Source organism: Aphelocoma coerulescens, chromosome 1A, assembly GCF_041296385.1.
Source record: "Aphelocoma coerulescens isolate FSJ_1873_10779 chromosome 1A, UR_Acoe_1.0, whole genome shotgun sequence".
Lineage (NCBI taxonomy): Eukaryota > Metazoa > Chordata > Aves > Passeriformes > Corvidae > Aphelocoma > Aphelocoma coerulescens.
The window spans coordinates 57,598,552-58,105,151 of NC_091014.1; the positions used below are offsets into that span (position 1 = coordinate 57,598,552).

The following is a 506,600-nucleotide window of genomic DNA, read 5'->3' on the forward strand; positions in this document are numbered from 1 at the left end:
CTCCCGGGGCCGGGGCTGCGGGAGGCCGCTCCACCCTGCCACCCGCGCGGGGAGCAAAACACGGGGAGCAGAGCACGGGCCGCCCTCCATCTGGGCCCTCCGTCCCGCTGCCCGCCGAGCTAATGGCGGCAGGAAGCCTGCCCCCACCGGCCCTCCCCGTGACTCGCTTCCTCCAGAGGACGGGAACTGGGCGGAGTGAGCGGCCCCGCCAGCGGAGCCGTCCAGCCGTGCCCGGTGCCTGCAGACTGCCGCGGCCGCCCCCGCGGGGACGGAGAGAGGGAGGGCCGCTGCCGAGCCCCGCCGCCGGGGCGTGCCAGCGCCGCGCACCCCGCTCTTGCCAGGGCTCCGCCGCGCCGCAGCGCCAACATGCCCGCCGTCGACAAGCTCCTCCTGGAAGAGGCTCTGCAGGACAGCCCGCAGGTAGTGGCCGCTGCCGGGACAGCCCGGACCCCGTCCGTCGGTCGGTCGGTCGGTCGGTCGGTGTGACGCACCTGAGCGCTCGGTGCCGGCCGGCAGCCCGTGGGTCTGGCCGGGCCGGTACGGGCTGACAGCTGGCGAGGGCCGGGGAGCAGCGTCCCGTGACGGCGAGAGGGGTGTCGGGGGCGGTGCAGCGGGACAGAGCGAGGCAGCACGGCGGGCGGGGAAGTGGGTCAGGGTGAGCTCGGCTGTCGGGGCCGTCGGGGAGCGGGGTGCGCTGAGGCGAGCACACGGCACCCCGGGGAGATTTGGGGTCCCGCAGGGCATTCGTCGGGAGAAAAGCAGGCAGAGTCTGCTCCTGGGAGTCTCCCGGGAGGACGGCTGTCCTCCAGCGCGGGGGGTACTGCACCCTTTCTCCTCCCCGCCCTGAGAGAAACTTTTGCGGCGTTTTTCTCGCAGCGTCCCCCTTGGGTGTGCGCTCGGTGGCTGTAAGGGTTGCCCTGAGCAGCCGAGGTGTGTCGGGGAAGGACAGGTGGGCAGGGCTCAGTGCGCTGGCTTCCCCCGAAGGGAAAGGGACACCTGTGCGTGGTGTCACCTGGCCGCGGCGACACAATGGGCTGGAGGAGTGTCACCGCCAGCGTGCCTGCTCCTCCTCAAGGGCCGCAGTTCAGGTGCAGGAGCTCCCGTGAGGATGAATGAGGCGCATCCCACCGAAGATAACCTCCTTCTGAAGGGGTCTGAGGAACGAGGAGAGGCGGTCGCCGCCCTTCCCTTCCCGAGTGCAAACACCGGGGGACGTTCCTCCTTTGGCCCCAGTGCAGCGCCCTGTGCCCCGCTGCCCGGAGCCGGGATGTGCCGCAGCTGCAGAGGGGACCCCTGGGACTGTGGAGGCCCCACAGCGAGGAACATGCCATGTCCTGATGTGTTCAGGGGCTGATTGGGTGGAAGAGAGAAGGAGAGGGAAGGGGAAAGAGTGGAAAGTTCACTGAGGGATGGGGAAGGTGCGCTTGGGGACAAAGCGTGGGGCAGAAAGAGAGATACAGAAGTAATTGGTGAAGCAGGGAAAGACGTGAGGGCAGGGTTGATCAGCATGGATCCGGCTCCCAGGTAGCCCTGTGTTGTAAGCCTGACTCGTCTGCTGATGGATCAGGAGGAGGAATGAATAGGTAAGCTGTGGAGCAGATTGCTGCAAGGTGTTACAGAGTCTGTCATGAGACATTTTGAAGGAAAGATTGGAAGTGCACCTGTCAGGACTTAATAAGCCTTGGGCCTTATCTTAATTGCCTCATCTTATCCTCTTTTTTTGTAATTTCATGAAATCCCATTCTAGTAAGAAAGATTTCCATCATGTGTTTGATGTGGCATATTTGTAATCATCCTTGGGAATTTTAAACACTGGATTGGAAAAAGTGTTGAGTAACCTGATGTTACATCAAAGTCAGCCCTGCTTGGAGCAGAAGTTTGGACAAGGTGACCCGCAGGGTTCCTTACCAGCCTGAGCTTTTCTGTGTTCCAGTTTACCAGAGTGTGCTAGATTTATTATGGGTAGTTAATAACATTTTTAGTGTTAGCCTCCCCACTGCATCCTAAAGCTGAAGAACTTGAGACGCAGAAGTGAACTAATTTACCTCTTCAGTCAACACTTCCTTCAACGATTAAAAATGTAACACTGACTGAAAGCAGCTGAACAATGCACTGAACTGAATTTGGAGGTCGTTGTCTTTCCTGTGTCCTGAAATGCAGGCTGTTAACATCTCCTTTGCAATTACTGGAATACCAGGCTGTGCATTAACCTGAGTATTGGCAGGATGTTTTGCCTTGGTTTGGTCATTGCTTTTCCTTCAAACTCTACAACTTTCGGAGGGAGGGACATTGTTTAATTTTTATAATGGCACAGTGTTGCTAAAATATATTCTTTTGATACAAGAAAGCAGGAGTGGGTTTTTTCAGTCCTTTATATTTTTATTACTTTTTTCGCTGGGGAGAGCTTTACATTCACAAAATCAAGGCAAAAAGTTAGTCTCTGTTCCAGAGAAATGAGCAGCATAGCCTCTTACAGGATCATTTGCTTCTGTATGAAGGAACCTGATTCTCTTCTGCTCTGTGCAGTCACAGGAGTGCAAAGAGATGGTGAAATGGGGATATAACCTCACTTTTTATAAACTGTGTGAAGTATGTGATTTACATGCAAGACCGAGGAGAATTAGGCCAAAGTTATTTCTTCGTCAAATTTCTAAAACTTGATTTATCTTTCCCCATCAATACAGTACTTTTGTCTTGATTTGTCTCCAGACACTGGCTGAAAGAGGCCATAAGAAGTGTCTTAATTTTGAGGTGTTTGGCTACAAAATGGAGAAAAATTTATGTCAGCGGCCATGCTAAAATCAAAAGAAATACTTACATGAAACTAGAAAATTTTTTCCTATCTTTCCAGAAGCCGAGATAATGTTGTGAATAATGGGGCCTCCTAAATGTTAGCTTAGTATTTGGTTTACTGGTTTATTTCAGCAGCCTTAGCTGCTATTCCAGAATTTGTCAAAACAGCAACAAAGAAAATACACACATGCTGGTATTTTGTTGCAGTGATTTCAAATGGTATTCTTAAATGTAAAAGTTTCCAAGAATAACTTCCAAACTGTCTGAATCACTTATTGTTTTTATTATTTTTGAACAATGTGCTAATAACAGAGGCCAAGACTTTCAGAAATTGGTTGCTGGAGCTATTCTACCTCAAGCCATATTTAGACAAATGAAAAATCTGAACCTGCAAAAATTCAGTAAGATTTACGAATGTAGCTGACATTCCTGTATTTTGGAACCTTTTCCAGCATGCGGAATTGTGTGATTTGTAGCCTGTTTCAGGCAATTTCTTTATAACCCTTTAGTTTTGGCTTGAGATTTGGCGTGATAAACATTGTGTCAAGTTTTATAATTTTTGCTTTCCCCAGATTTATGTTTTAACCATCTTTGTACTCTGTACTTTTCATGTGCCATTGTAACTCAAAACAAGGCAGCTGAACACTGTATAGGTACAAGATAGTTTGTTGATGTTATTTTGCTTGTTATAATACATCATTGAAGACAAAACATTTGAAATCAGATATTTTTGAAAATCAACATGTTTTCGATTAGTGAAGTAGTATCTTAATGTGGAAAACTCTCAAAATCATCCTCACAGGGAAGTTCTGTACAAAGGTCCTTTAAACATTTGGGTTCCTGATACCCATTTCATTGGCTTGGACTATTCTCCATTCTCTGGTTTTCATGTTCTCTTTATTTGAAAACAATACTTTCTAGTATTCCCTTACATGCTAGGATCTCAAACTGGCTTCCCAAACTCTCGCAGGTAGGAAGTGTTGTAGCAGCCTAGCACATTAGCAGAGGGAACTGTTGAGAGCTTTTAAAGTTACTCAGAGTAAGAAGGTACCGAAGAGAACCCAAAGATGGACTTCCAGGCCAGGTATTTTAACCATTGAGCAGCACTCGTTTCTGGCTTAGATACTTCTCAGCAGAGATGAAATGATAGTTAATCATAGGCCAGGATTCTTGAAGGATGCTGATGTTGTGTTTTTCAGGACAAAGAAAGTCTGGGCAGAGAGTTTTGCAGAGAATAAATGCCTTGGAAAAAATGCATGTGCCTTCTGTTAAAATAGTGGAGTATCTTAAAACTTTAAAAATAAATTTCCCAAATTCGAACCTGGATACTTCAGGTACATTGGAGATTCCTGTAATGGGGGTATAGATAAAGCACTTGCTGTTTTACAGGACTGACATGCCTATGAAAGTACTGGAGTTTATGCATGCCCCTCATGTAAGCAGATGAAGCTCATTAATGTCATATAAGTCAGCTTACAGATGGAGAGACATTTCCAGTTAGCATCAAGTAGATTGGATTTATCAAAGTTAAGACTAAGGATGGATCATGACTTTGTTAAAGGGACAATCTTTCCTCTTTAATTATTGTAAAGATCTAGCAAATTCTGGAGCCCAGCATTATTCTGAAATATCTTTCCCATCTTGGGAGCTGTGTCAGCAACATAATTCTTTATTCCTGACAATTCCACCAAAACAAACTAAGGGAATTCATGTCTTTAAGATAACACAAGTTCTTCTCTCATCTTCCTGCTTGCTGACAAGCATGAGTTAGCAGAGTGAGGAAAGTACAGGGTATCTCCGGGTGGGTGTATCCTTGTGTGCCTGTTGGAGATGAACACTCAGTTGTTTGGTCCAATGACATCAGCTCGCTTTGGCCGTGGCCCCTTAAGAGTTGCTCAAGACAGTGGAGAGTGAATAACAAAGTGTAAATTATCTCACTAGAAAGGGGTGCTTTCAGTGCAGTCTGACACTGGAGAAGTAAAGTGAGCAAGCAGTGGTGTTTGACCCCCAGTCCTTAAGATGGTTTGAATTACTGTCGTCAGCAGGAAGATATTCAGGATGTTTTACATTCCTAATTATGTTGGAAGGACTGTGTGTTAGTAGGGGCAAGAGCCTGGAGTCGGGATGTAGCCATAGCTTTTTATTAGTTCACCTCCTTGTGCCTCAGTTTACCTATCTGTAATAAAAGAACTAATTTCCACATGTTTAGAGATTCTGAATAAACAGAATTGTGCAAGTCAAGGGTGTATTGTTTCTGTTTGATTTTTACTTTTTACTACCGTCTCTTTGTAGCTGTTTATGGTTCTTTTTAATATTTCCACTCGGGACTAAAACCATTTGCTTTTTCTTGTTTTATTGAAGACTCGTTCTTTGCTCAGTGTCTTTGAAGAAGATGCAGGAACCCTTACAGAATACACAAACCAGTTGCTTCAGGCAATGCAACGAGTCTATGGTGCCCAGGTAATTGTTCATTTGTATTTCTTTTGTTCAATGTGGAAGAGAAGATAAATTGCTGTTATGGTGCTGTTGTTTATATTTAGGTTGCTAAGTACCTGTACCTTCTGTGGTTTAAGAGGAGTTGTGGGTGTTTTTCATCTCATAGCTCAACCTCTTTCTGCCTTGATGCTCAGAAAAGTTGTATTCATAAAAAAAAAAAAAAAGTTACTTACTTTGTCTCCAAACAATTAAAGTAAAACTGTGCTCTGTCCTTACCTTATGGTACATTGGGAGGCCAGCCTTGACAAGATCTCTTGCCTGAATGTGGATACAGTTCCCAGGTCTGCACACTGACTTTAGGCACCTAACTTAGATGCTGTGACTCAGCTCGTGGAAGGAACTGCCCATTTCCACTGATTACAGAGCAGATGTGCACTTTGGGTCTTACTAAAGTCAAGTGCCTACAGTAGTCGTGAAAAAAACACGAGTAGGAGCAGAAAAAATGACATTTTCTGGAGTATTTACATGACCTAGATGACTAAATCCCTTTGAAAGTAAAACCTGTAAAAGAAATTATATCCAGTGCTTTGGAAAATGTTACTGTAAATCTGAGTGATTTTCAGTGAAGCTGATTCCCATGTGCATAAAATTAGGTGTTTCAAAATGCCATTATCTGGGTCTTTAAAGACAAACACGGTGTCTCATGGAAGTTTTGCAAGTATTTCTGTAGGTTTAATTCCTGAGTTCACTAGAAACAACAACTTTTCTATTCTTAAAGCAGTAAATCGGAGTACACAGAGAGATGAGGAGAGCAGGAGTATTTTGAATTTCCCTGAAGAATGCCTGATCCTTACATTACTAGAAATCAGCTCAACTATAAGTCTACTGCAAGTATATGTCCATTTGGTGGGATTGCTCTTTGGGTGACTGATAGTTTGACGTGGAAGAACCATTTGCCTAGGATTTGGCTGCCTACACCTGGAAGATCCAGCTTTGGAGAGCTTCCAAGTCTTCATGTCCTGGATGTTGTGCAAATGCAGAGCAACCAGAGGTTTGCAGCACAGCTTAGGTGCATAGGAAATGATGCAGGGCGTGGCTGGGGGCTCGAGAGGCAACAGGAAATCAGCACTGAAAGTCAGGGATGGCCATTTTGGTAGAGTCACTGTGCTTTGAGAGTAACAAAGAGTGTGGGCACGTTGGATGGTAGGAGTCTGACAGCAAAGACTGGGTAGGATTGAAATGGATGAAGAAGGGAATCAGGAGATCTGATTTTCAAGTGTCCAGCTTGTAGGCTGCATGTCCCTTTCCACTGCTGATGGCATTTTAGGAAGTGGCTGCTCTGGTCTGTGATTCAAGAAAAAAAAAGCTTTATCTGCTTTTGTTTGCCTCTTCCTTTTCATCTTGGTTTTTAGCGTTCTCCGTTTCTGTTTCACCACAATTACGACATTTCCTTTTTCTTCCCATCGTCTCAGTACATTTACCCATCAATATTTTGCAGTACTACTGAGTCTACTTCATTTTCCCAGCACTTTTTGGCCACTTCTTTCCTAAACGCTGCTTTAGATTGATGGAAATATTCAGTCACTTGTGAATATTGGATATATTCTTTGATACAGGTCTTTGGAGTTTGATGCAATTTCGAGATGTAGGAATAGAAGGGTAATGCTGAATTGCCTACTAAACGTAAATGGACAGTGAAGAAAAATGTGTGTGATATTTCTTGGCTGCCTAATCACAACTTGAGAGAAAAAGCACTTTTGTTGATGTGTTATCTGGGCCTCAATAGCAGCATATTAGGAGGTGTTACCAACCCTGTAAAAGCTGAGAGTATTGAGAAGCCACTTTCTGAATTTGCCTTTTTATTTTTCTGACTTAAATTTTGTCTCTGCAAAGTCAAATTTTCTCTTTGCAAAGTCATTGTCATCCCCTGCTCTGATTTCCATATCTGTAAAATAGAATTTCAGGTACTGACCTACTTTAAAGCAATGGCCATAAAATGAGTGGGATCACAGTCGTGGCAAACAGACAAAGCAGCAGTGGGTTCTACCAGTCTCCAGTATTGAAAATTCAGGGTTTATGCCCCCTCAAAACACTTAGGACAGTTTAAAAAATGTTAATTTTGGTTTCTTCTGTAGTTTGTTCTGAACTTTCAAATTTCCTAGATATCTTAACCATGTTTTCAAGATTTTTTTGACTAGTTTACTAGAAGTTTGGTATTTCTTGTGATGAAAACTCAAATGTTTATATAATTCAAACCACCGTAGCCTGTGATCAAATAACAGTAGTTAATGGTTCTGAGTGGATTCAGTGCAAAGTCGCAGGGGAGTAGCAATTAGTACCAACTGCATGCTGTTAATTAACCATGTGGATATATGCATATAGCTGTCTCATAGCACTGCTCTGTGTGCAGAGCCACAGTAAATTTGTAAAGTGACAGCTCAAGCTGCTTTAAGCACTTGGATCAGCCCATTTGAAAGGACTGTGAAAAAGAAATACTTGCCCATATTTTTTAAAAAACATTTAAGAAAATAGGAATTTTTTAAAACATCTTTTCAGACTTACATGCATTCAAGTAGGACTTTAAAAAGAGTGTAAGGAGGGATGTGCAGCATCCTGTGCAGCAGTGGCTCTGCTGTCTGGGCTGCAGCTGGGTGGTGCATGGGTAGCAGGTTGCCTTGGCTGCAAGGCCCTCAGTGCTTTAGGAGCCTCTGGTTGTCCTGCAGGATGAGGACAGTGCTCTCACCTCCCTGGGCACCCACACCACATGGGATCAGGTGGTGACTCTTCTGCACATGGAGCTCTTTAGTAAAAAAGAGGCTACAATGCTACAGGGCAGATGCAGTGTGTGATGCCCTGATTAAGGAGAAGTAACAGGACCCAAAAGTGGCACTTGGGGAGTGAGGTTGCCCAGATGCTCTGATTAAGGACAAGTCACAGGACCCAAAAGTAGCACTTGAGGAGTGAGGTTTGGTTGATCTGGCAAACCCATATGATTAAATACAGTAAAGCATAGTGAAGCATTTTTATAGTCATCAGATAAATCACACCCATGTGAGTACATAGTATATTTCCTGTTGTAGTTCTCCCAGCTGTGCTGTGGTGCCCTGAAGTAGTTACCACAGTAGTGGTCTTATACAGGAAATCTTCTGTCCAGCGTTTATTCCTGTAGTCCTTCCTTCTCGCAAGCAAGCCCTGATGTTTCATCTGGCATTAGTGCTGATTTCTGTGAGTGTTGTGTTTGTCTGGGGATGAGAAGAGTCTGGATGTTTTATGACCTGAGCAATGTTATAATGCAGCAGCAAGCAAGGACTGTTAGCAAATTTAATTTGCTTAAGTTACAATGCTGAGGCTCTTGCAGTGGTGTATGAGCAAAGTGTGCCCAGTTTACCTTCCTGACCACTGTCGTAGTAAATGATTTTCAGAGCTTTACTATAATTTCTGGTTGTCCATCATGCTCTAGAAATGGCTGAGCTGGGAACCTTCACTTGAAACAAAATGCCTTTAGGAAACTCAGGAGACTGTTGTGTCTCTAGTGACTAGTAGAAGGGATAAACAGTTGAGCGAGTGAGAGGAAAGTAAAATGCAGTATTTTGTCATTGTAAAGAGATTTCATCTCATGCATCCTGACAAACCTGTCTAGATACTAGGGCAGTGATGGCAGAAGAGGAGTAAAGAGAAACACATGTTGTCTTTATCAATATATCTAGAGAGGGAACAGCATGGGAATTGTGAAGCATAATCCTGTTCAGCATCTGTGTCTCTGTGAGAAGTTGTCTTGTGATTCCAGGCAAAGCAGCAGTAACTTCAGTGGCTCACTGCCTTTTTGTCCAGACTCTTAGAGAAACTTCTGATAATTATTGAATAGTCTTGGTTTATAGGTACCACATTATATGGGTGTCAGGACAGCTTGAATCTGTCAAGCTGTTTTAGGTAGTGCTTTATAGGTGTTACGTCTCTCTGCAAATTAATGATGCCTCATGTCTGCATTTTTCAGCAGTGCTGCTTGCTTGATTTTCCTGTGTATTAACTTCAGTAGGCTGTAACTTGGTTGTTGGGTGTCAGGCTCTCTAGGGTATGCATGGACTTTCATATTTATTATGTTGCATAGCTAACTCCAAGTGTTGAGAATTCTTGTTTAATTAACAAGTAAGCACTGATGCAGCTTTTCTTTTAATTGTTTTCTTTTCACGTCTGAGGGAAATATTGTATTACCTTTTCAAATGACAAGACTTTTTTTTTTCCTAAAACGTTTTGAAGGAACAAAATTTAAGTTAGCATTTTATAAACTTTTAGTTCTACATAGAGAAGCTTCAATAGAGTGTTAGATAGGACATTTGCAATAAATTGCAGTTGTCAGCACTGACTTCTGTGAAATACTGTGTGTATTATTGTTCCATAGTCGGTGTAAGTTTGCATCATATACCTCTTACCTTCCTGAGGCACATTCACCATATGTTGCTGACAGAGATAAGCAGAAAATTACCACATGAGAACTAATGTATTTACAGAGGCATGGGAGTTGGGTTTAATGCTGCCTATAAGTCAGAGTTGTCACTGTGCCTGGAAGCAAGTTAGCATTATGCTAAGGAGGATCTGGAGATCTAAGGCAGCATAAATGTATGGATACCCTGCTGATAGTAATTGTTTTGACAGAAGAGATTCTTTCTACACTGAGCTAGCCATCCTATTGTAGCTGCTTTTGGTGTTTTTCAGCAGCTTTGACTGGCTTCTTCTATTCCTTGGAGCTACTGGAGGATCCTTTTTGGAACTGTTCCCATTTGTAAGGATGGAATGCCGTGCTGTGAATCAGCACCAGGGCAAGCCATATGTTAGCCTGATCTTGTAAAGTGCTGTGCAGCCTGAGCACCCTGGTGAGGCTTAGCTTTCTGCAACCCAGGATTCATGTTTCCAAGCTATTTAATATGCAGACCTAAGCCTGTAGGACTGTGCCATTTACTAGATTGCTGGATAATTCTGTTTTGTAGGAAGATAAGCATATGTAAATGGAGCTGCATAGAACTGTTGCATCAAGACCCAGTTCTTTCTGTGCTGTGCCTGATTTTGAAGGTAAATGTGTTGCCTAATTCTGAAGGGGTGGACAGGGTGCTACTGCCTTCTGGGTCTTCCACTTCAACCATGTGTCTGGGTCTTTTTCCTCTTTTATGAGGCATTAAGTTTTCCCAGATGTAAGCTAAAATTTATTATGTGTCATTCTGCACGTACAGAGTGCACGAATAAATACCTTTACCAGAGTCTTGCTTGTTTATATGAAGCAGCCTTTGGCAGTTTTGTGTGCTAGTTACTTGTAGTTTTAAAAATTCCAACTATAGCTGACGTAGGAAAGTTGCTTTGCAGAAAGCTTCATTATATTGGGATTGGAATTGGACATGCTGGAATAGTTCTGTGTCTTTAGAAGTTAATTTATAGCTCAGCTTAATCCTTTACATGCCCTCAAATCTGTAGTCTGTTAGACAACTGTCTACAGAAATATCTTTGGATTTCAGCAGATTAATCCTCAGAGTTTATTTTGGAAAAATACAGAGATCCTAAAAATGGATGGACTGCCTCACTGGGAAATAGTTAATGACATGGATATTTTATTACAAAGAGGTTATAGAAAAGTCAGTCTGTTCTGAGGATATGAACAGCTTAGTAAATAAAAGTGATAATGAAGAAGGTGGAATCAACCACATGCCTTTGCTCTGGGCACTAGCTCAGAAAATAAGTTGGGCTTTTTTTTTTTTTTCTGCTGACTTTTTTGAAGGCAGGGTGAGATATTTCAATAACTTGAAAATTAAACAATATTTTTTAAGCTAGTTGTTTTTCATTTCTGGTAGATTAATGCTAGATTCAAGACAGCACTTCCATTACCTTATCCATTTGAACTGGACTTATGGAAGTCTATTCCTAGGGCTACCATGCCAGTCAAGGTTAAAGAAAAGGGAAAAAAAGTCAGCACATCTGTAATCACGAATGATTTCATTATACTTATTTACATGTGGTCTTTTTTTCCTTCTGGTACACTTTTTTTACATTAATGCTGCCGAGATGTTTTCCCTGTTTAGTAGAACCATCTAGTGCAAATGAATGTATTTGCAAGGCCCACTACTGGTTAAGTTTGCCTTCATTTAGAAGGCTTCAATTTCTGTTCAGGATTTTATTGAGTTTTTGCTTGTTATATCATCTCATTGATAGCTCTCCCACTCCATAAATGCATGATGAATCCTAAAATGTCAAGGTAATGTGGAAGAGATGTGGAATCAGGCTTGTATTGTAGTTTTTCTTTTGCTGTGGTGTATTGAATTGCAGTCACTTCAGGACAAAGGAAATCAGTACTGCTGTATCCATGGGAAAATGCCTTGGAAATAGATTAAAACCTTTTAAAATAATTTGCCTGGATTTAGTGGATCTGTCAACTGAAGCAATGCAAATAACTTCTAAGTCTTGGAACTGAATGGCAGCAGGACAGGGGGAGGGGAAAGGGCTGATTAGGAAGAAATGAGAGGAGGATTAAACCAAACTTTCCCAGATTAGTGTGCTTAGCAATGCAGTATTACCACTAGGTCAGCAGAGCACTTTGCCTGCTTCCTGTTCCTTATGCAATGGACTGTGTTTCAACTTGCTAGCTTAATTTTTGTTTACAGCTTTTGGGTGTGTGTCTGTTTTGTTTTGATTTTTGTTTGGCTTTTTTCCCCCCAAATGATACAATGAATGATTTTGTACCTCTAATGAGAACTACGTCTGGCAGGTGTTGGGAGGGAGGATGAAGGACCCAGGATTAACTCTTCCACATGGGTAGGGATTGAGTAACAAGTTTCTTTGTGGTGTTCTGACACAAAGAACTGAGCCAATAAATGAAAAATGTGACTAGCTGGCAGCAGTGGGTTGTGAGTAATGCATGGAACTGTTGTCCCCAAATCAGCCTAAAATCCCAAAGTAAATTTTGTGTCAGGCACATCTTTCAATTTGTTCTGTATCTGGAGTAGCATGCTATGAATGTCTGCTTGGGGTCTGTAATTAACTGTTGTCACCTGATTGAATACTTGGTAAGATGTTATTAATTTACACCCCTTTGAGATCCTTGGGGTTTATGTATTCCCCCATTATCCTGTCACATACTGGAGACTACTCCTGGGGAGTGGTGATCATTGGAAGATGCTTATTCCACACACCTCTTTACATTGCCCATCTTCAAACTGCCCCACATAGAAGCTTTGGGGAATGGTTAACACTTATGTCTTTGGGCAGGTTTTGTGCATTTTGTTTTGGGGTTTTGTTTGTTTTTCAGCCTATTATTCTGAAGCTTCTTTTAGTGTTAGCAAATGTAAGCCAGAAGCATGTATTTTCCAGATTCAGAGCAGATCATGAAACTGCAGACTTTGCAGGAATAAGTAAATTGAAACAAACGGGGAAAAGAGGCATGTTTCTGATACTTGTTTATTTCAAAGGATTTCTTGCACCCTGATCCAGCTGTACAGCTTACAGGTGGCATCACAGTTGCTGTGTGAGGACTCAGAGCTGGGTAAGAGCTGCAAGAAGACTATCTTTGAGGTTGTGCTTATGAAAAAGATGCCAGGTCTGAGAACCTGTGCTTCTTTTTGTAATCTTAATTTCCAGCCACATGCATACAGAGAAACCTTTTAATGTCTTCTGTATACTTGCAGGGAGTCCTGTCCTCCCTGTCATAAACTCATTGCTTGCTAGCTCCCACTTTGAAGGTGGCAAAGTCTCTCTGGTGTTCTTACTGCTTGGGGGCAGATAATTAAGGCTCATTCCTATCCATGCCTGAGCCCTTAACAGGGTTTGTTTTTTATAATAAGGCAGAGCATCCTTTTCCATCCTCTGGCTTGGGAAATCCTTAAATACCAAGTGTTTGTGTAAAGCTTTTTCATTTTAAAAACTACGTACTCTGCACAACCAACCTGCAAATCTTACAGGAATCATTGATGTTGTTGTATGAAAGTGTAGTGCTTGTTACTAATTGGGCTGAGACAAGAAACAAGGCTAATCCTTCACTGTGAAGTGAGAATAGTCATGGGGTGTGCATGATCCAAGCGTGGGCCCACGTTATCTCAGCTCTGAACTCTTGTTTGTACCTCGGAAGGCCTCTGCTGTGCCATCTCCTCCTGCCTGTGAGTGTTACCACCATGGCATTTTAAGATGATCAAAATTATCTCGTTCAGCTTTCCCTGTCATGTGTTCACTGGTACCTGCTGTTCACCTGTACAGCTGCTGGTACCTAGGCTGTGGCTGGTTTCTTTTGGCTTTTTTTTTTCCTCCCCTGAGCACTTGGGCACACTTTAACACTGACAGCGTTGGGACCCTGCTGCCCATATGAACCCCCGTTCCTGGCATGCCAAGGCAGTGCGGAAGCACCAGGCTGTAATGCAGGATGTCACAGGTGGCAGCAGGCCAAAGCAAAGGGTGTTTCAGAGTCTCTGGCCCAGATAGTTTGCTGTGCTGTGCTCTGCTTGCTCAGGATGACAGGGACAATAAGAGAGCATACAAGCTCTGTCCCAGTTTTAATGGTGTTCTGTATCAGCCCTGGTATAAAGAGTTCTATCAAAGTAGTTCAGATATTTGCTCCTAGTTTTACAAACTCTCTGTGGCCTTATATATTTGGAGACAAGAATAGTTTATGTTAAGGTTTAAAATTAAATTTAAAGTTACTAGTTTTCTGCATTACTGAGGATGAGAAGGATCTGATAGGGGTTAAGACAGATGTCAGTTACCCCCTTCCCTTTTTTCCTTTATTTTAGTTTTCGGTCCTTGTTAACAAACCAAGGACAGAGGTGTTGATATGCTAGTATTAGGAATACATTGATTAAAGATTGGCATATCCAAATGCTGGTCTGGTTTTTCCAGCTGTCAAGCAAATTTATACACCTTCCCTACAAATCTTGCCTGGCATAAGCATGTCTTAAGTGTGTGTGCACTTTCACTGGCTGGTGCAGCCAGGAGAAGAGAGATTTGTGCTCCTGTAGCCACTTAAAGTGCTGTAGTTACACTGGTACATTCCCTGAGTGTGAATGCATTATGGAGGCACATCTGCTGGTTCACTTTATTGATGTAGATTTTGGGGACAGATGATAACCCAGAATGAAACATTTTTATGCTGGTGGCAGCCTACGTGTTTGAGGTTCTTCTAGTTTTGTTATTTTCTCATGGTGGGGGGAAACCCAAGGCTAAAACTAAACCTCAAATCTTAGCTCTATTCAAAGGAGTTAAACTGTAGATCTGAAGTATGTACCTCTTACTACTGCTTCTCTATTTTTATGGTTTAAGCCCAGCTGGAAATTCTGCCAGCCCTATTTCTGGGGCTTGCTCAACCCCATTTCCATCCCCCTCACCCCAGTGGAACGGGGAAAAGAATCAAAGTAAAACTTGTATGTTGAGATAAAAGCAGTTTAATAATTGAAAATAAAGTAAAATACAGTAATACTGATTAATGATAGTAAAAGGGGGAAAACCCCCAAGTGATGCACCCTGCAGTTGCTCACCACCAACTGTCCAATGCCAGAACCCCTCTTCCCAAACCCAGATTGGCCTCCCTTTGGCATTACTTGTCCCAATTTATTTACTGGGCATGCTGCTCCATGGTGTGGAATATCCCTTTGGTCCTTTTGGGTCATCTGTCTCAGCTGTGTTCCCTCCCAGTTTCTTTTGCATGCCCTCTCACTGGCCGAGCAAGACAAGGAAAAAAAAGCCCTTTCCTTAGAATAAACACAGCTTCACAAAAATCTAAAACATCAGTGTGTTAGCAGCACCATTCTTACTCTGAATCCAAAACACAGCACTGTAACAGCTGCTGAGAAGAAATTAACTCTATCCTAGCTGAAAGCAGGACATCTGTGCAGGTATGTTGGGATTAGCTGCTTGCACACAACTGAATGTTTTTGTGGGTAGTTTCAGATTCAGTCAAGACACTGGTAACAAAGTAGTGGTAACAGCAGCACTAGGGACCTTTCATTATTTCTATTAACATGGCATTTTTGTTTGTAGAATGAAATGTGTCTTGCCACACAACAGCTTTCGAAGCAGCTCCTTGCCTATGAAAAGCAGGTATGTTCAGCACGTGACTGGTTTCTTTCCTGCCTCAGCATTTGTGAAGAAGTCTGTAAATCCTGTGTTTTCTGGAAGTGCTCAGGGCATTTGCTTCACTTGGTTTCATGCGAAGGCAGTTGTGAATTTCCCCAGGATGTTTAAGGGAGTTGGGTCATTTCTGAGAATCTTAAAAAAACCCAGAAACAACCGGACAAGTAAAAAAAAACCCAAAAAGGTACAAAATCTGAGTTAATAAATTTATGAAGATAAAGTCAGTTTGTTCCAGTTCTATGACTTTAAAATGAGTATAATGAGAATTAAGTGTTGTCCAAAATCCATTCATTTAACACAAGAAGAGCAGAGTAAAAAAAGTATATTAATGAGTTTCTGGGTTTACATTTATTTTTATCATTGGTTTCATTTTGTAGACATATTCTTTCTTTTTGTAGTAAAATGTGTTGTATTTTATATTCATCTTTATTGATTTATGGACCAAACATGTGTTTCTATTTCCAGCATTTTGCCCTAGGTAAAGGAGATGAAGAAGTGATATCCACCCTTCATTATTTTTCAAAAGTTGTGGATGAGGTAATTTGAATTGCTAATATTCTCTTTTTACAATACAGAATATTAGTGGTTGTTCTTTGCGTCTGTCCTTTTGATTCAGAGCCTTCCCACTGAAGGCTAGATTGTGCCTGGGTTTTAGAGCCATTTCATTTTGGATAAAGAAGTTGGATAACACCCTTCCATCATGGTTAGAGCTGTTTCTTTGGCTTCATCCTGTATGCTATCCTCAGAGCAAAGCTGAACTTCCTAAGGGAACTTAAAAAGACACTAAAACAGGATGTGTCATCTAGGCTGGGGCAATCTTTTATTTAATTCCATATTAAAATGACGCTTACATTTCTAAGCTTTAAACACTGCTGTTTGAGCCAAAACTTGCCAGGTATGGATGCAGGGCAGCTGTGAATTGGTAAAGCTGCAGTTTAGTTGCTGTGAGGTTGTGCAGAATCCAGAGATGTCTGAGGAAGGCTGCAGTACCGTGTGGTGAAGACAGTGAAGCCGCATGCAGTTAATACCCCTACTCCCTGGAGGTTTCTGCTAAGTACTGGGAGCCTTTTTAAATGCTTTTGTTAGACCTGCCCATATAACATTTCAGTATAGCCTTGGTATCTAGGTCCTTCTTGTTTAGGTTTCATTTGTCACATCACTCTGTCTGCTGTGAGCAGCGCTGTCATCAGAAAAGTCTTGTTCTTGTTAGCCTGCTTCCAACTTTGATTAAGAAGGCAAAAGGCTGTAGTGAGGTCTGCTGTTTGGAAGAGGAGAGAGGGTTATGGGACAAAAAGTAAGTTAAAAATTTTAGAGCCCATGGATAACTCTAACGATGTAGTGAGAGGAATCCCAAAGGTTTTGCTTTGTTTTTTTTAGGCTTTTCTTACTGCATGTGTGTTCTCAGGATACCTGAAAGGAGCACTTGTTTTCACAAGTCTTGTAGTTGCCTATGTGAACTCCAAATAAATTGAAACAAGAACTTTCTCCTTCCCAAGTACAAGAGAACAGTGCCATTTGGGGTCAGCACAAGAACCTGCTCCATTCCTCGGCCTCCTTTTCTGTGTTAGCTACCCCTTGTACCTGTTTTAGTTGTCTATTCTATCACAATTGAATTGTATTGCCTAGTGGGAAATCCTGGCTTCATCCTTACCTGCATGAGGCTGCCTAGAGGTCTCCAGGACACTGTGAGCAAACAGGCAGAATGTCCCATCAAGGTGTGGCACCCTCCTGGTGCTCCTGCAGTGTGATCGATAGCTGTCCTACCTGTACCCATCTCATCTTCTTAGCATGCCACTGTTGACATGAGAGCCTTGCCTGCCTTCATCCTAAATAGTGGCACATGGGTGCTTTAAAACAGCTGTGTGCTGAAGTTTAGGAACACTTACAAAAACAGGAATAGGGAAACTGCTAGGAAGGTAAAATATTTGAATGGGACCCTTCATTGTGGTTGTCCCCTGTTGTGATTGTGGGTAACCCTTGTTTGTGGAAAGACGTTGTAGTCATGGTGGTGGGACTGTAACTCCATGGCATAGAGACGTAACAAAAACAGGTTAATAAAGGATAATTACAGTTTAAATCCTGTTGGGTTAAGCATTAGAATTAATGGTCAAGTGAATTGCCCTAATCCGTTACGTGGGAACTGAAGCGTTCTTGGATCCTTGGGAAATACCAGGCAGGAATGAAGCATTTAGGGAGACATCCCCATCTGTCTCAGATACCTTGAGAAGTGTATTTTAAGCATTGAAGTACATTATATCCGCTGGGCACAAATGGCTGGTGTGTTCTGGTGTTTTTATTTACATTGTGTCTTAGAACATTTCTCTGTTTCAGCTCAATATTCTTCATTCTGAACTGGCAAAACAACTTGCAGATACAATGGTTCTCCCAATAATACAATTTCGAGAAAAGGATCTCACAGGTAAATTTTATTCTAAGTTTCTGTTTTCCTCATGTGTTCTTCTTGCTTATTACACCATAAACTGAGACATAATGCCATGTATTAATTTGTTCTTTGGTGATTCACAGAAAAGTTTTTTAGTTTTTTTTTCTGCTACAGAATTTCATTGACAGGTGCATGCTTTTACTCAGACAAAACCAAGTTCACCACATAACATTTTATGCACCATATGGTGCAAGTTTAAAAATACAGCTTTGTTCTTTGTTGGGTCACCCTGCTTTTACACCAGTGTAATTTCAGCAAAGTCATTGATGTTATAATTGCCAGAAGGGAAATTTAGCAGTGAATTGGGCTTGCAAACAGTATTTATCCCACTTCAGAAGTTTGGGGCTGTTTGACAGGCACAACCAAGAATTTTGTTCTAACTTCAGAGAATAGTATATTCCCTCCTTTTTAAGGAAGCAGTCCTCTTTAAGTCCTTGCCATGCAAGGGTAGTTTGAAGTTACCCGATTTCACAAATTTGGAAATTCATTACTTAAACAGCAAGGCAGTAATGCAAACATTTGATGTAATTTCAAAAGAAACAAGCTCATATTCAAGGTCAAGGACACTCTTACCTACTTATGCAATAGAAATGTGAGTTTTTATAGCAGCATTTCTTTCTTTCTTTCCTTTTTTTTTTTAGAGCCCACTGCTCATTTCACTTGTTACAGTCCCACTTGTGTCCTTCTTGTAGACATCATTTTGATGGGAGACAAAACAACTACAGCAAAATAACAACTGGTTTAAGTTCCTGATAGTATCTGACTTGAAATTGTGAAGACATCCAGGTGTCTATGTTAATGAATACATTGTTTATCATATACTGTTAAATATACAGTGGGATTTGGATGGTAGGATGTTGATTCTATGAACACTTCCCCACCTCTTTAATGTGACCTCAGAGATAGTAATTCTGTTTCCATATTTATGGATTCTTCCCTATTGTTCATTAAAAAAAGATACAAAAAATGCATATGAAGCCTGCAACCAAAGCTTCAGCTGCTGCATGACAAAAAATGAAAGTTTCTTCAAATTCCCTGGATGTCATTTTCTTTTTTATTCTATCCATCACAGGATCCATTTTTTTCTGATGCAGTTTGTAAGACACGATTTTTAGTAGAGACTTGGCCATATTGGAATTTCATAGAGGGATTAAACAAGGAAGCAAGGAAGATAAACTCTATCGCTGTTTTTACTTTTGATCTTGTTACATCTACACATTGAATACTGTTGAAACCTTTAGATACAAGTTAGTTACATGTGGAAAAAATTTCTGTCTTTCTGCATCTGAGTCATAATGAAGCAGTCTGGGGAAAAAAAGGGGGAGTGAAACTGATTAATGAGTAGGGTGTTAAAAATAATCAGAGACCATGATGACATCCTACAGTTTCCCCTTGGTATTTTCACAGTTACATAATGTCTGTTCTTGTGATTGTGCTTTCTTTGTAGCCTTTTGAGAGAGTTTTGCCAGTTGCAGCATATGTTGGTGGGGACACTAAGAGTAGTTTGTGCCCAAAACTTACGAAGCTAAAGTTGCTTAGTCTGTCTTCTCTCTACCTTTATCAGAAACTCATGGCCAGTGTTTGTAATGCAAGCATTATAGCTAGCAGTCAGGTGTGTTAGATACATATCTCTTTTCACAGAGCAGCTTAGCAAAAAATGTTCCACACTGAGGAAGATTCATGTACAGGGAAAAGGCTTTAGTTCATGTGTCTCTGGATCTTAAATTTCTCAGTATCACTTAAGCACTGTCAGGAAGTTGTTCAGAACTGCTGGTCTTTTATGATCTTTTGTCAGAATAAACATACTGAAACTGTGCTTCTTTGGAGAAATGACACTGGCAGATAAGGCATCTTTTTCGTAGTGACAACTTGCTCAATAAACTCACTCCACCCTTAATCTGCTTATTCATTTCTCTAGCAGCTGATCTGGTTTAGCATTTTCAAGATAGGTGCAATGTATATATCTCTGCTGTGAAAGGGCTGGAATGACTTGGGCAGTAAATATGCCATAAATGGTCTCAGTTGAACCAAGTGTTAACAGCTGGTTTTACTTGGAATATTTGGTTTCTCTTTTCCAGAAGTAAGCACATTGAAGGATCTCTTTGGCCTTGCTAGCAATGGTATGTGTCCCTGTTTTGTTTGTTTCTATTCATATGCAGCTGTTAGAGCACAGAAGACATGTTTAATCTGTGCACACACACATCACATTTCTAAAAAAAAAATAATATTCCTTGTCTACAGAACATGACGTGTCCATGGCAAAGTACAGCAGGTTACCGAAAAGGAAAGAAAATGAAAAGGTAACAAATGTGAAAGGGAAAATGAAATGTTTTCATCAGCCATTCTGTCTGCATCATTGTTCATTGTGAACTTTGGAGAGCTCATTGCTTAAATTCACAGTAGCTCAGTAATACTTGTGATTTCATTTCCAAGCAGACACAAAGCTTTTAAACATCAACTCAGCAGTTACACCTATTTTCACCAAGTTAGGTGAGTGATCAAATACTGTGCTCAACTAGAGCCCTTCAGATCCATGGGAGCTTTTCAGATAGAGGCAATCCAAGTGACAATAAACAGCTTTGTATGGGCCTACTGTTGTACAGCTGAGGTGGTGATGCAGTATCACTGAGTACAATTCTTTGTGAACTGCCATGAAGCCTTGTGTCTGCTGTTCCTAAAGCGTTCCATTTCTCTGCATGTATCTTCCTGTTAAATTGCTCTGTATGGACTGTCATCCCACTTAACAATGCACATAACTGTCTTGGTGGGATTGCTCTACATTCCTCCTCCTTTGCCCACTGGACTGCTATTCTAAAATACATCCCTTTGTCAAAAAGTGTATGGCTGGCCCTGTCCTGAGAGCGAATCTGTTCTACAGGATGGTCCTTGAAAGGAAATGCCTTATGGAACACAATGTGATATAGCTTGCTGTGAATTATTCACCTCTGAATTCTGCACTTGCACACTTGTGTTGGCATCTCAGCTGCAAATAAATTTCTTGCACAGAGATCTGATCCAGATTTGTAGTGGTGGTGCTAGTTACGTAGTTTGTAGTCACAGGGGCTCCCCAAATGCTGAAGGGCTGACAGAGAAGGGCTTGAGGTACTTGCTTTGGGTTTTGGATTTGCTTTCTTTGTTTCTCATCCTTCATTTTAACCTGGAGAAGTTCTGTAAATGAGAGTGATTTAAAAATAACTTGAAGATCATCAGTAAATGTATCCATATACACAGTAACACTCTGTCAAACTCTTTATCGTTTTTTATTCAGCTTAAGGCAGAAGTAGCAAAAGAAGTGGCAAATGCAAGAAGAAAGCAGCACCTTTCATCCCTGCAATATTACTGTGCCCTGAATGCTCTGCAGTACAGGAAGAGAGTGGCAATGATGGAACCTATGCTAGGGTATACACGAGGACAGGTATTGACAGTAAAGTGTCTGTATCACTTAGACATGTTCCTGGGAAAAGTAAAACACTGTAGCTCTGGATTTATTTTGAGAACTGACAAATTACAATGAGGGTGGGGGGGAAACAACTTGCATTCAGCTTGCCTAGATTCTAACAACAGATTTTGTTTGTGGCAGATAGCTGAATGTTTAGATATTCAGGAAAGACACTAATGAAAAGAAAATCCAGTACGCTTCTATGCAAAATCAGCTTAGGGTTAGATTTTACAGAGCTGAGCTATCAGTGCAGTAGCAGTTACTTCCACTGTTTACTCAGTCTGCACAAACTCTCCTATGTAGCAGTTCCCTTCCTGGCATGTAATGTTCAGCATACTGATGAGCAGTGTGCACGATGGGGAACAGAGCATGCTCTGGAGAGCTGGAAGGGCAGAACAGTAGAGAGGATTGAGCATAAGGCTGGAAAACCCTTTTTCTAATTTTTATTTTACCAGCAATTTGATAGAGTATTTCTCAAGTCTGGATAAATGTAAGACTGATAGTCTGACTCTCCAGGATATCAGGAGGATCAATAAACTAGTATTATCATGGCACTTGATTCTCATTATCACCCATTTTAAGGATCTTGTGTGCTTTTGATTTTGATGAAAGAAGGTGTTTGGAAAATAAGAATTGGGCTATGAAAAGAGGAGAAATTGATGTGCCCTGTTTGAGATTGTAGTGTGGCTCATCATGTACATCATCCTGTCTTTTGCAGCACAAGTGCCTCATTTAAAATAGGTAGTAAATGAGGATTCAGTCACTTTCCCCACCAGGAGAGTTCTCTGCTGTAATTATCCTAAGTAAAAGAACTGCATTGGTTTCCTTTCCTGGAAGCCAAACAGAACTTTCTTTCCCAGTACTTTATCTGGCAAAACTGCCTATCTCAGTGCTTTATACAGGGAAGTCTCAGGCTGTCATGGGAATGACTGAATAACCAGAATTTATATTGATGCTTAAAAATTGTGAACTGCCTTTCAGCCCAAATATGTATTTTCTTAATCAATTACTCAAAACATGTGTCTCCTGTTTCACATTTCCAACAAATGAGTAGTTCATTTGGAATTTTTGGGAAAAGCAGTGGCTAATAGGGGGTTCATTTGACTGAAAACAGGCATCAGCATCTAAGCAAGGTGTGCCAGTCTATCATGAGTGGAATTTAGAGCTCTTCCCTCCTGAAGTAGGCTTCAGAAATAGAATAGGTGAATCATTCTTTAGGAGGGCATTCTTTCTTTCCTTTGTCTGCACAGGGAGCCTGTGGTTAATAACATGGTTGCAGAAATCTGAATCTTGGGAATCCTACATCCCAGGGTTGGGGAGTGAAATCATGAGTAGAAGTGGATGAAATAGCTAATAAATTGCTTAACATCCAAGAATTTGCTTTTACATCTCCTCCCAGAGTAGATCACTGATTTTTATGTGTTTACCCTAATTAATTGCAAACACATGCTAGCTGTGTCCATGTTTCACTCAGCTGCCAGTAGGCTCTAATGATGACTGTGTGCCCTGCAGCAGATAATTCAAGGTCAAGTCTATAGCAGGTACTTTCCTTCTGTTGTGTGCCTGCTGAGCCATACCAGCTAAGAGAATTAATCTTCTGTCACTTTGGCCCTAGTAGCATTTTTTAGCTCCTTCAGTAGAACAAAACCCATGGTAAAACTGTAGTTGATACAACCAATTACCCTGGAGTTTTCTGTAAGCACAGCTACACTTTCCTGACTGACTTTGCTACAGCACTTTGAAAACTTTAATATTGGAGTTGGTAGTCCAGGTTGGACTACTGAATCTAATGGATGATTTGTGTCCCATTCCCTTTGATATGATGGCATTGCACACAGCAGCTCGTAACACCACGAGCCCCAGCTCTGCCCAGTGCTAGTGTGAGAGAAGCTACCTGTTCTCTTATTTGAGTCATTCAGCAAGTTCATTGGAAGCATACCTGTCAGCAGCTAGCAGCTTATCTGTGTGTGAAAGGGTGGAGAGTTGCAAAAGTGGGAAGTGCCAAGAAAGGCAACGCAGCTGTTTTGCCCTTGTGTTTGATTGCCTGCCAGAAGTACCAGTCATAATGGGAGTGCTGTTCACACTCCCACAATCTGTTACTTGTCTGCCGAAGCCAAGAGAACCTTCAGTGTCCTTTTTCTTGGTATTTTTCAGATTAACTTCTTTAAGAAAGGAGCAGAGATGTTTTCCAAAAGAATGGACAGCTTTTTGTCATCTGTTTCAGACATGGTTCAGAGGTAACCCAGTGCTTTTGTTTGCTTTTGTTGTTCCACTGGAGTCCGAGCAGTAGCGCTCTAACCTTCACCGTGTACCAGAGAGTGCCTCTTTTTCTTTCCAGTCAGATTCCTTCCATGCTTACATTGCATAGTTGGGCATATTTTGTTAAAGCAACAGATAGAAAGGAGATGTTTGTACATGGAAAAGAAATTGCTGGCTGTACACTGCAGAGAGTATTTTTACAGTATAGTCAAAAACTATATACTGTAAAGTGTTTACATGCTTTCTTACATCCCTGTGTCTCTTCATGAACACAAAAGCATGGAATTTGGGCTAGAAATGAGTTAACAGTATTAATAGAATAGACTTAAGGTGCTTTCTGAATTAGAGGTATGACACTGAACCGTGCCGTAAATCAAGTCCCTCCTGATGGGAGAGAATTTACTGAAAGTCCTTGCAAGGAGTTTCAAAGATAAACTGAGACTTTTCCTTTAGTTTCAATGCTTCCAGGTAGTTGTTTATGAAGTCTTATCAGAGGAACTGAGCCACTAGTGTGACCCAGGTACAGCATAGAAGGAAGAAAAGTAGGAGTGAGACTAATTATCAAGATTTACACAGCCTTTTAAAGATATTTTAACCAATAGTTACTAAAAACGTACATTATTTTCACTTTCCTGCCAATTATTCAGTAACACGACTAGGAACTGCAGAATTTTTTATCCAATCATTCCAAACTACTTTTACTGCAGAACATGGAGTAGTAGAAGAAGGAGAAGAAGGTTTAGAGAACAACAACAATCCTCCATTTTGATATTTTTTACTCTTATCTATTTACTACAAAGAGAAGCCCAAAACCTCTAAATTTTTCACCCTGTGACAATCTTACATAGTAGTCTATCACCTAATTCACACCACTGTATTTTCTAGTTGTTGTCTGACTGTTGGTAATTTTTTCCAAGGTTTGAAGCTAAAACAGTGTTGTTCAAGGGGGTAAGAACCCTTGAAAACAGGCAGAGAAATATTCTTGGCACTCTGGGTTCCTACAGAGGTATTTATATTTACTGGGTCTTCTGTAATAATACAGCACAATAACCCATTAACCTCTCAAGTAAGGATTTAGGGCCTGAAGGGTTTGATGGTGCAGCTACACAAGGCAAACAAAACTCCTCACCCTAGGGAACATATTCATTGCATCCAGTGTAGGCTGTAGTAGTCCACTGAGTTCAGCCTGCTTTTCAATAAACTCCTTTTGTACTCCTAATTTTGTGATCATTTTTTCTTACACCTTCCCTCCAGGTCTTCTACTTGTAGTGAAGATTGACATTTTCTTTATAATTAAGTTGCTGTAAATGTAAATTTTACACTTGAAATGTAATCATAATAGAACATTTTTCATAGAATCATAAAATGTTAAGGGGCTGGAATGGACCTTAAAGATAAATAGTCCCAATTGAGTCCTTGACTTTAATGCTCCATACCTTTCATATTAAGCTATAGCCAGATCATTACTTATTCTTACTCTGATGGCACTTTAAATAATGCATACTTGTTAATTTGAGAACCGTGCTACAAACAAGTGCTTTGTACAGTAGATTATTTCACGAAATGATTCTTTACTTTCTGTACTTTTATACTTACTTACATATCTTTGCACACTCATTTGTGAAATAAATCCTTCCACACAGTCCATACAGCATTTGTACAGACTGGAGGACAGATTTTAAACTCCATTGAAATATTGTCTTTTGTTTAGTAAGTCTAAGGCATCTTGTGTCTTACAGGCACAGGGAGGATCCTGCCATTGGATCCTCACTGTAGAATAAGCCCTTGTTTTCCAAAGTCTGATGGGTTTGAGTTCTGGACAGTGTACAGTAGTAAATGGAAGCAAAAATAGGCTGCTCAGTTATTTTGCTGAGTCTGGTTTTTGTGTTTTAAGTCTGTCACACAGTAAAGCTTGAAAGTACAACTCAAATATAACTAGTAAAGGAGTGTGATGTCTTTGGAAAAACCGAAAGAGAAGCTTGTAAAATTCTGAATGGCCCTGTGCAGCATAGAATTAGTGACACAGGACAGGGTTTCGAGACTTCACTTTGCACAGCCACTGAAAACTCTGCTGCCTACTCCTCTCCTTCCTTAGTGCTGGGGATCACAAGGCCTCAGTCACATCTGCTTGCTAGTCAAGCTAAAAGCTTTTCACTTGTCAGATTTCTTCTTTTGGAACAACAAGCTGATGTGACCCATTGTGCAGCTACAGAATTTCAGTGGTGATGAGGTCTTGCATCTATTTAAGCTCCTTGTGAAACTGAGTCCTTGAATTTAAAAGCCACATGGCTCTCTGGTCCTGTTGTGTATACCATGTGTTTTATGCTTATGTTCTTCAAAAGGTTTAACTGCTTGGGCAGGAAGTAGGGAGGAAATTACTGTGGCATAGGTACAGGTATTAATGACTTTCTATGGTATGCAGCAACAAGAAACCTTATGCATTCTAGCCTGGATACAGTTCATAACTCCTCAAGTTTGGAAAATTTAATAATATCACCAGTAGCTGGGTACCAGCTGGACTTTGTCTCACTGTTTACAGCCCTTTCAGCTCAGTAGCCCAGCCATGTTTTCTACCCATCTTGGTTGACTTCTCCAGTTTGCACTTCACCAGTTTGGGTATAAGGATATTGGGGCAAACCATGTGAAAGCTCTTGCTGAAATCAAGTGAAACAGCACCCACTGCACTGCAGCATATCTGTATAGGTGCACTTTCTGGGTTAAATTTCCCACTGATACCCCTTCACAGTTACTGCTTTCAGCAAATTGGACTTTTACCAATATATTTAAAATGAGCTCAGTTTAGCCAAGCGTGCACCAAGGATGTTTTCTGGATCACACCAAAGCAGAACACAGTATTAAAAACAAAAAATTAATGCTAAAGTGAGACTTGAGATACTGGTTTTGTTATGTATTGTTCTGACTTAATGGAAAACTTACCACTGGAAGTCCAGGACCAGTTAATAAGTGGTCTCAAGGCAGGAATTTCTGTGTGTTACAGGCTTGCAGGAATTAGACAAAATTCTGTGAGAGCCAAGAGATCCTCTAGTACAGCCTGCTTTGAACAGTGCCACTACACCAGGGCAATGTCTGTATGTGTTCAGCAGTGTAAATTTATAGAAGCAATACTTTTACAAGCTCTCTCTCAAAAAATAAACTGAAGTCTTCTTTCTCAACACTTAAAACATTTCTCATGTGCTCATTTCAGTATTAAAAAACAGTATTTCCTATAAAGTCTATTTGAAAAATAAATTTCATCTTTGTACTACCCTCCAAGGTAATCTCAGCTGGTATTTTTGACTTACAGATGTTAGCTGTGTCCTGGTATAAAATGGCTAATGATGGCTTTGGGTTTCTTTTTGTGTTGTTGGTTTTTTTCCAGCATACAGGGAGAGCTGGATGCCGAAGCTGAAAAAATGAGACTATCCCAGCAGGATTTAATTGCAGTTAATGAATCTGTTTATACCCCAGATTCTGATGTAACTTCACCTTCTATCAATAGAAATCTCATCCAGAAGGCTGGCTACCTTAATCTTAGAAAGTAAGGAGATTGTTGTTATCTGCTGGTTTGTTCAGTGGCTAGATTTTTTTTTAGGGGGGGTGGTCATAAAGACTCCTCAGGTAATGATGTTTGAGGGTCCTAAATCGGTTTGGTAGCTCTACTTTTTATCTCCTGAGTACCTCTGTCATCTTTGGAAATGTGTTTTTGAAGCTTTAACCAAATTAGAGGCATTTGAGATTATTTTTCTGAAAACAGAAGTTTGCTTCTGATTGAATTTACCTACAGGAATAATTTCCTGCATTCAGCTGATTATAAATTAGAAGCTGATGAGGCTGGGTTCAGATTGTTCCCAGATCTTAAAGAAGACGCGTTGTTTACAAAAACAGACAGCTACATTTTGTAGTTAATACATGTTTTCATAAATGACCTCTTTTACATAAATAAAAGCTTTATGGACAATGCAAGTTTGTAACTTTGAATGTGTATCATATGTAGAGTTACCTCTGCAGATTCTACATATAAAATTTTCCATAACTTCCACAGGAGTTATGTATATTGCTGGCATATAATAACCCTCTTTATGTGATTGATTAAATATCAGTTTATTATTTTGTTTATCTAGTAATTTTTTCTTTGTGGGGGGCATCTATTAATTTCTCATAGTATTCAAAGAGCTGGATTACACTATAATAGGAGTCTACAGCTAAGCAAGAGATGGACTCTGAGATACTACTGCAGTAGATACTTTTTTTCATTTTGATTCTTTGTGCTGAAATTGCTCATAGTATTTCATGTCAGTTACTCAATACTCTTTTATTCCTTAACTAGAAGATACCATTTTTAACTTGGATGTTTGGAATTAATTTAATTTTTCAGCTTTCATTAAGGATTAGTTTCTGCTAAGAACAGGTGCTGCTTTTTCTTCTTAACAGAGACCCATCATTAAAAAAAAATGCCAGGGTGAACATAAAGTTCTGATTAGCATCAGGATGTGTTTGCAGTTTCATACCTGTTTGGAGTTATTCTAAACAGTAACGAGTCTTTATCACTGCATCTTCTCGTCAGTAAAACAGGTCTGGTGACTACAACTTGGGAAAGACTCTATTTCTTCACTCAAGGTGGCAACTTGATGTGTCAGCCAAGGGGAGCAGTAGCTGGAGGATTGATTCAGGACCTGGATAACTGCTCTGTTATGGCTGTGGACTGTGAAGACAGAAGATACTGCTTTCAGATCACTACTCCTACAGGCAAAGCGTATGAGACAGGTTTTGTTTGAGGACAGCCAGTCACACCTACCCCTTCAGATGCTCTTTCCTGTAAAACATGCTTGGTGTAGTAGGAAGCTTTTCTGGGTTTCCAGAAGGGTGTTTTCAAATTAAAAGCATATTCCTTCCAGTCCTCCCCCACAAGTGCCTGAATGGCACATGTGGTGTCTTTTAGCTGCAGCTTATTCATGATTTTTGTTCCTTTGGTGGTTAATGGATGCAAAGCTTGGTGATATTATTATAAGCCCTGGAGTCAAACAGTCCTGGTATCCACTGTTAGCACTTACACACTGTGTTTGCATTTTAGGGGTATAACCCTTCAAGCAGAAAGCAAGAAAGAATACGAGGAGGTAAAAATATTTTCTTAATGTTATTATTCTTGTATACAAGTGATCTTGAAGACTTCAATTTCATTTTTCCCTTCCAGTGGATATGTGCCATCAACAACATCTCCAGACAGATCTATCTCACTGACAATCCAGAGGTGGGAGCTTGTTGCCATCTTTCAGTCCATTCCTTCAACTTGCCCTCCCATTATTCTTCACATGGTAGTGTAAAATACATGTCTAAAAGAGCTGCTCTGTCTTGCTTTCATAGGCAGCTGCAATCAAATTAAATCAGACAGCCCTGCAAGCAGTGACTCCCATTACCAGCTTGGGAAAAAAACACGAAGTTCAGCACCCGAGGTAACGTTCTCCTTTGCATGGAGCAGGGACCATGTGCAATTATATTGAGCCTGGGGCTGAGAGGTCTTAAGAAGATGTTGGGATTGTCACTGAGAAGTGTAGACACAAGTGCAGGTCTCTGCTGGTAATGCAGCTGTGAGTATGGACAGGGCAGGGAGACAAGTGGCTACCTATTGCTGAAAGTCAGCCCACACTCAGAGGTGATCTGCATTCAGGTCTAATATACCAATGTTTACTTTTATCCTAAATAATATTAGGTTAAAAAAGTATTTTATTAGAGTCCTCAGTAACAGGTAAATAGGAAAATACCCTACGTGTCTGCAGAGGTTCAGTCCTGCTTTGGATTTTTGAATAATCTTGTCTCCCTTCCAGAGCAAAGGTAGGGTGTCACTGATTGATAGAAACATACTTTTTTTTCCATTTTCATTTTAGCCAGACTGTAAAGAATATGGAAAATGACAAAATAATTCCCAGTGAATCAGTTGCCATTCAAGACTCCACACAACTCATCGCTCCTGGAACACCGATTCAATTTGATATCGTGCTGCCTGCCATGGAATTTCTGGACCAGAACAGAGGTGGCAGGTACAGCCAGAGAGAGACAGTGATCCATCACTGTAACAGTGTGAATTCAGGCGAGATGAAGTATTGCAGCATCAGTTTGTGGTAATGACCAGAATCTGTAATTAAAACTTTAATTCTTCTGTCACAGGCGTGCAAACCCATTTGGGGAATCTGAAGACAGCAGCAAAGATGAGGAAGGTCAGTGCTTCTTTCATCCAGATAAAATTAGTCATGATTTTAGCTAGCCAGTGTTTCTTAAGAAAAGCACCTGCCACCATGGAGCAGAAGTAACAGATCCATAGTAAATGACCTTCTGTACCTGCACATATATAGGGCTTGGCTGTTCTCCTCTTCCCCTGTGCCTGGAACCCACAGCCCTGTCAGAAAACTGCTCAGAACCTACTGCTCTGAACATTCACCCTGCTTTCCCTTGCTCACCACCAGCCATGGAGGGAGCCTGTCAAGTGATGGCTGTGCTGCATAATGGCTGCTTAGTTGTCAGTAAGTCTTATGGTGACAGTCAAGGAAGGATTTGGTGAAAACCTCACTGGGCCCAGCTGCATGGAAGGTCAGAAGGAGATAAAAGAAAGGGAAGAATGTACAAGGCTTAATTGAAGCCAAGGCTTGTGCACAGTCCTAAATCATCACAGTTTATGTGCACCCGATAGTAAAATAGGCAAAGGAACTTTACTTAGCTAATCAAATGAAGCATAAAGGACCAGTTACACTTTTAAATCTTCCAGGCAACTGCAAGAACTTCCTTCCCCACCTCCACACTGCTGCCTGTTCACGCAGTTTGAAACTGGGTCAGGGCACTGTGTGACTCATGGCAGAAAGCCACCACTCATGACAGTCACCAACCACAGGCTTACTGTTGAATTTCCAGAGTGAATAAAATAATTCCATTGATACTTTGAGCTACTGGAAGACTGGAGTAGCACAGTGAAGGAAGTCATGGCTTTTCTCTTGCAGACTCCCTCCTGCAGCAGATGTTCGTGGTTCGGTTTTTAGGGTCCATGGCTGTTCAGTCCGATGAGACGTGCGAGGTGATCTATGAAGCCATGAGACAAGTGTTGGCTGCTCGGGCCATTCACAACATCTTCCGCATGACTGAATCCCACCTCATGGTCACCAGCAAGAACCTGAGGTACTGTAAAAGCCTTAGCTTGTCACTATTCTGTTCTCTTCATACAATTTGTGATTAATTATGTATCGTTGGTTTTGTTTTTCTAAGACATACACCCTTTGAGGAAGCAAGATCCTAAGAGTCACTTCACCTAGAAAGAAATGTCTTTCTTACTGTGTGATATCTAGAAATGATCCTCCAGATTAAGTTGTAAGAGCGTCCTATCAAAATCTAAGGGATGCAGTGGGACTGTAAGACCCTGCAAAGATACGAAACAATGGACTGGAAGATTTTCTTTCCTAACACTGTCCTTTTACAGTAGTGTCACTGTAGAATATGCTGATACCAGACATTCCCTTTAGCTGGGGTGTGTTTATGTCCCTCTGCATTTTTTGTCAACCCAGGCACTCAGGATCCTTTCCAGGTGACTCAGAAAGGTGCTCTGACCTTTACCTGTCAGGCAGCTGAGAGTCAAGGCCTACATTTGAACCTTGCCAAGCACAGCTAAAGCATCTGATTCTGTGCATGTTTCCTCATCTGTAAAACTGCTAGAGTTATTGCCTTTTTAATAGAAAGCCCCTTGAAATTACCAGGAGTCACTCTAAAATAATTTTCTTTTTTTCCCCACCATGTAATTGCAGGTTAATAGATCCTCAAACCCAAGTTACACGAGCAAGTGTAAGTAACTCTTTCTATCACAGCACTGAATCCTCAGTCACACGAACCTGAGCTAACTAGCTAACTTGAGCTGGTTAAAATAAATAAATTTATTTTACTTTTCCAGTTTGAACTCACCACTGTGACACAGTTTGCTGCCCATCAGGAGAACAGGAGACTGATTGGCTTTGTGATCCACCTCAGTGAGCCTCTTGGAGAAGAATCCATGAGCGCATATGTTTTTGAGAGCAACACAGAAGGGGAAAAGGTTTGCGTAACATTTAATAAAATTCTTCATTTAGAAAACAGGTCTGTGGCTTCTTGGCTTACACATCTGGGAAACAGGGCTATAGAAACAAGAGCAGCTCAATTTCTGGCCAAGAAAACCTGTGTTAACATGGAAGCCTTTACTGGCTTATGTCTAAAAAGGACCAAATGAACAGATAATGCAGCAGCATGTACAAGGAGGAAAGGATGGGATTGCTAATTCCAGCATTAAGAGAGATGGGAAAGTGCTGTCCAGCACCAGCACTAACAAAAGCAATGTCAGCTGTGTTGAGATGTGCAGCTGTGAAAATTTCCCAGACAAGGCAGCCGTGTGTGCTGACACCACTGGCTGTTCGCTGCATGCTGTAACAGAAACAGGGAGTGGGGTGGGGAACTTCTGTCCCTACAAACAGTAACACTCCCCCCAGTGTGGGAATCAAGGCTGCTGAATAAAACTAACCAGGCTGAGCACAAAGATTTACCAGCCTCTGTGAGCTTTGAAGCTGAACCCCAGGTAGTTTTATCTGTAGTTAGCATAGCAAATTGGTATTGCACCTCTGCTTTTAGGCCTGGTTTTAAGACTAAGTCTGCACTGACAACTTCTGTGGTTTGCTCTTAATTAAGGAACAAAAAAACTAAACTAAAACTGAACTTGACATGTATTTTTTCTTTGTAGATTTGCTATGCCATTAGCTTGGGAAAAGAAATTATTGAGGCACAGAAGGTAAGTTTGTTTCATTCCCCACATCTGTATGATACATCATGATCTGCTTTTCAGCTGCACTGTCCAGATACCTCTGGTGTGCATAAGAAAAAAGAACTGCTACTCCTCCTAAGGACAAAGTTTTGCAGACATTATTTAACACAGCAAAAATAAACTCAGTTTTATTTCACAGTAACATGATTTGAGATAAAATGTGCCACCCCAAACCGAATTCAGAGTTATGCAAATCCAGTTGTTCATGTCTGAAAGAAAGCTGTGAGCAAAGTTTTCAAAAAACCAAACCAACTCTTTGTGATGAAGCATAAATCACACAGACTGCTGTTTCACTGTTAGAAACTTAGATTCTTTCCTTCCCTAGGGATGAAAATCACAGTGTTGTTCCACTTAAAATGAATGACAGTTACCCTGTCCCTTGTAGATACATTTTATCTATATAGATGTGACATTATTATTTGCTGTATATTTTTGCTGCCAAGACTTAAGAACAAGTTGGGGAATGAGCCTTAGTCACAACCAATAAGCATGGGTATAATAAATAAATTATTTAGACTTTTGTTACTTTTCTCCTTGCTTTTCAGTAACTAAAGAACAGCAAAATAAAGGCTCAAAATTAATTACTTTTTTTTTTCTTATCTACCCAACGGGTCTTTAGTTAACCAAAACGTATTGTTTATGTTTCCAATCTTTATTCTAAAGGTTGTTTTAAAAAAACCTAAAAAACCCCAAAGTGGCAAAACCTTAGCAAGAAGTACTGGGAAATCTGTGTTCCTCAACGGCTGCTGCAGCTTGCTGACCTCTCTTTTTCTTCAGGATCCAGAAGCATTAGCTCAGCTAATGAAGTCTGTGCCATTCACAAATGATGGGAAGTTCATGCTCCTGAATGATATGTCAGAAGAGGATGGAACCATGCATGAAGGAGGGGAGGAGTCAGAAGCATAAGCAGCTCCTGTCACTTCCTGCAGCCTGTGTGGGAGCTGCAAAAGCAGGGAGTCGTTTTGCAAGAATCTCTTCAGTCACCTGCGCACACCTGAGGCCAGCTGCCCTTTCCTGCTGGAGAGCACTGGTGACTTTGCAGGGCATCCCTCTGGCTTTACAGTGGCAGCACAGCAGGACTGGGCCCTCGAGGCATTTTGCATTTGTGAATGTGTAGGGTGGAGCTGTGTCTGGGGAGCTGACAATCCCGAGCGATGTTTCGGCAGCAGCCCCGTGCTGCTGGTGGGCAGGAGAGCGCAGCTGCCGGCCACCGAGGGTTAACGGCATTCCTTACAGCTCCAGGGCCAGCAGCCTCTCATTCCACTGAAATTCGTGTGAACTGCCTGCTCCTCTGACAAATATCAGGCCTCAAATTTCCTACCATAGTCAATTTTTATAGTTTGCATGATTATGTGCATCTGAATGAAGGTTAAAAATGCACTATCTACTTTATTTCAGATGAAGTTATTTTTAGTCTAGTTTAAGTGTAACAAGATTTACCTTTTGTGTTAGCCTATCTACAAAATTTGTTAAACACTAAATTTTTCCTATTAATATAATCTATTTTTATATTGCATCTAGAATAAGCTTACAAAACAAATCTAAGTGCCTGCTCTTACCTTCCAGGGGACCACACTCTCACGTTCTGTAATTAAACAATGGACATAATGTATCTCCTTGATTTATTATTCTAAATACCACTGACATGCAAACCTCAGAAGTAGGCAACGAATGTGGCATATTAGTTGTGTGCAGTTTTTCTATGGCTAGGTTTCTTGCCAGAGATGGTAATAATAGGACAAATAAGTACTTTCATAGTAAGAATTCTTTGTATTTTTAACATTGTGGTGACATGCAACAGCTGAGTCTACCAGCAACCTTTGGTTTTAAGAAACTGAGCAATAAAATGTTAGATTACAAGTCCACAATGTATTGACAAGTTTCATAGTACCTTCCTAAGATTAGACACTAGAGAGATTTGGCTAATAAGTTTGTATTTTTTCCCCTCCTGAAACCATGAGCAACATTACTCTGCAAGAACAAACAAAGTAGACAAAATAAATAGCTGTTACTGGGGGGAGGGGTATAATCTGTAGTATAGTTCATATTAATCAATATAAGGTATCTAGAAAAAATGGCTGAAATTCCTCAAACTTAAATTAACTCTTCTCAGTCACTAGGAAACTAGATTTTCCATAAGCAGAATCTGTACAAGAGTATCTGAAGGATCCCGGATTGGAAGTGTTTGATGTGGAATAAATTTAATTTAACTGGTTATTGAATGTTTAAAAGTACCATGGAAGAAAACTGTTAGTAACTGACACAAAACCTTCTTCATAAATAAAAGCTGAAGCTGTCTTATTAAAAAAATTAACACCCGCTGAACTGGTGTTACTGAAAACACTAAGAATGAGGTTCTCAAAATTGCATTTATTAACACAGTTTTATGTACATAATGTTCTCTACTCACAAACCAAAGAGACTGGAGTAACAAAATACCCTTTTGTACAATGAGTTAGGAAACATTAAGTAGTACATTTGGTCCTTTGTACCTGAGAAGCTGAAAACAGCTGTTGATGGACGTCTGGTGCAACTCAAATTTCCTTCTGGTTCCACACCTGCAGAATGTGCCCTTCAGCACCACGGTGTTGCTGGGGCCACGCAGACCCTTGGTGTCAGGGCTGACAGGGTGTCCATGCTCTGCTTCCACCGCCCTGCGAGGGGCAGGGCACTGCAGCCCCAGGCTTGTGGCATACAGGGCACAGCACCGTCACAGGAGTGTGCAGGACCCCTGGCAGAGCAGCTGCTGCCACTTCCAGCAGCCTTGGCACAAGGCTGGACACCTGAGGGCAGTGGTGGCAGCTGCCTGCTGGGGGTGAGAGCCTGGCCTTGAGCCTGTTCTGACCCTGTCCTGAAGGAAAAAAACCGCTAGACATGTTTTATGTCCTTGCAGCAAATTCATCACCCTCCCTTCTGTCACCCCTGGGAATTCTGAGTGAGCACATTTGGTTTAGTTTAGGGGATTTTTTGTTTTAGCTCCATTGTCTCATCTCCAGACAACCAGTTAGGTTTCATTTGGTTCCTGTAATTGCAACAGGAGGCCAAAAGCAACAGAAAGAGTAGTAGCACCACAGCATGAATTCTGCACCCCTTCCATATCCTTGTAGGGAGACAAAAGGATTTAATGCAACTCACTGTCACATGTGACATCCAAACCCAGGACCCACCTTGGATTTCAGATGAGAAAAATCTTTCTGCATGTCTATGCTGCTACATGACAAAGAGAAAGAAGGAAATACAAACTACAGTCCTGTATTAGCAAGAATAGCTCTATTATCACTGTACATATTTTGTGTATGTATATATTTTTGCCACATAGAGTATACATTCAGTCCTCCCAGATTAAACAGGCATCTATAAAAATAGGCTATGTCTTTCCTCTGGAATTTCCATCACCAGAACCACGTGAATTTGTTAACCACCGTACATGAAGACAGTGCTCAGTTCACGTTATGTTCAGCTGCAAAGTCTTACCTTAGCAAGATAGTGTCTTTCCAAAAGAAAAAAAAAGGAGAAGGGAAAATACAAGTGCAGATTAGAGTGTGGGCTGTGTCTTGACTTCACACAGCACCCTAGCAAGGCCATCCTGGGGGAAAGGAACACCAGCTATGTGTGATTCTGCCGTTGCTGTGGAAGAAGGAAATGCAGCGCTTGGCCATTCCACTCCATGAACTTACATGACTTCAGCTGAGATGGGAATGTGGAAGGATGTGCACAGCAGCTGCAGCAGGATGGGAAGCAGCAGCAAGAATGCTGATCTCGGCAGTGCTACTGAGCGTTCAGTGCGGGCACAGTTTGGTCAAAAAAAGTGTACACAAATTAAAAAAAAAAACCCTGTATCAAAGTAAAAAAGCAAAAATATAAATCAAGTAATGCAGCATCCTTTAGGGCAGTTATAATGAATTAAAAATAAAAACTTTAATGAGCCCAGCTGATTTTAACAGTCCATGAAGCTTGTGTGTCGTGTTCTCAGAACCAACAAATGGAACGTTTGTATCAGTCTGGTCTTTCCAGTTGTGACAAAACATTCATCCTTGCTGTCTGAATGTTGAAGTGACTGGCAGGAAAGGACGAATCAGAAGTACATCAGGAATTGTTTTAACCAGTCACCCAAGAGTGGATGGAACAATTTGAACCATTAAAACAAGTATTAAAGCAAGTTTGGTCTAAAAAAACAGGAGTGCCAAAGAAACCCCCAAGGGTAGTTCTCTCAGCTGGACTGACTGGAGTAGTTTATTCTGGTTGGTAAGACCTAGAAGGGTGTTATGTTCTGGGAGATTAAAACACACCTGTGTATTTTAATAAAAGTGGTGTTTTAAGCTAATTCTAGCTACTTAAGTTAGGAATCCGAGTAACTCTTGCACAATCTAGAACCTCTACTTGCAGGCATGGACAGATGTTATATAGAGTTCTCACAGTGTTCAGCAGCTTCTGCGCCTGCAGTGCAATTACTGTTAATAATCAGGCATGTAAGACTGTATGAACAACACATGGTACAATAGACCTACAAAGGCTAGGAAATACAGAATTGAGGCTGAAACTTGCAATTAGGCACAACATATTCATGAACTGTAAGATCACTTAATAGTTACAGACACCCATCACAGTGTCTGGTCATAAAAGGAAGAGCTGATTGTGGTTCTGTCTTGGCTCTGGATTTCCTTACTTCTGTGGATGCAAATCAGACCTTCGGTATGAAATGAGAAGTAATTTGTTATGTTAACTTTCCTTGTTTTCCCATTCTTTGATAAGGGGACAAAAACAGGGGAAAATAAATGTCTGACAGGATCCTAAGTTCCCACAGTACAAATACTATCTATAGTAATAACAAGGTGGTTTGGAATGAAACAGTAATAAGCATTTCCATTTTGTATAATGGATTTAACATACATTCACAACATACACTGTTACACCCACAGTGTAACCTGTGACTGCATTAAATGCAACAGGACTGCACAATGACATGTCTGAATAATTTTTTGAACAACAGATACATCCAATATCTGGATTCAATTTTTTTTTCTTTTTGAAGAGATGCCAGTTCAAATCTTGGACCAACAGCCTATGGAGTTTGGATTTTTTTAAATGCTATGATAGAGATGCGAGAATGCATCTAGAAATAATTAAGAAATTTTTTTATCTGCACTCTGTACTTTAAAATAACTACCTCCAAGGTCAACATTTTATTAAATTATTTTCAATCTAAAGAAAGTGCTGTAAATAATACAAACTCCTGAAAAATAGGAGTTTCTACAGGAAATATAGACAAACACAGACCTAGCCTCACTGGATGCTAGTATACTACTGTACATTTCCTCTTGGATTTAACAGAGCAAGTAAATCAAATCTAGAACTTTTACCCCTACAAAGTGTTACTGATGAAGACAAGGACATGAGTTATTTGAGTAAGTAATCATCACCCATACCAGCCACGTCATTTCACAACAGGCTCTGCAGGCGTAGAGTTGGAAAGATCTCCGTTGCTTGCTTTACCAGATTCTTCTACAAAAATAAAAAATAAAGACATGGATCATGTTTAACACTCTATTCGAAACAGAACCCCTCAAATCTTAGCATATATATATGATGCTGATGTCATAGCACCACCTGATGCAGAATTTCATGGTCACCATATGCAACCAGACCTTGCAGCCACAAGAAGTCCTGACCCTATGAAGAAATTCGTATTTGGGGTGAAAGGTTCTTCAATCAGCAGTACTTGTCTAAAAATTACATATACAATGCTCACACATTTCTCAGAGTCCAAATATCATGGTGAAAGGCATAGATACTACCATGTTCAGAACTTTCCACCCTGGTATGCACCTCCAGCTTTACTCACTGCACAACACATTGCCTGGGGAACTGAACCGGTGTCACAACAGAGAATATTTAATCTAAAATATAATTAACTGATGTTCTTCAGAATGGTCTCCTACAGACTCCAGAACAGCACATCTATTCTTACCACAATACTTGGAGTTTTTTGGATTTGTGTTTGGTTTTTTTTTCTCGCACTGAGTATTTATTTGAGCAACTTCCCTGAATATGATCAAATATAAATTCATGCCAAAAGATTTTTTTTCTTTACAAACTGTTTTTCTCGTGTAGCAAAAACCAAATCTTTTTCTCCAGTGACTGTAATCTCACAGGTCAATTGTGCCTTTGTCTGAACCACAGTGGAGAATTATTCACCAATTCAATTTTTGATATACTGCTCCCTGAGTTTCTACTTGTGACTGAACTGCATTTCTAGATCTTGATCCTTAGAAGTACTCTCATTTCTTTAGAAAGGATTTTCCCAAGAGAATCTTTCAGAATTCATGAGGGAGAATAGACAAGCAGGAATAGAAATGCAAAAGACCCACGTTACCTAGTCAAGAGACCACACCCCAAATTAAGATCTTACACTTTGAATACAGAATTCAATAGAAGACCAAGTACATCATAATTATCTGAATATATATAGTAACTGCATCATCTGCCTATGAAAGTTGAAAACCAGCTGGTACAATGGGTGAAAATCACTTTATTTAACACCAGCTAAGGTTGTCATTGTCAACACTGGTAACTGACGAGGTAAGTGTGATGCTGATCGACCCATGAGCAAGAAAGCAGCTATGAATAAAACAAAAAGGACCTTCCCTATTAGGGCACACAATCTCCTTAGCCAAAATGTTCTACACACAGCATTCACTCACCTTCTTTTTCTTTCTTTTCCTGGCTTTCTTCTGCTGCAGTTTTATCTGCTCTGAAAAAAATTCTTGCACTACTTAGTGAGAAGTAAAGGAGTTCAAATTCCTAAGGGAAAGGAGAAAGAAGAGGAACATCAGAGTATCACGAGAATGTGCAGACCGATATAAATGGGATTTTTCAGGAGCATCTTAGGCACCTAGATTTCAGTATCTAAATCACTTAAATGCTCTTGAAAATCCTTCTCCATTCATACCTTATTCACATGCATTTTACAAAGCAAGTGTCAGCCTTTACATTAAAGGGCAACTTAAGCAAAGCAGCATCACTGCAATCCATCACTGATCTGCTGAGGCTGAAAATGAGGTTTGTAGCAGCAGTGAGAACTTAGAGCAACTTGCCCATGGAAAACTATGCAAGCCAGTAATTTAAATGGCTACAGGCTTGATCAGTGTCTGAACAAGGTTCAGTGATGTGGTTTTTTAAACACAGAGGACCAGACACAGTGCACACTCCTGGAAACCATAAGTGCATACAGGGCCTTATCTATTTCAACAAGACATTACAGAATGTAATCATGGGCTGTAAAACTAGCCAATGACAGATTTGTCCCATAGGCTTCTCCAATCAGAGTGAGGAAGCAGTACACCACAGACAAAACCTGAGCTTCTGGGCTTCAAAATTCAAGTGCACCTTTCCTCTATTTGACAGCTAATGCATCATTCCATTCAGCAGCTCAGAATTAACACACAGGCAACTCTGAGGGTTCACAGCGTTATGTAAAATCTTTGTCATAAGAAGTTTAACCATTCTCTCCTGTTAAAGCATTTCTGGTTTAGTTGCATTACATTTCAAACTCCATGGGACAAAGAATTCCAATCAACCAGGTCTTCAAATAGCACAAAAACTGATGGCATTCCCTTCAGGTCATACACCTCAAGTATTTATGCTCTTTTTGCATTTTTGCTGTAGACAATGCTCTGGATTTTGCTCTCAATGAGCTCCATCAGAACACAGTTACATGATTTGTGATGAGTAAGCGCTGAACCCAAAACAGAACAGAAATTGTTACCAGAACAGGTAACCAGGCCCGTGCTGTACCTGTAAACAAACTTCCAGCCGCTTGTGGGTAAGGTTCATAGTCTGTAGTAGTTTTTCATCTTGATTAGAAGACTGCACGTTCTGTTGCTTAGCTACTGCTCTTATTTCCTTCACATACTTCTCTCTAACAGACTGGAACCAGTGCAGAGAATCAAACTCCTGGTACTGATCCAAAAGCTTCAGAATGTAAGCCACACCTAGTCATTGACAAACCATGTACTAAAGTCAACATGCAATTTACAAAACATTTTGTGAATGTCTTTAATGGATGAGCCTAAGCTGATAATTTCATGCAAATATAATTTAAACTGTTATTAACTTAGAATTATCTATCAGGAAAAATCACAATAAAGAACAAGCTTAAATTTTTTAAAAACCTCACAACTTCTCCAAATACTTGCATTCCTTCTCATCTGGATGAGAACCACAAGTTTTGAAAGAAACTAGGAAGCACCAATATATGTTAAAACGGTCTGCTCCCATACACAGCTATTCCATGTTTAGGAAATTCTGAATGCAACCATAACCCTCAAATCCATTTTGCTGAAGCAAAGACAAACCCAATTAAATTATGGAATTTTTAATTATGGGAACAGACAAATTATAAACAGAACTTTTCTTGCAAATATCCATTATGTTAGCTTACCCAAAGGCTAGTGAGGGTGCTGAAACTTACCCATGGCAAACCCATCATCAGTGAAAGCTGCTCCACTTTTGTTCTTCTTATTCAATTTCTCCTTGCAACTGATTGAATGCTCTACAAAATTGAGGGTCTGAAAGAACGAAAGGCTGTCTTGGAATCACAAAGAGACTCACAGATTTCCCAAGGCATAGCCACACATGCTACTATAGTCTAATAACAAAATATTTAAACACAACCCTGATCTGACAAGACCTTTCTAAGGTGAGCCCCGGTGCAGTGCACACACTCACCAGGGGGGGAACAATGATGTAGAAGTTCCGCAAGTGCATGTTCTTTGGGCTGCGGAACTCGGGAGCAAAGACATCCACCAGCATTTTGAAGTACTCTGTTCCCTCTGCAAAGTTCCGTGTGAGGTCACTGAGCACAGAGTCCAGCTGCCTGCAGGGATGAGCAATGGGTTACTTGGTTCTGCTAAAAGTCCCTTTGCTTATCCACCTCAGGGGTAACAACCCTCTCTTCACCCTTTGCCTAAATCCACAATCCAGGATTTGGAAGGGTACCCTACCTCTACAGCCCATTTGGAATCATGTGTCTTTATTTAATTTTCTCAAAAAAGGTCTATGAATAGAACACTTGCAACTTTTTTATCTAAGACCCTGAAAATTTTAGAAGTAGAGCTCAGGCACACAGCGAGGAAAGCTTGTTAGCTCTTAAACAAGGATTTCTTCAAGAAACCAGGTTCTAAGTGTCTATTACTATCAATGCTACTTCGCATTTTCTAAACAACTGCTTCTATTTGCTTTGCTTAAAGCAAATATTTTTGCATAAAAGCAGCTGAACTTTCAATATACACACACACAAATAACCAATAGCTACATTTATGAATATAAAATTACAATTCTCTCATCCCACCCCTGCCCCAGACCTCAAAAGCATGATGTTAATGTACCTTGCTGCTTTTTGTGTTTCTTCTGAGAGTCCTTCTTCTTTCACCAGCTCTTCAAAGTTAACAATATCTTCCAGATCAGGAACAAACCTGAAAACTCACTGTTTGTTAGGATTATGCTCAACTGTCTGTGTTCACTGAAGTATCTACCCCAATTTATAATTTACTTAATTTCATCCTCAGGCTTTGAACTACTTACTTCAAATTATGTCGTATCTGTCACACCATTCTCATCCAGGCATTATTAACCTCACTTCTAAACACATATCATTATTTGTACTTCTGTTTTTACTGGACTACCATGTCCTCTCTCCAGCACTTGATACTCTTGGTAACTCTAAGTTTACTGTTACTTGCAAGAAAACGAACTATTCCTTATTATGTAAAAGTTACTATGTTTTCATGACCGTTCATAAACATAGACAAAACCTATACAGAAAAAAGTATGAAAGGAATGTGTTTTCCAAGTTCATCAAGGTTTGTATTACTTTTCTTTAATACACCCTTGAAATTATTTAACATCACAAATTGCTGGATTAAGGACTAATGTCTTACATGTGCATTCTATTAACTCTTTTGCCATGTTTTCCCATAGAATTTGTTTTATTTTTAGTGATTTATGTCCATGATTGTACAGTGCTGAATCCCAGCACTGTCTTCAAGAATTCCACTTAAATGAAGGCATATAAAAGGAACTTTTCAAAATGTATGAGGGATAGGTAAGGGCATAGGGAATATCAGCAAGAAGAGAGAGCAAGGGGAAGAGAAGGAGCAAAGAGGAAAATGAAATATTTGTGGGAATACCTAATTGCACTACTACAGCAGTGAAGTCCACCAGATCTTATCATTCGTACATAGCCCATAGCATTGCCTTTAAAAAGAAGAAAAAACAAGGAAGCAATTTATAATTACTTAAATACACACACACTCTCACAACCAATAGGAGCTATGAAAACGTAAATTAAAGTTGTCACATAGTTCTGGCAAAGAACTTTGCTCTGGTAGCCAAGTTATAAAAGTTAAATTGAACCCTGCTATCAAAAGTCTATGCAGAGAAATAAAATAAAAATGCATCATCAAGCAAGGGTTTGTTCACTTTTGTACAAACTCTTTTCACTGGGCACATTAAACGCTTGCAAGTTCAGATCAGTCCTGCACATCTACAGCATCAGTGGCTGAAAATAGCATTGTCACATCATGCATTACTCAAGGATACTTCAGCAGGATGAATGGCCATTTTTTGAAATACATGAACTTAACAGTAATTGGTTTTTAGTAGGAAACACACTCAACATGGATAAAAGTCAGTTGCATAATAAAGAACTGAAAGGGAACAGGAATCTATGCAATCTGTAACCCTGTTGGAGATTAGGACATGCAATGGCTGTTTCTGTGCAATTAGATGAGAGCATTTATGTAGCATGGGCTACAAGTGAATTACTTTCCATCTGACTGGAATTAAATCTACCTTTAGCCTGAGCTAAAAGGTCAGTTACTAGCTGATGAAGAACTCTTCCATTTAAAAACATTTATAAGATCTTAGATAGCATTTCATACCAATTTGACTTATGAGTTGTCTGAACTGGTCAAGGTAGCTCTGGCCATCCGGGGTTATTCCAAGTTTTCTGATGCCACGGTTGAATTTATCTGCTCTTTCAAAGGGATACTAGAAAAAAAAAATTTAGAATAATTTGTAAGAATAATTACCTACCCTTAGAAAAAAATCTTTTCATCACATCAATAGAATTCTATTTGTAATTTAGTTTTACCCCACATTTACAGCTTTATTTTTTTATAAATCATACACATGCTTTCTGTACTAGTTCACAAGGCTCATTTTACTGAGTCACTTCTGCAAGTTGACAAGTGAAATAGTTTTACTGTGAACAAGAAAGTATTCCTAAAACAAATAAGCCCTTGACATGCAAAGAAGCTAGCAGTCTATTTTACTAAATACATTGTCTCTCCCATTTTTGAGAAAATTTTCTAGCATGCAAAATCACTCCCAAATCCTGACATACTGGAATGAGTATTTTGAATCCAAAATGATCACATCATTTTGGATTCAATTCAAGTAAGCTTATTGTTCAAAACTGAAAACTGTTATGCATGAGTTGGACCAGAAGTTTAGAACCTCCAATAGACTACAACTCCATCAAATCATCCTTAAGACGTGGAGAGAATGATTTTAGCCAACTCCATATTTACAGAGCAGACAGAATAAAACAAAGCCCTCCTGAATACAGGCATTGGTAACACTGCATTTTGCTAGGACAGAAGCTGTCCCTTTGTCAGGGGATACACATTTAAATAATAGGAGTCTTATGGTTTGGTGCACCTTCAGTAACATGAAAGTAGCACTTCTTTTAGCAAATTACTCTACAGCCTTCAAAAACTACTATACCTTGTGATCATTTTGATCCTTGACTTCCCTGAAGAATCTGATGTCTTTGATAAGTCTGGATTTGATATGTTCATCATACATGAACTGGCTAAAAATGTAAAACTTTTTCCTCAAGAATTGGTAAGTGAAGTTTACCTAGAAGACAGAAAGAAAAAAAACAGTCAAATCAAGAAAGTTAGCAAAGTAACAAACACATCTAACACCCTGTTTTCACCAGATGCCTAAGTAACTTCTAATGCAAGTTCTCAACTTTAATTTCACTGTTTTCAAAGAATAAGGAAAAATGAAAAACCATTCTCCTGGAAGGCCTACTCTCTTCCAGGAAAGGCAGAGGGACCAAAGGACAAGTTCAGTATTTCAGTCGATCACCTGCCCTACACAGCCATTAGTTTGTTTGGAATATCCTGTAACTGTCCTTTTGAAACAATACAAGAATCAAGTTGAAACAGGCAGACATGACCAACTTCCTCAGTCTGTAGCATCTGCATAATCTCCTGGCACAATTTTTTCACTTCCTCAAAGTTTTCTAAAACATTTTCTCAAAAGGCAGAAGTACACTTCTATGGTACATATCTCAATACTTCTCATGTCTGCAAAAATAACTTCACTCACAATCAGAAGTGAATAAATTTACATCAAAAAATAATTTGAGTAGCAGCATTTTCTGAAAAAGTCCCCACTCTCCCACAAAAAGTGAAAGAAATCATTAAAACTTTATTTTTAATAATTCCCACTTCGAAAATAATGACTTGAGAGTGGGTTCAATATTTTAGCAAGTTCTTTTTTTGTTGTTTTTTTGTTTGTTTGTTTGTTTTTTTTTGTTTGTTTGTTTTTTTGTGTTTTTGGGGTTTTTTTTGATGGAGCCAGAAGAACAGAAAAAAGGAAAGAGCAACAGCGTGGAAGTGAAGCAGCAGACTGGAAAGCACTGACCTGAAAACACCTTTATCATTGTATCCAAACTTGAGAATCCCAGTGATAAAGTCCTGCTGTAGCAGACACAACACACCTCTTTGCATTTACCTTGCAAAGAGGCAAATGCCTTTGGCTGTTAAAATGGCCACCTACACGTCAGACATCATTAAAAGCCTTGCAATAAGAAGTCAGTTTTCCAACAAGTGATTAGAGGTCTGTAGCTTTTATTTTGCAAACTGAAAAGCTGATTGTTCTTAAGCATAGCAATTACAAGAAGAACTTAAAAAATTAACATTACATTTTCTCAAGATTTGCTTTAACTACAGCAAAAGTACCTGTCTACTAAGCAGCAAATCAGGGCATAATATCAAGAACAGTCCAACCAGAACATCTGTCTCTCCTTTGATGTAGTTTTAGATCTCTTCATTAACTTTTATGTAGCAACTGGAAGTGATAACACTCCCAACAGATTGTGATATCGATTTGTGCCACGTCCAAGAACTGATTTATTAATTCACACAGAACATTACTACTGCATTATTAAAACTGCATAACCAAATAAACTACTAGGAGATGCAAGGAGGAGGTTTATGTGCATAATCACAAACAAGTAATCCAACAACAGTGCAAAAGATACTCACTGTTGTGTTCATGATTCCTGTTCCGTGAGTTCGAATTGAATTAGCAATGTGTCGGATATTGATGGTGTTCAAGTGTTTGTTATTACTTGTTCTTTCAATGAAGATCTGGGAGGCAGGGAGGGAAAAATAAAGTTAATTACCTAAACCTGGTTCTGTGATAAATTACTGATCTAAATAGCCTATACCTTATTTCTGAGAGCAGCTGATACCTGGTGCTTAGGGAAAGAACCAAGAAAATACAGCATGGATACAATGAACTTTATCTGGTAAATTTTTCTGATTTCTACAGCTGTGATTCAACAATTCCAAGGCAGATGTTGCACTCAAGACTCCCATATTTATTGAGATTATATGCTACATTAAGGTGTCTAAACTCTTTTGGCACCTGTTTGTACTTTTGACCCCACACAGACCACAACAATGAGTTCCACTACTGAATTATGAGCTATGAAAAAAAGTACTTCTTTCAGGAAGCCACTCATTTTTGTAGTGGGCTCCTCATTCTCACATTGTGAGAAACCCCAAAGGTTTGCTCTCTGTCCATGTTCTCCATGTCAGCCACTGCTTCATCTCTCCAATAACCCATTTTCAGATACACATTTTTCAAGCTCAGAAATCATGTACTTACTATGTCCTTATAGAGCAGCCAATTATCCTTGCTGCCTTCTAGCTTCACTAGAAAATTGACATGGAGTGATCCTACTGCCATAACATATCCAAAACATGCTACACAACAATCTAGAAGACCAAGCCACAGCATCCCCAAGGATATTTATCTAAAGTAGCAATACTATTTTATAGCCTCTCACTACGCATGTTCAGCCTGGACTTTTCTTTAATGTACTCTACTCTGCATTTCACAGTCCCTTCAAACTGGAGCCAATTGCCTGGAAAAGTGTGGGAAATACCTTACCTGATTGTTCAGATTGTAGAGGTAGCGGGATACAAAAACATGAATATTTCTCATGATTTCCAAAACATCCAGACCCTGAAACAATATTATTTATTGAGAATTACTATGGTAAAACTTCTTCAAGAACTACTGACACATCTAACCACTAAGGTGCAGAAATACTGTTTCTGCAGTTACTTGAAGGTATTTTAGGAAGCAGTGTTTCTCTGCAAAATGAAGAACCTCTTAACACTTTTTGTTCAGTGTCTGTAAGATAATGCTTAGAGGAGAAAAAAGCAGCTCAGCCCATGTTTTAACATTTACACTCCTGCCTCTTTCTTTCCAGCTTCCCCTGAAAGAGAGGAATCCTCCAGCCTACTCCACAAGGCACAATTAAACAATAAAAAAACTAAAAATTGAGATTTGTCTGATTTCAGATTCTAAAATATAGAATCTTGCCTTAGAGATTTCTACAGACATATAGATGTCTATGGAGAAATAAGCACCTAGCTACTTTTATTTAATATTGTTTAGCCCAACCTAAAAGACTGAGGTTTGCTATTTACAATATAAATTTTACAATTGTTTACACATTTTTCCCTAAGGAATCCCTGAATTATCATTGTGCCTAGAGATGATGCTATTTAATTTATATACCCTATTTCCAGTTGTGCCAGGGATTTTATCAGGCTTTTGAGGCTGGGGGTTATGAAGTGTGGGGTGTCTTTGTTTTGAAGTAAAGCTCATACCAGAATGAATGTTATGAAACCAATGTCGTGAAATTGTTTAATTCTTTGTAACAATGTGCTGACCAAATATAGCCAGTAGAAAACCAAAGCTGGAAACAGAAGCTCATCTACAGCACTTTTGTGCCAAAAATCCAGCTGGAGTACTTAGTTCTACACCCTCTTTCAACTTAGGAAGACACAGCCATCACAAACATTAGCAAAAAAGGGGCTGTACTTGTAAGAGCTTTCACCAATGTGTTAACCCAAATGAGGGAATGAAGCAAACTGCCAAAAATATCCAAGATATTAAAACTCTTGAAGGAAAGGCTTTGAAATATAGACCCTGTAACAGTGAATATCATCACCATTAACTTGATGGCACTACAACTTTATTCTGAATGGCACCATGTTTAGCAGCTTTTAGGAGGCTCTAAGTCACTCTCCTATAATCTAATTCACAGATGTCCAAAAGTCCTCCATGACCAGCCTGGGAAATAGTTTCTCTTGATGATCACAAAGCAGAACCTGCTAAAAAGCTAGCAATAAACTAGGGGAAAAGACTCACCACTCAAAGGTCATTCCATACTTGTAACAGTTGTCTGGATCTACTGCTTGCCAAATTGCTAACTGAATTTTCAAGAAAACATTCTCTGACTTTGCATACTCAATTCATTTCATTATGTTAAAAAAATGAACAATACAAGCCCAACATGATATTAACTGATATCAGTGTGATCTCCAAAGGTAGATAAAGATCCTGCCTCACAAATCAACCAGAAATTAAAGGTCACTTATTCCAAAGAGTTCTCTGCTCTTGGGTACTTTAATTTCAATGACTCAGTCCTATGACAGTGGAATGGAAGAAGCTCTATTCCTGTCCTGTGGGCACTGTACCTGCTCCAGAGTCTGGCTGGGAAGGTGTGCCTCAGTCATACTTAAACCATAGCGCTGGGTTGCCAAGTTTCTCATCTCACTGTAGGTGGCCCAGTCATGAAGAGCTACGGTCGTTAAGTTGTAGAAGGTCTTGTCCAAGTAATGAGTTACATAAGCTGTGAACACACAGAAGGATGAACTAAAATAATGCTACCTATTTAGTTAGGAAAGTGTGGAAAGAAGTGAAAAGATATACAAAGCCGAAGTATAAGAGATGAAAATAACAGAATCAAGGAAATGTACAACTCCCCTCACCTTTTATGTCAATGAATCGATTGAAAAAACGTATTGGGTTCAGAAAGAAGAAGTGAGCCAGGTCCTTCATGCCAACTCTGAAGGGGTTTCTGTCATCCAGCTTCAGGTGTGTGTGAACTGATAAGCGCAGGTCCTTTTCTATCTCTTTACACAATTTGTCCAGCAAGTGCTATTCAAGGAAGTTTAAATTTAAAAAAAGAAAACCCACCAAAACCCCAAACAAGCATACAAAAAAGCAAACCACAAAAAAATGGTGATGTTCAGTGTCCATTTACAATGCTTAGTTAGCAGAATCAACACTCCTCTCCGCAGATATGTGTAACACTGATGAAACTAGTGAAGAAAGCTTTGCTTTGATAGGGCCACACAAGTCAAAGTCAATAAATACTTGGGAACCAGAAAGATATTCATTTCCTGTGCTCTTGTTCCAGTACCCAATGGCAAGAAAAAGTTACACAGTTCAGAAAAGGTAAAGGTGTAACTACTCAATGCCATCTTTTACATGACTAAAACTTCCACAGGAGTTTAACACAACTTACACTCAAGTATTCTCATTTCTCATTTTAAGGGGAACTAGGCTTAGGGCTATCTATCTAAATAGTAAGAACTAATTCAGTGAGGAAGAGTCTTGCAATAAGAAATTTGGTCTGATTTTCTGAATAATCTGTAATGTTTGGTCTTGAACTACTCAAATAAAAAGCATAGTTCAAAGGTTAAAAACTAGGACTTGGGAAATCCAAATTTGCATTTTCTTTGTAAAACCTCCTTCATAATTCTAGATAATAATTCAGTCAAGAGGCCATCTGTATTTGCAGACCCTTCACTACTTAAAGCCATGCATGCACACTAAGAACAGTAACATTTATTTTAGGCATTCATCCAAACAGAAGCTAATCTGGCAAAAAGCACTCCTCTGTCTGCACAGTCAAATCTGTAACTGAAGTTTTGTTAACTTACATAATTTAGAGTGCAGTATTTTCATGTTCCCAGCCAACACAGATACCATTAAAAATGGTATTAAAAATCATCAGTCATCATCATCCTAACCACAACCAATTACCTCATTGAGCACTTCCATGATTTCTTTGTCATAGCATTCCAGAAGCACCTCGTAAGATTCCAAGTGTCTTGCATGCATCATAGCAGGTACACAGTCCCGTAGTGCACTAAACATATACTTATTTAAAAATATGTATTATTAACAGATAGATATATCACCAGCACTTCAAACAGAGTTCAAAGCTAACAAAAATCAGAATCATTAGTCTTCCCATTTTTATTAGAAATGGACTTCATAAACCCTACTGAAGTGTCATGTCCTTAATCTGAAGTATTATTTGCTGCTGACTGGAAGATCCTAATTATTAGCTATTTCATCAGGAATTATTTGCACTTTATTCATTTCAGTACTGTACAACCATGGAACAGACGATTGATTTTTATCAGGATTATCATGCCAAAGCACGATTCACATCTGCAGCAAGTACATAGTACTTCAACAAGGGGAGAAGAGATGAGGGGTGGAAAAAGCTACAGGACAACTATTCAACACAGAATCACTGAACACAGTGATCCTGTTTTAGAAATATGTAACCACAATGACAAACAAAGGCTTTTAATGCTGAAGTCTAGCAGGTGTTCATTTCAAATTAGAATGAAGAGAGGAACAGAGACAGGCACAGAGATACAGAATTAACAATAGCAACCTGAGATTGTTTTAAAGAAATCTAACAGACAGATTTAGAACAAAGATTGCTTTTATATCCTCCAGACTGAGAAGAAATGTCTGACTCAGTAGGAGCCAGGGATTTACTTTTTGAGCTTTCCCTTTAAGAGCTTCAGTCTAAGGTTTATCGTCTCTTCATCTGAAGCTGTCCCAACAGTTAGTAAGTTGTAACATTACTACTTACATGTAGTCTAGCAGAATCCACTGCACTTTCATAGACATCATCTAAATAGATTGGAAAGACGGCTCGATGCCAGTACAAGAAACAACAGTCACATTGTGCCCGAATTCTGGAATAAAAGATTAATTGTTAGACACAGATTTGGAAGAAACCATTCTTCTAACACAGTGAGTGTGTGTGTTTAAACTAAAGACAAGTGCATTTCAGGCCCAAGTTTTACACCATTACTTTAATGTTCCAGATGCACTGACCTTCAGAAGTTCCTTGTTAACGAACTTTTTATTTCTTTTCTTTCCACTAGCCTATTTATAAATAAAAAGTACCTGCTTTAGTGAAAAGATTTACTCAGTCTCTGAAAGACTTCAATCTTACATTACAGCAAAGTCCTAAACAACCACTTTCTTATTACATGCCTTAATTAGTAGCCTAGAGATCAAACATACATTCTCTAATTTTCTCCTGTGAGTCAAAGGAGAAACAGGCCTCTCCCAATACAACTTGTCTACATTATTCCCAGGATTTTATCTCATGAGTCAACCACTGAAGGTGTTTTTCTCTTTCCATAAAAACTGCATGGAACCCAGATATTCACCTGGTTTACAAATGGCCAGCATGCTATAACTTGAGTGTGCACTGAAACTACAGCAGCAGTAAAAACATGGTGTCACATGTGAACTGACAGCCCAGTCTCCCAAACAGACTGGTACTAACTCATAAATTTTGGGGTTAGGTTAAGGGGAACACCTCAGCTTATCAGTCATCCAAGAAAGTGATAAAATTTCTAAACAATCAACAGTCAGGTGAAATATAACTTGCCCAAAGACAAGTGAGCTTCAGACCTAACTCTGGAATTCTTTCTGTCCATCCCTGGTCTACAAAACATGCAAAAATCCCCACCAGCATGCAGAGACCAGATTTTGACATTCATACAGTGAAGATCCAGCTCCCCCAAGACACTGCTGCCTTCTATATACTGCTGCCACTGCTTACCTCTCTGTGAGTTCACTGATCAAGTCCAGTTTTTTCAGAACTAACTGAAGGGGAATAAGTTCTTCATCTTTAAAAGTTTTCTGTAGAAACGAAGAAAAAAAAAATAAACACGAGATCACAAGATCTTATTTTTTCATAGGACACTCTACCAAACAAATGAAGGGCTGGAACAATCATGGCACTCACCATCTGTGTTCCCACACTCAGTGCAAGGGAAACAATCAGGCGCCTCTGTTTCGTACTTGGCCCATTTAGGGTGTTCTCAGCCAACACCAAAGCAGAGAGGACATCCAGGCGTTGCTCACTGTACTTTTTATCAGAAATTACCCTTTTCTTGATGACAAAAAGACACAGAAATTCAGAGAAAAGTTACCTAAGCCCAAAGGCAATAGCTTACTATTTCTTCCCAAAGCTTGTGGACTTGTCATAAACTGAGTATTTCTGCAAACAAGTTATGTTTTGTGAACAGAGGTAACTGAATGCAGATTCACTTACTCTGTCAATTCAGTGATATTACCTATCTATACACTTGGAATATGTGCAGCCAACGTGGACATAGGGTAGGTCATACAGTACACAAACACTGTGCAAGTTGCATGAGAGTGCATGCCAGTTTTAGTTCTAATGGACATGTAATTTAAATTTTTAATCAATGACTCCCAGTTGTTGATAACAAAATTCAGTTTAGAGATGAAAAGCCATGAGACATAAACGTGGTAATAACAACAGCTTACAATTTTCTACAAACTCTAATGGACCAGGAAGATGAAGTGCAAACTTATTTGCATGAACAAATGAAAGGAACCAAGTGTAATGGCAAAAAAGTGGAAGTCACAGATGTATTTGTGAGTAGCAGAGGGACCCAGAAGAGGAAGTTTCACAAAAAGAGTTAAATAAAACATCTTCCACACGTTTTGTGTGTTCAGTATGAAGCTCCTAACCTCATCTGCTGTGTGTCTTAGACCTTATACCACTTAGAAACAAAGCAGAGCAGATAAAAAGAGCAGTACTAATGGATCCTTCTATTTACCAACATTTGCCTTTTACATATTTTCTGATAGTCAAAATATCAAGGATGGTTCACATATGTGTTCTTTCCAATATCCTTCAACAGAAGTCTTAGCATATTTCTATGCATTTAAAAATAACTGTAATGTAATTACAGATATCATTTGAAAAGTTTCTGAAAGTCATCTATATATATATATGATATATATGTGTGTGTGTGCTCTTTGAAGAGAAACAGTTTTTCTTAGTAACTTTAAAGTTTGGAACCTCTTCAGTTCATGCTATTCCTGCTACATATATATATCTATATATAAAGTTTTTCATAAGTACAACTATTTTTTTGCTTACCCTAGAAAATATAGAGATGCCAGATACATAAATTGAGATTACAGCCAAATAAAAAGGAAATTTAATAGCTGCACCAGTAACAATAGCATACATCCTTTATAATTCTGCTACTGAATGTGATGAAAGAATAAAACCAATCAGTAATACATCAGAACAGGCATACTAAAGTCTCATTTTCCCATTTGCCCTGAATTCTGAAATTCAAGATTTGATAAGCAAAAGAAGCCATTTTATCCCACAGTGAAATAGAGAATTTATGCCCACAGTAGGTTCCTGTAAGCCATCATGTACTGCTATTTTGCCAAGAAGACAAAGACTTAAATAACAGGCTGTTTGCTTAGACCTGCAACAGATTGCTTTATGAATGTGCATCAGAAAAGAGGTAAGCAAAGGTCAGTTTGTGAAAATTCACCAGAAATAAAATCTAAATAGAACACAAGAGGAAGATGACAAGAGATGCAGCAGTTTAGAGGAAGAGGGGAATCATTCTTGGTCAAAAAACAGATAACCATCTGTGCTGTACAGTTTTCTAGGAAGAAGCTTGGAACTACAGGAAAGCTTATAAATCTCTGGATTACAATAGAGCATTACACTACAGATTTTGAAAAAATATGAAAAATTCTTTCATTTAAAACTACTTAGATAGGAGGAAGATTAATTATTAGAACTTGGATTACATACCTTGGCCACAGAAATAGAGTGAAGAGCCTGATACTGCAGATGCTGTGTGATGTGTGTCACAGAGTCTGCCACAACCATGCTTCTTCGGTAAAACATATGTTCTATTGCCTGAAGTCAATCCCAAAACACATTAGTTCATGTAGCCATCAAAACTGCTGCCTTTAGAATCTGTCTTTATGTGTGACTCATCCACACTGCAAATACAGACTCTTTCCACTTTGTAATGTGCTGTTACTAGCATTTACAATTAACCCTTAGAAACCAAGAAAAACTTTTTTATGCTCCTCAATAGCTTGGTTTAGGGTTCATTTAAGTTTTGTTTTGGGTTTTTTTTTTTCAGTTTTGTTCACCACTGCTTCCCAAATTTATCCCAAAATAGAGTACCTTTCTTTTGGAAAAAATACCAGGAGAAATGTGCAGTCCCCTATCTGGGGAGGGACAATCTCCCATATACCAGTATAAACCAGGAATCATCCACCATACCAGGAAAGCAGCTTGGAAGGAAAGAACCTGGGGGGTCCTGGTGGACAGCAGGTTGAGTGCAAAGCAGCAATGTGCCCCTGTCCCAAAGAAGGCCAATGGTAGCTTTGGCTCCAATGGACAACACTTTGCTGGCAGCTCGAGGGAGGTGACCCTTCCCCTGTTTGGCACTGGTTTGGCCACATCTGGAGTGCTGGTCCAGTTCTGAGCTCCTCAGCACAAGAGAGACATGGACACACTGGAGACAGTCCAGCCAAGAGCCATGAAGATAATTCATGGACTGAAGCATATCGCATGTGAGGAAATGCTGGGAGAGCTGGGACTGTTCAGCCAGTGGAGAAAAGGCTTGGAGGGGAATCGTATCATTGTACATAAATACTTGGAGGAAGGGTGCAAAGAAGATGGAGCCAGGCTCTTGTCAGAGGTGCCCAGTGACAGACAAGGGGCAATGGGCACAAACAAACACAGAAGTTTCCCTTTGAACATCAGGAAACCCTTTCTTACTATGAGGGTAACCAAGCACTGTCACAGCCTGCACAGCCTGGCTGCCCAGAAAGGTTGTAGAGTCTCCACCCTTCAAGATATTCAAAAGTCATCTGGACACAGCTCTGGACAACTGGCTCTAGGTGTCTCTGCTTGAGCATGGATAGGCTGGACCAATGACCTCCAGAGATCCCCTCCAACCTCAATCATTTTGTGACACCAACTAAGGAAGCCAGTTAGAAGCTATGAATAAAAAAAAACCCAAAACAAACAGACAAATAAACAAAACCAGTCCTAGCCCTCCAAATCTATTCTCTAACCAAACCACTCACAAACAAGAAGCCATGCATGCAAAACCACTTCCCATCACAGTTTTTTTTTTTTTAATATGGGATATTTGGTCAATGTTCTCTGTAATTCCTACATGAAATAAACAATTTTCATCCAGTGACCTACCTTCAGAAGCTCTACAAGTCTGCACAGGGCTTTTACTGAGGTTTTGGTCACAGGTTTTTGCATTGACATGTAAAGATTCATTGTAGTTTTAATGATGGTGCTAAGACTGTATGCATAAAGAAAACCCTAAAAATAAAATGAATACGAGGGGAAGAAAAATTAAAAATTAATATTTCCACAAGTCAATAAAATAAATCCGCTCTGTTTTGTTTCATACATGACAGACAGCTAACTTTTGCCCCTGCGCAACAGAGAGCCTACCACTCCACTAAGCTAAGCAAGCATGGGATCCCAAAGCTGAATGAGACCCTTTTATTAGCAGACACAATGAAACTGCCTATGACTCATTAGATCATCTGATTAACCTCTTCTAAAGCCATTCCAATTAAACACAGATTAGTGAGTTAAATAATCACAGAGCCTCAAAGGTGTAACAATTTCAGTCTATTGTAAACCAAACCATCAAACAATTCCCAACTCACCAAGAAACATCCCATCACAAAAACAATCTAAACCTTCCAGATTCTGTGGAATAAATACACTGACAGTATTTACACAGTTTTACACTTTCTAAATAGAAATGTCCATCCCACAATAAAGATACCAGCTCTACATAAATATATGCTAAGCTTTTAAATACAATGCTGATTATATACAACATGACAAAAAATTATTAAACTTATTTCAAAGAAAAAATGGTAACAATAAAAAAAAGAGAAAAAGAGACTAGGAAAAGACAGCAAGTGGTGTAGGAAACTCAGTTCAGTATGGAACAAATTTTTAAGTCCATTGCAACTAATTCAAATGTAAAAACCACAGAGCCTAGTACATGCCTGTTTTTAGCTGAAGAATATTCAAGATCATGCTTTTTTCACACACCTATTCTCATCAAATTTCTGTCAGGCAGATAGATACTTATAGAAACCAGCAAAAAATAAATTCAGAAATAAGATGCATCTTACATTAAGACTACATGCTGTTAGTAGGCCAAAAGAAAACCAGCTGTCTCGGAACGTAGTAAGATTCTTGCAAAGTATCATCACTAGGCAAAGCACAACGAAACAACACAAAACCTTTACTGGGAGTATGTATTGTCCTAAATAAAACTAAATTAGACACTGGTTCAGTCCACCCTACGTACCTCATGACTCAAAAGGAAAGAAACCCAAAACCTTTACTACAAGAAAATGAAGCTTTCTTGGTTTCCTAAGTCAAGAGAAAAATCCAAAATTCTAACCACTGAATATTTAGTCGTAGTCCCTTTCCCCATATTCTTTATCAAAAGACCTTTTACAGATTTTCTTGGAAGAGTACTGGGCATTAAAAGTTTTATAAGAATTCCCACGCTGTGAAATAACACACCAATGATCACAGAACTCCTGTGATTTCTTTTTATGTTCAACAACTTGCACCAAAACATCAGATTGCTGCACCACCACATGAGAAGACTGCACACCTGGATGAAGACATTGCAGCGGTTAGAAAGATCTTCAGAAAACTTCATCGCACGTTGCTCCTTGGACAAGACAGATTCCATTTTTGTCATCCACGAGCTCACAAAAACATAGTATGACTGCATATCTCTGGGGAAGGAAACAGAGAATGTTGCTCACTTCAAGTAAGAAGATTATGAAGATTTTCTTTTATTTCTTTCCAAAACCTTAAGTGTTGCAAGGGAAATATTTTAAACCTTCAGTCCCCAAAATAAAAACTCACCATTCCTAAAAGTATCAGAACCCTATACTCATTTACATTTTAATTCTCTGTAGGCAAGGATTAGTTACTCTGCCAATTATATCTGTACAATGAGTCAAAAATCATCTACTTTTCAAGAGAACACAGGGCCCTCTTAGCAGTGCATATAATACACTTCCTTAAATTAAAAGGCCACATAAAACTGCTAGAAAGTGCTTTTAAACACTAGACAGAAAAGTCCAACACTGGTGCTAATTTTTTTTTCCTCCAAGTTTGAATTTCTGCTGCTTACACACACCCACAAACACACACACCCACAGACAAACAAATATAACTTGTCATTACATCAATGCCAGACTGGACTGCTCTTAAGTAACATAATTCTATAGAAGTGTATCTGCTTGAATTACACTAGTTGTAATTAAATGGTTAATTAGAGCTAAACAGAGAATCGTGACACTGCAATACAGCTTCTTACAGCAGATGTAGCTGGGAAGTATTCAGGTCATCGATTCCATTGCCAAAAATTATACTTCTAAAGAGTCCTCATATTCAGGGAACAGTCCAATAGTCCAGGGCAGTGCAAGAATTTGTAAACAAGCAAGAAAAGGTTACTTGCACGATTCAAATCAGCAGATGAAAAATCTGGATTTTATTACAATATCCTCAAAACTGTGTGTACAAAGTAGGGCAACAAAGCTGGAGAAGGAGCACAAACCCTGTAAGAGAGCTGAGGGTGTTCAGCCTGGAGAAAAAGAGGTGCAGGGAGACCTTACTGCTCTCGACAACTCCCTGAGAGGAGAGTTTAGTGAGGTGGGGTCTAGTCTCTTCTCCCAAGAGGAGGTTTAGATTTAATATTAGGAAAATTTCTTCACCAAAAGGGTTGTCAAGCACTGGAATAGACTGTCCAGGGAAGGGGTTGGGTCACCATTCCTGGAAGTATTTAAAGATGTGGGCCTTAGGGACATGGTTTAGTGGTGAACTTGGCACTGCTGAGTTACAATTGGACTTGATGATCTTTGAAGCCTTCTCCAAGTTAAATGATTCTGTTTCTATGAAATGTATTTGAATACCCAGAAGTTTTTCTCAACTTTTTCTTAATCTTAAGACTCGTACCACTGCCCAAGACCAGAAGCAAAGCAGCAGTGCAATTATGCCCTATCTAGGAATTGAAGCCCAGGAAAGAATTAAGGCCAGGAAAAGGTGGATTGAAAAAGAAACAGGGCAGAAGTGAAAATAATCTGTTAGAGAATCAGGCACAGAGCTGCTTTTTCCCCTTCCCCCCTCCCCTTCAACTCAGTTCTGCCAGCTTGCTTATTGCACTGGAAGTCAACATGCAAAATGTAAGTTTTTACTGCCATTCCACAGACCCCAGTCTCTTACTTTCTTCTTTTATTCTGAAACATACAAACCTTAGCCCTGTTATCTTCCTGTGCAGTACACTTGTTCTTAAGACTAACAGCTAAAAATATTCCATCTCATCTTTAAGCATATTTTAGAAGAGAAAGAGGTGAGCTGCACACTACACACAGAACACAAAACAAGAGAGGCTTTTTTCAAATACAGATAATTTCAAAGACCATTAAACAAGCAATAAAAACAGTCACAAAGGAAGAAATGGTTGCAAAGAAAGTATCATCACCAAGCAGAGGAGAGCTCCAGTATAAGCCTACTAGCAGCTTACCTCCATAAACACATAGAAAGCAGAGAGCCCTAATAGAAAACAAAGCATCCCAGGTTACTAGACACTAGTTTAAAAAACAAAAGGGAATTTGAAAATATGGAAACAGAAGTAACTGAAACAAATATTCAGAACTGCCAGGAATACTGTTATTTTGGTGTAATAATACATATTTTTCTGAAAGCATGACATGAAAAGCAGCTTAGTTTTGGCCAAAACATTTTGCAGCAACACTAACACACACTCACTGCTGCAGTGAAGTGGAACAAGTGACTAACACCACTGAGAGACACTACACAGCACGTTACTACACTGAATGAAAAAGCCCACGTGCTTATAACATAATTGCCAAACAGCTTCATGAGGCAGTATTTAGGAAGCATACTTGGTAAGTGTCTGTGCCCTCTGCTGTAAAAAGTTCTCCCTTTGTGTTTTAACTGTATGAATACTTTTCTTGTCCAGTAGTTTGGCAGCAGCTGGAATCTTCTGGATCAGAAAGTTGTCAGCAAACCAGATAATGTTAGCTGTTAATGTAATGGCTGGTACCTGGGAAGAAAAGAAAAAAAGGAGGAGGAAATACTACCACTAAACACAATTAACACAGTTCAGTTTATTTCTGTGTAACTGTTTTCTACAGAGTATTACATTGATGTTAAAAAAAGTTTCCCTAGATGTTTACTAAGGACACCGTGGGCAAAATTATAACCACTCTCAGTGATTCTAAACAATATTAGAGACTTTAATAATTTCTTCACACCATCCAATATGAAAAAGTCCCAGTCAACTTTGCACTTAGAGGTCTTCCAAAACAAATGTTTACAGCCAAGGTCAAAACCCACAGCATTTATTCAGCACCAGAGTACTCATAACTCAAACAGTTTTTTGTCTTCAGTGCCACATTAATCTTGAGAAGAAAGATTTTAATAGAAATTGCAAGTTTATTTTACCTTGCTGCTATGTGAGTGCACAAATTTTATACCATCTTTAAAAGAAAATGACAGGGGGGAGTTATAAGAAGTACAGAATTCTTAACTCTGCTCTCTGACTTCTTTGTGTTCTTTCTTTTCCCAAGTCTGTCCCATGCTATGCAACTCAGAAAATTACCTGCTTCATTACTGAAAGACAAAAGAATAAAGCATTCACCTTTTTACAGACATCCAACAATGACTTGTAAAATTTCTTGTCTATGGTCCGAAAAATCTGAAAATGCAGCACAAAGAGGCCACAGATCCCCACGTATTTATCTCTCTGGTCAATTTCTGAAGGTTCACCTGAAAAAATATACCTTTGTGAAGTTTACTCCCACACAAACAATATAAACAATTTTGGACACAGAGAAGCTGGCAGGAAAAGCATGAGCTTGCATTACCGAGTTTGGCTTCAACGTTTGCAAAAGCTGTGCGAAGAGTATGAGCAAATTCTTCAGCAAATGTGCTGTTCTTTGACACTGACACTCCACCATTTAAAGAATCAAATTGTTGCTCTATACAAGCCTGAGTAAAAAGGGGGAAAAATATTAATATATTAAGATAATGCCATGAGATTTGGACCTCAAAAGACTACTGATTTTCAAGAGAATACTAGAAAAGCACATTTATTTAAGACTAACCTAAAGCAAGCCTTAAACTTCTACAACATACAGATTCTTAACTATGCTTCCATTTTTAAGTATAAAACCAGAAAATAATTAAAACACTCTTACACCTGATATTCAAAGCCCCATTTTATTTATTTCCCCATTTCCTTTAAGGAGCATTTTTAAAGAAACTATTTGATGTGCTAGTGCTAAGAAACTAGATGCATATTTGTATTATCACGTTATATGTTACTAACTGTCCTTTAGCAAGATTATCACACAAGTTTCTTGTAGGATGTGGCTCATGACCTTGTAGCATAAAATCACACACTACTGCTGGCAGTTTAAAAGAGCTCACAAAATCCCATGACAGTCAAAAAAATAGAGGTACATTTCATACTTCCCAAAGAGATTAGAAATGTCCTTAACAGGACTGCATCCAATCTTTTAAATGAATTTTAGGAAGAGGCATTTGCAGGACAGGAGGGGAAACTTCCTGAATGAATACCAGTCAAATCCTACTGATGTTTCAAATATATAATGAAGTCTTCGTACTTATACAACATTAAGGAAATAAAACATGAAAAATGGATAGCTGGTAGCAATGTCCTTTGAAAGAATAAGCCAAAGTGTGCTTAATTATTTACCTACAATTTTCCTTTTGAAGGCTTTTATAGAACAAGCCCTTTTCCCCTATGCCATTTAAGATGTAATGGCATGACCTGAGCAACTGACTCTGCTTTGACCAGGTTCAACAACATTATCCTCTGCCCACTGTGCCACAACATCCCATTTCAGTGTCTGTAACATACACTTTTCTAAAGAGATGGATTCTTGTATGAACACATTTAATTTAACTGTATTGAAAATGTAATAAAATCCTTCTCATCCACCTGTGCCCCCCACATGTTTCAGGGGTATGTACCACCACAGTGGTCCCTAATGGCAGCAACCTGTCTTGTATGCAACAAATGACAGGTCACACTCAAAATATTTTAAAGATCACTGAAGTCACTAATTGATTTGCAGCTAAATTAAAGACCTGTGCTATGTAAACCTGCTCACTATTATGTGGACAAAAGCAGAAATCTGATAATACACAGTCCTAATGCCAAGTTGTCTGTGTTTCTCTAGTTTGGCAGAACAGTCTGCATTTACTGCTACCATTCAAAGCTTGGCACAGTTCAAGCACATGAGAAGAGCAAGAAAGGATCTCACAACAGAGCCTTTTTTCTCCCAGGCACAGATGCAAGAGCCAAACTCACACATCGCTGTAACCAGAACAAAAACAAAATACAAACAAACAAACCAATCATTCTGAAAAGAGTGGTGCTTTCATGTAAGCTTCCTCTATCATACTGGGCAATATTAAATTCATTACCTGAAATATCATTCCATCAAGTAACTGGCATTCCAGTTTTAACAGCAGTTTTTCAAATGGTTTTAGTTTATCTTCTTGAATCCCAAACTTAAAAGGATTGTGATGGACAGATTTCAGCAGCCTGTAAGGAGTAGGTGTGGAACATACACATAAACGTGCTCGCATTTTTATCCTACCCTGAACTATATTAATAATAGATTTTGATTCCCCACACCTACCCTTAGCAGCAACCCCAAAATTAAAAAAAAACAAAATAAACAAACAAAACCCCCAAAAACCCCATAAAAATCCACTAGGTCTGTATAAGCGATCTGTATTTGATTAACTCCCATTTATTTGGGTTTTCAAGGACACAATTAATACTCCACTAATTTAGCTACCTTTACAATTGTTGACTCTTTAGCTTTTACTTAAGGTACGATACCTTCTTAAAGCTGTATGCCTATTCCCATGGTCAATATGGATAGGGATAGTCTTAGCTCAGTTCTGTACTACATTTCTTACTGAATATTCTTTAAACCCCACCAACTATTATATTGTTTGCCAAGATGCTTACCCTGCACTGAAAATGTAACATTCAGTACTTTAAAAACTTACTGATACTGTTACAAGGACACCATGGGAGTTTAGCCCTGTTCTTCACTGAAATTTCTGGAGAGACTACCAAAATCCATGTTCCCACACTGACTTTCTTGTAACGTACACAGATGCACATGCTTTTATCTTTTAGGCTGTGGGAGTATTTGTCACATCAGAGACACACCTCTTATACATGGTCCAGTGCTCTTTCAGCGTGGCATGATTGTCAACTATTTCATCCAGAGTGATCAAGACTGTGAGCAACTCTCCTAGATGCTCATACATTGCCTGTTTTTGCAAGGAGAAAAAAAAGGAAAGAAAAGGACCATAATTATTAGAAAGTTTACTGCAGTCATATGTGGCACATAAAATTTCAGTTCCTTTCAATGTATTTTCAGCCAACATGGTACCAGCTAGAGAGTTAAACAGGAGATTTTGTGGTTTGGCAGCTTAAAGATTTTATTTGCAGTGACACAAGGAATATTAAAGGGGTCTCTGCACACAAACTAAATTCCCTGATCTATCTTGACACTGAAAGCATAATTTTTAATATTGTCTGTATGCAGAGGCACACATTGCAATAACAGAGCATGCAAACACTTCACTTCTAAGAAAGCTAGAATATGACAGACATAGAGATACCAGGCCTTCCCACATAAAGGCCACAAAAAGCTGATTAATAAAACTTTTAAAGGTGATTCCAAATTGAAAGCTGTCTTCAAAAGTCACTTTCATGCTGTTTTTCTCAGGATTAATCATCAAGACCTATATATACGTTAACACAAGCAAAAGAGTTCCAAATCATTCCCACCTGAAAATGAACTCCAGATGTCTCTATAATTTTAGGTGCATTCCTGTAAATAAAATAAATATTTTAATGCCTTTTTAATCTTTAGAGCAGCTCGTATTTATCATGGCTGTTCTGTGAAGAATATATGCCAAGATTTACATTTTAAAAATAGACTGTAGAAGTGATCTGATTTTTAATCTATGTATCAAGCAACAGGAGGAGTATCTCAAAAAGAGCAAGGATGAAAAACACAATATTTCTCAAACATAAAGACTAAAAATGACAAATAATTAAATCCTTGCATCTTATTATATGCAAACAGTATTTTTTCTGAAAATAAACCAAAACCACTTCCACAACCATTTATGAAGCCCAAACTTGCACAGCAAAGCACTGTATCTCTAATTCCAAAAATGACCATGCCTTAAATAGAACATTCATATTTTATACATTTAACTCTACATAAAAACAACACAGCATTTTAGGGAATAGTTACTTGTTGCTGGTATACAGAACAGCTAGCTGATGCACTACATTCACCACCACTTCGTAACATCGGGTAACAAAGCAAGACAGCTCCTGAAATACAAGAAAATAAAATGCATATAAATGCATAGATCCTCCTCATACACAAGTTATCATTACACCTAAAATATCAAACATAAACTACAGAGTTTGCAGCCCAAGCTCCAACTATATCCGTAATCCAAGTCAGGGGACAGACCTACAGCAGGATGGAAAACATCCCACTAACAGTTCTGAAAAAGGATCTGAGGCTAAGCTAATGAACTACCAAACACAAGCTTCCAGTACAACTCTGACAGTTTATACTATCAGTTCAATTTATCAAGGACAGTAAAGAAAAGACTTGGCAACAGAGCCCAAGTACTTTCAGGGACACTATCCCTGTTAGCAGAGGCTGTGCTTTTTCCCCACTAAGATTTAAGAGTCACACTCTGGATGCTGCTAATAGCCAAGTTCAAATTAGAAATTACCACAGAAGCCTGTACCTACTGTAAGAGTGATAAGCCACAGAATACTGCTTTAAAACAAACAAAGTCAGTGTCTTTGAGAGGTTTGCCTGACCAAGACAGAACTTCAGCTCAGTTACATTACAAAATGAGTAAGAATGTGTCAAGTCTGACCATATAAAGGACTATTTTAATTTCTACAATGGATTTTAACAATGCATTCCTTGAACAACAGGATAAATGAATGTGAGTTTCCCTTAACTGCAATAATACCTGCTCATTAATTTATCTTATAAATGCCATCAGGGAAATGTCAGTGTGTGATGAGTCTAGCCAGTCTGCACACAGATGGCTTTATAGCAGACAGCCCACACTGGCTGAACAGCCAGCCTGCCAGGAGACTGGCTAACAGCTGAATTGTGTCTTCCTCTCCATCAAAAATAGATCTTATTTGGGCTTCTGCCTTCTATTAGTCACCAGTTTTCACAAAACATTACTTCTTATACTTGTACTGCTCTAACAAATGCAGCTGAAATAAGCCAACAGATTCCAGAGGAATGGATTAATAGACAGCTGAGATCATGTTTCCTGGGGAAGCAGCACGAGCTGCCATTTTAAAATTTCTGGAAAGTAGTCCAATTCAACAACACATGCATATTAGCAGCTACATAATACAGACAAGATTGTAATTTTAAACTAATGTTTCAGAGCATTATTTTGATAATGTTTTTAAAAAATTTTTCACCTAGCAAATTTGAGGCTACTGCAGCTAGCTAATCTAGAAAGCTCAGAAGAGCCAATAAACCAATACATGGACATTAGCTCTATGAAAAATACTTTTCACCTCTTTTTGTCAACTTCTTATTTCCACACCACCCCTGGGGATATGCTTATAAGAGTGACCAGAACAGCATTTCCTAAACTAGGGATATAGAACACGAAACAGATTTCAGAGAATATAGCTGCTGAAAAACAACAAACTTCACAAGCAAAACCTTTTCCTCATAGCTTTACCCTAAATAGCACATATCTGTTAGCACAGTAAACCCTCCCTTTGGGATAACATCCTGCATGTCCCTTCCTTCCCAAGTTTTTCAACAATTCCTAACCCATCACAGCACAGAAAGTGGTCTCAGAAGCAATACTGCTGTATTTTTGTGTAGTGTTTACCCCATAAATATGCATATCAGCATAAATCCCTTAAATAAACAGACTTATTTTACAGAGTTCATTTGCAATGCACATAGAAATCCAGACAGCCAGAGACCCTGCTCTCAGCTTCCACCTGCACAGAGCATCCTAGATCTGAAAAAACACAGATGTACAATAGCCCCACCTGAGAATCACTAAAAGGTCTCAAGCATCTGCTAGGAAAGAAACAGAAAATGAAGGATGAAACCTACAAAGTTGGTAAGACAAAGAGCTTGGAAAATGGGGAAGAAAACCCAAGAGATCCTAAAAACTCACTGCAGTTCAGCATGGTAAAAAGTTGAGAAATTACTTCCTACAGCATTTGACTTGTCATGACACAGTAAATGATTACTGCCATCCTGCTGTACAGCAAGAACAGGAATTTTAACTCTTGTTAAAACAGAATTTGTTTAAACATTCTGGAAGCTTCCTCTATATTCTCTGCTTCAACACAGATGTTTCATTATAGGCAATATTGCATAAAAATAGAAACACTTTTGGAATGGGACAGTCACTTAAGTTACATTAAGGACAAAAAACTCCACAACAGACTGAAACCTAAGAGCACAGGAAATCCTCAGAAGACGAACAGATCCTGTTTTCATGCAAAGGATCCTGAACAACCAAGCTGTATAAGAAATAAGTGTTCTTCCAAAAACATTTGAAGGAGACACAAGCAAATTTTTTCAGGTACATACTTTGATTTTGCTTTCTTCTACCAGCTAAAAAAACCCAAATGTATAAAACAATTAACCCATTTCCAGTGTTCAATGAACACTAAAACTTGCTAACCAGACCCATAAAAATAGCTATCTTTAACATCAGGTGAAAGCAACCTCAATTTATCTTCTCCTACTGAAATCTTTTAAAAGTAAATTCTAATTCCTTCTCTCATTAGATTTCCAGTACAAAAAAATCCCTAAACAATATGTGATATGTCAGCTCGTTGTGACAGGTCTGCAGGCAAAACATACTAACATATCAAATGACTGCTATGCCTTTCAGCAAAATGCAAACAGGATATGGAAAGTTAAGTCTATTTTGCAAGTAAAATTAAGATTACAATTGCTGTCAAACAATCAAAACATACTCTACCTGTAAGAAAGAAACAAATCTTCCCATCTGTATTTGGCAATCTCCCTCCACCATGCTGGAATCTGTGGCTTAAAAAGAGAAACATTTGTCAACACTTTCTAAAGCCTGTGTTGTACCTGTTAAATTAATGTTGAAGCTTGTCCTCCAAGCCATTTGTCATACAAGTAGAGTGCACTGTTATAAGTGTATTGATGGAGCCTCAAAACCTCTTAATTTTGCTGTCCTAAGGTGGACTTATTTTTGGAGTTTCTTTTTCATTAAAAATTACATGGTCTATAAATTAGATACAAAGCTGGGAAAAGTCTCTTCACCTGAAAAAGAATAAAACCCATAATTCTTTAAAGGCATATGTATTATGTAACTTCATATAAATGTTTCCATTTTTAAGAAATTTGCATGAAAATACTAGGTATTTTTCTTGCAAGAAACATCCAGGTGTGTTTTATTGAAAGAATATTCTACATGATTAACCAGATTTTCCTACATATTCTTCTGCACAGAAGAACAGGCTTACCACCATAGCTTCACAGCATTATCAGTATGACACAGAACACAGAAATGCAGTAATTACATCACCCATGCCAAACTGTTTCAGTCATCTGGAGTGGTTTGAACATCACCTGACAAAATACTGTCTTTCCATTGTGACAACAGATAGATGCTATAGACTCGAGATTTTTCTTCTGGGTCATTCTGAGCAAAAAAAGCTCACTTAAAATTACAAGTTTACCTGCCTAAGGAATGCAGGTCTTCTTGCTACATAAAATATATTCTTTTAGAGCTGTCAGAGATTAGAGTCTCCATGCTTCTCTAACATGGAGCTTTGGGACAAGATACTAAATATTGCATTGCCTCCTCTTTACACATCTTGTGCAAACTTTAATCTCTTCAATGTATGTCCTAAAAAATCCCATCCAACTACCTAAAGTTCCTAGACCTACCCAATGCAAAGACAAGACGAGGGAAAAATTTTCTTTACAGAGATGGAACAAGCCAGCACAGTATTTGTTTAAATTTCAGCCATCCTTGAGCCAGTAACTTTGCCAGTTGTTTAAAGTAAGCAAGCTTGCTGTTATCAAAGCAAGTGCTACAAGTAGGGACATGGAAATAGAGAACATAATTTCTCCATTTCCACCTAAACCACAGAAGGCTGACCTCTCAGTTCCTGCCATTCCCTGCACAACACCCATCAGGAACAAACTGCTGCTGTAGTATGTTAATCTGCTACAGTCTGACTTTTTCATGCTAGAGACATGGAAAATTCTAAGGGATTTCCCAGTACCATTTTGGCAGTGTATGACTTTAAAATATTTAAAACCATATCTGATAAGACATGCAAGTCTGCTAAGAAAAGAAGGAAAAATAACCACCACACCAAAAAACCTCCCATATAACAAGCTAACAAATCTCCCACTTTTCCATGCTCCTTAACCACAATAGTCATCTTATGTAACACCTAAAAGAATGTTAAACAGTCCTGAGCTCAAAGATTTCACATTCCCTGATATTTCCATCACACACTCTCATCTCCTCAAAAGCTTTAAGGATGCCCTTTTACAATACTACTGTGAAAAGGCTTTCCCTCTCTTTCAAATTACTGAAATAAAAACAAAGTTGGGTGCTAGGTCTCTGAAGCAACTCTTTAAAATATTTAGTCCTTGTGACCAAGATCTGTGCTTATTCCCATACTAGTAACCCTTCAGGTGGAAGCTTAAGGCCAGTCATTCAGGAGTTACCAGTTTAACTCCAAGACAAAAATCAGCTTTCACCTAAAGCAGGGTCTCATGATTTGTGAATTGACTTAAAATTACTTGTGCCCATCTTATGCCAAGGTCTAAATATGTGGTGTGAGTTACCTGCTCTGGAAGGGCAGGTGACATCAACACACTCCAACTTGTGGAATACTAATTGCATAAATGAAGAGGTCAGGACTTTGGTCAAATTATTTGTTAATGGTTTCATTGTTTTACTACAATTAAATCACAGAATTATTGTTTTACTGCAACCAATGTCAAATCTAGTCCCAAAACAAAATAAGTTGGTTTAGGATATGTTTACATGTAAAAAACATGTTTTCAATGCCATACCTTGCAAAACAGCTGCTACAGTAGACAAGCTGTACATAAGATATTTAATACAACCTCAGCAGCTCACACTCCCTACTTCCCATGCAAATAAGGCTGCAACAAAATTTCCTGTTAATGTAACAATACTTACAGCAGGTAACAAGGCTTTTCAGATAAACCTTATTATTATCTTAGGCTAACTCAGGACAGCTACAAGACACTAACATGTATCCCTATCCCCTCAAAGTTCTCTATTCGGTGTGCAATAGTTAAAGACACAGAGAAAGCATGTATCCATATTACAAAATTACAGTTATTGTAGCATTTAATATAACCTGAAGTAATAACACAAAACTACAAACTTTTACAGTAAAGGGAACTACTTACCTCCTTCTCCATAAAACAAGAGGCCATTATAAAATTTAGTTTCTGCCTAACAACAAAAGCAGAAATTTGTTTTTTAATAAATAGGATATATGTAATCAAGCTGCAAAAATTATTTAGACATATCTTGTTTCTTTACTAATAAAATTAAATCTACATATCAGCTTGCCAAATTGCAAACCTTTTCATATACAATAATAAAAGTCAGCTGAATTTACCTCATATTTTAACTTCTTGATTTCACAGCAAAGAGCAGCATACACAGTTATAACTTTGTTTAGAACCTAGACTCAAAGCAGGGGGAAAAAAAGAAAATCACACAGATTACAAACAAGTTCACATTTAAAGGGCTTGCGTTGAGGTTGAACAATTTTTTTTCCATTAAGCATAAAACACTTACCTTGTTTTCTGTCTTTATGAGCTCCAGTAGGGAGGACTGTTCATATGGCAAAAGCTAAAATTAAAACAAACAAAAAACCACAAAACAACCAAACAGAAACAACAAATAAGCAACTTTAGAAAACATTAGTTAAAAATACATTTATCCAACTAGGCAAGTATTCCCCCCAGTTTAATCTCAAATAGGGTCAGTAATAAGAGAGCCACAATTGCACATTACTGGCAACCTGCACTGCAGGAAACCTTCACTCTTCACCTTTACATGGGAATACCTTTCCTTTCACTCTAGGCAGACAGGCAAATAACTAGGTATATTACATAGCATTTATAACAATTTACTTACAAAACTTGAAAAGCAAAAGCATGGTCATTATGGCATATGTAGGAAAAAAAACAGCCCAGGAAAACTAAAACATTAATTAATAATCCCAGCTGCCAGAAACAGGAAGCAGAAAATACATCTGTATGCAGGCACTGACAATATGTACTTAAGTCAGCCTGATTTTGACTAGTGCATAAACATCCAGTACTGTGGTGGCCCTACACATAATTTATTCAAATTATTCAGACAGGTGATTGCTTGAGAGTGCATCTTCAGCACAGACAAGTTTCATATGGCAACAAAAGCGCTTTTAAGTTATGTCTGGAAATTCAGTGAAGAGGGAAAAATAATGCTCCTCAGAGGAGAGAGAACCTGTGACCAAGAAAACAGCCAATTCTGTACCAAGGCCATGAGGTCAAAACACAACCTAAAAATACACACACAGTTTGCTCTACAGTTTTACAACTATTACTGCGCTCTCCTGGAACCCCGGCCCCAGATAAAAACACCACCAGTCACAGGGAAGAAGTCTGCTGAAACCAGCCTTCCCAACACATGAAGAATTGGAAATTCATTTAGCCTCTGCTAGTATCCATAAGACTAGAAAATAATAATATGAAAACATCTTCTCTTATGATATGCACCAATTTATTAATTACTTGATAATTAAAGTCATATGGGATAGGTTTCTCAAACACAAAAGTAAAAATTTTAAGAGCACAAATGCATCAAGCTTTTACTGCTGAGGTTTTGAAGGGAAGAACGAACTAGGAAAGTAACAGTTACAATGTATATATATTAAATATATGAAGACCTTCAAAGCAATGGGATCAAGACTGAAGTCCCAAACATCTCCAACAGAGTCATCCAAAGCATCTTCAATTCTCTTCAGCTGAGATGTATACTCCTCAAGAAATTTTCCATAATTCTTCAATTGCACTTCAGCATGAATTTCTGAGAATTGATAACATTTGTACAGTTTTATGGACAATTCAATAAACTACAATATCAAAAAACGCTATTCAAAACATTTCATCTGTTGCTATTCAGCTTTAGTCCTGTATTCCTCATTTAGCTGTGGCAATTTACTTTAATAAAATGCAGCTTTAATACAAAAATCTTATTTCTCTAAAAAAATCCTATAACTTATTGTTGGTTTAAAAGAAATTCAAATACTACTTAAAGAACATCAAACATCTAAGCAGTACACAGAAAAGTTTTTATTTTAAGGTACATGTATTGTCAAGCTAAGACCTTAACAATCACATAATTTGCTGAGCAAAGAAATGACTGTAGAAATTGTAACACAGCAGGTGACTCTACCCCTCAGTACATATGCATTTATATAAGAACTTTGAGGCAATGTGTCTAATCATTTCAGCCTGAGTAGCAGCTGAATCTCCAGCAATCCTCTTTCCACTTCTCCCTCCCAGTGAGCTATTTGAGCATTACATGGAAAGCTTATGGCTTTTAGTCATTCCTTCCCCCTTTCAAATTCACCCTCCTCAAGCAGAATTTTTCTTCTGCTGGGCACTGAAATGCACAGCTGTGCTGTTAGTGTCAGAGGCAAGTAGGTTCAAAGGCTAACATTCAGCTGGTCAAACACCAACAACAGTGGTCTTAATTAGCAAAGTAAATGTAAAGGCAATTGGTGCAAAGAAAAGTTTCATTCTCTCTATCCTGATCTTTTTTTCTTCCCATACTAAGATGCTCCCCACTCCTCCCCAGATTATACACAATTACTGACTTAGCTGCATAATCTGAACCACAGAGTAAATGATTATAGTTCAAGGCTTCTACACTCAGGAAGAACAATCCTTTTTCATGTGAAGACTGAAGTGTCTTCTCCATAATTAGATAACAAATCTAACAGCTTACAATCTTCTGTTATTTGTTGAAAACAGGATTATCTAAAAAAAGTTAGAGAATGCAGGTCAACTGAACAACTGAACTTTTCTTACACAAGAATTCAACTCTTACATAGCTTTATATGTGTCCATTTCAGCAAGTAGACTGGCCTAGAAAGTTAAAAATAATATATTCTTTTATTCTGCATGTTCAACTTCTTACTCATCCCCATTGCAAACAACTGAGCCAAATGGTAGCTGTTGGCTACTTCAGTGGGAGAGCTGAATCAATTATCATTTAAACATTTTTTGCAGAAAGAAAATATCTGACTGAGGCACTGTACCAGGCAGAAAGAGAGGAATGAATAAAGACAAATTAATAAGGAAAAGATGAAAAGGACTACATACAGGGAGGTTGAGACTGAGAAGGAAAAATGACTGCAGTGAAGACCTGAATTAATTTTAAGATAGTACTCTGAAAGCAGCAGCAATGCCAACCATAAAGGCACACAGACAGCAAAGCTCACCCAAGGAGCACAGCACACTCTCCCACATTAATGGGCAAAGATAGGGCACAAGCATAGTCAAGATCAGGAGACTGAATTTCATGTAGAAAGATGAGCAAGTGAACAAAACACTCTCCATCAGCAGCACTCCTGGCACTGATGCGTAGCCCTTAAGTTGCATCATCGTATTATCCTGTTCCATCAAATCCATCTCATCTTTCAGGTTCTTTCCATGCATCTTCTGCAAGCTCTGCTGCAGCAAACCAGTAAAACACTGATAGATGCACAGCCCTGCTGAATGGATTTTAACCAGCCACCAAGCCAGCTTCAGTGCTTTACTGCTAGAAAATCTGGAGTAGGGGAGATATTACAGAAGTGTGCTGTGGTACTTCCCCAAACACATCTCCTCCTTTCACACAGAAGACAAACTAAGAACAACAAAACTGACAGTCATTGGGGCTTTATAGGAAGAAGAGAAAAAACTTCAAAGTCATACAAGAGTAGGAAATTGGCACTGCTGTTCAAATCAGCTCCCTATGAAACAAAAACATTGAGTATTTGAGCCCGTCTCAAACAAAACCTCACAACAGCACTCTGCTAGAGATCCACAGACTGTCCACCTTTCTAGCAGACAAATGATGGATTTGAACAACACTACAGCTCATTAAATACTTCCAAATACTTAATTATTTATAGCCATCAATTTGTCACCTTGTACTGATCATCTATAACACAAGAGACAGGTGTGAATCATTTCTCACTTTCTTAGTGAAACAAGAGAGTGAAAGCTCTTAGCTAGCCCGAGATAGCCAGAGTTGCACAGATAAAAAATTACTTGGAGATGAGGGGAGCTTTCTAAGATGCAGAACATTATTCCTAAATAAACTGACTCACACAGATGAAGAAAATGAAATCATAGAAAGCAGATATCATCCTTTTCTTCAGAGCAGCAGACATACTTCATAAGGTAGAATGTGTTTACAATAAAGTTTGATTTAGTTTTTCCTCAGGTGATAAAACTAAAGCATTATAGTTTGAACAATGCAAGCACAGATCCCCCACCTTAATCTTAACTTCTTCCATAAAATCAGCAATATCAATATTCAATGAATTCATAGCTCACAGGACTTGCAAGTGCCGTGGCCATACATATGTAGGACAGAGATGTAACAAACTAGATTTACTTAGTATCTTATGCCCTCAGTTGAGAAAGTTGTAATTGCTAAGTGTTAGTGACACAAAGTGAAAGTAGACAACAAGGACAAAAAAATGCCTTTCAAATCACAGGAATTTTTTTTGGCTTTTCTCTAGAAGGCTGTGTGCTGTTCTGGATGGATGATCAGCCTGTTTGCTCACCCTTGAGATGGTGGTAATGGGGCATATTAAATTTACATTAAAGTCATGTAAATTTCTTGGAGCTGCACTTCATGTCATGGTCAAACTAGTGGAGATCTAGCATTTTGAGTAAAAGCTACATTTTCCTCTCCACAACTAGAGAATTGATAAAAAACTCTGCTCAGGACAGCTTCAGTTTCCACTGAAATCCAGACTAAATGAACATGGCATAAACAGTATCACCCCTTGGGATAACATTATATGTGAAACAGTTGGTCCATGAGTGACATATTTTCACAGCAACACCTGGTATAATTAATTTGGCACAGTTCAATTTACAGTGTGTATTACAGTGTGACAGCCATATAAGTTCCCTGTTTAGAAACTAGGTCACCTCCACAGGCTGAGTAAAACGTGGATTTTAACGGGCACATGAACCCACCGTGAAAGATTTCAGCATCACAAGGTCTTATTCAATTATATTTTAGAGGTGAAACTGCAAGTGACCGCCCGACTCCCGTGACAAGAGCCTTTACCAATGAAAGCGGAGTACAACTAACTGCTTACAACACATCTTGACGTGACTTCTCTGGATAACCAAGGAAGCCGCTGCAAAAATTTGTGAGCCCCGAGAAATGACCGGGAAGGAAAGAAACACCGTCCCCACGACAAGCCCCGTTCGTGGAAGAAAAGAGAGGGTGGCACAAGCAGCCTGGCCCTCCCCGCCACACGGAGGGCACCGCAGGCGACTCCCCCGAGGGAGCAAAGGATGAAGGGCTGGAAAAGCCACTCCCCCCCACCCCCCGAAACAACCCCGACAACTACGGAGAGGGTGGTGGGAGGAAAGGTCACAGCGGCCGCCCACCCCCGCAGGCCTGGCCGCAGGGGGATCAGCGCTGGGCTGGCGGCAGGGGCAGGGTCCGGGGGGAGCCGGGGAGGGCGACCCCGCTCAGCTCCCGCACTGCTTCCTCCTTCCTCCCTCCCTTCCGTTCCCGGCGGGGATGCAGCGGGGGGGTCCGGGTGGAGCAGGTTCTGCTCAGCCCGCGCCTCCCCCCGCTCCGAGGCGGCTCCCGCCGCACCCGCCCCGCCCGGCCCGGCCCGGCCCGGCCTCCGCGGGCGCTCACTCTGCGAGCCGTCGTCGAGGCGGTCGAATTCCCAGTCCGGGGAGAGGGTCTCCAGCGCCATCGCCGCCGACCCCGGCAGCGGCCGCCCGGCCGCCCCTGACTCAGGCGCACGGGACTTCCTGCCCCGCGCCCGCGCCGCACGCCGGGAAATGGAGGCGGAGGGGGAGCTTGGGCTCCGGGGGAGGAGGCGGGACAGCGCTGGCGCCGCTCCGGCGCCCCTCCCTGCCTCCCTGCTCCGCTCCCTCCGCCCGCCGCCACCGGGGGTCGGTGCCGGCCGGCGCTGCCGCAGCTGAGGGGGAGCGCGGGGGAGGCCCCGCGGGGCGGGAGGCGCTGCCCGGGTGCCCGCGGCGGGGCAGGGAGTTCGCTCCCTCCCCTCTTACCGCCGACCCCCGGCAGCTTGAGCCGGTCGTGCTGCTGAGGCAGGGCCTGCCTCGGGGGCTTTGGGATCTGTTCTGCTTTTCCCCTGGGGCTTGGCACCCCAGCCCCATCCCTCTGACACTGACTCCGCACCTCTGCCCGGCTGCTGGCAGGAGGGAAAGCTCTGCCGGCTAAAGCCGGTATCGTGACAGTCCCCGCAGCCGCTCCAGCGCTTCCCCTTTCTGGTGCTGGAGGAAGGAAGCTGTGCGAGGAACTGTCCCAGCTCTGGGACGGTCTGGAGCTCAGGGAGAGCTGCAATTAGCACCCGCTAATCATCCCGCTGTCATTTGTGGTCACAAGGGCCATGAGGTACTTACCTGCGTGCCACGGCTTTTCTTTATTTCCAGGGCCCTGGGGGGTGTAAGATCAGACTAAAAATAGAAGCACTTGGGATACGGAGAGAAGTAGCTACTCAGGGCCATTAACAGCGACCACAGCAATTTCATTACCTCCGCAGAATCTGTAGCATCAGCAGAAAAGGAAATGGCTTTCAAAAGCAATATTGCCAGCATCAGCAATGTCAGTGGGAAAAGAGCAACAAAAATAGCAGTTCGGATGAGAGATGTATCAGTAAGTGCAGGACCATCCATAAAAGCTAACTAGGTAATGCAACAGTTCTGAAAATAGCACCTGCTTTCTCATTGCTTCATGATTAAAAAGAAGCCATCCTTTGGAACCTATTGATTTTGAAGTTTCTAGGGATGAAAGATCTGGTTGGTTGAACAATCGCATTTATTGATGAGTTTTTCTGATTTAAAGTGCATTTTAAGAGGCCATCCTGGGAAAGAAGAGATCAAGTTTAGGTTTGTGTGAAATGACATCAACAATGTTTGGAATAAGTTGTTTGTTTGTTTTGTTGGGGGGGTTGTACAGGAGAGAACTCGGATTTGGAACATGTTGTCAAATAATCGTGATGTGAATATGTCAGTACATCTCCTCTACTCATTGCCTCTTATGGAAACTGAAGATGTTCACATGGGTTTTAATGGAACTAGAAGTTTAATTGTGCAGGACATTGACAGCTGGCATTGAACATAAGTGTCTCTAAGGAGATGATAAGTATCACACAAAATGAAAACACAACATGCTAGATTTTAAGGATTTCATTCTGTCTGTGCAGCTTTGATTGAACTCAGTATAGCTGCTATACATTTACTCAAAGCCAATGTATGTCTTCCAATTTTTAAAAATGAAATAAAAAAATAGAGGAGTTTTCTTTACAAACTATGTATGCTTTCTTTGAAACAAACACCATTTCTTTCAGCTGTGGAAGACTGCACATGAACAGAGGCTTTCAGACTGCATAAAAAGTAGTCACCAGGCCTTTTGCTCTCTGTCTCAGAAAAAGGTGTCCTTAAATTCTGCAGGATGGTAAAAGAGAGAAACTTGCAGAACTGGCACTTGGTAGGGCCCTCACCTCCCACATCTAAACTGAATTTGTAAAGTAAGTATTGCAGGGTTGTTTGTTGCAAGGTTGTGAGATCGTCAAAATTGGATGCAAGGTAATCCAACTGGGTGGTCTGTACAATGGCTGCACCAAAGGGCACACTGGGATCCCCACAGCATGTGATGTAGCCCTTATTTTAAACATGGAAAAAGAAAATTATTTTAAAAGAAAATGTATTGAAATATTACATTTTTCTAAAATGGAGCAGGAGGCTCCATAACTGAAAAGAATATCACAATCATACTCAAGTGAGTACACCCGTTAAATTTATGCTGCCATTCATGGTCCACTTATTTAAATGACTGATGATTGGCTTTTCCTTTGGCTCCCTAGGTGGCAGTGTTTTGTTGCTCACACTGGAATTATTTAGGTCATTTGTAGATTCTGCTAGAATTTCTGTTTTCTTTGAAAATCTGATTTAGACTTTATCTTGAAGCTCACTGGCAGCAAGACTGGCTTGGATTTGATGGATAAGTTTGCTGGGCTGTCTTATCATTGAATGGCTTTATGCTGTTCGCTCCTGTGAATTTACTGACATTTTACAAACATAATTTCTGAAAGTTGGGTGACACAGCTGCCATTTGTACCTTTTATGTGGAACAAGCTCATAGGAATTGCTAAGATTGCTCAAATATCTGTTAGAATCTTCAGGCAATAGAGTAGTAAGAAAAGTCTTTAGACTTTGTTTAATAGACGGTGATTTCTAAGCTGACCATTACTGAACACAGACATAGCTGATAAAACAATCATTTCTTTTGGTCAGGCCAAAATGACCATGAAATGAAATTTCCTGGTGGACCTTCACAGGAAATGAGTGAAATGTGAATACAGATATGTTCCAGCTGAAATTACTTGTTGCACTTGAGTACTAGAAAGGGTAGGTGAGAGAATGAAGTCCAAAATATAGCAGAATTAATATGGTACTATGACTGTTTTGTTTATGAAGTGGTTAGGTATCTGTGGATTCATAAATCAACGGGGGCTTTATTGCATGAGATGCCAAAAATCCTTTTTCCTTTGAAATAATCCCAGTTGGAAATGTCATTTTACAGTGGACAATAAAGTTGCCTGGTATTTGAACAGTATTTTTCTGATAGCTGAAAGCATATTGATAACTTTAACAATCCAAACAAAAGCCATTTTATTAAAAAAAAGTAAAGGGGTGAAAAGCACCCAGAGCAGAAATTGCTTCTCGTGTACACAAGCAAAGCTCCACCAAGTTTAACGGAGTGAGTAATTACTAGAATTGTAATTATTTACAGGAGAAAGAATTTGACTTGCTGTATCTGCAGAAACCCAACTACTCTATATGTTCTTGTCTGTGGAATGTTTGATGCTGAGCCCTGAAATTTTTAAATAAAGATCTTGCTCAAAGTTTTTGTGGCAGAATTCCCAGAAAGGATTTACCATCTGAGATCTACTCTTTGCAGCTCTACTCCACAAAGACAGCAACAACTTTTACAGATGTAGTTTCTACTCTATCCTAGGGAATCTGAGAGACTTCCATTTATCCATGTGAGTAAGGCATCTGCACATGATAGTTCTTGCCACTTGTTAAATTGGTGAAATAATCTCCTTTCCTCATCAAATATGTATGCCTCCTTTTGATTAGTCTGGAAAAATAAAACATCAAGTGTTAGGTTTTAAATGGTTAAAGTCTAGTTAATAACCTCTGGGGAAAAAAAGATTTAAAATAATACAAATTTTACATATAAATGTTGCAGAGATAACACACAAAGTAACTTTCCCGTAAAATCTTGCTTCAGCAAGTGGAAAAACATGAAATGTTTTTATTGTATAAAATTTTAGTTGAAACTTGTCATGCAATTAACATACTTAGTGAACAACCATACAAAGCCTTACTTTATTTTTTTAATTACTCCGTCCTTAAAACTGGGTGAACTCTAAAGTACTCCTGAGGAATTTGAGTCTGAACTATGACCAAATCTTTAATCATCATGAAAAGCCCCATCAAGGCTGATTTCCAACAACAAAAAGTCTATGCAGAGCTAATTTAGTTGATTACTGAGTCCCAGGCCATGATTCTCAAAAGAAAGCAAATCCTGGAATATTCCAAGAAGCTTCCAAGCACTTCAGTTTGTGCACTCTGTGTGGAATACAGTCTTTCCTAATGATCTTGCCAAGTCTTGATGATGTCTTCAAAGACACTGAGTAGCTTCTGCTTCACAGAAATCAACAGGGATTAAAAATATTCAGCTGCATTAGGTCTTATATTTGTTCTGTACATTTCTGCACATACAAACACGTTCTGCACATATTTGGTATTGAACAAGCACATTTAACTCCTGAAGAGTATTTGTAAATATATCCCCCTATCAGTTTTTGCCATTTACTGACAAACATCTCTTGAGAATTTGGTAACACAAAGGAAAATGCCCATGCTGAAAAGCTTACTGTGGGTAGTTGCAGTTTTTTTCCCAAAGCTAAAATTTGGCCTTAGGAAAAAGGATCAGAACTGGAAGGGAAAAAATCAAAAAAGAAAGCTGAATGTATAAAATGAGCTCCAAACAAAGTAGCCACTGGTGCTAGGATTTTTTTTCCCAGATGAACAAAAATTGATAATTTGCAAGGTACTTCTCTGACTGGCATACAAAAAATAATGGGTAGTACTTTGTGTCACTTTTTCCAATAACATAAAGCCCAGAGAAATGCACTGTAACTGTTGCAATGTTTAACACTGATGTTGGAGTTTACTATGTCATACAAGACCTGTCTCAAAAAGGTCATTTTTTACCAAAAATACTAATTGTAACTATTTGCACTTGAAATTCTAGATAGGCAATTTGTTAAGGGGTTGTTAAAAGCTATTTGTATGAATTCATCACTCTGATGATAAGTGTGAAGCTGATGATATGTAGATACCATCCTTGTCTATGTTTTAGCACACCTTTATCCCCGTTCGTGTCCCTGCCCCTCTTATTGCTGTGAAATCTAAAGTAAAGCCCATGTCTTCCTTCCCAGCTCTTCTTTATAGCATAACTCTGATGGCAACACACATCTTCTCTTGTGATTTTTCCCTTTTGTCACCCAACATTTTAGTAGTCCGTAAAGTAAATGAAGGTCTATTATTGTCTCACTAGGTTAGGAATTACGTTTGGAGATGAAGGTGTGCCAACTAATTAGACCTTGGTGCTTTACACTTGCATTGTTGTACTGTCTATGATGTGTGTGTATAGGGAATAGAGCCACAAGTCATTACTGTTGCCTCTCGGAGGCGTAGCGACCTGGTTCAGGAACGGCACGACGACCACCTCAGGTCGTTCGGACCATCAGCTCACAGACACCAATGTGGTGGACGGCAAAATGGCCTTTATTCGTGGATTACATAGGGTTAAATAACCTGGGTTTGCCACGTCACTTCCTTCTGCTCACCTATTACCTGTAGAGGGGAGGGGTTTTACCTGTCCCGTACAACGCGGTATCTTCCGAACGCCTCTCCCTAATCACCCATTACAAATTGCTTTCCCGGGAAAACAAGGTATCTTGCCGTAAGCTTATATGTCAGTGGTTAAATGCCAAGTGTGTAGTGTTCTGGTTGGAGAGGATTTTGGATCATGAACCCAGATTTGAAGTTCTGTGAACTTCAGCAATGCTTTAATTCAGTTCCAAACCTTGCATTGTAGGACCATTTTGATGCCAGCTGTTGTAATAGAAGTTGGTTGCACTCTGTTGTATGGAATTTGTGCAACTTCCATCAAGTCACGGGAATACTACACGCACATTTGTTCCTCCTAATGTCAGAGGTAGTGCTATCATTCTTTTGGTAAGGACAGTCAGTACTTCTTATTTGAGCAGATCGTGGGTTTGCTCAGCTGCAAACTGAGCCATGCATGAGCCTGTATAATCCTTGTATTGCTACTACATGACCTGTCAAACCGTGCAGTTATTCTTGCTGAAGGAAACTGCCAGTTCAAAAAGGAAAAAAAGATACTAACAACAGGCATTTCAGACCAACAGCTCCTGTAGGAGTTAAATGATGCATTTTAGTCCAACAAAACTACGAATTTTAATGGTTTTATTGTACAATTTAAAGAGGGATTATTTTAAAGAAACAGTTTTAGCAATGAAATGTGGTAGATTTTTTGTGAGATAATGGGAAGATATGAGGCTGCATACCCATGGAAGTAGCCAATAACAATAGAGCATGTACCATTTTAAGAATAAGCCACAAAGCAGAATCTTTTAACATTCTTAATGAAAGTCTGGAATTACTGTACACCATTCTTTTTAAACCCACAGTACCACAGATACTAGAGAAGGTACTACTTGTATAAACATATTATCCCACTTTGTTAATAGAATTTTTTGATGAATTTTACTTGTTTAGGTTTTAATACCTCAGAGCAAAGAAAGTCACTAACTCCCTTGGCTGATTATTCCATAATCTAATAAATCACCACACACTTCACATGACACCATCAGGAGAAGAATTTTCACTGAAGTGGCCAACTACCCCTGCAGCTTTTTCACCCCATAGAGAAGAAAGTATAGGAACTGACTAATGATTTTTCTTCGTTGAATTTTCTTTGCAAAACTGAAGTGCAGTGGTTTATTTTAATGACAAAGTTTTTGATACGATTTCTGTTGTTTCTACTCAAAAGTGCCACCTACACTTATGGGACTGCCAAGAGCCTTGAATAAAGGGCAGGATATAGTTTTGCTATGCAGGACTAAATCAAGGAATGAGTAAAGGCATGAGAGTTATCATGCAAGCCCTTGTGTAACTTTACTCTGTGGTGGGACTGTGCTGTGCCAACCTGACTTTCTTTGGGACTGGCACAATTCACCTGTTGCAGCGCCTCTCCTTCCTGTGCCCCCCCGGACAGGGAGGGAACAGCAGTACTGCAGCAGTCCTTGTCCTTAAGGTACTTCTCAGCATTTGAAATACCCTGAGGAAGAGGGTAGGGGCCTGGGACTTCAACCCTGGTGACTACTATTGCAGTTCTTTTGCAGGAAATAAAAAAAAAAGTCTCATTGAGATATGGATGTTTGCATGTCTTAGGCAAGACTTTGTCTACTCTATTTTCAACTGTAGCAAGGTGACTGCAGGTCATGACTTTGGCTTAAGCATTGCCTCTGACCTCTCTGACATAGTTCACATGTTAGCTGTAAGAAAAAATTTTTCCATTTTTGTCTTCTTTGTTTTCTTGACAGGAACATCATGTATTTCAGTTTATTACCCACCCCACGTTCTTTAAGTGTTGCTGGGGCTTAAACCTGACTTAATTTGCAATGATGCTTATATTACTGCCATGCTGTCTATTCTTGCTTTTGCTATTCCTGTCCCTTTTGGGGTCATTTTCACTTGCTTTCTGGTCTTTCTAGCACCTTGATTTTGTATTTCCAGGATCTTCTCCATACCTCTAGTATGAAGATTTTGTTGTAGCTTCTGAATAATATTGAAGTTGAAGCATTTTTATGAATAGAACTCAAGAGGTAGATTTTAAAAAAAATCATTACATAGATTGAGCTGCTTTAAAAATACTTGGCAATGTGGTGGTGACATGGATTTCCATAAAGTCATTAATGTTCTTTAACTGCATTGCTGCCATGAAATAAACTACAATTAATCCTGGTAATCTACATGATCTTTGACTGCCACAACAGATTCAAGGGAAGGTCTCGCCAACAACCTCAGTGAAGAGGGCAAAGGTGAAGGTGAGGGGCTCTGTCGCCTCAAGCTGTAAATGGCCAGGGCACTACTGGGGAACACTGCACACATCTCAGACCGCAAAATGCCACCTGGGTGGCCGTGACTACACGAAAGACGAGGATGATGAGGGGTCTGGAGCATTTCTCTTACAAGAACTGTTTAGTCTAAAGAAGGCTGAGAGGGGATCTAATTAATGCATACAAATATCTCAAAAACGGGTGCCTAGAGGGTGGTGCCGGCCTCTTTTCAGTTGTGCCCAGCAACGAGGAGCAATGGCTAGAAACTAAAACACAAGAAGTTTCACCTCAACATGAGGAAGAACTTCTGTACATTGAGGGTGGCAGAGCAGTGGAACAGGCTGTCCAGGGAGTCTCTCTCTGTGGAGACATTCAAAATTCACCTAGACGCATTCTTGTGTGATCTGCTCTAGGTGACCCTGCATTGGCAGGGGGGCTGGACTGAATGATCTCCAGAGGACCCTTCTAAACCGAACAATTGGGTGATTCTGTGACTCCCGTGCTCGCGGACCGGGAGCCCCTCACGCCACTCTTTCGTCCCTGCCCTCGGGCCCCGCGGCAGCAGCGGGAGGGCTCAGCCACCGCGGCAGGGAGCGGGGGGCAGCGGCGCTCGCCTGGCTCCCCGCCCCTTCCCTTCCCTCCCCTCCCCTCCCCTCCCTGCGAGCCCGCGCGGCCCCGCGACCCCCGCCGTTCCCCGGCGCCAAGGGGGCTGCGGGCGCGGCAGGTGCGGGGCCGCCCCGCTCCCCCCGGTGGCCGCGGGCCCGGGCGGGGTTGCGCCGCCGCGGATGCAGGCGCTGGCCCGGTGCCAGCGGCATCGGCGCGGGTTGCATCAGACGAGGCGCGCTCCTCCGCGGCCGCGGAACCGGCTCGGTGTTGGCCGGGCGGCCGCAAGATGCTGCGGACAGCCCCCCGGCTGCTGCGGACCATCTGCACCACGGCCGCGGTGAGTAGCGCGGGGCCAGTGGCTGCGGACCCGGGTCCCCCCCGTGCTGTGCTGTGCCGAGCCCGGGAGCGAACCGGTCGGGGGGCAAGCAGGGGCCGAGCGAGGAGGGGGATGGCGGGAGCGGGTATTTTCCAGGATGTGATGAGTATTGTCTCTGCCGAGGATATAGTCAAGCTCGTACAGGCACGGGAGAGTCGGGAAAGGGCTCGGTGTGGGTGCAGAGGCTGCATCTTGCCTGGCTGTTCGGCGAGCGGGATCGCAGCCATCATCTTGGCGCTGCATCTTGCAGGGATGTGCCTGGAAACTGCAGGGAACAGGCACCAGCGTTGCTGTGATAGTGCCCCGTAATCGTGTGTCAAGAACAATGTGATGCAGCCCTTCGCTGCCTCCGTCATGCTGGGTTTGCCCTGTGAAAAGCTGAAGGCTGTCTTCTCAGTTAGAAGGGACCATGCTCGTTTCCAGTGCCAGAGAGAAGCCCCCCGCTCCGGCCTGTTTCGTTTGTGACCTTCTTATAGCCGGTTCATAGCTCTGGGACGGTGGGCTGCTCAGGGTTGAAGTTGATGGCCTAAATTCCTTTGCACCCCGTGGTTTAGTGTTTTACAGCTCTGCGCATTTGTTTCAAGCCATTTTCTTTATGTCTTGTTACATGTACAGACTGCAGAACTCCTGCGAGTAACCGCTCCCTGAAAGCCTTGTCCAGTCCAAACTGACCAGATGTGTTGGTCTGGCAAGTTGAATGAGGCTGGGGGTTTTTTTTCTTTCCTAGAGATTGTTCATTGTTTCATGTTTGGCTGCTCAGTTTCGTGTGAGGACAGCAATCCTCTGAAGGTATCTGCATGGAAGGCATTAGAATAAGGAGCTTTAACAGAAGCTTTTTGGAAATGCAGCCAGCAGTGCCAAAAAAAATGCGAATGAATGAACGGTCGGAACACATTGCCCTGGATGTGTATGTAGATGGAGGCGGGGCTCTACTATAGGTTTCTATTTGCAGGCGCTGGAATTTAGCACATGTAGGGGGATCTCAACAGAAATAAAGTTGCAGTACTGCTTTTCAAAAGAGGCATCTTTCTATGATAATTTAAAAGAGATGTAACATTCAAGCATTTTTAGCTTCACTAAATTCTTATGCAAACTAAGTAAAATATTGTAATCTTTTTGATAATAAGCTTTGTAAGCCGAGTAGCAGTTACTAAATCTTGATTTTTAGGAATTTTAATTAGAAACTTATAACCAATTGAAGGTTAGATGCACATACAAAAGAGGCAGTAACAGAAAATTATTTTTACCCAAGAAACAAATACTCTCCTGTGGAGAGATTTTGTCACTTTAGACTCTTCTTAGGGAAGAAAATGTAGGTGTTAGACTTATCTGCCATTTCTAGGAACTAGAACCTGACAAGATAGTTACCAGCATTTTTCAGGCTGCTATCTATTCAGTGTTTAATTCTACTTATTAGTTTTATTTTTGGTTAAGTGCTTTGGAGGAAAGAAAGAATTAGAATGGAATCAAACATTAAAATACTGCATAGCTTTTAATGAACCATTGTAAAATAAATTCCAGTACGGTATCAACAGATTGTATGGACAGAATATTAAATATAGAAGTTAAAATTAAATCTGTACTTTTGTACTGAGGTGGTGAAACACGTGAACTTTCAGACACTGAGCATTCAAGATAAGGCTGCTTGTACAAACACTCCTCAGGTTTTATGCTTCTACCTTTGTCTTACTTTCTTCATTCAAATCATGAGTGCTTGAGTCAAGAAAACATAATCACTGTTATCTGTGTTTTAAACAAAATAGAAGGTTAAAGAAGAAATTAAAAGTTCAGACAGTGAAAACAACAGGATTACAGCAGAGTGAAAACTAACTTTCTAGTCTTGTATTTTGGTGGCAATGTCATAATACCTACATTATTCTATGATTAGTCATAAAAGAAAGGCCAGATCTCCCTAAACCACCTGAACTGCACTGTTTATTATAACTAGGAATTGGGTAATCTTACTGAAGTGCAGCCAAAGATCCACTCTGATGCTACATGACCATTAACCTTCACATGCAACGCTCATGCATGCTACGCGTTCACAGTCAGCCAGGCAACTGCAAAAGAAATCTCATTTACTCTCTTAACATCACTGTCAGAAACAATAAAGTTTAATCTCTGTGTGGGTTAATGATAATGATGGAGTATCCATTTAGCACATTATTCAAAACCAAGATTGTTTTGGTGTTCTTTAACAGAATTCCTTTCTAAAGTTTTGTGATGAATGCTAGTGATGGCACACTGGCCAAAATGTGCCATTTCTGTAAGACAGAAAACACCAAACTGTTTTTCTTTTCTGTGTCATCTTATAGAACTTTCCATTTTAATTGGGTGTTATGTCCACATTAAATTCTTCTATGGGAATTTCCCACTTCCACAGGTTTAACTCACCTTAGGTAAGAATGTATAAGGAGATTTTTCAAAAGAGGATATGAATGGCTATAAGATCTCCTGCAGTTGTTCAACTGTAATTTTTCAAATAAAACAAAAAATGAAGGACTGAGCTTATGGTCTGATCATGCAAGCCCTTCCACACAGGTTTCTTTCTTCTTTTTTACTCAGTAGAAATCCTGTGCATGGCTGACTTGTGGGTTTGTCTCCTGCTTTCTACTGATGGTAGTGTATGGTAATGCATGACCACTCTAATCCAGATGTCATGCAGTACTTATGTACCATTCACTGAAAAGATAACTCAAGAATCACTGGTCGCAGCACGGTTACCAGATCCATCTTGCAATTGAAACCAGTCCCCATTTGAGTTACTTTCTGTAAGTGTGAGACAGCAGAGCTGATTTACTGCCAGACTGATGTTTTTGTGCACTACAGACTTACCCACTCTGCAATCTTCTCAGTCTTGCCAGTTTTGGTTTGGGTTTGGTGGGCTTTTTTTATCTGTTGTTAATTTGGGGACTGTGATCTCTTTGCTTCTCACCATTTGTTGATTCAGTTCCACAACTAGCACAAATTAAACATGTGTAGCTTTACTGAAAGTATGTTGATTTATAGCGATTCATGATTAGGAACTGGAACTGGAACTGATGTGCCATTCCATGTGATATGAGAATCAGATTTATTCACTGGGAAACATGAACTGAAAGTTTAGGAATAGAGGATCCATATGTTATTAAGACTTTGTGAATAAACTCTGTGAAAAAACAACTCTTAAAGTAGTGATACATTTGGACTTAAAATTACAAGAACATTGTCCAAGTATCAGAGAAGCAGGAGAGTACAGCAGTGATTACTTTAAAAATACTTTGAAAAGGAGGTCAGGTAGATTTATAAAAGCAATCATATGACATGATTGTTTGTGATGGCAGAGGAGAAGATTTATTAGCTAAGAAGATCCCTTCCAGTCGTGTGCTCTTACTGAGAGATGTCAACGGAAGGACAGAAGTAGAATAAGTAATTCTCATCTGGACTATTTCTAATGTTCATTCAATATACTAGTTGGGCTACCACTGTAATTAGCATAATACAGAAATCAGAGGATTTCATACCATGCCAAACATCTTCAGTGATCCAGCAGGTTAATCTTTCTCCAATTTGCCTGCTATAGTTAAAATACTTGGGAAAATCTAATAATTGTTTTTTGTAATGCAGAAACATTTCTGCTGTAAAGGTAAAGACATCCATCATAAAGCATTGTTAATGAGCACTATCTGCATCTGTTTGGCCTTGCTGGATAAGGCTTGCAAGGATAAGTTGTGCTCATGGTAACTCAGAACGAGGTCTTGTGTTCATTAAGAACAAAACAGTGGACTGACATTGGTATAGCTGCCAGCTGTGCATTGTTGATTATCATCATCAGTCTCACAGATGCTTTTTACCAGCCAATTATAGCAGTCTGATTTTGCAAGGGCCTGAGTTATGTCCACTTCTGTATCTTACTGCTTGTTTCTACTGCAGTGGCACTGGTGCTGAGTAATGCTGCAATACAGGACAGTTTTACTATGGAGTTTCATTGTGAGGGGAAAATATTGTCTCTGGTGCAAATAGTTATTTTCTATTGTTTCATATAAAAAATAAAAAGCACATTTCAATATTCCTGTAATGGAACCTACCAATTCATAACTCCCTTTTCTAAAGCCAGCTGCACAACAAAAGGTAATTTGAAACCAGTAAAATACATCCATAATATGTCAGCTGTGAAATGAATTGCAGTGGATTGTGGTTTTGAGTAACCTGTTTTTCAGGACATTTCTCTTTGTCTTATGATCTGATGGGCAGTGCAGACCATTTGTTATCCAATCAATAACCCACTCAGTCAAAGTATCCTCATGTCCCAGCACCCTAAGAAAGGGGAGGGAGGAGATAAACATACTAGTGCCAACTTAGAAGCAAAACAAATGTCAGTGGTGAAGACATTCATAGTGCTTTGATCCCTCCAATGGGTCATAAGGAAAAAATGGAAGTCAAAGTCCAGTTGTGAGAAATGAAGTTAAGAATAAAGGTGGGGACTACGTGGATTTATTTCCTACTTTTCATTCAGGCCTCCTAAGAGGAGGGATCTGTATGGTTTGAGTCTAGGAATAGTTTGTACCAGATTCAGCTTTGAGGAAGATAAATTTTCTGTTTATTCTGTGAGGACCTTTCCTTTTTAACCAGGTCTGATACTCCATTTTTTTTCAAAAATTTCCAGTTTTCATTTTCCAAAAGCTGACTAAAAGTGCAAAGACAATGCATATAGAGACAGTTCCACCCTTCTGTCATATTTCCATGCTCATTCCTGCTCCCTCCTGAACCTATGTTAAGACTTGTGGCAGTTCTGTAAAGTAGACCAGTGAATAGATCCAGTTAAGAATAAGCCACATTCTTTCATGTCAGTGCCTGCTTGCTTCAGTACCCTAATCCAGTTCTTGCAGCTACAGGAGTACCAGTTTTGGGAAAATGAGGTATTAGAGGTGAGGGACTGGAGGTAGGGTAGGAGAGGAGCACAGCTGTCACATAAATCTAAAAGGACTCTGAGGGAAAAAATAATTTTCTCAGGATGCAATTACTTGAAAAACATAGCAGTATCTGATACTCTAATATTATCATAGTGTTGTGATTCTAACTATCATAAATTTTAAAAAAATGGAGGTGGTCACTTGCACCTGCTCAGAAGCTTAAATCGCATGTCCAGTACTGGGATCCAAACGCAGCAGGCAGTGGAAGCTCAGCAAGGGAATCTCACTTTTAGTGCCTTTATTTGCTTGTAGGAGGGTCAAATGGATGATCATCACCTTTAGCCTTGCAGGAACAATGCAAGTTTGTCTTCTTTAGTCTGTACATGTTAACCACAAATAATATACCACTGTTTAATTATAGGGATTTAGAGGGCATGTTCCAGGCATATAAACCATGCCTAGAAAAAGTGGTTTATGTATGTTTCGAAAAATGTATTTGCATTTCTGACTATGGATCAGATCATGGAGCCTCTTATAAGAAGCAGTGGGTCTGTCTAATGAAAATTCTAAAAAAGCACTGTATCAGATGATACTTTTATGTGAAGTATAGTCTCTCTGAATTGTATGTTGCTTGTCATTAATTTAAAAAAAATATTATTCTTTCAAAGGTGATTAGGTTAGAAAAGACTATTCCATTTTAAATCAAACTGAACATTGATAAAGAAAGAGCAAGAGAGAAATGTAAGTAACAACATATTTTCTTTGCATCCTAGAACATGCTTTGTTTTAATTCTTTTTACCAGGCTTATCAACAGAAGCTAAAGCTAGCCCTTATAGGTCAAAGTATTTTTGGACAAGAAGTTTATAACAAGCTGAGAAAAGAGGGACATAAAGTTGTGGGCGTCTTCACTGTGCCTGACAAGAATGGACAAGCTGATCCTTTGGGTAAGTGTAACCTTAACCCGAATGTTAAAATTGCAGATGTACATAACAAACTTGCCTTTCCATGTGAAGGTTCTATCTGTATGGGAATGACTTGCATGTATTGCCTTTGTTACTCTAAACCCAGTACAAGAACTATGCTTTAACAAGCACCAGTCCCAGAAACAGTTTAACCCAGACAGTTTGTCAGTTCTTTAAAAAACAACCTCAGAAGTTGTTTCTAACCATGCAGAGCTATATAGTAAGATATTGCAAAAACAAAATTAATCTGGATATCTTATTTGAATGTTCATCCTGAACTAGATCTGTATCTTAAAGCAAATAGCTGCTGAGCCTGTATTCAAGTGCAAATGTCTGTCACCTTCTTCACTGTGCTGGCTGGGACTCAAGACATGAAGCCAAGATAGTTTATCCCTGGCTCTCTGCCGTTTTTGTCAAGCTTGCATGTGGCAGTGTACCTGCAGAGCCTATTTCTCTTCCACTTGGGCTATGAAAAATACATTCAAAAAGTTGGAGGAGGCTTTGCTCTCCCTTTTTCCAGTGTTGAGGTGCATAAGGATTTTCTAGGCTTCCTAAAGAAAGAAGTTTTGCTTATACAGAATTTTATTCATTGTATTCAGGACCCAGCATAACAAAGAAGATAATTTGGAACCATCTGAATTGTCACTATTCTTTGGTTTTTCTTTCAGTGACACAAAGACAGTGAGTTAATATGATTAGCAAATAGAGGTGTCAGAATGGAATGTTCCTTTATGGATAATCTGAAATCAAAACTACATTCCATGACCTATCTCAAGTCTCTTTTGGTTTTGGTTTTTGGTTTGGTTTTTTTTTTTTTTTTTTGGTCTGGTCCTGACATGTTTTTACAGAACTCTCATAAGGGAAGAATCAAAACATAAATCTTGCTTACTGGTGCTATGGTGCTCACAGACTAGCATGTAATTCTCAAGTCTATCTCGTTAAAAGATTTAATCACACTTTGGAAGAATTAGAGGAGGCAACTATTAACTTAGAAAATGGAAATTTGACTATCCAAGTCTGGTTGGATTACATGATATAAAAATTTTAACTGCAATGTAGCATAACTTGTTTACATTATATAAATTATTCTTGTACAGTTATTATGCTAACAAATGCAACAAAGTAAATCTTCCAATCTTTCAATCATATATTTATTTTAACTAAAACTACAGGATTAGTTTAGTCCAATCTCTCCTGATTGGAGGAAAAAAAAAAAAAAGGAAATTAAACTGCTAGATAATTTCTTTTTACTTCCGGATTACTCAAAAGCTTAAGTCTCAAATGAATATTTTGTAAAGTTTCTGTACCCTCAGACAGCTGCAGTCTTTGTTGATAAAAGTAGCTTCAGTACACACTAACTTCTATGGAATGACATTTAATTTAGTATTTTCTTAAGACCTAAGTCAACAGGCTAAAGATGCTTCAGGTCAAGCTCAAGATTCAATTTCATAAATGAAAAAGAGAAAGTAAAGTATAAATACATGTTTAGAAATACAAATTAAATTAGAAACAGAAATTAAATTAGGTGAATTTTCCATACCTCTTCTTGTGTTCCTTTTTTCCCCGCTACATTTAAAACTCAAAGATATAAAATTTGACAATACTAGCCCATTCTGTGGTAAGTTATTAAGTGCTTGTGCAATGGAATTTATCAACCATCTTAAGATTCTCCCTGCAATTACTGCATTTTTTTTTCTCACCTTTGAGCCAGTTTTGGGTGTTTCACAGATAAATGAAAGCATACCCAGAAGGCATCAGTAAACAGAATTTTGAAGAAATTACTGATGTCCGCTAGCATCTGTGATTATTTGCACTGCGTGACAAAATGCTGCTGACATAAGTGAATCTTAGATTTACATAGTCATATTCACATAAAGATTGCTGAAGTAGAAAACTAAGTTCTGCTAAACCAAAGCAGTTCCAGGCAAATGTAATGAGTGGACAAGAAATGAGACGTCACTGTTCAGTAGTCAATAACATTCAGCATTCTTTTCTGCTTTCATTGGTACTTACTAGCCAAGTCATAGGAGTGAACTGAAAGTTGGGATTGACATAAGATGTAGGAATGAGAATCAAAGAGGGAATGCATAAAATATATCCAAGCACAAAGGTTTTTTAACAGCATACAGAAGGGGCCTCTGTATTCACACACTTGATGATTTGCTTGAGTTGTCATGCAATATGCCTCTGAATTCAGTTTGAATTTTTAACATAAAATGAAAAAAAATAATACTGTTCTTGCCCCTCAGCACTGGCAGCGGAGAAGGACGGCACTCCTGTTTTTAAGTTCCCCAGATGGAGAGCTAAAGGCAAGCCTATCCAGGAAGTAGTTGCAGCCTACAAATCAGTTGGAGCAGAGCTAAATGTCCTTCCATTCTGTACACAGTTTATCCCCATGGATGTTATTGACTGCCCAAAACATGGCTCTATTATTTACCATCCATCCATCCTACCACGCCACCGAGGAGCTTCTGCAATCAACTGGTGAGTTCTGTGCATCAAAACGATGTGTTTGTCATGTTAGGATGTTGGTCTGCACCCATTACTCTTGTAAATGCTGGCACAGCTCTGTTGACTTGCAACTGTCTGAAGGAGCTTCTCTGGAGCAGCTGACTATTTGGCACATGAACTGCACCTCATACCTAGGATTCATTATTATTTCCAAGGCGAGTTCAGCTGTTACTCTGGGAAGATCAGTGGTGTACATTCATATATTTTACTCACATGCACAGATCGACAATCTGGAGTTTCCATAAGCAGGACACTGTCCTTGTGGCTCATCCCCACAAACACTAGATAACTATCACAGTAGGGTTTGATACAAAGCCTAAGATTTCACAGAGTGGAAGGGAGAAGAGAGAAGAGAACCCACAAGAATAAAACCCTATCTCACTGTCCTCCAGAGCAATGCACAAGGTAGGTTCGAATCGTTACCCTGAAAGAACTACACTGCAATAATGACCATGGTAGATTCAAATCTGTCACTCTTGTGACAACAGAAATGACATTAGTACTGGGTCTAAGTTCAGTAAGAAATTGTCTAAATATGAAGAAACAATTTTAAAAGAATCTTACAGGCAGCATGGTGATTATCTGAACCCACAGTGTTGTGGATTCAAGGTAAAATTTTGTTTTGTTTTGTTTTGTTAATTTTAATCCTTCCTGTTAAAGGTACTAAGCTGAAAGACTTAAACAGAGGTGTTAAGGAAACTACTAGAGAGGTAAGGAAAGCCTCCCAAAAGTGTCAGTTGTCTCCAAATGTGTAAAGTAAAATAGCATAAAGTCAGTGGAAAATGAGAGTGAGACAGTCCAGCAAAGAAACAAAGAACCAACTTTTTAAGGCACAAAATTTAATAACAATTCCTCCAAATATGTTAAAGGTGTGAGGTATGTAAGTGATAGAGGGGTTTGATTTAAAAAAGGTATTTATCAAAGAGAATACCACAGTAGGAAATCTGTATTGGTATTCAGGATGGAGGAGCTTAAGATGTTACTATCCTACAGTCCTTCTTTGTGCAGAATAAGTGAAAACAATTCTCTTGAGCTGAACTGTGAGTAGAAGAGATGTTAGGTAAACTGATGAATGAATAAGAATCTTTGTCAGGACCAGGGGACTTAAGCAAATTTGAAGTTACAGATTTGAGACAACCTGCAACGTTTCTGTTTGTTCAGATTATGTTGATGCAAGTGACTGGGAAATAGCAAAAGCAATACCAGTTTTAAAAAGGCTGAAAGAGAAAGCCAGGAAACTTTATATCAATGACTCTGATTTGAATCTGTCATAAAGGATACACTTTCTGTGCAAACGGGTAAATGTGATAATGTGAGAATAAGAAAATGAGAGGTCAAATTCAAAGTTAAGAAACATAACACAATGCACACAAGGGGCAAACCCTCCTGACTATATGTAAGCAGTATTAAAGTCAATTGTTTTTACTCAGAAAAGACACCATGGAAGGATCCATTGACTTAAGAGCTGGACTCGATGATCCTTGTGGGTCCCTTCCACCTCAGAATATTCTGTGATTCTGTGATCTTAAATACTGTCTGCATCTCAGTTGGAACATGAACTAGATAAGTTCAGGGAAGGCTAAGATAGGACAAGGGTATAGGACAGCTTTCACATGACTGGAGACAAATGATGTAGTCTTCAGATTAGAAAAGAGGTCATTGGGAAGGACATATGCTAGCTGTGTGTTGAGCCATGAAAGACACAGAAAGGTGAATAAGGACTGATTGCTCATTCTAAACAAAAGTCAGGGGAAAGCCAGCAAAGAGATCAGGTAGTAGGATTTTACCAAATAGAGGAGATACTTTTACTCCATGCAGTATGTTATTAAATTGTGGGACCTCATATCTAGAGAGATCTAAAAGGGTGCTTTCATAGATAAGAAGCTCATCAAGATGTATTTCACAGGAAGGTGTAGATACAAACTCTCTTTCAGGAAGTCCTTGAGATGAAGGTTTGTAGAAACTGGAATGTATTGCAGTGCTGTATCACTGTGTTTTGCTCTATTTTGCATATTCCTTCTGCAAAAGGCATCCGTCTGCTCCTGCCCTTCTCAGGTAAAGGCTGTTGTCCTGAGGCCTTTAAACTAAACTAGGACTTGGCCTTGGCTGACTGTTCTTGTGCTTCACCCTCTCACCCCTTGCTCTAATCACTACTTTCACATGTCGTGGCTACAGCCCTGGTGTTGATCAGACCCTTTATCCGAACAGTATAACCAAGAAAGCCTTTGAGAATTAGACGTGGCTAGACATAACCAGGTACAAACAATGGCCCTTGGGTGCAGAGGGTTCCTCACTCACTTCCTTTATAGTCTTTTCCAGCTGCTGCCACTCTGTTATCAGCAGTCCTTTGTGGAGGGAGCTGGTGGACAGAGGAGGGGGCACACAGTAGTTCTTATCTTGTCGCCTATTTAGCATCAGAGACATTTGCCCATGAAACTTTCTTCTCCATGCTGAGGACATCCATCTCTCACTAGAGTGCTCTTTTGGAATTTTTACATAATAAAAAGCAGAAGAAATGCTGCTTAAATGTGTGAAAGATCTGATATGGGCTAGCCAAACTTCTGCAAGCTTTCGCTTCCGTTATACCTGCCAACTTCCCCAGTTCTCCTTGGAGTTCACCCCTTGTTCAGCATGTATGTGGGCTTCACTCGTTTTAATAATGTAGTTTTCAGTGCTTAAAATTAATAATGAATTTTCCTGTGTATAAGCCAGATCTCAGACAATTCTCTTACAACAAGGACTGCCAAGGGAACACATGAGATATGTATTACTTAAAATAGCATTGGTGTTTTCATGCAGACAAATGGCTAAAACCATGCAGGACATATTTCTCTCACCATTTCTGGCTGTTCCCTTAAACACACTTCAGCCTGATTTTCCATCATTCTGAGACACATGCCAAAGGAGAGCTGGAAAATTTAAGGTGGCTGAAGTTCCCTTCTGGTGCAGAGGCAGATCCTGAGCCAAGGTAAATCAGCATAGGTCTATTGTAAGCATTGCTATGTTCATGCACAGCAGCTGAGAATCTGGCTGGATAGCCTTAATTCCCTTAATAACTTTGCCTTAAACAGTTGCATGTACATAATTTTCCACTCTGAGTGTAACTCCTTTTCAGCTGTGTGACAAGTGTACTTCCCTTGTTGACCTACAGATGAGCCATGAGGCTTAGCTAATTAGAGTAAACAACCATGAATTATTAAGATAATATTCTGTTAGATGCTTCTGTCTTTCAAATTCTGTCATGACTGTTGCACACCTTTTGCTGTGAGTGTCTTACCACTGATAATACTTTTAAAATAATTATCACAATGAACCGTATGAGACAGCCAGGGTTCAGTTGCAGCATTTCTTATGTCACTTTGTGGAAGCCACACATCAACAGTGTCAAAACTGTGGGTCCCTGACTGTGAAGTGAGCAATGAAAGTATAGCAAAAATTATTAGGGTTTTCTCTTCTGTCTTCCTGAAGAAAATGTGTAACACATGAGTTGATATTCCCAACTACTTTAATTTTGTCTGTATTTACTGTAAGTCTTTTTTTATGTCCAGGACTTTAATTCAAGGAGATAAGAAGGCAGGATTTACTATTTTTTGGGCTGATGATGGTCTGGACACTGGACCGATACTTCTGCAGCGAGAATGTGATGTTGGCCAAAATGATACTGTGGATGACTTATATAACCGATTTCTCTTCCCAGAAGGAATAAAGGCTATGGTATGTTTAGCTGTTCTAAATACCAGCTTTTTAAGAGGAAAAGAGGTTGAAAGTAAAGGAAATATAGACAAGGTATTTGCATTTGGAAAGACAGAGGTTGTGGTACTCAGCCAAATCTCAGACTTCACTGGAGCTGTGTGGCTGCACAACAGCTGAGGGTGTGACCTCAGAATATTTGCTGCTGACAGCAGGCAGAGCGTATTCTGTTTCCACAGATGGCGAGAAGTTGAATTTGTTCAGAATGTGGCTCTTTCCATAGATTTCTTAAATGCTTTCACAAGACAAAATCTTTTAAAGGCTCAGCGAGAAAAAAAGTTAGGTGTGAGATTTTTAAGAATAAAGGGCAGTATAGTGTTTGAAGCTCAGAGTCCTGGTAGATTGGCTTTGAGTTTTCTATGCTTGTCATTTTTTGTATTTTTTTGAAGTGAATAAAAGAAAATGCACAAAAAGTACTCAGCATTGTTCTTTAGAGATTTTTTTTTCTCTCTCCATTTAAATGCAGAAACATAACTTATTGCAGAAAGAAAAAGGTAAAAGTTGAATGCAATCATACTGAGCCACATTCTTGTCCTGGAGAATCAGGCAGCTGTTCTAAGTTTGGTGACTAGGTATGCCCATGAAATTCTGGAGGCTATTTCTTTTGTCAAAGAAGCTTAAGCAAATACACATGTTTAATCAGGGCAGCACTGTTCCCTTAGAGTTTGGAAATACTAGGTTTAAAAAAAAAAACAAACCAATTCACCTTGTGGCAGAAAGTCTTTTGCTGTCATTCCCAAGTATGACTGAGGAAAAAAAGGTGAACCAAGCTAACGTTGAATCTTTTACTTTTTCACGTAGGTGGAAGCTGTACATCTAATTGCTGATGGTAAGGCCCCTCGCATACCTCAGCCTAAAGAAGGGGCAACATATGAAGGGATCCAAAAAAAGGAAAATGCAGAGGTAGTGTGAAGTAACACTGTTTTTTTGACCACTAGAAAAGTTATTAACTCAGATTGCAGTAACAGTAATATGAAGTTAACATGATTTTTAACTGAGTTGTTTCCTCACCTCTTTTTCCTGGGATACCTCCTAGGATGCACGTAATGGAGTCCTAGGTTAAGTTCCTTTTTCCTTTCAGCAATTACCTGTATTTAGAACCTGTGTCCTATTCGGGATCGTGTACAGGCAGCTAAGAGGCAGCTGCAATTTCAGTGGATTCTTAATATGTCATCATATATGTGAATACAACGTTGAATCAAGATCACTCTGTTTGCCAACAGGCTGTATGAAATTCTCTACCAGAAATACATTTGATGTCAGGAAAAGCAAGTGTTGGCACCAACCAACACAGGCCATATAAACAAACCACAGATTTTAAAATTAATTAAATACCCATATGACAATTATTTTATCTAAGCATCCCTACTGCATTAGATGATCTTGTTTGTGGTTGGGAAGGTGTGGTGGTGCATCCTGGCATGTTTTGATTTCCTAGATCTCCTGGGACCAACCTGCAGCAGCTTTGCACAATTGGATTCGAGGGCATGATAAAGTGCCTGGAGCATGGACAACAATAAATGGCCAGGTATGCTCTGAAAACCAGAAGAATGTTCTTCTTTATACCCTCTTTTTGACTCTTTTTTGTTATAAAATTAAAGATGTCTGCATAGAGGTGAATACAAATGTGTGTTACATTGGTATAGCTCTAATTTGATGACTATATGTTTTGTGTATATATAGAAGAGGCAACTAAAGAAATATACAGAACACAGTAGTTACGACTATTTTAGTCACAGTTTCATTTAATTTGAAGAAAGGTGAGTACAATATCTGGGAAAAAAAATAAGGCATGGTACAAAGGTACCAAGAGTGCCAGTTACTGTGCCAGTACACTGTGCCAGTTACTTTGTGAAGTAGGTATGCATTACAGAATAATGCAGCCCACGCTGTACAGTGGCCAACACCACACTATTGACAGCAAAATGAAACACTGTGAGCTACTGAAATAACAGAAGGTTTAATTTTAAGGAGATTTGGGCCTAGATAATCTGCAGAAATAAATCTATGTAATTTTATAGATTGAGTGGTCCCTCACTCTGGGTATACACTGACAAAAGCTGCTCCCTTTCATGGACTGGTTGCAGCATGCTCGTTGTTACAGCTCAGCTGCTTTGCAGGTTTAGGCAACTTGCAAAATTTTACGTGTTCTGAGTTGTAAAGATCTAGAACTGTTGTAACATGTTTTCCATGTGTAGGTAATTATGTTTTATTTCTGTTATATTAAAGCTTCAAAACAGTATCACAAAATCGTTAAAATTTTACAGCACATTTAGAATCTGTGCGCTTTTAATTACATTTCTTTTTAGGTGGTAACTTTTTATGGGTCATCCTTACTTGATGCTTCAGTGCCTGCTGGACAAGAGCTGACAATAAAAGGTGCTTCAAGACCTGGACTTGTAACAAAGAATGGTCTAGTCATTTTTGGAAATGATGGGAAGATGGTAAGTGCTCAGTCTGGCAAACATAAGCATGGATGGAATAGTTTTAGCAAGAAGGGCAGGTAGTGTGGAATTGACAAACTACACAAATCCAGGTGCTAATGACAGACAGCTAATTCACTTGGAGTTTATCAATCCTCTACCAACCTATAGAGAAGACATTCATGCTTTGTTTTTCACTCAGTCCATAATCATTTCCTGTATGGAGTAAAATCTCTTCTTACTAGGACAGAATCTGAAAGACATGTACAAGTGGCCTGTGCTAAATTACCTGCATTGTATCAGCTTTCCTGGAAGCCATTTATTTCACTACTTCAATCACCCTATTAATGCCTAAAAACTCTTCACCCAATGATGTACTACCTCCCAGACAATTTAAAATCATGTCCTCTCATTTTTCAGGTACTAGTGAGAAATCTGCAGTTTGAGGATGGAAAAATGATCGCTGCATCTAAATACTTCTCTGCTGATGAAACAACTGCCCTGGAACTTACAGAAGAGGAGAAAAAAATGGCAGAAGATATAAGGGTAATTCACTAAACTGCTTTAGTGGGATATTATTCAGACAAAAGCATTGCATACTTGTTTTTGGCAAGGCATATCTTTTATTTAGTTGTGCAAATAATTTTTTGATAATATGTACTCAAAACGTATGGGGGGGTGAAGGTTTAGTTATTGATGTTAATTCAGGTGGATCTGGGAACTCACTAGCCTACTCGTCTGTCACTTCACAAAGTTTCCTTTCACATACAAGTGATAGAAAAATAGTAATGGCAGGGTCAGTTATGGTAAATATCTATGAATGATGAAGGTGAGAGTAAGGAAAAACAAATAGTCCTTTGCCTCACACAAGTGAGGTTTTCAACACTGTCAGACTTGGACAGTTCCTCAAATCCTTTCTTCACTGTGGTGTTAATCACTAGGATGTGCTCAGAATGGGCCTGTTGGACAAGCTCCAGGGAGACTCAGAACAGCTTTCTGAAAGCAAATGGCAGCAGTTTTCTCGCTGTACCTGTGTGCTCTGTCTCTTCTGCCACAAGAACACACAAGGAGCTGGCTGGCAGAGGGATGGGAACAGCTGGAGTAGAAAACTCTCATAGCCAGAGAGGCTACCCTCTCCTGAAATACATCCCTCTGTAGTGTCAGGGGCTTAGCTGAAAGCCACATTTGTCATTAAAGTTTTGTGCCAGAGCAAATGAATCATAGATGTCTTCCCTTATGCTAACTCTGCTGCAGGGTTATTAACTTTCGGTACAGGTCGGGTGCCTTGATGTACTAATATTTTAAGCTGCTGCTCCTTGAACCTGCTTGCCAGCAACCTAAATGCTGCCTGGAGCTATTGAATGACTGAGAAAATTATAAAAATAAGTATAAACTCATCAATTGGTGACACTGCCTGTTAACTATGAAACTCAATTATAATTAATTGAAATATTACATTACCAGTTATTTAACTGCTTATTTCTCCATCTCATGCACGCACCTTAAACTACTTTGCAGCTTTGGCCAGGTGCCTGAAATGCTCTCAATCCATTCACAAAGTGCTCCAGGCTGTCCTTGCTTATACTGATGACACATTCCATAATGCAATGGGAAGTTACTATTTGGATGATAAAAAACCTTTAAAAACTGGCCCTGAAAATTATTAACATTGTACCATTCAGGTTCCTTGCCTGATTAGGTAAAATTACCATGGAAAAAATACTGTATTTTGATCATCTAATTATACTGAAAAATTTCTTGTCTGACATGAAGTCTCCAGACTGTTTTAGACCCTCTTAAAATAACTTCGTGTTTTAGAAACGTTTGAAGTAATATATATTGTAGGCACAGATACCATAGAAAATGCAGTTTGATAAATACTTCTTGCAATTACAGGATTATTCATTATTGCCTCTGTTACTGTTATGTATTATTAGGCTATTTGGAAGGGAATTTTAAGCAATGTTGCTGTGATTGAGGATTCCACAGACTTCTTCAAATCTGGAGCATCCTCTATGCATGTTGTCAGGTAAAAATATTCAAAATAACAAAATTGTGAAGCCAAAGTTATTGAAAAAAATGTTGTTGTGGTGCCTTTAAATCAGAGTTGATCAAGTAGTGTGGAAGAAAGTAATCCCCCTATGTTTTCCAATACTCTTACTATTCCCTTTCTTACCTTTGAAAGCATGCACAGTTCTTCTCCCAGAGTTATGAGATATTGATGTAATCCTGCTCTTTCTACTGAAGGAAAATTCCTCTTAACTTCAGGAACATCAGCCCCATGGGAGAGCATGGTGATGCTCAAACCTGTCTGCATGCAGACCAGGGGGCTGACTGGGGACCTGAGCAAAGAACTCCCCAGAGGGAAAGAGGAGCCTTTCACAGAAAGAATTGAGCCCATGCTTAAAGGTGCACTGAGTTTGTCATGGCTTGGGCCACCTCGTTTGCCTTCTTTTTGCAACTCAGGCCATAATATAAAACCAGCATTTTTAAACAAACTAATTATTGTGCTGATTTCTTACCAGTCTCAGTGTCCTCCATATATTGGTTAGAGTAGTCCCAAATACTGTTTTCCAATAGGAGATCAATGTCTTCTTGTAATTGATTTTCAAAAGTTTGCCTAAGAGTATTCCAGAACTGACATTTTCTTTTTCATAGCATCCCCATTTAAACAAACAGATTTCAGGAAAATGCACTTCTGTGCCCTTGTCAGAGAAACACAAAGACATATTCACATCCATACAAATTGAGACCCAGTTTTGATCCCTTTTGACCTTCAAATGATTCAATTATCTGAAGAATTCTTTCATTTGTAATTAAACTTGCTCTTTCTTCAAAATCTTTAGAATGCTAGAAGAGATCAAACAGAAGCATGGTGGACTTCAGCTACAGAATGAAGATGTGTATATGGCCACTAAATTTGCAGACTTTATTCAGATGGCTGTCAGAAAACTCAGAGGAGAAGACGAAGAAGAAGAGTTAGTCATTGATTATGTAAGACCTTTTATTTTGCACTTATTGCTTAGTCTTTCTTGGGTTTTAGGGGAGAGCAAACTGCATTTTATTACACTGCTTGATGCAGTAGGTCAGCAGATAAATATTTGTTTATACAAACTTCTATATATTTGTATTTGGTTTCCATTACATTTTACTTCTAACAGCCACATATACAGGCTGAAATGTGTCTGGATATTGGCTGCAGATATCAAAAACTTGTTAAGCTACATTAAAATATTAGTTATTATATATTTAAAACAATTTGTTGTTAATTTCACCCAGGTTTCAAAAAATATTAACAACATGACTGTGAATATGCCATACCAATGTTTCATAAATGGGAAATTTATAAATGCTGATGATGGAAAAACATATGACACTATAAATCCAGCAGATGGATCAGTAAGTAATTTCTAAATATGATCAATACCAGTTTATTTCATTTTTTTGCCTATTAAAAAATCTAAAACATTAACTGAATATTGCTATTTGTAAAATAATACACTACATATTAAACAACCTCAAGAAAAAAATTTAAGTTTCAATTTACTTCACATTTTCTGTATTCTACAATTTTTTCCATTTGAGTCAAGCTGCAAAGCAAAAATAACCTACTTCCACTTCAATTACTATGTCAATTTCCATACCCAGCTGAATATTTTACCTTGAGTTAATTCTTGTTTAGTTTTGCAAACAGAAATTGCTGAAGTTTATTTGCTAAGGAAGTCTTTCTTTTAGGATATTGTGTATATTTCTTGTCAGTAATAAACTTCTTTATTTTTTTTTTTAATAAATCTGATACCTTAGGGCAAGTGTGACATTCAAATGCCCCTTTAAATTCTCAGTAAGAAAAATAACTTTTCAATAGGAAAATACATACAGTTGCACTTCAATACTGAACTACCCAGTATTGGTTGAGCAACTCATAACTGTGAATTTTAAATAAGAGAAGTGATTCTGATGTCCATGTAGTTGCCATTTAATTCTGGAGTAAATAAAGTCTGCTGAAATCAATGACACAAATTTCACTATCATCAGAAGTCAGACTCTGATACTTTTCCTGAACTCAGTATAGAATGGAATAAAAGTCATAACAATTTTGTATTAGGATTTACAACATGTGTATTTACAGAACACAATCATCTTAAAATACTGTGTGTTCATGGTGGTTTAGGATAACAGAAGCTCCATTCCTTAGAAATGGAACATGTGGGAGTCATTTTAGCATGTTTAGGTATTAAATTGTAATACCACATATAATGACTTCCAGCTTTTGTAGTATCACATTGGTTTTACATATGGAAAGAGAGGGTGAGATCCAATGGGACAACGTACCTTGCTTTGAAGAAGAAGAAAGACTGAGGAATCTGAGTCCCTGCAGTGTCTTCCAGATTTTGGCACCTCAGTTATGTCTGATTATTTGCAGCCTGGCTCACCTATGACAACTGCCAGAGTTGAAGATATAAAGTATTTGCTTATACCCAGTTGAGAAGTTTGGGAGGAAGGAGTAACACTCTGCATCCCAGTGTTTCTTTTTGAGCTAATGCAATGCTACCTTTGCACAGGTAATAGCCAGTGTATCTTCTGCCTCACTGGCTGATGTTGACAAGGCGGTGGCAGCAGCAAAGGAGGCATTTGAAAATGGTGAATGGGGGAGGATGAATGCAAGGGAAAGAGGGCGCCTCATGTACAGGTATGTACAGGACAGCTTGCATTTGTTTCATTTTCTCAAATCTTGTTTTGTTTCTCTGAAGAATTGTATACATTTTCTGAATGGGATGGATATTCATAATTCCACTTTCAGAGGATCCAGAATAGACATCTTTTCATCCTCTGACTGACTTCAGTGTACCAGCCTCAGGTCTTAGCTGACCAACCTTTCTTGTGGCAGAGAAGAATCTTGTGGTCTCTCACTGCCACCATTCTTTCATTACTATTTATGAATGGAAACAAAGAATTTGAGGAAAATATATTTTAAATACTTGATGTCTTCATTTAATCTATATGAGTTTCATTGCAAGGATTGAGAATTCCCTTGTAAACCTTCATCCTTCCATATAAACGAGGCTAAGCTTTAAAGACAGTCTGCCTGGGTTAGGTAGGCAGAGATTTGACCTTGCTAAGCCTTGCTGCATGTGAACTCCCTACAGCAAACATACAGCTACATTGCCACTAATTTTGAACTTTTGAACTGTAACTGATGCTAGATTTTTCCAGGATCATATCCCAGCAGCTGGCTAAAGACCCAGTGTAGGAGATGTGTTATGGTCTGCAATGGAAGAATTGTCCAGTGCAGAAATTCTCTAAGCTGAATCCAACATTTACCTGAGACACTTTTACCTCTTTTTTGTATCTGTCTAACTGTGTCTAGTTAATGCCTGGTTCTTATTTTTGTCTATGTTTCTATTGATTCATAAGATAAGCAGAGGTTTTGTTGAATTAATGGTATTTTAATGGTGGGGTTTGATTCTTGAAGGGCAAGAGGTGATCTCAGAAAGATGGTAATGCTGACTAGATAGTGTGAGAGTGATACTGGAGGCAGCTAATAAAACCCCAATTGTTACAGATTTTCCATATCCAACATGATGCTTAACCCAAGCACAGGGGGACCACTGTCTTGCAGACTTCAGGTGACTAGAAGCATCAGAGCTTCCCTATAAAGAAAGCTTCTTTTGTGGGCTATATTGATGAGCTTTCATTGCTTTTTCAAGTCTAAACATTCAAATGAATGAGTAGACATGAGTAAAGAAGCAGGTTGCTACTCCTGAAAAAATGCCACGTTTTACAAGACATTGCAGGCATCTTAGAAAAAAGGATGAAAGCAAAGCCAAAAAAAAAGGAAAAAGGCCTGCAGGACTCTTCACAGAGTTGAGTAGTGATCACAAGAGAAAATGGGCAAGTCAGAACTGAACATTAAATACACCTGGTCACTTAAGTTTTTCACAAGTGGGTACATATTCAAAGCATGCACAAACCTGTATTTAATTTGTATCAGGAATGTAGAGTGCTTGAGAGACCAAGTTAACTCTGACCTGAAGAGAGATTTTTAAGGTGTGAGAACTTCTGCTCTGTTTTACACTTGGAAGATTTGCAAGCATAGCTATATTAGGTATATGGAAAATACAAATCCCCTACACCACGTAGGTTATCCCTGGATTAAACTTTGCTTAGGGAACTCATTCTCTAGGATAAAACACCGGAGTGTTTATGTTGCAAACCATTCCCAGTGCAAATAAAAGCTCTCTCTGTCCCACCTTAATTGAAATAAGGCCCCTTTTTCTCTGACCTCTGTTCAAACTGGAGATTTTGAGTGCTGAACCAAAGAGAATGTGTGTGCCATTAAAGCTCCTAGCTCTGCTGCTTTGTCTTAAGAAATCATTAATAGAAGACATTAAGTGCATTTTAAATGGAACCTTCTCCTTTGTCCCTCACATGCCCATATCCATTCTCTTACACAACACTGCCAGTGCCCTGACCTGTAGCTGGGTCTCCAAGATACACTTAAAACAGGTATTAAGGAGAATTTTTCCAAATCTCTGCAAATGCTTTAAATGGGCAGAACTTATATAATGGAAAAAGAGGTTTCACACCCAGCTTTGAATACTCTTTACAGGATCTCAAATGCACTTCGTTAAGCTTTTAAAATCACAATAGAGCATTGATTATATGCCTAAGTACCAAATCAGAGAAGGAAGCTGAAGAAAGACACTAATGCATGTGAGAAAATGTGAAGGACTGAACGTGAAAATTGATTGATGCAAACAGACCTGAGCAGGGGACCACTAAACTAACAGTAATGCCTCATAAGTACAGGTGTCAATCAGTGAAGATGTATTTTTGAGACACTCTGATAGTTATTATCAACTTAGTAATACTTTTACTTATTCTTACTTACACCTAAGGTGAGTTTACACAGTTCATGTCTTCATTCAGTGTCTACTACAGCCAGTGTGAAGACATTTGCAGACTAAAGGGCAATTTTTCAATCCCTTACTGATGTTAAGGAGCAGTGGCTCCAGTGCTCCACCTCCAAATTTAGTGGGAATGCTCTTTTGATTGTGTTTCTTTGCCACACTTATATAATTTCAGGCTGTCAATGGTTAGATATCATTTCCCTTTGACGCAGATTTTTAACATTTTTATTAAAGACTTGCAGACCTGATGGAAGAACATCAAGAAGAGTTAGCAACAATAGAGTCTATCGACTCAGGAGCTGTCTACACTTTAGCTCTGAAGACTCATATTGGAATGTCTGTGCAAACATTCAGATACTTCGCTGGATGGTGTGACAAAATTCAGGCAAGTGGATATGTAAAGGAAATTATCAATGGCACTGCTTCTCTATACTTCTTTCCTGTTGTTATTCTTCTGAAACTGTGCCAAAAAGTAGTAAAAGGAAAAAGTAATTGAGGAATCAAAAACTAAAGCAAAATTAGAATTTTACCTAGAATGGCTCTCCCTGTCAATACAAAAGGATAGTCCACTTCCAGCTGGAGAATATGGATTTAGAATGTGACTCTAAATATCTAAGAAATCAGTTGAGGTATCACAATGGATATACTTGCTTGGTCAGCTCTTGATTATTCATGGGACAGAATGTCAGTGTGCTCACCACGCAGGTAAGTGCAGAGACCTGCGCTTTGCTGCAGTCTGGCCAAGGCTGGTGAATTTGCTTGATGGCACAGCATGTGGCACACATTCAAGAGAACTTCCTCCAATGTCTTTGAGACCAATCAAGAATATCATCCAGCTTTTTTTTTTGTTCATCAGATCCTCACTTTATGTTCTCCCATCAGGAATTGATTACAATATCCACAGTAGGAAATCATACAGCAGAAGCATCTGTGCCCCTTTCCCTGATGCAAAAATGCTTGTGGTTTTGAAGTGTACTCTGTAGCTTTCTGAAACATACTTACATGGCAAATATGTAATAAAAATTATTAATCAGTATGAAGATCTGTCCCTCCTCTGTCTTTTAGGGTGCTACAATTCCAATTAACCAGGCCCGGCCAAACCATAATCTAACATTCACCAAGAAAGAGCCAATTGGGTGAGTATCACTTTTTTCTTCTTAGTGACAGCCTTGACATGCAGAAAAGCCATGGAAGAGCTGCCATCAAATATGTAATCTCTCCATGTTTTTTCCTACCTGAAGTGTCTGTGCAATTATTATCCCCTGGAATTACCCACTGATGATGCTTGCATGGAAGAGTGCAGCATGCTTGGCTGCAGGCAACACCCTCGTACTCAAACCAGCTCAGGTAAGAGCAAAAAGGAATGTACAGATGTCCTGGATGCCCCTGTTCAGGCAAAATGATTTAGGCAAGATAGGAGATTTCACCCATAGATTGGTCTGTCATATGTACCCATGGGTTGGCTGTGTCATGTGTTGGAAAGTGCACATACAATAATACAAACTGCCATGGTGATACAAGATACTGATTGACTCCAGTTATGCTCCGGTGCTAATCTCATTTTCAAGAATTAATTTATTTCCACAAGAAGCCATCATTTCTAATTTGCCAATACTGTAAGAAGGTGAATATTGTATCAAAACTAAGATGCATTGAATGTAAGAGGTATCATCGTGCATTTGATTAAAATAGGAGACCTAATCTACATGTTTCTACTTAGGTCACACCTCTGACTTCCTTGAAGTTTGCAGAACTTTCAGCTAAAGCTGGATTTCCTAAGGGTGTTATAAATATTCTGCCTGGTTCAGGTAAAACTTCAACTCATCATTTTTCTGGGAGAGGTCATGCTAAAACTGGTGAACTTCTTCACCTTTTTGAAGACCTGTTACATAGGTATGTTCATAGGCACTAGGCTTGCATCTTTTCATGCAGCAATTTCACGTTTCCAGAAGAGAATAGGAAAAATCCGGCTTCAGTTAGGGGTAAGAGCTGTCAGTCTACACCTTTTACAAGTTCACACAATTAACATGAACACTCTGGAAAATAATGTATTACAGAGAAACATGTTTCACTTGATTGTAAGACTTCAGTTTTTCTCCTAATTTTATGATCAAATGGAAGCATTTAAATGTGACTGTGAGACCTAGAGCAAGCTGCTAAGATGCATATTCATCACTGTAGTCATGGTCCACACTGTGTTTGTGTTCCCTGATGTCACCATTTTCCTCCTTCCCCTAAGGAAGAAAAGTGACAAAGCAATTATATGGGGCAGGATTGGTTACAAATTAGATTATTCCACCTACAGTGGATTATTAAGAAGCTCATTAGTCCAGACAGATGGGACAATTTGGAGACGCTAACAGGATCCAAGTTTTTCACAGTCGTAGGAATAAAGCTGCAAATATAAATAAGGATGTGATACTGTATTTGATTTGTGGTGTTAGCTCCTTCTGTGTTACAGTGCTGCTGCTGGAGTAGTAAAAGTTGCCCATGTACCATCCAGTTACACTGCTTTCCTCACCCTGATAGGTGGCTTAGTGGGACAGCACCTCTCTGAACATCCAGATGTTCGCAAAGTAGGATTCACCGGTTCAACACCAACTGGTAAACAGATCATGAAAAGGTACTCTCAGCAAAAGATTCATAAATGAGCCCTGCTTAGTCTGGTTCTGAAGTATCTTACTAGATATACTGTGCACGTAGAAGTAATGAAAAAGTAACTTCATATGGTTGTTTACCACTATGTAGAATTCTACTAAGTCACTATTGGACAATAGAGGTTTACATATTTTCACTAGTTATGATTCAAAGGAAATAACGGAATAATATTAAAAATTGGGTTTATATGACCATTTTTATTTTTTACAGTGCAGCTGCTAACCTGAAGAAAGTTTCTCTCGAACTTGGTGGCAAATCACCATTGATCATATTCAGTGACTGTGAACTGGACAGAGCTGTAAAAATGGTAATGTTGCTTTGAAGTAAAATATATTCAAAACCTTGTGGTACATCCTCACAGTGCTGCAATATTCTTCTTGACTTGCCAAAAAGAATACCAGGGATCCTTCGCATGAAAAACCTTCAGATGTTTCTTTATGCCAGCACAATTTAACTGTTCATGCTGCCCCAAAAAGTACTACAAGCAATATACATTAGAAATTATAACAAAACAAAGAATTGAGCTCCCTATTGCCATATAGTTTTTAGTTCACCATCAATCATAATAATTCACCTTACCTACCAGCCATATTTTGTTTAAAGTTCATAAATAAGATGTTGCATTGTTGATATTCTTTTACATAAAGCATTAGACTTTTAGGGTCACAAACACTGAATGCAACCTAAGGCAACAGAATGAATGGCAGACTGAACAAAATGCATATAAATATTCATGTTCTTTTCCTGATCAGGGTATGGGTGCAGTATATTTCAACAAAGGAGAAAACTGCATTGCAGCTGGCAGGCTGTTCGTGGAAGAATCAATTCATGATGAATTTGTTAGAAAAGTGGTAAGATATTCAAAGATTAAAGTTAAGTAGATGTTTTGCTCTGGCAGAAAGATCCATGAGTTTTATAGACACTTGTGTTTCTTATTTTCAGTTGCTTAATTTCTCATTACAGCTTATGATAGACAATGCTGCTTCTCAACAACTATTTGCTATGTTACATAACTTCATTTTAATTGGGTAACCCATAGGTTGAAGAAATAAAAAAGATGAAAATCGGTGACCCACTTGACAGATCTACAGATCATGGTCCACAAAATCACAAGGCACATTTGGAAAAGCTGCTGCAATACTGTGAAACTGGAGTCAAAGAAGGAGCCACCCTAGTGTATGGAGGAAGACAAGTATGTAGGCCAGGTAAAACACTTTCCAGAGGTATTTGGAACTTTTACGCTTTAAGCAAGAGCTGCCACGATTATCTCAGCTGTATTTTGAGGAGTTGCAATACCATGGGAACAGTACCAGGTAAGCCCACAATACCACAGGGCTTTCATGGCTCATATTATGTGAAGCTGTGCAAATGAAGTGTAAGTTACAGTATCTTTATTGCTACAGTCTGTCTTCTTTTTTTTCTGCCATTTCTCTTGAAATGCATGCATTTCCATTCATACTTCATTCATATCTATTTTCTATTTCAAGTTGCAAGTTATTTATGACCTCAAAGTATGGGACAGAGATGGCCTGGACAACAGCAAACCCTTAAGCACTTTTACCATGCTCAAAAGCTGCTCTATGCTCTCTTTAGGTTTCTTCATGGAACCCACTGTATTCACAGATGTTGAAGACCATATGTATATTGCCCAGGAAGAATCCTTTGGCCCTGTGATGGTGATCTCTAAATTTAAAAATGGGTATGTTCTCATTTGGTTACTGTTAGAAACTTTATTTTCCCATTTTCACCTAAGGGAAGAAGTGATAGCATACACAATATTTTATTAAATCTTGTTAGACCAATATGAATACCTGGTAGTATTCAGGGAAATGTTTTACTGAAGTTTATGTGGTAATTGCAATAGCTTGATCAAATTACAAAATGTGTATTTTTCCCAGTGGAATTACTTATTTTTTTCTGTTACAGAAGACTGCAGTGTTGTATATTGTGTAATACTAGCCCATTACTGTTACAAATGAAAATTCCTCTGTGTATTTTGTAAACTGTCACTTCTAATATCTTTCATTCCAGATCATAAGAATTATTTTACATACAGATGAGATTAAAACCCTACATAGAATCTTAATAAAAGTATTTCCATCAGGTTTCCCCTTCTGCAGTTTGATAATGAAGTTAAGAACCAGCCATGTAGATAACTCTTCACATCCATAATTCTGTAGTCATAAAGGACTGTGTTGAATTTTTTAAAGTTTTAAACTACTACTGATTTTTGAAACTGTATGGAGATGAGATGCAGCTAGAAAATGGCACTCTGAAAATGGCCTGGGAGGTGTGTCTTGATAGAAGTTTGAATTTCAGCTTTTATTCTTCATTAACTTGTAAGGGTGGACAAAATTTTAGCAAACTGATTCATCATCTGCTGCCATGCTCTGCTTTACAGGCATTTTTGTATTGCTCTAATTCCCAAGTTGTACAGTAGCTGAGCAAAGTCGTATGCATACAGCAACATTTCCTGTGGCATTTCTCAGTGTAGATATTAACTGTTGAGATGTGAGGTTAAAAACTTCACAAGCTTGAAGCAAGGGTGTGAATTTCCATGGATCTGTCAGATTGACACACAGATTTGCCCTTGGTAAGTCATCTTTAAAAAAGCTCACTGGAGAAGAAAGGCCATGGGAAAAGTTGCTTCAATGACACTGAAGGTGGAAGGTTGCTAACACTCATTTATTTTACCTAGTTGCAATTAGATAATTTCTTTCCCCCACAGGGATGTCGATGGAGTATTGCGACGGGCAAATGCCACAGAATATGGCTTAGCTTCAGGAGTTTTCACAAAAGACATAAACAAAGCTCTCTACATCAGTGAAAAGCTAGAAGCTGGGACAGTTTTTATTAACACATACAACAAAACTGATGTGGCAGCACCGTTTGGTGGATTTAAGATGTCTGGCTTTGGGAAAGATTTAGGTAAGTTGTCTCCCTCCCTCATTTCTCATCTCAGAGTCCTAATCCATGAAAGAAGCACTTTGCCTGGGTACAGTGTACCTAGCAAAACATGAACTATGGGTGCATTTCCTGCATCTCCTACATTCCTCCAACTACAGTAATCCAATTCCTCTCCCTTTCCTAAATATTCCCACCTCAACACTTCCCATTCAGACTTTCCTGTACATTTGCTAAATGATGCTATAGCTCTGAGAGCAGACAAATTACAGCTCGTCCAGAGCTGTGTACAGGCTACAAAATGTTGCCAAGTAACAAGGGTATTGGCCAAAATATTTTTTCCCTCAGAAAGAATGCTAATTAATGTTTTTCCTCTAAGTAAGAGTATGGTAAACATTTTTATACCTTAAAATGTCACCAAAAATTGCCAACAGCCACAGAAAAAGATGCATTAAAAATATTTTCTTTTCAAAACAACTTTTTTAGAAAAGTGAAGTCTACTCTGCCAAAGAAACTTCACAAGTCTGGAAAGATCAAGCCTCATGGCACAGAAAAAAGGAAAACCAAATTTCATTCACGCAACAGATTTTTGCCTTTGGAATCTCCAAAGACATTTCCTGAAACCAAAATGTCTGATGGTATCAGGGAAAAAAAGATTACTGATTTTTACACAGCTTCTCTACCTATGAACTTTAATAGAGGCAAAGCAAAGCTCATAAATTCAGCTCTGGGCCCCTGGTGGCCATCTAGAGACTGCTGCTGCTGATGGTTAAATTCCAGTTCCTTTTTTCTTCTACATCTGTCGGGTCTGGCCTCTTGTCAAACCAGTTCTGTAAACCACAGTGGGAAGATAATTAGTTTCCATTGTTCCTTAAGGACTCAAATATTGGCTACAGTGTTTCAAATTTTTTCTTAATAATAGTTACAGCCTGACAAAATTAATTTAGCTGCTGTTCTAACAGGTGAATATTGTGCTTGTACAGGTGAAGAAGCTCTACATGAATATCTCAGAACCAAAGCCATCACTGTGGAATATTAAAGTAACAGCTTCACTTGGGAAGTAAACTTTCAGCAGTTTCAATCTTGATGACTACACGAAGCACTCTGCCACACGTAGGATACGCTGTCTGCAGTGCTACAACCAACCAAACAAAACAAAACACTCATTCTATGGATAAGTTTCTATAAATTAGGTCAATATTTTAGTCTGACAGACAATGGCTTTTGGAAATTACCCTGAAGCTATTTAAATTATGCAGCAGCAACAGTTGGTAGCACAATTTCCCCCCATCCTCCCGGATAAAAAAACCCCAAGAATATGGTTCGGTTTATTTTTTTTAAATAGAACTGAAGAATAAGTTCTCACATACCTACTTCATACTTCTGCAACATAATGTTTACATGATCATTTTAAATCCTTAGTCATTAGGCTTTTAAAGTTGAACTAAAATATACTGATTATGCCATTTTTGCTATAAACCAGTTCAGGTTTTATGGTAGCAATTAAACACTCTGCTCTGGTGACTTTTCAGCAGTACAGAAAACCTTTGTGCCATAAGTAAATCAATGCAAGGAAGTGCACTTACTATGATCTTTGTATAGTACATACAGAGTTCAACATTGGTGTTAAACTATGCATATCAAGCTAAAGTTACTGAAAATATTTTCTACCTTTTTGTTGATACAGAATGTGTGATCTGCCTGCAATTTGAAAGGTGGTTACATTAATGGATTAAAATCACTTTTCGTGTCTGTGCACATGGACTGTAATCACTGTTTCATACTGCACGATTATTACTTTGTATTTCACACTTTTGGGGTTTTTTTTTAATCTGTGGGAAAATCCCTTGTAAAGTGTCCATGTTGGCTTTCAAACTTTTTTCAGTTTGGAAGAAATTTTCTATAGATTGAGACCTTATTTAACTAAGCCTGTTAAGACTCCTTGCTCTTAGAATGCAAAAACACCCAAAGCTTCATCTATCTGTGGGCTGCCATGAAAGGCAGCAGTCCGATTCTTTGATTCCCATCCTACCCCTTCACTAAAATGTTCTGTGGTTTAATCAGTAGATCATCTCCATCCTATATTTAAGCCACACTGTAAAAGAAAGACCAGAATCCTTGTTATTTCTTACCGGAAATATTATAGAAACAGACATTAAAACTAGAACTTTAAGTATGGGATTCAAAATAAATTCTATAAATAACTGCAGGTTTCAAGTCAAATATTAAGTTTAATATTTGAGCAAATACAGTATAGAAAAGTTTTACTTTAATGGTGTAGAAAATAGAAAGTTCCTTTAAGAAACAGTGACATCCAGGAGCATGACAGATACTTCTGAAATGCAAACTGATCTGTGAAGTAAATGCAACAGCCCAAACCATTGTAATTAGATCAATCTGAGGTAAGTATGAATGAGACACACTGTCACAGATTCTAGTTTCACAATTGTGTCAAGCCAAATTAAGCACAGGCCAGCTGAAAGTTCACCCCTTTATCCTTCTGAAAATGACAGATGTTAACAAAGTGGAGATTGGAAATGTGGCAGGGAAACTGGGGGATGAAAAGTGTAGCTTAAAGCTATCGTGACACCACAGAGGCAGACTTGATCCTTTGAGTTTGGAAGGTATTTGCACCACATGAGCCTGTAACCTTCCCGAGCTGGTGTGGAGCTCAGTGCAGGCACACAGGGTAAGCAATCCTCTGCTGAACTCTCTCGTCATGGCTGTCCTTACCCAGGCTGGCTCAGCTAGAAATGAGCTCAGCCACTGCTCCAGTGCTCAGCAGTCACTGTCAGGAATGCAATGCAGACATACCTCTGGGGTACTTAAGGATCATGTTTAATATTGAAGATAGTGTACATAGCACTTCATAGGACATGGAATATAAAACCAAAGCTTTTTTCCTAGCTAACTCTTTCTTGCCCTTGAAGCAAAAACTTCTTCTATCAATCATCCTATAAAAAAAAAAGTCTTTCTTCAATAAAGGAACAGAACAAGAGTTTTACCTTTCAAGTGCCCCTTACGCTAGCTGTTTTCTTAGTGTAATCTACTATGAAGTCCACTTCCCTGTTATTTGATGAATCAAATCACACTTAATTCTTCAGAAATCCAGCCGCCCACAGTCATGAGTGGATTCTGAATTCTCCACCATGTAAACTATAGCATTTCACAGGATCCTGAGAGATGCTGCACTGGGAAACAAGGTGGTTTTAAGGGCCAGCTCTTCAAAGTGAGAAAACATGATTTGGTTGCTTTGGAGTTTTTTAAAGTAAAATAAAATGGCTTTACTCATTCTCTTTGCTGTCCAAAATTTCTATTTTGCCCTTTTCTCCCTTTTGTTTAGGAAACTTAATGTTGTCTATTGTCACTTCATCTGTTACAGCGTCATCTTCATCAGATTCTGAGTCATCTTCTGAAGTCAGCAACTCTTCATCTGTATCAGAATCACTCAGTTCAACTACAGCCACATTCTGGAAAAAAAAAGATCTTGGGTTAACACATTACATATACTATTTATATATATATATATATATATATGCATATATACACACACACACACTATTGCACTTCTATCACTGGAGTAAAACGTAAGGCAAACACACTAAACAGCCTGCTACCATAAGAAAAGCACAATCACAATAAAAAAGACCTCTGGGTTTTCCCAGGATTATGATGAATATCATGAAGAGATTCCTAAATATTTAAATTGCAATTTATATTGGCCTATAGCAAATCTAAGGCCATATTTATATCACTATCCAAGAAAGAACTGAGTGTATAGCTGATCTCAGATTGTCAAAATCAGGTATTTAAACTGATGAGAAGCAGGCATCAATACCACTTTTCAGTAAAAAATTTAATTGAAATCATTTAGTGCATATGGGGTCATGACAAATACACAGATACACACACATATATATATTTATCAATATAGTTCATATCTTATAATGTAATAGTACTCAGGGCACTACAACTAGTCTAAAACAGCAAGCAGTTTAAACCACCAGTATATTTTTTGAAGTTATCTCCTATATCCACATACAGAGCCATGATTTTTGAGGTCTGTTTAGCCAGAAGGCACTTGGCTGGATCATGCACATATATCACCTTTCTTATATAAGCATGTGGCTGCAGCACTTCAATTAAAACCAGAAAGAAAATATTTATGTGACTGTAAATAAATAGACAAATACCAGCAACAAAGGATCAAAACAACACTAACAACTTTTTTAAACCCAAGATCTAGTCAGTCCTAAAAATAATGACAGAGCAGAGCTGAAAGCCAGTTATTACATTTACACTAAAGCCTTCTGTTAAGCCTTACATTGTCCAGCTGCTAAACCAAATTACCTATGAGACATTTAAAATACAATTTGTGACTTTTGATTCAGAGTTGTTGATTCAAAAGCATGTCTTATTCTGTTCTTACACTACTTTATCCCCAGTGATTAAATTCTGCAAGTATGAAAACCAGGATGTAAATTTCAACCAAATAAGCATCCTTATTATATATAAGTTTTGAATTAGCAGATCACAGACTATGGTAAAGACTTCACTTTATCTATCATATTACTCATTCTAAGATCGAGGAGTTATTTTAATCCCATCTAAATTTACATTGAAATAAAAAACGTATTTACCATTTCTATAACTTTTTCTGTTTCACTGTCTAGATGTTCAATATCAAACTGCTGAGCTGGTGCTGTTACCATCTTTCTCTTGAGCTCATCGTTTGCCTGGGCCATCTGTGGTAAAAAGCTCTGTACTCGGTCCAAAACTGAAAAAAAAACAATTATCACATTTATATTAAAAAGTCAAAGAGATGCCCATTAGTGTTCACATTTATACCTCAGAAATGAGCCTTTAAACAGATTCCATTTCAACTGTAATTTCCAGCCATCTACGATAATTAAGTATAGACTGAAGGTCTCAAAGAAGATGGAAAAATTAGCTGTAGCAGATGCCATGATAGACTAATGAAAGGTCAACACAATTGACTAAAGAAATTTTGAAATTAAGATGGTGGGAGAGAGATGGAAACTCCAGGCTGAAGTATAAAGCACTTATCCTCTACAGCTCAGTGGGACTTCACAAGAATTTTAAGGTAATCAATGCAATTAGGAGAATCACACTCCTATGCCTTCCATGGAGGAAGACAGTATTTTCACCTCCAGAGTTTCTTCAAATAAACTGCTCCACACATGCAGATGAGCCAAACAGTTTGCTTTCTTTGAGAAGAGGTACTATTCCAGGTGAGCTCCACAAAAGAAACAGGTATAATCTACCTTTGAAACACTGTCATCTTTGTAGAGACTTTTATCTAACAAAGAATTTGATGTAACAATCTTTTTTAATTTCAGCTCAATCACAAAGCAGAGAACAAAATAAGTTGACAGGAATCCTTTTTAAATTAAATGCTTTTATACAACAAATATATCATACTGACAAATTACTTCTAAAAAGAGGTAAGAAGCCCAAGGAACGACTCCATACTGGGAAAGAACAATCTGTCCCTAAAACTTAAGAGCTGTAATGCCTAGCATTGCAAAATCTAATTTTTGCAGCAGCAGCACTTACATGACTCACCAGTGGGACATGGAACTGTAATGGGAGGAGGATCTACCACCTGCAGACACTGAACACAAGAGCTTCTCCCTTTACCCACGCAAGGAAAGCACTGAAGCCAAAGTTCTGTCACAAATGTTACCTACTACTTGACACAGTTACAGTACAAGCTCCTCCTTACTTACCACTGCTCCTTGGCAATTTAACCGTCTGTAAAGTTGTGGTCTTGTTGCTGCTACATTTTGAATTGATCAGCAAAATGTCTTCCAGCCCTGCAAACAAACAAATAAGTATTGCAGTGCTTAAGCTGATAAGTTCTCCGTAATTGTCATCTGCTTTTGGAAGAAATACTGTGCTACACGGGCCACGGCTCTCACCCTGCAGGTCACCTCTTACACGCTCAAGTTTAAGCTAAAGCTCCTTAAGCTGTTTTTGAGCCAAAGATTGATTAACCGAGAGTTATAACGCGTAGAAAAACTACCTGTAACACCCCACAGCAAGGCGTGGTGCGGTGGGAGCCGAGGCGTGCCAGCCGCACCGATTTAAATCCCTCCCCTCATCCGCGTGGTGCCAATGGCCTCCGCGAACTGAGGGCAGCAGCAGCGCCGTAAAACCCAAACGATGCCAGGGAATTCGGCATTAATTAGCCACATCAATCCTTATGACCACCAACGAAGCCTTCCTCCCGGTATCATTAATTAAAGCGAAGCGTTCTTTTAAACTTTTTTTTCTGGTCTTATAAAAACGTTGTTACGACTGCCCATCGTTTAACGTGGATTCCCCCGCTTATTTACTTCGCATTACCACAGCCCTGCCCGGGAAAGCAGCCCTTCAGTGCACGCGGGATGCAATCACGAGTGGATCACCAGCAGCCCGGCGGCCTGACGAACCGCTCCCTCGGGCTGCCTGCCCGAGCCGAGCCCCCGCTCGCTGGTGGCCGGTGCCGGACTCACCTGGTCGGCGCCCCACGTCCAGCAGCTCCCGGGAGGCTGCCGGCCCCGCCGCACCGCCGGGCCCCGCCATGCGCCCGCCGGCACGGAAGTGGAGCGGCCCACGCCCTAGGCGGCGGCGCGGGGCGCGCCCCCTACCGGGCGGGAGGAGCTCGGCGGCGTGAGGGGCCGGCACTGCCGCCCGCAGCCGGGACAGCGCGCCGCGGAGACCGTCATGAAACGATTTAAACCTTCTGAAATCCAACAAGGGCAACTGCAGGGCCCTGCGCCTGGGGAGGAATAACCCCGGTCCAGGATGGGGGCCGGCCTGCTGGGAAGCAGCTCTTCTCTGCGGAGAAGGACCTGGGGGTCCTGGTGGACAACGAGCTGTCCATGAGCCAGCAGCGAGCCCTGGGGGCAAGGAGGTCAGTGGGGTCCTGGGGTGCGTTAGGAAGATCATTGCCAGCAGGTCAAGGTTGGTGATCCTGCTCCGCTGCTCAGCCCTGGTGAGGCACCTCTGGAGTGCTGTGTCCAGTTCTGCGTGCCTCAATACGAGAGGGACGTGGAGCAGGTCCAGCAGAGGCAACAACGATGATTAAGAGACGGAAGCATCTTTTTAAAAGGAAAGGCTGAGAGAGCTGGAGGCCTGTTCAACCTCAAGAAGAGATGACTGAGAGGAGACCTCGTCAATGTACATAAGTAAAGGGAGAGTGACAAGAGGATGGAGCCAGGCTCTGCTCAGTGGTGCCAAGCAATAGGACAAGAGACAACGGGCAGAAACTGATGCACAGGAAGTTCCACCTGAACATGAGGAAGAAATTCTTTACTGTGCAGGTGACCACATGTTGCAGTGGGGATACTGCAACACGCCTATATCAAACCAGGAGTCCCGTGGAAAAGAAATATATACGGACGGATTCTTGCTAGATGTTTCAGAGATGTTTATTTCCCCAGCCACATGGCCGGGACTCTGCCGAGGGACTCTTACAGTCAGGACCCGAGCTCCTTTTGCCCGCGCAGGGGAACACAAACCAACCAATGGGGAATGAGGCCGACCAGGGGCAGGGAAACCCCGTGCCTCCCTCAGGGCTACATGGCGGGGAGGGACCCCAACATTTCACCCGTTTTATTTTAATAAAAGGAGAATGAAGACAACTGGATAACCATAACAAGAACTGTTTCAAAACAAAACAAGCCACCCTCCTGAGTCTTTAAATGTCCAAACAGATTCTGTGGAACATCTTAGGGCTGACAGAAGGGAGACAGAACTCTCTGGACATGCCTGTGGGGAAACTGAGGCAGGAGAGGGTTCAATCTCTTCCCTCCCCCTTTTCATCCCCCCATCGGCATCGGAGAGGAATTGCAGGGAAATGGAATTGTATAAGGAAGCCATGGGGTGAAAAACGGATTAGGAATAAACTGGGGGTAATAGGACATAGGGTAAAAGGGAAAGGTGGGATTAGGAAAGGGAGACTGTAGGGGGGGTTTACAATGGAGATATTGTCTAACATGACTACGATTTTTTGCATATATACTGCCTTTTACAGGAACACCATCAGGCCCAGTGACCTGCGATGCTTGTAACCCTTTTCTACCTTGTATGATTTTGAATTCCACCACCTCTCCATCTCCCAAGCTTGGGATGCATTTTTCAGGGTTATTCTTTTTAATAGCAGTTCTATGCACGAATATGTCTTGCTGGTTATCACATCTTGTTATAAAACCATAATTTTGTTTAACATTATACCATTTCACTGTCCCTAAGATCTTAGCTACTATGGTCTTTTCCTTTTTCCGAGTGGCTGCTGTTTTCTGTCTCGCTGTGTCTTTGCTCTCTCTTTCGGTCGCTCCCGTGTTGGAACTGTGGGGGCTGCTGGTTCTGGCGCGCTTTTCCCGGGGTCGCGTTCGGGGCCGCGTGGGCCGGGCCGGGCCGCGCCGCTCCGTTCTCCGTGCGTCACCTCCTCTGGTCGCAGCTGCGTTGCCACTGCCAGGCGCTGCATCTCGGCCAGGCCCCCAAGCGATGACCCCCCCGCACTCTGCTCCAGCGCGCGTTTCGGCTGGGCACGGCTCCGCTCCGCCGCCGCCAGCCGCCGCCCGCGCGCCGCCCCTCTCGTTCGGGCGCTCTCGGGGCTCGCTCCACCACGCGCTGTGCGGGGCCGGGCGGGCACTGCCGGGCCACGCCACTCCTGCCGCGCCTCGCTCCGCCACCGGCACTGCGGCCTGCGTGGCTCCGCCCGCGCACGGGAACCGTCTCGCTGCTGCTCGCAGAGCGCTCGGTGCACGTGGCCGAGGCCGCACGGTCCCTGAGCCAGGCTTCCCTTCGCCAGGACACAGCTGACATTGCTCAACAGTCTCGGTTATTAAATAATATTCACGAAAATATTCTTCCATCGGCATATATTTTGACTCAAATATTAACTGGGTCCAAACGGTCTTCCAAAAGCTCTTGGTAAGAATTAGATCCCAAGAAACATAGAAAAAGTCCTTAAACAACCATGCCAGGAAGTGTTTCAGTTCTTTCTGAGCTTGAATCAAGCTAAAATTTACAAATCGTTGTTCAAGAATCATTTTAAGTTTAAGATAAATGTCCATATGCAGCTCTGAAAGCCAAGAGTCTTCCCACAGTTCCTCCATAGTTTAGATATGGAATAGCAAAACAAAACCAAGAAGAGGAATCCAAAGTTTCCAGGGTTTACTCACACAAATCAGTTGCTTAGGGATCAGGGATCATTCTGCCCTCAAATCTCCACCATTATGTTACAGTGGGGATACTGCAACATGCCTATATCAAACCAGGAGTCCCGTGGAAAAGAAACATATACGGACAGATTCTTGCTAGATGTTTCAGAGATGTTCATTTCCCCAGCCACATGGCCGGGCTCTGCCGAGGGACTCTTACAGTCAGGACCCGAGCTCCTTTTGCCCGCGCAGGGGAACACAAACCAACCCATGGGGAACGAGGCTGAGCAGGGGCAGGGAAACCCCGTGCCTCCCTCAGGGCTCCCAGGGCTACATGGCGGGGGGAGGAGACCCCAACAAGCACACACTGGAACAGGTTGCCCAGAGAGAGTGTGGAGTTTCCCATACTGGAGATATTCAAGAACTGTTTGGACAAAATTCTGTGCAAAGTGCCCAAGGACAACCCTGCTTAAGCAGGGAGGTTGGACCAGATGATCCACTATGCTCCCTTCCAACCTGACTGATTCTGTGATTTGGCACAAAAAGTCCATCCCATCACCTGGAAGAGCTATGAGCATGTGGAACCAAGCTGCCAGCAGGTAACGTCACCTGAACGCCTGCCAGTAGCTGCTTATCTCTGAAAACTCGCCCATTTTCATTTTCCGAGTTTGACAAATGAACCTAAAATTAAATATCAGAGCCTGAGGGAGTTTTAGTCATCCTTTGGAAAAGAAACTTACACAACCACCAAGTTCAGTTGACACTGGCCAACCTGTTATTCAGGATTTGTTCCTCAGTTTCTGTCCTTATCTGTCCTTATCTGTTCTGTAGCTTCTGTCCTTTCACATCTAGACAGTGTGAAAACAGCAAAAAGAAAACTGAATGGTTCATAGGAAACAAGATGGGAAGCCCAAGATGAAAATGAGAAAAAATAGTAATCAGGTAAGTGGTGTTTATAGGCTCTCATTGCAAAGAACACAGGAAAAAACCCAAAGACACAATCACCCAGATCCCAGTATCTTGGAATAAACATGAATAAGAAGCAAACCTTCTGCAAGGCCTCAAGCAAGAGACCACCCTGCTGTTTTCCTGACAGACTGGCCCAAACAAGTGTCCTGTGTCACTTCCTCAGCCCACCCACAGTGCCAGCTGCATTCCACTGAATTTGCTACCTGGTTTTCACCTTTCTATCCAACTATGCTCCAGAATTTCCATTTTCCAGAAAATCCCATTGCTAGCTTTAATGACTGAAAAATCTTGAGGGCTGAGGTTTTTGCCTTGGGCCTCAAAAGTGAGTCTTTCTGAATTTGTACACAACCCAAAATAATAGTGTGGGAACCTCAAATAATATATTTCATCCATGGGTATTATGTGATTTCCATGGAGGGTGGGGCATAATGCTGTCAAGGAACCTGTAGTAGGGACTGATGAAATGATTGCCCAAGATAACCAGACAAGCAATTAGAAAAGCCAGAAATAGCACCCTCGGGTGCTATTCCCAAACCTCAGGTTTACAGTCTAACCTGTTGACAACAAAAGCAGACGTGATCTTTATCTGATTTGTAAGGCGGCCCAACTAAGTATCCAAGCTGTGTAACACCTGAGCACACACAAAGCATGGATATATACAGTTCCTACAAGGATAGGGAAACAACAGCTCTGTAGCCCAAATCCCCAATAAATTCAGGCTTGAGACCCCTGAATTAATAGTTCCGAGCTTTGGGCTGCTTCATTCATTTAAGGTGGTATCGACTTGAGTGTTCAAGCTGATGCTGTATGCTTCACTCTTGTAGCGCAGAATGTTTTGGCCCCACTCCTGCAAATGCATTTCCCTCTGCTTAAGCTTCTGCTATTCCACACATCCCCACCGCAGCTAGCTCCAGTTTATGGCAGGTACTTGGTGATTTGCCCGTGCTATCTTTTTTTCTCTCTGTACACACGAAAAGGGATGCTATAGGCTCGTCTGCTGTCACCATCATTAAATCTTCTCTTTTCATCTTCTTTCTTCCTTTCTTCTCTTTCACCTTCCAGTTAAGGCATCCTTCACCACTTCAAAGTGTTGAGCAACAACTGAGGAATAAAACTAGTAATGATAATAAATGCACAAATTTAGCTGGCTTGACTGTTTTGATATATTAATATAAAGTGTTTCTCAGCACAGGAGTCCAGCAAGGCCTTGGCTCCATACTTAGTTAAACAGAGGCAGCTGATGTCAAGGAGTAACTCACAGACTTACACGCTGTGTGCAGGGTGTACAACCTAGGTGGGCAAGAACATGGATATTCCAACTGACCCAAACACTTAAAAAAATTGGATTCCCGAGGAAGCTGCTTTTAGCCAGCTGGCAGAAAAGAGCGGCAATGTCCTGGTAGTTGGCAGTCAGGAGTCAAACGGCGACTCCTGCTCTTGTCGCCAAGAAAGCTTCTGCGAGTGGAACCAAAGGCACCGCCACCGCCGGCTCCGCCCGGGGAGCGCCCTGGAGCCCCGCTCCCCAGCGCTTTGTCTCCCCCGGCTGCGGGGCACCGGCCGGGCCCTTGCGGAGGCAGCGAGCCGGGGGTGCAGCTTCGCCCCCCGCTACCGCCGAGGGGCGGGGGGGGGCGCAGCGGCAAGGGGACGCCGGCGGGTCCCGCAGCGGGCGGCGGGTGTCAGGCAGCGGGGGCTCGCCCCGGGGGCCGGACTGCGAGCGACCGCAGGCACGGCGCCCCGTCCCGTCCCGTCCCACGGGCGGCGCGGGGCGGCGGCGCTCGGCTCCTCCCTCCCCCGCCCGGCGGCCCGGAGCGGCCGGTGGCGGCGGCGGCTCTGCGCATCACGGGCCACATCATCGCGGGGGCCGCCCGCTTCCGCGCCTGCTCAGTGGCGGCGGCGCTCACCTAGCGCGGAGCTGTCACCGCCGCCGGGCTGCTCCCTCCCCGCCGCAGCGATGGAGCGCGACCCCGCGACGCTGCCGACACCGCTCTCGCCCAGGTGAGGGGAGGGCGCGGCCCGAGGGGGCGGCGCGGGGAGCGAGGGCAGAGGGACCGGGCGGGCCGGGAACCTGCCGCTCCGGGCCGGGGGAGGCGGCGGGGGCGTGGGCGGGAAAGTTTCCTGGCGAGTGGCGGAGCCCCCCGAGCGCCGCGCCGGCCCGCCCCGATGCCGGGGTGCCCAGGGCTGGGGGGCTCTCGGTGCCGCCCGCCTCCCGCCCCGGCCGGTGTTCCCCGGGTGCCGCGGGGCTCGCCTTCCCCGTGCTGCGGGCCCCGACGCTCCAGCCCGCCCTTGTCCCGCACCCCGCAGCCACCCCCCGGCGCCGGGCGGGCTCCGCTGCTCGCCGGCCGGGCCGATGTCCTGCGTCCGGAGCGCGGATGCTGCCTCGCGTTTGGCCGCCCGCGCCCCGGTACTCTGCGCTCCTCAGAGCCCCACAGCGGGTATTCATCATGTGCGCGTAATTATGCACTGCTCCAGGTAGCCTGGACAATGAGCCTTTTCTTTGGTTTCTCTGTGCCTGCACAAGACCTGCCCAACATTCCCAGTAGCCCCTATTCCTTGGCGCTTTTTACGTCCGTATGTGCAGGCAGTTCTGTTCCCACCTTTGCACCCATAAAAACGTGCCAGACTCTGTCACCGCAGATGCAGTGCTAGACAAGCATGAAACCTCTGCCTGAACAGCACAGGTACAGACTTCAACCATCACCTCTTCTTTGTTTACAAGCATTGTAAATTAACGTGTGATGGTACATTTATTCGCTTTCCATACTTTTCTGCCAAAACATAGGAGCTTTTTGTGATTTATTTCACTTTACTTTCTACTCTCTCATTAATTCTCTGTGAAGTTCAGGCTGTAGTTGTCTATTTCTTTACTGTCAGTGAATGTTATAATTTCTGCTGGCCCCAGCCCATTGTCCAGGGTATAGTTGTGTGTCTTCTTCACTCACATTTGAATCCAGGTTATAGACAATGAAATAATTGTTTAATCTTTAGGAAGAGTCCTAGCAATGTTTAGCAGACATGCCTAGTTACCCTCACTTTAGCAGTTCAGCAATGTGGGTAAAAAGATGAGAGCAGGTAGGATGACCTGTTCTGGCAGCATTCCCTACCTCTGCTGCCCTAAAGAGGTTGTGAAACTGGATCCATAAATACTGCAATATGCCTGGTAGACACTTCAGTAGGAAAAATAACAGCGTATCATTTTCTTTTCAAATACCTGTGTGATATTATCCACAAAAAACAATGTAAAGTCTGTATCCTGGTGCCTGAGTTAATAAGTAATTAATCTCTCCTTGGTGATGACAGTAGAGTCCTGTAATCAGGATCCCAAAGACTAGTTAGGATTCATCCTGGTAAGTATGTATCGGTTACTTAATCTAGAGGACTGCATTATCTCTTACATTTCATACTTTCTGACCTGCTTTTGGTGGGCTGAAGGTTGTGATTTGCGTGGTATTTTTCATGCTGGTATTCCATTTGGGTCATTTTACAACCAACCACATTTCACAGCCTTGCTGCTGTGTTTTGACTCTGTTTTGGTCTCTTCTGGATGAGTTGCCTTAAAAGTGCAGTCAAACCAAGTCTTTTTCTCACATCTGCTTTGCTCTTTCTTGGGCCCAAAATCGAAAGCTGCCGTGTTCAGGAAGTGGAATGCAGCAGTCTCAAAGTTGTCTGAAAACTGAGCCTGGGGCTGGCAGGTCTTACTGTCAAGAAGGCATCTGAAGGTTTTTTAATCTGTTTTTTCCCCCTTGTCATTTGTTTCTTTTGCTGTTAATTTAACCAGCAACTGCCATACAATAAACAGTTTACTTCATAATACTTAAAAATGGTATGTAATGGTCTTATATCTGCCTTGCATGCAACATTTGTTAATTTTTAGCATGTTTTACACTCTTTAACACTCAATATCTGGTATAAGTAATCTTGTACTTAGTGGTTTCCGGATTCTATGTAATGGTTAATGATAATACCACCTGTTTACTCTCTGTAATGCTGAGGTGATATGATGTAGCTTTCCCTTTCTGCTGATATGCCCACTACACTAATGTAAATGATTAGCCATGGCTATGATAAGGGTATCAGTGTGATACTGACACTTGTATGTATACACAACACAATAGTATAGAAGAAGCTATGCAGATCCCTGTATCACCTATATTCTGAACTTCAAGAATGCCCCCAAAACCTCACATTTCCATCTTTACAGAATGTCAGAATTGCTGAGGTCAGAAGGAATCTCAGGAAATTTTCTATTCAGCCACCTCTGCTCAGTAGGGTCAAGAAGAACAGATTGCTTGGGGCCTTGTCCAGTTTGGTTTCAAATATCACCAAGGATGAAGTCTCCAGGACCTGTTTGAACCAGTGGTAAAAACCCCCAGCTTTTTCTTATGTTTCAATGCCATTTCCAGTGTTTCAATTTGTGCCTGCTCCCTCTCATCTTTTCGGTGAGAAGAGTCTGGCTTCATCTCTGAAGACACAAAAAGAGTCTTTCAAGCTGGGAATAATCCAGTTTCATCTTTGCTTATTATGGCAAAATATTAAAGTTCAGTGTTTCATTAGCGTTTCTTATTACTTTCCTGAATCCCTTTCCAAGACTTGTTCTTGTCCTGAGAGGCATTTCTCAGACAGGCATGTTTACACAATTGTATTTTATTGTGGACTGCCTAGAAGTGCAGTGCAAAGATTATTATTGCTTTAAAAGACCACCTGTAAAAAAATGTTGGCAACTTTTAGGAAAAACAGGTTTTGACTGTGGTGTTATTAGCTTTGGGTCCTGTGAAAGCCCTCAGAATTATTTAGATAGATGTTATCTTTTGGTTCTGTTAGCCAAGCTCTGAAAGAAATCAGAAATTTCCCTAGACCTAGACTTTGATAAGTATTTGTTTTAGCCTGTCATAATGTTGACGCAACAGAAATTTCATGCTTGGTTCTTCCTCCTTCCTGTTTTTTTAAAGGGTCTTAAAAGGTCACGGTGATTTATTGTGTTCACGCTTTAAATGAATTGTTGGCGGTCTAATATCTATCTGATCAAATTTAGCTGTAGAACCTGGTCCCTTAATCCTGCTAATGCTAGATGCCCTTTAAACCAAGGGGAAGTATGAAAGAAGCATTTTCTTTCCCATGCTCTGGAGAACAGCATTATAGGTGTGTCTAAAACAATGTGGACAATTCTTTGGGCAATAGTGAAGAGAGTTCTTTGAGCTTCTTCCTGAGAAGTTTAATTTTTTTGGTCATTTCATCTTTCTCAGATGAATCAAGCCAATCAAAGGTGAAGGATGGAAAAATGTGATAGTGATCAGGTGTTCAGTTTCATAGCTGAAGTACCTGAGATTTTTCTAAAGCAGCTTTGCATTTCCAAAAGTCAGCATCTCTCCCACCTTGTGCTCCTATTTTCTACAGCAATTACTTCTGCCTGACCATCATGTATACTGTCTCCATGTGTATTTTTTAAATTGCTGTGTGCAAGAGTTGTATTTATTCTTACAGGTAAAATTGGCTTGCTCTCTGTTGGATTGCCAGGTGTCTCATTTTTCAGGAACACATCTTCGGCAAATGGCAGGATATGGCTGTATTTCCTATTTATGTTTACAAAACTGGTTTTTTATGTTTGTGTATGCTTGCAGGACTGAGAGACAGAGAGAGGTGGGTAGTACACAGTAATTGTTATGTGCTATAAAATGTATGAAGGAAAAGAACAAAATTAAAAGTAAGTACTTATGAAACAATAAGGAAGAGGGAATTATTATTTTCATAGTTTGGGCATAGCTCATTATTTTGTCTGTAAGGACAAAGACAAGGTGCCCTTTCATTTCATATATAATATGCCAGATATGATAAATCTGAAGCTGCTTCCTGACTTCTCAAAGCATCTTTGTCTGTCTCTCTTTTTTTTTTTTTCAGTACTTCATCTTTTTCTGTAACCTCTAGATTATATGTCAAGAAACCAGAACCACTTATCTCCTCTTCCTACAAAGACTGGGAGAGGTATTTTTGAGATTTTAACTGCCTTTTCTTCATATGAATTACTCGAGCAGAGCTTGCTTCTTTAGCTCCCATATCTTTTCTAGACAACAACAACAACATAGGCATTTTTCTTGTTAACGATAAAGCTTCTGGGGAAGTTCTTGTTGTTCCTTAGAACAACATGAGCAACAAGGGTTGCTGCATCTTGTAGGTACAAAAAACCCCCCTGAAAATACAGTAATTATTAACAGCCTGTAACGTAGGGTGAAAATATTGCATCAGATGACATTTAGAAAATTATTTTTGCTGGAACAGGTTTTTAGAAATCAATAGTTACATTTAGAAGGGTTTGTAGTTATGTTCTCTCTGTCTGCTCTGAAGGAGCAATTACTCTTCAATCTATACTATACTATACTATACTATACTATACTATACTATACTATACTATACTATACTATACTATACTATACTTTTCCAACCTAAACAATTTTATGACTCTACATTTTTCAGTTTATCTTCTTAAATTCTCCTTTTCCAGAATTTATCATTAAGTTCACATTTTGTCATTCTAAGTCTTTGTGGTTGGAAAAATAGAAATGGCTGCCATCCAAACTGCTTTGTACTATTTCAACAGTTACCCATCCATGCTGGCCTCTTCCTCCATTTGGAACGTGACCACCAAATCATTTTTCTGTTCCCCCTTTTTTTCTCTTTTAGGTACAATTCCTATTTGTTAATACTTTCTTATATTAAATGAAACCACAATCTTATCAAAGGATTTGTTTCTTAAAAAAAACCAAAATATGAAACTGAAAAGGAGACCAATCCATATGTTACACAAGATATGGATAATTAACCCAAATATTTTTGGCCAGAGTTCCAGAGCAATGAATAATTTCTGTGAGTCACTGGTCTAGCACTCTGGTGATGCGACTGGAGGACATATGGGAGAAACTGCAATGAGAGCCAGACTCTGCCTTGTTAAAGCTGTCAGAAAATTTTCTCAGTGCATTTTCCTGGGAGTGAAATGAAGTCCTTCAATTTCTTCTTCTTGTTCTGTCTTTCTGTAGCACTTAACAGAGCACCGTTTTCACCTGTGGTTAGAGCTGCTCCGGGATAGCAGCAAAGATTGTTTTGTTATTCCTAATTAAAGTGTATGGAAACCAGAATTGAGGCCTAGGAGTTTTTTATGTACTGAAACTAAAAGGTTCACTGTAGCACAATCTGCTACAGGGCAGCAAAAGATATTGCAGGAATCTTGGTTATTTAAATTCCTCCGTCGGTCTTGTGGCAAAAAAATTGCAGTTTCTTGCAAAACTTGGCTTCTTTCTAGATCAAGCCATAAATTCCATTGTCCCTTTTAAAATACTTGTTTCTTGGTCAGAGCTCCCTTGGATAAAGCAAGTGGTAGAGGGAAAATCATCATGTTGCTTCTGCGTCATCTCTTCACTCAAAAAGCCCAAATCAAATAGTTCTATGAGCAGCAGGAATTTTGAATGTGACTTGCTCTGGCCATAGAGGAGTGAGTTATCCTAGGTAATGTTTGAAGGTGCCTAACAGCAAAGGCACAAACTTGGTTCTCTTACAAGGCTATTAGTTGCTAAAAGCTTTGACATCTCCACTCACTGTAAAGTCTATCTAAAATTGCTGTAGAAATACTGGAGCACTTAAAAGCATTGAAACAGATGGAAGCAAAGTATAGGAATCATAACATAAAAAATGATCATAGGATCATCCTCCTATGATTATAGCAGGCTGAACTTCTTAGGAAATGCAGATTAAAAGTCCTCCAGCTCTAGAATATTTTCATTTCCTGCAGCCTGTATAAGGTTTCCACAACTTCGCATTGATACAAAGTCATGTGGAATTGTGTTATCCTACATCATGTTGGTGCAGTCTCCCTGACCTTTGTTTCTCTGTTTATGCTAATCATTTACTTGTATTTATGGAGTTTAGTAATAAATACCAAAGTCAGCAAAGCTTTGGGTCAAATTAGAACTGTTCTTTTAGTAAATTGCCACGGTTATCACGTGAAGATTAAAGAAAAGGAAGTTAAGTGGCTTCTGATGGAGGGAGTGTGAAATGACTTGAGACTGTCAGTATATCATTGTTTAATTTCCTACCATGATGGAAATGTCAAAGTAGAAACAACTTCACCTTAAATCACAGTAAGGAGAAAGGAGAAAAGATTGTGGTCTGAAAAATCGAACCAATATATTTTGTATTCTGTAGAGTTAAAATATTTTAAAAGTTAAATATATACTTTCTACATTTTTGCAGATTCAGTCTTGCTTATGGAATTGTTGAAGATCTGAGAGCAATGAAAAAACACTTTTCCATGCAGAAAAGGAACATTTTGGTGTAAGTGTGGTGCTTGATGACTCACCTACAAGATTTCTTGGCTGACATCTGAAGAACAAAGTGCTTTTCAACCTGTACTTCTGTAGCACTATGACTAACTGGAAAGGCAGATCTACCATCTCCAAAGCAAATAGCAAAGTCCATGACAGAGAAGGCTTTGTAAACTGGACTGTAAATCTTAATACAATTCAGTCTGATAAATTTTTGAGACTGCTTTTAAGTATGGTTCCTGTTGTTTACCAAATAAACCAAGAGGAAAAACACAAAAAGGTGAATGGTGTCTGGCAAGATGGATTGCAACCAGCAGGACAGAATTTTAATGTCAGGTCAGAACAACACACAGAGTACCATCACTTCTCAGAACCAAGCTTTCATGGTAGCAGTGGACACAGCCCATCTAGCTGTAGCCCTAAATATGATGATTTTACCAGTTATAATTACTGTGGTGGCATAGATACTTCAGAAACAGATGCCATGTTGCAGGATGACGCTCTCTCTAGTGACAGTAATGAAGATATCATCGTGGAAGGAAGAAGAAAACAACCCAAAGAATCAAGTAGTATTATGGCACTGCAGATACTCGTACCTTTTTTGCTAGCAGGATTTGGAACTGTTTCTGCTGGCATGGTTTTGGATATTGTACAGGTTGGTATTTGCTTTGGAAGACTCTTTTTTAACAGGTAGTCTGTGAGGTCTGTAGTTCTAACGTGACATTGTAGATGTCTGCAATATTGAGGTGTAATTAGGTCTGCACGTGGTTCTGCTACTATCAATGCCTTATTAAAAAGGTTTGAAATAACCACAGTATTTAAACAGAAATACAATACAGAAATTAATCTGTGTGGATTTTCCCCCCTTTTGTTTGGTTTTGTTTCATTCAGCTTTAGGGATTTCTTTAGCTACACTTAAAGAGTTTACAAAGTTAATTAAAATAGGAGCAAGAGATGACAGTCTTTGTCACTCAAAATCTTGAGAGAGTCAAGGAAGCTTGAACTTCAATCAGTTGCAATGAAAAGACACTTCATTACCTCAAGGAAAAGGAAAATAAAATTTGACATACAAACTTTACTGCTTGTGGGCTATTTGACACCAGTCTGGTGCTTTGTTCGTGTACATCTTACCAATTTATTCTTTGTAGAGATGCTTTAATTGAATCATTTTATTTTCATTAAATTAATCATTTAAATGATTGCAAATTCCTCAATAAAAAGACAATTTACAGCTTTGTTAGTTTAGTTAAAATTGGTAAATGATGATGAATTAAATGCATGCGTTGACAAGACATACAAAGAAGCACAGCGCTTTGGTGCTGAGAACTTGGTGCACAAAAAATTAAGAGTTTTCTTCTAAAAGTCTGGGTTTTGGAAAGCTGTGCTCTTGTAAATTTCACACTTAAAGGTAAAAGAATAAAGACAAGCTTTTTTTACTTACAGGCTCTGTTAATATGACAATTGATAAAGACAAGCTTTTTTTACTTACAGGCTCTGTTAATATGACAATTGATTCCTTGCTGGTTTTATGTGAGGTTTCTACACAGCTGGGGGAAAAGATGAAAATATTATTGAAAATTAAGAGTAGAATTCAAGAGCAGTCATAGTATCTGGGGCTATTTTAGTCATGAAAAACAAATACTTCAAATGAATGACTTCTTTTTTTAACTATGTTTGTTTAAGGTCAGGTTTTGTATCTCTTGCTTATAGTCTTCTCATCTTTGAAGCAGTAATATGCAGTCATAAATCTGTTTTATCTAAATAGGTAACAGTTTTGACTTCAGACTTTTAGGTCTAATATAAAACGATTACATTTCTTTTTAGCTGGCTAAGTTATGATTTACAGAATTTTTTGCATACTTTGTGGATGGTTTAAAGAGAACTTTTCAATTAAATGTTTCCCACTATATCCTTTGTATAGCATTGGGATGTGTTCAAGAATGTTACTGAAGTCTTTATCTTGGTTCCTGCACTTCTTGGTCTCAAAGGAAATTTGGAAATGACCTTGGCATCCAGGCTGTCAACTGCTGTAAGTAACTTTCTCCTCTTTTTTACTCTTCAGATACATGCTTAAAAGATTTCAAAAAGGAAAAGAAATCTTTGAGGCAAAGGTACTTTTTGTTTATGAATTAATCTGGCTGTTATGGGGCAGTTTAAGTCTGTTATTAAGTTGGCAAAGTTAAAAAGGTGACCCTTGTCTCCATACATTCAAACTTCACTTCTTAAGTCTCTTCCTACTCATCATTCAGAACAGATAAAGTAGATTTTTGAGATTTACAGGTGTATTGTGTAAGGTTGAGAGATCTCTTTGACCTTGAGGGATTTTGAATAGTCTAAGAAAACATTTTTCTAAAGACCATATGTTTGGCACCAAAATTTTGATCAAACTGCAGGAAACTTTTTTTTTAGCTTTCTGGCTAAATAGATTTATTTATTTTTGTTGTGCTGAGGTTGTATTGGGTTTTTTTTTGTGTCTGCTTATTTTTTGTGTGTGTCAACACTGTAATGTAGCAGTAACTAAGTTTTTTCTGTGTGTTCTTTCTCATGTATTTCTTATAGCTGTTTTTTACATTTCAGGGGATATTCTACCTCTTCATTTTTCTGGTCTAAGTAAGCCAGATTGCCTTCTTGTATATCTTTTGTGTGTGTGTGAATAACCAGTGATTAGATCAGTCTAATAATGTGGCTAGACTATTTCTGAAAGCTGCACTGGGTATCTCTAAGACTGCCTAATGCAGTGCTTCAGTTCTCCAGCAAGGTCCCTACTCTCTGCCTCTTCCTACTTGAATGAATTTTTCTAGTATGTCTGGTCAAAGGTGTACATAATTCCAGATGAGATTTTACTATGTCTTTGTAGAATATTGCTCTTGAAACTTTCTAGGGTTTTATGTACTTACTTGCCTAGAAGGGTCAGGTCTAGACCTCTCAGTCACTTTGTGATCAATGACTGTCCTATTATTCATGCTTTTGTTCATTTCCAGCTGTCACTCCCATCTTCTGGCAGAAATATTATTAGTCTATAAGTGCATGACCTTGCATTTCTACTGTTGAATTTTATGTTTTTGCTGCTGTAACCCTCAAGGACATTCAGTTTTTGTATGGTACTACAATGCTTTGTATTGACAAGGTCTGCCAGTGTTCTGTCATTAATAAATGTCATTGCCACATTATACTGAGTTGTTGCCTGAATGCATGCTGTGATGGACGTAGCCTTGGCAGTCCTATGAAGGTTTGCTTGTGTCATGCCCATTACAGAAATTGATTATTTTCATACATAAGAATTGACATGTTCTATTGTATCTCTATCAATGTCATCCTTAGCCATTCAGTCTTGTTTTCTGTTTGATTGCTCTTACTTTTCTGAGTATTCTTACAGTTTCTTAACAGCATTTTGTGTTTAAACTTTACTGCCTTTACTGTCAGGCATGAATGCTTTTTTCTATTAGTTTACCTTTTGATTTTTGTTGACATGTTGTTTAATTTGTTTCTGACTAGTACAATTTGTAGCCTGAGGATTAAAAATGATTGTATTGCATAGTGAAAGATATACCAAGTCCAAGATGTACCAGTACCTTACTGAAGGCTTAAGAGAAAGAAGGTCAGAATATGCTTCACCACTTCTGCTTCCGTTAATGGGATCTTTAATTCTTGGTCTCAGTTGAGCTTATGACCTTTGCCAGATCACAAATTCAGAACTTGTCTGAGTCAGTCCATTGCTGAATTCCCAGCCCTCACCAGTGCCATCACATTTGTGAACATCACAGATCTCAGGGGACGTTTGGAAAAGGGTCACGCAGACCCTTTTTCTGCACTGTGACTCCTGACCTTGGTTCTTACTATCCATCAACTCTTACCAAAACAGGAGCCAATCCCCCTCTCATGCACACAGATGAAGGACACTGGAGTTTCCACAACATAGGCTGCATGTCCAGTGGGTAAACCAAAGTTGGCATCATGAGTTTCAGGCCACTCTCCCCAGCCCAAAATGGCACTCTTAAGAATATCCCAGCAGCAGTGATAACATGATCTGTACATTAGGGATGCACTGAATGTATTCTTCAACATGTAGATATCTCAAATGTGGTTTTTCAGAGGCAGTTTGGCCATTTGAACCCCAAGCTCTACCAAGATTCAAACAATTCAATACTGAGAAGGCTTAGTTTGAGGAGTGTTACCAGTGCCTCTTACCAGTGTCATTAAGCCTCACCAAGACATAAATCAGCTGATGCTTCAGACATTTTTATTCAAGCATGCCATGAAGGCTTCCTGTCATCCCAGACCAGAAATTGTCATAGGTCTGCCTTGGCTAAATCTGGCTGCCCACCAGGCATTTGTTTTTAAAGTAAATGCAAGACTGTGCCCCTGTGACCAGCTTTACCTTTTGAAGAGGAAATTTCTGACATGAGTTCAGCATTGCAGTTAATTCATGCCCTGCTTGCTCACTTAGCTTATAATTGCATCTGAATTTGCAGACACGTCTGTGCTATTTGGGCTGTAAACTAATTATCTTTACTTTATTTTTAGTTATGTGGTCAGTCAAAGAGTAGTGTCTTCTTAGCAAGTTTCTTACCCATAGTACATCTGGTTTCAAGTGTTGTCTGGTCACTTTCATTCATCTTGTTGCCCAAATTTCTCCTTTAGCTGCTTCTCACTGATCACTCACACTTTCCCATCCACTTTAGAATCAGTTATTTCACTAAATCTGCCTCAGGGCATACTTCACTTTGGTGTTAGTGTAAACTCTCCATATCCTGGCAATCTTACTGCCTACTGTTTTTAAAACATTAGTTTTTATCCCACCAGAAGTTACTTCATATGTAGAATACAGACAACAAAGAGCAAAAAGGTGCTTCTGGAGATTTATCTCGGTAAGCCCTTCTCCCTGTGCCCACTGCTGTGCTGGCATAACTGTGGGAGGTGCCCTGAGGTCAACTGTCCATTCAAGCACAATACTTATATTGTGGTTTGTGTCCTTCAGTTCTTCAGCTTTGTTCTGTTCTCTGGGTCATTTTCATTGTCTCAATTCACACTGCTGTCCTTTCTCTCTATTCCTGTTTCATTTTTAAAGACCAACAACAAAAAAATACCCCAAAAAATGACCCATAACCAACCCCAAAACACTACTTATTCAGTCCTGTGAACTTGTGCAGACTCTTGTTCTGGCTGTGTGTTATCAGGGTTAGGCATTAGCAGTGTGATTTTACAAACCTTTTGTTTAGGTCCATCTATTTCACAGTGTCACAATAAACTTGATCCCAGTTTGTGGAAATCTGCAGCTGCAAGGAGTCGTCCTGCTCTTTTTCCCTTCCAAACCCTGAGAGCACTTGTGCATGGTTGCATGGTTGGATGTAATGGATCAGATCATTTTATAGCAGATAACCCCATTTTGCTCCCTGGAAAAAGTGTTTTCCATCAAACCAGCAGATTTATGTTGCTGTGAACTTTCTCATGGAGCTGGTGGATCTGGTTCAAGAAAGAAAATGCAAATATGTAGGTGACAGAAGGGGAAGGAAGAGCTGTGGCATTTGGCAGTAGCTCACCTTTAGGCCAGATTACTTTTTAAAAGTAATACTGTTAGCAATTACTGTTAGTAATACTTAGCAAGATTACTTTTTAAAACAGTAATACTGTTAAATAATACTGTTAATTTTTTTGGATACTTTTCCAAAACTTTTTCAAAGGAGAGAAAAAGTGAAACCCTGCCATTTTGTTCATTGAGCATTTATATACTTAAGAAGGATGCAGAGGAGATCATTATCAGCAGTTCCTGAAACAACTGCTTTTCTATTTAAACTTAATGGATGTATTTGCAGAGCTTTGACTGTAGTTTGAACATTATAAAATATTTATAATGTGATTGAGATAAAGTGTCTTATTCTATTTCTGTTTTTAAATTAGCATTTGTTTTAATACTTTGTTCCTTGCAAGTCACTACTATCACAAAATGAAACAAAATGGAAAGAAATTGAATTGAAATCTACTGAAAAGAAATTATCAAAAGATTAAAAATATAAGCATGAAGTCCTTCTGTTTTTTGAGAAGTATGTTATCTTATAAATTGGTATTGTATGGGAAAATCCACTAAAATTTATGCTCAACACGTAAAAAATTATAAGTCTGTTATCTCAAAAAGAAAGTTATTTTAAACACAGTCATACTGCAGTGGTTTGTATTGTTCATCAGATCTTGTCCTCTAACTAAAAAAAAAAGGCAAAAGTAAGAAATATATTATAAGTATATATACATACATATATGTACTTTTAAATTTCTTAGAATAACTTATTTGCTATCTTTCAGCTACTACCTTAAAACTGGACTTACATCATTTATAGCATCTTAGATCTCTAGCTGTATTGCATAAATGAAAAGTTAGAATGCTAAACAGTATTAGATTTTAGCATTTTTTATTTTCAGATTTTAAGCACCATAGAAACAAGCTCAGTCTAAAGGGATCTTCCAGCCACTGATCTAATCCCTGGTGGTGCTGGGACATTCCAGGCATGTAGGTGGCTGGTATATCTTGCAGAGCAAGCTAATGTTAAACAAGTTACTATGTAAAACTGCATCAAGTTTAGCTGCTTTTGGAAAGATACTGTAAGTATGATTTAAAATCAAAAGCAATGTTTGACTTTTTAAAAATATAGCTTGTTTTTAATCAAAATGTTTTACTTCATTAGCTGGATTATTTGTGCTTATTTTCAAATAATACCATTTTTAACCCAAATGTCTAAATTTCTTTTCTAATTTTGATAGGTAAATATTGGAAAAATGGATTCTCCCATTGAGAAATGGAACCTAATAATTGGCAATTTGGCCTTAAAGCAGGTAAATATAATGGGTTTATTTGATTAATTCTTGCAAGTGAGGGAAGTTATTGAAAAAGTTTAATCACAAACATTGGTAAGTATGGAGATGAACAGTGCCAATGGGAAACTAGCTCTACTACACTGGCTCTTCTCTAAAAAAATGTGAGCTTATATTTATTAGAAGAAGATGTAAAGTCTTATTTTTGACTGTACCAAGGGTATATTTCCTTTATAATTTTTTCTGGGAAAGGATCTGAGGATGATTAGAGAAAAATTTCAGATTTGGCAAAACCTTTTAAATCTGACCTCTCAAATGTTTCTAGTACTGATTTTGTGTTGGATTCAATGTTTAAAGGAACAGATAGAGCTTTTGGATAAAAACCAGTATTTTAAATAGCTGGGTCATTTGAGGAAAGGTGTGCATGTCCTCCCAACAGCTGTTTCTTAAGATTGAGAGCTATTTCTTATTCAGAAGTTACAATGTAACACGCTCAAAAATTAGGTGAAATATTTATGTTGTGACTTCACTACTTAAAGTGGTTTAGAAGCCTCTTAAGGAATTGGCTTCTCGTAAATCCTGAGCTCCTCTCCCTGATTTTACTTTTGCTGTTCTGCAGTCTGACAAATGCTGGTAAAGCCTTTTCTGCTGGCCTAAGATTTTTCTTAATCATCCAAAGGTGTCATCCTCTCTACAAAATGGATGAGCATGCTTCTGTTATACCTGGCATGTAAATGTAGGTAGGAGGAAAGGCTAACAGAAAATGATTCTGTGGTCCCCCTAAGTCTGTCAATTGTTTTAAGAATTTGCTTTCTTTTCCAGGTTCAGGCAACAGTAGTTGGTTTTCTGGCAGCAGTGGCAGCAGTTATATTGGGCTGGATTCCAGAGGGCAAATACCGCTTTGATCACTCAGTCCTTTTGTGTTCTAGCAGTGTAGCAACAGCCTTCATAGCTTCCCTTTTACAAGGTAAAGGGGGTATATGTGCTACTTTTTGCAGTTATTTATTTTTCTGTGGATGCTGAATGTGTATATGTTGATATTCCTTCAAAATTGAAATCCAGTCAGGAATAGTACATCTGCAAACCAGCTGAGGATAAGATGCCCTTTTGCAGTTTCCATATAGGTGGGCATACTGCATTCCTCTCCTGTCACAGTCTTTGGAAAGTTTTTGATTGGCATGACCTCCTGAACATATCTAAGCAAAAAAGTATCGTTTTAGATTTCACTTAATATGATGGAGAACTTTTCCCCCTGCTTTCTATATTCATTAATGTACAAAATATATTCTTTGTACTTAGCAGGTAAAACTTATTTATAATTAAACTCAGGTGATCCCGGATGTTAGCTTAGCTGAATTCAAAGTTCCAGGCTGCCCATGCTGCTTATGTGTTAGTTTGTGCTCTGCTTTGTGTCTGAAGTGAACAATTAGGCTCATTATTTGAAGGGTTTGGACCAAGTTCAAGTTCAGCTCTACAAACAGTGGCAGCGTCTGTCTGGAGCAATATGGCATGATGAATTTAATATTCTCTTCCTAATTGTCAGGAAACATTTAACCATAAAAGATTGTACTTAATGGGTGTGAAGGGGAGCAGGAAAGTACCTCTACTTGTGACATGTTCTTAATGAAAATACAGTCAGCACTCTTAAGAATAGTAAGTCAAGTAAAATGCATAGCTTCCTTGTTTTACTGCTTTGATATGCTTACTTATGTGGAAAATACAAAATTGTTAAAGTTTTGCGTGGAATTAAGAGCACACATGTTTTCTACTGACTAGAAAGTCACTAGTTTGATCATGTACAGAATTAAGGGCAGCAAGAGAACTGGGAAACAAGAGTGCATTTTCTATACTTCCCATGTATGATTTGGACATGAGGAGAAACTTTGGGTTTTCTCCTGGTGATGGGCCAGTGCAGGAAATTACTTTCTAAGCTTCGTTCTCCTACACATGAACCAGGCACTTGTGAAATATTGTGATCTTACAGGATCATTGCTGTTCTTTCTTTTGAGAATTTCCTGGTGTATAACTCCTTACTCAGTTTCTCTGAAAGTGAACTTTTAATGTAGCCTACCATACATGATATAACATAAAGGATGGCATATACAGTTGAAGCTCTTATATATAATATGTGATGAGAGGGAAATTACTCAGATTGTGCCAAAGACTGTTAGCAACAATGCCAATTTTATTTTTAGTAGCCACTTGCATTTTGCAGGGAGGTTACTCTTCAAAAGTTAGTGTTGCTGTTTATAGGAAAAAATAGAAATTAACACCTTGACTTAATTTTTTTCAAATGTGTAGCAAGTAATATTTTTTATATGTTGTCTTGGGTTTAATTTATTGTGTAGCTTCTTGGTGCTAACTCCTTGATAGTCTTGCACAATATCAGATGTCAAAATATTTAATCTTACATTGTTTTCAACCTAGGTTGATTGAAATTTCAGTCAGTGGAAGTTACCAGGGGTGAGAAATAATACACTTCATATTTTTTTCTTCAGGAAACAGTTGCTTTACAATTTCAAAAGTGCTAATTCTAGTCATAAGCAAAGTAGTTTATTGTAAAGATGATTCTTGATTTTTTTGGGTGTGTGTGCTCACTCTGTTTTTTTAAAATGTATGTGTCCATTTTTCAAAATGGCTAAAACTTAAAAACACAGTCATTAATCAGGTGGGAAGAACAATCATCCTGGGAAAAAAGCACTGACTTCTTATTTATTAAGTTTGAAATGGTCATAATCTTGGAATTTTCTGTGGAATTACAGCAGTGGATACAGTTACTGTACTGTCTTCTTTGTTGAATTTAGGAGTAATAATGGTTGGAGTTATTGTTGGATCTAAGAAGACTGGTATCAATCCTGACAATGTTGCTACTCCTATAGCAGCAAGTTTTGGTGATCTCATCACCCTTGCTATACTAGCATGGATAAGCCAGGGTCTGTATACTTGCCTTGGTAAGTGTGCTTTGAAATGTGTATGACTCCCCAGGAACCTCTCTTGGGTTAGGAGGGTGGGAAGAAGGCTGGAGGGAGAGGTTCAGCAAACCTTTTAGTTTGACTTTTTTGTCAGCATTTATACCACTTAATGGTAAATCTTAAGAGTGCAACATTATGCCATGATTTCTCTTTTCCATTTTTGTTTTTTTGTGTTTTTCTTTCCCTTTTGTTTATTTTTTGTTCTTCCCTTTTTATTTTTATAAAAAAACCCATGTTTTTGGTTTTGTTCACTAACCTGAACTTTGGAACAATCTAGGAATACCTGAAAGACTTTGACAATAACACAGTACTTATCTACATGTGGATTGCAAACCGTGGTAATGAAGAAACAAAAAGGTGAAAACATTTTTTCACAGTGGGAAAAGAATGTTAAGAACCTTATTCAAAATGAAATCATTGCTGCAACTAACTCATTCCATAGAAACTATTAAAAGTTTATTGTGTTTTAAAAGACATAATTGTAGACAAATGTAGACAGATAAAATATTGTGTTGTCCATAACTTACCAGAGATGCTGATGTCATCATATCTAGTCTTTACAGCTGTGCTCATTGTCCATACCTTTTCATAGGTAAGTATTACAACATCAGCCAGAAAAAGCATCAAATAAGACTCAGGCTACCATGGTGTGACTTGCAGTTACTTTTTTGGTATTTGAACTTTCATATTTAGAAAGTGTTAACGTGATGTCAGCTTAAATGTATCAGTGTGCAAAGAAGTATTTCTTTTGTATTTTCTGTGTTTTTGTTAAAACTTAAATACAATTGTTTATTTCATAGCTATATTTAAATCTTTGTGTTTTATTTTAATACCCATATTTCTCAAATACTTTCTTTAAATGCTTCTTTCAGGGAAGTTTGTAAACTTACAGTGAAAATTGATGAAGATCTTTTTTTAGCACCTCTCCTTTCTTTTCTTCTGATGATAAAAACAGAGAAGAAGCCTCTATTTTCATGAAATTTAGTGTCACTAGCTAATGCTAGGGCTGGGATAATAATTAGAGTTAATTTCATTAGAGTCTGTTTATCTAGATTTATTGCTATGCCCCAAAATCTTAATAGACTGGAACACTGGGTAATTCTGCTGAAAACAGATTTCAGGCCCCAACAATTGATATCTTTGATTGAAATTCAGTTCTAAATTAGGGTTTATACTTATCAGTGATGTGCCAGGGAAATTGGGCAGAAGGAGAGAGTTAGCTAAGATTATTGGCATGTACTAGCAACCTGGGTAGGCGTGGAGTTGGAAGTGGTTGGCAGCGTCTAGTCTGAGTTAACACTCTGTATAAGTGGAACCCACATGACTCAAAGACAGGAAATTGTTAATACTGAGTCTTACCATTTTTGAACAGCTTCTTCTACTTCTTTCCTTTCTAAAAAAAAAAATTTTAAGGTGTGACCACAGGCAAAACTTAGTTGCATGTGTTGGTGTTTTAATAGTAGATACATTTGTAATTTGCGAATAAACAACATATATTATTTTGTACTGTATCTAGTACTGCTTCCTATGCTTTATATAAATTACAGATTCTATGTTTCTCTCTTTCTAAAGAAGTAAGTAATTACTACTAATATTTCAATTTCTCCTATAACATGCTGTTTTTTTAAATCTATCAGTCTAAACAAAAAACACTCAGCCCCCCCCCCCCCCCCCCCCCCCCCCCCCCCCCCCCAAAAAAAAAGTTGGGTAAAGAAACTTGGACTTCTTTCTTCCTTTCATACATTTCCAGAAATTTGCATTTCCAGATACAGGTGTTCTAATGTGTCTCAGAGGAATAAAAAAGAAGTGGGTATAGTTTGAACTGATCCTTTGCTGCTTTTATAGCTGCCATGACCACTCACATTTTTCTCTGCAACTGCAGTTGGAAGGCAGATCCCACATGTGTAGTGGCAAGGATCAGTGTGCTTCTAAGAGTTACTCCAAATTTTCTGTCTATAATGTCTTCTGGAAACACTTCTCTTTTGGTGAAGCATGTCATTATCTAGTTACCACTAAAACAACTGCTTCTGCTCTTTGTATTTTTTTTTCAATGTCTTTGTATTTCTTTTTGGAAACAAGAGAGTCTTTCTAAAGAAAGAACATGCCACAAAGCCCTTGGAAATAGGTGGTTTCCCAGATGCATGTATTTGAACTATGAAATAGTAACAAGGAATAAAAGTGTGGAGTACCTTCGGCTCAGGAGAGGTATATCAAGTTGTGAATGGCAGGGAAGAGGCATTCAGACAATGATTAAGCAACAAGTTTAAAAAAGTTAAAGAATTTTTTTAATACAATGCATGAGTGGGATGTGAAACTTACTGCTGTGATGTGTTAAGAGGACCAAAGTGATTTTAGAAAACTTTGGATAGACTAGTAAAAGAGGAACCCACTGAGGTGTATTGAACAGAGAGATGCAGACAAGACTTGAGAGATGAAATCCCTGATGCAAACAGCAGCAGAAGCTGGCAGGTCATGCTGAAAGAAGCATCACTCTAAACATGTAATTTTTCTTTTCTTCTCTCCATAAGCCTGAACTGTTGACCACAGTGTGACAAAGGATATTATGCTAGATGAGAACTGTGCCTCATCCAGCACAGATGTTCTTAAGAATGTTTTTTCTCCTTTCTGTTGTTTCCCTGCTTTCTCAATGCTAAAATAAGAATCCCAATGGGAATATTAAAAAGAAACCTGTGGTTTGTAGGGTAGTAGTGAAACTGGTGGCATTCCCTTCTGAACTGTGTTCAGAATTAACTATTTTCCCCTGTATCAGCCTAACTAATGAAATGATCTGGAGCAAAATACATTTCTGGCTGTTCTCTGCATGGCATGAGTTATTTTCAGACAAAAAGTCTGGAAGAATGAAAATTATTTGTGTACAAGCTTTATGTTTGTCTGTTAACAGAGGTATGCAGCCTTTGGTTTGATACAAAACTTTATGTCATACCCTGAAGAGGCAGGGGAAGGACTGTAGGATTTTTACCTATGCCGGGACCAAACGAACCACCTTTTTTGGCCACCATCATGTATATAACTTCTTAAAGGTTCATTAGAGTGCTTTAAAAATAGTGGCAAAGTTATCAAACACGGGGATTTAAACAGTAAAAGGTTAACAGTTCTTAAGAGCTCCGTAAAAGGAGCTGTGTCTGTGAATCTTTGTTAAATTGCTGGGGGAAAGCACTAGAGGGCTCCCCAGGACCGTCGCTGGGACCTGGCACCTTTCCTCCAACAGAACACGAGAAGTACTCTGGAATAGGAACACCCAGTAAATAAAGGAATACCCAGTAAATTAAATGTGGAGGTCCGTGATGCCTGTCATTTGTCAGTAATGATCTGAAAATTTCTTTAAAGCTTTCCATTTTTCTCACAGAATGTGCATTTAGCTCCCAGATATGTTGAATCTGGGTTGAGAAGGCAAGCTGTGTGATTCACATTATTGTTTTCAGGTTCCTACCAGTTGTTTTGAAGTAGTGTATTTCCAGTTTACCTCTAATTTCTACTGGAGGCTGCATTATTTGAGCAGGATTCCTTTTCTCACGTAAGCTACCTGCTATAAATCAAAAATGGAGTGAAATAAGCCCTAAAAGAGAAGCCATTTATTTTCTCTTCCCATTCTCCAGCTATTGTAGCATGCATTTGCTTCTCCTGTGAATTAAATATGAAGAGGAAGATACCTACCCTTCCTTTACAGATGCATCTCAAGGTTAATCTTTTTAGGTTGCTATAGTAAGATGTTCTACAAGAAGAGTCTCCCATAGATTTAAAAAAAAAAAAAAAAAAAAAAGTTCCTCACTGTTCCAAAGAGTTAGACTGAAGCTGAGTATTCTCTCTGGTCCAGCTCTTAGGTTGCAGAATGAAGTGAAAGGAGGAAAAAAAGGCCCCACAAAGGAAGAGGGAAATAATACACTGCAGAATAATTAGATAAGGAAAGGAAAAAATTACTTCTCTTTTGGGCTTTGTCTTGTTCTCATTTTAATAGCTTTCTACTTTCAGTTTGCCCAGGAAAACATAACTTACTACATTTTCTGCTGGCTCTGCTGCAGAGGTTGTTACTCAATGCAGAAGGGTAGTAACTTCTAAAAATTCAACAGCAATTCTGTCAGGAGATCCACTAAGGTAACCTTGAAGTAGTAATTGCTTGGATTTGCAGCCACAATGCATAGGTGACAGTACTTTTTATATACCAACTACTCCTCTTCGGTAAAGCATTTGTGTGATCTATATTAATTATTTCAACCTGTTAATTTAAAATATATTTTGCTGTAAGACTTGTCTAAATTTTGAAGTTTTCAACAAAATGTATTTTGACATAAGATACATGAGCACACTTTTCATAAAACAAATATTTAGAAGTGGAATATTTGCACAATTTACACATACATATTTGCCATTAGGATAAATTTTCTGTTATTTACCTCACTGTTGAATTAGGAAGTCTTGGATCACTGTAGTAGCTTCTTTGAGGATGGGATTATAAAACCAAGTAATCAGAAAAAAATAGTGTTCTTTCTGTGGAAGCAGCTGTTTGCTTTACAGTCTCAGCTTTATGATGGTACTCACCAGTGTTTGCAGTTGTATTCCTATGAAATAGGATGAAATTCTCATGGATAGGTGCAAGCAGCAGAACTGCCTGTTAATTTTCAGACTCAGACTGGCTATGAAACAACTGAGCTACTGATATAAATGTCTCAGTGTTGCACATTGTGCTTGCATAATTTTAGATATGCTATTTCTGGAAAGATTACCACATTACCTGCTTTGGGAAGAAAGGAGTGTACATATGCTAAGAATCTGGGTATAAACAAAATGCATTTTCATTATATTCAGTTTCTTTAAAAAATTATTCTTCAGTTGCAAAATAATGTTTTATATTCTACATTCTTACTGTATTTTTATCATACAAAAATCATCTCCAGAATTTCTTCTTTGTATAGATGTCCTTGAGAAGATGAGAGACAATGATCCAGATGGCAGATATTAACCATGTTGTTTCATGCAGTGGTTGAAACTTCAGGTGTAATAGTAATGAAGACTATTAAATTCCTCACTTGTATGGCATAGTTCATAATTTATTTTGCAATTCTAAGTTAGGAGAAACATATAGGAATATTTGGAAAGTAAAAGGGGCTTGTTTTCTTTTTCTTTATTATTGTTTTAGAGACATATTACTATGTATCTCCTTTGGTTGGTGCCTTTTTTTTGGCTCTGACTCCGATGGGGATTGTCATAGCTGCCAAACACCCAGCTACCAGAACTGTCCTCCATTCAGGATGGGAGCCTGTTATAACTGCCATGATTATAAGCAGGTAGGTCTCTGTCTTGCTGCATGGAAGCATCTTGATAGTCATCCCATATCTCTGTATTTCTTACTTGATTGTACTTAGGAGTCTCTAGAATTTAGGCTTTAGAATTTTAGCACTGGTCTAAGAGATTATTTAATCCAATGAAAGTGATGAATCTTAAAAGTAGAGGAATTGGCTAATGCTCTGTGGTCTTTGTTATACAAGAAGCCAGTTTTAGTAAATGAATAGCTATAGGGATGTTAGTCTGTAGCTCAGAATGACGTAATGGCTCAGGGGAAAGATGAGATTAAAATTGTGGCTTGAAGATGATCTAAGTCACATTGCTATAAAAATTTTTAAATGCTGTTTAGTGGTCCTGCTTGCCTTATTCCAAATATTGTACTTTTTTTTTTTTTCAGTATTGGTGGCCTTATTCTGGACACAACTGTATCTGATCCTAACTTGGTTGGAATTGTTGTTTATACCCCCGTAATTAATGGTAAGACTCTGACAGGATTAATTGCTACTCTGTATCAATTGATATACCTTGTTTTGAGAATTGTCTATTACGGTAAATTTCTCTTGTGCTAATTAGTATCTGGTACATTAATTTCAAGTTTTGATTTTGATGTCAACAGCTGTTTATTTGAACACCTAAGAAGTGCTTCCTGTTTTTACAACAACCATTAAAACATGATAGAGAATGTGAGAAGTAGAAACCTCAAGTACGATTTAAGAAACTGAAAGCATAAATATTGAAGGAGTATATTCAAATATTAAATTATCAAGTATTATATTGAAGCAGTTATGGCTGGGAAAAAGGTAGTTAAAGTTTTATCTCAAAGGATTTTTTTCTGAATTCCAAGGACAAATTTTCAAACAATAATTTACTATTGGCATGTAATGTAGATAGATATAAACACTAAGAAGCATGCTACAAGCAAGTAAATAAATTTCTCAAGAAAAATGTGTGTTGTTTCTGATGATTGGTATGCACCTTTCAGATGTGTAGGAATGAATTTTTGAAAATTTGGTCCTTAAGTTTAGGGTTCTATCTTCTAATGATAAGAACAAGGCAAATTTTAGAAGAACAGTTAATAACTGATTAGACTGGTGCAGTTTGAAAATGCTTTCTTTCCTAGTACAGTACCCCAGGGTTGGTGCCTGTTTAGCTTGCAATAACTATAATCACCAGATCTGTCCCTACAATATTGCTGTCTAGCTGTTCTTTCCTCTTTTCGTATTTTTCCATTTGATTTCTTACATTAATTTGCACTTTCATGTATTGTTATTAAAACCATTTCTCCAATTAACAAGATGATTCTGCTTTGACTTAAGTTGGCCCTTGCAAATTCCACATGAGCATGTTCTATTCCATTTTCTAAGTTATAAATTAAATGAATTATGGCCACTTCTTTTCCACCTTGATAATAAGATGTTAATATGGTCATAGGGTTTTAGTTCTGAACCACATTACTCTGATACAATTAATTTTCTGGACATTGTTAATGGAAGTGTAACACTGGGTACAGTGGATAGCACCAAACATTTTGATAAGCTTTCCTGTGGCTGAGAGTTAGTAGATCTATTGCTGCAAACATTACACAAGCTGTTCAGTTGGAGGCTTTGACAGAAGCATGTTCTTGGCAAATTCATGTTAGCCCTTGTTTTACAGCTTTCATGTCTTCTGGATGCTTATAAATTGTCTTTTTAATAATTTGTTCTAATTCTTATGTAGGAATATAAATTTCACTGATACACAGATTCTCTGTATCATCCTTTTTGATCCGCTTTAAAGATATATTTTCTGTTTTCTCTATTGCATCCCTCAGATATTCTCTAACCTCCAAAATAATCAGTTAGCAAAAATGATCACTAATACTTCATGGATTGTTCATTTAGCTCTCTAGAGGCAGTAAATTTAACTTAACCCCCAGGCCCTAGTACTATCTACTTGTGATCAGGTATCACCATTTTTATGAAGGCAGTGGGCAAAAGGAACTGAGTATTTCAATCTTCAGTGGAGCATGTTGCTTGCTCTTCTTTCTCATTAAGGCCCACTATTTCCTTTCTTCTTGCTTTTAACATGAAACATTTCTATGTTGCCACTTGTGCTCCTTGCTAACTCTAAATTAATTTTTACACTTCAGCCATTACATTTCCCTGCCTATTCCTTGCCTTTGTATTAATTCAAAATTGCAAGTACTTCCACCTAACTTTTTTATGTTTCCATTTTGATTTCCAGATACCTAAAAGGCAAGGCAGACATGTTGATCTTCAGCTTTTTTCTGCTTTACACCTGTAACTTTTCTTACAGTAGTCCTTTTCTGGTAACCCCCTGGATTTGCTTCCTAAGAGAAGAGGATTGTTTTTTTTTCTTTTTAGGCAGGTGTACCCAAACTGATTAAGGCAATGCCCAAGCATTCTTTTGAACTGTCTTTATGGGAAAAGAACTAGCCAAAAGCTATATAGTCCTGGAGGTTTAGCTGGCAGGTCAAAAGGTCTTTGAGAGTTAGGCAGGTGTAAGAGAGGGAAAGCTGAGGCTACTGGAGCAGGCAGGGAAGGAAAGTCTGTCCAGGAGGCTGGGATAGTGAGAGGCAAGCTTGACTCAGAATTCTAAGGATAGATGCATTTCTATTGGATAATATAGAGAAAATATGTTCTGTGTAGAGGATGCAGAGTTTTATGGTACACCTCCTGGAAAAGGAAACTGTAGGTTGGTAATTTTTGAGTTGCTGGTAGATTAGCCTCTCCTGGGTTTCATAATTCTACTGACACCTTTTGATATTGCTGGTCAGTACAGTGTAGTAAACTGGGGTTAGGAAGTCCTTCAATTAAAAAAGCACATCTGTTGACACTCATTTACTGACATGAAAGGTGTGTTAGGACACTTAACAGGTGGCTTTTTAAATATTACTGTTGCAGAAAGTTTTCACTACCAGTGCTTTCTTGGCCTTGGAATTCTTACTGTAAGCCTAAGTAGCCAAAGAAACTGAGGGTTTTCCCATTTCATTTTCTTTTACCTGAAAATTTGTTGCTCCTATGGCACAGAAATCCTGGGAGAAAACAACAGGTAAACCTGAAAGAAATATTCTTTTCCACTGGGAATGTGTCCAGCCAAAATTTGAGGACAGTCTAAATTTGTCCAGAATTTCACGCTGTCATTGTTTTTTCAGAGCCATTTGCCATATCTTGAACACCTGAGCAGTATTCACTGCAAAATGGTCAGGTCTAAGGCTTCCTGTGCACCATTAAGTACATTTCATCTAAGTCCTGTCTAGATAGTTTGCTTATTCTTAGATATGAGACAAGTGACTTTAATCATGTCTTACACTGTGTAGCCATAAATACTTCAGTTTAAGAAATACTGGTCTGGAATTTGAACAACCTCAAAGGTTCCCACCCCTATTAACAATAACTACAAATATTTGTTCAATATATTAAAATAGTTTTTAAGTAGAAAGGCATTTATAGTCTACTTTACAGCTGGTGGCCAGACATATTTCACAACTGTTTTTTCCATTTTAAACACATTAAAACACATTTCTTGAGATGAATAATTATTTTTAATTCTATGGTTGGCTGGGTTAAATTGCATCTCCGCTTTTTGAAAATAAATAAATCATTTTGTTGTTTCAGGCAACTTGCAGACTACTTGAGATTTAGATGTCTCTTTGATGTACCAAAGTTCTGAATAAAATGACTAAGCCCGAGTGTGGCTGTGCTTCAGCCTAGATACTCAAGTTGATTGTTGTGTTTTCTCATGAATGGGATGGTTAAAATTTGCAAATCCTCTTAAAGCATCACAGCATGTTGAATTTGGCTCAGGATTTGCAATGTAACCGAGTTCCTTTTGTGCAGAAAAAGAGATAATATCTTAAACAATTTTATGCTTCTGAATATGCAACAGAAATGAGCTAAGGTGCAGTTACCAGATAGAGCCACTTTCGTCTCCGTTTTCATTGCGTGCTTATACAAAACATTGTGGGATATCTTCTAAGTATTTGCATTTCAGAAGTTACTGGGTAATAACCAACATGTCAGTAGACTTTATCCCATTTTTATGCACCTTGAAGAATGAAAGTTCTGCAAATTAATTCTGAAAACACCTGAAAATTGGAAATACTTTATATCAAAAAACTTTCCTTTGCAGGTGGTTTGAAACAATACTCTTTACAGGTAAAACACACCTGTCCTAATATTTCTTACTCTTTGGCTGTGCATACTTTAAAAGTATTTGCTATCTGAAGGGAATACATAGGTATCAAGGAATATGAGAAACACATAAGAGAAAATTTAATGTAGAACTTAATGAATGCCAGTTGTCTGGGAGATGAAAATTAAGTTTATGCAATACATTCCCCAAACCATCCCTTTTTTATCTGTTAGTAAGGTAAATTGAATGACAGACTTTCAGGTTTTTCAGAGAGCTTTTACTGTAAATTGTTTTGGAGAATATGGAAAAAACCACCATGAAACCATTCTTCCTCCTCAAAAAACAAAAACAAAAACAGCCATAAAAATCCCCAACATATTTTAATAGCTATATATTTTAATTTCTTCTAGCATAGTTGTACTTTGAGTTTTCCCACAACTGATTAGGATATAACCATTGTCTCAGAGAGTTGAACATCTGAAATTTGCCTCTGTAAATCACAAGGGAAAGCATTAGTGTACCTGGATGCGTAGTAGAGCAATTTGGCTGTGTAGCAAATTAATTTTTCTGCATCCTGAATTGGAAAGAATGTGTTAGTCTCAGAAGGCAGCTTTACTATATGAGAACTTTATAATTCAGTCTTTATTTTGGCATGAATAAGGAGGAGAGTTTTGATTTCTTTTACTTACTTTTCATGCATTATTGTGTGATAGATTTATTACCTTTTAGTTGCTAACCTGTACATGTAAATCTGCATATATACTTTTATAGTGTGTGATTTTTCTTTTAAGTCTTACTTGTAAATTTTTTAGGAGATTTCAGTAATCATTGTGTAGTTTTCACAACACAATTATATCCAGAGCATTTTCATTTTTTGACAGTCAAGGAACAATTTTTTATTAGTCATAGGAAAGAAATTATTTATGAGTGAAATCAAACATGGAATGTAATAGTTGCATATATAATAAAGACTTCTCTTAAAAAGCATCCATCTAGGGAAAGCTAATATTTTCCATCTGTTTTCCCTCAAACATTTGTAAGTATTAAAAGAAATGCTACAAAGTAAAATGGAAGATGGATGAAAAAAAGCCCCAAAAACATAAATAGGTGGCTAGTTAATTTTCTAATCTAAGTATTTCACTTGCATAAAACAGGATTTTTAAAGTTAATGGTAGAGAGGTCAGGGCAAAAATTCGTCTTGCATTTTCTGAAAGATAAGAAGATTATTCCAGAATTTAGAGCTTTCGGTCACCATTGTAACTGAGAGTCTTTTGCTTCCTTTTCATTTCATTTTTATGATGCAGATGTTGAACTTCAAAAAAGCCTGTTTGGCAAAACTGACTATTTTGAGCTGTGGATTGTGCTCAGTAGTGTGCAAAAGTGAGAATCTTCTTGCCTTCCTTCTCTTGATAGATATATAAGAAAAATCAGTTTGGGAATTATGTTGGCCTAATTCTCCCCTTATGTAGATATTAATTGATTTTAGTCCCATTGCACGAGCTGTATTATAGATACTTGGGAACAACACAGTATTCTGTGACTGATTAATCTCTCTCCATAGAACTGGGTTTCTAAAAATTTTTAATCTCAATGATTTGCTTTGCCTGTTCTTACAGAATTTTTTGTGTGCCCCATCATGCAAATATTTACATTTTTATGAACAGTTATGGCTCTGGTCATTAAAGCTGAGTATGTTCACTTTCTCTGGTGCTCTCAGTACTTCAATAGGAGGCAGTTTTCTACAGGAACAATTCTTTAGTTATATGCATTTAAGGAAATGCACAAAAATAAGATGAGATGGGGACCTATGGGAAAGGAAGGGACTTCATACATAAAGTGGTTGAATACTGCTCTGAAAAATTTAGGTTGCCTGTTGTACTGTTCTCCCCTCACACTAAACAAGTACCTGAAACCAGATTTTTTACTGGTTAGTTATAACATGGTGCATGTGGTTATCCTGCTGGGATGGAGAACTTTGCACTTCCTTTTGTTGAATTTCAGGAGATTTCTCTTGACCCAGCTCTCCAGCCTCTCCAGTTCCCTCTGAATGGTGGCACAGCCGTCTGGTTTATCAACTGCTCCTCCCAGTATTCCCTGGAAAATCTTACTCTATTTATCAAAAAGTGAGGTGTAAGATCCGGGGAAAAATACAGTCCGATGTGTTACCCCAGAGCAGTGGATGATCTCAGACTGATCTGCATCAGCAAGATCCAGCTTCCCTTAACTTCTGGGGATTTTTACCTGCACTGAGTTATGAGACACAGATTTGCTTTGAAGTATTCTTTAAGACTCATTGATGTAAAGTGCTTTAATGTGGTTTTCTGAATAGCATGGTTACTTCTATTATTAGAAAAAAATTCTTTTTACCAGATGATGAATTGTGCCCATAGGCCTATTTGCAAATACACAGCATGGTTTTGGCTCTACTTACAATATGGGATTCTGTGCTTGTTAGACAAAAGAGCTGTGATAACAATTCTTAGAAGAAATGTTCTTGCTTAGCCCTTAACTGCCTTGATAAAATGATGAGGTTTTTAATTTTCTTTTAAAGTTTTAAGTCAGTGTGACATCCTTCTCACTTTAGCAGACAACATCTCTTCTGCTCATTGACAAAGCAACACTCTCACACTGAGGTTAAACACATTTGCTGTTCTGAGAGGCATGAAGTAATAGTTGCTGGATTTTACTTTTGAAACAATTGTTTTCCCCTGTGTTGTAGATCTTGCAAAAATGAAAGGAAACGAAAGAAGTAAGTCTTCACAAATTTAGTATTTGCTATGATGACGGCAATAGTGTTTTCCAGGAGAAAAAATGTCTGGATTAATCAAACGTTCATGGAAACAGTCCTCATATACATCTACAGAGCTTTTAATAATATGAGCAGCTACTGAGTATGTGACCATTTTATACATTTAGAAGATGCTGAGACATTATCAGTTTTATGTATCGACATCTTGCCAACCTACGCAGTTTTATCTGTTTTCTGTTTCTTCCAGGGGTCTGATTAGTCTGGTATAGCTGAGATGGTAACTGCACATGCACAGTAGCTGCTGTTACCAAACAAACTGAGTATCTCTGTACATATCCAAGTGATTCAGTGCAAGAACAGCCTTATACGAGTCATCCTGTGACCAGCAGAATGAAACCTGATTCTGTTCTCATTTGTATCCTGAGGTTTTTAGACAGCCTTTTCAACCGGCGGTGTTCCCTATTGCCTCGTGTTCCTGCTATACCCGCTGCTCACAACATTGTTTCATTTTCCCTCTGCTTTCCATGGCATTGTCATTCCTCTTCTGTCTCACTGAGCTGTTGGCTGAGCAAGAGGCATCATGCTTTATTCCAAGCTGAGTGCTGACTGGCCAGCTGGCCTGCTTATGCTTATGCCATTAGCTATATAACTCATTACTGTCTTTGTCTCACTGAGGACATGCGTTTGGATCTTTTCCTTTATTTATCTAGTCACTGTTTCGTTTTTGGTAGATTCTTTAACCATACTTGGAAGCAGTTAACATTTCTGTCCTCATGTCAGGCATGGTTGAAATTGGCCCAAAGGTTCAAAAATAATTAGAAGAAGGAATTGGTAGGTGAATGGACAGAACTAAATTACAGTATCACTGCGCTGTCACCACCATACATTGTTGGCTGGCTGAGACTGAGCAGGATGTATGGATTCTAGAAGCACTTACACTTCACTATACCAGGCTCTCTTCTGTGAGTTAAAATTACACTATTAATATTAGGTTATTGAGGCTCAGACAAATAAAATTTAAAATAATCTTACTGAACATACAAATACTGCATTTCCAGTTAGCTAAAATGGACTGTATATGTTCAACTGAGCTGTAACTAGTTACACCTCCTGAAATCACACTCCATACTGGCTGTTCTGGTTAGCTTGTCAGCTTCCTTTGCAGAGCAGCTGTCAGCTTCCTTTGCAGAGCAGCTATCACCTCCTTTACCAGTATGCCATGGCTGGCCAGTTTGTTTTGGAACCACTTTTAATACTTGACAGTAATTTCTTGCTGTCTGCATGAGCAATAGGGCTTGGGGAATACTTTCTCCAAGTGATGGTTATAAAAGTGAAAAGATTTGTCATTAATAGCTATCCATCAAAGGATTGACAACCAATCTTACACCTTCTTTCACAGACTTGTCAGTGTCTGTTGTCCAGACAGATTTTTTAATCACCATTTCAAATGGACTTATTTCCATTTTCCTTAATTCTTTTATCTCATTCATTTTCCCATGTTATTAACTAGGGGAAAAAGTCCAGAACATCTATCATATTTCTCAGTGCCTGAATTTGTTGAAGCAATAATTAGCAGTCACAAAATGAAATTACAGACATCCTAGGAAATACTTAAAATCTAGAGAGTTGTGCCAAAGTGGTTTGTAGTTCCATTGCTACAAAACTCAAACCAGCCCTATGTCCTTCTGTCCTTTATTTCTTTCTGTAGTGCTATCAGAGAATCAGATAATGACAGAATATTTTATTAATTTTTTCTCTTAGTATTGTTGTGAATATATCAGTTATTGCAGTTGTTAGCCTGATTGTGATTACCCAGATTGCCTTTATGTTCTCTTTTTTAGCAGAAACTGTTTCATATTTTCCAGTCCTATGGCACCATCCCCAGCTTTGTAGCTCTGTTAAAAAGCAGTTTTACATAACAGCTTTTCCATAATTCAGTCGCAGAAATTATCTGATCCCCATCCAAATGTAGTGCATTGATCCTTAATTTTATTTCTGCCTCTCTTTCTGTACCTTAATCTCATTAGTCACAAATCTCTAATTTATTGTTCTCAATCGAAGGACAGACTTTGAGTCCTACTTAGATTGGTTTTAATCTTTTTAAACTTCTCGTAGTTTAGATAAATCCCTTACTTCACTACTTTTCTGTAGTTCACCTGAAAAAAGAGCTACTGTTATTTTAATTTTCTTTGCAAACTCTGACTCAGCCTTTTGCTAGTTCATATTTTATCCCTGTAACTTCTGACTGGGAACATGCATTTCCTAATTTGTATCTAAAGTTTTTGCTTAAAAGATGTACTTCCATGTTAGGTTCAGCCATTTACTGTCTTTAAGCAGTGGTGGGGCAGGACATCTTCTTTCAGATCTCAGTATTAGATCTCTGTGCTAACCAGTCTGTAGTCAACAAAAGAATTTGGGAAATAGTGTCTCCTGGTCACCACAAACACTTGTTTTGCAACCAGACAAAGCCCTAAGCATCAGATAAACTGATTCTACTAATAACAATAAACAAGGCCTTTGTCCTGAAGTGGGGACAAGATCTGTATTTCTTCTGCTTCTTCTCAGACCAACCCATTGTTGTGTAGAGCATCTGAAGAGGGGGAAAGAAAAAGCACGTGCTTGATATGCAAGTAGACAGCTCGAATATATAGGAAGGTTTCATGTCACTGCATTCTGCAGTGTAGATATAATGAGTTGTTTTAGTTTTGTGTTCATTGAAGTAAAAATTCATAGAACATGAAACAGCCCAGAGAGGAAGGAACCTTGAAATGTCATCTGGTCCGACCTTGTGTGAGAAAGGGAGCCTAGATGAGATTTTCTAGCACCTGGACCAGTCACATCTTGAAAACCTCCAGTGAAGTGGACTCCACCACATCCCTGAGGTGGTTGTTGCAGGGAATGATTGTTCTCACTATAAGAGATTTCTTTCTTATATTGAGATGAAAGCTCTGCTGCTACAACTTATGCATACTGCCACTTACAAGAAAGAAAGTAGAATCTCCATCACTACCATTCTTTTAAAAATCAGCTATTCAGACACTCATGTTCTTTCAGCCTGAATTATGAGTGACAGAAGCCTGTAGTTACTCATGCTTTGTGTGAGAGGGGAATGAATATATTAACTCTTGAAGCCTTTTCTGGTCCTGTGGTTGTGTGTGTGAAATCTGCATTTATGTTTGTGGTAGTGAGCTGCTTTTGTTACTTACGCTGGCCTGGAATAATGACCTAGGGAGGTAATCCAGCAGTGGCACAACAATGTCATACTTCTGCTGTTCCAAGAGGGGTTTCCAAAGAAGAGGCATAAAAGGGAGTTTCACTTATGAGAAAGCTTAAGATTGAACCTTTTGGAAGGATTTGAGTTTTTTGCATTTACCCTGATACAAAACTAATCTCCAAATACCCAGTGATACACTAAACTGTAACCCACATTTCTGGAGTTACTTTAACGATTTGTAGCCTCTCTGTAACTAGTATACATTCTAAAGATATTTTTCATTTTGACTTTTGAATGTAAGGTACTGTGATAAACATGGAGGAAATTGGTAAATATGCAAAAATATTACCTACTAGAGGAAAAAAAAATAGCTGAAAACTTTTCATTGGTTCCCTTTTGCATTTCAGGTATTGGTGGCAATCTAGTAGCTATTCAAGCTAGCAGAATTTCTACCTACCTCCATTTACATAGCATTCCTGGAGAGCTGCCAGAGGAAGCCAAGGGTTGCTATTACCCATGCAGAACATACTATGGTACAGGTATGTATTTAGTCAGTTAAAAATCCTGTCTCACATCTCTTTACCCCTGTATGCCATACTGTGCCACCAGTGAGAAATGGCAATGAACTGAGCTTGCTGTGTGCTATTCAAAGGCAGCTGAGGCTTGGCAGTTTCCTTTGCCTGCAGCTGTTTGCCTGTGAGAATCACAAGAATCTCCCTGAGGATTGGGTGAGTAGAGAGGAGCATAGAAAAGGATGCAGCCCTGGCAATGGTTGAAGATAAGGGATGGTGGGGCAGGACACTGTGATACCCACTCAGAAGGGTTTCAGGCTTCAACTTTCCTTAGCTTCTCTACCTGCTCCTAACTTTTGTCTGCCTTCAGAACTTCAAACCAATTTCCTGTTAGGGCCAACCATTATATCAGACATTATTACTAAGCCAAATCCCTGCTTTCCATTTCCAATTTGCCATTTTCTTACTAGATTTTTTCTTCACAGCTTATTCCTCCCATGTATTTCCCTCTCTCCTAATGATGTAGTAACTGTGGTGAAATGTGATGTGTCACCACCGTGTATAACACTTTCGTATTTATTAAATGAATTGAAACAGATGTGAAAGTGGTAAATGTGGGATTACTTTTTAGAAATATAAGGTACTTTTGAGAATGTCTTGGATATGGAGTCCAAAAGATCCTCTTTCTTAGTAAGACTTTAGGAGCTCCAAAAATGTCGATGGTATTACGTGAGCACAGAATGAAGGCAGTTTGCACCCTTTTCCAGAAGGGCTCTGCTTACCTTTTCTGGAAGGCAGTGAAATTCCTCAAGGAGTCTTTTAGTGAAAATTAATGCCTGCTGTTCCACAGTAGTCAATGTTGTGGAATTCCAAAAATGGGGTGTTTCTATATTAAAATGAGTAAAAATCTAATATAGTAACTGAAGAACTTAACTGAATTTTGGATTTTTTTTTTTTTTTCAATTGTAGGAGTAAATAACAAATCAGCCCAAGTTCTGCTTCTCTTGGTGATTCCTGGACACCTGATTTTCTTGTACACTATCCATTTAATGAAAAGTGGACATACTTCCTTAACCCCCATCTTTATAGCAGTATATTTGTTTGCAGCTCTGCTACAGGTAAGAATAAGTACGACTGGCAAATGCTTGTATAAAATCAAGTTCTCAAAGAAAATAATTTTTTCTGGTATCTGAAATCTCATAAATGGTACAAGAAGGTGTGGGTTTATAGAGGCTTTCAGCACAGCTCTGAAGTAGCTGATTATCTCCACTTATATACAGTTTACACAGGTGTACTGTTGTTCTGAGTGGTTTTCAGAACACACTTGACTGCATTATTTCCTTGTCATGCATCTTTCACATGCTTTTGGAACCATTGCATCTAAAACCCCATCATTTTAATCATCTAGAGGGGAAATGGAAAGAAGGGAGGGGAAATGGAAAGAAGGAAAGGTAGCATTTATGAATAAGGAAAATTAAGGAAAATTCTTAAAGAAATCTCCTAAAGTGGTTCACATTACTGTTTTAGTTAACATAGTCGAGCAGATGAAAATATTACAGCTTCCTTAATGTGTTCTTAATATTTATTAGTTTAAATTAATACGAAGCAAACACTATACAAGAAGCTGTAATTGCATTAATTGTCAAACTTCTTTACCTTATTTGGCTGTTTTACCCAGTCATCTGCTCATACCCAGCAAGGGCAGTTCTTGAAAGATGCCTTTTGAAATAGCAATGTCTCAAGGTGAAATGATTTCATTTTGAAAAATCACTAATACAAAATTACATATTTTATTAAAATCTCACCCATTTTTTAAGTATAACGTGCCTGAATTAACTATAATGTTTCATTGCACCTTAAAACCAAAAAGTGACTGTTCATGTTACACGGTAGAAGTGTGGTTGAAATATCCATAATTTAAATATACATACTGCTTCAAAAAATGTGACCTATTTAGTTTTAATATACAAACAACATTATCAACAGGTCAATCCTTAGTAAAATTATAATTTTTAATGTTCTGAATTGTCCCATTGTTTATCACACTACTATTTCAGTAAGGACAGGTTTCAAAAACTATTACTATTTCATATGAGAATTTACACCTTTCTGGTAGAACATGACTGGTAATGTTTCAACCTTTGCAAGTGAGAGCGTCATACTAAAAGACATAAATTACTTTTCATTTTCCTCTTAGATAATATTCCTAGTTTCCAGCCTTATCACTTGTTTTATAATGTGTTTTCCTGAGGAAATAATGCTATTCCTTTCCTATATGTTTTCTGTCTGGATTGGGGAAAGAGTCCCTGTTAATGTAAGACTGCAGTGTGATTTCAGTCAGTATTAAACCTTCGAGATTTCCCATGGGAATCAACCTGAATTCATAAATCCAGTCCTCCTGCTAGCAGAACTGCAATCACAGCATGTTTAGGGACACTTTTTCTTCAGCAGCGAGACTTGAGAAATGCAGAAGTTCACCTGAAAAACAAGTTCAGGTATTATGGCAGGATTTTCAAATGACATAGTAATTCAGACCCAGCAACAGCACATATACAGGTGTAAAGTTGCATTTTCATAAATTCAGGATCTGATTAGAGTATTCAGTTTTGCAGTCATGTGTCTCTATTGCAGTACATACACCTGATTTTCTTGGTTTTTCACCTATAAAGCAGATACAGAGCTTTTTTCTTCTTTTTCCCTGCTCCCTTTTATGGATTATTTTTTCCACTTTGTCTTCTGTTGTTAGTCATAAAAGGCATTTTGAGATGTATTTACTTTGAAACTGAGTACCAGTATTGCAAACTATAACTTCTCGTGGGTCTTGACATATTTACAATTTGAAACACCGTGGTTTTTAAGACCTTCTGAAAATATTTAACAGATTCCTTTCCCCATTTTAATTATTCTGGCATTTTTCTAGTAGTGATTATTGTAGTGTCGCACACCTCTAATTAGAGCAGATTTTAAATTTTCAGAGAGATGATGCTTGCTTTAATCCTTAAATCTTCAACACATTTTATTTGCCTGTCAGTCTGAAGTACTTCCAGACTGCAGTTTCATGCTTTTAAGTTTCTTCTTTCTCGAGGAAAGCACTTAAATATTTGTACTTATTCCTCTTCCCTTTTTCAGTGACATCATCTATGCACCTGGAAATTGTAAAAAACAGTTTTCAAGCTGCCACTTCTTTTAGCATAGCCTAACAGCTACTGATCTTATTTTTCTAGAATTCTTTTATGTTTTTGTCCTTCCAGTGAGATCTTTTCCAGTTCTGCTGTAAAACTGAAAAACTTCACAGCTAAGTATTATTGTTTCAATTAACAACAAACCAAATCCATTGACAGTCTTTTGAGCAGTGAGAGATCTACATTCTAGGCTTTTTTTCTAATATATTGGACTTTGTATTTATTTTCACTTTGCATGGAAGGTACATGGAAATGGATGTCAAAAACTACAGTCCTGCTTGCAAGCTGTATCTTTTATGTTTGAGGTGGTAGATGATAGTTTAGCAGAATACAGTGATTCCCAAAGGTAAGAGTTAACTATAGTCAGTCCTGTGAGGAGGTCTGATATCACTGCTTTGCCCGTTGCCATTCCTTACTTCTGTTGAGCTGGGAGGCAGAAAGCTGAAAATGATTATGGCAATATACCACCTGGGTAGGTTTTTCCTCACTATGTTAAAAAAATAATGCCAAATTAAAAAATAACAGCAGCAATTAAATGAATTTCGTGTCTTTAAAATTTAAGCAACTATTGTAAGGTGTTAAATTATTTAACGACATATTTTACAGCGGACTGCAATAGGTTGTTAATTGACTTTGAATTGTGTTTATTATTTCTGACTGTCCAGCTCTGTTTATTTAAAATGAAGAGGAAAGAGTTAGAGAAATGGCAAACGTAGAACTGGAATGCTGGAGTAAATGGAAAAAAAAATCAAAAAAATATTAATGCAAAGACGTTGCTTATTGCTTTTATATTTCTGTCTCTCTTTCAGTTTATGCTATTCCAAATTATTTTTACAGTAAAACTGTAACATACATATGACTTCCATTTGGCATTTTAACAAGACTGTTTCAAATTGCCTGTAATCATCACTATCCATCCCAAAGTGGTAAAAATGGAATTTATTTGCACTGAAAGCTCTATGCAGTATTGCTGAAGTTCCAGTCAGAGAGTTAGTTTCATTTTCATCCAAATATGATGGTTATATTGTTTGATTGTTGATTTTTCACCACCCAGGCCTGCCAGCTTCTTTCATCTCTTCTCCCTACCTGTTCTGAGATTTTCTTAGATATTTTCTCCACAGCACGTCATTTAAATGAAATTTTAGGGGAACTAAATAATTAATATGCCACGATGTATTATCAATAGTATAATTCAGTTCTTATTGACTGAAAATATGCAGTTAATAAAACAAAGTACAGTTTCACTGAATATGTAGTTTTTTCTAAAAATCATTACAGTAAGATATTTTAAGTAACATGAATAGCCAGAGCTATGATTTGCATTCTTTTTGATTCTCTATGAACAAAACAGTTCCAGGTGTCTAAGCTTAGGAAACCTCAGAAAACATTTTATTTTATTTCATTTTCATTTTCTTACCCTTAATAGTACAGCTGTTTCTATTTAAATAAATATATATTCTTGAAATGTTCTTCAGTTAAATTCATAAATTGATTGTAGTGACATCCAAGGCTGTACTCCCTTTATCTTTAGAGGGGCTGAGATTTCACAGTTATTTTTCCATAAAGGAGGGAAAACTGCACAAATGTTTCTATTAATCTGCATTCAGGTAAAACTTTTAGGCTGAAGTTTAAGAGATCTGAATTAGCTCTGTAGTGAAGAGCCTGTTCTGTGTTTATGAATGGCAGAACCAGAGGAAAATACAATAAAAAGTGCTATGGGGATGGTATACCCTGTAAGTATGTAGGGTACTTCACACAATGCACTGTACAGTATTGGGGCAAGCCAGTGTGCCTAATCAAACCCAGTATAATGATTTTAAGTGTGTTTTGGATTTGCTGAGTGGCCTCTGTTTAAGAGGAATACTCTTTCCTTGAAAATCTTACAAAAGCAAGCCACAAACATGCACCAGCACACTGTGTGCAGTTACAATGTGGCATTTGACCAACAAAGATTATATTAATTGGAAAACAGTCCTCCTCTTATTCCTCACAAAGGCACAAGTATTTTTTACTGTATGAGGCTGTGCACCAAGCAGAGTTTCATCCCCTGTCTTGTCAGCCTGGAGCAGAAGGAGAGCAGTGCTGGAATTGCCAAGCTGTCAGTCCTGGCACACGGCTCGGAGCACTCAAAGGCGGTCTCTGTTCTGCATGTTCTCACTGAGCCAGTAAAACGCCCTCCGAGGAATTTTCACACCTACTGACCAAATCTGAACACACAGTTAAAGTCTCAGGGAATAAACAAACAATAGGAGATTCCCAGAGCTATTACCAAGCAAATAAGTAATTCCAAAATTCTTCTTAGCTGATGAAGGTCAGATGTGTACAGCTGTAAAGTCACTTTTGCAGTGCTTCAGGGCTGTTTGGGGCAATAGAAAACCAAGAATTCAGCGGTGCTCATAACGACTTCCTGCTCACATCAAAAATGCCTTGGATTTCTCACCAGTGTGAGGATTCTAATGATGGTATGGGCCTCTTTAATGTGGAAATATAACTCATGGGATATACTGTACATTACAGAGAAAAGAGGAAGGTTGTGTTTATAGGCGAAATATTGATGCATTTTAAATATTGCTTTTTCTAACAGGAAAGGTTATTTCCGAAAGATGGAGCATATAACTGCTAAAGAGACCATATTTCAAGGAAATATGGAAACTCAAGCCCAAATCTGGACAGTTCTGTATGCTCGGTGCTTTCTCATTGCAGCATGACAAGCAGACTTGCCGGACTCATTGGGGTCTGACTGGAGCTATCAACAGCTCCTTCCTTTCCAGCCATGTTGCTCTCTGTGGTAGAAGCCCAGCTCCTACCAAGTCATTGTAGGGATCTATCATTTTTGCCTCTAGAAGGCTGAGCTCAAAGTGCTTGTGTACGTAGCATGACACACTGAGTTGTGCTACAGCTACTGCAGGCTGAGCATGGCAGAGCACTTACTGGTCTGGGTTACACATCCCTGCAGATAGCTGAGAAACAGCCTGAAATTAGGATTGTTTTGGTCAAACCAGGGTGTCTGGCAAAGCTACAAAGGAATCAAGATGACAATCTGAAAAACTTGATTTAAACTGAAGTTTAAAAAAAAGTTGCTTTCCACAAAATTACATCAATATAATCAGATTGACTCAGAAACAACTTCAGTTAAATTGGTATTCTCTTTTTTACTTCAATGAGGTCTCAGTCTGACATCAATGTATGCTGTGCTGTCTGGGTGCTTGGATACCTTAGAGGAGCTAATACCACTTAGCTACAACACAAACAAGAGCAGCAAGAAAAAACTTGCTGTTCAGTGGTTTTCTTGCAGCCAGGATTGAAGGAAATCTCTATATGTTTGGAGGAAATAATTACTTGTTCCCTCTGGACATGATCCACGCCAGATACACTACCTGAGAAAACAGTGCAGAAAAATGTCTTTTGAAAGGTGTGTGTAGGACCCCACTCTGAGAGTTCACTGACTACACATTTCTGGCTCTAGACAATGGAAACTCAACGAGTTCAGCGTAGATCTATTACAAGCACTTCACAGTTACTACTTCATCAAAAGCCATTTAAAATTGGAGACATGTAATGTGTAATTTGAAAATTAACTTAATGAAGGGTCAAAGCCACTAGACGACCTAAATCATTACTCTGGTAAGAATGAGAGAGTCAGAACACAGTAGTCTTTAGAGATTCTTAAATGGGATTTTTTACTCATAATTAAAAAACCAAATAAATAAACTTACCTTTGAATTTCATAGTTCTTATGCAGTAATTACAGGATCTTTTCATAGTTAAGTTATGAGTAAATTTTGAGTCAATATAATTTTGAAAGTAAAGGAGACTTAAAATACATTTGAAAAGAGATTCCCTCAGTTTATTTACATCTATATTTCCTGTCTGACGTAATAGAATGCAACTATTTTGTAATGCACCTTCAGATGGAAACAATTTAAGGTGAAATCATCAGTACTAGCAACAGGCATGGTGTCCTGTCCAAGGCATGATAAATAAACTGCTGAAAGGTCTTTGTTCTACATACTGAACTTATAGTTGAATCTTGATAATGCCCACCTAGAAAAGCATGTGAAATTACATAACCCAAACTTTAATCTTCCAGCTTGGTGTTGGAATTCACTTATCACAGCAACTAATGTACAAACTAATATAAAAGTGAACAATTTTATTCTGCTTTACAGAAGTTATTAATTTGATTATTACGCTTTCATCACTGAATTTGACATGCATCCATTGATGGAATATGGACATGCCAGATGAAAGAAACAATAAAAATATGATAGCATCCTGCAACTTATTAATTAGGCTAGAGGAAGCCTAGACAATATTAAGAATGTTTGGAAGGAGTTATGTATTTTTATTTTAAATAACAGAGTTTCATTCTTTGCTCATTTTAGGGGAAATTTCTTTTCCCATAAGAAATTAATTCCATGAGAAAATGCAGATATAATACATGCAAAATATCAAAAATAACTTTTCTTCACCTAGCTTTTCCTTGTTATTTGTATCTAAAGACCTTGAAAGAATTAAAGTAAATTTTGTGCACAATAACAAAGGGAAAAAACCTGATTTGTAGTGTGTAATGTTCCCATTTCCAGTCTTGCATAAGATTTGAACTTTCAAAATAGTAAAGCTCACTCATATTTGAGTATTCATCTTCAATTTCACTTCCAATATGAAATTCATAATTTGAGTCAGAAAGTTCACTATCAAGAATTACACTCTATTTCTGTCCTTTGTTGTACAAAATAATATGAGTACTTACATTTTTCATCATTAGGATTTTTCAAGCTTTTCCCCTCCCTCCTACTCTTACTGCTGTATTCTGCTGCTTCTCAGGACTTTTTTTGACAGTGAGACCAAAGGTCTAAAAAGAAATGCAGTCTAAATCTGATCATGCCTTTAGTTTCCTTTTTCTCTCTTTTGATTGTGACTTTCTCCCTGTAATGATGATAATAATATAGCATGATTTTCCTTTTAAACTATTGAAACATCTGGAATTTTGCTTGTATTTTTGCAATCCTGTCTCTGGGGCTTTTTTTTTTTTCTTGATCAGTGACTATTGAGTGTCTCCCTTTTCTTAGATCTTTTTACATAGACAGATATTTAGTTATTTTTTACTTTTCTTAAACCCTGCAGTTATTTTATCCTTCAGTCTGGAAGAATTCCTAGAGTTTTCTTTCATAATTCTACTACTACTCATCTGCTTTTTTGCAGAAAACTCTCTATTAAATAATTTCTATACTAAATAATTTCAGCTCACATCTTGAACAGTGCTGCATGTATTTAGAAGCTTTTCTTATCAATTTTCTACAGCATTTCATGCTAAACAGATCATTTTGGTACTGTATTATTAGGCTTTTCTGTGATGTTCATCCCTTTATTTTTTCCCTCCAAACCAGCTGGTTTTCAGCTGAAAGAAGGAAGGCTTTCTTCTTCATAGCATGAGTGCAGGGCAGAAATGCACAGTGTTTGTGCTGCTGTGCCATCTGCATCAATTTACTGACAGAAGTATCTGTCACTGATAAATAAATCTCACAAATCCCGAAGTGTCATCTTGTAATGTCTCTTTGACGGCTTTTTTTTTTTAATCTGTCAGATCTTTGTGAGTCACTTACCACTTTGAATTCAAGTCTATCTTTTAAAAATTCAGCAAACTCATAGTAGGGCACTCCTTTTCTTTTTTTCTGTTTCCAAAATAATAATTGATTGATGACTTTGATTGCCTTCTCTTAACAGTGATGAGAAGCAAAATCTTCTCGAAGACTTAGTCACATTGATTCTGTCTTGCATTACAAACTAACGTGGGCAAATAGGTACCCATTTCCAAAGACTCTTAGTGAGTTCCTAGCCATGAAAATGCATGATGGATGATAGCATTATTCCTTCACCAAAATAAGTGAAGGCTGGTGAGCTGCAGTCTGATAACTCACTCTGTAAGCACTAAGTTACAATTGCCATCACATAGTGTGACGAGCATCAGTTAATATAATATACTATAACTTTTTCTTATCACTTGCAGAAGCCAGGCTTGTTATAATTTGTATTGTTTGTTGTGCACCCATAAGTTAATACAGCAAAAATAATTATTTGGGAAGGTTCACAAAAGCTTAGTTTCCAAACTGCCAATATTTAACTGTAGTCTAAAGTCAGTTTTTTCAGAGTGGAAAATATATAGACAACTGAAAGGCTTTCATGTCATGATTTTTAAGAGTCAAAAGTGTATACTGTCATCTAAATTGGACTGTGTATGTTATGTCTAATTGGTTGTGTTATATAAATGCAGTATATATTTTTCTTGGAATGAATGCTCTCATCTTCCAATGGAACATGCATAACTATTGTGGATGTGGGTCTCTGCAGCGTCTTCTGAGCACATCCTGTAGGAGATGGGAATGTACAGGATCTCTTACAAACAGGCCTCTTTTTGTCTCTGTAAGAAGAAGGAGCTGACTCAAGGAATCTGATAGTCTTCCAAAGAAAACATCTGTTTTAAATATATTTGTTTGGATTCCAGTCAGCGCACCTAGGACTTGCATAATTAGCTTAGACTACAGAGTTCCCTTTTCAGAAGATACATTTATATAAATAAGCCATGCATTTTTCATTAAGCAAATACTCCTCCTTTCTCGTTTTTTTTCTTTTTTAATTACAAATTCAGGCTTGTATTTTAACATACACTTTTGCAAAGCAAAGATTAATTTTTTCTATGACATTCATTTTGCTATAGTTATAGTGGAGAACTGTCTTGCAGCCATCTGATCAGTATTTCAAGGAATGAATATATACATTTATAAGCATGCTTTTGATGCCAGTAATTGATAATTTACTAAATAAAATATTAAAGTTGTCCTTTTTACTACTTTTAATACTGCATTATTTTGATATCTACAGTATTTTAAATGTAGTGAGTAGAGTTTTAAAAAATTAATTATGGTAGTAAATGTCTTAATTTTACCCTTCTTAAATGTCTGATTAACTAAAAATACCTAAAATGTAGAATTTATTTCAACTTAAGCAGCTCCTTAGAAGCTACAAGAAGAAATGAAACTCAGTTAGTGGTCCTTTCTCCATTCATCTTGTGCCATTCCACACCACTTGATTCCACTAAACCAAAATCTCTTATCATACAGCTGTGCAACATTAAAAGGATTATTTTTTTCTCAAATTGGGTTAATGATTATGCATACCTTTGGTATGAAGATCAAGCCTCTCAAATGTTCAGACATTCACAGCTGGGAATTAAATCTTTTACTTTGGGACAAATTCAGCCTGGAGTGACAATTTCATAATATATATTGCAGGTGTGCCTTATTACAGAAGGGCTGAAGATGGTATTTCAGGCATAAAAGTAGGTTCTAGGCCATTTTTTGCAGTTCACACAACCCAGATGAAACTGTTCTTAATTTGACCTGTGGTTCTTTACATCACATCTGATTTCAGGTCAGTGCTAGACCTGTGGAAACAGGAGTTATGCCTGGGTTGAGCCTATTCCTGTGAGGCAACATGATTTGATTCTGAATTATCTCAAAGCCCCACTTATGCTCTCTCTGTACAGAATGATGTGTTATGTGAGAAGTGCAGTTGCATGTTTGGTGGAACTTTTTTTGCTTTTTCTTGCCATTTTCAGAAGTCCTCAAGCATAGACTGGGTGAAAAGGGCTGTCAGTAATTCAGTATGTTCTTTCCACCTCTGCATGTGATTGAGAGAAGTTGGCTAAGTGTTCCTCTCTCTGCTTGTGGGCAGCTTTAGTCTGAAATTCATTCTTATTAATTATTTATATTTTTCAAAAGCAACGGTAAACAACAGTTCTGCCTAGTATGGAGACATTGCATTGATGTAACTTACATGATAATGATACAGATTTTGTTTGTTTGATGTTGTGTAGGTGTTTACTCTGTTGTGGATTGCTGACTGGATGGTGCACCACTTCTGGAAAAAAGGAAAAGACCCTGACAGTTTTTCTATCCCTTATCTTACTGCACTGGGAGATCTTCTTGGAACTGCCTTATTAGCTATAGGTTTTCATTTTCTGTGGCTCATAGGTGACAGAGATGGTGATGTTGGTGACTAATTATTTCAAAGGATGCAATGACTTTTCCTGGAATACTGACAAGACAGATCACTCCACTTGAGGGTCCTCAAAGTGTTTGTTCCATTTGGTCTAAGTAAAACCAGTTGACACAGACCTAAAACAGCCTTAATGATTTTAGTTTGGTTTGCTTTTAAAAACTTGGATGGAACTACGATACCTGAGACCTTTACTCTGAAACCAAGGTGAATTGCTGGTAGCTGAAGATATCTGAGTAGACACAATGAAAGGAATCCTTTATCAAGTTTCAATTTTTTAAAAGATCTGTTCTTTTAAAAGAACAGTTCCTTACCTGTATTGCAAACCAGAACAATCTCTAATTGCTCATTGAGTGGTGGTGAAGAAAAGGATAAGATCCAGTTAGTGGCTTGCCTTGTCTTTCCCTCTGAGGGACAAAATGGGTATATTTATTATTTTGCCACAAGAGTGGATAGTAGACCTAAGAATAATTCATTTTCTTAGACATTGCCTAAAGTGTTGATGATATGTTCTTACCTTGCAATTTCAGTGCTGTAGCTCTCTGGCCATTGCAGACTTGATACAAGTAATGACTATTATGGTCCACATATTTTTTCCCAGGCTTTATTTTCTGTATAGGAATATGACAATCAGCATTTATAAAATTAGACACTTGAAAAGTGTCTGCAGGACTGAGCCCATTTTCATTCTGCTAAAATGAGCAACCTAATTATTTTGCTGTTGAGATTTATTAGAACAAAAATAGTAAAGGCAAATAATAATGTGACACTGATCTGGTCAATAATAATGGGTGAATTATTAAAATTCCTTGTGTAGAAAAGTATATGTTCATTTAGCAGCCGAAAAGATATTTAACTAACTGATATTAATGGTGTTTTGGTGGCCAGTATCCTGATTTTAATGAAGTATTTAGAGGTGTTGATTTAACTGTATATACTGATCCCTGCTTGAAACTTGCAGTATAAAAGATGAAGTTTCTTTTTTAGGCACTTAGGAAGTTACATAAACTTCTCAAATTCCAGAGCTATGTCACCAATTTCTAAGCAGAAATCTCTGCTAACAGGGGATCTGCTTTCAAGCTGTGGAAATAATATGGTCAATAAGGAAAATTATGGCTTCTCAATGATTTCTCTTATTTGTAGACATGAATATTTCAAATAATACATTGATCATGAGGACTCTGATTGCCACTTTGAAAAAAAAAGGTACTAATTGCTCTATTTTAAAATCTACTGGGAGTTCTTCACAGCAGATGTTTTAAAAGACTATAGCATACATCCTAAATGCATAATTGAATAAACAAATCGTATTTTAAATGTTGTGATTGAAAGTTTTAAATTTTGAGATTTAAATTAGACAACTGAATCAATTTATCAGCTTATGGTTTAATCCTGTAAACATTAGTCATGTGCTTTCTGCATACAAATGGTTTTTAATTTGTTGGACCTACATTTGATGAGTAGATGATGTGGATAAGTGTTAATGGGACTTCTGTATGTGTTGGTCACCTTAAACTCTTGAGAAGTTCAAAGTGTTTGCAACTTTGAAAATTAAACCAGCTACTCAGTGCCTACACATGGATTTAGATGCCTGAATTTTAGCTCCCTCATTTAAACCTTTTTATTTAAGCATTTTCCTACAGTTATTATAATATAGTTGTTTGAATGAATCCTGTGTATTATGTCTTTTATTATGTGAGAGAAAGATGAAATCTTTCTAGCTTCAGGTTCTCTGACTTTTCTTAGTTTGTATTAATGTTATTTAAAATAGTTTCTTGTATGTAGCATTGCAGGAAATATTATTAAATTGTTTAAAATGGAATAGATGTAACTGAATTTTTTTCAATAATGGTTATTTATTTTTGATACAGCTGTAGATGCAAATTCTTTTATTTCTGTTAGTACTGCCATCTGAATCAACTCAACTGACATTTCAAGCACTTATTAGAGTTACTGGACTTTAAGGTCATTTTTAAATGAATTGCAGGATCCCTAAAAATTAAAATTTCTTGAGATACTTGCGATCTGTGCTTATCTGATGCCCGAGTGTCACAGTTTTGGAGCCAGACAAGACACACTGGGTTCATGCACAACAGCCCCCTTTTATGGAGTCCTCCTTAACTTATCCAGAGTTGAAGGTCCACGTGGTCAATCCCAATGGGCTGAACCAGTTGCCACCCAGCCAAGCAGCCAAGAGCTGCTTGCGTCCCCAGCGGCCTGGGCCTGCTCTCCAACAGCCCACACTGGTCAGATTACACAGCCTACTGGTCAAGGTACTTCTATAATTTCAGTTATGTCTTCATTATTTCAGTTATAAAACTGAAAAATATAAAAAACAAGATTAATTATTGTTGTGAGGCCTTCAGGCACGAGGGAGTTGTAGTATTTAGTCATGGCAGTATCCTTAGTGTTTAGTATCCTAAATATTTTCTCAGTAAATAAGCAATTGTTGGTATGCTGTGACTGTTTAGATCACTGAACTGGGGAAGAAATGTTACATGGGTAAAATTAAGTAAAATTTGAAAAAGGGAAATATATTGACAGACTGAAATAATCTGGGCTTGGAAACAATAAGTGATGGAAAAGTGTAATGGGAAAATTAGGTACTTCAATATGGGACAAAGTCCATTGCATGGTTGAGAGAGCAAAACCCATATGTGGGAAAGAAAAAGGTGCAAACTTTCACACAGCATTCATTATGAGAGGCAAGAGCAAACAGAAGGAAGTTATTTGGAGAAAAGAATCAAAAGGCACAGCCAAACCTCTTTCTCAGGAAGGGAAGAAAAATATAACTTGTGTTGAAAGGACTTGGGGAAGAGGTGTAAAAAGAGATACTTTAGGGAATGGTGGAAGTGAGGGGGGAAAAAAAGAATGCTCTCAGATATGATTAAAGAGGAGCTTGAGTGAAGAAAGATAAAACAGGGAAAACCTTGACATCTGGAAGAACAAGGAATAAGTAATCTATGATGTGGAAAGGGGTTTGATTCCTATGTGAAAGGAGCATTTTAGGAACTTAGAGTGTTTGCAAACTCTGCTACCTAGTGTTAAGAAGGCAAAAAGCTCTTACCACATTTCATGTATTCCAGCCATGAGGATAATATGGGAGGTGGCACAAAAGAGTGCTTGGATTCCAGAGAATTTTTTCAAGTACTCAAAAGCTGGACTCCCTAAACCAATTTTAACTGTAGTCAAGTCAGCCTCTTCACAGTGTTCCACCTACTTGATTTTTTAAACACGGCCCAGTGGCAGTGAATTACTTCGCTGTATGTGCAGGTAAGAAATGTTAGCAGAAATTCTGTCAGAGACAAATTGTGTGCTTTTTGTACTGCTCAAGACATACAATTGAAAGGGACATCCTGAGATGTTCTTGTCTCTTGTTATCAAAGCAGCCATATTTTATAATCTTGCAGATAAAATGATGACTTTTGGTATTAAAATTCATTAAGTCTTTTCCTCCTCTCAACCTGCCAGAGGATTCTTTCAAACCTTCCTTTATAATCTGCCTAATTAGGGCTCTGGCTGATTCACATCTCTGTGCTTTTGAGTCAGCATGGAGCACTTTCTTTGATTCTTGCTTTTATCAGCTCATTCACCTCATTTAAGTTGTGGGTCATCCTAAAGCTCCTCCTTGTACCATTGTACAAGCAACTTCTTGTACCATTTTCATTCTGCTTATGAGCTAGCCCAGCCAGAAGCTCCAAGTGGTTTGCCTTACAAGCTACTGTCTGTAACCTGATGCTGAGTGACTCTTGGAGTGCTCTTGTTTGGCCATTCTTACTGTCTGCTCTTTCTTTGCCTCTGCTTCAGAAAAATCCCTAAGCAGAAGTACAGGCAGGTTATTTGAAGTGTGTGTAATTTTCCATTCTGAAGGACTCTGTGACCATCTCAGTTGTGCTGTGAGCATGTATGAAAGGCAATAATCTCATTTATAAAGTACAGCCAGATGCAGCTTTAAAATTTGGAGTCAGTAGGGTTTCATACCATAGGTGTTTTCCTGTGTAGCACTTTGAAAATGATCATTCTAGTGAGCTACTGAATGACTCCAGCTTCTTTTTAGAGTAATTATATAGCCAGGATTGTTTCTCAGCTTTATTATGCTGTTTGACATAGGGGAAGATTCTTCTTTTAACAAATGTAGATCAATATTTTGATTTTTATAGCATTACTGTACACCTTTTCTTAATCTGTGATGTTTAAATTGGCAAAATTATCTCCCACTCCCATGTTTAATATATTAATTTCACTGGGATTTTTAGAATGTTGATGAGAAACTGGTGAGCAGCAAATTAATTTCACTTCCTTTTACAATTTGCAAACAAAACTATACTTTTCTCATACAAAGATTAGAACAGCATGAGGATTAAGGCTTCACAAATGCAGTATAGTTTGCAGAATCAGGATTCAAAATAAGACCTATCATCTTTTTAATCTATTTGCTATTTCACTTCAGCTGTGAGCATCACAAAAAGCTCTCTTAAGTGCAAGAATAGCTCAGAATAGACGTCAGGAAACAGTAGTACACGTACTCTGTGAAATGAAGCATTTGAAATTCCTTATTATTGTAATGGTAAAATTGCTACTGCAAATGAGATAGTCTCTTCAGAGGTGCAGAAAATGGCAACAGAATACAGTAATTGAATTATAATCTTCTTTGAAAAAAGTGAGGTAATGCTCACAAATAGTACCAAAATGACTGGAAGTGCTGTGAAGTCTCTTAGTAGGGTTTTTCTTTTATTTCTGGCTAGATTTTTTGTGATAGCATACATTGTTTTAATTGTGTTCTCTAATCCCTTCCTAATCATGTCAGTCTGTTGCTCAGTAATCCTTTGGATTATCATTTTTCTATATGTATTTGAAGTCAAAAGATCAGTTTTTGGTATCAGTAAAGAACTAGGAAAGAGGTGTGTTTTGTCATTAAAGCCTAATTCTGATAGTCCTAAAGGAAAGGCTTTCTGTTAAATTAAACAAAAATTTGATCATCATGCAAGCTGTGCATTAATAGCCTGGGGAATCCAATATTAGCAAGACATGAATAATATACAATTAAAGCTAGAACCTTTAGTAGTTTACTAAATATAAAGACTGCCATATTCTGGGTGGGTACCCAAGAGCAGGAGTCATTCAGCATTGGCAGGGCTGGATGGGCTTTACCTTCTCTGCAGCTAAAAAATTATTTTGTTTTCAAGTCCTGCTAGTGTTTATTTAATATGCAGGCTAGTTCATCATATCCTCTGTTTATGCTTTTATTTCTCAGTCCAAACTATACTTGAAATATGCTTCTTGCTTTACTTAGCATTCTTCAACTTGCTCTTTTGGGAGATTGTTTCCTCTTCAAGAGTTGCTTGAAGTATTGGGAGGTCAAGGAAGTGCTTCCCTTGAATAATTCTAAATCTGCTTTTTGCAAGTGAAATAGGGTGCGAGTGAAATCCTGAATGAATTATATGGTAGACATCTACTGACTTCTGAACAGATCCTCAAGATTTAATAATGCTGAGTTCTCAGATTTGCATTCTAAGTTTTCCTATGAATAGGATCTTTAAAAAGATTTTGTCTGTTTGCTAACATTTTTCTGTCATCTCCTGGTTCAGATTAATGAAATTGTTGCCATGTCCCATATACAGTAGAATAGTATTTTAATAAATCTGACATTCTAAATGGTATTTCAAAAGTTACAAGCAACAATAATGGTTTTGTCCTTGAGAGGCAATCATCTGCTACTTTCCTATGAATCTCCATACTATGGTTAACTTTAGATCATCCAAAGCCCTTTTCCCCTCTTTTTGTTTCTGTTTTCTCAGTGCTGGCACAATTAATTCTTTTATTACCTTAAAGTGTCCAGGGTTCTGGAGAAATATTTGAACATACTTCATGTCAATTGTTTTGAAGACTGAACCAATTTTTACTCATTATATAGGAAACTGTAGACATGTCTGATTAATTCTGGTTCTAGGGAGACAAAGGGTAGCTTTCACTTAAAATAGATTAATATCTCTGAAGTTTGGAGGATTTCCAGAATCAAAGTGAACTTGCTAAGCTTGAGCACATTTAGGTAACTGGGATCAGCTCAGGTACCAATTTGTGGACAAAAGTTTGGATGATTTGGAGACAAAAGCAAGCTCTGTATTTGTCTGACATGAAGATTGGCTGATCAGCTCTCTCTCTTTCATTCATTTCGTCTTAAAGCTTTACCATGACCATTGTGGCTTCTTTAGACCCAACCCACTAAAGCCACTAAATACTATTGTAGTGTGAAGTCTACCACATATGTATGGGGACTGTGGTCCCCCTGTAACAGCAGACAGTGAGGCCTTTGAAAAAAAGAAACCTTTAAAAAACCTGTGTGTCATTTGTGAAAAATGAAAGATCTAAGATGCTGTGAATTCAGATCTAAAAAGACATACTCATTCCCAGGTTTCATTTCCAGCTGGCCTTTGCTCTATTCCCACATCAGAAAGCTGCTTCAATTTTTTTTTTAAAGACTTTTTGGAAGCACTGCAAGGTTACTGAGCCAAAGAGCAGGAAATGCAGCTCTGTTAGACCCCACGTCTGGTTACGTGCCCTGTACATGAGACTGACATGAGCTGTGACAGCATTCACCCCTCAGGGAGACCTCAATGCCCTGCTTTGAGTCTGACTGTAGAGCATTAAGCAGACTGGGGCCTCACACTGGGCTGTCACAGGGCTCTGATTTGACACCAAGTCCAGCAGTTCACAGGAAGTGCAGTTCTGCTGTTTGCCACAAAAATTGCATTTTAAACATTTAGTAAAACCTGTAAATATTTTAAAGTCCTTCTGACTTGAGATTATTGCATTACATAAATGTTTAATAGATACAGAGGTTGCACTTAAAGCACTGACTAGTGCACACATACCTCTGGAATTTGTATGGCTTTTAGACTGGCACTAAGAGAAACAAACATTTTTAGCACTCATTACAAGAAGGAGAAAAATGTCCTATTACCATAGGAACCCTCTCACAATGACATGAGACAAAACTAATGAATGCTCACCTTTCTGGTTGTTGATTCTCATTCAGCTCTGACAACATTGCCTCCAGTTTTCTGGCATATTATGGAATCGAAGTGTTCAGCAGAAGCTCGTTTGTAGTTATCTGGTTTTTTCTTTTCATGGTCAAGTCTGCTGCTAGATAAGGATATCTATTTGCAATCCATTTTGTCCTGTCCATACTTATGTAGAAAGCCCCTGCCACACATAGGAGATTTTTTTCCCCCATTTCTTCTGCTTTTAGGTAGGTATGGCTTACAGCTCCATGGACTAGGCAAGACCCATGCACCTTCTGCATGCTCTGAGGGCAGCTCTCTGTTTGCAGGAAGCCTCAGAAAGCCACAGAATAATCTGGAATCTCTTTTCCAACAGAGGCCTTCAGGACCAGGAGCAGGAGGGCTATTGCCACAGAAGTAGGAGCAAGCCTGTGTGCTTGCCTCAGGGCTACAGGGGGATGGCCATGGAGCAGAGCCAGCTTTGTATGACACTGAGACCAATTTAACTCCTCTTGTGAAATGGGAGAGTTGGCCTGGAATCCTTAGTCAACAACCCATGACAAATTTAACTTCAAAACTTTTTTCTGAAGACAGTTGAGGCCAAAAAATGCAAGGAGCTGTGTTTGCTCTGTATGGCAGAGTGATGGTCACTGGATGGAAATGAATGACTGTGAGTGACAGGGGGATGGGATGCCCAGGTTTAGGATGCCTCTCCACTATGACAGCCTCTGAAAAGGGGGGAAGTATCTTGCAATGCAGCACAGGGCTGTGTTCAGTTCACATCTATCATGAGGTAGATCCAGACTGCATTAGCAAGATCTCTGATGGAAAAGGAAACCATCAGTTATCACCATCACCTCTTCAGCTAATTATCCTGAGGCTTTTTGTTTAATCAAAGGAAAAATGTGAGCATGCTATTTCACTCACAAGCAGGAGCACACCTGGTTGAATACACCTACTGAAATGTCCTGCTGGAGGGAAAGGCAAAGTATCTGTCTCCAACTGGAAATCTCTGCACACCTCAAAAGCTCACTGTGCACAGTAATTTGATAATAATGGAGGAGTTAAGTGTAACACCTATCACAGGAACTGTGACAACACACATGAGAAAAAGGCTAACTGCAGCCTTATCCTGGTCTAAAGTATAGAGGGCACCTATATATTTCCCAAGTGAAAATTCCATCCTCTTTAAATGAGTCTTCTGCTGCTCAAAACCAAGCACAAATGGACTTAAACCTGAAATCAGTTAATTATTTCAGAAGTGTTCACCTGAATGCTTTCCATATGACATCTTTACATCATGAAAAGTAAGACAGATGCTGCAAACCAAGTTTGTAACTCCTTGCTTAGGAGCCTATGTGCTCTGCTCTGGCTGCATTTCCCAGCATGGAATACCATTTTGTATGTGAGCATTTATAGATTTTAATCAGCTTCCAGTATCCCTTGTAAAGATTTGCTGGGTAACATGAAACACACTACAATGAGCAAAGCAAAATTGTTCACCTCAATGTGTTCTCAAACATTTCCTCTAATTTATTTTTCAGTGTCTCACAAGGAGACTCCCCAAACCGAGACCTTCCATCTTAAATTTCCTCCCATCTTGCAATCCTTTTCTGCAGTATAAAGACTTAATTTCTCACCTGAATTGCACTCAGCTGTGCCTCCTTCTAATCTTTGCACCATTAACTTCAAGAGCTTTTTTCACTAAAAAATTGTGGGTTTAATTTTTGAATTTTTTCTAAGGGAAAAAGGGAGGCTTTAAAAGCATCTGCTTTGGGAATGATACATATAGCATGTAAAATCATATTGCACACAGAGCAGGAACATTTCTATGATAAACTAGAAAAGCACATTGCAAAATTAATTCAAACTAGTTAAGTTGTTATGTCCTTCCATATAACTGAAGGCAAGTTTCTTAATAAAGCACAAATAGCTGTAATTCCTCAAAGGAATATATTTTGTTTTTCTTGAATGGGGACATCAGCATTTACCTGGACACCTCTGCAAACAGTGCTTGCCTCTCCATGGTGTGGCTGCTTGCTCTGATTTGACCTTCTTTCTAAATTAATTTCTTTGAAGTTTAAAAAAATAATAAAAAATGCAGTGATTGATTTCATTCATAGAGCAATCACTTTTTAAAAACCCCTCTACTTTAGACATAAAACTAAATCAGTTTTAGCTAGAATAGTTATCTGCTAAAGGAAGTCTGAATAAATTGAGCCTAAGAAAGGCTTAGGTAAAGGTTAAACCCTGACTTTGCACAAGCTTTTATGGGAAATTATAACTGCTGTGGGTTGCAGATTTTGACTTGATGTAGGGCTGCAAATACCTGCTGATAGCACAGAGACCTCTTGCTGCTAAAAAGTCATGAATTGTCACAGTAAAATTCTAGATTTTAAAATAAGCCAAAGCTTAATAGCTGAGCTGTTATTATTCAGCTGTATTTTACCCTGACAGCTTTACGTATTAGTGAAAAAAACAGAAACCAGGGCATAAACTTTGGATTGATTTTTTTCTCTCACTGAAGAAAACAGCTTTGCTGGTTGGTTGTTTTTTAATTAAAAACTCTGATTGAAATGAGATTTTCAAACCCACCTAATTTTACTGTTAGTGCTATGTCTCATTTTCCAACATGATCTGTCCATTTGTTGCACAGTGACAGGATGTGTGCTCCTGAACACCTAAAGGAATGTTAGCTCAGGTTGCTTTTACTCAAAAAAATAGGGACAGTCAAAGGCAGTAATGTTATTAAAATATTGGCAAAATATATTGTAAACAATGTATAAATGAATGATAATATTTTCCATATTTTTTCCTCCATGAATAAGCCACTGCTGTTGTTCCTAAATGCTTCTGACTTAGCCAGCAGAAGGTTTTCATTGACAGTGAGTTGAATCTCAGAGTCCAGAGGCTCGAGCACACCAGTAGAGCGACAATAGGAGAAAAAGCTGGCTTCTTGTCATGCCAATAGGGAAGATGAAGTTGATTTTTCTCTATCAACATAGATTTCCTTTAAAACTGATTAGCATGCAGTCTGGGGAGGTGGCATTTGGATGCGTTGTCTTTTAGCGCACTGAGGAATTAAACCAGACTCTAATATTTCAACATTTTCCATCTTTGGCAAAGTTGTGAGTGCAACTGGAAAAGCAAGATATTTTTGTGTGGCATCAGGAGTCTTGTACGTGATGATGTGCAACACAGTGAGTGAGAAAGGCACGGTGCTGCTGGTTGGCAGGGATATGCTCTGGTTTCTGCTCTGCTGCTGGCTGCACTTGCTTGACTTTCTCCTCTTTTCCTTCCCATTCCCCATATTTTTAATTCTTTTGTAATTATGATGGAATTGAATGAAATGTATTTCCATCCAAACAAAGGTTGGGAAGAGTTGGAGTTTGTGCCTGCACAGGGAGCATGTTGTGACCACAGGAACAGGCTTTCTTCAAACTTTGCATCATCTCTGCTGGACTTAATCTCTTATTTGGGTCAGAGGACACCTCAGTTGTGCAGGATCCTGCCACTTTTTCACATCCCCCAGTGCTCCACATCCCTCTCCCAGCACCAGGGTGCTGCACACAGCCCTGCTGCTGCCAGCTCTCCTGTCCTACAGCAGCTGCCTGAGGCTGGTATCGCAGGGCAGCTGCTGGGTACCAACAGGAAGGGATTTTGTAAATTTGCAATTATTTAATGGAAAAATCAAGCCTTGCCAAAAGGACAAATCCTCAAGATTTCTTCCAATGGTGCAAATCCAATTTTGTCAGTCTCTGTGGCAGTATAAGGGACTGGGCTTTCTTTCCACTTACAAGCAATGAAGGAAATCACCCTAAAGCTCTGCACCCAAGAGCTGTGCTGAGAAGCCATTTCTTACTCCGTTACCCCAAAAATGGAAGTTTCTGGGTTTGTGTGCATGTGATTTCAATTTGGTAAAGCCTCCCCCCAGCTCCCTCCCTCCCTCCCTCCCTCTGTGGTTGAGTTCTGCAGCTGCTGGTTCCCCCTTGCCTGGGCTTGGTCCCCTGGCTGCCCTGCCAAGGCATCCCATCAAGGGATTTCTCCTGCTCCACAGGAGTAGATAATTTTGAGTCTTCAGTGTGTCCTGCCTACAGTATGCAATAAGGCAGGTGAGGAAGCAAAGCCGTGCAGACAAAAATCTCGCCCTGAAAGCATGAGGCATAAATAAAGCACACAGAGAGGAATTTTCTTTCTTCAATTTAATTGAATTTACTTAGAAAAATAATCAGGCTTGAATGGCTTTTTTAAGGAAAGATTCATGAGCAGTTCACACTTGTGTTGGCAATGTATAATTTATCTTTTTTCCTTTATTAACAGTATATTTAAGTATGAGGAGATACTTTTCTACAACAAGCCTTCTACTGCATACAAATAGGTTAAAAAAAAAATCCAACCCCACATTGATGTTAAATTATTCGTACACATTGTATTGTGCATGCATGTAAGAAAATAACACTCTCTGTAACAAGAGTAATAGTAAGGACAGTCCCTTTTTGTACCTGAAAAGTGCAGCAGACTACAGTGAAACCCTAAAACATCTGGGGTCAACTCACTTCTAAAAGCACTTCTGCTTGTGGATTATTTATTTCACTTGTCTTACACAGCGCATGGTTCAGGCAGTTTGCACATTTCTGTGATAATGGACGTGGTTTATGAAGAGGCTGAAACATGGACTGGGCCATGGTTTGGGGGGACATCCCACCAGCCAGGAGTCACCACCGTGTTCAGATGGGCCAAATCCAGCCTGCATTCCAGGTTAAGGTGCTTGGGGCTATTTGTGGGGAATGACCCCTCAGCTGTGGGTATCATGCCAAGTATGGAGCTGCCAGCACTGCTGGGCTCAGCGCTGGCCCTGCCAAATTACAGGGAGGCATCAGCTGCTCAGAGATGAGGATCACTGCTCCAGCAGCTTTGAGGGGGCTGGGGACAAAGGTGGGGAGCAGGAATTTCCCCACTGGGTCCTCTCTGTGCTCATCACTACTCAACATAATTAACACACACCCTTCTATGCCAGCAGCTTCCTGGGTGGCCCTTGCAGCTGCACGGGCATGTCTATATTTCACATTTTACTGTGGCTCACTGCTGCCTGTTTGTCTCCCAGGATCAGCTTGTGGCCACAGCAGAAATGAAGCTGGGAGAGAGGCAGAACTCAGTAGCAGACCAACCCCTCCTCCTCCAGCTGGGAAACCCAGTAGAGAGTTAGAGGGTAAAACCAACCTGGTTCCCTGGCTGCCCCCCACTGCAGGTGGTGGCTGCCAGCTCACTGAGATGAGCATGAACAACCCTGAACGTCCTCCTGTGTGGCTGCAGTGAAAAGAGAGATTTTTTTTTTGGCTCAGTCAAAATAACACACCCAGTAGATCAAAATAAATGGTTTTTCCTTAACTTTTGTCATCCTGCTCTGAGCTGGTGACGGCTTGCTGCTCACTGCACAGGACACTACTAAATCCGGCATGTCAGCTGTTCATTTTAAACACAGATCTATAGCCCATTCTCAGCACCTCAAAATAGATATAATGCTCTAAATAGCCAGGTTGTAGTAATTTGGGATCAAGGTTTTTCAAAAGCAAGTGACTTTAAGTACCCACTGAAGTCCACATAAAAGCCTTCTCAGTGCTGAGCATCCATCTGCAGAGCTACCCACTGTGGGGAGCCAGAATTTGGGTAATCGAACCCAAAGCTGTTGCTAAAAATCCCAGCTGGAGCAATGGTCACTCCTCAGATCTCCTGTACACATTTTTCACCCAAAGCTTTTCTATCACAGCTACCATATAGAGGTTTTGTGTCTCCAAAGCTGTGAAACTACAGAAAATATTTCAGAACACATAAAAATGTGGGGATGATGCCAGAGAAAAGTACAAAAAAAAAAAAGGGGGAAGCACACCCTGTTTTTTTAAATATTTACTTTCTGAAGCAACTTTTGTCTTAAACAAAAAAAAATCACATCACATTCTGTTGGATGGATTAACAGCTAACTGGAAAGGAAATTGGACCAAAATATGAGCACTGTGGGATGCAAGACCCAACTAGCACACAAATCACTTGTAGGAAGTGCTATCAAATATCTTGTAGGAAGTATTGTGGGGGGGGAAAGGAGAACCTGCCTCAGTTGTTTTTTTTTAACAAGCATACAACCATTGAACTAGAACACGAGAAAGCCAGGGCACACTATGAGAGGCACTTGCAACAGCTCCACATACTCTCAATGAGACTAAACTGCTTTAAAGTAAAACAACAACCAGCAATGGATGAGGAATTCAGAGGGGTCAGCCACAGCCAGCCAGCCCTTTGCCAGCCACTGGGCCAGTGCTCCGGGTTATAAATAGGCCCTGAGTTATAAAAACTGTGGCTGTTACAGAATGGATAAGAGATTTATTTGTATGGTATGATGGAAAAAATAATTACCTGAATCCTGCCTGAGACCAAACCCAATTGTGAAAGGGCTTCAGTTGCTGTTTGTTATGTTAATTTGTTTTTCAATGAGATTTATTCAGCAACTTATTTTTATCAAATAAAATGCAAACTGTTTTTCTTCTTTAATCACATCTGTGTCCTGGAAACTAATATAATTCAGTGGATATTACTGGCTACTGTACAATATGACATTTTTCAGGATCTGGGTCTGATACAGTTGAAACAGCTCTGCCTTCAGCTGAGTTTATTTAAATCATCAGTCATTTCTGAAAGGGTTTGTTCTGATCATAAGATTGACATGCAGGCAAGTTAAATGCTCCATTTTTAACCAGCTATCAACTTTAAAATGGATTTTGGATTTTCACAAGTGCCTCAATTTACCCTCTGCCTCCTCTTCCCGCGAGCGCTGAAGTGCCTACAGAGCATTTCCCAGGCCATACACCTCACCTGCATCCACTGAAGCAAACATCTGGACAAGCCTGAAATTCTGCTCCCACTAGCTGGCTAACAGATCCACATTGAAATCCCATTTTTCATTGTTTATCTGCTGTGTATAGATTAGTATTTGCTTACCCAAAACAATCTGCCATCCCAAAAAGCTGTTAAACACAAAACAACTGCTACTGAGATACTCCCCTTAAGAAAAAAGGTCATGGTCTTACACTAGAGGTGACAGATTAATTTCTAACCCACTGGAACTTAGAAAAATCCCTGTCAATGGCATTTAGGCATCAACTAAAAAAAGAAGGCTTCTTCTTCTCCCTAGGAAAAAGCCATGAAACCAGCTTGTAGGAAGATGAGACCTTTTTAATTGCCTTGCATGCTTAGACAATCAACATGAAGATGACTTCCTGACTTTTCAAATGGCATGCCCAGATCACTTATAGCAACGTACCATGACCGGTGTCTCTCGAGCCAGTTTTGGTTGCCCATCTTAAGATCAATTAGGAAGGCATGACTTGAAGAGGATGGAGGTCCCCACAGCCCCATCCTGGATATGAATTAAGTCAATGCCAATTGCTTTGGGCATTCAAAAATCTCTTACAGTCACTTTCTGAATGCTGATTCTTTTCTGATGGACCATCCCCAATTCATTTGGGCTGGAAGGCTTCAAAATAAGAGACAAATGGGAGTGGTCATATTCTCTATAAACTCATTAAGACTTATAAAAGGTTCATGGTTTCTCTTCCCTAAGGAATACATTCGCATTTCTTTCAGTCATGGGTTTTAGATATCATGAATCTACCCAGATCTGAGTTACTTTTCCTTTTCAGGCCTAGAAAGATAGATTTTGTACTAGTATTGAGTGCAACATTACTTTCTAAGGAACTTCTTTTCACCACTCTTCTCAAAGCATGTGGTACCCAGAACCATTCCCGTATTTACCTGCGTCGATGGCTAATGGAAGAATATTATTACCCAGAACAAGCTGAATCAAGAAAAGCACAAAACCAGACTCCTTTTGTCCACATGTTATCTTATCTCTGCTGCTGAAGTGAAACCTACCAAGAGACAATGTTTTAAATAAGTATAAATAACATTAATTAGAACTGGAGGAATGCAAGATCAATGAAATTCACCAGAACACAATTAACATTTGTTTAAACAGTGTAGCAGTATTACTCATTTCTACAGCTAGATCATCACAATCCCGTTACCCTGCAAAGAGAGCTGTCCTTTCTTACAATTGATTTAAATAATTTTGACTGTGCTGCTCGCAGCATCATTCAAAAAAAGAAAATATTAATTTACAAAATAACCCATTCTCCATATTTATTATGACAAATAAAAATCTTAAATAAAACAGGCTTTCTCTCCCCTCTTTCCCCCCAACCCATCCCTCATTCCAATTTCAGGTAGCTTGGCACTGAGTAATTAAACATTAAAAAATCAAGTTTGTAGACTTCATACAGCTGCGTTTGGTGCAAGGAGCTGATGTTCTGGAAGAATTCTGTGGTCATTTCATCAGTAGTTCTCGTAGACTTTGCATAGGTGGGGAATTTCAGGTAGTTGCCGACTCCCGCCAGCTGGAGAACGTAATTCGAATCCTCTTCGAGCGTTTCGTACTTTCCTATGAGGTCGTAGTGGATGTGGCAAGGGTGGCAGAGGGAGTACACAGTCTGCCAGTGCTCATTGAAGGGCTCTTCTCTTTGGGTGTGTGGGTCGATGAGATATGCCACAAACTCTTCAAATTTCACGTCATCACCTTTCCGCAGAGCTTCCTGGGTTGCGTTTTTCCTCTGGCGCCTCACGATCTTGGTGCCATAGCGCTTGTGGAAGGAAGTGTTGTACTTCTGGGTGAACTTGTTCCTGTAGGCTGACACCAGTCTTTCAAAAGGCTCACGAACAAAGAGGAACTTCATGTAGTTTTTCAAGCGGTGGTTGATCTCTGGGATGCTGTATTGGTTGAGGGTCTTCAGGTTTGAAGACACATGGGCTTCATTGGCCGGGATTTCCATCGGATCGCTGTATTTGCCTCTTCCCGTCAAAACCATCATGACTCTCTTCCAGTTTGTGCAGGCCACTTTGGGAACATAGCAATAGATCATTTCATGATCTTCATCCACGACCAGGTGCTTGAGATCGTTGGGTGTCAGCACACGGCGCTTCCTGCTGGACACGCTGTTTGCTCGGCACGTGTCTGTCACTTGGTCTCGTCTGATCTGATGAAGAATTGCTGTGTTGGACAACTGCAAAGGAAGCACAGGCACCAGTAGGTCAAGGGCTGGGAAACTCTAACTGCCTTTTTTGCTTATTATACAAGTTCATAGAAAAGCAGATCTTCCCCTGCATGGAATAATTCATTATGTGGCTGAGTACAACTGTTACTATTCTAGAAGATAAACTCTTTTTGTCTCCAAACTTCTTGATGCACACTGATTAGATGCTGTTCACACAGCATCCAGAGCTTTGCTTTGAAGACAGCATGAAGCAGCACAAGTGCTCACACAGCACGGTGGCAAGTGTATTTACAGAACCCTCATCCTGAGATGTGGTCACTGCTTTGCTTAGGCCTGGAAAACAAATCTTGCCTCCACTCTGCAGTCCAATCCACAGCTACAGCAGTGCTAGACCTTTTGCTGCTGAGATGGGGTAGGAAGACACCAGAGCTGGAAAATTTGACAAAATGGAAACTCTGTGTGTTCTTCTTACTGGTGTCTTTTATGTTAGAGAATTTAATAGTCATGTTTCTTAGCTATGACCTTGAACATGGCTTATATGGCTATGACCAGAGTAAATGAAGCCCATGGATATTCCTGATACTCTCAAAGAGGAAAATTCATTCAGATATGATGACCATGCCAGTGCAGGGCTCCTGTGTTTGTTATTCAGAGGTGGTTTTGCTGTGCAGCCCCTATCCTCACTGCTACAAATACCTTATTACATATTGAGAATACACTGCCTCAAAGCAACAGTGGGAAGATTTTAGTAATGTTATTTACATTTATTTAACACCATTTACCTGCAAATTTCAAAGAGCCTTATGCTCAATAATTAATTTAGCCTCAAAGACAAGAATTAAGGCAAGTATTGACCTTCCTATTTGATAGGCAAGGAGGTCTGAGATTCCTTCTTGTATGCTGAGTCTTTCAGAAGTATTTATCTAGTACCTTCTTGTTAAATTAACATGAATCACAGGACACTGAAAAGAAGTATTTGAGGCAATGTAGACTTTATACACCTGCTATGTGTGTTCCTTTGGTTATAGGGGTCTTCCTGCCTGCCAGTATACCAGACAAAACCAGTATATGCCAGGCAAAATCCTTTGTCCTTGGCAAATGGTTTTGCACCATCTCAGGAGTTCATACTGAACCTCCAGTTCCTGCAATCATGGGTTCAAATCTCTGCTTTCAATAGCAGTACTTAGCCATGATTCATCTTTAAAAAACCCAACAAAACTCAAAGACAAGGATCCAAATAAACTTTAGAGTCAAAACCCAAATGAAACTCTAAGATGGGACCAAGCCACTCACAGGATTTCTGAGCTTTGGAGAGAAAGGAAATAGAAATTGCAATGTTGCAGATGAGCCCTAAGAGCCCAAGTTTCACCCACCCAAGGGACAGCAAAAGCTTTTGCAGCACGTAACTCTCCCTCTGTCTGGGCTGTGGTGGGCTGCAGAGAAATGTTTTCAGGGGATAAGCGACACCAAGGGGCTGGTGCAGCTCCATTTTGGGCAGGAAGACTTTTCCTTCAAGAGAGCGTATATGTGCCAAGCCTGGGACCTCTGTGTTTTGCACAGTGCCACCCACCGCTTCTCCTCTGAATTCCCTGATACATTCCTCATCTCTTTTGCCCCTCTGTTCAGTAAAATGCTGGCTAGTGGTTAAAATGTGCAGTAGTCCAGTGCAGCTCTTTTAGACGGCTTGTCTTGTCTTTTGTGTGTGGGTGGTATCCCCCTGGATACCTCCCAGGTGCACTTCAAGGGCAGTTTTATGTTATAGTCAGAGATGAGAAGCCAGATGTGAAATGTGCTTCGTGCTTTCTAGGAAAACTGACTGGTGGGGAGTTTCCAAATAAGATGTTAGAAAGCAGCTGTCAAGGCCCACACAGATTTTTTCAAGGAAATTACTTTTTCTGTTAAAAAAAAAATTTAAAAATCCCTATTTCAATTTATGATGTCCTCAGAGCAAAACAGAAGTCATAGTTCTGAAACAGCTCTATACTGGTTAGAGTTACCAGTGAATAATCTTCAAAGAACTAAACAAAACCCTATGCAAACACACAGACATACACATTCTCCTTTGCAGCAGATAAAAAGCTGAAATCACTCTTTCTGAAGATCTTCATCAAAAATCATATAGCACAGTACTGCTGTTTGCCTCTGGTTTTAGAGTTAAAAAAAAAGAGAAATGCCTGAATATATTGCTACATTATAATATGTTAATGCACTGTATTTGATTTTCTGGTGCTGTTCTTAGGATAAATACAGAATTAAGTGGATGAGAATCTATGGTCTGTATTAGATAGAAGGTCAGATTTGATAATCTAATGGTTACTTCAGACCTTAATCTGCAGATGAATCTTTGTAGAGCTGTGCTTTGCTCCTGATTTCATTCCTCCATCAATAGGCTAAGCACTTCTCCCCCATACATTAACATTAATGAGATTTTCAGACATTTAGAGTAAGGGGGAAAATGCTGCCTTAGTATTTGCAATTGCAAATGAGACTGTACTACATTAAATTCATTTAGAAGGTTACACTTGTGCATTTTCAAGTGGTACTTTCCTCTCGCTCTTTTTAACATGGAAAAAAATATGAAGAAATTGCATAAAAGTTTGGTGAGCTACATTTACTAAGTATACATTTACTAAGCAGCACCCCAGGGTGAGCTGTGCATGTGCTCTGGCTTGCCTGGGGGTACACAGAACACATTAAAAAGCAATGCAAGAGTAAAAGGGGATTGTCTTGTTCCCATCAAACACAACACCATCTGGTATGGCTGATGGATGAAGGGCCATGTAGGAAATAGAAAGCTCAACTTCCTTTTTATTTTGTCCTACTGACTTCAGTTTACTAAAAAAAAAAAAAAAAAAAAAAGAAAAAAGGCCAATTTTGTGACTGTCTTAGAACAATGCCAACTGTGTCAAAGCCCATTTCTATTGCAGTTGACTAACACACCTGATGCACCTTGGAAGAGCTGACCTACCTGCTTCCCCTAGAGACACAAAGAGTCCTGCTGGCTCTCCTCAAGGTTTGATGGGAACAGCCCTCTTGCTGAAGGAGTGGCTGATAGGAAGGCCACATTCACCCTGCTCTAGTGAAAGGTCAGGTAAGGCACCTTTAATGGAATCCTGAAAGAACCACCAAACTCTCTGCACAGAGGACATGCTCTGTGGCCCCTAGAGTCTACAGCACCATGGAAGGTAATCATAACAGCACTTTCAATTTAGTATTTTGAAACTATGCATTAGCAGTGAGTTAGCCAATGGTAATATGGTTCCTTTTCATTCTAAGTTACAGGCAAGGCTTTTAAGCCACATTACAATTTCAGTCCTGAAGCTGGTGAGGAGAACTGGGGAAGCAGTAAGTTTAAATGAGACTGGAAGTACTTTTGTTTAAACTAGAGGTCCACTTGGCCAGAGTAAAAATGCAAATGTGCTCACAGCTAATGAGGAAAATAGACCCCACAAATTTAAGCAGCCAGAGAGAAGATCCAAAGGATAGAAATCTTTAAACTCATGGATGTTCTGAAGGGCAAGGCTAACAATTAGGGTCATGGACTGTCCTCCTCCAAAGCTGTTACAGATGTGGCTACAGCAGAGTTGTGAGCGTGCAGCTGCTGCCTGGACACTGATGGCTGTGTCTGTGGTCATTACCAGATGTCCCTGCTGCTCCCTCAGTTCTAGAAACCACAATAAGTAATGGCATAAATCCACTTTGGGAGAGGACACTTTTAAGCCTGTGTGCAGATTTTAAGCACTGAGAGCAGTGTGGGGATGGTGATAAAGCCAATGCTTGGATCTGTCCTCTGACAGTTCGACTTGGACTTCATCAGGGCATTAAAGGTTTTGGGAAGACATCTGATAAAAGCAGCTGTTCTTCCCTGACAGGACTGACACCATAGATGCACTTAATCATGTTTTTGTTTTCCTACAGAAGTTGTAAAGGGGACAGAGAAGAAGAGCGTGTCAAGATCAAAGCTGTCCTTCCTTTTCTGATGCAGCAACCAAGTTGAACAGTGAAGCGACATGAGCAGCGGGAGACTTCTAAGCTCAGTGGCATTAAAAGAAGGAAAAGAAAAAAGTAGTCTGGGGACACTCTGATCCCAGAAGCTTCTCATCTCCGTCAGTCCCAAAGTAACAGCAAGGGAGGCAAGTCCAGCACACTCTGCTCATGTGGATTCTTCTGTTCAGCGGAAGGTGGGTGTGTGTGTGCAGGGGGGGGCAGGAGGGCTTTTTGTGGAGAGCACTGGAGAACATACTGACCAGAAATGCATATGCTGACCAACTGGCAGTCATCAACTCATTACAGGCAAAGGTTATTCAAGGTAAACCAGAGTAATGAGATGGGAGGTATTTCCTTCTGGTTACTTAGGCACAGCAGGATAAAGTAATCTTTGAAGACCTTTCCAAGCTTGACAGCCAAGCAGCAAGTACAGATTTAAACACAAGGAATTTTTAATTATTTTTTTTCCTGAATATAGTAGTGTGCTGAAAACTAGGTACAGAGATCAATTCAATTCACAGGTACCTGCACTGAAAGCAGTTTTTAAACAAAAGGATGGAAATACTGAAGTGTCACTCAAAAAGCCCATTACTTAAATTCTCCCTCACTATAGAAAATTATCATGGAAAGAAGTAGCCCCCACATTTACTAGGCAGGGTTTTGTTTATTTCTCTTGCACTGCCTGCAGCTAGTTCTATATTACTGCAACCAGGCTCACAACCAGCCTATGCTGGGACTGCTCACATGACATTTGATCATGGCAGACTGAAGGCTAAAATTATCCAAATTAGTTTAGAGTGAAATAATGAAGATAAATATTGTGAAAGGGGTTTGCAGTCCCATTCCTTGCTAAACTGGTTTTTCTATTCAATTTTGCATTAACGAAGACTTTGCATCTGCCTTTAATTCTTCAGTTACCTTTGTGTTTGGAGGTTTGGTTTGTGTCCTATGCTAGAACTGTGCAAGTTGCTGTGGCGTTCCCCTCATCTGTGGTCTGTTGACTAAAAACCAGCTAACACCCAGCTGGCTCTATCCAGCACTGTTAAAATCAGAGCTCATCTCCACCGAATTCTTCTTAATAGCATTTGTTCAGAAGGCGTGTGTGCAGCAGCCTCAGAATCCACAGAAGAAAGGTCTTAAAGTGGGAAGTGTCAGACAGACTAACTATAGGTGGCACTAATGGTCCTGGTTTTGTGACATCGAGAGAGCCTTTCAGTTGTCAGAAATCTCAGTTATTATCAGCTCTCCTTCCCCCAGCCCCCCAGTTACACCATATGAGTACTAGGAGGTATTTGTTACTCAATATACAAAATGCTTTTCAGGGTTCCTTTTGTTTTCCCAGATGCTAAAAGGGTGGGGGTTTTTTTAGCATGAGGTTACATGCAAGCATGTTTCCAATCCTGTTTTCACATGAAAGGTGTGAATAAGATTCTTGCAACCTTGATGGAGAGCCTTGAAGTTACAAGCACGGTTTGGACTATTTTAAGACTTAGCTTTTACAATTTGCACCCATAACTACGCTGCTTAGTGTATATATGTGCTATACACCAAGTTCTAGATTGTATTTTTAAAAATGTTCAGCACTAGACAATAATGGAGAGCTAGCAATTTTTCATACGTGACAGTCCAAGCATTTCTCAAATCATCACAAATAATTATTACTCTGTGCAGATTTCTACAGATGACAGTCAGACCATTGCAGCTATGTGAATCAAAATACTGTATCTAAAAGAAAAATCGCGTTTTCAATAAAGGCATTTTATTCAACTGACCTGAACAGTTAAAAAGCAATAGCTTTGCAGCTTTTCAGACTTTGATTTACTTCACATTTCATAGCACATTATTTTTGACTTAACTTTTTCAAAAACTTCAAGCACTCAAATGAGAAGCACACCAAAACTCAATTAATATTTGTCGAGAGAAAGTACATTGTGTGTACTGGAGATGGAAATGCTTTACATCTTCCCTGACAACTTGTGGACAGACAAACTGGAATATGAATTTGCTATGAAAATATCTCTACAGAGTGGCTGGATAATAGAAGATACAGCTAATATTAACTTAGGAGCATTTTTACTAAGTGAGAACATTTTAGAAGCAAATTATATCCTCTGAAGGAAACTCTTGAAATATTACAAAGCTGTCCTCTTTTCTCCATTTCATGCATTGAACTTATTGCCCTATAGAGAAGATTAGGCTAAATATGCATTTTTTTCCCAATTCTTTGTATTTCAAACCAAGATAACCAGACAATTTTCAGTCCCCATTGCAGAGAATGCACCAGGGCTATGAAAAGAAGAATCAAAGTTGTTGAGAGTAAAATGGTCATACACAGTAGCTGCTAACACTCTATTGCCAAACATCCTGAATTGCTTCATACATTCCCTCCTTCCTGTGCCTATCCCCAGCTTTCTCTGTGTGTGTCTGTGTGCACTCAGAGAAGGGTACAGCAGAGAAGGGTGAGATAATCCAGCAGTTGTATTACTGTAGGGACTACACTGATTGATTAATGACACCCCTCAAACCTGCATTGACTTTGGCACTCACTCTTCTTTGTCCAGGTACTAGACAAGTACTAGTTGGGTGCTGGAAAAAACACAACACTGGACCAGTCAAAATCTAGCAACAGACACAAATGCAGCCACAGATGCTGATACTTTCCTGGGAAAAATTCACAACTAGGTCATTAGGTACTAACGTTTTCAGCTTGGAGAGAAAGTAAAATACCACAGGGAGGCTAAATGATGCAAAATCTTGAAAAATCAGAGACTGACACCAAATAACACCAGCTGTACATGAAAACCAGCTTTTTAATCAGGCTAAAACTCTGTCACACAACAAGATCCGGATCCAGGAAGAAAAGAGCCAGCTCCCTTTCAATGCCACCTTCTCCTGTATAATCCCAAAAATCTTTGGAAGCCTGTCCATTCTCATTCTCCATGCTAGGAGCTATTTGTATCAGGACTCATACCACACACAGGGTTTCGGGATAATAGCGTAAATGTAAGTATCTTATAAAGTAAAGTGTCTGCTCAGAACAAGGAGAGGGAAAAGTTGGAAGGCCCCAGGAAGATCAAGCAGAAAGACCTATGGCCTGGGCACATTGAGGATGAAGGATGTGCTGCTATGCATGTTGCTGTTCTGAATCTCTGGAGGAATATTACAGGGCAGGCAAAACTGAAGTGACTGAGTTTAAGTGCAATACATTCAAGAGGTAAGAAACCTTCAGGAAGGCTGGAGAAGCCTTGAGCTGGCAACGCTTAAAGCAAGCAATCTTCACGTTGGTGGGTTTATTGGGATTTAATTTATAGAAGATGAGTGTCAAGCTTCATGTTGCGTGTACCAAGAGCACTTTGCACTGTCTTTCCAGCAGCCAAAGAAAGGAGGAAGGAGAAGGGGAACAGACGGTCAATCCTTTCTTTTTTTTTTCTCTCACAGCAAGAAGAAATGGCTGTAACCCGAGGCTGGGACCTCAGCAGCCATGGTGGGGTGAGGGTGATGGAGCTGTGCTGCCTTCCCACGGCAGAGGCTCTGTGCTGGGACCCGACCTCTCTGCACTGCTGCCACAGGCACCTGCTGCCGCTCTGACACGAAAGGACAGCCCGTTCTTTGCTCCTGGCTCGTTCTTTAAGTGCAGCGATAAATCACTGTTTGCATTAAAAAGCTGAAAGGCCTGGCTATCGTATGAATTTAATTTTAAAAGGAAAACTCTCTGTCCTTTCCCCTCTGACACACACACACAGACAAACGTGTGCATGTCTGATGGCTGGGGCTGAGCTCGTGCTCTCTGGACCTGTGCATGGAACCTGTAACATGCAGGGACACAACCACTGTCCTTCTAACCCTCCTTTCCCAAGGATACACTACCATTGCCCACAGGTGCTTGGCAAAGAGCCAGCTTTGCAGAACCGTCTCCAAGTCACCAGGGACTGCAGACAGGGTCAAAGAGATTTCCACTTTTTATCTTAAAACTGCCAGGTTACAGTCAAGGCATAGATGAAACATAAACTGGGACAACCCAAACTTGGGGTTGGGAAGCTTGAAGCCAAGCAAGTGACCTGTAGCTGCTGCACTCTGCTATGACATCTTTACTGTGGGAGCTGTAGATATGATTTTCAAGGAAAGGCTTGAGAATTGGTTAGGAAAAGGCATGCCATGGACATCTGCAAATGATGCACCAGGAGGAGCACTGGGCTCGGGATGCACAGAGTCAGCCAGGGTGGAGATGGGAGTAGCCCTTAAAAAACAGAGTAAGAAACTACATTTTAGCATAGCTGGCATCTAGGAGACAATGGAAAAACTGACATTTGTTTGTTGCAAGGCGTTGTGGTTGCAGGGGTGAGATAAACTGGGTGGAGTGGGGAAACAGGATAGAGGAGATTCGTAAATACAAAAATACAGAAGAAATTCCACAAGGAGGAAAGGAATAATTTCGACTCAGTCTGGTTAGGACAAGTAGTAATCGAGCTAAACAAGAGAGACTCAGATACAGGATAAATGCAAACAGAAAGGTAAGATATGGGTGTGCTGAAACAGAATGAGGAATGTCCAGCATTGGGAACATCCACCTGCCCAAGAAGGGAGAGGGACTCAAATAATCCCACTACAGAGGCAGGTGTTGTCTTGCAGGTCCTTCAAGCTTTGCAGACCTGGGATGGTGGCTTCTGTAAGCTAAGCTTGCTGTCACAAGCCTCAGTATTCCACACACTCCAGGAGCAGGGCTTTCAGCAAACACTGCCATAGAGGCAGGGGCCAGTTGGTGCTGCAAATGAAACCTCCCTGAGGAAAAGGCAACACTGTCAAACTCCAGGGTGGGCAGAGACCAGCCAGAAGCTCAAGACAGAAACCGTGTGAAACCCTGCACAGGACGTGGGGAGGTGATGCAGCAGGTCTGAATGCCTGGAGTTGCCTGGGACACATGTGCCCTGCTCCACCCAGTAGCTCTGACCTGGAAGCCAGCGTTTATGGATTTCTCAATAACACAAATCCTCCTCCTGTACCTCTGGGTTGCAGCTTAGGTGTCACACAGTCGAGTAGAAATACTTATTTTCTTCTCAGCAGGTTATCTGCTATTTTAAGTGAATACAATTTACTCAGTCCCATGCTAAATCAGGGTAATATGTTTCCAATTTTTAACTCAGTGTGCAACACACCAATATTGCTCCAGAGCTTTTGAAACCCAAATAGGAGAAGCAGGAGAGAGTTGCTGCCTAGCTGGTTTCCTTACATATAATTCACAGGCTTTAGCAACCCCCTCAAGGAGAGGGGAATCCCGCAATTATGTGTTTAGCGTGTTGAGTCCCTGTTCCCTAACCTTAGCAGGCATTTGGTTGGAATGGGACACTGTGGGATGTCCCTTCCAGTATCTGAGCAGGTCAGGTGAACTCAGCTCCTGTGGGTCAGGGTTGCAGGTTCAGGCCCCCACCAAGAAATGCCATGCTGTTATTTTTAAGGTAAGAAGGAAGTGGAAGAAGGAGTGCTGATGCCTGCTGTGTATAACCCTGCTGTAAGCTCTGCCCTGTGAGCCTTGCTTCTGTCTAACTGGATGGTGCCAAGGTCCAGAGGAGACGGGGAAGAGAGAGCTAATCTCAGCCTCCCAGCAGGCCAGTGTCAGAAACAAGAACAGATTTCATCTCCTGTCTCAATATGACTTTCTTTTCTTGTAATGGTCTAGATGAATTCATCCTGGCACAGACTGGAAAAATACCTAAATCCTTTGGGTAATGATTTTCTTCTCCTTGACTAAACTATTACAAATTAACATTGAATTTATTTTACTTCCCCTTGGTAAGGTTATATTTTGCTCAGACTAAACCTTGCTGTTCTAAGGTAACTTTTTCTGGCACGTTTGGCTGTGCTGCTCACTAATGCTCACAGAAGGTGACTAACCAGGGTTGCTCATTCTCCATGGCCTTAATTACAGTTAACCGGAAACTTTTCACCTTTCTGCTGCTCTACAAAAAGAATTAGATGACCTCCTGCTTGAAAAGACAAAAGGCCTCTTATACTAAAATGCTAGCATTCATTTATAATCTTAATTACAACACGCTTCCCAGGAAACCTTCCTGCTGCAGAATGTAGCACAGAAATAAGATGCTGGGTTAACATGGAAAGCCTGTTTCATCAATAGCTTCCTAGGTCTGATTTGTTCTTTATTGATATAAACACCAGTGACTCCAACCCTGAGGGATGCTCAGTCCCAAACCAGCAAGCAGTAAGTAGTCCTTTAGCCCAACTATAATCCTGTCAGGCCCAAAGAGGGACCAGGACAAAAGACAGAAGATGAACCATGACACAGGAGAGGAAATAACTTGCTTTTTCAATATTTTGTTTTTGTTAAAACCCCCTGCTGTTTCAGTCCTTGTGCACCAAAACAAACCCACTGCCAGTAGCCAACCACAAGTGATTCCACCACAGGCTTCTCTGGGAAGCAAAGAATGTATGCATAAGGCTGCTTTCCCTGTTGGCCACCGACACCTCTTCCCGGATGCCAGCTTGCTCCATCCACTGTGCCAGCTCCACACAGACAACATCCAACATTCTGTGGATCCGACCACCAGGCCCTTGATGGAAACTTCCAGTCCTCCTGGGTTCCTCTACATCCTCAGCACAGCAATAAAAGAGCAGAAAATACATCTAGGTAATCTCCTTTAAATCCTGACAAGCCTGGGGTGACTTGGTTGCATTTTCAAGCATCTGACTTGCTACATTAATTCTTCTTATGTCAGAGCCATGAGGACAATGTTAAAAGTCCCTTTCGTCAGCCATTCAAGACAACTGGAAGGTACAAATATTAGCATGATGCCTCATTCATTTTTCCTCATCTCTACAGCTGTGTTTACTGTGATTTCTAAGGGTTCTCTGTCTCATCTAATAACAGATCCATGTAGGGTCTGCATACTAAATGTTGCTTTACAATAGAAGAACAGATTCTTAGTATCTCTTTAAATGGCAGCTATTTTTTTCAAACTGTTACCTCAACTACAGCCTGAAAGAAATTGCACATCATCTTCTTTTCCCTTTTTTTTTTTTTATGCTCATTCTTTTTTAAACTTCCCAAAGAAAATGAGCAGAAAAGGCCCCTCTGAGCTCAGGCTTTTGGGATCCTTCTCTGGCTGCAGCCAAGCACTGTCTCCTTGCTCTCTGCTCCTTTCACAGATGCTGAAGGCATGCCAGCCTCTCATCAGTTCCCTCTCTATCTGCTGAAAGGGCTGGCTCCCTCTTCCGTGCTCTCGCACCCTTGTCAGCCGCCTTATCCCACCTGCAGCTAGAGCATGCCAGCAAAGATCGGAAGAAAACAGAGCTCCAGGACTAAATTTCCAGCTAGCTCTTGCTCTGCATGCAAAGCCCCCTGGAGCAGCTCCCCGCTGTCCCTGAGCTGCTAACATGCCTGCAGCACCGGGCAGGCACTCGTGGCCTTGGCGAGCGTGGAGGGCATGGAAAGATCGGGAAGATCTCCCCTCTCCCTGAGCAGCGAGGCAAGGCGGAGAGGTGCCAACCCACAGCCCGAGGGACGTGGCCTGACAGCCAGGAGTGAGTCGAGGCATTCAGCTGCAGGGCTCGGAGAGCCAGGAGCGTGTGCTCCATGGCAAAGCGCCCGTGTGCTCCATGGAAACGTGCCCGCTGCTGTGCCGTGGGGAACAGGGTGGCTCTGTCCCGCACACAGGGCCGGCCTGTTCCACCTCCACGGGACTCCTCGTGTGGCAGAGGGAGCGCTTGGCCTTGAGCTGCTCACATGGGCAGCTTCCCCTCAGCTCAGGCAGAACACAGAGCCTGGCAGTTTACACTCACTGTGCTGCTTGTTGTTACTGCAGCCTTGGGAATGTGCTTATGGGGGAGCTGATTGCTTGGCCAGCAACAGCCCAGCTACCACTGACTTCTACTTGCCCACCCTTACCAGGCTGTTACAGTTCCCAGGACTTTTGCTTTCATAAGCTGCTTATTTTCTCTTTGATTAAGAAATAATGCCAATAAGGTGGGCAGGAATGCATACATCTCCCTTTATACATACATATGGATACGTGTATATGCATCCCTACCCACATCCAAGCAGTAAGCACCGAGATGGCACACACATTTATGTGGGTCACAGACCAGGGCTCATGCGTGCTCCCAGGCTGTACTGAAGGCCTGAAACACATTCTCATGTGTAAGCAGGTGGGACCGAAAAAATTCAGAGGAGGGAAAACACACACTACTGCTGATCTTCCTTAGCAGTGCGATGTGAGAAGCATCCATGGAGCCCACTCAGTCAGTACCTGGAACTACTGCCACCTCCCTGATGATTTCAGTCAAGAGATGTCCAACAGCTCCTGAGAAACACCGGCAGTTGATGATGTCCGGGCTTATTGAATAGAGGCTGTCCCTCTCCAGAGCTGCCAAGTGACATGGACTTAGAAGCAGGGAAAAGTGACAAATTCACATAATGCAGGAAAAGCTGATATTCCTCACAGAAGAAGTAAATCTAAATTACAGTTTCTTGCTAAGAGAGCTGTCATTTTAGACTGTCTCTGCAGGAGCTTCCACCCACTGGATCCATGAATGAAGAGTTAAAGGTTTCTCCTCCACCCCGCAGCATTGCCTGCTGCAGGACCTGTCTTCTCAAGGCAGGGAGAGCTGCCAAGTGCTCCGTGCCCTTCAGCTCATGGAGGTGCTTCCATGGCACAAATGCCTCCACAAACACGCTGATAATTAACAGTGGATTTTGCTCTTTGAACGTATCCTGTCTTTTATGAGATATATCAGCATAGCTGACCTAGGGATTAACAATGACATCCAACTGCTTTCAACCCTCTTTGTTTTGCATTTCAAATATAAAACTGATTTCGTGAAAGTCTGCTTATCCTGTTGTTTCTAAATCCCTTCTGGTGGTTGATCCTAGTTGGAGCAGGTCACTGTACGAAGGCCCATTTGTAAGGACCACACTTAAACACTTTTGATCTGGTGTCTGCAACTCTGTGTCCATTCCTGCAATCCATCCCATGGGTATCTTCCAACTGATGTGCATCCCAGCTAGCATGAGCAGGGAAGTCTCACAAAACCTCTTTCCAACGTCTCCTACTGTTTCTAGAGACATTCGCTTCCTGCTTCATGACTTAACTTTATCTCTGACTTTGTTTGTTTAAAAATAAACTTTGTTCACAGGGGAAAGCAGTACGTGGGAGCCACTGCTTCCAGGAACAAACTGTAATTTCATTCAATTTATTCTGCTTTCCCAGGCACTCTGTTATTCCAGCTCTCCACCACCTCTCTTTATGCACCTGCAAGTCCAAGCCCACAACTTCAGTCCCTCTTTCCAGTGCCCTTCAGAAGTGGTTATGGCCCCCTAACTCACCTTATTAACACCACTGTGTTCAGTCAGCCCTGGTTAATGCAATACAGGGTCTAAGGTAATCCCAGTTATTTTAAGGTTAGCCTTAACTCTTCCTCCTGCCTGAGCTTCTTTTGCACTTGTGCCTCTCCCTGCTCTTCCCTCTCTCTCCTCAACTGCTCTTTATTTAACAGCCCCTTTTGCGAGCTGCCCTCAACACCACTGAAGCTCAAGTTGAACTTTCGAACCCACGGGAGGGCTGGGAGAAGAGTGGGGAGATGCAAACATTTCTAAAGGAAGACATGGATGTTAAACAGGATGAGTAGAAGGCTGCTCCAAAACACACATATTCTTAAGAGACCGAGATAAAGCAGCTACCATACACTGCTGCTTTAAACCTGATGCAGAACATCTGCTCCTGTTTTGCTTTTCATGATTCATGTCCTCTTGTCTGCAGCCCTGGAGAGAGAAGGGCCACCTGAGCAGAGACAAACTGCTGGTTCACTCAGACTATTTCCAGGAGAAGAAAACACTTGCTGAGATTAACTGAGAAAACCTGAACTGCTCAACAGCCAGCAAAGCTATGAAGAGCCTGCACATCAGTCTAACAATATTTTTTGTTCCATTTTCACCCACTGCAGACAGGATTGGGCCCCTCCCATCCTCCACTCCCCACTTAGTTTTTGTGGATCAACTGAGATCAGTAAATCTCAGGGGCTCTACTGCAGCCTCAAAGTACAGCTTTTTGGAAGTACTCTGAGATCGCTCAGCTCCCTATGGTGAGGCAGTGGAGCAGACCCGAGTCCACTAAAACATGGGAATATTTTAGCTATGACCAGCCTCATCAGGGACTGAAGGCAACAGATGCATATTCAATGGGAATAAATGCTTATTCCCAAATAAAGCTGAGACAAACTGCAGAGGGATCTCCAGGTGCTGGCAGGATGGATAACTCCTCCTGAAGCTGCATCTGGAGCCACTATTGCAGATCAAGGTCTGGGATACAAATAACACTCAGTACTTATCTGATATTTTTTAAATCTGCAAACTTTAAAGCATCATCCCCACTTTCCAGATGTGAGAAGCCAGCCACAAGGAACCAGTCCAGTGTTGCTGCATTCTTCTACCATCTTCACAAGCTGAACCTTGTCCTCTTCCCACACCTCTTCTCTGTCCAAGTGCAACCGACGGGTTCAAGACACGGCAACCTAATGCTACCAGAACTTTCAATTTTCTGTCATCTTGCCTTTTTCTTAAGAGGGGAAATGGGGTTTATTCTTCAGCCCTGGTTCCTGGTACTGCTCTGGGAGAACTGCAGAACAAGCTATATCTCCAAATATTTGTCCTCCCTGAAGTTTCTAGAAGACAGGTTAAGTAAATGGATTAAATCGGAGACTCAAGATTCAGATTGAGAAACTGTGGCAGTAAAGAATGCTGGAATCAGCAGATTACAGATATTCAAAGCACTTGGTTTAGGCTTACACCTTTCCCTGCTTGTCATTTCCTCCCTGAACAACACTTTTGAGATTCATCTTTGGGTGTAACTTCCACAGCATGTTGGTGTCTATGAGAAATCAGTAACATACATTTGGCACTGCCTGCTGAAAAATATGTAGCATGTTCTGCAGTAACACATATAGCTTTCTGTTTATCTAAACTGCTATCTTAAATGGCACTGAGATCTCACAGAAAGTCCCCCGAGTTACGTACAGTCAGAACACTCCAAGATGTTGTACTGGGATTTAAAGAAATCACTTGAAGTACAAAATAGAAGGGTTGCACGTGTTGGTCTGTTTTTAAATTTAATAACATGAGTTTGCCACAGCCCTGAAAATCAACCTGTATGTTACTGAAAAGAAAAACCAGACCATAAAGTTCACTGGTCTATAAAGCTCATGGCGAAAAGTAAAAGGTAGAATTTTTTTTGTTTGTTTTGAAAAGACTGGTTCAGTGCAGACAAGAGAAGGGTGAGATGCAAACAGTTTATCTGGAATAGGTGGACAGTACTAAGCCAAACCAACCTGATTTGGAGAAGCAGCGTCAATAAGCTGGTTAGTGGGTAAAGCTTAAATGAAGTACTACAACTCTGCCTACCTGTTTCAGCCTACCACAACTTACTCATCGGCACTAAAAATAACTAGAAGCACAGCAGAGAAGGTGAAGGAAAACATGAAGGAAAACAAGCAGCCTGAGTGATTCCATTAAAAAACCTCCAAATAGTAACAAAACCACAGCCTGCCTGGGAACAGCCCTCTGGGTTTGAATGGCATCTGCTAAAGCAGCCTGGTACTGCCACATCAGTGCAAAGATGAATGAACGGTCTAAAATGCCTGTCCATGGATGACAAGAGAAAATATAACACTGGTAAACAAGGTCCTGGAGCATTACAGTCCCCTCCAAGGAAGCAAGTGAAATCAGAGCCTGGAACTGGTGTTAGAAAGCAAAGGGGAAGGAACAAAGAGAACAAAACAAAAATGATACGTAGCAAAAATTCTGCTCCTATATCTCTGGGCTGAAGAGCTTCCTTGGAGAAGCTCTTTGCTTTTTTGGCAGAGGATGACATCTCTCTGGGAAAGGACAGGAAAGGAAAACGGAAAAGCCTGTGATAGATTAAAACTGCTAAACAAAAGAGATTGGGGAATTAATATTTATGAAATGCGAAAAAGACTGTAGTAAAAAAGAGATAACACAAACCTAATAAAAGCAGAGTTGTTCTGAATTAAAAAAAACACAGATGCAGAGCCTGCAGTCTGGTGCTGTACTATCAAAAAACCAATTCCTCCCTGTCTCAGGCAATGTCAAAACAAAACCCCCCACATACAGGCCCAGTTCAAAAGCTATTGAAGTTAATAAAAATTTCCTCTTGATTTCCAAGTGCTTTGAAAATTTGACTCTTTGGGAGTTTCTGATGTTGGTAAGAGATGTATCACTATCACCCCCAAAAGAAATCCCATAGCTCACACCATGTTACACAGAGATTCTATAGGACTGAAGGGTTACTGCCAGAAGTTGCCCAGCTTCTCTGCTCAGTAGAGGATGTTCATCCCAAATTCTGGCGTGGGGTGTTGGGGAGTGTCACCTGCAGTGTTATGGAGATGATTATTTTTGAAAGTGCATATGGGAGTTACTGCACCAGTGGCTTCTTAAAGCCTTTGAAAATTTTCCCCCATCACAGCTGTGAGCTAGAAAAGATGTTTTCACGTCCTGCTGTGGAGTATCATAGTGTGCCATATTCAATGCACCACCTAGCCTTGTTTTTGAAGGACATTTGCTTTAGGGGAGGAAAGTATTTTATAATCCTGGTGCACCTCTCTGTTGAGAAGCATTTCTTTTGATATTCTGCTGAAGTTTGTTTCTTCTTTTCCCCCTGCATTAAATATACCCATGGCCAGAAGGTCATGAATGTGGAAATGTGTCAGTGAAGAAAGGCTGAATGAAAACCACTGTTCCAACCTCAGTTCTGAGTTTGTTGCTCTGTATGTGCGTTTCTTGGATGGGGTTTTCATTTTCGGTAGGGTTGTTTTTCATTTCCAGGCATGGTTTGTTCTGGTTTATGCTCAAGACCTTGCACTAACAAAGCCTGATGGTTCTGTGAAAGGAGTATAAACATAGATGCTAATCACCTGAATAAAGGCAACTGCTCCTCGAGATACTGGCTTTTTCCTGGGCAAGAAAGGGTGAGTGTCCAGAGGGAAATGCCAAGTCACAGGGCATTTCAGACCTATTAATGTAATTTAGAAAGAAAAAGAAAATCCACACTGGGCTATTAGCAACAATCAGGTGTTAGAGTGCAGGGAAGACGCATAAAACACTGCATTAAACTAGGACAGTTTTGCTCTACCTCAGAACATAAAGTTTATTGAATAGCTCCCAGAAGAGGGAAAAATGGATTTGGCACTCTGCAATAAAGTCTATAATTACTTTTTTATAGAAAATCCACGGACTGTGTCCAGCTCCTGGCAATTTTTTATGGTGTTGACTCGTGAATGCTCTTGTCCAGTGCCACCATCAGTGGGAGCAAGACGGGCAGCTGCAGAAGGGTTCTGAGCTATCCCTTTCCAGGAGCCAAGGCAGACAAGAAGCCCACAGAGGAGCCCAATTCTCCCTGTTGTGCCATTGGAATGGAGTAGCGATGGGTCTCTTCACCTGCCCAAGGTCACCCAACCACCTGGAGAGCAGGGACAGAGCTGGGAGAGGCAGTGGCAGTGACCCATCCACTGAGCTCGGCCACACTGGAAGAGCCAAACTCATGGATGTGTCTGTGGAAAACCTAGTGTTTTGTGACTCATGGACCCTTGAGCATTTCTAACCATCTGGTTTCCCAGAACTGGCCAATCTGACAGGTTGGCTGCCAAATTAACAAAGTTAACAGAATGTGTGGATATGTGAAATTGTGGGGATGCAGCTAGGGATGTAACATATGACTTCATGGAGATTTAAAAAGCTCTGCATCTGGAATCAGACAGGTTGGGCAGAGGTGGGATGATTAAAAAGGTTCTCTAGCACCTTTGGGTGTTATTTACACCACAAAATTTTACATTCAAGGATGCCTGAGTCATTTGATAGGCAGCTCACAGCTATACAGCTACTGTGAAGAATAACAAATACAATTTTGGATGAGAAGTTTATGGACGTATTTTTAAAATGCATGCGCTGACACCCTAATTTTACTTTTTCTAATGGCCCTGCCTTCTGTGCACTCATGACCTTCCTGAACCTTGTGTGAAGTTTGAAAGAACTTGTAAATCAGTGCCTCTTCTGGACATTTAAATGGCAAGTGATTAAAACCAAAAAAGAAACTACTCAACTAGTTCTAGTTGTGGTCATCAGGCATTGCTCCCTCTGTGGCTCAACAAAGCAGAGAAAACACAGATTATTCCCAGGCTCAGTGGCTGTAAGTCTGAGTCTAGACAATGTATGTCTACTCACAACAACCTATCTTTTATATTTAACTTAGCAAGACCTGCAGATAGAGAAAACATATGCTTTACTTAGAGATTAAGGAAGAGCACTCAGCAGTGCTCTCACTGCTGCACACTGAATAGGTGAACCTCAATAAAAACATGATTAGCCCAAACCCATCTGTCACACAAAGCAGCAGCCTTTCACTGGGGACACTTGTGAACAAGCAGATAGCTTTTGTCTGTGTAGGAGCATGGCCAGTCCCCAGACCCACAAGCTCTCAGGCCCACTGTGAAGCATGCAAACATTATCACTGCCCAATAAATGTGAAACCTGCTCATTTTGACATGGTGAGTCTGTGGCAGAGCCAACAGACTGACAACAGACTGACTCAACAGTGTCCTAGTCTCCTGTCATCAACGTCAGCTTCTGCAAGCAGTAAATCTACCAAAGAAAAAAGATAATCAAAATAAAGCTTTCACAGTTTCTTGTCCAATGTTTCCCTTTCTGCATCAATTTTCAATTTTCTCATTGAGTTCATTGCTCAATGAAAAATGTGCCATTGACAAGGCTGGAATTAAGCACAGCCCAAGTTTCTACCACGTCCACATTGCACTGCAAGAAGACTGTGGCTTGGATCATGTGCCTTATGAAAACTAATGTCAAACTTGTTAGAGACTTCGAGGAATTCAGAATTTCCTCCACTGCGCTTGTGCAATGTCCAGAACCATGAAGGGCTGATTGCTAGCTGAGACCAGTAAATGTTATTCCAATACATAGTAAAAATAATGGAGAAACTGAGCAGACCCAAATTAAAAGGCAAAGAAAATGAGAAACAGTGGGAATATAGACAAATAACATTAACATGCTTTGCCTCTTTATGGCAATGTTCCTGTCATTACAAAGGCAGGTGTAAGAGGTTTTCTTTCAAACGCCTTAGGGTAGAGCATCAACAGCAATTTCACAGGAAAGCACCACTTTGTATAATGAGGGAATGCACAAAAGTTTTCTGTAAAGAAAACCCCACAAAACAAAAAATCTATAAGTGTTTCCAGACTCTATGCCTCTACAGGGCTGCTCTGTTTCATCAGTCTCAAATGATGGAAATTGTCCAGTAGTTATGAAAATATCTACCTGAGAAAGTTATGAGAATTCTTGCAAGATGCAGCACATCCTGCCAAGGGCTCAGCAAATGACCCACTGACACAAGGGAGATTTATATTATTAGGAGAGCTGCCCAAGGGTTTTGTTATTAAGTTTCACAGCCAAGTTTTCACACAGAAGAAATTGAAAAAATAAGAAAAAGGCAAGTATTTTGATATCCTAAGCATGTGTCCAGTCCTGAAAGTTTACACAATGATGTGACTGAGAACTGCAAACAGATGAGAAGAATCTGATGTCTAGATCAACAGACTGACAGCGCTCTGCAGGTGCCTTCTCCAATGCTGGTGTTTGTTTTAAGAGCTCTCACTTTGAAGAACATAATTAAGACATCAACAATTGGTAAGTTTTGACCTGAAGACATTTTCCCAACCTTGCAGGTCATTTTCTCTGCCTCTGCAGACACCAGGAGCCAGTGGGAGGTTCATGCCAAGGCAGTATCTCATGCTCTGAGTAACATTCCAATTTCTGTAACCAGATTTTTGGAACAGCAAGTTTTTATTTTGGGCAAATCCCATGTGAAGGGCATGCTTCCGTAGACAGATGGATATCCTCAACTTATTGATATAGCATAACTATTATTAGATGCACAAACAGCTACTGCCTTGTTGTGCTTCATGGATTAAAAATTAGTAATGCAGAATCCTGTTAATGCAATAGAGAAATACAGATAATCTAAGTGAAAGAGGAATGCTCTTATTTCAATATTCTAATTTAGACCTTGATCAAAAAGATTAGCTGCTTTACACTTCATCGTTCAGATGAACCACAGCACAGACATGTGGCTGGGGAGACTTTATCATAGGTAAGAGGAACAGGTGCCTCTGCTGAAAACTTCCGTGTTACATAATCCCATCAATTTCCACGTTGTACGCAATTGCTACAAGACAGAATATTGCCTGGTGGTGCATGCAAGGATGTGGGAACCCCTGACCTGGTGCTTAAGGGCTGATCTATGGAGAACCAGAACAAAAACCTTCCTGTTTCTACCAGTGATTTGTACAGGGCTGCAGCAGGCTGACTTTTTTTTGTACGCACAGACTCTGGCAATCTCAGCACAGAATTTCTGCTTTCAGATCCATAAGGCACAGAGGATCAGTTCATGTCAATGAAATTCCCTCTTGGGGACTGAATACAATACGAGAGAGAAAGATGGGTACAGAGACCTGAGAGCAAAATTCTCACCCTGCAGTTGGAAAGGCTGTTTTCTGGATGGTGCTCAGGAAAACACCTGGCCCATGTCACTGTCAGTCCCTGCATAGCAGAGAGGCACTGGGTTTCCACTACCTTGGACCCTTTTCCAGCCATATCTATGAAGAGGATCAGATTAAAAATTCCAGCCTTTCAGGCAGGCAGCCCAGCACACAACTGGGACTCACACCAGAGACAGGATTATGCCCCATCCCTGAAGTATTCAAGTCCAGGTTGGGTGGGACATTGGGCAACCAGTGGAAGGTGTCCCTGCCCATGGCAGGGGGGTGGAATTAGGTGATCTTCAAGGTCCCTTCCAACCCAAACCATTCTGTCATTCTATGATTCTATGAATAATAACCTGTATTACAGCAGGCCATATGGAAGCATTCCATATTCATCTCTCAGACATGATATGTTTGTTTGTTTGGCAGGCCCAGCAGATGGGGAATCACGTAACAAAATTACTCTGCAATGCGATGCCAGCATTTCCCTTCCTGTCGAAAACCACAGAATAGACAGGGGAAACAGCAGGATGTGGGTGATGCAGAATAAGGTTTCCTGACCCCTGGGCATCCAGACCTTGACCCTGGATTGATTGTGCATGAGCTGGAGAAGAGTCCATGGTTGCTATACCCTCATCATCATCTACATCACCAGACCCAGCTGAGGCTGGTCATGTCTTTTAAACTCCCTTTAGGGGTGGCAACTCCACCACTTTTCCAAGCAGACTATTCAAATGCTTGACAACCCTTTCAGTAAAGACTTTTTTCCTAATATCCAATCTAAAACTCACCTGGCACAACTTGTGGTCATTTCCTCTTGTCCTATGACTGGGAGAAGAGACTGATTCCCACCTGCCTACAACCTCCTGTCAGGTACTTGTGGAGAACACGAAGGTTCCCTCTGTGCCTCCTTTTCTCCAGGCTAAACAACCCCAGCTCCCTCAGCTGCTCCTCACAGGACTTGTGCGAGATAAGTATGAAAACCAAAAGTAACAAAATTCACCAGGCTTTTTTCCTAAGTTGAATTAAGTCTATGAAAATTCTACGAGTGATTTTAGTTGAAAATAACAGGCCTGGTCCAAAGCCCCTTTAAGGTTTTACCCTGCTGAAATTCCCACAGCCTGGACATACTTTCAAGCTGTGCAAACTTTACCACACATCACTGCTCTGCGTGTTAATAGTGCTGAGTGCTGGCCTGAGCTCTGCTCCCACCAAAGTCATGTCAATGAGATTAACTCCCCACTTCAGTGGGGAATTAATTATTATAATGGTGAGTACTTTTTGAAAATCCCACTTCTCTTGCTTTGCAGGATGTTTTGTGGGTTTTTTTTTTTTTCCTTAATTATTAAATTTCAATTGAGAAAGGCAAAGTTGGTAGATTATAGAAATAATAGCAAAGAAATATTGGAGTCATCCTGCAATACCTGAGTAACTGGCAAGGCTCATCTGACCATTTACTCCCCATCTAAATGGGGTCTGTAAATAAACACTGAACAGATATATAACCCATGTGCTGAATTTTATTTTTGCTATGATAATAAAAGCCATGGAGAGAGATTCATGATAACATGACTCCTCACTTGACTGGGCACAAACAGCATTCGTTACATTCTGATGATGCATTTAGGCCTCAGAGTACAAAGAGAGTTTTACATCTTTTTTCCTTTTTTTCCGCACCAATTTGCATGAGAAGTACAGAGCATTTAGTCTTTGAATTAATCAAAATATCTCTGCCTTCACTGAATAAATATATTTGAATACATGAATAAATAATATATTGAGTAAAATAATGAAACTCATTTAAAATGAAGCTGAGAATGAGGTCATGGTTTTTATTAAATGTGACATTTTCCACAGTGTTTACACTGCAAGAGATAATGGCCTATGTATTTTAAAGTGGGTAACAAGCCATCAAAAATCAACTTCAGATAAATTAAAGTAGCTTAATTTTCAGCTGGCTCTGGGCTTTTAACCTGATTTTCTGAGTCAGGTTAAGATGATTCAAGACTAAACTTGGGTTTATGTGCCTAGGATGAAAATCTTCATTTAAAATCAAAGGAAGCACTTAATTGCCAGGCAATCCTAAGGACTAGAAGTCCAATTCAAAGGTCAATCTTGCTAAAGCTGTCAGGCACCTACCCTCAGATAAAAGTATTACATCTAGTACTAGCATTTCAGTGACAGACATACCATGAATACAATATACTGATTCTAAACAAAAATGTTTTGCTTGTACGAAATCCTGTTCCTGGAAGCAAGCAGAGAGCGAACAGGAGCTGAGCTTGAAAAGTTTTCATGAAAACCCACCAAGCCACATACAAAATCTATTCACCAGCGGTTGACTTGAGGACAAGTCTATTTTACTTGGCTGCCTAAAGCCACTGCTTGTCCAGAGAAATCAGCAAACAGAAATGTGAGTGAAGCAGGTCTAAGAAATGAACTCAATTAATGTGGAATTAGAAGAGGAAGAAAGTAAGAAGATAACAGACACTTTAAATAGTGAAATCCATGAAACAGACCCTATAATACTGCCACCACCTCACTCCATCCCTGGCATCCCACCAGCCTGCAGTGAGGAAGGGCTGGACAGAACCAACACAAGGTAGCAGCCAGTTGCCAGATTGTTTTCATTTGCTGCTGTCTGCTCAGGGTTCATGTCAATTAGCACAGGCTAATCAGTATTTCATTAAAAACATAATGAAAGTCCTAACTCTAACAGAGATTTATAAGGTTGCTTATTACACCATATTTGAGTGCTGTGATTAAAACAGACCTTGATTATGCTTCACCTCTTGTAACTGTGACCCCACAGGTTTCATAATATTTAGCAACTACGTCAAACACCATTCATGATCTGTTTGTTCTTACCCCCATGCTCTCAGATAGCTGACAGGATGGAGCTTCTCAGATCAAAATGATCCAAGAACATAGTAAGACTTGGAGTAATTAGAAAGGTTTGTCCTGCCCTGCTTTCTTCCAAGGTAGTGGTGGAAAGGTTACTTGACCTGTGATATGGCATATACTGTGTCATCATAATAAAATGGGTTAAATACTGAATCCACGTGATGAAGTTTACCTGATGAAGGGCATTCATAAGCCAGCCTTTTTCTGCTGAAAGTGTTCCAAGTCCAAAGCTACTCCATAGACTGATCAGGTTGGCCAAACTCATCCCTGCACCTGAGCACTGGTCTGCCACATCCATCCCTGTGGCTGGTGCCATGCAGCCCTCTCCTAGACAGTCCCTGGGCATGGTTCAAGGGTTTGCCCACCCTGGACCATCTGGATGGTCTGGACATGGCAGTCCTGGTTTGGAGGTGAGGCAGCTGAGCTGCAGGGGAGCAATCTGTGCCCTGGCAGCTCATCTCTGGGCCAGAGAGCAGAGACCGGCTCTCTTTGCCTGCTGTTAAATCCCAAGCTTTTTGCTCTCTCTGCTCTAAAAAGCAAAATGTTTTGATCTATACTCTGATATGCTTTTGAGTCCAAAAGTCTTTTTGGTCTTTTGGTTTTCACTAAGAAGAATAGGTGATGTTGCCCATCAATTTAACCTTTTCATTGAAACCTTTATGAATCTAATGCATCCCAGTGCACTAGATCTTCCAGTATGGTGGCGTTATTTGCCTAAAGGAACATTCACAAAGCATAATGAAAGCATGACAATTTTGGAAGTGATTAGGATTAGTGACGAAACGATCTGCAGTGTCACTGGCCCATGGAACGTGCAGAGAAAGAGCTCAAAGTCATTACCTGACTGTACATAAATCTGCCTCATCTACAAGAAATTATTAATTCAGTCCCACAATAACTCACGTTGAAGGCTGCCTTTAGGCTGTGGTAACCGCTCTCCACCTGGAAGTCCTGAGGCCCAACAAGCCCTCCCTTCCCAGCAGTCCTGAGAGGAGCTTCCAGTGGCAGGAATGCACGAGTGGTTTCCAGTGCTGTGCCCAGCAGAGGAAGTGGGTGGAAGAGGAGTTTGGGAGGCATTCTTGGTCAGCTGGTGAGGCACTGAAGACAGGAACAGCACGATTTATGGACCCTCTTGAGCAATCCAGGTTGCAAGTCAGTGCCAATCACACTGCTGTGAATGATGACAAAGGAGTCACAGAAGCAGGACAGAGGTTCTTTCTCAGTTCCAGCCAGTTAACCCTGGCATTCCACAGATGGCAAATCCTTATGGTTTATTATCCAAAGTAATTTCATTAAAACTCTGCCTTTAAGAATAATTAGGTAAATGAGGTGAATGAAGTAAACCTTCCAAAGGAAAAATCAATGCTTTCTGGATACATTTCACGTAGGTGGCATTAGATAAAATGGCATTGCTTTAGGACATCCCTCCACTCCAATCCTTCCTTTTCAGTCTGAAAAATTGTACCTTATATTCCCTTTAATTAAGTCTTGTTTAGCCATGTCATAACTCTTGTTTATGCAATTAGAAGCTGCTTGATACAAGCACAGAAGTCCAAAAATACATGTGCAAAACCCTTCCAACAAGCAGCCCTGCTCAGAGGGGACCAGATAACTGTGACCCCAATGGTGTCATTAGCATTATTAAATAATGCCCACTTTTCTAAATGCCACCCTCTGTTACCTGACATCCCCCTTGGATGATCTGAGCACAAAGCGTTTGCTACCACCTTTTAGTCTCACAAGGAAGCATCCTCATTCTGGGAGTGCTTCCGACAGCAGTGCAAATACAATCCTGAATTTTTGTGAGGCTGAGGTCAGGATCGGACACTGCTAGACAGTAAGACCCCATGCTGGGACTAGGTTTGAGAGTCAATGTTAAGCCCTCTGCACTGACATGGTGAGCTTCAGAAATTCTCATGAAGCTTCTTGAGGTCTTCAAGCAACACTGCCTGGAAGGCTGGTCTGTTCTTCAGGCTGAAGGTGCCTGGAGCACGTGACTCAGTGAGAAGTTAAGCAAATTAAATTAGATGATTTTTTTTTTTTGCCTCTCCACCAGTTTCTGGAAAACTTATGCAGGAAGAACTCCCAGGGTAGGGTTTTCCAGCAGGAGGTGCCACCTGGGATGTTGCCCAGGACTGGGTGGCAGAAGCCACCATAATATAGACAGTTAAAGGCAAATAAATGAAATGAAAGTAATGGAAACTGTGTGAGTACAAAGACAAATAAATGAGCAGAACTGCCAACCTAGAGGCACAACCCCTGTATACAACCAGGCACCAGGAGGGTGTGCACCCCCATGGTGTAGGCAGAAAAGGAAAGTCTCCCACGCTGACTGCCTCCTACCAAGGTCAGAATGGGCAGATGCTATGTACATTTCAGGAGAAAACCAGGATTTTAATTTAAAAAAAAAAAAAAGAGTACTTGAGAATAATGCCTCTTATGACCAGGTGCTTTTGCAGCTCTGGGTAAGGAGCATTAATTCTCAGTCCCAGTTTTCTCCTCCTACGAAATGTTGGCAATTCCTTCTTCTGCTTCACATGGAGATTAGTATGCATTTTCCCAGCATTTATAAAATGAAATACACCATGCTGCTTGATTTATTTCTGTTACTCTTGATACAAATCACACAAAGCTGTGATTCATGTTTTAATATTGATCCTGTAATTAGTTCAGTGGAGGTAAGCCTTCATGCTAGCTACAGTCCTACATTTACTCACTTGGATGCCATTGTAATACTGGGTTTAGATGCTAAACCTTTACAAGAATTCTGTTTCATGGTAGTCAAGAGCCTGTTTCACACTGTGGTAGCAGCCTGATCTAATGATGCCTTACCTGAACTAGACTTCTCATGCAACTTGCATGACCCCGTCACACACACATCCGGATGGGACATTAACAGCACCGTCCTTGTCACCTAACCCTTTCCATTCCCTGGGGATGGATCATTCATCCTCCCACTGAAGAGCATCATGGGATTTGGAGAGGGTGGAACCCTGGATCCCATGAAGAGCCATCCTACTGAGCCCTGCCAAGAAGCCTCCACCTCCAGCCAAAGCTGCCAGGATGCCACAGCCAATCCTGCTGCCTACAGTGCCAGCAGCCTCTGTCAGCACCATGGGTGGTTGCTGGAGACGTGAGGAGCGTAAGCAGTTCCTTCTGCCAAGCTCTGGAGCAGCTCAGTTATGGCCACTGAACCCAGCAGCATTCCTCCACCCCTTCAAAGCCTCCTGCCAGGAGCCCCAAGGAGCTGAGCTCTGTATCAGATGGTGCAAACCTCCTACCCCACCATCTGAGCTTCCCTGGCCCATCACCATGTTACGCCTGCACAGGGGCCTCTTCTTCCTATAGAGACAAGAGAAGAATTTTCTCTGCAGTAAAGCAGCTTTTCAGCTTCAGAGAAATTCTTCTCACTTTAGATATCAAGAGAATTAGAAATCCATTAGGTAAAGCTAAAAAAGAAAAATGTAGATAACCCTAATCAGTCTGGTACGGTAGTGTGTGTATAAAGTTCCTGATCAAACTGGACTTCTGGCAATGAACATTATCACAGAAACAACAACAAATCCTGCCAAATTTTGCTCCTTGCTGGGAAATGATCATTTAGCATATTAAAACAAGTCTATACATCCAGGTCTTTCACCACTACCAGCATATCCCCAAAAACTAAATACTAAGCACCAATTTTTTTCAGACCATTACACTCAGTCCTTGGTTATTCTGGGCTTCATTTTCAATCTCACTCACTGTAGTGGTTTGCTAACCCATGACACTCACAAAGCACAATTGCATATTTTCATTTGGTCTTGTCCATAAAGGTAAATTCTTTTCATGACAACTCATTTAGAAGAAAATGAGAGACACAGCCAGTAACACAGACCCATTTCAGACACTCAACACTTCTACTGGCATCACTGGGTAAGTTGGAATAAGCTTTGCCTTTCATTCAGGAAAGAGAAGGGAGCTGTTTGTATAGATGGACATTACAGGCACTGTCTACTTCAGAGCACACATCCATGAAGTGGCATTCAGCTGATTTAGTTAGTGGCCTGCAGGGATCACATCTTACAGATCTTCTAATTTACATACATTTTGGAGAAAATATCAGACTCCAACTTAGCTCATCATCTTGACAGAGCTATGCACTTCAGCGTGCATTTAGCATTAAGCCTATGCTTCGTTGTTGTGAAAATCAAGCAGCTGTTCTGTCACTTTGAAGAACTGTGCCTTCTGCTTTTTTAAGAAATAGCTACAAAAAGTAATACAAAAAGTTACTCCATCCCCCGTTATGTGCTAAGAATCTTGGAGGCCCTTACAAAATCATCACCATCATTATCTCTTTTCATGACTGCTATGGTTTCTCAACACACAAGGATGCAATTATCCTCACATTTTGAGGGCAAATGTGTGATTCCAGAGAATCTTGCCATGTGGTATGCGCCACTTGATTTCTCATAGAAGGTATTACGTGCCAGACAACCATCATCCTCCACTGCTACTCCCTTTAAAAGGTTAAGAAGTGTGTGGGGAAGGCTTTGTGATCCAAAGTGTTGCTACAAACTGGAGATGGAAACCAAGAAATAGTGCTGCTTTAGACACAAATTCATAGCTCCCATCTTCCCAACCTAGGGAGTGGCAATGGAGAATTACATATCTCAGAAGCATGTGCCTTCCTTGAGGAAGTTTTCTCTTGGTTGCTGATGTGTTTGAGAAGGGATGGGTAAATGCAGAGTTGTCCTTCAGTTGCTGGGACTGTAAGCTACAGCTCTCCCAAAATGTTAGGTTTGCACTGAGATTTAATTACAGGCCGTATTGCTTACATGGTAGACAGAAAAGGAATTATAACACCCCATCCTGCTTTCTGTACTTCACAGAACCATGGAATCACTCGGTTGGAAAAGACCTCTAGGATCATTGGGCACAACCATCAGTTTGCTGTCTAATGCCTGGGAAAGTGCACTCTGAGAGAAAATCTCCCCTTATAAGCTACGGGGAATGCCATGGGCAAGGTGGAGAATGGTTCCACATGTAGAACAGTAGCCAAACAGGCCTCACATCTCTTGTGTAAACAAAGGATGTTGGGTGCCCAGAGAGGGAAAGCTGAGGCACATGCCACACTGGCTCCTGTCCTGAGCTACGCATTAGTTTGGCTCAAGTTAGAAAAGCCCCTGGGCCACATAAATCTACACAATCAAAGTCTGTTTTATAACACCCAGAGGGACCATGTTAAGGTTACCAGGCATCTCTAATCCTACTCTTTCCTAAATTCTGAGAGACTGACTTTTTTTTCTTGAATTCTTGCATGGAGCTGTGTTTAACCTGAAGTTAGTGATGACCATGACTTTTAATAGCAACAGAACAAAGACAAGTCAAGGGAGCATTTGTGTTGAGGCAACAGGAGGGGCTCCAAAGAGAAAACAGACGTTCTCAGATTTGCTAAGAAAATTGTTCTAAATTATATTATTTGTGAAAAGATTTGAGAAGTGTCAATATAGGGAAAATTACAAAGATTAAGGAGAATTATTTCCTTTAGCCAAGTACTCATGATAAAAGATCTTTTGCTAATCCCTTTAAGCACTCTACAACATGAACACATGCAAATGCACTAAATTCTTACAGAATACAAAGAGGTTGTCTCTCTGTAAGAACAATAATGTAGGTTGAAAAATGCATGATCCTCAGGATGCTGACTATTTTGGTCAATTACTGGAATGGGGACAGCAGGTCACGAGCAACAATAGAGCTCTTATTCTTGGAACTAAATACAGTTATTTCCAAAGCTGAACTCACAAAACTGACTCACAGACCTGTCAGTCGAATCACAACCAATATATTGCCAGATATAGCTTAACTGTAGGAAATAAGAATAAGTTACTGCTCAAGGGACTCTTTTCAGATGAAGTTCACCTCTGGCAGACCAGGAGACCATTGTATCTCCTGGAACTTCAGGGAGGGGCATAAAACCAACTGCAGACAAACAGTGTCTTGAGAGATCAGGGTCTATTCACTGTCAGTTCTGCTCAGTGATCAGACATTTAACCCTAATGCTTCTTCCCTAGGGCTCTGAACTGTGGGTCTGTGGGCTTCAAAACCTCAAGACAAGGTCAGCTTTACTGAGCTAGAATAACAAAAAACCAAAACAAACCAGGACCAAACAAACAAAAAAGGCTCTGGGAAAAGCTGTTTTTCCACTCATGGAATAGACAGTCTCAAGGCTGGGGGCAGATACTGGGATGACACCAAACTCAGAGCTAAAGCCTAACCCAAGAGGGCAGATGGCCTGTGCTGTTGGTGCAGTCAGCTAGAAAAAGACATATATGCACCAAAGAAGTATCAGAGCAGAACTGTTCTGTCTTGTCTATGAGGATAAATGCTTGTAGCCTTATGGAATTGTCAGGAACTCAGCCACAGCATAGCATTTACAGAGATATACACTGAATTACAAAGCTGCAACTGAAAGCCTGAGCTATAGCTCTATTCCTACTGAGTGTTCTTACTAAGCAAAAGCCACACTCAAGACAACAGAACAGTCTGTGCTGACTTTGATCACTATCAATAAGCCTCTGTTGCTGAGTTAGCTCAGGTGACTGGCTGCCTTGCTCAGTCAAAGCTGATTTTGAGTGGACATCTTGCAAAGCTTTACTAGAGATAGTACATCCTCACACAAAGCACCAGACACAGCAAAGCCTTTTTGGGGAAAATCACCCAATCTCCTGGGCTTCTGCAAGAAGCTCTTTAGCAGTCAACAGAGTGATGTCCTGTTTGTATTTCTGGGCACACTATGAATAGCAAAAGATACTGAAGCAGTATGAGAAGAATATCCTCGCTTGAGAGGGGGATGGTCCTTGCAGGACCCTTGCTGCAGAGAGGGACAACCAGCATCCAGAAGCAAAGGTGTGCCTGAATGTATTTCCAGGTGAGGCTGCTACCTCAGCTCCTACTCGCCACTACATCCAGAAGGGCAGGTTTTGTGTGTGGTCAAGGACTCAAGAAGCAGCTGAGTTGATGCCGCAGAGAAGATAAAATCTCACCCTGCAGCCCACTGGAAGTTCTCTGTTACACCGATTCAATTGCGGAAACACAAGACAAAAGGATGATATTTCACACACCTGGGACTTATCTGGTGCAGCGGCTGGAGCTGTTAAAAGATCAGCAATTAACATATCTGCATCCCAGCTGTGAGAGGTCACTGTTTTTCAGGCCAAGGCTAAGATCACTCCCAAGGACATCTGTTTACTCATTCCTCGATCTCCACTAATCGCAGTGTAAGCACTGCATGTCACATGAATATATTGCAGACCAGTGCTTTCATGGTCACTGTTTTATAAGAGCCTCCAGCAAGATGCAGAAACAACTTTTAGATAACCTCTACTAAATGAGGCTGTAACGTATGAAAGGGTTCCTCTTACTTTCTGAGTTCTCGGCATAACACAACAGATTAGTCTAATCCCAGTGGATATAAAATGCAGTGATTCTGCCACAGCAATTTATGCACTGGGTATTACAAGCTCTTAACATCAGCCACGGTAATTACTGCAGGAAGTGAATCAGAAACACAGGGCCTTGGAGGGTCTTTCAAGGAAAGAAACACATCAGCCTCAGGGCAATGGGGGGCTAGGTCATGCCTCAGTGCCTCTCACTTGCCCTCAGCCTGTCATTATTTGAATAGCTGAAGAGGGTGGATGATAATGTAGATGCAGAAATGGAGGTAGGCATGTTTGCTAAGGCTGAGATCCATTGTTTAAGACGTTCCACTTTCACCTGCTTTGCTTCTTTGCTTCTGTTGCCCTGTCCACACCAGGGCTGCCCCATGCATGTGTGCTGCCCAGAAGTGGGTGGAAGAGCTCAGGGTGCCTTTTTAGCCAGACCGGGAAGGTGTTTTGGTGGAGCCTGTACTGACACAGCTCACTCAAAGGCAATGAGGTCTTTAGTGTCTGTTCTAAAAACACCAGGACTTCAGGGTGAGCACACAGCTCTGTGTCAGGCACGTGTCTCATATGTATATGCAGGTGCTTCTCTACAGGCTGCTACCTCTACAGAAGAGGGAAAAGCTCTCAGAAGAGGCAAAATTAGCAAAAAGGTCTTGTCTGGGTCTTAAAAGAGGATGCAGATAATGTGCTAGCCTTCCACAGAGAAATGGTTTTCACATGCCATTTCCTATCTTCTCCAAGTATCTGATCCTGTTTCTAGCCTCTATTGCTATGTAGAAAAATACTCTGCCTGTATTCCTGTGAAAGCCCAGGGTTAACTCTTTGGTGGTTTGGATTCACAGAGGGTCTTTGTTGCCTGTTTCCTGGAGGCAATCACAGATCATGCCCTCTGAGTTACTTTTCCTTCACACATATTCATCCAAGGATAGGCAAAGATTTTCAAGCTTCAAGCTAACACCACAGTACCTTTTACAAATTTTTGAACAAATGTTTAGTTCTAAAGCCCAGAAAGGAGAGCTAAGAGGCCATTGTAGGGCAGTCATTTGCTAAGCAAACTCACGTATCATCAAAGGAGAAGAGAAAGGAATGATATACACTGATAAAAGTCAGCAAGTCTTTAAGGGAAGAAGGAGAAATATGTAGCTGGTGTTTAACATACTTCGAAGGATCCCCAAGGGATCTAACACTACACAGCATGTATTCAGACCAACTGCTCTGCCAGAGGTAAAATAAGCAGATCCTAGACAACTACTCTTCATTAAGCCTGTGCTTTCTCCAGAACAGAAATGCCCCATGATTTATTTGTAGAATCTCTTTATATTTTCACACATGCAAAGTATTCAGCAATTGTAACCCACATTAAGATGATTCCAGGAGATGACAACAATGGCCTCTGTGTAAAATAACAGATCATCTTATACTATCTGTGCACTAAAAATACAGACCCTGTAAAATGAATTGCAAACAATGAGAAGGATTGGTTAACTGCACCAAAAGCTAGTTCTGGAATCTGACTCTACCAGCATGTAAATGTTACCTCCCACTAGCAAGAACTCTTAACAGGAACTAAGCTTCCAGTTAGGAAAGAAGTTTCCACTGTGACCTTTCTTTTGACGCACAGTCAGCAAACCTGCAATTTCATAATCTGTCCTGTTTGGACATGGAGGACACAGTTTGGTCCACCATGCCAGACACCTGTATATCTTTGTGTAAGTATTCATCTCCTCAAGAATTAACATCACTTTGAAATGCTATTTTTCAGTTCTCTAAGCTATTGGTCCAATTCTGTTTCAGAATTACAAAGAGGGCAAAGCAGATGCAGCACAGGAGAACGATGGATGTGCTTCCCTCCTTCCCAAATCAGGGGCTGCACGGACCAGCAGGACCTGGGAGAAGCTGCCTCCTAAAGAGGCACTGTGACACCTGGCAGCTGCCCACCAATATCCTGCCTCTGGACAAGGCTCCCACTGAATTTCAGACCCTCTTGGACTGGACAGCATGACTCCCATTGTCTGCACTCCATCCTGGCGGCTGTGCCAAATTTTGCTGTTCCCTGGCATACCTGTTTGCCTCTGTGTATTCGCCGGCAGCAAAGCAGGTCTGCATTAAATGACATTCAGAAGTGCAAATTCTGCTCTCCATGACAGAGCTATCAGCTGGAGCAATCTGCATTGGAGCATTATGGTGTATGAGGGAGGTCTCGTGTCTGAGCTCCCTGCCTTGTAACCCCAAACTGAAGCTTGCTGAAGTCAGAGGAAGTCTTTCATTATTTTCAGCAAGCATGGATCAGCATCACTTTAAACCTGAATCACAATACCTTCTAAACACAGCCTTTCATACCTGAACTCTGTGCAAAGCTGAACAAAAGGAATATGCTATATATAAACACGTGGAGGCAAGCATTATGAAATTCTTTATGTTTCTATAACGTTCTGCTGAATTGAATCCTTTCAACTCAGTGCCACGTCGTGATAAGAGCCCATCATTATCTTCCCGTGTGCAGTATGAAAAACTAAACCCAGCCTCACTTTCCTGTACATTCTTATTCTTCCTCACCACTGGAATACCAGCTACAAAGGAGAGCACTAAACATTCCAGCTAGCAAAGCCAGAGCTTGAGTCACTGTTTAAAAAGATTATGTAACATTACAAAGTCTCTGATGCCTCCATCTCCTCTGAATTCAGGGTAGTTTGGCCCAATAATTGTCCTGAAGCAAAAACAGAGAAAGACAGTTAATAAAACCCTCCTCTTTCGCCATCTAATGCTCCCTCCTTCCACGCTGCCAGTCAACCACTCTTAAAAGTACCCTTCAAAAAATTTAATTCCTAGCTTCAGAGGGCTACAAATCCCCTAAAAGTCTAATTATATAATTTCTTGAGCCTGTGAGACTGACACTGTATCTTCTTTAGGTAAGGCTAGGTGCCACATAGAAGCAATTGTCTGCATACTGATGGCTCTAGCCCAACATCAACATGGAGAAAGTCAGAGGCTCTATATGCAGCTAGAAATTAAACTTAATTTTAAGAACACATGGATATATTTTTCTTTCACATTCATACAACATTGTCTACAGTGTAACTAGCATACTCCAGGCTCTTCAAGGAAGGCAGGAAGTATCACACAGTACCCGCTGTGTGATTTAATATTGCTTCATTTTTCTAAGGAAAGCCTCACAAATTACAGACAGCATTTGATGGGGAAATTAAAATATCATCTACATTGCAACTGGTCCGCCGCCAGCTGTATGGATTGCATTTGAGATGCAGCTGCTGTATAAACAGAGCCATTTACCAGTTTCACCTAAGGCAGACGGTTAAGTAGGTTTCAGCTGCCACACAAAAGATTGTGAAGCTTTACTTGCCTGCAAATATAGTCTCTGCAGAGCCATAAACATTTTGAAGTCGTGTTGCATTTCAAATCCCCCAAATTGGACCTGAATGGGATGACTATATCAAAAGGGTATTACCCAGCTCTTCTGTTGTTGGTATGAATGCTTAAAGAAACACTATTGCCAAACTATGTTTTCTTAAAAGAAATTTGGAGTTTCAACTTTCTCATCCCTCATAATCCTCACAAAGCGGAATAGCATGTACCCTGGGAGGTGTTTAACTTGAAACTTGTTGAAACAAAAGGCTCCGGATTTCATAAGTATTATGTCTTTTACTTGCTGCAGGCTAAAAAAAAAAATAATCTGTGAACAGTCCCATCAAGCTGTTACCTTTGGGTCTCATTCTGACTGCTGCCTCCCTCTTCTGGAAGCAAGCTGCTCTGATAAAAGAAAGAGCATGAGTTGCAATTGAGATAGTACAGATAGATCACACTGAGCTGACCAATAAATTTTATTTGAATGCCTTCCCCTGATGGTGTTTCATTTGTCTGCAGGACATGCACTAGAACAGAGAAGCATTCAGACAAGGAAAAAAATTGAAATATAACACAAAATTTGTCTGTGATTTTAATACTAGCAGTTGATTCATGCCATGGGAGGGCGGGGGAGCAGTTCTGTGGCAGTCTAAGTAACAACGATCATTTTTTTCCAGCATCACCGTAGCAACACTGTAGTTATTGTCAATGAAGCACTTTCATTCTAAGGTGTTATTTTTAGATGATTTTACCTTTCCAGAAGAATTACCCTCTGGGCTGCAATTTATCATGTTTGTTCCTTGGCCCATGGGTGAATTTTAGTGGGACCTTTATTTTATTTTTAAAGCAAAACCAACCAGCTCTCTTTTTTCGCCGCAGACATTTCTGCACTCAGCTCAAAGTGTCTCTGCTACAGTTCAGACCTGGCAAGTATCAATGAAGGCTGCACTCCTGGAGGAATTAAAAACAAAATACCAGCCTCCGTCCCTCCCTCCTCCCCCCAATAACCATTGGTAAAGACAAAAGGCAGAACAAATACATTTTCAGGACATGAAAAAATGGGCTGAGGATGGCAAAGGGGCAGAAGTGAAGACAGCTGGAGGCAGGCTGAAGACCCAGCCTTCTCCAAGGCTGGAGCTGATGGTTGCAGCAGCCTCCTTGGCCTGGGCCTCATCCTTTCCTAGCAGCTTCCCAAATCTCAGCCTTTCCCCCATCACTCCATGCCCTGTGGCCGTATCCCAGGATGCTCCTGCTTAGGTGTCCCATCAGCACAACCACACCACAACAAGCCTGTCCCAGTGGCGACCCCATGCCACTGTAGATGGAGAGGAACATTGGGAAGGCCACCTGTGGATCAAGTGCCACTGAATGCCCCCAACACATCACATTCTACATTTGGAGAGGTTAACTATATATTTGTACAGTGAATACACAGAACCGAGATTGTCGCACACGTCCACTGAGCTTTGTGGACAGAAGGTCCATAGTCCTTTCAGAAGGACTAAATTGACATGGTAATGCCTCAAGATCTTGCCTGATCAGGCAGCCTACAAGCAGAAGCTGATTACACACATCCAGCTATGAGATCCAAATGAGCTCTCTGTTCCTACTGCTGTAAAGTTAAATAGATCCTGCACCGGCTGCATGTAACTGCATTCACATGAGGTGTTGAACTGGTACAACTATTTTAGTATAATCCTATGTTCCCACGTGAAGTGCAGATAAAATTTCCACATTACACAAACTCTCAGGTTTCCTAGGGGTTGAGGAATGGTTTAGGGGGCATGTGATCACACAGCCAGGGTGAGAGCCCCAAAGCAATGCTACAAGACAAGCGAACAGAGATACCCAGGCACACAAGACACACCTGCTCAGGTGTTTCCTCCTGCTGAGGAAAATGTCTGTGTGACCCTGGGCCAGGCACAAACGTTGCACTTAGCATGGCTAAAACCTCTGAGAAGGCACGGTGCAAGCCCCACACAACAGTGACAGGCTGCTGGTGGCACCCAGAAGGCTCTCCATGGGGTTTTTTACATCCAAACAACACTTCAGCCTCAGAACCACGACATCTCCGCAGCACTGCAGGGTTGTCAGGAAATGAAGGCAGCAGCAAACAGGTTAGGTATGGGGCCAAACATCAAACGTGCACACCATGTGCAGTGACGGCACGGATCCGTAGAAAGGCAGGCACAATTTCCTATTCACGCTGCTGAATAATATTATTGTCTGAAACCATGGTCTGCTTTCAGGGAAAACAGTTCCAGAGCCCCATGGTTTCCTTGACTCTCTCTCCTGTTCCACCCCTCTGAGTTGTGCTGAGCACAATCCCTTGGCATAAATGATGTCCTTGTGCACCATCCATCCCAGCAGTCATCCTTGAACGGGATTGGGGAGCTCCCCTTGCTCTGTTCCAGCCCCACAGCTCTCAACAACCCCACTGTAATCATGTCATCCTTTGCTCAGAGCTGTGGTCTCAAGACACCAGACACCTAACTCATGGAAATGGGAGTTTGGAAAAGACTGGCTTTGCTCTCAAATTTAAAACACCAGTGAATTATCCACCTATTACCCTGGCACAGTTTTTGCACAAAACTGCATAAAGGTTGTTTTTCTTAAACAACTCTAATCACAAGTCAAGGAGAAGAACTTAAACAGATTATGGAGCACTACTAAGACATCAAGGAATAAAGTATCTGCTGCTTCCTGTGCAGCCACAATATTTCTATGAAATGCAGGCTATATAATGTCAGACATTCTTCAAACCTAAACTGTATTTATTGAATAAGAAGCTCATGAAGTAACAAAAGTCTCTGTCTGACACATAACAAAAGATCTACATTGGACCAGTGCTGAAAACAGGACAACGCTGCTCACAAAAATTCTGCCTTCCCCTTCTGTAAGATATTTTATACCCCAGAAGAAGAAAAGAAAGCACTTTTCAATCTTAATTATGTCTAGGCAAGCTGTAGTAAAGCAAGAAATTAGGATAATGTCACTGCTCTCAAACAGTTCTCTCACCTGCCACACTTTCATACTAAGAGCACCTCTTGTTAAGTTTTATTTTCATATTAAATTGAATGCCCTCATTCTGCTTTCATGTTGTGAAAGCAGTAACAAATAATCATTTCTGGAAATTATCTTTTCTGAGGGCTGCTATTATGTACCTGCACATACTGCCACCTTCTTCATTTGTAGCCTGCACATATGAGAACTACTCCTTGAAGCACCAGCTTATCAGCTGTTCGTGTTGATCATGGGGATGTGCTACCGTACTAGAGTTTCTAATCTAAATAAAGGAGTGCCTAAAGCATTGCAGCCTCACCATAAGATAGCACAGGCTGGAATTCTCCGCAATCCTAAGGTTATCTGAGCAAAACTTGGCCCGATTTTATAGGTGGCAGGTCCAGAAGCCAATGCCAGGGCCCAGCCAGGCCAGCAATATACACGAGAGTTTAAGTACTCAAACAAAGCAACACACCAAATCCTTCTGCTCACTGTGTAGAACTATAATTATTGCATTAAAAAAGACTTGAATCACTCCATCTTCTCCCGAAAGAGAACAAAGTGAAGTGGAAATATGTAACTAGTGTCCAGGGAAGCCAACAGGACTGTAGAAGTGCAAGTTAGTAGGGGAAATTTCCTTTGCAGCAATTCTTTTTCCTTCATAATATACCTCAGGCCTAACAAATCTGGCCACAAATTCCACAAACTATTTAAATCATAAAGGGCATACTTGTAGTGGGCAAGAATTTGAAATTTTTAATCAATAAAAACATTTTAAAGTCACTGGTAGGAGAAAGAAAACTAATATGGAAGAAATTATTTTTCTATACCACAAAAAGTCATTCAGCTTGGGCTGAGAACAAAAACCATAATTCATAATCCCTTCATTTTGGATTTCATTTTAATTGGGAAATCCCTTTCTTTGGTTCACCTCAGATACATTTTCTGTTATTTTGTTGGATGATCCACCAGCTAAAGAAATCAAGTATTCAGCTCAACTACTACCAAGGCCGTTATAATTCTAATTTAAGGTCCCTGTATGGCAATTGCTTGGTGCTGACATGTGCTGGGTTTTGCAATAGCACAGCCTACATCTTCTGCATACTTGCCAATATTTCAAAAACTATAAATGGAAATCTTCAGAGTGGAAAGTAAGGACATAACTAAGGAAATACAGTGGTCTTTTAATATTTATTTAAGAATTCAAAGAGGAATGCAAGTCAAAACTTCTAAAGAATTGTAACCTGTGCCTGGCAATTATAAGGGTTGCTAAATTACTTGTTTGGGGGCAGAATTTTGCCCTAATTTTTATACACATCTATTGCACAGTTCTGACTCCATTTTGGAGCAGGAAACTTTATCAACTTCTTTTTATAAACTAGCAGCAGGCATATCTACCTTTGAGATCTCTTCTATCTCTATATGGATGACAAATGCACTAAGCCCCAGTGAGAGCTGGCTGCCCTCATGACAACAGCTCAGCTGAAGTCAGTATTACTATTTACATGCCTAAACCCAAGGTTAAATGCTGTTTGCTGGATTTCACTTTATTTTGGTCAGCTGTTCCATCCTCCAGCCCTCACTGTGGTTTTCTTTCTTCCTAGCATACAATTTTGATTAGTTAAAGAAATTCTTTAAAGCTACTTCAGTCAAGTCAAATGCTGGTTCAAACAGTTCATCATTAGCCTTAAAAATTTTAAAACGAGTGCCAGAAAACACTCCTGGTGATCCAGTCGCTAGCTTAGCAACCATGGAAATAACAAACCCCAAAACAGGCAGGTTCTCCTGGCACTTCTTCCTTAGTCCTCACATCTCTTCTCTGAACTACTACAGCTGGATGTTACCTTCCCTGTTTGAAGTGGAAGCTGTTTTTCTGTGGTCACCACGCTTTTGGCTTCTGCTGTTCCCTAATAGATCAAAGGCGGTTTGTGCATTCTCCTGTGCTCCTGCAGAAGCTCCCCTGGGGAACCAGGCAGACCCTAAGGGTTCAAGATTCCCAGTCCAGGAAGGGACAGTTGAGGATATCCAAATCCAGTTTTAGAAAGGCCACATCCCAATAGCATGCCTCAGTCTCCAGGACCTCTAGAGACATTACGGTCTCTACATAATCCAGCTCAGTACCATGCAGAGATGCCTATGTCGGCACCCTGGACACGAGAAACAATGAGACCTGTGCCAAAAGCTTATTCCAGTTATGTTGCATATCTCAACATGACTCCTAGAGTTCACTGTTACATTTCAGAGCTACCCTGGGTGTTTGAAAATCCCTGTACCCTGCAATAATCTTGAGAGAGACTAAGCCACATAGTTTGGCTATTTGCTACCCTGCAGGAAAGGAAGGAGTTAATGGCAGGGATGGGCTCAGGGTTTCCCCTCTCCTGCATGTCACACAGTCCAGTCTCCTGTCATGCAATCCCCACTGGGGAAGAAATTTTGGGTTAAAGGAAATCTCCCCACCCTAAAATCTGTGAAACATTGAAACCAACTGACTTGATATGGTCTATGTAAACAACATTTTAATCAAAGAAAATTCATCACATGTACTTTTGCTGCACATCACCCTGGAAAGTCTATAGTTTCACTTTTCAAGTCCGAAATCATTCATGTATTTTTTAAAAAATGCTATTTAGGTAGTAGGGTTTTTTCCCTACATTTACACGAGAGGGCACATCAAGACAGAAAGGCTGGGTCCCTCAAATCTTCAGCCTTCCCATGGCCACTGCCTGTTCTTCTGGAAGTTTAGCTACAGCACAGAGTGCAGGAGTCCGCCAGTAGTGTGTCACCTTGGGCCATGCTGGGGATCTGGGAATTGCTCCCATCTCAAGTCCCACACCTCCCAGAGGCTGCTTTGGCAGACACAATTCACAGGAGAGGTGGCTCCTCACCCTGAAGGTGTACAGTGTATGCCCTCACCTTCATTTGAGCACTCTAAAACACAAACTAAGCAGTCATGTTAACAATACCATTGCTATGGTTTTCATGTTAACATTAAAGCTGCATTTTAAGCTTTAAAAATTATTACAGCCCTGTGTCCTGGGCTGCTGTGCATTGGCATAAACCACTCAGATCTGTGTGCAGATGATGGGTTTGCCTCACCTCTGTAAAGCAATAGCACTGTTATGTATCGTTTTAGAGTGCTGTTTTGGGTTGCAAACATCCATTAAGCTATTGTTTGTTACTGCATTGCCTGCTTCTGCATTATAAAAGCTAAAAAAGTTTTATGTTTAATTCCTAGTGGAAACACTACATTACCAGTGAAAGTCTGATCCAGCACTGCTGCTCTTTATGCCCTGTCACTGCTGATAGGCACAGCAATATATCCTGCCTTTTCCAGTATAAACTCCCTTCCAAAGAACAGGCTTAAGCTGGGGTATTTAAAATGAAATGCTGTTCTTCAACACGTCTTGCACCCCTTGACCCCTTCACAGGCGTCTATCACTTGATCAATTGAATAACTCTTTGTTTCCTGCTGTCTTGGGGTGGGTTTTTTTTTCTTTTTCTAAAGCAGTTCTGTATGTTCTCTGGTCTGCTTTCTGTAACCACTATATTGACTCCTTCAGCTAAGGACCGATCATTTGTTTAACTTACCTCTGCTTGAAATAAAAGCTTCATTTGTTGTTGGTTGTTTCATTTACTTTTTAATGGTGGCTAATAAAGACTAAAACACATACATGCTATATATTAAAAAAAAAACAACAACAAGAAATCAACACAGAGGTGCAATTTTCAATCATTGCTCTAAAGGGGCACAGGAGGGAATAGGGCTATTGTCAGGAAAGCCTGGGGTGCTTTGGTGGGGTGAAGGAAATGCCTTGGCACTTGCCAGCATCATTTCAGACTGTTCTCAGTCCTGCTGGGTATTGGCTTTTCATAAGCACTGAAATACTTTCCTCTTTTAAATATATGAATAAACAAACAAACAAAAATAAAAGCAGCACTGCCTGAAATCTTCCAGGAGCAGGAAGGGGTAATCTCAATGTGTCTTTTGTTTCAATCCAAATGATCAGGCAAATGCTGCTCTGAGGAGTTTGGCTCTGAGCCCTGTTGCAGAACAGTCATGCTCCAATGTCCCACTGCAAAACAGTTTCCAGCCTGCTAGGGGGCTGATAGAGCTACCCAGTTTGTGCAGCCTGCACATCCTAAGTCTGTGGAGGTTTCTGTTTGCATGGCTAAAATTGTGTGGTGGAGGGTTGGACGAGTAAATCTGCTGTAGACTTTCTTGCACATCAGGCATAACTTGTGCTGCTTTATTGCTTTAATTGATATTTGCAGATCCATTCATCCATTCCAAAATGGTCACTCTTTCCTGCAGCTAATCCAGACAAAAATAAGAATAGGAGAAAAAACCCCAAACCCTAACTAGCCTTTAAGAATGTACTGGTTTGTAAAATTAGACGGTGCATGAGAGATACACTACTTATCATTCAGCCTCTAAAGTAGTGAACCTCCAAGAATTCAATTTACAAAGGATTGATTGTTCTGTCAGGAGCCCATTCATATGTGCTCTCAAAGTTCTGGAAAATTTGTTTTGAATTAATTTTAGTTTTCCTAACACAGACTGCATTTTGAAGACCCAGGATCTGAGAATGTCTGCTGTCAGCCTCTTCGATTATAAAGCAAGATTCACAATCCCACTATGTTCTGGGAGAAGGGACGAGGCTACCTAGATGACATTCGAATCTAGATGACATAACAACATGAGACCCACCAGGTGGGGAAAAGTAGGACAATTCCCTGATGCTTGCAGTCACATAGATATGTAAACCATAAAAACCAAAGAGGAAATAAAAGCAAACACATCCTTAGGTGTTTTGTTTTAAAAATACATAACTCATTAATTTTTTTTATATTTGGGAGCCAACGATGGTTGGAAAACCTGGCCCTTGGAGATTGCACTAAGAGTTTAAGAGAATGATTGCCAACCTGTGTATTTTCAGTAAGTGTCAGAGAGCCTCAGCAGTGGCAAAATCGCTCCCCTGTTACTACCCTTTGAAAGTTTACACCCAGCACACAAGATATGAGAGTGGATGAAGTGAGAATCCATCCCACCCTTCATCACAACAGCACCTGAGGATGAATTTGGGGGTAGAAAGTCCTTCCCTGCTGCCATGCCTCAGCAGTGGAGACAGAAGCCCCACCTGCCAACAGTTTTCTCTGGAAAAACAGGAGATGATCTTGTCCTTCAGATTCCATCAATGGAGAAATGTCCCAGCACACATGAGCAAAACAACCCTGCGCAGCAGCTGGCAGCAAAGGCATTGCAGCAGCATGGGTTTGGGAAGGGGTGCAAGGGTTTGCCACAGCCCAGGCCTCCAGGGTAGAGTTGCTTGGCTATTTGGATAAATGAGGGCTGACCCGATAATATGGAAGAAGAATGAGGTTAATGTGTGTCACTGCTGAATGGTTAACTACGGAAATGACAAAAATTAAAATCTGCCTCCAAGAACAGAAGTTGCTTTTCTGAAGGAGCAGAGAGGAAATTCCTTGGGGAAGAGTGTTGACTGAAGGTGCCGCTCCCTGCTAAGAGCTATCTAGGAGCAAGTGGCTCACCAAAAATAGTAACACAGAGTTTTCTGTTTGTAATATACTAAAGCTATAGGGCTTGATTCATAAACACTGACATCCATGGGAGTCCCTGTGATTCACTCAAATGGGCTTCAGACCAGATCAACAGCAGGTTTTATTTTATAGAGGGTCTCAGAAAACCATAAATTGATTACTCAGATATAAGAGCACCAACTTCCTGCAATGGGTATTAAAAAGAAGAGTTATTCTGGTAAGGAGCAAAGATTCACTGTTGCAACACCCAGCCTCCCACTCAACAGGGAACTTAACTCCTGCTTGTATTTGGGTTTTTTGAGAGCTGCTAGGGTGAGGAGGCAGGGACAGGAGCATGGCAATGCTCTCTTCCACCACTACCAGAAGATACCAACCCCAGCAAGCTCAGTCCTCACCAAGCTGGCAAAGGAGCCAGCTAGCACCTAATATGGCTGTGAGAACTGGCATCCAAACTCACCTCATGAATGTCACCATATCTCTGCTGGCAACAGCTCCAGAGAATTGGTCAGTCCAACCATCACCATCCTTGGTCAAGTTCCCATCACCAAGCGAGGCTGAAAGAGCCCCAGGATGCCCTTTTCTGGATCTGCTTACTCTGGTACTTTGAGGAATTACCCACACTTTCCACACCTCCTGGAACACAGACTTACTGAACAGATTCAACCAAGGTTTGCTGAGGTCCAAGAAACAGCCCAGCAAGCCTGGGATATACCGAGACATCTGCTCACCCCATTCCCATCCAGGTACTGTGGGTCTGGCACATGAGGACCTCAGCCCTCCATTTCTGATGTGGACACCACGAGTCATTGCTTGGTCACTCTGGCCTTGACACTGGCTCGTGCTGAGAACCTCTTTGCCCATCTTACCCCTGCAGAGCCCTGTACTGATGCTTTGAGTTGGTACTACACAATTCTCCTCCGAGAGCAAGCTGCATGCCTTCTCTTTAATTCAGGGGAGAGGAGAGTTTTCCTTTTGTGCCAATTCTCCTTTCCAAAGAGGGAAAAGAAAGGAAAGAAATGCCGTAGAGGCATTTTCAGAGCCCCACCCTTCAGAGGCAGTGTCTGCCTGGCACAAGCCATCAGTGTTTTTACTCTGTATTTTTACACGTCCTGAACTTTAGGAACCACATGTTCAGCTGTGGCAAACACACCCATTAATCTACACAGTCCTGTGTTTGTCCTTGTCACATCCCAAAAGTGAGGTTAGCCTGCATGCCAGAGTGAATGCATAAAAGCAAATAAACTCAGAAATTGGTTTACACTGCATTTAACTATCTGCAAATAAACATTAAAAACATATTTTCACACCTTATCAAGCTGTTTAATATTCCAAAAGCACGCAGCCAAGTTTTTCAGACTTGTATTAATCCAAACTAGAAGCATCTCTTTCTGAGATCAGCTAGGTGTTTGTCATGTAAAAATAACCTCAAAGTAAAAAAGACTGTACTTGAATAACTAAAATAAGGGAAGAAGGGATTCACAAACAAACAAACACGGCTCCGCAAATAAAACTAAAAAGCTAAAATTACTCAGTTAATTTTACGGATCACACAGAGAAATTTTTCCAACATAAAAACAATCTCCTGATTGTTGAGGCTTAATACCAAGCCCATTAAAAAATGGAAAATGCACTAGAGGCACAGGAACTTTCAGCACAGCTGGTCTAATGTAAAAACAAAGTATGTAATTGTTGGCAATTAACAAAATTGTGCCTTGAAGAGTTGCTAATTTATCCAAAGCTCAACTCTAAGCAAGGACTGACTACCTAATAATTTTCATTTTTCCAAAGACTGTCATACCACAAGGAAGTTGCTAAGAATTTGGCTTCTTCAGCAATGGCTTCAGGGCTGGATTTCTCCCTGGGATACAATAAAAGTGGACTCCTTGATCATCTCCTCCTACTCCTCTGCTTCCTTCAAGGGCTGTCTGCACCTTTGAAAGAGTAGTGACAGAAAGAACGGTGGCACTGAAATTTCGGTAAGTAGGACAGTATAAACTTCAGTTCCATCCTCACCTTCAGTGAAAGCTGCTGTGTAGGAAACCTACAGAAGGGAATCTCTACTGATTTCTTATGGGAGACCACCACAGAGAGTCCAATCCCTTGGGAAGCAGGTACCTGTGACACGGTCTGCAAGAGAAGGACAGGACCAAAGGAAATACATAATGGCAAGTGTCTCCTCCCACAGAGGAGGGTGAAGCCCACTGCACTTCCAAGTGGCAGTGACACTCATGGAAAGCCTGCAGCACCTGTCAATCACGCCGCACCCAAGTACAAGTGTGGTTGCCAACAGCAAATTACCAGGGCCTCTAATTTGTTGCTTTTCCAGTATAGAATTATTTTTCATTGCCAGAGTGCTGTATAAACCCAGAATAAACTTGTTTTCATCTAACTCATTGCATGTTACTGTGCACCTCACTTCATTTCTAAGGTGCCTGTGGATGACCTGCTTCCTATGGATTTCCTATGGCAGCATCCTGAGTGGGAGGAGGGCTCACACATTAACCCTTTTAATGACTTTTGTATTTATCAACCAAAATCAGAGTCCAAACCAGAGGACGGCATTAACCTGCACGATTAAGGTGGGACAAAATTAATTACTTTCTTTTTTTCCCCATGCTGAGTTTCAGCAGAATGCATGCCAAGAAAGGTGATATTCAGAGATAAGCCTTTCAGAAGACATCCATGCCAAGCCCAACTGGAGGGAAATCATTCCCTTAAGATTAAGAAAATGAAAACCCAGCGAGAGCAAGTGCTCTTCTCCCATCTCCCGCAGATTCACAGGATCAGGGAAGATTACCAGGAACATCGAGCCCGAGCTACTGCATCGGCTGGAGTGCAGAGTTTCACAGACAGGCTCCAAACTGTGTAACTTGTCTATGTGAATTTTTAATGACATTTTGATTGCGAACATATGCCGTGGCTGGGCTTGCTCCAGATCCCAGCTGAAGTCAGCTGGCGCCTGTCAGGGTGCAGCTCTGTGTCATGCTTCATTCAGTTCAGTGGGGGACTCCAGCCAAAGCAGGTAGTCCCGGTTTCCTTGCCCTGTCTGGCATTTCCTGGATCAGATCTGCTCATAGATCCAACACCAGGGATACTCTGTCCAGTTACCCACAGGGCTCCACAAAACGTTGCTACAAATGCAAAGTTACCAGGGCTCCCTCTCTGCTGTGCAGGGGCTTGACCCTGCAGGAGCATTCATCACCCATCCCAGGGTTACTGCCTACCTAAGTGTGCTCCTGTGGGAAGAGTATCAGGAGCTTTAAAAGTTAGGAATTAAGAAACAAGCCAAGGGCAACAATCAGTGCTCGTTGTTCAGCTTTTGCACTGTTTGACCATTCCATTTCCAACACAGGCATCCTGCACTTATCTCTGTGCTTTTCCTCCTAAAGAACCAGCTTTTCAATACATTTTAAGACATCAAGGGAAAAAAGCAACCTGAGGTGACTTAACACAGGGAGTGCTACCAGCAGAAGTGTTTTGTTAAAGCAAATGTCTTCTGCATTCACCCAGGAATGCACCCATTACTTCTTACTCTGGTAAGTGTAAACTGTTTGGAATTTAGGGTCAAAATACAAATAATATAAAAATAGTTTCTGCCAGGTACCTGAGCCCACCAAATTTTCTGCAAGCAGAAAAACAACCGAGAGCAGCGGAAGCAGTGAGGAAGCTCAACAAGCCTGAAACAGAAACCTTTGTTTGATATTTCAAAGGAACTTAAGAGAGAAAAATAACCAACTCCCATTGAAATGTCACAGAAATTAGATGTCTAACTGCTTTAGGTGCCTGTGCAAGCCCTGCCTATTACCTTTCTTTTTTTTTTCATAGTTATAATATTCCAGAAATAAACACCCTGAGACATTGAAATGGAAAGCTAGATTGCACGAGAACACGCCACACTTCTCCCAATGAGCAGGAAAACCGCCTGCTCTTATTGTTTTTACATTTTTTAGTCTCTTCCCAGGGAACAGTTGATATTTGTGATGGCTTTGGCTGCAGCTTGCAGCAGCTGTGTAGTATGCATCACGTTCAATACACTGGTGGGTCCTGCACAGTCATTCTGGCACCGCTTCTATTTCATACAATGCCTTCAGTTTTTCTATGTAACCTCGTTCATTTATCAATCATTCACCAATGCCAATAAATCAAAGGGTCTGGGGACCCTTAAACATAAAAATAAGGAGCTGTAAAAAAATATTACTACAGCAATTAAAGACTCAAATAGTAATAAACTCTACTTGCATTACACTTTTAGAAAGCCCCACTGAAATTAAACAAACATCCAATATCAACAATATGAAAGGGGCTTTTTCTTCAAGTTTATAATAGCTGTGGGTTTATCCAGAGCAGAGGAGAATTAGGGTTATTTTTATAGATCATGGAGACTAAAATGTAGAAGACGGGGGAGGGGGAACAAAGTAGCGAAAAGGTAAAATAAATTAGTGATTTTTTTCCAGAAGACTAAAATAACGTGTACAAGAATTTACAAAATAAAAGCGATTCTTTATCCACAAAGTGTAATCTTTGGTTTGGATCAAGACTGTATGGTTAACAAATCTATTTTGAGCCAACCTCACAGCTGGGTCTTTTAAAGTAAGTTTTCTATTTTAATACATAAATTTCTTTTTTGTTGTTTTCCTCAAAAGGCTTTTTTATTTTCCAGAAAAGCCTTTTTTTTTTTTTACTGCCACCCAAGATGAGGGAAAAAAGGTTTGCATAATTCAAGAAAAGAAAATCACCAATATTAGCCAGATGGGTGAAAACACAATCGTGAACAGACCTAGAGATTGCCTAAATTAAGACTGCTGCTCAAACCCCTCATGAGAAGAGGGTGTTTTTCTTGAGAAGGGGTGATGTGCTCTAAACTGCTAGGACAGTCTAGCACTGCATTTACTGTAAGAACCTGACCATTAATTTCCACTAAAAGCCACACAGCAACACCGTTATGTCCCACAAAGAGACCAGGCTTGGGTTTCACCCATGCCAAAATCCTGACAAAATATTCCCATCTCCCCTCTCAAGGGGATGGGAGCCTGTGACTATCCACAGTTTTTCCACCAGGAAGCTTTTGGGAGTGTGCCATGAAGTGGGCCTGGCTAACGCTGCTGAGGCATGGCTCTCCTTGGGCTTCTGTGCTCCAGTCCTTAGCTGAGGGCAAACACTTGTTGTGAAGAGGAGCTCTTTATGACAGTAAAAATTCCACAGGGGACCCAAGTGCTCTGATTGCTGTCTTTATTAAAAATTACCAGTCTGTGGGTTTGGGCTGGCTTTTGCTACTTGCCCATCACAACCACTGCCATCCCAAAAGGGCTAATGCTTTGACACAAACAATAAATGCTTTTATATTTTTTTTCTTTTCCCCTGCTCTTTATTGCTGAAGCTTTTTTGACAGGATCAGGTGCGACATCCCACCTTTAAGGGGGGCCATCCTTCTCTGGGTCCCTGCACTAAGGCTACAAGAGCTAGAGGTGCCTACACCAGCAGCTGGACCTGAGGAGATGTGGAGAGTCCCATCTGGGAGCCTCCCTGGCGGACCCCAGGTCGGGGCTGTCATGGAACCACAGAATGTAGACCATGGGTTGGAAGGGACCTTGAAAGATCATCTAGTTCCAAACCCCCTGCCACAGGCAGAGATACCTTCCAGGAGACCAGGTGGCTCAAAGCCTCATCCAACCTGGCCTTGGGCACTTTCAGATGTGCCCAAAGTAATGCATTTATGATTTCTTACATTTATCAATCACCTCCAAAGTGTGCTAATTGAAATAATTAAAAAAAAAAAAAAAAAAAAAAAAACACAAAACAAAAAACACATAAATATTGATTTCATCTGAAAGAGTAGTACTCAGGACTGAAGGAGGTTTGGTCTGGAGGCTATACCTAGCTGGGTTTCTTGCGACCAGTGGAAATTTCCTTCATGCTTTTTTTGCAACAGTATTCTCTTTCAGCAGTTTCCTCTCTGCTACAAAGTGTGCTTTTATTATATCTGTGTTGAGTTGGTTCCAATGACGCACCTAAAATAGATGAAACTACCCCAGTGTGTTTTCCTGTGTCCGAACACCAAGCTGTGCTGTCTGCAGCAGTGCTGGCACCAAGACCAGGCATTCAGCAAAGCCATTACCTGTGCCAAGCACAGGTACTGCCAATGTCACCGCCAAGACAGGGCCAATAAATCCAAACATGCTGTGCATCTCTTATCTATACTCCCTCTGTGCTCAGAAATTCAGACACCTCTTTTCCCAGACAAGTCATTACCCATTCTCCATGTACCTTCACCTTTCAAAGCCCAGGCAAGCTGCAAATCTACTGGAGGAAGGCAACAGACTCAGCACAAAGCTTTGGAGAAGCTGCAAAACTGAAGGAGTCCTTGGGAAATAAGCTGTAGGCTTTGAAGAAGGCTGCAAGGAAGCCTGGCAGAAGTGGGGATGATGACCTGCACCCAGCCACTCCAGCTGGAGGAGTGCTGAGGAGGCTGCACTGAGCATGCAGGGTGGCCAGCTGCCTGCCAGCTCCTCACATTTAATAAATTAGCACGGATAAGGAAGGTAAGATTGGGCTCACAGACACCGAATATATACAGACCTCGATATGAAGGTGCTGTTTGAGTGTGACTCATTGTGTCCTTATTACGTTGCTGGTTGCTTGGAGACTGACTGAACGCACACAGCAAAGATGCTGGCTGGGGAATCACTACCCTGCCTTATTTTCTTTTTCTCTGTGCACATAATTTTCCTTTAAAGGCTTGCCTTGCCTCTGCAGATTGCTTGACTCCCTCTGCCACTGTGGAAAACTACAGCAGGGGAGGCAGCCGGGTGTCCGGGAACACTGTCAGTGTTGTTCCACACTCACCTCCCAGCCCCGGCTCCATGCACCACACGGGGAAAGAAAGCATGTCTTTATTCCTCTACAGGCTTGCCTGGATGCTAAATTTTACCTTAAGCCAAAGCAGTCACAGATTGCTTATTGAGAGACATTCCCACACATTTCCAACAGGTTACCCTGAAATCCTCAAACTTCCTTAGCTGGGAATAAATACCTACAAATCCAAGAAAGTGGTGGAAATGCAATGGGAAACTTGAGCATGTTCCACTACTTGACAGGCATGGCACAACTGAGCTCAGATGGTTAATGTGGAAATCTTGCTTGGCTCTTTCCTTACACAAAGTGGAGACAATTATTCGTAATTTAACAAGTGCTGAAATTCAATGCCTGTCGTATCTTGAGCGCTAACAGTATCACACTTCAAAGCGTGAGCCTGTAAAATATAAGCTGGACTTTCAGGACACTGTTAAATTACATGGGCTAGAGTCTACCTTAGTATAAAAGTAAGGATTGTGTGTCCACTTCCAACAGCCCTGTATCTCATGTATTCTTAATAGCTGGAAACCAAGCAGTATGCGGTGGTATAGGGTAATGAATGACCTCCTACTTCTCTGTTTTAACAGGTCTTTATTCCCCTAATCAATCTCATCATTCACACCAGGGGAATCAGCTAAAGGCTCTTTAAAAATACATCGGTGCGCTCAGGGCACATCCTGCAGATTTTTCTGAAAAGACAATTTCTGTAAATAAATGATTAAAATGGAAGCAGAAGCAAAGAGGCTTTGGTGGGAATTTCAAAAGAGCAAAGGTTCCCTCTCTGGGGGACAGAGGGCAGAGGGAGGCAGGCCAGCATCCAAGCCTTAGGCTTCTCTGACCTCAGAGCTGCTCTCTCTACCCAAAGAGGATGTCCCCTAATTTTTGCTGGAAGTAAGAAAAAAGTGGCTATGAGTTACTTGTAATTTCAGGAAGGAAAAAAAATTCTAGCAAAGTGAAGGAAGGAGCCTTACAGAGTTTACTTACAGGCCACTCAACTTGAAGGAAATGCCCTGCACACCAAGTCAAATAACCTTAAGACTTCAGGACCACATGGGTGGCAAGACAAGGGGTTTTCGGAACACTCATCTGAGCTTTAGGCCCTGTCTGAAGGCTCATCAGCACATCACTCTGCAACCTGAGCCACCCTGTGTCCCCAAGGCACTGAGATGGCACAGCTGGGCACCACAATGCACAAGTGAGACATGACAAGTCTGAATCAATCTGTGCAGACAAACTATTTCCTGATTTTCTCTCCTTGCCCTACAGGTGCTCCCAGCAATTCAGCCTGGAAAGGCTGACATATGCTTGGTCAGAGTCAACTAATCTGAGCACAGCAGGATGCAGAGACTGCTTAAAGTCATGCTACTCCCATGGGGCCAGGGCTGTGGTGCTTCAATGGCAACAGGCAGGATCCTAATGGTCTACAAGTGGTGCTGTCCAGCAGGATCTGCTCTCCCTCTCTCTGCAGAGACATAATACTTCAAAGTAAGCCAAAACTCATTCCAGAAGTGGTTTTCAATTCACTGTCTTAATTGTCAGCAGCAAAAGCCAAAGCTTTCTTCAAAATTATATAGCTGTTAACAAAAAATTGGGGGGAAACCCTTAACCAAAACATGGCTTTTAAAAAAAAAACCTACATAAAGGTGTGCAAGTTAGTCACATACTGTGGGGTGGCCACAGAAAACCTTTACTGCAGGTAAGGTGGGCTGCAAAGTGAAATGGGCAAAAATCAAGCGAACTTAACACTGATGCTGACGGCGATCATTCAGGGTTTTTTGCTTGAATGATGCAGATACTGTTTGGCTCAGGGACAAGATGCAATGAAGGGTGAAGTGGCTCTTTAATATCCACATTTGTCCTCCATATTCACTCACAGCAAAGTTCTCAATCTCTGCTCTGAAGAAAACCATAAAATCAAACCAAAAATGCGTGTAATTGTCCAAAATTTCATCAAAGAGGTATGCCAAAAAAAAAAAAAAAAAGAGTACAGAAGGGTAATCTGGGCAGGCTTGCCTGTGCAGGCTGCTCCCCACAGCTAATGCTGGTTTTGAATAGGGTCTCTCATTGCATTTCTCTATGGCAGTGGAAGCCAGACAGCCAGCTAGTGTATTCTATAATAAATAAACAAACATCCCCCTTACCCCCAAACACATGTAAAAGATGGGATTTAAATCGTTACGATTTACTTAGCTCTGAAAGGGAGTAATTTTTCACCAGACTGCAGAAAACCCCACTGCAATGCAGGGACTAAGGCTGAGATTTTCAGAAGAAACAGAAGGAGTTCAAGTACTCAATTTCTACAGAATTTCAAGGTAATTTGGCCATGGGGCTCCCTTGCATACCTTCCCTGAGACCTTGTTTATACTCAAAGTTCGATTTTTACTAACTTAACAAGAAGCAACCGACTAATAGGGTTACAAGTTGCTTTTAAAATAGCAGTTTACAGAGGGCTTGCTTTTCCCTCCCCACGGCTGTACAGTTACAGAAAGGCTAATGGAGCTCTCTGGACATAATATGGAATGGGGAACAAAACCATTAAACTTCCTTATTCTACTGCTAACCTTTTGTACAGACTTGGGCAGCCAGTTGGAAATTTTAAAGTATTTCTGTGTCCAGCAATACATTTTCAAAAGTGCTTAGATTCTTTGGATTTCAAACAAGGACAATGAGGTAGTTTTAAACTACCCTAAATTAAAAGTTTGACAGTATTTGCAAACAGTCTGTTGATAAGAGCAAGGATTGCTCTTTACAGCTGGAAATTTCCATCCAAATAATACCAAAGCTCTTTATACACAAGAATGGTTAAGGATGAGAAATATGCCTGTTATATAGGCTCTTTATTTTCTTATAGCTCTAATTTGGAAAAGCATGTAAGCACTCCAGGAGGGGGGCCAAGGTAATATTTCATCGTGGCAAGACTGAGAGGACTCCCAAGACCTCCTCAGGCTTCCTTTGGGCTATCCAAGGGCTACACATAGGGTAGACCTTCCTCAGCAGCCAGACTGCTAGTTCATTTTGCCAGAATCTCATCCAAGTCCCAGACAAACAACTCCTCCTGCATTCATGCAGGGAAGCATGGGTGATTTTTTCTTGCCTAGTGCAGCACTGAAGCCACATGCAGCAGTCAGGAAGGCTGATCTCACGTGCTGTCTCTTGCCTAAGTGGACCTTGATGAAATTACCCCTTAGGCCTCAGTAGAGAATTGAGTAGCCCATGTAAATTCAAAGAGGAAATCGTAGAAGTAATTCCATCTTCATGCAAATTTCCTCCCTCCCTTTCCTGCCTCAAGGCAAACAATCAAATGCAACAAAAGGAAATATAAAAGTCATGCAAGAAGCTTCAAATGGCCTTGGCTTTCCTCATGCAAGTATCTCTATCTTCTCTTTGTTTCATTACTTCTGATTTCTGACATAAAGCTCATACAAGGGAAGGGGAGAAATGGAAAAAAGACAACAGCATCAAGTATCCAGGAACAGTCAGACTTAAAACAACCAAACTCATGTGTAAGACCCCAACTCAGAAGAACCTTCCCAAAGTATTATATTTACAGATGCTTATGTCCTGGGCGTGCACACATGCACCTTGGAGGACACTCAAATTTCCATGACATTTTGTGGAACCATATTGTCTCGTGTTTGCCTCGATCCATATACAGGAGGTGCAAGATGCAGGGTGCAAAGCTGCCCTCTCAGCACTTACAGTAGATCCCAGCTCTGAGAGACTTCACAGCACGTCCGGGTGGCACCACCTCCTTACAGAGGGTTTCACACAGATCAGGGGCAAGATCAACAAGGCACCTGCTGGAGAAGGCTTCTGCCAATTTGCACTGACTAAAAAGGCAATTGCTTCTTGTTAGACCCAACCTCAGCTTGCATGAACCTTAGCAGTTCCTTCACTGAACTGTGCTGCACCCTTAGTGAATTGGCCACTGAGGATTTGATCCTAAACGTAGCACAGCCTTTCAATTAAATTCCCCTTATGTGCTGAACCAGAAGCTTGCCAAGCAGTGAGAACACTGAAGCATTAAATAAAGAACATTTTCAGCAGTCAAGGCCAAGGTTAAAAGCATAAGGAATGTGAAGAGTTGTTTTTGCAGTGAATTTATTGTATAGGTGAAGTAATAAACCATTTGCATTTGAAGGATCTATAGCACAATAATGTAGATTAGTAGTGCTTCTGTTGATTTATTTTGGTTTTGTATAATTTTTTTTTAACACAGGGAAACTCAGTTTTGTCTTTAACAGGGCTTTGCTCATACTCTTTCAGCCACTGTGGCATTTGGGTGAAGGCAGTTGCTGTATGCTTGCAATTGTTGGCCCAGAGCAAGCCCTTTTTTCCCAAACTTCCAGCACTCCTTAAGGAAGGAGATCAGTTGACTGTCTTTTTACATTAATATTTCTGAAGTATCATTTCTTTAAGAACCTACTTAAAAAAACCCAAACTAAAACAAAACAAAAAACCCATTGAATTTTTAGACCAGGCTGAACAAGGCTTCCCTTTTTCCTGGGTACAAGGACACACAGGCTCTGGTACAGTCACTCAGAAGCAGAAGGCCCTATCTGCAGATGTCTGCATACCTGGGGTTCCACTAGCAACTACTCAGGCTTGCAAATTAAAAACCTGTCTAAAAACCTGACACTATTCATGCACACAAATGCTTTTAAGAATATGGGTTTGATCCAAAAGTCCATTAAGGCAAATGGAAAGACGAATTGATTTTCCACTGACTTTGTATTAGATGCTAAACTTGCAGCCAGGTCTAAAGACCATCTCATTCCCTCAGCATTTAAACCAAACCTATTCAAAGCCTCAATTTACAAATCCTGGCATTATAATGGGGCATTCAAATGCTGCTAGCAGATTCCCAAAATTAGCTCTTTGGTCTGTAAAATATGCATTAAGCATACCTTGGTGCCAATATAAACATCCAGCTGCAGGGAATTCTAAAAAAATCTCATTATAATTGGGCTCAACAAAAATAGGTTACCACTTGTGACTATTAAAGTGCGAGGGAACCAGAGGAATGAATGAGAAGGCAAAGCTGAGTGACCTCACTCAAATTCCTCTCTATCTGCTGCTTTTTGCTTGCAAAGCCTGCCTGGCAAGGTGATGATGGCTGACAGCTTTCCAGAAGACAAGGCACAATAAGATGGGAATTCATTGGCAGTCAGGGAAAATGTTAAGGTATGCAACAGGTGATCAAGAATCTGGCACTCTGAAACCAGGAAAAGATTAAAAGATGCTCTGCAAGGTGACAAATGGTACTGAGAGATATGAAAGTGTATGAATTTAAAGTTAGAGTACTTGAGCAGAGCAGCTGCTAAGTTGCTTGTGGCTTACAAAGCTGCAGAGCCCCAAAGGCTTCCCTCCACACAAGGACTGGCACAAAGGCCAGTCAGTTAAGCATCACTCTGGCAGTCCCTGTCCAGGCCAGGGGCTGGAACTAGGTGCTTTTTAATGTCCCTTCAAACCCTGGCCATTGTATGATTCTATGGGTCTAACCTAAAACGTTTATCTGTTCCCCAAACCAGCAGTGTGAGTTTGAGCCCTCTGCCCATTTGCAGTGTTGAGGCATGTGCTCTGTGAGGCAAAAACCACTTCTACGGGAACAACCTGAAAAGATATGGAAAGCAAAAGACTCAGAGGCAAAGAAGAGCCACTAAGTTTTTCTACCTTATGAAAAACATAAAACACATTAAAATTTTCAGTTAATAAACAGTATGAAAACTCTCTACCAGAACTGCTTTGGTAGAACCAAAACTGCTCTGTCTCTTTCTGTAGCCTTTTCTAAATACATAAAAATCAAAATTTAATGCAAGTCTGAGGCTGCCAGGTTTCCAAACTTGAGCAAACAATACCAGGTCAAGAGAGCATCCGATCCCAAACACTCCTATTCCTTCTCTCCCTGAAAGGTCCTGTGTAACGAAAAACTACTCTGTATTTAAGAATGCCAGGGATAGCTCTCCTCCATCAGCACATCACTGAGGACTTTCATGAGATAATTCCTTATCAGCTCTGTGTTTATCGTTGGCCATTGCTGTCCCAAGGAGCCCAGCATCTGCTGTGAGCTGCAGCAACAAAGTCAGTGCTGGAGCACGGACTTTGAATGGAGCCTTTAAAACACTGTTGATTGCAGCAGGAGATGGAGACAGACTCCCTGATTATGGAGTTCATTCCCTGAGAGTGCACAATACACTGTCTGTGCCGGGAGCTGTGCCTCACATTCACTGATGTTAGATCCCTCTTAGTAGGAGAAACCAGGGACTCAGGTGGTGTTTTGTGATATACCTGGATCTCACCTCTATTTTTCTGCAGTGTGTTGTGAACCAGGTGCTGAAAAAAATCCCTAAAAAAGTGGTTGACATAAGACAGAAAAGCAAAGAAGCCAGCATCCCTCTGTGCTGGGATTTTGGGCCCTGGTGGGCAGAGCTCTGAAGAAGAAAAATGCTGTAATGACATCTTCACTACTGTTTCATATCAAACATTCCCCCCAGATGATGGTGTATTTCAGTTTACTAATGGAAAGGGGGGAAAAAACCCTGTTCTGAGTGAAACTGAGTGTTCTGAGGAATCTCAGTCTCTTTTTGTGCTCTCACATCCTCTATATTCCCCTTGGAACAAATTATATGGAAATATTCAAATACTTGTTGTACTGATACTGGGAAGTGAGAAGATACGTCACAGAGGGCCTTTGCCAGGCAGAAATCCCAAAAGACACATGACTAGCAAATGCTTACATCCTGCTGACATACCCCTCTGATAATTTTTACAGCGTGTTGCTGAATGCCTGATGAGGATACAATGCCTGCTATTATGCTCAGCTCTCCCTGTTAACACATCTACACCAGTGCTACACTGGGTGACTGAAAATTGCCAAGGACAGTAGGACTTGAATGGACTAATGCTACTAATTTCCACAGCATCCAGCAGCTTAACTACACGCTACCCCCACAGTATTTTCCATTTCATTTAGCAGACCCTTTCTCACACATCAAAGGGGCAACTTTCAGGGTTTTGCATGAGCGACTTGGACACCCAGCAATCCATTTTAGAAGGTGTCTGGCATAGCCTGTTGAAATTTATTTTGTCAGAATATAGTTTTCTCTTCCTCACATACATTACAGCTGTTCTGAATGATCTCAGTCATGGGTATATCTACAACACATTCTCTGCTGCCAGGCAGAATAAATTGACCAGCTCTGTGGTTGACTATTACCATCACCCAAACGTGAAGTTGCTGCACGGATCACGGTGCTGTGCTTTACTTGCTGTATATATTTTCCCTTCCAGGGCTGAAAACATGAAGGCTTGCAAACACGCAGCTCTGTCTTTCACTGTCTGACTGCTGTGTTGGGCTGGGGATTTTTAGCTGGGTCTTTGTTGTTAACAAAACCTCAGACATTACTGACAAAAACTGAAATACCTTTGCCAAAATTTATTTTCAGTCAGAAAACCATTTTTCTCTGAATGTAGAGGTGGCCTGAGTGATAACAGTATAATAAAGAACCAAGTAGGGATCTAAATGCCAGACCTGCTTCAGTGCATAAATCACCATTAAACTGTGCTGGTTCTGTGGAAATTGGTTTTAACAGTGCATTTCAGCACAGACATAATAAAAAAGGATAGTCTTCCACCTCTGTTAGGCTGTGCAGGTTGAAGAGGGATTTGGGGTTTCATCCAGGAGACTTTGGTTTATCCTTTAGCCTGTGGGATGAACAAGCAGCCACTCGTTTCAGTGCTATCATGTATGGCATGGGGTGGTCTTGCAATTATCATAAAACCCCTAACTTAGACTCTGGTGGGTTCCAGCATACTTTAGGTACAAACAATAGATACAATAGAAGGAGAATCACTTAATGAATCCAAATCTAGGCTTAGGACTGAAGTCTGAACTTCCCAGCTGCTTTGTATGCAGGTATTCACCCTGCAGTCACACAAGCCAGACACAGGAGGTACGGTTACAGGGCACAGACTCCAACTTAGGCTCATTTGCGGACACCCTTGTCTTTTCCCTTTGCCTCCTGAGGTATCCCACAGAGGATGAGACCATGAGAGTTGTCTTTATCCCTTGCAGAGTTCTAATCAGATGACAAAGTAGGAAGGAAAATAATTAAAATATTTTTAGTTAGAGTCATGCAAAATTCATTTTTGTTCACTCAGGATATTCCTAACTATGACATGGTAGAACAGATTTTTTTTTTAAGAGTATTTCAACAATGTACGGATTTGAAAAAACTGACTTTTAAAATCCAATTTGTCATTTTTCATGGAGGCTTAATGACATGAACAGTTCTCATAAGCCTATTGCAGTGCAGTCTCCCAAGATGCTGGAAGACATCATCAATAACAAGTTCATCTGGGTCTGGCAAGGAAAAAAACACATCCAAACAATACATCTGTATGTAAGTTTCCCAACATTATTTTCTGAAAAACCAACAGTCCAGGAAGTAACGCAGTACAAACTAGAGAGAGAGTTTTTGAATACGTTGAGAGCTTTTAGAGAAAATAAAATTTTACCTCCAGACCTTCAGCTTGCATCCATCATTCTCCCAAGTAACTGAGATATTCTCCGGGTGAGGCTCCAGCACTTTCACTGTCAGCAGCAGACAATCCATGTGTAGGACTGTCCAGTCTGGTTACTTCAAATACATGCACTGTCTTGCATTAGGATCTAAAGTCCACCCCTGAAGTTAACAAGAATTATTTCGATTGACATTAATGGGGTTTTAAATCAAGCCCTGCTTCTTATCATCAGCTGCATAATAACTGTTTAATCCTTTAAGTGTCTGATTCTGCAAAATGCCAGCAATCTCTAGAGAGGTGTGGGGCAGCTCATAGCTTGTCTTTTTATTCTTCAACAACTGAATCACATACAAAAGTGTGTCTTAAAAGAAATAATAGATTAATAACAGAACTTGAGTGCCTCATCAGTCTCCCAAGCTTTTATGTTCCAAGAAACATTCAACTAAACCCGGTGGGCCTAATACTGAAGGCTTTATACAAGCCCATCTCCCTCTCAAATCCACAGCTAAGTAGCACCCAGCCCACAGTGAACAGATCATGAATTAAAGATTATTCTTCAGGAGAGCAACAGATGAGTCAACTTTTCTAGTAATTTAGGGTGTTCCTTCAAAAAAGGGGCTGCTGTCATGTGTAGAAATGACACTGAATGAGAAACTGGCTTTCAGAGAACTCTCAAGAAATTGCTATTGAAAATCCTCAGCAGATTGCACCAAAGTCAGCATCTACCTGCAGCTAAGAAAGGGCTCATCTCTGCAAAGAAAACCAGCAAGACTGTTTTTCCAGATTTCACTGAGCAGAGCTACAACATGGCTCTGCTGAAAGATAGAAAAGCCAAGGCCAGCCCTGGTGGGTACTGAGCTCAGTCTTGTTACTGTGGTACTGTGGCCAGATTTACTGGGGTCATGGCAAGGGACAGATTAAAGACAGGCTAGCTCCCACTCACCCACACTTCAGTGTGTCCTTCAGATCAGCTGGACAGGTGTGTCACTGCCATCACAGCTGCAGCCATCATTAGTACAGAAAATATTGAGACAGCTATTGAATCTACCAAAATCGTTACTGTTTGCCATACAGACACATCAAAAAGCCATCAGCTGGTCTCTCTCAGCTTTTAAGGGATCATCTTTTAAAAATTCAGAATGCCAAATAATACTGCCAATTAAGAGCTGCAGTCAGGCAGTCCCCTCTAGAGGGTTAGCAGAAAGAGACTCTACTCAGGTACCCAATACACTGAGAAGAGCTGGGATTGGTCCAAGTTTTTACCAGCCTCCTTACCAGAAGCTACATGTTCTATAACGGTTCTTTACTTTTTAATTTATTTCCTTTTTTGCCTCAAAAGGGTGAGATGAGCGTGGCCCTGGGGACAGACACCACCTCCACCTCTGCACAGCACTGTCCAGCAAAGCCCCAGGCACCAAGCTCCACTTCTGCCTGAACACAGTAACAAGAGGTGCTACATTCTTCTCCACTGCCAGATGTGGCATTTGTTGCCAGCAACTCTAATTATGTTTCCAGACATAGAAAACCGCTAACATATTTGTTAATATGTTAGTAGGGATATTCACACTGTAATTTAATAGAAAGATAACTACTGCATTTTCTCACTGCATGGAGTACACCTTGCCTCTCCGCACCGTGTATCTACTAAGCTACCTTCAAATAAATTTCATTTATCATGCCTTCATACAAATCCCATTACTTGCTCAACAAACAGTTTTGTTTTCCTGTCTGGGCAACCCTCCAAACACAGGCTGCTGTGTATGCTTTTGTAATTACCGATACACTGTATAAGGAACTATGGCATGTTTCTGACAGACTAATTAAAGGCAAAGAACAGCCTTCCCGAGACCTTGATTCAATTGTTATTCTCTCCTTGGCTTCCCCTGTGATCTCAACCAAGCGATGTAATCTCTCCACGCTTCATCTCCCCACCTGTAAAACAGGGATGGGAACCTCTCATCTGCCTCACCTACTTACGAGATGAGATCTTCATACAACGGCCACATTCTCAACTAACCCCTGTAATATCTGCGTGGTTTAACAAAGACATGGGGCAAGCCCAAGCCTTCCGCATTTTGGTCCCACTTAAGTCCCTAAACGGAATCCCGATGGCTGTCGGGTCACACGGGGGCTGCTGCCACTCCCCTGCCCAGGAGGGTGTCAGCAGCCAGGGAATGACTGCAAACCTCAAGCTCTGGAGGCTCCTAAAGAAGTATTTAAATCATGACTGGAAACCTAAAAACCACCTCTTCTTCAAGTCCGTATTTTAGGCTAAATCATAAATTTTCTACAGCTCAGCTGTCATCTGGTTTTCTTGCACAGTAACACTGAGAGGCAGTAACTGTTACCCTCACTGAGAGCCAGGAGGGAAAAGAAGAGGGATTTTAAAACTTAGTTACAGAAATTCCTGTGGGTTTTGCAATATCTTTGTGCAAATTAAAAGGAAACAGCTGTCATTTGAAACCAAATGTCATGTGAACTTGCATTAAATATTTCTTGCAAATATAGAATTTGGAGGAACAGTTAAAGTTGAAATATTAAAGCTGCCTCCAACACCACTTGTCTCAGTTAACTAGAGTTCTATCACTGATCCATTAGAACAACACAGCTTTTCTTGACTAAGCACAATTTTTACCCAATTTGCACCATTTAAGCCCTATTGTACATGCATAATATTAACAATAGTAATAATAATTATAATTGGGTGGACAGATAATACTATTCAATTTCAGAACTAGAAGAAAAAACGTATCTTCTCAGAAGCAGCAGGAGATAGGCAAATATTAACATAAAAGCAGAGGTTGAATTCTCTATCAACTGTCATGTGGAGAAGCATTCAGTACTATTATGTCTATTTAATCGGCTAAGTATATGACCTTTTGTTCTTAATACTTTTATCATCCATTTGAATAAGATGGCAATGTTTGCCTAATATAATTTCCTTTATTTTATGGGGATTGATTGTGCTAAAGAAGGGTTAATGCATACAGGCTAGGCTGGGAGGTCTAATTTTCTCTATTCTCTCTTCAGGTGTAGAGGAGATGAAGATTGCTGCTGATAGAGAATAGGAATTGAAATAAGGTGAGGCAAAAATGAACAGTGACATTATACAGGCTAAATGCTGTCTAGAGATCTGTATGTTAATCTAAGCTTTATTAAGAGGTAGACTAAGTGAAACCCCACAAAGTGGGGTCCTGACTTCAAAGGATGATTTTTTCTGAAATAGATTAAGACACCAAAAGAAAAAAAACTCATTTTCCCAACACAATACTGGTATTTTTATCAATTTTATAACAATTTGGCAAATGTAACCATGTAGTATGCTATCTGGACAGCACAAAGACCAAAAAAATTAGAGACTATGTGGAGAGCACATTTGGAAGAGCTTTTGCAGCTCCTAATAAGCCAAAGGGGAAGTACATTCAGTAATGGTGTTTCCAAACAGGATATCCATAACCCTGACAAATGGGAAATTGGGAGTCCCCTGGAGCAACCCAGAGACTGTGGCTGTGGCAGGTAAAGCACTCCAGCCATAATGAGCTGCTACACTGAGCCTTGCCTAAGAAGAAGTGTTTTTGCTTCTTCAAGCTGTCTGTTTTTCCCCCTACACTTCAAGCCTGAATAATACTGATTTTACTCTGCCCATCTTCAACCAGGTGCAGCCTCACTGTCTTCAGCTACAGCCTGAGCGAGGAGCCTTCAGCTCCAATGTCCCTTCCATGCAACCTGCCTGCTCCAAAGCTATGCCTGGGCTAATAACTGAAGACATTACCATCCTTCAGATAAATTCAGTCTCAAAACATATTTCTGGATCCCTTCTTAGCAGGCTTTTTCTCTCACCAACCTAAATAAAGCAAGAAAATAAGGCAGGTTGTAAATGATGCCAAAGCGGAGCATGGAAGGAGTGCCTGTGCCACCCCAGCCTGGCAGACAGGTCTCCCCTCTTTGCTGTTGGAACTGCTGGAGGCATTTACAAGGTGAACAGGACACAAATACAATAGCAAGAAATGTACTTTGTAGTCAAAGTTTTCCACCACCTTAAACTTCCAGGCTGCCATGTACTGATGACAGATAATATAACACCAAAACTCACAGGTGTCACCAACACGCTCCATATTTAATGTCCTGTTTCCGGAAAAATTGGTGCCTTTAATACTTACCTCTGGACAAATCCACATTAGCCTAGTTTCTAGAGAAGCAGAAAACACAAGAGATCCAATTCTGCTTTCCCAGAAATGTTTCCATTGACTTTGAGAAGCCTATAGAGCCCATGCAAAGGAGGACTAACTCCGTTTCCATTAGAATATAAACTCAGTGTTTTAAAGAGAAACAATGTCTATGTACAATAGGAAGAATTATATTCCTCCAGGCACTGTCTGCTTTTGCTGTAAAAATCTATGACCTTTGGAGCTTCTATTAACAGTGATGTTATTACACCTGCATGTTTTTCAAAGTAAAAGATTTATGTAAAGCTGGTGATTTGAAAGGAGGACTCCAGTGAACAAGTACCATTTACATTAAGGTTTGTCATTAAATGTTACTGCTGTTTCCTTCAGAACACTGTAGAGGTTAAAAAGACATTTTGCTTCAGCTGTTACACTGACAAATGAATTTTCCTTTTACACAAAGAACTGCTTAGGAGACAGCAAAGCATGATGTGCAGCTTCTGCACTCGTGCCTTCTGCACTGAAACTGCTCCAGGAGTTGATTCCTGCTGGTAAACACTGCAGTCTTGAGGCAGAGGGTACCAGCTGAGCCCCTTGGCAAATTTAGAGAGCACATTTCACTACAAAAGAGATTTTGACCTCAACAGCCCCATTCTTCCACCTCTTTGTATACAAAACCCAGTTGACCCAGTAGCATCAAGTAGCTCTGCTGCACTGACAGAGGAAAGAGGGAGCAAGAGGCAGAGGAGAGATGAAAGATTTTGTGACACAGTAATTTCCAGGGTGGAAACAGCAGACTTACCTGTAGCTACCACTGCAACTTTTTTATATTATGAAAGCCGAGTAGGAAGAAAGTGAAGAAGCTGAAACACAATAGCTGTATGGAAGTGTGCTGATAAGAAAATGACTGGCATTTCTGGGGAAGATTACTGACATTTTCACCATGCCTATTTTGTCAATCTTGAAAAGGCCTAACGTGTATCAGGCATTTAATGAATCATGCAACACATCACCTTGTGAACTGAAAGCAATCAAGATCAGGCAAATGGGGATAGATTTCAATGAACATGTCATCAGAAACACCTTACTTGATGAAAGCATGCGTAGGTTCGTGTCAGAGCAGCACTGAAACTATCCCACTAAAGGGTACCATGCAAAGGCTGATGAAGAAAATCAAATGTGAGGGAGAAGGGAAAGCCCTCTAAAGATGAAGTTGAAAATTAAACCTTTATACAGCCAGAACCGTCCCTGTAGCTCCTCTCTAAGCAATGATCCTCATTTGCAAACTACACTTTTCAGTGTTTAATACTGTGACCACTTCAAATGCTGCCAACTCTGAGTCTGCTCAGTGCTACAGAAACTTACCCACTTTGCTGGAAAGATTTCTAATGGTTAGAGTTTTCTCCTTCTTAGCTGCAAATCTTATCTTAAAACTTAGGCATTGCCTAATAAGCCTAGAAAGCTTATTAGATAAGACATAACTTCATTAGGAAGGTTGCTAGCATACTGATCAAATCAGGAGACCGGAGGCAAATTCAGATGAAGGTTTCTATGAATTTAAGGATACTCAGTTGGCCTAATTTGTTCATTCTCTCTTAAGTAAGACTTCATTTATTTCAGTCTCTTAGATCAAAACCTTTCTTCTCTGTGTCTTACAAACACCCTTTGCTTTATTTATAATGCTGCCTTAATAACAAACACTCAGAGCTGTTGAAACACATCTGCAGAAATATGCAAATTATTGCCCGGTGCAGAATGTGATGTTTTCAACCAAACCAGATATTTTATTTCCCCAGCACAGAACCAGAACAATTCTGGCCACGTGCGAAGAAAATCAAAACAGTTAGAAAAAGGAAGTGCCATTTCACCCCAAAGGGCAGTGAGCAATATGTGGGGCAATCCGTGGTACTGTCTCACATTCACCCACTGCTCAGATATCAGGCAATATGCTTGTAGCCTGTTAAGTCTCTGTAGTATAATTTTTACAAATAATCAATATCTGTTCAGGTGGAAATTAGATCTAAAATGCCTTCATTCCCAAAACTAGTGTCCTAGTGCTGGAGAGGGAATTTTGACAAGGGCATGGAGTAACTGGGCAAGGGGAGAATGGTTTAAACTGAAAGAGGGTAGATTTAGACTAGATATAAGGAATGTTTTTTTACAATGAGGGTGGTGAAACACTGGAACAGGCTGCCCAGAGAGGCTGTAGATGCCTTATCTCTGGAACTGTGCAAGGCCGGGTTGTACTGGGCTCTGAGCAACCTGACCTAGTTGAAGATGTCCCTGCCCATGGAACGGGGGCTGGACTAGCTGACCTTTAAAAGTCCCTTCCAACCCAAACTATGGCATGATTCTAAGTCACAGACCTGCCAGTTGAGAAACATTAGCTACAGTCACCAAGCTAACAAGTAAGGGAAACCCACCAGTAACTCTCCTTCTGCCAGTACTGTGAATCTAACCCTGAAAAACAAGTGCTGTTGTTAGATGCACCTGGTCAGTGGAAGGTGTCCCTGCCTATGGCAAGGGGCTGGAACTAGATGATCTTTAAGGTCCCTTCCAACCCAACCAATCTTTGATTCTATGAAGGTTAGATGGCTGATTTTAGTACACTGGAGTAATGACCTTAAAAAACGAAAGCCCAGTGCTCCAAGGGCAGCACAGAGCACACTGGGCAAGACACTGAACCAGGATTAAAAGTGCCCACAGAAAGTGAGAGGATGCTGATTCATTGATGTTCACACAGTACTAGAGATCCTCTGATTGAAGGCTGTACAGAAGTATACAGAATTATTAACTACAGAGACACTAACTGTGAATTTATGAATAATGAAGAAAGCAGAGGAAGAACAACCATACAGTTCAGTTTCCCTAATCACTGCCTCTCCAGCATTCACCCACACTGTCAAGATTGGCAGTTGGCAACTGCAGCTAATATCTTATGTAAAAAGGACAGAGATTTAGTATTACAGCATTCCCCATACAAGCCTCAATTTGGCAATTTATTCAAGTTCACTCTTGAAGCTCTCACTTGACTACGAGCTCTGCTGAATGAAGGTCTCAGCACCCAGCAGCACATGAAGCCAGGGCAACACAGAAAGCAGCAGAGCCCAGGAATCATGGCGAGGGGTGCAACAATCCTTAAAACACTAACGAGAGCCTCATTCAGTACAGCTTGAAGAGCCTCACAGCTGAACAGCACCCTGGTGATGGCCAGCCCTTTGATGCATTGAAGCATACATTTAAATGTGCTCTGTGTTGCTAGAAGGTAGCAGGGCTTTCACTGCTGGTTTTCACTTGAGCCTTCCTTATATCCTTACCTGTTGCACGTGTCTAATCAGCTTGTGACATCTCACCAAGGCTCCTAACCTGGGAATGTGAGCACAGACTTTTTAAACAGCAGTAATGGAGAGGTGTGTCTCACAAGCAATCAACTCATCAAAAAAGGGTCAAAAGGGAGAGTTCAGGAAGCAGACAGCAGGAACACCTGAAAAATGCAATTCTATCCTATATAAGACTGAAAATTATTGCATTGAAAATTATTACACAAGTAATAATTAAGAGGTTCCTTACCATTTGGTGGGGAGACGGAACTATAAACCTTATTTATGACTGCAGTGGCTATAATAGACTTCGTTTTTAGGTTTTATTAATCCCTTCGTAGTCCCACGTTAACAGGAAGGAATCTCATCTCTGTTCCATTTTAAACTGATTTAGAATACATGACTTAGTGCACACTGCTCAAATGTAGGGGCATAGCTTAGAAGCCATTACTTACAGAAGCAGCTGGCAATGATAAAACAACTATTGTACTCCTGTGACAGGGGTTGACAGCATAATGCAATTTTTAGGACTTCCATTTTGGGTTCGCTAGGATGTCTGCAATTGCAAGGAAAAACAACCAAGCAAGAGAAATGGTATTCTGCCAGTGTTTTTCAAGGCTTTTATCAAAAGATACAGAATTATCTAAGAAGGACATGTTTTCCATATGAGCTTAAATATTAATTTATATGGCTATCTACAGAGATCACTGCTTATCAGATCACAGTGTCTCAACAGGCAGAAGCATTAAATATTCCAAATTCAGGGAAATCCTGTGTTGTTCTGGGTTTAGCCTTGAACTGGTAGTAAATGTTCAATTCTTTTAATGGTGATCACTGTATATCAACCCAAATCATGAAACCACCATGAGGCTTTTACAGAAGCTAAAAATGAGAATTTTCTTCCTTTGAAACATGCCTTAATTCTGAATACAGCACCACTCTACTTCACAAACCTGCTTATTTATACACAATGTCAAGTGATTAAAATACAGCCCAAGCTCCAACATCTGACTTTCTGCAGGATTTTACTGTTCACAACCCTTCAGAATCAGTCCTGATAAAAACCACCCAGCTTACACCCTATTTCTCCTTTTCCACAATCAAACAATCCTGTTGAGGGTATTTCAGACTTAGACAATTACTGACACACCAAGGACGAGAAGTTGAGCCAAGCTTCTGCACTCCACTTCTGAGACACTGGCAGAGAGGGCAAAAATAGACCAAACTGGAAATTATAGAGCCTGCATCAGCCTCCCTGTGGATTTTATTTGGGCCACGGAACATTTTTTTTTTCCTCATTATATTGGGAAAGGGGCAGGGGGGAATAGAAGGAAGAGATAAAAATTTTTCCAGTTTTCAGAACCCAAATGGAGCTTCAAAACGAGAAACTCAAGAAGCCCTTCCCAGCATCAGCTGAGAGCACAGGACCCGCATATTAAACATTTTTGTGCAGCAGTTATTTTATGTCAGATTTGCACTTTGAAATTCTCCACGGTGCGGGCTGCCCGAAGCATTATTTACAGCAACCCTAGAAAACACACCTTCACCTCTGTCCTGCACCACAGCTTCAAAAATGAGCCCACGAAGGAAGCACAGGCTCCTCTCACCACCTCCAGAGTACCCCATCGAAAGACCATTTAATTCAGTGGCCCTCTTACCTTATCAGTGGCAAGCAAAGGATGGACTTGGCTACATGAATACAGCGAGGAACATCAGCACCACCAAAAGATGCTGAACTAAGACAAATGCTGGGTTTCAAATTTAAATGTGCAGATCTTAAATGGGTCTTTGATGGCAAAGAGGTCCATCCAAGCCTTAAGGCCCAAAACCTAGATCTTATGTAAATCCCTGCAGCACATAAGATCTGAAGAAGTACAAATGATACACGGATGAAGTAGGAGTGCAATATACAAAGGATCTTGTGAAATACTCCAGTCAAACCTTCAGTGCCGAGTGGCTGCTGAGTGAGGGAAAGGACGAAGAAAGCAGATTAAGACCCAGTCAGATGATTCAGTCTGGTTAAACGATCTATAAGCTCAGTAACAAGAAAAACACATTAGCATTTCCTCACCAATCCTGACCCCTCAAAGCCTGCAGAAGCCAGGAGCAAACACTATCACAGTGAGCCATTGCAGTGGCTGCCTACAGCCAGGGCTGAGGGACAAAAGCAAAACCAGGAGACATCACTTTTAAAACACAATTAGAAGAATTTAAACATTGCTTGATGGAATGATGCACTGTTCCATGTAATTGCTTGCTTGATAAAGAGCAGGCAGTTACGGGTCACATTTTTAGCCTTGAATTATTGCCAAACTGAGTTATTTTGTGAGGTAGAACTGAATCAGCAGTTCACTTACAAAAATTAAGCCCTGGAGAATGTGAAACAGTGAAATATTTCTACTCATTAAAGAAGCTATTGGTGCTGATAGTCAGCATACAAACACAGCCCAGAAAGGTGGAATATTTATGTGTCCAAATCACTTTTCCTGAGATTCATCTGATATGCAAATTGGCTACTGTTTGATAGCATCTCTTAAATTTACCTCCCTCACAAATTTAGAGCCATGTCCTAATCACTGTTTTCCACCACAGGGCCACAGTGCTCACACAACAGTACCTGACTGGGGCTCTCGGCATCACCCCTGTGAACCTTACTCTAAAATCAAGCAGTAAAGACAAAGGTTATTTCCGCACCAGATACAGTGTAAAAATTTAGGCGTCATTCAGTGGTGCACAGAAACAAACATCGTGGTTGCAGTCCCACTTGCCATGTACATGTTCTGATCCTCCAGACACAGCATTACTTCACAGTCACAGAAAATTACTGCAACGAACTGATGGCTGGATACTGTTGTTCTTGTCTGTGTGCCTGGCCCAAGGGAACAGCAACAGATGCTGTAACATATTTGATTTGTGGTTAAATCCACATCTGACAGTTGCACATCCTTCAGAAAATAAAAAATTCGTGTCCATACATATGAGTAAATTACTTTTGGAACATATAGAATAAAATAATCTGGGACACTTTACATAGATAATAGCAGCAAAAGTAATTTACTCCACAAATAAAAATTGTATATATTTCCCTCTATGGTGCAAATTCATTTCCCACGGGATATTATTAGCCTGAGTTGGAATATGTGCAAATTTTAGTTCCAAGACAATTACATGTTTTAGAGCTGGTATTTCACAACTCATCAAAAGCAGAGACCAAAGCTTTTGACACTTTAAAAGGTGGTGTCTCATTCTTCCAAAGAAAATTACAATGTCCCTTTCTAACTTTCAGAGATACTGAACCATCAGACTTCACTTTCAATTTTGTCACAGTTCAGAAAAAGCTGTGCAAAGTAATTTGTAAGTGTTTCTAGAGTTTATTTTAATTTCTTCCCTGTCTCCTTGGAGCCTCTGTGACTACTGGAGAGTAGTTTTAGAAGTGGAACATTACTGATGTAAGTTGAGAATGATGCAAATTTGAGATTAATCTTAAATCCATGCTAACAAGTCTTTATATCACACCTCAAGTGTGTACCTCTTATTCTATCTGTTAAATGCTCAGCATCTTGGGAAGAATACTTCTCCATATGTATGCCCAACCATGCCATTATTACATTTAGAAATCAGAATCCATGAGTTTAGAACAGACAGTAATGGAAAATAAACCCGCTAAAGAGGAAAAAGTGTAAAGTGGCAGAAGCACATTACCCTACGGAAAAATTTATGAGTATAAGAAAGATCAAATATATTTATTCTTGTAACTCTTCCATGCTGACAGACTGTCAGGACCCTAGCTGCATCCAGCCCTCGAGTGAAGGACGTGTCACAAAAGGGAGTTCTGCCCAGCGGAGACTCGAGTCCAGAGCAGGACCTGCAGGGTCATGAACAGTTCCCTGGTCTCTCCCACCTCTGTCCCCAGTGGTCCCAGTTTGGCTGTGCTTCAAAGGTAACAGCTGAACAGGATCACAGGAGCAAAAGCATATCCCAGAACAGAACACACTGGATTGGAATAATGCATTTGCTATTGTGGAAATTCCAGTGCTATTTTTAATACCCAGTATTAAGCACGCTTATGGGTATTTCCATTTCCAGCACAGTTATTACTGTTCAATTGCTGTTAATGTAAATGGCCAGTGCTGGTTAATGCCAAGCCATGTGATGAAATTATTTCCTTTCTCATCTGGGTTCCTGTAGTCTTAAATAAATAAAAAAAGACACCGTTGAGATCACAGCTGAAACATTCATCCTGATCCCCAGCAAGAACACACAATTTGGAAGAAATCTTTGTTCTTAGAATAAAGTACATCACAGGCATTATCCTCTCTATCCTACCTAATGCGTAGTGGATAATACTACAGTTAAAAATATTAATGAAAAATGACTAATGGTAACTAAATGATTCACTTAACTTGGCTCCCTCTGTAATGTATTCTTCATATGACAGGCATTTATTAGCTCTCACTGATGACTCCACAGACACCCTGCTATGCACAGAGTGCCTGTCTACACATTAAAACTTAATGCACAGAGCAAGAATTATTGATGTTAGCTCTATTCTAAAAGGGCATATCAGCAGGACTTTTTTTTCCCCTGCCATGGCTTTATTTTCCTTAGCTACTGAATAATCACAGATTTTAAATTTTACTAGATGCTAGTGGTCAAAAAACCTCTTAATTTCACCAAAATTGCTGTCTTTTTGTGTGAGGTTTTTGGGGTTTTTTTACAGACATGTTAAAATAAGTACACAAGTGATGCTTCAAGATTAAAAAAAAAACAGCTTGGGAATCCTAGTGCTTGCACGTTGTGAGCTGTCTGTATGCCTGGGGAAGCAGCAAGTCTTAATGGACCTTATGTTTTCCTTGGGATTTCAGCACTTGCAAGAACAGTCAAAGGCCGATAATTAATGGAGCCAAACACTGCATGAAGTCGAATACTGCCTTGAACACGAACATACAGTTGTCTTCACTTAATTGAATGTATTTATAGGCTCTGACTGAGCAGGAGCTGAGTGCTTTGCTTCTGCACTGATCTGATCAAGCACCTCACATGCCAACGTAACAACTCTGCTCTGTACATACTGTCTCCACCCTGGATGCTGCTGATATCCCTAAACCCCAGGCCTAGCTTTTAACACTGCCTGGTGCCCACCAAGACTGATGTTAATGAATGGTTTAACTGCCTTCTAGAGCCCCTGAGTGAGATTTTCAAGTGCCTAAATCCTAGGCACTTGGGAATCTCAGAAAACCCATGGTATTTCAGTCTTTTGGGAAAACCAACATCAAGTGACTATCTCTAATTATCTAATTATCTAAAAACCAATAAATGTTCCCCTTCCTCCTGAGCTAAACAAACCTCAGGCATGATACACAGCTTTTTAATGGTACTTGGCCATCACTGAAGGAGATCCTCTGGTCCCCTGGGACAGTTCAGGTCTCTTTGGTGCAGCACAGCAGCAGTTCCTGAGTGCCAGCACACCCAGGATCAGGGATGGAACCCTGGAGATCTCATGTTTTGCTGCTGGGGAAGGTGGGTGGTCAGCATTTCTCTTCATACCTTTGACAGCTGGACCACAGAGCAGCACTTCCTGCAGCTGGACAGATCCTGCCTGGAAAGATGCAGCTGGAATCTGTCCCACAGCAAACCTCAGTCAGACACATCTGGATATTGCTGCTGCCTTGCAATGACCTACAAGAAGGCACCCAGTTGTGGCTGCTTCAGGCCAGCCCTCCACTGCCCTGAACCTGGTGTTAGCCTCATGCCAGTGGAAAGTGGGCAGAGTGCATGCAGAATGATGCTGCTTGGATTTGGCAGACTAAGGCACCTGGTCTGCAGTCCTTCCCTACTCAAGGAACTTCATAAAGCCTCCACATCAAATGGAAAAGAAAATAAGCCTCCAAGTTGAGTAGCTGAAGGGCTCCCCCCATTTCTTTCCCTCTGAGTGGAGAGAGAAAAGCAAGCACTTTCCAAAGTGCTTGAGTGCCCGTCCCCAGTACTTAACCACCAGAAACCTGAATGAATCACACACTTTTCTAACTGCTGTAACCAGGCTGGAAATAGACTTCAACCTAAGACACACAAGTTTTTCCCCTAAGCCTAAATATAATTTCCATTAACACTCTGTGCTACACTCCCTTAATAAAAATGGCAGCTTAGACCAGATATAGCAAGGGCCTATAATATTTTAGCTATGTTTTAACAAAAGAGAGGTCAATAGGCTATTTACCATAATCTATTTTCAGGTTTCATGAAACTACAAGAATAAGAAATAAATCAAGCTTGGCCTTTATGATCAGGAAAGAATGACTTTCTGTGCATTCTTCTTTTAAAATAGCTGAATATGGAAGGAAATGGAATGATTTGTTAAATGGGTATGTTTGATAAGGGAATATTAATGCATTTTCCAATAATAAAAGTGAAGAATGCTGTTGCAGATAGACATTCCTTTTCATTTTTACTGCACAGACAGTGCTTGATTACAGTTTAGGGAAATGAACTGAAAGAACAGATGTACTATTTTTTTTGATAGGTAGTCAGAAGGGTATTTTACAGAATCTGAGAAGAGTTGGAAGGCAGATGATTCAAAGGATAATTGAAGAATGATATTTGAAGGGGTTACATTTGTGCCCTCGGGCATTAAACATAGGAGACTTTTTTAATTCTCAATACAGGAGTTCGCACGGCTGCAAAACAAATGAACACACAGAATAATTTTGTTTCAGAGATATGCAGTAACTGCTGATTAGCAAGAAGGGAATTTTCCACAATACTGGGAAATGGCAACATTTCATCTGAAGTTATTTAGAATAAGCCAGATGTTATTCAGTGTAATATTCATCAACATTTGCTATGTTATAGTATCATATTTTCAGTCATTTCAGAATGGAGATCAAAAGCATTTCAGGGTAACACAGGCAAAAGCAAGAATGTGCAGAAACAGCCCCAGGTGCAGGACTCTGGCTCTCTGGCATTGGGACTCAGATGCAAAGGTCCTCTGCAGCATGTTGGGACACAGATCACACCTGGCATGTGCCTCTGGGGACTGAGGCTGCTGGTGAAAGCTGTCAGAGAGGTGGCAATGCCCCCCCTCCACACTGGACCAGACCTACATAAAGCACAAGCACCTCTGTCCCCCACTCCTGCTGCAAGCTGGGACTCCCTCATCAGGGCATAAGGGATATCCAGGGTAGTGACAGTACTTTATTCAAGATACATCTTTGGTGTCAATTTTAATATCAGATTCCAGAAAAAGAAAAAAAAAGTACCTTTCTAAGGGTTTCAGCCCTCACTAATGTGTGCCCTGGACAACAGGGCAGTCTCTTTAAAACCCCTCCAGGTCTGATACTCCCACATCCTGCTTAACAGAGACCACATTAATCCTTTTCAATAAAAACCAGATATATCAATTAGCAAATTTCAGTGGAGCACACACCCTACATCCACATCATTGACACGTTAGTGCATCATGATTAATGTTTTGCATTTCATGCCAATTGAATTCCTAATGATTAGCCACTTTATTCTGAGCTGAAACAATTACTCTTCCCACTGAGAAATAGTTGTTTCAGCTCAAAGCTCGGCAGCTGGAGTACAGAAAAGCCATCTATAGCCAGTCATGCAAGTACATCTTGTGGAATCAAAATGCAGGTTTACTAATGCGTATTTTGTATGCATAATGAAGCACTGGGCATACAAAACCATCCCTTTTCAAGACTGGTACAAAATCTGTTGGCAGGACTGAGCACATCCCTAATTCATGGATTTCAGCAGCAGTGGGGGAATGCACACACTCACGTTCATATTTGTGCATGAGAAAGCAGTTTGCCCTTGGTCTATAAAGGCCTTCACACAAACACTGGTTCTCCCTGAAGTCATTTAGATGAACATTTCAGACTCAGTATATATTGGTGGAGGCTGCAGTGACAAAGATATATGTCAGAAAAATCAAACGGGTACATTTTGATTTAGATAATTATAGAAAGGAGCAAATACTTGGCTTGCCTTCAAGAAAGTGAGGAATTTAAGAGACACATCACATGGCAGCTGTGTAGTTTTGGTAAATGCACAATTTAACTTGTAACCAGTAATTACACTTGTCATTTTTTATGATCATAACACTATGCAGGCAATAATCATACCACCAATGTGCCCCTGAGAAACAGATAAACAGGCATAACTGTTACAGGCATTTCAAGTGTATCAGAGACACAACGACCTGATGACAAAAAGCACCAATGGCAGATCTGACACTAGAATATACGGTGTGCTGACGGTGCAAACTGGCTCAGGCATTGGCTGAACATCCTGCAGCACAGCAGGAACAAGAACTACACCTTGCCAGGCCGCTGCTGCTGTGACTTTGATGTGGTGCTGATCACCATATCATCCTTTAGATGGGGATTCAAGGCAAGCATTAATGCTGCCACACTCGGAGACACGGGCGGCAGTACGCAGGGCTGAGTATCACTGAACAGACGGGAGTTCTCTGGGAACAGTTGCTCAGTGTAGTATTTATAACACAATCAGAGCTGCTAACAATGTGAGTGGAGCATTTCCCTAAGTCTCTGAAACTAAGGGACCGTCTCTAAGGCAAACTAAGCCACGGGGGAGTCTTTCTGTGACTTCTGTAGCCACTGAATGAGACTCCTCTTATGTGTGATACAACGGGCTGCTCTGACATCTGCAAAAAGATCTCTGTTGACTTTCAAAATACATCAGACCATTCCATCACCTACACACTGACCCACCACACAGTACAGTATTTAGATTTATTACTCTATATGGACTTGTAGCTTTGCAGTGAAACACACTCTAGCACTTCACTGTGTAAGGGATCTGAGGCTGCTGCGTGTGATAGTGAGGATTCACAAGGGAGTGAGTTATTCCAGGAGACCACTGTGGTGTCCACATGTTACTTAGAGGAAAGTCAAAAACTGCTTCTCAGAATTAATTTTGCAAAATAAAGCAACAGTAGCTGATAAGTGTAATAGATATAACTCTCAAGTTTCTAAATCAATGCACTTTCAGTGCCTGCAACTGTAGACTAAGCCCTTGCCTTTAGTTTTATCCTTGCTTGGCCTCTGCAATTATCCTCCATGCCCCGTTTCTCCAACACAGAACCCACAGCCCTGTATAGGTATGTTTTCCAAAGATATACACTGGCCAAGCCCAGCTGCATTCAGACTACTTTCCTATCACCTCTTCTTATTCCTCAGTCCTTTCTGATTTTTTAACACACTTTTAACAGAGCAAAAGAAATCACAACAGCAACCATCTGGTGGGGCCTGGTGAGTGACCCAAGTTAGAGATCACACGTAGTTCTGTGACAGATCAACTGGAAACACACACCAATATCCACATACCCTGCACAAAACAAGAATCATTTCAATGTACAGCTTCCAAAGACAGGAGCAGGTTTAGCAGGAAAGGAAGCTTATTTAGGTTATTTTTGGACGTGGATAACAGCTTGAATACACGGATTTTTATCATGTTGGTACTTACACAAGACCGACTTGTTAGTGACAAGACAGATCTTGAACCTGCATGACTGCAGGGGAACCTTTAATAACAGATGACAGTACTTTGCCAGTGGTGGGATAAAGAGATTCAGTGTCTTAGTGGATGATATCTTCTGTCTTACTTCTTTAGCCACAGATTTAATTACACCGATAATGTCATGAGAAGCAAAAATCAATTATTCATTAAACCTGCCTAAGAAATCATTCTGTTATCCCACGTATTTTGTTTCAAGATCATTTACACTTGGGTAAAAAGGCAGTTTTCTTCCTTCAGTGTCAATATTTTATATAGTAACTCACTTAACAGCCCAAGTGAAAATTGAAGTGGGTCTCTCAAAGAGGACCAGCACATGATACTCTGTGCAAGGCATGAAGGTGATGCTTGAAGATTCCACCAATCTTCCTGTGACAGATCAGTGGCTGTGTGATTCAGGGATCACAAGCAGGATCAGGGAGAGATCTGTTACATCCCTTTTGAAAACAAACTCCTCCGTGCATTTACATCTCAGTGTCCCATGACTTCTTTAGTGGTTGTTGGAGGTGAAACAGTAGGTCTTGCACTACTTGTTTAAATAAACACAAGACCTGCCCTGCCATTACTTTGGTGACACACTTCCATCTTCTTTTTATCAGCAAACAGATTTTTTTTTTCTTTTATCTGGTTTGTTTTTGCACTAGTTGACCAAAATAAACAAATAAACGAGACTGTAATTTTCTAAATGTTTTTTCACTGTGTGGCTCCACAAAAGCATCTCTGAGGACTCCTGACTGTGCATCAGGCAGGGAGCTGAGCAGAGTGCCCATGTCCTTCAGATGAAGACTCAGATTAGCAGAAAATCATGCACAAATGAGTGTGCATAGAAGGAGTGAGAGAAGCCTACAGGTCCAGGGCTTACCCCCATAGGGACGGTGTGTTCCTGCATGGAAAATGCAGTGTGAAAGGACTTGTTTCCAGCCTGTAAATACATGGCATTTAAGAATAAGGAAGTGCATGGATATGCTTTTGTAGGTCCAAAGCTATGGAAATAAAAGAACAAAAATGTGCTCAGAATAGTGATTTTTGGCTATTACTTTATAGAGAGATGTCACTGGCACAACAATCTCTTACAGAAAGAAACCAGTGCCTAATATTGCATGTCTCCCCTTCCCCACAGGAACCTTCATTCAATTTACATTAGGTAAGGTGTTACACTTTTGGAGAAGTATCAGTGATTTCAGCTTCTCATTGCCGGTTCAACTAAACATTTCTTTTCTCCTTCAGCTGAATTTTTTATGAATATTTAATGTATCAAAATGAACTGAAAGCTACCACTATGCATCTGCTCTCCAGATCTTTCATCCATCTATTGTCAGCCAGGCTTAGTTCACAAAATATGACACTAACTATATTGCTATGTAAATACAACTCCTTCAACTACCATTTCATAAGTAAAATATATGCAAGGCAAAAGCCAAGTCTGACTTGAACAGATGAAACTGTCCTCTCCCAGCTATAGGGATGTCTTTGCTACTTGGGCTCCCGATGTCAATTCCCCATGCAAGCTTGTACCTTCATCTTCTATCCTCTAATTGAATTAATATTCACTTCCTCTTACTAATCCCCAGATGCTTGTCTGAAATGATCTAAGACACATCCCACATTTACAGGGAGAAAAGAGTTATATTAAGGCATGAATTTGATAGCTACAGAGGTTGCTAATTTGCTGTGCAGCCAGGCAATCTGACTGTAGGGATGTTGTGATTTTTTACTGTTCCTCTAAAAATTGGAGGTAATGTTTTGCTTTTAGCCCCATGCTGGATAACACTCAGAATACTGTTCAGATGTGATTTAAGGTTGAAAATAAAGGAACTCTCCTTCCTGGATTTTCCAGGCACCAGAAATTCATGTCAATTTCAGTGCACTGTAAATTTTCCAACTCTCTTTGGTTTGGCTATATTTATTATGTCACTACCAGTGGGGAAAAAAAACGGAAATCTTTTGAGCATAAGACCTTCAGTATTTTCTAGTGCAATAGAGTGTGTGGAATGCTGAAAAGACAGATAAAAAAAATACTCACAAATACAGCTCCTTTCTGATCCCCTGGATCAACTCTTTTAACTCGAAGTTTGGCCTCTTTAGAGCTTGGGAGTTTTGCCATCAATTTTCAGTAGATCAAGTTTCACTTTACTCCCAAGGTTATAAATGGATAGAAACATCTACACTGACAGCATGCTGGAAAACCTAGAATACAAAGCCACTCCTCCCTCCAGTGCAACTACACAAAAGCATCACTGAAAGAAATAAATGGTTTTTTTCATTCCGCCTCCCACATTTTGCCATTGCCTCATGAACATAAGGATGCTTCAAATACAAGATCCCACCCACACCAGAATACACAACTGCAACAGGTTAAGTAGAGTAATAATGATCTACTTGAGTGGTCTCAGTGTGATAGGTACTATTATTTACAGAGGAAAAAAAGACATACACAATATAAACACTTTTTTGTTGCCTCCAAATGCTGTATAGGTATTACCTTATAAAAATACCTTTCTTTTCCTTTTCTTTCCTCACCTGTTCCACATGAGTAAGAAGCAAAGCCTGAAAACTAGTGAATAAAAGCAGTTTAAGTGTGCCCAGGTGATGATTACTAAAACAACCTGTTTTTACAACTAAAAAGTCTGCTGGTTAAACAAACAAATGTAAGGACAATTCCAACAACCAGCAGTTGGGTGTTTCCCATGCATGGGACACATGTCCTCTGTTTGCAGGGGTTCGGCTCCCAGTCCTGTGAGAGCACCCTGAACACCGGCAGGAATAGCCTGGGACTCTCCAGTTTGTACTCTGGATTCAGTGAACTGTTAATTTCTGCTGTCACAAGGGTTTGGTGTCACCAAACAAGACTGTCAGGGCAAGGCAGAATTTTCTCCCTGTTTTACTAGATCAACTGATGAGCGCACAAGGTCTTAAATCAACCGTGGCTGTTACTCTATTATATCCCCAGATCATCATGACAAGAGGCTTAGTGAAGAGCCTGTCAGCCTGAAATCTTGCTCATTTCTTTTGTTTAGTTGCAGAACGCATGCCAGCATGAACAGGAGAGACTGAAGACACTCAAACCACTGTGTCACCTGGATACATGACCTGCCCAGTCTGGGATGCACAGTTGAATCACCTCAAGACCATCATTACCCACACACACTCCCCTGTGAGATTAACTCCAAGCCAACCCAAGTGTTTCCCAGCTACTGCAAATGGAAGAACGCAGCCCAAACTCACAACTGCTTTCAGCCATCCACAAATTGCATGTTTTCCAGCTGACCTTTCTGCTCAGCCCTGTCCATAACCACAGGGAGCAGCCCCATGGGAGGGGAAGCCTGCTCTTCCAGCACACTGAGTATGGACTGGACTGCAGCACCTGGCTTGACCCACCTTACACTTCCCCACAAACTTCAACTAAAAGTAAACTTCCTTGGAAAGCGTCCTTAAATAATCTGTGCTTGATCTGATGATTTACACACTTGTACAAAAACACCACAGCCTGTCTCTCCATAGTACTATGAATTTCCTTAGTGTAGGAATCCCAAAAGGCACACTGGCTCCTGTAGCCACATCTTTCAAAGGGCAGTATTTTAACCTTGCTACATCTGTGGCTTTCATAGAGAAACATTCCTGAATTTCTCTGCATAAGCAGACAAGAAGATTACTGCACTTTTACTGAAGAAAGCTTTGGTAAGGTGCAGCTCATTGCATTATTGAGGTTAATTTATATTGTACAAAATTAAAAACTGAATGAATAATACATATCGATGGATATTACAGGCCATTTTATAGAACTTGAGGTTCTGCATCAGATACAGTTAAGTCTGCAAAAATGGGACTTGGGGAATCTAACATCTTGAAACTAATTGCAGATTTACCAACTTCTTCTCTCCCTCCTTAAAATTAAAGCTTAAAGTAAATAAGAACTACAAGTACCAGTAGATAGACTGTATGTCTGGATTCTCTGATTTTCATAGTGACATCTATTGGGATACATTACAGTCCCTCAGGGGAGAGAGAGGTTGCAGCTGGGCTCTCAGGATTTAAAGAGATCATCTGGCCCTGTCACAAGCGGGCAACAACTCTGCTGCAGTTAAGAAACCTCTTCAATTAAAAAAAAAAAACCAAAAAACAAACCAATACAGGGAAAAGAAGGCAGATGTTTAACCAAAGACAGCTGCTCTCCCTCACACAATGGAGAAAGCTGCCCCAAAACTACTAGCACCAGAAATAAGCAAGAGAGTCTGCAGTTTACAAGGTCTAGGCTGAAAACACTGGGATAGAGCAACTTAGTCAGTGATGCCGGAGTACGTGGATGATTTCTGATGCTTGGAGCACAGACAGAAAGGACAAACTCTGCTCAGCAGGGACTGGGGGCAGAAATCCGTGCTCACTACTCCCACTTGCAAACACTGACATCCTCCCATTGTCCTTTGCTTCCTGATCCTCCAAACTGCCATATCCCCCTGCACTCTGATTACCCATCTTTTATGATGCAAAACTTAAAAATGGAAAGGAAAAATGAGGAACTTCATGCAGAGAAAGAGGCAGGCAAGGTGTCCCATTTGAATATTACTGAGTTCGGAGCAAGCATTTGACTGAGCCAACATGGTTCAGGTCTCCAGAGGTCTGATTTGGAGACAATTAACCACAAAAAGCCACTGAATGGCACCAGGTCAGAGTGCTGGAGTCCAGGTCTTCTCTCCACCCAGCTGTCCAAGTGCTTCTCTAACAGAGAGCCCTGACATTGCATACAGATAGTTTTGAAAGCTGTGTTACCCTCTTTCACCTCCAGCACATACAACCCTTTTGGTTTTGGCCATGTCTCTTGTATTATTAAACTTTTCCTCTCACACTTCGATGCCTCCAGAAATCTTTTATAGTAAAACTCATATGCTCTCAAAATAATGAAATACAAATCAAGGACTGGAGAAATTAAAAAGAGGTGCTGCTTCTATTTCTATCTTGGAAATCTGAGCCACTTTGAGTGAGACTGTATTTTCTTTCATTTCATGCAGGTAACAAGTCTTTTATTAAACACAGGTGCCCAAAAATTCATCCCAATGCACTGCAGGAACTTGAATGAGCATGTCCTGGGGATAATTCTAGCCCTGAGTGCTGGTAGTTAATGTACATACTTGTATGATTAATTCCTCTTGACTTACAAAGGTATCCATCATGTCACAATGAATGATCTATGAAGCACACCATACCTGAAACCTTCCCCTCCCCAAGTCATTTCCTCAGCATCTGAAACCAGCTCTTATCATTTGTAATCAGTAATTAATAACAAAGCATTCTCACTAGTGCAATTTTTCTGCTAAGGTTAATGTAATATTTCATGCCAGGCCAGCTGCTGTTTTATGACTTCCAAGCACGACAGTAAGTAATGTCTCTGCATAAGAAGTCATCCATGGAGTAAATCAATTATCTCCTCTTTCATCAGCAGGCATTTTGCTGCAGCAAACGAGGCTAATTACACTTGAAGTTGTTGTTTACCAACAGGTGTAGGTACCCAAAGTTTGGCATTGCACATCGACTGTTCTTCCTTATGTCTCCATTCTGCGCCTTCCCATTAAGGAGTTTTTAATCTATGATCAATCAAATACTGTGATTATGAGCTGTATTTACAGTGCTGTTATCATCTGCACAGATTTGCCTACAAAGATCAGCATCAATCACACAACATATGTTTTCAGTACTGGTAGGACTTTTGGGCCACTTCTTGCCCTGGATAAGGCCATATACATATTTATGAGTCAGTTGCAAAGCATCAATAAATTCTAACATACTGTTCTTTGGATAAACTGCACTATTTCTCATACTCTGAAGTTCACTTCCCAGGATAGCTATATGGCTGTCTCAAGGAAGAAATCTGAAACTCAGAATACATCTACATGAAAACTGGAGAAAAAAAAAAATGGATAGCACTGGTGTACAGTGCTGGTGTAATTTTCTTGTCTTACTGGAATTCACCAGTAATTCTGGAGATCTACTTTTTTTCCCCCCTTTTTGACTGATCTGGTAATTGTGTGCCATCTCAGGCTTTTCTTGCATGATATAGCTGATGAAAACACAAGTCTGGCTCAGGAAGCTCATGACTCACAGGTGGCTGTACTCTGGAAGAGTTATCATGGGTTTTTATCTTTCTTGTAGTCTGGTCACTTGGTGCTGAAGACAAACCACCAGGTGAACTAGACCATCCTACTCAATGACCTGCTCTTTGGTTCTTGTGTTTCTGAGAACAAGAAGCCAGAGCACACTGAAACAAACTGCACAGTGCTCAGCACCTCGGGCTCACCAAGGACAGAAATACCAGGCCTTAAGCACTGGAACCTGGGTACAAAGTGCTGTGCATGATGTGCACACAGAGCTCAGACCACAAAGCTCACCACAAACCTCTGTCGAAGAACTGGTACAGCTGCCCACAGAGTCATCCTAGTGGAAACCAGCTGAAGATAGAAAATGACAACCCAGGTGAGTGATGTGGGCTGAACTAGGCTGGTATTTGCTGGTGCAAAATCCAGGCAGTCTAAGTCACAGATAATCACAGGGCAGCTACCAAAAAGCAGCATTTGTGGCCTGAGGTGACTGAGGATGTATAAAGTGTCTGCAAGGCAAGAGTTCACTTACTTCCCTTCTCCTGGTAGGAAGGAGAGGAGGGAAAAAAAAAATAGAAGTAATAAAAGAAATGGGTCATTTTGGAATGACTGCACTAAACCAGTCCAATATAATTTCGTAACACAAAGGCAACAAACACATGGTCTACAGCTCTGACTCACCAGCTTTAGCAAATCACTAGACCTGGCTCCAGCTACATCAAAAGCAGACACCTAGAAATACCTCTCCTCGACAAAAAGAAATATGTTTGCAAAGGCAAGTAACACAGCAAACAGCATGACCTTTAGCAAAACAGTCAGGTTGATTCATGAACTAAAGTTAGGCAATGTCAAACTAGAAACTGAAACAAATTCCTCCTTGGATTTGGACCCTGATGCATACAGAACTTTATCTCTTCTGTGTTCCTCTCAGAAGTCTAGACAGTTAGACTAAGCAATGGTATTATTTGTATTTAATAAGAATTAAATGTTAATCTTGACAACTAGAAGGCAAAATCTAACCTTAAAGACAATTATTTCCCATTCCTCTAACATTTGGTCTATTTTGGGCCTGCAACTTCTTGTAATTCAGTAGCACATTCACTGCACCAAATAGATCAATGTTAACCACAAAAGTGTGAGCATTGTTACCCAATTCTGAACTTCTGGTGACTCCAGCTCGTGGGCTGACCCACAATTACTTGTTATTCTTGGAGCAGTGGGGCTGGACACAGCCATGTAAATTACAAGACACAGTTGTATATGTTGTCTTCTAAGAATATGTCTTGCAAGTATTTGTTTACCCAAATTCTTAAATTCCTGGGGTTTCATAGGCAAAAAATCCCCACCAAATCCACACAAGATAAAATGTAGCTTGTGTCACATTCCTGCCGGGCCCTTCATCTGTGTTCAGTTACATCTAGATTTTCTCCTTTGCTACTTGTGTGTTTGAATCCTCCTTCACTTTCCATTTATAATTATGGGGTTTTTAATAAACTCATTAAATAAATGGTCCATTTTGGCCCTCAAAATTTGCCACTGGTATCTCTGCAGGTTTATTACTAAACCTCCACCTGAAAATGAAAGACAAAACAACAGATAATTAGGTCTCAGATATGCTACACATTGCCTGCCACGTATGAGGAGACCACAGACTGGTAATGCACTTATTCAGTGTAAATCCAGTTCTGTTATATTGATTTTTCTTGCCCTCATGGTATATTAGTGCTCACGAAAAATCTTGCAGTGAAAGCCCTAGAGAAGAAATCTTCTGTCCACAGACAAATGCACTTCCTATTTTCTGCTTTATTACCACAGGCAAAAGAGCAAATGTGTTGTTCTTACTTTTACAATAATCACAAGGCCAGACACTCAGCTAAGGCATAAATACCACATGGGCTTTGTCATGGACACTTTCTCAAGCCCTAATTCAAGTGCTATCTCCACCTATTTGTCCTCTCTTTCTCCACTCACCCCAGGAACAATTATGATGAGTCCTCTGAAAATCTGACTGCAATTCTAACATTCAGCTCCTACAAGCCACCAAACGACCCATTCAGTCACCTCCAGTTCATTGCTACATTTGAATTTCCTGAAGCCAAATCTTTCATTCTGCCTTTTTTTTTTACTATTATTTTTTTTTATTTTTATTTTTTTTCCTTCTCTTATTTTTTCCTTTCCTGTCTCTTTCCTTTTCACAGTCATTCACCAGGCCAAAAAAAGATTCAACAGACAAACGATGGCATCTCCAAACAACTCAAGTAACTCCATAGAAGGAAATAACAGGCCAGGATCAGAGAGGCTGGTATATGTCAACATAGTAAATAACCACAGTCAAACTCTCAGCTGGTATGAATCAACCTGTCTCCATCCGGTTTTATGAGGGCAGTGCAACTTCATATTAAATACACAGTAGAAAAACCTTACTCATGTTAAACTACAGCGCCTGAAATCTCAGTGAGTATTGACCCTATCTGATACCGATTTCAATCGATGGCCAAACTCTCATCTCCCCAGGCAGGGAACAGCCAGGAGCACAGAGAATGCAAGGCAGTATGGGCCTTTAATGCATCTCAAATTTAAAGTTTCCTACCCTTAAAAAATCACAGCTACACCTAGCTCACAGTAATCCAAAACCACAGCTTCAGGGCATCTTTCAGTGGCCTACATTTGGTGTTTAAATTACACATATTACTTTGAACTACAAGGAGAACTGCCAATATCTGCTCAATCAGCTCCGCTGTTGCTCTGAGGCAGCTAAACTGAGTACCAGAGAGTTTCTGTGATGGCACACACAGCAACTGACACCCAGGAGAGAAGCGTGGATTCACCAGATCAGGAGTCCAACAGGTTCTGAAAGCCAAAGGTTAAAGATCTAACTGTTTTCATTATCTAGATCCGCAAGAGAGAGATTTTGGTCAAAAATATCTTTGTAGAATCAAAGAATGGTTTGGGCTGGAAGGGACCTCAAAGACCATCTTGTTCCAACTGCCATAAGCAGGGACACCTTCCACTAGAGCTTCCATCCAGCCTGGCCTTGTCTTCTTGCATATTTATTGTATATTGACTTTTGAGCTGACTTTAGAAATGGCTGATTGCGACTGCTGCAGCAAGGAAGCATGAGAGATCCAATCTCCATCCCCCCACCCTTGCAAGTATTGGTGAACTCTTGAGGAACAAGCACCCTCCTGCCAGAATACACACCAGTCTCTAATCTGCCACCTTAAGAAAGGTGAGAGAGACACCTCTTTGGGCAAAAATGGAAAAAAAAATTAACCATGTATTTGATGAAACATTCTAGCTGTCATCTCCAGTCTGTTGTTTTCTCTGGCAGCCTCTACTCACTGCTTTTTCCTGTTACTGTTTTCCCAGATTTCATACGCTCATTTGTCTGTCCCTCTAGCACTGAGGGCAGCATGCAAAGCCCCTTCCAAAAAAATCAAGCACCAACTAAAAACAAGGAAAGAAACAAAAATTAGAAGCTTGATAAAAATGGGATCGGCAAGGTGATGGAAACACTTCTGCATAAAAAACATCATCTCTTTAGTTCAGCATCAGCTGCCAGAACTGCTGCACTTCCTCAAACGCTGATGTTCTGGCTGGCTCACAGGTGAGCCCTGAAAGTGATGCTAATGGTTTGCTTGGTCAGGGTACACAGAAAGGAAGGAGAGGCAGTGAAGGAGCTGCCAGCTATGTCCCCTGCTTCAGGAAGCCCAGGAAATCTTTCAGTTGTCCAAGTTTGCAAGGGCTCTGGGATTATGGCCCTTCAGTGGATGTTTCTTTCTTACAGCTTGGCCTTTAATGACGCTAAAGGGCAAAAGGTTTTGATTGACACACAGCAGACCCCAGAGAGACTAATTACTCAGCCAGTCTCTTCTCCCTTACCCACTCCTCTTGAGTATCTGCACAGAGTCTCTAAATTTAACCTGCAAATGCTTATAGTTGTCCTTTGCAGCACTGGATTTTTCCTCTTCAGGGCTTCTGCATGCACTTTCCATTTATGCAATGCTGACTCCCATAACGGTCAATAAAGGCTGGTATCATAGCATGACAAACTTATGTTCCCAGTCATGCCCAGAATTCAAACTGAATTAGAAAGTCAGCCTGCGTTCATAAAAACAACGCTAACGAGCAAACGGAGCTTTACTGTGCTACATAACAGATACCACATATCTTTGGGCTGCTATCAATTCTTTATGTAAGTACTTTAAATCCCTCAGACTTCGTTTTGCACACTATATAGTGAGTCTCTTCATAATCAAATAGTATTTAAAACATTTACTGCCTTGTTAAATCTAACAAGTTAGATTTACTAGGATAGTCACTTTCCCTAATAGCCAATTTAGTAAAACTCATTGATGGATAAATATATAATGGGCAGTTGTTAAACTTTAATAAATATGTTTAATAGTCAGCTGGCATTTTCTCTCAATGGCAGCACTTCCTCTCAGCTGCCAACAGGAAATGCTTCTCCTGAATGTGCCAATTCAGCCCACATGTAGGGAATAAATTGATTTAAAGCAGCAAACAGGAGCACGAATTTCAGGTAGTTTTCCTCTGCTGCTTGTCACAAGAGAAGCAATAACTGAGGTTATCCTAAGCTCCCATCAAGACAGTCAGGTGTTGAATAGCACACTATGTAAGGAAGAACATGAGCTAGTGTTTGTCTAGACTCCATACAGGCCATGGACCAGGAGAGGAAAGGCAGCTGGCTACCTGAAAATCATATAAATTATATTCATGCATTATTATTACAATTTACAGTCTTGCTGCACTCCTTGTCTCATGCAGATCATGTCACATTCTTTCACCCCACCCTGCAACTCTGTGTCAACACAATGCCTCGGCTTCTAGCTAGATCTAAAAAGTATACCCTTTTAAGGCTTTTGGGTACCTAAGGAAAGATTTTGGAGGAGTCCACATCATTAAAATCATTAAAAGCCTTTAAAAATCAGGCCCTTAGCTTAAACTGTAGAACTTTATAATGAAACCCTGCAGGTTCCAGGATCAGTTCTCCTGAATGAAGGCAGCTGTTGCATGTAAATAAGAAAAACATACCAAAATATCATCAAAAGAGACGGCATTTGTATGCTGGATTGGGAAGCTTAATTATAGCCATGAGACACTCACCTGGGTGGGATTATACAGTTCCTGGAGTGGGCTTCTGGATCCTTTCCGACAGCAAATGTCCATCCCGAATGGATTTCTACGCATTACTGCAAGGGGAAATTGAAATTAGTACAGGTTAGCAACACTGGTTAGCAAGAAGCAACTGCAATACCTACAGTGAGAAAAGATTTTCTGACAGATCGTGGGATTCTAGACAGTGTTGTCACTTAAGTCCTAATTTTCTTTTCCCTAGCAATCGTCCAAGAGCTAAACCCTTAATCTATTGTGGAAGTTACTGAAGATAAAAGGCTCCCTTGTAAAAGCTGTTATACAACTCTCAGTTTGGGTGCACAAAAATTCAAGCATGGGGACCAAAGTAACACAATTTATCTGCTTCTCTGATCACCAGGGAAGAGTCGGATGGATTCCTATAATCAGCACCTCTGAGAGGCAATGTCTGAGCCTCTCTCAGCCTAAACACAGATGCACACAGGAACCTCATATTGAAAGACATGATTTTAAAGCTTTTGGCCTAACTCTTTGGTTTCACCTAGAACAGGTACTCATCAGTACACAACACACATCAAACATTGCTGCCCCTCTTGCCACAAACTAGTTTTCTCTACATATTGCAACTGGAAATTTGACTGATCTGCAAACCAACACATGCTGTGTTATCCCCACTGAAGATCAGCAGGTTTTCAGATCAAAGGCTTTGTCAAAGGTCTGATCAAGGAGCATTTTGGATGACAAAAAAATTTTCAGGAGAGGTGTTGACCTGAGCCCTAGCAGGGATAGAGACCATCAGCTTCCAGTTAGACCTTTGTAGCCATAAAACTCTGTAAGAAGCCATTTGGCTCCAACCACCTTCTGTAGCCAAGAGGAAAACAAGAGCTTGCTATGCTTCTAATCTCACATGGCCCACATCATCCTCTGCTAACACTCTTCTGCCCCCAGCTCCCCCTGAGAACTACAGAAGGAGTATCAGGCTGTCAGGCACCCACATCAGGCACTGCAGTGAGGGAAGATTTGTCTCATCAAGGTTTGATTAAGGCATAACTAAAAAAACAAAGGAAAAAAGAGATGTTCCTGCGGGGAACATCACGTTAAGCAGAGTCAGGCATGCTTTTACCACCTCTTGCCATGTTTTGTAACCAGAAACTATTGAAGTGTGCTAGAGCAATAAGCTGCACCATTTGCAGACATGATATTGTGGGCTTCAAGCCAAGTCAGAGAATACAGTCCAGTAATGTTTTAATATTGAGGCCTAATACAGAATCATAATTGATACATCAACTAATATAAACCACAGAAAACTCTACACAGTTTAATCTGGAAACATAACTGATTCCTTCACTCACTTCACATCTATTTTCCAATAGGAAGTAATTATCTAATAATATGCTGGGTTGCTTTTTCCCTAAGCAGACAGATTCCACGGGTCTTGTGGCAGGAGTCAGACATACTCAGTAAACAAACTGGCTTCAACTTTCTTCACAATTAGGACAGTAATGTTAGTAGAAGCAATAATTTTAATTGACACATTTAAACACCTGATTAAATTCTGAGCAATTTTAGTCCTGCAGACAAGTATTGAGATTCCTCCATTTCTGTGCTAATGTGCCTTCTTAAAAGATAACTTACAATGGGTTTTAAAAAGCTAAAACTTTAAAAATATTTCACATGAGTAATGTCAGCTTCCAGAGCCTGGAGGTGGTTTCAGGAAGAAAATATTGAAGTGTTGATGTGAGACATCCAGCAGCCAGTCCAACTACAGAGCTCCTGTCCACCTTATCCCCCATCTGCATTCCTCCTCCATGCTCTTATATCAGGAACTGTGTCCAGAGAAGCTCTGAAAATCCTTTTATAGGCCCCTCCTCAATAAAAAAAATCTTTCCAAAATGAAGCCTTCTACTCCAGGGCAAAGCATATTAAAACACCACAGCAGGGGGAGAGGGAGAGGGGAACACTTCAGTGTATCCAGGTCATTACACTGTGATTAACTAAGGTCCTGCAACACTGATGCTTTGTTCCACAATGACAAAGAACAATAATTCTAGTGTGGTGTTCCCTAACTCATTATTTCACTTTTCATTTCCATTAAATACAGAAAATAGTACCATGCATAAATGTATCCATCCCTCCCTACTTCACTTAGCCAGCAGGTATCAACACAGCGACACTTTATATGCAGCAGTACCAGCAATAAAGATTAAATTATTTACACAACATGAAAGATTTGTTTCCAGATGTAAACAGACAATAAAAAAAGCTATCTTCCCAGCAAAAGCTAAATGCTAATGTAGAGCCTTAATCATAGAGGCGATTCAACCTATTTTATCATTTCCAATATTACTTAACTGGTTTGTTTTCATTAATAAAGCCTTTAGAATCAGACTGTGGGGTTAGCATAGCAACACCGCACTTGGTTCCCTGTTTATTGGTGTCAGGAACAGCACGCCCTGATACAACTGTACACAGCACATCTGTGCACACCTGGAAAGTACTTGTGCCTGGAATTTAACTGCAGCATCAAAAATAAAGGTGAATACTCCCCTCTCCTCAGCAGAAATCCCACCTGCACTGTTTGTACAACTGTCCTTATAATGTTTTTATATAGTTCAAAACACTTTCTGGCATGTCTGTGGACAAACTCACCTCTCAGGGCTCCTGCAACCTGTTTTCTACCATCTCAGCTTCTCTGAAGCAGTGCTTCATTATGCCAATGACAAAACCTTTTGGGCCTGAACCTCGCCTATAGCACTCTGCAGTAAGAAATCTGTAGCGTGGAGAGTTACTGCAGCTCTACTAATTTTAACAACTCTTTCTCTAAAGATCTGTCACACCATTGTGGAAGTGAAAATTAAAAAATCAAGCCCTTTATCCTCACCAAATCTTCTTATTAGCATAGTAAATATCTAAATCTCCATTTTATGACTTGGGCTGATCTCCATACATAATTACAGTTAATTATAATCTAATGATATGTACTGCATATGCATGGGTCCAAGAACCGATCAAAAGATCATGTTCACGCACACTAGGAGTGTGAAGCAGCTGACAAAGAAATTTAGAATTCTTTAGGTTGTAAAAGATCTTTAAGATCAGCAGCATTCAGTGCCTTTAAAGAGTATTGTAATACTGCAAGTGCAGCAAAAACATGAATCCCCTGAATTTAGCCAGGAGTGTGAGCAACTAGATGAAATGTTAGTTTGTTACTTAAATACAAGAGCTGTAAGAACAAGACCTTTGTTCCATCCCCAGGAATGATTTGTCCAAAATGCAGTGTTGGCCCATCTTGCTAAAATATGTGTGGAACCACTTGTTATGAATCTAATAAGGAAGTTTGTAGAGGATGCTATCTAGGCACCAAATTTCAATTTCTCTAAAGAGAAAGATAAACAGCCCTGCTTATCAACACAATAATCAGCTGTGCATATATACACAGAGAAAAGAAAACTACGTGTGTAGGCCTTAAATCATCTCAGAATGGAAGCATCCGTGCACAGCTTCAACTTCCAGAAAACTCCATTTAGACCCACTAGTACCCAGAACAGGAATTTGACCCGTGAATTACAGTGCACTGAGCACAAGAACACTGAAGATCATTCACATGGAATCATGTGATCCAGGCTTAATCACCTCTCCTTGGCAGAAGACATTTCTAATGCACTTGGTAACCTACAAAGACCCTGTCCCACAATGGGAGACCTCTGGAGAAAATACTGAATATAAGAAGCCACATCAATACAATTTCTGCCTCTCCCTATCAGGAGCTACAAAAAAACTGAGACAGGGGACATGGTAGCACTTTTATTGGGAGATTACTGGCCTAAAAAGGTATGTGAACACTGGGACTACCTAGACAAAGTGAAAGGGGGTGGGGCAGAAATCATGAGAACCAAGAACTTTGGAGACTGAAAACCATAAAGGTGACCCTCTCACAAAGTGTCAGAAGGGCAAATCAAACCATTTCTCACAAGTCTGTGTGGGGTCAAGTCACAGAGGAGACTCTGCTGGAAGAGATACACAAAATAATTGCCACTTCTTCCACTGGACTGAGAGAGACAAAAAAGTGACATTTCAAACCTGAGTGCATGCATTCAGCAGCCACCTCTATCACTACCATTCTACAATCTCATAGATGTCAGAGGCTCCAGTTTCCAAGACTTCTGTAGATTAAAAGTTCCCCAGCTGCTATCTAGCAACTGCCTCCCTACTTGGTAACATTTGATTTACATTGCTTGCACTATTCTAATTACTAGCATGATAACAAAAGCCACATGTAAAAATTTTACCTCTGTTCACTGCCTCTTAAATTAACAGTCTCATATCACAAATATTTGAGAAAAGTTCTGAGGACATATTAATATTTAACTTTTCATTACACTGGTCTAAAGTACAAAGAACAAAATTCCCTCATACAGCATTGCTTAAAGCTGACATACATAATTCATTCCTCCTATTGGGACACAACTTTTCTCACTGAGGAGGAAAAAGTATGCACTGGCAGCAGTATGGTGAGACTCTGGTTGAAGATCAGATCCTGTTCTTGTTTTAAAGAAAAAAGTCCAATATATTCCTCTTTTTGGTCTGATTTCTGCATGAGAGGCAGAAAATGGACACTGTTCTGCCTGCTTGTTTTGGCTGAAGTACATTGCTCTCCAGCTAACCCATTGCTCTCCTGCTGCCCAACTGCCCCTAATTTCAGGCCAGAGTTAATGCTTTCCATGGAGCATCTTCTTGACGGCAAAGAGCAGGTACATAACACAGTAGCTTTTCCTTGAGCTGTATCCCACTGGGTTAGGGCTGACCATTCACCTAAACATTCCCTAACCAACCTAGACAGAAAAATCAGTGCCACCTGGTCAAGGCAAGACAGCAGCATCAAAATGGTTACTTATATCTTTGCCATCTCTAGCCATGTTTACCCAAGCTACTGCCTTCAAACTTCTTGAATTTTTAAACAAATCAGGAATAAATAATTACACCACATTGAAAGTTTAGAGATTCTCTTCAGCTAAAGACCTGGACATGGTTTTTCTTGCACAGACTTCTGCTACAACCCCAAAGCAGCACAGAAAATTTCTTTTATTTGGTACATAGGATGAAGCATTGGAATACATATTTCAATAGTACACTAAACACGTTAACCACAGTAGACATCTGTAGCCCAGTTGTAAACATTCTTCTGTAAATGGTATTATGAAACAATGCTCTGTCTGTACTGGCAAGGATTATACTCAAGGAAAGCTGGTCATAATCCAAATCCAAATCCAAACCAAGCAAGGTTCAATCCAACAACACTTTGCACACCCAATGTTCTTGAAGCATGATAAAACTCAGGGCAGAGTTGAAGTAAGTGACCCAAGGAAGTAGCCCTTTCTCAGAGCTCATCAGAGGTTTGGGACTGATTTTTTTTCCCCCGATTTTCAACATTCTGACTACATACCTTTCAGACAATTAGCTAAAATCATGCTGAACAAGCTTGTGATGAATAAATAGCTTGTTCTGTTTCAGGAAAACGAGCCTTCCATAATAATTTACAACAACTTCCTCTGCAAGACTTCACCCAAGTTTAAACCACAGGCAAAGTAGGAAATTCAGCGACAAGAAGTCTAACTCATTTCAAAGGTCATTAAAATTCCTATGCTTCCTTCTCCAGAGCAATCAGGCTAAGGACACCAAACGGTATGAAAGGGTTAATTTTTAATCAGCAACCAGGAACATGAGGAGTGAATGCAAATGCTGTCACCCAGCACTGGCTACAAAGCCAGAGTAAGGAGACTTTGAGATAGCTCTCCAGGCAATGATTTATGAACACTAATCCTTCAGCAGGGGTTCACAAAGATCAACGGATTGATAGCAACATCTTGTGACATCTGGGGCCTTGTGCTTTGCTGCATTCAGCTCAGGATTTTAGACTAAATTATTGGTCCTTCATCTGGAGACCACAGGTACAAGGATTTATGACTAAACTCTTGTCTGGCCTCTTCTGATTTCTTAAGGCAACACTGCAGCTTTCTTCCCTGGAGCTTGAGAGATCTATTTTTGGAAAGTAAAAATCAGATTAGGTGTTGTATATAAGCATGCCAAAGTCTTAAATGCAGAGAATGTGACAATTCTTCTTCTTTATATCAATGGAGAACCAGATTTTACCTTACACCAGACAGTAACAATAAAAACAAGGGTTTACTTAGCCTGAGAAACAAGCAAAATGGATCCAACAAAAGCAAAGGATAAGAACTAAAAAGAGATCACACCTTAGTGAAATGATTACAGCTGAGAAGAGTAGGAAAGCAAGTTATGGGGCCAGTGACCAGCAAAGTAACAGTCCTCAGTTCACTGGCCAGAAAAGTAGAGGCAAAGAGTAGAGGCAAACAAGACCTATTAGTTGCTACAGACTGAATTAATGTTAGGAAGTGAGATTTCTATAAGCCACTCATTTAAGCTCCTACAATTAACAAGAGAGCCACGGCTGCAGAGATGGGCCACCCCATGTGGCTCTGGAGGTGACTCCTCTCCCTTCCACTGACCAGCAATCTGAAATGGTTGAGGTTACATGAAATAAATCCTGGCAGAGTAAGGAAATGAATCTCAACATTTGTTTCTGAGCTCTAATCACTAATTACAAAAGTTGTAAATGCCCTCCAAAGAATAGAGAGATATTTAATTCCTTTCTGCTTTAGACAGTTTTCCAGAAATAAATTTGTGTTTTATCCTGTTTGTTCTCAGATTAGCATGGGGATGGATTTAATTGGGCACAGTGGGGAAGTTAATATCCTTGGGTGAAATTATGCAGAGACTTAGATCCTTGGTCACCCTACGGACATTGCATGTGGCATAAATTAGTACACCATCTTTCCTGTTAATGAACAATGAGAAACTTTTTTCCAGCAGTTTTTAAAAATGTTAATCTATACAGCATTTCTTTAGAAGTCTCAAGAACTTATCCACAAACCTAAATTGAGACTTTTCCACAGGCTTTACTTCTCCCATGAGGAGAGCTCTATTTTGTTTATCTCTGGAACACACAGGCTTCCTTTAAAGCAGCAAGTTTTTGTGGGTGCAAACTACAAACTGTATTAGACTTGGTCAGAACATTTCTGATACAACCTTGTTTTCTCTAGCAAGAAATGCAGATCAGGGGGCATCACAATATTTCACAGGTCCATTCTGGACAGATCACTGACCACCTCAGCTGTCTGCTCACCTCTGAGAATGCCATAATTTATGTCACCAATTAGCAAAGCCAGATGTTACAAAATATTGGTCAAAATAGTATATTTCTTTTCTCAATGAACTAAGAGTTCATAAATAAATTTTTAAAATTTACCATCTACATCAACTTAACAATTCATTTCCCCTTTTTTTTCTATCTCGAATGCAACTTTCCACAGATGAAGTTAGAAGCTTAGGAATTATGCCTTGAACTACAACTATTTCACAAACAAACACATGCATTACAAATTTGCATGAAGGGACACTGTGGATCCAGTACATCAAATGCAAAGAAAAAAACTCTTTCTGGACATTACACTTTTTCCTACTTTTCCACTACAAGTCAGCCATGTGTTCTGCAAAATGAGACTGCAATAATCTGGTAGGGTAGGAAAATTTCTAACGAGGCTTACAGGTTTCTAAACATGCCTTCCTCCAATTTCTAGGCACTCACTGTAACAACATCAACATCTGCTGCTGGGTTGTCTTTATAGCAGAGAGCTAAATGCTCTACTCTGTTCTTCTTATCACCCTAGTTTTCAAGTTTGTAGATAGTTGGCTATATCCCATCTCTCTGATGTAAGTTCAAAAGAAAACTGTGTAAATACAGGTCCGGGGAAAAAATTTGCATTGTCCTGAAAAAATAAGAAGCTGGATTTCTTTTTCTACATTTCCCACTACTTCCATCACACTGTTTGTACCAGTCTACTTAACAAAAATGATTTATGAACTCACAAAAAAGAAAAGAAGAGGGAGTGAGAGAAAAATCTTTAAAGGAAGAAGGTTTCTTTAGAAAGCTGTAATTTTAAAAGCATTTATCTTGAATCACAGTCAAAATGAAAACGACGGCTGCTGCAGCTGCAGTCTATTTGAGCTACTGTTCCTTTGCTATTCTTCAACAGATGTGCACAGATGAAACACAAAATCATATTTGCAATAGATATACCGAAACGCACAGCAAGTCTTCTCACAAGCCGAGCAGAATAGAAAATAAAGCTGCAGCAGTCTTTTTAACCTGGAGCAATGAAACGCTCAAACTTGTGGTCTCTGAACTTGAGGCGGAAGCAGTGCACACACACATATGCACACCTGACCTGACAAACAAAAACCAAGGGACACAGGTCATTCCTGTCCCAGCAACATGTCCAGATGGACCAAGATTTACCACCTCTGAAGCAGTGCCCCTGGTATTTTTAGTGCAGTCACATCCTCCTGATACTTTACTGTGCTTTATGAACAACAATTTTCTTTACAAAAAAGAAGCACTAAGGAATTTGATAAGCAGAAAAGAAAGTATGAAATCCTGCGGTAATCTCTTCCAGAGCAGTCATTCATTATGGCAAAGAGGATTATGACTGCAGCTTGTTGGATAAGCAGATGAGCTCCCACAAATTAAGGATGCTACTTCCTTGGCAATGTGAGGACCAAATGCTGATATTAAAAGGAAAAAAGTATCAAAGACAGCTAAGGCCTGATTCTGTGATTTGAAAGCTGTCCGAACTAATAATTAATACACAGCTGGGCTTACTGTCTTATTCCAAGAGTTTATTCTGTTTAATACTTCTAAACTCCAAGTAATCCCAAGGCACAGAGACGCAATGGGTTTCTTTGCAAGATCTTTTACTTTTCCAGCAGCTGTTTATTGCCTCAGCTGACTGGGATCAGGACAGCTCCAGGTCTGTAGAGCAATGCTGGCCCCATGTCCTGCCCCACTGGACCAGAGAAGTTCTCCACCACTCCTGCCTTCTTCCAGCAGGATCTGCACATCCGTACAGGGAGGCTGGGAAGCTGCTTTCATGTGCTCCTCTCTCCATTAGCAATGAGTGTACATGGATAATATTGCTTTCAGATGTACAAATCCCTTCATGTGGCAGTTTTGAAATATCCCAAACCACAGATCCTTCACAACATTTTACATATGAATAGGACATTGTCAGCTTCCTCACACCCAGACTGCATTTCACCACATAGAAGAGTAAAATACACATTAGCACTATAAAACTTCATTCCAATTAGCATAATCTGTATTTCCATTATAGAGCCCAGCTTTACAGCCAACTCCGGGGTGAGGCACTGAGCACTCTGGATCTGTCTTTCTCTGAGGAGAAATTCTCAAAACACAAGAAAACCATTCACCATGGTGAATGCACGAGGTCTCTGTGCCTGCTTATGTTTAAGCAGTCCTTCTCCCTTCATCTGTCTCCTTCCATTGCCCCCATCATTTCAATGACTTTAATTAAAACCTTTTGCTGGACTTTGTCTACAGTGAGGAAATGCAGCCATGCCTCACACATACACAAGTGGATGAGCCAAGCACACCAACTCCACCTCCTGAAGGCATGTCCCAGAGGAAAAAAGGAGTGAACAAGGAATGATCTTTCTGTGATTTTACATCCAATGAGAGCATTCAAAGCAGAACCAAAACAGGCAGCAGTGGCAAGAGATACATATGCTGGTATCGCTAACAAATAGGATAGACTAAACCTTTTTAATTGACTGGGACACTCTTCCTCCGAATAGTATGGGCATGCTACATGCATCTAAAAGCAACATGCACAAATAGCATGGGGCCACTGTGCAAGTAGCTTTCCTCTGCGTCAAATGGGAATGAAGGAATCACGCAGCATTTCAATATGTAGTTCCTAAGGCTCCAGAATACTGGATGCCTATGTGACTTCTACTGGTAATAACAGTATTTAGTAATTAGCACACAAAATATTAAGCTTTGGTTTCAGCCAAATAGCCTGCCAACAGCATTGAGAAATTCTGTCAGTGTTGCTGCTGGTGACCAATAAGTAGCTAAAATCCAGGATCTCTCTGACAGTATCATTCTAAAGGAGACAGGCAACAAAACTGCTTGACAGAGCCATGGACTCAAAAAGTTCTTCTGTAGGGAACAAATGCTTTTCTTGCCCTTGTGATGTCTCATGCAGAGAAGGATAGAAAGAGCAGGAGAGGAAAAAAAAAGAAAGCGCCCCTTTCAGAAGATTTTCCTAAAATAATTCCCAACTAGGCAATAGTTCATTTCTCAGAAAGACAACTCATCTTGTTTCTAAATTTGCCAGGAACAGAAAACACACCTTGAGAAACTGATTTGATGCCAAATTTTCCTCCCCAACCATACCCTTTTGCTAAGCTGATGTGACCTATCTGCACCTTCCAGCCACTTGATCTTGTGGCACATCTGTCTCCTCACCTCTATGCATGTACCTTGTGATCAAGGCACCAGCTAACTTCTCTTTATTCTGTGACAAGTTTTCTGGGCACTTCATCACTCCTTCCTTTCTTCTGAACACACTCAAAGCTAGCACTGCAGCTTGCTGGCACCAGCGTGCCCCACATCACACAGCACCACAGCAGAGGCTGCAGCAGGACCCACAGGATGAGCAAGTGCCACCCCCCCTCGCTGGCCCTGTCCTCCACCATCACGTGTTCTCCTGTGTACCAGGCAGCAGGCAGGCCAGCTGGTGAACCACCACCCTCAAACCCTTTCCAGACCTCCCTTCCAACAAAAGAGAGTTCTCTACTAAGAAAGCATCACCTAAATTTTATTCCTCTATGCATTCACTGCTGCTAAATGACTAAAACTTGGCTGCCACCCAAGTCACCGGGTATTCACAACTCTGCATTAAGGATTTGCAGTTCTCTTCCTCTCCATTTACCATGCCCTAACTTTTGCATCCTCTGTAAATTCGACCAATAAATGTGTGTGTTTTGTTCTGGATGATAAATTAGAACATTTAACAAGCATCAGCCCAAAATCTGGTCCCCCAGGGGCCCCATGGGAAATGTATCTGCTTAGTGATGGTTTCCCAGTTACAGTTATTTTTACCAACTGTTCAGCATTTTTAAAATCAATATTATGTATGCCAAATTGACATGCATTCACTTGCCAATTTAATTTTTGGGTTGGTCATTCCCATATTACCTGTGTAGGAGTAATTCTGACACTGTATCACTAAAACAAAGAGGGTCACCAGCTTGGAGAATTAATTTTAAAATATTTATTTCTGGAAAGATATTTAGGCTCATTGTCTGTGTTTAACCTTCCAAGGATGCAGAGAAGGCTTCTGTGATGTATTCCAGTCTTGCTTTGCTCTCAACTCTGCATGGGTTAATTTTATCACAAGTTCTTGAAAGCTGAAACATCAAAACTGCATTTTAATTGAAAGTACTTTACACTTTCAGCTTAAAAATATAAAGCAGAATAAAAATTACAGTCTAAGTGATGCTTTCTCAAGCCACAGAGCTGAATGGCAGATTGTTCCTTCCTGATCACTCTTATCTCAGACGGCTGCTTTTGGGGCAATTCTTATGCTTTATTCTGAAAACTCCATTTGTCTTCATTAAATATTAATCAGCCTTTACCAAGGAGTATATGTAAAAGCTGTGTTAAATAACAGAACACAACAAGTGAAAGAAATAAAGCTGATTTGATTTCAAATTTACGATAAGGGGTTGTCACATATTATCCCTTTCCAAGCTGAGATAAATCATCTCAGCTCCGTGGACTCAAACAGATCTCTGTCCTTCTGCGTGGTTTGGAATTGGACCTGAACTGTGAAAGGTGAAAGGAAGATTTACTGAGATTGACTGCTTGAGTCCTCAGCAGGCAAAGCAGTGAAATCATTTTATTCAGCTGGGAAGGACACCATTTGTTTGCTTAGGTGGAGCTACTCATGCAGGTATGATATGAGTGACTAGATTACACCCATACATGAGTGAGTATATACTTGCATTATTGATGTTGACACAGGAAACCAGTGTTTAACCCACTGCCAGATACTGGTGGTTTTTTTAATTTTGGAAATAATTTTCAAAAGTTGTAACATGCTGCATTATGTTCTACAGTTCAAATCCAACAATGAAATAGCAGTTTCTTTTGGTTTCTCCTTTCCACTCTCTATATTTTGCTTCTATCTATTTCATTACAGAGCTCCCAGGCTGAAAGCTTAAGTAATATTCAGAGAAAATGGCAATGTGAATTTTTCATCTAATGGTAGTCTCTTATTTAATAACCTTTTTTTTTTTTACGGAACACACAACTTTTCAACTACTCTATTTAATCAAGCTCTTGACATAATATTTTCCTGTCAAAACCTATTCTATTTTTCTGAAATCTTTATCCTCTCTTTATTCCTTTCTGACCTTTTCTGCTCTGCAGATGTTCATTTGTGCCCTACTTATTCTATGAGGAAATTATAACTTGCTGTATACTCTGACCACCATGTTAAGACAATTTCACTGTTTCTCTTGCAACTATGCTACTTCCCTTTTAAGAGAGAACAACAGCCCTAAAGCCTACACCCTCCATCAGCCCAGCCCCAGCACCAAGGACCTTGTGCTTCCCCGCAGAATGGCCCTTTAAGCAGGAAGCTCTCCCTACCTATGTCATCTTGTCATACTAGGAATTACAGAATGATGGAATGGTTTGGGTTGGAAGGACCTTAAAGATCCTCTAGTTCCAACCCTCCCACCATAGGCAAGGACACTTTCCACTAGACAAGGTTGCTCAAAGCTCCATTCAACCAGGCCTTGAACACTTTGTGGATGGGACATCCACAACTTCTCTGGGCAACTTGTTCCAGTGCCTCACCACCCTCACAGTAAAGTATTTCTTCCTTATATTTAATCTGAATCTACTGTTTCAGTTTAGAGCCATTACCCCTTGTTCTGTCACTCCATGCCCTTGTAAACAGTAATGCTAGCAAGTACTGAAATTCAAATAAACTGTCTTAGGCTAAAGGTCAAGGTTTTAGAAATAATATGTGCTTGGGGATTTGGTGTGAACTCTTCCATAAGCTTCCACTTGTGGTTTTCTTCAAAATATCTGATGGCATCATCCAGCATTCCAAATATCTACCCCATCACAGCTACAGCTGAAAACCAGTTTCCAGTTGGACAATGCAACAGCAACCATCTCTTTCCAAGCCAGCTTTACTTCACAAACTCCCTGCTGGAGGCAGTGCTTTGCATCAATGCTTTTTTGTGTGGAAAAGGGTGGAAATGCTCCAGTTACATTCTCACAATTTTCCATGCAAAGAAGCCTCAGAGAAGCTTCCTCATGGCCATGGGGGAGCAGAATCTTCGGGACACCCTTTGGGTGGTGCTCAGGGCTGGTGGCAGGTTGAATCTCATCCCAACTTGCTCTCCCCGAAAAACAGCTGGCGGTCAAGTCATCCCTATCCTTAAGTGAAATCCAAATAAAACACACAGTGCAGGGAGGAAAAAGGGGAAGTGAAACAAGCACAGCAAGCCCCAACCAAATATTAAGGGTTTCTCTCCTTCACTTGTTAGCTCTTTGTACAGCCAAAAGACAGTTAAGACATGCACATGACTAAGGGTTTCCAGCACCAGGGGTTTCCCAATGCTATTTGTCTAATCAAAAAGTCAACAAGCTCCATTGTGGATTTTTATCGCTAGGACAACACTGAAGAGAGAAACCACAAGACTTCATTTCCTTTCCCCCATGTTTTTCATACAGCATCTGTTTGCTTACCGCAGACAAAACAAAACACAGGCTTCTTCCCTCCCTTTAAACTTGAGATTAAGATACTTAAATAGTCTCTAATATTGAGATACAAGTGACCAAAATGTTTCTTCCAAACCCAAACAGCATTCTTCTTCCCCACCATCCAGACACAACATGGTCACACCAGTCACACTGGCTTTGCAATCTCCTTCCCAGAAGCTCCCTCCCAGCAACACCATTTCTCCTCCTCACAACAAAGCTTAGGTCAGGATTAAGGGAGGGGAGGGAATGTCTGAAATACAAAAGGTCTTTTACTGGCCACATCAAGTACAATGTGGGATGTGAGATGGAAATAATAAAAGCCAAAGGAAGATTTTCAGCTTCCCAGCAAAACAGTAGCCATTAAAAGCAGTCATCAAGGCCAGGTGCCAAGCTAAACATGCACAGGGTGACAGCCAGCCCCACCACTTGTCACTTGGTAAAATCACTGTCTCAAACTGCACCTCAAACAAGCACTTAAAGACATCTTGCTCCCCAAATCACACTGAGAGGAGATGAGCAGGCCACCCCCAATGGTCACTAACAATGCGATTTATTTCTAGCAGATATGGCATCACAGCAACCAGCATCACTGTTTGACTTGGGAAGTGTAGAACACAGCAAGAGCAAACACTTTTTCCTCCCTAAATCACCTCTTTCCTCTTCCCATGGCCTTTCTCCTGAAAAAACATGAAGAAAGTGACAAAGCGAAAATACGACTTATAAAAAGTTGTGCCTATTTGCCCCACCCCCAAAAAAATTAAAATATTTTTTAAAAAAGGCAATCTTCTTAAAAAACCTAACCATAGTCTACTATCTTTCTCTTTTCAATGACAGCCATTAGAGGAAATATTTGTGCACTTTCTTACCCAATTCTGTAATTTGACTTCTGCCACTGCACAGGCACCAGTGGTACTGAATTAACATGGGAGTCACACCCAGAAGGTTGTTAAAAACACAAATTACACAATTCAGTGCTGAACACAACAGCTTTCCTGAATTATGGCTGTTTCCTAAAATACGAGCTGGTTCCACACTGCCAACTGGAGCCAAATCCATGACCAGCCCATGTCTATCCAAACCGCTTCAAAAGAGAGCAGCAGCAAAAAGCGGCTGCAAAGCAGGGACACTCAGCCTGAATTTTGAATGCAAGCACAGGTTTATTATTAGGTTGTTCTTTTGAGTTATACAACCAATGCCTTGGCTACACTGGATAAAAATAAAAGCACAGTACTTCACAGATCACCTGCCTCTCCTGACGCGAGCTGCTGCCCGTGCTCCACAGCGAGGAGGCGCACCCAGCTGAAGGGAGGCACACAGAGAAGCCGTGTGGCTCCTTGCCAGGGGTCCCAGCCACAGCCCTGGGTAAGTGGGAGCAGAGACTGGGTCACACAGACACCCCAGCTGGCTTCCACTGCCACTGCCCATACTGCAGAGCCCTTCCAGGGGAAAGCAGAGAGTGGTGGAGAGGTCTGAGGCAGGAAGAGCGGGCCTACACTGACCGCTCTGCTCTCAGTGATGGGGAGAAAAATACCCCCCTTACAGCAACAGTAGCGGCTGGGCCAAAATAACATGGAGGAAGATCCGGAATAGAGCTAACAATGTCACTAGAGCAAAAGATGCTATTAAGGTTTATATCTATTTGGAAGATATAAACAAACTAGTCATTGGTAGACAGGATTAATTTTCAATGTGTAAAATCTGATCTCCATCATGAAGCAAAGAGAAAAACTATGACTCTTCTCAGGAATTAGCAAGAGCAGCAAATCTGTTGTCTTTCTCAGATTCTCAGATTTATACACAAACAGCAACTTGCATCACTCGGCACTGCCTCTCACCTTCCTGCCCTCTACTATGAGTAACTTCAATGACTTTTGGCCCAAAGAATTTTTGAGTTACTAAACTGCAAAATAGCAGCTATTGAAAAACAAAAGAACACAACTTATGATAAAACATACTGTGCCTGGAACAGAGCATTCAAGAACAGCTTCAGAAAAAAATACTCAGACTTCAGATTCCCTACTGGAAAGAAAACAACCTCTACATACCAACTCAGGATATTCTATGACTCTGATTGTTATTAGTCTCCATTTAACATTCCTACAGAACTGCTCTTATTTATTTAGCGAGAGTTAACCAATCCAACTTGCAAAGTGCCTATTCCCATCATAATTTTCCTCCACATCATTATCATATACCTTGTGCCCTGTTCTTAAATCTGGATATACACTCCTCAAAGTCCATGGGCAAGACTCAAGTCTCGGGCCAAAATTCTTCCCCAGGAAGCAAAGGTTTCCCACAGCTGCTACCTCCCACTGGAGTTTCCTTCTGGCTTCTACTTTTGGTTCCCTCACAGTCCTCTTGTGTAACCTTGGGGGTACCACTTCAGCCCAAATCCATCAGTATACTGAAGCCCTCGCTTCACATCATGCATATGAGTTGAAAATCAATGCAAGTATATTGATACAGTCGTGACTTGCTGAAGGTCAGAAAACAAACTGGTGACAGAGCTGGAAATATAGCAGAGACCTCCTGATCTCAAGATCAATTCCTTTAACCTCCAGGCCACGTTTGCATGAATTAACAAGGGAAACAATTCATCTGCATGTGGTCTGAGTCATTTCAGTGATCAGGTAATGCGTCCCAGTTCTGTCATTGTTACATTTGATGGCTCTGGGCTCCAATTTCCACCCCCATGCCACTTGCCCAACAATTTCTGTCCTTGGGAAAAAGTAATCAAGTATGATAAGGATGACAATCATAATTAGCTTAAAATACAGGCCTGCTGGCATGTATTGAGAACACATTTTTATACAAAGAGCTAATGTGAAGGGAGCTAAACTAAAGCAATAGAAATTTTAGATTAATTGACTATGGATATCCAAACCCAAATGATGAGAAATCGTCATTTTAGAAAGTACTAGGAATTCCCTTTACATAAATTACTCCTTTAAATATTTAAAATCCCACTTAAGCCTCACTAGAAATTAATGTTTAATAGCTGCTCTTCTGCAACCTGACAGAAGTACTTGTAAAATGCATTTAGCCCGGTCAGCTCCATCCTGCTCTCAAAATATGGGCAAAAGAAGGGAGACAAAGACCAAACAGGGTAAGGAGCCATCTGATTTCAGTCAGATAGATTTGCTGAGCTACCTGACACAAAGTAAATGACTTGCCAGAGAAGAAAGAAGAATAGACTTGAATGCTTGAAGGTGACTCTTTGTAACAGCAACCAGTTATGAGTTATATCACATTAGCACCACTTCTGTGTTGTAGAGATTTTCTTGTTCCAATATATTTGTCCATCTTCTGCCATTTTTCACAGCTAAGCAACTACTGGTCTGTTGGAAGGATGCCAGCTGTCAGTAGTTCTGAGTAATTCTGTCAAACTGACACTTCACAAATATGTGAGAGCCCGCATTTCTGATGATGAATTCCTCACTGTGTGTGTGACAGGATGAATTACTGCCAGCAATACCTACACAATGACTCCATGGGTCAGTGGGCTTGCTGGAGACAGGCAAGGTGAAAAGCACTGCCACGGGATGATAACTGCCACATCGGGGGATTTAAAGAGAAAGTTCTGTTTGTTTTTTTGAACTTCACTGAAACCCCCGCTACCGAAATGCTGCGAGCACTATGACTGTGCCCATTACATCAGTAATATGTGTGATAAGAATTAAGCAGAGACAAGGGATATATCTTTATGAAGGAAGCTGGAATAGCAACACGGGGTTCCTCTTCAGCCACACTGATAGAACCTCTCAGAGGACCAGTTTTAGGACAATAAGCCTGTGTAAAACAACTCTTTTCAAGAGTTTTAATTTTGCATTTAAACATCCACTAACTTTTAATCCTCTTGTCCACCTTACAGACTCATGTATAAGGGATGCAGATAAAGAGATTGATGTCACACTGATAAAACACAGCTATCAAAGCATTATCACAATGAGCAGTATTTATCATAGTACTGTTGGTTACACATGTGTCTACTGCATAAGCCTGCCATGGAAGTTACCTCTAAACTTGCCCTAATTCATGTTTTTTCCAGCCCCCACCAACGCATGAGCTTAGCACAAGCAGTAAGTCCTGGTGGGTTTCCACTCCTTTGCCCTTCTCACTGAATTTCAGTCTAAGTTACACACTGTCCCACGAGGTGAGGAGAAAAAGACACTGTGGGGTCAGCAAGCTGATGGATAATAAAGGTTTATAATCAACCTGTATTGAGCAGAGCTTGAACGATTAATCTGTGCAAGTGCCCAACTCTTCCACCAGCTCCTTTGCTGAGTCTCTCCTGAACAACTCATTCAACAGAGCAATGAAGTATCACCCTGGCAGGATGATTAAAGCCTTTGCTGGAGGAAGCGAGGAACCCTCTGAGATCACTCAATGTGCACGTAATAGGACTCAGAGCCAACAGAGGTTTCTTTCCAATTGAGGAAAGAGAAGTGATGGTGTCTGTGATAAAAAAAAAAGGACAAAGCTTTTCCCTTGTTGTTTTTAATGATTTCCAGTGCTATCAAAAGACACAGAGCCGCATCTACAGCTGATACAAATCTCAGCAAATCTACTGACATTGGCAACACTACATGAATCTAAAGCAGCTGAGATTTTGGTTTCAAAGTCTTAACAATTACAAATAAAACAGTAACATCCTAAATTTTGGTTCCTATTTAAAAACCCAGAGACTGTCCCTGATAAAACAGAAAATACTGACTTAGGTTTCTATTTACCCAGGCAAAAATGTGCTTTTCTCAAACCTAAAAGAAAGAACTACATGCTGCTTAAAATAACAGCAACCACTGCCTGCTGCCTCCACTCCTACAGTTACCTTTCATTACTGGAAGCAAGCAGTCATTGTGCTTAAGTTTTCTGGACAAAGCAAAACCAGAAAAAATGAAACAGTCATCATATAAGAACAAAATGTTTAAAACAAAACAAAAAATATTGAGCTATTTTAAGTTAAATATTAGTCACACAGATTCCATCAAAATTGTTACTGACTCATTATTACTAATATAGGATGATAATGCACTACAGACAGCAGATGAAATGTGTCCTTTTCTAAAAACGTAACTTATATAAGTCCATATATAATTTATTTGAAAGACTACGAAACCACAATTGCAGGGAAGACTTACGATACAAAAAAAGATAATACCATTTTTTAAAAAAATCCCACAAACTGCTGAAACATCTGGTTATTTCCAAAACAGGATTCCCATTGTAAATATAAAGCCACTGAAAATAGCACAAAGACCCCCAAATAGCACCGAAAATCTGACAGAAGTAAAGCCTCACAGGGATGTGTTGAAAAATGTCTAACTACAGCTTCCCTAGATAACTCAGCCACATGTGGATGATATAAATCATATTTTTAACAGGACAGAGCATCATGAGCAAGTGTAAATCAATAGGGCTGCACATGTACAAGCGAATGCTAAAAGCGTTAGAGCAAAACCCAACCCTCTGTGCTGAGGGAGACCTTGCAGCTGCTCCAGGAAAACACTGGAACAAGCAAATCCATGGAGCAAGGAGTGGAGCATGGTAGGGCAGTATTTGGACAGCACAGGGAAGCTGCCAGCACAGAAACCCCTGCAAAAAACACCCTGACTTGGGGTTTTTGGGGTGAACAAAACCAAGCTAGGCAGAGGCCATGCACAACCATATTTATGTAGATATGATTAAAGGCATCCTTACAATTTAGAAGCATATATAGAAACCCTGAATCTTAGCCTAATTCCTCCCAAACTTATGCCAAAAAAAAAGTGAAAACTATTAATTTAATTTTTTTAGCAGCACATTCTCCTGCAGCCTATGCAACCCAGCTGGGACATGCAGAAGGTCTAAACTGGAACTGACTACAGCTTTAAACTAGGATATATTTAGAAACATTTTCAAAGGGTGGAGTTCTGTCTCCTCTCCTGATTCAGGGCATAATTAGAAAAATACTGACATTTCTTTCTCTATGTAAAAAAATAAAGCAAATGACAGCAGAAAAAACTGGAACTTTAAAATTACTAATCAGTCTTGTAAACCTAAACCAAAAAAAGTACCTGGATTAAAATACTTGATTTTTCTAATTTAATTTACTTTGTTAAAACCTGACACTGGAATAGCACAAGCTGTGAAATGGAAAGATAGAGTACTCTGCCCTTAGCACATGAACTGAACGTAAGAAATAGAAGTAACATCAAAAACTGGATCACAAAAGATGCAAAGTACTAACAGAAGAAACAGTCTCTACAGTGGTTTTATTAAAAAAAAAAAAAATCAACAATTACCACATTTTAAATACTGCCATTTGCAAATCCAGACTTTAACTTCAACTGCTACAACAGGAGTCTGTGATAAAGACAGAGGAGACACAAGAGACCCTTTCTTGACTTCCACTGCTAGAACTAAGGAAGGTCAAGGGTGGGCAGGGAAAAGAGGAGAGAGGAAAAGCTACAGCTAAAGCTGGGAGCCAGGACTCTGATAACTGGTGAACAAGCCTTTAGGCAGCAAAACGAAGGACATGAATTGAGATCCCACGCAGCAAAGGTAGGTAAAGGACACTTCCCGGGAACACAAAGGGATCAAAGAAAGGGCAAGTGCTCTCAGACTGGCTGGATCACAAGCACTGAATGGAGGCAGAAGTAAAAAGAAACATGAAAAAAAGCAGCTGTCATTAAGGAGGAATGACAAGGCATGTTGGGACAAAACACTGGAGGAAGCACAGGCTGGATTCACTGATGAAAAGAGGACAGGTGGCAGATACAGGCGGAGCGACACTGCCAGAGTATGAAGCCAGAAGCAGTCTGGGAAACCCGATAGCATAGAGCAGGGCAGAGGCTAAAAAGGAGGAATCAAGGAGACAGCTTTAGCAATCAAAATGACCTTTGAAAAAAAGCTTTCTGAGAAGGAAAAAATCAAGTGGAAGATCCAGACTCACATAATCTCCGTGCCATAATTCAGGGCAGGAAACCTACACAAGAATACTTAACAAGGGCAAAACTTGGAATAGGAATATAAAATTTGCCATAGAAGATAATTAATCCATCTAAGTATCTCACAGCTTGCTGTGGCCCCATTTATGTTTCTACAGAAAGTATCCAATTAAACATCTGGTGCTTGCCTGAATACAAAAGAGAAAATTATGTCGTAACACCCACCACGGTCTTCCAGTGGTGATTGCATCATTACCATAACCAACCCAAGCTTTACATATTTGACATAGGAAGTCACTGTGAGGAGCAATAGCAGACCATTTCTCTGGCAATTTTGACTTCGAACAATTTTCTTGTATAAAATTTAATTTCACTTTGACAGAAGGAAGACTATACCTGGTCAGACCGAAGAAAAGAATGTTTTCCTCCTTTTAATCAAGAGACCTCTTCTACCTCTAGGATAAAAACACCCTGCACACCATGCACATACTAATTCATTACACACTCTTGCTCATACGTTCATTTCTTCAAAGCTCTTTGAAAGAGATCTGCCCAGATCTCTCTCAAATCAGGCTGTGCCAGCCCTGGTCCCAGACTACCCACCTCCAATAATGTTACTTAAACAACTCCAGAACTCACTCTATGCTCACACTGACTCTCTACTCTGCTTATCACAAAACTACTTTCTAGTTTCTAGCTAAATGTTCTCTTTCCTCTGTGGCTATTTATTTTCCAGAGCAACTTCTTTTAAAGGGAGACTTCAATTTTGAGAATTCAAGTTAGTTGCAGCCTCTGGGTCAGCTTTATTTACCATTACATTAACTTTCTCAGGTCATTCTTTGCAGATGAAAGGAACCCTTGCATCACCTGAGCACTGCTCACACCCTTCAGGCACTGGCGCATGGCTGGGGTGCAGCCTTGCTCTGACCAGCATGCTCGAAGAAACCTAATTTTAAAAATATGACAGTATTTTACCTATGAGAAATAACATGATAATTAAGGAAACAGCTTCATCTTTTCATGCTTGGACACTCACTAAAATGGAAATTGCTTTTCCAGCCTCGATGGCAGAACTACAGTGAAAACTTTTGTTTTCTTTCCCTCAATTGCCAATGATAATAGACACGGATTCTTAATAATAAATTCTACCTAGCCACACCCAGAATTAGGCCACATCAAGACAATTTCTGAGGTAGTTTTCATAAGAAAAGCGCAAAAACACATTTTCAAGCCCTGCTGGACACAGAACATTCCCCCTCCCCCATCACACTTGAGAAGCTAAGCTGCCTTTCCTTTACAGCTTCCATAGCTGTCACCTTAGTTCAGTTCTCTCCGTCTTTTTATCTTCCTCCAGTCAAGCTCTTTCGTACTTCTGACCTTTCCAACACAGACCTCATCATCCACCATGAATGACACAAGGAAGGAAGGCAAAGGGCTTCTGTATGGAAACCAAAAAACTCCAACTGGTGTGGTTCAGCACCTCTGTGTTGCCCCCTGGTTTTTGGGAACCCTCTCTGCACATACAGGAAGCTTTTTAGCCGAAAAGCAGAAACCACAGATCTGGAGGCCTCGCATCCCACAGGAGACCTGCACCTATGATGGGACCCATTTTTCCCCCCTTTAGCCTCTGGCCACCCAGTGCAGAGGAGAGGGAGCACTGCCAGTCCCTGCCTGATCTCTGCAGGTGGTCAGCAGGATGCTTTCATCAGGAGAGAGCAGGGTAAACACTGATAGTCAGCTTACTGGCTGGAATTACAGTAAGGGATTCGGTGGAGTCTATTAACAGATTAAACCCTGTCCTGAATGCCACCAAGGCTTAGCCCCTCTGTTCCACTTACATTAATAACTGACATTGTTGTGCTTTTGGGTGGAGCTCCTTGAAACACCCATCAACCATTTCCACATGCAGGGGAAGAGGGGAGGTGGTGTACATCCTCTGGAAAAACCACAATTTTCAGAACACACAATGCATCCATTTAAAAAAATACATCCCTTACAATGATAAATAATAACGAATGTAAACTTCCATTAGGTTTCCTCTGCTTATGTTTTTAAAGGACTGTTAACCATGTCCCTCCATCTTGAAGAGCTGTTTAAACTGCAGCAAATTGTTAGAAACTAATCAGTTCTACAAGATAACAATTTATTACACTGGCTAAAATACAAACACTAATCCCTGATGGCTATCTGGCAAGGATGTAAACTTCATTATCTTCATGTTTTCCTTATGTCTTGCATAAAATGAAATATTGATTGTCTTGCCACTAAATACAATGTAAAGATGATATGAGTGTATTGGAGAAAAACATAAATATTTACTACAGAACTAATCAAATGCCAAGTAAAGCCAGACTAATCATCTTTTTAGGTTGCTTTTGTGTGGATTTTTTTTTTCTCAAAGAATCAAAGCAGCACTGAGGGCCTGCTAAATGGGAGGAATAACACAGGTCTTAATGTGCACAAACTCAACTCCTTTTATTTCTCATTTGTTTTGTTTTTAAAATGAGGGATACTCCAGTTTGAGGAAATGGTTAAGACCAGGCTATGGCTGTGATTTGAAAGTACAGCTGCAGGGGACACAGCCACTGTTTGCTCAAGGAAAGGGAAGATATTACACAGAAAGGATTTAATTTCTCAAAAAAGATTTTCTCATCACTTCGTACATGCTTCTGCAATTTAACCTTCGCCATCTGGTTCAAGCAATTTCCCAGGCTCTGTTAACCTTACTTTTGGGGTGAAAGGAAGCAGGAGTCCTTATTGTTTACTGTGCTTACTATGTTTCTGCAGCAGAGATTTTAATTTGGGGGACATAAGGAAAAGTGTAAGGAAATAAAATTGCTGAGTGGTCCATGAAACAGAGTCAGTCTTAGCAACCTTTCCCAATGAGACTCTGAGGCTGACTTTATCCTCTGGGTGAAATATTAAAATTGACTTTATTCCCACATGCCTGCCAATTTGGATACTGCACTTGCTGACACAAAAGCATAAAAAGAATATGCTAGTTAATTAGATGGAATTATAATGATTTCAAAAACATCGCTTAGAAAGGAGGTTGAACATACTTTCACTTGAGGGATTCACTACTTCTCTGCCAAAACTGGCAATTTCCAAACTTTCCAAACAGCTCTTTGCAGCTGTGAAGCACTGCAACAGAGGCTTCAGGGATGTGAGGACATCACACAAATAACTAGAATACTCTCCTTCCTGTGACTTTGATATTTTTGCTACAACATGAGAGCTGAAATACTGAAGTCACTTTGTTCTGGCTTTTTACTGTGGTCTGATACTGGATGAATAAAATTTTAAGAGTCAATAACTTGAGATAGTTCAAATAAAATAAAAATAAGATTTTTTTTTTCCATTGGCTAAAGTATTTGTCTGAGGTGAAAGATGAGACATAAAACAAGATATCCTGAAACTATTAGTTAGAAAAGGCAGAAGAGACACCGTTGGTTTTCTATACCTGAACTACTTTGCCTTACTAAACTATGTACATGTTGTAGGGCTACAGTCTCCATTCTCAAGGGTACCTGAGAGTACCTTCTGCCAAACTGCCTGGTGCCTTTTACTCTCACTGCTTGTTTTGGGAGAGAGGGCCATTTTTGACAGATCAGGGCAGTTATTGAAAAATTCAATCTGTGAAGATGGCAATTGCTAGGTGATTATTTTTTTTCCAAAAAGAGAGAAGGAAGTCACCCTTCACCTGCGCTTTTACATGTCTTGTATAGACAGCATCAGGAAAAGATTGGTGGATGCCACGTTCCCCAAAGCAAGAACACCTCCTTTGACATCATTTACCACATACAGTGCCTTGCTATGATGTTGAATGATGGCAACTGATGGCATGCTTGCACTGCACAGCAGACAGATATATAATGCTCTTTTCCTCAAATATAAACAACACATCTCCTTCCTCACCAGCTATTGCTGCCCTGGCAAAGCAGCCCCCGGATAACAAAGCTTCCCCATATGTGCCCACCTGATTGCTTCAGCTCTGTCTCTCAGACATCGGGTGGTGTTGCTCAGACTTTTATTTCATCGTTCATCTGTCACCCATTTTGTGGCTTGGCAAGTATGACTGGTCCCTCAGGTAGGTTCAAAGCCACATTTTCATAAAATGCTGCACAGGCATATAGCGCATGACAGATAAAGCATTACCTTGCCAAAGACAGATCACAAAAGAGATTCAGATTCCCCCAAAACATCCTTCGTAGCTACCTTGCACCTTAGCATCAGCAAATCTCCAACAACTAGCACACTCTGCTTTCTCAAGTATAAACTAATTTTTTCTAGAAAGAAAAGGCACTTCTTAAAATGTAGAATTAATCTGTACTCTTGAAAGAAGTTTTTTCTGCTGCTGCCTTTGTCAGGGAGCAAAGTTAACCAGCAGCTGTCCGAAAAGAGGCTTCTTACAGCTCCTAACTGGGGCACAGAGCAGGAGTTGTTACAGCTGAAAAGGACTGCTAAATCTACAGAGCATGTTTCCATAGGACATAACGGAATTAGCTACATAAACCAAAAGGCGGATTTCTTCAACACCACAAAAATAAGGAAATTGATAATTCACAAGACCCACTTTAGATAATTGAGTGCTTATTCAACATATTCCAGTAGTATTTTGGTGTGTGTTGTCTTGGTTTTGTTCAAATTGTACATGTTTTATAATCTTAAATATGCCCATATTTTTTTGACATTAGGAGTACTATGGAAACAAACACAAGGTTAAACAAAATTGTGAGCAGATTTTTCTCCTTCTTCTTCCAATATGGCAAAATAACAAGTATCTTCATTATCACAGCCATATTTCTGTGACAAGTCTTTCCAGTTTCTCAGCATTAGTTTCTTCAGATGTTTTCCATCCCTCTTTCTAGAAATGTGGAATTATTAAGAAATTTTCATATCACTTTTCTGTGTTGCCTAAAAGCCTGTCCTATCAAATCCAGCTCTTACAAATCTTGAGGAAAATGCCCAAATCCATTCCTTCTACATAAAACACTGGCAAGCACCTTATGTACACAACATGTAGTAAAATAATTTTGATTGCTGAAATACTTCACTAAGTGCTACTGCAGGAGGGAATGGAACGTTTCTCTGTGCCACAGTGCCAGGAGCCCACCTCATTACCTCCACCAAGAGCTGCCACTCACACTGCACTGTCCATGCACACCTCACAAACCCACCTGCAGCTGCCTGAAGTTGAAGTTCCTCATGAAACAACCCATGGACTTCAGAAGGGTATTTTTCACAATGCTAATTAGTGTAGGCATGTCTGTAAAACTTGGTCTGCATCATCAAATTCCTCACTAACACCAGCCCCGATATCACCATCATCTTCTCTAAAGCCACACCAAAAGTTCCTCCCCATGGATGTAAATGCTCTTCCCATTTCATTACTAGTAAATGCATCCCGTTCCACTCGTGCCTTTGCCCACTTGCAATCCCATTGTCTCCTGCTAAATAACACACAGCTCAGCCTGAGTCACCTACCTCTGTGCTCCACAACAGCAAGGCCACAAAGATGGCAATGCAGATTTCAGTTGATAAAGGGCACTCAGCAGATAAGGCAGAAAGACATCATTCTATTCTTACTGAATGGTTTCTGCCATTAAATGTCTACATCCATGAGTGCTGAGACACACTTGTATCAGTGTAATCAAGCCACCCAGACTGATTTCTCTATGCTTCTCGCTCCTGTATTTGTGTTTAGTGTTGTCTTGAATCTTGTACCTGGGTTATTTATGCCTTTCCTTAGCCACTTCCCCCTGTAGTATCTTGGGTGAAAGGCAGAGTGGTGATAAACAATCCATAAAAAGGTACCCTGAACTGTCACCTACAAGTGATCAGGCAGTCACTGTAGTTTTCTGCACTAGACTGACATGAACTATATAAACAGAGAGAGATCCTTAGTACATATGCCTTTGATCCAATTTATCCTCACTGGCTGAGACCGCTCCCTCTTTACAACATCCCAAACAACTCCTTTGGCTCCACCAGCATCTCACTAGAATGTTTGAAAGAAAAATTATAATTTCCAGAGAAAGCAGATGAAAGGCAATAAACCCTGTACCTGCCTTTGCACTTATGGGGCCCAGTGATGCTTGTGCTTGTTCACTCAGACAAGCAGCAAAATACAGCATTAAGGTCTTGAGTGGCTGTCAAGGATGATGCCTCCCTGGCACTTTAAATTTATGCTGTGGTGTTATACAAGCCCTACAGCTACTGAAGGGGTTCTATGCTAAGAGGCTTCAGAAAAATTCTATGAGTTTCAATGCACCTGTACCTGCACCCAAAGGCATGTCCACACAGAAGTGAGACAAAATGTCAGGTTTTGGAAAAGCAAGTTGGAGGGATCTTAAGAGGATTCCATCGCCAGCAAAACTTCATTGGGTAGTCCTTTCTGAACCATCTACATCTGGGACAAAAGCACAGACGTGTTTAAAAGGTCAGGCTGACCCATGAGCTGCTCCAGTCGGGGCAGAGAGCAGCTGCAACACCGGGACTGAGAATCCTCTGATCGGGCCCTGTGCTCCACACCCATGCCTGGCTCAGACTGCACCCCCAGGCACACTGCACTGGTTTCCACTAGGACAGAGTTTATTCTCTTCACAGTGGCTATGTTTTGGATTTGTGTCGAAAACACTGCCAATAACACTGGGATGTTTTCATTATTGCTGAGCAGCGCTTACACAGAGTCAAGGCCTTCCGTGGCTCTCACCCCACCCTACCAGTGCGTAGGCTGGGGTTCACCAGAAGCTGGGAGGGATCACAGCCAGGACAGATGCCCTGTCAGAGCCCTGCTTCATTAGCTGAGCTTTCAATCCAAGATGCTTTGTGGCCACATGAATTTACCATGCAGGGGGTGAAAACAAAAGGAAAAGGTTTTTCACCCAGAGGGCGGTACAGGCTTCCCAGGGAAGAGGTCACATCACCAGGCCTGTCTGAGTTCAAGAGGCATTTTGACTCTCAGGCACATGTTGTGACTCTTGGGGTGTCCTGTGCAGAGTCAGGAGCTGGACTTGATGATCCTGATGGGTCTCTTCTAACTCAGCATAACCTCTGATCAAACACTTTTAAGAGGTATAATCTGAACAGGGAACCAGTCTATAAAAGAGAACAGGGTTGTGAAGCATCAGACTTTCAACATCCATGTAATCTGGATCCTTAAAAACAGTACCTTGGCTTTGTTTTCAAAGAACATAGAACTTACAGTAGAAAAAATAGCAAAACAATTTTAAGTTAACAATTTTAAGCAAAGAAAACCCTCGACATGGAGGTATACCACAGAGATGCTTTCTGCTTCAGTCTGGGCATCATGTTTTCTCACCACATGGGTTTGCTATCCAGCCTCACCTCTGAATTGCTATAACTGAGGATGAGGTTCTCCAAAACCAGAGAACTGCGGAACCAGAAATGAAGAGAGATATTGCTGCTGAACATTGTGGAACATCATCCAGCCCCAGCTCCCATTTGGTGTCTCCCCCACATAGGCCCTGACAGGCTGGCAAGAAGGGACAGCCACAGGGAGAGACACCCATGGCAAGGCCATTGCCCTCTCTGCCTGCTCCTGCCACGTTGCAGCTCCCTACTGCAGATATGGGATGTGCAGCCTCAGCTCAGACTTGAGCCATGCAGGGGCCTCCCCTCATGGTTTTGGCCTCTGTTCCCTGTCTGTACATCTGTAATTAGCCAGCAGACAAAGGTGCCAGCAGACAGCACTCAAGAATCTGTTCCATTGTTCCTGGGACCTCCAAATCCAACAAAACCCATGGCAGATTCCACAGGACTAGGTTGGAAAAGCTTTACCTTGCCAGTTAATGGAGAGCATGGGTACAACTCTGTATGTAATCTTTGGAAATTTAATACTCAGAAACTACCCTGTCAAGATAAGGTTGAAGAAAAACAAAATCACTGTTGTTACAATCCAGTTTTCATCTCAGCCAATTTACCCTCCAAGCCTCCTGTTCTCCAGGCAGTATTTTATTATACAGTGCACAAAGGGGAGGAAAAAAAATGTAAACAAAAAAAAATGAGTGACCTCTTAGGTCGCCAATTCATTCCACATTTCTCTTACTCTGCAACATATGACTGCTCTGTGTGCATGTCCCTCAGCCTGAATTCTGCACACCCATTGCCCCAAAGAGCTGAAGGGCAATAGGGAAAATAAAAAGGGAGACGTTTTCTATTCCAGCTGCTGCTGCCAGAAATTGAGCTGTGAACCCACCAGAAGGACTAGAGGACACAGAAGAGCAGGGTGCAGTATGTTACACATATTCTGGTTTTGGCTCAGCAGCACAGAAATGCCTCCTGCACACAGCAACAATCAAACTTGTCTTTCTGGACTGAAATTATTAAGTAAAGGAACAACAAAACACAGTTTTTGGTTAAAACCACTGAAAAACTCTTTGTAGGGTGAACTTGATTTAAATATTATTCTCCCAAAGATTTGGCTACTGCACCAGAATAAATATTCTCAAGGGGACCTTTTCTTCTGAGCAGCTCTCCAGTCTCTGTGAACACGGGAACTATTCCAGTACACCATGTCTGTCTATGAAATTTATAATAATTTGGGTGAGTTTTGAAAAGGTCTAGAGGACTCAGAAGAATATCTCCAATTATTTTCAAGAGGGCTCACATGCTGAAGTCACTAAAGACCCACCTTTATGAAAAAGCTAATAGATTTATTATTCAGAGATGTCTGAGGTTAAACATTTTAAATTAAGTGGATATAATATGGACCATAAATCAGTTGCATGAGCTTAATTTAGACTAATTAAAAGCTAGAACATCAACACATGAAAGAAATATACAATGGAATTAAACCTATAAAAGTTTCTGAACTTAAAGTTCTGCTGTATATACTGTAGATCCTACACATCAACAAGCCTAAGATACTAGACGTACTGAACTTTTATGCAGATGATCAGGAACATGCACCTTTGTTAGAAAAGAATGTATTAAAAGGTTGTCATTTTTTATTTCTTCCTCCATCTTCTTGGCACCATTATCTAAAAAAATACAAACATCAAACAATTAAATTCAAAATTTCAGGCACATTTTTTGCCTGGTTTTTTTTTTTTTTTGGTTGGTTGGTTTGTTTTTTTGTTTGTTTGTTGGGTTTTTTTTATAAATAGTAGATTCAAAAGGTGAGATTAAAGTTCTACTAAATGTCAGGACAGACACAGTGTAACCATAGTACATTATCCTGAGAAAGGTTACTTGAAAGTGTTAGCAGTGGAACAGATTTTGCTGCTGTTAAAGGTCACACACATTTTTTCTAATAGTTTCCGCTGGAATAAGATAGGGCCAATTTGGTAACTGCTCTGCAACAGCAAAATGGATAGAACTGTGCATTGAATAAACAGTAAAAAAGCCTAGGAACAGTTGGGTATTTTTATCTAACTAGGCTATCAATTTGTGTATACACTGATATCATGTATTTACACAGCTAGCAAATTATACCTGTAATGGTTACAAAGCTACAAGGATTAGTCACCAAAATCAATTCTATGGCTACCAATCTCAATAAATATTAATGTCCCACATGAAGCTACTTTATCTGCCACAGGGAATCAAAATAATTTCAACTTCACAGAATACTTGTTTATTCCTAAAATTTCCGTGACTATTACCTTGCCCTGTTTATAAAAGGAATTAGTGCAGTTCCACAAAACTGATAGTGTAAATCATCCAAGTGGCATCAAAGGACAGTGTGCTTCCCCTCTGATTTTATAGTGTCTTTGTTTTGATGGGTAGCACAACATTACAGTTTAATCTTGCAAAGGCAAATTCTGCGTTGGCTGTGGCAGGGCAGGAGACTGATTTCCAGGTAATTGTTTATACAATAACTTCAACCAGAAGCTCCAGCACAGAACCAGGAACCTGTTTTGCTGGAGAACATCCCCCACTGAGGCAGGACCTCTCGGGAAAGCATCCCAGTGCGCACCCCCTGTGTCCTACAGAGGGGTTCTGAAGCACTTCTAAGCTCCATGGAAAGCAGCTCATGTAAGGAAAGATGAGAGTTGAGCCCTTCTAAGGCAGAGTGGCAGCTGTCTCTCACTGATTTTGAGAAGGAGCAGGTGCTCAACTTTGAGGACCTGGGCAACCCAGCTCTCACTAAGGAACACACAGCAGACCTGCAGTTCCAATCCACATCGAAGCCACAGTGACAAGGTCACTCATCCTCCAGCCTTGTGATACAAACCTCCCAGGACACCTGCTAATTAATACTGAGACTCCTGGAAATGGAGAATAAATTAAAAAGATGTGGTACAAATGTATTCTCCATCTGTGACTCTGACCACAACTCACTCCACAGACGCTGGAAGTTCTTCCTTGTGATTTTAATGAATAATAACCTGGTTGCTTTTAGCTTTACAGTGATCTCATAGCTAGAAACATTTCAAACAGACAACTCAGAGTCTTTCTCCTTTAGTGTCAAATATAACAGAAGTAGCCAAGAACCCACAAGATTTGCAAACCCATAAAATCACATTTGGCTTTCAGCCATGGAACAAAAATAGAACCAAATCACAGAGGTCTTATATAGTCCCTGGAAGCTTCAATCAAGAAACAAACATGGGCTGCAGCCTTTGCCCAGTTTTTGACAGATCTCTGTTTCCAGCAAAACTAAAATGGGTTGATGGTTATTGGGTTTGATCTTCTACATAAAACAAGCCTCCACTTTCACTACAGCTGTCTTTGCTCAACAACTTTCATCCAACATGGATCATATTATATAGAATCCCATCCAATTTAAATAAACACTGTGAGCAACTGAGGATTTATCACATAGTTGATAATCAGTTCCACTGCTTCACTGCTAAAAATATCCTTTGTTCCCCTTCTGATTGAGTTTTGGTGACTAACATGGAAACACAGGAAGTAAAGAATCCCCCCAGGAACAGAGATGTTCTCCTTGTGGAGGTAGTTATATACCCTACAATCCAATGTTTTCTTTTTTTTATGAAGAAGCCAATATGTTTAGTTTAAGTTCTCATTATAAAAACATGTATTCCTAAATTCTCTGGAGTCAATCCCCCATACAGAGTGGTCTGAGAATCTTGTTCTTAATTAAACAATGATTTTCTTGTACTTTGCATGCTTTCTTAATTACCTTTTTCCTTTTTTTTTTTTAAGATGAATTGCTTTGATGTGTGAAGCAAAGCCAGTCAGAACATTTCATATAATCTCTCCACTTTCCCACGCTTTGAGCATCAATACTGGTATATGGTTTTGAAAATTTTATTCCAGACAAGAAAGAAATAATTTTTAAAAAATTTTAGTCTAAGGATGAAAGTAACACTATTAATTAGTAAATATGAAAGTTAATTAGTTAATTAGCTAACTAGTAAAATATGAAAGAGTAGAATCCTTTTTTGTGACCAATTTTCTGACACTGACAGTTACCACAAAGCAATCCTTACATCAACAGCAGTTATTTATTACCTGTATGAAGCAACAAGGGAACACACTCTCCTTCAGAGACATGCAGCTCCCAAAATAAAAGAAGCATAAACTCCACCTGGTGCTGCAGCCAGTAGGTGAGGACACACCAGGGTCTTTCTGATGGCAGTGTACATGCCTTGAGAAGCATTGCTAGGAGCTTCCCAGTGACTGACAGCTCCTACAAATAAGACATAATGGACATGGACCACAGTGACCATCCAACCTGCCTGCCCACACAGCACTGGCCCCACACAGGGATCCTCCCCCAAGTTCATTAACTTGGGCCCAATCTCTGTCAGATGGCAAAACCTCTAAAACCCCCAAAAGACAGGAAGTTTCACACATTGTGTGCTTTTCTTCCCAAAGATCCTTAAAAGGATCTTCTGATGGTCTGATTTCTTTTCAGGGAAGGCTGCCCATCCCTTAACTCTGTATGACATGGGGATACCACAATCTCTGCATACTCCACAGAGCAACAAATGTTCTAAGTGGATTTTCCCCTCTTCACTTCATTTGTTGCACACAAGTGCTCCTATCGCTTCACATTAAACTGTTTCGTTTCCTTCTGCTGTTCGAGCTCGGACATGTCCATACCCATTCTTTGATGAGAGGCTGGGAAATACTGCCCTGGCTGAGGTATTTCAGCCCATCATTGATGCCCATCATTGTGCCCACAAAACTTGGAAACAAAACAAATGTTTGCACAGGAACAGAAGTATTTCATCACTACTAAAGTAGAAAAAAGAGCCTAAGTGCACAAATGCACAAGCCTCAAGTGTCGCTCAGAACATCATGAAATGGTTTGGGCGTTGGAAGGGACCTTTAAAGGTTATCTAGTCCAACTTCCCTACAATGACAAGGGATATCTTCAACCAGATCAGGATCCTCAGAGCTCTGTCCAACCTGACTTGAATGTTTCCAGGGACAGGCATCCACCACCTCTTCAAGCAACCTGTGCCAGTGTTTCATCACCCACATTGCAAAAAAAGTCTTCCTTGTATCTAATCTAAATCAAACTTTTTTGAGTTTAAAACCATTACACCTTGCACAACCACAACAGGCCCTGCTGAAAATTTTGTCCCCATCTTCTGTGTTAGTCCTCACCCACTCTTTACAGACCATGGCTCAGCTACAGATCCCATAAAAGCTCATGCAGAAGTACAAGTGGTAACTGCAGCAGGAACAAATCCTCTCCAGCTCTGCTTTGTATGGTGACAGCAACAACGGCAAAAACTCTGTGAATGTTTAAAAAACCTGTCAAATCACTGCAGCACAATACATACAAATATCCACTGTACACTACAGGACTTCAATACCAGCTAGCACTTCCAGCATATACATATTTTACTACTTTGTAAAGTAAAAGCAGCCTAATTTTGAAGACCACTGGGTCCCTGCTGCTCCTACTGATAATGACAGCAGTAACTTCCCAGCAGTGATGGGAAGGAAGCCCTATCACCAGAACACACTGAACTACTTTGCCAGCAGGTGCCTAACTTAATGTGGTTTTATGTGGATCTGGACCTGAACAATGTGGAACAACTTTCTGAATTAAAAAAACAGTAAAAAAAATTGCAGTGTGGTTGGGTTTTCTTTTCAAGAATGGTTTTCATAATGTTCATGGAAACTGAATGAACAAAACGATATTGTAAAACCCTATACAGACTAGCCTTTCATCTTAAAGCTATCTTTGGAACTTCAATTCTATGCATATCAGACAGGATGGGGCAGGGGTTTTTTGCTTTTTCTTTTTTTTTTTTTTTTCTTTTTTTCTTTTAAGGCCTGACACTGAAGAGTGTTCAAGCAGGATTTATTGTTCAGGGCAAAGACAGGCCCTGTCTTGCAGTCCTTGCTGCAAATTCCACTATGGAGAACAGAGGCTGGGAAGACAAGGAATCAAATTTAACTTCGTATTTTTGTTTTCTGAGGGCTGCACCCTTTTCTAGGTTCCAATTCTGCAAGCATTTAAATGGATACTTATTTTCAGTCATAGCAACCATCTCACTACAAGCAATAGAAAATATATCAGGGTAACAGGCAGGGGGTTTCATTTGCTTGGGGTTTTTTTGAGATGGTGGTGTGTTGATGTTTTTCAATGCCATTTCCATGTTTTCATTCATACCTTTACTGAGGATTGAGACCTACAATTACTAAAATTGATACAGGCATTCTTTATCCCACACCTGCTCTTGGACAGACACTTCTCAACCAGTTTGAGTGTTGAGGCACTTGGGACTACTGGAGATTTATACAGGAACTCAGGAGGGCAGATTCTGCCCCTAAGCAAAGTGGGCAGTAACCTGAACTCCTGCAGCTTGCTGCTTGGTAGAGAATTAATAAGCACACATCTACCAAAAAGAAACTATCTCTTCCTGCTGCTCCCCCACATTTAGTCCACAGGACAATTCTTTTCCTCCTTGGCAGCCACATCACCAGGGAGAAAAAGAACCTTTTAGTTTCAGTCCTATGGCTAAAGTGAGTGTGAGCACTCAATGAAAAGCCATTTGTTCAAATGTGGCTGGAACTTTTTTTTAATGATCTCGAAAGAATGTTAAAATTTTGTGGCTAAACTGTCTAGACCCGATTTGAGCTGTAAAATATTCCATTTACTAGGGAAAATGCAAGCAGGTCCACTCTCAAAAAGAATACTCTCCCAAACTGCAGGCACAAGAAAAAAATTGTCAGTTTATGTTAGTTTTCACTTCTTTTATTTGTCCATTCCCTTAGACCATCTGTCCAGCATCTTGCCTGTTCCACACCAGATTTGCTATTGAAAGCCTGATCACAAATGACATCAGCTCAAATGAACTGAAGTTCCATCCCTATTTCTGGCTCTCTCCCCAGATGCCTTGTTCCTCAACAAGAATGTACTCAGCTATGGTATTTGTCTCTGGAAAAGACTCCAGGCATGGTATTGTTACTGCCTCTTGGTGCTGGGCATGTTATCACATGATTTTTCCTTCTCCAAAAACCTAACAAAATCACTTTTGCAGGGAATTACAAAATCACATAGTCCTAGCTATGCATGTTTCAATTCCTGTTAACTTTAGGGCCACTTTGAACCAAACATGGCATAGGAATCTCCAAGTCATCTAGTTCCTGGAAGTCTTGGGAACACAAGCATCAGAGGAGAGAGACTACCAGTGTTCCCTACAAGGAAAAGGTTGCCACGTGTCTTAGCCCTCATTATAAAGCAGAAATTCAACATTGCACGGAGGGGATGCTGACAGGGAAGATGAAAGAGGGATGTTAAGAGGCAGTGCTCCTAGCACACAATCCATAGCTGCATCAGCAAGCTTCCCCATGATAGTGCTGGTATCGGCTAAGTGCATTCTGCTGTTCCAAGAGGCCTTTTATACATCTGAACAGAAGGGACAAGGAAGTTATTTCTCCAATGGTGTACCAGGATTTGACTATAAGCAGAGTAGTCCTGAGTTAGAAACTGCAGTTAAGGTCTTACACTCTATATGACAGAATTAAAGTGCACACCTGCTTGCATGCATCAGCATCAAGCACTATTGAGTGTACACCTTCCACATGCTATTCTTGGATGCTGGTGACTATAAAGATCTGCCAAAGAACATGTCTATTGTTCAGTGCCTTGCAGGGCTGCTCAGATAACAGATGTCTTGCCATAAGTAGCAGTGATCTCTTTGAAACAGAAAATACCCTCACAGAGATCAGCAGCTTTCCAAGTTCCTTAAATTACTTCTAAATGTATTTATACACAGTACAGCAGATTTTTTTTTTTTTAATTAAGATATCCATCTGAGCCGTGCAGGAGATCTCAGTGCTGTATGCCAGCAGCACAAAACCAGAAGCGTGACAAGTATTTGTCATTAAAGCATAAAGGTCAGGGCAATCCCAAGCACAAATGCAGGGTGGTCGGAAAATGGAACAAGAGCAGCCCTGAGAAGCACTTGGGGGTGTCAGTGGATGAGAAGCTCAACATGAGCTGCAATGTGCACTTACAGCCAGAAAGCCAAACATGTCCTGGGGTGCACCAAAAGCAGCGTGGGCAGCAGGCTGAGAGAGGAGATTCTCCCCCTCTCTGCTCTGGTGAGACCCCACCTGCAGTGCTGCATCCATTTCTGGGGCCCCCAGAAAAAGAAGGACATGGATGTGTTGGAACAAACCCAGAGGAGGGACATGAAGATGATCAGAGTGCTGGAGCACCTCTCCTATGAAGACAGGCTGAGAGAGCTGGGGCTGTTCAGCCTAGAAAACAGAAGGATCCATGGAGAACTTACAGCACTTTCCTGTACCTAAAGGGGCCCTGCAAGCAAGATGGAGAGGGACCTTTTACCAGGACATGTAGTGATGACACAAGGGGCAATGGCTTTAAACTGAAGGAGAGTGAGTTTACATTAGATTTTAAGAAGAAATTCTGCCCTTTCATTTGTCTTCTCTCTAGCTTCCTCCTGTTACACACCTGTGGCCGGGTAAACTAGATACAGTCCTTCCCCTTCCCTCTTCCTCCCAGCATCCAGGGGTTCAGACTGCAGCAGCATCAGATAAATCTTGCATCTGCATCATTGGCAGGTGACTGGATCCTGCCTCCACCTCTCCAGCTTCCCTCCTCCTGGAGGCAGCTGCTCTCAGTGACAGGCCTGCTGCCACCGCCCTGGAGCTGCAGATGAGCTCGGGTGGTGGCAGGAGCTCCTGCACAGCCCAGATGCTGCTCAGGCCACATCTGCCAGGGAGCCACAGGAACCAGCCATGGAGAGCCAGGAATTTGGGAGGTGACTCAAGCTTCCTGCCCCATGGACCATGAGAAGGTGCTGCAAGCCTCACTTCTGCAAAAGAAATGATACAACACAGTTTGGTCTTAGATATAACATCATTCTCCCCCTTCCTCCATCTACACCATAAGCAGAGACTATAAAATGAAAATTAAATTGTGAACCAACATCTCGAGGCACCTCTGCCAGTTGTCATCGCAGGACTGCTGGCACTGGAGGCAGAATAAAGGACACAGCACACGCACTTTGGCCTCCTTCTGGGCCAAGCAGCAACTGAAGAACAAAACCCAATGTACACACACAAAAACCAGATAATATGCAAATTCTAAATTTATCATTAACTAGGATTTAATCTTCTGCTTCTACCCGACATGTTCATGTGGTGTCTCATGGGGCTGATTGGAAAGGACTGCCCAAAACAAATATGCCAATACTTTCATACTCTGAGGGTCTGCAAGAGAGATGCAGTGATTAAAAAAAATTATATATTTTTTTTATTTCAGTACCTGGTGAGTGGATGCTTTTCCTCAACAGTTACAATACACACCCATGAGCCAGGATGTCTAAGGATTATCCTCAGCTTTTTACAAATAATGCTATCTGAAAGGACTATGCTGCTTTGCTACTCCATCTTTCCCAGCTCATTGCAACAAGACAGTAAATGCTACTTACCAAGATCAGAATATATTAACATGTTCTGAAATCCCCTAGGCCCATTTAGAAGAAGGAACATGGCAAGAAGCAGAATTTGGGGCAGTTGCTTAAGGAATAGAGATTTACAAAAGAACCTCATTGAAATGAGGTGCCATGAATAATGGAATTTTTCAGTGATCTAGTCCCTGTTTAGCCACCAACATCAAATCTGAACATTTGGAAAAGAGAAGGAAGAAAAACAGAAGAGAACCTCAAATCCTAGTGGTGAAATCCTGAAATAAAGAAAGAATGCCCAAACCCTTCTTAAAAAATGTTTCCTTCATATGTCACATTTCCATATTTGCTGTTTGGGAGAGGTTCCTTAGATGAACTCTAAGCAAATCTCTGACAATCATTCACTAGAAGAGAGATGAGTATCTTGAATCATCTTCTTGCAAGTTGAACAGAGTCTCTTGTCTCATGTGTCTGAACAACATTTTAAACCAAATGTACAAGAACTGTCTCAGAAACAAGTAACATCTCACACTATGTAGGTTTAACAAATTCAGAGTCAACAAAAACTTCTTTATATAAATTTTGTGGGCTGAAGGCTGTTAGCAACTTTCTAAAAAGTTTTGGAAAAGAAAGGAAGTTTTAATGCAAGAAAATTCAAAACTTAAACCAGCATATTCTGTGAGGACTACTCTAATGTTTAATAAACTGTGCACTTAGAAAAGTGTCAATAAGTCAACGACACAGTGTGAACCTCAAATAAATCATCTATTGATTTCAAGACAATTCAATTTAGGCAAAGCAAACAAAAAAACCTATTGCAACTAAAAGTCATCTATCTTTATTCCACAGACACTTGGACTTTTGAAGGTCATGTATGTGTGGAGGAGAAGTGCTGTTCAGGATTACAAAGGAGCCGAAGAACAGTTTGAGGCACTTTAGTCTAAATACTAAAGCTGTGCAACGCAATGTCAGGCCAGGAAAAGTGTCATCTTGTCAAAAAAATACTGTTTTGGTTCAGACAGACTTTTGTTTCAGTTCCCGGTCAAAACACATCATCCCTCACAACCTGAATACAGCCTTCTTACAATTCTTCACAACAGTGGATTTTATGAAATAGAAAAGCCTGGATCTGCTGTGTTGACTAGCTAAAGAGAGTCTGGACAGCACCTGTATTATTTATTCCTGTTTAAAATACTCTCTATTCTTCTGTAAAATATTTAGGGTATGTTGTTCTGCCTCACAAAATGCCTCCCCAGACAGATGCAAGACAAGGTTTCCCTCACACTCCTTGTGCTCAGATGCAGAACTACCCTGATGATTTCATGAGTGGCCATGGAAAACAAGACTCAGCATAAAACGCTCTGAGCAGAACAGAGCTGCCCACACCATTACTCCTTCCCTGTGACACAAGTGTCTGAGTGTAAAGCTGGGAAACCAGACGCGGCTGCATCTTCCCGGAGCCCCAGCCAGACCCGCCCTACAGCCCTGCCCGTGGCAATTCTAGCATGAAACAGTATCCAGTCGCTTAAAACGAAGATTAGCAAGAGCAATGCCATTCCAGAGTCACTAGGAAAAACGTGAATTACCGCAACAGCAAGCAAGCAGAAGCCTCAGAAATTTTGTTTACATCCATCATCACACACAACCCACAAGCCCCAGTGATGCACACAGAGCCTGGGGCACAGACCTACCAAGCTGCTATCGACATGCCAGGTGCCAGTCAATGTGACCTTTTCCACATTTAAGCACATACACACTAAGAATTTCAGTGGAGTAAGTTTCTGTCATTCACTGTTGCCTCAATGTAAGTATTAAATAAAAAAGCATTTAGTAAGCTGTAGGTGGGAGGGGCTAATATACGCAGACCTGACTGCAAAGTCATCAGGAACAGCACAAAATTTTATTTTAGAGTTATCTGAAAGAAACAGATTTATTGTGAAAGAACTGAACTCTTAGCACCCTCCTCCTACAAAATTTTTCATCTATTTCTGATCAAAAGCTAAACTGCTTTAACTGGTCTGTGTAATTGCAGTGGCTCCTGTCAGCTGCCTGCTCCCATCCCATCCTCTCAGCTCCCCAGCCAGCTACGGTTCCAGCGCCTGCGATGGGCTCGTGAGGCACAGCCTTTCCAGGAGAGAGGGTGGCCACCTCTGTACACACAGTACACAGGAGCCAGGGAGCTTATGTTAGAGGGAAATGCAAAAGGACTGCAGCAGCTCTTCCAGAGAGAGACAGCTGTGGTGCAGTTCTGAACGTTTCAGTTAATAGGCAAAAGTACACATGAAAATTGAATTTAAAATCAGGAGAGAAAACTTCTGTGAAGCTGCAGAACAGCATTATTCAGTTTGACACAAAATTTGACTTCATTAGCCCTACTAGAGACCTCTGTGTAAATGCACAGTAAGACACTGGTGAATCAGGTCCTCAGTGCACATGCTACATAAGAATACAACATTTGAGCATGGAGGAGAGGAGGCTGCAGCTGCAATGTCACGCTGAAAAACCAGTAGAGGCAGATCTAGATAAATTAAGTAGAGGACTAGTATGCTCCTATGAGAAAAGTCTTGTCCTTTAACTAAAACAACTAAGTAAACAGAAAAGAACTGACACAGGAAGAGGCTCTTCTGACCATCAGAGATAATAGAAAAATAAATCGACTTCTACTGGCATACTGCATAGGAGAAATGACAAACTTGATTGAAATACCCCGAGAGGTGTGATGGCTGATGGTGTACAGGACCAGAGATGAATCAGGGGAGATATATTCACTGTCTGACTTTGCATTGAACCCAATACAGTCGTGAACAAGCTACTTAGTTTCTGTGCTAGGGCATCCTTCCCAGTCCCAACAGCTGAAACAATATACATTTTGACTCAATCCTTGCCCCAAACCACATGAGCATGCATTTCCTAGGATACCAAGGCTCCTGTAATAAAAATACTTCTAAATATGTATCTGCCTTTTGTTGATACAAAGTGGTATCTATGGTCTGACTGTCACTTTGCATTCCCATTAGAAACAAAGGAGTTATTTTTCCACCCAGGAAAGAGAAGACATACAGTGAGTCACTAGCAAGAGGATGAGTCAGTCTACTTCGATGCTCTAGCCCTGTGATGATAAATGACAAACCCCTCTGCAGTCTGGAGTCTCCTCCTCACACCCCCAGAGCCCGCAGCAAGGGAGGCCACATCCTGCCATCATCTCTCACTCCAGCCCGGAGACCCGGAACAGCTCCCAGCTTCCAGAGCCCACAAGTGAAATTATGCAGGAATCGAGTTAAATGTGAAAAGCAAGTGTGATTTTGAAATCTTGATGGAAGTTTTCATTGGAAGGGCCAAAATACTTGCAGTGGAGTTGATGTTAAGACATCTTGCTAGTTCCTAACAAGAAACAAGTGGCACCTATCACTGCAACCTAACAAAGCCTGACAAAAAACAACAGAAAAATAATTAGGCTGCCTCTGTCTTATACAGAGCAACTCGTCACCTGGAGTTTCTCAAATTAATTTTGATTTGGTGAGCTGTTTCAAAGCAATGCTCTCCCACAACCAAAAGTAACCAGCAATGCTTTCTTTAAAACACAAATAATTTGCAGTACCATGCTTAAAAGCACGCTTAGTCTAAATTACTAGCAAAAAAATTAAAGAGAAGAACGGCAACTATGAAAAAACCACAAACCACAACAAGCTTTATCTACTATTTGCCATGGTTTCACAAGTCTGACCTTTCCCAAGTTCTATCATTCTAGCCTGGCCTTATTTTGGCACAACAGTGACACTAAGCAGTCTTCTGTTACTGCTACATACAGATAGTGAGAACTGCCACCAGCTTTAAAGAACAAGTTTTTATTCTACTACACAGTCTGTCATCAGAGAGACAGCTGCAAGGTCAAGGTAACACAGAGACACACACTCAAAAGGTAATTACCTGCTTGTAGAAGTCCCAGCCACCAGGCAGAGAAGCCCTGACTTAAGTAGCCTCAAGGCAGGAAGAGATGGTGGTTCCTGCCCCAAAACACTTTCACAGAAGTAGGATTTTTCAAAGAGTAGTGTCTTCTTTTAGATCAGGTCCCTTCAATTAGATTCAACAAAACTACTGAACTTCTTAGACTTTCCCCACTTCTGAAGAAAAGTGGTTAGTGTTACAGTTTACCTTGTTCAGCTCCACAATGAATTTTAACAGAATAATGCTTTGGCTTTTACACAGCAGCTAATGTCTCATGGGCACATCCTAGTGGGAAGAACAATGCACTGTTATCACAGCAATAGCCCTTGGATCAGGCTGCTGGACAAGAAGATTTGGGATCAACTTTAACTGGACCAGGCTGCAAGACAGGACTCAACATAGCATTGGAATGCTCAACCATATCCAGTAGCTTGAACTGGGTTTAGCTCCAGATGCAGCCAAATGTTCATTTAACTGATTTATTAGGGAATGGCAGTGGTTTGTCATCACAGGAGAGATTTAGAGTGAAAACCTGCTGTCATAACCTGAACAAGATTTTTTTATATTTTTCCACATTTTCAGGATGTGCTTTAGTCTGTGCCCACATTGTGCCTTACAGTCAGCAAGATCCCCAAAAGGATCTGTGATTTGACCTAAGAAAGCCATTAGAAACATCACCATTGACTTGTGCCATCATCTTGTTGTATTTTAGACTTTTGGAATGAACAAAATGGGTAAATTCCTCAAAAAAACCCAAAACCAACCCAGAACAAAACAAAAACCCCAGACCATCATGGGAAAGACCCAAGAACAGGTGCAGTTATCACTTATTTGTGTATTATGTATTTTGTGGCATACAGATCCAAGAGGTGGTTTCAATCAGCCTTTGGAACTAAAGTATCTAACAGTGTTTTCTCTTCAAGCACATAGACTGTGAAACAAAACAATAGAGATCCAAAATTCAGCGTTCTCTTTCAAGTAAAACCCATATATTTCCCAGGTGGAATAAAGCAATTATGACTGCCACAGGGCTTGGGTGCTTTTTCCTTTAAGGCACGACTCAGGTTAGTTATTCTAGAGAGTCATGTTCAGGATGTTTCTTACTACTGGAGGTAGCCATATTCTGAAACATTTTTTATAAAATATTTAAAAGTTTAGCACTCATTTATTTTATTTTTCTTCCTTCTTTGTAAACACTCTTCTGGTAGTTCTAATTTATTCATACCTGAAGGACATGTATTTGTCCATCCTTTTTAAAACTAATCAAGTCTCCCTCATCTTGTGTCATTCTTGTCAGTATGTTTGCAAGCAGCAGTCTCCTCTCACCAGAGTGAAGCACCTAGAGCTAATGCTGAAGGAAAGACCTGATCACTTTATAGCAAGAAGCTCTGTGCATTTCAAACAAGGATATTATGGAGGCAGCTGTCATCATTCTTGTGATGATCTAAGCTTGGGGGCCCACAGGGGAGTCCTAGTACAGGTGCTTTACTGAGTGCTTTTGACCTAAGAAAGTCGGTGCAGAACGTTCCTGTTGCAGCCATATGCCAAGCTTTGGGAAAAATTCTCTCCTCTAAACTGTGCAAAGTCCAAAATTTTATAATGTCAGTACATGAGGTGGGGTATTTTGGGACTCTCCTCTGAAAGGAGGCACCTCTCTCAGTGCAAACAACACATGCAAGTTTTGAATAAAGTGAAGAACCCACTTGGTCTGAGCTATGGCTAAGTACTTGACTTCTGCAAACAATTCCCTACCACTAATTGAAAACTGGACACAAAGCCAGGTGACCTCTCACCCCACTCAATACACTCAGCAACTTGCAGGTATGCAACTCAAATTCCTTCTTTGTTTCCTGCCATCCAATGGAATAGATGAGTTGGAAACTGTTAGGGAAGTAATTAATAATTAACTAAGGGGAGGGGGAAAAAGTCACCTCTTTTGTTATGCTTCACTAAATTTTGGTCTTTATTCAAATACTGGTCAATTAATTATTTTTTAAAATCAGTATTTAAACCTCTTTCACATACTACTATCAGGGCATTGATTCACCTACACATCTGGCATCTATTTACCAAGAGATAGATAGCAGATCTGAAAGAATGAACCTTTGCTTGACAAACAGGGCATTCCCTCAAGCATTCATTCATTTTAATGGTGTATGCTTCACATTGAAATTCAGCCTTGAAGATGTTAATTATTACTGGTGTTTCACTGCCCTTCTGGTATTCTACAGCAAACCCTGATGAAATCTGTCATGTGCTTTATTATAGACTGCAAAGCCTACCACGAGCAGGGTTGACTTTGGGGTTTTTTTTAACCATTCAGTGCTTTCAGGGTGCATACCTGGCTGACACACCTGTGAACTCACCTTGCTCTTCACCTACACTTTATCTCAGCCACTTAATTTGCTCAGCTCACACAGCCACAGGTTGTGCTTTTCACCACAAGTCTCCAAAGGTTCTGTGGTGAACAGGCTTTTTACCACGTAGCTTTTTCCTGTGATAGGAGACATTACAGGCTGTAGATCCCACACTGTGTTGATACATTTGTCAATCGAGTGCAGATATTGCCAAATTACATCCAAATTTTTTTTTTTAAAAATCACATAATAGAACCTTAAGGGATAAAAAGGATGACTTAAAATTTGTCACTGTGATATCATACCCAAGAACAGAGGTGGAGAAAGAACAGAAGAGAAAATTCCCAAATAAAACAGGGACAACATGAATTAAGCTTGCAGCCCATTAGCACTAACCAGTATTCAAATGACCTCCTAAACTTCATTGCATAAAGCATGAGATGCAGCAGGAAAAGCACAGCATGTTGGAAAAGCATGTTTATAAAGGGAACACCCTCAGTTGCCAACTGATGCTTCATACCCATTGTCACAAATTAGATTAAAACCCTGCATGCCCTCAGCCAACATAAAGCACATGCCAAATCTATTTTGGTGTTGTTCCCTTATATTAGATATAGAATTCACATACAAAATTCACTGATAAAATTAACATGGACTGCATTCTAGTTCTTCGTCTCAACATCATCTAGTACCATTTATTTCACATCAAATTAGAAGAGGTTCCAAGTTCCTTAGCAACAAACTCAACCAAATATACATGGTGGCACTGCATAGAAGTGTAAAATGTATTGATACAGGCAAATGTCTCCAGCATGAGGCCCTCACCCAGTAATCCTGGGAGTATTCAGCACTTTAAACCACTGTTTTTACAGCCTCCTGGGCCTATCATCAGATAGTGCTGAGAACGTTCAAACACCAGAACAAATGCTACTCTAGTAGTGCATGCACAACTTCTTTCCCATCTGCAACAAAACATACAGGAGGCATCTTGCACTCAGGTGGTTGTCTTACAGAGAACTTCTGAATTCAGGTTTGCATGCTTTCTTCAGATATTGAATTCAAATTAGGTCTCACTGTGCTCACAGATTTCCTACTCTGTAGAGATCCTAATACAACCACAGCCATATCAGGCAGCACAACTTAGAAGCAAAGGATGCAAATAAGTGAGAAGTGCTCAGCATGGACCAGGATGACTCAGTAGGTGATCTTTAATATATATATATATGTATATATAACTAGATAAGTAAACAGCAGTCCCTAGAGAGGAAGACTGGTTGTCACCCCAGAAGGGCAGATTTTGACTTAAATAAATCATACACATGAGCAGTCTAAGAATTCATTAGCATTTTGTAAATATTTTACATATTAAATTCTTGGAATTCTCGGAAGATGGGTCAAGTTCCAATCTCAGTATCTCAACCATGGAGTCTGAAAAGTGTTATCAAATCAGGCTAATGACACTAAGTGGGAAAGCAGAAGGCAGAGCTCAGAACTGAGCTGCCAGGCACTTTGAACTTTCCCGTGGAGAACTGCCAATTTCAGATGCTGTAGGTCAGCCAGCTGATAGTGATCCTATAAAACCATGCTATAAAAAAAATTGTTGTAGCTCAGTGACAAAATCATGAGAAACTTTTCTTTTGGTTTCTTCTTAAATAGTTTTTCACAATTTTACACACACACAAAGAGCTTTTAAGTTTTTTTCCTCTCTCATTTTGCTGAATTTCTCTAACACAAAGTAGCTATGAAAGCAAGAAACAAACTGTTCATTAAGGACAGCAGTTAAAGGTGCTGGAAGGAGAGGGCATAACCACCAGGATATAAAGTCATGTTGGCTGACTCCCTTGGCCAAGCAGAACAGCTTCACAAGGCAGAGGGGACACCAATCCCCACAGCTCAGTGCCATGGGCTCCTTTTTGAAAAATGGGGACTCACAAAGTTTATTTTCTCTGCTTCACTGGGAGCCATCTGAGGGACACAATTTCATCTCAATTGGGTAAAGCAGACAGAACTCACAGTTTTATCTTCCTTAAGTTTCAACTTCTTTGAAAATTTTGCAGCAGGAGATTGGAAAAGGGAAAGGAAGGAATAGGTCACTGAGAAGTTGAATAAAGACAGAAAAAGGTCAGTTAAAATAATTTTTAATGGAACACTAACAAAGGAAGTCAGATGGGAGTGCTGCAGTGTTCTATACAGAGAAATAGTCCAGTGATTAAATAAAACAAAACACCACAGCCAAAGGATTTGACTTGCTGTGAAGTCGTGCCTGATCAAAAATGTTTAATTAAGACTCTGGGGCTTGTTCAAAGCCACCAGAGACAGTTTGAAACAAAATAAAGGTTTCCTAGAATCACCGAAAACTATGTTGTTAGGAGCATGTTGGAGGTCAGAGAGCTTACACTGAGCTTGAAATAAAAAAGTTAAATAAAAATAAAAGAAAAAACCTTTCTCATCTCATTTGTGTCCACATCACAGAGCATTCCCAGGAAGCCTTCGCTTGACAGCAGACCCTAAAGCAGCTTAGACTGACACAGATCCGCTTGGCTTTCAGTGCTCTCTGTGCCCGAGGGAGATGTAGAGGTGACCTACAACAGAACATTTTCAGCACCCAGTCCACGTTCAAAGCTTCATAAGTTCTTCGTAAAAAAAAATAGGAAATCTTGGATTTATGGAATTACATCATCTCATCCTTGCCGAGAACGCTTCCAAAACACAGGAGCGATCATAAAATTTAGATCACTAATGAAGAGAAAATGCTTTCTGAGCTCTTTGGATCCTGCCAAAAAAGACACAGCCGTTATTGCCAAATGTTGCACTCTTTGCAATTTCTAAACAGACATGCCTCTTCCCCTGTACCAATCTAACTGGCTCTGTTACAGTCCACTCCAGACTGACTTACTGGAAAGGGAAAATAGAAGGAAGAAACTTATTAGAGATGACAGTAAATCTGCTTCTTGCTGAAACTCATCCAGCTCTGATGGAGCCAATGTCGGGCCACCCTGTCAGCTCACCGAGAGGTTCATCTGTCTGTGACTGGGCACGGTGTCACCTACCCCAACCTCACTGCCTGTTGGCACCTGCACCTCCCCAGCAGCTCTCACACCACACTGACCTCCTGGCCCAAGGTATCACACTCCCTAAAAACTACCTGGGACACATACTTGCACACACACCCCTCCAGAAAACATGATTCTGATGAACCGCCTGATCAAACAGGCACGTGCCAGAGATGCCACAGCAGTGGGGTGGGAGCAGACTGACCAGGGCAAAGACAACTGTATGCAGGTGACACACATCAGGTGACATACAGAAAACTAATGTAAGAAATACAGAAAGGGTTCAAGCAAATGAACAGACTCCCCCTTCAAATGTGCATACAATTGTTTTAGCCTCGATTCTTTTCACAGCATTTCCCTATGCTCTCCACCTGTGACCTCCTGGCAGTCCCATGCTGTTCATCCTCACCTCCCAGCTGTCACACTGTAGTACCTCACACAGGTGAGGAAAGGCAGGAAGATGATTCTATGGGATGAATGTTTCCTGCACTTCAGCTATGCCAATGACTTGATTTTGAAAGCCGTGTCTGTAAGGGTGATTTAAAGGTGCAACTTGCAGCTACAGGCATGTCTGTAGGCATGTTTCTGAAAACATTCTCTGGATTGGCTTTTCATCACTCTGTTAGCCATAAACACATTAGTTCTACACAACGATGCAGCAGCAGCTACAAGTGACTATCTCCCACCAAAGCTGCTGTCCTCTGAAGGCTACCAAACCCTGCCCAGCCTCCCTCTCTGAGAGAGGGCAGCACACCCCTACTCACAAATGCTACAACTTCAAACACAGGTAAAGCCATTGCCTTCAAACATCCATCTTTTAACTCCATAGCAATGATTCTCTTTTGCCAGAATTCTCCATGCCACTTGCACTTTTTTATTTTTACTGAGGTCTCTTCTTATAATGCTTACAAGTACACAAACAGTTTCATCTTCATCTTCAATAAGTCTTTTAAGCCTCAAAGACTGAAGATTTTCAGTACAATGGTGAATTTTTCACTTCAAGTTACAGTATGCAACAAAACCCCACTTTAAAACATGATGCCTCAGTCTGACACTCAAGCTTGAAACAAAGTGACATTTAGGCTTTGATCCTCAGTCCCAACTCACAAGTCACCTTTGGAAACAGATCCAAAGTTATCAAGGATCAATCTCTGAATCAATTTCAAACATGACTCAAATTGTCAGTCTTGCAATTAAGATCTCCTTTGCAGAGATTAACATGGTATAAATTGACATAAATTTAAATTCTCCTTCCTCAAATATAAATTTTTACAGCCAGCTCCCTTGACAAACTTTCCATTTACAGTTTGGCTTCACTACAAGTCCAAGCTCAAGACTGAGCTCTTTGATGCCATGAAATCTCTCTTTCAGACTAACATAAATCAGGAGATTTTTTTTTTTTGCTGACAATATATGAAGATAAAACAAGATTCATTTGTTTTTCACATCAGTGATGTATCTGTTTTCTCTACTTGCCTCCCTTCATGGAGATCTGGCAACCCCCTTAGCCTGCGCTTACTTCCAGCACTGTAACAGTCCCTGGCAAAGCCAAGCTTATGCCATTGCACTTCTACAGCAATGCTGGAAAGATCAAAATAAAAATACCAAACAAATTCACTGTCAGTCTTGCTAGAAAAGTCCTAACTCTCCTACGGCTTCTAAACATTCTTGGCCATCCTGTCAACTAATTACTTGTCCTTCCCAGTCCTGTGCACAGGAGGAAATACCTTCCTCCTTCAGAGGTATTGCCCCTGAATAACATTTCAGGAAAAAGAAAAGCAGTCAAGTACAAGACAAAAATTACAGCTAAGAATAACTTCTGGTAAAACACAAACCCTAACAATATTAATCAATAATGCTTCATAAAAATGCAACCCTTAGCTGTAGAAAGGGGCATACTAAATTGCTCACATGAAAAGATTAATATATTCCTGTCATAATGGAATTGAGTGACACATGATTGAGAATTAGGGGAACTTGTCCTTACTACTGAAGATAAACTGCTCTCACTGTTACCTCCCAATTTAATTTGAAGTATGTGTTAACACTGATAACCCGGTCCTAAGGTGGTGACTGTCAGAATGAAAAGCACTGCAACACTGCAAAAGAATATTCATTTGCAATTAGCTAGGATGCATGGCAAAAGGATAAAAATGTACATTAATAATTAAAATTTTACTTATCAGTTGATTATTCCAATACAAACTGCAGAATCTGTTGCTAGTTAGGTTGACACTTCTTAGTTGAACCCACATATGTTTCTTCTGCTCACTCTTTCAGAAGTACAATTCCCTCCCTCCAAACGAACCTTCTGCAGAGCAAAGAGTAAGAAGCCCCAGTGTGCAGCTGCTCCCTTCTTCCATACTTACAAAAAATGCTTCTCTTGCCTTAAAACCAAGCTGCAGGCAGTGGCTCAGCACACTTCCTCCATGCACCCAGAGGTTCCAGTGGTGTTCTTTATTCCATGAAAGCATTTCTTTTAATGATATTAAGTTCAGTAATCTCTTTTTAATTACACTGAAATTCTGACTCAAAAAACCCTACCTGGTGACATATTTCTCCTCAGTACTAATGCCCACTAATGGGAGTATTTGAAAATCCCACATTTTTAAAGCAAGATCTAAAAATTCAATTAGACATGTGCTTTGATCAGGTTTTACCTGCTTCACCACCTGTTCCAGCTCGAGAGGCACACCAACATGAACTGTAAGGAATGGCCCAGCATGGAGTAGCATGGTGTAGTTTGCCTGCCAGCACCACCAGAGCAAGACAAAAGGGCCAGCGGGCAGAAGAAGAGGAAGCAACAAAGCCATGACCTTCAATGTTCTTGCATGTCACCAGCTAACTCTGCCAGGGATCACACGCTTGGAACGCAGTCCTGCCCTCTGTGCACACGTGCCAGGCTATGTGTATCCATTTAGCAGAAAAGAACTGGTTTTCCTTTGAATATATATTCCTGATGAAATAGATTCCCCTAGTAGGGATTGTTTCTCCTATGTAATGCCTTTCCTTTCTGCCCTGAAAATATCCTCTCATTTAGCATCCAAAACTGGGAAACTCTAAGAGCCAAGGTTTACTGTAACCCACTACACAAAAACATGAAACTCTTACGACCATGGTGATGGAACAACTGGCACAGCAAATTCTTCTCACTGCATAGCACTTGTCTCTGGGCTCCTCTGCAGCACAAGGCCATCTGTGAGGGCTGCCAGAAGAACTTCTGAAGAAGTTGGTAAGTTAGTAGATCATAAAAATGAGCTAGCAAGCCTACTGCCAGGACCCTGAGGGCACCAAGAGATCTCAATTGCCCTGACCAACCTCCCTAGAGTTGCACCTGTCACCAGGACCATCTCTTCCTTGCCAGCTTGCTTGTCCTTGTTCCACTGACATTGTCCAAAGACATGATCATTCAGCAGTAAGCCTGGAGCTTACGAGGTTGGACTCCCAGGTCCTCCAACCACTTCCTGAAGTTTTGGGTATATGCTAGGAAGGAGGTTAGTTTTACTGATTTGGTTGGTTTATTACAACCTGGTCTCCCAGCACAGCAGATGACCCATAGCTCATCCCAACACAGATGTCATGAGAGCACACACAGAGGCAGCTCAGCCCAGTGCCCTACAAAGCCGGACACTGCCTGTTCCAGGAAGGACGCCACATGACCAACTTCCCAAGCACAAGCTCACGGTGTTGGTGTAAGGCATTTCAAGATACGCAGTGAAGAACACAAGTGGGAAGCTATGGACAACCTGTGCTTGGCTTACCAGGCTGCAGACACGGGTGTACACATCCTTACTCCAGCAGTAATGAGAAGAGGAGTGTTCTCTCCACCCATACCTTGGAGCTCCCATGAAGCCTGTATCTGACACAAACCCATTTCAAAGCAACTGCAGAAGTGAGGTGGTAATTGGGGTCATACACAGGCTCACACTTGACTTTGAATAAATCTGTCAGAATTATCAGTTTTGGTAGCCAGCAATTGTTTTCAGCAGTAATTTGCTTTTCTGTTGTGCTGGTGATACCCCCTACCTATGCTGAACTGCGCAGGTTCAGAGAAGCTCTATTACACACATCACTGTTGCCACTGCATGTCAGGCCCATCAGACTCCTGCCCTCAAGTTCTGGTCTGCACTGTGCCTGCCACAGGACCCACTGCTTCAGCTGAGCCACAGAGATGGAGTGTGCCCCGGCACTGCAGAAGAGCAAGAACAGATGAAAGCAAGGCAGGAACCAACCCCTCTTTCCTGACAGCCAATTGCTATGGTCCGCTCAAATAGGAACTCGTCTTTGCACTCTCTGTTCTGGATCAACACCCTTCACAAGAAGTCCCAGTCACACTTCGGCCATGAGTGCAGAAACACAAATGTGGGGTTCTCAGATCAGCTTCATTTCCAGCACAACCCCCTTGCAGCTGCCTCACTTGCATATGAGACAGTGAGATGCATTTGGGGCATAAGTGCTCAACTTGCAACTTTGACCTCTCAACCTTGAGTTGTACTCAGAGATTATTGGCAGCCTGGGAAGACAAAGCTTCCCTGCTTCCTGGGGTCAACCTCTTGTCCCTAAGGACCAACTTATAACAAACAAAGAAAGAAGCAATTAAATAAAATCCAAGTCTTATTCCCTGAACTTGACAACATTTTCATGTGTTAGAAAACTGCAAACCCATTTGCCAAAGGGCACATGAACAGATGGGAACTGAAAGGGCTATTACATAAATTAAGCATGTAAACACTGGGTGTCTGCTCAAAACCCAGCTCCTGTAATTTCCATGTGTGCAGGATTTGATGTGGCCATAGCACCATTGCCACATGCCCTCACTTGAGGAAGATGGGTGCACATTTTTTCAGTTTGCTACGTAACTATGGTGTGCTTAAAAGTGCCTACAAACATGACAGAACCCTGCTATTTCCAGCAAGGAAGTTAAACGTGAAAAAAAGACTCCACATGTATTTTCAGGCTAGAATTGAAATTTTAAAGTAGTCCCTTTCCTGAACATTTGAACAGATGTAGTGTGCAAGCAATCTACTACCAGCCACAACTTGTGACAGAGCAACATTTTTCATAATTCAATGCAAAATTAATCTGACAGATGAGCAAGAAGCAAATAAACACCAGAACTTCAGACACAGATATATATTTTTACTATGCTTGTTTCACTATGAGGGGGACACAGAAACTTACAGGTCAGCAAGGGAGAAAAAAGGGAGGAAGAAAAGCATTCCTAGATGCCTTTCAGTTAAGACAAGAAGTCCATCTCTTCAAAATGCCTCACTGCAGCTCTTAGTCCTGTGCACTTGTGGGAAACAGTCACACACGTTCAGCAAGATAGATGGGAAATTTTTTATGTTTCCAAGACTGAGGTAAAAATACCCTTTCAAACATGTTAAGTAGCTTCCATTTCTCCACCTTGCACTGCATGAAGCATTTCTTCCAATGCCCCAGTCCTTCACAGGAACTGAAAAAGATGCTAGATTTAAATCTGAGGTGGCTCTGAGCAAACACATGCATGAAATGCTGTACCAAGGTTTTCTTTTTCAAGGAATGAACAGCAATGTCCCACAGCCACCACAGAAAGCACGGAGGTCTAATAAAACAGAAGGATCTGGGAGAGCATCAGCCAGCAGCTGCAGCCCCTCACAGAGATAGCTGATGATACCTTCCCGACTTTGACTTTAAAACTGCAGTAAGATAAGAATGAGCAAAGTGCAGGGACAATGTACTTTACAGAGCGGTAATATTTTAATTTACAGCTATGTTAAACATGGGCGCATGAATAAAAACCCAGGATGCCTCATGCACATCAGCCTTGGTGAACATGTAAAAGCTTTGCTGACAGAGCAAGACCGTAGAAAGGATATGGTTTCATTGTATGTGCTATTTTTTTCTCTTCCTTGTTTTTGTAAACTTAGATTTGCTGGCAAAACCTCTAGCAGACCTGGACACAGAGGTAAAAGAAAACGAAAAGGGAAGAGGCAGGCCTTTTTTTCTACCTACATTGGTCCAGTAAAACTTTCACTGGCAAAAGCTGTCCGAGCACAACACTGTCTAGTTCCACTAAGCAACACTGTGCTCCTGGACAATGTCTCCATTGCAAGTGGTGGAAGCACCAAAGATGATGTTTCCTCCGTAGCGAACTTCCCTGTACTCAGCTTGGGAAGGGGAGCATTTTGCTGCTCACTTCCAAGCTCTGTTTCTGCAACCTGCCTCCAAGCTGGGCATGCAATGCTGAAGCATGAGAAGCCACCAAGCAGAATAACTTCCCAAGAGATAGTAAGGACCTTTGATGTTTTCCCTTCAAGTATGCCTTCAACTTCTGATCCAGAAAAGCAAGGCCACTCAACATTTGTTAGGGCAGACACAGGGAAGATTTACACTTTAGAAACCCAAACATCAAGACAAAACAATGAAAAATTAAAAACAAGAACCATTTATGCCTGTGCTCTGTAGTACAACCAGAGCACATCTGTAACCTAGCATCAAAACTCAGATGCCCTGGGGCACAACCCAGTTTCCCTAGCTGTAGAGTGAAAAAGAATGTATGGACATACTTTGTGGACCATTTTTAAGCCTTCTGATTAAATTAAGTATTACTGCCCCACAAGTAGATTTGGACCCAAATTCCCAAAGATTTCCAGAAACACTGCTCCTAACTTGCTCCCAGTGAAAGCTTTCAACTGCAACAGACAGCAGGAAAGCACAGACTCACCATTAACCAATATACAACACACATGACGTGACACTCAGTGTGATTCTAGGCTCCCAAAATGCTGAAAAATTACACCAGGCATAAACTGTTCTGGCAAGGTAAGAGTGGCTGAGGTACAAGCTGATGACAAGAGATCCCCTCACAGCTGGAAAGGGAGCATGAAATAAATCTCTTGGTCACATCCCAATGAATGCAGAAACAAGCAAAAGGTCTAAAGAGTACAAAAAAAACCCTAAAATGAAGGGGGAAAAGCCTCTGTAAAGACTGGCAGTGGGAAAAAAACCCAGCTAGTTTGGACATACAAGAATTATGGCCTGTTTCCCTTGGTGCCCAAGCACACTGAGGGGAATGAGACGCATTTCTAGCTGCACAAAGAGTTCTCACAGTAATGTGTTACCACACTGGCTGTAGCATTCTGGAGATGGATGAGGTTGTAAGTCACTGACATTATACTGATGTATGGACTTCATGCATTACTAATCATTCAGACACAATAGCCCCGTGTATATTTTTGTTTTGCAAACTCTCCTGGCATCATCTGCAAAAATTCTCCTTTCTCTACTCTGGAAGATTTTAAGAAAAAGTGCTCAGGAAACAGGAACAGAACAGAGAAAGGCTCACCAGAAACACTGATGAGTTCTGGGTGGGAGGAAAGAGAAAAGAGGAAAAAAATAAACAAAACACCAAAAATCACAAGCTAGCTCAAGACAGCCAAATACGAAGACAATTTTAATTAAACCATGTCTGTCTTATATCATCTATTTCAGCTAATTTAGTATCTCATAAGAGTTTTATCTCAAAATAGTTAATAGCTCCAGAAGCCCCAACTTTTTCTCATTTTTTTCTTTAATGCAATTACATTTTTGCTGTTGCACCAGAAATATTAATAGCCTTTTCTGCATGAGACAGAGCAGCTCTACAGCAGGACAAGAACGCTTCGATCCTATTGATGATCTGCATGCTGATAGTTACATATAGCTTGTCTGTCAATGTAATTTCTACTGAAGCTATTGAAAATAGGCAGCACCCCTCTCAATACTTCAAGCATGTATCTCTACAGGAAAAAAAACTTCCATTCACTTGACTGTAGAAAGGACAAATAAGTGGTGTTGGATAATAATAAGGACAAGCAGTGCTGTTGTTCTACTGTATATTGCTCTGTAGGAAAACACAGAGGGACAAATTCTGTTCTTTGTTGCAGCACCTTTGATCCAGAATTGATCTAACCTAGTCAATGGAACTGACCCAGATTTACAGGGCAGAAACAGTCCAGGGCTTCACGCAAGCCTGCAATCCTGTATTTCTACCTCCAAGGGGAACGTGTGCCTTTTGTGTAATCCAAAATCCTCTGCTCCAGCACGGTAGATCTGACCCAGTACTCACTGAGACCAACTGAAAAGCAACCACTGTCTCATCCAGTCCATCACACAGACCTCGTGCCATCCACCCACCAGGAAATTCAAACCACTCAGTGTACTCCTTTCACAAAAAAAAAAAGTAGTAAAATCTTATGGCTTGCCCAAAACAAAACCCCAAACCCAACAGCCTAGCAGGGAGCCATGTTCACCCTACCTGAGCTTCCCTAAACTTGCCACAAAGCACAAGCAAGACTAGTTTGTGAAGAGAAGGAATGTGGAGAGGCAGAGATCATCTGGCACAGCCCACAGGATTGCCAGTGCCACGGTGGCAGGAACTCTGCACAACGTCCAGCTGACTGATCCTGTAACAATTAATGAAACCAGGGAGTGGGACACAGCAATGCCTGGGAGGCTGAGTGCAGGTGTCCACAGTCATCCTTGCAGTCCATCATTCTCTGGTGTATTGCCCCACTTGATAAGCAATTACTTCAACTTCATAATTATGTGCACGCATACACGTGCTTAATTCTAAAGATAAAATGCTTATCACCATCTGGAAACTCAAATGTATTCTAGAAGTTAATCAAGACCAAAATACATAATCAAGACAGGGTTTATCAGTTTTGTATTTATGACCCCAACTGACACATTTTATTAATCACCAAGTGTTTAAAAAGCGTTAATGCCCTCCTCCTCAGTTACTATAAATTCCCTGCTCCCACTTCCAACACAGGCTGTAAAAATACAGATTACTAGAAGGACATATTCGGCTCCTGGTACCCACCAGCGTGGGTGCAGAATGTGCTATTCCGTGTCAGGTCACTTCAGATAATACAGACATTTTTGTTCTGCCTGCATACCAATCAGCTTTAAAGCACTATAATGCAAATAGTCTTTAAAAGGATTTTAACTACCTAAAGCTCTTTGCTTTAAGACAAGGTATTACAGTTAAGATCATCTGTGAGATCCAATTACAGACACCTTATTAATTATATGTCTACCTTCCCTAATTCAAAAATCCCTACAAGCAATCCATTTTAAAGTTTTTGATTCCTTTATGCAAACATTTATCAGTCAAAAAGCATGAAAATTTCTTGCTACTATGTCATTTATGGCATGAATTCAGAAGGCATTACTTTAAGGGTCCTGAAGGCCCCCTTTTTACCATCTACAAAATGTATCTTGAATGTCCATGTCTTAAAAACGAATAAAAGTTTAAAAAAAAGAATCCCACAGTTCTCTGCTTTTTACAGAGTACAATGTGTTCAAGAAGGGGACTGAAACCCAACAAAGCCTTTTATTCCTTGTGGATTTTATATGTGGACTCTGCAATTAAAATCTATAGTCTCCTACCACTCAGCCAAATAAGATAAAAAGACACAATCTTTTGATATTAAGATGACTAAGGAGGGCATCTTTTAGCCTGTGACAATGCTCAAAGCAGCAGCAGCAGTTCCTTTGCAGATTAAGCATGGCTGAGGATGAGATGCTGCTCTTTCACCTCCTTGGAGAAGAGAGAGGAGGGGGGGCCTGATCCTGCAAAACCACACATTGATCACTTTACTCACATCCTTGAAACCAAGGCTACCTCTCGCTGCCAAACGAAGAGCAGACAACATTTACAGGATGTGAGCATTTTGCACCTGTTTTCGCATGGTGCAGTCCACCTACCTCCATGACATTTGCTGGATAGAGTTACCATCTCCCAAACCCCCAGAATCACAGTGCCGTGAGAAATTCTGCTCGATTGCATTCTTTGTATTTTCCATTTCCCCCAGCACCTTCTTTTACATTTTTTCATAGGAGTGTGAAGCCATCACAGCAGTGATTGATAGTAACGGAGCAAAGTCATCCTTCAGTGTCTACAGCCTGGCACAAACAAGATGAAGGCTACCTTGAAGAGGTACTCTTACTGTTTAAACTGATACACTGATAAATTATAAAAATCCTTGCTCTTCTACAGCCTAGACAGAATTCATAAAATCATTCCTCTCTCAACCTGGGTGTTTCCAAATGTGTAAATTGAGGAAGAATAACAGAAATGAGAAACCACACTTACTGCTCATTTCAATTAGTAAAATAACAAAGGCACCTATGTGGAGCCCTTGGCACTTCTGGGATTTCTTTTAATATCAAAGAACTTCATACTCCTTACAGCAGCCTTGTTAGGAGTAAAGGGTTTGCACTTCAGAAGTCAATGCATTTGGATTACCTGGGCCACCAACTACAGATTTTGTAGGGGGTGGGAAGATGGGTGAGTGCATGTGCACATTCACACACATTTGTATGCATAGCCCTCTTTTTTTTTCCAGTCAGCATTTTATAAGTGCTCATATTCAGCTTTTTTAATCCACAGATTCAAATTTGTCAGGGGAAAAGACATGAAATACTAAGTTTCCAAATCTAGCCTCAATGTCAGTCACTGTGTTCTAATGAACATTTTCCTTCAAATGTTCCACTGGCAGCCATCTAATTTTATTTCTTTTAAATAGCATCCCCTTCTGACGCTTGTAACCTAATGTTAATGCCTCATTCAGGACCTCATCTCTAATGTGTAAAATTAATATGGCCAAAAGGAAAGCTGTCATCTGCTTCCATCGCCAACACTGGGCACAGTGTAAAAAGCAACCAAAAAAAGCATTACTATTTTAACATAATTTTTTTAAAAAAATGTATATTTAAATATTAAATGCATAAGACAGCAAAACTTCTTTATACAAGGAAGCCTCTCTTGACACACATGGACACAAAGCTTCCTTGCTGCAAATTAACAAATGCTTGTGCTGCACCTACTTATACCATGCTGTTATCCAAAGTCCTGTTAGGATATCACAGAAATGAGTCCTGTCATCCACCCTGGCTCTCTCAGGCTTGCTGCCACAGAGCTTTTCAATCTCCAAGTTCCTAGAGTGGAACCAGTAAAACACACCAGCTCCCACAGACAAAACTGCAGTTCCCATGTTCTGTCTGAGGGGCTCCCCACCAGCCTGCAGGGATTGAATTGGACATCACAGAAAGGGCAGAGCAGAGGACGCACACTGCCACAGGATAGTCAGCACCCTCCATTCCCTTATTCCTAACAGATAAGTGCTCGTTACCTGTGCACAGGTTGCTTTCCATTAGGTGTAATTCCTAGGGACGCTACAGGTGGTGTGACATCCCAAGAGGACAGTGGGGAGGGAGCTGAAATCTAACACGGGCCATTCATGTGGAAACCTACAATTTCAGTTTCACAGAATGGAATGGATCTACTCCAGAATTTCCCCAACAGCTAACTCTTGTGAAGGAGCACGTGGAGAGGGCAAGAAAACAAACCACATTCACTGATCAGCATTAAACAAAAAGTGAGGGATGACAACATTAGACAAGTGAAGTGACCCAGAGTCCAAGTGTATATGTGGGAAAAATTTTGATTTATCCATGAAACCTTAGTTTCAGGGGCCAAACAATTACATGAAAGGGGGAACATGCTGCATCCTCTGCTGATTACATTCACAAAATTGAAATCCAAGAAAATCCCTGTGTCTGGAGGCATTAACCAGAGATAATTAGGAACTTAATTCTTTCTCTGGTTCCCAGCAGTCTCTGGTGGTCTCATCTTCTAGTCAAGAGCACAAGGCTTGTGCCAGAAACACCACTTTGTCATATGCAAGCATTCTGCCCATAACAAAAGGATGCTATCTATAACCTGGATACTGAAACACAAATAATGAGGAATTAACTGAACCCAGTTGGAATTGTGACTGTAAGGACAAATACCTCGTCCATAAAGATCCTACATGAATGGGCTACACAGGGAATAGAAACATCCAAAAAAACCATGAACATGCTTTGAAATGTTATCCTTATGAGATAGTAGGTGGCTGCTGAATCTGAGAAACCCACCACAGACACCTCTTCATCTTTATCCCAGACACACCAGGTCTACACAAGTACATCATTCCTGAACTTAATTTCATTCCTTTAATGTGGAGGGCAAAACTCCTTCTCCTTTCATTGATTTCAACTGGGCCCTTCATCCATGCATCTATGCTTCATTTTATGTATCTTGACACTTAGACAAGTCACACACAGAACTCAAACGTTTGCTTTGAACGGCACAAACAATCAGAAAGAAAAACCATCAGATTCAAATCATTGTGTCCCCCATCCCAGTCCTTAGCTCCCTCGGGATCAACTTAGAGTTGATAGATAATACATATGCATCAGCCCAAAAGGCTTGAGAGGAAAAAAACTGCTGGAATGACATTCACACAAGGACGACTGCAGCAGCTTTGTCAGGCAGGATTTGATATAGTACATCTGGCAACAGAGTCAAACAAAACACAGTAGTGCTGGCTTTGGAAAAAGTAACATGAATCTAATTTCTTCCAATTGTCTGAACCACTTTTAGAGTTAATTACATGGTACGGCACAAGATAAACTACTTGTCACTTATGAAACGTAATGGAAACAATTTCAGAATCCAGAAACATGCTCATATTTCTGAATATGAAATAAAATTGAGATACTAGTTGCACCTGATCAATTACATAAATTTTTTCATAAAAAGCCCTGGGCATTTCAGCTCTATATGCTATTTTGCTAAGTTCAAAACAAAGTTTCCATGCACACTGACTTTATCTTTGGAAAAGTTACTTTAGCTAAGTCATGACACTTTTACATCTGTGAATAGAGTGTCAGTGCTCTGAAAGTTAGCACATACTTTCCCAATATTGATACACAGTAAAAAAAAATTAAATAAAAGCTTATTAAAACCTACATGGTAGAAAAGGTAACTGTGGAGTAATAAGTATCCTGATCAGTTAAAATGTAATAAGACATGACTGCGACAGTAATTACCCAGGTAATTTTTGCTTGAACACATTCAGAGACAGATTTTTAAGTTCAACAAGCACTTGTTGCAAAAAGCTACACTCACTTGTACTGCAACAGAAAAAGTTGCTCTTCTAATAAGATTAATATTCACTAACCAGGAGGATTTTCACAAGATACAAAGAGCAGTTAAACTCTCAACTTAAAGCCATTCCAGACTACCAGTCCCTTTGAGAAGAGTGACCAGAGTAAGTTTGCTCACACTGGTGACAGTCCCATGGAAATCCATGAAAAGCTTATAGGGACACCAGCAAGTAGATCCAGCACACGGCGGGGTTTCTGGGGGATGGATTTCATTGAATGCAAAATGAGGGCCAGTTTCTTGTGGCTGTTAAATGAACTCCATTTCTCCATATCCCAAACAGAATAATTTAAAACTAGTATACAGGGTCCATCAAAGGAATGCCACACACCCAACTGCCTTGCAGATCTAATTCTCCTTTGTAAACAAGGGAGAAAGCAAGGATCAACTGCAAGATGGGAGACTGCTGCATTGATTTTCAAACAGAATCTTCCATCAAAACCAATGGTGAGCTTGTCTTGAGACATAAGGAAAAAAATCTCATGCAGTCTGAGTTGTTCTGATATTTGAGCAAAGGCAGACATCAGCTATCAGTCAGAGTGCTGCATACGTAACAGAGATGATCATGGACAGGAGGCAAGTCTGACCTGTGAGATCTAACCTTTGTTAGCATCCACAGGAGAACAGTACAAGTCTAAATCAGGACATGAAAAATGGAGCAAAAAAATGTGGGTGGGAAGGGAATCAGGTTTAGAATAAGTTAGTTTCATAAACCTGTCTGAGGTAAGATAAAGATAGCATTAATAATTCTGCCTTTGTGAGGAATTTTACATCTTGAGGGATCCTAGCACACCGCCAGTGTGACCCCCAGCCCAGCAGAGCAGCTCCTGCCTGCACTGGGTGACTCACAGTACCCCCGATCGCTGCAACTGGGAAGCCTACAGAACAAAGCAAACACATCTGTGAAAGTGTAGGCAGGCTAAAGACTAGTGAGCAAACTGATTTCACAGGAAACACAGCAGATAAAACTATGATGGGCTGTCATCCAAACCCCAACACTGACCTATTTCACGCAGACAGCAGTTCCAGGAGCATGGAACAATAATCAGCTTGCACTCAGTTATCTAGATAGCACATGGCATGAGAGTGAAGGGGAAAAATATATCGAGCAAAAGAGACAGGGAAAATCAGCTATAGATTGCCATATCTCCAGCTATGGCAAACACTGCAGCATGTTTTTTCAGAAAAGGCTAGACAGGAGACAGGAAAACACACCGAAGTCCCCACTACCATTTCTTCCCTCAGGAACAAGCACAGCCCCAGATAAGCCAGAACAGCCAGGATCATCTCCAAAGTTTTCTTTACAGTGGTCATGAGCACTGGAGAGCAGCACCATTCACCTTCCCTCACCAACAACTGGTTGGGAAACCTAATTTGGGAGGGTGGGTTCCGAGCTCATAGGCAATCCCTGACAAAACTCAGACAATGTAAAGGTGCAATAACCAAACAGCACGTGTACAGATGGCTTCCCAACAAAGAATGGGTACACAGCCAAAAAAGGAAAAACCAGTAAAAACCACCTGATTTCCTTCCAATATAAATGTGCTGGTATTTGGGATACAGCACAAGGGGCACACATTATACTCTTTTGTAAAGACAAAGCTAAGCTCATCTTCCCAGCTTTAGGCATAGAGTGTGTTTGTGTTGTTTGGGTTCTTTCTTGTCTGTTTTTAAAAAAAGCTTCTGTTAACTATGTAATTTTCTTATTTTTTAACCCAAAGGAAAAAAAAGCCATCAGCAGAAATTTGTGTCTCACACTTCTAACAAGAGTTCCATATTCAGGTCTCCTAAAATGGAAAATCTCCATCTAACAGATAAACACTTATCTTAACCCAGACGGGGTTGGACTCATCACTGGTGGCCTTCTAGCACCTTTCACCTTCACTTTCTCACACCTAAAACTGATGAGAAAGCTTTGTAAGCAGCCTTCTGAAATTCACCAAGAGAACTCTGTGGCTCAGGAAACTGACAGTAAGGAGCTGACACTTCTTAGTGAGGACTTATCTGAAAACCTTATTTTCTCTCCCAAAGGTTTGGGTGGGAATTTTCTATCTAATTCTGATGACAAAAGTGCCTCTGCTAGAGAACATAGTAAGCTACCAACAACAGTGATATTAGCAAGCCAGAGAGAGAGCTCCCTCCTGCAGCCGTCCGAAGACATGCTTCAGTGGAGACCAGCTAGAATTTTAAACGCCCTCCAACAACAAAAAGGACATTAACCAAGATTTTGAAAGCTCTTAATACCTCCAGTCCTGACATACATTCTGCCCAGGGTCTGGCTCCACTGAATTCTGACACACAAGAAGGGTTATTATCTTACAATAAAGACTTAATTCCTAAAAATGATCTGCTACCTGATGTACATCACACTGACAGCTCTACCACCTCCCTCTCTCCTGACCCTTCAAGAACTCTACATTCATCTATCACTTGCACTACCAGGATGGTAACACATACATTGGCATAACAGATATTGGGAGAGCAGCTGTCCAAGCCTTACAAACCGTGTGTAACCCAAACAGGGACACTCTGTGCCGGACTAGAGTAGGGCTTGAGAGCTTCCCAGCAGTTTCCACTATGGAAACAGCGTTATGATCAAAAAGACACAATAAAGGTTCTGATCTATTTATTTCCAGATCTACTCCACTTACACTAATAACCTAAATATGTGTCTCACAGAAAACGGGTGCGCATTATCCTCCCGGTGATTTCACAGCATCGCATTCTCTCCTTGGAGTTTATGCTAAATCCTTTGAACTGTACTAAAATCTCAGCCTATTTATAGCCTCACAATACAATGAATATAAAGCCATAATCTCCAACAGTTAACTATAGAGCATATTGAGAATTCTTAAAAGGTGATTTTTCTACATTCAAAAATTCACAGAAGAATATTTAGCCTAATCTCTCACCTACTGCATGCTGAGTTTGTGTTCCAGCAGTATAATTCATCTGAAACAAAGGGAAATAAAAAGTCTTGGCCAAATTTTCTGAATATGTCTATTATCTGTGGAACTCCACCAATTAAAATATCACACTTCTATTAAACTGGTGAAGCTATGTTACAACCCATAATTCTGCCTGATGTCTTGAAGACCAGAAATAAAGCCTTCTCCAGGTCTGCTAAGGACCGAGCACTCCTTCTGAAACCAGTAAGCATGGGGCAGACACAGCAGGAAAGAAAAAAATTATGCTAATTTTTCCAAGAAGTTGGCAGGTATTAACACAGATGGGCACCATACAAGAACACATTCATCAAGCAAATTATACCAACTCTGGAAGAGCAGGCAGCTGATACAAAAACACCAAACAGGACTTGGCTTCACCACAGAGCAGCAGATCTACTGACTCCTAATTCTATCAGTGCACCAAGCCTCTATGATTTGATGAAAAACTTCCAACAACTTTAAGGAAAAATCATTTCTCATAGAATGATTTAGGCTGGAAAAGACCTCTAAGACTGAGTCCAACCACTAGCGCAGCACTGCCAAGTCCACCACTAAACTACATCTCTAAGTGCCACATACACATATGGCAACTACAGTAGCCACAAACAGGGAGAGTCAATCTGAACACATCCTTTCTCTTTTTACTAGACTGCAATTCCCTTATCAGCTACAGATACATGCCTATAGCCAGGATACTTGAGAGCTGGCAGTAGACAATAACAGGTACGGCTGGGAAGACTCGCCTGCTGAGGAGTACGGCCAGTCTGCCAGCTGCAGCTGTTGGCCTACTAAGAGGTACCACTCCCTCTTACTAGCCTCGCTCCTCTGCTCAGCTGTCAGATCCCTCCAAAAAGACACTGCAAGTGCAATTTCCACGTCATTTCTCAGGCAGAAAGGGGAAAAAGTGAGACAGACAGACAGACCAAAATGTTGGGTTTTTTTGTTTTTGCCATGCTTGACACATTTTGCCAAGCTGTGCAAAACATCCACGATGGGTCTGTGCACACAGCTGACACCGCATGAAGTTTCCACAGCCCAATCCCACCTTTGTGTGAATCAGAAGCTATCTACGTGGGACTTCTCTGGGAGCCAGCATCTGCTGCCCCCGGTACAGCTCCATCCCTAGGATGAGGGAAACGGTAAAACTGAAGTCACATGAGGTATACCCGGGAGTGTGGATCCGAGGTGACCCATGCACCCCGGCACGGCGCTCCGCAGCCTGCGTCCCTGCGGACACCCGTGCCCAGCCAGCGGCTCCAGCCGGAGCCCCTCGGCCGCCCGAACACCGGGACAAGGCAGGACCGGGCAGGAGCGCCGCGGGCAGGGATGGCCCGGGCTGGGCAGTGGCCCCCGCGCTCCGGACAACTCGGGCGAGCCGGCGCGGAGCTGTCGGGGCGGTGATGGGTGCCCTTGCTCAGCCGCGGTGTCCCTGACACGTCCGAAAACGAAAAGCTGGGAAGACGAAGGCCCGCGACCCCAGATGGGAGACGGCACCTGGGGTCCCGCTGCCGGCGGGGGAGACCTGCGGGGTCCGGGCAGCTCCCGGCGCCGCTCTGCCACGGCGCGCTCGCCAGCCGCTGTCGCCTCCCGTCCCCCTTCACCAAAGGCACGATATAAAGCGGAAAATAACAAAATTCTTAAATAAACCAACTTTCCTCCTTCCCGCGGGAAGTTTTCTGCGGGGGACAAGGCGACCTTCCCGCGGCCGCCGCGGGCGCTGCGCCCGCCGCCGCCGAGCCCCGCGCCTGCCGCAGCGGCGCCGGGAGCCGAGAGCCGGGGCCGGCGGTAGCCAGCGAGGGCTCTCGGGGCGCCCGCCACCTGCGCCGGCGGGGAGCGGGGCGGGCGCTGCCCTCCGCGGGGCCGGTGGTGCCGGTGATGCCGGTGCGGTTGTGGTGCCGGTGCCCTACCTGGGTGCAACATACTTTGGAAATAGAAGATGACGAGGATGAAGGAGCCCACGGAAGTGACCAGGACCATCCTGCACACCCGGTTCATCCTCATTACTTCCAGCACCGCCGGCTTCATGGCGTTGTCCGGCGGCGCAGAGAGGGGCGGCGGAGCGCGCAGGGCTGGCGCTGGGAGCCGCTCCGCGCCCGCCCCGCGCCGAGGAGCCGCCGCCGGAGGATGCCCAGGCGCCCGCGCCCCGCGCCGGGGGGCGTTAATGCCTGCGCTGGGCGTGACCACCCCGCACGCCAGGCGGAGGGGCGCTCTGCGCGCGCGGGGGGTAGGCGGGCCAGGCGGGGAGCCGGGGCGGAGCGCGCCCCCCCCTCGCCAAGGGGAGAGATGGTCCCGCCCGGCGGCGGCGGCGGGCGGGGACGAGCCGGGCGGCCCCGAGGGGCCGCGGGGACGCGCCCCGGCCCCGAGCGTCCGGCGGCTGCCGTCCGAGCGGCCCCGCTGCCCGTGAACTTGACCACCTCTGGGTCACTCTCGCCCTCTTCAGGGGTTCGGGGTCCGACAGCCGCCGGCGGGCAGGAGCATCCGCCCCCGCCTGCCTCTGCCCCGCACCCCGTTTGTGGAGAGAAATTCTCTTCTCCCATTCTCGTACGGTGCCTGTCACTCTGTGCTAACCCTAAATGCCTCCTACCAGGTCTTCCCTCGCTCCGGAGGTTATGTTACAGGCAGACCCTGCCGTCGTGTGTTGCCGGTGTCGGGCTGTCCCGGCCGGGAGCTGTTCATTTTATCATCGTTGCAAACACCAACTTCCAGGCGCGCGGAGCCATGCCCGGGGCAAACAGTGCCACCTGGCCTGACAGAAATGAAAAGGGGCTCTTTTGTTTCTAAGCGCGAGACTTCTAAGTGTTCCGAATTAACTAACACTGCTCATTTGTCGGCGGAAAACAAAAGATCCTTGCCCCGCGGTCGGTCCTCCGAAGGTGGATCTACCTTTTGGGAGCTGAGAGCAGCAGCAGGCGATGAGATACGAGCCCGTACGTGGGAGGAATGCAGAGGAGCTGCGAGCTACAGAACAAAAGGCATCTGCCGTGTCCAAGCGCGCATCGGGTTCGGGACGGCTGCGGCTGCTGGGGAGCAGGGGGCTGTGAGCGACTGCGGTTCAGCTGAGTCCCGAGGTTTCCCAACGCGAACCACACGGCACAGCTCCCAAACTGGGACTCTCCGCTTCCTGTGAACTGCACAGGTGTTGAAAAGTACAGTGCTGAATGGAAATGTCTTCTTAACAATATACCGTTCATCTTTGTGCGGTGGTAACTGTTCTGTTTGTTTCCCTGATGCGCCCAAATACCACTTTGGTGTTAGTTTTCTTTTTGCCAAAGTGAAAATCTTTATACTGATGCTGATACCATCTTCACCTGTAAAAGGATTTTTTTCCCTCGCGCTTCTGTCTGTTCTTCCGATGGGTTGGGGGGAGGGGTCTTTAAAATGAAAATAGCTCTAAACAGTCTGAGTCCAAAGCTGGGAAGCAAGTGGAGTAAAACATATTTTAAGCTAAAAAAACCCCTCCCCTTCCATCCCCTCCCACCCTTGCCCCCTCCCCCCCATAAAAGCCAAACCCCACAAACAAACAAACAGCCCCAAACAAAAGAAGCAAGCAAACAATACCTCAGCCAACAAACCCAGAAGGTATGAGTGTTCATTCCCGGTTAATTGTGACAGAAACATGCAAAGTCATCAGGGTTTTCCATTTTCACTTTGCAAAAGCCAAAGATTTTACCTCAAGGATAAACCGGTAATTAGTTAAACATTTGGAACAGAGTAGATTATTTAGGTTTGGCCTAAAGTTCCTTTTATTAGGAACAAATTCCATTGTTCATTAAGGAAGATTTTACACAGTGTTTTGCCTACTTTCTGTAGATTTTCTCAATTTTTTTCTTTTAGCAGTTTTTAATATGCAGTGACCATTTTCTAGTCTTCTTAATGTAAAGGAAGCTTTAAATTTGTTTTTCTTTTAAATCCAAACTGCAAACATAACAGAAAGGCATTCTGCGAAAAGCACTAGACAAGGAGAAGTATTTATATGTAATGCATCGAAGTGGTGGATCGTTAGGGCAGTCAGCAAAAGTCAACCAGAAGCAGAGCCTGGTATTTCAGCATTCCCTGTCAATACATGTGCTGCAGCACTACAGCAACTGCAGCACTTTAACAGAAAAAACTGGACTGTCTCCAGGAATCTGGATAAGACATCGAGGAATGAGGGCAAAAGCCTAGAACTCAATACTCGGCCAAGTGACACAAGAAGAGAAGTGCTTTGTGCTGTTAGAGAAGGTGGACGGTTTTTCAATGTGGCTTAACAATAGTTACTTTTTTTTTTTTTTGTGAGCATCATCCTCTAATGGAGCGATGGGGAGTTTTAAAGCATTAAGATCAAAATCACCAGCTGTGTTGCCATTCACTTTTAAGAGTACTTTATGAAGCAATAGCATCATTATGGACATTGGTGATTATAAACTCAACAACCACCCAAATGCTTACAGCATCTCTGCAAATTTCCAGCTATGACAACCTTCCTGGTGAGTCAGGACAATGAAATGCAGCAGCCTATTTTTGAGAGATTGAGACAGCCAGTTTTTGGTTTTCCTACAGAAAAGAGCATAACTGAGGTAACATAAGGAAACACAGTTGTCTTCCCAGGTGGGTGCCAAGTTATAGAACAAGTACACGAACAGCTCAGGCACTTCTAAAGCATGCCTCTCTCTGAGTGGAAACTTTAGCAGCTCCAGAGCAGCAGGGAGTCTGGATAGTACTGTGGGTGTGATCACCTACCATTCCCATGATAATAACCAGCATTCAGTATCTCTGAATAAAAATAGTCCTGTCATCCAAGAGATGTCTGGAAAGAAAGACTTAAGAGATTAAGATCCAGATGCCAGTGACATCAAAAGAAGTCCAGACAGTGTTTTGTGGATTATTTCGTATAATAAAAAAGCTTCACAAAACCTTAACCAAACACAACTGCCAACATGACTATTTATTGATAAAGCTCTAAAAATAGCAAAACTGCAGTTGAAAAACAGCACAGATGTAAATACAGCATGTAGCAAACTCAGGGTGCAATTTATAAAAAAAATGACAAGCAGGCTAATATTGAAGAGCATGTTGAAAGGTTAAACAGAATGCCATTAGAAAACAGAGGTATCTGTGAGAGACATATAGGGTCTGTGCAACTTTTCCTGTCTGAGAAAAGAATCTCAGAAACAATGTTGGTTTGTTTTGTACTGATTAGCTTCATCCTCTTAAAAACGGACAAATTTTTACAGAATGTCTAATGTTGTTGAAGAAATACACACAAGCTTTAGGCATGAAAGCTGCCTTCAGATCTGAAACAGAAACAACAAATTTCAGATTCTCTGTCTAACCTGAGACCATTGTGACTCCAATCCCATCACAACTCTTAACCACCATAGGGTGAAGTCACGTGGATGAGAAAATCTTCTGGATGTGTCTTCTGATTATATTCTGTGGGGATAGTTTTTAACTTCTCTGTCTAAAACAGCAATATCATAAAGAGGCCTGGTCTTGGGCTTTGTCCCCCAAGGAAAAACCATATTGCTTTAATGATTCCAGCCAGTCAGTGGACATTTCATTTGACAAGCCGCCCTAAAATGTGCTGTCTGAAGGCAGGTAGTCAAATAAATACCCATGTTAATAGTCAGGCACACTCCTTACCTCAGCCTAGGATTGCCTGTCAGTCAAAAAGTGCTTGCAAAAATATTCTATTAATGTATGGTAACGTCTTAAGATACTGATTCTGAGCTCATTTTAAAAAGCATGTGAGAATCTCCCTAACCCAGCTGATTCCAGTGGAATTAGGACAAAGCTCATTTCCCTACACAGATTTCTGTCAGCAACTCTCCCTCTGCATGAATAAAAGGCCACCCACCTCCAGGAAGCCATCTCCACAGAGAATGGAAAAGACAATCCTTTCTGGAGCTAAACATGTCTTTGCCCCCTTCTTCTTTCCTCCAAATAAGACCCCCCCCATGCACCTGTGAAGCTATCAGGAGAAGGAATATATGATGCATTTCAAGATTAAAATAGGACCTTCAAGCAAAATCTGCAGTTGATGTAAGACCACTGTAATATTAATTGTAAAGTTCTTAGTAAAAAGGCTTGGAGGAGATAGGCATAGAAGCAATTTTTTAAGCTTTGTTTTGAGGATGCAATTTCTAGAGGTGATGGATGTTTACATTTCTGCCTACTGCAATTAACAGCTGTAGTGGATCAAACCCAGTGGTTCAGCACTGTCCAGAACAACATCACCGGCTTCAGAGGAAACATCAGTTTGCCTTGCAACAGGTAGCAGTGGCCAAGTCTGCCAAAGACTGGTGTTTGCTTGTGACATTTATTAGGTAGAGCTTGGCTTTTGTCCTGCAATGCAAATGGCTTCACTTGGGGAACACCCTCCCTAAAGTAAAATCCAAGAAAAATTCCAATGAATCCCATCACCACAGCTATAACCAGCCAACACAAATTCCTGGGCAAAGCAGACATTAAAATATTTGCCAAATTCCAGTGAAGTTCAGCTCTCTTTTTTTTTCACCATGTGTATATTTCCTTTGCAGTTTCCCCCATTGCTAGTGAAGGACCCTTTTTATGGAGTGAAATATTGGAGAAAAACTTATCAATTGTAAGGGCCAAAACAGCTGCAAGACAAGCAGAATCCCCTTGTGGAGTTCATTGTCTGTGTTAAGAGGCAATATTTAAATGGACAAGTATTTTCCCCAGCAATGGCAGTGCACCCTTACGTTGCACTGAAATTCAGATGTCTTTGTCAACTGACCTTGGGCTATCATCTGAAGTGTGACTCAGAGCACAGAGAGGCTGAAATAAGAGGAATTACTGGCTTTTCATAGGGTTTCTCAACCCAATTCTATTCTCAGACACCAGGGATTACTCACGCTCTTCAGAACATATTGCTGGCATCCTGCTCTTCTGCTCATTAGACACAAGGGTGTCAGAATGAAAGCCGGTAGCCAGGAAGGCAGGATGTGGTGAGCAGAAGCAGCACAGCACCAGAAACAGCACAAACTGCATATAATTTACAAAACACAAGCATGCTCCCTCCCTTCACCCTGTAGCACTTTCCCAGCTACAGTTCAAGTGAGCTACTTTCAGGAGCAAATTGATTTGTCTCCAGGAGTTGGAGTGACGTATACGTTACTTGGGGGGAAAAAATCCAGCTGAATAGGAATGAACACACAGACTTAAAAAACTCCCAAAAACATCTTTGCAGAAGACATGAAGAGGATCCTCTCTTCATATAGAATAACTTATTATTGAAGGGATAGGGAACAGGGAAACATCTGCCCCATCCAAAAAGAAAAAGGAAACTGGAAAACCAGTTACTCAGATTGTCAAGATTGTATTTTTTTTTTTTATAAAACCCACAATCATCTCCTGTGCTTGGGATTTTAAAAGTGCTTTAACGTGATTGTTTGGCTTTTCTGAAACAGTCTCTATTTCTGATTATGTAAATAAATTGCTGGTATTTTCTGTAAGGTAAATTTTCTGTAAATTTTTCTTTCAAAACCATTATTACTGTCTCTCTGAGGGTAGATCCATTTTACCAACTCTTATATTCCATCCAGCTGCTGTCCAACTGGTCACATGTCAATACATGGTTAGTCAACAGAAAACACATTTACATGACAGAATTAATTTGCCCTGTTTTAGACATCTAAAGTGCAACGAGGTGAATCATGACCTGAAAGTGCCTATCGACTGAAAAGCTCCTGGATATCTGGCTCTGCTACAGACACCTATATTGTACAGATAAGTGAAACAAATCCCAACAGAGCCTTCTAAATCTTTTGTTTTTGAAGGAGATGCTACCAAATCTCACATTTTCTGTGCTCCAGTGTTCAGCTTGTATCCTGTTATCTTCTCACCTATATTACAGTCAAAAATAGGAGCCTCAATTTTCATTGTACTTGACCATGTTAATTTCAGTAGAGGTTGTTTCAGGTCAATAATATGTCCTCTCTTTTCCTAGAGTTTGTCTACCAAAAAAAACCCGCAAAAACGAAAAACCAACCAACCAATCAAACAAACCCAAAACCAACCAAACAAAAAAAAAAAAAAACCAAACCAACAAACCAAAAAAACCCAACAACCTCAACTAGATACAAATATAAATATTTTTCTTTACAAAATGTTTCCCAACAAAAGTGTTTACCCTATCTCAAAATTCCATACATTCATACAAGACTTTAGTTTCTTATAATTGTCAGAAAATTTTCTTCTTTTTTTGCCTTTATGCCAAAACTGAAGACAAACACATATCCTCTTTGGATACCTGGAACTTCAGAAGACCATTTTAAGTCAACAGATGCTGGAAAAATTCTTTGTTATTTTTCAGTAGTGAAATGAGTTCTATGCAATTTTTCATTCTAGTTTACATGTCTAACTACTACATGTTCAAGTTACACACATATTTGATTTAATTGTGTGCTTAAAGTCTTTAGGACTTACATGTGTTGAATAATTTCCAAAATCAACAGCAAGTCAACACCTTTAAGTGGAAAGTTACATACCTCTTATGTTGTTATGCTTTTCCTGTGGCTCATTCCTTTGACATTTGCACTAGGAGAAAAAATACACTGAAGCCAGTAGAAGTATGGATGTTAAAAAGAGGTCCAAGGTTGCAAACAAGATGGGTTTTGTGCCCAAAGGACAACTGCACCACTAAAAATCAACATACTGAAGAGGAGAGGCAGCAATTTGTACTTACAAGTAGGAATTTTCTCAGTCTACACTACAGTGACCTTGGGCTTGAGAAGTGCTATGAGGTGCTTAACTGAAAAGCACTATGGGATTATAAGAAGCAGTTTAGAAACACATATAAAAGAAAAGCATTTTCTAGAGCTAATTAAATGCTACGTTTTTTCTCTTTCACCATCCCTTCTCAATTAAAAGGTGTGACTTCAGGGACTCTTTCTATTTAAAGGATGTCTAGGTGATATTACAGGAGAGGGAACAGAGATAATAAATCACACAGCAGCTGTTGAAATAATATTATCTGACCTGCAAAGACATTTTTCCAAATCACTTCACACATTCGTCACTCCATGAGTGTCACATCTGTGTAATGAGTTACTCCTTCCCTTCGCCCTCTGGTGTGACTCCCTATTCTTATGAACCACCCATGCTGGAGCTACAATTCCAACTGTGCTTTGAAGTGCTTGCAAAGGAGAACACAACTTAGCTCCAGCAAAGAGAATCTATAAACCCTCTGACTATGGAAAACCATGGCTGAAACAGTGAAGTATACCTTGGCCTAAGTGAGAGGAAAAGTTTGAGTTTACCCCTAGTTTAATTATATTAAGAAAAACTAACCCAATTAGAAAGGTTACCCAGTTCTGGTAATTTGATACATCTTCCTTCTGCAGTCTAGAAGGCAAAAAGGAATATTTATGTCACCTTTCTTCAGAACAGAAAGTTAACAATGTCTTCCAGAGCTACAGCAGCAGCTACAGTACATTATCTTGATCCATTCTGGTATGGTTTCAGATCTGATTTATGAAACATGACCCATAATTCTATCACAGCTATGTCTTCCTGGAGATGAACTAGGATAACATATCCATATTGACTCTATAACATCTGTCAAAGGCTGATGAGGAACAAATACCATTAAGCTGTCTGTCCAGCCCTGCACAGGAAGAAGAATGACCATTTTCTACATGTGATTCATCATAAAAAAACCCCACCACAAAACAGAACCGTTTTCTGGAGGCTTCATGGTGCCTCATTATTCTCTTGTAGTCAGTATTTAAGTAAAACAAGCAGAGAATCCATATGCATAGTTTGGACTGCAGAAGTTTATGACTAATGACTTTCAAGTCTGCATTAGTTTCCTTTTCACTGGTCTCAAAATCAAATAATGTTGCAAATGCATCCTGAAAGGCACATTGTTTTTCCCCAAAAACATATAGCTAACCCTCAGAAGAAAGTTTTCTGTCAATGCCACTGCAAACTACACTCTTTCAATGACACAAAACAGACTTGAAATCACTTTATAAATAACAACTGCTGGTATAGATTCCATTTGAATGACAGCACTTCAAACTCAGGCTATTGAAAAGTGAACTGATCTATTTCTACTGACAGGGTGCCCTTTCTGCAAATGATGCCATACAACTGAGCTTTTGGCATTACTAGGGAGAGTGAGATTTTCTTAGGAAATGTCAACCTGTGGAGTATGGAGAGCCCATTCTGTTGTCAGGGAGTTTGTGTCTCTGCACAGCGCCAACTGTTCATTCTCTCCAAGTCTGGTGACTTCTATTACCCTTGTGTTTGTCATTTACCAAATCAACTTTCTGTGCGGCCATACTGTAAGCAAGTGCAGCAGGTTAACCCTGGCCAGCTGCCGGACCTCCACCCAGCTGCTCTGTTATTCCCCCTCCTCAACAGGACAGGGGATAGAAAGCAAGATGGAAAAGCCCCTGAGTCGAGATGAAAACATGGAAATCAGTCACCAATTAATGTAAGAAGCAAAACAGACTAAGATTAATTTCATTTATAGCCCATTAGAAATAACTAGTATGGTGAGAAAAACAAAGATAGAACTAAAAACCAAACAAAAAAACCCCCACAAAACTAACCAAACCAAAAGCCCAAAACCCAATAAAATTTAAAAAAAATAACCTCACCTTCACCCCAAATCCCATTCCTCCCAGCTCAACTTCCTGACTCTTCTACCTCCCTCTCCCCCAAGCACCACAGAGGGATGAGGAATGGGGTTTGAGGTCAGTCCATACAATAGTCCCTCTCTGCCTGTTCTTTCTCCTCACACTGCTCCCCTGCTTCAGCATGGGGTCTTCCCCAGGCTGCAGTGTGGATATCTGCTCTGATATGGTCATCCAAGGGCTGCAGGGGGACAACCTGCCTCACTGCAGCCTTCTCCATGGGCTCTGGGGTAACCTCTGCTCCAGTGCTTGGAGCATCTCCTCCCCCTCTTTTTTCATGGACCTTGGTGCCTGCAGGGCTGTTATTTTTTAAATTTTTTTCCTCATTCCTCTCTCTCAAAACAGCCACACAGCATGTTTTACCCTTTCTTAAACACATTTCCATTGAGGTGCCACCAGCTTCACTGATGGGCTCAGCTTTGGACAGCAGTGGGTTTGTTTTAGAGCCAGCTGTATCCAGCATGGGGCCAGCCCCTGGTCGCTACCAAAACCTGGACACAGAAGTCCAACACACTGAGGAAGTAGATATGATCTTCCTTTGTGTGTTTGGACTATAAACCTTTCTTCCCCTCCCTTTCCCGTATTACCACCAGTTTGTGAAGTAAAAAATTAAACAGACCTGGTTCAAACCACAGCGTGCTCACCCACCATGTAACTGATGGGATTAAGGGGAAAAAAAACCCCAAACAACAAAACATCTGTGATTCATTCTAAGGAGAATATAAACCATGACCAGAAAGCACTTTAGAGAAGTGGATTTCAGCAGTGTGTGCACAGCTTGTATACACATTAACACAACTTTTACCAAAATGAGGTTTGAGGCTTTACAGAACCGAACAGTAGCATTCTGTGCCTCTGGCACAAATCCCAGGCTGGAGGCTGGAGAACCACACCATCCCTTCCTGCAGAAGGTCTCAGCAGTAGCAGTAGTGCTTCTGCTGATCCTCAGGCTGACTGCTTCCCTGCAGAGCTCCTCCCTTTGAAGGCCAACAACCGGTTTCTTCCATCACCAAAGGCAGAGAGCCCTCCTTAAGACATACAAGCCATTATAGTAAAAATGTACTCACAGCTTCTCAAGTGCAGGCAGGCACCACTGTGTTTCTGAGGGCTGCTGGTCTCAGAGGCTTTCATCCTCAGGGAGAAGGGAATATCCTGTAGCATGCTAGGAGATTGCCTTTCCTCTTCAGGTAGCAAGCAAGGGTACAGCAGCAAGCAAGGGCTTGTGACAGCACTTCACTGCACTTTTGGGGACACTGAGAGAAGTTCCCTTGTAAGAAGGTCTTCTCTCCATTCCACAGAAGAGATTTCCCTAAAATACCTGAAACTCTGTTGCTTTGATGTTATATAACTCACTAGTTTCAGACTGTCCAGAAGGTATAGGGCTGAGGGAAGAAAAGAAAAACAGGTCATTTCTTTAGTAACTAAGTTCAGTGGCAGGGCCTGCCTTTAACTTTATCTTTGTAGTTGTGCTTTTTGTTACTTTATTTATAAATTTATGTTAATTTTGTAACTACATCTGTCACAATGCTAGCTTCAGGTGCCAAACCCATATGTATTAAAGCAAATATCAAGTAGCTTTACAGTTAGGGCAGGGAAAAATAAATCAAAACTAAATTCTCTCTCAAGGGACCCAATCATCCTGCCAGTTTAAGCTGCAACACACACCTGATGAAATGATTGTGCCTCAAATTAGGCCTTCTAATTTGTGTATAAAACTAGGTCACAAAGCTTATTTCCTCTTTCCTTCACTGCTCCTATACAAGTTAGTGCACCATACTACACAGAGAAAGAAATGCTGAAGGGTAGAACTTTGTAGATGGCTCTTCAGCATATCTACACAGTGTGTTAAAAGTACAGCTTGCAGCCAACATGAAAACCGAATCAAAACAGAGATGCTCTTTGAATCTGTTACTGTTATGCTGCTCACTAACCATAACACTATCAATGTGGTAATATCACCTCCTCCTTTTTTGTATTTAATTTTTCCACTCATGTCACCAGCATCCAAAAAATCTTCAGGGCTATTTTTTCAAGTGTTTCTCAGCCCCTTGAGTCATGCAGGCAGTTTCCAGACTGGAATTTGTAAGCTAACTTAATTGTTGTTGCCACTAGTTTGCAAAATGTCCCTTACAATATACAGTAGCCACAGTAGCTTTCTGTTTTCTTCCCCTCCAGCTAAAAAAATAAAGGATTAAAAAAGAATCGAAAAATATCTAAAGTAACCTGTACTTCTTTAAAAGAATTCTACTGTAAACTGGGAGATAAAACATTTGTCACACATGCTGACAAAGCCCCACAGCCTAAGTCTCTTATCACTCAAACATCCAGACAAACAAGTGATGATTTTATTCCCCCAACAGATGTTCCAGCTGCTCAGGTTAGCAGAATACACACTTCCATCACTGCCCAACAGCAGCAGACTCGAGCTCTTGAAAGTCACCATCTGACACCAGGAACAAAAGGTCAAACCATAGTCTAGACAGAAGCTGTAAACTGGGATGCTCAAAAGTCACCAGTCTGACAGACAGAAAAAAGAGACGAGCAGGGTTTTTTTCAACAGATTATGCACATAATAGGTATCTTATCAAACATATCTTGCTCAGATTTTTGGCTCAAACTACAGACTGCATGACTTTATAGTTGTTTATGCATCCTAGCTTATCCATAAAGTAACACAGTTTTCTCTATTTTTCAGGAAGGTACTCAGTCATCTAATGTTAGAAAAGCAGATCCAAAAGCACAAGTCAAACACACCATAGATATATCTTTATGGAGATGGGATCAACTCAACTGAAGTTACTAGAATAGTTCCAGAGATTCATTTAGCTCTAAGATTAAATTCACTCTTCTGTCTGGAAACATCACATTGAAAAGCCATGGCAAAACAGAGAACTAAGCCATACAACTGTCGCACTTCCATTCTTTTTCTTTCCCAACCCATCACAATACTGCTAGTGTTATCTCAACATCAGCTAGTACAGGCACCCCAGTCAGATCCTTGGTACATTATATTTGACCTCCTCAGGGCCCAGATTCCCCCCCACCTGCTTTATAGCTCCCTCATAGCGTAGCAATCTGAAAGTGATGAATGAAAAATGCAGCAAAACATGCAGGATTTACACTCAGCTTGTGCCTCATTATGTTTTCAACTTGCTAAGTTCTGCCGTGGCATCATGGAGCACAGTTGAACACCTGCATTTTGCTACACAGCTCTAATATGCATGCAGCTCCTGTGCCCCCTGCCTACCCTGATTTCCCCTGCTTTTGGCAATTAACACCAGGAGATTAACAATTGGCTCCAGGACAATTGACTCTGGAGGCAATTAGCCTCTTACAGGCACCTCACTGGCTGCCAATTTCATAGAGGTGAGAGGTGCAGGGGCTATTAATGAAATGCATCAGGAAGAAATAACTGAGCTGTCGGTTAGTCTTGGGCCTCATCCATAATTCTGCTTAAAAACAAATGCTGTAATTCTACATCCCATGTGAATCACAGAAGGCTTAAGTGAAGTCACCTTAGATGGACAGCTTTCTTTTGCCACAAACAAGGGATTCATTGGATGCTCCCATTATGGTAACATCCATTTTAAACTTTTCCTGTTTTATAAAAATAAAATGGTAGTGAAATGATATTACAAGGACATGGCTATGCCAGTTGGAGTCATACCGTTCCTGTCTGACTTCTAAAACATTGATTAGACACATCTTTCTTGCCAGTCTCGTGTATAGAAAGAGATATGTCTGCAGATGAGTGCTGTTTGCAATGCTGTGGTCAGTTTGTAACCAAATCCAAAAATATATGAGCAGTTCCAGAGGCAGAAATACATGAGCTGTTTCAGAAGCAGATGGTCTACTTGAGCCATTTAAACAGCAAAAAAAAAAAAAAAGCAAGTTTTTTTGATTTTGCTTTTTGGTTTTTGTTTTTTTTTTTACTATTTTTAATACGCTATAAGCTCAGTTCAGCAATCCTTAACTATGTGAAATCTTAGTTGAGTTGGTAAGAGTTGTGTGGGTATATATCCTTTGAGAATAAAGAACATGGCTTCCAGGTTTTCACTGTTCAAAGAGCAAAGAAATACACTTCATTCAGCAAATCCTCATGTCAGAAAAACAGGTAATGTACAAGTAACACAATGCTGCCACAGCTGTATGTCAGAAGCTTCTCTGAAGAAAATCTGTGAAAGGAATTAGATGTTTTAACTCCACTGAGGAATCTTCCTATTCTCAGGGGACAGAGATGCTCAAGACTGATGAGGAATAGAGTGCTGAGCCATCCTCAGAGAGTGCTGCAGGAGAGGCTGGCATCTTGCCTCTTGTCCCTTTCCATGACTTTATTTCATGGCCATGACCACTGGAGACCCCACAGCGAAGTCGTTGCCCTTTGTAGCCCCCAAAGGGGGACTCCAGGAGCAGACTAAATTCCCTCTGTTGAACTCAGAGAACAACTCCCTCATCTGCACTTCCATATACATGTATTTAGGCTCCTCCCTGCACAGAATCCTGGACCTGCTGACAAACAAAATAGGGAAGGAAGGTCACCTTGGACTGAATTAAGAGTAAGATCTGCCAGAAGAATTCCTACGAGCAGCACCAAACGGTTTAAAGAATCTAAACCACCTTTACAAAGAGCAGTAGCAATTCTGGTTCTTCCTGCTAGCTGCAGCACAAGGGGCAGCAGGATGGTCTGGCTGAAGGACTTTCCCCGTGCAGCAAGCAAAACAGACAGAATTTAAACAGTTTGAACACACCTTGCAGAAGAGGATGCACAGTTAAGGCTGCACTTATTTATCCTATGCTTGAGTCTGTTTCCAGGAGTTCATTGCCTGCAATTTCACTTTTTCCCATTCTAAAAACGTCTCTTAGCTTGTATAATCCTCCTTCAAAAGGTATTTTCCTGTTAACAAATTAAAACTAATGCTCTAGAGGCCAACAAAAAGCAGTCTCTTAGTGCAGGTGGGCTTTTTAAAAGGTGCTGAGCATTTTATTTGAGAATTGGAGAGGGAGAAACAGTCACATAAAAATTAAATTACACCTATTTGATACCAGTCATCATTTTATTGCACATAAAACCTGAAAAGCAAAACATTTAAACTCTTCTATATTTTCGAGTCTTGTAAAATATTGTATTTAGCATAAAATATATTCTCAACCAAAATATTCGTCTACCAGTTACCCTAGACAGAAGGCAAATAAGTGTCAGTTTAATGTCTCCCAATTCAGTTTAAAACCTGTCAGCTACAAAGAGAAGGAAGTGAAGTCAGAATCTCCATCTGCACTTTGGGCTGGATCTTCTGCCAAGATCCCAAGCAACGGATGTACCTGGGTCTGGTACCTGATTGGGACAGAGAGCAAGAACTGAAACCACAGTGCCAGTGCCCTCAGATGAAACTGGATTGCCTGCACCACAGAGGGAATACAGATGCCCTCCCTGGCTTGATTTATCTTCCCTGGTATTGCCTGTGAAATGGACACTGGGGAGCACAGTATAGGGTGGAGTTGCACACGGGTATAAGATGAGTGGAGAAAAGGGACAGTGTGGTTGATGCTAAGATGTTCATCTACAAGATAAGAGAGACAGCCATTACCACTCTTCAACAGAACTAATCCCCTCTAGGAAGGTGTTTGGGAGGCCTCCTCCATTCACCTAGGAACATACCCACGATTCACACTCCTCTATACAGCCTAGAATGTCAGAATTTCAAGGCCAGACACGGAGCTGGAAGGAAGCCTGACAACACAGGGAATGGCAAACATTCCCCAGAAAACTACAGTCTTAAAACTCAGCGGTGTCTGAAGGGAGGATCCCTGCAGACCTGAGAGAAACTGAGGGTAAAGTCCATGGAAAACCTGTATTCCTATGGAAACTGATACAGGTACTCATTATCTGATAAAAGCACAACATAACACACTAATTCCACCTGGTCCAAGCTGGCTCCCTCTGCAGAAGACCATCTAGAAGAAGAGAGTTGGGCATGTCCTTTTCTAGCATGCAGAGCTCCAAGACAAGAGTGCTACAAAGGAATAACAGCTACACTTCAATGTGTGCTGGTATTCCAGCACATCTGTGACAGACTGTTTCAGAACAGGAGCAAAAAAGCAGTGACTGAGAAATAGGAAAAAAAAAAAAAAAATCATGATTTGGATAGTTTCAAAGCTCTTCAATCCAACCAAAAGTAAAAAACTTCTGCAGGGTGTCCAGCGTGTGTGAACAGAGCAGGATGCCTCTCATAATAGGAAAATGTAGCTGTGCATTTTTGTACCCAGGAATCAGTATAATGCCTGACTGCCTCACAATAAAAGTCATATCAGAAGCTTAATGGTGTGGGGCAGGGGAAAGCCTTTGAATTTGACCCTAGCCAGAACAGGATTAAGACTTAAAGGCCACATATATGGCTGAAAAGCACAATACAGATGCATACAGCTTTGGTAAAACAAATAGTCAGAAGAGCTTTGAAGAGCTATTGCTGCCAGTAGAGACCAACTTCTGTCTTCTGACAAGCATATTAACCTTTTGAAACTCTGATCCAGGTGCCTCATCATCTCTGTGATAATTCTCTCTCTCACTGTCCGTGTGCACATTATGCTCACACTATTCCATTCGCCAGCCAGGTCACAGGGCACCGCTGCTCTGAGCTCGTTTATGGTTTGATTTCACACACCCTTCATCCATTTTTTTTAGTCTTAAGAAAGCTCAGCTCCTGCACAGAGGCCAGATTTATTTTCAAAAGCGCTTAAGCTCCCAGAGTCTCTTCTTGTTCTCAATGGGAGATGAACCCCTTAGAAAATGTCAAATCTCCATTTAGAGCGTGCAGCTCTGTTGGAAATCCAACCCTTGGCGTTTCGGAGAGCATTACATGCCCACGTGCTATGTCCATGGCAATCGTTTTGCAGCTGAAAAGGAGTCCAGCACTATACAACTGCATTCTTGATGAGTGGTCTGAAGCTGGACAAAGCATGCTCCCTTTTATCAGCTAAAAAGAGTGCAAGCTAGCTACCTCTCAAGAGTGCAATTAACCTTCATATTTAGATAAGAAATCTTAGGTATTCTGTGGTTGTTAGTACACTAATGCCTGCACAATCTCTTGATTACATTTATCCCCATGTCACCCCTATGGGGTGGTGTTATCACCTCCGTCTTGCTGATAAGGAGCTGAGACAGGGAGATGGATTAAGTTAAATCACCCAAGGTGCACAAAAAATCTTCATTGAAACTGCCAGCTAGGCCAGTATTCTTCTCAGGGCTCGCCAGTTGATGTGAACTCTTTAACACAGAGTAACTACGAAATGCTGAAATTACAAATTTATATTCCAGAATTAAACCCCCCCCCCCCTCTGACCTCATTTGATTATTTTAAAGAATATACCGATAGCTAGTGCCAAGAATTACTCCTGCATTCTAGAAAGGATCCTGATACTAGACATTAATACAGAAACCTGTAGGCAGATGGAGAACTGCAGTATGGATCTCTGAGAAACTTCCAACAACCTTTAGTTTAATACTGCTGCTGCAGTCCTTTATACAGCATATCAGTAGAAAAATCCATTGTAAAAAAAAAAATATTGTTTTGTAGAATTGCTAAGGAGAGGGACTTTTTCGTTTAATTTTTTGTTTGGTTTTTTTTTTTGCCATCATGCCTTTTGGGTGTTACCACCTATGGGTGTTAGTCCTATGAACCCTTACACCCCTTTGCACCCCAACGAACAAAGGTGCTCACAAGTATTTCTCAAAGAGATTCTTCTTCCATGTAAAATACTTACAGAATTGGGTTCTTCAAGACTAGACACCATCATTTGTGAATTGGGTAATAGTAATGGATTTTTTCCCTTTGTGTGAATGAAGCAAGCTGATATTAGAAGGACCTTAATAAATCTTACCGTCTTCTCCAGAAAACCTTTGAGACCTAACTTATTTAAGTGTTCAGCTCCTTTCAAAACTTTCTACACCTACCTTCACCTTTTCCTTACTTTGTCCCCCTGGAGCCAGAACCTACCATGCTCTAAGGGCCTGTCATTGCCATAGGGCTTCCTGATCTACCAGAGGTATATTCCTTCAAGAATCCTTGTCACTGAGACCTGACCCTGGAAGTGCTGTTGCACAGCTGAAATCATGCAAAAGCACTTGCCCATTCCACTCTCACTACTCTGTTTCAAAGGCCATTTCCTTCCTCCTTCCTCATGAGCCGGGAACATACCACACATGATTGTGAGAGTGACTGTAATCCTTCAGGACTGCAGTTTGCTCACAGCAGATTACTTGTCTACAAAGAATTTTCTCACCTGGGTCACCTCTTTAAAGGGATTTTCTCCAGCCTGGGTTTGTAATGTTTCTGTAGAACATTTACTACATCGCTATTCACCAGCATGAAATCCATGCTCCATATGAGTTCATCAGCTACAGCACAGCAACTTCCTAGATATCCTGCTATGCCCAAGGTGCAATTCTTAAATCCAATTTTCTCCACTTTAAAGCTGGCTGTCACAGTTTCCATTTGAGACTAATTCAGTAGCTCAATTTTAGAATCTGTTACTCCAAGCAATTTTAGCAAGACTGGTCTAATAAAGGCAATTTTTCAAAGGTGAGCTGGTGCAGTTCTTTGTTTCTCCATTTGACTCATGGGCAAATTATTTATGTTCAGCACACACTAGGAGGACCTTCAATTCTGGACCAGCACTATTCTTCACACAGAGTGATATGTTACCATCATGCCCTCCAGGTACTGTATTTTCTTCCCCAGAGAAGAAAAGCAGGCTGGTATTTCTAGTACTGTCACCTGCAGACTTCTATTCTGCTTCTACCTCTACAAGTAAGATGCTATGTAAGGCCAGCTCTTCATCTGCTGTGCCAAAGCTCCTTTACCTCCAAAGCACAGATAGAGTGGGTACTGCCACACAGATCCACCAATGTTTCAGGAAAGAGGGAAGACTTCTGGCCTAACCAAAAGTGGGAGAGCAAGCCAGAATACAGAATTTCAATGTTTCCATCCCAATGATCTCAGCTTGTGTTAGCTGTAGTTCTTTCTCCTACAGAAGCAGTCACTTCCCTCCTTGCACTCTTTCAGTATCACCCACAATCAGTAACAGCTTAAAAGCTCCTTATTGTCTGTTTCACCTACTCTCCAACATGTTTCTTGAATATGTTCTGCACTCTCTGCTTTTGCAATCAATGTCCATCATTGCTACTTAGCCATGGTGTCATTACAGATATCTAACCAGTGAAAAAGGCCACCACAGAATCATGTACTGGACACACCTTGAATGAAAAAGCAGCACCTCTCCCAGTGGGTTTACCATGGGTCAGTGTATGGATGCACAGAGATCCAGGTAAAAGATGATGATTAGGTAACAGAGTTCCAGGTAAAAGATGATGATTAGGTAACTGCCTCTTCCCCCAACAATTCCAGACATCGTGTATGACTGGTTAAACCCCTTTCTTCTCCTGAATATCAGCCCCAGATTGATGCATACAACACTCCAGACAGCTTCATCAACTCAGCCTGCTTAGCCCAGGGCAGACCACCACCACCACAGCTCCCGGAGCAGCAGCTGCTGCAGCCAGCACATTGCCTAAGATTAAAGCACACTGGGACAGAAGGGACTGCCCTTCTGTCCCACCAGAGGGGAATGGGAAAGCTGCAGGGCAGCAGTGCCGGTGCAGCCTGAGAGGGTGCTATGTTAGATCTACATTAGGTAAGGAGATCTGTGCTGTACCTTCGTTTAACTCTTTGTCACCAAGCAAGCAGCTTCTATTTTCTGCCCTCAAGCAGATACATATGTACAAATTGGGTGTGGGGAGTTCTGAGTGCAACTCAGGGAGAAATCAGTGATGAACATCAACTGCAAAATCTGGCTTACTGGAGAGATTCCCACAGAGGATGGAGAGCCTGGTGTTTCTATAGCCTTAAGGCACTTGGGATTTTTGTAGGATCCCAGGGCCAGTCCTATGTATAATGAAAACCACAATGAAAAACATAGTCCCTTAGGTCTCTTAGGAAAAGAAAATAAGGACTTAGGCTTGAAAATTAACTTCTTTCCCCCCCTCTTGCCTACACAGAACTTCATCTGCTGGGACTGGAATTCCCCTACATTCTCCCAGTAGGGAGGCCCAGGATCCCAGCTAACTGGGTGGCCTTTTGCTAAACTACAATTTCCTCCTCCTTTGTAATGACAGTGAAACAGGAACGGATCAGGGCACAGACAAAACTGAGTTTTGCTGCCCTGAGAAGTGGGAGGTGAGTCAAACCCAAGTTGCTCCTACTGCCATGCCCCAGAGGGGACAGCAGGATTTCCTGCCCTTGGAGGTGCAGTGGGGCACAGAGGAGCTGGCACATGGCCTGCACAAATATTTAATACTAAGGTATACGCCCTTTTTGTCACCAGTAACGAGGAGAAAGACAACACATGATGAAGATGCATTGATGTGATGCATACAAAGAAGATGCCAGTGAAAATTTGGAGAAAAACTTATTTTTTGCTTGCTATTGTGATAGAAAATAAAAGGCAACTAACCGTCACTCCAAAAAATTAAGGTATAATTATTTTTCGCGCGTGTTAAAATATAGCTCTTTTTAAATCACTGCACCCGTTCCTAAGATGATGTGGAAGTTAGGATTTCCTAGCATCAAAAGAAAGCACATATGTTTAGATAAAAAGAATAAACCCGTAAGTCAGAATAAAGAAAAGTTCTTACTGTCTTTTTTTTTTTTTTTCCCTAGTTCCTTCAGTTCCTTCTCGCATCGAACTTAGGAGTGCAACAGTACTTAAAAGATAGTAACTCGAAGGTGTGTTATCTCCCCGGGGCCGGGAGCGCTGCGGCCGCGGGGCTCCGTGAGGGCCCGGCCCGCGCGGCGGTGGCGCCACCTGGCGGCGCTGGGGGACACGGCCCGGCCTGGCGCCTCAGGGAAATCCGGAGCTTGGGGAATATTGCCCCAAAGCAGCGCCGCGGAGCGGGGGAACGGCCCAGGGGAAGCCGCGCGAGGAGCGGCTGAGGCCGCTTGGCTTGTGCGGCCTGGAGAAGAGGAGACTGAGGGTCTGCAACATCCTCACGAGGGAAAGCGGAGGGGCAGGCACTGATCTCTGCTCCGTGGTGACCAGCGACAGGACCCGAGGGAACGGGCTGAAGCTGTGCCGGGGGAGGGTTAGGTTGGATATTAGGGGAAGGTTCTTCACCAGGAGCTGGTTGGGCACCGGAACACGCCCTGCCAGAATTCAAGAAGTGTTTGAACCATACTCTCGGGCATGGTGCAGCTCTTGGGGCTGTCCTGTGCCGGGCCAGGAGTTGGACCTCAATGATCCTTGTGGATCACTTCTAGCTCAGGATATTCTCTGCCACCATCAGATCTCTGAGCTCCTGGTGGAGGCAACCATGGCAGGTCTGCCACTGGCCTCTTGGCACGAGTGGGATTACTTCGTGACTCTGGGCAGGGACACCACAGCTGTGAGACAAAGACCTGTGGGAAGGAAGTGCTGGGCACCTTCTGCTCATGGACATTCATTTGTGTGGGATAACCAGTCTGCAAGGGGAGGCTGGCAGTCAAGTGTCACTGGCATCTTGTTCTGCGATGAACTCACATGAGTCCCACCACCAAGAAGTGGAGAAAAGAGCAAGTACTTCAGTGTCATTCACGTGAAGGCTTCTCCTGAAATCTGAGCTGTTAGGCAAAAAGAATGAACTAAGGGAAAAGGGAGGGGAAAAAAATAATCTCCTTCCTTCCTAAAATAACGATCCAAAATCTGAAGCTTGTTTCAGGGATACAGGAGCTTTGTCTGCTTGTTTTACCAAAGTGGTATTTTGCAGTGGTGGAGAACTTTTTTCCACTTTGACAAAGGCTGAAGCTGCTAAAGCAGTGGTATAACAATGCTGCACTGAGGGTGACTATGTCTGTATAAATAAAGCTTTAAGTAAAAGCTGCTTTTACCTTGTCCTTTCTTTTTTGTTGTTGTATATTTATAAATGCAGTCAGACAGTCCTTGCTGTCACACCAGAGCATATCAAAACTGGTGCAGCACCAGCAATCTTCTGCTCACCTAAATTTTAAAACCAGGCCTTGGCCTGAGTAGACTGCCCACAACACCATGTTTCAGCTGCTCCTCCCACCAAAGCCACTTACCAAACCCTCAAGAGGTACTGTGATATTCCTTTAAATGTAAGGGTCTTCCTACCACATGTACAGCTTGAAAAAGGAATTACAGAAAAAGGGTATTTTCTGTAATCTCAGAGTAAGCCTTCCTTTGTACTAATAATTTAAATATGATCACCCCTGCGGCCTTTTTGGGGGAGTTCTGACAGGTGGTGAGATGAAGGCAGTTGGTTGGAAATTCTTTCTTGCCCCAGACATCACAAATCCTTTGAAAACATTTTCTTGTTTGCATTTTTGTCAGAGGATCATTGCAGAGATCAGGAAGAGATGCATAAGATAAGGAATGTCTCCAGTCTGCACTGGAGCTTTATGCTCTGCTACACTTAACTTGAGCTCAGAGGAGATGAGTGAGATTTGCCCAAAAGCCACAAATAGAGAGGAATAGAAGGTGAAATAGATAACTGGAATGTTGGGGCTTCTGGACACAGAAAGGAGTGTGGGAGAAGTCCACACCAGAGTATTTTATTCTCCCTGGCAGACCCTCCCCTTTGAGAGAAAGAGCTCTTCATAAACAGAATATTCTCCAAACCACGTTGTCATACTGAGAAACACACTTCTAACAAAATGCCTTTCTTAACCAGTTTGCTGTTTCCACCTTTACCTTTTGGCAGGGGGAAAGGAAGTATTTATAACATAGACTACTACTGAGAACAACAGATGAGCCAAGTCTCAGCAGAAATGGAGAAATGCCATTGAGAGGGATGTGACAAGTTACAGAGAAGGTTATTCTGAAAAGTTGGAGTTGTTTTCAGAATTGCCATTTCTTGCCAGAGAATATTTTATGTGCAGAGAGGCTACAACACAAATGCTCATGTTACAGTGGGCATGCCCACATGGTGCTAGGAATTTTTTGTACACAGAATTCACACTTGAAGAGCTGGAAAGGATCTGATCTGTGCAGGGAAGAACTTGGTATACGCCCTGCTTGACTGACAGTTTTCTAGATGTTTCTTAAAGGCCTTTCCAGCACTGAAGTTAATACTGTCTTCCTGGATAATCTATCCCAGTGCCTCACTATCATTCAGGGACAAATATTTCCAGATGTCTAAGCACAATTCCTGGGACAGAAATAAATGCTCATACATGGTGTGGCCAGTAGTGATGCATGGTCTTGCATCCAGCAAGGCTGGAGGTCATCTCAAAACACCAAACAAATAGTCAGAATTTCCAAATGCCCCTTGGCAAAAGCTCTGGGCACAAAAACTGTAAGGATGTCAAATGCATGCAAAACCTCTTCCTGCGCTTTTCCATTGGCACTGCAGAAAACCATAATGGCAAGTAAAAAAATAGCCATTTCAGCCAGTGTTACACATTTTGAGGAAGAGATGATACAAACAAGCAGTGCATTTGCAGGATAGGCTGAGTGCCTGCAGGCTGTGAACACAGTGGCTCTTTTTCACTGCACTGTCCAGCTCCCACACAGAGGACTCCTCCAGCCAAGCTGGTGCAGAGTCTGCTCTCTGCTCTGAAGCCTTGGCAGTGGGAGGGCATGAGCAAGTAGCAGCTTCTGCTGCCACCATCCCTGGGTGTCCCTGGCCCCCAGGTTCATGCTCTGCCTTACTGCACCCCGTGTTAGAGCCACAGCAGTGTTCTCCTGCCAGTGACTTGTGCCTAAAGTGCCTTCTCCCTTCAGCACTTGCAGCTACTTGGCTTTGCCACCCTGTCACCAAGACATTTTGAGTAGTTTTTGATCCCAAATACACATCACTTAAAACCAAGGGATGCCATGTAAAATATCTACCACAGAAACATTTTTAACTTACTACCAGCAATCTAAGTAGCTGTTTATAACACCCCATCCCTCCAAGAGCTCTTTGTTTCTTTGTGTTTATACGGACACCTACTTTTGCTTAAGAAACAGGTGTGGGAGTGAATCCAGTTTTAACGTGTGAAATTCCCTACATCTCCTCAGTTTAAACTCTAAACTGACTATTCTCTGAGGTGACATTCTTTACTGGAACAGCAGCCATGCAAGAAAGGTATACTGTTTGGCTGGCCCACACTTGCATGATCAAATAATTAATCAGCCTCGAAGGCAAAATTAGATTTCCAGTAACTCTGTTTCTTTGGGATTAAATTTTGGAGTGGAAAAGGTCGGACTTCTGTCATTGTTATTTAATTTGTAACAAGAAAAATAAGCTTCCATCCAGAGCGAGGTAAGAGTTTTCTTTTTCTTGTTAAGGTTCATAGGGCAAAATCCTGACATACTCTCTTAAACCTCCAGTAGTTATTTTTGGCTAGGTCCCAGTTTAGTTTCTAGCAGATACTTGTCTGCAATACAGAAGCCCCCCTTGCCAAGGGCAAATTTATTCACTCTCTGGAGAGAACATCCAGGCTGGACAGTCAGGACCCTCTAAGTTGCCATTTTTCATAGATCTGACCAAGACTGGACTTCTAGCAAGATCTGATTGTGGAGTTTGTATTGCTGCTGAAAGATGGCAGAACCTATCCCAACACGAAAGAGGAATTAATCTTCTTGTGCTGTTTAGGATCTGGAGAATGGCTACAGTGGGAAACAGCGAGCCCAAAAGCACTTGACCCATCCCTATGGAGATGACAAGCTGTGGTGGTGATAGAGTAAGCCTCTGGACCACAAAACATGCTCACATGACAGGTACCTCTAAGTTTCCTTGGGGTGCCGATTTCTGATAACGACTTACACAGACGTAGAGTAAAAAGCCTGTTAAATGCAGAAGTTAATCCCAGCTTCAGATGTTCTCAGCTGCTTTGAAAGCAGAGATGAATGGGAGAAAACCTACAGCGCTCAGGGTTTTTCCTTCTGTTCATGCGACACTTCACATGCCTTCCTAGCACAGTTTGACACTGACCTGTGAGTGGCTGAGTCCCTTTCTGATGCTCCTATAGAACTGTAATAAGTTTGCTTCAAAAGGGGAATCTCCCATCACCTCCATTATTAACAAAATGAAAAAGAATTTTCTGTGTTCATAATTACTTGATAAGAAATATTTATTATTCCTTGCAGCACTTAAAAGCTAAGGAGACAAGACAGACCAAGACAAGGCAAGGTAAGAGGACAGGATGAGAGGACTCTCCAGAGTCACTCAGGTCAGTGTCCAGCCTGAGAGACCCTGACTACAGTTTGTGTTATTGTAGTCCCCACAACCTTCAGCCACACAGCAGGACTCCAGAATATTCCTGACAAGCACATGCTGGGAACAGGCACTTTGGCCCTCCCTTCTTTTTACTGGCAGGCACAGCCTTGTAGATTCTTTCTTTAACATTTAAGTCCCTTAAGACACATATGTCAGTGGTTAAAGAGGGCAAGCTGAGGATGTAAGGAAAATAAATTTATCCTACAGCTTAGGAGTGGTCCAGCTAAATAGCAGGCTTCTGTACATCAGGTACACAGGGCATTAGTAGAACTGAGTGTAATTCATGAGTTGCCCACCGCTGCTAAGCTCAGCCATCACCAGAACTTTCAGTCCTCTCCTTCCCTGAGGAAAGAAATCTTTCCAGCTTGTTTGTTTTCTAAACAAAAAATAAAAACTAGGAAGAGGGATATTTCTAAGATCTCTATTCACTGCCAGTTGTTTACTGATATGCTGCTGGGACAGCAAAGTCTAGTTTTAGTGACTGGTTGCACTATGAAACGTCCCAAAGACAAATCTCTGTATTGCCAAGAATAACCTTTCTGTACCAAATTAATTTCCATAGTGAGTGTACAAGGAGGAATGAAAATTTTAGAAGTACACTTGAGAAATAAGACATTCAATTACAAGCTCTCAACAGACTCTGGAAATTTTTTTTTGTCCACTCATCTATGTGTTTTTAAAGCATATAAGGCCACAGCATAACTGGAGTACTGTTGCCATCATTTTCAAATTAGGAGAACAGCAAGCAGATTGCATCTTACCAGGAAACACCTCTGAGGTTATATGTAAATGATGCAAGCACACAGATCCACAAGATGTTTGCTGACAGTAAGCTTTCAGCTACTGCTTTTCACTCTTTACAGTTCCAACCAATGTCACTGTCTCTGAAAAACAGGCAGAATAAAATGAATTATATTGCTTAAGGTACCCAGCTGTAATAAAACCCCTTTTTTACACAGACTGGAATATTTTCCATTTTTATCTCTAAGTTGCAAGATTCCTCTTGAGCAATCCTAACTTCACTGTATTTAGGAGTAACCAAGAATCAGGTTGCTAGCTGTGACCTTCTAGTCCATTTCAAAGATATAGGGTCATGTCAGAAAGAATTCATGGCTAGACAAATTTAGCCATGTCTCGGCCACTGGATTACTGAAATGGACTGAACACACCTGAGAACTTGGATGTGTGAAATGGTGATTTTTTCTAAAAGCTGATGTAATTCACTTGAAATATACAGAAAAATCTTGTTTATTTGTTGCTCATCAAAAGCCCAAATTCAAAGTGCCTGACAGAGAGGTTTACCAGTTCATAACAGAAAGCAGGTCTCAGTCATTGACTACAGCAAATGGATCTAAATTCACTCATTTTTTATCAGCTTAACATAAAGTTTACATAAGGTGTAAATGATAAAATTTGTTTAATCTGAACAAAAAGGTGAATGGAGGAAAAACTGCTGCTCTTTCTTCACTGATGAAGAAGTGAAGCATCAAGACAGGGAGGACAATGACAATCATGAGGAAACAAGTCCGTGTCGAGCTAGGAAATCCACATGGAGCAGGTCTTCCTGAGCTGGACAGAGCACCTGGTCCTTCTGGACATACACGTGTGGGCTTACTGCTGTGGGTGAAGAAATTAAACCACTGCTTACAGTAAATGTGAGGCAGGGAGAACCCAACATTGTGTTGGATGACCCCCACCTTCTATTCCCGTTCTTAGTGATGTAGCTCACATGAGGCTCAGGACACACACCTGCTGTTTCAGGTCACATCATGGGTGTAACTCACAGTTATTTGACTGAGATGGTGGAGTTGGCAAATGCCTTCTGTGAGGGCTGAGAGGGTCAGGCAGGAGATTCAACTGGAATGTTGTTGGAATGTAGCATCTCAGAAACTTGTGAGGAGGAGAAACAGTATTTTCCTGGGTGTCCAGGTCCACTCAAGACATCTGGTGACCAAAGCTTGACAGGCTGGGCATTTCATGCCTCAGTTGCCAGCTATTCAACCACTGAGCCTTACAGGTTGCTTGCACCCAGCTTTGGGCTGCTGCACATGGTGATAGGTACATTTCTCACAATGTCTGGCATCACTACAGAGATGCTGAAGTCACCCACCTGAAACACAGCAAAAGGTTTCTCTTCTGTCCTACTCCACTGTCATGGCCACAGAGAACAATCCTTCTGGAAGGAACTACAGAAGTGGAGAGGTCTGCCATGGCAACATGTCAAAGGCAGTGTTTTCCCTGTGAGTTTTATGAACCTCCACAAGAAGGAAATTAGAAACTGAATTCTACACTCTCCCAATTATAAAAATGTCCGTAGTGTGTACGTTGTGCTGTAGGTTAATGATGCAGTTCTCAAGCAGGAGTAACTGCTGCTTCAGACAGCCATCAATTTTTTATGACTGCAAGACCATTTCCCTACTAAAAATGAAAGTTACATTCCCCGAGGGATGGGCTGTATTCAACATCAGTCAAGTGTGCAGGGTGGGAAGATGAGAATAAAATAAAAAAAAACCAAGAGAAAGCAAAAGACACAAGCTAGTTCCTCAGCTCCTATACCAGGGAACAGGTACATGACCTTCCTCACTGTCACTTCTGAGCATCCTGAATAAGGTTAGATGTGCAGATGTGGATGTGCCACTGACCCTCACTGGTGGGGCCAGCTCCCTCTGAAGTGATGCTCGAGGCACTCAATGCCCAATACCAAGCAACAGTGACTTTGTACAAGATCAGCACAAGTGTTGTCCTGCCTGAAGAGCCTGGGACATTGTTCATGCCTGAGACAGACAGTCCAAAGATTGCTTAATGCTACAGCTGAGCTGAATTCTATCAAATTCAGCCTATATTTTGCTCAGATTCTGAGAAGCTGCCTATAGCTGCATCAGCACAATGAAGGAAGTCACCTCACCCACCAATCCCTTTTAAGATATCTGTCCAAGAAAAGTGGGGAAAACGGTTCTTTGTAGGTGTCTCTCTCACCCTTTCTCTCTCTGCAACAACTGCAGATGGGAGCTTGATGGCTAACTTTGATTAGAAGCACATTTTTATATGCCTGAAGCAAGGGGAGATGAATCCTCATCTGAAGTACAAGTTTTTGTATCAGTAATTCTGACCAGGTACATCAGATACTTGCGTGGCTGAAAGGATCCCAGCTACCTTCACTAACAATAACCCATATTTTAACCTGATTGATAGAACCATTACCACTGGGTTTGAACCTTCTCAGAAATCTAAGCCAAACCCACAGTGTCTTTGTAACTACATCCCTTGATTGAGTTTTGGGCTGGCTCATCCTCACATACCTGCTATTTATTGTATGTGGAGAAATAATTTACATGTATACAAAGGACCTTGTGTCCTAATAATCACCTTTGTTTCATTTTTGACTAGCTAAATTATGGAAGTTGAAAAAATAAATTAAAATCAGGCCTCATATCCCTAACCAACATGTTACATTGCCTTTCCGGTATAAGTGCCACTGAGATTTTTATTGAAAAATGGGACTGGAAAAAGTTAAAATTGAAACCAGCTCCTAATTAAATGCTTCCAGATACTTTAAAAGCTTGTCTGGTGTTGGTTCACTGACAACAGCTGGATGACCCTCAGACAAAGTCCATGTTTCAGGCCTAACTCCTTTTCTTTCACCCAACTCCTAACCATGCTTGGATTTCACAGCTGAGAACTCTGGGCCTCAATAACATTTTCTAGGCATCTCCCATTATTCCACAGTCTCAACTGCAGCTATGATTGGGTTTTGCCACTGGCAATTTTTTTGAAGAAAGCATTTCTGGGGTTGGTGTATTGCAAGGACTTAGAAGGATGCAGATGCGAACTCTCAAGTGTATAGCTGGTTACAAACCACACCCACTATTGAGTTTACCTGTCTGCTTCAATATGTGCGTGGTGTGATACAGCTGGATTATCTTCTAGACCCCTTAAGCAGTTTGAACATGTTTCTTGATAAAGCAAGGATGGACTTCAAATTACTTTGCATAGTAAATGTTGTTTTCTAGACCTAAGTCAATGAGGACCTTTTTCGTTAAGCCTGAGTTAACAGAATATAGATAAAAGCAAGCTGATGCATCCATTAAGCAAACAATTTAAATATTTACAAGGAAGGAAAATATTACAGCCAAATATGTGAGGTCTCCTAACCCTCTGTAGGGAAACACTGTAAATCTTATGAGGATACATTTGTAACTACCCTGAGTTGCTACAGAACAATCATTTATGGGGCAGAATATAATGCTAAGAGGCCAGATTTGGAACATCAGAAGTATCTCCAGTGAACTGTATATTGGCCAAAGACTAAAGGTTATTTCCCTTTCAATAAAACCCACAATCAATTTAGAATATTGGCAATGTCTGTACCTTCAGTTTTTTGAAAGAGCCAACTCTCATACTGGATGGTTGGTGCGAGTCATTCATAGGAGATGTGGAGGAGCATCCACTGCATCCTGGACCACTGAATCCTCACAACATGAAGGTGGCCAGAAAGGCCAGACTGACTTCTCGTTCACTGACTCCTCCTCCTCAAACACTCCAGCCAGGACAGGAGAATGACCATAACCAGTCAGTCCACTCCTGAAAGAGCAAATGTTTATCAGTGCTTGTGCCAGTTCAGCCTCAAAATACCAACACAAAAAGGGGTTGTGAGAGGCATTTCTCCCCTGTATTCCTTAGCTATTTGGAGAACAGCAGTTGCTATATTTTAGAAAGCTGAAAGACCTGACAAAGTAATATTTAAATGCAGGAAGGGCGCCAAAATGGTAAGTGCAGGGACTCAAGCTTTCCATTCACATGCAGAACAGGTACAGCACAAGCTGTAGCTACACAAGCTTCAATTTATCTATTTCTGTTGTCCCACCATCTCCAGAGTGTGGCAGCTCCACCCGAGTGCTCTGACACAGCAGTAATATTTTCTTCTCCTGCATCACATTCAAGATAAAATTTGATTAATCCCAAGCTTGTTTGCCTGTTCTGACTCTGTGTGTGTATACACAGAAACATGGGCACTTTTGCCTGTCTGGTTTTGTGCAGTGCTGCTCAGAAGAACAATACTGGACCTCTATAAGCTTATAGGTATAAAAATGAATGTAAAACAGAGATATGCAAAAGTCTGCAGCTCCTGAACTGGCTCCCTTCCATCAACCTGGAGAGAAGGAAAAATGTCATTCTTGCATACAGATAGCAAGAGTTGCTGTCTTCTTTACCTAATAAGTACAGGCAAACACACAATACAGGGAACTAAGTCTGTAAAAGAGTTTAAAACAAGATAAAAACACTAAACTGCACATGCCACATGAGAGTTGTGGCAATTGCAATGGTAATTATTTTCATGTTTCTTAATACTACTGCAAGATACTCATTTCACTAGCTATTATACTCAAAAACTGTCACAATGCAGCGGGAAGCAGGGACTAGCTTGTATATCTATAATGTGATCACTGCCAATACATCAGTGTATGAAAACAAATGAATGCATTTTCCCTCAAGTACCAGAGCAAGAGCCTACATATCAAACCCATTTAACTTAGTCTTGTGAGGAGGAAATAAATTTTTAAAGAAATAGCATTAGAAGGCAGAAAAGCAGAGTAACTTTACAGTCGTTTCAAAAGAAAAGCGGAAGGCTTAGATGAGGATATCTCTCACACCACAGTGGCTGGTCCTTGCACCAGCAAAGAAAGGAACAGGGGAAATATGTCCTGGTTCTCATTTTCTGTGTTTTTAATTAAATAATTTCCCCTGTACTTTTATATAGGCTATAAATATTGGAACATGGCTGCACATTCTTCGCTGGAGGATCCTGGCAAGCTTATTGTGGTGTTGCATAAGCTTGTAACTTGAATAGCAGATCGTTTCCTCCCCCAGCTCAAGTTACAGGGAAGGCATACTGAAATTTAGGCCCAAAGTTTGTCCCTTTCAGATGAGTCCCTGCTTTGCTTCCCAGCTTGCTTGGAGCATAAGAGGTTTAGCTAAGGAAAGACATGGAATTATAAGGTTAAAGGGGAAGAGGAAGAAGAGAACAGCTTGACTGACTGATCCTTCAAACATTTTGGCTATTCTGAATTCTAAATATAGCAAGAATTAATGAGGCAGAACTGTACTTCAACATTAAAATTACCCTAAAATTGTTAGTGCTCCATCACTGAACACCACACAAGAAACACAAGGCATGCTCCTGCACCCACCTTCACACAGCCATAACTAACCAGGCTCCCTTTCAAACAGATGTTCTTAAACTCTGCTTCTGATGGAACACATGAGGGACAGGCAGGTATCAATCACAAAGAGCAGCAAGCCAAGACAAGAGGGGATGGCAGCACAGGGAAGAAGAGCAGAAGAAAGATCTATGAGTTACAACCACATGCTTGGTTCTTCCAGATCAAGTAGGAAAGGCCACAAGAATGATATTTATCACCTGCTCATCATTTCTCCCTGTCATGTAGGTTATCAACAAGTATGAATCACTTTGCAAAGGGCAACAATGCTCCCAATCTACAGTTTCTGAAAGGACAAAAGCAAGCCAGGCTGCACAGTGGTAGCTTTCAGGCTGCTCTCATGTGTCTATGAGCCTGAATACTCCTAGGTCTGGTTAGGGACAAGCAGCAAACAAACAATTAACTTAATTGACACTATTTTCTAACTGAGGAAATGTATTTGTGTGTCTGTCTTTAAAACAATCCATATAATGTATTTGGAAAAAAGAAAAACCTGAAACAAAACAACAAAACCAAATACTACTCTTATAATCTCTGTACAATTGCATGTAATAAATTCTGATTAAAGCCAGCCTAATGCATATGTGCACCTAAAGACCATCATCTTCATCTTCTTCCTGATATGAGGAGCAGCTGAAGATCATCCTTGCAAGGGAAGAATGGTAAATGATTTCATGCTTTTCTCTCCTAAATCTCATCCTGGTTAGTAGGTTTATTCAAAGCTCTCCTCGCTAGGATCTGCCATGGCAACTTCGAGTATCAGTGAAAACTGTAAATAACTTTCATATTGATTTCAGTTTTCTGTCAATTGCCTCCTTACCATGGGCAGGCCCATAAGAGATAGGACCAGGAGGCAGTTCCAGAATCACTGAATCCAGGCCTGCACAGCTGCAGACTAGGACCTCTATGGAGAAAATATTTGTCCTGATCACCTACGAGGGACAAAATTCAGTGTTTAAACATGGATGTACATTTTTGCACCTGAACAGTCAATAGCTGTGGTATTTAAACCCAGACCCCCTGAGTTCTGGGAAAAGCAATGTTGGACTTAGAGATAATCCAACTCTATTTCCAGTTACCTCTGCCCAATTCATTTACTTGGAGCTGGACTGGAGCAATTGCAATGTTTGGCTTGTTTCCTCTTCGAACACCATGACCCTGTCACCAATGACAGTCCCAAGGAAATAAGCAAGAAAGACAACAGATATAATCTGTAGCAGTATGAATGCCAAAGACTGTCCCCAAGATACATGGTGACATTTTTAATGTCTGATTCATTTGGATCATTTTCTTTAGGTTCTAGACCTGTGAAGGGAAGTGAGACAGAGAGAAGGTGAGAAAGAAAAGAAGCTCTTACCATGGGTGGTTCATGATCTTGATTTGCAAAATCAGCCAGAATTCTCCACCTTTGCAATCCAGTCAAGGTAGCATTCATCATCACAGATGGATTTTCACATTTGTCACCATTCTGGATTTATCGCTGCAGAGGAAATGAAAATACAATAATGAGCAACCTACCCCATAGCCTGAGAGCTAATTATGCACCTTTCTTCACAAAGTAAGCGGGAAACACATGAGCTTGGAAGATATCCACGGAGCAATTAAACACGCACTTGTCAACATGTCACAAATACCGTGTTTTTACAGTTGAAATGAAAACACAAAATGCCATCTGATTGAACTTCAGAATAATTAGCACATCACAGCAAACAGCCACGACAAGTACCTGTCAACAGCTATCAGCACAGCAATGACATTTTCCACCGTGAATAATAATGTCATTTTCCACTTTGGAGTAGTAATGCTATTTTTTGTCTTTTCAAAAAGCGACATTGTTTATAACAGATACAAATATATCCTCCATAAAACAAGATTTCATTCTGCAAAGTTAACACTCAAACAGAATTATTTTGCAACCAAGCTCTAATCCCACATGCAAAAGCCAATGAACTTCTAATTCCATGTTGTAGCTGGGTGAAGAGGATGATGCTGCCTGTGGGACACTGTCTTTATTAGCCAATGTCTATTTACTCCCACAACATTTTCTCTGCATGCCAAGCTTCATAGCCAGCAATGCTCAGGACTTGTACTAAACTGATGATTTCTTCCAGGAAACACACCACTAAAAAAAAAAATATAAAGTCAGGTACTGTGGGTGGTTTTCAGCAGTTTTCAGGCAAGCTAATAATGTCAGCTTTGATGTGCTGCTAGAGTAACTTGCTAAGAGAAAAGTAAGGAAAAGTAAAAAAAAGTTTCTGTAAATTTTTATTAAAGTTTCAAACTGCTCTATGGTCTGTTTTCTGTAAACAAGTTGGCTATTAATAGATGTGATTTAAAATGCAAGCTGAATTGCACAGACCGGCACACTCACCCTTCTTGGGTGGTTGTGTACAATTTTACGCTTGTTGACTATGACTTTAATTAACAAGTCATAGGAGCTTAGACTGTCTTATGTTTTTACAGTCCATTGAAAAAAGATTGTTTCTTACTAGCAACAACAGATTAAAATTCCTACAAGGACAAGCTTTGAAAGAAAATCTGGAAAAAATCAGTATAGTGACAGCCTTGAGTACCCACAGTAGGGCAGGACTGGGCAGGGGTCAGATCCTTTATCTGATGCAGCTAGAGTAAAATCCCTGTGTTGTTTTGCCTGATTGAGGATGTGATTTTCCTACTTGCAGCACACTGCAGCCTTCTTCTTCCACCCTGCCTGTGCTCTGAAAGAACCCAGCACAGGGAAGCACCAAGTGGAGAAACTGGAGCTGGCTTTGAGAGCCTGAGGCTTGGGAATAGCCACACTGGCTGAGCACACTGCCCATGCTGAGAAGAGGGAGTATTTAGAGGGAGTATTTAATTTAGAGGAAGTATTTATGCATGATGCTCTGTTGTGACACATAGTTTTGCCTTACATGAGAGGTAAATCAATTCCTGTAGCTATTCCTAACTTGACTTGTCTGCCCACCAGAGTGACAGCTTTTGATGCCAGCTGGAATAAGATTGGTGCCATCACAACAAAAATTCTCAATTTATATTAATAGGATTAAGTAACTGATCCATGGAGATGGCTCATCTCCACTCAAAGCACAGATACCCTCCTCCACAGAAATATGTATCATTATATCACAGTCCAGAGCAGTCAGTTCTGTCAAGGCTTCACCTTCCCTAGAGTGGGATTTGTCTCTCCATGGTTTTAGCCATTAAAAAGGTAGTTTTTTTCTTAAGTTGTAGTGATGGCTTCTGCTATAACCTATGGAAAAATACCAGACAGGAAAACATCTCACATGTCCTAGGCACTTGCATCTGCAGTTTTCAAATTGTCCAGAAATTTGGACTGCTACTGGTACTGCTGTATGCCAAGCCAGCTTGGGTCTTGGCTGACACTGGAATTGTAACAAAAATAATATAAAAATGTGCATTATGGATAGCATTTAAATGGATTCAATTTCTGACTCACCTCAGTGTGAGAGAAATCCTCTCCCAACTGCACAAGTTTTATACCACTGGTGCCACTGGAGAAAAATGCAGTTTTGCAGTGGAAAGTTTCAGACTCTTGGTATGACATTCTACTAAGTGACACTGAGTTTTTGCTGTCATGTTTGGTGATTAGGAATGAGCATGGATCAGGTAGATAAATCTGGTTCTCTGTGCCAAACTCCCAGATCATGTAAAATTCAGATAAAATTTTATTCTAAATGTAACAAAGATTTTCAAGGGCAAGATACACCTCACTCTGTCTCTATTCCCCTGAGCACTAATCCACAAATCTCTTCACTTCCACCCACTGCAAGGAAAGGGCCAAATGCTACCAGAAGTCTGCATCTGTGGCATTTTAGGCTCTACTGTGAATATGAGAAGAAGTCACAAGTAAAGAAATTGAAATTTCCAACAACTATGCACAAATCTGCTATGTCCACAGAATTTCTACAGTGACTGGGTTGCTGTTGTGATTGCCTGCCCTGCAGCCTGGCATCCCAGAACAGAGACGGCCAGCCCCTCCTGTGAACACCACCACAATCTCTCTGAAGCTGTGGGATGGGGCCATCATCTCCTCCACTCCAAGTCAGAGAGAAAACTTGAGTGGTAGGAAGCCAACACTCAAGAATGAGAGCATCTGCTCTGCAACAGATGTGCTGATTACAGATGGGGCCTTAATTGCAAGCAGCAAAGATTTCCTGTTTGGTTTTGATTTTAGAGCAGTGCAGATTTAGTGATTCATGCCTTGTGGAGACAAGAAACTTGTGTGGAAGAGTTTTCAAACAAACCAACTACTGAGCACTGTGCCACTCAGGTCAGTCATTCTGGCTCTACAGAGCTCACCCACACTGTCCTGGAGCTGCAAAGAGTGATAGTGTGCCAGTCAAATAGCTTGCTTGCAAACCACTATGACCTGAAAGATAGTACATCTTCCTTAAAACTAAAATTACATGGAGATCTACCGGAAATTCACCAGTCAAGTTTAAGAAGGAAATTCCACTCCACAGGCATTAGGCAGTGAATTTTGCCCTCACTGGAGGTGAGATGGGCTGAGCTGATGCGTTAGATGAGTTCTGTCACCAAAAGGGCTGACCCTACTCTCCTGTCCTCCCACTCCATCCCTTCCTCTACTGCTCATATGGCTGCTTGGTGAGCCATTTCAGACCTCAGACAATATCCCAGGGGAGAGGAAAAGAGGGCAGAACAGAGCTCTTCATTAATGATTTCTATGTTTTGTTTCTTAACCAATTTCATGTTTCTATTTGTTTTGGTGGGTTTATCCTCTTTCAGGAGAGAAGGGGAGAAGGTCTGAAAAGAAAACCCACCAGACCGAAAAACAGATGAATGCAGGGCCAGCTGGGGAGAGCTCCTTTCTCCACAGAACTATGTAGGCAGTGAGCTCAGAAGGTAACTGAGCTTGCAGTCTCCAGTACAAATCACCCTCCAAAAACAATTATTACAATCCTTCTGTGTCCACAGGGTTTGGTGTCATCAACCAGGGAAGACACATGGGGGACTCCACAACAGCTGCACACGAGAGAATTCCCACAGAGGAGCAGTATTACAACTCTCTCAGCTGAATATCTATCTTAGACAAGATAATGTCATTTTTACATACCAGAGACATTGGTTCAGCTCATGGCACCACTGAAGGCTCTTCAAAAGTAGGTATGCACCTTGCAACATCTGCACAGTACTGGAACCACTCCAAAATTGAGACAAAACACCTTCATGTGAACTGCAGGTCTAACCACTTCACTAAAAATGATTAGTCAAAGGTTATATAAGCAAACCCATATTGCGTATATAGAGATGTTTCCTGTAGGATTCCTGCCCAAGCACTTGGGGGTGTAAGGGCATCCCGCACCATAAACTACAGTCAGATTTTATGAACCCCCACTGCTTATGCACGCAATTAATCTCTTTTTCAACATAGGTGTATTTCTAGGTTATGACATACCATGACAGTGACTTGCACTTAAGTTATGTGTAATGCAGAAAACCCCAGCCTTCTTTGCTTCAGCCATAGCCCTTGTATGGTGAGAAATGGTGAATCCTTGCTCCTTGTTTGCCTTTCCCACAAGTTTTATGATTTTAGGACTGCTTAAAACATGTGCTGGGAGAACTCCGCAAGACAAGTCTAAAACAACAAAAAAGTGATAAAGAAACAAAGGGAGAAGAAAGACAAGCAGATTAAAGCAGAAGTAAATATGTATCAACTCAGTGTTAAAGCCCTGCAACATTTAAATAGGTGTTGGTACCATGCCTCTCCTTCTGAGAAAATCAGTAGCACCTCACATTTTCTGAGTGCATCGCTTTTTTTCTGTCTAATTTGTAGGAGGAAGCATGTCTAAAACAGAGGCACTGCTTTAAGGTGCTTTATGGCAACTTCCCCACCAGCTTTATTTTCAGGCTGCTTTGATTTCCACCACGACTTTACCTTCAAAGGTACTTCACAGAGTACACAGCTGATGGTTCATGTACACATCCCCAGCCTAGTCAGGAGTCTAACTCTTGCTTTGAGACACATTTTTCATTTTTTATCTTCCTAAATTGAAAGGCACATGTGCACACACCCTGGCATACTTCGCATCAAGTGTCCCAGCCTAACGATTGTGCTTTAATTGGCCCCCGGCATTAAAAAGAGCCCAAGAGCTGTCTGAGCAATGAGCTGTGGCTCCCATACATTTTCCATTGTTTTCTTTTAACGTTGTACCTCAGATAGCAGAGAAATAAACATAGGCTGATACCCATCTGTTAGACTCATTAAAATAACACATTTAAAGTGGTTAGCAGCATCACTGCTTCGCTTCCTCTTCTGGCCCTGCAGTAAGAGCTGCTCAGAGTGCTCACTAGGGGAGGTGATCTGCAGAAATAGCCCTGACATGCTGCCCTCACCTGTCCCAGCCCTGGGCCAGGTTATGGCCATTAAATGTCCTCCAGAAATAACCCAGAAATCCTCAGGGAGCTACTCACCTTGGACACGGGCACCTTTCTACCTTTCCTGGGTTGTAGCTGACCCTGCTCCAATAAAAAGCAAATGCCTCCACATTCAGGATTACCTGTCCAGCTTCAAATACCAAAAAGAAACTTGGAGGATGCAAGCTTTAAATGTGCAATAAGCACCACTTTTGGCATGACATATTGGAGTGACCAATGCAAGCTTAACAGTTTAACGTGAGTGTAAGGCATTAATTTAGCATGGTTATTTTTAGCAGCTGTAGAGCTAAGGAAGAAATGGTGCTTGCAGAGCCAAGAAAAACATAAATAAGGGTGGTGTGGTCTCTCTGCATCCCCCCTTGCACTGCCACTATGGTGCTGACCTGCCATGCCCTCTGCCACACACAGCTCCATCATGGCCCCCCCACATCCCAGAGGAAGTTAAAACAAGTCATGAGCTTCTATTTTCAGACATGCTGGTGGTGTTGGGTCCACCAGGCACCTCATGTCATGCAGCTTCTCTCTCTGCATCTTCCTTCCATGATGTAGCAACCCCAAAGTGCCACCCAAGGGAACATTTGTCTGCAGAGACCTTGAGTTGCCCCATCCCACAATCCATGTATATATATTTGTATACAGATATAGACACACGTAATGGTGCAGAAGCTCCAGAGTGGGAAAAGCTACTCTGGGTCAAACCCCAAAAGCAAGTCACCACTTTTGCCTACCTCACATCACACTGCATGGCATACACACACATCTCATCGTGGGTGGTCAGTTTACAGTGACATTAAAAGGGAAAGCAGATCTTCAGGCTAAATGTGTTACCACTTATTTTTAAAAGCAAGCAAAAAGGCAGCGCTCAATTTACTCTGTGCCTAACCTAGGGTAAAACCTGTTTTCAAGGAAAGAATTGCTTGATGACACAAATATATACAGAGGAAAGAAGGATCTGGGCTTTGGCTGCAGATCTGTCACTATGTGCCTAAGTCAGCTTCTAGAGGAAGGGATGGATACTTCTTTGAGCTCATGATGGCCAGCTACAGCAGAGAATGGGCTCACTCAAGGGGTCTGGCCACAGCATGGCCTCCCTGACAGAAAAGCATCCCTTGTTGGCACCTGATGGTCAGTCGTGATGGGGCAGGTCAGGTGGTGCTGATCAAGGTCAGTCATGTAGGTTTGCTAGGGGAAAGGAAAGCCTTCCCTCTCTGTCCTGATATACACCCCACTTTGTGTCAGCTTATTTAATGATTTTAAGATGCAAAAATGCTGTGGGAGAACTCCCTCAGACAAGTCTGTAACTAGGAAGATTTCTAGCTTCTAGAAAAGAGACAGAAAAAGGACAATTGAATGAAAAATAAATCATATGTGTAAAGTCAAATTCTGCACAACAGAACATGGGTCGGGAGCATTTGGCAAATAAAAGGAAAACAAACATATTCAGATTTGCAGGCTCTGAATCCCACAAACCCTGCAGGATGGGCCCAGCTGAAGGGCAGCCCCTGACTGCAGAGGCCCATGTGTTCTTGGGAGCACTCTCAGCCATAGACCCCCAAGCCCTCCAGTACCCATGGCAGCATGTGACCCGCACTGTGCCTTTGCCTTTCCACACTGACAACCCTTCCCACCCTCCCTGATGGATGCCAAAGCCCTTGCTCCACTCTCACCTCCTCACCAGCAGCCCCCAAACCAAAACACCCCAGTGGCACAAATGGTGCCTCCAGGATGGAAATATTTCAGGAGCATTTTGCTGTTTTGTGCATGCAGAAGCGAGGCCAGTGGTGTGGCAGATCCCCTGGTGCCTTCTTTCTAGTTTTTTTGTGTTTTTTCAGTTTTAACTTCTCTCTGGATGCCAAACAGGCCTTGGCAAGAACAGTCTCACACCATCCCACACTGAGGACAACTGAGCAATCAGAAAAGCCAGTCATCAAAGAGAAAGGGCTTCTCTCTCTGCAGGGCTGACATTTACCACAAGTATTTATACCCTATTTTGACCTGAAAGGTGTCTATCAAGTTTTGTGCAAAAGACTCAGCCATCTGGCTCCTTCTGGCCCAGCCAGAGGCAGGATCAGCCACAGGCTTTATGAGTGCAAGGTCATCCCACACGGCACAGCAAGACACCTACCCTACACCTACCCTATCATGAAACCTCCAGCACCCAAGACATCTCCAGGAAATCCACTGTGTCCAACATGGGTCCTGCCCATCCTATGGCTCTACAAGAAGGGAACCTCCTGCACTGGGCTCTGGGCAGGCAGCAGGGCTTGAAGGAGGGAAGGCAGGATGCATGTTGGAATTCAAGACTTACAGGAAATTTAGGATTGCTCAGAACTCGCACCAAGGGGAGAAGGGTAAAAGGGGAATGAAGCCTGGGTCAGGGAAGCTTAAAAAGAAAAAAAAAAGAAAAAAAGAAAAAACACTAGGAGATGTCAGTGAAACTCTATTAAATTCCCTGTTCAAGTCTGTGGAATTTCCTGTCAACATGTGTATCTGTAGTATCTTAGGATGGTTCTAACACTCATGTAAGAGCATCCAAATACGTTAATAACAAATAAATATGAGCAGAACATAAATACTGATTAGCTTATTAAATTTTCTAGTATGTTCTTCCAAAGCATGCATTACCCAAAGTATGCTTAATTTGACAAAAACATTGAATACTTAGCTTTGGCATTTAATAAATCCTTATGTGATAATATATTATATACCTCTACCATCATGCACAGATGACATAAATACACACCTGAAAATGTCTTCCTTATGGAGAATTAATAGAAAAAGCTCTACCAAAAAAGGTCTCACAATTTGAAATTCAAAGAAAGAATAGAAGTAATTAAACCCAACACCTACTGAATTGAAAGCAACCAGTGTAGAAACATGCATCCTTAATGATGACATGACCCATAAGAATAGATACATGCAGGTCTAGCTCTGCAAAGCCAAGTTCATACATGTCTTTATTCCCTCCAGGAAATAAAGGAACCTGATCTCCAGGACCTCACTTTCTTACACACCTGCTTGAAAATGCTGCTATTCATGTGCTTAAATATGAGCAGCTACACTGCCCAACAGCTCAGCAGCCTGCACTCCTGGGTTTTCAGAAGTTATATGAATGGCAGCTGGTGCAAATAGTGAAAGATTTGTTTTCTAATTATCTTTTGTTTTTAAGTATGTCCTTCTCAAGTGTTTAACATGCAAAACAAATGCACATGAAACAGCCTCAAACCCTATTTTTCAGAGAAATCTCTACCTTCAAAATCCAAGAGACAAAGGCAAATCAAGCTGGGTTTATCATGGTGCCCTCTTCTGGCCCTTGAAAAAACAGTCGCCTTGCTGCCACTTGGTGTCTGCTCGGAAGAGGCATCAAAAGGAGCATCTGCTTGTGCAAATCGATTTATTTATTAAACTGGCCAGAAAAATAACATCACAGACCGTTCTAGATACCATAAAAAACACGTTTAAAAATCCTTCAGTTATGTATGGGTTTATAAAAATAACTTACAACATTATTTTAGAAATCCCAGTAGAAATATAAGAATCTGTTACCAGGTAGGGATTCAGGCATAAGACATTCTGCCCACAGGGCTGGGGAATTCACCCCCTGTTCACACCCCACTACTGAACTCCCAAGACCATTTAATAAAAGTAATCTGAACCTTTCTGCTAAAAGGAAGGGAAATGAAAAAAAAAAACAGATCAAAAAGCACATTCATTTCCATTACAAAGAGGCATTTTTGCCATTTCTTGACAACTATGTATGCAACTTAATCCAACACAGGAGAGATATTCAAGAATCTGGTATTTTCCATGGAAACCTCTGTTTTAAAAGTATTGTTTGCTTAATTAAATAGAAAACATAGCACACATAGAACTAAATACAACTTTTAGGTTTATCTACATAACAGATTTTTCACTACTGGTTTTTGGAGTTTGGCTGGAGGGTTTGTTTTTTGGTTGTTGGGGGGGGGGATGTTGTTTGATTTTATGGGCTCACTAATCTCAGGGAAATCTAAATACTTTTGTGTTCAAAGTGGCCAGTTTAGACCTGAAACAGTGCAGCTTATGACAGCTCTGGAAAGAAAGAAATTTACTCAAATTTAATGAAGTTGCACAGAGTTCTTGGAAGTATAATTCATTCAACATTGGAGTTCTGTCAGCTCCAAAGTGGATTCATTATAATCTCATAAGCTTCAAGAACAGCAAGATCATCACATCTGTGTTATATGCATGATTGTTACTTTCAGGGAAGAAACACAACTCTCTGTATCAAAAGGCCTTACTAAATTATTTTCCTTTCTCACTGAGAGGAACGTTTTCACAAATAAGGCTCTCTAAATAAGAAGTCACAATGGAGTCAGTTTGGAAGGCAAGAAATATGTTATTTTAGGTGGTACTAAACTTTTTTCCAAGGCTATTTTCTTCCTCATGATCAAACAAGTAGAACTTCCCCTCCACAGGCTGGTGAGTATGAACTTCCCCTCCACATGTGAGCTGGTAAAGTATATGCTCATGAAGAGACCTTGCACTTGCTGTGTCATGACCCAGAACACAGGAGCTATTTTATCTGATACAATCACCTGAACTTGTGGGGATTTTTCTGAGTTGGGAAGTCCTTTTTCTGGAAAGGAATGTTCAGGAAAGAAAGGAGAGAGGAATAAAGCCAAACCAAAACAGTTGTTGTCCAGCTGTGCTAGCAGTTCTTCCATCACTGCCCACCAGACAATGCAGGCTTCAGGCTATGACTTCATGAAAGCATTCATCAAATGCCCTGCTAACCACCAACTCGACAGTCAAGATTCCCATTGCATTGCTAATTGCCAGCCAATCACCACAAGTGACCAACTCCCACAGAGCTCTTCTCCTTAGGACGATGGGATGTCCAGGTTAAGCTCTACCCATTTCTGCAGGTGTCCAAGGGTGACTTCTCCCAAAACCTTCATTCTGAATTGCAGGAGTCAGACAGTGTGATCAAAGTCAGTCTCTGGCAATAGCAAGAATGGGGGTCTTTAACCTCAGCATCCACTCACAGTGATGTCTTCACCAGAACGCTTAGTCACGGACAGGGTGGTGAATACCTTGAGAGAAAGAAAAGAGAAGACTCTTAGTGTGGCTAAAATTAATTTTTTTTTCCTAGAAGATTAACTTGGGCATGATGCTCAAAACAGCAGCCATTTCTTAAAGTACAAAAATAATAATGAAAATCACGCATTTAAAATCCTTGCCATTAAACAGCACACACACATACAAATAACTTTTGTTCTCTTCACTTAGCTTATGTTCTTCCTTTTACAGTGGAAAAGAAAGAATTAAGGAAGTCACATGGTTTTATACCACCTCTTGTCTTAATGCTCCTAAGTTTTTACAGTGGGAACAAGCTCAGCAATAATGAACTCCAGTACACCTAATGAATAAGTGTCTTTATGGCTCAATGAAAACTTCTTTGTTTGGGAAAATGAAGTTAACTCAAGGCCTGGCATTTGGAGGGAATTTTGCCTTTGTGCCTTTGTAGACATTACAGAAATGTGGAAGTGATTGCTGATGAAAGTATTATGCCTCGGATCTGTGTCCTCTCCACAATAGCTATGAAAACACTGAGTAAAACCAGTTTGAAAAATTCCAATCTTTACTGCTTTCAAGTCACATTAGTGCAAACAACACAATCAAAAATAATTATTGTAAAATTAACAGATATTAAAATTTGGGAAGAAAAAGTCTACAAAAACTTTTTTAATACTGGTACTTTACTATGCAAATAATTGCATGGTTTTGCATAGATATAATATAAAAAGGAAAAAAGGAAATCAAAACCACTGCTATCTAAATGCTTCAAAGTTGCAATAATTAGTCATCATCAAAGCCATCTCGCAGGAAGAATAAACCTAGCATAGAATAAAGTACATACACATTTCAGCTATGCAAATAACACTGAAGTATCTAAAGATAATGGGGATCAGAAAGACCTATATTTCTCTAAGTAGGAGCTTTGCTGCATTAAGGTTGCTAGCAGCTCTTCAGAGAACAACATCAATAAATGATAAACCTCTTCCACTTTCTATAAGCACGTAAAGCATTAGACACAAATCAGGAAGATAAATGCATGTCTAATATATATGGCAGAAGAACAGTGACTTATTTAAAAAATAGTGCATGTCTTGACAGAGGGGTTTGAAGTCTTTATTTCTGATCCACAGCCTGACAACATATGGGAGCCTTCATTTATTGTTATTTCACTTCAAAAGACCAAGATTAAAAAGTACAAAATTTATTTGCTTTCCTCCCGGCCAGACTGCAAGCTCCAGGTGTGGGAGGGGACCACACTGCTCCCTAGTAAGCCAGCTGGAGTCATTTGATAATTGTTGGAAACATGTATTTTTTGGCAGAATTTGTTCATTATTTAAGTGAAGACAAAACCTTAGATCCAATGGCTGGAAAGCCATCGTTAGCTACCCGGAAGAATCACCCCAGTTTCAGAAGACAATTTCTCTTCATCACAGATGCTCGATTGTAGCCCCCTGAATTTCAGGCAGCACAGTGCAGTTGAGGCTAAGATGTAATTCTCTGTAGGGCTGAGGTCCTACCAGCTCTGTGCTTGCAGTTATTTGGACTTTACCTTGCAAGAAATTCCATTCTGAGCTCATGTTTTCTGCAGAATAAAATGCTGCTCCAAGAAGAGAAGTGAAATCTGGCTCTAATTTGTAAGCAGCAAGAATGGGACCCTCAGTCTTAAGGTTTTCTTCAAATGGAATAAAACCATGTTTCACAGCAGACTTAGCAATTAATTAGTACTAGTGCCGATGAAGATGTCAGCATTTGACCCTGTAACACTGCCCCTTTCCTGTTCAAATCAGACTTCATTTCCCTTAACTTTTACAGGGATGTAACAAAAATAGCGGTGATATTATCCATCATTCTAGTCATCCAATATGCTCATTCCTCACAAATTCCAGTTTTCAAGCATTTTTCTAATCAAAGAGTGCCATCTTGCACTTTGATTTTTGTTTACCGCTCGAGAGATTAAATTAAGTAAAAGCATAAAAAACCCTTTTGAAGACTGTCACTAAAAATGATCGCTGTTCCCTGGAGCTTTTAAATAGCGTATTTCTCCTGAGCCAATTTCTTCCTCCCCCACTCAAACAAATATGATTATCTGAAATTACCTCCCTGAATTATGTCTAATCATCATTCTATTCAGTTTCAATTTTAGCAGCTCAGATGTCCAGAATAAATTATGACTCTCATCCTCTCTTCACACTGCATATGCTAATACCCCACTTGAGTTCACAGGTTTGAATGCCTCCCTCAGAGATCCCCCTCCACAGGGCCCCTGGTAAGATAAGGACCTGCTACTCCTCTTCAAGGGCCTCCAAGAATGCCATTAGATGGTACTACAAAGAACAGAATCTATATTGTGGATGCTTTGAAGATAATTCAGATTGCTAGCAGTTCACTTCATTAATAGAGTTCTTACTACATTGCTTTCACTAAACCACCTCGAAGATAGGAAACAAGAGAGGTGGATGCCACTTCTGCAGAGCAGCATCCTGGTGCACCCTTGCAAAGCTTTATATCTAACACAACCAGAGGTTCTGCATGAAGACTTACACAGGTCATAAACAAGCTTTCATGGATCCTCAGCTAATATAAACTGGTCCTAATGCTACAAAAATCATTCTCTGATTTACATCTGGGAGCAGCTGTCCCACACCTCCTAGAGAAAATTGAGCTCTTCATTAAAGAGGAACAGCAACATAAACAGAAGAAGAAGTATTTGTGTGGTTTCATGAATTGAAGGCCTATGGAATAAAGAAAGATCTTTAAGAGGAGAGAGTTTGATCGAAAAATTGTTATGTAGCTGGTCCCCTTCCCCAGCACCAGTTTGTAAGCCTATTTTGAGTAGACTAATCTAGCTCTGACAACCACTTTAGCAGAAATAGAATTTGAAACTTTCATAATCTTGAGAGGGAGAAAAATTCTACACTCCCCAGTAAAGAGAGAAGTGGATTAAGGGAGACCATAAACTTTTCACAAATGAACACACTAAAAAAAAAAATACCCCAGACTAAGCCTAAGTGTTAGAATTCTAAATATTAAAACTGGATAATTGCTTGTCCTTTCCCCCCCACTACTTTCCTACAAATGTGGACCTCTTTAATTCAGATTTCCAACACCTTACCCCAGAATGCCATGAAAGCTGGGCTATGAGGTGACTTTGTATACAAACCTCTGCACAGACAGGATGAATTCCTATGGTGCTGTCCAGCTGTTCTTTTGTCAACCCACATTTAATAGCAGCTGCAAACCCTTGGGTGACTTCTCCAGCATTTGGGCCAAGGACATGGAAACCAATGACTCTCTCCTAAATGCCAAAGATAATCAAACGTAAGCACAGTCATGAATTCAGATCTCGTTAGACAAGGTGTAAGGTTTTCTCACTCAGAGTATATAATTCAATCAGCTCACAAAACATATCACAAATTAATGTAACCACTAAAATGTGAACTATCATTAGCACCAACAGATGGGAGATGGTGTAATTTTGTTCTCTCTCTCTGCAAAGATTCAACTAGGAACTCAGGAGTCAGCTTCCTTACAAAGTTTTGCACAGGAGTACACCAAGAGCATACAAATTTAACACATGCCATGCTCTGTGCTCCATTATGTGTGTCTGAGTCACAAACAAGGATTTAAATTTTATTCAGGTGAGTTATTCCACTCATTCCAACAGAATGCTTGCCTAAGTAAAGGTGAGCACCCTGCAGGAAGGTTTTCAGTACGAGGGCCTGTGGTAGGAGGCTACGTGGTCTGTATCTGTTGAAGAATTTTCAGTTTGATAGTTGCTCACAGGAAAGGACCACGAGCTGAAGTTGTGGCCAACCAGACATGGCAGGAAGTATATTTTAACTGCCAACAACTCTTGTGGCAGTGTTGGTTTTCATTGGGAGATAATACACTCAGAGACTGGCAAAAACCCCATCCAGTTACAAGGAAGGTACTATTCACGCTTCTCCTATCTATACTCCTGTTCAATTGCAAAACACACCACACTGCACATACATCCTCAGAAAACACCCAGCAGGACAAGCTGTACTGACGTGATCTGCTTTTCTTAAAGAGAGAAATGTGAACATTTAGCACATGTCAGCTGCTGTGGGCTTTAGTGGCCTTCAGGGAATTCATCAGATTTTGGTGACCACAGATGTAGTCCAGCTGAGTCTCAAAAGTTATCTGCTCTTCCTGCTAAATACCACATATATTTGGTATAGTGGATACTACATACATTGAAAGGTTTTTATTCTTTCACTAAGTCTGAGGACTGAATTTACCACAGGGTTTATTTAAAGAAGAAAAGCTAGAATTGGGTGATAACTAAAATGGAATTACCCTTATTTTCCTTTAAAAATATGGACATATGTCAAAATAAAACCATAGTAATGAAACCAAGGTAATAAGAGTATTAAATAGTTACTGAACTATTTTTTTTCCAGGGTAGCTTTCAACGCTACCCTAGACGTTTAAACACGTTTCAAATTTTCAGGACAAGAAGTGAAAATAAATTAATGAAACACTTTAAATCACCATTAAACCTTTGCATTTTCTTGAGTAACTTCGGATTAGAATGTAGCCAGAGGTACTATGATACCTTCCACGCTACTGCAAACTCCTCCAGAAAGAGGAGATGGGCAACGCCCGACAGGTTTGCAAATTTTACGAAACAGTGACATGATGCTTAGAAAAACTGCAGGAAGATAAATCTGTATCTAAGAAAAATGAATATAGGTAAAGTAAGTTTTGGTTTTTTCTTCTAAGACAGATAGCTATGCCACCATCTTAACAGGAATACATTTTAACAGAGTATTACTCTTCATAATAATTTATATTATTAAAATCAACTAAATTTTATTAAACAGACGATGATCATTCTGAGATGGGCACACCAATTCTTCTAACTAATTACTAGCTTTGCGTTTGCTTCAGCAGGTACTGTACATTTCCACTGCCAGGAAATTTGATCCTAGTCCAAGGATAATCCTGGTATTATCACCCTAAATGGGATTTGTGCAGGCAAGATACATTATCCTGTTAGAACAAGCTCAAGAGTTTTACAAGCACATGTGGGTTTGGAGAGGTTACAAGTTGTGATGGTTTCTGAGAGACCCCAATTTCAGAGAGATGAATCTCCCAGAAAAGAATGTCCAAGTCTGGGAAGGAGAGAATAAACCAATAAAACTCCGAACCATTTTTACATGTATTGATTTGCTCACTTCTCAAAGCTAATGAACATTCCTAAAGATCTCTACTTCTTATTTTACATATATGAAAGAAGTGCCATATGCAAATAGCAATGGCAGAATTTTGTATTTTACTGGGGGTTGGTTTTGTATACACAGAAGCATGCATCACTATAAATATTTATTACATTTCAGAAGGTAGGGAAATTTAAATAAATTTTAATTTGTTAAAAATAACCTATTTATAGCTGTTGTATCATCAACAGTCCCTATGACAAACATATAGATACTATTTTCCCTGGAAGGAAAGATGCACTTACGTTATCTTGAATATTGCAAATTATCTTTGCATAGCATTTGTTGTTGTCTCTGGATGGCACAGTCCACTCCAGTGGCCAGAAATGACTATGGTACACCTGGAAATAAAACACAGGTTTAAAGAGAGTTGTATAATTTCCAAGCAGAGAGCATGATCTTCCAAAAGCTGCTGGATTATCCTAAATAATGAGCTATGTACATAGCATTTCGAACATCTGAAATCATGATGATACTCTTTTCCCTTAATGAATGCCAAAGACAGGAGTCTCTACAAAACAAGTACTAGTGTCATCCAGTAATTAAAAAAGGAGAAGCCATAAGAATATTACACTTCCAGGACACACTTCACCATGCTCTTATTAAGTTACAAAATCACAAGCGACTCAATAATCTTACTGAGGCTTGCAAAAACAAAAGCCAATAAGGTGACACAATAAAGAGGTCAGAATACACTAAATGAGGACTTAGCCAGAACACAAATGCTTCTGGCTGCACATTTTAAAAAAGAAAATTCTCTGAAAATCAAAAGCACATTTTCCAGAACAAAGGGTCCACTGTTTCACATATAACATCAAGAATTTCATTCAATAACAAAAATTTGACTGGGTATATACAAACTTTGTGGGCAGAAAAGCATTTAAGCCTTTGCCCTGTGGTCAGGTTAACAGTATTTTACACACTGCCATTTTGAGTTGTATTTACTTATTTTTCTCCACAGTCCAATTCAGAAAATGTCAGCTAAGAGGAAGACAAGTTCTCAACTTCATGAACTACCACTTATCTGCTTATTTCTGCAAATAATGCTCCTCAGGTGATATTTCCAGGACATAAAAGTTCAGTTTATTGTGAGATTTCCTCCCCTCATGCTTTCTGTAATGTGGTCCATATAGTATTTTGGAAGAACAGCCTCAGGCACTAAGTGCTTGTATCTGTCTAATTTCACTCCTGACCAGCAATCTCAGAGAATGAAAAGGGATTACTCACATGAGTAAAATGAAGTACATACCTCTTTGTACAGTCAAAGTAAATAGGAAAAATGAGCATAACATTTGGTTTTATAAAGTAAAAATCACTGTGGTAAGGAATTTGCCCTGCTGTAGGTACCAAAGCTCCACTTCGACATTAAAACCAGTGTATCGCTTCCAGCACATGCCCACCTTAAATTTATCCTGAAGTATTTGCAGACACAAAGAAACCCTTTTTCTCTTTTTTTTTTTTTTTTAACCAAATATTCCACCTTTAAGCCCCTGTTTGCCAAAAATAGAACATATCTGCAATTAGAGCTATTGGAATTGAGAATTATTTTTATAACGTGTCTAGGAACAGCCAAGGAAGACAAAAAGTCACCTCCTGCCCTTACATCAGAGCACAAAATGCTGTTTTAATTGACTCTTAACATTATTTTAAATTACAAATTGGAAAGATAAAACCCAGATGAAATTAAGACATTTACCTCAATGTTTTGCTCCCCAAATTTCTCCACTGCGGTCTCTTCAGAGTACCCACAGGCTCCATACTCCAAAGGAGTAAATACAGTAGTTGGAACATTCACATAGTCACACTGTATGGCATTCAAAATAAAACAAAAAACCCACACAACATCAGTAATAAAACCAGCATACAGCAGTCTGAAACACAGGAAGAAAAGCTCAATTATCCACAATTCTGAAAGCTCTTTTTGTTTTTTTTTTAAATTGTCTTAACTTGAGGTACAGTTTTGTGTTTGTTCATTCCAGAGGTGTTAATTAGAGCAAGAACAAAATGACAGTTTAAAGCCACACTAACATTAGTATGCCCAGATTAAATGGATTTTAAATACATTTTAAAAATGTACTAGATCACAGGTCAAACTGGAGATAAAAAGTAGCCTTTTCAACCACTTCTACAAAGCATGCTATTTTCAGCTGGGGATGCTGCAAAGGCACCCTACCATTCAAAACTCATTTTCATCAGCTGTGGCCTAGGTGATGCCAAAGAACCAAAGACACGAAGTACAGCCAGTTGGGGGGAGAGCAAAAATGTGTCACTTCTCCCAGTTTTGTATCATCTCCAAACTTTCTGAGGGTGCACTTGTTCTCAGCATCCAGATCCATTAATATAGATGTTAAACAGCACGGGACCTATGTCCAACCCTGTGGCACACCAGCAGTGACTGGCCTGCAGCTGGTCTTTGGAATGCTGGGCAGAGCCCTTTAAGTTCATCTGCTCAGCCAGTTTTCAACCCACCTCACTGCCCACTTACCCATCCTGCAATGCATCCATTTGTCCACGACAATGTTATGAGAGACAATGTCAAAAGCCTTTATTAGACTCAAAATAAACAAACATCCACTGCTCTTCCCATGTCCACCAAATGAGTCATTCTGCCATAGCAGACTAGCAGGCTGGTCAGTTCTATTTCTTTTCTAGCAATTTGATTTTCTACATAATTCAACTCTAATTAATTTCCTTTGTGATTGGGGATCAACTAAGACACTGATTACTATTCTTTCCCCACCCATCCACAACACCTCATTACGTTTCCATCACCTTCTCCAGATTTGTTACAAAGGCAGTGTAAGCCACGCTCACATTTAAGTAGTTACTCATTTCTTGGATTCACTGAATAAGAATGCTTCCTTTGGCAGCATAAGGATTTTTGTACCTTGAGAGACTTATCTGGCATAAAATGTAAATTAAGACATATCCATAGCATTGCAGCAATAAAAAAAATCTGGCATCTGCTACAGTTTCTTAAACCTTGCCTGGCTAATTCAATGACATTATGCACGCTGATTCAGGGTTCTGTTACTGCAATACCTGCCAACATAAAATAAACAACCCAATCAAGCTCTAAATCTGGCTGATAGTTGAACTTGCTATGAATAGAGCAGGCTCTGAAAAAGAAAAACCTTTATGGTCACGACATATGGTTATCAAGGTGAGACAAGCACCCATATCAGTATAGCAGTTCTTTAAAGGCACTCTCCTTTCCTCATGGTTTAAACATAAGGTGTAAATGAGTACCCATGTTACTCCCATTTGAACAACCATAACCTGGCTGAAACCCAGAGCTGCACTGGTATGAAACATAAACACTGAATCCATTAATTCAAGTACTCAGGTATAAATATGTGCTGAGTTATTGGTACATCTGATCTTCCATTGTGTCCATATTCAACTGCAATTAGGACTATGTATTACATTGAAAACATACAGATGAGAAGTGAAAAAAATTAGTGAAAATAGCATTGAAAATTAAGAGCATCACAAACTCCTATTACACTCTATTTAGGGACTGTAGGTAGATTTAGTAAATTGCCTTTGAATTGGTGTTAAAGCACTTAACAGGATGGGAAAGATTGCTGACTTTTATGGAAGGCAGTAGAATTAAAACCAAGTTAAATTATCTCTGTTAATTTCATTATCATTATACTCTGAGAGAAAACTAAACCCTCTTAATAGGAAAAAATAAAAGAGACTACTGCTTAACCCACAAGGTATTAATTTCATCCTACACAATTAGCAGAACACATCTGCAGTAATATCTTTGCCAGGGGAAAATTAAAGTGATCATCAAAGCTAATCCTTAAAATTCTCCTGGGTTTTCCACAAACAAGTAGACTTGCACTCTGCACTTGGAAGTAGAGCAGTGACAGTGTTTTAAGTCAACTGGTTCCTTACCTTAGTGGTTTCCCCAGCATAAAGCCTCCGAACTAACAACCTTCCTGCCTGGATTGCCACTGGTGTGAGCTCCAGCTTGCCCTGCAGTATATCTCCAACAGCATAGATATGTGGCACGTTTGTCTGCTCCTCATCATTGACAGGAATTTTTCCCGTTCTGTAATTGGAAATAACAAGAAAAAAGATATAAGTGTTCAGCTGTGAAGGCTGGAGTGTAAATAACCTTGCAGAAGTTAGGCCCCTTAGCTTTAAGAGAAAGACTTGTATGTGAAGTATGGGGGAAAGAATTCATATTCATAATCTTACAGTCTTGGGCAGGAATATAAAGTAGGGCAAATTTGACCAAAACTACAGGAATTCACACACTGGATAAGGAGGTAGCTTGAGAAGCTGCGATTCATCTCCTGAATCACTGAGGTGAAGCATAAACCTCTTCCAGAAACACCCTCTACCACCAGCTGAGCTGTGTACTGGCAGCTTTCAGGAATGACACAAAGAGGCATTCTCCCACTCCACTTGTAAGACAAAACAATTTTTCCACTACTGAAATTTCAGTCCAGTGGCTGAAGCTGTTTATAGAAGCTTATCCTTCAGGCTCCTACACAGAGACAGGTCAGGCTGTTACACACCCTACCTAAGGGACAGCCAGCAAGCTTTTTAGCTGTAAGTGCACTGAGCTAATGGAAGCTTTTAATTATTAATATTTCCTACTTCATCAATAAATAAGATAGTGCAGTAATCACCACAGGAAACATGTAACAGGGAAACCTAATCAGACAGACATAGAAACAGTCACACAGTTACCTGAGAGACCAGCAGCAATTCCCATATTAAAAATCCAACTTCCTCAATTTTGCACTTGCTAACAATTATACAGTTTATGCTAATAACTTTATAGTTCATTCTATTAAGCTAGTAATAGGTGTCCTGACATCAGAAAGAGGCGTACTGCTCTACAAGCCAATGTGGGTCTGCCAATTTTGAGTGGACCAAAATTTCCACTTATTTGGAATATCACAACTGTTACCGTTGACAACATCAGTTACTGCATTCATGTATAAAAACTCTGCACTGGTCAAGTTCATGGTCCCTTGTCTTTTCTTCAAAGTGAAGGTCTTTGAGGACCCACATGCCTGGAAGATGTTTTTGTTACCAATATTGAAAATGTTACTGATAGCTCCACTCCCTGGTGCAACAACCTCACTGCATTAAACATCAAATACTCTTCTACAGAAGACACAAATTGTTCCCAAGGATTGCTTCTAGGCAAGAAACAAACCCCTCCAAAACCTAAAACACATCAAGAACTTCACCTGTGACTTTAAGGAATGCTACTTGAACCTTATCTTTCAAAATAACATATAGCAGCATTTACATTAAAATATAAACAAAACTCACTGCTCTGAAAACCTATATGAGCTAACAGATTTTTGCTCCAAGAGGTGATAAAAGCAAGGTGACAAGGAAAAGAGAGTACAAGGAACAATTGGAAGATCCTAGAAAACCCTGTAACTGGAAGAAGCTAAGACAGATCAGTGAACCTAGACAGAATGGAACAGACACTTTTTTCTCCCAGGAATTAGAAATTGACTTTTCAGCAACAAAAAAGCAAATGTAGCAGTACTATGGGAGAAAATGCAGTTATCTGCTACACAGTCTCCCATCCAAGTGTATACAAACGGGGCAAATTTTTCCTCAAAGCTTTTGGATGTCTCTGTACTGCTACCATTGTAACAGTACATGACACAAGCTCAGCAGTGAGTGATACACAGACATCTGTCCTTACTTTTCATTGATATTCACCCCAACTTTGTCCAAACCAATTTTTCTCGTGCATGGATCTCGTCCAATTGCCAGCAACACCTGCAAAACAGCAATGCACATTACAGATTTTTAAAAACTCAAAAGTGCCTTTTCCTTTGGCTATTATCTTCAAGATATGCTAGAGATTAGTATCTAAGGCTTGGTCACAGTAAGGTGAATATGTTTGTTACCCATTGTAGATTCACAGAGTTTAAGACAAGCCACACTACCACCATGACCTAACAATACCAGGTTTTAATGCTAAGATTAAAAACAGTCAAATAGCTTTCCCGAGAAAAATACCCCAAGAATATTCTAAACAAATCAGTTAGGGATAGATTCTTTATTTCTTTGCAGTTTTATACCAAAGTGCTATCCTGTATCCTTACCAGGGCAGGTGACCTCAAAATGCTCCATAAGGAACGGGCTCTTTAGGAAAGAAACTCAGATGCTTAAGCAAATAAAAATACCATAAAACAGTATTTGGTTTGATCTGAAAATATAATTTACTTATATAGGCTCTCAGCCAAGTCACTGTCAAAGGATATTATTTTTTGAATATTATTTGTTTGAACATTTGTTCAGACCAGGCCAAATTCTTACCCATCCTATGAACTCTGCTATCATAACAAATCAAGTTCCAACTTTTGCTATCACAAGGAAATTTGCTACATGCTTTGTAGTCTTGGACAACTGCCCAGATAACTATATAATGCTTCTCATATGACAGCCAGGAACTGTCCTGAAGGAATCCTGAGATCTCCTTCAAGTCTTACAGATGATCAAACACACCAGATCCTAAGAGCTGAAGGTCTTAAAATGCAGCACAGACAGGTCACAGCTTCTATGAGGAGTGACAGCATTTCAGTGAAAGATGTAGCAATAAGAAACCAAAAGTTTCCTTAATGAAGGGATGGTATTGATTTCCTTGCTAAAAAGCTTTCACTATTATGGACCAGAAAAACCCCAGCATTACAACCCTGAGCAATAGCTCTGCTGCCATTGTTAAACTTTCCCACACTATTGGCTCCCAGATGTGTACTTTTTAGGGATGACTGATGCACTGGACAGGTAAACGAGGTCACTGGCACAAAGTATTTGAAGTCCCAGGCTGGCAGAGGCCTGTCTTTATGCATTCTGTGTGGTTCCAAATACTCTATTCACAACTTTTTTTTTGTCCTTTCAGCATCAAGGTCTATGAAAATGAGTGGGGTGAGGTGTGATGGAAACAGTCAATCAAACATACAATACCATACCTGCACACTGCAATTTTACTGTCTTAAGTGTGTAATGAAGTTTCCTGACTGATTTGCCACAGGGCATTAATGGTTTTTGTGAAGATGTGTCAACAACAGGTCTTGAGATGACACGTCACCCGTTTGTTTAACTCCTGCACAGGCTGCTGTTTTGTGCTAACTACAAAACATGCCTTAATTACTATGAAAGCTATTATAAATCATTACTTATCATTTATTACAAGTATTCCACTGGGAAAAAGTCCTGCAACTGATTCCACGTGACCAAGCTCATCTACACCCTTAAGTTAAGAAACAGGTTTCAAAAGCATGCAAACTGATTTGGCAAGGTAAATAACCATGGACTTTGGGACTTTTTTCTCCAGATTAATTACCTGCTGACTGTTTTCAATTAGCATATTTAATGACTAATATAATTTTTAAAAATCTGAAGTGTGGATAAAAACACCTCACAAAATCTCAACATTAAATGGAAGGCTGTTTCACATTCTTCATGCATACAGACAGGACTCACAGTATTGTATTCCCCTTCAATCATTTGGTCCCCCGTTGTGGACTTGGCTGTAACCTTCAATATTCCAGGAGTTCCTTCCTCAACCTGCTCAACCTATTTTGGGGGTTGCATGGAGTAAAAAAGAAAACAAAAGTTTAGTTTCAAATAAAAATATACAAACATGTATTTTTCCCACCACATATCACTGAGAGAGTTTTTACCATGACCTAAAATTAAGCACTTACTCTAAAGATTCTTTACATTTCTACTTGCATATTTTAATGTGTTGTTCTATGTCCCTGCATTTATTCTTATGACCAACACAACAAAATCTCGTTTCTGTTTATAAAAGTGGACTGATGGTTAAGTTCTTGTCCAAGCCCACCATATGACCTGTTGTAATCAATGGGGATAGAGGAGGTGAGTAGGAAGGAAACTCTTACAAGGCCTGGAAACACCATCAGACATTTTCTCCACCTGCTGCCATCATTCCCTCCACCCAAGGGAAGCTACTGTCATAGAAAGCCCTCAGCAGGACATGCAAAAGACATGTAAGTGTGCAACACTTTACACAATTCTGGAGAATTTTAGTGATCTTCTTACAGATGAAAAGGTACTTTTCAACAACACCCTAGTTCCTATTGCATGTTCGGTATTTAGAGGCAGAAAAAGCAGTTTCTGATGAAGTTTTTAATCTTGTCCTTTCTTTTCAATTTAAAAAAACAACTGTACCATCCCACCAACCTTAAAGGATCACTGTGCTAAACTGCTCCTGTTCAAAGGCAGCATTATTTATAACAATTTATCTTCTGCCTTCAAACATCCCAAGGAAGGGTTTTCATAAGCACAACATGCATAACTTCAAACACAATGTCTGAAAGAGGTGAGAAAACCTGCTAAAAAACTATCCAGCAACTTAAGTTGAAGGATATTTGCAACCAGAAGCAGGGCCAAATATTTTATTCCCATTGAAATCAAAGACATTTAGTGAAGGGACAGGGTAAAATACACAGAAGTGCATTTGTGACTGTGGTGATGGACTCCTCATCACAGGATGCATCTGGAGGAGCCTGCTTGACATTTAGTTGTAATGATCTGCTTGCAAAAACAGCTTCCTTCTTTCTCATCCCCCATTAGAGCTTACAAAAAGCTATGTCTGAAACAAAACCTAGATAATCATCCCTACTTTTCATACAGCATGGGATTTGTGCAACAAAAACATGCATAAAAACTAATTTCCTTGAAACATCCATTTTGACTTCTCACAGGAACTCTCATTCTGTGAGAGAGGCTCAGACCCACAGGGCAGAGTGGCAAGAGCATTTTTAAAGCTTCTCTTGATACTGCCAAGAGTGGAAATGAACAGTCTTCACTGAAATTAAGGGTTTAATCCCCAAAGTGTTAAACTCAGTAGCATGCTGGTTTAACACCAAACTGAAATCGCTTAATACATAATTTGCTATTTCAAAACAATTAAGCACTATTGTGAAAAAAATATTTTATGAAGAAAAATACTGTTAGCACACTCTGAAGTCTTTGATAGAGCAATTTTGCATTAGAAAAGCTCCAGAACTTCTAATCAGGCTTAAATTCAACCTGAATTTGCCTATACACGTGCCTATATATATATATGTAACTAGCTACATGAGCACTCTTACTGAATTCAACAGAAATTGAGCAAGTATTTAAGGACTCTGCCAAGTAAATGATACAGATGGATACTTCCAAAGCCCATTTACTTCTCTGGATGGTCCACTAATCCTTGGCACATAAACAGTATTTGCTGGCTGAGAATTTGAAAAATGGCAACAAAAAATATGACTATTTGGGATGCACTGGACCCTGATCTTAGAGGAAATTATGTATCTGCTTAATTATGGGCCAGCAAGAACTTTCACAGATTTCAGGACAACTGCTGAATTTAAGTATATTTAACATTTGCAGAACCAGGACGAGCACGTGTAACATTTTCAATGCAACATATACTAACCCAACTAATTCTGACAAAAACAATGAATTTTGTAATCTCACAAAATTTTAATATTAAGATTAAATTATACATTTCAATTAATTAAGTTTCATGGAGTTCATTTAAAACAAAAATTAACCCATTGTATATCACAGCAAATACTGTAATGCAAGTTCAACTTTTGCATTAATTAAAATAATTTATATCTTAAAACATTATGATAGGTATATCCCAATCAGCTGTAGTCACTTTGAGCCTACCTTAATTGGCACAAACTCCCTAATGAAGTTGACTCCATGTTCTTTCATATATTCACCAATTTTGTTTGCCATGTCCTGGTCAAATCCTCTTAAGAGAATGGATCTCACCATTACAGTGACATCTAATCCAAGGCCTGCAAGAAATCCTGCACATTCCAAGGCAACATAGGAAGCTCCAACCACCAGGGTTTTCCCTGGACAGTAAGGCAGAGAGAAAAGATCATCACTGGAGAAAAAAATAAAAAGGAAGGAAAAAGGAAAAGAAAGTTAGAGGCAGTCAGAAGAATGTATTGTGCTTTATATTTATCTAATTTTTTCTGTAAGAATAGAACTTTATTCCTTCTCCTGCTCACTAAAAAAACACTGCTTAATTTTTTGGAAGTTCATCTGGAATACAAGAGCAGTACACGACAGATGAAAAGGTTATATTTAGGAGTATACATACAAAAAAAAAGGAGTATGAAAAGTCTGAATCACCACAAAAATGTGGAGGGTTTTTTAACAGAAATTTAGGACAAATTGTTAAAAAAGGTAGGTGTTTATTTCCCCTCTGAATCTTGCTTTGAATATTTGTTGCATATTTTAGCTCCTGAGAACTAAAAGAGGAAGGGGCTCAACTTTAAGATAAAATACCACCATCACTTTGAAGACTTACTCTTTTGCTAAAGCATTATACACAGTGCCAGATATACACAGACAACAAACCACATTAATGCAAACCACAGTAACAGGCAAAAATAGAAGTATGAAATTATGGAAAACATGCTCCTCTGCCTGCTTTTCCTTTCTTTCAACTGCTTCATCAAGCTACATCAGTTCCACCACACTTTGGACCTAGGCTATAAAACCAGGGCTTGTCCACAAAGCCAGGACTCATGGAGGCACCACACTTACTCTGCAGACACTTAGAGCTCGGCAATACAATTCTCTGAAGATTTAAATCTAAAATAAGTTTATTTCCACCTTTGTTAGAGTGGTGGAATAAAATGTGATTGTGCAATTAAAGGCTGTAGCATAGCTCCTATACCCCAAGGAACTCAGCAAAGATTACACAGCCAGCCTCAATCTGATAGCATTTAAGTCTGGAATTCCTGACTCCTCCACCTTGAAGCTACTTTAAAGCACCACTTTACAGGCTGTATTATCTGTTATCTTTAATTGCATTACTCCTTATTAGAAGGGAAACATACCACATGGTGTTCTGGTTTCAAAGGGATTATGCCAGTTATTTATTTCATTGCTATAGGTCTGCCAGTCTGTAATTCCAACCTCTGTTTCTACATCAAGTAACTCAAAAGTTACTCTGACATGAAAACACAGTTTATCTTCATATAACAAGCAATTAACCAGACACTAGAAACCAGTTTTTCTCAAAAGTTGAATTATTTTCACTGAGTAGCTAGAAAAAAAATTGTGCTGGGTTTCAAGACTGCCCCAATGCATGAAGACAGATTTCTACCAACTTCATAACATCAGCAGCTACGCTATTCCCACTTTCACTGATGTCTGAGTATGGGGTTTTCTTTCAAGCAGACTGTGCTCCTCAGTATGGGGAAGCATTTACACACAAGCAATGACTTCATATTCCTGCCTGTGTTTACCTGCTAATGCAGTATTCCTTGTCTCCAGGTATACCCAGGTAGCGTGGTCGTTCACCAGTGGCAATGATAAATCTCTCAGCTGTGTACAGCTTCTCAATTCCTTTTTTGTTTGTTGCCTGCAGACAAAGTATTAGTCCAAAGTGAGTGTTTTACAGTCCCACCATGGGAAAAATCATTCTATTTGAAAAGCATCTCTATTCAGACAGCTCTATAGGAAGACACAGCAAACAATGGCTAAGGAGTACCTTAATTGTGTGTGGCCCAACAAATTCTCCATATGCATTCTCATACGTGACCTTCGTGTCTCTCAGTGCAACCCGATAGCCCCAGTTCAGTGAACCAATGTAATTCTGAACAGATTCTGTCATGGTCATCCAGTTGTGTTTGACTGTCAGAAACAAGAAGAAGGTTCACCTTTTAGTCTGAGTTCTTCTTTTTCCATAACAAAACTTGTATTCTCTCAAACAGATTCTTTTCATGACCCAGTCTTACTGGGTTTGTCTTACTCCCGTTTTATTTCAGGGTAAATCTATTGAAATTCAGACAATTACATCAGCACAGACAACATGAGAGGTCAACAGGCATGACTTAAAACATTGAAAATTAGGACTTACTGCATTATTGACAGGTTTATATTGACAGATGCTGTGAGCAGGTGACATTGCTCAATAAACAAAGACTGCATTTCTGAGAGGTGCCTCTGCATGCTTCCCACTACAGGATTACAGCCTAAGTAAATCATAATCCTATAACCACGCATATTAGAGCTAATGAAAATAAAATCTGTCTTCCTACATAGTAGTGACAGACACTTCGGAAAAAGAAATCCTTGCTTGCAACTATAAGGAGTTTCTGTCAGGCAACGTTCTGGGGTATTCCCTTAGATATTGTGGTACATTCAGAAATGGAGCAGTACCTTATTGTTTTTATTCACACAAGTCTCATCAATTACTAACATGATCAGGAGCTATTAATAAACAGATCAAACATGGAGGCAATAAGCCTCATGACTTTAGATTTGAAAAACACTTCAATTTACATGTAATCTCTCCGAAGTTGCCTCACAGTGTTCAAGCCAACATGTACAGCAGTGCAACAAGCACCTGATTATGAGAACCACCTCAGGATTTTCAGTGCAAATGACAAAACTGAAAAAAGTGCCTTTCTTTACCTTCTTCTGTAAGCTGCCATCCAAATTTGCGTGAATCTTGCAAGGCTTGTCCCAGTAAAGCTGCCTGGTGCATCAATTTTTTAGGTATACAGCCCACATTTACACATGTTCCTCCAAGACCTGAGAGAAAGGAACAGGATGTGATTTTCACATCAGTGTGGCAGATTTCAAACATGAGCATCAGTGTCTTTGAGTAAAGTTCCTTTATAACAGGATTGTAACAAAGAGAAATTTACCCCATGAACTTCCCTGAGGCGTAGGTGTGACAAAGTCCAGCACCATCACTTTCTTTTCATATTTGGCAGCTTCCTGCAAAACAAATTAAATAAGACACGTATCTAAATATTAGAGGTTGAATTTGGGAATTTGGAGTAGATGATAACATCATGCATTGCTGAAAGCTTTGTGACTTTTAATTAAATAACAATGAACGATTTGCAAGGGAACAGACAGACAGTCATTAATCTTCTGAATTCATCTGTGCATTCAGTAGGAAAAAGAAGATGAAAGGAAAAAAAAAAAGATATTTATCCTGCGACACAACAGCATGGCACCAGCCAATACACAGGAGACTCTGAGTCCAACATCCTCTTACTCTTCCATCCTGTCATTTTGTTCAGACTATTTCCCAACACGCCCATTTACTTTTAACATACTTAACAAATTCCTAATTAATCCAGTTTTCCCTTCAAAGATGGTTTCTCCAACACTTGTTTGAAACCACATCAGACAATGACATGAGAAATCACGTGGCCAAGCATGACAACCTTAACAACTCTATGATTCTGTATTTCCCCTGAGAACTTTCATTAGCTAATCTACAATTAATGCCTGATACTGAGAACTATACACTAATTTCATTGCTCCCTTTGTGTTTTTTAAGAAGGCGGCAAAAACTGACAGCAGTAACTGCCACCATGGAAAATCACTTAGGGAAGCACTGTGTAGATGAGCAACAGCAATGACAGATTCCTCCCGTGAGATGCAGCAGAATAACTTTGCTACTTGCAGTAGCCACAACTATGCTGGCATCATACAATGAGTTCTTAAACATGTAAGCAGTAACAACTATAGGAACAGGATATTACTCTAAGGTCTTGGGTTTGGTTTGGGAGGAGCTGGACAGCCTTCAGCGTTCTGTTACCAGTAATACTTGTTAATCCGAATAGTTGACAATTAGAATTTCAATTTTAAATCTATTTTACTTCATGCAAAATGCAAATCACACTTCAAATAACACAAGCTATAGACACCTTCGGAAAACATTGCTGTACTGGATTTCCACTTCCAACAAAGATCTAGGCTGGCCAAGAAGCTAATTTCTATCCATTAGCAGCACCTCTGAGAAAGTTCCTCAGAAAGGTGCTTAGGGACTGAGACGCAGCATTAAAGCTTCTTTATAATAACAGCCCTTCAACACTGCTCCAAAAAGCTTTAGCAGGGTTAGCTAAGTGGACTGCATGGATTGCCAAGCTTCACTCAGCTACACACTCACATAACACAGCACAGCATTGCATCGCCACCTCGGTTGAGATCCCACAGATACAACCACTTCTGCTGAGTGATTTTCCCACAGCCACAAACCTGCCCTGTAGGCTCTCAAACCTTTCAGGGCTCAGTGCAGTGCTGCAGGAACGCAGCAAGGCTGTGCAGGGCTGGAGCTGTTCTGTGTGAACTGAGAGCAGGGGCCTGGCACCGGTCTGAGTCTGCAGCTGCATTATACCAAGTCAGCCTGGCAGTGTTTGCACTCGCTGTGGAGACATGCCTCCAAAGTAACCAACTCTGAGCCCAATGTAGAGAGGAAGATGTGCTCATAAAGGTGCATGTGTCAAGAGTCAACAGCACACATTTAACCAACCCAGTTAAACTGCTGCAAACCCGAGTGCAGGTATCTGGAACTTCATATAAGAGCTGTGTAGCTGGGGTTTTTTTTCTGTTTTGGTCTGTTTTTTTTTTCAAGCACTGTTAGTTAATTCATTAAAAAACATTGAACAATCTAAGTAAAAGTCAAAAGTTCATGTGTATAAAACAGCTTCACTTCAACTACATGAAACTGACTTGAAATACATACATTACTACTGATGGTGGTGTTGACTTTATTGATCTACCATCTTCTGCTCTACTTATCAGTTGAGAACACTAAGAATCAATATACTTTGTACACCAAGTTGAAGGAATAAGGCTCCTACTGCACACCTTTTCTGTCCTACAACTGAAAAAGGATGCAATAAACATCACTGCTGTAGCTTCCCAACATAGCACATGTATACAACAAAGCAGTCTCCCTATGGAAACTTCGACAGCTGGTTTTGTATTACTGCAAGCTCTTTTTGCATTACTGCAAACTCTGTTTTACTCTTGTTACTCTCTCCCATCCCAGAATATCTCCATCCTCAGTGTTTGCTTCTCTTTGTGGTGCTCAGAATTTTCATATATCTTACCTTCAATCCTCAATCCTACACCATGACAACAGTGCCCCTATTGATAGGAAAGCAGTAAATTACAAAAATAGACTATGAACCTACAATCCATCACTCAGCCCTGCACATTTCCATTATAACTTCTAGGGAAAGTAAAGAAGTACTTCTAGGGGACCAGAGTTCAGTGTGAATCCAATGCTATGCTAAAATATTTTCCCCTTATTTTCTTTAATTGCCCTATGACCTCCTCCACTTCTCAAGAACAAAAGAAATGCCCCCTGACTGGAGGAATAATCCAGCTCCAGGTCTTGAGCAACAATGTAGTTTTACTTACAGGAATGCTCAATTCACTCCTAAATAGTTAATCCAACAACAGACAGAAGAGACACAACATGCCTGACTATTGAAGTAAAGGAGAGCTACTGACTTACGTTAGATTTCAGCAAGTTTAAAATATTTGGGACAATGACAGCTCTAAGAGCTGGTATATTTTGTACCACTGTGGATTCTTTTAATTAATTCTAGATACGCTTCTAATAGCAATATCCTAACCAGTCTGGCTACAGGCAGGAAATACCAGACCCTAGAAGTGAAGGGTGAGACCATAACTCTACTTAAGTGTAGGGAAAATTTCCATTTATACAACTATGTAAGCTCAAAAATCACAGGCTCTCCCCTGTTGTGAAGAATTAAAACAAGATACACAACTATGTCTGAAAAGATTTTACTTTTTTATAAAAGTAGATACCTCCTGATGATAATTTTGAATAGTTTATAAACCTTCTCATTTATGAGCTGAGTTTAAGTTCAGCTACTAATAAACACTATTAAGATATTTACCTGCTGTTTTCCAGCAGCATCATCTCCCATTAGTGGGGACCAAGTTTCATTCTAGTAAGGAGTATTAACAAATATTAAGGAATATACCATGTTTTCCTTCTTCAGAACATAAAGAAAAGACTATTGTATAATTGGCACTAACCTCCAAAGAAATGTCACTGATCAGGCAGGTGTTGTGCTCCTACAGTGCTAAAGATACCCAAATTCAAGACACTGAGGATGTCACCCACCTGCTGACAAGGAAAGTATAAGTTGTATTTTCCCTCTCATACCTTGGCAGCTGCCAGACCACCTGAGCCTCCACCAATGACAATGAGATCATAGTCATAGGAATCTGGCACTGGTGTAAGTCCGTTCGCTTCCATTGTTTTCTGAGGATTGTCTTCTTCCTTATGTGCCTGAACAGAGAAAACAAAAAGTATTAGGGAATATGGAAACATCATTCACAGTGTTCAACAATTAGTATTTTCAGTAGCAAATATTGTGATAAGGGAACATAATTGCATCTGAATTTTCTGAGTTCTGCTTTTAATTAGCTTTTAATTTTGTCTTCCTAATCCACCCGTGAAAAGCTCTATACCTGTCAGATGCTGAACTACAAATTTTCTTGTTCGTTGGAGCACTGGGCTTCTGGGCAGTTCCTTGCAGGGCTTAGTTTTCCACAACAATGCAAGTCTAGTGCCTCCTCATACTCTACTCCAGCATGAGATACGTAACTGCTGACACAAGCATTCCATTAATTTATTTTATTCTCTTCATCTGCCCTTGACTTTCCTAATTAGTGTTTTCCCCCTCCTCCTGCATATATTTGTAGGAAAATACAACAATCCTCTGCGACACTCCTAATCCACAATAATTACCAGCCTTACCAATGGAATGAACAGAACTGAATGAAGAAAACTATTTCTGAAAACTGCATTTTTGTAATATGCCAGTGTTTATCACTGCTTTGGTTTAGCATAACTTTGGTATCAAATGGATCAAGCGTGACCACCATGGTTTTACAAAAGAATTTTTTTTAATCACAGCTACTACCACAGAAAAACTACCCATTAGTCTTAAAATGCATTTTGACAGCTTATGCCACAAAGAACATGGCACCATCTTCAACACTTTCTAAAATGAGCCTTCACACTTCATTTGTGAAACTCCAATTTATGAGGGCTTCAGATCTTCAAGCCTTTGGAGTTGTGGCAAAATTCTCAATGCCTCTCAAGTTGCAGGACAAGATCTGAAGTGAGTAAAGATCAGATTCCTTAGCTGATGTAAATCTGTGAGCATTGACTGAAGTAATGAAAAAACTTTTAAGACCAAACCCGTAAATTAGGAAACTCATACTTTGCCACTTTACAAATACATGTTTCTGTCCACCTAACTTGGTAGGACTTGATTCGGGACTACTGGAATAGTTGGGGCAAACCAAAGAAAAGAAAAGAGCCCAAATAAGTTTCCCTTATCTTTTCATCTTAATTTTGTTTAGCATTAAACAGCCCTTTGTACTCAACCCATTCTACTGCTGCCTTCCTCTGAGGTTTGATTAGTGTCTCTCTATAACTATGTCTACCCTACTGACTGCTGCCAGTGCAGCCGTCCCACTGACAAAAATCCCCTATTGCTCAGACGAATTACACAGCAATGTAATCAGGAATTCTGGCTGTGTATCTGCCTGCAGGAAGTTTAGATTGTAGTAGTATTACATAACCCCGGGCAGCATGTTAACAGTAGAAACAAAACCTAGGAAACACCTGAAGCCACTGTGAAAACACCCAAAAATGCCTCATTCTCCTTCCTCTTCTCCTCCTGCTCCACCACCCCAACACACACCCCTACCACTGAACCTACATTGGCCTTTGGTTCCCTTTTTTCTCTTTTTCTAACACAGCCCTTAGCCAGGATCAAACTTCCTACCGCAATCAGAGCAAAGGGGCATGTATTGTACTATGATGTACAGCTTCACTTCATTTGTATGCAGAGATGTAAAATTAGTGAAAGGGTGCCATTCTTTTCCAAAGCACACCTTCCTGTTTGCTTAGTGGACGGTGTGAAGCATGAGGGCAGACTGACTTCCCCACAGTCATCAGACCCAGCTGCTGAGAATGGTATCTTTATGATGCATATAAAGAAACCACACCAACTACTCATTTGCTTAGTTCACTACTTATATCATGCTACTTTTTTTTTCTCCTTTTAAGAAAAATGCTTTATGCTTTCACATGGATTAAGAAACTTCAGTTTTTATTTCCTACTGTTTGGCTCACTTTTCATTAATTCTTCATAACTCTTTATGAAAATACATTAAAAGTTTAGATTATACAAAGTAGATCACAAGCTTCCTCTCTTCCTCCTAGAACCCTGCTCCAAAGCAGCCAGACTCTTGACAAGATCCACATCCCATTTACTGGGAGAACTTCTTCATGACCATAATCCCATCTTGAGAACAGATTTCCTTTACTCTTCACCCATGAACTACAACTTTTACAAGAAAGTCTACATTCTGACTATTTTTTAATGTCAGAACTAAATTACAGACTTTGAAATGTATCTCCCCCTACCTTTAAAGTTCTCTCATGATCTCCTATTTGCTTCTCCCGTACAGAAACAACTGGCTGGGAAGTTTCTGCCGCTGCTTCGCGCTGCCCTTCTCGCAGCTTCGGGGCTCCCCCTGTGAAATAAAGGATAAAATAACTAAGTGTCTGGAGAGACGTCCTTTATGAAGGCTGTGCTCCTCGAGAGAAACTGTCTGGGGGAGTGGCCTGGCGGCTTCATTGCTTCCTCGTCTGCGGCATGTCTGTCCCAGGGGAGCCTTTCCTAAGGCAACTCATGACTCATTTGCAACGTTAGGATGACTTGCAATATTTTTCTGTTGAATAAAATCCCATGCAGGAGTTGGCTGAGATTTCAGTACCTTTTGCCAATCTAACAATATGCTTGGATCATAGATCATATTTCCTGTGGCTAAGCCTGAAACTTCAGTCTTGAAGCAAAGTGATGACTTTAGCTTTCTTGCCCAGAAAGTGACATTTAAAGTCTCGTACTTTTTAAACTGAATTAAAAGTTTTTCGCTTTCTCTTGCAATTAGTTGCCTGGAAACTTCTTTCAGTTCAATGTATTGATAATGCATTCAAAAGGAAAAGATCAGTTTTCCTGCTGGTCATAACTGATCTTACATGTATGTATGTATCTCCAGTATAAAAGTTTAAGCATATTAGCGAAAAGAAAAAAAAAAAACAACATTACACACAGTGAAACTTTATTTGACGTGGCATTGAAAAAAAAAAAAAGTGGAAAATCTAATAGTTGATTGGAATCCATTATCAACTCTTCCTTCCTCCACATAACTCTAAATTATGTTAAACTTAATTTCCAATAAATGGGTCAGCACACAGTTGTTTGTACTTAATCACATGCATGCTTTGCACTGTACAGCCAGCATTAATTAGCAAGCCCTGGCAGCGTGTCCATACTTAGAGAAACAGCCATACTGAATGCTATGTATACATTCCTTGGGCACCAAGCCCACAAACCTGAAAAGCATTCACACAAAGACAAATGAAAAAAGGCAGTCATTGAAAGCTGGTCTGTAATCTTGTCACCTCTGACTTCTTCTCTCAAACTTGGTGCTAAAATTCCTTTATCTCACAAAGGTTTTGGGAAGAGTACTTTGGCGATGGTGGTAAAAGGGGTTTAAAGACCAGAACTGTTATGCAACAATTAACAGTAATATTAGTGATGGATACTACTTTTCCTATTCTAGTTGGAGAACATACACATGTAAAAAAAGAAAAGCAAGAACACAGGTTTTGAACACCCTTCTCAGAGGATAATTTCACAACCTTCACAAAGGACAATTTTTTGCTTCACTATATTAATATTAAAGCTACAGTCTTGTGTCTACCTGAAGCAACAGAAGGAGTATTTTATTCCTGCAAGTTTGAACAATCTCAGGAATGTTCACTTAAAACTGTATCTTCAGTGAGATACAAATCTAGCCATTAGACAACAGAGGCACTTATATAAATATCTCTAATTATTTTAAGGTAGATCTGTGCCAGAGGTACCAAGTTTTAGCAATAGCCCCAAAGCCCAAAGGCAACCATAGCCCCTGGCAGACACTTGAAAGAGTTTGTATGTTGGGTGCCTCTGCTGCTGGGGGCCTCTCCCTTGTTGGTTTGGGCAACCTGCCACATGCAGGATGACAAAGCAGAAAGTGCTCTGTGTGTCACCAGCTTACTCTCCATAAAATTCCATCCATTAACAGCACTTGCAATAACCCACAGTCCTGGTGAATAATACACACTTTCCAAAAATGAATCAGCAGATATCTTTTTGCAGAGTGACACTGCTAAAGAGAACCTGAACCATGGATCTGCTCTGGATAACCCTTGGACATGCAGCAGTGAGAAGGCTCTGCCTGGTACGTATCAGTGTTACTTCAGCAAGTCTGTAGCAACTCACGTCACTGCAGGAAAGCCCAGTGAGGCTCTTGCTCTGCACTACCACTATCTTTTGGTTTTGTTAGCCCAATCTAGGAGGTGGTGGCTGTTGAGTGGCACCTTCCCTATGACCTGCCAAGTGCTCCTTGACACGGGGTGAATCAATCTAACCAACCAATACTAAAAAAGGGACAAGTATACTCTCTTCCACCACACTGGTTTTTACCTTCTTGATGTCTGCATACTTCGCACCAGTTCTGGCAGACATTAGACCCATGCATGAGCTAAATCAACTCACTAACCTAGGAGAAAACTAACCCAGGAGAATAAAGGTTGTGGACAGCTTCCTACCAGTCTAACAAGCTCAGCCAGCTCAGGGGACAATCCTGTGATCACCATAGCTGGTGCCAGGATGAAGGCATTACTAGACCAGTAGAGAGTAAGAGGAGGGAGCAATATATCTCTCTGGTAGTGGCAAAACTGCCACTTTTGCTCAGAACTTGTTAAACCAGAAAAAAACCCCACCCTTTAAGCCTTGCTTCCTGAGCAGAGATAAAAAAACACAGTGAAGCAACTATGGTATTTTCAATCCGTATCCTTCCTTATTGGAAGTCAGTTTCCTCACAAAGCAAAGTCCTCCCTGGCACCGAGGCCTCTGAACTTCTGACTGTTTGTTGTGTAACTTCTGGCTGGGGTGAAAAAAAGGCACAATTGGTTTCAGAAGGCTTTGATCAGGTGGGAACAGGACCAGCCCAACCCAACAGCCTGGACCAGCTTTGTAAGCAGAACTGCTCCAGGATAAGAATTACCTTACCTTGCAAAAGCAATCCAGGGATCCCACCAGCTGCAGAGGCAGGACACGGACACCCATGGAAAGCACTTGCCCTTTAACTACTCACTTTGAAGGTCTCAAAGTGGCACTTCAAGGCCAAAGTCTCCACTGATTTACCTAGATTTTCCCTATCACACAGAGGAACATTACCAACAAGAACAAACTTCACATTTTCACAAACTATAATTAAAAAAATTAACTCTCTACTCCAGGAGTTCAGAAGACACCTCTAAATTTTTAACGTTTCTGAGCAAGCGCGTAACTTGTTTTACAGCCCTATCTTCAGGCATCTGGGAAGTACAGACTACTTCAGAATGACAATGAATATTTACTTTACATCCAAGTGAACTTTCTAGGTGGAGAAATGTTCAGGTTTTCCTTCTTCTAGATTAGCTCATTTCTGCACTATCCTCATAGGTCACTACCTCCCCTATTGTGCAAACTCAAACATTTGGTAGTGACAGCAGCAGAGCCATTACATCATTCAGATTACCAGGGGAAAACCTTAAGCCTTTAAAATACACACCTCCAGCCTGGACCATATCACAAATGCACAATGAAAGGCTGACTTGCAACCAGCTGAACTGACAAAACTGAGAGGAAATGGAAGCCTGCAGCTTTGCTGGCATGGTGTCATTTGCTTTGCCTACTAAACTATCTTTGCTCCAACTATGAGTTTTCTCATTTTCACTCTTTCAGTTTTCTCCCCAACCCACCAGAGAGGAGTGAGTGGAGCTGAGCTGCCAGCTAGGCTCTCAAATCCAAAACCCACCAAGCTTTAAGACTTGACAAGCAAAAGAGTAAAGTGCAACTTCCTAAGAAATCAGAAGTTCTCCAAACTATGTAATTGCTTATATTTGTTGTGAAGTCCTTTAATTGTTAATGCCCTTTTCATATCTAAGACCTTAAAACTACTTCCATTTAAATAAGGGATTGCTTGAATGTGATCAACATCAAGGCATAATGTGGAATAATTGAACTTTGCAATGAGTTGAAGCAAGGGCTCTACTTTATCAGATTTCTGTTAGTGGAGTCCTGACAGTGGCACAAAGTCTTATTCCACAACACCTATTTCCTTCATGAAAATATAAATTCTTTGTTTTTACCCCAACTATTTGAGTACAAAAAGCATTTAAAGTAAATTCTGTAGAGTGGGAAAACGTACAGATACAAACTTTCTTCTGGGAACTTTCCAAGCTAAATGTTGAGTTCTCTAAGACAGAGGAGAAAAGAACCCTCATCATTCAAATCAATCAAATGTGATTAATGTATGAAAAAGGCAGAAACTGGCAGAAAGCTCAGCAGCACAGCATTCTCAAAGGACAGTAAAAATCTACTGACAACTGTTAATCTAACCTCTGCATAGCAGGACAGGAATTACAAAACCAAGACAAACCAAAGAAAAAATACTGACAGAGGAATGACAAACACCAGATCAAATAAAAGACAAACTTTCAAGCAGCATCTGTTAAGTTCCACACTCGGACAGCTGGAAACAGATCTGACTGTAGTCAGAAAAACATCATCTGTAACAGACATCCATCTGAGGGCCTGAAACAAAGCTCCCTATACACAGTGGAAAACTTCCCACTCAAAAAAAGGCAGTAAGTGACAAAATTCACCCTTTCAGCCTAATTTTCCACTGAACATCTGGGGACTTACTCAACAACTTCCTCTAATCAGCTTTCCACTCGAGACGTCAGCACTGTGTTTGGAGAGCTGCAATCCACCACCTTCACATCCAAGAAGAACCTGGGGCAAGAAACTCAACACTCAAACACCTCCATCTCTAACAATCAGCCACTCAAACTTATAACCTGTCTCATCCTATTAGTCTGAAAAAAGGGGTTCTAAAACTGGTCGCAGCTTCTAGTTGCTAACAAAAGAAGTAATTCCTACTTCCAGGCATTTGTTTTCCTTTTGCTTTTCTAAGTATTCATGCAGTTGCCACAAAGTCCAATTGTTCATGAAAAGTATTTTACTTTACTGATTTCAGCAGGGACATCATTATACTCCTGGGTTTGTTATGAAAACTCCTACAAGACATGATTCTGCCATAAGAATTATGGCACTTTAAATCCCACTCCACCAAGACCTGGGCTTTCTCACAGACTTTCCTAGTAGCGCTCTCACCCACAGAAGTTCCTCAGCAATATCAGACAGTGAATACTTGCCCTTGAAAGTCTTCAGCCATTCCTCATTTCTTATGTAATTGTTTACAGTAAACCATACAGGAATTAGCCAGATTGCTCTAATTAGCACTAATAGGGATGTTTTCTGTGAGCATAACATCACATGCTGACCTCACGTATTTCTAGAACATCTACAATACAACTCTGTTGGCTTTAACAGAACAAACTGTACACATCTAACAAAAGTAAATTTCAGATTCTCTCTTCCTTAGTAAAAGGCAGACAATCTTTAATCATGTATCTTTGACCACTTTCATCTTCCATTTTATTTCATTGTGAACTATATTAAGTAGGTTATGGAAAACTTAATATAAAACTTGTCTGCCTCTGGAACTGTGGTAAAAGCTACAATATCTCATATAACGATTTATATACAATCTTTATGGAAAATACCATCTTACAATATCAGTAATTTTACCATAGATTTTTGTCTATTACCTTCAAAAATCACTGTTGCTTTGGGATTTACCCATATTAGTTAATGCTTTGTCTAATCTACATCAAAACAAAGGAAGCTGAGTTCTGGTATAACCACCTGTAAGTGTATCATGCTCACAGTGCCATCCATACCAGCTCACCCTTTATTTCAGATGACCTGAAAGACCCGAGCTTCCTGACTTTTCTTCTTGAAATTCCTGTGGCCAACACAAACCTGTGGTTCCCATAAACTGTGATTAATACTCCCATGCTACCTTTTCTTTATTCCTGGTCAGTAAATAAACAACTCTCTGACACAAGGAGGAAGCATCACCAGCCTCACTTGAATAAGTGTGGCACCTGAGGCCAGAGAGGTAAAACAGTACTCAGCAGGGATGAAACAGGATCTCCTGGTGCTGGTGCCATTCATTAGTCCCTACTGCCATTGGCCATGCCTTTATTGTTTCTAGCACAACTGAAGCCATTTATTCATTCCCACATATTTCTTTGTAACCAGGTTTGCATTTGAGTCATAGAGAACATGAAAAATGGTGGAAAACAACTCACACACAGTCAGGTTTTTTGTCAAACAACCCAATATTAAAATTGAATATGGATAAAGGAAAACAAGTTCTTTGCAGGTAATCTCTCGGTATGGGCATAAAATTTAAGGCAGGTACAACACCACGGAAAGTACTTGGGTACTTGGCTCAGAAACCTGTGATTATTTCTTCCCCCCAAAGTGGAACTTTTTTAAGAGGCAAGGAAAAAAACCAGATATTTTAATTTGGAGTAATCAAAGTTTCTTGTCTTTGAAAAACAAAGGACTTAAGTGGAACGATTCACTGCTGCTTGTAGCAGCCCAGCCAACAGTGACACAGCGTTTCTGCGAGGACAGGGAAGCAGCACAGCCCAACAGGTCACTCACTGCCCTCTGAGCTCTCCTGCCACCAAAGTGATCCGACAAACCAACCCGATGCACAGGGCCCTGACACAGGTCTGGCTGAGGATGGTTGTGAAGGATGGGTGGAAAACAACAAATACCTTACACCTGTGAGCCAGAATTTCCGTGAAGTGCTTGCTTTGTGTCAGGCTGTGCAAACAACAGAGGAGATAAGGAAGTTAAGAGTTTCCTTCCCACCATACTGGGGATGCAGTGCCAGGACACAGGAGAGGTGACCGTGTCAAACAGCATTTTCTTCCCTGAGCATCTCACTCAACACACAAAACAGGCAACTTTGCTAGAACAGAAGATAAAATGAGATGGTATCTTCGTTCACTTGGTAAAACCAGTTCATTAGCAGATTCTTAAGAATAGCTAGGACTACACTAGACTAAGCCACTACTATTTTCTATGGAAATAAAAGTATTTGCATGCTCTACTTACTTCCTCTCTTTGCATTTGTATCTCTTTTATGCAAATGACAGTGCTGGGTCAGATAGGGTTGCAACAGCCAAAAATTAGGGGGGGGGGGGGGGGGGGGGTGTCACACAATTCCGTAGAGTTTACCATAAATGAATCCCATTACATACTCAATACTACAAGGCAGAAAGAGTACATATAGGAAAGGCAATATGCTAAGGAAAGCAACAGCTGTGAACTTTTTGGAAGAAAACCAGTAGGTAAAACCAAACCGAAGATAAGGAAAAAGAGAGGGCATCAGATATAACCAGGCAAGTTAGGGGATGGTTCTGCAAGGAAGACCTACAACGTGACACCACGTTCCAGAAAGGAAGTTACTTAAAAGTGTGAACGAGGAAAAAAATGAACAAGCAATGGAAAAAAAAAATACAGGAAATACATGAGTTGAGCTATAAACTGGAAGGCAGCTGCATGACAACAGGCAGGTATCAAAAAACAGGTATCAAAAGCAGGGGAGGTGTTGTAGATAAAGCATTCTCAGGAGATAGCAGTGGTAAAGAAAAATGAGAATAAGTTACAAATTCAGTATACTAAGTAAGCCATAGCACACAATTTTATCTGGTATTTGGTTTGTTTTCTACAAGCACAATCAAAACAGAAACAAGACGCCCTACCAAAGGATGACTGAAATGGGCTTAATGGAGGAACAACCATCAAACAGGAACAAGCAGTGGAGTTTCATCTCCACAGTTTTGAAAACAGAGAAAGCATAAAGATAGACTGCAAAAAGGAGATAAATGCCACACACTGTTGAGGGCCAAGCACCATTTCTGTTAATAGCAGAAATCAAAAGGGTGGCATAATTATTAACAAGGGTAGAGGAAGTACATGGACATCCATTAAGCCACATCCAGGATTTGAGTCCACTCTACTTTTCTGCACAAATAGTGCCATGACACATCTGTTATTGTCACCTGAGCAACTGACATGTAAATTATATGGTCAACACATTTCCAGGAAATACTGCAAAAGTAAAAATATTTGGGGCCTCATTACTCAGACACTGACCACATGTAAATGTCAACACAATCACCATTGGTGTTTGTAATCCAGCACAGAACTAGGACCACCAAAGTGGATCCCCTGTTACTCCATCTCACGGTTATGCTGCATTCAGAGGCTCTCATATTAGCCCTAAAAATGAGGAACAATTATATTAAAACTACTTTGTTAACTCACTTTGTAGAATCCAACCTAAATTTGATTCCCAGTCTACTTTCCAGGCCCACCAGTGATCATGTCCTGAGTGCCCAGTCCTGACAGAAGCTGAGCAGCCTCAACTTAAAACTAAGTCAAAACAAACTAAAACACAGCCACTCATAATATTCAACTCTGACAGTCTGGGATGAAAAAAGGCAGCAGTTGATGTAATAACCAGGTAGAGTCCCACAGAAACAAATAACATGCTTTATAAAGCAAAAGCTACAACCCAGGCTATCTTAATTCTGAGATGTGTAAGTTTAGACTCTTATGGTACAGCTTTTAATTTTGTCCTTAATCCGTTCTGCAGTAAAATGCCTGTTTATAATACAGAAAACTAGGTGTGGAGATAATTTAACAAAAAAAATCAGGAAAAGAACTCTCTTCTGAGTTACTTCCAATTTTCATACCTTTACATCCACAAAATGTCATAAATACTGCACATGCAAAATCCAATTGTTGAAGTAAACTGAATGCTATTTGAAGACTGATAACAACCTTTTTGAAAGTACTAACTAAGGACAAGGGAATGTATTTAAGAGCTTTGTTATGCAAACTATATATAAGCACCTCATCTTAATATTTTTACTTATTCCTGTGCTAGGTACCTTTTTTTTTTGCCAGTTTTGTTCATTCCCAGCTTGCTACTGCTTTTTTTTTTAAACATTTTTAGATCTTACAGTGAATTAATAACTGAATTTATTATTGCCATTGATAAAAATATGGAAGGGTGGGAAAAAATCCAGAGAACAAATAAGAAATTCTTACAGCTATCAACAGCCCAATTGCTTTTTCCTACTACAAACATAAGTTTAAATATACTTTGTCCAAGGGACGTATATAGATATTAAAACAACTCTACTGCTTGGTATGACCTACTATAGAAAAGGGTTAATTTTAGATTGTTCATGTTTTAGAGTCAGTTAAACAACGAGTAATTAGCTTATTTGGATTATGTTTCCATTTTAATGTAAATTATGTATCTCTACTCGTAAATTTTCTGTAATTTTTTTTTTTGCTTCAATCTCCTATTTAAGTTCTTCAACAGCACTTACAACTCCCCTCATCTCTTGTCCTTGATGGACACTAAAAATTTGATGCCTTCCTTTGGGAAATGGACACTGGGTTTCAGATAATAATTTACCCATATGCAACTATTCCAGAAGCAAAGCTGCCTTGATGCTGAAATATAAACTTTGTCCCACAGTTTAAACCAGCCTTCCTGGAGAATGACTTTAAGATGCTGCCAGAGTCGTAGAATAGGCAACAGGGAGCAGTAACATCTTAAATTGAAAAAGCAAAGATACAGCAGAGCATACAAACCAAAGCCCAAACAACATGTTCTTTTAAGTATTTAGCCTAAATGAGTCAGCTTCACAAGGCTGAAAAAGCTCATTAAGATGCAGGTTTCATCTCTGAGTTTATGCCAGCAGATATATGGTTGGCCAGAGAAACCAGGTTTGGGTATAACTCCAGAGCAGTTCACTCTGCCCCAGACTCTGTGCTACCACACCTGTGCAGCCTTCAGTATCTGATTTAAAACTAAATTATAAGGTGGTAGTGGCATCATTAGGTAAGGGAACTGCTGTCAGGTCACAGCACTGTCCTGAAACTACAAGGACAGCTGGACTCTCTAGACAGTGGTATGAGAGCTTTCTTTTTTTTATTATTTTCTTCCCCATTCCTTCTGCTTAGGATCAAGGAACATCCAGTGCTTCCAATGCTCAGACTGGAGGAGTTTATGTTGGTATAATTGAAAGATACTAAGCAATATGGAGCCATAACAATAAGCCTATTTCAAGAATTTTAACTGTTACAAACCTCATCTTTGTATTTGCCAGCTCCTGCTGTGCCTTATGCAAATTCTTACTGCACAGGCATCTTTATTTTTTGTTTGCCAAAGTTCTGACAATTTCCAGCCTGCATAATAAGACTTAAGATATCATATAACACCTTAAAGCTCCCAAGGTGGTTTTCTGTCAATGTTCTCAAATTATTGCATGTACAAGAACATCTTTTAAAACAGTCTCCTTTCCCAAGGATTTGGTAGAGCTGAAGACACTCCAACAGTAGTACATGCTCAGTGAAGTACTACATCCTAAGAGTGCCTTTTCATTTAGGCAGAACTGCTGCTCAGCACCAGATGTAAGCATAGGTTCATTTTCAGGCGTTCATTACTTCGAGCCCATTATTTACCTCCTCTCATTGGGTTTCCTAGACCTGGTGAGAGCACGGTTAATGCTGTGCCCAAGGAGGATCTCAGGCTGACTGCGACGAGCTACAGAGCAGTCAGCTGAAACACAAATATCCCCACTCTGTCGTGGGAAGATGCCTCAATCCTGGTAGGCAGAAATCATCTCCAGGGACCAGAGGGCCACTCAACTCCTACCTAACTCCAAATCGTGTTCCTAACTCCAAACCCTGTTCGCTCCTCAGCACAGACATCCTTCAGGCCACGCTGTGGCACGTCCCAGGGCCGGGGTCCCACACCCCGCATCGCCCTGCGCTGCCGTGAGCGGGACGATGCGCACAGCCTGCCCAAGGATGTCACTGAGGGGACAGCCGGGCGGCAGAGGCCGTGCTTGGGAACAGGTAACCCAAAGCAAAGCGGGGACCCACGGGCACCCTGCTGAAGGCACAGCAGAGCTGTTCTGCAGCGCGGTACCCCCGCGGGCCGCCCGGCCGCCAGCACCGAAGGGGGTCCCAACTCCGCCTTCCCGGGTGTTTCACCGGGACACCGGAGCCGGTCCCTTCGGCCGCCCGCCCGCCCGCCCTGCTCGGAGCCCACCAGGTGCGGAGCGCTGCCAGGCAGGTGCTGTCCGCCGGCAGCCGCTGCTGCCTACCTGCTGGGCGCCGCCGCTCCAGGGGCGCGCTGCCGGGCGCCTGCCGCACCGCCTGGCTCTTCCGCAGGGTGCTGCCCATGGCGCGGGCCGGACGGGACAGGCTGCGCTGGGACGGGACGGGACGGGGTGGAATGTGACGGATGGGGAGGACGGGCCGGGCCCCGATGACCGCGCAGCTCCGCGGCCGCGCAGCCGCCCCCCCCCCCCCCCGCGGCGGCGCCCCCTGGCGGCGGCGGCCCCTTCCCTCCGCCCCCGGCGCCCGGTCGCGGCCCGGTCGCGATGGCGACGGACGCGGGCGGACACTGCCCGGGGCTGCCGCGGCCCCTGGCGGCGGCCGGCCGGGCCCGGCCCCTGCGCTCCCCAGCGAGCCCTTCCTCCTGCGGGCTGTGCGGCGGTGGCGAGATACGGGCATTCATGAGGTGTTCTGCTAGTGGTTTCCCCCTCATAATTAATGGTTCATGCTGAGGAATACACATAAAAGACACTGTGAGCGGAAGGTTACCTGCGTGAGGCTGATCGCGCTGCTCCCGGCTGGGCTTGGGGCATTATTTGCCACCTTTGCCTTACAGTGCTGCCGAGGCTGCGGCCCCATTGTGGTGGCTTTCACACGTATATGTGCCAAGAGGAGCATCTGCCAAGGACTGCTGGAATCAGCTGAGAAGCCAGGGCAAGATGAAAGCCGTAACCCTATAAACTACCACCGAACCTGCACACAAACATCTGCTGTTACCGGTCAATTTGAGCTTTCTTCACTCTCTTAGTGGTTTGACCCTGGCTGGATGCCAGGCACCCACCAAAGCCCTTCTATCACTCCCTTCCACAAGTGGACAGAGGAGAGAAAATGTGAGGGTTCATGGGTTGAGATAAGGTCTGGGAGAGATCACTCAGCAAATATTGTCACAGACAAAACAAACTCGAATTGGGGATATTAATTGAATGTATTACTAACAAAGAGCAGGATAATGAGCAGTCAAATGAATCTTAAAAGCACCTTCCCCCCAGCCCTCCCTCCTTCCCAGCTCTGCCTCCTCTCCCCCAGCAGCACAAGGAAACGGGAATGGGGGTTACAATCAGTTCATCCCAGGGAGAAGAGTCTTTCCCCTACTCCAGCATGGGGTCTCTCCCACGAGAGACAGTTCAGTATGAACTTCTGCAGTGTGAGTTCATCCCACGGGCAACAGTTCTCCATGAACTGCTGCAATGTGGGTCACTCTTCCACAGGGTGCAGTCCTTCAGGCACAGCCTGCTCCAACCTGGGTCCCTCACAGGGTCACAAGTCCCACCAGAAAACCTGCTCCAGTGTGGGTTCCTCTCTCCACAGGTTTGCAGGTCCCTGCCTGGAGCCTGCTCCAGCAGGGGTTTTCCAAGGGTTCACAGCTCTGTCTGGGGCATCTGCTCTGGTGTGGGTCTCCTCCATGGGCTGCAGGTGGATCTCTGCATCCCTATGGACTTCCGTGGGTTGCAGGGGGACAGCCTGTTTCACCATGGGCTGTGCCACGGCCTGCAGAGGAATCTCAGCTCCAGCCCCAGAAGCACCTCCTTCTCCACTGACCTTGGTGTCTCCAGAGTTATTCCTCTCATATGTTCTTACCCTTTTCTCCAGCTGCAATTACAGCTGTGCAATAACTTGTCTTCCCTTTTTAAAGGGAAAGCTTCTGGCATCTTCTCACAGAGGCCATCCTTGAAAATCACCCCCTCTACCAAAACTAGGTCACACAAACCCAACACAATACCTCATGTGGAAAGAAACACGTTACACCAAATAAGGCAATTTATCTGACCATTATTCTTGCTGACAGCAAACAATGACATTTGTTTTAAAGATTCTAAAAAGTTGCAAACCGAACCATTGATGGTTTTGTTGGATGGGTCTTCTTTTCAGTTGCACTGATTGACTGCTGGGCTCTGTGGCTGAGCGAGTGTGAAGGACGCTGTGACATCAACACATGGCAATGAAATGAATGTTGTAGACTGAGGAATTCTTAGTCTTAGTGACCACTGGGTTACTCTGTTGCCCTGCATAAGTCCTAAGTGTCCCCCAGTGTACAGTGTGTCACATCTACTTCAGTACTCTGCCGCAAAAGTAATAGAGTGGCAACAAAGGATCAAAAGGAAGGGAAGAAAGAGAACCGGATAATAACTTTGAGTCTTGATGTTAAGAGGCATTGCCTCCCTGTCCCTAGGTTTTTTCTCAGAGGACTTCAGCAATGCCTGTTTGTATTCCTGTATTACTCTTTTACTCGGCAGTGGTATCTCCAGTTTCAAACACAGAAAAAAATACAACTAAAATTAAGACCGTGAAGTGGAAAAAAGTTTCTGAACTTAGGAGAATGACCACTATGATTTTAGAAGTTATGTCTTCAATCTAGCTATCTGTAACAGCAAAAATTATTACAATAATGAGGATAACAATTGTTGCAGGCATTAATGGATTATTATGGCTTCAGAAATATAGTTATTAAAATAATTTGCTGAACAAGCTTAGGAAAGGAATTCTATTCCACCAAACCCCATCTCAATATTTTCATTCATTGAGGACTACCAGCTGGCAATTCAGCCAATTTGAGAAAAATCAAATTTAAAAAACCACCTTGGAGTCCTGTTACTTATTCACAGTGTTTCATTTTGCTTATTATTTTGAAATTATCTTCTAATCACATTTCCTTTCATTAAGAAAAAGGTCTTACCTTGCTGCAGTGAAGATCCACTAAAGCAGCGCCAAAAATTAAATTCTGCATTTGAGATGTTTCATAAAACCAGTGCATACAAAAATCAGAATTATCCAGTGTCACTTATAATCAAGGAGTCTCACTGTGGAACAGAATCTTGATGCTGCACCCAAAGACTAGCATGCATTTTCACCTTCTTTACCCCACTCCTCCCAACCAGTTGCTTCTTCCTGCAGTGTTACTGGCCCACATCACCTCTTACACCAGTTGTTACAACCGCCTCACAAACATTCCCTTGAGGCCACTCAAAGTACAGCTAGAGAATTTATGTTCCTTAACTCTTATTTTAGTCAGACTACTTCTGATCTTGGCCTCTTAAAAGATAATTCCTTTATTTTTTTTTTCCACAGGCTTCATGCTCTCTCCCAAATCACAGGTTGCAATCAACTCCAAGATCCTATTAAACTCTTTCTTTTTGGCTGATTTGCTTTTATTATCTTGTCAGATCATCCTCCCTCCAGTTTTACCTACTTCATTATGTGCTTCCCCACAAAAGTCTTTTGTTTCCTCTCATGGTATTCCATAAGTTAAGTATTTTTTTCTGGGCAGATCCAAAAAGTATCTGCCCTCTTTCTATTAAAATTTTGTCTAGAAATTACTTTTAATGAGGCTTAAGAAAAGCTGAGTACATTAGTTTATATTTTAATTTATTCTTAGTTGACTGAACTGCACACATATATGAGGTCCAGTGCTGAATCCCTGTAATATAAGCAGAATATGATGACAAGAAGAATGGAAAGCAGAAGGAAAAGGATGGGAAAAAAATGCAGCATATTCCAGTTATTAATAATGTGATCTGATGCCTTTTCCATATGTGACATAAATTTTTGTCAGTTTTTACCTTTCTCTCACTATGTAGAATCTTTGGGAGAAAGACTGTATCTTCTCCCCAAGTGTTTAGAAAACACTTGATATTTCAATTTCTACTGCTGTCATCCTCATAAACGATCTTTATGCTGTCCTTTTCCAGTAGGAAGGACATGCATACGAGAGTAGAATCTTACAGTTGAAAGACACCCTGGATCCTGTAGTATCTCCCTGACACAGACACCAACTCAAACCCCTCTTGAGAGTCAGAGGTAAGTCTGTGTACTGAAATTATTGGGAGACAGAAATCCTATTTCAGTTTGGTACCAAAGCAGGGATTTAAATCTGCTTTGGGTAGTACCAAGCAACAGGACAAGAAGCAACAGACAGAAACTGATGCACACGAAGTTCTGCCTGCACTTGAGGAAGAACTTCTTTACCATGTGACTGAGCACTGGATCAGGTTGCCCAGAGAGGTTGTGGAGTCTCCCTCACTGGAGATATTCCAGGACCATTTGGACACAATCCTGTGCTATGTGGTCCAGGATGAAGATATTCCAGAACTGTCTGGACAGAATCCTGTGCCATGTGCTCCAGGATGACTGCATAAGCTTCCAGTGCTGGTGTTAAGAGGTAAGCTGTGATAAATTAAATTAATGTGTAAAAAGTCTATAAAATATTTGAACACTAATAAAAACAGTAATTACCTTAAGAAATTAACTGATAATCTTCTTTATAAAGACAAAATGTAAGGTGTTTTACTCTGTCTTGAAATCTCATAAAGAAATATGCTGGATTTGGTTGAGGTAAAGTTAATTTTCTTCACAGTGGCTAGTATGGGGCTATGTTTTGCTATTTGCTAATTACAGCAAATATATTTGGTGCATGATTGCTGCTGAAGAACCCTGTGACAGAGCTACGATTATCTAAATGGTGCATCAATGGGACCAGTCCTTCAGTTGTTTCTGATATAATTGATTTCCAGCTCCCTGTTGACTATTATAACAGTCATCATTAAAATAGTATTAGAATTTTTGTTCCCACAAAAATTTCTAAATATTCCCTCTACATATTGACAGGGAGGAAGGCTGTTTCAATAAATGAAGAGCCCGCAGTGCCACCTTCTTATAAAGTATGGAATTCTTGGTGTTGAATGCAAAATCAGCTAAATACTAGCATTATTCAAGCTGACACAGTCCTTGCATTTTCAGAATATTAATTTATTTGAAATACCACGGGTCATTTTTGCAAGCTTAGATTAATTTTCTTACCTTGAGATCTAACCTCAGAGTCTGGCCTCTTGTATAAGCTCTGGATCTAAGCTCCTTCTGTAGTCAACAGAGAAAGTCATGTCCAGGTGTTAACTCATCCTTCTGAAGAAAGGCACTTCTAAGGAGTGACCCTATCTCTAGCCCTTAGTCTGGACAAGTTCAAGAGAAAAGAATTTCAGCTTTCATGTTTAAGTTGACAGAAGACATCTATGTCTCTGCCTACACTGCAAATGTGATGGTGTCAGTCAGTATGCTAGTGACAGTTCAGGGGCACAGCTGAGATGCTCCCTGTGTGACAGATTCTAAGAGAACAGTTTTATTTTCATCGTGCTGCTGACAGAATGGTAATGTACACAAGCCTTTGAAGCAGTGAAGTTTAGGGTCCCTAAACTACATTTCTACATATGTAGTTTATAGGTCCATATCTACAGGATGGAAACTACAAACACTGACAAATGCCACAGCCTCTGGAAACCTCAGGAAAGTCCTGAATTCCTCCATCCATCCTGGGTTTGGCTGAGATTGAGTTAATTTTCTCTCTAGTAGCTGGCACAGTGCTTTGTTTTGGATTTAGTGTGAGAATAATGTTGATAATATATTGATGTTTAGTTGTTACTAAGTTGTGTTTACTCTAAATCAAGGACTTTCCATCTTCCCAAGCTCTGCCATTAAGCAGGGGCACGAGAAGCTGGGGGAAGCACATAGCCAGGACAGCTGACCCAAGCTTGCCAAAGGGATAATCCATACCATAGAATGTTATGTTTAGTAAATAAACTAAGGGGAGTTTGTCCAGGAGCTGTCGATGACTGTTTGGAGTCAGGCTTGGCATTGGTTGGTGGGTGGTGTGCAACTGTGTTGTGCATCACTTGGTTCTCTGGAGTTTTATTCCTCTGTCTCCTTTTCTTTACTACTAGTAGTAGCAGTATCATACCATTTTATTTTAATCATTAAATTGTTCTTATCTCAATGCATGAGGTTTACTTTTTTGTTCATATTCTCCTGCTGGCTGAGGTGAGGGGGACTGAGGGAACAACTGTGTGGAACTTGCTGGCTGGGGTTAAACCATGGCACGTGCCAAGCAAACCCAAGTGATCAAACCTGTTACAGTTGTGCAATTCAACCACATGGACACAATGGGAACACATGGGCTTTATGAAAGTAAAGTTTCATGGTACAGAGAAAAACTTAGTTCTGTAGCCCACTAGAGCTCCTGTTCTGTAACTCCACTATGTCAATACTGACAGCCTCAGGGCTTTCGTAACTAACTCTGTCATCAGAACCAGGCTGGGCAAAAGTCCACATTTCCTCACTTCCCATCTTCACCTGACCTGCCTTCTTTGCTCCCTCTGCAGTACCCAAAACAGAGCTGTAATGGAACCCAGCTTTCCCACCCCTGGGAGATGTAGGGTTTCACTGCATAGCCATTAAGCAGCAGCTTGTCCTCTTGCACAGTAGAACTAACTAAGACATCTTTCACCACACTTGTACTACTGAGAAATTTCAATCCTACATGTAGCTGGTAATAGGGAGAAAATCTAAAACATAACCACAGGATGCAGCTGAATGCTGATGATATCAAGCAAATCCATGTGAATGACCCTTGCAAATGTGTAATAAATTTAGTTATGAAAAGTTAAATTAAAATTTTACCAGAGCTACTTAGCTTTTCCATTTTATACTTTATATTACTTGTCATAAGGTTTGAAAAAGCTAAATGACTTCAACCTTTGCTATTTAAAATGCGCATTGATTTTTTTTCTCTCCTGTGTTTTGAAAAGAGCCAAAACCAATGCTAATGGTTTTATCCAGGAGGTTGTGATGGCACAGTTGCAAAGTGAGCTCTTCTCAGATTCCATCCCAAAACTGTGTCATTCCCTTTTTGCAAACAAAGCAGTGGAGATATTGTTATAGTTTCACCTCCACCTGTTGCTGTATTACTCATGGACAATTTAGAAGCTTCTTCCAAGATCTCTCCTAGTCCTTCAAGTGGTTCTGTCGTGCATGTGTACTTTGAAGTTCTTATTGCTCATGTGGAATGTCTATACTTGATGTTTTAGACATGTCTTAACATATAAATTACCTGATTACAAGTCAGTTCTGTTCCAGTTACATTTCAAAGGGATTGCTGCCAGCCAGATTTAACCCCACTGGGCTGAGATTAACTAGCAAAGCTAAACTCCAAGCTGTATCTTTGCATCTGTTTGCTTGACTACCCATTGCACTGGTGAAAAGAGTTTTCTTTTCTCTAAAGGAACAAGATTTAGGCATTAGGTACAGCCTAGCTGTCTCAGCTCCCCCAACAAATTTTGAAACATTGGTCAATTTTAATCAAATTTACTTACGTCTCCTGCTTTCCCAGTATCTAAGCCATTCACAGGTCAGCTCAAGATAGGAAAATAATATTGCTACTGATTCAGCAGATGGGGAATTGAGGCACAATATTATTAAAATTCAGACTTTCATAGGGATTTATGCACCCCTCCATTGAGACCTGATGGCTTGGATTTACAGCAATTTGCCCAAGGTCATACAAGAAGCATGCAGCAGGCCTGGGAATTGTATCCAAGCTTGCACCTTGCTCTTTGGACCATACTTCCTAAATGGGATGTAGTAATTTCAGAATTGCACCTGCCCAGCCCCCTCTTTGGCTGGATACCAGTCTGCTGTGAGTAAACACATCCTTTGGTCCTCATGGCATGAGCATCAAAGCTGGCTACTCTTCTAGCTCTGCCTCTCAGGGGCGCTGTCACAGTGCAGACCCTGTACATGTCTCTCCTTCAGAGCTGTGGGATCTCACAGCACAAAGGCCACCTGAGCACCCAGTTCCTTCTATATGTAGTAGAAATGTTACTGTTAAAGGGGGAATACTATCTAAAAGGATGGCACACTTAGATAGCTAAAGAATTTTTCAACACAGCAGCAAGCTACTGATCCTTAGGAAAAGAAAATGTCTTGAACTTCATTGAATTCCATCTGGTCTCATCCCACTCTGACTTGGTCAATTACCTGTAGATAATTTCTTCTGGGTTTCCACATTCCATCTTTTTCAGATAGCATTGCTTAGCTCTGTAGCAGCTTCAAGTATCTTTTATTTAGGATTGTCTAATACAAATAAGAACACTCTGATCTACAAAAACAAACAGACAAGATAATGAACATTAGAAAGATCACTATTAACAATGAATATCAGTTCCTGAATATCAGTTCCTGAAGCACCATGGACCTCACAGTTTGATGAGAGACCTATTTCCAGCCTGTTACACTAAGAATCTCACAGTTTTGAGAACTTTGGAGAATGTTAGATGAACAACTCACCCACCCTCCATCCAGTGCTCTTTCTACAAAAATTGGAATTTCTTATTTCAAACACATATTTTGCCAAATGACAGAGTCCACAGCACAAGTAAGGCACATTCTGGAACAAACTGATATATCTGTCCTGATTTAAAGAAGCATACTTGCTTACCTTAGCTAACACCTACTAAATGGAACAGAAGATATCTGAAGATTTTGATTTCCTCACTGCAAATTTCAGGCACAAAATGACAATCTCAGGAAATAGATCATGGCCTCACAAAATACGGAGTTTGAGAATATACTTAGCATAGGAACAAAATAACAAACCAAGTGAAGACTGAGTGACAAGTGTGTGACAGAAATTGTCACTAACGGAGGAACACAAAATAAAATGTATGTAAATGGGAATGCTGGCTTGGATTCCCTGGCTCCAGCTGGCTGACAAGTTTAACCAATGAGTGCTGTTCTGTCACCAGCAGCAGTGAACGCTTGTTGCCACTATGCTGTCCTAAAGAAAAGTGCTGAGTAGAAGTGGATAAGGAGCTTTTCCATCAACACAACATTGATAAATACCAGTAAAAACACCACAGGAGAAACAATATTTTCATTTCAAGTTTGAAAAAAATACAGTAGAAAGATTTGAGAGCTGTGTTTTCAAGGAGATTCAAAATACTGACTAGTGGCTCAAAAAAGGGCACTGTCTGCTGTGTGCCCTGAAATACCTGCACACTGGTCAGCGTTCATCTTTCTACTCACTTGTGAAATTAAGGGCTGGCATGACAAAATCCACCCAAAGATCTTAAGAGTGCACAGCAAGATTAATAATGTATTGTCATGGTATTGCACTTAGTGAACACAGATAAAGGTGTTAGTGAAAATAGATAAAGGGGAAAATGCATCCCCTAAGGTCCCAAACTTAGTGAATGTTCTTGCATTACTTAACATCTTCTGGGCATTTAAAAAAAAAATTACTAATTACTGCTCATAGTACCCATGAGGCAGGATTAAGGTGCATATAGCATTTGCAGTAAAAACCCATGGCCATGCAAAATTCTTCTCGCTTGATGTTTCAGTTTAAACTCAATACAATCCAAATACATGGACATTTTGAGTGAATCTAAATCTTTATGACATATCAAAACACATGAAACTAATGTTGTTATGTGAAACCATGTGGAAATGTGTAACGTTTATTGAGTTCTGGTTTATGCAAATCCCAATACCAGAAGAGAGCAAGGAGAGGAGTGTACTGTATTTATCAGATATTAACCAGAAGAGGATGCTAGCAGAAGCTATTGTGAAATGTGAGTTTTATACTAGTTTAGCTAAAATACACAAGACTCTCAAATAGTGAAGAATTACTACAGGTTATTAAGAATTGCACAAAACAAAAATATCCTTATTACCTCCATTGTGGAGATTGCACAAACATGTATTGGTGGCAGATATCTGGAATGTCTTTGGCTGCCTTCACCTAGAAAAAAAATCCCTCTTTCTTGTTCTAGTGATTGGAGGGACTGGTGGATTATGAAGTGTTTCATATAAATGCTTCACAGGAGAGGTTTATAAATCTCAATGGAGAAGTCAGTCCAACTAATATCTTCACTCCGCAGCCCGTATTTCTTCAGAACAAAGCCTAAAAGTGGAAGAAAAATGTTCTCTTTAAGCCCTGTATCACCAGGGGGAGATGATCCTTTCTAGTTTGCAGTGAAATTTTACTTTTTTAGAGGGAAGGGGTAACACAGATTCACAGATCCCCTCACCCAAGGTTCTGTTCCACCAAATGGTTGGTTGGACCTGTGTTCCATGAGCCATCCTCCTCCTTCATCAAACTCCTCTTCTTCATCAGCCTCTTCTTTCTCAGGCTGCGCAAAATGTAGGAAGTCACTGGGGGATGGAACCTGTACTTGCTGACTTTGGCGGGGGAAGACATGCAGACAATCAATGTGATTGATAAAGCAAGCTTCGTTTATTGGCAATACAGAGGCACTTATATAGTATGAGTGTACATGCTTGTCAGTTCTGGATTGGTTTAAGCTTATAAAAGCACATCCTTACTTCTATATAATTGGCTTAGATAAAAGACTACATTTGGCAAGCTTCTATTATTTATGTTTTGACTTGAGAAATCAAAGTTCTCCCTCCCTTCTCATGGTCAATACATCTTATCAGCACAGCACTGTACCTCCTTAAAACTCCCTTTTTGTTCTCAGGCTTGTTTCTCATGCAGGCATTTTCTCATGCAGGCCTTTCCTCATGCAGGCCTTTGCTTGTACAGCTCTTTTATTGATCTGTACCTTTCGGCTTTATCAATGATCCATGTCCCTGATCCTCTAACCATTCTTCAACACCCTGTTCTCCTCTCAGCTGGTGGATCTTGATGCAGGTGTAGGACAGGTTGGAATAGAGCTGAGGAACCTTCACGATAATGGTGCCCGCCTTGCTGACAACAGACACCGGCTGCTGAGGTGACAGGGGGTGAGGCCAGTGGGACACAGCTGGCCACTCTCTCCCGGCCCCACCTCCCAGGGCAACAAGGACGACTGGGGGACTGGAGCATCTCTCTTATGAGAAAAGGCTGGAGGAGTTGGGCCTGTCCAGCCTTGAGAAGAGATGACTGAGAGGGGACCTCATCAATGTCCATCAGTATCTGGAGGGACAGTGTCCGAGGATGAAGCCAGGCTTTTTTTGGTGGTAACAAGCAATAGGACAAGAGACAACGGGGAGAATCTGATGCACAGGAAGTTCCACCTGAACATGAGGAAGAACTTCTTTACTGTGCAGTGACCACACACTGGAACAGGTTGCCCAGCGAGAGAGTGTGGAGTCTCCCTCACTGGAGGTATTCCAGAACCGCCTGGATGCAATCCTGTGCCTTGTGCTCTAGGATGACCCTTCTTGAGCAGGGAGGTCGGACCAGCCGACACAGTGTGGTCCCTTCCAACCTGACCCATTTGTGATTCTGCGAGACCGAGGCCCCAGGGAAGAGCTGCCCCTGGTGAGAGGCCCCGCTACACAATGCCCAGCAGCAGCAGCAGCAGCCCTGCGGGACCGAGCCCTGTGGCGGGGACAGCCCCGGGGACAGCCCCGGCAGCCGCTCTGCCCCGGCCCGGCGCGGGGAGGGCGGACCCGGCGCCCCCCGGCCCGGCCGCTCCATAAAGGAGGCGGGCAGGGCCGGCCCGGCGGGAGGGCGTGCGCTGAGGGAAGAGCCGGCGCGAGTGGCGGGGAGGCGGCGCGGAGGGAGGGCAGCCCGGCTGCGGGAAGCGGGGCTCCGCGCTGGGACTGGTTCCTTCGCAGCCATTTTCCGTCCAACCAAACAGCCGATTTGCGGAGGGAGCCAACCAGGGCCGCACTGGAGGTTTGTGCCTGGCTCCGGCCAATGATTGGTAACCGGTTCCACTGCAGGCTCGAATGAAATGTCCGTCTCCCTCCCCGGGCCCCGGCGCTGCCGCCGCGCCGCCGCCGCGGGCACCAGGAAGTGCGGGGCTGCCGCCCCGGGCCCCGCACCGGCCGCGCGTCGCTTTGTGCGGCCGGAGCCGCGGGGGCCGCGCGGCCGGGGAGCCGAGCGGGGTGGGCGGGCCGGGAGGGGAGCGGAGCGGAGCGGAGCGGGCGGGCAGGGAGGGAGGCGGCGGCGAGGGGGGTGTCGGCAGGGGCGGCTGCCCCCGCCGCTGTCCCGCTCTCTCCGCGGGGCCCTCCCCGCTCCGGCTCCATTTTGCGGCCTAGGCAGGGGTGGGGGCAGCAGGCGGGGCTGCCCCGCGGCCGGCCGGCACCCCGCACCGCCCGCTGAGAGGCGGCGGGCACTCGCGGGTCGCACGGCCTCCCGCCATCCCTCCGTCTCCGCGCCGGCCGCGCTCGCTGTGCCGCGGCTCCCGGCGGGCGGGGGGCGGCTTTGTGGCGGCCGCGCCGGGTGGAGGGGGCTCCGCGCTCTTTTGTGTCCGCCCGGCCGAGCCCCCTCCCCTCGCCGCGGGAGCGAGGGGCCGGGACCCCCACCACGCCCACGGCCCCGGGCCGGGAGCCGGGCAGCGGGGCCAGAGCGGCCCGGTCCCCCCTCCCTGTCCCCCCCGCGCCGTTGTCGGGACCGAAATTTCCTGGAAGGTTTGGCGGTATTTTGCAGGGATAAGGAGCGTAGGGCGAGGCCCCGGGATGTGGTGCCAGTACCCGGCTGGCCGTGCGGGCGGGAGTGCGAGGCCTTGGTGGGCTGCACGGGGCCCCGGCAGAAGCGGTCGGCCGGCCACGGGCAGGTGCGGCCACCGCGGAAATCACAGCCAAGGTGACCAACAATAAAGTTGCTGATTAACTGAGGACTCGTCGTCTTGTTCCATTTGTAAACAAGGGGTCACGATAGACGAGTTACCTCTCGAACAGATGTGAGCTGTGTGCCAGGAAGGTTCGGAGGCTGTTGGTGTAAGTAGGAAGATTCCCCCCCATGCCCCTGCACTAGCTGTGTTTGCATCATTGAAGGGCATGGAATCAAGAAATGGGATTGATCGGCTCGCAGTGGCACAGATGCAGCTGGGTGGCATCAGCACTTGTCCTGTGACACACATGGCAGATGGCAGAGAGACGGAACCATGCCATTACCAATGTCCGCACAACTCTTCTGCGCGTGGCAGGTGTTCTTGGGCAGACCTGGGTGTGCTAGCCACTGTTCAACCTCCAGAAATTGTGTAGTTGGTGATCCTGAAGAGTACTGTCTAGGTTATTCACAGACAATCCTATTGGAAAAACAAAAAAAATTCATGTATTCTAGTAATGTTTCTGCAGCTACAGTATATATTCTGCAATACAGCAGCAGTAGAAAATCAACTTTTAGCTTTACCAGTTTCTTTGAGGCTTAACCAAAAAGATTTTGTTCTGAAAAGAACTGTAATGGAAAAGCTACTTAGTTTGCTTGGCTTGCTAGGGATGGCAAAACTATTGATAACAATGATCTGAACATTTCTAGGCAGTGAGGAGCACAGAAATCTGGATTTTAGCCCATGCATGGACTCTTGTTACGTGTAGTAACCGTTCCTTGGCATCTTAATAGATGGCAGTTATTGACAATTAAAAGAAAAAAATTTGCAGCTTTCTCAAAAAAAGCTCTGGCAAAATTTAGCAAAAAGGAAAATGGCAGGCGCCACTTTGGGCAGTGTTCAGAGTCTGGCTTTAATTGGCTTGCAGGAATGGAGAAATGGTGTCTATATATAATCATTAGCATAGTGTTCCTAAACAATAAGCTAGGAGTTGCTTTCTTTTTTTCCCTGTTTATATGGCCTGTGGCATAACAGTTACAGTCTAAAGGCAGGATCCATCTGTAATTCTCTAGGACACCCAAAATGGCTCAATCTGAATCATTATGAGGCCTGTGTGAGTTGCTTTTGCTCTCTGCATTGAGCGGGTGGTAATACATAGTCTTGGCTGCTGGCATTTACAGCTATGGCCTTATATTAAAAGAAGTTAGCAGCACTGGCTATTACTCTTTAGACTTAAGTATTTGACAGTTACAGCAGTTCAAAGCTTAACTCTTATTTGTGGTAATAATTACATGAAGGGAGGCAGCGTTCAGAAATTGAATGAAAAAGAATGTTTAAGATAATGTCAAGATATGAAACATTAAAAACTGAAATTTTGAAAGTGGGACCTTGTTTTGTCAACATTTTAAAAAGGTTTGCAAGGTTCTTCCTTTAGTGCTTTCAAATGCAAATCTCTAATGTAGCTCCATGGGTTTTTTTGCTTAGAAAGAAACTTGACTATTAGTACTGAGTTTTGCAACAGTGTTTTAAAGAAACTTAGTATTTGGAAATTGATGTTTTAGTGGCAGGATGCTTGTAAAAAGTGCAAAACATGACTATATATATGCATACTAAACAATATGGGTAAATCACATTTGTAAAATAAAAGCAAGTGTCAGCAAATTCAACAGTTTTGGCTGAAAATACTGGTCTGGTGTGAACTAGCTGTGTAAAATTCTTACTTGTTACTACCTCAACCAAGGGAAAATAACCGCCTTAAAAATGTTATCAAACTTCTAAAATAAAACAGGATTTATGGATTGCTGCTTTAATAAACAGATAAGCTTCGTTTTTCACAAAAAATGCTAGAAAAGTATCAAAAACTTCTTATTGAAAGGTAATAGAGGGATTTCAGTCAGGTTGCTGAAGGAAGGAAGTGCTGGTGCAGTGTGTTCAGCACTGCTGCCTTCTTCCAGCTTCTGCAAAAGCAAAGAAACTGCCTCCACTCCTCTGCTCATCTTGTTTATTTTCCCTTCCAGCTTCTCTCTTCTACTGCCAAAAAAGAGAATGCATGGAAACTCGGTTTCTCCTGCTTGCCCTATATCACTGATCCACTCCTACTTGATGTGAAAATACATGTGGTTTTAGTCCACCCATATACATTGGAACTATAACTGTGCTTGTGGATGTTAGCCAGCCTGGGAAGGAGCCACCAGCTGCTCTAGCACAGCTGGATCCGTGTGGAGGGGGCTTGTGGTCAGTGGCATTGGGGCTTGTAAGGTAACACATAAAGCTGATAGGCTGTTACATGGAGGGGGAAGGTGGAAAGGTAGCAAGGTGGCAATGTCCTGTTCGGATTTCATAAGGGAACATTTCCTCCCCATGGGCCAGGAGAAGGATCCTGGTACAGCCCAGATACTAACGAGCCTTGGTGACACTGTCTGGTCCTCTCGGCATCAGTCTGCTTTTGCCAGTGTTACTCTGCTGTGGGGGAAAATGCTGAAAACAAGGGATTAGAGAAGCCTGAGATGGCGAGAGAATGCAGCATCTGGTTTTGTTCTAGCTGTGTGCTAAGGGGTTTAGTTTTACATTTTTGTGTTATCTGCTGGAACAGTATCCTGTGAATGCATTCACCAGCTGGTGTTTCTTGCTGCAGTTGAGAATTCGGTAGGAAATTAGGATCCCCAGAAATCACTAAAAAATAAAAGGAAATTAGAGTTGTATTTTCAATTGAGAAATCTTTCTGTTTAACAGGAGAGGTGCAGAAAGCGCAAATAAAACTGTGTCTCTGCTGTTATGTAAAGCTTCACAGCTTTACATCTCTTGTGATAAGGTGTGACAAAATGAATCCACAATGACTGAGGGGGTTACTACCTACAGCTTTAGTTATTGTTTCTGTCCTGCTTCTGTGGCAGAGACACCTGCATGGAATGTGTACCAAGTGCTTCAGTTCATTGCATATCATTTTCTAATGTCCTGCTTGTAGAGTAGCAATTCTGGGAGACAGGGTGAATAAATAACCACATGAAGTACTTAAATCACAAGAGGCCTTTGGTTTCCCTTCAAGAGGGCAGTTTGCAAATCATTGCCAGATAACTTCCCACTCTGAAAACAAAAATCTTGTTTCTTCGATTTTTTTTTTCCTTTGTTTTTCCTTTTATACTGATTTAAGCTTTAGTCTCTTCTTCTCAGTGCTAGCAGGTCTGGGCTTGTATTCTCCTTTAGTTATCACTTAGCTGAGCCACTGTTCCTGTCTGTACTCTTAAGAGAGCTCATAAGATTAAACAGGATGCAAGATTTACTTTGAGATACTGACATTTTATTAGTTTAGTATAGACATATTATAGGAACAGTCTGAGTTGTGGGCAGCTGACAGGAGCAAATTTTTTTAAGCATCCTCCACAATATTTATACCAGATGTCAGTGTAAACCTCTATGTTCATTCACTTGCATCTTATCACAGAACTTTCTTTGATGCCCTTGAAATGTTTCTCTTTTAACATATTTCTTTGGTTAATTTCCATGCATCAAGTAATTTGTATATCCCTAGTAATATTCTTTTCTATTAGAGATGGAAGAAACAGAAAACCACTAACAGAAAACATTGTGCTGCTGCTCTGTATTCAGATTTTTCCTTTACAGTGTAGCACTGAATGTTTGTGTCCTGTAGTTGTTTACTCTCCCTGATTGTTGATAAAATCAGATAGTGGCATGGTCATTTCAGGGACTGACATGTCACTTCTGATATGCTTAGCTCTCAGTCTTGATTCAGTCCATGTCTATGCATAGAGGAACTTCAGTGCCTTCCTAGCATTGGAGGCTGAGGATAATGTGCAACCTGCAGAAGCTGCTTCTTGCACTTGTGCACAGTACCTGCTGCTGGAGGACCGAGGTGTTGGAAGCCCTCCCTCGTGCAATTTGGCAGCCACACAGAGGTAGGAGATGTCTTGTATTAAAAGGCATTGCAATGTTTGCATGCTGAAACTGCCATGCAAATGTGATGTATAATCTGCAAATGCCTGCTTCTCTTTAAAGCAAGTCGTAACAACTCGGGGGTTTAAAGCAAAATCTGAGAGTTCTTGCCCGTCTGAACCTTTTAGGATTAGATCTCCCAGGATTTTGCCTGCTCTAGCATCTACTTCCATCTAAAGTAGTAGGTCTTCCTAGTAAATGGGCCAGCATAAGAACTGTTGTCCTTTTTAGTCTCCCAGTGACTGCAGTTAGTGTAGGCAAGGTGTTGTTTCTATGCTACATTGGGCTGCTGCCATTCCAGAGCAACTTCAGGGACACAAAATTTAGTTAGTGTCATGGTTTTGGAGGGGTTTTATTGGTTGTTTGGGGTTTTTGCTTGTTTAAAGGAGGGGGGTTAATTAGCAAATTAGTATTGAGAACAGTGTTTTCTCATTTTCTGAGCACTGTTGTACGTATTATAGCACTTGTGCTGAGCTTGACAATCAGATAATGTGGTGATTGACTGGAGTTTTGAACATCTGAAATGAAAACTGTAATGTGTGACCGTGTAACTGTTTGTTATGAGATGACTGGGATAGCAGTGGCCACGTTTTCCTGCAAGGTCATGTTTGTCATCCATCAGGCTCAAAGAAATACTAGTAGGGTGACTGGATGGTATATTAATTACAGTTGCTATATTCAGATGCCTGGATCTAGATTTGAATTGAATGACAAATCTGGCTGAAGTTCTCACCAACTTACTTGGGTTGAGGTGGTGTGCTGAGATCCACTCCCTTCCTCACCAGGAGGCCAGGCGAGCTGTGGAGGAGGCTCATGGGGCAGCTGGGCCTTCAAGATGTGGCTGGAGAAAACCCTGAGTGCTCTGCTCTGAGCTTGGAGCTGACCCTGCTTTTAGCAGGGCTTGGAGTAGAGACCTCCCATGGCCACTTCCAACATGAATTATCCTGTGGTCCTGGATCAGGACCTGGTACGCTGAGTGTTATGCAGAAGGGTGTTAGAGCTGTCCCTAATCTCCTGTGCCAAGGTTGTCCTGGCAGCTAAAAATCTTTCTTCAAGTAATACCGACAGAAGTCATTTCAGTTGATGTTAAGCCATCAGTGTCTGTTTTCTTTATCTGAGTCAGATCTGCCTTTTGCTGCTGCAAGCCTTTTCCTGTCAATTTTGCTAATTGCTATTTTAGATTCACAGTGTTGATAAACATCCACACAAACTCCCAGTAATGGTGAAATAATACATCCTTGTAAGTAGATCTGGAAAAGTGCACACAGAAAAGAATAGAAGCAAAGGTATTACCTTGAGGATGCATTAGTCTAATATGACCAAAACTGTGTAGATGCAGCAGAGGTTTGAAAGAGATTCAAGCAGGAATTGTCTTTTGAAGGCAAGCTGGGCTAATCAAAGCAAGATGATTTCTTAAATAGCGTTGCTGGATCTTGGCAATAAAGATTCAGATGGAGTAGCCTGTAGGAGAGGTGAGCAGAAACCAGTTAGTTATCACATCATGGCAGAAATTTGAAGAATATTGCAACCCTGGAGGAAGGAAATAATTTAGAAGAAATGTTTTATAGAAGATTGAAAAAAAGAGAGGGAAAGAAAGATCAAGGTGTTTAAAATAGTACTGAGGCTGAGTAAAGATTGTTGAGATCCTGAATTAAATTCTAGTAGGGATCAGAGAGCCAAAACTGAGAACAAGACTACCAGAAAATCCTAACTTAATTTTGGAGGTACATTTTGAGATTTACCAGAGTACATTTTTAATTGTTTCAAAGTGCAGAAGGAAGAGAGAGGCATCTTAATGATGTGCGATGTCAGTTTTGGTGATCATGATGTGCAGGATTGTGATATCCTTGCATTGTCATTACAGTAAGCTGAGTAAGCAAACTGCAGACCTTTTGGGAGATTGAAAAGCAAAGTTAAATCTCCCAACAAAGAGTCTGCAAAATGTGGACAAAATGAATATATGTCAAGGTTGGCACATGGAAGGCTAATGCCTAAAATACTGCCCTTCCTGTGGTAGAGCTGCTGTGTAAGAAGTGAAGCTGGTTTACAAAAGCCCATCAAAAGGAACCTGAAGTTCTTTATAAAAGCATGTGTAATATTCTGTACAATGAAGAAGAGGTGGAAGAGTCTTTTTCTCTTGAGCAGCTCCTGAGGTTCCATCCAGCTGTTGTTGGAATGTGAGCAGTGCTCGTGTTATTTGTGCATCTATGGCCAAGTGTAACACTGGATGTTGCCTGAAGGTTTCAAAGTGAAACTCAGCCCTGTGGTCACAAGCAAAGTGCAGATTAGTGAGAGGTTAAATGCTCATATTTCTGGGTAGGTATAAAAATAGCACAACATTGCTTCTCTCTCCCTCCCTCCTTCCTTCCCTCCCTCTTCAGGCTAATGGTTGTGGGAAAAAAAGTGAGCTCTGTGGTTTCACTGGCAACAACCACGTGATCCTTCAAAGACACCAAGGTACCCACACAGTGGGTGTGGGGTCAATGAGTGAATTCAGCTGGGCTCTGCCTCCCCAGGAGCTTTTGTGTGTAGTGAGGAGGGAAGTACAGGCTCTTTTGGCTTCCCTTTTTCTCCTGGCATTCCCTTTTTCTCCTGTGACCCCATATCCAAAGCCTCAAGAAGTCTTCTTGTTGGCCACATCAGAACACTGGGAGAAGAGCACTTAAGGGTGCCCAGAGAGTGAAGCAGGGCAGGACCAGGGAAAGTTAAAACATGACTCAGAAGGCACATAGGAGTTACTGGTGTCTCAGGGAGGATGAGGATACAGAGCTGGTCCTGAGGCCTGGCTAGAAGTTTGTCAGTGGGCTTGACAAACTGACATGGAGGGTAAAGATGAGTGAAGGATGCACTCTGTATAGTAATTAATAGGTAAAGCATTCAGTGAACAGCGGGCTGGTGTAGGTTTTGAGGGTTGTTCAGAGACACCTTGCATGTCTGGTCAGACTCTCACAGGAAAAACACAAGAATCTGTGTGCTACGTGAACCAGATGATTCTGTGCATGGCCTGTGCCTCTAACTGAGGTTTTTGGGAAGCCTCACAAAACAGCTGAACTATTTACCTGTCAATAAAACTCAGGAATGACACTGGAGATGCTGTTCTCCAATAACAAAATATGCTTTGTATAAATTGATCTCATAGTTTGATTAATGGACTGGGTTTCAGTAATAGCTGCACTTAGTGATGTAACAATCACACCTGAAAGGTTTCCTTCTTCTCATTGTAGATGGATGGTGACAGCTCCACAACAGATGCTTCTCAGTTAGGGATTGCTGGAGATTACATTGGTGGCAGTCACTACGTGATACAGCCTCATGATGGTAAGAAATGAGAGAGTAAATACTACTATTTCTCTGTGTGTGTATAGATACATTTTCTTCCAGGTCTTGTATACTTATCTGCTACCTTCTCTCAGGCTAAGAATTTGCAATTGTTTTCATAATGCCTCACTGTATAAAGAATTTTTTCTTCAGTCTGAAGGGGGGATGTTGGATTTTTAGATGTTGGCACCGAGACCTTGAGGGAATGACAAAAAAAGTTTGTGTTCTGGGAAACAGTTTGTATTTTGACATGACATTAAGAATGCTTGGTGATCAGCAGCCATGTACACTTCTGTGCATAATGTGATAAAATGCTATCTTTGTAAAGGTATTGTGATGTTGCATCTATTTTTAAAATTCTTTCTATGATGTTAACACACTGGGCTTTCAAAGGTCTTCATCCTTCAGTGTGAGATTTTAAACTGAATTATTGCCTGCTGTCTATCAAATATCATTTTTGTTAACTTTTCTTCATTTCATTAGACACAGAAGACAGCATGAATGATCATGAAGATACAAATGGCTCAAAAGAGAGTTTTAGAGAACAAGATATATATCTTCCAATTGCAAATGTGGCAAGGATAATGAAAAATGCCATACCCCAAACAGGAAAGGTAATACCCTTGTCTGGTAAAGAAAGTGTGTTAATGAGTTTTATTCTGTCCTCTCAGTGAGCTTGAGCTGATAGAATAACGTATTTTTCCAAATGATGCTGCTTTATTGGAGAAAAGTGTTATAAAAGGAAAGGGAAAAAAGCCCCAGGAGCAGGATGTGATTGAGACCAAGTCCATTTTTCTTAGATTTCTGAAAGCTTTTAGTAACTGCTGTAATTAGAGCATCCAGAACTGTTCTTCATAGGGCATTCAAGAGCTTCCTTTTTCTAAGATGTGTTCTCTGAAATTGTCATAAAGGATCAGACTTGGTGACAATTACTAAGAATATTTTCTATGTAATTCTCTTGAAATATTTAGTTTGCTTTCATTGAGGTGCATAAAATTTGGAATAAGTGAATCATTTTGGCTGAAATAGAAATCCAGTGCTCATTGTGAAGGAAAGAGAATGGTTAGCCTTCCATCACCCAAATACTCACATACACAAATGCCAAAGTGACCTAAGGAGTCTGCTGTGTACCGTGGAGCAGATAAGGCCAGATACTTGAAAGCCTTATTTATTTCTTACTTCTAAGAATAGACTTTTTAATCCATTCTGCTGAGCTGGTGATTGTATAAGTGTTTCATCATTCTACCTGTTTAAGATAAACCTTTGCAGGGCCCCTATGACTTGCTGTTTCTCTGTTGTGTTCCAATACAATTCCAGCCACAGTAACATTTCCTCTAGCTAAAACTGATGCTTTTTTCTGAGATCTCTCTAAATAGAAGCAAGCCATAATTTACCTGCATCTGCTTGTATTTTCATAGTGTTCTGGGCTTTCTGGAGATCTGGGTGTTACATTTATAACTTTGCTGTGAAAAACTCTACCCTAGTCCATATTGTCATAAATTTTTAGTGATCAAGATGAGATTTTTCTCAAGAATTTAGCATATGGGATGTAGAGCTATCTTGAAAAATCAGGATGGTTTTTTGTGAAAAACTGCAAAGGAAGCTGCTGGCTGATGACTTCTTCTGAAAATCTCACCCTACGTGTCTGAAAATATCAGAGGAACTAGTGAAGATGCTGCACACTGTCACTGCTTCATTTTTTTTAGGTTCTTCTTATGTGAAGAATAAGAATCTTAATTATTGTAATATTTTTGTTGATTCCTGTCAGCTTCCCAAGTAATCATGAGTAATGCTTGCTGTAATTTTAAGTCAAGTAAATTACTTTTGTCCAGCTGTAATCAAATTTACTTATTTCATTCTTGCCAGGGGCATATGTTTCTTCATTTGAATTCTCACTTGGAAAATTTATACCAGAATACTAAAGCATTAGAAAGGCTTGCTGCTAGGCATGTATTCTGATCCTTGAATGTGGGCAGGATAAAAATACTTGTTATTGCTGAATTTGTGGGAATGTACTGCTGTGGGGTTGGAACTACTGGGTCTCTTAAAAAAAAGGGGAAGTGGCCTGTGACATTGTAATGAGGAGGTTTGAAGAGCCATAGGTAAGTGAAGCAAGAAGTACTGAGATGCATCTGTGTGTAAAAGCTTGTACAGAACTTAGGACTTCAGGAGATCCTGGCAGTTGGCTGTGCTGCTTGAAATAATAAAACGTGGGTAAAGTCATGTTGCAGCTGCTCTTACGTAGAGCAGTGAGGACAGCCAGTGATTCCCAGTACAGGTGTTGCCCAAATGGGCATTATCATTGGGTTTTGGGATGTTTCCTTTATTATCTGGTGTGTTCTTTGGGGGTTTTGTGGTGAGTTTTTAAAAATCTTGTGTCTTAATTAATGATTTTATGATACTTTTTCCTTACTAGATTGCTAAGGATGCAAAGGAATGTGTACAAGAGTGTGTAAGTGAATTCATCAGCTTTATAACATCAGAAGCAAGTGAGAGGTGTCACCAAGAGAAAAGAAAGACCATCAATGGAGAGGATATTCTCTTTGCCATGTCTACCTTGGGGTTTGATAGCTATGTTGAACCTCTGAAGTTATACCTCCAAAAATTCAGAGAGGTTGGTATATATGGGCATTTCCTCATTTATTTAACCTGGTTGTGTTTATCCTTAGCTCTCTGTTGTTGTAATTGTAAAATGGGTAACTTGCACAGTATCTCACAGCTCTTGGTCAGGGAATAATGTAAAGTTTAAAAGCATTCCAGAGGATGTCAAGAGAAAAAGGAGGAAGTAAGCATTTTGATTAGACTTGCTGATTCAGAGTAGTTAAAGCTTTCAACTCAATAAATTCTCTAATATATTGGTGGTAGTAAATTGATCTGTTCTTTAAAGGTGCCTATAAAGAATGTTTAATTCAATCTTTGGATTCAGTCAATATGTACTGACTGCATCCTCTGAGGAACTGGCCTAATGCCTATTGTTTGTCTGGACTTGAGATCTGCAAAAGAAAAAAATGGTTTTTCTCATGTTGGAATAATGATTCACATGGAGAACTATTTGCTTCAATGGGGAGTTTTAAGTTATTTTTTTTAGCCTGTCCCTCAGTTTGCATTCAATACATAGTACATGCTAGGTATGTCATCCAAACAGTTTAATTTATTCCTTCTCTAGCAGAAAGGGACCTTTTTCCTTTCAGCAGTTTAGACCTTTTCAAAAAGGAAGTTCCTTCCGCTTGGGTTTTTTGTTCTGGGCTGCCTCCCCCTGTCTAAATTGGCAGTGCAGTAGAGAAGGATGCTCTCCAGAGTTTCTTTGTTTTGTAAACCTAAGATTTTTTTTTAGGTCAGACTCACTAATGATATTTGTTCTGCTGACAGCACTTAAAGCTTCCCCTTCCCAGAAGGTCATTTGCTTGATAACTGAGTAACAGGAGGCGTAATATAAAGTTGGAATAGTGGTGTCTTTTTCCAGTTCTGTGTAGCAGTTGCACATGCTGTGATAGTGCTGTATGCACTTTTATTAAAAAGGCAAGTGTTGCCTAACTATTTCCAGTACTACTGAATAAGTCTGAAGTGGGCCTGTGCTACTTTCATTCTTAATTGACCATTTTTGCAGATTGTAGATGCTGTGGTAGCAGCGTAGTTGGATTGGGTTTTAATTGCATGGATGGATTGAATAGCTTTGCTCATCAGTTTTAAATCTCCATTCCAGCAAGGGTGTCTTCAGGGTGAAATACTTCTGTTTTGTAACTGAGTATTTTGTCTGCAGCAAGCAATTGCAGAGAATCTTTTTTTATGCCCATATCATTTTCCTAGATGTTCTTATGTAATAGCATAGAGCATCAAACTTCATACTTGTAAAACTGCATGCAGATGACTGGGGGCCTTGGCTTTCTGTGCTGATATCCTTGCTGGCTGTAGTTCTTGATGTGGGGGAAGAAATTCCACATCTTGGTTTTAAATGTCAGCTCTTAGTTGTGTGGTGATGGTGCTTGTGTGTGGTTGGTAAGCAAATGTTGCACATTCTTGGTAGTTATGATTCAGTCATTTCTTGTAAATGCTCTTAACTGCTCCTTCTGGATTACCACAGATTTTTGACTTTCTGCAGAAGGTGAAAAGCCTTTCTTAGAGCCACACAGTCCTAATTTGCCAAGTTTTCGTTTCAGGAGTATGGCTAAGATGAGGAACACTCATGTAATGTGCACATTCTCAAATCCCATAGAGTTTTACGGGTTTTGGATTTCAAGCTCCAGCTGTTGCACTGTGACTCTTCTGCAAGTTTCAAACCTTGGCTAGAGCTCCTGGGGCTATGAAAAAATCTCAAGCTTTTACTTTTGCTTTTTTTGTGCTCTCTTTTTTTAGGCAATGAAAGGAGAAAAGGGAATTGGGGGAACAGTTACAACTGCAGACGGTCTAAGTGAGGAGCTCACAGAAGAAGCATTTAGTAAGTAATACTTTTTAATTAATTATGTTATTACTACAGCTTTTATAAAAACAGGACTTCCTTCAGGCATCAGCATTCTTACTTGAGGAATATATCCTGTACTAGTCATAGCTAATGTCAACTGTGGAAAATTTATAAATGCATATATTAGTGCTGGTATTTTTCTCTACACTTAAACACAGGTTGTAATGAAAGGTGCAAATCTTTTTTTTTTTTTTTTTCCCCAGTAGCTACATATTTAGGCTCCATTCATTTTACGTGCAAGACTGTTGGGGGGACAAAAGTAAAATGAACTCCTCTTGATGACTTGAGGAGCTCATCTTTGGGAAATGAGGCAGAGAAGAAAATCATCTTTGTCTAATTCTAAAACACTTAATATTTCTTACATTCAAAAGAATGTACAGATTGGCAGCTAAAAGGTGTAGGGCAAGGAGTATCATGTGCATTCACATTCAGTGTAATTTTTTTTCCTTTTACTGTGGGTTAAAGCCTGACAGTTTTTGGGGATTTGCACTGGTTTTGTTGGTGCTGGATTTTTGCATGTAGACTCCACGTTGGCTTTTAAATGTTACGGGCTGGTAATGTTGAAGCTGATACAAGAGCAAGTAGGAAGCACAGCTCCAGTCATACCTACTGACAAGGTTTAGTTTTCCAAGTATCTGATAAATACTCTGTTTAAAATCACTGGTAAACTACTGAACTAGCAAAAATTTAAAGCCTGAGAACTAAAATGACTTATTCAGGATTGGAAATACATTTTGCTCACAGTTTGATGACTTTGGCTACATAAAACAGTGCACACTCTTTGGGTCTCTTCTAGCCTGGAAGATGAGCTTATAAAACTGGCTGGAAATTAAGAATCTAAATCTAAATATTGCACGGGTCCCCTGCAATATTTAGATTCTTAATTTCCACACCTAGGAGCCTCAGAGTGCTCTATGAAATAAACCTTAAGTTGCTGTGACTTGAAAAGAGCAACTTTAGAAATGTCCTGGCAGGACTAAGGATGCAAAGGAGATAGATGTTGCAGTAGTCAAAGAAAGTAAAAGAAAAAAATTATGTTAAATAACTGACCATGCCAAGTGCTGCAGGTATTTCTCTCCACAGGGGCAGCTATGGATCTGTCTAAAATGATGGTCTCACTGCAGCAGTAGCAGTGAGAGCTGTGCATCTGTGGCATAACCCTCAGCTCTTTGTGTTGGCCTCATGCCAGGGCTGGGGCAGGGACTCTCCATTAAGCTGTGTTGGATGTGGAACATGCACACTGAAGGGCAGTAAATTTTGGACTTGCCAGAGCCACTCTCATTATGATCTTGATGCATCTCTTAGCCTGCAACTGAAGCAATTTAAAATTTGTACAATGGGGGAAGGGGAGGAAAAAAAAAAAGACAAAAACCCCAACCAACCAAAAATCTAATTACAAAACCCTCAAGCATCAGCTTTCAAATGAAAACTGTTAGGATTGTGCTGTGTTTTCAGAATTTTGTATTGGTTATACATCTTGTTTATACTTAGTAACTGAAAGAACAAAGCCCCATTGTTTGTGTCCTAGAGAAAAAGTTGTGCTACAGTGACTTAAACTGCAATTTAAGAGTTTTGCTTCCAAATAGCAGTTGTAAGGCACCTACTCTGAATGTCAAAGCTCAACATACATGTTATTGGAAAGATTTACCTTGGAGCATCACTCCTTTTGTTTTCTCTCAGTATCTCAAAAGTACTTTTTACTCCTTTTGTTGGCCACCTCTTTCTTGTGTGAAATCAGAGCTCTCATGTGTGCCCTGAAGGACATGCTGAAGTCAACCAGTGCAATGTCAGGTTCTGGCAGTGCCTTTTATTTTTTGTTATTGCCTGTTCCTGTTCCTCTCCTCTGCCTTCCATGGGGTTTCCATATTATGGAGTTCCTGATGGATCTCAATTTGTAAAGCAAAAGAGTGCAATGATTTCACTGAGTACCTCCCACTATGCTCAAGCGCTAACGTTATGTTTAAACAAAGCCAGCTGAATTCTCTAGATTTCTTGGGATGCTGTGGACTGGAGATGGCCTTTTCAGTGGTGAGGGTAGCAAGCTCCACTCCATTTGCCTGTGTACAGGTGTGGACATTCTGCTTCGGGCACATCCAGGGGAAGAACAAGGTGCAGTCTTACCCTCAGAGCAAAATTAAGTTGAATTTTATATGTTTTTTTCTGAATGGGAATAAACTTGTTCACTTGTAACACTTGGTAACAAGTGTCTGTACCAGAGTAGGATGGTAACTCAGGAGATTAATGGCTCTGTAGTCCTGGAGTGGACCACAATCATTTAATGGTGACAGACACATCAAACAAGGCTCTGTATATCAAGCAGCTCCTGCCTAACTTTTTAAAAATGCTCTTTCTTTCAGCTAACCAGTTGCCAGCAGGCTTAATAACCACAGATGGCCAACAGCAGAACGTTATGGTCTACACAACATCATATCAACAGGTACTGTATCCTGTCCCTACTCTCCGTTCTGCTCAAATCCAAACACTGCTTCAGCTGCTCTGCTCTGAAGGATGAGAATCAGTTTTACTTAGTGCTTTGCTGGTGGCTGTCGTGCCACTCCACCACTGAGAATTCATGGCTGCTTGCTGTGAACTGCTCTGCGGTTTCAGAAAAGGTGCATTGGAATGTAAGCTTGCATTTTCTTTCTCTAGATCTCTGGTGTTCAACAAATTCAGTTCTCATGATTTTGAAGAAAACTTTCCATCTGGGAACATGAGACGGAAAACCTGTGCAACTCTAACGAAGAGACAGTTTTAATGACTGGTGAAGAGATTTATCTCTTTGTATATTAAATAGCTGTAATGTAGCTACCAGAAGCTTGACTAATTGAGGTGTGAGTTCTGACTCAAATCTTTTTCATGATGATTTTAAAGAAATAATTGGATTTTAAAGGTATTAAAGTATTTTTGTTTTGTACAAGAGTTTGTTGCTCTGTATAACTCCTGTATGCATTGTATATTGCAATTTATTACTGTCAGAGATTTGTAGACAGTTTCTTATTTTCATATTGAATCATGTTACTTTTGTAATTCAGGTAAACAGCTGGGTTAATTCATGTTTACCCTTTGAATAAAATTGTAAGGGTAAAGTTCATTTTTGAATGCAAGTTGCCTTTATTATAAAGATTGAGTTAGTCTTGGTTATGTAACTTGTCTTGCATGACAACCTCAACTAACTTTACATGTCAGCTTATTTATTGAAATTTTGAAAGGGACTTTTTCCTCATGAAACTAGCAGCTCAAAAGAATTGCTACAATTGTTTTTTCTAATGTAACTTCTGAATTAAAGGTTAATCAAAACCAATGAATGCTCTACTACATTTAGGGGTTTAGAGCTTATCAACAGTGTTGATGAAAGCACTGACTATGCGATGCAGGTTTTCTTCTTGTTTTTTTTTTTCAGTTGCATTAACTCTCCTTAGACTTACTTTGATACTTTTAAGGTAGTCTTTCTGCTATTGAAATAACTCTTCGTTTTTATGTATGGCTTTTAGAATACCAAACTTAGAAATCCAAGGGTAGGGAGGCGGATTTTATAGTCCTTGTGGTAAAAGATCTCATTTTAACTTTTTACTGAGATGTTTTAACGTTTCTTGTGAGCCTGTGGGAACTCAAAAGTGGTAGTGACTTTCTGTGTCCAGGCTGCGTGTTGTGTGAGTGCATGAGTGGCTGAGAGCTGAGCAAGTGATACAAATCTGAAATGGAAGACAGACTTCAGGTTTGCTGTCTCTTTCCTGGTTTTTGCAATAAACTCTACCTAGGTAATGTAGTTCTGTATATTTGGTGAGCTGTTCTTGGTAACATTGCTGTTTCTTTAATAATGGGTGGGTAATTTTGTTGCCATGTCTTAGACTGTTAGGGTAGGAGTGGGGGTTTTAGTAATATCTTGCTCAGACTGAATTCTGGGACCTTTGGTATTTTTACTGTTTGCAGTGCACTGAAATGTAATATATTAATTATCTTTCCACATACCTGTTATTAATTTAAGCAAACCACACCCTGAAACTGTTGCCATATGATTTCTTGCTGGTTTTGTCTCTTCTTAACAGAAAAAAAGAAAAGTAACAGTTCAATATTGGTAATTAGCTTAACCTAAGATATCCTGGAGGCCTGAAATAGGCAATTCTTTAGCTAAACAAGAACTTTCTGTATGGGCAGATTTGAGCAGTGTTTCTTACCAGTCAGCATCCTGCTGGCAGAGCCTCTGGAGGCAATCCAGTGTATTCTGGGGCTGTCTGCACGGGTGTTCTGGGCTTTGTGGCTGCCTGTCATTCTTCAGCAGCTACGACTGAACAAATGGAGTTTTTCATTAAATGTAAAACTGAATAACACAATCCCTACATGAGCCCCTTCTGATTGTATTCTGTTTATTTCAGGCCAGCATAGCCTGTTCTTGATGTTCCCAGATTTGCAATGGAACAAAGCTGCGATACCAGCTAAGGAGAAGCTAGGAAAGATTTGGCATTTTGATGTATAGAAAGAGGCCTGACGTGATCCCACACACTTGCTTGAAACAAGCAATATTTTTCAGTGCCCTCTCTGCTGTGAGTTTAGGTTAAAGTGTTTTAAGTTTGTGGTTTATACACTATCATGTGAGCAATGAAGCTGATACTTTGTTTTTCTTTTTTCTTTCTCCTCCTCTCACCCTCTGAGGGCCAGGGACAAAACTGCAACTAACTTGCTCATTCTCTTCCTGAAACTACAGACTTAATAGTACAACACTTTGTTCCATGTCTCTCTGAAACCATTCTCCTAATAAAAGTTTGCAGGGTACTGTAGCCATGGTACAACAAATAAAACAAATGTGGTCTGAAGAAATACTTGCCTAATTTATATTAGCAGCAGCACAACTACTGTATTCTTTATTTTTGTTTAACAAATCTGTGTTCTCATTTTGCTCTTTTTAAGTATTCAAGTTTGCAAGTAGCTGAGACCCAAACCAAGAATGACCATTCCTGATACATCTCATCTGTTTCTACAAAACTGCTGTCTTTGGTCCTCTGACTGTTTTATGTGAACTAAGATACCCCCAAACTGATCTTAAGCTTGAGACAGCTGTGGCAGCCTATCTAAGACTTGAAATAGCAGTGACATTCAAAGATCCTTTTCCAAGAAAAGTGACCTTTTTTAGGTGCCTTTTCATGACACAAGCAAGTTTTACCACAGTAATTTTTTTTAAAATGCATTTTTGTGTAACTTGATCTGATACTTCTTTATAGAGCGCTTTTGGTGTCTTTAAGAGCACAGAAATGCTGTTATCTCTAGTCAAAGTGCAGTTATGAGAAGAGCTAATTTAGATGGTGTTCTTCTACATCCCATTTTCATTACAGGCATAATGGGAGATGAGGCTTTGCCTTTACCAGTCTTGTTGATGTACACATGCATTGTTAAGTATTTTATTTATTCCTCCCATCTGATCTCTACTGAATGCTAAAATATGTGGCTGGATGGTGTAGCCAGATCACAGCTGGAGTTCTGGCATGAGGTGGTACATCCTAAATACCTACTGACCCATGCTTATCTGCCTGTAGCTAAAAAATGAGCCTGAATTATGTGGGCTATTCTTTAAAGAGCTGTCTTCCTTGTACTCTGGCTGACTGTGAATGCTGTAGGATGATCCCTATTGCAGACCTTGAGGATGATGCTCATTAACATGTTGTAAGCATGGCTAGGTGATTTCTCTCTTGCCTTTGGCAGGAGAGGAAGCATATGGGCAACTGCACACACACAGAGGAGATTGCTCAGTGCAAAGCAAGGGACAGAGCCAAGGGCTAGTGTTTTCCCCAGCACCTTGCTGTCATGATAAGAGTTGGCAGCAGCCTTGCTTACAGCTATAATATTCCTCATTCTGCAGAGCTCTGTCTGAATGTGATTAATGTTCCAGTTAAGTCACGGAGACTCGCTGCCTCAGTTGTATTTACAGCAGTAAGACAACTTGCTTTTAAGTCAGTGGATTACCAAATAGTGCAGGCTTGACTTTTTTGGGGGTTTGATTTGTACCAAGTAGAAGAAAGGAAGTTTTTCACTGAAACTTGAAGTGCATTTTCTTGTATCTGTAAATGAAAAAAACCTCCAAACCTGGATGTAGATTCTAAGGCAAGTATCACTATAAGGAAACTGTATTTGATACAGGGCCCGAGCCATCCTACAGGGAGGAGCTTGATAATGTTAACTCTAATGGTTACTCTTATTGTTCCCTGTCAGACTGCTTTGGTGAAAAGAGCAGTAGTGGGAGGGTGCCTTTTGGATGTGGTACACTGTAAGACATGTAGCTAGTTGCAAATACCAACCAATTTCTCCTCTTTGAAAATCAGATATGCTGTTCTGGCAAAATAATTCACGTTTTCACCCTTTCAAAGGTGAATAATACACTTAAGCAACCGAACAGTGATCCATTTACCCATTGATCTGTGAAATTGGCATGGTAATGCACAGCACTGTCACCTCTGACCCTCAGGCTGTAGAAGTTTAATGGGAAGCTCCCTGGAAACTGCCAGTTCAGCTTGTGGTGACACCCAAGGCCCCATGCTCTTGGGCAGGAGGGCAGTTTGCTATGCACAATAGTCTCCAAATTGGTGCCAGCTGCACTGAGTTTATTAAATCCAAGTCTCCAAGGGTGGCTGTGGAGGCAGGGTGATGCAGCGCACAGCAGCTCTGAGGGAGTCAGCTACCCTGCTTTAAGAAATCTTCCAGGCAAATTTCCAGGGTCATTTCCTGGAATATTTTACTGCAGCACACTGGGCCAGGGGACCCATTTATCAGAGCAATGGCACCTGATTTGCTTTTGTGTGAAAGAAAACTATTGAGGGTTTAAATCTTCTGGGCAGAGGAGCATCCTCGGGGCTGCTAATTGAATGTGGGTGTGCCTCATACTTACCCAGCCTGTACAGCAACATGAACAGCAAATAAAATCACCTCCAACAGCACAACCAAAACTCAGTTCAGGTGCAAGGGCTGTGTCACTTGAAATACAGCTGCAGCTAAAACATTTGCAACAGCACATTAGGAGCAGTATATACTATTTTCACTTCTCTCTGCACCCTGTAGGAAGACAATCAGTCGACCACAGCAGAGCACATGCCTTGTCACTGTCAAGAGCAGCGTGGCACACATAAAGGCTGCTGGGATGCACAGGTTTGTTCTGCACTGTCCCACTCCTCCTTGGCCCCAGCCAGGAAATCCAAACCCACCAGACACCTGAGCTCCCTGTGTACTGTAACATCCTGGGAAAAGCAGCCTGGTGAACAGGGAGATGCCAGGAGCCAGCTGACAGGAAAAGCTAAGCACTGAGGGAAAAGGGACAGGATCTGAAATCTCACCTCCAGCCAGCTGGAGAGCATTTCTGCTGCAAGGAAACAGGCTCCATCACTGCAGGATGAGAACATGGGAGACTGCAAAGCCTGGGGAGTGCTGCAGCAGAGGACAAGTCTGCTCTCACTCTATCCAAAACCACAAGCAACAGCCACGTTTTACAAGGCAAGCAGCTGAAACTCATCCAAAATGTCTCTGGAGTAGATGCAGTGGGATCAAGTTCTGTACACACCAGAAAAAGAAATATTGACAATAACTGGCCATTTTGTGTTGTCTGGGTTGATAGCTCCCATGTTGCTTCAGATGGCTGTAATGTAAGTAGCTGAAACCTCAAGCTGTTAGATTGGTATTTCAGGTCTTTTTCAAGACAGTCATTTCAGAGACTCCAAACACTTTTCTTCTGGAGCAGGCAGCATTTAAACTCAACACAGGAGAAAGTCTCTTCCCTACTGAGGCAAAGTACAGTGAAGGAATAATTAGAAAACTGCTACTAAAAAGAAAAATTTGGGCTATTTGTTAATACTGCTCAAAGTTACAAGACACTGCTTGTATCTAATAGCTTTTTGTTAAAAGAGAATTACCAGCACTGCATGCATGAATGATGGTTATTCTAAAAGGCAGTTAAGAATCCCTGGCAATAAACATTTAAATGAGTGAATGGAAACAAAACAAACCCAGGATGCAAACAAAACCAATGTTTTGGACCTTCTAAAATGGCATATGCCCAGTGTGCCTCTTTTAAGAATCACTGTGAAATAACTGTATATTGATAACTTCCATGTGTGGATAACAGTATTTTATAATTTCAACAGATACAGAAATAACTCTCTGAACACTAAAACACACTGAAATGCTTCGTCTCTTTTTCTCTTTGAAGATACCACATCCAAGCCTAAATTTTCATTTTTAGGAGCTGCTGTACCAGCTTAGCAATTATGTCAGATATTAAAAGCAGATGCTTGTGAGAGGCAAGAATCCCCTAAAAAAAAAAAAAACAAAAAAAACCACCAAAAAAACGATGACAGCAAACTATGCCCAGCCCCAATCTGGGAGATATTTTTGTTGTTCCTGTCAGGACTGTAAGTCCAACAAGTACCATTAAGTACTTCAGGCTTTTGAAGGATGTAGGGAACAGACCAAGTTGTAATTTACCACATTTATAATGCCAGGTTTTCAGCACCTAGCATGAGGCACATAAGGATGGAGTAAGACAAAGGGGCCTAGTAGCTCACATAGAGCTCTTGGGCCTTCCTGCCATCCTAACCCCTCTTCCAGGGGCTCCAGGTGCAAGACAGCAATTCTCTGGCTGAGCCCCACCACCATTCATTCATGCTGGGATCCAGCTGGGAGCAGCAGGTGCAAGACTCTATGGATCAAGAGGATTTATTTTAGCTCATCTTCCTGATACTTTCATCTAACTACTGGAAATTCTAATAAAAGGGATCTCCACTTCCACGTCAGTGGCAAACACCCCAAAATTAAGATCTCACTACTATTAACAGGAGGAAGAACACACTCATTGCTCAAACAATGCCAGCAGTCAGTGCTCCACCCCTGTCCTGGGAATCTGGAAATGCTTCAGTGTCAGAACTGGAAGCCACAGAATAAAAGCCCTGATGTTTAGCTCACTAGAAATATAAAGATACCCTAGGGACCAGCTAATGCTATAAAGAAAAAATAAATAAATCTGAGTTGTTTTTAAGATAAATTCATACAGCAAATTCAAATTTGCCTTCAAGAGAAAATAACTCCTACTCTGAAAATCTTATTAACAGAAAGAAAACAGCACAAGGGGATTCTCCACTGATGTTTTAGGTTTTCCCATTTGTTTTCCACTAATGCAAGAATCACAAGAAACAGGACAACAACCACTACTACAATAGCTGGGAACACAAGGAAGGAATCAATCTGAAGCAGACAGCTTTTAGCAGTTTCTCATGTGAAGTCTCTTAAGGAGGTCTAGAAACAATCCAACAGACCTTGCAGTTCACTTGCTCCTCTCTGCTCCCAGCAACACATGCTGCTTATTCCCACAAGAGCTCCCCACAGCTGCCATAAAAGGTTAGCAACTTGCCCCAAGATGGTGTCATTTTGAGCAGAGGTGGACATGAACACAATTCAAATCCTTGGCAGGAGCCTTCTGAGCACGCTGTGTGCTCACACATCTTTTTAAAAAAACAACAAAGCAACACCAAACTCTCTGTCACTCACTCTCAACAACAGCAACATGACCCCTGTATAGACAGGGGAATTAACCTCAACATTTCAGTTCAGAGGCCACAGCCTGCAAGGCACAAAGGCATGGAAGGGGGCAGAGTAATGGTGAGTGCACACCAACTGCAGGAGATGGGGCATGGGTATTGGAAAACCTCAACTAAGGAAAAAGCTCATGAGGTAACCAAGAATTAACTTAGGAGACAATATTTATGAAAGAGTAATAGTATTATGACAGTGCTTCTCACTAAAACCTCTTCCCCAACTCAACAAATTTACTCACTCTTTTCTTTGCATCAGAAATTCCAAGTTTGTACACGTACACCTCTTGAAAAAACAGAAATTCCAAGTTTGTACACGTACACCTCTGAAAAAACAGAAATTCCAAGTTTGTACACATACACCTCTTGAAAAAACAGACACACTTCAGTATTTACAATGCATTTGATAGGACAACCACTTTATTACAAAGAACAAACAATGCTTCAAAATAAGACTAATCAACTTCTTTGTACAAAATGTCAGTTTCCTTGTAGAGGTCATTAAGTAACAGGCTGTAAGACTAAGTTCACGTCAAATTCGCTATCTTGAAATACCAGATAACAACAGTAATACTTATTACATCTTCAGAGTTTATGGCATGATCATGTGCTCTACTCCAAACTACATTCAAAAGATATTGCTATAATTACTTTGAAAACACAAAGTGTAGGTTATTGTTCACTTCATTTCCACTTTCACAAGAACATTCTGAAGATGAAGCTGTAGCAGTGTCTGCCGTAACTGGCACGACTGTCCTATGCTTACACAGTCACAACCTCCCTAAGGAGTTTAGTAAACCTAGACATTTCTACAATATGGATACTGTAATCTGATAGATTTCAGCTTCTGTTACATCTCCTTTAGCAGTATCTAAAATAAATGGATAACATGGAGTCTCAAAGAGCTGGTGTCAACAGTCTTCTAAACTTTAAAATCGAACAATCAATATTTGTCTGATATCTAGTTGATAGGCAAACAGGTGGGATTTAGACATTATAAATACAGTTCTAAAAACAGACCACAAAGTGTATTTTACAGTGTGTACCACAATTTCAGTTTAAAGTAAAACTGTGAGCAACTGAAGAGTTGCATATGATCACTCTTCAACGTCACCCAACTTGGACAAAAAAGAGAAAGTGATGTCTTATGTCAAGTCAGCTGAAGAAAGCACACTCACAAGGAAATGATACTTTCATTGAAAACACCACAGTTTTACCCTTTGGTAGTCGTGACATACCCACTGAAAAAAGAAATTGTGCAAAGCATGTGAAACCAAGTGCAAAAAAACTCCACCCAGACACACCCAACAGGTTTTATTCTTAAATAACAACTCTACAATCACAGCTATCAACCAACAAAATCAAAGCCACAAGTGTTTTTTTCTAAAGGCTTCTTTCACAGTACTAATAAGAAAAACCAAGTTCTATTCTTCTAGTTGACAGTTCATGTGTAATGGTACTTAAGTTATCAGACAGTATTGGTAGTGAGATCCTACCTGACAAAATGGACCATTAAAACACAAATATCTTAAAGCCAGTTAACTTCAGGAAAAGTCCTATACATTCATACTATAAACACTGTTTAAAGTGAAACTGGGATATCTGTCATTGTCATAAACACATGATTTTTCTCTGGAGTCAATCCACATGTGTTACTCCTGTGCCACAATTAACACTATTATAGCCATTTATGGTCCCCAGCACTTTCTAGATGCTATTGTAGCATGTGATGCATTGCGATAATTAAGGCTGTATCAGCACTTCGTTACAACCCTGATTCTCAGGGTAGCCAAAACTTGGCTATTAAATCTGCTCTGGGATACTTGAGCTGCTAAATCTCTAGTATTTTAGTGATACTTCTCCCACCAAACCAGGCACATCATTGATTTTAGTTTCTATATTTACAAATGCTCTTAAGACAAATTTAACTGGAAGAGGCAAGAAATTCTACCTTGATGTATAATCTTTTGGCATTTGGGGCAAAATTAAAGTGCAAAGTATAAACTTCATTGCACAGTATATAATTTAGATTTTATTTTAAAATAAATCTTATTTAGGTGCCTCAATCTATTCACCTAGTGACCTTGTCCAACTCAGCCATTTTCCTCTACACTTTGGTAAACATAGTTTTATATATAGATACATAAATAGCATTTTAAATGTTTACCTTTATTTCACTACTGTGAACAAATTTTTTCTTTTCGCATAGGAATGGATCCACCTATTCCTAGAAGTAATGCTTGTTGATTTTATCAGCTAGCTAGTTAATGTAAAATGATGCATAGTAAAAGGGAGATACTGAACTTGATTGGTAGAATATATTGGTAAAGCAAACAAGCACTTAAGAAGATTAACTGGAATAAATATGTTGAAAGTTGCCATATAATATGTGCAAAATTGCTTACCATGTATTCTAAACTTTGGTTAAAATTTTCAGATTGAAGTTTTACAGAAACATTATGGAAGCAACACAAGTGATTATTAACACAGGAATGAGGTAAGTTATTATTAGTGCAAAAAGCAAGCATATGCTAAAGGCAAAGCATATGGATTAAAAAAAAAAAGGAGAATGAATCTCATGGAAGTTTTAATACAAGACCAGAAAGGTCTCTTGTAAACATTGGTATTTACAAGTTTAAGATTTGTACAACTACAAAAGAATAATTATAAGTAATAGTAGTGCATTTACAATGAATTTACGTTTTTTTGTAATAAGAGCAATGGATAAGTTTATCTTTTTCCTTTTAAATTTTCAGGGGATATCTTTCAAGATTAAGATATTTGTTACAAATAGTAGAAAAAATCATTTCTTTACAAAAAAAGTATATATTAAAATATTTATACATTTTAAGTTACTATATAATAACTGGAAATTTTTGCCTTGTACTCAGGCACCACAATGAAGAATGTGGTATAAGGAACTGAAACCAAACAGAATTTGCTCATATACCAAATCTTATGAATTATCTATGCAAGATCTGTAGAAATCACGGGGAATCTACCTCTAATACTACTGCTTGTGCCAATTCTTTTATTCATTTTTAATTTGAAACCATATTATTACATTTTAACTATCACTACCAAGAAGAGCTGCTGGATAGAGTGTGATCCTCCACCCCACCACCTCTGATATATTTTTTATATGATACTCATACCTGAGCAAGGCTCTATAATGTTGATGTGTCAAACGTAAAAAAGGTTATATATTTTTAAGGTAAAAACAATGCAAAAATAAAGTATTTGTAGCATTTACAAATAGTACAAGAGTTACATTAAACACTACATTCGAAACTTGAGATTTATTAAGTCGTTTCTACTTTGAGCCTGATGTTTTCATGTCTGCAAAAAGAAGGAGACATTGTTAAATGTTTCGTAATTTCACATGGTGTACACAGTTAAACACTTTCAAACAAATACTATTTCAGAGTTCTGGGATACAGCTCATGGTCAAAACCCCTGCCAGCTAAAGGGTTTAAGCAGCATTGGAATAGTGAACATCATAGAAGACAATTTCATTGTTACTCCCCAACTTAGAAAAGCACATACTAAAAACCAAGCAGTGGAGCACTCAACAGGTGGGTCCCAGCCCACCAGCTGAGGTCAGCTACCCCCACACAACAGTTCCCTGCTGCCCAAGGGGGTGGGCACTCTGCCCTTCCTACCTTCCTCTGTGCCCACAGGACCTCTTGCTGAGCAAAGCCAGCTCCCAACAAAGCTAGGCCAGAAACAGGAAGGAGTGGGATGAGAAGCTGGCAAAACTCGCTTTGAGACCCTGGATTGGCTTACTTACAAGGTGAGCCAGAACTGACCAGGCTAAAACTAATCGTTATTTTCAGTGAATCCATTCCCATCCCCAAATCATCATGAACCAGTACAAATTCAAGGCCAGGGACACGAAGACAAAACCTCTTCTGCCTGTGATACAGACTTTAAAGTGTACATGCATCACAAAAATGCACCTTACATCACCTGGTGGAATTTTTTTTTCATTTAGGAGGCTGGAAAGACTGAAAAAACCCCTGATGGCACTGTATGTCATGTACATGATGAGCATTATTGGATTCCTTCTTATTAGATTAAGAAACTTTTGAGTTGAAATGAATCCCAGGGAAGTAAGAAGCAACAACTAGAATTGTGCTAAACTCCCATAAGGAACAAAACAACATTTCAAGAAGTTCACATGCAGTGCTGTGTTGGTTCTGGAGTCACAAAGCACAGCTCCTGCCCCACTCAAATGCTGTATGTGACAGTGACTTTACCTTGGAGCCACCGAACCTGCGTGGCCGGGCCGTAGCCTCTCTCGTTCTTGGCCGAAATCCTGAACACTATGGCAGGCCGGGAGGTGTAATCCACGTGGGCGTTGGAAAGCTGGGCAGCAGTCACTATACAGGAGGTTTTAAGACCACAGTATATCCTCATAAACACAAGTTGACTTGGATTTTCCTGTAATTGTGTGGAACGGATGGCTAAGTAGGCAGAATATTCTAAAATATTTCCAGAGGGTGAAGCAGGAGGCTCCCAAGAAAGATGAATACAGTCGACACTCTGAAGAAAAAGAGAAAAATATGATAGTATGTAGCTAACCATAAATATATAAACAATATAAAAAACCCCCAAATTCTAAAGATTATGTGAAAATTCTAACCTATCATCACCACTCTGGAGATAAGGATGTCTTTCGACATTTTTTTAAGAAGTGTGGTAAACCCCTATAGATCTAAGGATGCAAGACTAGAAAATCACGGGGAAACTATCAGATGATTGAATGTATATCTGCTAACATGATCCTTAAGCCTTAAAATAATTATTTTTAGCAAATATCTTAAAGAATATTATATCAAGGAGAGTTAACCAAGTAAGCACTGGGCACTATTTTATATGACAATTTTAACTTAAAAATAACCCCAACAACAAACCAACTCTAACCAAGAGTTCTGACCAGAATTTTAAACATCAGAACCAGAGTTACCTATATTTCTCACCTTGGTGATTTTGACTGTTGAAGGAGCTCCAGGAAAACCTGGAATGCATGTCTTGAATTCACTGATTTTACTGAAAGGCCCAACACCACATCCATTAATTGCAGCAACTCTGAACCTGTACACGGTGCCTGGAAACAGATCCTGTTTCTTAAGTAATCTGTAGTCTGGTACATCTGCACCTTCCGTCTGAAAATAAAACAACATTTGTGTTAATTTTAAAAATATTCTAGACACAATTAGCCTAAAAATGTATAAGGTGGTAAACTGAGATTAATCTCAGTTTAACTGAAACTGAAAATCTATTTAATACTGTTGTACTTACATCAAAATTTATGAAAAGGTTTGGACTGAGGCACTATCTCACCTCAAAACAGTTGATCTAAGATGCAATGTGAGGCTACCTCTCTAGACCAAAAGATACCCCATTTATTCAGTCATTTAAATGAAATTGCACCTTGTGGTTACTTTTACTCAGGAAAGTAAAAACAAAGTAGCATTTACAACTACATAAGTTATGATTTAGTTAACATGATCTTCTGTCATAAAAAAAGAGTTTTATTTCAAAACCAGTTATTCCTAAAGTTAGGAGCTGCAGTTCAATGTGCAGGTAACCAAAATGTTTTTAAAGAAAAGCACTGTAAGTTAGTAACAAATAGCTTCCTGGAACATTGTGTGCTACCATACTTCCATGATTAAAATCTGCATTGATGCACCACTGATAGAGTGGAACTATTTTCCTTCTGAATAATGTGTAAGAACCACAATCAATGTAAACAGTGTCAAATGCACTGTGCTCTTTAAAACTAAGACATACAATATTTATAGTGAAGCTTTCAAAGAAAGGTTTCTGTTATTTTGTTTCTGTCTCAAGAAGACATGATTTTTGTTTCCAGTTCACTAGGACATCACTAATTTACACTTTTACCATCAAAACTGTTAGCACTTTTGCAAGTTTCACACTCATAGTTTTCATGTATCAACTTACACGTACAAAACCTTAAGTTAGAAAGATCTAATACAAAAGATTCTACAGTTCCAGATCTAGTCTTTTTAAACAGTGATGTCTTACTAGTATCCTTAACAATTTTTATGCAAAGATTCTGGGAACAGAGAAGAAACAGAAACATTTCAATGCTGGACTGAAATAACATATTAAGAAATTGTGGGGTTTTCAGTTTTTAAGAATTTTTATTCACTTGAAAGTTTAGTAAGTTTAAAATTGTTTCCTAAGGCAAGAAATAAGAAAAGAGTTAGCAATAGCAAAATAAGATATTTTGTGTTATCATACATTAACAACAAAAGAAAATTCATCCAGTTTAGGAAATAGTAAAAAGAGGTCAGAAAAATACATGAGGAACTACTGGTCATAAAATACAAAACTCCTACAAGCACCAGCATCTGCTGCAGTATCAGAAAATCCCACATTTTGTTGTCAACTGTATAAGCAACAGATTCTGAAACAGGTATGTGCAAGTTAGGTCAGAGAAGAACCAGCAGCTACCTTGCTATTGATGTTCAGTGTTTCCTCAGGCAGCAAGTAGAACTGGCTCACCACAGCACTGTTGTTCTTAAAAATTCCCACATCATACCACCGGCGGTCCCTGGCTTTCACCGGTGCCGGCGGCCTCTGGGGAGCTCTCTAGTATTTGAAGAACATGTCATGTAGATTACCCATACTTCAATGCCATGGAAAAAAATTAAGGCTCTAGTTTATTTAAGAGACAACCCCCTTTTATACCAGTGTTACTTTCTTATGCTTCAAATGAATATGCATGTGTTATTAAAATACCGTGCAAAACCAACTGGTTCTTATAATTTACTTAGACACAGTCTGTCATTTAAAAAGCAACAGCTGGGATGTCACATCTAATATTCTAAACAGGGAGGGGAAGAAGTTTAAGGCTGTAGAACTAGGTGTCCGTAGCAGCATGTAGTTGTGAGTTAATTTCTCTCAGAGGTCAAGAAGTTTCCTAAGGTGGTCCAACATCAGCAGCTCCCCCTGGGGCTCCGCTGTACCCCAGCCCCACACGTGCTCTTTGTCAGGCACTGCGGAACTCGCCTGCAGCTGAGAACAGCCCTCTGCTGTGGCGCGGGGATGCAGGGCGTGCAAACTGCTCCTGACTGACCCAGAAACACAGACTGCCTTTCTCGCTGGTCTCCAGGCACCAGGGAGGGCACTTGCACAGTCAGGTGCCCAGCACAGACAGGCCAGGATCCTGCTAGCATGGAAATGGGGCAGGAGCTGCAACTGCTCTTGGCAAAAGCACCCCAACCCTTTAGTTGCAGCTGCTTCTCCCCATCCTTAGTTCCTTGCTTTTGGTGGCAACAGTTGCACCTTGGGTTTGTGTATTAAGTTGTAAGCAGGTGAAATAGGAAGCATTTACTTTTTCAGGCAGTATTTACAGCTTGCATAGTCAGTCCCCATCTCCTCTAGGGAAAAACATCAAGATGTCAGTTAAGTTACGTTTCAAAACTATAGAATCAGCAGCTAACACTAGTCTGATCTAATACATACTTCATTTTAAATTCAGTTGTGCATACAGAAAAACTTTTTACATTTGCACATCATGCAGCAGAGACCATTCCACTGTGCCAGTTGATAAGAATGATTCAACAGCTGAAACACGTACTTGGATCTCCTCCCAACTACACAACTGCTCCTCAGAGCCACATCAAACCCACACAATGCAATTAGTTTTACAACAGAAATGTTTACCCCTGAATTATTCACTTCAAGCTCAAAATAAACATTGCTTTTCTTTCAGAAATACAATTAAAGGAGAACAGAAGAGCCCTTACAACTAATCAACAGAACAATAGGTGAAGCAATTTGATAATACTTTTTCAGACTTACAGAGGAGTGTGAATCATTTGTCTGTCCAGTATTGACCCTTGCTGAAGGCATGACGTAAGCAGTTTCAGCAGCTAAAAGCAAAAAGTTAAATTTAAAAAACTCAAGCAGTAGAAAAATTTTAACACAAAACCCACAGAGTATGAAAGTTGACCTTAATAGCCATTTGCAAGCATTTGTTGCACAAGAACATCTCAGACCTCTTTTGCATGCAAGTTCTATTTATAACACAAACTAATTTTGGCTTCTGTCATATTCACAGAACAATTCTGGGAGTCTGGCATTGGAGGCTGCCACAGATAATACAAACAGAAGGCAGGACTCAGAAAATCCTAAAAAGTGACAGGATTATGAAATCGATATAAAATATTTGCAAACAAATAATCTAAACACCAGATTGAGGCACATACTGGGGACATTGTATGAATAGTCTAAGTGTGAAATCTTAATTTGATGGCATTGTTTCTGACATCAATACAGTCTGAATTTTGAACATAAGCAGTTAACCTATAAACAATCCTGACAACTGGGAACAGAGCATTAATTAAATTTAAAATGGAATCTTATAAGAGAAAAAAAAGATTAAGCACATAAGTAACACAATGAAGTATTAGTATTCTATGCTTGTGGTCCTGGGTTTTGCTTTTAAAATATAATAGTGCTTGGTAAAAATTATACTATGCACACAACATCAATATCAGAATACAGTTCTTTAGTTAACACTTAAAACAACAACAAGCACAGCCTGTTGATATTTGTCAAAAACAACACTTGAAAAACTACCCATTTATTTTCTGCACTGCTGCTTATTTTGGATATTTCCAGCAGACTGTGAAGAGGCCAGCACATCTGACTAGCAGTGAGCTGGCCACATTAACTGGCCATATTCATTACAGAGGTCAGTTGCTTAAAATCAAAATCATCTAAGGTTACTGTTTTAGTCTTTTGCTGACAAAACAGACAATCACTGAATGAAAATAAATGTGCAATGGGCACCAAAACTGGCTGCCACTGATATTTAGAAAATGGACCTCTGCATAAATGAAGATTTTTCACTTACAGGAAACATGGTGATTTACAAATGCATAGAAGGAATATCCTGATTTTAAAAGATGTATAAATGCTAGCAGAGGTCATCCAGGCTGCACAAAGTCTTCAATGCACAAAGCCCTATCTATATCCCAGGTACTACTCAAGACGGGAATCCCACCACACTAGAGGAACTCTGATGGCCTTAGAAATATATGGCTCAAAATACAGTATGTGAAACACATTTCAAACCTTCAGATTTTGAATTGAATGTTGTTAGTGAAGTTTCATCTTTAACAACTGCCCCATTTGTACTTGATGACTCAGTTTTAACAGCCTGCTGGGTTACCATAGTTTGTGTGCTGGAGACAGTACTGGATACAGAAGCATCAGGATTTACAGTTTGTTTGTCCAAGTCATGTAATTCACCTACATTTGCTGATGTCTGAGCACCTTAAAGAAAAAGAAAATATTAGCCAGAATTCAATATTGATAACAGAACACATCTCAACTTGATCTAATGGATTTAGTTTCATTTAAAGCCTGAGTTTAGTTCAGAATTAGGTTAGAACAGGTCTGATTATATTGATTGCTAATGCTTACTTTAGGTATATAACTGAATAGAAGTCTGTCTATACAGTCATAAACAGATGTATGTAAACAGATATTTTAAGCTTGCTGTTCTTTATGTATTTGGTCAGCAAAAAAAACTAATTTAGGAAAAAAACTGCACTAAAATAAAGCATCCACATAAATCAGTATCACAGATTAGTAACAATCAATTTAAGAGATTAACCCCTGTAGAAGTCTGTTTCTCATTCAGCAATAAGAATCAAAATTTCTACATCTAATTAAATTACACTGTGAAGAAAATAAAAATCCAACTACCTATAAAATACATTGAAGTAAAATATAAACAGATAAGGTGATTAAGCCTGGATTCACTGCACTGAACCTAAGGCACTTCAGTGAAATGCATAAATCAGAGCCTTGTCATCTTTTATTTCCTCTACAGTCAGAGAGAAACATGCTTCTCTCTACACTGCCTGAGATTTTACATCAGCCAATAGCTTTTCACTGCTAACAGACAGACACATTGTCATTTTGGAATTACTATCACCATAATGTTGCAAAATGTTATCTGTCCCTTTTTATTTGATGCTAAAAATGACTATTTATGTTTAAAGAGACACATTTGCCATCATAATAAATGAATATATTGAGAATTTCATGTGCCTTGCAACACTTCAAACAAGTTAAGATTTTAATTTTCTTCATATCTTCTAAAAATACATTCAGTAATAACTAACACAAGTTGAGTTTTTTAAACTACAAAGGACTCTTAAATAATTTTAAATTACAAGACAGAAACAATCTTATTTTATGTTTTTGAGATGAATTTTAACTCTCACTTTTTAATTACTTTTTTTCTATAGTCATCTTACTTGAAGTACAAACAGGCAAAAGAGAAGGGGCATTTGATTCTTTGAATCCCGTAGCATCTGCGTGGTTTTTCACAGTCTCCTGTGTAACCTTGTTTTCAGGTGCTGCAACCTTTTCTTTTCCTTCTACTTTTGAATTGGATGAAAGGGAAACTTGGACCTAACCAAAACAACACATTTGTAAAACTGCAAAGTTCAGAAATTTCAATTGCAAGCATGGCATGAAAATGCTTGCTCATAAACAACAATACAAACTCCTCCAACAATTCCCCCTACTACTTTAAATTAGACCAAGAAATCAACCTTTCAACCCACCTTACCTTAGCCCTTATAGAACAAAGACTCAAACACTGAGTTGACTTGGAATTGTCCCGGACCCACACTAAATTTTATCTGAGAGTAAGCTCATGTTCTATTTTCATTACATGGAAGTTCATTGCTGTGCACATTTAGTCTACTGAGGGGACTTCAGCAGATGAGGAAAATCCCAATGACAGAGGCTTTCAACATTTGCTTTCCTGACATGTACTTGAGATATTTCTACTCTTAGTGAAATTTACAGTATTTCTACATGTGTTTTCTCCAGGAATACATAATGGATCCCATACAGATCTAAGACTTTACACAACTAAGAAAAGGTCCAAAGTTCTAAAAATGGGATCCTTTAGCCAGAGCTTGTCCTCATTCTTTCTGTTAAATTGGCAAAATAGCGGAACGTACACACACAGACCACAACCAGACAGATAATAATTGCATTTAACCTGCTGTAGGAACTTACAACTAAGCAGACTAGCATAAAACTAAACTAGACCAACGAAGAAGGAATATGCCTTATTCCTTTTGCTTCCCACATTAATGTCACCAACATTTTCAGGAAGAATAATATTCCTACTGGTGTCAGGCTCCCAGTTAGCATTGTGGAAGGCAATACACTTGCAATTCCTTTCTTCATTAACAAGAAAAGGACTTGAAAGACTGTCTCTCAATCCTAAAAGCAAAAAGTATGTAAGAAAACAGACAACTACTTCAGCAGGTGTCTTTTTGTTTTATTTGGGTTTTTTTTTCTAAGATCTAAAAATTATGCAGGGAGTTTTAAAACTGAGGAAGTATTCTGGCAGTTCACTACCTTCCCATACTGTTTTGACACTTAAGCATTTTTCAGTTTACACTTACATTATTAGGAACGAGATTATTTGTCTGGCTGGGATGATCCACCTTCATTTCTGGATAAGGGACACTAGGCAATGATTGTGGACTTTGATGTAGAGAACAGCCACCTTGCATGTAAACAAAGGAAATTCCCATCAGTTATGTAAAACTTCATATTATGATGGTTGAAACCTATTTCAGTAAGGAAGAGGGAAGCCAAAGTTGCCTGAAGGAAAACGTTGTTGTAAGTCTGAAATGAAACTGCAGGCTAAACAGTCAGATAAAATCCCTTCCTCACTGCTTCCTTCCTCAGATTGTGGCCAGCATTCTACAAATACCTTCATAATTCAGATAGCTGGCCAAAACCAACAGAAACAAGTGAAAGGGGAGTTTTCAATAATTGTGATGCAGGCATTTGGGGAATAACCAAAGAAACAGTGTCTCTCTCTCACAGAACGGTTCTTTAAAAAACAAACTCATATTTATTACTTATGCCACCCTCCAGTCTGCCTGTTCACAAACATTAGTGTAATGTGATCTGACTGCTACCTTGTGAACTCAGCACAGATGTCTCAGGAACGCCAGTACCAGGAATTCCAGCCACCGGTGGCACTGGTGAGTCAGCATGTAATTGAAGAAGATATCCTTCAACTGTAGGGACTTCATCCCACTTCAGTTGAAAAGAGTTGGTTGTAGCTCTAATCAGTTGTACCTGTGATGGTGCCAGAGGTCTCTCTACAAGAAACCAATAAAACACAGACAGCATGTTAGAAATTGGCCCCCCTTACCAGTTTATTAAATATCTACATATTGCAAGCAAAATCTTTTTTCACTGATGTACAATATACACCAGATTCAACAAGAAACCACTGTCAAAGGCGGTAAGTCAAGTCAGAGAATCACAAAGTGTCTTTTTAAAGTGTTCAAAAATGCTCCAGTTTTGGTGCTTTGTTTTTAATGGTTCTTCTGCTGCCAGTAGGTCTTTGGGTTGTAGCTACATCATCGAAGGTATTACAGAGACAGGACTTGTGCTTTCCTAAAATGCTGCAGGTAGCTCTTTGGCTCCTAAAGCTTTACATATTCCTCTAATTCACAAATTATTCCTCTTCCTTTTTGCTTGCTCTGTGTAGCTGAAGTGAGCTTTCCCTCTAACTTCTGCACAGGCTGAAGCCTAGACATGATTAATGCCAATGGCATTGCTCCTCTCACATGCCTCTATGCCTGACTAGGCTGCAATCTTCAGCACATCCCTCCCCTGCTACTCTTTTCCATTTTTTGATTTTCTGAGGGAAAAATGAAATGGGAGAAAAAGAGTTCTAGTCTAGTTCCCTCTCTCCCAACACCATCTCAGTGTCCTGCCATCTATGCAGCTACCAATGAGTGATTAGTGCTCCAGAATTCCCCTCACCGCCAGGAACAATTTGGGCCCTTCTTAGATTGAAGAATATCTTTTTGCAGTCCAAGAGATGAGGAAGCATCAGCAGCAATGATCCCAAGAGAAGAAGGGATTTGGTGAAAAAAGTACATAGTAGCAGAAAAGATCACTAAAAAGAGAGACCAGGAACCCTGAGTTTAGGCAAAACAGCCTTTAGCATCTTGTGTCAACTGACTATGGCATGCAGTGCAGAATTTAGCACAAAGTTCTTTCAGCAGCTTTAAACAAGCCTTTCTCATTTTTTCATTTTAAGTAATAACCTTTAAACAACCAGCAGTGAAGCACGATTTTAAGATAATCTTAAAAATGTAAATAATCTTGGAGTTTGCTACAGGTTTAATGTTCTGACCATCAATCATGCAAGCTTTCCATATGTTAATAAAATACACAACGTATTATTTATTTCTGACTCACCAGTATCAAGGTACCAAAGATCTTTGCAGCAAACTTGATTGTTCCAAGCTTTTCTGTAACCATCTCTACCACTCCAGATATACAGACGAGTGCCAACAGCTACAGCACAGTGTCCTGCTCTTGGCCCTGGTAACAAGTTACTTTTGTCCTCCTGGCAATCTGAGATCAGACCTATCCATTCTGTGGTATCTAGTAAATGAAACTCACAGCATTTAGTTTCTAGATGTTTTCCAAAACAAGAAATAAAGACATTAACACACTTAACTGCTCAGAAAAAAATGAAAATAAATCACCTCTGTTTTTATAGACAACTGCATTTAAAATTGAAATATTACAAAGAGAAAGTCACTTTCCAATAAGTGTGCAAGATAAAATCAATTAATACAGGCTGAATTTTCTGACCTCTGGTTATCTCTCTCAGGCAAATAGATCAGAAGTTGAGGATTCAGGGATAGTACTATCATGCTTAGAAAAACCTCATTTCAGAATTTGTCTCTTGTGTTCTTCTACAAATGAAGAAGGAGCATTTACATTATTTAGTATTAAAGTTATATTAACAAATATTTGCAGAAGCAAATCTGCTGAATCTTCAACAAAAAATAATAATTAAAATATTACTTTTCAAGTAAGATGCAAAAAACGGGCAACTTCTTCAGTCAGCCAGGATTACAGCTATGTATCTTAAACTTTTCTCAAGGTCTTCAAAAGAGTTACTCTACTCTGTTAAGAAAATATTAATTCAAAATGCCCACTCCCAGAAAGGCAGAAACACTAACCCAAATTAAGGTAAGAAAATGAACCGGTGCATTTCCATTCACCATCAGAAGCAGAAATTTCACCTCCTGCTGACTGTGGAACCCATCCACCAAAAACATACATTCTGAAATATAGGAAAAGAAAAGAAAAGCCAGTTAATATCCAGATCTGGTGCATGTGCTCTCTCAAACTAGGACAAAACAGAAAATTTCCAGTGTTTTACAGTTTTGGTTCACAGTAAATTTTATTTGTATCTACCCTCTTTATGAAGTACTGATGCATACATCTACCTTCTAAAATTTTTGAGTAAATTAACTGATTGAAAAACCCAACCACACAAAAAAATCCTGGAAGCTCCTCAAGCAACTCCTAGAAGTGAATACTGTAACATTTAACAAACCACCATACTGCTAATGCTCTCCAAAAATCACACACGTACAGCAGAATTTCTACAATCCTTTACTGCAGACCCCTCAATAAGTCATGCTAAAATGACTGGCATCTAACTCAGATATCAAAATCCAAAAATATAATGCAGGCTACAAACTACTAATATTTTAAGTAAATAATAAAAAGCTAAGCTGTTGCATCAGAAGATATTAAGCTTTCATACTTCTTTACCCCCTTGCCTCTTTCTCCTCACACCAGCTTGTAAATTGACAAAAAATGGACTGAAACCCATGTTTAAAAATCCATTTTATCAATACTACCTGCCAAAACAAACCATACTGGCAAGAAGCAGAGTAATGAGGAGCAGACTACAGAAAAAGCAGCAAATAGTTTGGCCTGGAACTGGTTTTAGTCTTTGAGCAGTTTCTTTGCATATCTACCTCATCTGTGTCACACACACAGAGACACTCAAGCTCACTCCTGACAGAGCTTAGGCCCAGCTGAGGCTGCCCCAGAATGCACAAAGAAGCCCAGAAAGCTGCTGGTGGGTTGGGCAGATTGTCCTGCTGCATGGAAACACTGGCAGTTTGATACCCTTAACAGTGGTACTGAAACAGCAGCAGAAAACTATTCTACAGGGCTGATGTTTATACTGAGCAGTAGTGGATAAGCATCATCATTCTCCTACTAGGTGTACCTTTCTAGAGTTGAGCTTTTAACAACAGACATACTTGTTTCCTATTACATTGGCTGTATGGAGACTGCGAGGAAGTGGTACTGTCCCTTTGGTTTCTGGTCTTGACCAGGTCATGGTTTCTAAAAGAAAGAGAACAAAATCCTCAAAAAAAAAAAAATCTTGTTACTATGTATTTCAATACCTGGATTTTAGGAGGGAACATACCTCTAATATTCAGCAAAACAAAATGCCACCTTCTTAAGATGGCTACTTTAAGAAAAAAGGTGCAATAACAAGCACTTGGAACTTCTTTTAAAAAAACACAGGAAATACTGAGAAACTAACGGTTTATCAAAAACATATATTATGGTTTCACTATGGTTATTCAATTTTGTTCCTTTAGAGTGCCTTAAAGACTATGATAACCATCTCACAGTGTACCTGAATCAGGGAGGATAATATATGCAAACAATGCTGTATCTATTTAATTCCAAATATTACAAAAGGTTAACACTGGTGTAAGTCTCAATAATATCTGCACCACAGCATGCCATTAACCATTCTATATTGTAATTTTTCCCCTCAGCCAGCAAGCACTGACTTCTGCTGGCAAACCAACTCACCTATGTCAAGTTCCCAGAGATCATTAAGCCGACAGCCACACATCCCTCCAAAAATATACATCTTTGGGCTTCCCACATCTTTTCTGCAGTACACAATGGCTGTGTGAGATTCTCGGGGAGATGGCAAGATTCCTTTGGTCACAGGAATGCTCCAGCCAACCACTCCAGACCCATGTTGCAGCTCCAGTTCATAGAAATCATTTAAATATCTAGGGTATTATTGTCAAAGTATGAAAAACTCACTTATAAGCATGATGACAAGTGCGCTTTAAACCCTGACCATTTCCAAGTATTACAGACTTCTGTCTTGGGAGGGTGTAGAGTTTTAAACTCTCAAAACATTTGATGCATTGTGGACAGTACCAAATCTGGATTTAAACTGGATTTAAAACAAAAAAAATTAACAGTTATAACTTGTTGCCTCTAAGAAAACACACTCTCTTATTTGCTACACTTTATTACATGAAAGAAACATTGAACACTGGAAAACAACATTCCTTGCAAAAATTGCTACATATGGACACACTTGCAACAAACTGCAAAGTTGTGAGAAATACATGATGACAAGAGATAGTAGAGATTGATTTCTGCAACTCTAAGGCAACAAAGGTGAGAAGAAGCTGTTTGTTTTCTCGTGCCTTCAGGCTGGCCAACAGACAATTACCCATTTGTTGCTGAATCTATCAGCAAGTTATTTTTAGATAATGGTCTTTGAATCTTGGCATTCACACCAGATACCTCTTGTTTACTGAGCTTAAAATTGCCAGTTTATAGCTCAGTGGATATAAGTGCTCTGAACTGCAGGTGAATGTGGATATAAAACTTCAGCATTATAGCACAGTTTGCTGACAATAAAGGCAACTTCAGCTGTTACTGTAAAAAATTTCCAGATGAATTCATAACTGTTTTTCACAGCAATGTAGAAGAAACATCCATCATGAATTCCCTGATGACTCATGAGACTTTGCTGATTGAGGTAATTCTAACAAACAAGCCATTCTTAAAAACATCACCCAAAATACTAGGAAAAATACCAAAGCCTACTCAGGTTTCCCTACAGAAGTGTCAGAGGTGTCAGTCAGTGTTCCATATTGTGAGATTAGCAGAAGGAATATTTAAGCTTCTTCGCATGTAACCCCTTCACTGCACAAATAATCCAACTTAGAGTGCTTGGTATGCAGGACAGCCTGCCTAGAATGTTCCTTTTCAAAGCTGTCGTATCTAGTAATTTGTTTTTAAAGCCATTAAATTCAAAGAAAAATCAGCATACCTGGGAACGTTATTATTTGAATCTTCACTTTCATTTGCCAGGCCACCAAATAAATAGCACTTGTTACCATATAAAGAAAAGCTGTGACCAAGCCGAGGACAGGGTGGTGATCCATTTGAAGGAGCTTGAGGTTTTACTTTTTTCCACAGCCATCGACTTGCCTTGAAGACAAGAAAAACATATTCAGAAGTAATTTCATTTATAGTCAGCCATAACAAATAGAATTAATATAATATTAACACTTGTATATTTTCTGAATTATTTTTAAGGGAATGCTGGGCTTTTCTTAGGACATACATTAAAAGAGCCATGTAAAAGCTAACCTTAATAAAACATTAAATAGTTTATACTTTATAGATGGAAGCCTCTATTTCAAAGTTATTTAGAATAAACTTTAGATTCTGAAGAGGGAAAAAAATCTTTCTGAAGAAGAACAAAGCCCATCTAACTTTCCTGTGCAGTTGGTTAAATAAAATGTGTTTGTTCATAAACAGATAAATAAACTAGTTCTGAAAATCAAAACATTTTCATACATTTCCTACCTGCAATTCATATAAATCATTGCTATATCTTCCATATTCAACCATTCCTCCAAAAACTAGTATTCTGGTACCATCACAAACAAATCCGTGTGCTGCACAGCCTGGAGGAATATCTCCCCTTACAGCAGGAAGGAACCACTGATTTGTAACTACAGTAGGAAAAAAAAACACAAAACCAAAAACCAGAAAAAAAGGATAAGAAAAATATTTTGAACATTGAAACATGTACTTTTAAAAACCTCTGCTTTCTAAAGAATTACCTTTTACTTGCAGATAACTGTGAATGGGCTACTTGCTTCACACTAAGTTTTAAACAAATTCTTATCCTTTTTAATAAAAAGAAAAGCAAACACCTCTATCAAACCACTGTTACTCAGTATATGAATGAGCCCATGAGGTCACCGTAACTAAGTCAGTCATGAAGGGTAACCCAGCAATTTAATAGACTTGCCAAGAATAGAGGCTAATGGGGAACACAAGTGCAGTTCCACACAAAAGAGATAACCACGCTAACTCAGAGGGAGCTAGCCCTAGAAACAGAATTATTAAAGCTACAGCAGCATGGCACTGTGCCTGGACTTAATAGCCCTATTCAAAATCTAATTACACTGTTCTGGGACCCATTTTAATATCCACAGAGCGCCGCACTGATACGCGGGAGAGGAGAGGCACAGAGTCAAGAAAAAGCAACTGTCTGATCCAGCAGCAGCATATTGGTGTTTAAAGTGTTCTGGAATTTAAGAATTACAAGGGACAATATCTTCTTTTTCCTACACTGTTTTGTGAGCATGAAGAGGAGAAGTATGAAATTAGAAGCTTCCAGTGAACGTTGCTGTAGGGGATTAAGATGCTCTCACTGTGTGCCAGCTCCTCGAAAATCATCACATGCATAGCAAGGGCCATGGATGACATCGCACACTCGGGCAGCTCAGGTCATAACCCTGCGTCTTAAACCCCAGAGAAAAAAAGGTCAGTTTGGGCCAAACACTCGTCCAGAAACTGGAACAACTGAGTCATGATCCTTTCTGTCACTGCTGCAAAAGCGAAATACCTAAAGCAGAAAGTCTGGGCAGAAAAAAACCAAAAAGTCATGATCAGACTCACTCAAAAGGCACCCATCAGAACCTCTGTTCTGATAGGAGTTTTCTTTGGATTACTTCTCAGAACAGAAAGGTTAAGAGATTTTTTTTTCCTCCTCCCCTCAAAAAATGTGATTTAAGCACAGTAGATTTTGAAGCTATCAGAGAAAAATCTGCCTGGAAAAACCTCAAGCAGCCAACACTGGCTGACTGAGAAGCACAGATCAGTCACTTAACTCTCCCGTCTCGGCCCAAACCCTGAAATTACAAGCAAGTTTTCCAGCCTCATTCAGCGTTCCGTACAGTAACTATTTAGGCGTCTGATCTTTCACAAATAATATCGGTCTCGGGCAGCTTCCTGTTTGGAAAGGCTCCCGATGCCAACATGTTCACTTTTCCAAACAAGATTCCCATTCCAGCGCGTCCAGCTCTCGTGAGCCGCCGCCACCAGAGGGAAGGAGGGGGATCCGGACACTCGTGGGGACTAATCCCGCCTGCCGCCATTCAGCCGCGACCTGCCAGGGGAGAGAGGCTCCGCACCCCTGCGCGAGAGCCGGGGAAAGCAGAGCAGACCGAGACGCACCGGGAGATTCTCCCGGTCGCTCTTCCCCAGGGAGGACCACTAACCCCGCAGCACCAGCCAGGGCGCAGCACTACCCCAGGGAAGACCCCTGGCCCAGGCGTATTTCCCGCCCCGCCATTTCGGCTCCAGGCAGCTCCTCAGCCTGCCGGCCGCCCCCTCAACCGAGCCTCCCGCGGGCAGTGCCGGGGGAGGGCGGGAGGCCCAGGGGGGATCCCCGGCCCCGTGCGGAGCCCGGTGCCACCGGCGGTCGCAGACGGGACAGCCCCGCCGCTGTCCCCCCCCGCCCCGCCCGCCCCGCGGCGCGGCCCCGCCCCGCGCACCCGTGTTGTAGACGTGCAGCTCGTCGGCGATGCCCTCGTTGCCGCCGCCGAAGATGATGAGCAGCTCTCGGATGGCGACCGCACGGTGCCCGTGGCGGGAGCGCGGCACCGGCCCCGTGAAGGAGGACACCCGCCTCCAGCTCAGCCCGGCGGCGGCCGCCGCCATCTCAGCGCCGCTCCCACAACGCACCGCGCGGCCGGGGCAGCCCGCCGGGGAAGGGGGAGCGCTGACGTGAGGGCGGCGGGTCCGTGTCCCGCCCCGCGGCCGCCTCCGCCGCAGCCCCGGCTCGGCACGGCCCCCTCCGCTCCCGCGGAGCCCCCGGGCTCGGCCGTGCTCCGACGGGAGCCCCTGTGGAGGGGCTTCCCGCCTGCAGCGCACCCCGCCCGAGGGGTGCTCCCTCAGCTTGGGGCACCCGCTCTGCCTCCGAGCCCTCAGAAACGTGTAGCACATTATGGGTTTTTTTTAACTGGCTAGTGGTAGGCGAGGCAATGCTGCTGCCTGCGAGGTGTGCAGCGAGAAAGAAATGAGTTGCTGTTTAAACACCGAAGGTTGAGATTAGCAACCGAGGTTTCGGTTCTACAGCTAGCAGCGGGTGATGTGAGAGAATTCGAAGGTCTCGTTGTGCAGGAGAGAAGCTGCTCTTTCCTGTGTGAGAGGGGTGTTGTGTGAGAATATATAAACGTGGGAGGCTGAGGGGAATCCAAAGAGGGTGTATCTGCTGCTAAAAGCCTCTTGTCAGTGTTGAGTTCTACACAGTAAATTCTGATGCTGAGATGTATAATTGAGGTTGGACATCAGGAGGAATTTCTTCACAGAAAGGGTGATTAGACATTGGCATGGGCTGCCCAGGGATGTGGTGGAGGTGTTAAAGGAAAGACTGGATGTGGCACTTACTGCCATGGTCTAGTTGACAGCGTGATGTGTGGTCATAGGCTGGACTCGATAATTTCAGAGTTCTTTTCCAACCTGATTCTGTGAAGGTGTTACTACATTGCCAGTAATCCCGAGGGTTCTGCCAGGTGAAGGAGCCGGTCCCAGTTCTGCAGGCTCATATGACGGTGCTGCTTAGATCTGTTCAGATTCATATAGAAATGGAATGTGAAAAAAACATAGGTGGATTTTGGTAAGCATGAGCTTAATACAATTTAAATACCACAGCACAGAAAAATACTAATAGTTGTAGCCATCTGCACGAAGTGCATAACTGTATGTATAACTCTTCATTTATTTTTTGTTCAAGCAGAAGATGGACTCCTGTGCAAAATCAGACACAGATAATACAGTTTGGGCATGTTTGAGACAAAAAGCTGAAAATTCACATTTTTGGCTCCTGCAAATGGAACAGCAATTTTAATTTAAAACACTAAAGACCTTTTTAAAGGCCTTTACTGACTACTACTACTCATAAATTTTGCACTGCCTCACAATAAAAATATTAAAAAATCGTTTAGAGTTAAAGATATTTATTATTATTCCTTTCAGTACTCATGAAAGTCTTGTGACAAAACAGTGTTCATTCCTAGAAGGGAGGGACAGAATTCAAATAAAAGAAGTGCTGTAGAAATAAAACTGCAAAAGCATTCCAGGAGAGGTTAGGAGGCAGGGTATCACCATGTGCTGGTTACCTTGATCTAAAATCCTTTTTAGTGTAAACCAAACCTGTGGATTAAATGCTCAGAGATTAGGAAACTAGATGATTCAAGTCAAAATGCATGTTCAGAGCTGACTTTTGCAAGTTTCCCTTAGCTTTTGACTCTCAAGAACTCTGCCAACAGACACTGGAAAAACTTTGGCCTTCTGTTAGACTTTGGCATGTTGTAGCCTGGCTCTTGCACACTAGTTACCTGTTCACATTCGCCATAAATAATGACTAAAAACCTAACTTGCAGCTAGGTTGTTGAAGTAACTTCTGGAAGGGTTTGTTTTCTTCTTTTTCCCCCACCCCTTTAAGACTTTTTGTCTTATGGGATTTGTTTGCAATCTGCTAGCTGAAGCTCTGAGGCAAGTTTGCCAGATCTGGGGCTGCATCATCATTCTGCACATCTGGAAGTGGTTTATGTGCTCTCATTCTTCCAGTGCAGCGTCTGGACTCTGCGCTATTCCTCAGCAGCAGAGAAAGAAAGGAAAACCAGCACAACTCCAAAGTAAACTTTGAAGAGTCCGAAAAAGGAATTGAATCGTAAAACTGTTACTGTGCCCTGTAAGGCCCTTGTTCGGGTGACTTCAAAGGAGGATGGTGGTCAAGGACGCTTTGGCAGGAGTGCTTACAGCTGTGGGCTATCTAAGATCCAAGTAAATAGCTCCACAGCGCTTCAGGAGAGAGGAGTCTCGAATACTGTGCTGCTTTGAAGAGGTAAAAAGACTAATTAAGCAGGAAATATCTGAGCAATAATGTCACTGGTTGTGAGCTTTCCCTTCTGCAGCCCCTTGTTTTGTTACAGGATTTGGCAACTGAGTTAGGGACTGCCAGGTTCCAGGAAATAATGTCTACAGTCAGAAAAAACTGAGTAAATATTTGCAGGGGAACAAGTATACCTCTCTTTTCTTAAAAATCAGTAGGTAATGAATTGGTGTTTCAGAGGCTTAGGAATGCTGTAGTTGTAGAACTCCGACTGGTGTGAGGGTCTGTCTTGGATTTTAAGGTTTAAAACACGGTTCAGTTTATGTGGATTTAATAATTTCTGAAGATAGCATGGAGCTGTGGCTGTGCAGCTTTCATCTTGCAATGATCATCAGGACTGTTTGTGGCTGTTGTTACAAATGCTAATTCAAAGATAGTAGGGCAGCTCTGTGGAAATTGGGGAAGATTGTGATTAGCTAAAGTGGGGCTGGAAAATTAGTCCAAGAGTGTAGCAGGTTCCGTTGTTGCTCTGCTTACCTAAATGAGTGAAGTTTTTAAATGTAAAAGAAGGCAGTATTTTTATGTAATGCATGAGAGAAGGGCTTTCTCAGCTGTGTTTTTTCCCAACAGATAAGCTTGATTTCCTCTATGTAAATTAATGCCACATGAAGAGAACGGTCTGCTAGAATGTAGATAAGTAGTGCAGATGTGAAAGAATTTCCAGAATACTCCTTTCTCACTGCAATTTAGTCATCAGCTGGGACTTAAGTACATGTGAATATAAATGGTTTGTGAACAAAGCTACATCTTAGGTTTTTTTAGTATTATTTTTTGTTGTCATTTAACTCATTGTTCAAAATAGAGACTAATCTAGGATGCTGCCTGAACTTGAGCACTAACCAATGAGAGGTGGTCAGTTTTGTGACTCAGGTTTCAAGAATTCCTGCTGTTCTGTCTGATTTGTCAAGGAGCTGGAATAAACTTCATTTTTATGTGTGCACAGTACCCATCTTATTTCTTTATCTGTACTGTAATGTGTCCATATCTGTATATGTGGAAACAGAAAAAAATGTTTTCTGTTCTATGCCTACACACAGCTGGATTTTTCTCTATTCCAACCCCCCTCCCCCCCCCAACTTCTGGTGCTGTTTTTTGCTATCTGTTGTTGTTGTTTTGGTAATGTGGTTTGTGTTTTCCTCCATAAATGGTAGTTTTGGGTCCAGAATTCAAACGAATGTTGTATTTCTCATAATCCTGTACTTTAGGGATTATGTTCTGTCTTCTCAGGAATAAAATCATGGCCTCTCTCAGGCTTGGACTAGAAGCACAATTTTAGGGAAGGCAGCCTCCTTTTCTTCAGCATGACAAAAAATGTACATAAATACAAGGCACGTTATACACACTGGAAGGAGAGCACTGTAAGAAAACATTTTCACGATTGCTCTGCAATTTTTTGAGAGTCTAGAAGACACTGCCCTGGTATGAGATTCCCATATATTTGGGAATGCATGCTCTAGCAAGAGATTAGTAATTGTGATAGTTATTATGTTTGAGGTGAAATCAGAGATAAATATATTCATAAATTGCATTAGTGGGTGTTTTAATACTTCTTTGCAGAGTATCTTAAAAGGTACTAAAAGTCGCCTACTGAATAGATGATCAGATGGGATTTATTAAAATGTTTTTTACAAGCTATTAGTTGCTTAAATTATTAATAAAAATATTTCTAACCCGGAATATTAGTTATTTGTTAAAAAAAAGGGTATTTACAGAGATTAAGTGAGTTTTACTTTTACCAGTTCAGCAGTAAAATTTGATAATCCAAAACCTAGTCCTTTATATAACTAACTAGAATTCATTTCTGGCATTAATGATATTTCTCTCTCTTTTTTTTTTTTTTTTTTTCTTTTAATTATTTTTTTATTTTATTTTACCACAGATCACAGTTCTCATCCAACAGGACACATGGCTCTTTTAAAGAAAAGTAAGAGAGATTAAAAACATTTGAAAGACATATTTTTTAAAAAAGAGGACAGAAATGTCAAATCCAATTTCTCATGCAACTGTTATCACAGTTGCATATGAATTTATAGTTCTAGTATTGCTAAATTATGCTTAACTTTAAGTATGCAAATAAGTCTTTTCCTGTTAACTATGTCAGATGAGTGCAATCATAATTCCCTTTAATTTAAAATTACTCACTTGAGGCTGGAGATTCTGACACTTCCCACCGATACTGCAAGTAGCTGCTGTTTTCATGTGAATTGTGCCCAGAGCACTGAAGCTGACTTTTACAGAGCTCTGCACATTAATGCTGTTTGTACTTAATATTGAGATGTGGCCCCAAAAATTTTGGGGTTCTCATCAGCTGTAATGGTCAGTGACTGAAAATGGACTTTTGCCTTTACTTATGTGCCCAAAATTTCTCAGAAGTCAATGGGCTTTTTCCTCATTTGGTTTAAATTAGTGCAGGTTTGGTGACATATGTTTACCAATTTCAATCTAGGCTTGTGCCCAGTTGTGGCCAGTTGGCCATTTTGATTAAAATAGAGCAGAACTCCATTCCCTTTGCTCTTTTGAGCACCTTAAGTACGTTTTATGGTGGTGCAAAAGTAACAAAGTAGTCTGAAACAACACCCATCATCATAGTAACTGTTGATGAGGGCAATGGATTCCTTCCCTGTTGTGTTTGGTGAACTGTCCCAACTCCTGCACATGCTTGGTTTGTGCTGAACGACTTAAATTTGTACAAGACAGTCTTTTAGGGACTATAAATCAGAATACACAGCCAGGTCTTTGCCTTGCTTTGATGTTATTAAATTACCCTGTCAAAATAAGTATTTTCAAATATTTTGAAACATTCCTGGTTTCTGTAGAATGGTGGGTTTGTTTTTCTAGAATTTTTAAGGTTTTGCTCAAATACACCTTGAAAATCTGAACATTGAAGTAGATTTAAAAAATTCTGCTGTGTTTGAAGTTTTATGAGGGAAGCATGACAGAATGAAAGGGCTACGTAAAAATAATTAACTCATTAAGTGTGTGTAAACAGACAACAGACTAGCCAGGAAAAAAATGTTCCAAGCTCCTGGTAAAGTTCAGACATGTGAATTTTCTAGTATGGATAACCCATATATATCGGGAGTTTTATGATTTAGTGAGCAAATTAACCATGAAAATCAGATGGTTTGGGATTACCTTAACCAGGGAGAGTTAATGTTGTGTTTTATAACATAAAATTTTAAGCTTGATCAAATAATATGAGAAAACCACAGCAGATACAGCTTATGAAATTCTTCTATCATCTGTACTGGTTGCAAATTGGATTTTTTTTTTTAATCAGCTACTTGGGAATCAGCTGTTGTACTACTGATTGTTAACACATTCTCCCTCTTGTTTCAGTTAACCAGATCTTACTGTTACTTCTTGTTTTAACCGTGTGTGCTATTCTGTATAACAAAGTTCACCAGGTGCCATTGGCATTAAAAAATGAAACGGGTAAGTGACTTGCACTTGTGTTTCACTTATGTTCCTGTTTTATTTTCCTTGTGTCTTACCTTGAACAGCACTTTTCACCGTACTGAATCCTGTTTGTCCTGCAGTAGATGAGCTACTCACACTGTTGCATATGGTCTGGGATGAAAAAACGTTTTGCTTCTGAATTACTTTAATAAAATTATGGGAGATTGATAGTGATGACTAAGAGTAGTAAATCTGATTAAGTTTTTATCCAGATGTCACTGATGTAGATGGATGCTGGAGTATATCCTTACTTGAGCTGAGCAGATTGGAGTTGTCAAGTGGTAATAAAGTTTGATCATGACCTGCCTCCCTGGGAATGTTCTTGGCCTGCTTATTCATTTCAGCTAGAGCATCAAATCTTCATATTTACAGCAGAAGTTTTTGCTGGAATTTTTATAGTGACAGAAACCTGCTAGGTTAATAAGGTTGAACTGGTATTAAATGTTTATACAAATAGCTTATTCACTGTTCCCAAGGTAAACAAACTCTGTCTTGATATAAATAATTTATTTTCAGTATATTTTTGTTGGGCTTGTTATGAGTGTAATTGTTATGTTTTAACAGTATAAATATATCCATTTAAGTTTTGTAAGTTAATCAGTGCTAATCAGGGATAAAAATCTTCCTTAGCAGGAATGTGACCTGATTCAGTGTAGTTTAGGTATTTTCCCTTATATCATTAGCAACTTCCTGCTGGTGCAAATTTTTGCACTATTCCTTTCAAGCCAGCTTGCCAAAGAAGTGGAGCTCATGCAATTGCTCTGTCTCTGACTTACCTCCTTCCTTTGGTAATTTTGGAACCTATTGTTCAATTTGTGCTAAATATAACTGAGATGTAGAAGTCTCAAAGGTATTCAAACCTCTTCAGGTTTCATATGAATAAGCAGCTACATGAAGGACAGGCTGAATTGTGCCCCTGCTGAGTAGAAGATGCCAAGAACTCTCTTATTTATTCTCTGGAGGCATCCATCAGTCCAGTCAACCTGCAAGTAGTTCTGGATTAGCAACAACTCAAGTTGTGTGCCTTGCCAGATGGGGATGTGTATAGGATGTGGTAAGCAAAAAAATGGGGTGATGGTGAAATTAGTCCACTGCTTATGGAAGTACTTAGTCATTTTTGTGACCCAGATCTGATGTAAAATGGGTTTGTTTCTTGTAGTTGATTTGGAGAGTCCTGAGGAAATGGAAGAAGAAATCCCAGTGGTGATCTGCGCTGCTGCGGGCAGGATGGGTGCAGCTGTAGCAGCCATCAGTAGCATCTACAGCAACACCGAGGCCAACGTTTTGTTCTACATCGTTGGGCTGAAGACAACCATCCCACACATTCGGTACACACCAGCCTGGTTTTGTTTCAGGCTGTAGTTAGAGCCACGTGATTGTTCCCCCTAGCACAGGCGTAACACTTGGGAGGACTTGTCAGGGAAATGGAGTGCTATTGGTAGCAACCTGCAGGATTCTGTACATGATGGAAAAAGGACACTTTTTCCTCCACAAGACACTGACCTGTGCAAAGGGGTGGGAAATAGCCAGGCCATGCCATACCTGTGCTTCTCAGCTTTTTGTAAATAGGCTGCAGAAGAGTCTGTAGTAAGGTAAGGGTATACTGTCTACTTGTCACAGTCCCACTTTGTGGCACTGCACTTACCTCTCCTCTGGTGCTGTGTCTTCAGCTTTAAAGTAGAAAAACTTGCTGTTTAAAGCTAATTTCAGCTAAGATGATGTATTAAAGTTACAAAAAGAGGCCCAAAAAGAGGCCCAAAAAGTATTGCAATGACTTTCCTTTCTTTCCATTTCACTTCATTCCTTGATTTCTCATTTCATTTCCTTTCATGAAATGAGAATTCTTCATTTCATGAAAGGAAATGAAATCTCAAGATTTCAATGAATATCATCTCATTAAGTTTTGGTTCATTTCACATCACTTAATTTCATTCCATTCAGTTTTGTTGTTTTCACTTAATTTCAGAATTTTATTTTTCTCAGTTTCACTTCATTACATTTTTCTTTCCTTTCTATCCATTTTGCTTTAATCCATCATTTCTCAATTTATTCCCTTTCATGAAATGAAAATTCCTCATTTCATGAAGGGAAATGAAATCTCGAGATTTCAAGGAATATAATTTCTTGATGTTTCATCTCATTTCAATACACTTCATTCCATTCCCTTTCATTTATTTTACATCATTAAATAATTGCCTTTCCATTTCATTTCATCATATTTCATGTTCCTTCTTCTCATTTCACTTCATTCTCTGAGGTCGCATTTCATTCCTTTCGTGAAATGAGAATTCTTCATTTCATGAAAGGAAATTATATCCTGATATTTCAATCCATGTAATTTCATGAACTTTCAGCTCATTCTGTTTCAGTTTTAAAATTTGCAAACATTGTCTTAAAGAGGACCAAGTTGTGAATGAAAACTAAAACATTTCTTAGCAGTTCTCACCTCTGGCTACTTCACTTCTGTAGCCTTTGTACCCACAGTTTGTGTCAGGAGAGAAAATAAACAGTGGCGATAAGAAATCTGACAAAAATACAAAAAAAAATTAGTTTAGTCTGAAGAAAACATCATCAGGAGGTGATGTAGAAGTCATCTGGAAGAACATAAAACTGTGAAAGGAAGAAAACTAACCTCAGCTTTAAAAGCACTGTAGATAGGATAAGAAATAATGATCCTTAATTATAGCAAGAGAACTTAGAAGAATATAATTCGTTGGAAGTAATGGTGAAAGCTGGGTTGTTTGGGCAACATACAGTCTGGTTTTGGCAGTGGGGTGGGGTGTTTGTTTTGTTGGGGTTTTTGTGGGGGATTTTTTAAAAATTTGTTTCAAGAACAGGTTTCACAAAGGTCTGTGTGCAGTAGCTTTAGACAAGTGATTCTGTGTTGGGATAGAATAGATCAAGTGAGCTTTCAAGGTCTCTTATTATTCTCCTAAGTGTATGTGAATTTCATACTGGAAGTACTTGTCACACACTTGATATTTCTGTTATCACTTCTTTTTATTATAGAAAATGGATTGAAAATTCTAAACTGAAAGAAATAAAATTCAAGGTTGTGGAATTCAATCCTATGGTACTAAAAGGAAAAATCAGACAAGATGCATCACGTCCTGAGCTACTGCAGCCTGTGAGTCAATGAACACCACATAATAAATTGTTGAGGTTTTTAATGTTTATATGGGCTTTAAACTGTCCTAGGTCTGTTCCATTTCATGGAGGGGGGGTGTGTATGTCTCTTCCAATGCAAGAACTTATGGCTATGAGATGAAATTAGTCAGGGTGACAGTCAGCATAAACAAGAGATGTTGCACACTTTGCATGCAATGGGTGCTACATCTCTAGAATTCCTTGCTGAAAGGGTGTAAAAAATGTATAGGGGTTCAGTTAGGATCGAAGTTCATATTTAGACAGATCACATCTAGATCAGAAAATCCCTTGAGCTGTAAATAACTGAAAGCTAGGAGACTACTTGGAACAACTGTTCTGGATGCTTGCTCTATTTTTATTTTCCCCTGAGCATCTGGTTAGGGCCACTCTGAAGACAGGTGCTGGGTAAAATGGTCTGAATCCTTACAGTTGTTCTTACATTGTCAGTCCTCTTTCCCTCTTCTCTGTTCTTCATTGCTGTTGTAGAAGTTGTTAGCCCGTGTCTGTGGCGCCACTCAAATCATTCCTTTAGAGTGGATTGATGATGCTATTAAATGTTGAAGTGTTTGGTGTGATGTATGCTGTAAAAGTGCACTAGGAAGAGCATTGGCAGTGGGTCCAGAAAGGTGCTCCTTCCTCTCTGCACTGGTGAGGCTGCGTCTGAAGTACAATGTCCAGTTCTGAGCCCACCAGGGCAAGAAAGATACTGACTTACTGGGACAAGTCCAATGTGGCCTCCAAAGATGATTAAGGGGCTGAAGCATCTTTTGTATGAGAGGCTGAACCAGTTGAAGCTGTTTCAGCTTAGAGAAGATCAGATTCAGGAGGATCTTATCAATATGTATAAATACTTGAGGGGAGGGACAAGAGGAAATGGGCACAAATAACTTTCCGTCTGGGCTAAAGAAAAGACTTTTTAAATCATGAGTTTAAAAGTATCAGGTTGCCCAGAGAGACTGTTGGGTCTCCATCTGTGGACATATTCAGAACCCAACTGGGCATGGTCCCTGTCAGCCTGCTTGAGTGGACCCTGCTGCAGAAGGGAAGTTGAACAAGACAATCTCAAAAGGCCCTTTCCAACCTAAAGGATTCTGTGAGGAAGCAACAGTTTTGGGTTGCATGGTTAGGGCCATAGGAAATAAATAGGGATAAATAATGACATCAGTAACAGTAATAATACTGGATTTGAGGTAGTAGTAAAGCTGTGGGGGAGGAAGCAAATGAGCACTGATTGGTGCTCAATGAAAAGAGAAATTCAAACGGACTTAATAGACACAGAAGCCTGAGACTACTTCATTGAACAGTTTTACCATTTAATCTATATTTTTTCTTTCTGTTTAATAGCTGAACTTTGTTCGATTTTATCTTCCTTTGCTTATCCAGAAACATGAGAAAGTAATATATTTGGATGATGATGTCATTGTTCAAGGTAAGCTCTTGTATGAAAAGAACTTTCTAACAGAATTAAAATCAAAGTTATTGCAGCTTTTACAGCCATTTGGAAATATGAGCTATAATAGAAACTGAGGCAGCTGCTCAGTGTGAACTTAGGGAAACTACAAATAATCTGTTTGCTTAAATGAAAGTTTGAGGAAGAACTTATCTGCATATATTTTGAATAATTGTGATCAAAAATGTATGTGGGTTTCATTTAAATTGATTCTGGTCAATTGCTGAAAGATACCATGGATTTCACTCAGATGCTGCAATGTTTATTAAGTCTGTGACATGCATTTCCTGCTAGTATTTAAATTCCCACAAATGCTACCAATTCCTCATCCAGAATTGCTGTTCTTGAGAGCAAGAGGAATGTACTCAAATAAGAAGATTGAAACTCCAAACACTCAAAATATGGTTTTGAGCATCTTCAGCTCAGAATCCAAAGCAATTTGCAGAATCACAATCAAAGATTTCAGAGTCCCTAGTCAAGTGGGAGCAATTACAAGACATTAAAATCCTGAAAAAATCTCTTTTTTTTCTTATCATCAAAGTAATCTCTTTTGAAGACCGATTACTTTTTTGAAGATTCATTTCTTGTGAGTGTTTTTCTGTTCTGTTTCCCAGCTGCTGGTTTTTTCTCTGTAGAACTGTTGTCTTCATAATTGTTTTATCACATTTTCTTGTTAAAGTACTTTTTAAACAGAGTGTTGTGTTTTAATGTGGGTGGGCAGCTGAGCCCCACACAGGTGCTCATTTACTTTTCCCCATACCCACCTGCAGTGGGATGGGGGAAGAGGAAAGGACAAACAAAAGCAAGAAAACTCAAGGGTCACAAAAATACAAACAAATGAATAATTGCTTAATAAGCAGAGAATAAGTGGGATAAGAGAGAAGAAAGGAGAACAAGTCACCACTCTGGTGGATAGACTGATGCCCAGCCAGTTCCTGAGCACAAGCTGGCTACCTACCTCACTCCTCCTTGCCCTAGCTAGGGCCCAGGGACAACAAAACCACTTTACCTATTCTTGTTAAACATTAAAGGGATGTTCCAATGAAAATTTCCTTTGGAAAGAACTGAGTATAACTACAATAAATTTTTTGGCCTAAATTAGTCTTTGCTGTAAGAACATTGAGACCAGTGAATTTACACACAACAAAAGTATATTTCTCCATTGCTTTTCTGCACCTTTTTATAGTTTTGTCTCTCTAGAGGCAGATTTCAGACCACCTGCACTTAAAGGGGTCACTATTTGCTGCTTTATAAAAGACAACTAATCAGCTCTGCCCGTCTCATTTTAGTTTGCCATTGACTTCATATCACAGTTCCTCAACACGAGTGTTTCCAGTGGCAATCACTGCTTTTTGGTTTTGTTGTTCTGTCTATCATCAAGGGGCAGCAGCAATATTTAACTCTTTGAAAGGTTCCAGGTCTTCATTTGGACTCCAGTTTCACGAGCAGCTCAAGCTGAGCCCACCACTTCCCTGTCACCCCTCTCTGCAGCTGTGCTCACCAGCACTGGGCTTTCTTTTTCCCTGGGGGTGTCAGCTGATGGTGATTGTGGAGCTGCAGGATAAAGGTGCAGTTTCACATTACACCTCGTGGTAGGCTGCTGCAGACCAAGTGGCCTGTCCTGTCCCCAGGCAGCTCTCGTTAGGTGTGTAACCTGCAGTTGTGCAGCTGCAGAAGCAGCTGATTCAGCTGTTTCACCTGGCAGAAGACCAGCAGCACAACTAGTAAAAGAGAAGAAAGCAAAAGTAGAACTGGAAGCTGTAAGGGGTTGGGATGCAGGCTCACTTGTGCTTCCCACCTGCCCTGAAACTGTTCTGGCACATCTTGGGTACCTGCCAGTCAGGTGATGAGTGAGGTGCTAGGCACTGCATTGTCTCCCTCAACCAGGAGGGAGCTGGGTGGGCTGTGAAGCCAGCAGGGATGGTCAAATGATAGGCACATTTCAGTCAGCCATTCCTGGGAATCCAGATATCTTCCTAGGAGGTATAAATGCAATAACACCAGGAAAAACCTCATCTGTGTAAGGCACTGAAGTGGCACTTTTGTGGGACTTGAAGAGGCTCAGAAGAATTGCCTGTGCCCTTCCTCTCCAAAGACAAGCTCTATGAATGCCTAAGTTTGTAACCAGCTTTTTAACAGTCCAATTGGCTTCTGCTGTAGCTGATTTTGGACACCCAAAACATGAATGTATTGAATACCAGTGATAATGTCTGAAGATAGACCTTAGGCATCCAGGTGCAGGACTCAAATTAGAAAATGTTCCCATATTACAAAATTGAATATCTGGGCTATCCCTAAAAACTGGTGTGGTTATAAGTAAGATATGAGAACTGATGTTATCCTATCAGCTCTGTAGCAGTGCAGTAGGTGTTGTCTGATGCTTGTGACCTTTCTGTAATCAGGAGACATCCAGGAACTCTACGATACTAAGTTAGCTCCTGGACATGCAGCAGCTTTTTCAGATGATTGTGATCTGCCTTCTACACATGAAATGATTAGAAGTGTAGGGATGCAGGTAAGATGCCATTCTGGAATTCTAATAATGAATGTGTTGGCCCGTAAGTGTAAGATGATTTTATGTGTTTTCTCCAAAGTGAAAGTTTTATATATACATAGATAGCTTTTTAATGGTTGTACAAGTAATGAAGGACTTTTTGTAGTAACTCTGTAATGCTATGCAGTCATTTTCTGCAATAATTTGCACCTCTATTGTTTTTTGCATTCTACTAATTTACATTTGGTATTTTGCTATCAGTAGATCATGAGCATTTCTAGATCATTCAGTGAAGACCGAATGTATGATATTATTTGGGAACGAAACCTAGGAAAACCAGGTTTGAGGCTAATTCCTGACCTGAGTTCCCCAGAACTGTCAGTGCATCCCTCTAGCATTACAGTTACAATTGTGATGCTGCATCATTTAGTGTGAGCTACTAAAAGACAAACATAGCAAGGGAAAAGCCTTACCAAACTTCCATGGTACAATACTGTGGAAAAAGCAATTTAATATCTGGAAGTATCCTGCCTTACAGCCTTGTCATATGGAAACCATGACAGGTAACTACCATCTAGAAACTCATCCTTGGGAGAGCATATTTAGTCTCCCTCTCAGTGACAGTGAGTGTATTTACACGTATCTTTATAGAGATTCACAGGGGATGAACATATTTTTTTCATTTCTTAGAACACATACATGGGATTCCTGGACTACAGAAAGCAAGCCATTAGAGATCTTGGCATCAGCCCCAGCACCTGCTCTTTTAATCCTGGAGTAATTGTTGCTAACATGACTGAATGGAAACATCAGCGGATCACAAAGCAGTTGGAAAAGTGGATGCAAAGAAATGTAGAGTATGTGAAGAAATCCAGCTTTGCACTTTACTTTTAATGCTTGGTTTACAGCTTTACTTTCTGTTTAAAAGCTCTTAGAGTTTTGGGTTTCTTTTTTAACTCCAAGCAGTCTTTCTTTTGAGATCTTGTCAAGTGAAATAACTCATGTTCCAGCATTTCCATCTGTTTAAATCTTACCAATTCTGTACCAGGAAACGGCCACTTGGAATTTTAGTCTTGTGTTTAATCACAAACCACACTTAATCCTGAGGGACACTGAGAACATATGGTTCTCATTTTGGGTGACCAGCTTAGCCTGAGATGAAGCCACTGAATGATCTTCCCTTCCTGAGGCTGGCTTAAAGGAAGAATGTTTCCTTACTTGCATGGGGACTCTCCTGTTTTAGCATCAGCCAAGCTGTAACTGGACACTGTCTTTTTTTGAACACCAACAGAAAACACTTCTTTTCTCTAGCTGAATGAAATTTTACATTTTTTTTATTGACCACGAACAAGCCGTGACACAGTGAAACAATCACCATTGTTAAAATTAGTTCCCTGTTAACCTGCACTTGAAAACTTGGTGCTTATTTTCTTTCTCTGCAAAGGATTAAATTTAAATTTAGTAAGATAAAATTGACATGGAATAGTTTGTGCTATGGTGCTGTGTCCATTACTTGTTAGTTTCAATGAACAGAGGAGCTACATGAATGGGAAGTGTGTGAATTAATGAGGAGCCAAATGTTTTTCTCTTACTCTACTTATGTAACATTCTGACAAACTATTGCTGTGCTCTTAAGGAGATTTTAAGAGTAAAGCCTCCATTAATGTTACTGCAAATTTAATCTATAAAGTTGATTTTATGCCTTAATAACACATTCATGCTCCTTTTAGCTGGATTTTGAAATGGTAGTGAAAAAAATTGCCTAGCAGTTGAAACCCAGTTTTGAGGAGAGGTTATGATTTTATTGTTCTGTAGCCTCTCAGCATCTCTTGCTACTTCCCAAGTTCCCTCCCCATTGAACCAGGGGGGTGGCAGTGTCCCATAGGTGGGGTGGCTTTGCCCATGTGCCAACTGGTCAGCAGGGCCATCAGCACACTGTGGCCAGACATCTGGCTGCCACCTCCCAATGCCTCCTCTTACCATGGTTAGGCTTGATCTAGCCCTGGATTTATCACAAAATTCATAGGAAACTGATACTCTTTAGATATTCATTTATACTAACTAGGCTTCGACAAAATCCAGCTGGAGGTTAATTTATAGGTCTAAAAGCTGGGGGAGGGAGAAAGGGGAAGAAAGAGGGAATTAAAAACATGGTAAAAATGTACATTTTCTTAAGAAAACAGGCTAAATTCTTTGATTGCTTTATGCTAACAGCTTTTTCCCTACAGTTAACTTTGTCAGCCTTGAGAATTATATTCTGTGTGTAGAAAAAATTGGTTTCATGTTGGGTCTGACTCCCATCTTACTTGAGCATCAATTCACTCCACGGGAATTGGAGTTGCAAATATAATCAATTAACAGCACAAGGAAGGAGTATGCCAAAAACTGATCTGTTCAAAATTATTTTGAATTTTGCCAGATACTTATTTTTAATCTCCTGCCTTTTGTACTAAAGATTGCTTGAGGTTTTGAACATATTATTTTATTTTCCCTTTTGCAGGGAAAACCTCTACAGCAGCACCCTTGGGGGAGGTGTGGCAACCTCTCCAATGCTGATTGTATTTCATGGAAAGTATTCCTCTATTAATCCTATGTGGCACATAAGGCATCTTGGTAAGTTTAATTTCTCACCATTTGCAAGCTGGAACTAAAGTGAGCTTGTGAGATTCCAGTGCAGGACCTTATGTGACTTTACCTCATGCATTACTTACATGGAAAGAATATATGCAATATCTGAATACAGTGAGAGACTGAAAATAATTCAGTCTTTTGCTAGGTGCAGTGGAAGAAAATGGGAGGCCTGGCAGTGTTTGTTGTCAGCATTCTGGAGGATGTAGTTACCTCTCACCTGGGAGTGGTGAATTATCCTAGGAAAAACATAATGACTTAGATGGTATGGTAAAAGGAATAGATTTTATTTTGGTTTTAATCCCAGCTATGCCAAGATGTTAAGTGTTGAAAGAGGAAACTTTCAGAGAGGAAACTTGCTGAGATTTTTTGCTGATGCAACATAAGAGGCATCAAGCTGAAAAAAGCTGCTCTATCATACAACTAGTTGTAAATTCACATGACACCATGCTAATCAGACTTCTGAAAAAAAAGATACCTGAATTTAACTCACTCTATAGTGTCTTCCATTATTAAAAGCCACATTTTTCAAAATATTTTTTTTTTTAATCTACCCATGCAGGTTGGAGTCCTGATGCTCGTTACTCAGAGCAATTTCTTCAAGAAGCTAAATTACTTCACTGGAATGGGAGATACAAACCTTGGGACTATCCCAGTGTCCACACTGATCTCTGGGAAAACTGGTTTATTCCTGACCCTTCAGGGAAGTTCAAATTAACTCGTCCTGATAGCTGATACTGAAATACTGCAAAACGTAGTGTATGTGATGCATTTAATAGTTTGAGATACAACATGTTGTATGATTAATTGATTTTAGAAAACAAAGTATTTGCTAACTGACCCTCAGTTTTGTGTGCTTAGGCAGGAGATGGAGGCTGGAGTGATCAGTACACAGTTCAGATTATCCTGACTTGCATGTAAGGTGAGGAAACAAGTTTACTTGACAATGAAGTTCTTTCATTAAACACTTAAAGAAGTGAAATTCAGTGCCAGACAGTGTGCTTTAATTTAAGGTTCTTTCTAAGCAAGATTCCAATGTTTCCCGGTAGAAAAATCTACACAGATAGCTGCAGTATTATGTACAAGAAGTGTTTAGTTATTTAGCCCACATTAAACAGCCTGAAATGAAAACTTGGGCACATGTTACTGAGTTCTGTTGTGTGGTGACTCTCTTTTGTGGCATTTCTGTGTACGACACATCCTGTAGTGTACTTAGCAAAATGCAAAAGCACATTCCAATACAATGTAGTACAATTCCTGATTTTATTGTGAAACATTGATAGATTTAAGACAGATTAAGAACTTCTGTATTACAGTAACAAAAAGAGCACCAGTTTTGAAGGAGGACACAGAATTGCAGTATTTAGTGGAATGGTCATTGTACACTCTACTTTATACCCAGATAACCAAGTGGGTGATTCCATTAAGGAAGAGACCTTTCCCTTCCAATCAAACAGGATTGCCTTTCAGGAATTACATCCTACTGTGCTACATATTCAGCAGTGCTAATTTCATGCTTCTAATTTTGTTGAAAATAAAACTGAATCGTAACAAATCCCTGATGCAAGATACTTTGAGCACCTGCAGGAAAATATCCATGTAAACAGCAATACATGTTACAGTACACTTTAAATAACAGACAAGACAAGTCCTCTACCTTTCTGACAATATGTGGAACAGCTTTATGCTGCAGCTAATATACACAATCAGAATCATAATGCACACTCTCTTGATTTAGGATGCTCAGAATTAAGCCACATAATTTGGGAAGAAACTGTAAACATCGTGCCTGCCTCACAACAGGTTGACAGTGTGTGATCTCTGCAAGAGCTGTTACAGCAGGATTAGAACCTACACTACCCAGTTACACACAACTGACAACTGTCACCGGCTGTGAAGAGAGGATAAATCACACTGGTACAGGAATCTCTGACCAGCATGGAGTGTGGAGATACTGTTTGTATCTGTTTTCAAGTATGTGAAGCCACCAACTGTCATAAGATCATCAAAACTTTAGTGTTTTGATCAGCTTATTGCTTTTACTTCATCTTTTCCTCACATTATAAAAGAGGAAAAGAAGAAGAGAGTTAGGCACCAGGATGGAATCTCATTTCTTTCTCAGTCTAATATTGGCCAAAAATGTGTATCACTTAGGCGAGTTCCTCAGAAGAGAGCTATAGTTTCTACAGACAACTTCTTATTCATGGAACAGCTGCCCTTAGATTCAACTCAGTATTTTTCACTTTGAAGAGGAATAAAGGGAGCACAGATTGAAGAGAAATTTAAAAACTGCTAAATTGCAAATCTCTTTCACCCTTTATACTTGTACATGATGTAAGTAACATAGCTATACATGACTTTTAAAGAGAATGCAGTCTCTCGATTCTCTGTCATGCTCAAAGGGGGTTATCGCCTGCTAAAGGTCAGGCAAAGGGACTAACTACATGGAAATGATGGAGTTTAATTGCCACAGAATTCAAGAACTACCACTGCTATTTGTTTTTTGTTTTTTTAAGGAATTCCAGTTCCTTACATTGCAATTTAAGGGGGAAAGAGATGGAGTAGTAGGGGAACCTTTTCCTAAGACAGCTCAGCTAGAATATTTAGGCCCTGTCCTATGTGACACAAATTTTCCTCCCCAGTGTTGTAACTTGAGATGATGTCTTCACTCCCTTCATCCTGAATATGGTCCACTCACTGAACAGACAGAGCTCTTTTATCCCACCCAGAAGACAGCACTCACAGCTGCAGAACACAACTTTCTATACTTTTTAAGACAGTAAAAGGCAGGCTTAAAAAGCACAATTTCCTTAACTGTGCATGATTAAAAACACCGCTTCACACAAGGTAAGGGTACACTTCCCATTTTCCCCTCTTGATATAAAAGTATTATGAGATATCCAAATATTGAGGCATCAGTAAAAAGTATACTGATGTTGTTACTACCACATATATACCATTTATGGAATAAAATTAACGCCCCAAAGAAATCTTCACAAATGAGAAAGCAATTTGTCAAAAACTGCAAGAAATGGTATACATTAAATATAAAACTCATATACAAAAAAGGGCTAACTTTTTTTTAAAAAGTTTGGACAGTTCCTTAAAATTATCTAGTTCATTGATTTCAGCCAACCACACACCTACTTTGGACTATAATAAAATAACTAGGGGAGATAAAATACTATTAAAATGCTTCAGTTGGAGAACCGAGGTACCAATCTTGATCACTGCATTAAAACTGCAGCATGTGTGCATAGCCGAGAAGGAACAGCTCCTACACGCTACTTCCCTCCTCTTCCTGTGTCATACCAGCACTGAACTCTGGAATCTGGTCTGCAAAGGACTGTGTCATCCACTGTCCATTAGGAACTTCACCAAAGGACGACCCTTCACAGTACTGTGGATTGCCTCCTGCTGAACAAACAAAAACCACACCGTTTTTAAAAGCATTTGACACCATGGGGTCTTTGTTCCCCAGCAGTGGCTGCAGACTGAATGCCCGAAGCACTTTACCAGCTCCATTTGAAGAGAAGCTGCACTGGTCAGTGTCATATGGTGCACGGTCACAGTAAGCTCCTCCATATGCTGCTTCATAGCCTGGGTCATACTTTTCTTCTTTGACAGCCATCTTTTTAGCATCCTCTGCAGAAACAGAACACCTCAAGCATTAATACTTAGAACCAAAATATCAAAGAGCACTTTTATCAGAAAACACTTGAAAAACAGCCGCAAATTCGACAAGATAATCCCTGCTCCCCTTAGATAATTTAGGCTGTACTAAAGAGAGTGGAATCTGTAATTCTATACCACAGAGTTTAGAGAAGATGACACATCTCCCCACTCCCATTAAATTTTTTATTTCTTTCTGCTTAGGAAACTGCTAGCTGTATTTTACACTACATTACATTTTAATGAAATGTTAACTAAATAACAACAATACCTTGTGCAAGTTGCAAGTCAAATGTGTACTGCACCTCCTGCACATCTGTGTTGGGTGTGATGCCTTTCAGTTGATCCCTTAAGTCCTTCAGCTTTATGTAATAATGAACTTTATCTTGTGCCCGAGGAAACTGAGCACATCTTGCACTGGACGATGGCATAACGTAGCAGAGCTTGAGACAAAGAGCAAAAAAACCAGCATTACTAGTCCCTGAGCTATGAGTTAATAGTGCATTCAGAACAACTTAACAATTAAGCTCACTGTTTTAACTGTTTGTACAAACTTCAACTAATGCCACAGGAGGTTGTGGAAGGGGCTAAAAGGAGTCTTTCATTTTTCTTGGCCAGCCATCTGTCTTGCCCTGAAGACAGGGGCTAATTACCAGCTGATAAGTGTGGACAATTTTCAGCAGCTATTTATGTGCTGCAGGAGAAGTGGTACCCATGTGTGTTACAAGAGAGCAGAGCACACTCCAGCGCTCCCTGAACAAGCAGAGCTCTGAGCCAGGGCATAGAGGAGTACGTGACAGCATGCAAAGAGCCCAAACCAGTGAGGGAGGCAGCACAGGTTAATTAGCCTGCCTTCTTGGCCAAGTGCATCTGCATCACGTACGCCAGGCTGTGAAATTGTAGTTAGTATGGCTGGAGCCAACTTCAGTGCTTCTATCTCTGCCAACAGCCCTAACTAAAGATACCAAGTTCAGGGAAAAAAAACCTGTATTCAATACTTCTATTACCATGCATCATTTATGAACAAGTACCAGTGAAGGGGATTATTTATCTTTCTTACAAATACATCTATTGCAGAAGTCCTTAAGAGCTACTTAAGAAGCAAGCACAAGTCCAACAGTTCTTCAGGCTCTAATGGCAACACTTCCACCTTTAGAGAAAGGCAGCTGAAACTTGCAGCACTAGTAATTGAGGGTAGAAATAAAAAGAAAAACAATCCAAACTTTTGAAGTGACAAGGTAACGAAGCTTTAGAATAAGCTACCTTGGCAAGTAGTGTAATAGCCTTTGCTTTAACTTGTTTATAAGAACATGTTAAACAAACCAATTTCTAATGATACATAGCTGGTCTCCTGAGATATTTTCCAGCACTAGATGTCTATGACTAATGCACTCTTCATCAAATTGTTTGTTTTACCTTAAGCACCCAATTTAACTACAAACTGCAGATCAGCTTAGGGAGACTCAGTCTGATGGAAGTGCTTGGGTATGCCCAGATCCAGCAATACTGAAGGGTCACATGCAATGGCACAAGGATGGACTTGCTGTTCTTTCTCCCTCCCTGTGGCACTGCATGATCATGATCAGTATCAAAATCCAGTAATACAAATATCCAGGGAATTGGACACGGGGGATCAGATGAAAGTTATCATAAAAGCAGGCATGTGTTACTTATATTTTAGGTAGGCCTCAGAGAATGCACCAACCTACTAACCATAACACACCATTTCTCAAATGAAGTCTTCAAGTCCGAAGAAACTGCATTAAAGACATGTCCAAAAATTGCACTACTCCCCTTTCTCTATTTAAGTAAAAGCCTTCCACACCTTTTGTATTTTGGTCAAACTGGTGTTATCCCAAGTGTATGCAATGCCTGAGATTTCATTAGCTGTTAAGTAATCAAAATGGAGCACCTTGGTTTTTGTTTCTGTCTCAATACTTACAGTTTCTGTATCTGGCACTTTGTGTGGCTGAAGCCCAAATTCCAAGTTCTTAACTTTAATTCCAAAAACTTCTTTACTAAAAATTTCATAAATACCTAAAATGAAAATATAGGGTAAGTGAAAAAAAAAAAAAAGAAGCTACTGACAGAAAAAAATTCATTTAGAAGTTCTCACATTTTCCATTGAAAGCTGCTATACGAGGTTTATACTTTTGTAGCTTCTGCATCAGAATTCGCCCTCCTTCCCGAAACTCTTTGCTAAAAGACAAAGTACTCAAAATTATAATCACAACTGTTAATTCATTAACAAACCTGATATTCCCCCTTGTTGCCCTACCTGGAGAGGTCTTTGCTTCCAGGTGTTGTCCTTTCAACCATGTTTGTAAATCCAATCCCATATTTATGTGGCAAGGTGTGGTCATCCATGTGGTTCAGCTGTTCATTACTTAGACCAGACATGAAGAGACACTTCCCTGTGAAGTAGGAAAACAGATCTGCATTTGCCTTTTTCCAAGGAAAATAAAACAGAACCAAAAAAACTACTCAACTACTGGAGTACTGGAATGCTAAAAGAACAATCTATTTTAACAAAGTATCAGTTAATCTGGGAAGACTAACGTCCTATCCAGAAAGGTTTAAAATAGCCAGTGTTACTTTACCTCCTCCAAGAGGGCAGAAAGGCCCTAGTGAACAGGAATTCCTCATCGTGAGCATGGAAACCAGTCTTTTATTCTAAAAGTTCTGTACAGAAAAGCTCTCTATTCTAAAAGCTCTTTGTGATTCACTTAAGCAGTGATCAGTATGGATTTTGAGTGAAAGAATGTGGCCAATACAATGTGTCAGCTTTCTTTTACAATCTTGCCATTGCTTCTTCTTGCGCTGGGCCTCTCTGACAGAACCTGCCAACATCTTGAGTTCATATTTAGCATATAAAAATCCCTCTCTGAATAAAAACACCCCAACCAACCAAAACCCAGGAGAAAAACAAAAACCAACCTAGTTTAATTAAAATGCCACAAGTTCTAACAAAGTTCTGCAAATGCTAAAAGAAGAAAGGAAAACAAAAACATACAAAAATGGTTTCCAGGTCCCGGGTAATGATGTCCTTTGTAAGCTGCCATCAGGCCAGGGTTTATGCCAATCTACAAAGATATCAGTCCATTTTAACAATGACAACATGGCTTGCTAGTCAAGAATTTAATCAAGTTACAATAAGGGTGCTTATTCAATTCTCTCTAAGTTACTGTTAATAAACAAAACTGTGTTAATGACACCTTCCATCATTATTTAAAAAAACCTGACAATTTTGCAGCAGTGCCTCGTTTAGATGTGCAATGTCAAAAGAGCATCTCAGAGGGTGCAGAGCTTCCAGGAAATTAAGCACTGAGTTATGGTCTCTCATGACTCTGCATTAAATGTGAGCCTTAGTTTTCTCAGAAATTAGGACTAAGTTACTACAGCTTTAACAGAAAATGCAAAGCAGCTCTACAGACAGGAAGCAGTTTATGTACTTTATCTTGTAAGATCTTGCCATATAAACAATATAGATAAGTAAGCAGAAAGAATGTAAATCATATACAAGACTTTTCTACCTAATCTTACAACTCTTGAGTTACTCACTATCACAATATCCAGATCAAAGGTCAAAATATCAGGCAAAGTCTTGGTCAGAAGTTCAGCTTCAGATACACCATTAAAACGGTCCACTTTTCTTTTGACTTTAAAAGTATCTGTAATCTTTTCTTGTTTGCCTTTTGACTTGGCTGGTTTTTCTTTTTTAGCAGTAGGCTTTTTGGGTTGCTTTGGCTCAGTTGCTTTGGCTTTTCTTTTCCTTCCTCCTTTTTTAACTTCTGAAACACACAACAATATTCTTTTTGTACATTTCCAGTGTTGCAGTGTGAATATTCAAAAAGACTTAGTTAAATGTATGGACACAGAAAGAAACCAAAGAGGTAAATTTACCTTCCAAATTTATAAATTTAAACAACAAACCTGAAGCTTCCTCATCTTCTGGCTTTTAAAAGTTTGGAGATTCAGGCAGCACAGGCACTGGCCATCACATGAGCACCCAGAGACTGCTCTCTCTCTCTCTCTCTCTCTCTCTATGTTCATTAATAATATTGATCTGCAGTACAGTGTCACTTTCTGGCAGTTTGTAGTTGTTTAAATAAGCCACACTAAACTAAACAATTCTTAGTATATGTAACCAATTCCCTGCCTGTGATTACTACAACAAACTAAGCTACCATTCAAACAAAAATATTTCAAATAAACAGTATTACACTGTACTTCTCTTGCAGAAAGTAAAAAAAAAAAAAGTATTTTGAAGCCAGAATTTTAAAAAACCCTTCTCTAACATAATATTAAAATCTATGACTTCAGCTAAAATGATGCATTTACCTACTGAAAAAAAATATGCTTTTCTTGGAACAAGATAATTGTGTGAGACTGAACAATGCGAATACATTCACATGGGTTTACTTCTTTTCTTTTTAATTGTTTGTTAAAACATGTTTCTTAAAGAACACAATTAATCAATACTTCTGCACAGAGCATCAAGAAAAGGAAATCCAACAGGTCCAAGGAAGCAGTTTAAGAGCAATATTTTTTTCCCAATCAATCACCCACACTTCAGCTCACTACCACAGCCCAGTCAGCCTACCTTTTGGAGGCTCCTGAGCAATGTTTGGCTCTGGAATGCCCTCTAGAGTCGGCTGCTCAGTCATCATTTCCATGCTGGGCACTGCAGTCATCATCTGATGGAAGGGAAACGAGTAAAATGCTTGAGCTTGCTGAAGATATGCGTAGTATCTTAGAGAGGGAGAAAGAGAGAAATAATTTATCAACAATTTAGAAACCTACTGATGTAGTACTGCACTTATAGTCTCTGATGACTCTGTTAACAAGGCACTAAATTACCCACACCATCAAAGCAGTCTGGCTGCTTAGCTGGTATCAGTTAACCCCAACATTAACAGCACAGTTCTCTTGTGATTCCTACGATGTGGAATTAACATAGCATTTGTAAGGGAAGCATAGAGCTTTTCTTTTTTTTTTTTTTTGGAAAAACACTGCAGCACAGATTTCCAAAGCAAACTGTCTATCAAACAGACCAACCATTTACAACACACGTTGAGCTAAAGCTCTCTGGACTTCCACAAGTTTCCCAAATTTTAGATTATTTTAATGTTGTGTCAGTTGCTTGATCATCTGATGGATGAATCATTCTGGGCTATAAAGCATTAAGAACAAACACACAGCATTTATTACTATGCAGATTATTAAACAGCTTTAACAAATTGTGTGGCAGATGTTGCCCAGTTATCACACACTGGATCCCAACACAAATATGGCACTTATTCTACATGGAAGTGCTCACACACACAGAGATCCAGTCTCCTTCTATGCATAAAGACATTTTTCCATAGACAGCTCTCTCCCTCCACACGTTTATTAGTCACATACAGCCCTCACACCCATTTCTGCTTTATACCGTCACTCCCTTCTACCTACGCAGCCACTTTCTTGTCCACAGATTCTACTGCCTTACGAATCTGTAGAAAGGATTGGTGAACACTAGATTTTCAGGAAATAATTTTATCGTCTCAGAATTATAATTAAAAGCAGGAAATAATTTTTAGATGTAGAGATACTTGTCCAAGAAGGCCAATGGCATCCTGCATTAGCAATAGTGTGGCCAGCAGGACCAGGGCAGGGATTGTCCCCCTGGCCTTGGCACTGCTGAGGCCACATCTTGAGTGCTGTGTTCAGTTTTGGGCCTCTCATTACAGGAAGGTGCTGGAGTGTGTCCAGAGAAGGGCAATGGAGCCGGGGAAAGGTCGAGCAGTTGAGGGAGATGGAGGTGTTTACCCTGGAGAAAAAGAAGCTCAGGAGTGACCTTACCACTCTCTACAACCCCTGAAGGGAGGGTGAACCTAGGCTGGTCTCAAGCAACAAGTGACAGGACAAGGGGAAATGACCTCACATTGTGCCAGGGGAGGTTCAGATTTCATATTAGGACAAATTTCTTCATGGAAACGGCTGTTAACCATTGGAATAGGCTGCCCAGGGAACTGTCTGAGGTATTTAAATACCCCGGAGGTATTTAAAAGCTGTTGTAGATATGTAAATTTATGGCCAGGGTTTAGTGGTGGGCTTGGCAGTGCTGGGTTAATGGATGGATTCAATGATCTTAGAGGTCTTATCCAACCTAAATGATTCTGATTTTAAATTTCTCAAAAGAAAGGACCATTCACTACTACACACTGGGGTTTTCAAGAAACCCACTGTAAATCAGTCTTAGGCATGAAGAACCCAGAGTCTTGGGACCAAGACACTGATTTTTAACAAAATATCTATCCTGAATCAAGGAGAATAAATATGAACACAGGTCTGTCAGATTCCCAGGGAAGTTGCCTAACACAGCTATGGGAGATTTTCAGAGTACAGGGAGTACCTTAAACCCTCTCCTGAGAGAGTTCCATTTTATATAAAATACTTGTGCAGTTAATGAACCAAACAAAACTGATTTTTAGATTTGCATTGGGAAACACATGACAAACAGAGACATGCAGAATCCAGTTCATAATGTAATACAAGCTTAATCATACAGAGCAGAAGAACAGAGTGAGTAAGAAAAATGTAAGAAAGTAAGAAAGCATCTAACCTATGACCAGATGTCTTTTTGTAATACAGACTTTCTTATTTTATGTGTATATAAAGTCTCCTTCTAGTAAAGGGAATAAAATTCCCTTTGAACAGAGAAAAAATTTGCACCGTACCACAAACAAGTCCTCTAGCCACTTGCTAGTGAGATGAAAGTGAGGTTTTACCCCCACCTCTAAGTTTCCCATATATTTTAGGTCAAGTTTCTTGCGTGGGTTCAGAAATACATTTGTTTTGCTATTTATGTATATGTATTATAGAACATTTAAATAAATATTTTCAGTACCACGCGGAAATTTGTTCCTCTCCCCCCCTTCAGTTCATGATTCCTCTCCCCCCCTCCCCCGCTTCAGTTCGTGCTAAAAACAAAGGGAAAAAAACCCAAAAAAGTAGAGAAAAAGATATGTTCACTGGAACAAAACCAGGTATTAAATTATTTTCAAATCCCCGTCGGGACAGAGACACGATCGCGCCCCACGCTGCCCGAGGCCGCCGCGCTCCCCCAGCCGCGGGCCCGGGAGCCTCAGAGCCCCGGGAGCGCCTCCCCTCCCTCTTTGTGCCCAGGGGAAGGGGAGGGAGGCGGCCGCCACAGCCCGGCCCCGGCTCCGCCGGCCGCGGGATGCGGGGAAGGAGAAGAAGGACCACGGGCGATCCCCACCGCGAGGCCCGAGCGCGGCTGGGGGCGGCCGCCGGTACCTGCCCAGCTCCGGGCCCTCCATGCCGGGCGCAGGCGCCGGGGCCGTCGCTGTCGCCGCAGATGTCGCCGCCGGCGCCCCCCGCGCCCCCACCGGCCTGCCGGGCGCCCCGCTCACGTGACCGCGCCGGCCAATGGGGGCGGAGGGCGGGGCCGCGGCCGCCCGGGGCGGGGGGCGTGAGGGGGCGTGAGGGGGCGGCCGAGCCCCCGGCCGGAGGCCCCGGCGCTGTGTCGCGACTCACCCCGCCTGGCGCGATACTCCCTGGCGAGGGCGGGCCTCGGCACCCGCTTCCCTCTTCCCTTCCCCCTCCCGGCGGCGGCGGCGGCGATGACGCACGTCCGGCGCGGTCCGTGCACAGGGCCTGCCCCCGCAGCCATGCCCGCCGGCGTGCCCTGGCCCACGTACCTGCGGGGGCTGGCGGCCAGCATGCTGGCCATGTTCGCGGGGGCCGAGGTCGTGCACAGGTACTACAGGCCTGACCTTGTAAGTGCTCGGAGGGTCCCGGTTGCTGGTAGCGTGTGTGCGGGATGGAGGGTCTGCTGGAGAGGCTGTGCCTCGGAAAAGTCTCTGGCCTGGCGGTGAACAGAGATCAGCCTCTACAGAGGCGCTGGCCAGGCAGCCAGGACTTCACTGGGTCCGGTTTTGGGCTCCTCAGTACAAGAAAGACAAGGAGCGGGTTCAGTAGAGGGTCACAAAGATGATGAAGGGTCTGGAGTGTCTCTTGGGAGAGACGACTGAGAGGGGATCTTATTAATGCTTATAAATACCTCAGAGGTGGATGCCAAGAGGATGGTGCCAGACTATTCCGTGGTGCCCAGCGATAGGATGAGAAGCAAAGGCCACAAACTAAAACACAAGAAGTTTCACCTCAACATGAGGAAGAGCTTCTTCCCATTGAAGGTGGCAGAGCAGTGGAACAGGCTGCCTAGGGAGGTCGTGAAGTCTCCCTCTCTAAACACATTCCAAACTCACCTGAGCGCGTTCCTGTGTGACCTGCTCTAGGTGACCCTACTGTAGCTTTCTTTACAGGCAAATAGACATATGTATTCAGAATGATCAAATGATCTGTACCTCTAAAGTAGCACGAATTTTGAGGGAATGCAGTTCTTGAAATGCCATGTTATCTGGTACCCTTTTAAAATTTAATCTCCAGTTTCAGTTCTTAATTTCTAAATCAGGACAGTAGAAGCAGTGAAACTTTTTCTTCTGTCACCAGGAATGTGTGAAGACTTCAACTGTGCTAGAACATCTCTACCAAACTCACTTGAATGGCAAAAAGAAGCTTTGCTCCTTTAAAACAAACTGTCTGTTCTTCCTTTCATCTCGGTTTTTTTTTTTTCAAATTATATTTTGCTACTTTAAAATAAGCCAAATTACAAAAAGGTAATAATTCTTAAGGTGTTTTGCATGTAGGAATTATATTCTGTCCAGAAAAGAGGGCGACAAAATCCCAGTTTAGCTGTCATGCTCTTACAGAGTAAGCTCATTTACTGTTTTGGGAGTTTAATTTTTCCTCTGTCACAACACTGACATCTTTCTCTGTTTTTAACAGAGCATACCTGAAATACCTCCTAAGCCGGGAGAACTGAAAACAGAACTGTTGGGTCTAAAAGAAAGATCAAGCAAAGTTCAGACTTCACAACAGTGACCAGAGTTTATTTTTGTTGTGAACACTAGAACTGATAAAATATTTATTCAGCTGTTTAAGTTGCAGAAATATGTATGTGAAATACTGTGCTCCTGTAATGCTTTTTTGCTTTCCTTTAAGCAGAGTTGCAGGCAGCATTAAAAATAAACATACAGTGAATGCTGTTGGTAAAAGTCTCATCAGTTGTGTGCCAAAATGCTTGTAAGTTCTTAAATCCTGACTGCATTGTAAGTATCCTTATAAGAATAAGGGTGACAAACCATGACAAAGATGTATCACTGACAGGAAATCTGCTTTAGTCCTCTGTAAGGCTGGAATCTTACAGCTTGGTCATCTTAGTTAAAATGGGGCCAATATATACAGATTACACTGAAATCATATTTGTTTGAGCTCCATTTGGGCATCTTAATTTGTCTATGGCTGCTTTTGATAGCTGTAAATATGCAAAACTCTGAAATAACAAGAGCAGGTTTACCTTTCAGTCCAGAAATAGAATCACCACAAAACTCACACCAGGAACTTGAAAATGCAGAGTCAACATCCTGCAAAGATAACTCAACAACCCAGTTTTGAATGGTACATAATAGAGCTTGGGAATGTGGGGATTGCTTTCCCTTGAGAAGGATGCCAGGACAAAGCACAGGCTTCATCCTCAGTTCTCACTTAAGTTTAACTCATAAAAACCACAGTCTGAAAAATGACCCATTAAGGAAACAGAAAGCTCCCTAATTCCTACTGCCAAAGTACTTGGAAGTCTTGTAAGAGCAGAGGGGATCCAGAAATAATCACTGAAAGTGCTACATTTACATCAGTCCTGGCTATGAAGCTATTATTTTATTTATGCCTGCTTAAGCTGGAGTGGTTTTCATAGGCAGAAAGGTTCATAGTTCTTATACATGTGTGTGTGTCTGCTCTCACCCAGTTTTACAGCTGTTGGTGGGATGAGCTCCTCTCCTGCTCTTGTGTGCCCATGTGTGCACTTACTATGTAACTACATCACATCCTCTCTCTCAGGCACTTTTATCAATGACAGCAGGCATTGAGAGAAAGGCTCTAGTAAAACACAGATGTTAAGCCCAAACAAAATCCATGAGAACATCTTAATAGGCCCACTTCTGGTGAAAAGACTTTTTCCTTTACTGCACCTAAACAAAGCTGAGATTGGCAACCTTCCACTTCAGCAGAAGATAAAGTTTATTGAACAGAAAATGGGACAGTTCAGCAGTATTTTCTGTTCTAAATGGGGCAGGAACAGCAGTTTTTGGATGTTCCCTTTAACAAGCCAGAATTCACCAGCCTCTGCACTGTTACTCACACTTTGTCAGACCATCACCTCTTATGTTGTTGATTTCTGACATAAAAGATGCATTTCTCTCTATTTTCTAAAGTTTTCAGATCTAAAGGCTACGGAGGGAAGTTTCTACTAATTAGGCTTGGATTTCGAAGTGTATCCTGCTGCTACTGAAAACTGAGCAGCAGGGAGCTCAGCCTGTTCTAGCACCAAGGGAAATATCCTCATTAGTGCCCATCTAGGAACAGCAAAGCTGACAATACACCAAGTTTTAACAGCAGAGGTGACAGCCCCAGAATAAGCACAACTGAAACACTGAGAAAAGCAGGAAACACTTCCCATACTGACACCATTTTGCTTCAGAGCTGACAGAAAAAAAAAAAAGGTAAACTTACAAGTGCATTTTGTGCTTATTAATAGCAAACACTTGTCACTCCAGGGTGTAGAGAAAGCAGCTGGACCACAGCTATGTTGCACATGATACCCTCAGCTGAAGTATATGAAGAAGCACAAAGCATGACTCTCAAATGTGCTCTTTATTATTTCTGAAATATAATCAAGTTTTGTCACCCTCAAGCCAATCAAAGCAATAAGAACTCAGCTATACAACAGAATGAAGATTGCTTAAATCTACAAGTAATTTACAGATTAAGAATACTGGAGGAGGCCACCCTACACTTCCAATATTCCCCTTTGGTTTGTTAGGCAAAATCATTCCCAACCATACAGGAGGTGTGAGCGACACTTGCTACTCAAGAGGTCAAATAGTGAGGTGTGGGTAGTAATGATAGATTTCTGAGTGCATCACTAAAAATAAGTGATACTTTAGGAGGTTGATTGCTACAGAGCACAAAGTTGCACTGCTATAGTAAGTGGAAAGTGCCCCAAGAAATGGTGCACCTGCCCTGGTCAGTAACTTACTGCCTAAGGCTGCTACTAAAGCTGACCCTGGCAGCTGCTGACACTCAGAACACTCAGCCTGGGCCAGTAACAAAAGGCTCTGCTCTAGGATACAACTGCAGTGAGCAGAACCAGACCCCCCCCAAACTAAGCTTCCTTTCCTTGATGTCTCAAACAGCATACTAAATTACAACTTGCTAAACCCTAACACAATAACCACACTGATAGATGGCATATTTTGGGCAATAGAGAAACCTAGTAAATGAAAAGCAAGTTCTTCAGGTCAGTGTTTAGTGCCCTCACCTAATAAGAAAACTTATTTTGCTTCAGACTGCAGAAACTTGTAACTTCACAGAAGTTCTGTTAACAAAACAGAAGAGATTGGTTGAGTAGAATCACTGTGCAGAAGCATCACTCCTATGTCCTTCTTCCACAGAAAAAGGCAAAAAAAATCCCAAAACCCTCAATGTAAACACTTTCCACCACGTCTGTGAAGATGTTTCAAAGTAGAGGCACAAGTGAGACAGTGTAGTGCTTCATCCAACCATTAGATAAAGTTAACATAATGAATAGAAGTTCAACATGTCTACAACTAACCAGATTTAGCTTCAGTCACATTAAGTATCTCCAGTACTTTGCCATACTACAGAGACCTAGAACAAGAGTTAAAATGTCTAGGAGTAACAGCATTAAGAATATGTGAAAAGAACTTCCACCTTTAAAAAATACCCGTAGAAAACAGAACTGCTGTAGTGACACAAGTCAAAGGCACGGTTTCCAAGTGCCATGGAGGATGGTGCCAGCTCACAGGCAGTAAGACAGTTCTGGTGGGACTTGTCCACATATTTAGTCAAAGGAGATGTTTTTTCCCCCCTCATCTGTAAAGCTTCTGCTGCATATTCTATGGAGTCAAGTCTCAGACTCCAGCACAAGCTGGCAGGCCTTCAACTTCCAATGCCATCTTTAAACACCCTATCTCCTCTTCCTTAGGCTTGCAGGGGATGCCTAACTCAAATACTTGTTTCAATTAGCAAGTTCAGTACAGCTCTCAGATACCAGGTGTACTTGGCTAAGCAGCACAGCAGGTTTGTAAAAATAAATCCCAGCCACAGGCAGACACTACACAAGTAGGTGTGGCTGTGCCAGCACAGAAAGGCCCAAGGACTGTCACAAAGAGCCTGTTTGCACAAAGAACCTGAACATGCAGGACCATACCTTAATTTCTTTCTGCCAGCCCACAAGATGAGCTTGCTATGTATAAATTTAGAGTTGGTGGTGTTTGGGAACATTTTATTTTGTACATGACAAGATTTTACACCAAGTCAGTTAAATAATACAAATTTACATTCATGAGGAATGTTTTTAGAAAAGTGAACTTAAAAAAAAAACCTCCTTTACCCTTTAAAACCCCATACCATCCCTCAACATTTTACAGTGGAAAAAACCAAAACAATCTAGTTCACATTCCCTCTTAACCCCCCAATGCAGGACAGTAGTTGAGTGCAGTTTACAGTTCATCTTTCACATCTGTGGATTCCTGTGAAGACAAAAAGAGAATCAAAATGTTACTTTTTGAAAGCAGAAAAAGGCTACAAGAATTGCCCGAGAAGAACAGAAATTTGTATTACTGTCATTGCAGGTTATACTGCTGTGCAAACTTAACAGGGAGTGACATCAAAATTAAGTAGGTATAGTACAATAAATACTGCTCCTCAAATTCATTCTTACCTAATCTGACATTTAACAGTAGGAAATCACATTGCTATAAGCTATATATTTGCATAAGTCACAGGACATCATCTTGCAGGTCTTTTCCAAAAGCAACCCAAGAAAGCAGGCCCAGTTGGGACCTCACAACAACTTTACAAGTTAGTATTGAAGCTATGATATTAGAAGAGTTCAGCATATCCATCATTAAAACTGCAGACATGAGCTAAGTGAAGGCTGACTTCACATGATAGGTGAACTGTTTAGAAGCAATGGTGTTGTCTGGAGTGTTGTTCCAAGCCTCTACTTGTAACCATTTAAAACTATACTCTTGCTGATTTGTTCATGTTTTTGCCCACAAGCTGTGGAAATACCACAGATAATTGTCTTCACTAGAGGATTTGCTGCCATTTTCTTGCCACAGGGCACTTTTACAATCTCTTAAGCATAATTTAGCTCCAGTTTTGAACATATCTAAGGTGTTATCTTTTCACAATATAATTTAATAATGAATTTGTATTGCAGGTTTTTTTCCCTTCAAGAAAAGCCTGGAACACCTCACACTAAAATCTAGTGTCATGAAAGGCAAAGTGAACAACTTTATTGCCAGGTAGCACCCACAGGCAAAGCTGCACATAAATATTGGCAAGAAAGCATCAAACTTGAGACCCTACCTTCTGTGTTTCACTGTCCTCAGCATCAGCATCCACTTCCTCTTCATCCTGCTCTGCCTCCTCAGCTGTATCTTCAGGCTCTTCAGGTTCCTCATCCACCTGTACACAAAGGTCACAAGCAATTTGCTTTACTTGCTTAGGTTTTTCAACTAGTTGTGCACTAGCTAAATACAGGCTATGGAAGAATTCACTACCAGTTCCTAACATTTGCCACCAGCTACCTGAAGGAAAAAGTAAGACCTGTCTAGCACTGATCCACTCCAGCAAAACAGCCAGCAGTTCTTGCACAGCATTATGAGAACCTGGATTACTTACACCCACTTAATTTCTCCATTAGAGATAGGGGTCAAAGGCCTGTGTGCCCAATTTACTCCTGTATTTTTTTTTATTAAGGACAGGACAATACTTGAGAAGCATAATGAAATAGCAGAATCTCAAGAAACTACAAAGAAGAGCAAGGAAGGGAGAACATGAGTATTAAGTACAGCCTCATGGCTGGACTTTTGGTGGCCCACTTAAGTGCAGGACGCTGGATACATTTAATTTTGTGCAAGTAAATCAAGCAGCTGCGCTTTTTAAGATGGAGCAACAGTAAGTCAATTATCAGCCCCAAGTGGAAGACAAACTAACCTTTGCATCCAGGTCAATGTTTAAACTCAAACGAAGCATCCTTTCTATTCTGTCTCCATATTCCTTAGTGTCTGGCAACATATATCCTGATCTCAGAGTTGCAGTTTCAAACAATACCACTGCAAGATCTGAAACAGTTTTGTCATCTTCATTTTCCTAACATGGAAGAACACAAGAAAATCAAAACAGACTTGTTAAAGCAGGTTGTATGCAGCAAAGTCAGTCAATGTTTCACTACTGTTATTTATTTACCTTGACTCGCCTCAGCATGTCCTTGATCAGTGGATGCCTGGGGTTAATTTCAAATGTCTTCTTTTGGCTGGCATAGTAACTGAGAAGAAAAATTGCAGCACTAAGTTTCAAAGTACAGGACCCAATTATATCTTTAAATCCACAAACACTGGTTACAGTCACAGTAACAAGTGTATTCCCCCTGTTTAATACTTGTGCAACTATGGAAAGCATTCAAATTACTAAGTTCATCTTGTCACCAAATGACAGATACCAAATGCCACTGATTAGTCTTGCTCACCAGGCAGCTTTACATATTGGGCTTGGAAATAACAATGTAAGGCTATAATGAAGATTAACTTGGTTGTAAAATGACCTTTAAAACACTTAGGATCATCTGAACCAGGTGGAAGCTTGTTACAGGCAAACCAAGCACGGGAGGCAGTCAACTGCATTTCATGTCTGCTGCTACAGAACTGGAAGCTTACTTTGTAGATATATCCTTCCCAGTCTGGTAAGCTTGAGCCTTCATGATTCTTTCCATGTTACCAGACCATCCATACTGACTAGCCACAAGAGCACATGGAGACTGGGTTAAACGTTGAGATAGCACAGCTTTTTCAATCTGTAGAAAAAAACCCCAAAACACTTTAATGTTAGTTCACAGAACTTATACAGTGAATAAAGTAAATAAAGTAAACAACTCTGAACTTCCCTGTCAATTCAAGAATTTCTGAAAAACGTCTAAGATGACAGTCTAACTCATTGTCTTCCTGAATAAAGGTATTATCCATAAAGGTTTACCCATGAAGGCAGAGAAGCTACTGTCAAATCTGTGTTCAAATAATCTACAAGGTACATTGTAGCAAGTACAGCAAGTAAAAATAATCATTACAAATAACACAGTATTTTACCTTGTCTTTTAGAGCTTTGTCTTTCATCCAGTTTAAGAGTGGCTCAAATTCCTTTTCCAAGGCTTCCCGACTCTCTTTAGACTTTTCACTTTCTTCAAACTTAACTCCTTCTTTTGCTACATTCTGGAACCTCTTGCCATCAAACTCTGGCAAAGCCTGAATACAATATTCATCTACAGGTTCAGTCAGATAGATCACTTCATAACCCTTTTTCAGCAGACGCTCAACAAATGGTGAGGACTCAGCCTAGGATGAAAACATTTGGGATGTCAGTTTAATTGCATTGGTATCAACAGTTACCAAAACCTGTACAACTATCTGACAAATACTGGTACCAGAAAAACTGAACTGCAGGAGTAACATAAGCATGGAGTCTCCATGTTTTCCATAAATACACAATTCACAATGTTTATGGTACTAAAACTACAAGCTATAATATACTGTACCCCTTTTCCCTCTTTCTTTCACTCTCACATACCTCCTTTCTGCTAGCACCAGCCATGAAATAGATTTTGTCTTGCTTCTCCTTCATTCTTTCCACATACTGATCCAGGCTGGTGAGGTTACTTTCATGATGAGAAGACTGGAAGCGCAGAAGTTTAGCGAGTCGTGTACGATTGGAGTGATCCTCAATAACGCCAAGCTTCACATTAGTACCAAACTCTTTCCAGAATGTGTCATTGTATTTTTCCTCCGCAATTTTCTTGATCATATCAAGAGTTTTGCGAACAAGTTTCTTTCTGATCACCTAAAAAATGCAACAATACTGAGTTACAACAGTAAGTATTTGGAAGAGCCCTCATTGCAACCTCATTACAAAGAATAGATTCCACTTTGTATCCCTGATCTGACATAGACAGAGGTAATCTGGAAACAGCAATACCTGAGTTTCCTTTATGTTAATTTCAGAGTCATGTACCAAAATTCATCATGCTATTAAGTCTTCTAAATCTTACTGCTATCAATGAAAGAATTTAATTGTTTTAATTAAAAACAATTAGCTTACTTTTAACAATTTATGCTGCTGAAGTGTTTCACGGGATACATTCAAAGGAAGATCATCAGAATCCACCTAATTGAAAAAGAAAATTTTAAGTATACCTGGCAGTATTTAAACATAAAAAAAATTAAATGCAAGTAAGATATATAATACTTACAACACCCTTAACAAAGTTAAGATATTTGGGCATCATGTCATGGAAGTCATCAGTGATGAACACTCTTCGAACGTACAGCTGAATTACAAGAGGAGAGAGCAGTCAAGTTACTTTAGGGTTTTTGTTTTTCTTTTCCACAAAACCATAACCACACACTTTCCTGTCCTACCTTAATGAAATCACTTTTTTTGGATCCGTATTCATCAAACAGTCCACGTGGAGCAGAATTAGGAACAAACAAGATGGATTTGAAAGTTACTTCCCCTTCAGCAGTGAAGTGGATGTATGCCATTGGGTCATCATGTTCCTGTGAAGAGAGAATGCTTTTAATTGACGTGGGGAAAATACCAGTGAGTTAATATGTTTCTAATAACATGATTTTGGCAAATAAGTGCAATTATTTAAGAACTAATCCACATAGCCATGCTTTGTTAGTCTATAATGGAGACAAAAGTTACGAGAGCAGAGTTACTCATGTAAAAATAACCTTCCTGGAAACCTTCCAAGTTTTGCTGGATTTTAGCAAGTCAGTTGCTAGTAAGTTACCAACAGGCACATAACCAATAGATTATCATCACACCACATGATACAAAGGTAACACTTCTAGGAAACTCTGTCTCCCTCTTTCTTCCACCACGTGCAACAAGCACCACAACCCTCTTGACTAAATACAAATTTTCCTGTCAACATTTAAACACATCAGTAAGCGCCACATGCTGCAACATAATACTTCCCAAACCTAGACTAATCAACACTTGGGTGGCAGTACCTTCTCTCTGGAAAAAAGATTAACTCTGACTGAGACGTTATACCTTCCAGGCTCTCTGCAGTTCCATCTACTGACAGCTATTAATTAATTCTTCAGAAACAGCCCATCCATAAGCATTATTTTATTTACATAGCAAGACATACTACAGCAAACCTCTTCCTTTGGAATTATCTTGAGGCCCAGAGCTTACCTTGGAAAAGGTTTTGTAAAAAGCTTTGTATTCATCTTCTTCAACTTCTTTAGATGGTCTCTGCCAGATTGGTTTTATGTCATTCATAAGCTCCCAATCCCACACAGTCTTTTCGACCTAGGTAAATAAACACCACAGTATAAAAAACACTCATTCTTTTACTTCATGCTTGGCCAATTAAGGGCACTCCACTGAAGCCAAAACAAAATAGCAGGTAAAAATCCCAAACATGCTCTTTCTAATCTATAAAGCTATGCAATGGCCTGGACATTCTCATTTTAAGTATACACGAGTGCAACACATGGGAACAAAACTTTAGTCTACATTGTAGTGTGCTCCATGTGTATTTAACACATTCACTGAGTACCAGTATTTCTGTTCTAATGCCACTCTGGAAAAATCTTCCCAGCAGAGTATATTAAATTTAAACTTGTCAACAGTGTCAGATTACAGAATTCCACTACCATTTCAAGCAGTTCATGCAAGTACCTATAATTAGCTGTGACCACAGCTTCACAAGGCTACTGCCAATCATCTGCCTGACTTCTACCTAAGTCTGTTTCATTTACAATCTTCTTTCCTCGCATCTCACTTTAAAAGGATTTGTTTCTTGAAAGCACACACTACGGAAATGCACCTCTGCAAGGCTACCTAGGAAAATTGCCATCTATCTGACATGAGTTGCAGGACCCCAAGTCTAACAAAGCTTACCTTCTTAGTTTTTGGCTTCTTTTCTTCCTCCTCTTCTTCAACTGCTGCTTCATCATCTGTTTCTTCTTCTTTCTCCTTTGCTTCCTCCTCTTCAATGGGTTCTTCAACAGTCTCTGTCTAAAGAGACAACTGAAGGTGGGGATTTGAACACCTTGATTTCCTACTAGGTATGTTCTAGTAGTCTCTCAAAAAGCTTAATCTCACAGCACTAGCCTGACTTCTGCTATTTTTCTGTTGCAAACTTCTCTGTAGGTAATATTTTTCAGTTGCATTTTTCATTAACGCATACTTCCCTTCAATACACTGTAAGATCACCATACTCAAATTCAAGTTTTTCAATGCTTTACACATAATGCTGATCAAAGACTTGGTGGATTTTAAGTTGGTGCTACACCAAGAAAAGATCCCAACAGGCCTAAGACACTGCTCTGTTTTTTTCAGGATACCTAGCCATGATTCTGCTTGAGAGCTTAACAAAGCTTCCATCTACCAAAGCCAGTGTAAGAAAGATCCATCTAAGTAATTAGCAGTGTTTTTCCTTTGATAATCTTCTTTGAGTCAGAATAAAACCAAGCTCCTTTAAAGTTTGTGATTTTAGCAACAGACTAGCATTTAGAGAAAAAATAACTAGTAAAACACTAGCCAAGAAGTCAGGAACAAAAGAATTTTAGAAATTAGACAAGTGGCAGCTCTATGACAGGACCTCAGCCTTCATGAAAGATCTGGCCAGACAGCTGTCATAACCAAAGCTTACACTGTGCAATACTCAGTTAAATACACTTACCTTGCTGCTCCACACATATATGGGGAAGTTTATGAACTGGGAATATTTCTTCACTAGATTTTTAACAGTGTCCAGCTCAAGGTAATCAGATGCTTCTTCCTTCAAGACAAGGCTAAATAAAAAAAAACAAAACCCCAACCAAACCTTTTAAAGTGCTGGACATATATTTTGACAGTTCATAGCAAGACATACATTTCTTATGCCACTGAGATTGACCAACTGAGCCAGAGCATGGTGCTAATAACCAAGATTGGGGGTTGACTTGCATATGGGCCATTCATTTAAGAGGTGGAGTTGATGATCCTTGTGGGTCCCAATTCAGAACAATCTGTGATTTTTGCTGCAGTTGTAGCAATTCATATTTATGCAAGTGAGCTTTTATTAGTACAACTCCAAGTATCTTAAAAAAATACAATCCTTACTCAACTAGCAGTTGTTTTCACTGACTGAGGCAGAACACAATCATCAAAAGTTTAAATGAAAGCAGCAAATTGTATCAATACTTATCAGGATCTTGATGCACCCTCATGGGCTTTACCTCAAACTAGAGCACCAAGATCAACTTTTTTTACACCAAGTGCCACCTCCAGAAAGACATCCTCTAAACCCAGGCCAAATAAATTTACCTGCTCATGAAAGCAATGAAAATAGGACTGGCAAACTACCTCTAGTCTGAAATTTGCATCAGATCAGCCTCACTGGTATATGAACAGCAGCTAGTTTCCAAGACAAAGCTCTACAGCCCCTGTACAGGTTTTGCCAGGCCAGAATTGTGCTGAGGGACTGAATGAGCCTGAAGGCAGCTGAACTATCTGGAATTACTTGGTGACAGTTGTCAAGACATTCATAGTTTTGTTAGCTCATCAAACAGAACATGAAGTGAACTACATTTCTTTTTGGCTGCAGTTTATATTTTGCATGTTTCTATTAAACTGAATAAAGCTGTATTATAAGAATTAAATTAGTCACAAAGCTAAAGTCACTCACATATTCCAATAAGAAAAGTGTACCCACACAACCTTTTCTATTTTAAAACTAAAGAAACTTAATACTTACGTTATGGTTGTGCCACGGCCTAAGGTGTTCCCTCTTGGGTCATTGATCACAGAGAACTCATTTGAATCTGACTCCCAAATATGCTGAGTATCATTGTTGTGTTTCGATGTGACAATAACTCTGTCTGCTACTAAGAAAGCAGAATAAAAGCCAACACCAAACTGGCCAATTAACTCAGATGTTGACTGGCTATCATCCTGCATTTCAGTCATCTTGTTTAAGAATTCACTTGTACCAGACTTTGCAATGGTACCCAGGTTTTTAACTAACTCCTCCTTTGTCATGCCAATACCCGTATCTGTAACATGAAGCATGTTCTTCTCTTTATCACACTGGAAAAAAAAAGAGGAAAATGAAGTTTGACTTCACTCTGAACCTTACTACATGCTGAAGAAAAGTGCTACATAGCAGTTATTCAAATTCAACCATGCCTGGCTACAATAAATTGAATTTGCAGTAACCAGAAATGAGAAAGATCTTCCTTCAAAGTACTCCAATACTTCAATTGCTCTTTATTAAACCAGAAATGTACTTTTACCATTAAAAGAGGAGTAGTCTTTGATAAAGTTAATTGCAAAGGTCCTCATGTGGTCCTACTGTATATTTGCATCAGCATTAAGCCAAAGATTGAGATTTAATGATGCAAGGACTGAGATTTAATGAGATTTAATCTTTTTACATTACTCCACCACTTCTCTAAAAGAGATGTTCATATCTAATGCTTCTTACCTTGATTTTGACTGTAAGTTCCTCATTGCCAGCGAGAGCATTTTCATCAGTTAATGATATCAACCGTATCTTATCTAAAGCATCTGAAGCATTTGAAATAAGTTCCCGCAAGAAAATCTGAAACAGAAGCCAGTAGTCAGGAATGCCAGGAGACACACACCCTTCCAAAATTCTAGCATGAGCTGCAGATAAAGGCACTAACCTCTTTATTTTTATACAAAGAATTGATAATTAACTTCATCATTCTGTTCACTTCTGCTTGAAATGCAAACTTCTCAGATTTTTCTCTGATTTCTTTGATCTGGGATGCATTTAGGCCATCTAGCTGGATAGCTTCTTCCTCTCTGTTAGGACAATGAAAAACCTATCAAGGAATCTTGTCCACAAAGAGCATCACTAATTTTATCACAAAGCAACAGCAAAAACGCTTAATTGCTGATGTAGCACAAAATTACATGATCAAGTGAGTCAAGTGCCAAGAATAGCCATCCTCAACTGCATAACCTTAATTCAAAACTTGAGTGAAAACTCATGCTTGCAAGTGAGACTTTTTTCATTAAAAACTCAGGGAATAATACAGGTAATGTTAAAGCCACTGCAATCCTCAGCATGTGGTGCACCTCACAGGTGGGGCATTTCATGGGCATAGAGCGATTTCATCCCCAGGCACTAAACTGACACCATTTATGACATGCACAAGTAAACCCCAATTAACAGTTATCGATATTTGACAAAAACAAGTTGAACTTTTCTGAATCCAAGTTCTCAAGCTCGTTTCTGTTTAGAAGGAAAAACAGTCTTTTCCAGAAATGTTTTATTTCCTCCAGCAGACGGGATCTCTCTTTTGAATAGCGTTCCTTCCCTGCTTCTGAGGCCTAAGGCATAACTGGTGCTCAGACTGACCCTTCCAAAACCAGGACGCCTCAGATACCAACCTCTGAACAACTTCATCATCCGTTCGAGACCCTTCTCTGCTTTTGCCCAAGTCATCTTCCACGGTCCCATCTACATCCACCTCATCGGCTCTGACCGACACTGGGAAAACAAGGAAACCAGCGCTCTGAACCCGATCTCCATGCTACACCACCCAACTTCTCCGCTCACCCCGCCCCACGACTTTAGGCTCAGCTCTGCCCCTCCAGTCCCCCTCCCCAGGGGAGTTCAGCCCAACCGGAGACACGCGAGAGGGGCAAGCGGAGGCCCGCTCCCACCCTCCGCCCCCGCCCGTGACAGCGCATGAGCCGCGCGGCCCCCTCCCCCCGCCGGAGAGGGCCAGGCTCGGGCAGAGCAGGCGAGGGCCCGAGCACCGCTTCCCCTCCCCGCGGGGCAGAGCCAGGGGTCCCGCCCGACACCCCACCTCCCCTCAGCGGCCTCCGTCCCCCTCGCCCCAGCACACGGCGGGGGAAGGCGGGTGGGGGTGGGGCCTGTTGGCCGGGACCCCGACACCCCTCCGCCAGAACCTTCTAGAAGCCCGCGGGCACTCACCGGCCAGGAGCAGCACACCGGCCAGAGCGAGCGCCCACACGGACTTCATGGCGGCCGCGGTGACAAGAGAAGAGCCCCCAGCGTCGCCGCCCCGCGCTCCCGAGCCCGACCCGCGCCGCCGCCGATCCTGCTGGAGCGGCCGCGACCCTCCCCCTCCGCCTTATGAACCCCAGAGTGGGGGGGGCCTGCGCCAGTGCGACCAATAGCAGCGCACCACGCCAAACACGCAGCCAATGGGAAGCCTGGGCAGGCGGGGTCTGCAGCCGTCGCCGCCAATCGTGACTTTCCATGTGCGGTTTCCTGCGGTCGGAGCGTGGCCGGCGCCGATTGGCGGGCGGGGCGGCGCTCGGCCAATGGTGTGCGCGGGGTGGCGTGGCCGGCGCGGCCCCGCGCGGCGCTGCAATGAATGATCTGCGGCGTTTAACGGCGGCACCACGTGGGGCGCGGCCGCGGGAGCGACAGGGACCGTCTCCACACGGAGCACCCGCTCCGACCGCTTCCGGGGACACCCGGGATGCTCACTGGGGAGACGGGGTGTTATGGCAACGGCACTTCCGGTCGCGGCCGCACCCCTGGGTACCAAGAGGTGCGAAAAGTCATGATTAAGGCTATAACTAGCGGGCCCGAGCGCTAGGCCTGGGCCGCCGTTAGGGGAAGGGCGGCACTGGCGAATCCCGCTGTCCGCCCCACCGAGTGGGGGCTGGAGCGCGGATGGGCGCATGCACCGGTGCTGCGCGTTGCATGCCGGGAGCTGTAGTTCGTGCGGTCGGTGCCCCGTGGCGCCTTCTGCCGCGGCGGCGCGGGAGCTGTGCGGGGGGCTCCATGACAGGGTCCCCGCCAGGTACTCGGGGCCTCACGATCCCGCTGTTGTCGTCGTGCCCTGCCCTTGGCTCTCCGCGCCTCTCTGCGTGTCTAGTGCCTCACACCGCCATGAGAGAAACCGGCTGGCTTCAGCCGAGCCTCTTTGGGGACTCCCAGTGCTGGTGGAGGATAAACCAAGCCGAGTGTTTGCCAGGTGTCCCTGTTCTCCGGGTTTTCAGCGCTCATCAGGGCAACCATTCTCCCAGGAGCTCGTTAGCCCTCCTTAGACTACCCTTGGGGCCTTTGTTTATCCACGCACGGCCCTACCTTCCCCGTGTGGAGTGGCGGCTCCAGCAGCTGCCTCAGGTGTGAGGGGACACGGGACCTGCCCCCCCAGTGCCACCCTGCGGGGCAGGGTCAGCGTGAGGGCAGCTGCCATTTGTGGCACACTGAAAGGGAGCCCCGCTGCTCCACTGGTGAGACCTTCCCGTGCTTTTTCAGTGTCCCTGGCAGGGGTTGCAGCTTGGGACATGAAATGCAGCCTGTGCAACTTCTGCTGTGCATTGCTGTTAACAGCTTATGTTAATAAGCTACTTGAAATAACTTATGACCTACCCTCACCATCCTGAAAAATCTGCCCAGGCTTTCATGTGCCAGTCACCTGTTTCATCTTACATGTTTAACAGTAGATTGGGGAAAAAAACCCCACCAAATACCAAAAAACGAACTTGCAAGCAATGATTTGATGAACTTTGTACTTGGAGAGGAATGTATTTGAAAGATACTGATCTATGATGTTCCATGCAAAATATAAAAGCCCTCACTGTGTTTACAACTTCACAAACACAGAGCTTAGTCTATCAGTAGCTGAAGGTCTTGGCAAAAATAAGGTTATCATCTTTAAAACTCAGTGTTGTACCTTTTTGTCCTAATAATTAATGTTTATGGAACTGGAAAGGAGCCTTTTTATTGCAGTAAAGAATGGTTATCTTTGGGTTCTTCTTAATGAAGTGTTGTGCTTTAACCCAAGCTGGCAACAAAGTCCTGTGCAGCTGCTTCTTCACTCCTCCCCATGGGCTAGGGGAGAGAATAAGGAGTGTAAAAGTGAGAGAACTCATGGGCTGAAGTAAAGACAGTTTAAGAGGTAAGGGAAAGCCTTGCATGCAAGCAAAACAAGGAATTAATTCACCATTTCCCATGGGTAGGCAGGTGTTCAGCCATCCCCAGGATGGCAGGGCCCCAGCACACATAACAGTGACTGGGGAAGACAAACACCATCACTCCCAACATCCTCCCCTTCCTCCTTCTTCCCCCAGCTCTATACACTGAGCATGGCACCACATGGCATGGAATGTCCCTTGGGAAAATTGGGGTCAGCTGTCCTGGTTGTGTCCCCTCCCAACTCCTTGTGCACCTCCAACCTCCTTGATGGTGCAGTGGTGCAAGAGGCAGAGAAGGCCTTGACTCTGTGCAAGCACTGCTCAGAAACGATGAAAACATCCCTGAGTTATCAACACTGTTTCCATCACAAATCCATACCAGAGCCCTGTGCCAGCTACTGTGAATAAAATTAACTCTATCCCAGCCAATACCGGCACAAGAAGGCAAAATTCAATTGCGACCTCTCTAAAAAGACTCATGAAGCTTTTCTCTATGATTTGCAGTTTTAATAGCTGTTCCTCACATATCACAAATTATATGAGAAGATGGTTACTCTTCCAACACGTATGTAAGAATGACTGTGAAAAATAAATGTGAGAGGTCAGTGTTAGGGTTGTAAGTAAAAGAAACCCCACCTGTCAGGTTTTTGTGGAGACTTGAACTTGGAGAATAATTTTCCAAAGAGTAGTCTTACTTATTTGAAAATACAATTTCATTATTCAGGAGTCTAAACAGAGAAAGTTTATCTTTTTCTAAGACTCATCTACAAGCAGTTCAGGTTTTGATTTCCTAATTGTGCCTCTATGATTCCCAGACTGAGATATGTTGCTTTACAACTGTTGATAGGCATTCGAGGGACACAGAGATAAGCAGAGTAGTTATCTCCTTCTTGTAGAATTCTTGCATTAGGAGATTTTTCTGGCATTTCTGTTTTAGCCATCATTTTGCTGGAGGCAGGAAAATGTAATGCTTTGTGACAATCATTTTGAACTTTAGTAACTGGAATAGGAAGAATGCAAACCAGTTCTGTTATTGACTGTGCTAAACCAACAGAGATTTTAGATTAAGTTTTGTGGAATTCAAATTTTATGGGTTACTTTGCCTCTATGATTATACAGTGTAGAACATTGCTTTTGAAGGAAATACAAAACCTGATCAATCTGTGTTTGTCTGTTGAATTTAAAGGCCAGACTAGTAAGAACTGCAATGAGTTTAGCAGCATTGATTGCTTGATGTAGATTATACTGTTTGCTTTCATGAATACCCATTTGGATTACCCAGGACAAAACTGATAGGCAAGAATGAGGCAGCTGAGCACTTATGCTCTCAGAAAGAAAGTTTATTGTCTTTACAAGGAGGCTGTAAATTGAAGAAAATTTCAGCTTAATTTCTACTTAAAAAACTTGAGGGAGTTTTTAAGCTCTTAGTTGCACTGACTACTGCTGCCATTCAAAAGAAGTCTGAGTATCACCTTTCAGGATTTAATACCAGAGGGAAAATGTAACTGTCAAGTGGTGATAGTTCTTCAGCAACTTAGCTGCATTACAGAGTTCTATAAAGCAGCTAGATATATTTTGATAATTGCATGCATAACCATCGAAATAGTCTATTTTAGCACTGTGTTGTTCTGTTAAGTAAAAATTCAGGAGCATGTGGTGATAAGAGGAATAGAATACAGGCAGTGCCTCCTTGCATGCAAAGAGCGGAGCGAGCCCCTCTCCAGTCCAATGAATGCAACCTTATCAGGCCATCCATGTGTCAGTGTGTAAGTCACCTCTCTGAAGCAGGCCACGTGATTCCAACTCAAAGTTGGAACTAGCAAGAAATATAACCTTGACAGAAATAGCTGTGGAGATAAACTGAGAGGAGTTCATAAGACCCAGCTGTGGGTATTGGACTTAACCAGCTAAATTAGCCAGCTAATCTTCCTGGGCTCCATCTGTAACAGAGAGCCAGTCCTCCTTTCACTGTCCTGCTTTGGCTCTGTCAGACTCTTTCCTGAGCTGATTTAATTCTCTAGCCCCGGAAAATACTTGGTAGTTAAATCAGCTTGTATCAGGTCCAGGCTGAACCAGACAAGAGCATGGTAAAGAGCAGGAGTTTATGGCTAAGAGAAGGTGATATCCTGGTTTTCATGGTGGTGAGCTGAACCTGGGATGTTGATTACA

General features: G+C 40.7%; 13 protein-coding genes and 1 long non-coding RNA gene across 36 annotated transcripts; 6 read left to right on the top strand and 8 right to left on the bottom strand.

Moving 5' to 3' along the window:
* The first annotated feature begins 202 nt into the window (after positions 1 to 202).
* On the top strand, positions 203 to 34,146 carry APPL2 (adaptor protein, phosphotyrosine interacting with PH domain and leucine zipper 2). Its single transcript, XM_069002963.1, has 21 exons — positions 203 to 420; positions 5,155 to 5,253; positions 15,232 to 15,291; positions 15,790 to 15,861; positions 17,656 to 17,743; positions 19,846 to 19,887; positions 20,009 to 20,067; positions 21,036 to 21,182; positions 23,361 to 23,443; positions 26,845 to 27,003; positions 28,030 to 28,218; positions 28,537 to 28,579; positions 28,657 to 28,713; positions 28,827 to 28,915; positions 29,348 to 29,500; positions 29,628 to 29,677; positions 30,452 to 30,626; positions 31,247 to 31,283; positions 31,390 to 31,530; positions 32,206 to 32,253; positions 33,064 to 34,146. Exons 1-21 carry the CDS (start codon positions 367 to 369, stop codon positions 33,190 to 33,192), a joined length of 1,974 nt encoding a protein of 657 aa, XP_068859064.1. The 5' UTR covers positions 203 to 366; the 3' UTR covers positions 33,193 to 34,146.
* Positions 34,147 to 34,636: 490 nt separating this feature from the next.
* On the bottom strand, positions 34,637 to 73,862 carry WASHC4 (WASH complex subunit 4). 3 transcript variants are annotated; one of them, XM_069002962.1, is made up of 34 exons: positions 73,730 to 73,862; positions 69,732 to 69,871; positions 68,597 to 68,650; positions 68,415 to 68,480; positions 68,200 to 68,245; positions 65,747 to 65,814; positions 62,986 to 63,068; positions 62,511 to 62,553; positions 61,884 to 61,987; positions 61,121 to 61,241; positions 59,533 to 59,656; positions 59,307 to 59,434; positions 58,549 to 58,709; positions 56,244 to 56,370; positions 54,788 to 54,913; positions 53,369 to 53,476; positions 51,518 to 51,664; positions 51,332 to 51,411; positions 50,345 to 50,450; positions 49,495 to 49,611; positions 48,435 to 48,603; positions 48,141 to 48,295; positions 46,540 to 46,614; positions 45,627 to 45,731; positions 44,074 to 44,208; positions 43,227 to 43,335; positions 42,474 to 42,540; positions 41,673 to 41,759; positions 41,014 to 41,161; positions 40,757 to 40,853; positions 40,081 to 40,277; positions 38,988 to 39,087; positions 37,713 to 37,788; positions 34,637 to 36,120 (listed from the first exon to the last, which is right to left on the bottom strand). In XM_069002962.1, the coding sequence occupies exons 1-33, from the start codon at positions 73,788 to 73,790 to the stop codon at positions 37,721 to 37,723; spliced, it is 3,522 nt and encodes a 1,173-aa protein (XP_068859063.1). In that variant the 5' UTR covers positions 73,791 to 73,862; the 3' UTR covers positions 34,637 to 36,120; positions 37,713 to 37,720. The 3 variants fall into 3 exon arrangements, with proteins under 3 accessions (XP_068859063.1, XP_068859062.1, XP_068859061.1); XM_069002961.1 differs by having other exon boundaries at positions 34,637 to 36,973; XM_069002960.1 differs by having other exon boundaries at positions 34,637 to 37,788.
* A 13,730-nt stretch (positions 73,863 to 87,592) lies between these two features.
* On the top strand, positions 87,593 to 110,631 carry ALDH1L2 (aldehyde dehydrogenase 1 family member L2). Its single transcript, XM_069003773.1, has 23 exons — positions 87,593 to 87,634; positions 87,962 to 88,103; positions 90,371 to 90,605; positions 94,181 to 94,346; positions 95,184 to 95,285; positions 95,821 to 95,910; positions 96,692 to 96,826; positions 97,226 to 97,351; positions 98,743 to 98,834; positions 99,652 to 99,799; positions 100,085 to 100,204; positions 101,368 to 101,495; positions 103,951 to 104,101; positions 104,782 to 104,852; positions 104,958 to 105,063; positions 105,437 to 105,524; positions 106,246 to 106,339; positions 106,585 to 106,681; positions 107,127 to 107,225; positions 107,414 to 107,579; positions 107,968 to 108,073; positions 109,103 to 109,302; positions 110,262 to 110,631. The coding sequence occupies exons 1-23, from the start codon at positions 87,593 to 87,595 to the stop codon at positions 110,315 to 110,317; spliced, it is 2,760 nt and encodes a 919-aa protein (XP_068859874.1). The 3' UTR covers positions 110,318 to 110,631.
* Positions 110,632 to 111,529: 898 nt separating this feature from the next.
* NOPCHAP1 (NOP protein chaperone 1) lies at positions 111,530 to 115,895 on the bottom strand. The gene is made up of 4 exons (XM_069002964.1): positions 115,797 to 115,895; positions 115,029 to 115,115; positions 113,919 to 114,055; positions 111,530 to 112,748 (listed from the first exon to the last, which is right to left on the bottom strand). The coding sequence occupies exons 1-4, from the start codon at positions 115,864 to 115,866 to the stop codon at positions 112,563 to 112,565; spliced, it is 480 nt and encodes a 159-aa protein (XP_068859065.1). The 5' UTR covers positions 115,867 to 115,895; the 3' UTR covers positions 111,530 to 112,562.
* A 5,379-nt stretch (positions 115,896 to 121,274) lies between these two features.
* Positions 121,275 to 188,396, top strand: SLC41A2 (solute carrier family 41 member 2). Of its 5 annotated transcripts, none has more exons than XR_011147947.1 (13): positions 121,275 to 121,415; positions 127,656 to 128,381; positions 129,648 to 129,755; positions 134,480 to 134,551; positions 135,353 to 135,497; positions 137,335 to 137,481; positions 142,658 to 142,805; positions 143,201 to 143,280; positions 153,308 to 153,439; positions 154,382 to 154,530; positions 183,679 to 184,096; positions 184,670 to 184,932; positions 188,177 to 188,396. XR_011147947.1 is itself a non-coding variant. In XM_069002965.1 (11 exons), exons 2-11 carry the CDS (start codon positions 127,827 to 127,829, stop codon positions 164,654 to 164,656), a joined length of 1,722 nt encoding a protein of 573 aa, XP_068859066.1. In that variant the 5' UTR covers positions 121,275 to 121,415; positions 127,656 to 127,826; the 3' UTR covers positions 164,657 to 166,675. The 5 variants fall into 5 exon arrangements, 3 of the variants coding, with proteins under 3 accessions (XP_068859066.1, XP_068859069.1, XP_068859068.1); XR_011147948.1 differs by having other exon boundaries at positions 183,679 to 183,842; XM_069002965.1 differs by lacking the exons at positions 183,679 to 184,096; positions 184,670 to 184,932; positions 188,177 to 188,396 and adding an exon at positions 164,471 to 166,675.
* On the bottom strand, positions 175,841 to 343,804 carry CHST11 (carbohydrate sulfotransferase 11). Of its 3 annotated transcripts, XM_069002971.1 has the most exons (5): positions 343,746 to 343,804; positions 341,979 to 342,007; positions 341,693 to 341,878; positions 267,184 to 267,269; positions 175,841 to 180,760 (listed from the first exon to the last, which is right to left on the bottom strand). In XM_069002971.1, exons 3-5 carry the CDS (start codon positions 341,784 to 341,786, stop codon positions 179,912 to 179,914), a joined length of 1,029 nt encoding a protein of 342 aa, XP_068859072.1. In that variant the 5' UTR covers positions 341,787 to 341,878; positions 341,979 to 342,007; positions 343,746 to 343,804; the 3' UTR covers positions 175,841 to 179,911. The 3 variants fall into 3 exon arrangements, with proteins under 3 accessions (XP_068859072.1, XP_068859071.1, XP_068859070.1); XM_069002970.1 differs by lacking the exons at positions 341,693 to 341,878; positions 341,979 to 342,007; positions 343,746 to 343,804 and adding an exon at positions 331,905 to 332,108; XM_069002969.1 differs by lacking the exons at positions 341,693 to 341,878; positions 341,979 to 342,007; positions 343,746 to 343,804 and adding an exon at positions 331,890 to 332,108.
* A 13,483-nt stretch (positions 343,805 to 357,287) lies between these two features.
* On the bottom strand, positions 357,288 to 363,551 carry LOC138104139 (uncharacterized). Its single transcript, XR_011147949.1, has 3 exons — positions 363,451 to 363,551; positions 360,244 to 360,456; positions 357,288 to 357,985 (listed from the first exon to the last, which is right to left on the bottom strand). It is a non-coding gene; the product is annotated as an uncharacterized lncRNA (long non-coding RNA).
* An 8,333-nt stretch (positions 363,552 to 371,884) lies between these two features.
* Positions 371,885 to 408,053, bottom strand: TXNRD1 (thioredoxin reductase 1). 3 transcript variants are annotated; one of them, XM_069002972.1, is made up of 15 exons: positions 407,871 to 408,053; positions 397,083 to 397,192; positions 394,803 to 394,928; positions 391,507 to 391,579; positions 391,271 to 391,390; positions 390,345 to 390,487; positions 390,100 to 390,215; positions 388,499 to 388,724; positions 386,291 to 386,383; positions 384,504 to 384,580; positions 382,718 to 382,874; positions 380,508 to 380,615; positions 379,057 to 379,152; positions 376,729 to 376,863; positions 371,885 to 373,582 (listed from the first exon to the last, which is right to left on the bottom strand). In XM_069002972.1, exons 1-15 carry the CDS (start codon positions 407,947 to 407,949, stop codon positions 373,520 to 373,522), a joined length of 1,722 nt encoding a protein of 573 aa, XP_068859073.1. In that variant the 5' UTR covers positions 407,950 to 408,053; the 3' UTR covers positions 371,885 to 373,519. The 3 variants fall into 3 exon arrangements, with proteins under 3 accessions (XP_068859073.1, XP_068859076.1, XP_068859074.1); XM_069002975.1 differs by lacking the exon at positions 407,871 to 408,053 and adding an exon at positions 402,566 to 402,654; XM_069002973.1 differs by lacking the exons at positions 394,803 to 394,928; positions 397,083 to 397,192; positions 407,871 to 408,053 and adding an exon at positions 394,761 to 394,800.
* An 11,127-nt stretch (positions 408,054 to 419,180) lies between these two features.
* On the top strand, positions 419,181 to 435,028 carry NFYB (nuclear transcription factor Y subunit beta). 2 transcript variants are annotated; one of them, XM_069002978.1, is made up of 7 exons: positions 419,181 to 419,332; positions 427,385 to 427,478; positions 427,962 to 428,092; positions 429,895 to 430,092; positions 431,832 to 431,913; positions 434,295 to 434,374; positions 434,587 to 435,028. In XM_069002978.1, the coding sequence occupies exons 2-7, from the start codon at positions 427,385 to 427,387 to the stop codon at positions 434,617 to 434,619; spliced, it is 618 nt and encodes a 205-aa protein (XP_068859079.1). In that variant the 5' UTR covers positions 419,181 to 419,332; the 3' UTR covers positions 434,620 to 435,028. The 2 variants fall into 2 exon arrangements, with proteins under 2 accessions (XP_068859079.1, XP_068859078.1); XM_069002977.1 differs by having other exon boundaries at positions 419,276 to 419,360.
* Positions 419,880 to 461,216, bottom strand: HCFC2 (host cell factor C2). 2 transcript variants are annotated; one of them, XR_011147950.1, is made up of 21 exons: positions 461,042 to 461,216; positions 459,060 to 459,208; positions 458,518 to 458,678; positions 457,248 to 457,456; positions 456,680 to 456,764; positions 455,579 to 455,682; positions 454,803 to 454,991; positions 453,503 to 453,688; positions 452,978 to 453,081; positions 451,808 to 451,964; positions 450,615 to 450,815; positions 449,337 to 449,407; positions 447,984 to 448,121; positions 446,483 to 446,668; positions 441,743 to 446,045; positions 439,254 to 439,467; positions 438,812 to 438,914; positions 436,113 to 436,222; positions 432,988 to 433,249; positions 425,454 to 425,621; positions 419,880 to 420,689 (listed from the first exon to the last, which is right to left on the bottom strand). XR_011147950.1 is itself a non-coding variant. In XM_069002976.1 (16 exons), the coding sequence occupies exons 1-16, from the start codon at positions 461,205 to 461,207 to the stop codon at positions 444,814 to 444,816; spliced, it is 2,418 nt and encodes an 805-aa protein (XP_068859077.1). In that variant the 5' UTR covers positions 461,208 to 461,216; the 3' UTR covers positions 442,794 to 444,813. The 2 variants fall into 2 exon arrangements, 1 of the variants encoding a protein (XP_068859077.1); XM_069002976.1 differs by lacking the exons at positions 419,880 to 420,689; positions 425,454 to 425,621; positions 432,988 to 433,249; ... (1 more) ...; positions 438,812 to 438,914; positions 439,254 to 439,467 and having other exon boundaries at positions 442,794 to 444,839; positions 445,760 to 446,045.
* A 1,865-nt stretch (positions 461,217 to 463,081) lies between these two features.
* On the top strand, positions 463,082 to 478,176 carry GLT8D2 (glycosyltransferase 8 domain containing 2). Of its 8 annotated transcripts, none has more exons than XM_069002985.1 (12): positions 463,446 to 463,601; positions 464,014 to 464,170; positions 464,671 to 464,862; positions 465,323 to 465,367; positions 466,783 to 466,878; positions 468,062 to 468,230; positions 469,912 to 470,029; positions 471,394 to 471,478; positions 473,902 to 474,014; positions 474,684 to 474,850; positions 476,494 to 476,606; positions 477,184 to 478,176. In XM_069002985.1, the coding sequence occupies exons 4-12, from the start codon at positions 465,349 to 465,351 to the stop codon at positions 477,354 to 477,356; spliced, it is 1,053 nt and encodes a 350-aa protein (XP_068859086.1). In that variant the 5' UTR covers positions 463,446 to 463,601; positions 464,014 to 464,170; positions 464,671 to 464,862; positions 465,323 to 465,348; the 3' UTR covers positions 477,357 to 478,176. The 8 variants fall into 8 exon arrangements, with proteins under 8 accessions (XP_068859085.1, XP_068859086.1, XP_068859091.1 ...); XM_069002990.1 differs by having other exon boundaries at positions 464,671 to 464,801; XM_069002988.1 differs by having other exon boundaries at positions 463,446 to 463,549.
* Positions 477,863 to 487,887, bottom strand: TDG (thymine DNA glycosylase). Of its 4 annotated transcripts, none has more exons than XM_069002982.1 (10): positions 487,836 to 487,887; positions 484,897 to 484,990; positions 483,855 to 484,084; positions 483,307 to 483,376; positions 482,572 to 482,707; positions 482,410 to 482,492; positions 482,236 to 482,330; positions 480,565 to 480,736; positions 480,138 to 480,266; positions 477,863 to 480,038 (listed from the first exon to the last, which is right to left on the bottom strand). In XM_069002982.1, exons 2-10 carry the CDS (start codon positions 484,988 to 484,990, stop codon positions 479,899 to 479,901), a joined length of 1,149 nt encoding a protein of 382 aa, XP_068859083.1. In that variant the 5' UTR covers positions 487,836 to 487,887; the 3' UTR covers positions 477,863 to 479,898. The 4 variants fall into 4 exon arrangements, with proteins under 4 accessions (XP_068859083.1, XP_068859084.1, XP_068859081.1 ...); XM_069002983.1 differs by lacking the exon at positions 487,836 to 487,887 and adding an exon at positions 487,596 to 487,753 and having other exon boundaries at positions 484,897 to 485,045; XM_069002980.1 differs by lacking the exon at positions 487,836 to 487,887 and adding an exon at positions 487,596 to 487,715 and having other exon boundaries at positions 477,863 to 480,035; positions 484,897 to 485,045.
* Positions 487,879 to 489,421, top strand: UQCC6 (ubiquinol-cytochrome c reductase complex assembly factor 6). Its single transcript, XM_069002992.1, has 2 exons — positions 487,879 to 488,077; positions 489,147 to 489,421. Exons 1-2 carry the CDS (start codon positions 487,922 to 487,924, stop codon positions 489,240 to 489,242), a joined length of 252 nt encoding a protein of 83 aa, XP_068859093.1. The 5' UTR covers positions 487,879 to 487,921; the 3' UTR covers positions 489,243 to 489,421.
* Positions 489,422 to 492,706: 3,285 nt separating this feature from the next.
* HSP90B1 (heat shock protein 90 beta family member 1) lies at positions 492,707 to 502,606 on the bottom strand. The gene is made up of 18 exons (XM_069002979.1): positions 502,471 to 502,606; positions 501,921 to 502,020; positions 501,188 to 501,329; positions 500,986 to 501,102; positions 500,257 to 500,588; positions 499,201 to 499,312; positions 498,417 to 498,533; positions 497,706 to 497,822; positions 496,916 to 497,053; positions 496,747 to 496,824; positions 496,596 to 496,661; positions 496,068 to 496,337; positions 495,590 to 495,835; positions 495,164 to 495,300; positions 494,697 to 494,775; positions 494,445 to 494,600; positions 493,815 to 493,913; positions 492,707 to 492,970 (listed from the first exon to the last, which is right to left on the bottom strand). Exons 1-18 carry the CDS (start codon positions 502,517 to 502,519, stop codon positions 492,941 to 492,943), a joined length of 2,385 nt encoding a protein of 794 aa, XP_068859080.1. The 5' UTR covers positions 502,520 to 502,606; the 3' UTR covers positions 492,707 to 492,940.
* Between the last annotated feature and the right edge of the window lie 3,994 nt (positions 502,607 to 506,600).

Coding starts and splice junctions, on each gene's coding strand:
- APPL2 (XM_069002963.1), top strand. CDS start 367: ATGCCCGCCGTCGACAAGCTCCTCCTGGAAGAGGCTCTGCAGGACAGC. Junction 28,714..28,826: donor ATCTCACTGACAATCCAGAG/GTGGGAGCTTGT, acceptor TTGCTTTCATAG/GCAGCTGCAATCAAATTAAA. Junction 31,284..31,389: donor CCCAAGTTACACGAGCAAGT/GTAAGTAACTCT, acceptor TTACTTTTCCAG/TTTGAACTCACCACTGTGAC.
- WASHC4 (XM_069002962.1), bottom strand. CDS start 73,790: ATGGCGCTGGAGACCCTCTCCCCGGACTGGGAATTCGACCGCCTCGAC. Junction 68,651..69,731: donor TTGATCCCATTGCTTTGAAG/GTCTTCATATAT, acceptor TTTTAATTTTAG/CTTTTGCCATATGAACAGTC. Junction 50,451..51,331: donor ATCAGTGAACTCACAGAGAG/GTAAGCAGTGGC, acceptor CTTTTATTCCAG/AATTCGGGCACAATGTGACT.
- ALDH1L2 (XM_069003773.1), top strand. CDS start 87,593: ATGTTCCAGGCATATAAACCATGCCTAGAAAAAGTGGTTTAT. Junction 90,606..94,180: donor GGAGCTTCTGCAATCAACTG/GTGAGTTCTGTG, acceptor TTTTATGTCCAG/GACTTTAATTCAAGGAGATA. Junction 105,525..106,245: donor AAATATTCTGCCTGGTTCAG/GTAAAACTTCAA, acceptor TCACCCTGATAG/GTGGCTTAGTGGGACAGCAC.
- NOPCHAP1 (XM_069002964.1), bottom strand. CDS start 115,866: ATGGCGGGGCCCGGCGGTGCGGCGGGGCCGGCAGCCTCCCGGGAGCTG. Junction 115,116..115,796: donor GGACGTGGGGCGCCGACCAG/GTGAGTCCGGCA, acceptor GTTTGTTTGCAG/GGCTGGAAGACATTTTGCTG. Junction 112,749..113,918: donor CAGAAAAAGTTATAGAAATG/GTAAATACGTTT, acceptor TTTTTTTTCCAG/AATGTGGCTGTAGTTGAACT.
- SLC41A2 (XM_069002965.1), top strand. CDS start 127,827: ATGACTAACTGGAAAGGCAGATCTACCATCTCCAAAGCAAATAGCAAA. Junction 129,756..134,479: donor CATCCAGGCTGTCAACTGCT/GTAAGTAACTTT, acceptor TAATTTTGATAG/GTAAATATTGGAAAAATGGA. Junction 134,552..135,352: donor GCAATTTGGCCTTAAAGCAG/GTAAATATAATG, acceptor TTTCTTTTCCAG/GTTCAGGCAACAGTAGTTGG.
- CHST11 (XM_069002969.1), bottom strand. CDS start 332,007: ATGAAGCCGGCGGTGCTGGAAGTAATGAGGATGAACCGGGTGTGCAGG. Junction 267,270..331,889: donor CCAAAGTATGTTGCACCCAG/GTAGGGCACCGG, acceptor TTCCCCTTGCAG/TAATGCGTAGAAATCCATTC. Junction 180,761..267,183: donor AACTGTATAATCCCACCCAG/GTGAGTGTCTCA, acceptor CTTCCTTTGCAG/TTGTCCAACACAGCAATTCT.
- TXNRD1 (XM_069002972.1), bottom strand. CDS start 407,949: ATGGGCAGCACCCTGCGGAAGAGCCAGGCGGTGCGGCAGGCGCCCGGC. Junction 391,391..391,506: donor GCCTCAGGGAAGTTCATGGG/GTAAATTTCTCT, acceptor CCTTTCTCTCAG/GTCTTGGAGGAACATGTGTA. Junction 379,153..380,507: donor TTGGGGAGCAAAACATTGAG/GTAAATGTCTTA, acceptor TTTTATTTCCAG/GTGTACCATAGTCATTTCTG.
- NFYB (XM_069002978.1), top strand. CDS start 427,385: ATGGATGGTGACAGCTCCACAACAGATGCTTCTCAGTTAGGGATTGCT. Junction 427,479..427,961: donor CGTGATACAGCCTCATGATG/GTAAGAAATGAG, acceptor TCATTTCATTAG/ACACAGAAGACAGCATGAAT. Junction 428,093..429,894: donor CCATACCCCAAACAGGAAAG/GTAATACCCTTG, acceptor TTTCCTTACTAG/ATTGCTAAGGATGCAAAGGA.
- HCFC2 (XM_069002976.1), bottom strand. CDS start 461,207: ATGGCGGCGGCCGCCGCCGGGCTGAGCTGGAGGCGGGTGTCCTCCTTC. Junction 450,816..451,807: donor TTTGCCTGTTTGTACTTCAA/GTAAGATGACTA, acceptor TTTTTCTTTAAG/GTGCTCAGACATCAGCAAAT. Junction 448,122..449,336: donor CAAATGATTCACACTCCTCT/GTAAGTCTGAAA, acceptor TTCAAATACTAG/AGAGCTCCCCAGAGGCCGCC.
- GLT8D2 (XM_069002984.1), top strand. Junction 468,231..469,911: donor ACAACCATCCCACACATTCG/GTACACACCAGC, acceptor TTTTTATTATAG/AAAATGGATTGAAAATTCTA. Junction 470,030..471,393: donor GTCCTGAGCTACTGCAGCCT/GTGAGTCAATGA, acceptor TCTGTTTAATAG/CTGAACTTTGTTCGATTTTA.
- TDG (XM_069002983.1), bottom strand. CDS start 487,618: ATGGAGGGCCCGGAGCTGGGCAG. Junction 485,046..487,595: donor GAGGGCCCGGAGCTGGGCAG/GTACCGGCGGCC, acceptor TCCCTCTCTAAG/ATACTACGCATATCTTCAGC. Junction 482,708..483,306: donor GGGACCTGGAAACCATTTTT/GTATGTTTTTGT, acceptor CCTACTTCACAG/GGAAGTGTCTCTTCATGTCT.
- UQCC6 (XM_069002992.1), top strand. CDS start 487,922: ATGACGCACGTCCGGCGCGGTCCGTGCACAGGGCCTGCCCCCGCAGCC. Junction 488,078..489,146: donor GGTACTACAGGCCTGACCTT/GTAAGTGCTCGG, acceptor TGTTTTTAACAG/AGCATACCTGAAATACCTCC.
- HSP90B1 (XM_069002979.1), bottom strand. CDS start 502,519: ATGAAGTCCGTGTGGGCGCTCGCTCTGGCCGGTGTGCTGCTCCTGGCC. Junction 495,836..496,067: donor CTGGTGCTAGCAGAAAGGAG/GTATGTGAGAGT, acceptor TTTTCATCCTAG/GCTGAGTCCTCACCATTTGT. Junction 495,301..495,589: donor ACAAAGCTCTAAAAGACAAG/GTAAAATACTGT, acceptor TTTTTTCTACAG/ATTGAAAAAGCTGTGCTATC.